Source organism: Delphinapterus leucas, unplaced genomic scaffold (assembly GCF_059928025.1).
Source record: "Delphinapterus leucas isolate spDelLeu-1000000601 "Yukka" unplaced genomic scaffold, BTC_Dleu_Yukka2 spDelLeu_asBTCV2_sq52, whole genome shotgun sequence".
In the NCBI taxonomy this organism is placed as follows: Eukaryota; Metazoa; Chordata; class Mammalia; order Artiodactyla; family Monodontidae; genus Delphinapterus; species Delphinapterus leucas.
Window position 1 is genome coordinate 3,003,832 of NW_028322261.1, and position 576,716 is coordinate 3,580,547.

Sequence of the window (576,716 nt, forward strand, 5' to 3'; positions counted from 1 at the left end):
GTCTGCTGCTACTACTGTTACTACTAGTAGTACAGTGCATGGTAAATACAACTACAATTAATACTAATGCTGCTGCTGCTACCACTGCTACTACTAGTAGTAAATTGCATGGCAAATACAACTAATATTACTACAACTGCTGTTGCTACTACTGCTACTACTAATATGAATACCACTAGGCCAGAGCATGGCAAATCTACTACTACAATTGCTATTGCTGCTACTGCTACTACTACTACTTACCCAGGGTGTGCCAAATACAACTACTGTTACCACTACTGCTGCTACTACTGCTGCAACTACTACTGCTACTGTTTCTAATTCTACTGCTTTTGCTACTACTACTACTATCCCAGGGCATGGCAAATAATACTACTATTATTACTACTGCTGCTGCTGCTGCTACTACGGCTACTACTGCTATCAATACTACTAGCCAGTGCATGGCAAGTCTACTACTACTACTGCTATTGCTGCTACTTCCACTCCTACTACTGGCCAACTGCCAGGCAAATCTTCTACCACTTCTGCTGCTGCGATCACTGGTACTACTACAAATACTAGCCTATTGCATATCAAATACTACTAGTATTAACACTACTGCTGCTACTCCTCCTACTGCTGCTACGACTACTACTGCTGCTACTTTTTCTCTTAGTAGCCCAGTGCATGGAATATAGTACTTCTATAACTATGCTTATGTCTGCAGTTTATATTACTGCTACTACAACTGCTACTCCTAGTAGACCAGTGCATGGCAAATACTACTACTACTACTACTTCTGCTGCTGCTGATACTACTGCTACTACTTCTGCTAGTACTAGTAGTCCAGTGCATGGCAAATACTACAACTATTACTACTACTGCTGCTGCTGATACTACTGCTACTACTACCATCAATACTACTAGCTCAGTGCATGGCAAATCTACTACTACTACTGCTATTGCTGCTACTTCCACTCCTACTACTGGCCCACTGCCAGGCAAATCTTCTACCACTTCTACTGCTGGTGCGACCACTAGTACTACTACAAATACTAGCCTATTGCATTGCAAATACTACTACTATTAACACTACTGCTGCTACTCCCACTACTGCTGCTACTCCTACTACTGCTGCTACTTGTACCCTTAGTAGCTCAGTGCATGGAGAATACTACTTGTATAACTACTCCTGTGTCTACTGTTTCTATTACTGCTACCACTGCAGCTACTACTAGTAGACCATTGCATGGCAAATACTACTACTATTACTACTGCTGCTGCTGCTGATTCTACTGCTACTACTTCTGCTAGTACTAGCAGTCCAGTGCATGGCAAATACTACTTCTATTATTACTACTGCTGCTACTGCTACTACTATCCATCCTACTAGCTCAGTGCATGGCAAATCTACTACTAGTACTTCTATTGCTACTACTGCTACTACTCCTAATGTCACACTGCAGGGCAACTCTGGTGCTACTACTACTGCTGCTGCGGTCAATTCTAATGCTATTGCTCCCATTATTACTACTGCTACTACTAGTAGTCCAGTGCATGGCAAATACTACTAATATTACTACTGCTGCTGCTGCTGATTCTACTGCTACTACTTCTGCTAGTACTAGCAGTCCAGTGCATGGCAAATACTACTTCTATTATTACTACTGCTGCTACTGCTACTACTATCCATCCTACTAGCTCAGTGCATGGCAAATCTAGTACTAGTACTTCTATTGCTACTACTGCTACTACACCTAATGTCACACTGCAGGGCAACTCTGGTGCTACTACTACTGCTGCTGCGGTCAATTCTAATGCTGTTGCTCCCATTATTACTACTGCTACTACTAGTAGTCCAGTGCATGGCAAATACTACTACTATTACCACAACTGCTGCTACTACTACTGCTGCTGCTATTTCTACTACTACTACTAGTCCAGTGCATGGCAAACACTAGTGCTATTACTAATACTGCTGCTGCTGCTCCTCCTACTTCTACTATTACTGCTACTACTAGCAGTCCTTTGCATTGTAAATACTACTACTATTACTACTACTGCTGCTAGTACGGCTACTACAATGATCTATAATACTAACCCAGTGCATGACAAATCTACTATTCCTACTTCTATTGCGGCTACTGCTACTACTACTGCTAGACCAGTGCATGGCAGATACTACTACTATTACCACTATTGCTTCTACTTCTAGTACTGCTGCTTCTACTACGTCTGCTGCTTCTTCTACAGCTGCTGCTGCTACTACTACTCATCCTAGCTCTGTTCGTGGAAAATACTGCTACTACAACTGATGCTGATGCTGCTGCTACTACTGCCACTACTAATACCAATACTACTCGACCAGTGCATGGTAAATCTACTACTACCCTTGCTAGTGCTGTGACTGCTCCTACTAGTAGCAGCCCAGTGAATAGCAAATACTACTACTATTACCACTACTGCTGCTGCTATTACTACTGCAGCAACTAGTAGTGCTGCTGCTGCTGCTGCTACTACTACTATCTCCGTGCATGGCAAATACTTCTACTATTACTACTACTGCTGCTGCTGCTGCTACTACTACTACTACTCCTGCTACTGATAGTAGTGCAGTGCATGGCAAGTACTACTACTGTTTCTACTACTGCTGCTGCCACTTTTATTGCTGTCACTACCACTACTGCTACTACTAGTACTCCAGTGTATGGCAAATACTGCTTCTATTACTACTACTGCTGCCGTTGCTGCTACTGCTACTACTACTGCTACAACTTGCACCCAGTAAATTGCAAACATTACAACTATTACTTCTACTGCTGCTGCTGCTTCTACTGATACTACTGCTACTGCTTCTACTTCTCCTGCTGCTGCTTCTACTACTACCACTACTAGTCCCAGTGCAAGGTAAATAATACGATTATTACGACTACTGCTGCTTCTGCTAGTACTGCTGCTACTACTGCTACTACTGGTAGTCCAGTGCATGAAAAATACTCTTACTACTACTGCTGCAGCTGCTGCTACTACTGCTGCTACTACTGCTACTACTAGTGATCCAGTGCATGGCAAATACAACAAATATTACTACTACTGATGTTGCCTCTACTACTGCTAATACTACTATCAATGCTACTAGCCAGTGCATGGCAAATATACTACTACTGCTGCTATTGCTGCTACTTCCACTACTACTACTGGCCCACTGCTGGGCAAATCATCTGCCACTTCTACTGCTGCTGCTGCTACAACTACTACTACTACTACTACTACTACTAGCCCATTGCATCTCAAATACTACTACTATTACCACTACTGCTGTTAGTCCTACTACTGCTGCTAGTCCTATTACAGCTGCTACTTGTACTATTACTATCCCAGTGCACGGAATGTACTACTAGTAAAGCTACTCCTACGTCTGCTTTTTCTACTACTGCTTCTGCTACTGCTACTACTAGTAGACCAGTGTGTGGCAAATACTACTACTATTACTACTACTGCTGCTGCTGCTACTACTGCTACTACTACTGCTATTACTAGTAGTCCAGGGAATGGCAAATACTACTACTACTATCACTACTACTGCTGCTGCTGCTACTACTACTGCTCCTTCTACTGCAACTACTAGTAGTCCAGTCCTTGGCAAATACTACTACTATGACTATGACTGCTGCTAATGCTACCACTGCTACTACTACTAATCCTGTCCGTGGCAAATGCTACTCTATTACTACTACTGCTGCAGCAGCGGCTACTGCTACTACTAATATCAATACTACGAGCCCAGTGCATGGCAAGTCTACCTCTACTGTTACTATTGCTGCTACTGCTACTACTACTTCTTACCCAGTGCATGGCAGATACTACTTCTATTACCACTGCTGCTGCTACCTCTACTGCTGCTGCAGCTACATCTACTGCTGCTGCTATTACTATTACTACTTCTACTACTAGCACAGTGCGTGGCAAATAGTACTAATATTACTACTACCGCTGCTGCTGTTGCTATGACTTCTAGTACTACTGCTACTACTAGTAATCCAGTGTGTCGCAAATACTATTCATACTACTACTGCTGCTGTTGCTACTACTACTATCAATACTACTAGCCCAGTGCATGGCCAATATACTACTACTACTGCTATAGCTGCTACTGCTACTACTACTAGTGGCCCACTGCAGGGCATATCTGCTGCTACTCTTACTGCTGCTTATGCCATTTCTATTCCTGGTGCTACCTCTACTACTGCTGCTACTACTAGTAGTCTAGTGCATGGCAAATACTACTATTACTACTACTTCTGCTGCTGCTACTACTGCTACTACTAGTATCAATACTACTATCCCAGTGCATGGCAAATCTACTAGTACTACACCTATTAGTGCTAATGCTAATACTGCTACTTGCACACTGCAGGGCCAATCTGCTGCTACTACTACCGACGTTGCTGCTAATTCTACTTCTGCTGCTACCAATACAACTACTACTCCTAGTACCCCAGTGCATTTCAAATACTACCAATATTACCAGTACTGTTGCTACTACTACTGCTGCTGCTACTAGTACTATTACTAGCCCAGTCCATGCCAAATACTACGACTATTACCACTGCTGCTACTTCTGCTACTATTACTGCTCTTGCTCTTACGACTACTTCTGCTACTACTACTGCTACCGCTTCTAATTCTACTGTTGCTGCTACTACTACTAGCCCAGGGCATGGCAAATACTACTACTATTATTACTACTGCTGCTGCTGCTACTACTTCTACTAGTACTTCTATTACTTGTAGTCTAGTGCATGGGAAATACTACTTCTATTACTACTCCTGTTGCTGCTGCTAATACTGCTACTACTACTCCCAATACTACTAGCTTAGTGCATGGGAAATCTGCTACTACTACTGCTGTATCTGCTACCGCTACTACTACTACTACTGGCCAGCTCCAGGGCAAATCTGCTGCTACTACTTCTGTTGCTGCTGCCACTTCTACTGCTCTTGCTACAACTACTACTACTGCTACTACTAGTAGTCCAGTGTATGGTAAATCCTAATACTACTAGTACTACTGCTGATGCAGCTTCTAGTGTTACTGCTACTACTGCTACTACTGCTAGTCCAGTGTATTGCAAATATAATTCTATTACTACTACTGCTGATGCTGCTACTACTGCTACTACTAATATCAATAGTACCAGCCAATTTCATGGCAAACCTACTACTACTCTTGCTATTGCTGCTGCTGCTACTACTACTGCTAAACCAGTGCATGGCAGATGCTACTACTATTACCACTACTGCTGCTGCTGCTGCTACTACTGCTGCTAATAGTAGTCCAGTGCGTGGCAAATACTACTAATATTACCACTACTGACGCTGCTACTACTTCTACTACTACTATGAATATTACTAGCCCATTGCAAGGCAAATCTACTATTTCTACTGCTATTCCTAACACTTTTACTACTACTACTGGCCCAGTGCAGGGAAAATCTGCTGCTACTTCTAGTGCTGCCCCTGCCACTTCTATTGCTGCTGCTACAGCTACTACTATTACAACTATTGACTAGTGCATCAACAATACTACTACTATTAATATTACTGCTGCTTCTGGTGCTACTACTGCTACTACTATTTGTCCAGTAAATGGCAAATACTACTACTCTTACTACTGCTTCTGATGCTGTTACTACTGCTACTGCTACCATAAATACTACTAGCCCAATCTATTACTCCTACTGCTATTGCTGCTTCTTGTCCTACTACTACTGCCAACTGCAGTGCAAGTTAGCTGCTACTACTACTGTTGCTGCTGTCACATCTACTGATGCTGATCCCACTACTACTACTACGACGACTAGTCCAGTGCATGGCAAATACTACTACAATTACCACTACTGGTTCTACTACAGCAGCTGCTATTTCTACTGCTGCTGCTACTACTAGTGTACTACTAGCCCAGTGCATGTCAAATATACTACTAATACTGCTATTCCTGCTTCCGCTACTATTACTACTGGCCCACTGCAGGGCAAATCTTCTGCTACTACTACTGCTTCTGCTGTCCGTTCTACTGCTGCTGCTTCCACTACTACTACAACTTCTACTAGTAGCCCAGCGCATGGCCAATACTACTACTATGATGATTACTGCTGCTACTACTAGTACTGCTGATGCTAATTTGATTGCTGCTGCTACTACTACTACTATTAGTTCAGTGTATGTCAAATGCTAGTACTATTACTACTACCGCAGCTGCTGCTACTTCTGATACTACTTCTGCTACTACAGGTAGTGCAGTGAATGGCAAATACTATTAACACTACTGCTCAGGCTGCTGCTACTACTGCTACTACTACTGCTACTACTACTAGCACTGTTGCTGCTAATTCTACTGATGCTGCTGCTCTATGTGCTGCTACTACTACTACTAGTCAATGCATGGCAAATACTACTACTATTACTGCTTCTGCTGCTACTACTTCTGCTACTACTGCTACTATTAGTAGTCCAGTGTATATCAAATACTACTAGTATCACCACGACTGCTGCTACTACTTCGACTGCCGCTGCTACTTCTCCTGCTGCTCGTATTACTACAGCTACTACTAGCCCAGTGCGTGGTAAATACTACTACTATTACTACCACTGCTGCTTCTGCAGCTACTATTGCTACTACTACAAGTCCAGTGCATTGCAAACACATTGCTATTACTAGTAGTGCATTGCATTTAAAATACTACTATAATTACTACGTCTGCTGCTACTACTGTTACTACTAGTAGTACAGTGCATGGTAAATACAACTACAATTAATACTAATGCTGCTGCTGCTACCACTGCTACTACTAGTAGTAAATTGCATGGCAAATACAACTAATATTACTACAACTGCTGTTGCTACTACTGCTACTACTAATATGAATACCACTAGGCCAGAGCATGGCAAATCTACTACTACAATTGCTATTGCTGCTACTGCTACTACTACTACTTACCCAGGGTGTGCCAAATACAACTACTGTTACCACTACTGCTGCTACTACTGCTGCAACTACTACTGCTACTGTTTCTAATTCTACTGCTTTTGCTACTACTACTACTATCCCAGGGCATGGCAAATAATACTACTATTATTACTACTGCTGCTGCTGCTGCTACTACGGCTACTACTGCTATCAATACTACTAGCCAGTGCATGGCAAGTCTACTACTACTACTGCTATTGCTGCTACTTCCACTCCTACTACTGGCCAACTGCCAGGCAAATCTTCTACCACTTCTGCTGCTGCGATCACTGGTACTACTACAAATACTAGCCTATTGCATATCAAATACTACTAGTATTAACACTACTGCTGCTACTCCTCCTACTGCTGCTACGACTACTACTGCTGCTACTTTTTCTCTTAGTAGCCCAGTGCATGGAATATAGTACTTCTATAACTATGCTTATGTCTGCAGTTTATATTACTGCTACTACAACTGCTACTCCTAGTAGACCAGTGCATGGCAAATACTACTACTACTACTACTTCTGCTGCTGCTGATACTACTGCTACTACTTCTGCTAGTACTAGTAGTCCAGTGCATGGCAAATACTACAACTATTACTACTACTGCTGCTGCTGATACTACTGCTACTACTACCATCAATACTACTAGCTCAGTGCATGGCAAATCTACTACTACTACTGCTATTGCTGCTACTTCCACTCCTACTACTGGCCCACTGCCAGGCAAATCTTCTACCACTTCTACTGCTGGTGCGACCACTAGTACTACTACAAATACTAGCCTATTGCATTGCAAATACTACTACTATTAACACTACTGCTGCTACTCCCACTACTGCTGCTACTCCTACTACTGCTGCTACTTGTACCCTTAGTAGCTCAGTGCATGGAGAATACTACTTGTATAACTACTCCTGTGTCTACTGTTTCTATTACTGCTACCACTGCAGCTACTACTAGTAGACCATTGCATGGCAAATACTACTACTATTACTACTGCTGCTGCTGCTGATTCTACTGCTACTACTTCTGCTAGTACTAGCAGTCCAGTGCATGGCAAATACTACTTCTATTATTACTACTGCTGCTACTGCTACTACTATCCATCCTACTAGCTCAGTGCATGGCAAATCTACTACTAGTACTTCTATTGCTACTACTGCTACTACTCCTAATGTCACACTGCAGGGCAACTCTGGTGCTACTACTACTGCTGCTGCGGTCAATTCTAATGCTATTGCTCCCATTATTACTACTGCTACTACTAGTAGTCCAGTGCATGGCAAATACTACTAATATTACTACTGCTGCTGCTGCTGATTCTACTGCTACTACTTCTGCTAGTACTAGCAGTCCAGTGCATGGCAAATACTACTTCTATTATTACTACTGCTGCTACTGCTACTACTATCCATCCTACTAGCTCAGTGCATGGCAAATCTAGTACTAGTACTTCTATTGCTACTACTGCTACTACACCTAATGTCACACTGCAGGGCAACTCTGGTGCTACTACTACTGCTGCTGCGGTCAATTCTAATGCTGTTGCTCCCATTATTACTACTGCTACTACTAGTAGTCCAGTGCATGGCAAATACTACTACTATTACCACAACTGCTGCTACTACTACTGCTGCTGCTATTTCTACTACTACTACTAGTCCAGTGCATGGCAAACACTAGTGCTATTACTAATACTGCTGCTGCTGCTCCTCCTACTTCTACTATTACTGCTACTACTAGCAGTCCTTTGCATTGTAAATACTACTACTATTACTACTACTGCTGCTAGTACGGCTACTACAATGATCTATAATACTAACCCAGTGCATGACAAATCTACTATTCCTACTTCTATTGCGGCTACTGCTACTACTACTGCTAGACCAGTGCATGGCAGATACTACTACTATTACCACTATTGCTTCTACTTCTAGTACTGCTGCTTCTACTACGTCTGCTGCTTCTTCTACAGCTGCTGCTGCTACTACTACTCATCCTAGCTCTGTTCGTGGAAAATACTGCTACTACAACTGATGCTGATGCTGCTGCTACTACTGCCACTACTAATACCAATACTACTCGACCAGTGCATGGTAAATCTACTACTACCCTTGCTAGTGCTGTGACTGCTCCTACTAGTAGCAGCCCAGTGAATAGCAAATACTACTACTATTACCACTACTGCTGCTGCTATTACTACTGCAGCAACTAGTAGTGCTGCTGCTGCTGCTGCTACTACTACTATCTCCGTGCATGGCAAATACTTCTACTATTACTACTACTGCTGCTGCTGCTGCTACTACTACTACTACTCCTGCTACTGATAGTAGTGCAGTGCATGGCAAGTACTACTACTGTTTCTACTACTGCTGCTGCCACTTTTATTGCTGTCACTACCACTACTGCTACTACTAGTACTCCAGTGTATGGCAAATACTGCTTCTATTACTACTACTGCTGCCGTTGCTGCTACTGCTACTACTACTGCTACAACTTGCACCCAGTAAATTGCAAACATTACAACTATTACTTCTACTGCTGCTGCTGCTTCTACTGATACTACTGCTACTGCTTCTACTTCTCCTGCTGCTGCTTCTACTACTACCACTACTAGTCCCAGTGCAAGGTAAATAATACGATTATTACGACTACTGCTGCTTCTGCTAGTACTGCTGCTACTACTGCTACTACTGGTAGTCCAGTGCATGAAAAATACTCTTACTACTACTGCTGCAGCTGCTGCTACTACTGCTGCTACTACTGCTACTACTAGTGATCCAGTGCATGGCAAATACAACAAATATTACTACTACTGATGTTGCCTCTACTACTGCTAATACTACTATCAATGCTACTAGCCAGTGCATGGCAAATATACTACTACTGCTGCTATTGCTGCTACTTCCACTACTACTACTGGCCCACTGCTGGGCAAATCATCTGCCACTTCTACTGCTGCTGCTGCTACAACTACTACTACTACTACTACTACTACTAGCCCATTGCATCTCAAATACTACTACTATTACCACTACTGCTGTTAGTCCTACTACTGCTGCTAGTCCTATTACAGCTGCTACTTGTACTATTACTATCCCAGTGCACGGAATGTACTACTAGTAAAGCTACTCCTACGTCTGCTTTTTCTACTACTGCTTCTGCTACTGCTACTACTAGTAGACCAGTGTGTGGCAAATACTACTACTATTACTACTACTGCTGCTGCTGCTACTACTGCTACTACTACTGCTATTACTAGTAGTCCAGGGAATGGCAAATACTACTACTACTATCACTACTACTGCTGCTGCTGCTACTACTACTGCTCCTTCTACTGCAACTACTAGTAGTCCAGTCCTTGGCAAATACTACTACTATGACTATGACTGCTGCTAATGCTACCACTGCTACTACTACTAATCCTGTCCGTGGCAAATGCTACTCTATTACTACTACTGCTGCAGCAGCGGCTACTGCTACTACTAATATCAATACTACGAGCCCAGTGCATGGCAAGTCTACCTCTACTGTTACTATTGCTGCTACTGCTACTACTACTTCTTACCCAGTGCATGGCAGATACTACTTCTATTACCACTGCTGCTGCTACCTCTACTGCTGCTGCAGCTACATCTACTGCTGCTGCTATTACTATTACTACTTCTACTACTAGCACAGTGCGTGGCAAATAGTACTAATATTACTACTACCGCTGCTGCTGTTGCTATGACTTCTAGTACTACTGCTACTACTAGTAATCCAGTGTGTCGCAAATACTATTCATACTACTACTGCTGCTGTTGCTACTACTACTATCAATACTACTAGCCCAGTGCATGGCCAATATACTACTACTACTGCTATAGCTGCTACTGCTACTACTACTAGTGGCCCACTGCAGGGCATATCTGCTGCTACTCTTACTGCTGCTTATGCCATTTCTATTCCTGGTGCTACCTCTACTACTGCTGCTACTACTAGTAGTCTAGTGCATGGCAAATACTACTATTACTACTACTTCTGCTGCTGCTACTACTGCTACTACTAGTATCAATACTACTATCCCAGTGCATGGCAAATCTACTAGTACTACACCTATTAGTGCTAATGCTAATACTGCTACTTGCACACTGCAGGGCCAATCTGCTGCTACTACTACCGACGTTGCTGCTAATTCTACTTCTGCTGCTACCAATACAACTACTACTCCTAGTACCCCAGTGCATTTCAAATACTACCAATATTACCAGTACTGTTGCTACTACTACTGCTGCTGCTACTAGTACTATTACTAGCCCAGTCCATGCCAAATACTACGACTATTACCACTGCTGCTACTTCTGCTACTATTACTGCTCTTGCTCTTACGACTACTTCTGCTACTACTACTGCTACCGCTTCTAATTCTACTGTTGCTGCTACTACTACTAGCCCAGGGCATGGCAAATACTACTACTATTATTACTACTGCTGCTGCTGCTACTACTTCTACTAGTACTTCTATTACTTGTAGTCTAGTGCATGGGAAATACTACTTCTATTACTACTCCTGTTGCTGCTGCTAATACTGCTACTACTACTCCCAATACTACTAGCTTAGTGCATGGGAAATCTGCTACTACTACTGCTGTATCTGCTACCGCTACTACTACTACTACTGGCCAGCTCCAGGGCAAATCTGCTGCTACTACTTCTGTTGCTGCTGCCACTTCTACTGCTCTTGCTACAACTACTACTACTGCTACTACTAGTAGTCCAGTGTATGGTAAATCCTAATACTACTAGTACTACTGCTGATGCAGCTTCTAGTGTTACTGCTACTACTGCTACTACTGCTAGTCCAGTGTATTGCAAATATAATTCTATTACTACTACTGCTGATGCTGCTACTACTGCTACTACTAATATCAATAGTACCAGCCAATTTCATGGCAAACCTACTACTACTCTTGCTATTGCTGCTGCTGCTACTACTACTGCTAAACCAGTGCATGGCAGATGCTACTACTATTACCACTACTGCTGCTGCTGCTGCTACTACTGCTGCTAATAGTAGTCCAGTGCGTGGCAAATACTACTAATATTACCACTACTGACGCTGCTACTACTTCTACTACTACTATGAATATTACTAGCCCATTGCAAGGCAAATCTACTATTTCTACTGCTATTCCTAACACTTTTACTACTACTACTGGCCCAGTGCAGGGAAAATCTGCTGCTACTTCTAGTGCTGCCCCTGCCACTTCTATTGCTGCTGCTACAGCTACTACTATTACAACTATTGACTAGTGCATCAACAATACTACTACTATTAATATTACTGCTGCTTCTGGTGCTACTACTGCTACTACTATTTGTCCAGTAAATGGCAAATACTACTACTCTTACTACTGCTTCTGATGCTGTTACTACTGCTACTGCTACCATAAATACTACTAGCCCAATCTATTACTCCTACTGCTATTGCTGCTTCTTGTCCTACTACTACTGCCAACTGCAGTGCAAGTTAGCTGCTACTACTACTGTTGCTGCTGTCACATCTACTGATGCTGATCCCACTACTACTACTACGACGACTAGTCCAGTGCATGGCAAATACTACTACAATTACCACTACTGGTTCTACTACAGCAGCTGCTATTTCTACTGCTGCTGCTACTACTAGTGTACTACTAGCCCAGTGCATGTCAAATATACTACTAATACTGCTATTCCTGCTTCCGCTACTATTACTACTGGCCCACTGCAGGGCAAATCTTCTGCTACTACTACTGCTTCTGCTGTCCGTTCTACTGCTGCTGCTTCCACTACTACTACAACTTCTACTAGTAGCCCAGCGCATGGCCAATACTACTACTATGATGATTACTGCTGCTACTACTAGTACTGCTGATGCTAATTTGATTGCTGCTGCTACTACTACTACTATTAGTTCAGTGTATGTCAAATGCTAGTACTATTACTACTACCGCAGCTGCTGCTACTTCTGATACTACTTCTGCTACTACAGGTAGTGCAGTGAATGGCAAATACTATTAACACTACTGCTCAGGCTGCTGCTACTACTGCTACTACTACTGCTACTACTACTAGCACTGTTGCTGCTAATTCTACTGATGCTGCTGCTCTATGTGCTGCTACTACTACTACTAGTCAATGCATGGCAAATACTACTACTATTACTGCTTCTGCTGCTACTACTTCTGCTACTACTGCTACTATTAGTAGTCCAGTGTATATCAAATACTACTAGTATCACCACGACTGCTGCTACTACTTCGACTGCCGCTGCTACTTCTCCTGCTGCTCGTATTACTACAGCTACTACTAGCCCAGTGCGTGGTAAATACTACTACTATTACTACCACTGCTGCTTCTGCAGCTACTATTGCTACTACTACAAGTCCAGTGCATTGCAAACACATTGCTATTACTAGTAGTGCATTGCATTTAAAATACTACTATAATTACTACGTCTGCTGCTACTACTGTTACTACTAGTAGTACAGTGCATGGTAAATACAACTACAATTAATACTAATGCTGCTGCTGCTACCACTGCTACTACTAGTAGTAAATTGCATGGCAAATACAACTAATATTACTACAACTGCTGTTGCTACTACTGCTACTACTAATATGAATACCACTAGGCCAGAGCATGGCAAATCTACTACTACAATTGCTATTGCTGCTACTGCTACTACTACTACTTACCCAGGGCGTGCCAAATACAACTACTGTTACCACTACTGCTGCTACTACTGCTGCAACTACTACTGCTACTGTTTCTAATTCTACTGCTTTTGCTACTACTACTACTATCCCAGGGCATGGCAAATAATACTACTATTATTACTACTGCTGCTGCTGCTGCTACTACGGCTACTACTGCTATCAATACTACTAGCCAGTGCATGGCAAGTCTACTACTACTACTGCTATTGCTGCTACTTCCACTCCTACTACTGGCCAACTGCCAGGCAAATCTTCTACCACTTCTGCTGCTGCGATCACTGGTACTACTACAAATACTAGCCTATTGCATATCAAATACTACTAGTATTAACACTACTGCTGCTACTCCTCCTACTGCTGCTACGACTACTACTGCTGCTACTTTTTCTCTTAGTAGCCCAGTGCATGGAATATAGTACTTCTATAACTATGCTTATGTCTGCAGTTTATATTACTGCTACTACAACTGCTACTCCTAGTAGACCAGTGCATGGCAAATACTACTACTACTACTACTTCTGCTGCTGCTGATACTACTGCTACTACTTCTGCTAGTACTAGTAGTCCAGTGCATGGCAAATACTACAACTATTACTACTACTGCTGCTGCTGATACTACTGCTACTACTACCATCAATACTACTAGCTCAGTGCATGGCAAATCTACTACTACTACTGCTATTGCTGCTACTTCCACTCCTACTACTGGCCCACTGCCAGGCAAATCTTCTACCACTTCTACTGCTGGTGCGACCACTAGTACTACTACAAATACTAGCCTATTGCATTGCAAATACTACTACTATTAACACTACTGCTGCTACTCCCACTACTGCTGCTACTCCTACTACTGCTGCTACTTGTACCCTTAGTAGCTCAGTGCATGGAGAATACTACTTGTATAACTACTCCTGTGTCTACTGTTTCTATTACTGCTACCACTGCAGCTACTACTAGTAGACCATTGCATGGCAAATACTACTACTATTACTACTGCTGCTGCTGCTGATTCTACTGCTACTACTTCTGCTAGTACTAGCAGTCCAGTGCATGGCAAATACTACTTCTATTATTACTACTGCTGCTACTGCTACTACTATCCATCCTACTAGCTCAGTGCATGGCAAATCTACTACTAGTACTTCTATTGCTACTACTGCTACTACTCCTAATGTCACACTGCAGGGCAACTCTGGTGCTACTACTACTGCTGCTGCGGTCAATTCTAATGCTATTGCTCCCATTATTACTACTGCTACTACTAGTAGTCCAGTGCATGGCAAATACTACTAATATTACTACTGCTGCTGCTGCTGATTCTACTGCTACTACTTCTGCTAGTACTAGCAGTCCAGTGCATGGCAAATACTACTTCTATTATTACTACTGCTGCTACTGCTACTACTATCCATCCTACTAGCTCAGTGCATGGCAAATCTAGTACTAGTACTTCTATTGCTACTACTGCTACTACACCTAATGTCACACTGCAGGGCAACTCTGGTGCTACTACTACTGCTGCTGCGGTCAATTCTAATGCTGTTGCTCCCATTATTACTACTGCTACTACTAGTAGTCCAGTGCATGGCAAATACTACTACTATTACCACAACTGCTGCTACTACTACTGCTGCTGCTATTTCTACTACTACTACTAGTCCAGTGCATGGCAAACACTAGTGCTATTACTAATACTGCTGCTGCTGCTCCTCCTACTTCTACTATTACTGCTACTACTAGCAGTCCTTTGCATTGTAAATACTACTACTATTACTACTACTGCTGCTAGTACGGCTACTACAATGATCTATAATACTAACCCAGTGCATGACAAATCTACTATTCCTACTTCTATTGCGGCTACTGCTACTACTACTGCTAGACCAGTGCATGGCAGATACTACTACTATTACCACTATTGCTTCTACTTCTAGTACTGCTGCTTCTACTACGTCTGCTGCTTCTTCTACAGCTGCTGCTGCTACTACTACTCATCCTAGCTCTGTTCGTGGAAAATACTGCTACTACAACTGATGCTGATGCTGCTGCTACTACTGCCACTACTAATACCAATACTACTCGACCAGTGCATGGTAAATCTACTACTACCCTTGCTAGTGCTGTGACTGCTCCTACTAGTAGCAGCCCAGTGAATAGCAAATACTACTACTATTACCACTACTGCTGCTGCTATTACTACTGCAGCAACTAGTAGTGCTGCTGCTGCTGCTGCTACTACTACTATCTCCGTGCATGGCAAATACTTCTACTATTACTACTACTGCTGCTGCTGCTGCTACTACTACTACTACTCCTGCTACTGATAGTAGTGCAGTGCATGGCAAGTACTACTACTGTTTCTACTACTGCTGCTGCCACTTTTATTGCTGTCACTACCACTACTGCTACTACTAGTACTCCAGTGTATGGCAAATACTGCTTCTATTACTACTACTGCTGCCGTTGCTGCTACTGCTACTACTACTGCTACAACTTGCACCCAGTAAATTGCAAACATTACAACTATTACTTCTACTGCTGCTGCTGCTTCTACTGATACTACTGCTACTGCTTCTACTTCTCCTGCTGCTGCTTCTACTACTACCACTACTAGTCCCAGTGCAAGGTAAATAATACGATTATTACGACTACTGCTGCTTCTGCTAGTACTGCTGCTACTACTGCTACTACTGGTAGTCCAGTGCATGAAAAATACTATTACTACTACTGCTGCAGCTGCTGCTACTACTGCTGCTACTACTGCTACTACTAGTGATCCAGTGCATGGCAAATACAACAAATATTACTACTACTGATGTTGCCTCTACTACTGCTAATACTACTATCAATGCTACTAGCCAGTGCATGGCAAATATACTACTACTGCTGCTATTGCTGCTACTTCCACTACTACTACTGGCCCACTGCTGGGCAAATCATCTGCCACTTCTACTGCTGCTGCTGCTACAACTACTACTACTACTACTACTACTACTAGCCCATTGCATCTCAAATACTACTACTATTACCACTACTGCTGTTAGTCCTACTACTGCTGCTAGTCCTATTACAGCTGCTACTTGTACTATTACTATCCCAGTGCACGGAATGTACTACTAGTAAAGCGACTCCTACGTCTGCTTTTTCTACTACTGCTTCTGCTACTGCTACTACTAGTAGACCAGTGTGTGGCAAATACTACTACTATTACTACTACTGCTGCTGCTGCTACTACTGCTACTACTACTGCTATTACTAGTAGTCCAGGGAATGGCAAATACTACTACTACTATCACTACTACTGCTGCTGCTGCTACTACTACTGCTCCTTCTACTGCAACTACTAGTAGTCCAGTCCTTGGCAAATACTACTACTATGACTATGACTGCTGCTAATGCTACCACTGCTACTACTACTAATCCTGTCCGTGGCAAATGCTACTCTATTACTACTACTGCTGCAGCAGCGGCTACTGCTACTACTAATATCAATACTACGAGCCCAGTGCATGGCAAGTCTACCTCTACTGTTACTATTGCTGCTACTGCTACTACTACTTCTTACCCAGTGCATGGCAGATACTACTTCTATTACCACTGCTGCTGCTACCTCTACTGCTGCTGCAGCTACATCTACTGCTGCTGCTATTACTATTACTACTTCTACTACTAGCACAGTGCGTGGCAAATAGTACTAATATTACTACTACCGCTGCTGCTGTTGCTATGACTTCTAGTACTACTGCTACTACTAGTAATCCAGTGTGTCGCAAATACTATTCATACTACTACTGCTGCTGTTGCTACTACTACTATCAATACTACTAGCCCAGTGCATGGCCAATATACTACTACTACTGCTATAGCTGCTACTGCTACTACTACTAGTGGCCCACTGCAGGGCATATCTGCTGCTACTCTTACTGCTGCTTATGCCATTTCTATTCCTGGTGCTACCTCTACTACTGCTGCTACTACTAGTAGTCTAGTGCATGGCAAATACTACTATTACTACTACTTCTGCTGCTGCTACTACTGCTACTACTAGTATCAATACTACTATCCCAGTGCATGGCAAATCTACTAGTACTACACCTATTAGTGCTAATGCTAATACTGCTACTTGCACACTGCAGGGCCAATCTGCTGCTACTACTACCGACGTTGCTGCTAATTCTACTTCTGCTGCTACCAATACAACTACTACTCCTAGTACCCCAGTGCATTTCAAATACTACCAATATTACCAGTACTGTTGCTACTACTACTGCTGCTGCTACTAGTACTATTACTAGCCCAGTCCATGCCAAATACTACGACTATTACCACTGCTGCTACTTCTGCTACTATTACTGCTCTTGCTCTTACGACTACTTCTGCTACTACTACTGCTACCGCTTCTAATTCTACTGTTGCTGCTACTACTACTAGCCCAGGGCATGGCAAATACTACTACTATTATTACTACTGCTGCTGCTGCTACTACTTCTACTAGTACTTCTATTACTTGTAGTCTAGTGCATGGGAAATACTACTTCTATTACTACTCCTGTTGCTGCTGCTAATACTGCTACTACTACTCCCAATACTACTAGCTTAGTGCATGGGAAATCTGCTACTACTACTGCTGTATCTGCTACCGCTACTACTACTACTACTGGCCAGCTCCAGGGCAAATCTGCTGCTACTACTTCTGTTGCTGCTGCCACTTCTACTGCTCTTGCTACAACTACTACTACTGCTACTACTAGTAGTCCAGTGTATGGTAAATCCTAATACTACTAGTACTACTGCTGATGCAGCTTCTAGTGTTACTGCTACTACTGCTACTACTGCTAGTCCAGTGTATTGCAAATATAATTCTATTACTACTACTGCTGATGCTGCTACTACTGCTACTACTAATATCAATAGTACCAGCCAATTTCATGGCAAACCTACTACTACTCTTGCTATTGCTGCTGCTGCTACTACTACTGCTAAACCAGTGCATGGCAGATGCTACTACTATTACCACTACTGCTGCTGCTGCTGCTACTACTGCTGCCAATAGTAGTCCAGTGCGTGGCAAATACTACTAATATTACTACTACTGCTGCTGCTACTACTTCTACTACTACTATGAATATTACTAGCCCATTGCAAGGCAAATCTACTATTTCTACTGCTATTCCTAACACTTTTACTACTACTACTGGCCCAGTGCAGGGAAAATCTGCTGCTACTTCTAGTGCTGCCCCTGCCACTTCTATTGCTGCTGCTACAGCTACTACTATTACAACTATTGACTAGTGCATCAACAATACTACTACTATTAATATTACTGCTGCTTCTGGTGCTACTACTGCTACTACTATTTGTCCAGTAAATGGCAAATACTACTACTCTTACTACTGCTTCTGATGCTGTTACTACTGCTACTGCTACCATAAATACTACTAGCCCAATCTATTACTCCTACTGCTATTGCTGCTTCTTGTCCTACTACTACTGCCAACTGCAGTGCAAGTTAGCTGCTACTACTACTGTTGCTGCTGTCACATCTACTGATGCTGATCCCACTACTACTACTACGACGACTAGTCCAGTGCATGGCAAATACTACTACAATTACCACTACTGGTTCTACTACAGCAGCTGCTATTTCTACTGCTGCTGCTACTACTAGTGTACTACTAGCCCAGTGCATGTCAAATATACTACTAATACTGCTATTCCTGCTTCCGCTACTATTACTACTGGCCCACTGCAGGGCAAATCTTCTGCTACTACTACTGCTTCTGCTGTCCGTTCTACTGCTGCTGCTTCCACTACTACTACAACTTCTACTAGTAGCCCAGCGCATGGCCAATACTACTACTATGATGATTACTGCTGCTACTACTAGTACTGCTGATGCTAATTTGATTGCTGCTGCTACTACTACTACTATTAGTTCAGTGTATGTCAAATGCTAGTACTATTACTACTACCGCAGCTGCTGCTACTTCTGATACTACTTCTGCTACTACAGGTAGTGCAGTGAATGGCAAATACTATTAACACTACTGCTCAGGCTGCTGCTACTACTGCTACTACTACTGCTACTACTACTAGCACTGTTGCTGCTAATTCTACTGATGCTGCTGCTCTATGTGCTGCTACTACTACTACTAGTCAATGCATGGCAAATACTACTACTATTACTGCTTCTGCTGCTACTACTTCTGCTACTACTGCTACTATTAGTAGTCCAGTGTATATCAAATACTACTAGTATCACCACGACTGCTGCTACTACTTCGACTGCCGCTGCTACTTCTCCTGCTGCTCGTATTACTACAGCTACTACTAGCCCAGTGCGTGGTAAATACTACTACTATTACTACCACTGCTGCTTCTGCAGCTACTATTGCTACTACTACAAGTCCAGTGCATTGCAAACACATTGCTATTACTAGTAGTGCATTGCATTTAAAATACTACTATAATTACTACGTCTGCTGCTACTACTGTTACTACTAGTAGTACAGTGCATGGTAAATACAACTACAATTAATACTAATGCTGCTGCTGCTACCACTGCTACTACTAGTAGTAAATTGCATGGCAAATACAACTAATATTACTACAACTGCTGTTGCTACTACTGCTACTACTAATATGAATACCACTAGGCCAGAGCATGGCAAATCTACTACTACAATTGCTATTGCTGCTACTGCTACTACTACTACTTACCCAGGGCGTGCCAAATACAACTACTCTTACCACTACTGCTGCTACTACTGCTGCAACTACTACTGCTACTGTTTCTAATTCTACTGCTTTTGCTACTACTACTACTATCCCAGGGCATGGCAAATAATACTACTATTATTACTACTGCTGCTGCTGCTGCTACTACGGCTACTACTGCTATCAATACTACTAGCCAGTGCATGGCAAGTCTACTACTACTACTGCTATTGCTGCTACTTCCACTCCTACTACTGGCCAACTGCCAGGCAAATCTTCTACCACTTCTGCTGCTGCGATCACTGGTACTACTACAAATACTAGCCTATTGCATATCAAATACTACTAGTATTAACACTACTGCTGCTACTCCTCCTACTGCTGCTACGACTACTACTGCTGCTACTTTTTCTCTTAGTAGCCCAGTGCATGGAATATAGTACTTCTATAACTACGCTTATGTCTGCAGTTTATATTACTGCTACTACAACTGCTACTCCTAGTAGAGCAGTGCATGGCAAATACTACTACTACTACTACTTCTGCTGCTGCTGATACTACTGCTACTACTTCTGCTAGTACTAGTAGTCCAGTGCATGGCAAATACTACAACTATTACTACTACTGCTGCTGCTGATACTACTGCTACTACTACCATCAATACTACTAGCTCAGTGCATGGCAAATCTACTACTACTACTGCTATTGCTGCTACTTCCACTCCTACTACTGGCCCACTGCCAGGCAAATCTTCTACCACTTCTACTGCTGGTGCGACCACTAGTACTACTACAAATACTAGCCTATTGCATTGCAAATACTACTACTATTAACACTACTGCTGCTACTCCCACTACTGCTGCTACTCCTACTACTGCTGCTACTTGTACCCTTAGTAGCTCAGTGCATGGAGAATACTACTTGTATAACTACTCCTGTGTCTACTGTTTCTATTACTGCTACCACTGCAGCTACTACTAGTAGACCATTGCATGGCAAATACTACTACTATTACTACTGCTGCTGCTGCTGATTCTACTGCTACTACTTCTGCTAGTACTAGCAGTCCAGTGCATGGCAAATACTACTTCTATTATTACTACTGCTGCTACTGCTACTACTATCCATCCTACTAGCTCAGTGCATGGCAAATCTACTACTAGTACTTCTATTGCTACTACTGCTACTACTCCTAATGTCACACTGCAGGGCAACTCTGGTGCTACTACTACTGCTGCTGCGGTCAATTCTAATGCTATTGCTCCCATTATTACTACTGCTACTACTAGTAGTCCAGTGCATGGCAAATACTACTAATATTACTACTGCTGCTGCTGCTGATTCTACTGCTACTACTTCTGCTAGTACTAGCAGTCCAGTGCATGGCAAATACTACTTCTATTATTACTACTGCTGCTACTGCTACTACTATCCATCCTACTAGCTCAGTGCATGGCAAATCTAGTACTAGTACTTCTATTGCTACTACTGCTACTACACCTAATGTCACACTGCAGGGCAACTCTGGTGCTACTACTACTGCTGCTGCGGTCAATTCTAATGCTGTTGCTCCCATTATTACTACTGCTACTACTAGTAGTCCAGTGCATGGCAAATACTACTACTATTACCACAACTGCTGCTACTACTACTGCTGCTGCTATTTCTACTACTACTACTAGTCCAGTGCATGGCAAACACTAGTGCTATTACTAATACTGCTGCTGCTGCTCCTCCTACTTCTACTATTACTGCTACTACTAGCAGTCCTTTGCATTGTAAATACTACTACTATTACTACTACTGCTGCTAGTACGGCTACTACAATGATCTATAATACTAACCCAGTGCATGACAAATCTACTATTCCTACTTCTATTGCGGCTACTGCTACTACTACTGCTAGACCAGTGCATGGCAGATACTACTACTATTACCACTATTGCTTCTACTTCTAGTACTGCTGCTTCTACTACGTCTGCTGCTTCTTCTACAGCTGCTGCTGCTACTACTACTCATCCTAGCTCTGTTCGTGGAAAATACTGCTACTACAACTGATGCTGATGCTGCTGCTACTACTGCCACTACTAATACCAATACTACTCGACCAGTGCATGGTAAATCTACTACTACCCTTGCTAGTGCTGTGACTGCTCCTACTAGTAGCAGCCCAGTGAATAGCAAATACTACTACTATTACCACTACTGCTGCTGCTATTACTACTGCAGCAACTAGTAGTGCTGCTGCTGCTGCTGCTACTACTACTATCTCCGTGCATGGCAAATACTTCTACTATTACTACTACTGCTGCTGCTGCTGCTACTACTACTACTACTCCTGCTACTGATAGTAGTGCAGTGCATGGCAAGTACTACTACTGTTTCTACTACTGCTGCTGCCACTTTTGTTGCTGTCACTACCACTACTGCTACTACTAGTACTCCAGTGTATGGCAAATACTGCTTCTATTACTACTACTGCTGCCGTTGCTGCTACTGCTACTACTACTGCTACAACTTGCACCCAGTAAATTGCAAACATTACAACTATTACTTCTACTGCTGCTGCTGCTTCTACTGATACTACTGCTACTGCTTCTACTTCTCCTGCTGCTGCTTCTACTACTACCACTACTAGTCCCAGTGCAAGGTAAATAATACGATTATTACGACTACTGCTGCTTCTGCTAGTACTGCTGCTACTACTGCTACTACTGGTAGTCCAGTGCATGAAAAATACTCTTACTACTACTGCTGCAGCTGCTGCTACTACTGCTGCTACTACTGCTACTACTAGTGATCCAGTGCATGGCAAATACAACAAATATTACTACTACTGATGTTGCCTCTACTACTGCTAATACTACTATCAATGCTACTAGCCAGTGCATGGCAAATATACTACTACTGCTGCTATTGCTGCTACTTCCACTACTACTACTGGCCCACTGCTGGGCAAATCATCTGCCACTTCTACTGCTGCTGCTGCTACAACTACTACTACTACTACTACTACTACTAGCCCATTGCATCTCAAATACTACTACTATTACCACTACTGCTGTTAGTCCTACTACTGCTGCTAGTCCTATTACAGCTGCTACTTGTACTATTACTATCCCAGTGCACGGAATGTACTACTAGTAAAGCGACTCCTACGTCTGCTTTTTCTACTACTGCTTCTGCTACTGCTACTACTAGTAGACCAGTGTGTGGCAAATACTACTACTATTACTACTACTGCTGCTGCTGCTACTACTGCTACTACTACTGCTATTACTAGTAGTCCAGGGAATGGCAAATACTACTACTACTATCACTACTACTGCTGCTGCTGCTACTACTACTGCTCCTTCTACTGCAACTACTAGTAGTCCAGTCCTTGGCAAATACTACTACTATGACTATGACTGCTGCTAATGCTACCACTGCTACTACTACTAATCCTGTCCGTGGCAAATGCTACTCTATTACTACTACTGCTGCAGCAGCGGCTACTGCTACTACTAATATCAATACTACGAGCCCAGTGCATGGCAAGTCTACCTCTACTGTTACTATTGCTGCTACTGCTACTACTACTTCTTACCCAGTGCATGGCAGATACTACTTCTATTACCACTGCTGCTGCTACCTCTACTGCTGCTGCAGCTACATCTACTGCTGCTGCTATTACTATTACTACTTCTACTACTAGCACAGTGCGTGGCAAATAGTACTAATATTACTACTACCGCTGCTGCTGTTGCTATGACTTCTAGTACTACTGCTACTACTAGTAATCCAGTGTGTCGCAAATACTATTCATACTACTACTGCTGCTGTTGCTACTACTACTATCAATACTACTAGCCCAGTGCATGGCCAATATACTACTACTACTGCTATAGCTGCTACTGCTACTACTACTAGTGGCCCACTGCAGGGCATATCTGCTGCTACTCTTACTGCTGCTTATGCCATTTCTATTCCTGGTGCTACCTCTACTACTGCTGCTACTACTAGTAGTCTAGTGCATGGCAAATACTACTATTACTACTACTTCTGCTGCTGCTACTACTGCTACTACTAGTATCAATACTACTATCCCAGTGCATGGCAAATCTACTAGTACTACACCTATTAGTGCTAATGCTAATACTGCTACTTGCACACTGCAGGGCCAATCTGCTGCTACTACTACCGACGTTGCTGCTAATTCTACTTCTGCTGCTACCAATACAACTACTACTCCTAGTACCCCAGTGCATTTCAAATACTACCAATATTACCAGTACTGTTGCTACTACTACTGCTGCTGCTACTAGTACTATTACTAGCCCAGTCCATGCCAAATACTACGACTATTACCACTGCTGCTACTTCTGCTACTATTACTGCTCTTGCTCTTACGACTACTTCTGCTACTACTACTGCTACCGCTTCTAATTCTACTGTTGCTGCTACTACTACTAGCCCAGGGCATGGCAAATACTACTACTATTATTACTACTGCTGCTGCTGCTACTACTTCTACTAGTACTTCTATTACTTGTAGTCTAGTGCATGGGAAATACTACTTCTATTACTACTCCTGTTGCTGCTGCTAATACTGCTACTACTACTCCCAATACTACTAGCTTAGTGCATGGGAAATCTGCTACTACTACTGCTGTATCTGCTACCGCTACTACTACTACTACTGGCCAGCTCCAGGGCAAATCTGCTGCTACTACTTCTGTTGCTGCTGCCACTTCTACTGCTCTTGCTACAACTACTACTACTGCTACTACTAGTAGTCCAGTGTATGGTAAATCCTAATACTACTAGTACTACTGCTGATGCAGCTTCTAGTGTTACTGCTACTACTGCTACTACTGCTAGTCCAGTGTATTGCAAATATAATTCTATTACTACTACTGCTGATGCTGCTACTACTGCTACTACTAATATCAATAGTACCAGCCAATTTCATGGCAAACCTACTACTACTCTTGCTATTGCTGCTGCTGCTACTACTACTGCTAACCCAGTGCATGGCAGATGCTACTACTATTACCACTACTGCTGCTGCTGCTGCTACTACTGCTGCCAATAGTAGTCCAGTGCGTGGCAAATACTACTAATATTACTACTACTGCTGCTGCTACTACTTCTACTACTACTATGAATATTACTAGCCCATTGCAAGGCAAATCTACTATTTCTACTTCTATTCCTAACACTTTTACTACTACTACTGGCCCAGTGCAGGGAAAATCTGCTGCTACTTCTAGTGCTGCCCCTGCCACTTCTATTGCTGCTGCTACAGCTACTACTATTACAACTATTGACTAGTGCATCAACAATACTACTACTATTAATATTACTGCTGCTTCTGGTGCTACTACTGCTACTACTATTTGTCCAGTAAATGGCAAATACTACTACTCTTACTACTGCTTCTGATGCTGTTACTACTGCTACTGCTACCATAAATACTACTAGCCCAATCTATTACTCCTACTGCTATTGCTGCTTCTTGTCCTACTACTACTGCCAACTGCAGTGCAAGTTAGCTGCTACTACTACTGTTGCTGCTGTCACATCTACTGATGCTGATCCCACTACTACTACTACGACGACTAGTCCAGTGCATGGCAAATACTACTACAATTACCACTACTGGTTCTACTACAGCAGCTGCTATTTCTACTGCTGCTGCTACTACTAGTGTACTACTAGCCCAGTGCATGTCAAATATACTACTAATACTGCTATTCCTGCTTCCGCTACTATTACTACTGGCCCACTGCAGGGCAAATCTTCTGCTACTACTACTGCTTCTGCTGTCCGTTCTACTGCTGCTGCTTCCACTACTACTACAACTTCTACTAGTAGCCCAGCGCATGGCCAATACTACTACTATGATGATTACTGCTGCTACTACTAGTACTGCTGATGCTAATTTGATTGCTGCTGCTACTACTACTACTATTAGTTCAGTGTATGTCAAATGCTAGTACTATTACTACTACCGCAGCTGCTGCTACTTCTGATACTACTTCTGCTACTACAGGTAGTGCAGTGAATGGCAAATACTATTAACACTACTGCTCAGGCTGCTGCTACTACTGCTACTACTACTGCTACTACTACTAGCACTGTTGCTGCTAATTCTACTGATGCTGCTGCTCTATGTGCTGCTACTACTACTACTAGTCAATGCATGGCAAATACTACTACTATTACTGCTTCTGCTGCTACTACTTCTGCTACTACTGCTACTATTAGTAGTCCAGTGTATATCAAATACTACTAGTATCACCACGACTGCTGCTACTACTTCGACTGCCGCTGCTACTTCTCCTGCTGCTCGTATTACTACAGCTACTACTAGCCCAGTGCGTGGTAAATACTACTACTATTACTACCACTGCTGCTTCTGCAGCTACTATTGCTACTACTACAAGTCCAGTGCATTGCAAACACATTGCTATTACTAGTAGTGCATTGCATTTAAAATACTACTATAATTACTACGTCTGCTGCTACTACTGTTACTACTAGTAGTACAGTGCATGGTAAATACAACTACAATTAATACTAATGCTGCTGCTGCTACCACTGCTACTACTAGTAGTAAATTGCATGGCAAATACAACTAATATTACTACAACTGCTGTTGCTACTACTGCTACTACTAATATGAATACCACTAGGCCAGAGCATGGCAAATCTACTACTACAATTGCTATTGCTGCTACTGCTACTACTACTACTTACCCAGGGCGTGCCAAATACAACTACTGTTACCACTACTGCTGCTACTACTGCTGCAACTACTACTGCTACTGTTTCTAATTCTACTGCTTTTGCTACTACTACTACTACTACTATCCCAGGGCATGGCAAATAATACTACTATTATTACTACTGCTGCTGCTGCTGCTACTACGGCTACTACTGCTATCAATACTACTAGCCAGTGCATGGCAAGTCTACTACTACTACTGCTATTGCTGCTACTTCCACTCCTACTACTGGCCAACTGCCAGGCAAATCTTCTACCACTTCTGCTGCTGCGATCACTGGTACTACTACAAATACTAGCCTATTGCATATCAAATACTACTAGTATTAACACTACTGCTGCTACTCCTCCTACTGCTGCTACGACTACTACTGCTGCTACTTTTTCTCTTAGTAGCCCAGTGCATGGAATATAGTACTTCTATAACTACGCTTATGTCTGCAGTTTATATTACTGCTACTACAACTGCTACTCCTAGTAGACCAGTGCATGGCAAATACTACTACTACTACTACTTCTGCTGCTGCTGATACTACTGCTACTACTTCTGCTAGTACTAGTAGTCCAGTGCATGGCAAATACTACAACTATTACTACTACTGCTGCTGCTGATACTACTGCTACTACTACCATCAATACTACTAGCTCAGTGCATGGCAAATCTACTACTACTACTGCTATTGCTGCTACTTCCACTCCTACTACTGGCCCACTGCCAGGCAAATCTTCTACCACTTCTACTGCTGGTGCGACCACTAGTACTACTACAAATACTAGCCTATTGCATTGCAAATACTACTACTATTAACACTACTGCTGCTACTCCCACTACTGCTGCTACTCCTACTACTGCTGCTACTTGTACCCTTAGTAGCTCAGTGCATGGAGAATACTACTTGTATAACTACTCCTGTGTCTACTGTTTCTATTACTGCTACCACTGCAGCTACTACTAGTAGACCATTGCATGGCAAATACTACTACTATTACTACTGCTGCTGCTGCTGATTCTACTGCTACTACTTCTGCTAGTACTAGCAGTCCAGTGCATGGCAAATACTACTTCTATTATTACTACTGCTGCTACTGCTACTACTATCCATCCTACTAGCTCAGTGCATGGCAAATCTAGTACTAGTACTTCTATTGCTACTACTGCTACTACACCTAATGTCACACTGCAGGGCAACTCTGGTGCTACTACTACTGCTGCTGCGGTCAATTCTAATGCTATTGCTCCCATTATTACTACTGCTACTACTAGTAGTCCAGTGCATGGCAAATACTACTAATATTACTACTGCTGCTGCTGCTGATTCTACTGCTACTACTTCTGCTAGTACTAGCAGTCCAGTGCATGGCAAATACTACTTCTATTATTACTACTGCTGCTACTGCTACTACTATCCATCCTACTAGCTCAGTGCATGGCAAATCTAGTACTAGTACTTCTATTGCTACTACTGCTACTACTCCTAATGTCACACTGCAGGGCAACTCTGGTGCTACTACTACTGCTGCTGCGGTCAATTCTAATGCTGTTGCTCCCATTATTACTACTGCTACTACTAGTAGTCCAGTGCATGGCAAATACTACTACTATTACCACAACTGCTGCTACTACTACTGCTGCTGCTATTTCTACTACTACTACTAGTCCAGTGCATGGCAAACACTAGTGCTATTACTAATACTGCTGCTGCTGCTCCTCCTACTTCTACTATTACTGCTACTACTAGCAGTCCTTTGCATTGCAAATACTACTAGTATTACTACTGCTGCTGCTAGTACTGCTACTACAATGATCTATAATACTAACCCAGTGCATGGCAAATCTACTATTACTACTTCTATTGCGGCTACTGCTACTACTACTGCTAGACCAGTGCATGGCAGATACTAGTACTATTACCACTATTGCTTCTACTTCTAGTACTGCTGCTTCTACTACGGCTGCTGCTTCTTCTACAGCTGCTGCTGCTACTACTACTCATCCTAGCCCTGTTCGTGGAAAATACTGCTACTATTACTACTACTGATGCTGCTGCTACTACTGCCACTACTAATACCAATACTACTCGACCAGTGCATGGTAAATCTACTACTACTCTTGCTAGTGCTGTGACTGCTCCTACTAGTAGCAGCCCAGTGAATAGCAAATACTACTACTATTACCACTACTGCTGCTGCTATTACTACTGCAGCAACTAGTAGTGCTGCTGCTGCTGCTGCTACAACTACTATCTCCGTGCATGGCAAATACTTCTACTATTACTACTAGTGCTGCTGCTGCTACTACTACTACTACTACTACTCCTGCCACTGATAGTAGTGCAGTGCATGGCAAGTACTACTACTGTTTCTACTACTGCTGCTGCCACTTTTGTTGCTGTCACTACCACTACTGCTACTACTAGTACTCCAGTGTATGGCAAATACTGCTTCTATTACTACTACTGCTGCCGTTGCTGCTACTGCTACTACTACTGCTACAACTTGCACCCAGTAAATTGCAAACATTACAACTATTACTTCTACTGCTGCTGCTGCTTCTACTGATACTACTGCTACTGCTTCTACTTCTCCTGCTGCTGCTTCTACTACTACCACTACTAGTCCCAGTGCAAGGTAAATAATACGATTATTACGACTACTGCTGCTTCTGCTAGTACTGCTGCTACTACTGCTACTACTGGTAGTCCAGTGCATGAAAAATACTCTTACTACTACTGCTGCAGCTGCTGCTACTACTGCTGCTACTACTGCTACTACTAGTGATCCAGTGCATGGCAAATACAACAAATATTACTACTACTGATGTTGCCTCTACTACTGCTAATACTACTATCAATGCTACTAGCCAGTGCATGGCAAATATACTACTACTGCTGCTATTGCTGCTACTTCCACTACTACTACTGGCCCACTGCTGGGCAAATCATCTGCCACTTCTACTGCTGCTGCTGCTACAACTACTACTACTACTACTAGCCCATTGCATCTCAAATACTACTACTATTACCACTACTGCTGTTAGTCCTACTACTGCTGCTAGTCCTATTACTGCTGCTACTTGTACTATTACTATCCCAGTGCATGGAATGTACTACTAGTAAAGCTACTCCTACGTCTGCTTTTTCTACTACTGCTTCTGCTACTGCTACTACTAGTAGACCAGTGTGTGGCAAATACTACTACTATTACTACTGCTGCTGCTGCTACTACTGCTATTACTAGTAGTCCAGGGAATGGCAAATACTACTACTATCACTACTACTGCTGCTGCTGCTACTACTACTGCTCCTTCTACTGCAACTACTAGTAGTCCAGCCCTTGGCAAATACTACTACTATGACTATGACTGCTGCTAATGCTACCACTGCTACTACTACTAATCCTGTCCGTGGCAAATGCTACTCTATTACTACTACTGCTGCAGCAGCGGCTACTGCTACTACTAATATCAATACTACGAGCCCAGTGCATGGCAAGTCTACCTCTACTGTTACTATTGCTGCTACTGCTACTACTACTTCTTACGCAGTGCATGGCAGATACTACTTCTATTACCACTGTTGCTGCTACCTCTACTGCTGCTGCAGCTACATCTGCTGCTGCTGCTATTTCTATTACTACTTCTACTACTAGCACAGTGCGTGGCAAATAGTACTAGTATTACTACTACCTCTGCTGCTGTTGCTATGACTTCTAGTACTACTGCTATTACTAGTAATCCAGTGTGTCGCAAATACTATTCATACTACTACTGCTGCTGTTGCTACTACTACTATCAATACTACTAGCCCAGTGCATGGCCAATATACTACTACTACTGCTATAGCTGCTACTGCTACTACTACTAGTGGCCCACTGCAGGGCAAATCTGCTGCTACTCTTACTGCTGCTTATGCCACTTCTATTCCTGGTGCTACCTCTACTACTGCTGCTACTACTAGTAGTCTAGTGCATGGCAAATACTACTATTACTACTACTTCTGCTGCTGCTACTACTGCTACTACTAGTATCAATACTACTATCCCAGTGCATGGCAAATCTACTAGTACTACACCTATTAGTGCTAATGCTAATACTGCTACTTGAACACTGCAGGGCCAATCTGCTGCTACTACTACCGACGTTGCTGCTAATTCTACTTCTGCTGCTACCAATACAACTACTACTCCTAGTACCCCAGTGCATTTCAAATACTACCAATATTACCAGTACAGTTGCTACTACTACAGCTGCTGCTACTAGTACTATTACTAGCCCAGTCCATGCCAAATACTACTACTATTACCACTGCTGCTACTTCTGCTACTATAACTGTTGTTGCTCTTACGACTACTTCTGCTACTACTACTGCTACCGCTTCTAATTCTACTGTTGCTGCTACTACTACTATTACGACTGCTACTAGCCCAGGGCATGGCAAATAATACTACTATTATTACTACTGCTGCTGCTGCTACTACTTCTACTAGTACTTCTATTACTTGTAGTCTAGTGCATGGGGAATACTACTTCTATTACTACTCCTGCTGCTGCTGCTAATACTGCTACTACTACTACCAATACTACTAGCTTAGTGCATGGGAAATCTGCTACTACTACTGCTGTATCTGCTACCGCTACTACTACTACTACTGGCCAGCTCCAGGGTAAATCTGCTGCTACTAATTCTGTTGCTGCTGCCACTTCTACTGCTCTTGCTACAACTACTACAACTGCTACTACTAGTAGTCCAGTGTATGGTAAATCCTAATACTACTAGTACTACTGCTGATGCAGCTTCTAGTGTTACTGCTACTACTGCTACTAGTGCTAGTCCAGTGTATTGCAAATATAATTCTATTACTACTACTGCTGATGCTGCTACTACTGCTACTACTAATATCAATAGTACCAGCCAATTTCATGGCAAACCTACTACTACTATTGCTATTGCTGCTGCTGCTACTACTACTGCTAACCCAGTGCATGGCAGATGCTACTACTATTACCACTACTGCTGCTGCTGCTGCTACTACTGCTGCCAATAGTAGTCCAGTGCGTGGCAAATACTACTAATATTACTACTACTGCCGCTGCTACTACTTCTACTACTACTATGAATATTACTAGCCCATTGCAAGGCAAATCTACTATTTCTACTTCTATTCCTAACACTTTTACTACTACTACTGGCCCAGTGCAGGGAAAATCTGCTGCTACTTCTAGTGCTGCCCCTGCCACTTCTATTGCTGCTGCTACAGCTACTACTATTACAACTATTGACTAGTGCATCAACAATACTACTACTATTAATATTACTGCTGCTTCTGGTGCTACTGCTGCTACTACTATTTGTCCAGTAAATGGCAAATACTACTACTCTTACTACTGCTTCTGATGCTGTTACTACTGCTACTACTACCATCAATACTACTAGCCCAATCTATTACTCCTACTGCTATTGCTGCTTCTTGTCCTACTACTACTGCCAACTGCAGTGCAAGTTAGCTGCTACTACTACTGTTGCTGCTGTCACATCTACTGATGCTGATCCCACTACTACTACTACGACGACTAGTCCAGTGCATGGCAAATACTACTACAATTACCACTACTGGTTCTACTACAGCAGCTGCTATTTCTACTGCTGCTGCTTCTACTAGTGTACTACCAGCCCAGTGCATGGCAAATGGTACTACTATTATTACTACTGCTGCTTCTGCTACTACTACTGCTAGTACTAGCAGTCCAGTGCATTTAAAATTCTACTACTATTTCTATTACTGCTGCTGCTACTACTGATGCTCCTACTACTGCTACTACTAGTAATCCAGTGCATGGCAAATATTATTAATAGTAATACTGCTGCTGCTGCTACTACTACTATAAATACTACTAGCCCAGTGCATGTCAAATATACTACTAATACTGCTATTCCTGCTTCCGCTACTATTACTACTGGCCCACTGCAGGGCAAATCTTCTGCTACTACTACTGCTTCTGCTGTCCGTTCTACTGCTGCTGCTTCCACTACTACTACAACTTCTACTAGTAGCCCAGCGCATGGCCAATACTACTACTATGATGATTACTGCTGCTACTACTAGTACTGCTGATGCTAATTTGATTGCTGCTGCTACTACTACTACTATTAGTTCAGTGTATGTCAAATGCTAGTACTATTACTACTACCGCAGCTGCTGCTACTTCTGATACTACTTCTGCTACTACAGGTAGTGCAGTGAATGGCAAATACTATTAACACTACTGCTCAGGCTGCTGCTACTACTGCTACTACTACTGCTACTACTACTAGCACTGTTGCTGCTAATTCTACTGATGCTGCTGCTCTATGTGCTGCTACTACTACTACTAGTCAATGCATGGCAAATACTACTACTATTACTGCTTCTGCTGCTACTACTTCTGCTACTACTGCTACTATTAGTAGTCCAGTGTATATCAAATACTACTAGTATCACCACGACTGCTGCTACTACTTCGACTGCCGCTGCTACTTCTCCTGCTGCTCGTATTACTACAGCTACTACTAGCCCAGTGCGTGGTAAATACTACTACTATTACTACCACTGCTGCTTCTGCAGCTACTGGTGCTACTACTATTGCTACTACTACAAGTCCAGTGCATTGCAAACACATTGCTATTACTAGTAGTGCATTGCATTTAAAATACTACTATAATTACTACGTCTGCTGCTACTACTGTTACTACTAGTAGTACAGTGCATGGTAAATACAACTACAATTAATACTAATGCTGCTGCTGCTACCACTGCTACTACTAGTAGTAAAGTGCATGGCAAATACAACTAATATTACTACAACTGCTGTTGCTACTACTGCTACTACTCATATGAATACCACTAGGCCAGAGCATGGCAAATCTACTACTACAATTGCTATTGCTGCTACTGCTACTACTACTACTTACCCAGGGCGTGCCAAATACTACTACTGTTACCACTACTGCTGCTACTACTGCTGCTACTACTACTGCTACTCTTTCTAATTCTACTGCTTTTGCTACTACTACTACTACTACTATCCCAGGGCACGGCAAATAATACTACTATTATTACTACTGCTGCTGCTGCTGCTATTCTTGCTACTACTAGTATTAATACTACAGCCCAGTGCATGGCAAATCTACTAATACTACTGCTATTTCTGATTCTTCTACTACTACTGCTAGCCCACTGCAGGGCAAATCTGCTGCCACTAGTACTACTGCTGCCACTTCTACTGCTGCTGCGACCACTACTACTACTTCTACTAGCCTTGTTTATGGAAAATGCTACTACTATTACCACTACTGCTTCGACTACTACTAATGCGGCTACTACTACTGCTGCTGCTACTAATACCACTACTAGCCCAGTGCATGGTAATTACTAGTAGTGTAACTAGTAGTGCTGCTGCTGCTACTACTGCTACTACTTTTAGTACAGTGCATGGCAAATACTACTACTATAACCACAACTGCTAATACTACTACTACTGCTGCTGCTACTATTAATGCTGCTGCAGAAACTTCTACTCCTGCTTCTAAATCTACTAATTCTTCTACAATTCCAGTGCAAGGCAAATACTACTAATGTTACTACTACTGCTGCTATTGCTACGACTGCTACTACTAGTATCAATACAACTAACCTAGTGCATGGGAAATCCACTAGTACTACAACTGTTAGTGCTAATTCTAGTACTACTACTGGCCCACTGCAGGAAATATCTACTGCTACTATTACTGCTGCTGATGCCACTTCTCTTGCTGATGCTACCTCTACTACTACTGTTACTGCTAGTAGTCCATTGCACGGCAAATCAACTACTACTAATTCTATTGCTGCTACTGCTACTACTACTACTTGCCCACTGCAGGGCAAATCTGGTGCTACTACTACTGCTGCTGTGGCCAATTCTACTGCCGCAACTTCCACTAAAATTACTACTAGCCCAGTGCATGGCAAATACTAATTCTATTACCACTACTGCTGCTACTTCTACTGCTGCTGCTGCTGCATCTACTTCTGCTGCTAGTACTACTATTACTGCTACTACCACGATCCTAGTGCATGGCAAATACTACTACTATTACCACAACTGCTGCTACTACTACTACTGCTGCTGCCACATCTACAGCTGCTGCTATTACTACTACTACTACTACCAGCAGAGTGCATGTCACATAGTACTAGCATTACTACTACTGCTGCTGCTGCTATTACTTCTACTACTGCTGCTACTACTAGTAATCCAGTGCATCGCAAGTACTATTCATACTACTACGGTTGCTGTTGCTACTACTACTATCAATACTACTACACCAGTTCATGGCACATATACTACTACTACTTCTATAGCTGCTACTGCTACTACTACTACTGGCCCACTGCAGGGCAAAACTTCTGCTACTACTATTGCTGCTGCTGGCACTTCTAATTCTGCTGCTACCACTACTACTATGACTTCTACTACTAGCCCAGCGCATGGGAAATACTACTACATTTACCACTACTGCTGCTACTACTACTACTGCTGCTGCTGCTACTACTGCTAATATTAGTTCAGTGCATGGTAAATACCACTACTATTACTACTTCCGCTGCTGCTGCTACTACTACTGCTACTACAAGTAGTGCAGTGCCTGGCAAATAGTTTTACTACTACTGCTGCTGCTACTACTGCTACTACTACTGCTACTACTACTAGTACTGTTGCTGATAATTCTACTGCTGCTGCTGCTACATATACTGCTACTACTACTAGTACTATTGCTGATAATTCTACTGCTGCTGCTACAACTACTACTAGTCCAGTGAATGGTAATACTACTGCTATTACTACTACTACTGCTTTAGCTGCTAGCACTGCTACTGCTAGTATTAATAACATTAGCACACTGTATGGCATGTCTATTAGTACTACACCTATTAGTGCTAATGCTATTACTACTACTGGCCCACTGCAGGTCAAAGCTTCTGCTACTTCTACTGCTGCTGCTGCCAGTTCTACTGCTGCTGCTACCACTACTACTACGACTACTACTAGCTCACTGCATGGCAAATACTACTACTACTACTGCTGCTGCAGCTGCTACTTCTACTGCTGCTGCTACTACTACTGCTTCTGCAGCTACTGGTACTGCTGCTGCTAATTCTACTACTACTACTAGTCCAGTGCATGGTAAATACTTTTACTATTAACACTACTGCTGCTGCTGCTACTACTGTTACTACTAAAATCAATACAATGTGCCCAGTGTATGGCAAATCTAGTACTAGTATTGCTATTTCTCCTATTGCTACTACTACTACTTACCCAGTGCTTGGCAGATACTACTACTATTACCACTACTGCTTCTGCTGCTGCTACTACTGCTACTACTACTGCTACTAATAGTAGTCCAGTGCATGGAAAGTACTACTCATATTACTACTGCTGCTGCTGCTGCTACTACTGTTACTACTAATATCAATACTGCTAACCCAGTGCATGGCAAATCTACTAGTACTACACCTATTAGTGCTAATGCTAATACTACTACTTGCACACTGTAGGGCAAATCTCCTCCTCCTCCTACTGATGTTGCTGCCAATTCAACTGCTGCTGCTACCAATACAACTACTACTACTACTACCACCTCAGTGGATTTCAAAGAGTACAAATATTACCACTACAGCTGCTGCTACTACTACTGCTGCTACTACTACTACTGCTGCTACTACTACTGCTGCTGCTACTAGTACAACTAGTAGCCCAGTCCGTGCCAAATACTACTACTATTACCACTACTGCTGCAACTACTGCTACTGCTGCTAGTACTACTACTTCTGCTACTACTGCTACTGCTTCAAATTTTGCTGCTGCTGCTACTACTTCTACTAACCCAGGGCATGGCAAAATAATACAACTGGCGCAGCTGCTACTATTTCTACTACTGCTTCTACTACTTGTAGTCCAGTGTATTGCAAATATTTTTACTATTACTACTACTGCTGATGCTGCTACAACTGCTACTACTAATATCAATATTACTAGCGGAGTGCATGGCAAGTCTACTACTACTATTGCTATTGCTGCTAATGCTACTACTACTACTAACCCAGTGCATGGCCGATACTACTACTTATTACCACTTCTGCTGCTGCTGCTGCTACTACTGCTACTACTACTACTTCTACTAATAATAGTCCAGTTCATGGCAAATACTACTAATGTTACTACTACTTCTGCTGCTGCTACTACTACTACCAATACTACTAACCCAGTGCTTGCAAATCTACTAGTATTACACCTATTACTGCTAAGGCTAACACTACTATTTGCACACAGCGGGGCAAGTCTGCTGTTACTAGTACTGATATTCTGCCAATTCTACTGCTGCTGCTACCAATACAACTACTACTACTACTACTCCCACAGTGTATTTCAAACGCTACAAATATTACCACTACTGCTGCTACTTTTTACTACCGCTTCTACTAATACTGCTGCTGCTACTAGTACTACTACTAGCCCAGTCCATTCCAAGCACTACTACTATTATCACTATAGCTGCTACTAGTAGGGGTACTGCTGCTGTTACTATTACTGGTGATACTACTAATACTGCTGCTATTAGGACTCCTACTAGCCGAGTGCATGGCAAGTACTACTGCTATTACCACTTCTGCTGCTACCACCACTACTGCTGCTACAAATACTGCTGCTACTACTTTTGCTGCTGCTGCTGCTAGTACTACTACTATCACAGTGCATTTCAAATACTACAACTATTCCTATTCCTGCTGCTGCTGTTGCTACTACTACTACTATTACCGCTACGTCTAGTAGTCGAGCGCATGGCAAATACTACTACTATTACTACTGCTGCTGCTGCTGCTACTACTGCTACTACTTGTATCAATACTACTATCACAGTGCACAGTAAATCCCTACTACTACTCCTATTGCTTCTACTCTTACTACTACGACTGGCCCGGTGCAGTACATAACTGCTGTTACTACTACTGCTGCTGCTGCGTCTTCTACTATTGCTTCTACCACTACTACAATCCCAGTGCATCGTAAATAAAAATACTATTACCTCTACTGCTGCTACTACTACTGCTGCTGCTGCTACTTCTACTACTGCTGTTGTTACTACAACTACTACCTCCCCAGTGCGTGGCAAACACTACTACTATTACTACAACTGCTGTTGCTGCTACTACTTCTACTGCTACTACTAGTAGTGCAGTGCACGTCAAATACTACTACAATTACTAGACCTGCTGCTGCTGCTACTAGTGCTATTACTACTATCAATACTACTAGCTCAGTGCATGGCTAATCTACTACTACGACCGCTATGGCTGCTACCGCTACTACTACTACTACTGGCCAACTGCAGGGCAAATCTTCTTCCGCTACCACTGTTGCTGCCGGCCCTTTTTTGCTGTTGTTACCACCACTACTACTGCTACTATAGGAGTCCAGTGCATGGCAAATACTACTACTATGAGTACTGCTGCTGCTGCTAAAATGTTACTACTGCCGCTACTACTAGAACTGCAGTGCATTATTACTAATAGTTTTACTACTACAGCTGATGCTGCTACTACTGTTACTACTAATATCAATATTACTAGACTAGTGCATTGCAAATCTACTACTACTATTGCAGTTCGCAGGGCTCGCGGGCCGCACGGATGACACCCGTGTCCGCGGCCATGTCTGGGTCGCGTCAGGCCACCCCCGGAGCGTCTGGTGTGTCGCTGCCTTCCAGGGACGCCTTCTGGCCGCCTGGCCGGTCAGGCAGGCGGGGAGCGCCCCGTCAGACGCTTGCTGTGGTGGGAGGGGCCTGAGGAGGTGGGGCCTGCAGAGGTACCAGGCGTGGGCAGAGATAGCCGCCGCCGCGGGCGACAAAAGGAGAATGCAGAGCGGGAGGCCAAAAGCCTATAGCACCCGGTATTCCCAGGAGGTCTCCCATTCCCGTACTAAACAGGCCCGACCCTTCTTAGCTTCCGCAATTGAGCCGAGATCACGCCCTCTGGGCTGGTTTGGAAATAGGTGGCTGCAGGGTCGCGGGCTGCCTCTTGAGGCGCAGCTTAGCAGGCGCTTGGGTCATACCACCAGTCCAGCGGCCCGCCCGATCCAGCAGAGTCCTGCCGCCTGCCTAGACAGGGAAACGGAGGTCTAGACTACATGCAGGTGGCGGAGGTGTGGGCGACCAACCAGCCCAGGGCTGACGGGACCCAGCAAACTTTGCGGCGCTTCGCGCCCCACCCCAGATCACGCAGGCCGCTTACAAAGACGTGGACCCGGAGGCTACAGGGTCTGGGGCCCGCGGTCCCTTGGGCATCCCACCTGCCCGCCCACGCTGCGCCAGGCGCAGCCCAGATGCAGATGAGCCCGGCCGTCCTACCAGACAGAAGCTGGCCCGAAACCACTGGGAGCCACCATTGAGTTGGCAGGGCCCCTAGGATCAAGCAACGCCACCCTTGCCCCCACGCTGCAGTTCCGAGCTCAGTACCCCACCCCAAGTGGCCGGCAGCCCCGGGGAAGCTGGCCTCACCCACTGGAGCACAGCCCCTTCGCCGCCACCTGTCTGCCTGGCTGTCTCTCCACAGCTCCATATGGAAAATGCCACCCCTCTGCCTTTTCGCTCTGGCCGGGGGCGAGAGCGGGATTGAGGGCGCAGGCCGCTTCCCCGGGGCTGCCGGCCACTTGGGGCGGGGTACTGAGTTCGGAACTGCGGCGTGGGGGCAGGGGTGGCGTTGCTGGGTCTCAGAGGCTGTGCCAACACAATGGTGGCTCCCAATGGTTTCGTGACAGCTTCTCTCGGTTAGGAGGGCCGGGCACGTCTGCGTCCGGGCTGCGCCTAGCACAGCGTGGGCGGGCAGGTGGGATGCCCAAGGGACCGCGGGCCCCGGGCCCTGAAGCCTCCGGGGCCACATACTTGTGAGCGGCCTGCGAGATCTGGGGTGGGGCGCCAAGCGCCAAAAATTTGCTGGGTCCCGCCCGCCCTGGGCTGGATGGTCGCCAACATGCCCGCCACTCCCCTGTACCCTAGACCTCCGTTTCCCTGTCTAGACGGGCGGCGGGGCCCTGCCAGGTCGGGCGGGCCGCTGGGCTGGAGGTTAGACCAAAGTGCCTGCTCAGCTGCGCCTCAAGAGGCAGCCCGCGACCCTGCAGCCACCTACTGCCAAACCAGCCCAGAGGGGCGTGATCTCGGCTGGATCGCGGAAGCTAAGCAGGGTCGGGCCTGTTTGCTATTGCTGTTAGGGCTACTACTACTACTATCACAGTGCATGCCAAATACTACTACTATTACCAGTACTGCTGCTGCTACTACTGCTACTACTATTGCTACTAATAGTAGTCCAGTACATCGCAAATAATATTATAGTTACTACTACTACTGCTACTAGTATCAATATTAGTAGTCCAGTGTATGGCAAATCTACTAGTACTACACCTATTACTGCTAATGCGAATACTACTACTGGTCCACTGCAGGTCTAATATTCTGCTACTTCTACTTAGCCCGGGACTTCTACTGCTGCTGCTACCACTAATACTGTTAGTACTACAACAAGCCCAGTGCATGGAAAATACTACTACTATTAACACTACTGCTGCTACTCCCACTACTGCTGCTACTCCTACTACTGCTGCTACTTGTACCCTTAGTAGCTCAGTGCATGGAGAATACTACTTGTATAACTACTCCTGTGTCTACTGTTTCTATTACTGCTACCACTGCAGCTACTACTAGTAGACCATTGCATGGCAAATACTACTACTATTACTACTGCTGCTGCTGCTGATACTTCTGCTACTACTTCTGCTAGTACTAGTAGTCCAGTGCATGGCAAATACTACTTCTATTATTACTACTGCTGCTACTGCTACTACTATCCATCCTACTAGCTCAGTGCATGGCAAATCTACTACTAGTACTTCTATTGCTACTACTGCTACTACTCCTAATGTCACACTGCAGGGCAACTCTGGTGCTACTACTACTGCTGCTGCGGTCAATTCTAATGCTGTTGCTCCCATTATTACTACTGCTACTACTAGTAGTCCAGTGCATGGCAAATACTACTACTATTACCACAACTGCTGCTACTACTACTGCTGCTGCTATTTCTACTACTACTACTAGTCCAGTGCATGGCAAACACTAGTGCTATTACTAATACTGCTGCTGCTGCTCCTCCTACTTCTACTATTACTGCTACTACTAGCAGTCCTTTGCATTGCAAATACTACTACTATTACTACTACTGCTGCTAGTACTGCTACTACAATGATCTATAATACTAACCCAGTGCATGGCAAATCTACTATTACTACATCTGTTGCGGCTACTGCTACTACTACTGCTAGACCAGTGCATGGCAGATACTACTACTATTACCACTATTGCTTCTACTTCTAGTACTGCTGCTTCTACTACGGCTGCTGCTTCTTCTACAGCTGCTGCTGCTACTACTACTCATCCTAGCCCTGTTCGTGGAAAATACTGCTACTACAACTGATGCTGATGCTGCTGCTACTACTGCCACTACTAATACCAATACTACTCGACCAGTGCATGGTAAATCTACTACTACCCTTGCTAGTGCTGCGACTGCTCCTACTAGTAGCAGCCCAGTGAATAGCAAATACTACTACTATTACCACTACTGCTGCTGCTATTACTACTGCAGCAACTAGTAGTGCTGGTGCTGCTGCTGCTACTACTACTATCTCCGTGCATGGCAAATACTTCTACTATTACTACTACTGCTGCTGCTGCTGCTACTACTACTACAACTACTCCTGCCACTGATAGTAGTGCAGTGCATGGCAAGTACTACTACTGTTTCTACTACTGCTGCTGCCACTTTTATTGCTGTCACTACCACTACTGCTACTACTAGTACTCCAGTGTATGGCAAATACTGCTTCTATTACTACTACTGCTGCAGTTGCTGCTACTGCTACTACTACTGCTACAACTTGCACCCAGTAAATTGCAAACATTACAACTCTTACTTCTACTGCTGCTGCTGCTTCTACTGATACTACTGCTACTGCTTCTACTTCTCCTGCTGCTGCTTCTACTACTACCACTACTAGTCCCAGTGCAAGGTAAATAATACGATTATTACGACTACTGCTGCTTCTGCTAGTACTGCTGCTACTACTGGTAGTCCAGTGCATGAAAAATACTATTACTACTACTGCTGCAGCTGCTGCTACTACTGCTGCTAATACTGCTACTACTAGTGATCCAGTGCATGGCAAATACAACAAATATTACTACTACTGATGTTGCCTCTACTACTGCTAATACTACTATCAATGCTACTAGCCAGTGCATGGCAAATATACTACTACTGCTGCTATTGCTGCTACTTCCACTACTACTACTGGCCCACTGCTGGGCAAATCATCTGCCACTTCTACTGCTGCTGCTGCTACAACTACTACTACTACAACTAGCCCATTGCATCTCAAATACTACTACTATTACCACTACTGCTGTTAGTCCTACTACTGCTGCTAGTCCTATTACTGCTGCTACTTGTACTATTACTATCCCAGTGCATGGAATGTACTACTAGTAAAGCTACTCCTACGTCTGCTTTTTCTACTACTGCTTCTGCTACTGCTACTACTAGTAGACCAGTGTGTGGCAAATACTACTACTATTACTACTGCTGCTGCTGCTACTACTGCTATTACTAGTAGTCCAGGGAATGGCAAATACTACTACTATCACTACTACTGCTGCTGCTGCTACTACTACTGCTCCTTCTACTGCAACTACTAGTAGTCCAGCCCTTGGCAAATACTACTACTATGACTATGACTGCTGCTAATGCTACCACTGCTACTACTACTAATCCTGTCCGTGGCAAATGCTACTCTATTACTACTACTGCTGCAGCAGCGGCTACTGCTACTACTAATATCAATACTACGAGCCCAGTGCATGGCAAGTCTACCTCTACTGTTACTATTGCTGCTACTGCTACTACTACTTCTTACGCAGTGCATGGCAGATACTACTTCTATTACCACTGTTGCTGCTACCTCTACTGCTGCTGCAGCTACATCTACTGCTGCTGCTATTTCTATTACTACTTCTACTACTAGCACAGTGCGTGGCAAATAGTACTAGTATTACTACTACCTCTGCTGCTGTTGCTATGACTTCTAGTACTACTGCTATTACTAGTAATCCAGTGTGTCGCAAATACTATTCATACTACTACTGCTGCTGTTGCTACTACTACTATCAATACTACTAGCCCAGTGCATGGCCAATATACTACTACTACTGCTATAGCTGCTACTGCTACTACTACTAGTGGCCCACTGCAGGGCAAATCTGCTGCTACTCTTACTGCTGCTTATGCCACTTCTATTCCTGGTGCTACCTCTACTACTGCTGCTACTACTAGTAGTCTAGTGCATGGCAAATACTACTATTACTACTACTTCTGCTGCTGCTACTACTGCTACTACTAGTATCAATACTACTATCCCAGTGCATGGCAAATCTACTAGTACTACACCTATTAGTGCTAATGCTAATACTGCTACTTGAACACTGCAGGGCCAATCTGCTGCTACTACTACCGACGTTGCTGCTAATTCTACTTCTGCTGCTACCAATACAACTACTACTCCTAGTACCCCAGTGCATTTCAAATACTACCAATATTACCAGTACAGTTGCTACTACTACAGCTGCTGCTACTAGTACTATTACTAGCCCAGTCCATGCCAAATACTACTACTATTACCACTGCTGCTACTTCTGCTACTATAACTGCTGTTGCTCTTACGACTACTTCTGCTACTACTACTGCTACCGCTTCTAATTCTACTGTTGCTGCTACTACTACTATTACGACTGCTACTAGCCCAATGCATGGCAAATAATACTACTATTATTACTACTGCTGCTGCTGCTACTACTTCTACTAGTACTTCTATTACTTGTAGTCTAGTGCATGGGAAATACTACTTCTATTACTACTCCTGTTGCTGCTGCTAATACTGCTACTACTACTCCCAATACTACTAGCTTAGTGCATGGGAAATCTGCTACTACTACTGCTGTATCTGCTACCGCTACTACTACTACTACTGGCCAGCTCCAGGGCAAATCTGCTGCTACTACTTCTGTTGCTGCTGCCACTTCTACTGCTCTTGCTACAACTACTACTACTGCTACTACTAGTAGTCCAGTGTATGGTAAATCCTAATACTACTAGTACTACTGCTGATGCAGCTTCTAGTGTTACTGCTACTACTGCTACTACTGCTAGTCCAGTGTATTGCAAATATAATTCTATTACTACTACTGCTGATGCTGCTACTACTGCTACTACTAATATCAATAGTACCAGCCAATTTCATGGCAAACCTACTACTACTCTTGCTATTGCTGCTGCTGCTACTACTACTGCTAAACCAGTGCATGGCAGATGCTACTACTATTACCACTACTGCTGCTGCTGCTGCTACTACTGCTGCTAATAGTAGTCCAGTGCGTGGCAAATACTACTAATATTACCACTACTGACGCTGCTACTACTTCTACTACTACTATGAATATTACTAGCCCATTGCAAGGCAAATCTACTATTTCTACTGCTATTCCTAACACTTTTACTACTACTACTGGCCCAGTGCAGGGAAAATCTGCTGCTACTTCTAGTGCTGCCCCTGCCACTTCTATTGCTGCTGCTACAGCTACTACTATTACAACTATTGACTAGTGCATCAACAATACTACTACTATTAATATTACTGCTGCTTCTGGTGCTACTACTGCTACTACTATTTGTCCAGTAAATGGCAAATACTACTACTCTTACTACTGCTTCTGATGCTGTTACTACTGCTACTGCTACCATAAATACTACTAGCCCAATCTATTACTCCTACTGCTATTGCTGCTTCTTGTCCTACTACTACTGCCAACTGCAGTGCAAGTTAGCTGCTACTACTACTGTTGCTGCTGTCACATCTACTGATGCTGATCCCACTACTACTACTACGACGACTAGTCCAGTGCATGGCAAATACTACTACAATTACCACTACTGGTTCTACTACAGCAGCTGCTATTTCTACTGCTGCTGCTACTACTAGTGTACTACTAGCCCAGTGCATGTCAAATATACTACTAATACTGCTATTCCTGCTTCCGCTACTATTACTACTGGCCCACTGCAGGGCAAATCTTCTGCTACTACTACTGCTTCTGCTGTCCGTTCTACTGCTGCTGCTTCCACTACTACTACAACTTCTACTAGTAGCCCAGCGCATGGCCAATACTACTACTATGATGATTACTGCTGCTACTACTAGTACTGCTGATGCTAATTTGATTGCTGCTGCTACTACTACTACTATTAGTTCAGTGTATGTCAAATGCTAGTACTATTACTACTACCGCAGCTGCTGCTACTTCTGATACTACTTCTGCTACTACAGGTAGTGCAGTGAATGGCAAATACTATTAACACTACTGCTCAGGCTGCTGCTACTACTGCTACTACTACTGCTACTACTACTAGCACTGTTGCTGCTAATTCTACTGATGCTGCTGCTCTATGTGCTGCTACTACTACTACTAGTCAATGCATGGCAAATACTACTACTATTACTGCTTCTGCTGCTACTACTTCTGCTACTACTGCTACTATTAGTAGTCCAGTGTATATCAAATACTACTAGTATCACCACGACTGCTGCTACTACTTCGACTGCCGCTGCTACTTCTCCTGCTGCTCGTATTACTACAGCTACTACTAGCCCAGTGCGTGGTAAATACTACTACTATTACTACCACTGCTGCTTCTGCAGCTACTATTGCTACTACTACAAGTCCAGTGCATTGCAAACACATTGCTATTACTAGTAGTGCATTGCATTTAAAATACTACTATAATTACTACGTCTGCTGCTACTACTGTTACTACTAGTAGTACAGTGCATGGTAAATACAACTACAATTAATACTAATGCTGCTGCTGCTACCACTGCTACTACTAGTAGTAAATTGCATGGCAAATACAACTAATATTACTACAACTGCTGTTGCTACTACTGCTACTACTAATATGAATACCACTAGGCCAGAGCATGGCAAATCTACTACTACAATTGCTATTGCTGCTACTGCTACTACTACTACTTACCCAGGGCGTGCCAAATACAACTACTGTTACCACTACTGCTGCTACTACTGCTGCAACTACTACTGCTACTGTTTCTAATTCTACTGCTTTTGCTACTACTACTACTACTACTATCCCAGGGCATGGCAAATAATACTACTATTATTACTACTGCTGCTGCTGCTGCTACTACGGCTACTACTGCTATCAATACTACTAGCCAGTGCATGGCAAGTCTACTACTACTACTGCTATTGCTGCTACTTCCACTCCTACTACTGGCCAACTGCCAGGCAAATCTTCTACCACTTCTGCTGCTGCGATCACTGGTACTACTACAAATACTAGCCTATTGCATATCAAATACTACTAGTATTAACACTACTGCTGCTACTCCTCCTACTGCTGCTACGACTACTACTGCTGCTACTTTTTCTCTTAGTAGCCCAGTGCATGGAATATAGTACTTCTATAACTACGCTTATGTCTGCAGTTTATATTACTGCTACTACAACTGCTACTCCTAGTAGAGCAGTGCATGGCAAATACTACTACTACTACTACTTCTGCTGCTGCTGATACTACTGCTACTACTTCTGCTAGTACTAGTAGTCCAGTGCATGGCAAATACTACAACTATTACTACTACTGCTGCTGCTGATACTACTGCTACTACTACCATCAATACTACTAGCTCAGTGCATGGCAAATCTACTACTACTACTGCTATTGCTGCTACTTCCACTCCTACTACTGGCCCACTGTCAGGCAAATCTTCTACCACTTCTACTGCTGGTGCGACCACTAGTACTACTACAAATACTAGCCTATTGCATTGCAAATACTACTACTATTAACACTACTGCTGCTACTCCCACTACTGCTGCTACTCCTACTACTGCTGCTACTTGTACCCTTAGTAGCTCAGTGCATGGAGAATACTACTTGTATAACTACTCCTGTGTCTACTGTTTCTATTACTGCTACCACTGCAGCTACTACTAGTAGACCATTGCATGGCAAATACTACTACTATTACTACTGCTGCTGCTGCTGATTCTACTGCTACTACTTCTGCTAGTACTAGCAGTCCAGTGCATGGCAAATACTACTTCTATTATTACTACTGCTGCTACTGCTACTACTATCCATCCTACTAGCTCAGTGCATGGCAAATCTACTACTAGTACTTCTATTGCTACTACTGCTACTACTCCTAATGTCACACTGCAGGGCAACTCTGGTGCTACTACTACTGCTGCTGCGGTCAATTCTAATGCTATTGCTCCCATTATTACTACTGCTACTACTAGTAGTCCAGTGCATGGCAAATACTACTAATATTACTACTGCTGCTGCTGCTGATTCTACTGCTACTACTTCTGCTAGTACTAGCAGTCCAGTGCATGGCAAATACTACTTCTATTATTACTACTGCTGCTACTGCTACTACTATCCATCCTACTAGCTCAGTGCATGGCAAATCTAGTACTAGTACTTCTATTGCTACTACTGCTACTACACCTAATGTCACACTGCAGGGCAACTCTGGTGCTACTACTACTGCTGCTGCGGTCAATTCTAATGCTGTTGCTCCCATTATTACTACTGCTACTACTAGTAGTCCAATGCATGGCAAATACTACTACTATTACCACAACTGCTGCTACTACTACTGCTGCTGCTATTTCTACTACTACTACTAGTCCAGTGCATGGCAAACACTAGTGCTATTACTAATACTGCTGCTGCTGCTCCTCCTACTTCTACTATTACTGCTACTACTAGCAGTCCTTTGCATTGTAAATACTACTACTATTACTACTACTGCTGCTAGTACGGCTACTACAATGATCTATAATACTAACCCAGTGCATGACAAATCTACTATTCCTACTTCTATTGCGGCTACTGCTACTACTACTGCTAGACCAGTGCATGGCAGATACTACTACTATTACCACTATTGCTTCTACTTCTAGTACTGCTGCTTCTACTACGTCTGCTGCTTCTTCTACAGCTGCTGCTGCTACTACTACTCATCCTAGCTCTGTTCGTGGAAAATACTGCTACTACAACTGATGCTGATGCTGCTGCTACTACTGCCACTACTAATACCAATACTACTCGACCAGTGCATGGTAAATCTACTACTACCCTTGCTAGTGCTGTGACTGCTCCTACTAGTAGCAGCCCAGTGAATAGCAAATACTACTACTATTACCACTACTGCTGCTGCTATTACTACTGCAGCAACTAGTAGTGCTGCTGCTGCTGCTGCTACTACTACTATCTCCGTGCATGGCAAATACTTCTACTATTACTACTACTGCTGCTGCTGCTGCTACTACTACTACTACTCCTGCTACTGATAGTAGTGCAGTGCATGGCAAGTACTACTACTGTTTCTACTACTGCTGCTGCCACTTTTATTGCTGTCACTACCACTACTGCTACTACTAGTACTCCAGTGTATGGCAAATACTGCTTCTATTACTACTACTGCTGCCGTTGCTGCTACTGCTACTACTACTGCTACAACTTGCACCCAGTAAATTGCAAACATTACAACTATTACTTCTACTGCTGCTGCTGCTTCTACTGATACTACTGCTACTGCTTCTACTTCTCCTGCTGCTGCTTCTACTACTACCACTACTAGTCCCAGTGCAAGGTAAATAATACGATTATTACGACTACTGCTGCTTCTGCTAGTACTGCTGCTACTACTGCTACTACTGGTAGTCCAGTGCATGAAAAATACTATTACTACTACTGCTGCAGCTGCTGCTACTACTGCTGCTACTACTGCTACTACTAGTGATCCAGTGCATGGCAAATACAACAAATATTACTACTACTGATGTTGCCTCTACTACTGCTAATACTACTATCAATGCTACTAGCCAGTGCATGGCAAATATACTACTACTGCTGCTATTGCTGCTACTTCCACTACTACTACTGGCCCACTGCTGGGCAAATCATCTGCCACTTCTACTGCTGCTGCTGCTACAACTACTACTACTACTACTACTACTAGCCCATTGCATCTCAAATACTACTACTATTACCACTACTGCTGTTAGTCCTACTACTGCTGCTAGTCCTATTACAGCTGCTACTTGTACTATTACTATCCCAGTGCACGGAATGTACTACTAGTAAAGCTACTCCTACGTCTGCTTTTTCTACTACTGCTTCTGCTACTGCTACTACTAGTAGACCAGTGTGTGGCAAATACTACTACTATTACTACTACTGCTGCTGCTGCTACTACTGCTACTACTACTGCTATTACTAGTAGTCCAGGGAATGGCAAATACTACTACTACTATCACTACTACTGCTGCTGCTGCTACTACTACTGCTCCTTCTACTGCAACTACTAGTAGTCCAGTCCTTGGCAAATACTACTACTATGACTATGACTGCTGCTAATGCTACCACTGCTACTACTACTAATCCTGTCCGTGGCAAATGCTACTCTATTACTACTACTGCTGCAGCAGCGGCTACTGCTACTACTAATATCAATACTACGAGCCCAGTGCATGGCAAGTCTACCTCTACTGTTACTATTGCTGCTACTGCTACTACTACTTCTTACCCAGTGCATGGCAGATACTACTTCTATTACCACTGCTGCTGCTACCTCTACTGCTGCTGCAGCTACATCTACTGCTGCTGCTATTACTATTACTACTTCTACTACTAGCACAGTGCGTGGCAAATAGTACTAATATTACTACTACCGCTGCTGCTGTTGCTATGACTTCTAGTACTACTGCTACTACTAGTAATCCAGTGTGTCGCAAATACTATTCATACTACTACTGCTGCTGTTGCTACTACTACTATCAATACTACTAGCCCAGTGCATGGCCAATATACTACTACTACTGCTATAGCTGCTACTGCTACTACTACTAGTGGCCCACTGCAGGGCATATCTGCTGCTACTCTTACTGCTGCTTATGCCATTTCTATTCCTGGTGCTACCTCTACTACTGCTGCTACTACTAGTAGTCTAGTGCATGGCAAATACTACTATTACTACTACTTCTGCTGCTGCTACTACTGCTACTACTAGTATCAATACTACTATCCCAGTGCATGGCAAATCTACTAGTACTACACCTATTAGTGCTAATGCTAATACTGCTACTTGCACACTGCAGGGCCAATCTGCTGCTACTACTACCGACGTTGCTGCTAATTCTACTTCTGCTGCTACCAATACAACTACTACTCCTAGTACCCCAGTGCATTTCAAATACTACCAATATTACCAGTACTGTTGCTACTACTACTGCTGCTGCTACTAGTACTATTACTAGCCCAGTCCATGCCAAATACTACGACTATTACCACTGCTGCTACTTCTGCTACTATTACTGCTCTTGCTCTTACGACTACTTCTGCTACTACTACTGCTACCGCTTCTAATTCTACTGTTGCTGCTACTACTACTAGCCCAGGGCATGGCAAATACTACTACTATTATTACTACTGCTGCTGCTGCTACTACTTCTACTAGTACTTCTATTACTTGTAGTCTAGTGCATGGGAAATACTACTTCTATTACTACTCCTGTTGCTGCTGCTAATACTGCTACTACTACTCCCAATACTACTAGCTTAGTGCATGGGAAATCTGCTACTACTACTGCTGTATCTGCTACCGCTACTACTACTACTACTGGCCAGCTCCAGGGCAAATCTGCTGCTACTACTTCTGTTGCTGCTGCCACTTCTACTGCTCTTGCTACAACTACTACTACTGCTACTACTAGTAGTCCAGTGTATGGTAAATCCTAATACTACTAGTACTACTGCTGATGCAGCTTCTAGTGTTACTGCTACTACTGCTACTACTGCTAGTCCAGTGTATTGCAAATATAATTCTATTACTACTACTGCTGATGCTGCTACTACTGCTACTACTAATATCAATAGTACCAGCCAATTTCATGGCAAACCTACTACTACTCTTGCTATTGCTGCTGCTGCTACTACTACTGCTAAACCAGTGCATGGCAGATGCTACTACTATTACCACTACTGCTGCTGCTGCTGCTACTACTGCTGCTAATAGTAGTCCAGTGCGTGGCAAATACTACTAATATTACCACTACTGACGCTGCTACTACTTCTACTACTACTATGAATATTACTAGCCCATTGCAAGGCAAATCTACTATTTCTACTGCTATTCCTAACACTTTTACTACTACTACTGGCCCAGTGCAGGGAAAATCTGCTGCTACTTCTAGTGCTGCCCCTGCCACTTCTATTGCTGCTGCTACAGCTACTACTATTACAACTATTGACTAGTGCATCAACAATACTACTACTATTAATATTACTGCTGCTTCTGGTGCTACTACTGCTACTACTATTTGTCCAGTAAATGGCAAATACTACTACTCTTACTACTGCTTCTGATGCTGTTACTACTGCTACTGCTACCATAAATACTACTAGCCCAATCTATTACTCCTACTGCTATTGCTGCTTCTTGTCCTACTACTACTGCCAACTGCAGTGCAAGTTAGCTGCTACTACTACTGTTGCTGCTGTCACATCTACTGATGCTGATCCCACTACTACTACTACGACGACTAGTCCAGTGCATGGCAAATACTACTACAATTACCACTACTGGTTCTACTACAGCAGCTGCTATTTCTACTGCTGCTGCTACTACTAGTGTACTACTAGCCCAGTGCATGTCAAATATACTACTAATACTGCTATTCCTGCTTCCGCTACTATTACTACTGGCCCACTGCAGGGCAAATCTTCTGCTACTACTACTGCTTCTGCTGTCCGTTCTACTGCTGCTGCTTCCACTACTACTACAACTTCTACTAGTAGCCCAGCGCATGGCCAATACTACTACTATGATGATTACTGCTGCTACTACTAGTACTGCTGATGCTAATTTGATTGCTGCTGCTACTACTACTACTATTAGTTCAGTGTATGTCAAATGCTAGTACTATTACTACTACCGCAGCTGCTGCTACTTCTGATACTACTTCTGCTACTACAGGTAGTGCAGTGAATGGCAAATACTATTAACACTACTGCTCAGGCTGCTGCTACTACTGCTACTACTACTGCTACTACTACTAGCACTGTTGCTGCTAATTCTACTGATGCTGCTGCTCTATGTGCTGCTACTACTACTACTAGTCAATGCATGGCAAATACTACTACTATTACTGCTTCTGCTGCTACTACTTCTGCTACTACTGCTACTATTAGTAGTCCAGTGTATATCAAATACTACTAGTATCACCACGACTGCTGCTACTACTTCGACTGCCGCTGCTACTTCTCCTGCTGCTCGTATTACTACAGCTACTACTAGCCCAGTGCGTGGTAAATACTACTACTATTACTACCACTGCTGCTTCTGCAGCTACTGGTGCTACTACTATTGCTACTACTACAAGTCCAGTGCATTGCAAACACATTGCTATTACTAGTAGTGCATTGCATTTAAAATACTACTATAATTACTACGTCTGCTGCTACTACTGTTACTACTAGTAGTACAGTGCATGGTAAATACAACTACAATTAATACTAATGCTGCTGCTGCTACCACTGCTACTACTAGTAGTAAATTGCATGGCAAATACAACTAATATTACTACAACTGCTGTTGCTACTACTGCTACTACTAATATGAATACCACTAGGCCAGAGCATGGCAAATCTACTACTACAATTGCTATTGCTGCTACTGCTACTACTACTACTTACCCAGGGCGTGCCAAATACAACTACTGTTACCACTACTGCTGCTACTACTGCTGCAACTACTACTGCTACTGTTTCTAATTCTACTGCTTTTGCTACTACTACTACTACTACTATCCCAGGGCATGGCAAATAATACTACTATTATTACTACTGCTGCTGCTGCTGCTACTACGGCTACTACTGCTATCAATACTACTAGCCAGTGCATGGCAAGTCTACTACTACTACTGCTATTGCTGCTACTTCCACTCCTACTACTGGCCAACTGCCAGGCAAATCTTCTACCACTTCTGCTGCTGCGATCACTGGTACTACTACAAATACTAGCCTATTGCATATCAAATACTACTAGTATTAACACTACTGCTGCTACTCCTCCTACTGCTGCTACGACTACTACTGCTGCTACTTTTTCTCTTAGTAGCCCAGTGCATGGAATATAGTACTTCTATAACTACGCTTATGTCTGCAGTTTATATTACTGCTACTACAACTGCTACTCCTAGTAGACCAGTGCATGGCAAATACTACTACTACTACTACTTCTGCTGCTGCTGATACTACTGCTACTACTTCTGCTAGTACTAGTAGTCCAGTGCATGGCAAATACTACAACTATTACTACTACTGCTGCTGCTGATACTACTGCTACTACTACCATCAATACTACTAGCTCAGTGCATGGCAAATCTACTACTACTACTGCTATTGCTGCTACTTCCACTCCTACTACTGGCCCACTGCCAGGCAAATCTTCTACCACTTCTACTGCTGGTGCGACCACTAGTACTACTACAAATACTAGCCTATTGCATTGCAAATACTACTACTATTAACACTACTGCTGCTACTCCCACTACTGCTGCTACTCCTACTACTGCTGCTACTTGTACCCTTAGTAGCTCAGTGCATGGAGAATACTACTTGTATAACTACTCCTGTGTCTACTGTTTCTATTACTGCTACCACTGCAGCTACTACTAGTAGACCATTGCATGGCAAATACTACTACTATTACTACTGCTGCTGCTGCTGATTCTACTGCTACTACTTCTGCTAGTACTAGCAGTCCAGTGCATGGCAAATACTACTTCTATTATTACTACTGCTGCTACTGCTACTACTATCCATCCTACTAGCTCAGTGCATGGCAAATCTAGTACTAGTACTTCTATTGCTACTACTGCTACTACACCTAATGTCACACTGCAGGGCAACTCTGGTGCTACTACTACTGCTGCTGCGGTCAATTCTAATGCTATTGCTCCCATTATTACTACTGCTACTACTAGTAGTCCAGTGCATGGCAAATACTACTAATATTACTACTGCTGCTGCTGCTGATTCTACTGCTACTACTTCTGCTAGTACTAGCAGTCCAGTGCATGGCAAATACTACTTCTATTATTACTACTGCTGCTACTGCTACTACTATCCATCCTACTAGCTCAGTGCATGGCAAATCTACTACTAGTACTTCTATTGCTACTACTGCTACTACTCCTAATGTCACACTGCAGGGCAACTCTGGTGCTACTACTACTGCTGCTGCGGTCAATTCTAATGCTGTTGCTCCCATTATTACTACTGCTACTACTAGTAGTCCAGTGCATGGCAAATACTACTACTATTACCACAACTGCTGCTACTACTACTGCTGCTGCTATTTCTACTACTACTACTAGTCCAGTGCATGGCAAACACTAGTGCTATTACTAATACTGCTGCTGCTGCTCCTCCTACTTCTACTATTACTGCTACTACTAGCAGTCCTTTGCATTGCAAATACTACTAGTATTACTACTGCTGCTGCTAGTACTGCTACTACAATGATCTATAATACTAACCCAGTGCATGGCAAATCTACTATTACTACTTCTATTGCGGCTACTGCTACTACTACTGCTAGACCAGTGCATGGCAGATACTAGTACTATTACCACTATTGCTTCTACTTCTAGTACTGCTGCTTCTACTACGGCTGCTGCTTCTTCTACAGCTGCTGCTGCTACTACTACTCATCCTAGCCCTGTTCGTGGAAAATACTGCTACTATTACTACTACTGATGCTGCTGCTACTACTGCCACTACTAATACCAATACTACTCGACCAGTGCATGGTAAATCTACTACTACTCTTGCTAGTGCTGTGACTGCTCCTACTAGTAGCAGCCCAGTGAATAGCAAATACTACTACTATTACCACTACTGCTGCTGCTATTACTACTGCAGCAACTAGTAGTGCTGCTGCTGCTGCTGCTACAACTACTATCTCCGTGCATGGCAAATACTTCTACTATTACTACTAGTGCTGCTGCTGCTACTACTACTACTACTACTACTCCTGCCACTGATAGTAGTGCAGTGCATGGCAAGTACTACTACTGTTTCTACTACTGCTGCTGCCACTTTTGTTGCTGTCACTACCACTACTGCTACTACTAGTACTCCAGTGTATGGCAAATACTGCTTCTATTACTACTACTGCTGCCGTTGCTGCTACTGCTACTACTACTGCTACAACTTGCACCCAGTAAATTGCAAACATTACAACTATTACTTCTACTGCTGCTGCTGCTTCTACTGATACTACTGCTACTGCTTCTACTTCTCCTGCTGCTGCTTCTACTACTACCACTACTAGTCCCAGTGCAAGGTAAATAATACGATTATTACGACTACTGCTGCTTCTGCTAGTACTGCTGCTACTACTGCTACTACTGGTAGTCCAGTGCATGAAAAATACTCTTACTACTACTGCTGCAGCTGCTGCTACTACTGCTGCTACTACTGCTACTACTAGTGATCCAGTGCATGGCAAATACAACAAATATTACTACTACTGATGTTGCCTCTACTACTGCTAATACTACTATCAATGCTACTAGCCAGTGCATGGCAAATATACTACTACTGCTGCTATTGCTGCTACTTCCACTACTACTACTGGCCCACTGCTGGGCAAATCATCTGCCACTTCTACTGCTGCTGCTGCTACAACTACTACTACTACTACTACTACTACTAGCCCATTGCATCTCAAATACTACTACTATTACCACTACTGCTGTTAGTCCTACTACTGCTGCTAGTCCTATTACTGCTGCTACTTGTACTATTACTATCCCAGTGCATGGAATGTACTACTAGTAAAGCTACTCCTACGTCTGCTTTTTCTACTACTGCTTCTGCTACTGCTACTACTAGTAGACCAGTGTGTGGCAAATACTACTACTATTACTACTGCTGCTGCTGCTACTACTGCTATTACTAGTAGTCCAGGGAATGGCAAATACTACTACTATCACTACTACTGCTGCTGCTGCTACTACTACTGCTCCTTCTACTGCAACTACTAGTAGTCCAGCCCTTGGCAAATACTACTACTATGACTATGACTGCTGCTAATGCTACCACTGCTACTACTACTAATCCTGTCCGTGGCAAATGCTACTCTATTACTACTACTGCTGCAGCAGCGGCTACTGCTACTACTAATATCAATACTACGAGCCCAGTGCATGGCAAGTCTACCTCTACTGTTACTATTGCTGCTACTGCTACTACTACTTCTTACGCAGTGCATGGCAGATACTACTTCTATTACCACTGTTGCTGCTACCTCTACTGCTGCTGCAGCTACATCTACTGCTGCTGCTATTTCTATTACTACTTCTACTACTAGCACAGTGCGTGGCAAATAGTACTAGTATTACTACTACCTCTGCTGCTGTTGCTATGACTTCTAGTACTACTGCTATTACTAGTAATCCAGTGTGTCGCAAATACTATTCATACTACTACTGCTGCTGTTGCTACTACTACTATCAATACTACTAGCCCAGTGCATGGCCAATATACTACTACTACTGCTATAGCTGCTACTGCTACTACTACTAGTGGCCCACTGCAGGGCAAATCTGCTGCTACTCTTACTGCTGCTTATGCCACTTCTATTCCTGGTGCTACCTCTACTACTGCTGCTACTACTAGTAGTCTAGTGCATGGCAAATACTACTATTACTACTACTTCTGCTGCTGCTACTACTGCTACTACTAGTATCAATACTACTATCCCAGTGCATGGCAAATCTACTAGTACTACACCTATTAGTGCTAATGCTAATACTGCTACTTGAACACTGCAGGGCCAATCTGCTGCTACTACTACCGACGTTGCTGCTAATTCTACTTCTGCTGCTACCAATACAACTACTACTCCTAGTACCCCAGTGCATTTCAAATACTACCAATATTACCAGTACAGTTGCTACTACTACAGCTGCTGCTACTAGTACTATTACTAGCCCAGTCCATGCCAAATACTACTACTATTACCACTGCTGCTACTTCTGCTACTATAACTGCTGTTGCTCTTACGACTACTTCTGCTACTACTACTGCTACCGCTTCTAATTCTACTGTTGCTGCTACTACTACTATTACGACTGCTACTAGCCCAGGGCATGGCAAATAATACTACTATTATTACTACTGCTGCTGCTGCTACTACTTCTACTAGTACTTCTATTACTTGTAGTCTAGTGCATGGGGAATACTACTTCTATTACTACTCCTGCTGCTGCTGCTAATACTGCTACTACTACTACCAATACTACTAGCTTAGTGCATGGGAAATCTGCTACTACTACTGCTGTATCTGCTACCGCTACTACTACTACTACTGGCCAGCTCCAGGGTAAATCTGCTGCTACTACTTCTGTTGCTGCTGCCACTTCTGCTCTTGCTACAACTACTACAACTGCTACTACTAGTAGTCCAGTGTATGGTAAATCCTAATACTACTAGTACTACTGCTGATGCAGCTTCTAGTGTTACTGCTACTACTGCTACTAGTGCTAGTCCAGTGTATTGCAAATATAATTCTATTACTACTACTGCTGATGCTGCTACTACTGCTACTACTAATATCAATAGTACCAGCCAATTTCATGGCAAACCTACTACTACTATTGCTATTGCTGCTGCTGCTACTACTACTGCTAACCCAGTGCATGGCAGATGCTACTACTATTACCACTACTGCTGCTGCTGCTGCTACTACTGCTGCCAATAGTAGTCCAGTGCGTGGCAAATACTACTAATATTACTACTACTGCCGCTGCTACTACTTCTACTACTACTATGAATATTACTAGCCCATTGCAAGGCAAATCTACTATTTCTACTTCTATTCCTAACACTTTTACTACTACTACTGGCCCAGTGCAGGGAAAATCTGCTGCTACTTCTAGTGCTGCCCCTGCCACTTCTATTGCTGCTGCTACAGCTACTACTATTACAACTATTGACTAGTGCATCAACAATACTACTACTATTAATATTACTGCTGCTTCTGGTGCTACTGCTGCTACTACTATTTGTCCAGTAAATGGCAAATACTACTACTCTTACTACTGCTTCTGATGCTGTTACTACTGCTACTACTACCATCAATACTACTAGCCCAATCTATTACTCCTACTGCTATTGCTGCTTCTTGTCCTACTACTACTGCCAACTGCAGTGCAAGTTAGCTGCTACTACTACTGTTGCTGCTGTCACATCTACTGATGCTGATCCCACTACTACTACTACGACGACTAGTCCAGTGCATGGCAAATACTACTACAATTACCACTACTGGTTCTACTACAGCAGCTGCTATTTCTACTGCTGCTGCTTCTACTAGTGTACTACCAGCCCAGTGCATGGCAAATGGTACTACTATTATTACTACTGCTGCTTCTGCTACTACTACTGCTAGTACTAGCAGTCCAGTGCATTTAAAATTCTACTACTATTTCTATTACTGCTGCTGCTACTACTGATGCTCCTACTACTGCTACTACTAGTAATCCAGTGCATGGCAAATATTATTAATAGTAATACTGCTGCTGCTGCTACTACTACTATAAATACTACTAGCCCAGTGCATGTCAAATATACTACTAATACTGCTATTCCTGCTTCCGCTACTATTACTACTGGCCCACTGCAGGGCAAATCTTCTGCTACTACTACTGCTTCTGCTGTCCGTTCTACTGCTGCTGCTTCCACTACTACTACAACTTCTACTAGTAGCCCCGCGCATGGCCAATACTACTACTATGATGATTACTGCTGCTACTACTAGTACTGCTGATGCTAATTTGATTGCTGCTGCTACTACTACTACTATTAGTTCAGTGTATGTCAAATGCTAGTACTATTACTACTACCGCAGCTGCTGCTACTTCTGATACTACTTCTGCTACTACAGGTAGTGCAGTGAATGGCAAATACTATTAACACTACTGCTCAGGCTGCTGCTACTACTGCTACTACTACTGCTACTACTACTAGCACTGTTGCTGCTAATTCTACTGATGCTGCTGCTCTATGTGCTGCTACTACTACTACTAGTCAATGCATGGCAAATACTACTACTATTACTGCTTCTGCTGCTACTACTTCTGCTACTACTGCTACTATTAGTAGTCCAGTGTATATCAAATACTACTAGTATCACCACGACTGCTGCTACTACTTCGACTGCCGCTGCTACTTCTCCTGCTGCTCGTATTACTACAGCTACTACTAGCCCAGTGCGTGGTAAATACTACTACTATTACTACCACTGCTGCTTCTGCAGCTACTGGTGCTACTACTATTGCTACTACTACAAGTCCAGTGCATTGCAAACACATTGCTATTACTAGTAGTGCATTGCATTTAAAATACTACTATAATTACTACGTCTGCTGCTACTACTGTTACTACTAGTAGTACAGTGCATGGTAAATACAACTACAATTAATACTAATGCTGCTGCTGCTACCACTGCTACTACTAGTAGTAAAGTGCATGGCAAATACAACTAATATTACTACAACTGCTGTTGCTACTACTGCTACTACTCATATGAATACCACTAGGCCAGAGCATGGCAAATCTACTACTACAATTGCTATTGCTGCTACTGCTACTACTACTACTTACCCAGGGCGTGCCAAATACTACTACTGTTACCACTACTGCTGCTACTACTGCTGCTACTACTACTGCTACTCTTTCTAATTCTACTGCTTTTGCTACTACTACTACTACTACTATCCCAGGGCACGGCAAATAATACTACTATTATTACTACTGCTGCTGCTGCTGCTATTCTTGCTACTACTAGTATTAATACTACAGCCCAGTGCATGGCAAATCTACTAATACTACTGCTATTTCTGATTCTTCTACTACTACTGCTAGCCCACTGCAGGGCAAATCTGCTGCCACTAGTACTACTGCTGCCACTTCTACTGCTGCTGCGACCACTACTACTACTTCTACTAGCCTTGTTTATGGAAAATGCTACTACTATTACCACTACTGCTTCGACTACTACTAATGCGGCTACTACTACTGCTGCTGCTACTAATACCACTACTAGCCCAGTGCATGGTAATTACTAGTAGTGTAACTAGTAGTGCTGCTGCTGCTACTACTGCTACTACTTTTAGTACAGTGCATGGCAAATACTACTACTATAACCACAACTGCTAATACTACTACTACTGCTGCTGCTACTATTAATGCTGCTGCAGAAACTTCTACTCCTGCTTCTAAATCTACTAATTCTTCTACAATTCCAGTGCAAGGCAAATACTACTAATGTTACTACTACTGCTGCTATTGCTACGACTGCTACTACTAGTATCAATACAACTAACCTAGTGCATGGGAAATCCACTAGTACTACAACTGTTAGTGCTAATTCTAGTACTACTACTGGCCCACTGCAGGAAATATCTACTGCTACTATTACTGCTGCTGATGCCACTTCTCTTGCTGATGCTACCTCTACTACTACTGTTACTGCTAGTAGTCCATTGCACGGCAAATCAACTACTACTAATTCTATTGCTGCTACTGCTACTACTACTACTTGCCCACTGCAGGGCAAATCTGGTGCTACTACTACTGCTGCTGTGGCCAATTCTACTGCCGCAACTTCCACTAAAATTACTACTAGCCCAGTGCATGGCAAATACTAATTCTATTACCACTACTGCTGCTACTTCTACTGCTGCTGCTGCTGCATCTACTTCTGCTGCTAGTACTACTATTACTGCTACTACCACGATCCTAGTGCATGGCAAATACTACTACTATTACCACAACTGCTGCTACTACTACTACTGCTGCTGCCACATCTACAGCTGCTGCTATTACTACTACTACTACTACCAGCAGAGTGCATGTCACATAGTACTAGCATTACTACTACTGCTGCTGCTGCTATTACTTCTACTACTGCTGCTACTACTAGTAATCCAGTGCATCGCAAGTACTATTCATACTACTACGGTTGCTGTTGCTACTACTACTATCAATACTACTACACCAGTTCATGGCACATATACTACTACTACTTCTATAGCTGCTACTGCTACTACTACTACTGGCCCACTGCAGGGCAAAACTTCTGCTACTACTATTGCTGCTGCTGGCACTTCTAATTCTGCTGCTACCACTACTACTATGACTTCTACTACTAGCCCAGCGCATGGGAAATACTACTACATTTACCACTACTGCTGCTACTACTACTACTGCTGCTGCTGCTACTACTGCTAATATTAGTTCAGTGCATGGTAAATACCACTACTATTACTACTTCCGCTGCTGCTGCTACTACTACTGCTACTACAAGTAGTGCAGTGCCTGGCAAATAGTTTTACTACTACTGCTGCTGCTACTACTGCTACTACTACTGCTACTACTACTAGTACTGTTGCTGATAATTCTACTGCTGCTGCTGCTACATATACTGCTACTACTACTAGTACTATTGCTGATAATTCTACTGCTGCTGCTACAACTACTACTAGTCCAGTGAATGGTAATACTACTGCTATTACTACTACTACTGCTTTAGCTGCTAGCACTGCTACTGCTAGTATTAATAACATTAGCACACTGTATGGCATGTCTATTAGTACTACACCTATTAGTGCTAATGCTATTACTACTACTGGCCCACTGCAGGTCAAAGCTTCTGCTACTTCTACTGCTGCTGCTGCCAGTTCTACTGCTGCTGCTACCACTACTACTACGACTACTACTAGCTCACTGCATGGCAAATACTACTACTACTACTGCTGCTACTACTGCTGCTGCAGCTGCTACTTCTACTGCTGCTGCTACTACTACTGCTTCTGCAGCTACTGGTACTGCTGCTGCTAATTCTACTACTACTACTAGTCCAGTGCATGGTAAATACTTTTACTATTAACACTACTGCTGCTGCTGCTACTACTGTTACTACTAAAATCAATACAATGTGCCCAGTGTATGGCAAATCTAGTACTAGTATTGCTATTTCTCCTATTGCTACTACTACTACTTACCCAGTGCTTGGCAGATACTACTACTATTACCACTACTGCTTCTGCTGCTGCTACTACTGCTACTACTACTGCTACTAATAGTAGTCCAGTGCATGGAAAGTACTACTCATATTACTACTGCTGCTGCTGCTGCTACTACTGTTACTACTAATATCAATACTGCTAACCCAGTGCATGGCAAATCTACTAGTACTACACCTATTAGTGCTAATGCTAATACTACTACTTGCACACTGTAGGGCAAATCTCCTCCTCCTCCTACTGATGTTGCTGCCAATTCAACTGCTGCTGCTACCAATACAACTACTACTACTACTACCACCTCAGTGGATTTCAAAGAGTACAAATATTACCACTACAGCTGCTGCTACTACTACTGCTGCTACTACTACTACTGCTGCTACTACTACTGCTGCTGCTACTAGTACAACTAGTAGCCCAGTCCGTGCCAAATACTACTACTATTACCACTACTGCTGCAACTACTGCTACTGCTGCTAGTACTACTACTTCTGCTACTACTGCTACTGCTTCAAATTTTGCTGCTGCTGCTACTACTTCTACTAACCCAGGGCATGGCAAAATAATACAACTGGCGCAGCTGCTACTATTTCTACTACTGCTTCTACTACTTGTAGTCCAGTGTATTGCAAATATTTTTACTATTACTACTACTGCTGATGCTGCTACAACTGCTACTACTAATATCAATATTACTAGCGGAGTGCATGGCAAGTCTACTACTACTATTGCTATTGCTGCTAATGCTACTACTACTACTAACCCAGTGCATGGCCGATACTACTACTTATTACCACTTCTGCTGCTGCTGCTGCTACTACTGCTACTACTACTACTTCTACTAATAATAGTCCAGTTCATGGCAAATACTACTAATGTTACTACTACTTCTGCTGCTGCTACTACTACTACCAATACTACTAACCCAGTGCTTGCAAATCTACTAGTATTACACCTATTACTGCTAAGGCTAACACTACTATTTGCACACAGCGGGGCAAGTCTGCTGTTACTAGTACTGATATTCTGCCAATTCTACTGCTGCTGCTACCAATACAACTACTACTACTACTACTCCCACAGTGTATTTCAAACGCTACAAATATTACCACTACTGCTGCTACTTTTTACTACCGCTTCTACTAATACTGCTGCTGCTACTAGTACTACTACTAGCCCAGTCCATTCCAAGCACTACTACTATTATCACTATAGCTGCTACTAGTAGGGGTACTGCTGCTGTTACTATTACTGGTGATACTACTAATACTGCTGCTATTAGGACTCCTACTAGCCGAGTGCATGGCAAGTACTACTGCTATTACCACTTCTGCTGCTACCACCACTACTGCTGCTACAAATACTGCTGCTACTACTTTTGCTGCTGCTGCTGCTAGTACTACTACTATCACAGTGCATTTCAAATACTACAACTATTCCTATTCCTGCTGCTGCTGTTGCTACTACTACTACTATTACCGCTACGTCTAGTAGTCGAGCGCATGGCAAATACTACTACTATTACTACTGCTGCTGCTGCTGCTACTACTGCTACTACTTGTATCAATACTACTATCACAGTGCACAGTAAATCCCTACTACTACTCCTATTGCTTCTACTCTTACTACTACGACTGGCCCGGTGCAGTACATAACTGCTGTTACTACTACTGCTGCTGCTGCGTCTTCTACTATTGCTTCTACCACTACTACAATCCCAGTGCATCGTAAATAAAAATACTATTACCTCTACTGCTGCTACTACTACTGCTGCTGCTGCTACTTCTACTACTGCTGTTGTTACTACAACTACTACCTCCCCAGTGCGTGGCAAACACTACTACTATTACTACAACTGCTGTTGCTGCTACTACTTCTACTGCTACTACTAGTAGTGCAGTGCACGTCAAATACTACTACAATTACTAGACCTGCTGCTGCTGCTACTAGTGCTATTACTACTATCAATACTACTAGCTCAGTGCATGGCTAATCTACTACTATGACCGCTATGGCTGCTACCGCTACTACTACTACTACTGGCCAACTGCAGGGCAAATCTTCTTCCGCTACCACTGTTGCTGCCGGCCCTTTTTTGCTGTTGTTACCACCACTACTACTGCTACTATAGGAGTCCAGTGCATGGCAAATACTACTACTATGAGTACTGCTGCTGCTGCTAAAATGTTACTACTGCCGCTACTACTAGAACTGCAGTGCATTATTACTAATAGTTTTACTACTACAGCTGATGCTGCTACTACTGTTACTACTAATATCAATATTACTAGACTAGTGCATTGCAAATCTACTACTACTATTGCAGTTCGCAGGGCTCGCGGGCCGCACGGATGACACCCGTGTCCGCGGCCATGTCTGGGTCGCGTCAGGCCACCCCCGGAGCGTCTGGTGTGTCGCTGCCTTCCAGGGACGCCTTCTGGCCGCCTGGCCGGTCAGGCAGGCGGGGAGCGCCCCGTCAGACGCTTGCTGTGGTGGGAGGGGCCTGAGGAGGTGGGGCCTGCAGAGGTACCAGGCGTGGGCAGAGATAGCCGCCGCCGCGGACGACAAAAGGAGAATGCAGAGCGGGAGGCCAAAAGCCTATAGCACCCGGTATTCCCAGGAGGTCTCCCATTCCCGTACTAAACAGGCCCGACCCTTCTTAGCTTCCGCAATTGAGCCGAGATCATGCCCTCTGGGCTGGTTTGGAAATAGGTGGCTGCAGGGTCGCGGGCTGCCTCTTGAGGCGCAGCTTAGCAGGCGCTTGGGTCATACCACCAGTCCAGCGGCCCGCCCGATCCAGCAGAGTCCTGCCGCCTGCCTAGACAGGGAAACGGAGGTCTAGGCTACATGCAGGTGGCGGAGGTGTGGGCGACCAACCAGCCCAGGGCTGACGGGACCCAGCAAACTTTGCGGCGCTTCGCGCCCCACCCCAGATCACGCAGGCCGCTTACAAAGACGTGGACCCGGAGGCTACAGGGTCTGGGGCCCGCGGTCCCTTGGGCATCCCACCTGCCCACCCACGCTGCGCCAGGCGCAGCCCAGATGCAGATGAGCCCGGCCGTCCTACCAGACAGAAGCTGGCCCGAAACCACTGGGAGCCACCATTGAGTTGGCAGGGCCCCTAGGATCAAGCAACGCCACCCTTGCCCCCACGCTGCAGTTCCGAGCTCAGTACCCCACCCCAAGTGGCCGGCAGCCCCGGGGAAGCTGGCCTCACCCACTGGAGCACAGCCCCTTCGCCGCCACCTGTCTGCCTGGCTGTCTCTCCACAGCTCCATATGGAAAATGCCACCCCTCTGCCTTTTCGCTCTGGCCGGGGGCGAGAGCGGGATTGAGGGCGCAGGCCGCTTCCCCGGGGCTGCCGGCCACTTGGGGCGGGGTACTGAGTTCGGAACTGCGGCGTGGGGGCAGGGGTGGCGTTGCTGGGTCTCAGAGGCTGTGCCAACACAATGGTGGCTCCCAATGGTTTCGTGACAGCTTCTCTCGGTTAGGAGGGCCGGGCACGTCTGCGTCCGGGCTGCGCCTAGCACAGCGTGGGCGGGCAGGTGGGATGCCCAAGGGACCGCGGGCCCCGGGCCCTGAAGCCTCCGGGGCCACATACTTGTGAGCGGCCTGCGAGATCTGGGGTGGGGCGCCAAGCGCCAAAAATTTGCTGGGTCCCGCCCGCCCTGGGCTGGATGGTCGCCAACATGCCCGCCACTCCCCTGTACCCTAGACCTCCGTTTCCCTGTCTAGACGGGCGGCGGGGCCCTGCCAGGTCGGGCGGGCCGCTGGGCTGGAGGTTAGACCAAAGTGCCTGCTCAGCTGCGCCTCAAGAGGCAGCCCGCGACCCTGCAGCCACCTACTGCCAAACCAGCCCAGAGGGGCGTGATCTCGGCTGGATCGCGGAAGCTAAGCAGGGTCGGGCCTGTTTGCTATTGCTGTTAGGGCTACTACTACTACTATCACAGTGCATGCCAAATACTACTACTATTACCAGTACTGCTGCTGCTACTACTGCTACTACTATTGCTACTAATAGTAGTCCAGTACATCGCAAATAATATTATAGTTACTACTACTACTGCTACTAGTATCAATATTAGTAGTCCAGTGTATGGCAAATCTACTAGTACTACACCTATTACTGCTAATGCGAATACTACTACTGGTCCACTGCAGGTCTAATATTCTGCTACTTCTACTTAGCCCGGGACTTCTACTGCTGCTGCTACCACTAATACTGTTAGTACTACAACAAGCCCAGTGCATGGAAAATACTACTACTATTAACACTACTGCTGCTACTCCCACTACTGCTGCTACTCCTACTACTGCTGCTACTTGTACCCTTAGTAGCTCAGTGCATGGAGAATACTACTTGTATAACTACTCCTGTGTCTACTGTTTCTATTACTGCTACCACTGCAGCTACTACTAGTAGACCATTGCATGGCAAATACTACTACTATTACTACTGCTGCTGCTGCTGATACTTCTGCTACTACTTCTGCTAGTACTAGTAGTCCAGTGCATGGCAAATACTACTTCTATTATTACTACTGCTGCTACTGCTACTACTATCCATCCTACTAGCTCAGTGCATGGCAAATCTACTACTAGTACTTCTATTGCTACTACTGCTACTACTCCTAATGTCACACTGCAGGGCAACTCTGGTGCTACTACTACTGCTGCTGCGGTCAATTCTAATGCTGTTGCTCCCATTATTACTACTGCTACTACTAGTAGTCCAGTGCATGGCAAATACTACTACTATTACCACAACTGCTGCTACTACTACTGCTGCTGCTATTTCTACTACTACTACTAGTCCAGTGCATGGCAAACACTAGTGCTATTACTAATACTGCTGCTGCTGCTCCTCCTACTTCTACTATTACTGCTACTACTAGCAGTCCTTTGCATTGCAAATACTACTACTATTACTACTACTGCTGCTAGTACTGCTACTACAATGATCTATAATACTAACCCAGTGCATGGCAAATCTACTATTACTACATCTGTTGCGGCTACTGCTACTACTACTGCTAGACCAGTGCATGGCAGATACTAGTACTATTACCACTATTGCTTCTACTTCTAGTACTGCTGCTTCTACTACGGCTGCTGCTTCTTCTACAGCTGCTGCTGCTACTACTACTCATCCTAGCCCTGTTCGTGGAAAATACTGCTACTACAACTGATGCTGATGCTGCTGCTACTACTGCCACTACTAATACCAATACTACTCGACCAGTGCATGGTAAATCTACTACTACCCTTGCTAGTGCTGCGACTGCTCCTACTAGTAGCAGCCCAGTGAATAGCAAATACTACTACTATTACCACTACTGCTGCTGCTATTACTACTGCAGCAACTAGTAGTGCTGCTGCTGCTGCTGCTACTACTACTATCTCCGTGCATGGCAAATACTTCTACTATTACTACTACTGCTGCTGCTGCTGCTACTACTACTACTACTACTCCTGCCACTGATAGTAGTGCAGTGCATGGCAAGTACTACTACTGTTTCTACTACTGCTGCTGCCACTTTTATTGCTGTCACTACCACTACTGCTACTACTAGTACTCCAGTGTATGGCAAATACTGCTTCTATTACTACTACTGCTGCAGTTGCTGCTACTGCTACTACTACTGCTACAACTTGCACCCAGTAAATTGCAAACATTACAACTCTTACTTCTACTGCTGCTGCTGCTTCTACTGATACTACTGCTACTGCTTCTACTTCTCCTGCTGCTGCTTCTACTACTACCACTACTAGTCCCAGTGCAAGGTAAATAATACGATTATTACGACTACTGCTGCTTCTGCTAGTACTGCTGCTACTACTGGTAGTCCAGTGCATGAAAAATACTCTTACTACTACTGCTGCAGCTGCTGCTACTACTGCTGCTACTACTGCTACTACTAGTGATCCAGTGCATGGCAAATACAACAAATATTACTACTACTGATGTTGCCTCTACTACTGCTAATACTACTATCAATGCTACTAGCCAGTGCATGGCAAATATACTACTACTGCTGCTATTGCTGCTACTTCCACTACTACTACTGGCCCACTGCTGGGCAAATCATCTGCCACTTCTACTGCTGCTGCTGCTACAACTACTACTACTACTACTAGCCCATTGCATCTCAAATACTACTACTATTACCACTACTGCTGTTAGTCCTACTACTCCTGCTAGTCCTATTACTGCTGCTACTTGTACTATTACTATCCCAGTGCACGGAATGTACTACTAGTAAAGCTACTCCTACGTCTGCTTTTTCTACTACTGCTTCTGCTACTGCTACTACTAGTAGACCAGTGTGTGGCAAATACTACTACTATTACTACTACTGCTGCTGCTGCTACTACTGCTACTACTACTGCTATTACTAGTAGTCCAGGGAATGGCAAATACTACTACTATCACTACTACTGCTGCTGCTGCTACTACTACTGCTCCTTCTACTGCAACTACTAGTAGTCCAGCCCTTGGCAAATACTACTACTATGACTATGACTGCTGCTAATGCTACCACTGCTACTACTACTAATCCTGTCCGTGGCAAATGCTACTCTATTACTACTACTGCTGCAGCAGCGGCTACTGCTACTACTAATATCAATACTACGAGCCCAGTGCATGGCAAGTCTACCTCTACTGTTACTATTGCTGCTACTGCTACTACTACTTCTTACGCAGTGCATGGCAGATACTACTTCTATTACCACTGTTGCTGCTACCTCTACTGCTGCTGCAGCTACATCTACTGCTGCTGCTATTTCTATTACTACTTCTACTACTAGCACAGTGCGTGGCAAATAGTACTAGTATTACTACTACCTCTGCTGCTGTTGCTATGACTTCTAGTACTACTGCTATTACTAGTAATCCAGTGTGTCGCAAATACTATTCATACTACTACTGCTGCTGTTGCTACTACTACTATCAATACTACTAGCCCAGTGCATGGCCAATATACTACTACTACTGCTATAGCTGCTACTGCTACTACTACTAGTGGCCCACTGCAGGGCAAATCTGCTGCTACTCTTACTGCTGCTTATGCCACTTCTATTCCTGGTGCTACCTCTACTACTGCTGCTACTACTAGTAGTCTAGTGCATGGCAAATACTACTATTACTACTACTTCTGCTGCTGCTACTACTAGTATCAATACTACTATCCCAGTGCATGGCAAATCTACTAGTACTACACCTATTAGTGCTAATGCTAATACTGCTACTTGAACACTGCAGGGCCAATCTGCTGCTACTACTACCGACGTTGCTGCTAATTCTACTTCTGCTGCTACCAATACAACTACTACTCCTAGTACCCCAGTGCATTTCAAATACTACCAATATTACCAGTACAGTTGCTACTACTACAGCTGCTGCTACTAGTACTATTACTAGCCCAGTCCATGCCAAATACTACTACTATTACCACTGCTGCTACTTCTGCTACTATAACTGCTGTTGCTCTTACGACTACTTCTGCTACTACTACTGCTACCGCTTCTAATTCTACTGTTGCTGCTACTACTACTATTACGACTGCTACTAGCCCAGGGCATGGCAAATAATACTACTATTATTACTACTGCTGCTGCTGCTACTACTTCTACTAGTACTTCTATTACTTGTAGTCTAGTGCATGGGGAATACTACTTCTATTACTACTCCTGCTGCTGCTGCTAATACTGCTACTACTACTACCAATACTACTAGCTTAGTGCATGGGAAATCTGCTACTACTACTGCTGTATCTGCTACCGCTACTACTACTACTACTGGCCAGCTCCAGGGTAAATCTGCTGCTACTACTTCTGTTGCTGCTGCCACTTCTACTGCTGTTGCTACAACTACTACAACTGCTACTACTAGTAGTCCAGTGTATGGTAAATCCTAATACTACTAGTACTACTGCTGATGCAGCTTCTAGTGTTACTGCTACTACTGCTACTAGTGCTAGTCCAGTGTATTGCAAATATAATTCTATTACTACTACTGCTGATGCTGCTACTACTGCTACTACTAATATCAATAGTACCAGCCAATTTCATGGCAAACCTACTACTACTATTGCTATTGCTGCTGCTGCTACTACTACTGCTAACCCAGTGCATGGCAGATGCTACTACTATTACCACTACTGCTGCTGCTGCTGCTACTACTGCTGCCAATAGTAGTCCAGTGCGTGGCAAATACTACTAATATTACTACTACTGCCACTGCTACTACTTCTACTACTACTATGAATATTACTAGCCCATTGCAAGGCAAATCTACTATTTCTACTTCTATTCCTAACACTTTTACTACTACTACTGGCCCAGTGCAGGGAAAATCTGCTGCTACTTCTAGTGCTGCCCCTGCCACTTCTATTGCTGCTGCTACAGCTACTACTATTACAACTATTGACTAGTGCATCAACAATACTACTACTATTAATATTACTGCTGCTTCTGGTGCTACTGCTGCTACTACTATTTGTCCAGTAAATGGCAAATACTACTACTCTTACTACTGCTTCTGATGCTGTTACTACTGCTACTACTACCATCAATACTACTAGCCCAATCTATTACTCCTACTGCTATTGCTGCTTCTTGTCCTACTACTACTGCCAACTGCAGTGCAAGTTAGCTGCTACTACTACTGTTGCTGCTGTCACATCTACTGATGCTGATCCCACTACTACTACTACGACGACTAGTCCAGTGCATGGCAAATACTACTACAATTACCACTACTGGTTCTACTACAGCAGCTGCTATTTCTACTGCTGCTGCTTCTACTAGTGTACTACCAGCCCAGTGCATGGCAAATGGTACTACTATTATTACTACTGCTGCTTCTGCTACTACTACTGCTAGTACTAGCAGTCCAGTGCATTTAAAATTCTACTACTATTTCTATTACTGCTGCTGCTACTACTGATGCTCCTACTACTGCTACTACTAGTAATCCAGTGCATGGCAAATATTATTAATAGTAATACTGCTGCTGCTGCTACTACTACTATAAATACTACTAGCCCAGTGCATGTCAAATATACTACTAATACTGCTATTCCTGCTTCCGCTACTATTACTACTGGCCCACTGCAGGGCAAATCTTCTGCTACTACTACTGCTTCTGCTGTCCGTTCTACTGCTGCTGCTTCCACTACTACTACAACTTCTACTAGTAGCCCAGCGCATGGCCAATACTACTACTATGATGATTACTGCTGCTACTACTAGTACTGCTGATGCTAATTTGATTGCTGCTGCTACTACTACTACTATTAGTTCAGTGTATGTCAAATGCTAGTACTATTACTACTACCGCAGCTGCTGCTACTTCTGATACTACTTCTGCTACTACAGGTAGTGCAGTGAATGGCAAATACTATTAACACTACTGCTCAGGCTGCTGCTACTACTGCTACTACTACTGCTACTACTACTAGCACTGTTGCTGCTAATTCTACTGATGCTGCTGCTCTATGTGCTGCTACTACTACTACTAGTCAATGCATGGCAAATACTACTACTATTACTGCTTCTGCTGCTACTACTTCTGCTACTACTGCTACTATTAGTAGTCCAGTGTATATCAAATACTACTAGTATCACCACGACTGCTGCTACTACTTCGACTGCCGCTGCTACTTCTCCTGCTGCTCGTATTACTACAGCTACTACTAGCCCAGTGCGTGGTAAATACTACTACTATTACTACCACTGCTGCTTCTGCAGCTACTGGTGCTACTACTATTGCTACTACTACAAGTCCAGTGCATTGCAAACACATTGCTATTACTAGTAGTGCATTGCATTTAAAATACTACTATAATTACTACGTCTGCTGCTACTACTGTTACTACTAGTAGTACAGTGCATGGTAAATACAACTACAATTAATACTAATGCTGCTGCTGCTACCACTGCTACTACTAGTAGTAAAGTGCATGGCAAATACAACTAATATTACTACAACTGCTGTTGCTACTACTGCTACTACTCATATGAATACCACTAGGCCAGAGCATGGCAAATCTACTACTACAATTGCTATTGCTGCTACTGCTACTACTACTACTTACCCAGGGCGTGCCAAATACTACTACTGTTACCACTACTGCTGCTACTACTGCTGCTACTACTACTGCTACTCTTTCTAATTCTACTGCTTTTGCTACTACTACTACTACTACTATCCCAGGGCACGGCAAATAATACTACTATTATTACTACTGCTGCTGCTGCTGCTATTCTTGCTACTACTAGTATTAATACTACAGCCCAGTGCATGGCAAATCTACTAATACTACTGCTATTTCTGATTCTTCTACTACTACTGCTAGCCCACTGCAGGGCAAATCTGCTGCCACTAGTACTACTGCTGCCACTTCTACTGCTGCTGCGACCACTACTACTACTTCTACTAGCCTTGTTTATGGAAAATGCTACTACTATTACCACTACTGCTTCGACTACTACTAATGCGGCTACTACTACTGCTGCTGCTACTAATACCACTACTAGCCCAGTGCATGGTAATTACTAGTAGTGTAACTAGTAGTGCTGCTGCTGCTACTACTGCTACTACTTTTAGTACAGTGCATGGCAAATACTACTACTATAACCACAACTGCTAATACTACTACTACTGCTGCTGCTACTATTAATGCTGCTGCAGAAACTTCTACTCCTGCTTCTAAATCTACTAATTCTTCTACAATTCCAGTGCAAGGCAAATACTACTAATGTTACTACTACTGCTGCTATTGCTACGACTGCTACTACTAGTATCAATACAACTAACCTAGTGCATGGGAAATCCACTAGTACTACAACTGTTAGTGCTAATTCTAGTACTACTACTGGCCCACTGCAGGAAATATCTACTGCTACTATTACTGCTGCTGATGCCACTTCTCTTGCTGATGCTACCTCTACTACTACTGTTACTGCTAGTAGTCCATTGCACGGCAAATCAACTACTACTAATTCTATTGCTGCTACTGCTACTACTACTACTTGCCCACTGCAGGGCAAATCTGGTGCTACTACTACTGCTGCTGTGGCCAATTCTACTGCCGCAACTTCCACTAAAATTACTACTAGCCCAGTGCATGGCAAATACTAATTCTATTACCACTACTGCTGCTACTTCTACTGCTGCTGCTGCTGCATCTACTTCTGCTGCTAGTACTACTATTACTGCTACTACCACGATCCTAGTGCATGGCAAATACTACTACTATTACCACAACTGCTGCTACTACTACTACTGCTGCTGCCACATCTACAGCTGCTGCTATTACTACTACTACTACTACCAGCACAGTGCATGTCACATAGTACTAGCATTACTACTACTGCTGCTGCTGCTATTACTTCTACTACTGCTGCTACTACTAGTAATCCAGTGCATCGCAAGTACTATTCATACTACTACGGTTGCTGTTGCTACTACTACTATCAATACTACTACACCAGTTCATGGCACATATACTACTACTACTTCTATAGCTGCTACTGCTACTACTACTACTGGCCCACTGCAGGGCAAAACTTCTGCTACTACTATTGCTGCTGCTGGCACTTCTAATTCTGCTGCTACCACTACTACTATGACTTCTACTACTAGCCCAGCGCATGGGAAATACTACTACATTTACCACTACTGCTGCTACTACTACTACTGCTGCTGCTACTACTGCTAATATTAGTTCAGTGCATGGTAAATACCACTACTATTACTACTTCCGCTGCTGCTGCTACTACTACTGCTACTACAAGTAGTGCAGTGCCTGGCAAATAGTTTTACTACTACTGCTGCTGCTACTACTGCTACTACTACTGCTACTACTACTAGTACTGTTGCTGATAATTCTACTGCTGCTGCTGCTACATATACTGCTACTACTACTAGTACTATTGCTGATAATTCTACTGCTGCTGCTACAACTACTACTAGTCCAGTGAATGGTAATACTACTGCTATTACTACTACTACTGCTTTAGCTGCTAGCACTGCTACTGCTAGTATTAATAACATTAGCACACTGTATGGCATGTCTATTAGTACTACACCTATTAGTGCTAATGCTATTACTACTACTGGCCCACTGCAGGTCAAAGCTTCTGCTACTTCTACTGCTGCTGCTGCCAGTTCTACTGCTGCTGCTACCACTACTACTACGACTACTACTAGCTCACTGCATGGCAAATACTACTACTACTACTGCTGCTACTACTGCTGCTGCAGCTGCTACTTCTACTGCTGCTGCTACTACTACTGCTTCTGCAGCTACTGGTACTGCTGCTGCTAATTCTACTACTACTACTAGTCCAGTGCATGGTAAATACTTTTACTATTAACACTACTGCTGCTGCTGCTACTACTGTTACTACTAAAATCAATACAATGTGCCCAGTGTATGGCAAATCTAGTACTAGTATTGCTATTTCTCCTATTGCTACTACTACTACTTACCCAGTGCTTGGCAGATACTACTACTATTACCACTACTGCTTCTGCTGCTGCTACTACTGCTACTACTACTGCTACTAATAGTAGTCCAGTGCATGGAAAGTACTACTCATATTACTACTGCTGCTGCTGCTGCTACTACTGTTACTACTAATATCAATACTGCTAACCCAGTGCATGGCAAATCTACTAGTACTACACCTATTAGTGCTAATGCTAATACTACTACTTGCACACTGTAGGGCAAATCTCCTCCTCCTCCTACTGATGTTGCTGCCAATTCAACTGCTGCTGCTACCAATACAACTACTACTACTACTACCACCTCAGTGGATTTCAAAGAGTACAAATATTACCACTACAGCTGCTGCTACTACTACTGCTGCTACTACTACTACTGCTGCTACTACTACTGCTGCTGCTACTAGTACAACTAGTAGCCCAGTCCGTGCCAAATACTACTACTATTACCACTACTGCTGCAACTACTGCTACTGCTGCTAGTACTACTACTTCTGCTACTACTGCTACTGCTTCAAATTTTGCTGCTGCTGCTACTACTTCTACTAACCCAGGGCATGGCAAAATAATACAACTGGCGCAGCTGCTACTATTTCTACTACTGCTTCTACTACTTGTAGTCCAGTGTATTGCAAATATTTTTACTATTACTACTACTGCTGATGCTGCTACAACTGCTACTACTAATATCAATATTACTAGCGGAGTGCATGGCAAGTCTACTACTACTATTGCTATTGCTGCTAATGCTACTACTACTACTAACCCAGTGCATGGCCGATACTACTACTTATTACCACTTCTGCTGCTGCTGCTGCTACTACTGCTACTACTACTACTTCTACTAATAATAGTCCAGTTCATGGCAAATACTACTAATGTTACTACTACTTCTGCTGCTGCTACTACTACTACCAATACTACTAACCCAGTGCTTGCAAATCTACTAGTATTACACCTATTACTGCTAAGGCTAACACTACTATTTGCACACAGCGGGGCAAGTCTGCTGTTACTAGTACTGATATTCTGCCAATTCTACTGCTGCTGCTACCAATACAACTACTACTACTACTACTCCCACAGTGTATTTCAAACGCTACAAATATTACCACTACTGCTGCTACTTTTTACTACCGCTTCTACTAATACTGCTGCTGCTACTAGTACTACTACTAGCCCAGTCCATTCCAAGCACTACTACTATTATCACTATAGCTGCTACTAGTAGGGGTACTGCTGCTGTTACTATTACTGGTGATACTACTAATACTGCTGCTATTAGGACTCCTACTAGCCGAGTGCATGGCAAGTACTACTGCTATTACCACTTCTGCTGCTACCACCACTACTGCTGCTACAAATACTGCTGCTACTACTTTTGCTGCTGCTGCTGCTAGTACTACTACTATCACAGTGCATTTCAAATACTACAACTATTCCTATTCCTGCTGCTGCTGTTGCTACTACTACTACTATTACCGCTACGTCTAGTAGTCGAGCGCATGGCAAATACTACTACTATTACTACTGCTGCTGCTGCTGCTACTACTGCTACTACTTGTATCAATACTACTATCACAGTGCACAGTAAATCCCTACTACTACTCCTATTGCTTCTACTCTTACTACTACGACTGGCCCGGTGCAGTACATAACTGCTGTTACTACTACTGCTGCTGCTGCGTCTTCTACTATTGCTTCTACCACTACTACAATCCCAGTGCATCGTAAATAAAAATACTATTACCTCTACTGCTGCTACTACTACTGCTGCTGCTGCTACTTCTACTACTGCTGTTGTTACTACAACTACTACCTCCCCAGTGCGTGGCAAACACTACTACTATTACTACAACTGCTGTTGCTGCTACTACTTCTACTGCTACTACTAGTAGTGCAGTGCACGTCAAATACTACTACAATTACTAGACCTGCTGCTGCTGCTACTAGTGCTATTACTACTATCAATACTACTAGCTCAGTGCATGGCTAATCTACTACTACGACCGCTATGGCTGCTACCGCTACTACTACTACTACTGGCCAACTGCAGGGCAAATCTTCTTCCGCTACCACTGTTGCTGCCGGCCCTTTTTTGCTGTTGTTACCACCACTACTACTGCTACTATAGGAGTCCAGTGCATGGCAAATACTACTACTATGAGTACTGCTGCTGCTGCTAAAATGTTACTACTGCCGCTACTACTAGAACTGCAGTGCATTATTACTAATAGTTTTACTACTACAGCTGATGCTGCTACTACTGTTACTACTAATATCAATATTACTAGACTAGTGCATTGCAAATCTACTACTACTATTGCAGTTCGCAGGGCTCGCGGGCCGCACGGATGACACCCGTGTCCGCGGCCATGTCTGGGTCGCGTCAGGCCACCCCCGGAGCGTCTGGTGTGTCGCTGCCTTCCAGGGACGCCTTCTGGCCGCCTGGCCGGTCAGGCAGGCGGGGAGCGCCCCGTCAGACGCTTGCTGTGGTGGGAGGGGCCTGAGGAGGTGGGGCCTGCAGAGGTACCAGGCGTGGGCAGAGATAGCCGCCGCCGCGGGCGACAAAAGGAGAATGCAGAGCGGGAGGCCAAAAGCCTATAGCACCCGGTATTCCCAGGAGGTCTCCCATTCCCGTACTAAACAGGCCCGACCCTTCTTAGCTTCCGCAATTGAGCCGAGATCACGCCCTCTGGGCTGGTTTGGAAATAGGTGGCTGCAGGGTCGCGGGCTGCCTCTTGAGGCGCAGCTTAGCAGGCGCTTGGGTCATACCACCAGTCCAGCGGCCCGCCCGATCCAGCAGAGTCCTGCCGCCTGCCTAGACAGGGAAACGGAGGTCTAGGCTACATGCAGGTGGCGGAGGTGTGGGCGACCAACCAGCCCAGGGCTGACGGGACCCAGCAAACTTTGCGGCGCTTCGCGCCCCACCCCAGATCACGCAGGCCGCTTACAAAGACGTGGACCCGGAGGCTACAGGGTCTGGGGCCCGCGGTCCCTTGGGCATCCCACCTGCCCGCCCACGCTGCGCCAGGCGCAGCCCAGATGCAGATGAGCCCGGCCGTCCTACCAGACAGAAGCTGGCCCGAAACCACTGGGAGCCACCATTGAGTTGGCAGGGCCCCTAGGATCAAGCAACGCCACCCTTGCCCCCACGCTGCAGTTCCGAGCTCAGTACCCCACCCCAAGTGGCCGGCAGCCCCGGGGAAGCTGGCCTCACCCACTGGAGCACAGCCCCTTCGCCGCCACCTGTCTGCCTGGCTGTCTCTCCACAGCTCCATATGGAAAATGCCACCCCTCTGCCTTTTCGCTCTGGCCGGGGGCGAGAGCGGGATTGAGGGCGCAGGCCGCTTCCCCGGGGCTGCCGGCCACTTGGGGCGGGGTACTGAGTTCGGAACTGCGGCGTGGGGGCAGGGGTGGCGTTGCTGGGTCTCAGAGGCTGTGCCAACACAATGGTGGCTCCCAATGGTTTCGTGACAGCTTCTCTCGGTTAGGAGGGCCGGGCACGTCTGCGTCCGGGCTGCGCCTAGCACAGCGTGGGCGGGCAGGTGGGATGCCCAAGGGACCGCGGGCCCCGGGCCCTGAAGCCTCCGGGGCCACATACTTGTGAGCGGCCTGCGAGATCTGGGGTGGGGCGCCAAGCGCCAAAAATTTGCTGGGTCCCGCCCGCCCTGGGCTGGATGGTCGCCAACATGCCCGCCACTCCCCTGTACCCTAGACCTCCGTTTCCCTGTCTAGACGGGCGGCGGGGCCCTGCCAGGTCGGGCGGGCCGCTGGGCTGGAGGTTAGACCAAAGTGCCTGCTCAGCTGCGCCTCAAGAGGCAGCCCGCGACCCTGCAGCCACCTACTGCCAAACCAGCCCAGAGGGGTGTGATCTCGGCTGGATCGCGGAAGCTAAGCAGGGTCGGGCCTGTTTGCTATTGCTGTTAGGGCTACTACTACTACTATCACAGTGCATGCCAAATACTACTACTATTACCAGTACTGCTGCTGCTACTACTGCTACTACTATTGCTACTAATAGTAGTCCAGTACATCGCAAATAATATTATAGTTACTACTACTACTGCTACTAGTATCAATATTAGTAGTCCAGTGTATGGCAAATCTACTAGTACTACACCTATTACTGCTAATGCGAATACTACTACTGGTCCACTGCAGGTCTAATATTCTGCTACTTCTACTTAGCCCGGGACTTCTACTGCTGCTGCTACCACTAATACTGTTAGTACTACAACAAGCCCAGTGCATGGAAAATACTACTACTATTAACACTACTGCTGCTACTCCCACTACTGCTGCTACTCCTACTACTGCTGCTACTTGTACCCTTAGTAGCTCAGTGCATGGAGAATACTACTTGTATAACTACTCCTGTGTCTACTGTTTCTATTACTGCTACCACTGCAGCTACTACTAGTAGACCATTGCATGGCAAATACTACTACTATTACTACTGCTGCTGCTGCTGATACTTCTGCTACTACTTCTGCTAGTACTAGTAGTCCAGTGCATGGCAAATACTACTTCTATTATTACTACTGCTGCTACTGCTACTACTATCCATCCTACTAGCTCAGTGCATGGCAAATCTACTACTAGTACTTCTATTGCTACTACTGCTACTACTCCTAATGTCACACTGCAGGGCAACTCTGGTGCTACTACTACTGCTGCTGCGGTCAATTCTAATGCTGTTGCTCCCATTATTACTACTGCTACTACTAGTAGTCCAGTGCATGGCAAATACTACTACTATTACCACAACTGCTGCTACTACTACTGCTGCTGCTATTTCTACTACTACTACTAGTCCAGTGCATGGCAAACACTAGTGCTATTACTAATACTGCTGCTGCTGCTCCTCCTACTTCTACTATTACTGCTACTACTAGCAGTCCTTTGCATTGTAAATACTACTACTATTACTACTACTGCTGCTAGTACGGCTACTACAATGATCTATAATACTAACCCAGTGCATGACAAATCTACTATTCCTACTTCTATTGCGGCTACTGCTACTACTACTGCTAGACCAGTGCATGGCAGATACTACTACTATTACCACTATTGCTTCTACTTCTAGTACTGCTGCTTCTACTACGTCTGCTGCTTCTTCTACAGCTGCTGCTGCTACTACTACTCATCCTAGCTCTGTTCGTGGAAAATACTGCTACTACAACTGATGCTGATGCTGCTGCTACTACTGCCACTACTAATACCAATACTACTCGACCAGTGCATGGTAAATCTACTACTACCCTTGCTAGTGCTGTGACTGCTCCTACTAGTAGCAGCCCAGTGAATAGCAAATACTACTACTATTACCACTACTGCTGCTGCTATTACTACTGCAGCAACTAGTAGTGCTGCTGCTGCTGCTGCTACTACTACTATCTCCGTGCATGGCAAATACTTCTACTATTACTACTACTGCTGCTGCTGCTGCTACTACTACTACTACTCCTGCTACTGATAGTAGTGCAGTGCATGGCAAGTACTACTACTGTTTCTACTACTGCTGCTGCCACTTTTATTGCTGTCACTACCACTACTGCTACTACTAGTACCCCAGTGTATGGCAAATACTGCTTCTATTAATACTACTGCTGCCGTTGCTGCTACTGCTACTACTACTGCTACAACTTGCACCCAGTAAATTGCAAACATTACAACTATTACTTCTACTGCTGCTGCTGCTTCTACTGATACTACTGCTACTGCTTCTACTTCTCCTGCTGCTGCTTCTACTACTACCACTACTAGTCCCAGTGCAAGGTAAATAATACGATTATTACGACTACTGCTGCTTCTGCTAGTACTGCTGCTACTACTGCTACTACTGGTAGTCCAGTGCATGAAAAATACTATTACTACTACTGCTGCAGCTGCTGCTACTACTGCTGCTACTACTGCTACTACTAGTGATCCAGTGCATGGCAAATACAACAAATATTACTACTACTGATGTTGCCTCTACTACTGCTAATACTACTATCAATGCTACTAGCCAGTGCATGGCAAATATACTACTACTGCTGCTATTGCTGCTACTTCCACTACTACTACTGGCCCACTGCTGGGCAAATCATCTGCCACTTCTACTGCTGCTGCTGCTACAACTACTACTACTACTACTACTACTACTAGCCCATTGCATCTCAAATACTACTACTATTACCACTACTGCTGTTAGTCCTACTACTGCTGCTAGTCCTATTACAGCTGCTACTTGTACTATTACTATCCCAGTGCACGGAATGTACTACTAGTAAAGCTACTCCTACGTCTGCTTTTTCTACTACTGCTTCTGCTACTGCTACTACTAGTAGACCAGTGTGTGGCAAATACTACTACTATTACTACTACTGCTGCTGCTGCTACTACTGCTACTACTACTGCTATTACTAGTAGTCCAGGGAATGGCAAATACTACTACTACTATCACTACTACTGCTGCTGCTGCTACTACTACTGCTCCTTCTACTGCAACTACTAGTAGTCCAGTCCTTGGCAAATACTACTACTATGACTATGACTGCTGCTAATGCTACCACTGCTACTACTACTAATCCTGTCCGTGGCAAATGCTACTCTATTACTACTACTGCTGCAGCAGCGGCTACTGCTACTACTAATATCAATACTACGAGCCCAGTGCATGGCAAGTCTACCTCTACTGTTACTATTGCTGCTACTGCTACTACTACTTCTTACCCAGTGCATGGCAGATACTACTTCTATTACCACTGCTGCTGCTACCTCTACTGCTGCTGCAGCTACATCTACTGCTGCTGCTATTACTATTACTACTTCTACTACTAGCACAGTGCGTGGCAAATAGTACTAATATTACTACTACCGCTGCTGCTGTTGCTATGACTTCTAGTACTACTGCTACTACTAGTAATCCAGTGTGTCGCAAATACTATTCATACTACTACTGCTGCTGTTGCTACTACTACTATCAATACTACTAGCCCAGTGCATGGCCAATATACTACTACTACTGCTATAGCTGCTACTGCTACTACTACTAGTGGCCCACTGCAGGGCATATCTGCTGCTACTCTTACTGCTGCTTATGCCATTTCTATTCCTGGTGCTACCTCTACTACTGCTGCTACTACTAGTAGTCTAGTGCATGGCAAATACTACTATTACTACTACTTCTGCTGCTGCTACTACTGCTACTACTAGTATCAATACTACTATCCCAGTGCATGGCAAATCTACTAGTACTACACCTATTAGTGCTAATGCTAATACTGCTACTTGCACACTGCAGGGCCAATCTGCTGCTACTACTACCGACGTTGCTGCTAATTCTACTTCTGCTGCTACCAATACAACTACTACTCCTAGTACCCCAGTGCATTTCAAATACTACCAATATTACCAGTACTGTTGCTACTACTACTGCTGCTGCTACTAGTACTATTACTAGCCCAGTCCATGCCAAATACTACGACTATTACCACTGCTGCTACTTCTGCTACTATTACTGCTCTTGCTCTTACGACTACTTCTGCTACTACTACTGCTACCGCTTCTAATTCTACTGTTGCTGCTACTACTACTAGCCCAGGGCATGGCAAATACTACTACTATTATTACTACTGCTGCTGCTGCTACTACTTCTACTAGTACTTCTATTACTTGTAGTCTAGTGCATGGGAAATACTACTTCTATTACTACTCCTGTTGCTGCTGCTAATACTGCTACTACTACTCCCAATACTACTAGCTTAGTGCATGGGAAATCTGCTACTACTACTGCTGTATCTGCTACCGCTACTACTACTACTACTGGCCAGCTCCAGGGCAAATCTGCTGCTACTACTTCTGTTGCTGCTGCCACTTCTACTGCTCTTGCTACAACTACTACTACTGCTACTACTAGTAGTCCAGTGTATGGTAAATCCTAATACTACTAGTACTACTGCTGATGCAGCTTCTAGTGTTACTGCTACTACTGCTACTACTGCTAGTCCAGTGTATTGCAAATATAATTCTATTACTACTACTGCTGATGCTGCTACTACTGCTACTACTAATATCAATAGTACCAGCCAATTTCATGGCAAACCTACTACTACTCTTGCTATTGCTGCTGCTGCTACTACTACTGCTAAACCAGTGCATGGCAGATGCTACTACTATTACCACTACTGCTGCTGCTGCTGCTACTACTGCTGCTAATAGTAGTCCAGTGCGTGGCAAATACTACTAATATTACCACTACTGACGCTGCTACTACTTCTACTACTACTATGAATATTACTAGCCCATTGCAAGGCAAATCTACTATTTCTACTGCTATTCCTAACACTTTTACTACTACTACTGGCCCAGTGCAGGGAAAATCTGCTGCTACTTCTAGTGCTGCCCCTGCCACTTCTATTGCTGCTGCTACAGCTACTACTATTACAACTATTGACTAGTGCATCAACAATACTACTACTATTAATATTACTGCTGCTTCTGGTGCTACTACTGCTACTACTATTTGTCCAGTAAATGGCAAATACTACTACTCTTACTACTGCTTCTGATGCTGTTACTACTGCTACTGCTACCATAAATACTACTAGCCCAATCTATTACTCCTACTGCTATTGCTGCTTCTTGTCCTACTACTACTGCCAACTGCAGTGCAAGTTAGCTGCTACTACTACTGTTGCTGCTGTCACATCTACTGATGCTGATCCCACTACTACTACTACGACGACTAGTCCAGTGCATGGCAAATACTACTACAATTACCACTACTGGTTCTACTACAGCAGCTGCTATTTCTACTGCTGCTGCTACTACTAGTGTACTACTAGCCCAGTGCATGTCAAATATACTACTAATACTGCTATTCCTGCTTCCGCTACTATTACTACTGGCCCACTGCAGGGCAAATCTTCTGCTACTACTACTGCTTCTGCTGTCCGTTCTACTGCTGCTGCTTCCACTACTACTACAACTTCTACTAGTAGCCCAGCGCATGGCCAATACTACTACTATGATGATTACTGCTGCTACTACTAGTACTGCTGATGCTAATTTGATTGCTGCTGCTACTACTACTACTATTAGTTCAGTGTATGTCAAATGCTAGTACTATTACTACTACCGCAGCTGCTGCTACTTCTGATACTACTTCTGCTACTACAGGTAGTGCAGTGAATGGCAAATACTATTAACACTACTGCTCAGGCTGCTGCTACTACTGCTACTACTACTGCTACTACTACTAGCACTGTTGCTGCTAATTCTACTGATGCTGCTGCTCTATGTGCTGCTACTACTACTACTAGTCAATGCATGGCAAATACTACTACTATTACTGCTTCTGCTGCTACTACTTCTGCTACTACTGCTACTATTAGTAGTCCAGTGTATATCAAATACTACTAGTATCACCACGACTGCTGCTACTACTTCGACTGCCGCTGCTACTTCTCCTGCTGCTCGTATTACTACAGCTACTACTAGCCCAGTGCGTGGTAAATACTACTACTATTACTACCACTGCTGCTTCTGCAGCTACTATTGCTACTACTACAAGTCCAGTGCATTGCAAACACATTGCTATTACTAGTAGTGCATTGCATTTAAAATACTACTATAATTACTACGTCTGCTGCTACTACTGTTACTACTAGTAGTACAGTGCATGGTAAATACAACTACAATTAATACTAATGCTGCTGCTGCTACCACTGCTACTACTAGTAGTAAATTGCATGGCAAATACAACTAATATTACTACAACTGCTGTTGCTACTACTGCTACTACTAATATGAATACCACTAGGCCAGAGCATGGCAAATCTACTACTACAATTGCTATTGCTGCTACTGCTACTACTACTACTTACCCAGGGTGTGCCAAATACAACTACTGTTACCACTACTGCTGCTACTACTGCTGCAACTACTACTGCTACTGTTTCTAATTCTACTGCTTTTGCTACTACTACTACTATCCCAGGGCATGGCAAATAATACTACTATTATTACTACTGCTGCTGCTGCTGCTACTACGGCTACTACTGCTATCAATACTACTAGCCAGTGCATGGCAAGTCTACTACTACTACTGCTATTGCTGCTACTTCCACTCCTACTACTGGCCAACTGCCAGGCAAATCTTCTACCACTTCTGCTGCTGCGATCACTGGTACTACTACAAATACTAGCCTATTGCATATCAAATACTACTAGTATTAACACTACTGCTGCTACTCCTCCTACTGCTGCTACGACTACTACTGCTGCTACTTTTTCTCTTAGTAGCCCAGTGCATGGAATATAGTACTTCTATAACTATGCTTATGTCTGCAGTTTATATTACTGCTACTACAACTGCTACTCCTAGTAGACCAGTGCATGGCAAATACTACTACTACTACTACTTCTGCTGCTGCTGATACTACTGCTACTACTTCTGCTAGTACTAGTAGTCCAGTGCATGGCAAATACTACAACTATTACTACTACTGCTGCTGCTGATACTACTGCTACTACTACCATCAATACTACTAGCTCAGTGCATGGCAAATCTACTACTACTACTGCTATTGCTGCTACTTCCACTCCTACTACTGGCCCACTGCCAGGCAAATCTTCTACCACTTCTACTGCTGGTGCGACCACTAGTACTACTACAAATACTAGCCTATTGCATTGCAAATACTACTACTATTAACACTACTGCTGCTACTCCCACTACTGCTGCTACTCCTACTACTGCTGCTACTTGTACCCTTAGTAGCTCAGTGCATGGAGAATACTACTTGTATAACTACTCCTGTGTCTACTGTTTCTATTACTGCTACCACTGCAGCTACTACTAGTAGACCATTGCATGGCAAATACTACTACTATTACTACTGCTGCTGCTGCTGATTCTACTGCTACTACTTCTGCTAGTACTAGCAGTCCAGTGCATGGCAAATACTACTTCTATTATTACTACTGCTGCTACTGCTACTACTATCCATCCTACTAGCTCAGTGCATGGCAAATCTACTACTAGTACTTCTATTGCTACTACTGCTACTACTCCTAATGTCACACTGCAGGGCAACTCTGGTGCTACTACTACTGCTGCTGCGGTCAATTCTAATGCTATTGCTCCCATTATTACTACTGCTACTACTAGTAGTCCAGTGCATGGCAAATACTACTAATATTACTACTGCTGCTGCTGCTGATTCTACTGCTACTACTTCTGCTAGTACTAGCAGTCCAGTGCATGGCAAATACTACTTCTATTATTACTACTGCTGCTACTGCTACTACTATCCATCCTACTAGCTCAGTGCATGGCAAATCTAGTACTAGTACTTCTATTGCTACTACTGCTACTACACCTAATGTCACACTGCAGGGCAACTCTGGTGCTACTACTACTGCTGCTGCGGTCAATTCTAATGCTGTTGCTCCCATTATTACTACTGCTACTACTAGTAGTCCAGTGCATGGCAAATACTACTACTATTACCACAACTGCTGCTACTACTACTGCTGCTGCTATTTCTACTACTACTACTAGTCCAGTGCATGGCAAACACTAGTGCTATTACTAATACTGCTGCTGCTGCTCCTCCTACTTCTACTATTACTGCTACTACTAGCAGTCCTTTGCATTGTAAATACTACTACTATTACTACTACTGCTGCTAGTACGGCTACTACAATGATCTATAATACTAACCCAGTGCATGACAAATCTACTATTCCTACTTCTATTGCGGCTACTGCTACTACTACTGCTAGACCAGTGCATGGCAGATACTACTACTATTACCACTATTGCTTCTACTTCTAGTACTGCTGCTTCTACTACGTCTGCTGCTTCTTCTACAGCTGCTGCTGCTACTACTACTCATCCTAGCTCTGTTCGTGGAAAATACTGCTACTACAACTGATGCTGATGCTGCTGCTACTACTGCCACTACTAATACCAATACTACTCGACCAGTGCATGGTAAATCTACTACTACCCTTGCTAGTGCTGTGACTGCTCCTACTAGTAGCAGCCCAGTGAATAGCAAATACTACTACTATTACCACTACTGCTGCTGCTATTACTACTGCAGCAACTAGTAGTGCTGCTGCTGCTGCTGCTACTACTACTATCTCCGTGCATGGCAAATACTTCTACTATTACTACTACTGCTGCTGCTGCTGCTACTACTACTACTACTCCTGCTACTGATAGTAGTGCAGTGCATGGCAAGTACTACTACTGTTTCTACTACTGCTGCTGCCACTTTTATTGCTGTCACTACCACTACTGCTACTACTAGTACTCCAGTGTATGGCAAATACTGCTTCTATTACTACTACTGCTGCCGTTGCTGCTACTGCTACTACTACTGCTACAACTTGCACCCAGTAAATTGCAAACATTACAACTATTACTTCTACTGCTGCTGCTGCTTCTACTGATACTACTGCTACTGCTTCTACTTCTCCTGCTGCTGCTTCTACTACTACCACTACTAGTCCCAGTGCAAGGTAAATAATACGATTATTACGACTACTGCTGCTTCTGCTAGTACTGCTGCTACTACTGCTACTACTGGTAGTCCAGTGCATGAAAAATACTCTTACTACTACTGCTGCAGCTGCTGCTACTACTGCTGCTACTACTGCTACTACTAGTGATCCAGTGCATGGCAAATACAACAAATATTACTACTACTGATGTTGCCTCTACTACTGCTAATACTACTATCAATGCTACTAGCCAGTGCATGGCAAATATACTACTACTGCTGCTATTGCTGCTACTTCCACTACTACTACTGGCCCACTGCTGGGCAAATCATCTGCCACTTCTACTGCTGCTGCTGCTACAACTACTACTACTACTACTACTACTACTAGCCCATTGCATCTCAAATACTACTACTATTACCACTACTGCTGTTAGTCCTACTACTGCTGCTAGTCCTATTACAGCTGCTACTTGTACTATTACTATCCCAGTGCACGGAATGTACTACTAGTAAAGCTACTCCTACGTCTGCTTTTTCTACTACTGCTTCTGCTACTGCTACTACTAGTAGACCAGTGTGTGGCAAATACTACTACTATTACTACTACTGCTGCTGCTGCTACTACTGCTACTACTACTGCTATTACTAGTAGTCCAGGGAATGGCAAATACTACTACTACTATCACTACTACTGCTGCTGCTGCTACTACTACTGCTCCTTCTACTGCAACTACTAGTAGTCCAGTCCTTGGCAAATACTACTACTATGACTATGACTGCTGCTAATGCTACCACTGCTACTACTACTAATCCTGTCCGTGGCAAATGCTACTCTATTACTACTACTGCTGCAGCAGCGGCTACTGCTACTACTAATATCAATACTACGAGCCCAGTGCATGGCAAGTCTACCTCTACTGTTACTATTGCTGCTACTGCTACTACTACTTCTTACCCAGTGCATGGCAGATACTACTTCTATTACCACTGCTGCTGCTACCTCTACTGCTGCTGCAGCTACATCTACTGCTGCTGCTATTACTATTACTACTTCTACTACTAGCACAGTGCGTGGCAAATAGTACTAATATTACTACTACCGCTGCTGCTGTTGCTATGACTTCTAGTACTACTGCTACTACTAGTAATCCAGTGTGTCGCAAATACTATTCATACTACTACTGCTGCTGTTGCTACTACTACTATCAATACTACTAGCCCAGTGCATGGCCAATATACTACTACTACTGCTATAGCTGCTACTGCTACTACTACTAGTGGCCCACTGCAGGGCATATCTGCTGCTACTCTTACTGCTGCTTATGCCATTTCTATTCCTGGTGCTACCTCTACTACTGCTGCTACTACTAGTAGTCTAGTGCATGGCAAATACTACTATTACTACTACTTCTGCTGCTGCTACTACTGCTACTACTAGTATCAATACTACTATCCCAGTGCATGGCAAATCTACTAGTACTACACCTATTAGTGCTAATGCTAATACTGCTACTTGCACACTGCAGGGCCAATCTGCTGCTACTACTACCGACGTTGCTGCTAATTCTACTTCTGCTGCTACCAATACAACTACTACTCCTAGTACCCCAGTGCATTTCAAATACTACCAATATTACCAGTACTGTTGCTACTACTACTGCTGCTGCTACTAGTACTATTACTAGCCCAGTCCATGCCAAATACTACGACTATTACCACTGCTGCTACTTCTGCTACTATTACTGCTCTTGCTCTTACGACTACTTCTGCTACTACTACTGCTACCGCTTCTAATTCTACTGTTGCTGCTACTACTACTAGCCCAGGGCATGGCAAATACTACTACTATTATTACTACTGCTGCTGCTGCTACTACTTCTACTAGTACTTCTATTACTTGTAGTCTAGTGCATGGGAAATACTACTTCTATTACTACTCCTGTTGCTGCTGCTAATACTGCTACTACTACTCCCAATACTACTAGCTTAGTGCATGGGAAATCTGCTACTACTACTGCTGTATCTGCTACCGCTACTACTACTACTACTGGCCAGCTCCAGGGCAAATCTGCTGCTACTACTTCTGTTGCTGCTGCCACTTCTACTGCTCTTGCTACAACTACTACTACTGCTACTACTAGTAGTCCAGTGTATGGTAAATCCTAATACTACTAGTACTACTGCTGATGCAGCTTCTAGTGTTACTGCTACTACTGCTACTACTGCTAGTCCAGTGTATTGCAAATATAATTCTATTACTACTACTGCTGATGCTGCTACTACTGCTACTACTAATATCAATAGTACCAGCCAATTTCATGGCAAACCTACTACTACTCTTGCTATTGCTGCTGCTGCTACTACTACTGCTAAACCAGTGCATGGCAGATGCTACTACTATTACCACTACTGCTGCTGCTGCTGCTACTACTGCTGCTAATAGTAGTCCAGTGCGTGGCAAATACTACTAATATTACCACTACTGACGCTGCTACTACTTCTACTACTACTATGAATATTACTAGCCCATTGCAAGGCAAATCTACTATTTCTACTGCTATTCCTAACACTTTTACTACTACTACTGGCCCAGTGCAGGGAAAATCTGCTGCTACTTCTAGTGCTGCCCCTGCCACTTCTATTGCTGCTGCTACAGCTACTACTATTACAACTATTGACTAGTGCATCAACAATACTACTACTATTAATATTACTGCTGCTTCTGGTGCTACTACTGCTACTACTATTTGTCCAGTAAATGGCAAATACTACTACTCTTACTACTGCTTCTGATGCTGTTACTACTGCTACTGCTACCATAAATACTACTAGCCCAATCTATTACTCCTACTGCTATTGCTGCTTCTTGTCCTACTACTACTGCCAACTGCAGTGCAAGTTAGCTGCTACTACTACTGTTGCTGCTGTCACATCTACTGATGCTGATCCCACTACTACTACTACGACGACTAGTCCAGTGCATGGCAAATACTACTACAATTACCACTACTGGTTCTACTACAGCAGCTGCTATTTCTACTGCTGCTGCTACTACTAGTGTACTACTAGCCCAGTGCATGTCAAATATACTACTAATACTGCTATTCCTGCTTCCGCTACTATTACTACTGGCCCACTGCAGGGCAAATCTTCTGCTACTACTACTGCTTCTGCTGTCCGTTCTACTGCTGCTGCTTCCACTACTACTACAACTTCTACTAGTAGCCCAGCGCATGGCCAATACTACTACTATGATGATTACTGCTGCTACTACTAGTACTGCTGATGCTAATTTGATTGCTGCTGCTACTACTACTACTATTAGTTCAGTGTATGTCAAATGCTAGTACTATTACTACTACCGCAGCTGCTGCTACTTCTGATACTACTTCTGCTACTACAGGTAGTGCAGTGAATGGCAAATACTATTAACACTACTGCTCAGGCTGCTGCTACTACTGCTACTACTACTGCTACTACTACTAGCACTGTTGCTGCTAATTCTACTGATGCTGCTGCTCTATGTGCTGCTACTACTACTACTAGTCAATGCATGGCAAATACTACTACTATTACTGCTTCTGCTGCTACTACTTCTGCTACTACTGCTACTATTAGTAGTCCAGTGTATATCAAATACTACTAGTATCACCACGACTGCTGCTACTACTTCGACTGCCGCTGCTACTTCTCCTGCTGCTCGTATTACTACAGCTACTACTAGCCCAGTGCGTGGTAAATACTACTACTATTACTACCACTGCTGCTTCTGCAGCTACTATTGCTACTACTACAAGTCCAGTGCATTGCAAACACATTGCTATTACTAGTAGTGCATTGCATTTAAAATACTACTATAATTACTACGTCTGCTGCTACTACTGTTACTACTAGTAGTACAGTGCATGGTAAATACAACTACAATTAATACTAATGCTGCTGCTGCTACCACTGCTACTACTAGTAGTAAATTGCATGGCAAATACAACTAATATTACTACAACTGCTGTTGCTACTACTGCTACTACTAATATGAATACCACTAGGCCAGAGCATGGCAAATCTACTACTACAATTGCTATTGCTGCTACTGCTACTACTACTACTTACCCAGGGTGTGCCAAATACAACTACTGTTACCACTACTGCTGCTACTACTGCTGCAACTACTACTGCTACTGTTTCTAATTCTACTGCTTTTGCTACTACTACTACTATCCCAGGGCATGGCAAATAATACTACTATTATTACTACTGCTGCTGCTGCTGCTACTACGGCTACTACTGCTATCAATACTACTAGCCAGTGCATGGCAAGTCTACTACTACTACTGCTATTGCTGCTACTTCCACTCCTACTACTGGCCAACTGCCAGGCAAATCTTCTACCACTTCTGCTGCTGCGATCACTGGTACTACTACAAATACTAGCCTATTGCATATCAAATACTACTAGTATTAACACTACTGCTGCTACTCCTCCTACTGCTGCTACGACTACTACTGCTGCTACTTTTTCTCTTAGTAGCCCAGTGCATGGAATATAGTACTTCTATAACTATGCTTATGTCTGCAGTTTATATTACTGCTACTACAACTGCTACTCCTAGTAGACCAGTGCATGGCAAATACTACTACTACTACTACTTCTGCTGCTGCTGATACTACTGCTACTACTTCTGCTAGTACTAGTAGTCCAGTGCATGGCAAATACTACAACTATTACTACTACTGCTGCTGCTGATACTACTGCTACTACTACCATCAATACTACTAGCTCAGTGCATGGCAAATCTACTACTACTACTGCTATTGCTGCTACTTCCACTCCTACTACTGGCCCACTGCCAGGCAAATCTTCTACCACTTCTACTGCTGGTGCGACCACTAGTACTACTACAAATACTAGCCTATTGCATTGCAAATACTACTACTATTAACACTACTGCTGCTACTCCCACTACTGCTGCTACTCCTACTACTGCTGCTACTTGTACCCTTAGTAGCTCAGTGCATGGAGAATACTACTTGTATAACTACTCCTGTGTCTACTGTTTCTATTACTGCTACCACTGCAGCTACTACTAGTAGACCATTGCATGGCAAATACTACTACTATTACTACTGCTGCTGCTGCTGATTCTACTGCTACTACTTCTGCTAGTACTAGCAGTCCAGTGCATGGCAAATACTACTTCTATTATTACTACTGCTGCTACTGCTACTACTATCCATCCTACTAGCTCAGTGCATGGCAAATCTAGTACTAGTACTTCTATTGCTACTACTGCTACTACACCTAATGTCACACTGCAGGGCAACTCTGGTGCTACTACTACTGCTGCTGCGGTCAATTCTAATGCTGTTGCTCCCATTATTACTACTGCTACTACTAGTAGTCCAGTGCATGGCAAATACTACTACTATTACCACAACTGCTGCTACTACTACTGCTGCTGCTATTTCTACTACTACTACTAGTCCAGTGCATGGCAAACACTAGTGCTATTACTAATACTGCTGCTGCTGCTCCTCCTACTTCTACTATTACTGCTACTACTAGCAGTCCTTTGCATTGTAAATACTACTACTATTACTACTACTGCTGCTAGTACGGCTACTACAATGATCTATAATACTAACCCAGTGCATGACAAATCTACTATTCCTACTTCTATTGCGGCTACTGCTACTACTACTGCTAGACCAGTGCATGGCAGATACTACTACTATTACCACTATTGCTTCTACTTCTAGTACTGCTGCTTCTACTACGTCTGCTGCTTCTTCTACAGCTGCTGCTGCTACTACTACTCATCCTAGCTCTGTTCGTGGAAAATACTGCTACTACAACTGATGCTGATGCTGCTGCTACTACTGCCACTACTAATACCAATACTACTCGACCAGTGCATGGTAAATCTACTACTACCCTTGCTAGTGCTGTGACTGCTCCTACTAGTAGCAGCCCAGTGAATAGCAAATACTACTACTATTACCACTACTGCTGCTGCTATTACTACTGCAGCAACTAGTAGTGCTGCTGCTGCTGCTGCTACTACTACTATCTCCGTGCATGGCAAATACTTCTACTATTACTACTACTGCTGCTGCTGCTGCTACTACTACTACTACTCCTGCTACTGATAGTAGTGCAGTGCATGGCAAGTACTACTACTGTTTCTACTACTGCTGCTGCCACTTTTATTGCTGTCACTACCACTACTGCTACTACTAGTACTCCAGTGTATGGCAAATACTGCTTCTATTACTACTACTGCTGCCGTTGCTGCTACTGCTACTACTACTGCTACAACTTGCACCCAGTAAATTGCAAACATTACAACTATTACTTCTACTGCTGCTGCTGCTTCTACTGATACTACTGCTACTGCTTCTACTTCTCCTGCTGCTGCTTCTACTACTACCACTACTAGTCCCAGTGCAAGGTAAATAATACGATTATTACGACTACTGCTGCTTCTGCTAGTACTGCTGCTACTACTGCTACTACTGGTAGTCCAGTGCATGAAAAATACTCTTACTACTACTGCTGCAGCTGCTGCTACTACTGCTGCTACTACTGCTACTACTAGTGATCCAGTGCATGGCAAATACAACAAATATTACTACTACTGATGTTGCCTCTACTACTGCTAATACTACTATCAATGCTACTAGCCAGTGCATGGCAAATATACTACTACTGCTGCTATTGCTGCTACTTCCACTACTACTACTGGCCCACTGCTGGGCAAATCATCTGCCACTTCTACTGCTGCTGCTGCTACAACTACTACTACTACTACTACTACTACTAGCCCATTGCATCTCAAATACTACTACTATTACCACTACTGCTGTTAGTCCTACTACTGCTGCTAGTCCTATTACAGCTGCTACTTGTACTATTACTATCCCAGTGCACGGAATGTACTACTAGTAAAGCTACTCCTACGTCTGCTTTTTCTACTACTGCTTCTGCTACTGCTACTACTAGTAGACCAGTGTGTGGCAAATACTACTACTATTACTACTACTGCTGCTGCTGCTACTACTGCTACTACTACTGCTATTACTAGTAGTCCAGGGAATGGCAAATACTACTACTACTATCACTACTACTGCTGCTGCTGCTACTACTACTGCTCCTTCTACTGCAACTACTAGTAGTCCAGTCCTTGGCAAATACTACTACTATGACTATGACTGCTGCTAATGCTACCACTGCTACTACTACTAATCCTGTCCGTGGCAAATGCTACTCTATTACTACTACTGCTGCAGCAGCGGCTACTGCTACTACTAATATCAATACTACGAGCCCAGTGCATGGCAAGTCTACCTCTACTGTTACTATTGCTGCTACTGCTACTACTACTTCTTACCCAGTGCATGGCAGATACTACTTCTATTACCACTGCTGCTGCTACCTCTACTGCTGCTGCAGCTACATCTACTGCTGCTGCTATTACTATTACTACTTCTACTACTAGCACAGTGCGTGGCAAATAGTACTAATATTACTACTACCGCTGCTGCTGTTGCTATGACTTCTAGTACTACTGCTACTACTAGTAATCCAGTGTGTCGCAAATACTATTCATACTACTACTGCTGCTGTTGCTACTACTACTATCAATACTACTAGCCCAGTGCATGGCCAATATACTACTACTACTGCTATAGCTGCTACTGCTACTACTACTAGTGGCCCACTGCAGGGCATATCTGCTGCTACTCTTACTGCTGCTTATGCCATTTCTATTCCTGGTGCTACCTCTACTACTGCTGCTACTACTAGTAGTCTAGTGCATGGCAAATACTACTATTACTACTACTTCTGCTGCTGCTACTACTGCTACTACTAGTATCAATACTACTATCCCAGTGCATGGCAAATCTACTAGTACTACACCTATTAGTGCTAATGCTAATACTGCTACTTGCACACTGCAGGGCCAATCTGCTGCTACTACTACCGACGTTGCTGCTAATTCTACTTCTGCTGCTACCAATACAACTACTACTCCTAGTACCCCAGTGCATTTCAAATACTACCAATATTACCAGTACTGTTGCTACTACTACTGCTGCTGCTACTAGTACTATTACTAGCCCAGTCCATGCCAAATACTACGACTATTACCACTGCTGCTACTTCTGCTACTATTACTGCTCTTGCTCTTACGACTACTTCTGCTACTACTACTGCTACCGCTTCTAATTCTACTGTTGCTGCTACTACTACTAGCCCAGGGCATGGCAAATACTACTACTATTATTACTACTGCTGCTGCTGCTACTACTTCTACTAGTACTTCTATTACTTGTAGTCTAGTGCATGGGAAATACTACTTCTATTACTACTCCTGTTGCTGCTGCTAATACTGCTACTACTACTCCCAATACTACTAGCTTAGTGCATGGGAAATCTGCTACTACTACTGCTGTATCTGCTACCGCTACTACTACTACTACTGGCCAGCTCCAGGGCAAATCTGCTGCTACTACTTCTGTTGCTGCTGCCACTTCTACTGCTCTTGCTACAACTACTACTACTGCTACTACTAGTAGTCCAGTGTATGGTAAATCCTAATACTACTAGTACTACTGCTGATGCAGCTTCTAGTGTTACTGCTACTACTGCTACTACTGCTAGTCCAGTGTATTGCAAATATAATTCTATTACTACTACTGCTGATGCTGCTACTACTGCTACTACTAATATCAATAGTACCAGCCAATTTCATGGCAAACCTACTACTACTCTTGCTATTGCTGCTGCTGCTACTACTACTGCTAAACCAGTGCATGGCAGATGCTACTACTATTACCACTACTGCTGCTGCTGCTGCTACTACTGCTGCTAATAGTAGTCCAGTGCGTGGCAAATACTACTAATATTACCACTACTGACGCTGCTACTACTTCTACTACTACTATGAATATTACTAGCCCATTGCAAGGCAAATCTACTATTTCTACTGCTATTCCTAACACTTTTACTACTACTACTGGCCCAGTGCAGGGAAAATCTGCTGCTACTTCTAGTGCTGCCCCTGCCACTTCTATTGCTGCTGCTACAGCTACTACTATTACAACTATTGACTAGTGCATCAACAATACTACTACTATTAATATTACTGCTGCTTCTGGTGCTACTACTGCTACTACTATTTGTCCAGTAAATGGCAAATACTACTACTCTTACTACTGCTTCTGATGCTGTTACTACTGCTACTGCTACCATAAATACTACTAGCCCAATCTATTACTCCTACTGCTATTGCTGCTTCTTGTCCTACTACTACTGCCAACTGCAGTGCAAGTTAGCTGCTACTACTACTGTTGCTGCTGTCACATCTACTGATGCTGATCCCACTACTACTACTACGACGACTAGTCCAGTGCATGGCAAATACTACTACAATTACCACTACTGGTTCTACTACAGCAGCTGCTATTTCTACTGCTGCTGCTACTACTAGTGTACTACTAGCCCAGTGCATGTCAAATATACTACTAATACTGCTATTCCTGCTTCCGCTACTATTACTACTGGCCCACTGCAGGGCAAATCTTCTGCTACTACTACTGCTTCTGCTGTCCGTTCTACTGCTGCTGCTTCCACTACTACTACAACTTCTACTAGTAGCCCAGCGCATGGCCAATACTACTACTATGATGATTACTGCTGCTACTACTAGTACTGCTGATGCTAATTTGATTGCTGCTGCTACTACTACTACTATTAGTTCAGTGTATGTCAAATGCTAGTACTATTACTACTACCGCAGCTGCTGCTACTTCTGATACTACTTCTGCTACTACAGGTAGTGCAGTGAATGGCAAATACTATTAACACTACTGCTCAGGCTGCTGCTACTACTGCTACTACTACTGCTACTACTACTAGCACTGTTGCTGCTAATTCTACTGATGCTGCTGCTCTATGTGCTGCTACTACTACTACTAGTCAATGCATGGCAAATACTACTACTATTACTGCTTCTGCTGCTACTACTTCTGCTACTACTGCTACTATTAGTAGTCCAGTGTATATCAAATACTACTAGTATCACCACGACTGCTGCTACTACTTCGACTGCCGCTGCTACTTCTCCTGCTGCTCGTATTACTACAGCTACTACTAGCCCAGTGCGTGGTAAATACTACTACTATTACTACCACTGCTGCTTCTGCAGCTACTATTGCTACTACTACAAGTCCAGTGCATTGCAAACACATTGCTATTACTAGTAGTGCATTGCATTTAAAATACTACTATAATTACTACGTCTGCTGCTACTACTGTTACTACTAGTAGTACAGTGCATGGTAAATACAACTACAATTAATACTAATGCTGCTGCTGCTACCACTGCTACTACTAGTAGTAAATTGCATGGCAAATACAACTAATATTACTACAACTGCTGTTGCTACTACTGCTACTACTAATATGAATACCACTAGGCCAGAGCATGGCAAATCTACTACTACAATTGCTATTGCTGCTACTGCTACTACTACTACTTACCCAGGGCGTGCCAAATACAACTACTGTTACCACTACTGCTGCTACTACTGCTGCAACTACTACTGCTACTGTTTCTAATTCTACTGCTTTTGCTACTACTACTACTATCCCAGGGCATGGCAAATAATACTACTATTATTACTACTGCTGCTGCTGCTGCTACTACGGCTACTACTGCTATCAATACTACTAGCCAGTGCATGGCAAGTCTACTACTACTACTGCTATTGCTGCTACTTCCACTCCTACTACTGGCCAACTGCCAGGCAAATCTTCTACCACTTCTGCTGCTGCGATCACTGGTACTACTACAAATACTAGCCTATTGCATATCAAATACTACTAGTATTAACACTACTGCTGCTACTCCTCCTACTGCTGCTACGACTACTACTGCTGCTACTTTTTCTCTTAGTAGCCCAGTGCATGGAATATAGTACTTCTATAACTATGCTTATGTCTGCAGTTTATATTACTGCTACTACAACTGCTACTCCTAGTAGACCAGTGCATGGCAAATACTACTACTACTACTACTTCTGCTGCTGCTGATACTACTGCTACTACTTCTGCTAGTACTAGTAGTCCAGTGCATGGCAAATACTACAACTATTACTACTACTGCTGCTGCTGATACTACTGCTACTACTACCATCAATACTACTAGCTCAGTGCATGGCAAATCTACTACTACTACTGCTATTGCTGCTACTTCCACTCCTACTACTGGCCCACTGCCAGGCAAATCTTCTACCACTTCTACTGCTGGTGCGACCACTAGTACTACTACAAATACTAGCCTATTGCATTGCAAATACTACTACTATTAACACTACTGCTGCTACTCCCACTACTGCTGCTACTCCTACTACTGCTGCTACTTGTACCCTTAGTAGCTCAGTGCATGGAGAATACTACTTGTATAACTACTCCTGTGTCTACTGTTTCTATTACTGCTACCACTGCAGCTACTACTAGTAGACCATTGCATGGCAAATACTACTACTATTACTACTGCTGCTGCTGCTGATTCTACTGCTACTACTTCTGCTAGTACTAGCAGTCCAGTGCATGGCAAATACTACTTCTATTATTACTACTGCTGCTACTGCTACTACTATCCATCCTACTAGCTCAGTGCATGGCAAATCTACTACTAGTACTTCTATTGCTACTACTGCTACTACTCCTAATGTCACACTGCAGGGCAACTCTGGTGCTACTACTACTGCTGCTGCGGTCAATTCTAATGCTATTGCTCCCATTATTACTACTGCTACTACTAGTAGTCCAGTGCATGGCAAATACTACTAATATTACTACTGCTGCTGCTGCTGATTCTACTGCTACTACTTCTGCTAGTACTAGCAGTCCAGTGCATGGCAAATACTACTTCTATTATTACTACTGCTGCTACTGCTACTACTATCCATCCTACTAGCTCAGTGCATGGCAAATCTAGTACTAGTACTTCTATTGCTACTACTGCTACTACACCTAATGTCACACTGCAGGGCAACTCTGGTGCTACTACTACTGCTGCTGCGGTCAATTCTAATGCTGTTGCTCCCATTATTACTACTGCTACTACTAGTAGTCCAGTTCATGGCAAATACTACTACTATTACCACAACTGCTGCTACTACTACTGCTGCTGCTATTTCTACTACTACTACTAGTCCAGTGCATGGCAAACACTAGTGCTATTACTAATACTGCTGCTGCTGCTCCTCCTACTTCTACTATTACTGCTACTACTAGCAGTCCTTTGCATTGTAAATACTACTACTATTACTACTACTGCTGCTAGTACGGCTACTACAATGATCTATAATACTAACCCAGTGCATGACAAATCTACTATTCCTACTTCTATTGCGGCTACTGCTACTACTACTGCTAGACCAGTGCATGGCAGATACTACTACTATTACCACTATTGCTTCTACTTCTAGTACTGCTGCTTCTACTACGTCTGCTGCTTCTTCTACAGCTGCTGCTGCTACTACTACTCATCCTAGCTCTGTTCGTGGAAAATACTGCTACTACAACTGATGCTGATGCTGCTGCTACTACTGCCACTACTAATACCAATACTACTCGACCAGTGCATGGTAAATCTACTACTACCCTTGCTAGTGCTGTGACTGCTCCTACTAGTAGCAGCCCAGTGAATAGCAAATACTACTACTATTACCACTACTGCTGCTGCTATTACTACTGCAGCAACTAGTAGTGCTGCTGCTGCTGCTGCTACTACTACTATCTCCGTGCATGGCAAATACTTCTACTATTACTACTACTGCTGCTGCTGCTGCTACTACTACTACTACTCCTGCTACTGATAGTAGTGCAGTGCATGGCAAGTACTACTACTGTTTCTACTACTGCTGCTGCCACTTTTATTGCTGTCACTACCACTACTGCTACTACTAGTACTCCAGTGTATGGCAAATACTGCTTCTATTACTACTACTGCTGCCGTTGCTGCTACTGCTACTACTACTGCTACAACTTGCACCCAGTAAATTGCAAACATTACAACTATTACTTCTACTGCTGCTGCTGCTTCTACTGATACTACTGCTACTGCTTCTACTTCTCCTGCTGCTGCTTCTACTACTACCACTACTAGTCCCAGTGCAAGGTAAATAATACGATTATTACGACTACTGCTGCTTCTGCTAGTACTGCTGCTACTACTGCTACTACTGGTAGTCCAGTGCATGAAAAATACTATTACTACTACTGCTGCAGCTGCTGCTACTACTGCTGCTACTACTGCTACTACTAGTGATCCAGTGCATGGCAAATACAACAAATATTACTACTACTGATGTTGCCTCTACTACTGCTAATACTACTATCAATGCTACTAGCCAGTGCATGGCAAATATACTACTACTGCTGCTATTGCTGCTACTTCCACTACTACTACTGGCCCACTGCTGGGCAAATCATCTGCCACTTCTACTGCTGCTGCTGCTACAACTACTACTACTACTACTACTACTACTAGCCCATTGCATCTCAAATACTACTACTATTACCACTACTGCTGTTAGTCCTACTACTGCTGCTAGTCCTATTACAGCTGCTACTTGTACTATTACTATCCCAGTGCACGGAATGTACTACTAGTAAAGCGACTCCTACGTCTGCTTTTTCTACTACTGCTTCTGCTACTGCTACTACTAGTAGACCAGTGTGTGGCAAATACTACTACTATTACTACTACTGCTGCTGCTGCTACTACTGCTACTACTACTGCTATTACTAGTAGTCCAGGGAATGGCAAATACTACTACTACTATCACTACTACTGCTGCTGCTGCTACTACTACTGCTCCTTCTACTGCAACTACTAGTAGTCCAGTCCTTGGCAAATACTACTACTATGACTATGACTGCTGCTAATGCTACCACTGCTACTACTACTAATCCTGTCCGTGGCAAATGCTACTCTATTACTACTACTGCTGCAGCAGCGGCTACTGCTACTACTAATATCAATACTACGAGCCCAGTGCATGGCAAGTCTACCTCTACTGTTACTATTGCTGCTACTGCTACTACTACTTCTTACCCAGTGCATGGCAGATACTACTTCTATTACCACTGCTGCTGCTACCTCTACTGCTGCTGCAGCTACATCTACTGCTGCTGCTATTACTATTACTACTTCTACTACTAGCACAGTGCGTGGCAAATAGTACTAATATTACTACTACCGCTGCTGCTGTTGCTATGACTTCTAGTACTACTGCTACTACTAGTAATCCAGTGTGTCGCAAATACTATTCATACTACTACTGCTGCTGTTGCTACTACTACTATCAATACTACTAGCCCAGTGCATGGCCAATATACTACTACTACTGCTATAGCTGCTACTGCTACTACTACTAGTGGCCCACTGCAGGGCATATCTGCTGCTACTCTTACTGCTGCTTATGCCATTTCTATTCCTGGTGCTACCTCTACTACTGCTGCTACTACTAGTAGTCTAGTGCATGGCAAATACTACTATTACTACTACTTCTGCTGCTGCTACTACTGCTACTACTAGTATCAATACTACTATCCCAGTGCATGGCAAATCTACTAGTACTACACCTATTAGTGCTAATGCTAATACTGCTACTTGCACACTGCAGGGCCAATCTGCTGCTACTACTACCGACGTTGCTGCTAATTCTACTTCTGCTGCTACCAATACAACTACTACTCCTAGTACCCCAGTGCATTTCAAATACTACCAATATTACCAGTACTGTTGCTACTACTACTGCTGCTGCTACTAGTACTATTACTAGCCCAGTCCATGCCAAATACTACGACTATTACCACTGCTGCTACTTCTGCTACTATTACTGCTCTTGCTCTTACGACTACTTCTGCTACTACTACTGCTACCGCTTCTAATTCTACTGTTGCTGCTACTACTACTAGCCCAGGGCATGGCAAATACTACTACTATTATTACTACTGCTGCTGCTGCTACTACTTCTACTAGTACTTCTATTACTTGTAGTCTAGTGCATGGGAAATACTACTTCTATTACTACTCCTGTTGCTGCTGCTAATACTGCTACTACTACTCCCAATACTACTAGCTTAGTGCATGGGAAATCTGCTACTACTACTGCTGTATCTGCTACCGCTACTACTACTACTACTGGCCAGCTCCAGGGCAAATCTGCTGCTACTACTTCTGTTGCTGCTGCCACTTCTACTGCTCTTGCTACAACTACTACTACTGCTACTACTAGTAGTCCAGTGTATGGTAAATCCTAATACTACTAGTACTACTGCTGATGCAGCTTCTAGTGTTACTGCTACTACTGCTACTACTGCTAGTCCAGTGTATTGCAAATATAATTCTATTACTACTACTGCTGATGCTGCTACTACTGCTACTACTAATATCAATAGTACCAGCCAATTTCATGGCAAACCTACTACTACTCTTGCTATTGCTGCTGCTGCTACTACTACTGCTAAACCAGTGCATGGCAGATGCTACTACTATTACCACTACTGCTGCTGCTGCTGCTACTACTGCTGCCAATAGTAGTCCAGTGCGTGGCAAATACTACTAATATTACTACTACTGCTGCTGCTACTACTTCTACTACTACTATGAATATTACTAGCCCATTGCAAGGCAAATCTACTATTTCTACTTCTATTCCTAACACTTTTACTACTACTACTGGCCCAGTGCAGGGAAAATCTGCTGCTACTTCTAGTGCTGCCCCTGCCACTTCTATTGCTGCTGCTACAGCTACTACTATTACAACTATTGACTAGTGCATCAACAATACTACTACTATTAATATTACTGCTGCTTCTGGTGCTACTACTGCTACTACTATTTGTCCAGTAAATGGCAAATACTACTACTCTTACTACTGCTTCTGATGCTGTTACTACTGCTACTGCTACCATAAATACTACTAGCCCAATCTATTACTCCTACTGCTATTGCTGCTTCTTGTCCTACTACTACTGCCAACTGCAGTGCAAGTTAGCTGCTACTACTACTGTTGCTGCTGTCACATCTACTGATGCTGATCCCACTACTACTACTACGACGACTAGTCCAGTGCATGGCAAATACTACTACAATTACCACTACTGGTTCTACTACAGCAGCTGCTATTTCTACTGCTGCTGCTACTACTAGTGTACTACTAGCCCAGTGCATGTCAAATATACTACTAATACTGCTATTCCTGCTTCCGCTACTATTACTACTGGCCCACTGCAGGGCAAATCTTCTGCTACTACTACTGCTTCTGCTGTCCGTTCTACTGCTGCTGCTTCCACTACTACTACAACTTCTACTAGTAGCCCAGCGCATGGCCAATACTACTACTATGATGATTACTGCTGCTACTACTAGTACTGCTGATGCTAATTTGATTGCTGCTGCTACTACTACTACTATTAGTTCAGTGTATGTCAAATGCTAGTACTATTACTACTACCGCAGCTGCTGCTACTTCTGATACTACTTCTGCTACTACAGGTAGTGCAGTGAATGGCAAATACTATTAACACTACTGCTCAGGCTGCTGCTACTACTGCTACTACTACTGCTACTACTACTAGCACTGTTGCTGCTAATTCTACTGATGCTGCTGCTCTATGTGCTGCTACTACTACTACTAGTCAATGCATGGCAAATACTACTACTATTACTGCTTCTGCTGCTACTACTTCTGCTACTACTGCTACTATTAGTAGTCCAGTGTATATCAAATACTACTAGTATCACCACGACTGCTGCTACTACTTCGACTGCCGCTGCTACTTCTCCTGCTGCTCGTATTACTACAGCTACTACTAGCCCAGTGCGTGGTAAATACTACTACTATTACTACCACTGCTGCTTCTGCAGCTACTATTGCTACTACTACAAGTCCAGTGCATTGCAAACACATTGCTATTACTAGTAGTGCATTGCATTTAAAATACTACTATAATTACTACGTCTGCTGCTACTACTGTTACTACTAGTAGTACAGTGCATGGTAAATACAACTACAATTAATACTAATGCTGCTGCTGCTACCACTGCTACTACTAGTAGTAAATTGCATGGCAAATACAACTAATATTACTACAACTGCTGTTGCTACTACTGCTACTACTAATATGAATACCACTAGGCCAGAGCATGGCAAATCTACTACTACAATTGCTATTGCTGCTACTGCTACTACTACTACTTACCCAGGGCGTGCCAAATACAACTACTGTTACCACTACTGCTGCTACTACTGCTGCAACTACTACTGCTACTGTTTCTAATTCTACTGCTTTTGCTACTACTACTACTATCCCAGGGCATGGCAAATAATACTACTATTATTACTACTGCTGCTGCTGCTGCTACTACGGCTACTACTGCTATCAATACTACTAGCCAGTGCATGGCAAGTCTACTACTACTACTGCTATTGCTGCTACTTCCACTCCTACTACTGGCCAACTGCCAGGCAAATCTTCTACCACTTCTGCTGCTGCGATCACTGGTACTACTACAAATACTAGCCTATTGCATATCAAATACTACTAGTATTAACACTACTGCTGCTACTCCTCCTACTGCTGCTACGACTACTACTGCTGCTACTTTTTCTCTTAGTAGCCCAGTGCATGGAATATAGTACTTCTATAACTATGCTTATGTCTGCAGTTTATATTACTGCTACTACAACTGCTACTCCTAGTAGACCAGTGCATGGCAAATACTACTACTACTACTACTTCTGCTGCTGCTGATACTACTGCTACTACTTCTGCTAGTACTAGTAGTCCAGTGCATGGCAAATACTACAACTATTACTACTACTGCTGCTGCTGATACTACTGCTACTACTACCATCAATACTACTAGCTCAGTGCATGGCAAATCTACTACTACTACTGCTATTGCTGCTACTTCCACTCCTACTACTGGCCCACTGCCAGGCAAATCTTCTACCACTTCTACTGCTGGTGCGACCACTAGTACTACTACAAATACTAGCCTATTGCATTGCAAATACTACTACTATTAACACTACTGCTGCTACTCCCACTACTGCTGCTACTCCTACTACTGCTGCTACTTGTACCCTTAGTAGCTCAGTGCATGGAGAATACTACTTGTATAACTACTCCTGTGTCTACTGTTTCTATTACTGCTACCACTGCAGCTACTACTAGTAGACCATTGCATGGCAAATACTACTACTATTACTACTGCTGCTGCTGCTGATTCTACTGCTACTACTTCTGCTAGTACTAGCAGTCCAGTGCATGGCAAATACTACTTCTATTATTACTACTGCTGCTACTGCTACTACTATCCATCCTACTAGCTCAGTGCATGGCAAATCTACTACTAGTACTTCTATTGCTACTACTGCTACTACTCCTAATGTCACACTGCAGGGCAACTCTGGTGCTACTACTACTGCTGCTGCGGTCAATTCTAATGCTATTGCTCCCATTATTACTACTGCTACTACTAGTAGTCCAGTGCATGGCAAATACTACTAATATTACTACTGCTGCTGCTGCTGATTCTACTGCTACTACTTCTGCTAGTACTAGCAGTCCAGTGCATGGCAAATACTACTTCTATTATTACTACTGCTGCTACTGCTACTACTATCCATCCTACTAGCTCAGTGCATGGCAAATCTAGTACTAGTACTTCTATTGCTACTACTGCTACTACACCTAATGTCACACTGCAGGGCAACTCTGGTGCTACTACTACTGCTGCTGCGGTCAATTCTAATGCTGTTGCTCCCATTATTACTACTGCTACTACTAGTAGTCCAGTGCATGGCAAATACTACTACTATTACCACAACTGCTGCTACTACTACTGCTGCTGCTATTTCTACTACTACTACTAGTCCAGTGCATGGCAAACACTAGTGCTATTACTAATACTGCTGCTGCTGCTCCTCCTACTTCTACTATTACTGCTACTACTAGCAGTCCTTTGCATTGTAAATACTACTACTATTACTACTACTGCTGCTAGTACGGCTACTACAATGATCTATAATACTAACCCAGTGCATGACAAATCTACTATTCCTACTTCTATTGCGGCTACTGCTACTACTACTGCTAGACCAGTGCATGGCAGATACTACTACTATTACCACTATTGCTTCTACTTCTAGTACTGCTGCTTCTACTACGTCTGCTGCTTCTTCTACAGCTGCTGCTGCTACTACTACTCATCCTAGCTCTGTTCGTGGAAAATACTGCTACTACAACTGATGCTGATGCTGCTGCTACTACTGCCACTACTAATACCAATACTACTCGACCAGTGCATGGTAAATCTACTACTACCCTTGCTAGTGCTGTGACTGCTCCTACTAGTAGCAGCCCAGTGAATAGCAAATACTACTACTATTACCACTACTGCTGCTGCTATTACTACTGCAGCAACTAGTAGTGCTGCTGCTGCTGCTGCTACTACTACTATCTCCGTGCATGGCAAATACTTCTACTATTACTACTACTGCTGCTGCTGCTGCTACTACTACTACTACTCCTGCTACTGATAGTAGTGCAGTGCATGGCAAGTACTACTACTGTTTCTACTACTGCTGCTGCCACTTTTATTGCTGTCACTACCACTACTGCTACTACTAGTACTCCAGTGTATGGCAAATACTGCTTCTATTACTACTACTGCTGCCGTTGCTGCTACTGCTACTACTACTGCTACAACTTGCACCCAGTAAATTGCAAACATTACAACTATTACTTCTACTGCTGCTGCTGCTTCTACTGATACTACTGCTACTGCTTCTACTTCTCCTGCTGCTGCTTCTACTACTACCACTACTAGTCCCAGTGCAAGGTAAATAATACGATTATTACGACTACTGCTGCTTCTGCTAGTACTGCTGCTACTACTGCTACTACTGGTAGTCCAGTGCATGAAAAATACTATTACTACTACTGCTGCAGCTGCTGCTACTACTGCTGCTACTACTGCTACTACTAGTGATCCAGTGCATGGCAAATACAACAAATATTACTACTACTGATGTTGCCTCTACTACTGCTAATACTACTATCAATGCTACTAGCCAGTGCATGGCAAATATACTACTACTGCTGCTATTGCTGCTACTTCCACTACTACTACTGGCCCACTGCTGGGCAAATCATCTGCCACTTCTACTGCTGCTGCTGCTACAACTACTACTACTACTACTACTACTACTAGCCCATTGCATCTCAAATACTACTACTATTACCACTACTGCTGTTAGTCCTACTACTGCTGCTAGTCCTATTACAGCTGCTACTTGTACTATTACTATCCCAGTGCACGGAATGTACTACTAGTAAAGCTACTCCTACGTCTGCTTTTTCTACTACTGCTTCTGCTACTGCTACTACTAGTAGACCAGTGTGTGGCAAATACTACTACTATTACTACTACTGCTGCTGCTGCTACTACTGCTACTACTACTGCTATTACTAGTAGTCCAGGGAATGGCAAATACTACTACTACTATCACTACTACTGCTGCTGCTGCTACTACTACTGCTCCTTCTACTGCAACTACTAGTAGTCCAGTCCTTGGCAAATACTACTACTATGACTATGACTGCTGCTAATGCTACCACTGCTACTACTACTAATCCTGTCCGTGGCAAATGCTACTCTATTACTACTACTGCTGCAGCAGCGGCTACTGCTACTACTAATATCAATACTACGAGCCCAGTGCATGGCAAGTCTACCTCTACTGTTACTATTGCTGCTACTGCTACTACTACTTCTTACCCAGTGCATGGCAGATACTACTTCTATTACCACTGCTGCTGCTACCTCTACTGCTGCTGCAGCTACATCTACTGCTGCTGCTATTACTATTACTACTTCTACTACTAGCACAGTGCGTGGCAAATAGTACTAATATTACTACTACCGCTGCTGCTGTTGCTATGACTTCTAGTACTACTGCTACTACTAGTAATCCAGTGTGTCGCAAATACTATTCATACTACTACTGCTGCTGTTGCTACTACTACTATCAATACTACTAGCCCAGTGCATGGCCAATATACTACTACTACTGCTATAGCTGCTACTGCTACTACTACTAGTGGCCCACTGCAGGGCATATCTGCTGCTACTCTTACTGCTGCTTATGCCATTTCTATTCCTGGTGCTACCTCTACTACTGCTGCTACTACTAGTAGTCTAGTGCATGGCAAATACTACTATTACTACTACTTCTGCTGCTGCTACTACTGCTACTACTAGTATCAATACTACTATCCCAGTGCATGGCAAATCTACTAGTACTACACCTATTAGTGCTAATGCTAATACTGCTACTTGCACACTGCAGGGCCAATCTGCTGCTACTACTACCGACGTTGCTGCTAATTCTACTTCTGCTGCTACCAATACAACTACTACTCCTAGTACCCCAGTGCATTTCAAATACTACCAATATTACCAGTACTGTTGCTACTACTACTGCTGCTGCTACTAGTACTATTACTAGCCCAGTCCATGCCAAATACTACGACTATTACCACTGCTGCTACTTCTGCTACTATTACTGCTCTTGCTCTTACGACTACTTCTGCTACTACTACTGCTACCGCTTCTAATTCTACTGTTGCTGCTACTACTACTAGCCCAGGGCATGGCAAATACTACTACTATTATTACTACTGCTGCTGCTGCTACTACTTCTACTAGTACTTCTATTACTTGTAGTCTAGTGCATGGGAAATACTACTTCTATTACTACTCCTGTTGCTGCTGCTAATACTGCTACTACTACTCCCAATACTACTAGCTTAGTGCATGGGAAATCTGCTACTACTACTGCTGTATCTGCTACCGCTACTACTACTACTACTGGCCAGCTCCAGGGCAAATCTGCTGCTACTACTTCTGTTGCTGCTGCCACTTCTACTGCTCTTGCTACAACTACTACTACTGCTACTACTAGTAGTCCAGTGTATGGTAAATCCTAATACTACTAGTACTACTGCTGATGCAGCTTCTAGTGTTACTGCTACTACTGCTACTACTGCTAGTCCAGTGTATTGCAAATATAATTCTATTACTACTACTGCTGATGCTGCTACTACTGCTACTACTAATATCAATAGTACCAGCCAATTTCATGGCAAACCTACTACTACTCTTGCTATTGCTGCTGCTGCTACTACTACTGCTAAACCAGTGCATGGCAGATGCTACTACTATTACCACTACTGCTGCTGCTGCTGCTACTACTGCTGCTAATAGTAGTCCAGTGCGTGGCAAATACTACTAATATTACCACTACTGACGCTGCTACTACTTCTACTACTACTATGAATATTACTAGCCCATTGCAAGGCAAATCTACTATTTCTACTGCTATTCCTAACACTTTTACTACTACTACTGGCCCAGTGCAGGGAAAATCTGCTGCTACTTCTAGTGCTGCCCCTGCCACTTCTATTGCTGCTGCTACAGCTACTACTATTACAACTATTGACTAGTGCATCAACAATACTACTACTATTAATATTACTGCTGCTTCTGGTGCTACTACTGCTACTACTATTTGTCCAGTAAATGGCAAATACTACTACTCTTACTACTGCTTCTGATGCTGTTACTACTGCTACTGCTACCATAAATACTACTAGCCCAATCTATTACTCCTACTGCTATTGCTGCTTCTTGTCCTACTACTACTGCCAACTGCAGTGCAAGTTAGCTGCTACTACTACTGTTGCTGCTGTCACATCTACTGATGCTGATCCCACTACTACTACTACGACGACTAGTCCAGTGCATGGCAAATACTACTACAATTACCACTACTGGTTCTACTACAGCAGCTGCTATTTCTACTGCTGCTGCTACTACTAGTGTACTACTAGCCCAGTGCATGTCAAATATACTACTAATACTGCTATTCCTGCTTCCGCTACTATTACTACTGGCCCACTGCAGGGCAAATCTTCTGCTACTACTACTGCTTCTGCTGTCCGTTCTACTGCTGCTGCTTCCACTACTACTACAACTTCTACTAGTAGCCCAGCGCATGGCCAATACTACTACTATGATGATTACTGCTGCTACTACTAGTACTGCTGATGCTAATTTGATTGCTGCTGCTACTACTACTACTATTAGTTCAGTGTATGTCAAATGCTAGTACTATTACTACTACCGCAGCTGCTGCTACTTCTGATACTACTTCTGCTACTACAGGTAGTGCAGTGAATGGCAAATACTATTAACACTACTGCTCAGGCTGCTGCTACTACTGCTACTACTACTGCTACTACTACTAGCACTGTTGCTGCTAATTCTACTGATGCTGCTGCTCTATGTGCTGCTACTACTACTACTAGTCAATGCATGGCAAATACTACTACTATTACTGCTTCTGCTGCTACTACTTCTGCTACTACTGCTACTATTAGTAGTCCAGTGTATATCAAATACTACTAGTATCACCACGACTGCTGCTACTACTTCGACTGCCGCTGCTACTTCTCCTGCTGCTCGTATTACTACAGCTACTACTAGCCCAGTGCGTGGTAAATACTACTACTATTACTACCACTGCTGCTTCTGCAGCTACTATTGCTACTACTACAAGTCCAGTGCATTGCAAACACATTGCTATTACTAGTAGTGCATTGCATTTAAAATACTACTATAATTACTACGTCTGCTGCTACTACTGTTACTACTAGTAGTACAGTGCATGGTAAATACAACTACAATTAATACTAATGCTGCTGCTGCTACCACTGCTACTACTAGTAGTAAATTGCATGGCAAATACAACTAATATTACTACAACTGCTGTTGCTACTACTGCTACTACTAATATGAATACCACTAGGCCAGAGCATGGCAAATCTACTACTACAATTGCTATTGCTGCTACTGCTACTACTACTACTTACCCAGGGCGTGCCAAATACAACTACTGTTACCACTACTGCTGCTACTACTGCTGCAACTACTACTGCTACTGTTTCTAATTCTACTGCTTTTGCTACTACTACTACTATCCCAGGGCATGGCAAATAATACTACTATTATTACTACTGCTGCTGCTGCTGCTACTACGGCTACTACTGCTATCAATACTACTAGCCAGTGCATGGCAAGTCTACTACTACTACTGCTATTGCTGCTACTTCCACTCCTACTACTGGCCAACTGCCAGGCAAATCTTCTACCACTTCTGCTGCTGCGATCACTGGTACTACTACAAATACTAGCCTATTGCATATCAAATACTACTAGTATTAACACTACTGCTGCTACTCCTCCTACTGCTGCTACGACTACTACTGCTGCTACTTTTTCTCTTAGTAGCCCAGTGCATGGAATATAGTACTTCTATAACTATGCTTATGTCTGCAGTTTATATTACTGCTACTACAACTGCTACTCCTAGTAGACCAGTGCATGGCAAATACTACTACTACTACTACTTCTGCTGCTGCTGATACTACTGCTACTACTTCTGCTAGTACTAGTAGTCCAGTGCATGGCAAATACTACAACTATTACTACTACTGCTGCTGCTGATACTACTGCTACTACTACCATCAATACTACTAGCTCAGTGCATGGCAAATCTACTACTACTACTGCTATTGCTGCTACTTCCACTCCTACTACTGGCCCACTGCCAGGCAAATCTTCTACCACTTCTACTGCTGGTGCGACCACTAGTACTACTACAAATACTAGCCTATTGCATTGCAAATACTACTACTATTAACACTACTGCTGCTACTCCCACTACTGCTGCTACTCCTACTACTGCTGCTACTTGTACCCTTAGTAGCTCAGTGCATGGAGAATACTACTTGTATAACTACTCCTGTGTCTACTGTTTCTATTACTGCTACCACTGCAGCTACTACTAGTAGACCATTGCATGGCAAATACTACTACTATTACTACTGCTGCTGCTGCTGATTCTACTGCTACTACTTCTGCTAGTACTAGCAGTCCAGTGCATGGCAAATACTACTTCTATTATTACTACTGCTGCTACTGCTACTACTATCCATCCTACTAGCTCAGTGCATGGCAAATCTACTACTAGTACTTCTATTGCTACTACTGCTACTACTCCTAATGTCACACTGCAGGGCAACTCTGGTGCTACTACTACTGCTGCTGCGGTCAATTCTAATGCTATTGCTCCCATTATTACTACTGCTACTACTAGTAGTCCAGTGCATGGCAAATACTACTAATATTACTACTGCTGCTGCTGCTGATTCTACTGCTACTACTTCTGCTAGTACTAGCAGTCCAGTGCATGGCAAATACTACTTCTATTATTACTACTGCTGCTACTGCTACTACTATCCATCCTACTAGCTCAGTGCATGGCAAATCTAGTACTAGTACTTCTATTGCTACTACTGCTACTACACCTAATGTCACACTGCAGGGCAACTCTGGTGCTACTACTACTGCTGCTGCGGTCAATTCTAATGCTGTTGCTCCCATTATTACTACTGCTACTACTAGTAGTCCAGTGCATGGCAAATACTACTACTATTACCACAACTGCTGCTACTACTACTGCTGCTGCTATTTCTACTACTACTACTAGTCCAGTGCATGGCAAACACTAGTGCTATTACTAATACTGCTGCTGCTGCTCCTCCTACTTCTACTATTACTGCTACTACTAGCAGTCCTTTGCATTGTAAATACTACTACTATTACTACTACTGCTGCTAGTACGGCTACTACAATGATCTATAATACTAACCCAGTGCATGACAAATCTACTATTCCTACTTCTATTGCGGCTACTGCTACTACTACTGCTAGACCAGTGCATGGCAGATACTACTACTATTACCACTATTGCTTCTACTTCTAGTACTGCTGCTTCTACTACGTCTGCTGCTTCTTCTACAGCTGCTGCTGCTACTACTACTCATCCTAGCTCTGTTCGTGGAAAATACTGCTACTACAACTGATGCTGATGCTGCTGCTACTACTGCCACTACTAATACCAATACTACTCGACCAGTGCATGGTAAATCTACTACTACCCTTGCTAGTGCTGTGACTGCTCCTACTAGTAGCAGCCCAGTGAATAGCAAATACTACTACTATTACCACTACTGCTGCTGCTATTACTACTGCAGCAACTAGTAGTGCTGCTGCTGCTGCTGCTACTACTACTATCTCCGTGCATGGCAAATACTTCTACTATTACTACTACTGCTGCTGCTGCTGCTACTACTACTACTACTCCTGCTACTGATAGTAGTGCAGTGCATGGCAAGTACTACTACTGTTTCTACTACTGCTGCTGCCACTTTTATTGCTGTCACTACCACTACTGCTACTACTAGTACTCCAGTGTATGGCAAATACTGCTTCTATTACTACTACTGCTGCCGTTGCTGCTACTGCTACTACTACTGCTACAACTTGCACCCAGTAAATTGCAAACATTACAACTATTACTTCTACTGCTGCTGCTGCTTCTACTGATACTACTGCTACTGCTTCTACTTCTCCTGCTGCTGCTTCTACTACTACCACTACTAGTCCCAGTGCAAGGTAAATAATACGATTATTACGACTACTGCTGCTTCTGCTAGTACTGCTGCTACTACTGCTACTACTGGTAGTCCAGTGCATGAAAAATACTATTACTACTACTGCTGCAGCTGCTGCTACTACTGCTGCTACTACTGCTACTACTAGTGATCCAGTGCATGGCAAATACAACAAATATTACTACTACTGATGTTGCCTCTACTACTGCTAATACTACTATCAATGCTACTAGCCAGTGCATGGCAAATATACTACTACTGCTGCTATTGCTGCTACTTCCACTACTACTACTGGCCCACTGCTGGGCAAATCATCTGCCACTTCTACTGCTGCTGCTGCTACAACTACTACTACTACTACTACTACTACTAGCCCATTGCATCTCAAATACTACTACTATTACCACTACTGCTGTTAGTCCTACTACTGCTGCTAGTCCTATTACAGCTGCTACTTGTACTATTACTATCCCAGTGCACGGAATGTACTACTAGTAAAGCGACTCCTACGTCTGCTTTTTCTACTACTGCTTCTGCTACTGCTACTACTAGTAGACCAGTGTGTGGCAAATACTACTACTATTACTACTACTGCTGCTGCTGCTACTACTGCTACTACTACTGCTATTACTAGTAGTCCAGGGAATGGCAAATACTACTACTACTATCACTACTACTGCTGCTGCTGCTACTACTACTGCTCCTTCTACTGCAACTACTAGTAGTCCAGTCCTTGGCAAATACTACTACTATGACTATGACTGCTGCTAATGCTACCACTGCTACTACTACTAATCCTGTCCGTGGCAAATGCTACTCTATTACTACTACTGCTGCAGCAGCGGCTACTGCTACTACTAATATCAATACTACGAGCCCAGTGCATGGCAAGTCTACCTCTACTGTTACTATTGCTGCTACTGCTACTACTACTTCTTACCCAGTGCATGGCAGATACTACTTCTATTACCACTGCTGCTGCTACCTCTACTGCTGCTGCAGCTACATCTACTGCTGCTGCTATTACTATTACTACTTCTACTACTAGCACAGTGCGTGGCAAATAGTACTAATATTACTACTACCGCTGCTGCTGTTGCTATGACTTCTAGTACTACTGCTACTACTAGTAATCCAGTGTGTCGCAAATACTATTCATACTACTACTGCTGCTGTTGCTACTACTACTATCAATACTACTAGCCCAGTGCATGGCCAATATACTACTACTACTGCTATAGCTGCTACTGCTACTACTACTAGTGGCCCACTGCAGGGCATATCTGCTGCTACTCTTACTGCTGCTTATGCCATTTCTATTCCTGGTGCTACCTCTACTACTGCTGCTACTACTAGTAGTCTAGTGCATGGCAAATACTACTATTACTACTACTTCTGCTGCTGCTACTACTGCTACTACTAGTATCAATACTACTATCCCAGTGCATGGCAAATCTACTAGTACTACACCTATTAGTGCTAATGCTAATACTGCTACTTGCACACTGCAGGGCCAATCTGCTGCTACTACTACCGACGTTGCTGCTAATTCTACTTCTGCTGCTACCAATACAACTACTACTCCTAGTACCCCAGTGCATTTCAAATACTACCAATATTACCAGTACTGTTGCTACTACTACTGCTGCTGCTACTAGTACTATTACTAGCCCAGTCCATGCCAAATACTACGACTATTACCACTGCTGCTACTTCTGCTACTATTACTGCTCTTGCTCTTACGACTACTTCTGCTACTACTACTGCTACCGCTTCTAATTCTACTGTTGCTGCTACTACTACTAGCCCAGGGCATGGCAAATACTACTACTATTATTACTACTGCTGCTGCTGCTACTACTTCTACTAGTACTTCTATTACTTGTAGTCTAGTGCATGGGAAATACTACTTCTATTACTACTCCTGTTGCTGCTGCTAATACTGCTACTACTACTCCCAATACTACTAGCTTAGTGCATGGGAAATCTGCTACTACTACTGCTGTATCTGCTACCGCTACTACTACTACTACTGGCCAGCTCCAGGGCAAATCTGCTGCTACTACTTCTGTTGCTGCTGCCACTTCTACTGCTCTTGCTACAACTACTACTACTGCTACTACTAGTAGTCCAGTGTATGGTAAATCCTAATACTACTAGTACTACTGCTGATGCAGCTTCTAGTGTTACTGCTACTACTGCTACTACTGCTAGTCCAGTGTATTGCAAATATAATTCTATTACTACTACTGCTGATGCTGCTACTACTGCTACTACTAATATCAATAGTACCAGCCAATTTCATGGCAAACCTACTACTACTCTTGCTATTGCTGCTGCTGCTACTACTACTGCTAAACCAGTGCATGGCAGATGCTACTACTATTACCACTACTGCTGCTGCTGCTGCTACTACTGCTGCCAATAGTAGTCCAGTGCGTGGCAAATACTACTAATATTACTACTACTGCTGCTGCTACTACTTCTACTACTACTATGAATATTACTAGCCCATTGCAAGGCAAATCTACTATTTCTACTTCTATTCCTAACACTTTTACTACTACTACTGGCCCAGTGCAGGGAAAATCTGCTGCTACTTCTAGTGCTGCCCCTGCCACTTCTATTGCTGCTGCTACAGCTACTACTATTACAACTATTGACTAGTGCATCAACAATACTACTACTATTAATATTACTGCTGCTTCTGGTGCTACTACTGCTACTACTATTTGTCCAGTAAATGGCAAATACTACTACTCTTACTACTGCTTCTGATGCTGTTACTACTGCTACTGCTACCATAAATACTACTAGCCCAATCTATTACTCCTACTGCTATTGCTGCTTCTTGTCCTACTACTACTGCCAACTGCAGTGCAAGTTAGCTGCTACTACTACTGTTGCTGCTGTCACATCTACTGATGCTGATCCCACTACTACTACTACGACGACTAGTCCAGTGCATGGCAAATACTACTACAATTACCACTACTGGTTCTACTACAGCAGCTGCTATTTCTACTGCTGCTGCTACTACTAGTGTACTACTAGCCCAGTGCATGTCAAATATACTACTAATACTGCTATTCCTGCTTCCGCTACTATTACTACTGGCCCACTGCAGGGCAAATCTTCTGCTACTACTACTGCTTCTGCTGTCCGTTCTACTGCTGCTGCTTCCACTACTACTACAACTTCTACTAGTAGCCCAGCGCATGGCCAATACTACTACTATGATGATTACTGCTGCTACTACTAGTACTGCTGATGCTAATTTGATTGCTGCTGCTACTACTACTACTATTAGTTCAGTGTATGTCAAATGCTAGTACTATTACTACTACCGCAGCTGCTGCTACTTCTGATACTACTTCTGCTACTACAGGTAGTGCAGTGAATGGCAAATACTATTAACACTACTGCTCAGGCTGCTGCTACTACTGCTACTACTACTGCTACTACTACTAGCACTGTTGCTGCTAATTCTACTGATGCTGCTGCTCTATGTGCTGCTACTACTACTACTAGTCAATGCATGGCAAATACTACTACTATTACTGCTTCTGCTGCTACTACTTCTGCTACTACTGCTACTATTAGTAGTCCAGTGTATATCAAATACTACTAGTATCACCACGACTGCTGCTACTACTTCGACTGCCGCTGCTACTTCTCCTGCTGCTCGTATTACTACAGCTACTACTAGCCCAGTGCGTGGTAAATACTACTACTATTACTACCACTGCTGCTTCTGCAGCTACTATTGCTACTACTACAAGTCCAGTGCATTGCAAACACATTGCTATTACTAGTAGTGCATTGCATTTAAAATACTACTATAATTACTACGTCTGCTGCTACTACTGTTACTACTAGTAGTACAGTGCATGGTAAATACAACTACAATTAATACTAATGCTGCTGCTGCTACCACTGCTACTACTAGTAGTAAATTGCATGGCAAATACAACTAATATTACTACAACTGCTGTTGCTACTACTGCTACTACTAATATGAATACCACTAGGCCAGAGCATGGCAAATCTACTACTACAATTGCTATTGCTGCTACTGCTACTACTACTACTTACCCAGGGCGTGCCAAATACAACTACTGTTACCACTACTGCTGCTACTACTGCTGCAACTACTACTGCTACTGTTTCTAATTCTACTGCTTTTGCTACTACTACTACTATCCCAGGGCATGGCAAATAATACTACTATTATTACTACTGCTGCTGCTGCTGCTACTACGGCTACTACTGCTATCAATACTACTAGCCAGTGCATGGCAAGTCTACTACTACTACTGCTATTGCTGCTACTTCCACTCCTACTACTGGCCAACTGCCAGGCAAATCTTCTACCACTTCTGCTGCTGCGATCACTGGTACTACTACAAATACTAGCCTATTGCATATCAAATACTACTAGTATTAACACTACTGCTGCTACTCCTCCTACTGCTGCTACGACTACTACTGCTGCTACTTTTTCTCTTAGTAGCCCAGTGCATGGAATATAGTACTTCTATAACTATGCTTATGTCTGCAGTTTATATTACTGCTACTACAACTGCTACTCCTAGTAGACCAGTGCATGGCAAATACTACTACTACTACTACTTCTGCTGCTGCTGATACTACTGCTACTACTTCTGCTAGTACTAGTAGTCCAGTGCATGGCAAATACTACAACTATTACTACTACTGCTGCTGCTGATACTACTGCTACTACTACCATCAATACTACTAGCTCAGTGCATGGCAAATCTACTACTACTACTGCTATTGCTGCTACTTCCACTCCTACTACTGGCCCACTGCCAGGCAAATCTTCTACCACTTCTACTGCTGGTGCGACCACTAGTACTACTACAAATACTAGCCTATTGCATTGCAAATACTACTACTATTAACACTACTGCTGCTACTCCCACTACTGCTGCTACTCCTACTACTGCTGCTACTTGTACCCTTAGTAGCTCAGTGCATGGAGAATACTACTTGTATAACTACTCCTGTGTCTACTGTTTCTATTACTGCTACCACTGCAGCTACTACTAGTAGACCATTGCATGGCAAATACTACTACTATTACTACTGCTGCTGCTGCTGATTCTACTGCTACTACTTCTGCTAGTACTAGCAGTCCAGTGCATGGCAAATACTACTTCTATTATTACTACTGCTGCTACTGCTACTACTATCCATCCTACTAGCTCAGTGCATGGCAAATCTACTACTAGTACTTCTATTGCTACTACTGCTACTACTCCTAATGTCACACTGCAGGGCAACTCTGGTGCTACTACTACTGCTGCTGCGGTCAATTCTAATGCTATTGCTCCCATTATTACTACTGCTACTACTAGTAGTCCAGTGCATGGCAAATACTACTAATATTACTACTGCTGCTGCTGCTGATTCTACTGCTACTACTTCTGCTAGTACTAGCAGTCCAGTGCATGGCAAATACTACTTCTATTATTACTACTGCTGCTACTGCTACTACTATCCATCCTACTAGCTCAGTGCATGGCAAATCTAGTACTAGTACTTCTATTGCTACTACTGCTACTACACCTAATGTCACACTGCAGGGCAACTCTGGTGCTACTACTACTGCTGCTGCGGTCAATTCTAATGCTGTTGCTCCCATTATTACTACTGCTACTACTAGTAGTCCAGTGCATGGCAAATACTACTACTATTACCACAACTGCTGCTACTACTACTGCTGCTGCTATTTCTACTACTACTACTAGTCCAGTGCATGGCAAACACTAGTGCTATTACTAATACTGCTGCTGCTGCTCCTCCTACTTCTACTATTACTGCTACTACTAGCAGTCCTTTGCATTGTAAATACTACTACTATTACTACTACTGCTGCTAGTACGGCTACTACAATGATCTATAATACTAACCCAGTGCATGACAAATCTACTATTCCTACTTCTATTGCGGCTACTGCTACTACTACTGCTAGACCAGTGCATGGCAGATACTACTACTATTACCACTATTGCTTCTACTTCTAGTACTGCTGCTTCTACTACGTCTGCTGCTTCTTCTACAGCTGCTGCTGCTACTACTACTCATCCTAGCTCTGTTCGTGGAAAATACTGCTACTACAACTGATGCTGATGCTGCTGCTACTACTGCCACTACTAATACCAATACTACTCGACCAGTGCATGGTAAATCTACTACTACCCTTGCTAGTGCTGTGACTGCTCCTACTAGTAGCAGCCCAGTGAATAGCAAATACTACTACTATTACCACTACTGCTGCTGCTATTACTACTGCAGCAACTAGTAGTGCTGCTGCTGCTGCTGCTACTACTACTATCTCCGTGCATGGCAAATACTTCTACTATTACTACTACTGCTGCTGCTGCTGCTACTACTACTACTACTCCTGCTACTGATAGTAGTGCAGTGCATGGCAAGTACTACTACTGTTTCTACTACTGCTGCTGCCACTTTTATTGCTGTCACTACCACTACTGCTACTACTAGTACTCCAGTGTATGGCAAATACTGCTTCTATTACTACTACTGCTGCCGTTGCTGCTACTGCTACTACTACTGCTACAACTTGCACCCAGTAAATTGCAAACATTACAACTATTACTTCTACTGCTGCTGCTGCTTCTACTGATACTACTGCTACTGCTTCTACTTCTCCTGCTGCTGCTTCTACTACTACCACTACTAGTCCCAGTGCAAGGTAAATAATACGATTATTACGACTACTGCTGCTTCTGCTAGTACTGCTGCTACTACTGCTACTACTGGTAGTCCAGTGCATGAAAAATACTCTTACTACTACTGCTGCAGCTGCTGCTACTACTGCTGCTACTACTGCTACTACTAGTGATCCAGTGCATGGCAAATACAACAAATATTACTACTACTGATGTTGCCTCTACTACTGCTAATACTACTATCAATGCTACTAGCCAGTGCATGGCAAATATACTACTACTGCTGCTATTGCTGCTACTTCCACTACTACTACTGGCCCACTGCTGGGCAAATCATCTGCCACTTCTACTGCTGCTGCTGCTACAACTACTACTACTACTACTACTACTACTAGCCCATTGCATCTCAAATACTACTACTATTACCACTACTGCTGTTAGTCCTACTACTGCTGCTAGTCCTATTACAGCTGCTACTTGTACTATTACTATCCCAGTGCACGGAATGTACTACTAGTAAAGCGACTCCTACGTCTGCTTTTTCTACTACTGCTTCTGCTACTGCTACTACTAGTAGACCAGTGTGTGGCAAATACTACTACTATTACTACTACTGCTGCTGCTGCTACTACTGCTACTACTACTGCTATTACTAGTAGTCCAGGGAATGGCAAATACTACTACTACTATCACTACTACTGCTGCTGCTGCTACTACTACTGCTCCTTCTACTGCAACTACTAGTAGTCCAGTCCTTGGCAAATACTACTACTATGACTATGACTGCTGCTAATGCTACCACTGCTACTACTACTAATCCTGTCCGTGGCAAATGCTACTCTATTACTACTACTGCTGCAGCAGCGGCTACTGCTACTACTAATATCAATACTACGAGCCCAGTGCATGGCAAGTCTACCTCTACTGTTACTATTGCTGCTACTGCTACTACTACTTCTTACCCAGTGCATGGCAGATACTACTTCTATTACCACTGCTGCTGCTACCTCTACTGCTGCTGCAGCTACATCTACTGCTGCTGCTATTACTATTACTACTTCTACTACTAGCACAGTGCGTGGCAAATAGTACTAATATTACTACTACCGCTGCTGCTGTTGCTATGACTTCTAGTACTACTGCTACTACTAGTAATCCAGTGTGTCGCAAATACTATTCATACTACTACTGCTGCTGTTGCTACTACTACTATCAATACTACTAGCCCAGTGCATGGCCAATATACTACTACTACTGCTATAGCTGCTACTGCTACTACTACTAGTGGCCCACTGCAGGGCATATCTGCTGCTACTCTTACTGCTGCTTATGCCATTTCTATTCCTGGTGCTACCTCTACTACTGCTGCTACTACTAGTAGTCTAGTGCATGGCAAATACTACTATTACTACTACTTCTGCTGCTGCTACTACTGCTACTACTAGTATCAATACTACTATCCCAGTGCATGGCAAATCTACTAGTACTACACCTATTAGTGCTAATGCTAATACTGCTACTTGCACACTGCAGGGCCAATCTGCTGCTACTACTACCGACGTTGCTGCTAATTCTACTTCTGCTGCTACCAATACAACTACTACTCCTAGTACCCCAGTGCATTTCAAATACTACCAATATTACCAGTACTGTTGCTACTACTACTGCTGCTGCTACTAGTACTATTACTAGCCCAGTCCATGCCAAATACTACGACTATTACCACTGCTGCTACTTCTGCTACTATTACTGCTCTTGCTCTTACGACTACTTCTGCTACTACTACTGCTACCGCTTCTAATTCTACTGTTGCTGCTACTACTACTAGCCCAGGGCATGGCAAATACTACTACTATTATTACTACTGCTGCTGCTGCTACTACTTCTACTAGTACTTCTATTACTTGTAGTCTAGTGCATGGGAAATACTACTTCTATTACTACTCCTGTTGCTGCTGCTAATACTGCTACTACTACTCCCAATACTACTAGCTTAGTGCATGGGAAATCTGCTACTACTACTGCTGTATCTGCTACCGCTACTACTACTACTACTGGCCAGCTCCAGGGCAAATCTGCTGCTACTACTTCTGTTGCTGCTGCCACTTCTACTGCTCTTGCTACAACTACTACTACTGCTACTACTAGTAGTCCAGTGTATGGTAAATCCTAATACTACTAGTACTACTGCTGATGCAGCTTCTAGTGTTACTGCTACTACTGCTACTACTGCTAGTCCAGTGTATTGCAAATATAATTCTATTACTACTACTGCTGATGCTGCTACTACTGCTACTACTAATATCAATAGTACCAGCCAATTTCATGGCAAACCTACTACTACTCTTGCTATTGCTGCTGCTGCTACTACTACTGCTAACCCAGTGCATGGCAGATGCTACTACTATTACCACTACTGCTGCTGCTGCTGCTACTACTGCTGCCAATAGTAGTCCAGTGCGTGGCAAATACTACTAATATTACTACTACTGCTGCTGCTACTACTTCTACTACTACTATGAATATTACTAGCCCATTGCAAGGCAAATCTACTATTTCTACTTCTATTCCTAACACTTTTACTACTACTACTGGCCCAGTGCAGGGAAAATCTGCTGCTACTTCTAGTGCTGCCCCTGCCACTTCTATTGCTGCTGCTACAGCTACTACTATTACAACTATTGACTAGTGCATCAACAATACTACTACTATTAATATTACTGCTGCTTCTGGTGCTACTACTGCTACTACTATTTGTCCAGTAAATGGCAAATACTACTACTCTTACTACTGCTTCTGATGCTGTTACTACTGCTACTGCTACCATCAATACTACTAGCCCAATCTATTACTCCTACTGCTATTGCTGCTTCTTGTCCTACTACTACTGCCAACTGCAGTGCAAGTTAGCTGCTACTACTACTGTTGCTGCTGTCACATCTACTGATGCTGATCCCACTACTACTACTACGACGACTAGTCCAGTGCATGGCAAATACTACTACAATTACCACTACTGGTTCTACTACAGCAGCTGCTATTTCTACTGCTGCTGCTACTACTAGTGTACTACTAGCCCAGTGCATGTCAAATATACTACTAATACTGCTATTCCTGCTTCCGCTACTATTACTACTGGCCCACTGCAGGGCAAATCTTCTGCTACTACTACTGCTTCTGCTGTCCGTTCTACTGCTGCTGCTTCCACTACTACTACAACTTCTACTAGTAGCCCAGCGCATGGCCAATACTACTACTATGATGATTACTGCTGCTACTACTAGTACTGCTGATGCTAATTTGATTGCTGCTGCTACTACTACTACTATTAGTTCAGTGTATGTCAAATGCTAGTACTATTACTACTACCGCAGCTGCTGCTACTTCTGATACTACTTCTGCTACTACAGGTAGTGCAGTGAATGGCAAATACTATTAACACTACTGCTCAGGCTGCTGCTACTACTGCTACTACTACTGCTACTACTACTAGCACTGTTGCTGCTAATTCTACTGATGCTGCTGCTCTATGTGCTGCTACTACTACTACTAGTCAATGCATGGCAAATACTACTACTATTACTGCTTCTGCTGCTACTACTTCTGCTACTACTGCTACTATTAGTAGTCCAGTGTATATCAAATACTACTAGTATCACCACGACTGCTGCTACTACTTCGACTGCCGCTGCTACTTCTCCTGCTGCTCGTATTACTACAGCTACTACTAGCCCAGTGCGTGGTAAATACTACTACTATTACTACCACTGCTGCTTCTGCAGCTACTATTGCTACTACTACAAGTCCAGTGCATTGCAAACACATTGCTATTACTAGTAGTGCATTGCATTTAAAATACTACTATAATTACTACGTCTGCTGCTACTACTGTTACTACTAGTAGTACAGTGCATGGTAAATACAACTACAATTAATACTAATGCTGCTGCTGCTACCACTGCTACTACTAGTAGTAAATTGCATGGCAAATACAACTAATATTACTACAACTGCTGTTGCTACTACTGCTACTACTAATATGAATACCACTAGGCCAGAGCATGGCAAATCTACTACTACAATTGCTATTGCTGCTACTGCTACTACTACTACTTACCCAGGGCGTGCCAAATACAACTACTGTTACCACTACTGCTGCTACTACTGCTGCAACTACTACTGCTACTGTTTCTAATTCTACTGCTTTTGCTACTACTACTACTACTACTATCCCAGGGCATGGCAAATAATACTACTATTATTACTACTGCTGCTGCTGCTGCTACTACGGCTACTACTGCTATCAATACTACTAGCCAGTGCATGGCAAGTCTACTACTACTACTGCTATTGCTGCTACTTCCACTCCTACTACTGGCCAACTGCCAGGCAAATCTTCTACCACTTCTGCTGCTGCGATCACTGGTACTACTACAAATACTAGCCTATTGCATATCAAATACTACTAGTATTAACACTACTGCTGCTACTCCTCCTACTGCTGCTACGACTACTACTGCTGCTACTTTTTCTCTTAGTAGCCCAGTGCATGGAATATAGTACTTCTATAACTACGCTTATGTCTGCAGTTTATATTACTGCTACTACAACTGCTACTCCTAGTAGACCAGTGCATGGCAAATACTACTACTACTACTACTTCTGCTGCTGCTGATACTACTGCTACTACTTCTGCTAGTACTAGTAGTCCAGTGCATGGCAAATACTACAACTATTACTACTACTGCTGCTGCTGATACTACTGCTACTACTACCATCAATACTACTAGCTCAGTGCATGGCAAATCTACTACTACTACTGCTATTGCTGCTACTTCCACTCCTACTACTGGCCCACTGCCAGGCAAATCTTCTACCACTTCTACTGCTGGTGCGACCACTAGTACTACTACAAATACTAGCCTATTGCATTGCAAATACTACTACTATTAACACTACTGCTGCTACTCCCACTACTGCTGCTACTCCTACTACTGCTGCTACTTGTACCCTTAGTAGCTCAGTGCATGGAGAATACTACTTGTATAACTACTCCTGTGTCTACTGTTTCTATTACTGCTACCACTGCAGCTACTACTAGTAGACCATTGCATGGCAAATACTACTACTATTACTACTGCTGCTGCTGCTGATTCTACTGCTACTACTTCTGCTAGTACTAGCAGTCCAGTGCATGGCAAATACTACTTCTATTATTACTACTGCTGCTACTGCTACTACTATCCATCCTACTAGCTCAGTGCATGGCAAATCTACTACTAGTACTTCTATTGCTACTACTGCTACTACTCCTAATGTCACACTGCAGGGCAACTCTGGTGCTACTACTACTGCTGCTGCGGTCAATTCTAATGCTATTGCTCCCATTATTACTACTGCTACTACTAGTAGTCCAGTGCATGGCAAATACTACTAATATTACTACTGCTGCTGCTGCTGATTCTACTGCTACTACTTCTGCTAGTACTAGCAGTCCAGTGCATGGCAAATACTACTTCTATTATTACTACTGCTGCTACTGCTACTACTATCCATCCTACTAGCTCAGTGCATGGCAAATCTAGTACTAGTACTTCTATTGCTACTACTGCTACTACACCTAATGTCACACTGCAGGGCAACTCTGGTGCTACTACTACTGCTGCTGCAGTCAATTCTAATGCTGTTGCTCCCATTATTACTACTGCTACTACTAGTAGTCCAGTGCATGGCAAATACTACTACTATTACCACAACTGCTGCTACTACTACTGCTGCTGCTATTTCTACTACTACTACTAGTCCAGTGCATGGCAAACACTAGTGCTATTACTAATACTGCTGCTGCTGCTCCTCCTACTTCTACTATTACTGCTACTACTAGCAGTCCTTTGCATTGCAAATACTACTAGTATTACTACTGCTGCTGCTAGTACTGCTACTACAATGATCTATAATACTAACCCAGTGCATGGCAAATCTACTATTACTACTTCTATTGCGGCTACTGCTACTACTACTGCTAGACCAGTGCATGGCAGATACTAGTACTATTACCACTATTGCTTCTACTTCTAGTACTGCTGCTTCTACTACGGCTGCTGCTTCTTCTACAGCTGCTGCTGCTACTACTACTCATCCTAGCCCTGTTCGTGGAAAATACTGCTACTATTACTACTACTGATGCTGCTGCTACTACTGCCACTACTAATACCAATACTACTCGACCAGTGCATGGTAAATCTACTACTACTCTTGCTAGTGCTGTGACTGCTCCTACTAGTAGCAGCCCAGTGAATAGCAAATACTACTACTATTACCACTACTGCTGCTGCTATTACTACTGCAGCAACTAGTAGTGCTGCTGCTGCTGCTGCTACAACTACTATCTCCGTGCATGGCAAATACTTCTACTATTACTACTAGTGCTGCTGCTGCTACTACTACTACTACTACTACTCCTGCCACTGATAGTAGTGCAGTGCATGGCAAGTACTACTACTGTTTCTACTACTGCTGCTGCCACTTTTGTTGCTGTCACTACCACTACTGCTACTACTAGTACTCCAGTGTATGGCAAATACTGCTTCTATTACTACTACTGCTGCCGTTGCTGCTACTGCTACTACTACTGCTACAACTTGCACCCAGTAAATTGCAAACATTACAACTATTACTTCTACTGCTGCTGCTGCTTCTACTGATACTACTGCTACTGCTTCTACTTCTCCTGCTGCTGCTTCTACTACTACCACTACTAGTCCCAGTGCAAGGTAAATAATACGATTATTACGACTACTGCTGCTTCTGCTAGTACTGCTGCTACTACTGCTACTACTGGTAGTCCAGTGCATGAAAAATACTCTTACTACTACTGCTGCAGCTGCTGCTACTACTGCTGCTACTACTGCTACTACTAGTGATCCAGTGCATGGCAAATACAACAAATATTACTACTACTGATGTTGCCTCTACTACTGCTAATACTACTATCAATGCTACTAGCCAGTGCATGGCAAATATACTACTACTGCTGCTATTGCTGCTACTTCCACTACTACTACTGGCCCACTGCTGGGCAAATCATCTGCCACTTCTACTGCTGCTGCTGCTACAACTACTACTACTACTACTAGCCCATTGCATCTCAAATACTACTACTATTACCACTACTGCTGTTAGTCCTACTACTGCTGCTAGTCCTATTACTGCTGCTACTTGTACTATTACTATCCCAGTGCATGGAATGTACTACTAGTAAAGCTACTCCTACGTCTGCTTTTTCTACTACTGCTTCTGCTACTGCTACTACTAGTAGACCAGTGTGTGGCAAATACTACTACTATTACTACTGCTGCTGCTGCTACTACTGCTATTACTAGTAGTCCAGGGAATGGCAAATACTACTACTATCACTACTACTGCTGCTGCTGCTACTACTACTGCTCCTTCTACTGCAACTACTAGTAGTCCAGCCCTTGGCAAATACTACTACTATGACTATGACTGCTGCTAATGCTACCACTGCTACTACTACTAATCCTGTCCGTGGCAAATGCTACTCTATTACTACTACTGCTGCAGCAGCGGCTACTGCTACTACTAATATCAATACTACGAGCCCAGTGCATGGCAAGTCTACCTCTACTGTTACTATTGCTGCTACTGCTACTACTACTTCTTACGCAGTGCATGGCAGATACTACTTCTATTACCACTGTTGCTGCTACCTCTACTGCTGCTGCAGCTACATCTACTGCTGCTGCTATTTCTATTACTACTTCTACTACTAGCACAGTGCGTGGCAAATAGTACTAGTATTACTACTACCTCTGCTGCTGTTGCTATGACTTCTAGTACTACTGCTATTACTAGTAATCCAGTGTGTCGCAAATACTATTCATACTACTACTGCTGCTGTTGCTACTACTACTATCAATACTACTAGCCCAGTGCATGGCCAATATACTACTACTACTGCTATAGCTGCTACTGCTACTACTACTAGTGGCCCACTGCAGGGCAAATCTGCTGCTACTCTTACTGCTGCTTATGCCACTTCTATTCCTGGTGCTACCTCTACTACTGCTGCTACTACTAGTAGTCTAGTGCATGGCAAATACTACTATTACTACTACTTCTGCTGCTGCTACTACTGCTACTACTAGTATCAATACTACTATCCCAGTGCATGGCAAATCTACTAGTACTACACCTATTAGTGCTAATGCTAATACTGCTACTTGAACACTGCAGGGCCAATCTGCTGCTACTACTACCGACGTTGCTGCTAATTCTACTTCTGCTGCTACCAATAAAACTACTACTCCTAGTACCCCAGTGCATTTCAAATACTACCAATATTACCAGTACAGTTGCTACTACTACAGCTGCTGCTACTAGTACTATTACTAGCCCAGTCCATGCCAAATACTACTACTATTACCACTGCTGCTACTTCTGCTACTATAACTGCTGTTGCTCTTACGACTACTTCTGCTACTACTACTGCTACCGCTTCTAATTCTACTGTTGCTGCTACTACTACTATTACGACTGCTACTAGCCCAGGGCATGGCAAATACTACTACTATTATTACTACTGCTGCTGCTGCTACTACTTCTACTAGTACTTCTATTACTTGTAGTCTAGTGCATGGGGAATACTACTTCTATTACTACTCCTGCTGCTGCTGCTAATACTGCTACTACTACTACCAATACTACTAGCTTAGTGCATGGGAAATCTGCTACTACTACTGCTGTATCTGCTACCGCTACTACTACTACTACTGGCCAGCTCCAGGGTAAATCTGCTGCTACTACTTCTGTTGCTGCTGCCACTTCTACTGCTCTTGCTACAACTACTACAACTGCTACTACTAGTAGTCCAGTGTATGGTAAATCCTAATACTACTAGTACTACTGCTGATGCAGCTTCTAGTGTTACTGCTACTACTGCTACTAGTGCTAGTCCAGTGTATTGCAAATATAATTCTATTACTACTACTGCTGATGCTGCTACTACTGCTACTACTAATATCAATAGTACCAGCCAATTTCATGGCAAACCTACTACTACTATTGCTATTGCTGCTGCTGCTACTACTACTGCTAACCCAGTGCATGGCAGATGCTACTACTATTACCACTACTGCTGCTGCTGCTGCTACTACTGCTGCCAATAGTAGTCCAGTGCGTGGCAAATACTACTAATATTACTACTACTGCTGCTGCTACTACTTCTACTACTACTATGAATATTACTAGCCCATTGCAAGGCAAATCTACTATTTCTACTTCTATTCCTAACACTTTTACTACTACTACTGGCCCAGTGCAGGGAAAATCTGCTGCTACTTCTAGTGCTGCCCCTGCCACTTCTATTGCTGCTGCTACAGCTACTACTATTACAACTATTGACTAGTGCATCAACAATACTACTACTATTAATATTACTGCTGCTTCTGGTGCTACTGCTGCTACTACTATTTGTCCAGTAAATGGCAAATACTACTACTCTTACTACTGCTTCTGATGCTGTTACTACTGCTACTACTACCATCAATACTACTAGCCCAATCTATTACTCCTACTGCTATTGCTGCTTCTTGTCCTACTACTACTGCCAACTGCAGTGCAAGTTAGCTGCTACTACTACTGTTGCTGCTGTCACATCTACTGATGCTGATCCCACTACTACTACTACGACGACTAGTCCAGTGCATGGCAAATACTACTACAATTACCACTACTGGTTCTACTACAGCAGCTGCTATTTCTACTGCTGCTGCTTCTACTAGTGTACTACCAGCCCAGTGCATGGCAAATGGTACTACTATTATTACTACTGCTGCTTCTGCTACTACTACTGCTAGTACTAGCAGTCCAGTGCATTTAAAATTCTACTACTATTTCTATTACTGCTGCTGCTACTACTGATGCTCCTACTACTGCTACTACTAGTAATCCAGTGCATGGCAAATATTATTAATAGTAATACTGCTGCTGCTGCTACTACTACTATAAATACTACTAGCCCAGTGCATGTCAAATATACTACTAATACTGCTATTCCTGCTTCCGCTACTATTACTACTGGCCCACTGCAGGGCAAATCTTCTGCTACTACTACTGCTTCTGCTGTCCGTTCTACTGCTGCTGCTTCCACTACTACTACAACTTCTACTAGTAGCCCAGCGCATGGCCAATACTACTACTATGATGATTACTGCTGCTACTACTAGTACTGCTGATGCTAATTTGATTGCTGCTGCTACTACTACTACTATTAGTTCAGTGTATGTCAAATGCTAGTACTATTACTACTACCGCAGCTGCTGCTACTTCTGATACTACTTCTGCTACTACAGGTAGTGCAGTGAATGGCAAATACTATTAACACTACTGCTCAGGCTGCTGCTACTACTGCTACTACTACTGCTACTACTACTAGCACTGTTGCTGCTAATTCTACTGATGCTGCTGCTCTATGTGCTGCTACTACTACTACTAGTCAATGCATGGCAAATACTACTACTATTACTGCTTCTGCTGCTACTACTGCTACTATTAGTAGTCCAGTGTATATCAAATACTACTAGTATCACCACGACTGCTGCTACTACTTCGACTGCCGCTGCTACTTCTCCTGCTGCTCGTATTACTACAGCTACTACTAGCCCAGTGCGTGGTAAATACTACTACTATTACTACCACTGCTGCTTCTGCAGCTACTGGTGCTACTACTATTGCTACTACTACAAGTCCAGTGCATTGCAAACACATTGCTATTACTAGTAGTGCATTGCATTTAAAATACTACTATAATTACTACGTCTGCTGCTACTACTGTTACTACTAGTAGTACAGTGCATGGTAAATACAACTACAATTAATACTAATGCTGCTGCTGCTACCACTGCTACTACTAGTAGTAAAGTGCATGGCAAATACAACTAATATTACTACAACTGCTGTTGCTACTACTGCTACTACTCATATGAATACCACTAGGCCAGAGCATGGCAAATCTACTACTACAATTGCTATTGCTGCTACTGCTACTACTACTACTTACCCAGGGCGTGCCAAATACTACTACTGTTACCACTACTGCTGCTACTACTGCTGCTACTACTACTGCTACTCTTTCTAATTCTACTGCTTTTGCTACTACTACTACTACTACTATCCCAGGGCACGGCAAATAATACTACTATTATTACTACTGCTGCTGCTGCTGCTATTCTTGCTACTACTAGTATTAATACTACAGCCCAGTGCATGGCAAATCTACTAATACTACTGCTATTTCTGATTCTTCTACTACTACTGCTAGCCCACTGCAGGGCAAATCTGCTGCCACTAGTACTACTGCTGCCACTTCTACTGCTGCTGCGACCACTACTACTACTTCTACTAGCCTTGTTTATGGAAAATGCTACTACTATTACCACTACTGCTTCGACTACTACTAATGCGGCTACTACTACTGCTGCTGCTACTAATACCACTACTAGCCCAGTGCATGGTAATTACTAGTAGTGTAACTAGTAGTGCTGCTGCTGCTACTACTGCTACTACTTTTAGTACAGTGCATGGCAAATACTACTACTATAACCACAACTGCTAATACTACTACTACTGCTGCTGCTACTATTAATGCTGCTGCAGAAACTTCTACTCCTGCTTCTAAATCTACTAATTCTTCTACAATTCCAGTGCAAGGCAAATACTACTAATGTTACTACTACTGCTGCTATTGCTACGACTGCTACTACTAGTATCAATACAACTAACCTAGTGCATGGGAAATCCACTAGTACTACAACTGTTAGTGCTAATTCTAGTACTACTACTGGCCCACTGCAGGAAATATCTACTGCTACTATTACTGCTGCTGATGCCACTTCTCTTGCTGATGCTACCTCTACTACTACTGTTACTGCTAGTAGTCCATTGCACGGCAAATCAACTACTACTAATTCTATTGCTGCTACTGCTACTACTACTACTTGCCCACTGCAGGGCAAATCTGGTGCTACTACTACTGCTGCTGTGGCCAATTCTACTGCCGCAACTTCCACTAAAATTACTACTAGCCCAGTGCATGGCAAATACTAATTCTATTACCACTACTGCTGCTACTTCTACTGCTGCTGCTGCTGCATCTACTTCTGCTGCTAGTACTATTATTACTGCTACTACCACGATCCTAGTGCATGGCAAATACTACTACTATTACCACAACTGCTGCTACTACTACTACTGCTGCTGCCACATCTACAGCTGCTGCTATTACTACTACTACTACTACCAGCAGAGTGCATGTCACATAGTACTAGCATTACTACTACTGCTGCTGCTGCTATTACTTCTACTACTGCTGCTACTACTAGTAATCCAGTGCATCGCAAGTACTATTCATACTACTACGGTTGCTGTTGCTACTACTACTATCAATACTACTACACCAGTTCATGGCACATATACTACTACTACTTCTATAGCTGCTACTGCTACTACTACTACTGGCCCACTGCAGGGCAAAACTTCTGCTACTACTATTGCTGCTGCTGGCACTTCTAATTCTGCTGCTACCACTACTACTATGACTTCTACTACTAGCCCAGCGCATGGGAAATACTACTACATTTACCACTACTGCTGCTACTACTACTACTGCTGCTGCTGCTACTACTGCTAATATTAGTTCAGTGCATGGTAAATACCACTACTATTACTACTTCCGCTGCTGCTGCTACTACTACTGCTACTACAAGTAGTGCAGTGCCTGGCAAATAGTTTTACTACTACTGCTGCTGCTACTACTGCTACTACTACTGCTACTACTACTAGTACTGTTGCTGATAATTCTACTGCTGCTGCTGCTACATATACTGCTACTACTACTAGTACTATTGCTGATAATTCTACTGCTGCTGCTACAACTACTACTAGTCCAGTGAATGGTAATACTACTGCTATTACTACTACTACTGCTTTAGCTGCTAGCACTGCTACTGCTAGTATTAATAACATTAGCACACTGTATGGCATGTCTATTAGTACTACACCTATTAGTGCTAATGCTATTACTACTACTGGCCCACTGCAGGTCAAAGCTTCTGCTACTTCTACTGCTGCTGCTGCCAGTTCTACTGCTGCTGCTACCACTACTACTACGACTACTACTAGCTCACTGCATGGCAAATACTACTACTACTACTGCTGCTGCAGCTGCTACTTCTACTGCTGCTGCTACTACTACTGCTTCTGCAGCTACTGGTACTGCTGCTGCTAATTCTACTACTACTACTAGTCCAGTGCATGGTAAATACTTTTACTATTAACACTACTGCTGCTGCTGCTACTACTGTTACTACTAAAATCAATACAATGTGCCCAGTGTATGGCAAATCTAGTACTAGTATTGCTATTTCTCCTATTGCTACTACTACTACTTACCCAGTGCTTGGCAGATACTACTACTATTACCACTACTGCTTCTGCTGCTGCTACTACTGCTACTACTACTGCTACTAATAGTAGTCCAGTGCATGGAAAGTACTACTCATATTACTACTGCTGCTGCTGCTGCTACTACTGTTACTACTAATATCAATACTGCTAACCCAGTGCATGGCAAATCTACTAGTACTACACCTATTAGTGCTAATGCTAATACTACTACTTGCACACTGTAGGGCAAATCTCCTCCTCCTCCTACTGATGTTGCTGCCAATTCAACTGCTGCTGCTACCAATACAACTACTACTACTACTACCACCTCAGTGGATTTCAAAGAGTACAAATATTACCACTACAGCTGCTGCTACTACTACTGCTGCTACTACTACTACTGCTGCTACTACTACTGCTGCTGCTACTAGTACAACTAGTAGCCCAGTCCGTGCCAAATACTACTACTATTACCACTACTGCTGCAACTACTGCTACTGCTGCTAGTACTACTACTTCTGCTACTACTGCTACTGCTTCAAATTTTGCTGCTGCTGCTACTACTTCTACTAACCCAGGGCATGGCAAAATAATACAACTGGCGCAGCTGCTACTATTTCTACTACTGCTTCTACTACTTGTAGTCCAGTGTATTGCAAATATTTTTACTATTACTACTACTGCTGATGCTGCTACAACTGCTACTACTAATATCAATATTACTAGCGGAGTGCATGGCAAGTCTACTACTACTATTGCTATTGCTGCTAATGCTACTACTACTACTAACCCAGTGCATGGCCGATACTACTACTTATTACCACTTCTGCTGCTGCTGCTGCTACTACTGCTACTACTACTACTTCTACTAATAATAGTCCAGTTCATGGCAAATACTACTAATGTTACTACTACTTCTGCTGCTGCTACTACTACTACCAATACTACTAACCCAGTGCTTGCAAATCTACTAGTATTACACCTATTACTGCTAAGGCTAACACTACTATTTGCACACAGCGGGGCAAGTCTGCTGTTACTAGTACTGATATTCTGCCAATTCTACTGCTGCTGCTACCAATACAACTACTACTACTACTACTCCCACAGTGTATTTCAAACGCTACAAATATTACCACTACTGCTGCTACTTTTTACTACCGCTTCTACTAATACTGCTGCTGCTACTAGTACTACTACTAGCCCAGTCCATTCCAAGCACTACTACTATTATCACTATAGCTGCTACTAGTAGGGGTACTGCTGCTGTTACTATTACTGGTGATACTACTAATACTGCTGCTATTAGGACTCCTACTAGCCGAGTGCATGGCAAGTACTACTGCTATTACCACTTCTGCTGCTACCACCACTACTGCTGCTACAAATACTGCTGCTACTACTTTTGCTGCTGCTGCTGCTAGTACTACTACTATCACAGTGCATTTCAAATACTACAACTATTCCTATTCCTGCTGCTGCTGTTGCTACTACTACTACTATTACCGCTACGTCTAGTAGTCGAGCGCATGGCAAATACTACTACTATTACTACTGCTGCTGCTGCTGCTACTACTGCTACTACTTGTATCAATACTACTATCACAGTGCACAGTAAATCCCTACTACTACTCCTATTGCTTCTACTCTTACTACTACGACTGGCCCGGTGCAGTACATAACTGCTGTTACTACTACTGCTGCTGCTGCGTCTTCTACTATTGCTTCTACCACTACTACAATCCCAGTGCATCGTAAATAAAAATACTATTACCTCTACTGCTGCTACTACTACTGCTGCTGCTGCTACTTCTACTACTGCTGTTGTTACTACAACTACTACCTCCCCAGTGCGTGGCAAACACTACTACTATTACTACAACTGCTGTTGCTGCTACTACTTCTACTGCTACTACTAGTAGTGCAGTGCACGTCAAATACTACTACAATTACTAGACCTGCTGCTGCTGCTACTAGTGCTATTACTACTATCAATACTACTAGCTCAGTGCATGGCTAATCTACTACTACGACCGCTATGGCTGCTACCGCTACTACTACTACTACTGGCCAACTGCAGGGCAAATCTTCTTCCGCTACCACTGTTGCTGCCGGCCCTTTTTTGCTGTTGTTACCACCACTACTACTGCTACTATAGGAGTCCAGTGCATGGCAAATACTACTACTATGAGTACTGCTGCTGCTGCTAAAATGTTACTACTGCCGCTACTACTAGAACTGCAGTGCATTATTACTAATAGTTTTACTACTACAGCTGATGCTGCTACTACTGTTACTACTAATATCAATATTACTAGACTAGTGCATTGCAAATCTACTACTACTATTGCAGTTCGCAGGGCTCGCGGGCCGCACGGATGACACCCGTGTCCGCGGCCATGTCTGGGTCGCGTCAGGCCACCCCCGGAGCGTCTGGTGTGTCGCTGCCTTCCAGGGACGCCTTCTGGCCGCCTGGCCGGTCAGGCAGGCGGGGAGCGCCCCGTCAGACGCTTGCTGTGGTGGGAGGGGCCTGAGGAGGTGGGGCCTGCAGAGGTACCAGGCGTGGGCAGAGATAGCCGCCGCCGCGGGCGACAAAAGGAGAATGCAGAGCGGGAGGCCAAAAGCCTATAGCACCCGGTATTCCCAGGAGGTCTCCCATTCCCGTACTAAACAGGCCCGACCCTTCTTAGCTTCCGCAATTGAGCCGAGATCACGCCCTCTGGGCTGGTTTGGAAATAGGTGGCTGCAGGGTCGCGGGCTGCCTCTTGAGGCGCAGCTTAGCAGGCGCTTGGGTCATACCACCAGTCCAGCGGCCCGCCCGATCCAGCAGAGTCCTGCCGCCTGCCTAGACAGGGAAACGGAGGTCTAGGCTACATGCAGGTGGCGGAGGTGTGGGCGACCAACCAGCCCAGGGCTGACGGGACCCAGCAAACTTTGCGGCGCTTCGCGCCCCACCCCAGATCACGCAGGCCGCTTACAAAGATGTGGACCCGGAGGCTACAGGGTCTGGGGCCCGCGGTCCCTTGGGCATCCCACCTGCCCGCCCACGCTGCGCCAGGCGCAGCCCAGATGCAGATGAGCCCGGCCGTCCTACCAGACAGAAGCTGGCCCGAAACCACTGGGAGCCACCATTGAGTTGGCAGGGCCCCTAGGATCAAGCAACGCCACCCTTGCCCCCACGCTGCAGTTCCGAGCTCAGTACCCCACCCCAAGTGGCCGGCAGCCCCGGGGAAGCTGGCCTCACCCACTGGAGCACAGCCCCTTCGCCGCCACCTGTCTGCCTGGCTGTCTCTCCACAGCTCCATATGGAAAATGCCACCCCTCTGCCTTTTCGCTCTGGCCGGGGGCGAGAGCGGGATTGAGGGCGCAGGCCGCTTCCCCGGGGCTGCCGGCCACTTGGGGCGGGGTACTGAGTTCGGAACTGCGGCGTGGGGGCAGGGGTGGCGTTGCTGGGTCTCAGAGGCTGTGCCAACACAATGGTGGCTCCCAATGGTTTCGTGACAGCTTCTCTCGGTTAGGAGGGCCGGGCACGTCTGCGTCCGGGCTGCGCCTAGCACAGCGTGGGCGGGCAGGTGGGATGCCCAAGGGACCGCGGGCCCCGGGCCCTGAAGCCTCCGGGGCCACATACTTGTGAGCGGCCTGCGAGATCTGGGGTGGGGCGCCAAGCGCCAAAAATTTGCTGGGTCCCGCCCGCCCTGGGCTGGATGGTCGCCAACATGCCCGCCACTCCCCTGTACCCTAGACCTCCGTTTCCCTGTCTAGACGGGCGGCGGGGCCCTGCCAGGTCGGGCGGGCCGCTGGGCTGGAGGTTAGACCAAAGTGCCTGCTCAGCTGCGCCTCAAGAGGCAGCCCGCGACCCTGCAGCCACCTACTGCCAAACCAGCCCAGAGGGGCGTGATCTCGGCTGGATCGCGGAAGCTAAGCAGGGTCGGGCCTGTTTGCTATTGCTGTTAGGGCTACTACTACTACTATCACAGTGCATGCCAAATACTACTACTATTACCAGTACTGCTGCTGCTACTACTGCTACTACTATTGCTACTAATAGTAGTCCAGTACATCGCAAATAATATTATAGTTACTACTACTACTGCTACTAGTATCAATATTAGTAGTCCAGTGTATGGCAAATCTACTAGTACTACACCTATTACTGCTAATGCGAATACTACTACTGGTCCACTGCAGGTCTAATATTCTGCTACTTCTACTTAGCCCGGGACTTCTACTGCTGCTGCTACCACTAATACTGTTAGTACTACAACAAGCCCAGTGCATGGAAAATACTACTACTATTAACACTACTGCTGCTACTCCCACTACTGCTGCTACTCCTACTACTGCTGCTACTTGTACCCTTAGTAGCTCAGTGCATGGAGAATACTACTTGTATAACTACTCCTGTGTCTACTGTTTCTATTACTGCTACCACTGCAGCTACTACTAGTAGACCATTGCATGGCAAATACTACTACTATTACTACTGCTGCTGCTGCTGATACTTCTGCTACTACTTCTGCTAGTACTAGTAGTCCAGTGCATGGCAAATACTACTTCTATTATTACTACTGCTGCTACTGCTACTACTATCCATCCTACTAGCTCAGTGCATGGCAAATCTACTACTAGTACTTCTATTGCTACTACTGCTACTACTCCTAATGTCACACTGCAGGGCAACTCTGGTGCTACTACTACTGCTGCTGCGGTCAATTCTAATGCTGTTGCTCCCATTATTACTACTGCTACTACTAGTAGTCCAGTGCATGGCAAATACTACTACTATTACCACAACTGCTGCTACTACTACTGCTGCTGCTATTTCTACTACTACTACTAGTCCAGTGCATGGCAAACACTAGTGCTATTACTAATACTGCTGCTGCTGCTCCTCCTACTTCTACTATTACTGCTACTACTAGCAGTCCTTTGCATTGCAAATACTACTACTATTACTACTACTGCTGCTAGTACTGCTACTACAATGATCTATAATACTAACCCAGTGCATGGCAAATCTACTATTACTACATCTGTTGCGGCTACTGCTACTACTACTGCTAGACCAGTGCATGGCAGATACTACTACTATTACCACTATTGCTTCTACTTCTAGTACTGCTGCTTCTACTACGGCTGCTGCTTCTTCTACAGCTGCTGCTGCTACTACTACTCATCCTAGCCCTGTTCGTGGAAAATACTGCTACTACAACTGATGCTGATGCTGCTGCTACTACTGCCACTACTAATACCAATACTACTCGACCAGTGCATGGTAAATCTACTACTACCCTTGCTAGTGCTGCGACTGCTCCTACTAGTAGCAGCCCAGTGAATAGCAAATACTACTACTATTACCACTACTGCTGCTGCTATTACTACTGCAGCAACTAGTAGTGCTGGTGCTGCTGCTGCTACTACTACTATCTCCGTGCATGGCAAATACTTCTACTATTACTACTACTGCTGCTGCTGCTGCTACTACTACTACTACTCCTGCCACTGATAGTAGTGCAGTGCATGGCAAGTACTACTACTGTTTCTACTACTGCTGCTGCCACTTTTATTGCTGTCACTACCACTACTGCTACTACTAGTACTCCAGTGTATGGCAAATACTGCTTCTATTACTACTACTGCTGCAGTTGCTGCTACTGCTACTACTACTGCTACAACTTGCACCCAGTAAATTGCAAACATTACAACTCTTACTTCTACTGCTGCTGCTGCTTCTACTGATACTACTGCTACTGCTTCTACTTCTCCTGCTGCTGCTTCTACTACTACCACTACTAGTCCCAGTGCAAGGTAAATAATACGATTATTACGACTACTGCTGCTTCTGCTAGTACTGCTGCTACTACTGGTAGTCCAGTGCATGAAAAATACTCTTACTACTACTGCTGCAGCTGCTGCTACTACTGCTGCTAATACTGCTACTACTAGTGATCCAGTGCATGGCAAATACAACAAATATTACTACTACTGATGTTGCCTCTACTACTGCTAATACTACTATCAATGCTACTAGCCAGTGCATGGCAAATATACTACTACTGCTGCTATTGCTGCTACTTCCACTACTACTACTGGCCCACTGCTGGGCAAATCATCTGCCACTTCTACTGCTGCTGCTGCTACAACTACTACTACTACTACTACTACTAGCCCATTGCATCTCAAATACTACTACTATTACCACTACTGCTGTTAGTCCTACTACTCCTGCTAGTCCTATTACTGCTGCTACTTGTACTATTACTATCCCAGTGCACGGAATGTACTACTAGTAAAGCTACTCCTACGTCTGCTTTTTCTACTACTGCTTCTGCTACTGCTACTACTAGTAGACCAGTGTGTGGCAAATACTACTACTATTACTACTACTGCTGCTGCTGCTACTACTGCTACTACTACTGCTATTACTAGTAGTCCAGGGAATGGCAAATACTACTACTACTATCACTACTACTGCTGCTGCTGCTACTACTACTGCTCCTTCTACTGCAACTACTAGTAGTCCAGTCCTTGGCAAATACTACTACTATGACTATGACTGCTGCTAATGCTACCACTGCTACTACTACTAATCCTGTCCGTGGCAAATGCTACTCTATTACTACTACTGCTGCAGCAGCGGCTACTGCTACTACTAATATCAATACTACGAGTCCAGTGCGTGGCAAGTCTACCTCTACTGTTACTATTGCTGCTACTGCTACTACTACTTCTTACCCAGTGCATGGCAGATACTACTTCTATTACCACTGCTGCTGCTACCTCTACTGCTGCTGCTGCTATTACTATTACTACTTCTACTACTAGCACAGTGCGTGGCAAATAGTACTAGGATTACTACTACCGCTGCTGCTGTTGCTATGACTTCTAGTACTACTGCTACTACTAGTAATACAGTGTGTCACAAATACTATTCATACTACTACTGCTGCTGTTGCTACTACTACTATCAATACTACTAGCCCAGTTCATGGCCAATATACTACTACTACTGCTATAGCTGCTACTGCTACTACTACTAGTGGCCCACTGCAGGGCAAATCTGCTGCTACTCTTACTGCTGCTTATGCCACTTCTATTCCTGGTGCTACCTCTACTACTGCTGCTACTACTAGTAGTCTAGTGCATGGCAAATACTACTATTACTACTACTTCTGCTGCTGCTACTACTGCTACTACTAGTATCAATACTACTATCCCAGTGCATGGCAAATCTACTAGTACTACACCTATTAGTGCTAATGCTAATACTGCTACTTGCACACTGCAGGGCCAATCTGCTGCTACTACTACCGACGTTGCTGATAATTCTACTTCTGCTGCTACCAATACAACTACTACTCCTAGTACCCCAGTGCATTTCAAATACTACCAATATTACCAGTACTGTTGCTACTACTACTGCTGCTGCTACTAGTACTATTACTAGCCCAGTCCATGCCAAATACTACGACTATTACCACTGCTGCTACTTCTGCTACTATTACTGCTCTTGCTCTTACGACTACTTCTGCTACTACTACTGCTACCGCTTCTAATTCTACTGTTGCTGCTACTACTACTAGCCCAGGGCATGGCAAATACTATTACTATTATTACTACTGCTGCTGCTGCTACTACTTCTACTAGTACTTCTATTACTTGTAGTCTAGTGCATGGGAAATACTACTTCTATTACTACTCCTGCTGCTGCTGCTAATACTGCTACTACTACTACCAATACTACTAGCTTAGTGCATGGGAAATCTGCTACTACTACTGCTGTATCTGCTACCGCTACTACTACTACTACTGGCCAGCTCCAGGGCAAATCTGCTGCTACTACTTCTGTTGCTGCTGCCACTTCTACTGCTCTTGCTACAACTACTACTACTGCTACTACTAGTAGTCCAGTGTATGGTAAATCCTAATACTACTAGCACTACTGCTGATGCAGCTTCTAGTGTTACTGCTACTACTGCTACTACTGCTAGTCCAGTGTATTGCAAATATTATTCTATTACTACTACTGCTGATGCTGCTACTACTGCTACTACTAATATCAATAGTACCAGCCAATTTCATGGCAAACCTACTACTACTCTTGCTATTGCTGCTGCTGCTACTACTACTGCTAACCCAGTGCATGGCAGATGCTACTACTATTACCACTACTGCTGCTGCTGCTGCTACTACTGCTGCTAATAGTAGTCCAGTGCGTTTCAAATACTACTAATATTACCACTACTGCCGCTGCTACTACTTCTACTACTACTATGAATATTACTAGCCCATTGCAAGGCAAATCTACTATTTCTACTTCTATTCCTAACACTTTTACTACTACTACTGGCCCAGTGCAGGGAAAATCTGCTGCTACTTCTAGTGCTGCCCCTGCCACTTCTATTGCTGCTGCTACAGCTACTACTATTACAACTATTGACTAGTGCATCAACAATACTACTACTATTAATATTACTGCTGCTTCTGGTGCTACTCCTGCTACTACTATTTGTCCAGTAAATGGCAAATACTACTACTCTTACTACTGCTTCTGATGCTGTTACTACTGCTACTTCTACCATCAATACTACTAGCCCAATCTATTACTCCTACTGCTATTGCTGCTTCTTGTCCTACTACTACTGCCAACTGCAGTGCAAGTTAGCTGCTACTACTACTGTTGCTGCTGTCACATCTACTGATGCTGATACCACTACTACTACTACGACGAATAGTCCACTGCATGGCAAATACTACTACAATTACCACTACTGGTTCTACTACAGCAGCTGCTATTTCTACTGCTGCTGCTACTACTAGCGTACTACTAGCCCAGTGCATGGCAAATGGTACTACTATTATTACTACTGCTGCTTCTGCTACTACTACTGCTAGTACTAGCAGTCCAGTGCATTTAAAATTCTACTACTATTTCTATTACTGCTGCTGCTACTACTGATGCTCCTACTACTGCTACTACTAGTAATCCAGTGCATTGCAAATATTATTAATAGTAATACTGCTGCTGCTGCTACTACTACTATAAATACTACTAGCCCAGTGCATGTCAAATATACTACTAATACTGCTATTCCTGCTTCCGCTACTATTACTACTGGCCCACTGCAGGGCAAATCTTCTGCTACTACTACTGCTTCTGCTGTCCGTTCTACTGCTGCTGCTTCCACTACTACTACAACTTCTACTAGTAGCCCAGCGCATGGCCAATACTACTACTATGATGATTACTGCTGCTACTACTAGTACTGCTGAAGCTAATTTGATTGCTGCTGCTACTACTACTACTATTAGTTCAGTGTATGTCAAATACTAGTACTATTACTACTACCGCAGCTGCTGCTACTTCTGATACTACTTCTGCTACTACAGGTAGTGCAGTGAATGGCAAATACTATTAATACTACTGCTCAGGCTGCTGCTACTACTGCTACTACTACTGCTACTACTACTAGCACTGTTGCTGCTAATTCTACTGATGCTGCTGCTCTATGTGCTGCTACTACTACTACTAGTCAATGCATGGCAAATACTACTACTATTACTGCTTCTGCTGCTACTACTTCTGCTACTACTGCTACTATTAGTAGTCCAGTGTATATCAAATACTACTAGTATCACCACGACTGCTGCTGCTCGTATTACTACAGCAACTACTAGCCCAGTGCGTGGTAAATACTACTATTACTACCACTTCTGCTTCTGCAGCTACTATTGCTACTACTACAAGTCCAGTGCATTGCAAACACATTGCTATTACTAGTAGTGCATTGCATTTAAAATACTACTATAATTACTACGTCTGCTGCTACTACTGTTACTACTAGTAGTACAGTGCATGGTAAATACAACTACAATTAATACTAATGCTGCTGCTGCTACCACTGCTACTACTAGTAGTAAATTGCATGGCAAATACAACTAATATTACTACAACTGCTGTTGCTACTACTGCTACTACTAATATGAATACCACTAGGCCAGAGCATGGCAAATCTACTACTACAATTGCTATTGCTGCTACTGCTACTACTACTACTTACCCAGGGCGTGCCAAATACAACTACTGTTACCACTACTGCTGCTACTACTGCTGCAACTACTACTGCTACTGTTTCTAATTCTACTGCTTTTGCTACTACTACTACTACTACTATCCCAGGGCACGGCAAATAATATTACTATTATTACTACTGCTGCTGCTGCTGCTACTACGGCTACTACTGCTATCAATACTACTAGCCAGTGCATGGCAAGTCTACTACTACTACTGCTATTGCTGCTACTTCCACTCCTACTACTGGCCAACTGCCAGGCAAATCTTCTACCACTTCTGCTGCTGCGATCACTGGTACTACTACAAATACTAGCCTATTGCATATCAAATACTACTAGTATTAACACTACTGCTGCTACTCCTCCTACTGCTGCTACGACTACTACTGCTGCTACTTTTTCTCTTAGTAGCCCAGTGCATGGAATATAGTACTTCTATAACTACGCTTATGTCTGCAGTTTATATTACTGCTACTACAACTGCTACTCCTAGTAGACCAGTGCATGGCAAATACTACTACTACTACTACTTCTGCTGCTGCTGATACTACTGCTACTACTTCTGCTAGTACTAGTAGTCCAGTGCATGGCAAATACTACAACTATTACTACTACTGCTGCTGCTGATACTACTGCTACTACTACCATCAATACTACTAGCTCAGTGCATGGCAAATCTACTACTACTACTGCTATTGCTGCTACTTCCACTCCTACTACTGGCCCACTGCCAGGCAAATCTTCTACCACTTCTACTGCTGGTGCGACCACTAGTACTACTACAAATACTAGCCTATTGCATTGCAAATACTACTACTATTAACACTACTGCTGCTACTCCCACTACTGCTGCTACTCCTACTACTGCTGCTACTTGTACCCTTAGTAGCTCAGTGCATGGAGAATACTACTTGTATAACTACTCCTGTGTCTACTGTTTCTATTACTGCTACCATTGCAGCTACTACTAGTAGACCATTGCATGGCAAATATTACTACTATTACTACTGCTGCTGCTGCTGATACTTCTGCTACTACTTCTGCTAGTACTAGTAGTCCAGTGCATGGCAAATACTACTTCTATTATTACTACTGCTGCTACTGCTACTACTATCCATCCTACTAGCTCAGTGCATGGCAAATCTACTACTAGTACTTCTATTGCTACTACTGCTACTACTCCTAATGTCACACTGCAGGGCAACTCTGGTGCTACTACTACTGCTGCTGCGGTCAATTCTAATGCTGTTGCTCCCATTATTACTACTGCTACTACTAGTAGTCCAGTGCATGGCAAATACTACTACTATTACCACAACTGCTGCTACTACTACTGCTGCTGCTATTTCTACTACTACTACTAGTCCAGTGCATGGCAAACACTAGTGCTATTACTAATACTGCTGCTGCTGCTCCTCCTACTTCTACTATTACTGCTACTACTAGCAGTCCTTTGCATTGTAAATACTACTACTATTACTACTACTGCTGCTAGTACGGCTACTACAATGATCTATAATACTAACCCAGTGCATGACAAATCTACTATTACTACTTCTATTGCGGCTACTGCTACTACTACTGCTAGACCAGTGCATGGCAGATACTACTACTATTACCACTATTGCTTCTACTTCTAGTACTGCTGCTTCTACTACGGCTGCTGCTTCTTCTACAGCTGCTGCTGCTACTACTACTCATCCTAGCTCTGTTCGTGGAAAATACTGCTACTACAACTGATGCTGATGCTGCTGCTACTACTGCCACTACTAATACCAATACTACTCGACCAGTGCATGGTAAATCTACTACTACCCTTGCTAGTGCTGCGACTGCTCCTACTAGTAGCAGCCCAGTGAATAGCAAATACTACTACTATTACCACTACTGCTGCTGCTATTACTACTGCAGCAACTAGTAGTGCTGCTGCTGCTGCTGCTACTACTACTATCTCCGTGCATGGCAAATACTTCTACTATTACTACTACTGCTGCTGCTGCTGCTACTACTACTACTACTACTCCTGCCACTGATAGTAGTGCAGTGCATGGCAAGTACTACTACTGTTTCTACTACTGCTGCTGCCACTTTTATTGCTGTCACTACCACTACTGCTACTACTAGTACTCCAGTGTATGGCAAATACTGCTTCTATTACTACTACTGCTGCCGTTGCTGCTACTGCTACTACTACTGCTACAACTTGCACCCAGTAAATTGCAAACATTACAACTATTACTTCTACTGCTGCTGCTGCTTCTACTGATACTACTGCTACTGCTTCTACTTCTCCTGCTGCTGCTTCTACTACTACCACTACTAGTCCCAGTGCAAGGTAAATAATACGATTATTACGACTACTGCTGCTTCTGCTAGTACTGCTGCTACTACTGCTACTACTGGTAGTCCAGTGCATGAAAAATACTATTACTACTACTGCTGCAGCTGCTGCTACTACTGCTGCTACTACTGCTACTACTAGTGATCCAGTGCATGGCAAATACAACAAATATTACTACTACTGATGTTGCCTCTACTACTGCTAATACTACTATCAATGCTACTAGCCAGTGCATGGCAAATATACTACTACTGCTGCTATTGCTGCTACTTCCACTACTACTACTGGCCCACTGCTGGGCAAATCATCTGCCACTTCTACTGCTGCTGCTGCTACAACTACTACTACTACTACTACTACTAGCCCATTGCATCTCAAATACTACTACTATTACCACTACTGCTGTTAGTCCTACTACTCCTGCTAGTCCTATTACAGCCGCTACTTGTACTACTACTATCCCAGTGCACGGAATGTACTACTAGTAAAGCGACTCCTACGTCTGCTTTTTCTACTACTGCTTCTGCTACTGCTACTACTAGTAGACCAGTGTGTGGCAAATACTACTACTATTACTACTACTGCTGCTGCTGCTACTACTGCTACTACTACTGCTATTACTAGTAGTCCAGGGAATGGCAAATACTACTACTACTATCACTACTACTGCTGCTGCTGCTACTACTACTGCTCCTTCTACTGCAACTACTAGTAGTCCAGTCCTTGGCAAATACTACTACTATGACTATGACTGCTGCTAATGCTACCACTGCTACTACTACTAATCCTGTCCGTGGCAAATGCTACTCTATTACTACTACTGCTGCAGCAGCGGCTACTGCTACTACTAATATCAATACTACGAGCCCAGTGCATGGCAAGTCTACCTCTACTGTTACTATTGCTGCTACTGCTACTACTACTTCTTACCCAGTGCATGGCAGATACTACTTCTATTACCACTGCTGCTGCTACCTCTACTGCTGCTGCAGCTACATCTACTGCTGCTGCTATTACTATTACTACTTCTACTACTAGCACAGTGCGTGGCAAATAGTACTAATATTACTACTACCGCTGCTGCTGTTGCTATGACTTCTAGTACTACTGCTACTACTAGTAATCCAGTGTGTCGCAAATACTATTCATACTACTACTGCTGCTGTTGCTACTACTACTATCAATACTACTAGCCCAGTGCATGGCCAATATACTACTACTACTGCTATAGCTGCTACTGCTACTACTACTAGTGGCCCACTGCAGGGCATATCTGCTGCTACTCTTACTGCTGCTTATGCCATTTCTATTCCTGGTGCTACCTCTACTACTGCTGCTACTACTAGTAGTCTAGTGCATGGCAAATACTACTATTACTACTACTTCTGCTGCTGCTACTACTGCTACTACTAGTATCAATACTACTATCCCAGTGCATGGCAAATCTACTAGTACTACACCTATTAGTGCTAATGCTAATACTGCTACTTGCACACTGCAGGGCCAATCTGCTGCTACTACTACCGACGTTGCTGCTAATTCTACTTCTGCTGCTACCAATACAACTACTACTCCTAGTACCCCAGTGCATTTCAAATACTACCAATATTACCAGTACTGTTGCTACTACTACTGCTGCTGCTACTAGTACTATTACTAGCCCAGTCCATGCCAAATACTACGACTATTACCACTGCTGCTACTTCTGCTACTATTACTGCTCTTGCTCTTACGACTACTTCTGCTACTACTACTGCTACCGCTTCTAATTCTACTGTTGCTGCTACTACTACTAGCCCAGGGCATGGCAAATACTACTACTATTATTACTACTGCTGCTGCTGCTACTACTTCTACTAGTACTTCTATTACTTGTAGTCTAGTGCATGGGAAATACTACTTCTATTACTACTCCTGCTGCTGCTGCTACTACTGCTACTACTACTCCCAATACTACTAGCTTAGTGCATGGGAAATCTGCTACTACTACTGCTGTATCTGCTACCGCTACTACTACTACTACTGGCCAGCTCCAGGGCAAATCTGCTGCTACTACTTCTGTTGCTGCTGCCACTTCTACTGCTCTTGCTACAACTACTACTACTGCTACTACTAGTAGTCCAGTGTATGGTAAATCCTAATACTACTAGTACTACTGCTGATGCAGCTTCTAGTGTTACTGCTACTACTGCTACTACTGCTAGTCCAGTGTATTGCAAATATTATTCTAATACTACTACTGCTGATGCTGCTACTACTGCTACTACTAATATCAATAGTACCAGCCAATTTCATGGCAAACCTACTACTACTCTTGCTATTGCTGCTGCTGCTACTACTACTGCTAACCCAGTGCATGGCAGATGCTACTACTATTACCACTACTGCTGCTGCTGCTGCTACTACTGCTGCTAATAGTAGTCCAGTGCGTTTCAAATACTACTAATATTACCACTACTGCCGCTGCTACTACTTCTACTACTACTATGAATATTACTAGCCCATTGCAAGGCAAATCTACTATTTCTACTTCTATTCCTAACACTTTTACTACTACTACTGGCCCAGTGCAGGGAAAATCTGCTGCTACTTCTAGTGCTGCCCCTGCCACTTCTATTGCTGCTGCTACAGCTACTACTATTACAACTATTGACTAGTGCATCAACAATACTACTACTATTAATATTACTGCTGCTTCTGGTGCTACTACTGCTACTACTATTTGTCCAGTAAATGGCAAATACTACTACTCTTACTACTGCTTCTGATGCTGTTACTACTGCTACTACTACCATCAATACTACTAGTCCAATCTATTACTCCTACTGCTATTGCTGCTTCTTGTCCTACTACTACTGCCAACTGCAGTGCAAGTTAGCTGCTACTACTACTGTTGCTGCTGTCACATCTACTGATGCTGATCCCACTACTACTACTACGACGACTAGTCCAGTGCATGGCAAATACTACTACAATTTCCACTACTGGTTCTACTACAGCAGCTGCTATTTCTACTGCTGCTGCTACTACTAGTGTACTACTAGCCCAGTGCATGGCAAATGGTACTACTATTATTACTACTGCTACTTCTGCTACTACTACTGCTAGTACTAGCAGTCCAGTGCATTTAAAATTCTACTACTATTTCTATTACTGCTGCTGCTACTACTGATGCTCCTACTACTGCTACTACTAGTAATCCAGTGCATGGCAAATATTATTAATAGTAATACTGCTGCTGCTGCTACTACTACTATAAATACTACTAGCCCAGTGCATGTCAAATATACTACTAATACTGCTATTCCTGCTTCCGCTACTATTACTACTGGCCCACTGCAGGGCAAATCTTCTGCTACTACTACTGCTTCTGCTGTCCGTTCTACTGCTGCTGCTTCCACTACTACTACAACTTCTACTAGTAGCCCAGCGCATGGCCAATACTACTACTATGATGATTACTGCTGCTACTACTAGTACTGCTGATGCTAATTTGATTGCTGCTGCTACTACTACTACTATTAGTTCAGTGTATGTCAAATGCTAGTACTATTACTACTACCGCAGCTGCTGCTACTTCTGATACTACTTCTGCTACTACAGGTAGTGCAGTGAATGGCAAATACTATTAACACTACTGCTCAGGCTGCTGCTACTACTGCTACTACTACTGCTACTACTACTAGCACTGTTGCTGCTAATTCTACTGATGCTGCTGCTCTATGTGCTGCTACTACTACTACTAGTCAATGCATGGCAAATACTACTACTATTACTGCTTCTGCTGCTACTACTTCTGCTACTACTGCTACTATTAGTAGTCCAGTGTATATCAAATACTACTAGTATCACCACGACTGCTGCTACTACTTCGACTGCCGCTGCTACTTCTCCTGCTGCTCGTATTACTACAGCTACTACTAGCCCAGTGCGTGGTAAATACTACTACTATTACTACCACTGCTGCTTCTGCAGCTACTATTGCTACTACTACAAGTCCAGTGCATTGCAAACACATTGCTATTACTAGTAGTGCATTGCATTTAAAATACTACTATAATTACTACGTCTGCTGCTACTACTGTTACTACTAGTAGTACAGTGCATGGTAAATACAACTACAATTAATACTAATGCTGCTGCTGCTACCACTGCTACTACTAGTAGTAAATTGCATGGCAAATACAACTAATATTACTACAACTGCTGTTGCTACTACTGCTACTACTAATATGAATACCACTAGGCCAGAGCATGGCAAATCTACTACTACAATTGCTATTGCTGCTACTGCTACTACTACTACTTACCCAGGGCGTGCCAAATACAACTACTGTTACCACTACTGCTGCTACTACTGCTGCAACTACTACTGCTACTGTTTCTAATTCTACTGCTTTTACTACAACTACTACTACTACTACTATCCCAGGGCACGGGAAATAATACTACTATTATTACTACTGCTGCTGCTGCTGCTACTATGGCTACTACTGCTATCAATACTACTAGCCAGTGCATGGCAAGTCTACTACTACTACTGCTATTGCTGCTACTTCCACTCCTACTACTGGCCAACTGCCAGGCAAATCTTCTACCACTTCTGCTGCTGCAATCACTGGTACTACTACAAATACTAGCCTATTGCATATCAAATACTACTAGTATTAACACTACTGCTGCTACTCCTCCTACTGCTGCTACGACTACTACTGCTGCTACTTTTTCTCTTAGTAGCCCAGTGCATGGAATACAGTACTTCTATAACTATGCTTATGTCTGCAGTTTATATTACTGCTACTACAACTGCTACTCCTAGTAGAGCAGTGCATGGCAAATACTACTACTACTACTACTTCTGCTGCTGCTGATACTACTGCTACTACTTCTGCTAGTACTAGTAGTCCAGTGCATGGCAAATACTACAACTATTACTACTACTGCTGCTGCTGATACTACTGCTACTACTACCATCAATACTACTAGCTCAGTGCATGGCAAATCTACTACTACTACTGCTATTGCTGCTACTTCCACTCCTACTACTGGCCCACTGCCAGGCAAATCTTCTACCACTTCTACTGCTGGTGCGACCACTAGTACTACTACAAATACTAGCCTATTGCATTGCAAATATTACTACTATTAACACTACTGCTGCTACTCCCACTACTGCTGCTACTCCTACTACTGCTGCTACTTGTACCCTTAGTAGCTCAGTGCATGGAGAATACTACTTGTATAACTACTCCTGTGTCTACTGTTTCTATTACTGCTACCACTGCAGCTACTACTAGTAGACCATTGCATGGCAAATACTACTACTATTACTACTGCTGCTGCTGCTGATACTTCTGCTACTACTTCTGCTAGTACTAGTAGTCCAGTGCATGGCAAATACTACTTCTATTATTACTACTGCTGCTACTGCTACTACTATCCATCCTACTAGCTCAGTGCATGGCAAATCTAGTACTAGTACTTCTATTGCTACTACTGCTACTACTCCTAATGTCACACTGCAGGGCAACTCTGGTGCTACTACTACTGCTGCTGCGGTCAATTCTAATGCTGTTGCTCCCATTATTACTACTGCTACTACTAGTAGTCCAGTGCATGGCAAATACTACTACTATTACCACAACTGCTGCTACTACTACTGCTGCTGCTATTTCTACTACTACTACTAGTCCAGTGCATGGCAAACACTAGTGCTATTACTAATACTGCTGCTGCTGCTCCTCCTACTTCTACTATTACTGCTACTACTAGCAGTCCTTTGCATTGTAAATACTACTACTATTACTACTACTGCTGCTAGTACGGCTACTACAATGATCTATAATACTAACCCAGTGCATGACAAATCTACTATTACTACTTCTATTGCGGCTACTGCTACTACTACTGCTAGACCAGTGCATGGCAGATACTACTACTATTACCACTATTGCTTCTACTTCTAGTACTGCTGCTTCTACTACGTCTGCTACTTATTCTACTTCTGCTGCTGCTACTACTACTCATCCTAGCTCTGTTCGTGGAAAATACTGCTACTACAACTGATGCTGATGCTGCTGCTACTACTGCCACTACTAATACCAATACTACTCGACCAGTGCATGGTAAATCTACTACTACCCTTGCTAGTGCTGTGACTGCTCCTACTAGTAGCAGCCCAGTGAATAGCAAATACTACTACTATTACCACTACTGCTGCTGCTATTACTACTGCAGCAACTAGTAGTGCTGCTGCTGCTGCTGCTACTACTACTATCTCCGTGCATGGCAAATACTTCTACTATTACTACTACTGCTGCTGCTGCTGCTACTACTACTACTACTCCTGCTACTGATAGTAGTGCAGTGCATGGCAAGTACTACTACTGTTTCTACTACTGCTGCTGCCACTTTTATTGCTGTCACTACCACTACTGCTACTACTAGTACTCCAGTGTATGGCAAATACTGCTTCTATTACTACTACTGCTGCCGTTGCTGCTACTGCTACTACTACTGCTACAACTTGCACCCAGTAAATTGCAAACATTACAACTATTACTTCTACTGCTGCTGCTGCTTCTACTGATACTACTGCTACTGCTTCTACTTCTCCTGCTGCTGCTTCTACTACTACCACTACTAGTCCCAGTGCAAGGTAAATAATACGATTATTACGACTACTGCTGCTTCTGCTAGTACTGCTGCTACTACTGCTACTACTGGTAGTCCAGTGCATGAAAAATACTATTACTACTACTGCTGCAGCTGCTGCTACTACTGCTGCTACTACTGCTACTACTAGTGATCCAGTGCATGGCAAATACAACAAATATTACTACTACTGATGTTGCCTCTACTACTGCTAATACTACTATCAATGCTACTAGCCAGTGCATGGCAAATATACTACTACTGCTGCTATTGCTGCTACTTCCACTACTACTACTGGCCCACTGCTGGGCAAATCATCTGCCACTTCTACTGCTGCTGCTGCTACAACTACTACTACTACTACTAGCCCATTGCATCTCAAATACTACTACTATTACCACTACTGCTGTTAGTCCTACTACTGCTGCTAGTCCTATTACAGCTGCTACTTGTACTATTACTATCCCAGTGCACGGAATGTACTACTAGTAAAGCTACTCCTACGTCTGCTTTTTCTACTACTGCTTCTGCTACTGCTACTACTAGTAGACCAGTGTGTGGCAAATACTACTACTATTACTACTACTGCTGCTGCTGCTACTACTGCTACTACTACTGCTATTACTAGTAGTCCAGGGAATGGCAAATACTACTACTACTATCACTACTACTGCTGCTGCTGCTACTACTACTGCTCCTTCTACTGCAACTACTAGTAGTCCAGTCCTTGGCAAATACTACTACTATGACTATGACTGCTGCTAATGCTACCACTGCTACTACTACTAATCCTGTCCGTGGCAAATGCTACTCTATTACTACTACTGCTGCAGCAGCGGCTACTGCTACTACTAATATCAATACTACGAGCCCAGTGCATGGCAAGTCTACCTCTACTGTTACTATTGCTGCTACTGCTACTACTACTTCTTACCCAGTGCATGGCAGATACTACTTCTATTACCACTGCTGCTGCTACCTCTACTGCTGCTGCAGCTACATCTACTGCTGCTGCTATTACTATTACTACTTCTACTACTAGCACAGTGCGTGGCAAATAGTACTAATATTACTACTACCGCTGCTGCTGTTGCTATGACTTCTAGTACTACTGCTACTACTAGTAATCCAGTGTGTCGCAAATACTATTCATACTACTACTGCTGCTGTTGCTACTACTACTATCAATACTACTAGCCCAGTGCATGGCCAATATACTACTACTACTGCTATAGCTGCTACTGCTACTACTACTAGTGGCCCACTGCAGGGCATATCTGCTGCTACTCTTACTGCTGCTTATGCCATTTCTATTCCTGGTGCTACCTCTACTACTGCTGCTACTACTAGTAGTCTAGTGCATGGCAAATACTACTATTACTACTACTTCTGCTGCTGCTACTACTGCTACTACTAGTATCAATACTACTATCCCAGTGCATGGCAAATCTACTAGTACTACACCTATTAGTGCTAATGCTAATACTGCTACTTGCACACTGCAGGGCCAATCTGCTGCTACTACTACCGACGTTGCTGCTAATTCTACTTCTGCTGCTACCAATACAACTACTACTCCTAGTACCCCAGTGCATTTCAAATACTACCAATATTACCAGTACTGTTGCTACTACTACTGCTGCTGCTACTAGTACTATTACTAGCCCAGTCCATGCCAAATACTACGACTATTACCACTGCTGCTACTTCTGCTACTATTACTGCTCTTGCTCTTACGACTACTTCTGCTACTACTACTGCTACCGCTTCTAATTCTACTGTTGCTGCTACTACTACTAGCCCAGGGCATGGCAAATACTACTACTATTATTACTACTGCTGCTGCTGCTACTACTTCTACTAGTACTTCTATTACTTGTAGTCTAGTGCATGGGAAATACTACTTCTATTACTACTCCTGTTGCTGCTGCTAATACTGCTACTACTACTCCCAATACTACTAGCTTAGTGCATGGGAAATCTGCTACTACTACTGCTGTATCTGCTACCGCTACTACTACTACTACTGGCCAGCTCCAGGGCAAATCTGCTGCTACTACTTCTGTTGCTGCTGCCACTTCTACTGCTCTTGCTACAACTACTACTACTGCTACTACTAGTAGTCCAGTGTATGGTAAATCCTAATACTACTAGTACTACTGCTGATGCAGCTTCTAGTGTTACTGCTACTACTGCTACTACTGCTAGTCCAGTGTATTGCAAATATAATTCTATTACTACTACTGCTGATGCTGCTACTACTGCTACTACTAATATCAATAGTACCAGCCAATTTCATGGCAAACCTACTACTACTCTTGCTATTGCTGCTGCTGCTACTACTACTGCTAAACCAGTGCATGGCAGATGCTACTACTATTACCACTACTGCTGCTGCTGCTGCTACTACTGCTGCTAATAGTAGTCCAGTGCGTGGCAAATACTACTAATATTACCACTACTGACGCTGCTACTACTTCTACTACTACTATGAATATTACTAGCCCATTGCAAGGCAAATCTACTATTTCTACTGCTATTCCTAACACTTTTACTACTACTACTGGCCCAGTGCAGGGAAAATCTGCTGCTACTTCTAGTGCTGCCCCTGCCACTTCTATTGCTGCTGCTACAGCTACTACTATTACAACTATTGACTAGTGCATCAACAATACTACTACTATTAATATTACTGCTGCTTCTGGTGCTACTACTGCTACTACTATTTGTCCAGTAAATGGCAAATACTACTACTCTTACTACTGCTTCTGATGCTGTTACTACTGCTACTGCTACCATAAATACTACTAGCCCAATCTATTACTCCTACTGCTATTGCTGCTTCTTGTCCTACTACTACTGCCAACTGCAGTGCAAGTTAGCTGCTACTACTACTGTTGCTGCTGTCACATCTACTGATGCTGATCCCACTACTACTACTACGACGACTAGTCCAGTGCATGGCAAATACTACTACAATTACCACTACTGGTTCTACTACAGCAGCTGCTATTTCTACTGCTGCTGCTACTACTAGTGTACTACTAGCCCAGTGCATGTCAAATATACTACTAATACTGCTATTCCTGCTTCCGCTACTATTACTACTGGCCCACTGCAGGGCAAATCTTCTGCTACTACTACTGCTTCTGCTGTCCGTTCTACTGCTGCTGCTTCCACTACTACTACAACTTCTACTAGTAGCCCAGCGCATGGCCAATACTACTACTATGATGATTACTGCTGCTACTACTAGTACTGCTGATGCTAATTTGATTGCTGCTGCTACTACTACTACTATTAGTTCAGTGTATGTCAAATGCTAGTACTATTACTACTACCGCAGCTGCTGCTACTTCTGATACTACTTCTGCTACTACAGGTAGTGCAGTGAATGGCAAATACTATTAACACTACTGCTCAGGCTGCTGCTACTACTGCTACTACTACTGCTACTACTACTAGCACTGTTGCTGCTAATTCTACTGATGCTGCTGCTCTATGTGCTGCTACTACTACTACTAGTCAATGCATGGCAAATACTACTACTATTACTGCTTCTGCTGCTACTACTTCTGCTACTACTGCTACTATTAGTAGTCCAGTGTATATCAAATACTACTAGTATCACCACGACTGCTGCTACTACTTCGACTGCCGCTGCTACTTCTCCTGCTGCTCGTATTACTACAGCTACTACTAGCCCAGTGCGTGGTAAATACTACTACTATTACTACCACTGCTGCTTCTGCAGCTACTATTGCTACTACTACAAGTCCAGTGCATTGCAAACACATTGCTATTACTAGTAGTGCATTGCATTTAAAATACTACTATAATTACTACGTCTGCTGCTACTACTGTTACTACTAGTAGTACAGTGCATGGTAAATACAACTACAATTAATACTAATGCTGCTGCTGCTACCACTGCTACTACTAGTAGTAAATTGCATGGCAAATACAACTAATATTACTACAACTGCTGTTGCTACTACTGCTACTACTAATATGAATACCACTAGGCCAGAGCATGGCAAATCTACTACTACAATTGCTATTGCTGCTACTGCTACTACTACTACTTACCCAGGGCGTGCCAAATACAACTACTGTTACCACTACTGCTGCTACTACTGCTGCAACTACTACTGCTACTGTTTCTAATTCTACTGCTTTTGCTACTACTACTACTACTACTATCCCAGGGCATGGCAAATAATACTACTATTATTACTACTGCTGCTGCTGCTGCTACTACGGCTACTACTGCTATCAATACTACTAGCCAGTGCATGGCAAGTCTACTACTACTACTGCTATTGCTGCTACTTCCACTCCTACTACTGGCCAACTGCCAGGCAAATCTTCTACCACTTCTGCTGCTGCGATCACTGGTACTACTACAAATACTAGCCTATTGCATATCAAATACTACTAGTATTAACACTACTGCTGCTACTCCTCCTACTGCTGCTACGACTACTACTGCTGCTACTTTTTCTCTTAGTAGCCCAGTGCATGGAATATAGTACTTCTATAACTACGCTTATGTCTGCAGTTTATATTACTGCTACTACAACTGCTACTCCTAGTAGACCAGTGCATGGCAAATACTACTACTACTACTACTTCTGCTGCTGCTGATACTACTGCTACTACTTCTGCTAGTACTAGTAGTCCAGTGCATGGCAAATACTACAACTATTACTACTACTGCTGCTGCTGATACTACTGCTACTACTACCATCAATACTACTAGCTCAGTGCATGGCAAATCTACTACTACTACTGCTATTGCTGCTACTTCCACTCCTACTACTGGCCCACTGCCAGGCAAATCTTCTACCACTTCTACTGCTGGTGCGACCACTAGTACTACTACAAATACTAGCCTATTGCATTGCAAATACTACTACTATTAACACTACTGCTGCTACTCCCACTACTGCTGCTACTCCTACTACTGCTGCTACTTGTACCCTTAGTAGCTCAGTGCATGGAGAATACTACTTGTATAACTACTCCTGTGTCTACTGTTTCTATTACTGCTACCACTGCAGCTACTACTAGTAGACCATTGCATGGCAAATACTACTACTATTACTACTGCTGCTGCTGCTGATTCTACTGCTACTACTTCTGCTAGTACTAGCAGTCCAGTGCATGGCAAATACTACTTCTATTATTACTACTGCTGCTACTGCTACTACTATCCATCCTACTAGCTCAGTGCATGGCAAATCTACTACTAGTACTTCTATTGCTACTACTGCTACTACTCCTAATGTCACACTGCAGGGCAACCCTGGTGCTACTACTACTGCTGCTGCGGTCAATTCTAATGCTATTGCTCCCATTATTACTACTGCTACTACTAGTAGTCCAGTGCATGGCAAATACTACTAATATTACTACTGCTGCTGCTGCTGATTCTACTGCTACTACTTCTGCTAGTACTAGCAGTCCAGTGCATGGCAAATACTACTTCTATTATTACTACTGCTGCTACTGCTACTACTATCCATCCTACTAGCTCAGTGCATGGCAAATCTAGTACTAGTACTTCTATTGCTACTACTGCTACTACACCTAATGTCACACTGCAGGGCAACTCTGGTGCTACTACTACTGCTGCTGCGGTCAATTCTAATGCTGTTGCTCCCATTATTACTACTGCTACTACTAGTAGTCCAATGCATGGCAAATACTACTACTATTACCACAACTGCTGCTACTACTACTGCTGCTGCTATTTCTACTACTACTACTAGTCCAGTGCATGGCAAACACTAGTGCTATTACTAATACTGCTGCTGCTGCTCCTCCTACTTCTACTATTACTGCTACTACTAGCAGTCCTTTGCATTGTAAATACTACTACTATTACTACTACTGCTGCTAGTACGGCTACTACAATGATCTATAATACTAACCCAGTGCATGACAAATCTACTATTCCTACTTCTATTGCGGCTACTGCTACTACTACTGCTAGACCAGTGCATGGCAGATACTACTACTATTACCACTATTGCTTCTACTTCTAGTACTGCTGCTTCTACTACGTCTGCTGCTTCTTCTACAGCTGCTGCTGCTACTACTACTCATCCTAGCTCTGTTCGTGGAAAATACTGCTACTACAACTGATGCTGATGCTGCTGCTACTACTGCCACTACTAATACCAATACTACTCGACCAGTGCATGGTAAATCTACTACTACCCTTGCTAGTGCTGTGACTGCTCCTACTAGTAGCAGCCCAGTGAATAGCAAATACTACTACTATTACCACTACTGCTGCTGCTATTACTACTGCAGCAACTAGTAGTGCTGCAGCTGCTGCTGCTGCTGCTACTACTACTATCTCCGTGCATGGCAAATACTTCTACTATTACTACTACTGCTGCTGCTGCTGCTACTACTACTACTACTCCTGCTACTGATAGTAGTGCAGTGCATGGCAAGTACTACTACTGTTTCTACTACTGCTGCTGCCACTTTTATTGCTGTCACTACCACTACTGCTACTACTAGTACTCCAGTGTATGGCAAATACTGCTTCTATTACTACTACTGCTGCCGTTGCTGCTACTGCTACTACTACTGCTACAACTTGCACCCAGTAAATTGCAAACATTACAACTATTACTTCTACTGCTGCTGCTGCTTCTACTGATACTACTGCTACTGCTTCTACTTCTCCTGCTGCTGCTTCTACTACTACCACTACTAGTCCCAGTGCAAGGTAAATAATACGATTATTACGACTACTGCTGCTTCTGCTAGTACTGCTGCTACTACTGCTACTACTGGTAGTCCAGTGCATGAAAAATACTATTACTACTACTGCTGCAGCTGCTGCTACTACTGCTGCTACTACTGCTACTACTAGTGATCCAGTGCATGGCAAATACAACAAATATTACTACTACTGATGTTGCCTCTACTACTGCTAATACTACTATCAATGCTACTAGCCAGTGCATGGCAAATATACTACTACTGCTGCTATTGCTGCTACTTCCACTACTACTACTGGCCCACTGCTGGGCAAATCATCTGCCACTTCTACTGCTGCTGCTGCTACAACTACTACTACTACTACTACTACTAGCCCATTGCATCTCAAATACTACTACTATTACCACTACTGCTGTTAGTCCTACTACTGCTGCTAGTCCTATTACAGCTGCTACTTGTACTATTACTATCCCAGTGCACGGAATGTACTACTAGTAAAGCTACTCCTACGTCTGCTTTTTCTACTACTGCTTCTGCTACTGCTACTACTAGTAGACCAGTGTGTGGCAAATACTACTACTATTACTACTACTGCTGCTGCTGCTACTACTGCTACTACTACTGCTATTACTAGTAGTCCAGGGAATGGCAAATACTACTACTACTATCACTACTACTGCTGCTGCTGCTACTACTACTGCTCCTTCTACTGCAACTACTAGTAGTCCAGTCCTTGGCAAATACTACTACTATGACTATGACTGCTGCTAATGCTACCACTGCTACTACTACTAATCCTGTCCGTGGCAAATGCTACTCTATTACTACTACTGCTGCAGCAGCGGCTACTGCTACTACTAATATCAATACTACGAGCCCAGTGCATGGCAAGTCTACCTCTACTGTTACTATTGCTGCTACTGCTACTACTACTTCTTACCCAGTGCATGGCAGATACTACTTCTATTACCACTGCTGCTGCTACCTCTACTGCTGCTGCAGCTACATCTACTGCTGCTGCTATTACTATTACTACTTCTACTACTAGCACAGTGCGTGGCAAATAGTACTAATATTACTACTACCGCTGCTGCTGTTGCTATGACTTCTAGTACTACTGCTACTACTAGTAATCCAGTGTGTCGCAAATACTATTCATACTACTACTGCTGCTGTTGCTACTACTACTATCAATACTACTAGCCCAGTGCATGGCCAATATACTACTACTACTGCTATAGCTGCTACTGCTACTACTACTAGTGGCCCACTGCAGGGCATATCTGCTGCTACTCTTACTGCTGCTTATGCCATTTCTATTCCTGGTGCTACCTCTACTACTGCTGCTACTACTAGTAGTCTAGTGCATGGCAAATACTACTACTACTACTACTTCTGCTGCTGCTGATACTACTGCTACTACTTCTGCTAGTACTAGTAGTCCAGTGCATGGCAAATACTACAACTATTACTACTACTGCTGCTGCTGATACTACTGCTACTACTACCATCAATACTACTAGCTCAGTGCATGGCAAATCTACTACTACTACTGCTATTGCTGCTACTTCCACTCCTACTACTGGCCCACTGCCAGGCAAATCTTCTACCACTTCTACTGCTGGTGCGACCACTAGTACTACTACAAATACTAGCCTATTGCATTGCAAATACTACTACTATTAACACTACTGCTGCTACTCCCACTACTGCTGCTACTCCTACTACTGCTGCTACTTGTACCCTTAGTAGCTCAGTGCATGGAGAATACTACTTGTATAACTACTCCTGTGTCTACTGTTTCTATTACTGCTACCACTGCAGCTACTACTAGTAGACCATTGCATGGCAAATACTACTACTATTACTACTGCTGCTGCTGCTGATTCTACTGCTACTACTTCTGCTAGTACTAGCAGTCCAGTGCATGGCAAATACTACTTCTATTATTACTACTGCTGCTACTGCTACTACTATCCATCCTACTAGCTCAGTGCATGGCAAATCTACTACTAGTACTTCTATTGCTACTACTGCTACTACTCCTAATGTCACACTGCAGGGCAACCCTGGTGCTACTACTACTGCTGCTGCGGTCAATTCTAATGCTATTGCTCCCATTATTACTACTGCTACTACTAGTAGTCCAGTGCATGGCAAATACTACTAATATTACTACTGCTGCTGCTGCTGATTCTACTGCTACTACTTCTGCTAGTACTAGCAGTCCAGTGCATGGCAAATACTACTTCTATTATTACTACTGCTGCTACTGCTACTACTATCCATCCTACTAGCTCAGTGCATGGCAAATCTAGTACTAGTACTTCTATTGCTACTACTGCTACTACACCTAATGTCACACTGCAGGGCAACTCTGGTGCTACTACTACTGCTGCTGCGGTCAATTCTAATGCTGTTGCTCCCATTATTACTACTGCTACTACTAGTAGTCCAATGCATGGCAAATACTACTACTATTACCACAACTGCTGCTACTACTACTGCTGCTGCTATTTCTACTACTACTACTAGTCCAGTGCATGGCAAACACTAGTGCTATTACTAATACTGCTGCTGCTGCTCCTCCTACTTCTACTATTACTGCTACTACTAGCAGTCCTTTGCATTGTAAATACTACTACTATTACTACTACTGCTGCTAGTACGGCTACTACAATGATCTATAATACTAACCCAGTGCATGACAAATCTACTATTCCTACTTCTATTGCGGCTACTGCTACTACTACTGCTAGACCAGTGCATGGCAGATACTACTACTATTACCACTATTGCTTCTACTTCTAGTACTGCTGCTTCTACTACGTCTGCTGCTTCTTCTACAGCTGCTGCTGCTACTACTACTCATCCTAGCTCTGTTCGTGGAAAATACTGCTACTACAACTGATGCTGATGCTGCTGCTACTACTGCCACTACTAATACCAATACTACTCGACCAGTGCATGGTAAATCTACTACTACCCTTGCTAGTGCTGTGACTGCTCCTACTAGTAGCAGCCCAGTGAATAGCAAATACTACTACTATTACCACTACTGCTGCTGCTATTACTACTGCAGCAACTAGTAGTGCTGCAGCTGCTGCTGCTGCTGCTACTACTACTATCTCCGTGCATGGCAAATACTTCTACTATTACTACTACTGCTGCTGCTGCTGCTACTACTACTACTACTCCTGCTACTGATAGTAGTGCAGTGCATGGCAAGTACTACTACTGTTTCTACTACTGCTGCTGCCACTTTTATTGCTGTCACTACCACTACTGCTACTACTAGTACTCCAGTGTATGGCAAATACTGCTTCTATTACTACTACTGCTGCCGTTGCTGCTACTGCTACTACTACTGCTACAACTTGCACCCAGTAAATTGCAAACATTACAACTATTACTTCTACTGCTGCTGCTGCTTCTACTGATACTACTGCTACTGCTTCTACTTCTCCTGCTGCTGCTTCTACTACTACCACTACTAGTCCCAGTGCAAGGTAAATAATACGATTATTACGACTACTGCTGCTTCTGCTAGTACTGCTGCTACTACTGCTACTACTGGTAGTCCAGTGCATGAAAAATACTCTTACTACTACTGCTGCAGCTGCTGCTACTACTGCTGCTACTACTGCTACTACTAGTGATCCAGTGCATGGCAAATACAACAAATATTACTACTACTGATGTTGCCTCTACTACTGCTAATACTACTATCAATGCTACTAGCCAGTGCATGGCAAATATACTACTACTGCTGCTATTGCTGCTACTTCCACTACTACTACTGGCCCACTGCTGGGCAAATCATCTGCCACTTCTACTGCTGCTGCTGCTACAACTACTACTACTACTACTACTACTAGCCCATTGCATCTCAAATACTACTACTATTACCACTACTGCTGTTAGTCCTACTACTGCTGCTAGTCCTATTACAGCTGCTACTTGTACTATTACTATCCCAGTGCACGGAATGTACTACTAGTAAAGCTACTCCTACGTCTGCTTTTTCTACTACTGCTTCTGCTACTGCTACTACTAGTAGACCAGTGTGTGGCAAATACTACTACTATTACTACTACTGCTGCTGCTGCTACTACTGCTACTACTACTGCTATTACTAGTAGTCCAGGGAATGGCAAATACTACTACTACTATCACTACTACTGCTGCTGCTGCTACTACTACTGCTCCTTCTACTGCAACTACTAGTAGTCCAGTCCTTGGCAAATACTACTACTATGACTATGACTGCTGCTAATGCTACCACTGCTACTACTACTAATCCTGTCCGTGGCAAATGCTACTCTATTACTACTACTGCTGCAGCAGCGGCTACTGCTACTACTAATATCAATACTACGAGCCCAGTGCATGGCAAGTCTACCTCTACTGTTACTATTGCTGCTACTGCTACTACTACTTCTTACCCAGTGCATGGCAGATACTACTTCTATTACCACTGCTGCTGCTACCTCTACTGCTGCTGCAGCTACATCTACTGCTGCTGCTATTACTATTACTACTTCTACTACTAGCACAGTGCGTGGCAAATAGTACTAATATTACTACTACCGCTGCTGCTGTTGCTATGACTTCTAGTACTACTGCTACTACTAGTAATCCAGTGTGTCGCAAATACTATTCATACTACTACTGCTGCTGTTGCTACTACTACTATCAATACTACTAGCCCAGTGCATGGCCAATATACTACTACTACTGCTATAGCTGCTACTGCTACTACTACTAGTGGCCCACTGCAGGGCATATCTGCTGCTACTCTTACTGCTGCTTATGCCATTTCTATTCCTGGTGCTACCTCTACTACTGCTGCTACTACTAGTAGTCTAGTGCATGGCAAATACTACTATTACTACTACTTCTGCTGCTGCTACTACTGCTACTACTAGTATCAATACTACTATCCCAGTGCATGGCAAATCTACTAGTACTACACCTATTAGTGCTAATGCTAATACTGCTACTTGAACACTGCAGGGCCAATCTGCTGCTACTACTACCGACGTTGCTGCTAATTCTACTTCTGCTGCTACCAATACAACTACTACTCCTAGTACCCCAGTGCATTTCAAATACTACCAATATTACCAGTACTGTTGCTACTACTACTGCTGCTGCTACTAGTACTATTACTAGCCCAGTCCATGCCAAATACTACGACTATTACCACTGCTGCTACTTCTGCTACTATTACTGCTCTTGCTCTTACGACTACTTCTGCTACTACTACTGCTACCGCTTCTAATTCTACTGTTGCTGCTACTACTACTAGCCCAGGGCATGGCAAATACTACTACTATTATTACTACTGCTGCTGCTGCTACTACTTCTACTAGTACTTCTATTACTTGTAGTCTAGTGCATGGGAAATACTACTTCTATTACTACTCCTGTTGCTGCTGCTAATACTGCTACTACTACTCCCAATACTACTAGCTTAGTGCATGGGAAATCTGCTACTACTACTGCTGTATCTGCTACCGCTACTACTACTACTACTGGCCAGCTCCAGGGCAAATCTGCTGCTACTACTTCTGTTGCTGCTGCCACTTCTACTGCTCTTGCTACAACTACTACTACTGCTACTACTAGTAGTCCAGTGTATGGTAAATCCTAATACTACTAGTACTACTGCTGATGCAGCTTCTAGTGTTACTGCTACTACTGCTACTACTGCTAGTCCAGTGTATTGCAAATATAATTCTATTACTACTACTGCTGATGCTGCTACTACTGCTACTACTAATATCAATAGTACCAGCCAATTTCATGGCAAACCTACTACTACTCTTGCTATTGCTGCTGCTGCTACTACTACTGCTAAACCAGTGCATGGCAGATGCTACTACTATTACCACTACTGCTGCTGCTGCTGCTACTACTGCTGCTAATAGTAGTCCAGTGCGTGGCAAATACTACTAATATTACCACTACTGACGCTGCTACTACTTCTACTACTACTATGAATATTACTAGCCCATTGCAAGGCAAATCTACTATTTCTACTGCTATTCCTAACACTTTTACTACTACTACTGGCCCAGTGCAGGGAAAATCTGCTGCTACTTCTAGTGCTGCCCCTGCCACTTCTATTGCTGCTGCTACAGCTACTACTATTACAACTATTGACTAGTGCATCAACAATACTACTACTATTAATATTACTGCTGCTTCTGGTGCTACTACTGCTACTACTATTTGTCCAGTAAATGGCAAATACTACTACTCTTACTACTGCTTCTGATGCTGTTACTACTGCTACTGCTACCATAAATACTACTAGCCCAATCTATTACTCCTACTGCTATTGCTGCTTCTTGTCCTACTACTACTGCCAACTGCAGTGCAAGTTAGCTGCTACTACTACTGTTGCTGCTGTCACATCTACTGATGCTGATCCCACTACTACTACTACGACGACTAGTCCAGTGCATGGCAAATACTACTACAATTACCACTACTGGTTCTACTACAGCAGCTGCTATTTCTACTGCTGCTGCTACTACTAGTGTACTACTAGCCCAGTGCATGTCAAATATACTACTAATACTGCTATTCCTGCTTCCGCTACTATTACTACTGGCCCACTGCAGGGCAAATCTTCTGCTACTACTACTGCTTCTGCTGTCCGTTCTACTGCTGCTGCTTCCACTACTACTACAACTTCTACTAGTAGCCCAGCGCATGGCCAATACTACTACTATGATGATTACTGCTGCTACTACTAGTACTGCTGATGCTAATTTGATTGCTGCTGCTACTACTACTACTATTAGTTCAGTGTATGTCAAATGCTAGTACTATTACTACTACCGCAGCTGCTGCTACTTCTGATACTACTTCTGCTACTACAGGTAGTGCAGTGAATGGCAAATACTATTAACACTACTGCTCAGGCTGCTGCGACTACTGCTACTACTACTGCTACTACTACTAGCACTGTTGCTGCTAATTCTACTGATGCTGCTGCTCTATGTGCTGCTACTACTACTACTAGTCAATGCATGGCAAATACTACTACTATTACTGCTTCTGCTGCTACTACTTCTGCTACTACTGCTACTATTAGTAGTCCAGTGTATATCAAATACTACTAGTATCACCACGACTGCTGCTACTACTTCGACTGCCGCTGCTACTTCTCCTGCTGCTCGTATTACTACAGCTACTACTAGCCCAGTGCGTGGTAAATACTACTACTATTACTACCACTGCTGCTTCTGCAGCTACTATTGCTACTACTACAAGTCCAGTGCATTGCAAACACATTGCTATTACTAGTAGTGCATTGCATTTAAAATACTACTATAATTACTACGTCTGCTGCTACTACTGTTACTACTAGTAGTACAGTGCATGGTAAATACAACTACAATTAATACTAATGCTGCTGCTGCTACCACTGCTACTACTAGTAGTAAATTGCATGGCAAATACAACTAATATTACTACAACTGCTGTTGCTACTACTGCTACTACTAATATGAATACCACTAGGCCAGAGCATGGCAAATCTACTACTACAATTGCTATTGCTGCTACTGCTACTACTACTACTTACCCAGGGCGTGCCAAATACAACTACTGTTACCACTACTGCTGCTACTACTGCTGCAACTACTACTGCTACTGTTTCTAATTCTACTGCTTTTGCTACTACTACTACTACTACTATCCCAGGGCATGGCAAATAATACTACTATTATTACTACTGCTGCTGCTGCTGCTACTACGGCTACTACTGCTATCAATACTACTAGCCAGTGCATGGCAAGTCTACTACTACTACTGCTATTGCTGCTACTTCCACTCCTACTACTGGCCAACTGCCAGGCAAATCTTCTACCACTTCTGCTGCTGCGATCACTGGTACTACTACAAATACTAGCCTATTGCATATCAAATACTACTAGTATTAACACTACTGCTGCTACTCCTCCTACTGCTGCTACGACTACTACTGCTGCTACTTTTTCTCTTAGTAGCCCAGTGCATGGAATATAGTACTTCTATAACTACGCTTATGTCTGCAGTTTATATTACTGCTACTACAACTGCTACTCCTAGTAGACCAGTGCATGGCAAATACTACTACTACTACTACTTCTGCTGCTGCTGATACTACTGCTACTACTTCTGCTAGTACTAGTAGTCCAGTGCATGGCAAATACTACAACTATTACTACTACTGCTGCTGCTGATACTACTGCTACTACTACCATCAATACTACTAGCTCAGTGCATGGCAAATCTACTACTACTACTGCTATTGCTGCTACTTCCACTCCTACTACTGGCCCACTGCCAGGCAAATCTTCTACCACTTCTACTGCTGGTGCGACCACTAGTACTACTACAAATACTAGCCTATTGCATTGCAAATACTACTACTATTAACACTACTGCTGCTACTCCCACTACTGCTGCTACTCCTACTACTGCTGCTACTTGTACCCTTAGTAGCTCAGTGCATGGAGAATACTACTTGTATAACTACTCCTGTGTCTACTGTTTCTATTACTGCTACCACTGCAGCTACTACTAGTAGACCATTGCATGGCAAATACTACTACTATTACTACTGCTGCTGCTGCTGATTCTACTGCTACTACTTCTGCTAGTACTAGCAGTCCAGTGCATGGCAAATACTACTTCTATTATTACTACTGCTGCTACTGCTACTACTATCCATCCTACTAGCTCAGTGCATGGCAAATCTAGTACTAGTACTTCTATTGCTACTACTGCTACTACACCTAATGTCACACTGCAGGGCAACTCTGGTGCTACTACTACTGCTGCTGCGGTCAATTCTAATGCTATTGCTCCCATTATTACTACTGCTACTACTAGTAGTCCAGTGCATGGCAAATACTACTAATATTACTACTGCTGCTGCTGCTGATTCTACTGCTACTACTTCTGCTAGTACTAGCAGTCCAGTGCATGGCAAATACTACTTCTATTATTACTACTGCTGCTACTGCTACTACTATCCATCCTACTAGCTCAGTGCATGGCAAATCTACTACTAGTACTTCTATTGCTACTACTGCTACTACTCCTAATGTCACACTGCAGGGCAACTCTGGTGCTACTACTACTGCTGCTGCGGTCAATTCTAATGCTGTTGCTCCCATTATTACTACTGCTACTACTAGTAGTCCAGTGCATGGCAAATACTACTACTATTACCACAACTGCTGCTACTACTACTGCTGCTGCTATTTCTACTACTACTACTAGTCCAGTGCATGGCAAACACTAGTGCTATTACTAATACTGCTGCTGCTGCTCCTCCTACTTCTACTATTACTGCTACTACTAGCAGTCCTTTGCATTGCAAATACTACTAGTATTACTACTGCTGCTGCTAGTACTGCTACTACAATGATCTATAATACTAACCCAGTGCATGGCAAATCTACTATTACTACTTCTATTGCGGCTACTGCTACTACTACTGCTAGACCAGTGCATGGCAGATACTAGTACTATTACCACTATTGCTTCTACTTCTAGTACTGCTGCTTCTACTACGGCTGCTGCTTCTTCTACAGCTGCTGCTGCTACTACTACTCATCCTAGCCCTGTTCGTGGAAAATACTGCTACTATTACTACTACTGATGCTGCTGCTACTACTGCCACTACTAATACCAATACTACTCGACCAGTGCATGGTAAATCTACTACTACTCTTGCTAGTGCTGTGACTGCTCCTACTAGTAGCAGCCCAGTGAATAGCAAATACTACTACTATTACCACTACTGCTGCTGCTATTACTACTGCAGCAACTAGTAGTGCTGCTGCTGCTGCTGCTACAACTACGATCTCCGTGCATGGCAAATACTTCTACTATTACTACTAGTGCTGCTGCTGCTACTACTACTACTACTACTACTCCTGCCACTGATAGTAGTGCAGTGCATGGCAAGTACTACTACTGTTTCTACTACTGCTGCTGCCACTTTTGTTGCTGTCACTACCACTACTGCTACTACTAGTACTCCAGTGTATGGCAAATACTGCTTCTATTACTACTACTGCTGCCGTTGCTGCTACTGCTACTACTACTGCTACAACTTGCACCCAGTAAATTGCAAACATTACAACTATTACTTCTACTGCTGCTGCTGCTTCTACTGATACTACTGCTACTGCTTCTACTTCTCCTGCTGCTGCTTCTACTACTACCACTACTAGTCCCAGTGCAAGGTAAATAATACGATTATTACGACTACTGCTGCTTCTGCTAGTACTGCTGCTACTACTGCTACTACTGGTAGTCCAGTGCATGAAAAATACTCTTACTACTACTGCTGCAGCTGCTGCTACTACTGCTGCTACTACTGCTACTACTAGTGATCCAGTGCATGGCAAATACAACAAATATTACTACTACTGATGTTGCCTCTACTACTGCTAATACTACTATCAATGCTACTAGCCAGTGCATGGCAAATATACTACTACTGCTGCTATTGCTGCTACTTCCACTACTACTACTGGCCCACTGCTGGGCAAATCATCTGCCACTTCTACTGCTGCTGCTGCTACAACTACTACTACTACTACTAGCCCATTGCATCTCAAATACTACTACTATTACCACTACTGCTGTTAGTCCTACTACTGCTGCTAGTCCTATTACTGCTGCTACTTGTACTATTACTATCCCAGTGCATGGAATGTACTACTAGTAAAGCTACTCCTACGTCTGCTTTTTCTACTACTGCTTCTGCTACTGCTACTACTAGTAGACCAGTGTGTGGCAAATACTACTACTATTACTACTGCTGCTGCTGCTACTACTGCTATTACTAGTAGTCCAGGGAATGGCAAATACTACTACTATCACTACTACTGCTGCTGCTGCTACTACTACTGCTCCTTCTACTGCAACTACTAGTAGTCCAGCCCTTGGCAAATACTACTACTATGACTATGACTGCTGCTAATGCTACCACTGCTACTACTACTAATCCTGTCCGTGGCAAATGCTACTCTATTACTACTACTGCTGCAGCAGCGGCTACTGCTACTACTAATATCAATACTACGAGCCCAGTGCATGGCAAGTCTACCTCTACTGTTACTATTGCTGCTACTGCTACTACTACTTCTTACGCAGTGCATGGCAGATACTACTTCTATTACCACTGTTGCTGCTACCTCTACTGCTGCTGCAGCTACATCTGCTGCTGCTGCTATTTCTATTACTACTTCTACTACTAGCACAGTGCGTGGCAAATAGTACTAGTATTACTACTACCTCTGCTGCTGTTGCTATGACTTCTAGTACTACTGCTATTACTAGTAATCCAGTGTGTCGCAAATACTATTCATACTACTACTGCTGCTGTTGCTACTACTACTATCAATACTACTAGCCCAGTGCATGGCCAATATACTACTACTACTGCTATAGCTGCTACTGCTACTACTACTAGTGGCCCACTGCAGGGCAAATCTGCTGCTACTCTTACTGCTGCTTATGCCACTTCTATTCCTGGTGCTACCTCTACTACTGCTGCTACTACTAGTAGTCTAGTGCATGGCAAATACTACTATTACTACTACTTCTGCTGCTGCTACTACTAGTATCAATACTACTATCCCAGTGCATGGCAAATCTACTAGTACTACACCTATTAGTGCTAATGCTAATACTGCTACTTGAACACTGCAGGGCCAATCTGCTGCTACTACTACCGACGTTGCTGCTAATTCTACTTCTGCTGCTACCAATACAACTACTACTCCTAGTACCCCAGTGCATTTCAAATACTACCAATATTACCAGTACAGTTGCTACTACTACAGCTGCTGCTACTAGTACTATTACTAGCCCAGTCCATGCCAAATACTACTACTATTACCACTGCTGCTACTTCTGCTACTATAACTGCTGTTGCTCTTACGACTACTTCTGCTACTACTACTGCTACCGCTTCTAATTCTACTGTTGCTGCTACTACTACTATTACGACTGCTACTAGCCCAGGGCATGGCAAATACTACTACTATTATTACTACTGCTGCTGCTGCTACTACTTCTACTAGTACTTCTATTACTTGTAGTCTAGTGCATGGGAAATACTACTTCTATTACTACTCCTGTTGCTGCTGCTAATACTGCTACTACTACTCCCAATACTACTAGCTTAGTGCATGGGAAATCTGCTACTACTACTGCTGTATCTGCTACCGCTACTACTACTACTACTGGCCAGCTCCAGGGCAAATCTGCTGCTACTACTTCTGTTGCTGCTGCCACTTCTACTGCTCTTGCTACAACTACTACTACTGCTACTACTAGTAGTCCAGTGTATGGTAAATCCTAATACTACTAGTACTACTGCTGATGCAGCTTCTAGTGTTACTGCTACTACTGCTACTACTGCTAGTCCAGTGTATTGCAAATATAATTCTATTACTACTACTGCTGATGCTGCTACTACTGCTACTACTAATATCAATAGTACCAGCCAATTTCATGGCAAACCTACTACTACTCTTGCTATTGCTGCTGCTGCTACTACTACTGCTAAACCAGTGCATGGCAGATGCTACTACTATTACCACTACTGCTGCTGCTGCTGCTACTACTGCTGCTAATAGTAGTCCAGTGCGTGGCAAATACTACTAATATTACCACTACTGACGCTGCTACTACTTCTACTACTACTATGAATATTACTAGCCCATTGCAAGGCAAATCTACTATTTCTACTGCTATTCCTAACACTTTTACTACTACTACTGGCCCAGTGCAGGGAAAATCTGCTGCTACTTCTAGTGCTGCCCCTGCCACTTCTATTGCTGCTGCTACAGCTACTACTATTACAACTATTGACTAGTGCATCAACAATACTACTACTATTAATATTACTGCTGCTTCTGGTGCTACTACTGCTACTACTATTTGTCCAGTAAATGGCAAATACTACTACTCTTACTACTGCTTCTGATGCTGTTACTACTGCTACTGCTACCATAAATACTACTAGCCCAATCTATTACTCCTACTGCTATTGCTGCTTCTTGTCCTACTACTACTGCCAACTGCAGTGCAAGTTAGCTGCTACTACTACTGTTGCTGCTGTCACATCTACTGATGCTGATCCCACTACTACTACTACGACGACTAGTCCAGTGCATGGCAAATACTACTACAATTACCACTACTGGTTCTACTACAGCAGCTGCTATTTCTACTGCTGCTGCTACTACTAGTGTACTACTAGCCCAGTGCATGTCAAATATACTACTAATACTGCTATTCCTGCTTCCGCTACTATTACTACTGGCCCACTGCAGGGCAAATCTTCTGCTACTACTACTGCTTCTGCTGTCCGTTCTACTGCTGCTGCTTCCACTACTACTACAACTTCTACTAGTAGCCCAGCGCATGGCCAATACTACTACTATGATGATTACTGCTGCTACTACTAGTACTGCTGATGCTAATTTGATTGCTGCTGCTACTACTACTACTATTAGTTCAGTGTATGTCAAATGCTAGTACTATTACTACTACCGCAGCTGCTGCTACTTCTGATACTACTTCTGCTACTACAGGTAGTGCAGTGAATGGCAAATACTATTAACACTACTGCTCAGGCTGCTGCTACTACTGCTACTACTACTGCTACTACTACTAGCACTGTTGCTGCTAATTCTACTGATGCTGCTGCTCTATGTGCTGCTACTACTACTACTAGTCAATGCATGGCAAATACTACTACTATTACTGCTTCTGCTGCTACTACTTCTGCTACTACTGCTACTATTAGTAGTCCAGTGTATATCAAATACTACTAGTATCACCACGACTGCTGCTACTACTTCGACTGCCGCTGCTACTTCTCCTGCTGCTCGTATTACTACAGCTACTACTAGCCCAGTGCGTGGTAAATACTACTACTATTACTACCACTGCTGCTTCTGCAGCTACTATTGCTACTACTACAAGTCCAGTGCATTGCAAACACATTGCTATTACTAGTAGTGCATTGCATTTAAAATACTACTATAATTACTACGTCTGCTGCTACTACTGTTACTACTAGTAGTACAGTGCATGGTAAATACAACTACAATTAATACTAATGCTGCTGCTGCTACCACTGCTACTACTAGTAGTAAATTGCATGGCAAATACAACTAATATTACTACAACTGCTGTTGCTACTACTGCTACTACTAATATGAATACCACTAGGCCAGAGCATGGCAAATCTACTACTACAATTGCTATTGCTGCTACTGCTACTACTACTACTTACCCAGGGCGTGCCAAATACAACTACTGTTACCACTACTGCTGCTACTACTGCTGCAACTACTACTGCTACTGTTTCTAATTCTACTGCTTTTGCTACTACTACTACTACTACTATCCCAGGGCATGGCAAATAATACTACTATTATTACTACTGCTGCTGCTGCTGCTACTACGGCTACTACTGCTATCAATACTACTAGCCAGTGCATGGCAAGTCTACTACTACTACTGCTATTGCTGCTACTTCCACTCCTACTACTGGCCAACTGCCAGGCAAATCTTCTACCACTTCTGCTGCTGCGATCACTGGTACTACTACAAATACTAGCCTATTGCATATCAAATACTACTAGTATTAACACTACTGCTGCTACTCCTCCTACTGCTGCTACGACTACTACTGCTGCTACTTTTTCTCTTAGTAGCCCAGTGCATGGAATATAGTACTTCTATAACTACGCTTATGTCTGCAGTTTATATTACTGCTACTACAACTGCTACTCCTAGTAGACCAGTGCATGGCAAATACTACTACTACTACTACTTCTGCTGCTGCTGATACTACTGCTACTACTTCTGCTAGTACTAGTAGTCCAGTGCATGGCAAATACTACAACTATTACTACTACTGCTGCTGCTGATACTACTGCTACTACTACCATCAATACTACTAGCTCAGTGCATGGCAAATCTACTACTACTACTGCTATTGCTGCTACTTCCACTCCTACTACTGGCCCACTGCCAGGCAAATCTTCTACCACTTCTACTGCTGGTGCGACCACTAGTACTACTACAAATACTAGCCTATTGCATTGCAAATACTACTACTATTAACACTACTGCTGCTACTCCCACTACTGCTGCTACTCCTACTACTGCTGCTACTTGTACCCTTAGTAGCTCAGTGCATGGAGAATACTACTTGTATAACTACTCCTGTGTCTACTGTTTCTATTACTGCTACCACTGCAGCTACTACTAGTAGACCATTGCATGGCAAATACTACTACTATTACTACTGCTGCTGCTGCTGATTCTACTGCTACTACTTCTGCTAGTACTAGCAGTCCAGTGCATGGCAAATACTACTTCTATTATTACTACTGCTGCTACTGCTACTACTATCCATCCTACTAGCTCAGTGCATGGCAAATCTACTACTAGTACTTCTATTGCTACTACTGCTACTACTCCTAATGTCACACTGCAGGGCAACTCTGGTGCTACTACTACTGCTGCTGCGGTCAATTCTAATGCTATTGCTCCCATTATTACTACTGCTACTACTAGTAGTCCAGTGCATGGCAAATACTACTAATATTACTACTGCTGCTGCTGCTGATTCTACTGCTACTACTTCTGCTAGTACTAGCAGTCCAGTGCATGGCAAATACTACTTCTATTATTACTACTGCTGCTACTGCTACTACTATCCATCCTACTAGCTCAGTGCATGGCAAATCTAGTACTAGTACTTCTATTGCTACTACTGCTACTACACCTAATGTCACACTGCAGGGCAACTCTGGTGCTACTACTACTGCTGCTGCGGTCAATTCTAATGCTGTTGCTCCCATTATTACTACTGCTACTACTAGTAGTCCAATGCATGGCAAATACTACTACTATTACCACAACTGCTGCTACTACTACTGCTGCTGCTATTTCTACTACTACTACTAGTCCAGTGCATGGCAAACACTAGTGCTATTACTAATACTGCTGCTGCTGCTCCTCCTACTTCTACTATTACTGCTACTACTAGCAGTCCTTTGCATTGTAAATACTACTACTATTACTACTACTGCTGCTAGTACGGCTACTACAATGATCTATAATACTAACCCAGTGCATGACAAATCTACTATTCCTACTTCTATTGCGGCTACTGCTACTACTACTGCTAGACCAGTGCATGGCAGATACTACTACTATTACCACTATTGCTTCTACTTCTAGTACTGCTGCTTCTACTACGTCTGCTGCTTCTTCTACAGCTGCTGCTGCTACTACTACTCATCCTAGCTCTGTTCGTGGAAAATACTGCTACTACAACTGATGCTGATGCTGCTGCTACTACTGCCACTACTAATACCAATACTACTCGACCAGTGCATGGTAAATCTACTACTACCCTTGCTAGTGCTGTGACTGCTCCTACTAGTAGCAGCCCAGTGAATAGCAAATACTACTACTATTACCACTACTGCTGCTGCTATTACTACTGCAGCAACTAGTAGTGCTGCTGCTGCTGCTGCTACTACTACTATCTCCGTGCATGGCAAATACTTCTACTATTACTACTACTGCTGCTGCTGCTGCTACTACTACTACTACTCCTGCTACTGATAGTAGTGCAGTGCATGGCAAGTACTACTACTGTTTCTACTACTGCTGCTGCCACTTTTGTTGCTGTCACTACCACTACTGCTACTACTAGTACTCCAGTGTATGGCAAATACTGCTTCTATTACTACTACTGCTGCCGTTGCTGCTACTGCTACTACTACTGCTACAACTTGCACCCAGTAAATTGCAAACATTACAACTATTACTTCTACTGCTGCTGCTGCTTCTACTGATACTACTGCTACTGCTTCTACTTCTCCTGCTGCTGCTTCTACTACTACCACTACTAGTCCCAGTGCAAGGTAAATAATACGATTATTACGACTACTGCTGCTTCTGCTAGTACTGCTGCTACTACTGCTACTACTGGTAGTCCAGTGCATGAAAAATACTCTTACTACTACTGCTGCAGCTGCTGCTACTACTGCTGCTACTACTGCTACTACTAGTGATCCAGTGCATGGCAAATACAACAAATATTACTACTACTGATGTTGCCTCTACTACTGCTAATACTACTATCAATGCTACTAGCCAGTGCATGGCAAATATACTACTACTGCTGCTATTGCTGCTACTTCCACTACTACTACTGGCCCACTGCTGGGCAAATCATCTGCCACTTCTACTGCTGCTGCTGCTACAACTACTACTACTACTACTACTACTACTAGCCCATTGCATCTCAAATACTACTACTATTACCACTACTGCTGTTAGTCCTACTACTGCTGCTAGTCCTATTACAGCTGCTACTTGTACTATTACTATCCCAGTGCACGGAATGTACTACTAGTAAAGCGACTCCTACGTCTGCTTTTTCTACTACTGCTTCTGCTACTGCTACTACTAGTAGACCAGTGTGTGGCAAATACTACTACTATTACTACTACTGCTGCTGCTGCTACTACTGCTACTACTACTGCTATTACTAGTAGTCCAGGGAATGGCAAATACTACTACTACTATCACTACTACTGCTGCTGCTGCTACTACTACTGCTCCTTCTACTGCAACTACTAGTAGTCCAGTCCTTGGCAAATACTACTACTATGACTATGACTGCTGCTAATGCTACCACTGCTACTACTACTAATCCTGTCCGTGGCAAATGCTACTCTATTACTACTACTGCTGCAGCAGCGGCTACTGCTACTACTAATATCAATACTACGAGCCCAGTGCATGGCAAGTCTACCTCTACTGTTACTATTGCTGCTACTGCTACTACTACTTCTTACCCAGTGCATGGCAGATACTACTTCTATTACCACTGCTGCTGCTACCTCTACTGCTGCTGCAGCTACATCTACTGCTGCTGCTATTACTATTACTACTTCTACTACTAGCACAGTGCGTGGCAAATAGTACTAATATTACTACTACCGCTGCTGCTGTTGCTATGACTTCTAGTACTACTGCTACTACTAGTAATCCAGTGTGTCGCAAATACTATTCATACTACTACTGCTGCTGTTGCTACTACTACTATCAATACTACTAGCCCAGTGCATGGCCAATATACTACTACTACTGCTATAGCTGCTACTGCTACTACTACTAGTGGCCCACTGCAGGGCATATCTGCTGCTACTCTTACTGCTGCTTATGCCATTTCTATTCCTGGTGCTACCTCTACTACTGCTGCTACTACTAGTAGTCTAGTGCATGGCAAATACTACTATTACTACTACTTCTGCTGCTGCTACTACTGCTACTACTAGTATCAATACTACTATCCCAGTGCATGGCAAATCTACTAGTACTACACCTATTAGTGCTAATGCTAATACTGCTACTTGCACACTGCAGGGCCAATCTGCTGCTACTACTACCGACGTTGCTGCTAATTCTACTTCTGCTGCTACCAATACAACTACTACTCCTAGTACCCCAGTGCATTTCAAATACTACCAATATTACCAGTACTGTTGCTACTACTACTGCTGCTGCTACTAGTACTATTACTAGCCCAGTCCATGCCAAATACTACGACTATTACCACTGCTGCTACTTCTGCTACTATTACTGCTCTTGCTCTTACGACTACTTCTGCTACTACTACTGCTACCGCTTCTAATTCTACTGTTGCTGCTACTACTACTAGCCCAGGGCATGGCAAATACTACTACTATTATTACTACTGCTGCTGCTGCTACTACTTCTACTAGTACTTCTATTACTTGTAGTCTAGTGCATGGGAAATACTACTTCTATTACTACTCCTGTTGCTGCTGCTAATACTGCTACTACTACTCCCAATACTACTAGCTTAGTGCATGGGAAATCTGCTACTACTACTGCTGTATCTGCTACCGCTACTACTACTACTACTGGCCAGCTCCAGGGCAAATCTGCTGCTACTACTTCTGTTGCTGCTGCCACTTCTACTGCTCTTGCTACAACTACTACTACTGCTACTACTAGTAGTCCAGTGTATGGTAAATCCTAATACTACTAGTACTACTGCTGATGCAGCTTCTAGTGTTACTGCTACTACTGCTACTACTGCTAGTCCAGTGTATTGCAAATATAATTCTATTACTACTACTGCTGATGCTGCTACTACTGCTACTACTAATATCAATAGTACCAGCCAATTTCATGGCAAACCTACTACTACTCTTGCTATTGCTGCTGCTGCTACTACTACTGCTAAACCAGTGCATGGCAGATGCTACTACTATTACCACTACTGCTGCTGCTGCTGCTACTACTGCTGCTAATAGTAGTCCAGTGCGTGGCAAATACTACTAATATTACCACTACTGACGCTGCTACTACTTCTACTACTACTATGAATATTACTAGCCCATTGCAAGGCAAATCTACTATTTCTACTGCTATTCCTAACACTTTTACTACTACTACTGGCCCAGTGCAGGGAAAATCTGCTGCTACTTCTAGTGCTGCCCCTGCCACTTCTATTGCTGCTGCTACAGCTACTACTATTACAACTATTGACTAGTGCATCAACAATACTACTACTATTAATATTACTGCTGCTTCTGGTGCTACTACTGCTACTACTATTTGTCCAGTAAATGGCAAATACTACTACTCTTACTACTGCTTCTGATGCTGTTACTACTGCTACTGCTACCATAAATACTACTAGCCCAATCTATTACTCCTACTGCTATTGCTGCTTCTTGTCCTACTACTACTGCCAACTGCAGTGCAAGTTAGCTGCTACTACTACTGTTGCTGCTGTCACATCTACTGATGCTGATCCCACTACTACTACTACGACGACTAGTCCAGTGCATGGCAAATACTACTACAATTACCACTACTGGTTCTACTACAGCAGCTGCTATTTCTACTGCTGCTGCTACTACTAGTGTACTACTAGCCCAGTGCATGTCAAATATACTACTAATACTGCTATTCCTGCTTCCGCTACTATTACTACTGGCCCACTGCAGGGCAAATCTTCTGCTACTACTACTGCTTCTGCTGTCCGTTCTACTGCTGCTGCTTCCACTACTACTACAACTTCTACTAGTAGCCCAGCGCATGGCCAATACTACTACTATGATGATTACTGCTGCTACTACTAGTACTGCTGATGCTAATTTGATTGCTGCTGCTACTACTACTACTATTAGTTCAGTGTATGTCAAATGCTAGTACTATTACTACTACCGCAGCTGCTGCTACTTCTGATACTACTTCTGCTACTACAGGTAGTGCAGTGAATGGCAAATACTATTAACACTACTGCTCAGGCTGCTGCTACTACTGCTACTACTACTGCTACTACTACTAGCACTGTTGCTGCTAATTCTACTGATGCTGCTGCTCTATGTGCTGCTACTACTACTACTAGTCAATGCATGGCAAATACTACTACTATTACTGCTTCTGCTGCTACTACTTCTGCTACTACTGCTACTATTAGTAGTCCAGTGTATATCAAATACTACTAGTATCACCACGACTGCTGCTACTACTTCGACTGCCGCTGCTACTTCTCCTGCTGCTCGTATTACTACAGCTACTACTAGCCCAGTGCGTGGTAAATACTACTACTATTACTACCACTGCTGCTTCTGCAGCTACTGGTGCTACTACTATTGCTACTACTACAAGTCCAGTGCATTGCAAACACATTGCTATTACTAGTAGTGCATTGCATTTAAAATACTACTATAATTACTACGTCTGCTGCTACTACTGTTACTACTAGTAGTACAGTGCATGGTAAATACAACTACAATTAATACTAATGCTGCTGCTGCTACCACTGGTACTACTAGTAGTAAATTGCATGGCAAATACAACTAATATTACTACAACTGCTGTTGCTACTACTGCTACTACTAATATGAATACCACTAGGCCAGAGCATGGCAAATCTACTACTACAATTGCTATTGCTGCTACTGCTACTACTACTACTTACCCAGGGCGTGCCAAATACAACTACTGTTACCACTACTGCTGCTACTACTGCTGCAACTACTACTGCTACTGTTTCTAATTCTACTGCTTTTGCTACTACTACTACTACTACTATCCCAGGGCATGGCAAATAATACTACTATTATTACTACTGCTGCTGCTGCTGCTACTACGGCTACTACTGCTATCAATACTACTAGCCAGTGCATGGCAAGTCTACTACTACTACTGCTATTGCTGCTACTTCCACTCCTACTACTGGCCAACTGCCAGGCAAATCTTCTACCACTTCTGCTGCTGCGATCACTGGTACTACTACAAATACTAGCCTATTGCATATCAAATACTACTAGTATTAACACTACTGCTGCTACTCCTCCTACTGCTGCTACGACTACTACTGCTGCTACTTTTTCTCTTAGTAGCCCAGTGCATGGAATATAGTACTTCTATAACTACGCTTATGTCTGCAGTTTATATTACTGCTACTACAACTGCTACTCCTAGTAGACCAGTGCATGGCAAATACTACTACTACTACTACTTCTGCTGCTGCTGATACTACTGCTACTACTTCTGCTAGTACTAGTAGTCCAGTGCATGGCAAATACTACAACTATTACTACTACTGCTGCTGCTGATACTACTGCTACTACTACCATCAATACTACTAGCTCAGTGCATGGCAAATCTACTACTACTACTGCTATTGCTGCTACTTCCACTCCTACTACTGGCCCACTGCCAGGCAAATCTTCTACCACTTCTACTGCTGGTGCGACCACTAGTACTACTACAAATACTAGCCTATTGCATTGCAAATACTACTACTATTAACACTACTGCTGCTACTCCCACTACTGCTGCTACTCCTACTACTGCTGCTACTTGTACCCTTAGTAGCTCAGTGCATGGAGAATACTACTTGTATAACTACTCCTGTGTCTACTGTTTCTATTACTGCTACCACTGCAGCTACTACTAGTAGACCATTGCATGGCAAATACTACTACTATTACTACTGCTGCTGCTGCTGATTCTACTGCTACTACTTCTGCTAGTACTAGCAGTCCAGTGCATGGCAAATACTACTTCTATTATTACTACTGCTGCTACTGCTACTACTATCCATCCTACTAGCTCAGTGCATGGCAAATCTAGTACTAGTACTTCTATTGCTACTACTGCTACTACACCTAATGTCACACTGCAGGGCAACTCTGGTGCTACTACTACTGCTGCTGCGGTCAATTCTAATGCTATTGCTCCCATTATTACTACTGCTACTACTAGTAGTCCAGTGCATGGCAAATACTACTAATATTACTACTGCTGCTGCTGCTGATTCTACTGCTACTACTTCTGCTAGTACTAGCAGTCCAGTGCATGGCAAATACTACTTCTATTATTACTACTGCTGCTACTGCTACTACTATCCATCCTACTAGCTCAGTGCATGGCAAATCTAGTACTAGTACTTCTATTGCTACTACTGCTACTACTCCTAATGTCACACTGCAGGGCAACTCTGGTGCTACTACTACTGCTGCTGCGGTCAATTCTAATACTGTTGCTCCCATTATTACTACTGCTACTACTAGTAGTCCAGTGCATGGCAAATACTACTACTATTACCACAACTGCTGCTACTACTACTGCTGCTGCTATTTCTACTACTACTACTAGTCCAGTGCATGGCAAACACTAGTGCTATTACTAATACTGCTGCTGCTGCTCCTCCTACTTCTACTATTACTGCTACTACTAGCAGTCCTTTGCATTGCAAATACTACTAGTATTACTACTGCTGCTGCTAGTACTGCTACTACAATGATCTATAATACTAACCCAGTGCATGGCAAATCTACTATTACTACTTCTATTGCGGCTACTGCTACTACTACTGCTAGACCAGTGCATGGCAGATACTAGTACTATTACCACTATTGCTTCTACTTCTAGTACTGCTGCTTCTACTACGGCTGCTGCTTCTTCTACAGCTGCTGCTGCTACTACTACTCATCCTAGCCCTGTTCGTGGAAAATACTGCTACTATTACTACTACTGATGCTGCTGCTACTACTGCCACTACTAATACCAATACTACTCGACCAGTGCATGGTAAATCTACTACTACTCTTGCTAGTGCTGTGACTGCTCCTACTAGTAGCAGCCCAGTGAATAGCAAATACTACTACTATTACCACTACTGCTGCTGCTATTACTACTGCAGCAACTAGTAGTGCTGCTGCTGCTGCTGCTACAACTACTATCTCCGTGCATGGCAAATACTTCTACTATTACTACTAGTGCTGCTGCTGCTACTACTACTACTACTACTACTCCTGCCACTGATAGTAGTGCAGTGCATGGCAAGTACTACTACTGTTTCTACTACTGCTGCTGCCACTTTTGTTGCTGTCACTACCACTACTGCTACTACTAGTACTCCAGTGTATGGCAAATACTGCTTCTATTACTACTACTGCTGCCGTTGCTGCTACTGCTACTACTACTGCTACAACTTGCACCCAGTAAATTGCAAACATTACAACTATTACTTCTACTGCTGCTGCTGCTTCTACTGATACTACTGCTACTGCTTCTACTTCTCCTGCTGCTGCTTCTACTACTACCACTACTAGTCCCAGTGCAAGGTAAATAATACGATTATTACGACTACTGCTGCTTCTGCTAGTACTGCTGCTACTACTGCTACTACTGGTAGTCCAGTGCATGAAAAATACTCTTACTACTACTGCTGCAGCTGCTGCTACTACTGCTGCTACTACTGCTACTACTAGTGATCCAGTGCATGGCAAATACAACAAATATTACTACTACTGATGTTGCCTCTACTACTGCTAATACTACTATCAATGCTACTAGCCAGTGCATGGCAAATATACTACTACTGCTGCTATTGCTGCTACTTCCACTACTACTACTGGCCCACTGCTGGGCAAATCATCTGCCACTTCTACTGCTGCTGCTGCTACAACTACTACTACTACTACTAGCCCATTGCATCTCAAATACTACTACTATTACCACTACTGCTGTTAGTCCTACTACTGCTGCTAGTCCTATTACTGCTGCTACTTGTACTATTACTATCCCAGTGCATGGAATGTACTACTAGTAAAGCTACTCCTACGTCTGCTTTTTCTACTACTGCTTCTGCTACTGCTACTACTAGTAGACCAGTGTGTGGCAAATACTACTACTATTACTACTGCTGCTGCTGCTACTACTGCTATTACTAGTAGTCCAGGGAATGGCAAATACTACTACTATCACTACTACTGCTGCTGCTGCTACTACTACTGCTCCTTCTACTGCAACTACTAGTAGTCCAGCCCTTGGCAAATACTACTACTATGACTATGACTGCTGCTAATGCTACCACTGCTACTACTACTAATCCTGTCCGTGGCAAATGCTACTCTATTACTACTACTGCTGCAGCAGCGGCTACTGCTACTACTAATATCAATACTACGAGCCCAGTGCATGGCAAGTCTACCTCTACTGTTACTATTGCTGCTACTGCTACTACTACTTCTTACGCAGTGCATGGCAGATACTACTTCTATTACCACTGTTGCTGCTACCTCTACTGCTGCTGCAGCTACATCTGCTGCTGCTGCTATTTCTATTACTACTTCTACTACTAGCACAGTGCGTGGCAAATAGTACTAGTATTACTACTACCTCTGCTGCTGTTGCTATGACTTCTAGTACTACTGCTATTACTAGTAATCCAGTGTGTCGCAAATACTATTCATACTACTACTGCTGCTGTTGCTACTACTACTATCAATACTACTAGCCCAGTGCATGGCCAATATACTACTACTACTGCTATAGCTGCTACTGCTACTACTACTAGTGGCCCACTGCAGGGCAAATCTGCTGCTACTCTTACTGCTGCTTATGCCACTTCTATTCCTGGTGCTACCTCTACTACTGCTGCTACTACTAGTAGTCTAGTGCATGGCAAATACTACTATTACTACTACTTCTGCTGCTGCTACTACTGCTACTACTAGTATCAATACTACTATCCCAGTGCATGGCAAATCTACTAGTACTACACCTATTAGTGCTAATGCTAATACTGCTACTTGAACACTGCAGGGCCAATCTGCTGCTACTACTACCGACGTTGCTGCTAATTCTACTTCTGCTGCTACCAATACAACTACTACTCCTAGTACCCCAGTGCATTTCAAATACTACCAATATTACCAGTACAGTTGCTACTACTACAGCTGCTGCTACTAGTACTATTACTAGCCCAGTCCATGCCAAATACTACTACTATTACCACTGCTGCTACTTCTGCTACTATAACTGTTGTTGCTCTTACGACTACTTCTGCTACTACTACTGCTACCGCTTCTAATTCTACTGTTGCTGCTACTACTACTATTACGACTGCTACTAGCCCAGGGCATGGCAAATAATACTACTATTATTACTACTGCTGCTGCTGCTACTACTTCTACTAGTACTTCTATTACTTGTAGTCTAGTGCATGGGGAATACTACTTCTATTACTACTCCTGCTGCTGCTGCTAATACTGCTACTACTACTACCAATACTACTAGCTTAGTGCATGGGAAATCTGCTACTACTACTGCTGTATCTGCTACCGCTACTACTACTACTACTGGCCAGCTCCAGGGTAAATCTGCTGCTACTAATTCTGTTGCTGCTGCCACTTCTACTGCTCTTGCTACAACTACTACAACTGCTACTACTAGTAGTCCAGTGTATGGTAAATCCTAATACTACTAGTACTACTGCTGATGCAGCTTCTAGTGTTACTGCTACTACTGCTACTAGTGCTAGTCCAGTGTATTGCAAATATAATTCTATTACTACTACTGCTGATGCTGCTACTACTGCTACTACTAATATCAATAGTACCAGCCAATTTCATGGCAAACCTACTACTACTATTGCTATTGCTGCTGCTGCTACTACTACTGCTAACCCAGTGCATGGCAGATGCTACTACTATTACCACTACTGCTGCTGCTGCTGCTACTACTGCTGCCAATAGTAGTCCAGTGCGTGGCAAATACTACTAATATTACTACTACTGCCGCTGCTACTACTTCTACTACTACTATGAATATTACTAGCCCATTGCAAGGCAAATCTACTATTTCTACTTCTATTCCTAACACTTTTACTACTACTACTGGCCCAGTGCAGGGAAAATCTGCTGCTACTTCTAGTGCTGCCCCTGCCACTTCTATTGCTGCTGCTACAGCTACTACTATTACAACTATTGACTAGTGCATCAACAATACTACTACTATTAATATTACTGCTGCTTCTGGTGCTACTGCTGCTACTACTATTTGTCCAGTAAATGGCAAATACTACTACTCTTACTACTGCTTCTGATGCTGTTACTACTGCTACTACTACCATCAATACTACTAGCCCAATCTATTACTCCTACTGCTATTGCTGCTTCTTGTCCTACTACTACTGCCAACTGCAGTGCAAGTTAGCTGCTACTACTACTGTTGCTGCTGTCACATCTACTGATGCTGATCCCACTACTACTACTACGACGACTAGTCCAGTGCATGGCAAATACTACTACAATTACCACTACTGGTTCTACTACAGCAGCTGCTATTTCTACTGCTGCTGCTTCTACTAGTGTACTACCAGCCCAGTGCATGGCAAATGGTACTACTATTATTACTACTGCTGCTTCTGCTACTACTACTGCTAGTACTAGCAGTCCAGTGCATTTAAAATTCTACTACTATTTCTATTACTGCTGCTGCTACTACTGATGCTCCTACTACTGCTACTACTAGTAATCCAGTGCATGGCAAATATTATTAATAGTAATACTGCTGCTGCTGCTACTACTACTATAAATACTACTAGCCCAGTGCATGTCAAATATACTACTAATACTGCTATTCCTGCTTCCGCTACTATTACTACTGGCCCACTGCAGGGCAAATCTTCTGCTACTACTACTGCTTCTGCTGTCCGTTCTACTGCTGCTGCTTCCACTACTACTACAACTTCTACTAGTAGCCCAGCGCATGGCCAATACTACTACTATGATGATTACTGCTGCTACTACTAGTACTGCTGATGCTAATTTGATTGCTGCTGCTACTACTACTACTATTAGTTCAGTGTATGTCAAATGCTAGTACTATTACTACTACCGCAGCTGCTGCTACTTCTGATACTACTTCTGCTACTACAGGTAGTGCAGTGAATGGCAAATACTATTAACACTACTGCTCAGGCTGCTGCTACTACTGCTACTACTACTGCTACTACTACTAGCACTGTTGCTGCTAATTCTACTGATGCTGCTGCTCTATGTGCTGCTACTACTACTACTAGTCAATGCATGGCAAATACTACTACTATTACTGCTTCTGCTGCTACTACTTCTGCTACTACTGCTACTATTAGTAGTCCAGTGTATATCAAATACTACTAGTATCACCACGACTGCTGCTACTACTTCGACTGCCGCTGCTACTTCTCCTGCTGCTCGTATTACTACAGCTACTACTAGCCCAGTGCGTGGTAAATACTACTACTATTACTACCACTGCTGCTTCTGCAGCTACTGGTGCTACTACTATTGCTACTACTACAAGTCCAGTGCATTGCAAACACATTGCTATTACTAGTAGTGCATTGCATTTAAAATACTACTATAATTACTACGTCTGCTGCTACTACTGTTACTACTAGTAGTACAGTGCATGGTAAATACAACTACAATTAATACTAATGCTGCTGCTGCTACCACTGCTACTACTAGTAGTAAAGTGCATGGCAAATACAACTAATATTACTACAACTGCTGTTGCTACTACTGCTACTACTCATATGAATACCACTAGGCCAGAGCATGGCAAATCTACTACTACAATTGCTATTGCTGCTACTGCTACTACTACTACTTACCCAGGGCGTGCCAAATACTACTACTGTTACCACTACTGCTGCTACTACTGCTGCTACTACTACTGCTACTCTTTCTAATTCTACTGCTTTTGCTACTACTACTACTACTACTATCCCAGGGCACGGCAAATAATACTACTATTATTACTACTGCTGCTGCTGCTGCTATTCTTGCTACTACTAGTATTAATACTACAGCCCAGTGCATGGCAAATCTACTAATACTACTGCTATTTCTGATTCTTCTACTACTACTGCTAGCCCACTGCAGGGCAAATCTGCTGCCACTAGTACTACTGCTGCCACTTCTACTGCTGCTGCGACCACTACTACTACTTCTACTAGCCTTGTTTATGGAAAATGCTACTACTATTACCACTACTGCTTCGACTACTACTAATGCGGCTACTACTACTGCTGCTGCTACTAATACCACTACTAGCCCAGTGCATGGTAATTACTAGTAGTGTAACTAGTAGTGCTGCTGCTGCTACTACTGCTACTACTTTTAGTACAGTGCATGGCAAATACTACTACTATAACCACAACTGCTAATACTACTACTACTGCTGCTGCTACTATTAATGCTGCTGCAGAAACTTCTACTCCTGCTTCTAAATCTACTAATTCTTCTACAATTCCAGTGCAAGGCAAATACTACTAATGTTACTACTACTGCTGCTATTGCTACGACTGCTACTACTAGTATCAATACAACTAACCTAGTGCATGGGAAATCCACTAGTACTACAACTGTTAGTGCTAATTCTAGTACTACTACTGGCCCACTGCAGGAAATATCTACTGCTACTATTACTGCTGCTGATGCCACTTCTCTTGCTGATGCTACCTCTACTACTACTGTTACTGCTAGTAGTCCATTGCACGGCAAATCAACTACTACTAATTCTATTGCTGCTACTGCTACTACTACTACTTGCCCACTGCAGGGCAAATCTGGTGCTACTACTACTGCTGCTGTGGCCAATTCTACTGCCGCAACTTCCACTAAAATTACTACTAGCCCAGTGCATGGCAAATACTAATTCTATTACCACTACTGCTGCTACTTCTACTGCTGCTGCTGCTGCATCTACTTCTGCTGCTAGTACTACTATTACTGCTACTACCACGATCCTAGTGCATGGCAAATACTACTACTATTACCACAACTGCTGCTACTACTACTACTGCTGCTGCCACATCTACAGCTGCTGCTATTACTACTACTACTACTACCAGCAGAGTGCATGTCACATAGTACTAGCATTACTACTACTGCTGCTGCTGCTATTACTTCTACTACTGCTGCTACTACTAGTAATCCAGTGCATCGCAAGTACTATTCATACTACTACGGTTGCTGTTGCTACTACTACTATCAATACTACTACACCAGTTCATGGCACATATACTACTACTACTTCTATAGCTGCTACTGCTACTACTACTACTGGCCCACTGCAGGGCAAAACTTCTGCTACTACTATTGCTGCTGCTGGCACTTCTAATTCTGCTGCTACCACTACTACTATGACTTCTACTACTAGCCCAGCGCATGGGAAATACTACTACATTTACCACTACTGCTGCTACTACTACTACTGCTGCTGCTGCTACTACTGCTAATATTAGTTCAGTGCATGGTAAATACCACTACTATTACTACTTCCGCTGCTGCTGCTACTACTACTGCTACTACAAGTAGTGCAGTGCCTGGCAAATAGTTTTACTACTACTGCTGCTGCTACTACTGCTACTACTACTGCTACTACTACTAGTACTGTTGCTGATAATTCTACTGCTGCTGCTGCTACATATACTGCTACTACTACTAGTACTATTGCTGATAATTCTACTGCTGCTGCTACAACTACTACTAGTCCAGTGAATGGTAATACTACTGCTATTACTACTACTACTGCTTTAGCTGCTAGCACTGCTACTGCTAGTATTAATAACATTAGCACACTGTATGGCATGTCTATTAGTACTACACCTATTAGTGCTAATGCTATTACTACTACTGGCCCACTGCAGGTCAAAGCTTCTGCTACTTCTACTGCTGCTGCTGCCAGTTCTACTGCTGCTGCTACCACTACTACTACGACTACTACTAGCTCACTGCATGGCAAATACTACTACTACTACTGCTGCTACTACTGCTGCTGCAGCTGCTACTTCTACTGCTGCTGCTACTACTACTGCTTCTGCAGCTACTGGTACTGCTGCTGCTAATTCTACTACTACTACTAGTCCAGTGCATGGTAAATACTTTTACTATTAACACTACTGCTGCTGCTGCTACTACTGTTACTACTAAAATCAATACAATGTGCCCAGTGTATGGCAAATCTAGTACTAGTATTGCTATTTCTCCTATTGCTACTACTACTACTTACCCAGTGCTTGGCAGATACTACTACTATTACCACTACTGCTTCTGCTGCTGCTACTACTGCTACTACTACTGCTACTAATAGTAGTCCAGTGCATGGAAAGTACTACTCATATTACTACTGCTGCTGCTGCTGCTACTACTGTTACTACTAATATCAATACTGCTAACCCAGTGCATGGCAAATCTACTAGTACTACACCTATTAGTGCTAATGCTAATACTACTACTTGCACACTGTAGGGCAAATCTCCTCCTCCTCCTACTGATGTTGCTGCCAATTCAACTGCTGCTGCTACCAATACAACTACTACTACTACTACCACCTCAGTGGATTTCAAAGAGTACAAATATTACCACTACAGCTGCTGCTACTACTACTGCTGCTACTACTACTACTGCTGCTACTACTACTGCTGCTGCTACTAGTACAACTAGTAGCCCAGTCCGTGCCAAATACTACTACTATTACCACTACTGCTGCAACTACTGCTACTGCTGCTAGTACTACTACTTCTGCTACTACTGCTACTGCTTCAAATTTTGCTGCTGCTGCTACTACTTCTACTAACCCAGGGCATGGCAAAATAATACAACTGGCGCAGCTGCTACTATTTCTACTACTGCTTCTACTACTTGTAGTCCAGTGTATTGCAAATATTTTTACTATTACTACTACTGCTGATGCTGCTACAACTGCTACTACTAATATCAATATTACTAGCGGAGTGCATGGCAAGTCTACTACTACTATTGCTATTGCTGCTAATGCTACTACTACTACTAACCCAGTGCATGGCCGATACTACTACTTATTACCACTTCTGCTGCTGCTGCTGCTACTACTGCTACTACTACTACTTCTACTAATAATAGTCCAGTTCATGGCAAATACTACTAATGTTACTACTACTTCTGCTGCTGCTACTACTACTACCAATACTACTAACCCAGTGCTTGCAAATCTACTAGTATTACACCTATTACTGCTAAGGCTAACACTACTATTTGCACACAGCGGGGCAAGTCTGCTGTTACTAGTACTGATATTCTGCCAATTCTACTGCTGCTGCTACCAATACAACTACTACTACTACTACTCCCACAGTGTATTTCAAACGCTACAAATATTACCACTACTGCTGCTACTTTTTACTACCGCTTCTACTAATACTGCTGCTGCTACTAGTACTACTACTAGCCCAGTCCATTCCAAGCACTACTACTATTATCACTATAGCTGCTACTAGTAGGGGTACTGCTGCTGTTACTATTACTGGTGATACTACTAATACTGCTGCTATTAGGACTCCTACTAGCCGAGTGCATGGCAAGTACTACTGCTATTACCACTTCTGCTGCTACCACCACTACTGCTGCTACAAATACTGCTGCTACTACTTTTGCTGCTGCTGCTGCTAGTACTACTACTATCACAGTGCATTTCAAATACTACAACTATTCCTATTCCTGCTGCTGCTGTTGCTACTACTACTACTATTACCGCTACGTCTAGTAGTCGAGCGCATGGCAAATACTACTACTATTACTACTGCTGCTGCTGCTGCTACTACTGCTACTACTTGTATCAATACTACTATCACAGTGCACAGTAAATCCCTACTACTACTCCTATTGCTTCTACTCTTACTACTACGACTGGCCCGGTGCAGTACATAACTGCTGTTACTACTACTGCTGCTGCTGCGTCTTCTACTATTGCTTCTACCACTACTACAATCCCAGTGCATCGTAAATAAAAATACTATTACCTCTACTGCTGCTACTACTACTGCTGCTGCTGCTACTTCTACTACTGCTGTTGTTACTACAACTACTACCTCCCCAGTGCGTGGCAAACACTACTACTATTACTACAACTGCTGTTGCTGCTACTACTTCTACTGCTACTACTAGTAGTGCAGTGCACGTCAAATACTACTACAATTACTAGACCTGCTGCTGCTGCTACTAGTGCTATTACTACTATCAATACTACTAGCTCAGTGCATGGCTAATCTACTACTACGACCGCTATGGCTGCTACCGCTACTACTACTACTACTGGCCAACTGCAGGGCAAATCTTCTTCCGCTACCACTGTTGCTGCCGGCCCTTTTTTGCTGTTGTTACCACCACTACTACTGCTACTATAGGAGTCCAGTGCATGGCAAATACTACTACTATGAGTACTGCTGCTGCTGCTAAAATGTTACTACTGCCGCTACTACTAGAACTGCAGTGCATTATTACTAATAGTTTTACTACTACAGCTGATGCTGCTACTACTGTTACTACTAATATCAATATTACTAGACTAGTGCATTGCAAATCTACTACTACTATTGCAGTTCGCAGGGCTCGCGGGCCGCACGGATGACACCCGTGTCCGCGGCCATGTCTGGGTCGCGTCAGGCCACCCCCGGAGCGTCTGGTGTGTCGCTGCCTTCCAGGGACGCCTTCTGGCCGCCTGGCCGGTCAGGCAGGCGGGGAGCGCCCCGTCAGACGCTTGCTGTGGTGGGAGGGGCCTGAGGAGGTGGGGCCTGCAGAGGTACCAGGCGTGGGCAGAGATAGCCGCCGCCGCGGGCGACAAAAGGAGAATGCAGAGCGGGAGGCCAAAAGCCTATAGCACCCGGTATTCCCAGGAGGTCTCCCATTCCCGTACTAAACAGGCCCGACCCTTCTTAGCTTCCGCAATTGAGCCGAGATCACGCCCTCTGGGCTGGTTTGGAAATAGGTGGCTGCAGGGTCGCGGGCTGCCTCTTGAGGCGCAGCTTAGCAGGCGCTTGGGTCATACCACCAGTCCAGCGGCCCGCCCGATCCAGCAGAGTCCTGCCGCCTGCCTAGACAGGGAAACGGAGGTCTAGGCTACATGCAGGTGGCGGAGGTGTGGGCGACCAACCAGCCCAGGGCTGACGGGACCCAGCAAACTTTGCGGCGCTTCGCGCCCCACCCCAGATCACGCAGGCCGCTTACAAAGACGTGGACCCGGAGGCTACAGGGTCTGGGGCCCGCGGTCCCTTGGGCATCCCACCTGCCCGCCCACGCTGCGCCAGGCGCAGCCCAGATGCAGATGAGCCCGGCCGTCCTACCAGACAGAAGCTGGCCCGAAACCACTGGGAGCCACCATTGAGTTGGCAGGGCCCCTAGGATCAAGCAACGCCACCCTTGCCCCCACGCTGCAGTTCCGAGCTCAGTACCCCACCCCAAGTGGCCGGCAGCCCCGGGGAAGCTGGCCTCACCCACTGGAGCACAGCCCCTTCGCCGCCACCTGTCTGCCTGGCTGTCTCTCCACAGCTCCATATGGAAAATGCCACCCCTCTGCCTTTTCGCTCTGGCCGGGGGCGAGAGCGGGATTGAGGGCGCAGGCCGCTTCCCCGGGGCTGCCGGCCACTTGGGGCGGGGTACTGAGTTCGGAACTGCGGCGTGGGGGCAGGGGTGGCGTTGCTGGGTCTCAGAGGCTGTGCCAACACAATGGTGGCTCCCAATGGTTTCGTGACAGCTTCTCTCGGTTAGGAGGGCCGGGCACGTCTGCGTCCGGGCTGCGCCTAGCACAGCGTGGGCGGGCAGGTGGGATGCCCAAGGGACCGCGGGCCCCGGGCCCTGAAGCCTCCGGGGCCACATACTTGTGAGCGGCCTGCGAGATCTGGGGTGGGGCGCCAAGCGCCAAAAATTTGCTGGGTCCCGCCCGCCCTGGGCTGGATGGTCGCCAACATGCCCGCCACTCCCCTGTACCCTAGACCTCCGTTTCCCTGTCTAGACGGGCGGCGGGGCCCTGCCAGGTCGGGCGGGCCGCTGGGCTGGAGGTTAGACCAAAGTGCCTGCTCAGCTGCGCCTCAAGAGGCAGCCCGCGACCCTGCAGCCACCTACTGCCAAACCAGCCCAGAGGGGTGTGATCTCGGCTGGATCGCGGAAGCTAAGCAGGGTCGGGCCTGTTTGCTATTGCTGTTAGGGCTACTACTACTACTATCACAGTGCATGCCAAATACTACTACTATTACCAGTACTGCTGCTGCTACTACTGCTACTACTATTGCTACTAATAGTAGTCCAGTACATCGCAAATAATATTATAGTTACTACTACTACTGCTACTAGTATCAATATTAGTAGTCCAGTGTATGGCAAATCTACTAGTACTACACCTATTACTGCTAATGCGAATACTACTACTGGTCCACTGCAGGTCTAATATTCTGCTACTTCTACTTAGCCCGGGACTTCTACTGCTGCTGCTACCACTAATACTGTTAGTACTACAACAAGCCCAGTGCATGGAAAATACTACTACTATTAACACTACTGCTGCTACTCCCACTACTGCTGCTACTCCTACTACTGCTGCTACTTGTACCCTTAGTAGCTCAGTGCATGGAGAATACTACTTGTATAACTACTCCTGTGTCTACTGTTTCTATTACTGCTACCACTGCAGCTACTACTAGTAGACCATTGCATGGCAAATACTACTACTATTACTACTGCTGCTGCTGCTGATACTTCTGCTACTACTTCTGCTAGTACTAGTAGTCCAGTGCATGGCAAATACTACTTCTATTATTACTACTGCTGCTACTGCTACTACTATCCATCCTACTAGCTCAGTGCATGGCAAATCTACTACTAGTACTTCTATTGCTACTACTGCTACTACTCCTAATGTCACACTGCAGGGCAACTCTGGTGCTACTACTACTGCTGCTGCGGTCAATTCTAATGCTGTTGCTCCCATTATTACTACTGCTACTACTAGTAGTCCAGTGCATGGCAAATACTACTACTATTACCACAACTGCTGCTACTACTACTGCTGCTGCTATTTCTACTACTACTACTAGTCCAGTGCATGGCAAACACTAGTGCTATTACTAATACTGCTGCTGCTGCTCCTCCTACTTCTACTATTACTGCTACTACTAGCAGTCCTTTGCATTGTAAATACTACTACTATTACTACTACTGCTGCTAGTACGGCTACTACAATGATCTATAATACTAACCCAGTGCATGACAAATCTACTATTCCTACTTCTATTGCGGCTACTGCTACTACTACTGCTAGACCAGTGCATGGCAGATACTACTACTATTACCACTATTGCTTCTACTTCTAGTACTGCTGCTTCTACTACGTCTGCTGCTTCTTCTACAGCTGCTGCTGCTACTACTACTCATCCTAGCTCTGTTCGTGGAAAATACTGCTACTACAACTGATGCTGATGCTGCTGCTACTACTGCCACTACTAATACCAATACTACTCGACCAGTGCATGGTAAATCTACTACTACCCTTGCTAGTGCTGTGACTGCTCCTACTAGTAGCAGCCCAGTGAATAGCAAATACTACTACTATTACCACTACTGCTGCTGCTATTACTACTGCAGCAACTAGTAGTGCTGCTGCTGCTGCTGCTACTACTACTATCTCCGTGCATGGCAAATACTTCTACTATTACTACTACTGCTGCTGCTGCTGCTACTACTACTACTACTCCTGCTACTGATAGTAGTGCAGTGCATGGCAAGTACTACTACTGTTTCTACTACTGCTGCTGCCACTTTTATTGCTGTCACTACCACTACTGCTACTACTAGTACCCCAGTGTATGGCAAATACTGCTTCTATTAATACTACTGCTGCCGTTGCTGCTACTGCTACTACTACTGCTACAACTTGCACCCAGTAAATTGCAAACATTACAACTATTACTTCTACTGCTGCTGCTGCTTCTACTGATACTACTGCTACTGCTTCTACTTCTCCTGCTGCTGCTTCTACTACTACCACTACTAGTCCCAGTGCAAGGTAAATAATACGATTATTACGACTACTGCTGCTTCTGCTAGTACTGCTGCTACTACTGCTACTACTGGTAGTCCAGTGCATGAAAAATACTATTACTACTACTGCTGCAGCTGCTGCTACTACTGCTGCTACTACTGCTACTACTAGTGATCCAGTGCATGGCAAATACAACAAATATTACTACTACTGATGTTGCCTCTACTACTGCTAATACTACTATCAATGCTACTAGCCAGTGCATGGCAAATATACTACTACTGCTGCTATTGCTGCTACTTCCACTACTACTACTGGCCCACTGCTGGGCAAATCATCTGCCACTTCTACTGCTGCTGCTGCTACAACTACTACTACTACTACTACTACTACTAGCCCATTGCATCTCAAATACTACTACTATTACCACTACTGCTGTTAGTCCTACTACTGCTGCTAGTCCTATTACAGCTGCTACTTGTACTATTACTATCCCAGTGCACGGAATGTACTACTAGTAAAGCTACTCCTACGTCTGCTTTTTCTACTACTGCTTCTGCTACTGCTACTACTAGTAGACCAGTGTGTGGCAAATACTACTACTATTACTACTACTGCTGCTGCTGCTACTACTGCTACTACTACTGCTATTACTAGTAGTCCAGGGAATGGCAAATACTACTACTACTATCACTACTACTGCTGCTGCTGCTACTACTACTGCTCCTTCTACTGCAACTACTAGTAGTCCAGTCCTTGGCAAATACTACTACTATGACTATGACTGCTGCTAATGCTACCACTGCTACTACTACTAATCCTGTCCGTGGCAAATGCTACTCTATTACTACTACTGCTGCAGCAGCGGCTACTGCTACTACTAATATCAATACTACGAGCCCAGTGCATGGCAAGTCTACCTCTACTGTTACTATTGCTGCTACTGCTACTACTACTTCTTACCCAGTGCATGGCAGATACTACTTCTATTACCACTGCTGCTGCTACCTCTACTGCTGCTGCAGCTACATCTACTGCTGCTGCTATTACTATTACTACTTCTACTACTAGCACAGTGCGTGGCAAATAGTACTAATATTACTACTACCGCTGCTGCTGTTGCTATGACTTCTAGTACTACTGCTACTACTAGTAATCCAGTGTGTCGCAAATACTATTCATACTACTACTGCTGCTGTTGCTACTACTACTATCAATACTACTAGCCCAGTGCATGGCCAATATACTACTACTACTGCTATAGCTGCTACTGCTACTACTACTAGTGGCCCACTGCAGGGCATATCTGCTGCTACTCTTACTGCTGCTTATGCCATTTCTATTCCTGGTGCTACCTCTACTACTGCTGCTACTACTAGTAGTCTAGTGCATGGCAAATACTACTATTACTACTACTTCTGCTGCTGCTACTACTGCTACTACTAGTATCAATACTACTATCCCAGTGCATGGCAAATCTACTAGTACTACACCTATTAGTGCTAATGCTAATACTGCTACTTGCACACTGCAGGGCCAATCTGCTGCTACTACTACCGACGTTGCTGCTAATTCTACTTCTGCTGCTACCAATACAACTACTACTCCTAGTACCCCAGTGCATTTCAAATACTACCAATATTACCAGTACTGTTGCTACTACTACTGCTGCTGCTACTAGTACTATTACTAGCCCAGTCCATGCCAAATACTACGACTATTACCACTGCTGCTACTTCTGCTACTATTACTGCTCTTGCTCTTACGACTACTTCTGCTACTACTACTGCTACCGCTTCTAATTCTACTGTTGCTGCTACTACTACTAGCCCAGGGCATGGCAAATACTACTACTATTATTACTACTGCTGCTGCTGCTACTACTTCTACTAGTACTTCTATTACTTGTAGTCTAGTGCATGGGAAATACTACTTCTATTACTACTCCTGTTGCTGCTGCTAATACTGCTACTACTACTCCCAATACTACTAGCTTAGTGCATGGGAAATCTGCTACTACTACTGCTGTATCTGCTACCGCTACTACTACTACTACTGGCCAGCTCCAGGGCAAATCTGCTGCTACTACTTCTGTTGCTGCTGCCACTTCTACTGCTCTTGCTACAACTACTACTACTGCTACTACTAGTAGTCCAGTGTATGGTAAATCCTAATACTACTAGTACTACTGCTGATGCAGCTTCTAGTGTTACTGCTACTACTGCTACTACTGCTAGTCCAGTGTATTGCAAATATAATTCTATTACTACTACTGCTGATGCTGCTACTACTGCTACTACTAATATCAATAGTACCAGCCAATTTCATGGCAAACCTACTACTACTCTTGCTATTGCTGCTGCTGCTACTACTACTGCTAAACCAGTGCATGGCAGATGCTACTACTATTACCACTACTGCTGCTGCTGCTGCTACTACTGCTGCTAATAGTAGTCCAGTGCGTGGCAAATACTACTAATATTACCACTACTGACGCTGCTACTACTTCTACTACTACTATGAATATTACTAGCCCATTGCAAGGCAAATCTACTATTTCTACTGCTATTCCTAACACTTTTACTACTACTACTGGCCCAGTGCAGGGAAAATCTGCTGCTACTTCTAGTGCTGCCCCTGCCACTTCTATTGCTGCTGCTACAGCTACTACTATTACAACTATTGACTAGTGCATCAACAATACTACTACTATTAATATTACTGCTGCTTCTGGTGCTACTACTGCTACTACTATTTGTCCAGTAAATGGCAAATACTACTACTCTTACTACTGCTTCTGATGCTGTTACTACTGCTACTGCTACCATAAATACTACTAGCCCAATCTATTACTCCTACTGCTATTGCTGCTTCTTGTCCTACTACTACTGCCAACTGCAGTGCAAGTTAGCTGCTACTACTACTGTTGCTGCTGTCACATCTACTGATGCTGATCCCACTACTACTACTACGACGACTAGTCCAGTGCATGGCAAATACTACTACAATTACCACTACTGGTTCTACTACAGCAGCTGCTATTTCTACTGCTGCTGCTACTACTAGTGTACTACTAGCCCAGTGCATGTCAAATATACTACTAATACTGCTATTCCTGCTTCCGCTACTATTACTACTGGCCCACTGCAGGGCAAATCTTCTGCTACTACTACTGCTTCTGCTGTCCGTTCTACTGCTGCTGCTTCCACTACTACTACAACTTCTACTAGTAGCCCAGCGCATGGCCAATACTACTACTATGATGATTACTGCTGCTACTACTAGTACTGCTGATGCTAATTTGATTGCTGCTGCTACTACTACTACTATTAGTTCAGTGTATGTCAAATGCTAGTACTATTACTACTACCGCAGCTGCTGCTACTTCTGATACTACTTCTGCTACTACAGGTAGTGCAGTGAATGGCAAATACTATTAACACTACTGCTCAGGCTGCTGCTACTACTGCTACTACTACTGCTACTACTACTAGCACTGTTGCTGCTAATTCTACTGATGCTGCTGCTCTATGTGCTGCTACTACTACTACTAGTCAATGCATGGCAAATACTACTACTATTACTGCTTCTGCTGCTACTACTTCTGCTACTACTGCTACTATTAGTAGTCCAGTGTATATCAAATACTACTAGTATCACCACGACTGCTGCTACTACTTCGACTGCCGCTGCTACTTCTCCTGCTGCTCGTATTACTACAGCTACTACTAGCCCAGTGCGTGGTAAATACTACTACTATTACTACCACTGCTGCTTCTGCAGCTACTATTGCTACTACTACAAGTCCAGTGCATTGCAAACACATTGCTATTACTAGTAGTGCATTGCATTTAAAATACTACTATAATTACTACGTCTGCTGCTACTACTGTTACTACTAGTAGTACAGTGCATGGTAAATACAACTACAATTAATACTAATGCTGCTGCTGCTACCACTGCTACTACTAGTAGTAAATTGCATGGCAAATACAACTAATATTACTACAACTGCTGTTGCTACTACTGCTACTACTAATATGAATACCACTAGGCCAGAGCATGGCAAATCTACTACTACAATTGCTATTGCTGCTACTGCTACTACTACTACTTACCCAGGGCGTGCCAAATACAACTACTGTTACCACTACTGCTGCTACTACTGCTGCAACTACTACTGCTACTGTTTCTAATTCTACTGCTTTTGCTACTACTACTACTACTACTATCCCAGGGCATGGCAAATAATACTACTATTATTACTACTGCTGCTGCTGCTGCTACTACGGCTACTACTGCTATCAATACTACTAGCCAGTGCATGGCAAGTCTACTACTACTACTGCTATTGCTGCTACTTCCACTCCTACTACTGGCCAACTGCCAGGCAAATCTTCTACCACTTCTGCTGCTGCGATCACTGGTACTACTACAAATACTAGCCTATTGCATATCAAATACTACTAGTATTAACACTACTGCTGCTACTCCTCCTACTGCTGCTACGACTACTACTGCTGCTACTTTTTCTCTTAGTAGCCCAGTGCATGGAATATAGTACTTCTATAACTACGCTTATGTCTGCAGTTTATATTACTGCTACTACAACTGCTACTCCTAGTAGACCAGTGCATGGCAAATACTACTACTACTACTACTTCTGCTGCTGCTGATACTACTGCTACTACTTCTGCTAGTACTAGTAGTCCAGTGCATGGCAAATGCTACAACTATTACTACTACTGCTGCTGCTGATACTACTGCTACTACTACCATCAATACTACTAGCTCAGTGCATGGCAAATCTACTACTACTACTGCTATTGCTGCTACTTCCACTCCTACTACTGGCCCACTGCCAGGCAAATCTTCTACCACTTCTACTGCTGGTGCGACCACTAGTACTACTACAAATACTAGCCTATTGCATTGCAAATACTACTACTATTAACACTACTGCTGCTACTCCCACTACTGCTGCTACTCCTACTACTGCTGCTACTTGTACCCTTAGTAGCTCAGTGCATGGAGAATACTACTTGTATAACTACTCCTGTGTCTACTGTTTCTATTACTGCTACCACTGCAGCTACTACTAGTAGACCATTGCATGGCAAATACTACTACTATTACTACTGCTGCTGCTGCTGATTCTACTGCTACTACTTCTGCTAGTACTAGCAGTCCAGTGCATGGCAAATACTACTTCTATTATTACTACTGCTGCTACTGCTACTACTATCCATCCTACTAGCTCAGTGCATGGCAAATCTACTACTAGTACTTCTATTGCTACTACTGCTACTACTCCTAATGTCACACTGCAGGGCAACTCTGGTGCTACTACTACTGCTGCTGCGGTCAATTCTAATGCTATTGCTCCCATTATTACTACTGCTACTACTAGTAGTCCAGTGCATGGCAAATACTACTAATATTACTACTGCTGCTGCTGCTGATTCTACTGCTACTACTTCTGCTAGTACTAGCAGTCCAGTGCATGGCAAATACTACTTCTATTATTACTACTGCTGCTACTGCTACTACTATCCATCCTACTAGCTCAGTGCATGGCAAATCTACTACTAGTACTTCTATTGCTACTACTGCTACTACACCTAATGTCACACTGCAGGGCAACTCTGGTGCTACTACTACTGCTGCTGCGGTCAATTCTAATGCTGTTGCTCCCATTATTACTACTGCTACTACTAGTAGTCCAATGCATGGCAAATACTACTACTATTACCACAACTGCTGCTACTACTACTGCTGCTGCTATTTCTACTACTACTACTAGTCCAGTGCATGGCAAACACTAGTGCTATTACTAATACTGCTGCTGCTGCTCCTCCTACTTCTACTATTACTGCTACTACTAGCAGTCCTTTGCATTGTAAATACTACTACTATTACTACTACTGCTGCTAGTACGGCTACTACAATGATCTATAATACTAACCCAGTGCATGACAAATCTACTATTCCTACTTCTATTGCGGCTACTGCTACTACTACTGCTAGACCAGTGCATGGCAGATACTACTACTATTACCACTATTGCTTCTACTTCTAGTACTGCTGCTTCTACTACGTCTGCTGCTTCTTCTACAGCTGCTGCTGCTACTACTACTCATCCTAGCTCTGTTCGTGGAAAATACTGCTACTACAACTGATGCTGATGCTGCTGCTACTACTGCCACTACTAATACCAATACTACTCGACCAGTGCATGGTAAATCTACTACTACCCTTGCTAGTGCTGTGACTGCTCCTACTAGTAGCAGCCCAGTGAATAGCAAATACTACTACTATTACCACTACTGCTGCTGCTATTACTACTGCAGCAACTAGTAGTGCTGCTGCTGCTGCTGCTACTACTACTATCTCCGTGCATGGCAAATACTTCTACTATTACTACTACTGCTGCTGCTGCTGCTACTACTACTACTACTCCTGCTACTGATAGTAGTGCAGTGCATGGCAAGTACTACTACTGTTTCTACTACTGCTGCTGCCACTTTTATTGCTGTCACTACCACTACTGCTACTACTAGTACTCCAGTGTATGGCAAATACTGCTTCTATTACTACTACTGCTGCCGTTGCTGCTACTGCTACTACTACTGCTACAACTTGCACCCAGTAAATTGCAAACATTACAACTCTTACTTCTACTGCTGCTGCTGCTTCTACTGATACTACTGCTACTGCTTCTACTTCTCCTGCTGCTGCTTCTACTACTACCACTACTAGTCCCAGTGCAAGGTAAATAATACGATTATTACGACTACTGCTGCTTCTGCTAGTACTGCTGCTACTACTGCTACTACTGGTAGTCCAGTGCATGAAAAATACTCTTACTACTACTGCTGCAGCTGCTGCTACTACTGCTGCTACTACTGCTACTACTAGTGATCCAGTGCATGGCAAATACAACAAATATTACTACTACTGATGTTGCCTCTACTACTGCTAATACTACTATCAATGCTACTAGCCAGTGCATGGCAAATATACTACTACTGCTGCTATTGCTGCTACTTCCACTACTACTACTGGCCCACTGCTGGGCAAATCATCTGCCACTTCTACTGCTGCTGCTGCTACAACTACTACTACTACTACTACTACTAGCCCATTGCATCTCAAATACTACTACTATTACCACTACTGCTGTTAGTCCTACTACTGCTGCTAGTCCTATTACAGCTGCTACTTGTACTATTACTATCCCAGTGCACGGAATGTACTACTAGTAAAGCTACTCCTACGTCTGCTTTTTCTACTACTGCTTCTGCTACTGCTACTACTAGTAGACCAGTGTGTGGCAAATACTACTACTATTACTACTACTGCTGCTGCTGCTACTACTGCTACTACTACTGCTATTACTAGTAGTCCAGGGAATGGCAAATACTACTACTACTATCACTACTACTGCTGCTGCTGCTACTACTACTGCTCCTTCTACTGCAACTACTAGTAGTCCAGTCCTTGGCAAATACTACTACTATGACTATGACTGCTGCTAATGCTACCACTGCTACTACTACTAATCCTGTCCGTGGCAAATGCTACTCTATTACTACTACTGCTGCAGCAGCGGCTACTGCTACTACTAATATCAATACTACGAGCCCAGTGCATGGCAAGTCTACCTCTACTGTTACTATTGCTGCTACTGCTACTACTACTTCTTACCCAGTGCATGGCAGATACTACTTCTATTACCACTGCTGCTGCTACCTCTACTGCTGCTGCAGCTACATCTACTGCTGCTGCTATTACTATTACTACTTCTACTACTAGCACAGTGCGTGGCAAATAGTACTAATATTACTACTACCGCTGCTGCTGTTGCTATGACTTCTAGTACTACTGCTACTACTAGTAATCCAGTGTGTCGCAAATACTATTCATACTACTACTGCTGCTGTTGCTACTACTACTATCAATACTACTAGCCCAGTGCATGGCCAATATACTACTACTACTGCTATAGCTGCTACTGCTACTACTACTAGTGGCCCACTGCAGGGCATATCTGCTGCTACTCTTACTGCTGCTTATGCCATTTCTATTCCTGGTGCTACCTCTACTACTGCTGCTACTACTAGTAGTCTAGTGCATGGCAAATACTACTATTACTACTACTTCTGCTGCTGCTACTACTGCTACTACTAGTATCAATACTACTATCCCAGTGCATGGCAAATCTACTAGTACTACACCTATTAGTGCTAATGCTAATACTGCTACTTGCACACTGCAGGGCCAATCTGCTGCTACTACTACCGACGTTGCTGCTAATTCTACTTCTGCTGCTACCAATACAACTACTACTCCTAGTACCCCAGTGCATTTCAAATACTACCAATATTACCAGTACTGTTGCTACTACTACTGCTGCTGCTACTAGTACTATTACTAGCCCAGTCCATGCCAAATACTACGACTATTACCACTGCTGCTACTTCTGCTACTATTACTGCTCTTGCTCTTACGACTACTTCTGCTACTACTACTGCTACCGCTTCTAATTCTACTGTTGCTGCTACTACTACTAGCCCAGGGCATGGCAAATACTACTACTATTATTACTACTGCTGCTGCTGCTACTACTTCTACTAGTACTTCTATTACTTGTAGTCTAGTGCATGGGAAATACTACTTCTATTACTACTCCTGCTGCTGCTGCTAATACTGCTACTACTACTACCAATACTACTAGCTTAGTGCATGGGAAATCTGCTACTACTACTGCTGTATCTGCTACCGCTACTACTACTACTACTGGCCAGCTCCAGGGCAAATCTGCTGCTACTACTTCTGTTGCTGCTGCCACTTCTACTGCTCTTGCTACAACTACTACTACTGCTACTACTAGTAGTCCAGTGTATGGTAAATCCTAATACTACTAGTACTACTGCTGATGCAGCTTCTAGTGTTACTGCTACTACTGCTACTACTGCTAGTCCAGTGTATTGCAAATATAATTCTATTACTACTACTGCTGATGCTGCTACTACTGCTACTACTAATATCAATAGTACCAGCCAATTTCATGGCAAACCTACGACTACTCTTGCTATTGCTGCTGCTGCTACTACTACTGCTAACCCAGTGCATGGCAGATGCTACTACTATTACCACTACTGCTGCTGCTGCTGCTACTACTGCTGCCAATAGTAGTCCAGTGCGTGGCAAATACTACTAATATTACCACTACTGCCGCTGCTACTACTTCTACTACTACTATGAATATTACTAGCCCATTGCAAGGCAAATCTACTATTTCTACTGCTATTCCTAACACTTTTACTACTACTACTGGCCCAGTGCAGGGAAAATCTGCTGCTACTTCTAGTGCTGCCCCTGCCACTTCTATTGCTGCTGCTACAGCTACTACTATTACAACTATTGACTAGTGCATCAACAATACTACTACTATTAATATTACTGCTGCTTCTGGTGCTACTACTGCTACTACTATTTGTCCAGTAAATGGCAAATACTACTACTCTTACTACTGCTTCTGATGCTGTTACTACTGCTACTGCTACCATCAATACTACTAGCCCAATCTATTACTCCTACTGCTATTGCTGCTTCTTGTCCTACTACTACTGCCAACTGCAGTGCAAGTTAGCTGCTACTACTACTGTTGCTGCTGTCACATCTACTGATGCTGATCCCACTACTACTACTACGACGACTAGTCCAGTGCATGGCAAATACTACTACAATTACCACTACTGGTTCTACTACAGCAGCTGCTATTTCTACTGCTGCTGCTACTACTAGCGTACTACTAGCCCAGTGCATGGCAAATGGTACTACTATTATTACTACTGCTGCTTCTGCTACTACTACTGCTAGTACTAGCAGTCCAGTGCATTTAAAATTCTACTACTATTTCTATTACTGCTGCTGCTACTACTGATGCTCCTACTACTGCTACTACTAGTAATCCAGTGCATGGCAAATATTATTAATAGTAATACTGCTGCTGCTGCTACTACTACTATAAATACTACTAGCCCAGTGCATGTCAAATATACTACTAATACTGCTATTCCTGCTTCCGCTACTATTACTACTGGCCCACTGCAGGGCAAATCTTCTGCTACTACTACTGCTTCTGCTGTCCGTTCTACTGCTGCTGCTTCCACTACTACTACAACTTCTACTAGTAGCCCAGCGCATGGCCAATACTACTACTATGATGATTACTGCTGCTACTACTAGTACTGCTGATGCTAATTTGATTGCTGCTGCTACTACTACTACTATTAGTTCAGTGTATGTCAAATGCTAGTACTATTACTACTACCGCAGCTGCTGCTACTTCTGATACTACTTCTGCTACTACAGGTAGTGCAGTGAATGGCAAATACTATTAACACTACTGCTCAGGCTGCTGCTACTACTGCTACTACTACTGCTACTACTACTAGCACTGTTGCTGCTAATTCTACTGATGCTGCTGCTCTATGTGCTGCTACTACTACTACTAGTCAATGCATGGCAAATACTACTACTATTACTGCTTCTGCTGCTACTACTTCTGCTACTACTGCTACTATTAGTAGTCCAGTGTATATCAAATACTACTAGTATCACCACGACTGCTGCTACTACTTCGACTGCCGCTGCTACTTCTCCTGCTGCTCGTATTACTACAGCTACTACTAGCCCAGTGCGTGGTAAATACTACTACTATTACTACCACTGCTGCTTCTGCAGCTACTATTGCTACTACTACAAGTCCAGTGCATTGCAAACACATTGCTATTACTAGTAGTGCATTGCATTTAAAATACTACTATAATTACTACGTCTGCTGCTACTACTGTTACTACTAGTAGTACAGTGCATGGTAAATACAACTACAATTAATACTAATGCTGCTGCTGCTACCACTGCTACTACTAGTAGTAAATTGCATGGCAAATACAACTAATATTACTACAACTGCTGTTGCTACTACTGCTACTACTAATATGAATACCACTAGGCCAGAGCATGGCAAATCTACTACTACAATTGCTATTGCTGCTACTGCTACTACTACTACTTACCCAGGGCGTGCCAAATACAACTACTGTTACCACTACTGCTGCTACTACTGCTGCAACTACTACTGCTACTCTTTCTAATTCTACTGCTTTTGCTACTACTACTACTACTATCCCAGGGCATGGCAAATAATACTACTATTATTACTACTGCTGCTGCTGCTGCTACTACGGCTACTACTGCTATCAATACTACTAGCCAGTGCATGGCAAGTCTACTACTACTACTGCTATTGCTGCTACTTCCACTCCTACTACTGGCCAACTGCCAGGCAAATCTTCTACCACTTCTGCTGCTGCGATCACTGGTACTACTACAAATACTAGCCTATTGCATATCAAATACTACTAGTATTAACACTACTGCTGCTACTCCTCCTACTGCTGCTACGACTACTACTGCTGCTACTTTTTCTCTTAGTAGCCCAGTGCATGGAATATAGTACTTCTATAACTACGCTTATGTCTGCAGTTTATATTACTGCTACTACAACTGCTACTCCTAGTAGACCAGTGCATGGCAAATACTACTACTACTACTACTTCTGCTGCTGCTGATACTACTGCTACTACTTCTGCTAGTACTAGTAGTCCAGTGCATGGCAAATACTACAACTATTACTACTACTGCTGCTGCTGATACTACTGCTACTACTACCATCAATACTACTAGCTCAGTGCATGGCAAATCTACTACTACTACTGCTATTGCTGCTACTTCCACTCCTACTACTGGCCCACTGCCAGGCAAATCTTCTACCACTTCTACTGCTGGTGCGACCACTAGTACTACTACAAATACTAGCCTATTGCATTGCAAATACTACTACTATTAACACTACTGCTGCTACTCCCACTACTGCTGCTACTCCTACTACTGCTGCTACTTGTACCCTTAGTAGCTCAGTGCATGGAGAATACTACTTGTATAACTACTCCTGTGTCTACTGTTTCTATTACTGCTACCACTGCAGCTACTACTAGTAGACCATTGCATGGCAAATACTACTACTATTACTACTGCTGCTGCTGCTGATACTTCTGCTACTACTTCTGCTAGTACTAGTAGTCCAGTGCATGGCAAATACTACTTCTATTATTACTACTGCTGCTACTGCTACTACTATCCATCCTACTAGCTCAGTGCATGGCAAATCTACTACTAGTACTTCTATTGCTACTACTGCTACTACTCCTAATGTCACACTGCAGGGCAACTCTGGTGCTACTACTACTGCTGCTGCGGTCAATTCTAATGCTGTTGCTCCCATTATTACTACTGCTACTACTAGTAGTCCAGTGCATGGCAAATACTACTACTATTACCACAACTGCTGCTACTACTACTGCTGCTGCTATTTCTACTACTACTACTAGTCCAGTGCATGGCAAACACTAGTGCTATTACTAATACTGCTGCTGCTGCTCCTCCTACTTCTACTATTACTGCTACTACTAGCAGTCCTTTGCATTGTAAATACTACTACTATTACTACTACTGCTGCTAGTACGGCTACTACAATGATCTATAATACTAACCCAGTGCATGACAAATCTACTATTCCTACTTCTATTGCGGCTACTGCTACTACTACTGCTAGACCAGTGCATGGCAGATACTACTACTATTACCACTATTGCTTCTACTTCTAGTACTGCTGCTTCTACTACGTCTGCTGCTTCTTCTACAGCTGCTGCTGCTACTACTACTCATCCTAGCTCTGTTCGTGGAAAATACTGCTACTACAACTGATGCTGATGCTGCTGCTACTACTGCCACTACTAATACCAATACTACTCGACCAGTGCATGGTAAATCTACTACTACTCTTGCTAGTGCTGTGACTGCTCCTACTAGTAGCAGCCCAGTGAATAGCAAATACTACTACTATTACCACTACTGCTGCTGCTATTACTACTGCAGCAACTAGTAGTGCTGCTGCTGCTGCTGCTACAACTACTATCTCCGTGCATGGCAAATACTTCTACTATTACTACTAGTGCTGCTGCTGCTACTACTACTACTACTACTACTCCTGCCACTGATAGTAGTGCAGTGCATGGCAAGTACTACTACTGTTTCTACTACTGCTGCTGCCACTTTTGTTGCTGTCACTACCACTACTGCTACTACTAGTACTCCAGTGTATGGCAAATACTGCTTCTATTACTACTACTGCTGCCGTTGCTGCTACTGCTACTACTACTGCTACAACTTGCACCCAGTAAATTGCAAACATTACAACTATTACTTCTACTGCTGCTGCTGCTTCTACTGATACTACTGCTACTGCTTCTACTTCTCCTGCTGCTGCTTCTACTACTACCACTACTAGTCCCAGTGCAAGGTAAATAATACGATTATTACGACTACTGCTGCTTCTGCTAGTACTGCTGCTACTACTGCTACTACTGGTAGTCCAGTGCATGAAAAATACTCTTACTACTACTGCTGCAGCTGCTGCTACTACTGCTGCTACTACTGCTACTACTAGTGATCCAGTGCATGGCAAATACAACAAATATTACTACTACTGATGTTGCCTCTACTACTGCTAATACTACTATCAATGCTACTAGCCAGTGCATGGCAAATATACTACTACTGCTGCTATTGCTGCTACTTCCACTACTACTACTGGCCCACTGCTGGGCAAATCATCTGCCACTTCTACTGCTGCTGCTGCTACAACTACTACTACTACTACTACTACTACTAGCCCATTGCATCTCAAATACTACTACTATTACCACTACTGCTGTTAGTCCTACTACTGCTGCTAGTCCTATTACTGCTGCTACTTGTACTATTACTATCCCAGTGCATGGAATGTACTACTAGTAAAGCTACTCCTACGTCTGCTTTTTCTACTACTGCTTCTGCTACTGCTACTACTAGTAGACCAGTGTGTGGCAAATACTACTACTATTACTACTGCTGCTGCTGCTACTACTGCTATTACTAGTAGTCCAGGGAATGGCAAATACTACTACTATCACTACTACTGCTGCTGCTGCTACTACTACTGCTCCTTCTACTGCAACTACTAGTAGTCCAGCCCTTGGCAAATACTACTACTATGACTATGACTGCTGCTAATGCTACCACTGCTACTACTACTAATCCTGTCCGTGGCAAATGCTACTCTATTACTACTACTGCTGCAGCAGCGGCTACTGCTACTACTAATATCAATACTACGAGCCCAGTGCATGGCAAGTCTACCTCTACTGTTACTATTGCTGCTACTGCTACTACTACTTCTTACGCAGTGCATGGCAGATACTACTTCTATTACCACTGTTGCTGCTACCTCTACTGCTGCTGCAGCTACATCTACTGCTGCTGCTATTTCTATTACTACTTCTACTACTAGCACAGTGCGTGGCAAATAGTACTAGTATTACTACTACCTCTGCTGCTGTTGCTATGACTTCTAGTACTACTGCTATTACTAGTAATCCAGTGTGTCGCAAATACTATTCATACTACTACTGCTGCTGTTGCTACTACTACTATCAATACTACTAGCCCAGTGCATGGCCAATATACTACTACTACTGCTATAGCTGCTACTGCTACTACTACTAGTGGCCCACTGCAGGGCAAATCTGCTGCTACTCTTACTGCTGCTTATGCCACTTCTATTCCTGGTGCTACCTCTACTACTGCTGCTACTACTAGTAGTCTAGTGCATGGCAAATACTACTATTACTACTACTTCTGCTGCTGCTACTACTGCTACTACTAGTATCAATACTACTATCCCAGTGCATGGCAAATCTACTAGTACTACACCTATTAGTGCTAATGCTAATACTGCTACTTGAACACTGCAGGGCCAATCTGCTGCTACTACTACCGACGTTGCTGCTAATTCTACTTCTGCTGCTACCAATACAACTACTACTCCTAGTACCCCAGTGCATTTCAAATACTACCAATATTACCAGTACAGTTGCTACTACTACAGCTGCTGCTACTAGTACTATTACTAGCCCAGTCCATGCCAAATACTACTACTATTACCACTGCTGCTACTTCTGCTACTATAACTGCTGTTGCTCTTACGACTACTTCTGCTACTACTACTGCTACCGCTTCTAATTCTACTGTTGCTGCTACTACTACTATTACGACTGCTACTAGCCCAGGGCATGGCAAATAATACTACTATTATTACTACTGCTGCTGCTGCTACTACTTCTACTAGTACTTCTATTACTTGTAGTCTAGTGCATGGGGAATACTACTTCTATTACTACTCCTGCTGCTGCTGCTAATACTGCTACTACTACTACCAATACTACTAGCTTAGTGCATGGGAAATCTGCTACTACTACTGCTGTATCTGCTACCGCTACTACTACTACTACTGGCCAGCTCCAGGGTAAATCTGCTGCTACTACTTCTGTTGCTGCTGCCACTTCTGCTCTTGCTACAACTACTACAACTGCTACTACTAGTAGTCCAGTGTATGGTAAATCCTAATACTACTAGTACTACTGCTGATGCAGCTTCTAGTGTTACTGCTACTACTGCTACTAGTGCTAGTCCAGTGTATTGCAAATATAATTCTATTACTACTACTGCTGATGCTGCTACTACTGCTACTACTAATATCAATAGTACCAGCCAATTTCATGGCAAACCTACTACTACTATTGCTATTGCTGCTGCTGCTACTACTACTGCTAACCCAGTGCATGGCAGATGCTACTACTATTACCACTACTGCTGCTGCTGCTGCTACTACTGCTGCCAATAGTAGTCCAGTGCGTGGCAAATACTACTAATATTACTACTACTGCCGCTGCTACTACTTCTACTACTACTATGAATATTACTAGCCCATTGCAAGGCAAATCTACTATTTCTACTTCTATTCCTAACACTTTTACTACTACTACTGGCCCAGTGCAGGGAAAATCTGCTGCTACTTCTAGTGCTGCCCCTGCCACTTCTATTGCTGCTGCTACAGCTACTACTATTACAACTATTGACTAGTGCATCAACAATACTACTACTATTAATATTACTGCTGCTTCTGGTGCTACTGCTGCTACTACTATTTGTCCAGTAAATGGCAAATACTACTACTCTTACTACTGCTTCTGATGCTGTTACTACTGCTACTACTACCATCAATACTACTAGCCCAATCTATTACTCCTACTGCTATTGCTGCTTCTTGTCCTACTACTACTGCCAACTGCAGTGCAAGTTAGCTGCTACTACTACTGTTGCTGCTGTCACATCTACTGATGCTGATCCCACTACTACTACTACGACGACTAGTCCAGTGCATGGCAAATACTACTACAATTACCACTACTGGTTCTACTACAGCAGCTGCTATTTCTACTGCTGCTGCTTCTACTAGTGTACTACCAGCCCAGTGCATGGCAAATGGTACTACTATTATTACTACTGCTGCTTCTGCTACTACTACTGCTAGTACTAGCAGTCCAGTGCATTTAAAATTCTACTACTATTTCTATTACTGCTGCTGCTACTACTGATGCTCCTACTACTGCTACTACTAGTAATCCAGTGCATGGCAAATATTATTAATAGTAATACTGCTGCTGCTGCTACTACTACTATAAATACTACTAGCCCAGTGCATGTCAAATATACTACTAATACTGCTATTCCTGCTTCCGCTACTATTACTACTGGCCCACTGCAGGGCAAATCTTCTGCTACTACTACTGCTTCTGCTGTCCGTTCTACTGCTGCTGCTTCCACTACTACTACAACTTCTACTAGTAGCCCCGCGCATGGCCAATACTACTACTATGATGATTACTGCTGCTACTACTAGTACTGCTGATGCTAATTTGATTGCTGCTGCTACTACTACTACTATTAGTTCAGTGTATGTCAAATGCTAGTACTATTACTACTACCGCAGCTGCTGCTACTTCTGATACTACTTCTGCTACTACAGGTAGTGCAGTGAATGGCAAATACTATTAACACTACTGCTCAGGCTGCTGCTACTACTGCTACTACTACTGCTACTACTACTAGCACTGTTGCTGCTAATTCTACTGATGCTGCTGCTCTATGTGCTGCTACTACTACTACTAGTCAATGCATGGCAAATACTACTACTATTACTGCTTCTGCTGCTACTACTTCTGCTACTACTGCTACTATTAGTAGTCCAGTGTATATCAAATACTACTAGTATCACCACGACTGCTGCTACTACTTCGACTGCCGCTGCTACTTCTCCTGCTGCTCGTATTACTACAGCTACTACTAGCCCAGTGCGTGGTAAATACTACTACTATTACTACCACTGCTGCTTCTGCAGCTACTGGTGCTACTACTATTGCTACTACTACAAGTCCAGTGCATTGCAAACACATTGCTATTACTAGTAGTGCATTGCATTTAAAATACTACTATAATTACTACGTCTGCTGCTACTACTGTTACTACTAGTAGTACAGTGCATGGTAAATACAACTACAATTAATACTAATGCTGCTGCTGCTACCACTGCTACTACTAGTAGTAAAGTGCATGGCAAATACAACTAATATTACTACAACTGCTGTTGCTACTACTGCTACTACTCATATGAATACCACTAGGCCAGAGCATGGCAAATCTACTACTACAATTGCTATTGCTGCTACTGCTACTACTACTACTTACCCAGGGCGTGCCAAATACTACTACTGTTACCACTACTGCTGCTACTACTGCTGCTACTACTACTGCTACTCTTTCTAATTCTACTGCTTTTGCTACTACTACTACTACTACTATCCCAGGGCACGGCAAATAATACTACTATTATTACTACTGCTGCTGCTGCTGCTATTCTTGCTACTACTAGTATTAATACTACAGCCCAGTGCATGGCAAATCTACTAATACTACTGCTATTTCTGATTCTTCTACTACTACTGCTAGCCCACTGCAGGGCAAATCTGCTGCCACTAGTACTACTGCTGCCACTTCTACTGCTGCTGCGACCACTACTACTACTTCTACTAGCCTTGTTTATGGAAAATGCTACTACTATTACCACTACTGCTTCGACTACTACTAATGCGGCTACTACTACTGCTGCTGCTACTAATACCACTACTAGCCCAGTGCATGGTAATTACTAGTAGTGTAACTAGTAGTGCTGCTGCTGCTACTACTGCTACTACTTTTAGTACAGTGCATGGCAAATACTACTACTATAACCACAACTGCTAATACTACTACTACTGCTGCTGCTACTATTAATGCTGCTGCAGAAACTTCTACTCCTGCTTCTAAATCTACTAATTCTTCTACAATTCCAGTGCAAGGCAAATACTACTAATGTTACTACTACTGCTGCTATTGCTACGACTGCTACTACTAGTATCAATACAACTAACCTAGTGCATGGGAAATCCACTAGTACTACAACTGTTAGTGCTAATTCTAGTACTACTACTGGCCCACTGCAGGAAATATCTACTGCTACTATTACTGCTGCTGATGCCACTTCTCTTGCTGATGCTACCTCTACTACTACTGTTACTGCTAGTAGTCCATTGCACGGCAAATCAACTACTACTAATTCTATTGCTGCTACTGCTACTACTACTACTTGCCCACTGCAGGGCAAATCTGGTGCTACTACTACTGCTGCTGTGGCCAATTCTACTGCCGCAACTTCCACTAAAATTACTACTAGCCCAGTGCATGGCAAATACTAATTCTATTACCACTACTGCTGCTACTTCTACTGCTGCTGCTGCTGCATCTACTTCTGCTGCTAGTACTACTATTACTGCTACTACCACGATCCTAGTGCATGGCAAATACTACTACTATTACCACAACTGCTGCTACTACTACTACTGCTGCTGCCACATCTACAGCTGCTGCTATTACTACTACTACTACTACCAGCAGAGTGCATGTCACATAGTACTAGCATTACTACTACTGCTGCTGCTGCTATTACTTCTACTACTGCTGCTACTACTAGTAATCCAGTGCATCGCAAGTACTATTCATACTACTACGGTTGCTGTTGCTACTACTACTATCAATACTACTACACCAGTTCATGGCACATATACTACTACTACTTCTATAGCTGCTACTGCTACTACTACTACTGGCCCACTGCAGGGCAAAACTTCTGCTACTACTATTGCTGCTGCTGGCACTTCTAATTCTGCTGCTACCACTACTACTATGACTTCTACTACTAGCCCAGCGCATGGGAAATACTACTACATTTACCACTACTGCTGCTACTACTACTACTGCTGCTGCTGCTACTACTGCTAATATTAGTTCAGTGCATGGTAAATACCACTACTATTACTACTTCCGCTGCTGCTGCTACTACTACTGCTACTACAAGTAGTGCAGTGCCTGGCAAATAGTTTTACTACTACTGCTGCTGCTACTACTGCTACTACTACTGCTACTACTACTAGTACTGTTGCTGATAATTCTACTGCTGCTGCTGCTACATATACTGCTACTACTACTAGTACTATTGCTGATAATTCTACTGCTGCTGCTACAACTACTACTAGTCCAGTGAATGGTAATACTACTGCTATTACTACTACTACTGCTTTAGCTGCTAGCACTGCTACTGCTAGTATTAATAACATTAGCACACTGTATGGCATGTCTATTAGTACTACACCTATTAGTGCTAATGCTATTACTACTACTGGCCCACTGCAGGTCAAAGCTTCTGCTACTTCTACTGCTGCTGCTGCCAGTTCTACTGCTGCTGCTACCACTACTACTACGACTACTACTAGCTCACTGCATGGCAAATACTACTACTACTACTGCTGCTACTACTGCTGCTGCAGCTGCTACTTCTACTGCTGCTGCTACTACTACTGCTTCTGCAGCTACTGGTACTGCTGCTGCTAATTCTACTACTACTACTAGTCCAGTGCATGGTAAATACTTTTACTATTAACACTACTGCTGCTGCTGCTACTACTGTTACTACTAAAATCAATACAATGTGCCCAGTGTATGGCAAATCTAGTACTAGTATTGCTATTTCTCCTATTGCTACTACTACTACTTACCCAGTGCTTGGCAGATACTACTACTATTACCACTACTGCTTCTGCTGCTGCTACTACTGCTACTACTACTGCTACTAATAGTAGTCCAGTGCATGGAAAGTACTACTCATATTACTACTGCTGCTGCTGCTGCTACTACTGTTACTACTAATATCAATACTGCTAACCCAGTGCATGGCAAATCTACTAGTACTACACCTATTAGTGCTAATGCTAATACTACTACTTGCACACTGTAGGGCAAATCTCCTCCTCCTCCTACTGATGTTGCTGCCAATTCAACTGCTGCTGCTACCAATACAACTACTACTACTACTACCACCTCAGTGGATTTCAAAGAGTACAAATATTACCACTACAGCTGCTGCTACTACTACTGCTGCTACTACTACTACTGCTGCTACTACTACTGCTGCTGCTACTAGTACAACTAGTAGCCCAGTCCGTGCCAAATACTACTACTATTACCACTACTGCTGCAACTACTGCTACTGCTGCTAGTACTACTACTTCTGCTACTACTGCTACTGCTTCAAATTTTGCTGCTGCTGCTACTACTTCTACTAACCCAGGGCATGGCAAAATAATACAACTGGCGCAGCTGCTACTATTTCTACTACTGCTTCTACTACTTGTAGTCCAGTGTATTGCAAATATTTTTACTATTACTACTACTGCTGATGCTGCTACAACTGCTACTACTAATATCAATATTACTAGCGGAGTGCATGGCAAGTCTACTACTACTATTGCTATTGCTGCTAATGCTACTACTACTACTAACCCAGTGCATGGCCGATACTACTACTTATTACCACTTCTGCTGCTGCTGCTGCTACTACTGCTACTACTACTACTTCTACTAATAATAGTCCAGTTCATGGCAAATACTACTAATGTTACTACTACTTCTGCTGCTGCTACTACTACTACCAATACTACTAACCCAGTGCTTGCAAATCTACTAGTATTACACCTATTACTGCTAAGGCTAACACTACTATTTGCACACAGCGGGGCAAGTCTGCTGTTACTAGTACTGATATTCTGCCAATTCTACTGCTGCTGCTACCAATACAACTACTACTACTACTACTCCCACAGTGTATTTCAAACGCTACAAATATTACCACTACTGCTGCTACTTTTTACTACCGCTTCTACTAATACTGCTGCTGCTACTAGTACTACTACTAGCCCAGTCCATTCCAAGCACTACTACTATTATCACTATAGCTGCTACTAGTAGGGGTACTGCTGCTGTTACTATTACTGGTGATACTACTAATACTGCTGCTATTAGGACTCCTACTAGCCGAGTGCATGGCAAGTACTACTGCTATTACCACTTCTGCTGCTACCACCACTACTGCTGCTACAAATACTGCTGCTACTACTTTTGCTGCTGCTGCTGCTAGTACTACTACTATCACAGTGCATTTCAAATACTACAACTATTCCTATTCCTGCTGCTGCTGTTGCTACTACTACTACTATTACCGCTACGTCTAGTAGTCGAGCGCATGGCAAATACTACTACTATTACTACTGCTGCTGCTGCTGCTACTACTGCTACTACTTGTATCAATACTACTATCACAGTGCACAGTAAATCCCTACTACTACTCCTATTGCTTCTACTCTTACTACTACGACTGGCCCGGTGCAGTACATAACTGCTGTTACTACTACTGCTGCTGCTGCGTCTTCTACTATTGCTTCTACCACTACTACAATCCCAGTGCATCGTAAATAAAAATACTATTACCTCTACTGCTGCTACTACTACTGCTGCTGCTGCTACTTCTACTACTGCTGTTGTTACTACAACTACTACCTCCCCAGTGCGTGGCAAACACTACTACTATTACTACAACTGCTGTTGCTGCTACTACTTCTACTGCTACTACTAGTAGTGCAGTGCACGTCAAATACTACTACAATTACTAGACCTGCTGCTGCTGCTACTAGTGCTATTACTACTATCAATACTACTAGCTCAGTGCATGGCTAATCTACTACTACGACCGCTATGGCTGCTACCGCTACTACTACTACTACTGGCCAACTGCAGGGCAAATCTTCTTCCGCTACCACTGTTGCTGCCGGCCCTTTTTTGCTGTTGTTACCACCACTACTACTGCTACTATAGGAGTCCAGTGCATGGCAAATACTACTACTATGAGTACTGCTGCTGCTGCTAAAATGTTACTACTGCCGCTACTACTAGAACTGCAGTGCATTATTACTAATAGTTTTACTACTACAGCTGATGCTGCTACTACTGTTACTACTAATATCAATATTACTAGACTAGTGCATTGCAAATCTACTACTACTATTGCAGTTCGCAGGGCTCGCGGGCCGCACGGATGACACCCGTGTCCGCGGCCATGTCTGGGTCGCGTCAGGCCACCCCCGGAGCGTCTGGTGTGTCGCTGCCTTCCAGGGACGCCTTCTGGCCGCCTGGCCGGTCAGGCAGGCGGGGAGCGCCCCGTCAGACGCTTGCTGTGGTGGGAGGGGCCTGAGGAGGTGGGGCCTGCAGAGGTACCAGGCGTGGGCAGAGATAGCCGCCGCCGCGGACGACAAAAGGAGAATGCAGAGCGGGAGGCCAAAAGCCTATAGCACCCGGTATTCCCAGGAGGTCTCCCATTCCCGTACTAAACAGGCCCGACCCTTCTTAGCTTCCGCAATTGAGCCGAGATCATGCCCTCTGGGCTGGTTTGGAAATAGGTGGCTGCAGGGTCGCGGGCTGCCTCTTGAGGCGCAGCTTAGCAGGCGCTTGGGTCATACCACCAGTCCAGCGGCCCGCCCGATCCAGCAGAGTCCTGCCGCCTGCCTAGACAGGGAAACGGAGGTCTAGGCTACATGCAGGTGGCGGAGGTGTGGGCGACCAACCAGCCCAGGGCTGACGGGACCCAGCAAACTTTGCGGCGCTTCGCGCCCCACCCCAGATCACGCAGGCCGCTTACAAAGACGTGGACCCGGAGGCTACAGGGTCTGGGGCCCGCGGTCCCTTGGGCATCCCACCTGCCCGCCCACGCTGCGCCAGGCGCAGCCCAGATGCAGATGAGCCCGGCCGTCCTACCAGACAGAAGCTGGCCCGAAACCACTGGGAGCCACCATTGAGTTGGCAGGGCCCCTAGGATCAAGCAACGCCACCCTTGCCCCCACGCTGCAGTTCCGAGCTCAGTACCCCACCCCAAGTGGCCGGCAGCCCCGGGGAAGCTGGCCTCACCCACTGGAGCACAGCCCCTTCGCCGCCACCTGTCTGCCTGGCTGTCTCTCCACAGCTCCATATGGAAAATGCCACCCCTCTGCCTTTTCGCTCTGGCCGGGGGCGAGAGCGGGATTGAGGGCGCAGGCCGCTTCCCCGGGGCTGCCGGCCACTTGGGGCGGGGTACTGAGTTCGGAACTGCGGCGTGGGGGCAGGGGTGGCGTTGCTGGGTCTCAGAGGCTGTGCCAACACAATGGTGGCTCCCAATGGTTTCGTGACAGCTTCTCTCGGTTAGGAGGGCCGGGCACGTCTGCGTCCGGGCTGCGCCTAGCACAGCGTGGGCGGGCAGGTGGGATGCCCAAGGGACCGCGGGCCCCGGGCCCTGAAGCCTCCGGGGCCACATACTTGTGAGCGGCCTGCGAGATCTGGGGTGGGGCGCCAAGCGCCAAAAATTTGCTGGGTCCCGCCCGCCCTGGGCTGGATGGTCGCCAACATGCCCGCCACTCCCCTGTACCCTAGACCTCCGTTTCCCTGTCTAGACGGGCGGCGGGGCCCTGCCAGGTCGGGCGGGCCGCTGGGCTGGAGGTTAGACCAAAGTGCCTGCTCAGCTGCGCCTCAAGAGGCAGCCCGCGACCCTGCAGCCACCTACTGCCAAACCAGCCCAGAGGGGCGTGATCTCGGCTGGATCGCGGAAGCTAAGCAGGGTCGGGCCTGTTTGCTATTGCTGTTAGGGCTACTACTACTACTATCACAGTGCATGCCAAATACTACTACTATTACCAGTACTGCTGCTGCTACTACTGCTACTACTATTGCTACTAATAGTAGTCCAGTACATCGCAAATAATATTATAGTTACTACTACTACTGCTACTAGTATCAATATTAGTAGTCCAGTGTATGGCAAATCTACTAGTACTACACCTATTACTGCTAATGCGAATACTACTACTGGTCCACTGCAGGTCTAATATTCTGCTACTTCTACTTAGCCCGGGACTTCTACTGCTGCTGCTACCACTAATACTGTTAGTACTACAACAAGCCCAGTGCATGGAAAATACTACTACTATTAACACTACTGCTGCTACTCCCACTACTGCTGCTACTCCTACTACTGCTGCTACTTGTACCCTTAGTAGCTCAGTGCATGGAGAATACTACTTGTATAACTACTCCTGTGTCTACTGTTTCTATTACTGCTACCACTGCAGCTACTACTAGTAGACCATTGCATGGCAAATACTACTACTATTACTACTGCTGCTGCTGCTGATACTTCTGCTACTACTTCTGCTAGTACTAGTAGTCCAGTGCATGGCAAATACTACTTCTATTATTACTACTGCTGCTACTGCTACTACTATCCATCCTACTAGCTCAGTGCATGGCAAATCTACTACTAGTACTTCTATTGCTACTACTGCTACTACTCCTAATGTCACACTGCAGGGCAACTCTGGTGCTACTACTACTGCTGCTGCGGTCAATTCTAATGCTGTTGCTCCCATTATTACTACTGCTACTACTAGTAGTCCAGTGCATGGCAAATACTACTACTATTACCACAACTGCTGCTACTACTACTGCTGCTGCTATTTCTACTACTACTACTAGTCCAGTGCATGGCAAACACTAGTGCTATTACTAATACTGCTGCTGCTGCTCCTCCTACTTCTACTATTACTGCTACTACTAGCAGTCCTTTGCATTGCAAATACTACTACTATTACTACTACTGCTGCTAGTACTGCTACTACAATGATCTATAATACTAACCCAGTGCATGGCAAATCTACTATTACTACATCTGTTGCGGCTACTGCTACTACTACTGCTAGACCAGTGCATGGCAGATACTAGTACTATTACCACTATTGCTTCTACTTCTAGTACTGCTGCTTCTACTACGGCTGCTGCTTCTTCTACAGCTGCTGCTGCTACTACTACTCATCCTAGCCCTGTTCGTGGAAAATACTGCTACTACAACTGATGCTGATGCTGCTGCTACTACTGCCACTACTAATACCAATACTACTCGACCAGTGCATGGTAAATCTACTACTACCCTTGCTAGTGCTGCGACTGCTCCTACTAGTAGCAGCCCAGTGAATAGCAAATACTACTACTATTACCACTACTGCTGCTGCTATTACTACTGCAGCAACTAGTAGTGCTGCTGCTGCTGCTGCTACTACTACTATCTCCGTGCATGGCAAATACTTCTACTATTACTACTACTGCTGCTGCTGCTGCTACTACTACTACTACTACTCCTGCCACTGATAGTAGTGCAGTGCATGGCAAGTACTACTACTGTTTCTACTACTGCTGCTGCCACTTTTATTGCTGTCACTACCACTACTGCTACTACTAGTACTCCAGTGTATGGCAAATACTGCTTCTATTACTACTACTGCTGCAGTTGCTGCTACTGCTACTACTACTGCTACAACTTGCACCCAGTAAATTGCAAACATTACAACTCTTACTTCTACTGCTGCTGCTGCTTCTACTGATACTACTGCTACTGCTTCTACTTCTCCTGCTGCTGCTTCTACTACTACCACTACTAGTCCCAGTGCAAGGTAAATAATACGATTATTACGACTACTGCTGCTTCTGCTAGTACTGCTGCTACTACTGGTAGTCCAGTGCATGAAAAATACTCTTACTACTACTGCTGCAGCTGCTGCTACTACTGCTGCTAATACTGCTACTACTAGTGATCCAGTGCATGGCAAATACAACAAATATTACTACTACTGATGTTGCCTCTACTACTGCTAATACTACTATCAATGCTACTAGCCAGTGCATGGCAAATATACTACTACTGCTGCTATTGCTGCTACTTCCACTACTACTACTGGCCCACTGCTGGGCAAATCATCTGCCACTTCTACTGCTGCTGCTGCTACAACTACTACTACTACTACTAGCCCATTGCATCTCAAATACTACTACTATTACCACTACTGCTGTTAGTCCTACTACTCCTGCTAGTCCTATTACTGCTGCTACTTGTACTATTACTATCCCAGTGCACGGAATGTACTACTAGTAAAGCTACTCCTACGTCTGCTTTTTCTACTACTGCTTCTGCTACTGCTACTACTAGTAGACCAGTGTGTGGCAAATACTACTACTATTACTACTACTGCTGCTGCTGCTACTACTGCTACTACTACTGCTATTACTAGTAGTCCAGGGAATGGCAAATACTACTACTATCACTACTACTGCTGCTGCTGCTACTACTACTGCTCCTTCTACTGCAACTACTAGTAGTCCAGCCCTTGGCAAATACTACTACTATGACTATGACTGCTGCTAATGCTACCACTGCTACTACTACTAATCCTGTCCGTGGCAAATGCTACTCTATTACTACTACTGCTGCAGCAGCGGCTACTGCTACTACTAATATCAATACTACGAGCCCAGTGCATGGCAAGTCTACCTCTACTGTTACTATTGCTGCTACTGCTACTACTACTTCTTACGCAGTGCATGGCAGATACTACTTCTATTACCACTGTTGCTGCTACCTCTACTGCTGCTGCAGCTACATCTACTGCTGCTGCTATTTCTATTACTACTTCTACTACTAGCACAGTGCGTGGCAAATAGTACTAGTATTACTACTACCTCTGCTGCTGTTGCTATGACTTCTAGTACTACTGCTATTACTAGTAATCCAGTGTGTCGCAAATACTATTCATACTACTACTGCTGCTGTTGCTACTACTACTATCAATACTACTAGCCCAGTGCATGGCCAATATACTACTACTACTGCTATAGCTGCTACTGCTACTACTACTAGTGGCCCACTGCAGGGCAAATCTGCTGCTACTCTTACTGCTGCTTATGCCACTTCTATTCCTGGTGCTACCTCTACTACTGCTGCTACTACTAGTAGTCTAGTGCATGGCAAATACTACTATTACTACTACTTCTGCTGCTGCTACTACTGCTACTACTAGTATCAATACTACTATCCCAGTGCATGGCAAATCTACTAGTACTACACCTATTAGTGCTAATGCTAATACTGCTACTTGCACACTGCAGGGCCAATCTGCTGCTACTACTACCGACGTTGCTGCTAATTCTACTTCTGCTGCTACCAATACAACTACTACTCCTAGTACCCCAGTGCATTTCAAATACTACCAATATTACCAGTACAGTTGCTACTACTACAGCTGCTGCTACTAGTACTATTACTAGCCCAGTCCATGCCAAATACTACTACTATTACCACTGCTGCTACTTCTGCTACTATAACTGCTGTTGCTCTTACGACTACTTCTGCTACTACTACTGCTACCGCTTCTAATTCTACTGTTGCTGCTACTACTACTATTACGACTGCTACTAGCCCAGGGCATGGCAAATAATACTACTATTATTACTACTGCTGCTGCTGCTACTACTTCTACTAGTACTTCTATTACTTGTAGTCTAGTGCATGGGGAATACTACTTCTATTACTACTCCTGCTGCTGCTGCTAATACTGCTACTACTACTACCAATACTACTAGCTTAGTGCATGGGAAATCTGCTACTACTACTGCTGTATCTGCTACCGCTACTACTACTACTACTGGCCAGCTCCAGGGTAAATCTGCTGCTACTACTTCTGTTGCTGCTGCCACTTCTACTGCTGTTGCTACAACTACTACAACTGCTACTACTAGTAGTCCAGTGTATGGTAAATCCTAATACTACTAGTACTACTGCTGATGCAGCTTCTAGTGTTACTGCTACTACTGCTACTAGTGCTAGTCCAGTGTATTGCAAATATAATTCTATTACTACTACTGCTGATGCTGCTACTACTGCTACTACTAATATCAATAGTACCAGCCAATTTCATGGCAAACCTACTACTACTCTTGCTATTGCTGCTGCTGCTACTACTACTGCTAAACCAGTGCATGGCAGATGCTACTACTATTACCACTACTGCTGCTGCTGCTGCTACTACTGCTGCCAATAGTAGTCCAGTGCGTGGCAAATACTACTAATATTACTACTACTGCCGCTGCTACTACTTCTACTACTACTATGAATATTACTAGCCCATTGCAAGGCAAATCTACTATTTCTACTTCTATTCCTAACACTTTTACTACTACTACTGGCCCAGTGCAGGGAAAATCTGCTGCTACTTCTAGTGCTGCCCCTGCCACTTCTATTGCTGCTGCTACAGCTACTACTATTACAACTATTGACTAGTGCATCAACAATACTACTACTATTAATATTACTGCTGCTTCTGGTGCTACTGCTGCTACTACTATTTGTCCAGTAAATGGCAAATACTACTACTCTTACTACTGCTTCTGATGCTGTTACTACTGCTACTACTACCATCAATACTACTAGCCCAATCTATTACTCCTACTGCTATTGCTGCTTCTTGTCCTACTACTACTGCCAACTGCAGTGCAAGTTAGCTGCTACTACTACTGTTGCTGCTGTCACATCTACTGATGCTGATCCCACTACTACTACTACGACGACTAGTCCAGTGCATGGCAAATACTACTACAATTACCACTACTGGTTCTACTACAGCAGCTGCTATTTCTACTGCTGCTGCTTCTACTAGTGTACTACCAGCCCAGTGCATGGCAAATGGTACTACTATTATTACTACTGCTGCTTCTGCTACTACTACTGCTAGTACTAGCAGTCCAGTGCATTTAAAATTCTACTACTATTTCTATTACTGCTGCTGCTACTACTGATGCTCCTACTACTGCTACTACTAGTAATCCAGTGCATGGCAAATATTATTAATAGTAATACTGCTGCTGCTGCTACTACTACTATAAATACTACTAGCCCAGTGCATGTCAAATATACTACTAATACTGCTATTCCTGCTTCCGCTACTATTACTACTGGCCCACTGCAGGGCAAATCTTCTGCTACTACTACTGCTTCTGCTGTCCGTTCTACTGCTGCTGCTTCCACTACTACTACAACTTCTACTAGTAGCCCAGCGCATGGCCAATACTACTACTATGATGATTACTGCTGCTACTACTAGTACTGCTGATGCTAATTTGATTGCTGCTGCTACTACTACTACTATTAGTTCAGTGTATGTCAAATGCTAGTACTATTACTACTACCGCAGCTGCTGCTACTTCTGATACTACTTCTGCTACTACAGGTAGTGCAGTGAATGGCAAATACTATTAACACTACTGCTCAGGCTGCTGCTACTACTGCTACTACTACTGCTACTACTACTAGCACTGTTGCTGCTAATTCTACTGATGCTGCTGCTCTATGTGCTGCTACTACTACTACTAGTCAATGCATGGCAAATACTACTACTATTACTGCTTCTGCTGCTACTACTTCTGCTACTACTGCTACTATTAGTAGTCCAGTGTATATCAAATACTACTAGTATCACCACGACTGCTGCTACTACTTCGACTGCCGCTGCTACTTCTCCTGCTGCTCGTATTACTACAGCTACTACTAGCCCAGTGCGTGGTAAATACTACTACTATTACTACCACTGCTGCTTCTGCAGCTACTGGTGCTACTACTATTGCTACTACTACAAGTCCAGTGCATTGCAAACACATTGCTATTACTAGTAGTGCATTGCATTTAAAATACTACTATAATTACTACGTCTGCTGCTACTACTGTTACTACTAGTAGTACAGTGCATGGTAAATACAACTACAATTAATACTAATGCTGCTGCTGCTACCACTGCTACTACTAGTAGTAAAGTGCATGGCAAATACAACTAATATTACTACAACTGCTGTTGCTACTACTGCTACTACTCATATGAATACCACTAGGCCAGAGCATGGCAAATCTACTACTACAATTGCTATTGCTGCTACTGCTACTACTACTACTTACCCAGGGCGTGCCAAATACTACTACTGTTACCACTACTGCTGCTACTACTGCTGCTACTACTACTGCTACTCTTTCTAATTCTACTGCTTTTGCTACTACTACTACTACTACTATCCCAGGGCACGGCAAATAATACTACTATTATTACTACTGCTGCTGCTGCTGCTATTCTTGCTACTACTAGTATTAATACTACAGCCCAGTGCATGGCAAATCTACTAATACTACTGCTATTTCTGATTCTTCTACTACTACTGCTAGCCCACTGCAGGGCAAATCTGCTGCCACTAGTACTACTGCTGCCACTTCTACTGCTGCTGCGACCACTACTACTACTTCTACTAGCCTTGTTTATGGAAAATGCTACTACTATTACCACTACTGCTTCGACTACTACTAATGCGGCTACTACTACTGCTGCTGCTACTAATACCACTACTAGCCCAGTGCATGGTAATTACTAGTAGTGTAACTAGTAGTGCTGCTGCTGCTACTACTGCTACTACTTTTAGTACAGTGCATGGCAAATACTACTACTATAACCACAACTGCTAATACTACTACTACTGCTGCTGCTACTATTAATGCTGCTGCAGAAACTTCTACTCCTGCTTCTAAATCTACTAATTCTTCTACAATTCCAGTGCAAGGCAAATACTACTAATGTTACTACTACTGCTGCTATTGCTACGACTGCTACTACTAGTATCAATACAACTAACCTAGTGCATGGGAAATCCACTAGTACTACAACTGTTAGTGCTAATTCTAGTACTACTACTGGCCCACTGCAGGAAATATCTACTGCTACTATTACTGCTGCTGATGCCACTTCTCTTGCTGATGCTACCTCTACTACTACTGTTACTGCTAGTAGTCCATTGCACGGCAAATCAACTACTACTAATTCTATTGCTGCTACTGCTACTACTACTACTTGCCCACTGCAGGGCAAATCTGGTGCTACTACTACTGCTGCTGTGGCCAATTCTACTGCCGCAACTTCCACTAAAATTACTACTAGCCCAGTGCATGGCAAATACTAATTCTATTACCACTACTGCTGCTACTTCTACTGCTGCTGCTGCTGCATCTACTTCTGCTGCTAGTACTACTATTACTGCTACTACCACGATCCTAGTGCATGGCAAATACTACTACTATTACCACAACTGCTGCTACTACTACTACTGCTGCTGCCACATCTACAGCTGCTGCTATTACTACTACTACTACTACCAGCAGAGTGCATGTCACATAGTACTAGCATTACTACTACTGCTGCTGCTGCTATTACTTCTACTACTGCTGCTACTACTAGTAATCCAGTGCATCGCAAGTACTATTCATACTACTACGGTTGCTGTTGCTACTACTACTATCAATACTACTACACCAGTTCATGGCACATATACTACTACTACTTCTATAGCTGCTACTGCTACTACTACTACTGGCCCACTGCAGGGCAAAACTTCTGCTACTACTATTGCTGCTGCTGGCACTTCTAATTCTGCTGCTACCACTACTACTATGACTTCTACTACTAGCCCAGCGCATGGGAAATACTACTACATTTACCACTACTGCTGCTACTACTACTACTGCTGCTGCTACTACTGCTAATATTAGTTCAGTGCATGGTAAATACCACTACTATTACTACTTCCGCTGCTGCTGCTACTACTACTGCTACTACAAGTAGTGCAGTGCCTGGCAAATAGTTTTACTACTACTGCTGCTGCTACTACTGCTACTACTACTGCTACTACTACTAGTACTGTTGCTGATAATTCTACTGCTGCTGCTGCTACATATACTGCTACTACTACTAGTACTATTGCTGATAATTCTACTGCTGCTGCTACAACTACTACTAGTCCAGTGAATGGTAATACTACTGCTATTACTACTACTACTGCTTTAGCTGCTAGCACTGCTACTGCTAGTATTAATAACATTAGCACACTGTATGGCATGTCTATTAGTACTACACCTATTAGTGCTAATGCTATTACTACTACTGGCCCACTGCAGGTCAAAGCTTCTGCTACTTCTACTGCTGCTGCTGCCAGTTCTACTGCTGCTGCTACCACTACTACTACGACTACTACTAGCTCACTGCATGGCAAATACTACTACTACTACTGCTGCTACTACTGCTGCTGCAGCTGCTACTTCTACTGCTGCTGCTACTACTACTGCTTCTGCAGCTACTGGTACTGCTGCTGCTAATTCTACTACTACTACTAGTCCAGTGCATGGTAAATACTTTTACTATTAACACTACTGCTGCTGCTGCTACTACTGTTACTACTAAAATCAATACAATGTGCCCAGTGTATGGCAAATCTAGTACTAGTATTGCTATTTCTCCTATTGCTACTACTACTACTTACCCAGTGCTTGGCAGATACTACTACTATTACCACTACTGCTTCTGCTGCTGCTACTACTGCTACTACTACTGCTACTAATAGTAGTCCAGTGCATGGAAAGTACTACTCATATTACTACTGCTGCTGCTGCTGCTACTACTGTTACTACTAATATCAATACTGCTAACCCAGTGCATGGCAAATCTACTAGTACTACACCTATTAGTGCTAATGCTAATACTACTACTTGCACACTGTAGGGCAAATCTCCTCCTCCTCCTACTGATGTTGCTGCCAATTCAACTGCTGCTGCTACCAATACAACTACTACTACTACTACCACCTCAGTGGATTTCAAAGAGTACAAATATTACCACTACAGCTGCTGCTACTACTACTGCTGCTACTACTACTACTGCTGCTACTACTACTGCTGCTGCTACTAGTACAACTAGTAGCCCAGTCCGTGCCAAATACTACTACTATTACCACTACTGCTGCAACTACTGCTACTGCTGCTAGTACTACTACTTCTGCTACTACTGCTACTGCTTCAAATTTTGCTGCTGCTGCTACTACTTCTACTAACCCAGGGCATGGCAAAATAATACAACTGGCGCAGCTGCTACTATTTCTACTACTGCTTCTACTACTTGTAGTCCAGTGTATTGCAAATATTTTTACTATTACTACTACTGCTGATGCTGCTACAACTGCTACTACTAATATCAATATTACTAGCGGAGTGCATGGCAAGTCTACTACTACTATTGCTATTGCTGCTAATGCTACTACTACTACTAACCCAGTGCATGGCCGATACTACTACTTATTACCACTTCTGCTGCTGCTGCTGCTACTACTGCTACTACTACTACTTCTACTAATAATAGTCCAGTTCATGGCAAATACTACTAATGTTACTACTACTTCTGCTGCTGCTACTACTACTACCAATACTACTAACCCAGTGCTTGCAAATCTACTAGTATTACACCTATTACTGCTAAGGCTAACACTACTATTTGCACACAGCGGGGCAAGTCTGCTGTTACTAGTACTGATATTCTGCCAATTCTACTGCTGCTGCTACCAATACAACTACTACTACTACTACTCCCACAGTGTATTTCAAACGCTACAAATATTACCACTACTGCTGCTACTTTTTACTACCGCTTCTACTAATACTGCTGCTGCTACTAGTACTACTACTAGCCCAGTCCATTCCAAGCACTACTACTATTATCACTATAGCTGCTACTAGTAGGGGTACTGCTGCTGTTACTATTACTGGTGATACTACTAATACTGCTGCTATTAGGACTCCTACTAGCCGAGTGCATGGCAAGTACTACTGCTATTACCACTTCTGCTGCTACCACCACTACTGCTGCTACAAATACTGCTGCTACTACTTTTGCTGCTGCTGCTGCTAGTACTACTACTATCACAGTGCATTTCAAATACTACAACTATTCCTATTCCTGCTGCTGCTGTTGCTACTACTACTACTATTACCGCTACGTCTAGTAGTCGAGCGCATGGCAAATACTACTACTATTACTACTGCTGCTGCTGCTGCTACTACTGCTACTACTTGTATCAATACTACTATCACAGTGCACAGTAAATCCCTACTACTACTCCTATTGCTTCTACTCTTACTACTACGACTGGCCCGGTGCAGTACATAACTGCTGTTACTACTACTGCTGCTGCTGCGTCTTCTACTATTGCTTCTACCACTACTACAATCCCAGTGCATCGTAAATAAAAATACTATTACCTCTACTGCTGCTACTACTACTGCTGCTGCTGCTACTTCTACTACTGCTGTTGTTACTACAACTACTACCTCCCCAGTGCGTGGCAAACACTACTACTATTACTACAACTGCTGTTGCTGCTACTACTTCTACTGCTACTACTAGTAGTGCAGTGCACGTCAAATACTACTACAATTACTAGACCTGCTGCTGCTGCTACTAGTGCTATTACTACTATCAATACTACTAGCTCAGTGCATGGCTAATCTACTACTACGACCGCTATGGCTGCTACCGCTACTACTACTACTACTGGCCAACTGCAGGGCAAATCTTCTTCCGCTACCACTGTTGCTGCCGGCCCTTTTTTGCTGTTGTTACCACCACTACTACTGCTACTATAGGAGTCCAGTGCATGGCAAATACTACTACTATGAGTACTGCTGCTGCTGCTAAAATGTTACTACTGCCGCTACTACTAGAACTGCAGTGCATTATTACTAATAGTTTTACTACTACAGCTGATGCTGCTACTACTGTTACTACTAATATCAATATTACTAGACTAGTGCATTGCAAATCTACTACTACTATTGCAGTTCGCAGGGCTCGCGGGCCGCACGGATGACACCCGTGTCCGCGGCCATGTCTGGGTCGCGTCAGGCCACCCCCGGAGCGTCTGGTGTGTCGCTGCCTTCCAGGGACGCCTTCTGGCCGCCTGGCCGGTCAGGCAGGCGGGGAGCGCCCCGTCAGACGCTTGCTGTGGTGGGAGGGGCCTGAGGAGGTGGGGCCTGCAGAGGTACCAGGCGTGGGCAGAGATAGCCGCCGCCGCGGGCGACAAAAGGAGAATGCAGAGCGGGAGGCCAAAAGCCTATAGCACCCGGTATTCCCAGGAGGTCTCCCATTCCCGTACTAAACAGGCCCGACCCTTCTTAGCTTCCGCAATTGAGCCGAGATCACGCCCTCTGGGCTGGTTTGGAAATAGGTGGCTGCAGGGTCGCGGGCTGCCTCTTGAGGCGCAGCTTAGCAGGCGCTTGGGTCATACCACCAGTCCAGCGGCCCGCCCGATCCAGCAGAGTCCTGCCGCCTGCCTAGACAGGGAAACGGAGGTCTAGGCTACATGCAGGTGGCGGAGGTGTGGGCGACCAACCAGCCCAGGGCTGACGGGACCCAGCAAACTTTGCGGCGCTTCGCGCCCCACCCCAGATCACGCAGGCCGCTTACAAAGACGTGGACCCGGAGGCTACAGGGTCTGGGGCCCGCGGTCCCTTGGGCATCCCACCTGCCCGCCCACGCTGCGCCAGGCGCAGCCCAGATGCAGATGAGCCCGGCCGTCCTACCAGACAGAAGCTGGCCCGAAACCACTGGGAGCCACCATTGAGTTGGCAGGGCCCCTAGGATCAAGCAACGCCACCCTTGCCCCCACGCTGCAGTTCCGAGCTCAGTACCCCACCCCAAGTGGCCGGCAGCCCCGGGGAAGCTGGCCTCACCCACTGGAGCACAGCCCCTTCGCCGCCACCTGTCTGCCTGGCTGTCTCTCCACAGCTCCATATGGAAAATGCCACCCCTCTGCCTTTTCGCTCTGGCCGGGGGCGAGAGCGGGATTGAGGGCGCAGGCCGCTTCCCCGGGGCTGCCGGCCACTTGGGGCGGGGTACTGAGTTCGGAACTGCGGCGTGGGGGCAGGGGTGGCGTTGCTGGGTCTCAGAGGCTGTGCCAACACAATGGTGGCTCCCAATGGTTTCGTGACAGCTTCTCTCGGTTAGGAGGGCCGGGCACGTCTGCGTCCGGGCTGCGCCTAGCACAGCGTGGGCGGGCAGGTGGGATGCCCAAGGGACCGCGGGCCCCGGGCCCTGAAGCCTCCGGGGCCACATACTTGTGAGCGGCCTGCGAGATCTGGGGTGGGGCGCCAAGCGCCAAAAATTTGCTGGGTCCCGCCCGCCCTGGGCTGGATGGTCGCCAACATGCCCGCCACTCCCCTGTACCCTAGACCTCCGTTTCCCTGTCTAGACGGGCGGCGGGGCCCTGCCAGGTCGGGCGGGCCGCTGGGCTGGAGGTTAGACCAAAGTGCCTGCTCAGCTGCGCCTCAAGAGGCAGCCCGCGACCCTGCAGCCACCTACTGCCAAACCAGCCCAGAGGGGCGTGATCTCGGCTGGATCGCGGAAGCTAAGCAGGGTCGGGCCTGTTTGCTATTGCTGTTAGGGCTACTACTACTACTATCACAGTGCATGCCAAATACTACTACTATTACCAGTACTGCTGCTGCTACTACTGCTACTACTATTGCTACTAATAGTAGTCCAGTACATCGCAAATAATATTATAGTTACTACTACTACTGCTACTAGTATCAATATTAGTAGTCCAGTGTATGGCAAATCTACTAGTACTACACCTATTACTGCTAATGCGAATACTACTACTGGTCCACTGCAGGTCTAATATTCTGCTACTTCTACTTAGCCCGGGACTTCTACTGCTGCTGCTACCACTAATACTGTTAGTACTACAACAAGCCCAGTGCATGGAAAATACTACTACTATTAACACTACTGCTGCTACTCCCACTACTGCTGCTACTCCTACTACTGCTGCTACTTGTACCCTTAGTAGCTCAGTGCATGGAGAATACTACTTGTATAACTACTCCTGTGTCTACTGTTTCTATTACTGCTACCACTGCAGCTACTACTAGTAGACCATTGCATGGCAAATACTACTACTATTACTACTGCTGCTGCTGCTGATACTTCTGCTACTACTTCTGCTAGTACTAGTAGTCCAGTGCATGGCAAATACTACTTCTATTATTACTACTGCTGCTACTGCTACTACTATCCATCCTACTAGCTCAGTGCATGGCAAATCTACTACTAGTACTTCTATTGCTACTACTGCTACTACTCCTAATGTCACACTGCAGGGCAACTCTGGTGCTACTACTACTGCTGCTGCGGTCAATTCTAATGCTGTTGCTCCCATTATTACTACTGCTACTACTAGTAGTCCAGTGCATGGCAAATACTACTACTATTACCACAACTGCTGCTACTACTACTGCTGCTGCTATTTCTACTACTACTACTAGTCCAGTGCATGGCAAACACTAGTGCTATTACTAATACTGCTGCTGCTGCTCCTCCTACTTCTACTATTACTGCTACTACTAGCAGTCCTTTGCATTGCAAATACTACTACTATTACTACTACTGCTGCTAGTACTGCTACTACAATGATCTATAATACTAACCCAGTGCATGGCAAATCTACTATTACTACATCTGTTGCGGCTACTGCTACTACTACTGCTAGACCAGTGCATGGCAGATACTACTACTATTACCACTATTGCTTCTACTTCTAGTACTGCTGCTTCTACTACGGCTGCTGCTTCTTCTACAGCTGCTGCTGCTACTACTACTCATCCTAGCCCTGTTCGTGGAAAATACTGCTACTACAACTGATGCTGATGCTGCTGCTACTACTGCCACTACTAATACCAATACTACTCGACCAGTGCATGGTAAATCTACTACTACCCTTGCTAGTGCTGCGACTGCTCCTACTAGTAGCAGCCCAGTGAATAGCAAATACTACTACTATTACCACTACTGCTGCTGCTATTACTACTGCAGCAACTAGTAGTGCTGGTGCTGCTGCTGCTACTACTACTATCTCCGTGCATGGCAAATACTTCTACTATTACTACTACTGCTGCTGCTGCTGCTACTACTACTACAACTACTCCTGCCACTGATAGTAGTGCAGTGCATGGCAAGTACTACTACTGTTTCTACTACTGCTGCTGCCACTTTTATTGCTGTCACTACCACTACTGCTACTACTAGTACTCCAGTGTATGGCAAATACTGCTTCTATTACTACTACTGCTGCAGTTGCTGCTACTGCTACTACTACTGCTACAACTTGCACCCAGTAAATTGCAAACATTACAACTCTTACTTCTACTGCTGCTGCTGCTTCTACTGATACTACTGCTACTGCTTCTACTTCTCCTGCTGCTGCTTCTACTACTACCACTACTAGTCCCAGTGCAAGGTAAATAATACGATTATTACGACTACTGCTGCTTCTGCTAGTACTGCTGCTACTACTGGTAGTCCAGTGCATGAAAAATACTATTACTACTACTGCTGCAGCTGCTGCTACTACTGCTGCTAATACTGCTACTACTAGTGATCCAGTGCATGGCAAATACAACAAATATTACTACTACTGATGTTGCCTCTACTACTGCTAATACTACTATCAATGCTACTAGCCAGTGCATGGCAAATATACTACTACTGCTGCTATTGCTGCTACTTCCACTACTACTACTGGCCCACTGCTGGGCAAATCATCTGCCACTTCTACTGCTGCTGCTGCTACAACTACTACTACTACTACTAGCCCATTGCATCTCAAATACTACTACTATTACCACTACTGCTGTTAGTCCTACTACTGCTGCTAGTCCTATTACTGCTGCTACTTGTACTATTACTATCCCAGTGCATGGAATGTACTACTAGTAAAGCTACTCCTACGTCTGCTTTTTCTACTACTGCTTCTGCTACTGCTACTACTAGTAGACCAGTGTGTGGCAAATACTACTACTATTACTACTGCTGCTGCTGCTACTACTGCTATTACTAGTAGTCCAGGGAATGGCAAATACTACTACTATCACTACTACTGCTGCTGCTGCTACTACTACTGCTCCTTCTACTGCAACTACTAGTAGTCCAGCCCTTGGCAAATACTACTACTATGACTATGACTGCTGCTAATGCTACCACTGCTACTACTACTAATCCTGTCCGTGGCAAATGCTACTCTATTACTACTACTGCTGCAGCAGCGGCTACTGCTACTACTAATATCAATACTACGAGCCCAGTGCATGGCAAGTCTACCTCTACTGTTACTATTGCTGCTACTGCTACTACTACTTCTTACGCAGTGCATGGCAGATACTACTTCTATTACCACTGTTGCTGCTACCTCTACTGCTGCTGCAGCTACATCTACTGCTGCTGCTATTTCTATTACTACTTCTACTACTAGCACAGTGCGTGGCAAATAGTACTAGTATTACTACTACCTCTGCTGCTGTTGCTATGACTTCTAGTACTACTGCTATTACTAGTAATCCAGTGTGTCGCAAATACTATTCATACTACTACTGCTGCTGTTGCTACTACTACTATCAATACTACTAGCCCAGTGCATGGCCAATATACTACTACTACTGCTATAGCTGCTACTGCTACTACTACTAGTGGCCCACTGCAGGGCAAATCTGCTGCTACTCTTACTGCTGCTTATGCCACTTCTATTCCTGGTGCTACCTCTACTACTGCTGCTACTACTAGTAGTCTAGTGCATGGCAAATACTACTATTACTACTACTTCTGCTGCTGCTACTACTGCTACTACTAGTATCAATACTACTATCCCAGTGCATGGCAAATCTACTAGTACTACACCTATTAGTGCTAATGCTAATACTGCTACTTGCACACTGCAGGGCCAATCTGCTGCTACTACTACCGACGTTGCTGCTAATTCTACTTCTGCTGCTACCAATACAACTACTACTCCTAGTACCCCAGTGCATTTCAAATACTACCAATATTACCAGTACAGTTGCTACTACTACAGCTGCTGCTACTAGTACTATTACTAGCCCAGTCCATGCCAAATACTACTACTATTACCACTGCTGCTACTTCTGCTACTATAACTGCTGTTGCTCTTACGACTACTTCTGCTACTACTACTGCTACCGCTTCTAATTCTACTGTTGCTGCTACTACTACTATTACGACTGCTACTAGCCCAGGGCATGGCAAATAATACTACTATTATTACTACTGCTGCTGCTGCTACTACTTCTACTAGTACTTCTATTACTTGTAGTCTAGTGCATGGGGAATACTACTTCTATTACTACTCCTGCTGCTGCTGCTAATACTGCTACTACTACTACCAATACTACTAGCTTAGTGCATGGGAAATCTGCTACTACTACTGCTGTATCTGCTACCGCTACTACTACTACTACTGGCCAGCTCCAGGGTAAATCTGCTGCTACTACTTCTGTTGCTGCTGCCACTTCTACTGCTGTTGCTACAACTACTACAACTGCTACTACTAGTAGTCCAGTGTATGGTAAATCCTAATACTACTAGTACTACTGCTGATGCAGCTTCTAGTGTTACTGCTACTACTGCTACTAGTGCTAGTCCAGTGTATTGCAAATATAATTCTATTACTACTACTGCTGATGCTGCTACTACTGCTACTACTAATATCAATAGTACCAGCCAATTTCATGGCAAACCTACTACTACTATTGCTATTGCTGCTGCTGCTACTACTACTGCTAACCCAGTGCATGGCAGATGCTACTACTATTACCACTACTGCTGCTGCTGCTGCTACTACTGCTGCCAATAGTAGTCCAGTGCGTGGCAAATACTACTAATATTACTACTACTGCCACTGCTACTACTTCTACTACTACTATGAATATTACTAGCCCATTGCAAGGCAAATCTACTATTTCTACTTCTATTCCTAACACTTTTACTACTACTACTGGCCCAGTGCAGGGAAAATCTGCTGCTACTTCTAGTGCTGCCCCTGCCACTTCTATTGCTGCTGCTACAGCTACTACTATTACAACTATTGACTAGTGCATCAACAATACTACTACTATTAATATTACTGCTGCTTCTGGTGCTACTGCTGCTACTACTATTTGTCCAGTAAATGGCAAATACTACTACTCTTACTACTGCTTCTGATGCTGTTACTACTGCTACTACTACCATCAATACTACTAGCCCAATCTATTACTCCTACTGCTATTGCTGCTTCTTGTCCTACTACTACTGCCAACTGCAGTGCAAGTTAGCTGCTACTACTACTGTTGCTGCTGTCACATCTACTGATGCTGATCCCACTACTACTACTACGACGACTAGTCCAGTGCATGGCAAATACTACTACAATTACCACTACTGGTTCTACTACAGCAGCTGCTATTTCTACTGCTGCTGCTTCTACTAGTGTACTACCAGCCCAGTGCATGGCAAATGGTACTACTATTATTACTACTGCTGCTTCTGCTACTACTACTGCTAGTACTAGCAGTCCAGTGCATTTAAAATTCTACTACTATTTCTATTACTGCTGCTGCTACTACTGATGCTCCTACTACTGCTACTACTAGTAATCCAGTGCATGGCAAATATTATTAATAGTAATACTGCTGCTGCTGCTACTACTACTATAAATACTACTAGCCCAGTGCATGTCAAATATACTACTAATACTGCTATTCCTGCTTCCGCTACTATTACTACTGGCCCACTGCAGGGCAAATCTTCTGCTACTACTACTGCTTCTGCTGTCCGTTCTACTGCTGCTGCTTCCACTACTACTACAACTTCTACTAGTAGCCCAGCGCATGGCCAATACTACTACTATGATGATTACTGCTGCTACTACTAGTACTGCTGATGCTAATTTGATTGCTGCTGCTACTACTACTACTATTAGTTCAGTGTATGTCAAATGCTAGTACTATTACTACTACCGCAGCTGCTGCTACTTCTGATACTACTTCTGCTACTACAGGTAGTGCAGTGAATGGCAAATACTATTAACACTACTGCTCAGGCTGCTGCTACTACTGCTACTACTACTGCTACTACTACTAGCACTGTTGCTGCTAATTCTACTGATGCTGCTGCTCTATGTGCTGCTACTACTACTACTAGTCAATGCATGGCAAATACTACTACTATTACTGCTTCTGCTGCTACTACTTCTGCTACTACTGCTACTATTAGTAGTCCAGTGTATATCAAATACTACTAGTATCACCACGACTGCTGCTACTACTTCGACTGCCGCTGCTACTTCTCCTGCTGCTCGTATTACTACAGCTACTACTAGCCCAGTGCGTGGTAAATACTACTACTATTACTACCACTGCTGCTTCTGCAGCTACTGGTGCTACTACTATTGCTACTACTACAAGTCCAGTGCATTGCAAACACATTGCTATTACTAGTAGTGCATTGCATTTAAAATACTACTATAATTACTACGTCTGCTGCTACTACTGTTACTACTAGTAGTACAGTGCATGGTAAATACAACTACAATTAATACTAATGCTGCTGCTGCTACCACTGCTACTACTAGTAGTAAAGTGCATGGCAAATACAACTAATATTACTACAACTGCTGTTGCTACTACTGCTACTACTCATATGAATACCACTAGGCCAGAGCATGGCAAATCTACTACTACAATTGCTATTGCTGCTACTGCTACTACTACTACTTACCCAGGGCGTGCCAAATACTACTACTGTTACCACTACTGCTGCTACTACTGCTGCTACTACTACTGCTACTCTTTCTAATTCTACTGCTTTTGCTACTACTACTACTACTACTATCCCAGGGCACGGCAAATAATACTACTATTATTACTACTGCTGCTGCTGCTGCTATTCTTGCTACTACTAGTATTAATACTACAGCCCAGTGCATGGCAAATCTACTAATACTACTGCTATTTCTGATTCTTCTACTACTACTGCTAGCCCACTGCAGGGCAAATCTGCTGCCACTAGTACTACTGCTGCCACTTCTACTGCTGCTGCGACCACTACTACTACTTCTACTAGCCTTGTTTATGGAAAATGCTACTACTATTACCACTACTGCTTCGACTACTACTAATGCGGCTACTACTACTGCTGCTGCTACTAATACCACTACTAGCCCAGTGCATGGTAATTACTAGTAGTGTAACTAGTAGTGCTGCTGCTGCTACTACTGCTACTACTTTTAGTACAGTGCATGGCAAATACTACTACTATAACCACAACTGCTAATACTACTACTACTGCTGCTGCTACTATTAATGCTGCTGCAGAAACTTCTACTCCTGCTTCTAAATCTACTAATTCTTCTACAATTCCAGTGCAAGGCAAATACTACTAATGTTACTACTACTGCTGCTATTGCTACGACTGCTACTACTAGTATCAATACAACTAACCTAGTGCATGGGAAATCCACTAGTACTACAACTGTTAGTGCTAATTCTAGTACTACTACTGGCCCACTGCAGGAAATATCTACTGCTACTATTACTGCTGCTGATGCCACTTCTCTTGCTGATGCTACCTCTACTACTACTGTTACTGCTAGTAGTCCATTGCACGGCAAATCAACTACTACTAATTCTATTGCTGCTACTGCTACTACTACTACTTGCCCACTGCAGGGCAAATCTGGTGCTACTACTACTGCTGCTGTGGCCAATTCTACTGCCGCAACTTCCACTAAAATTACTACTAGCCCAGTGCATGGCAAATACTAATTCTATTACCACTACTGCTGCTACTTCTACTGCTGCTGCTGCTGCATCTACTTCTGCTGCTAGTACTACTATTACTGCTACTACCACGATCCTAGTGCATGGCAAATACTACTACTATTACCACAACTGCTGCTACTACTACTACTGCTGCTGCCACATCTACAGCTGCTGCTATTACTACTACTACTACTACCAGCAGAGTGCATGTCACATAGTACTAGCATTACTACTACTGCTGCTGCTGCTATTACTTCTACTACTGCTGCTACTACTAGTAATCCAGTGCATCGCAAGTACTATTCATACTACTACGGTTGCTGTTGCTACTACTACTATCAATACTACTACACCAGTTCATGGCACATATACTACTACTACTTCTATAGCTGCTACTGCTACTACTACTACTGGCCCACTGCAGGGCAAAACTTCTGCTACTACTATTGCTGCTGCTGGCACTTCTAATTCTGCTGCTACCACTACTACTATGACTTCTACTACTAGCCCAGCGCATGGGAAATACTACTACATTTACCACTACTGCTGCTACTACTACTACTGCTGCTGCTGCTACTACTGCTAATATTAGTTCAGTGCATGGTAAATACCACTACTATTACTACTTCCGCTGCTGCTGCTACTACTACTGCTACTACAAGTAGTGCAGTGCCTGGCAAATAGTTTTACTACTACTGCTGCTGCTACTACTGCTACTACTACTGCTACTACTACTAGTACTGTTGCTGATAATTCTACTGCTGCTGCTGCTACATATACTGCTACTACTACTAGTACTATTGCTGATAATTCTACTGCTGCTGCTACAACTACTACTAGTCCAGTGAATGGTAATACTACTGCTATTACTACTACTACTGCTTTAGCTGCTAGCACTGCTACTGCTAGTATTAATAACATTAGCACACTGTATGGCATGTCTATTAGTACTACACCTATTAGTGCTAATGCTATTACTACTACTGGCCCACTGCAGGTCAAAGCTTCTGCTACTTCTACTGCTGCTGCTGCCAGTTCTACTGCTGCTGCTACCACTACTACTACGACTACTACTAGCTCACTGCATGGCAAATACTACTACTACTACTGCTGCTACTACTGCTGCTGCAGCTGCTACTTCTACTGCTGCTGCTACTACTACTGCTTCTGCAGCTACTGGTACTGCTGCTGCTAATTCTACTACTACTACTAGTCCAGTGCATGGTAAATACTTTTACTATTAACACTACTGCTGCTGCTGCTACTACTGTTACTACTAAAATCAATACAATGTGCCCAGTGTATGGCAAATCTAGTACTAGTATTGCTATTTCTCCTATTGCTACTACTACTACTTACCCAGTGCTTGGCAGATACTACTACTATTACCACTACTGCTTCTGCTGCTGCTACTACTGCTACTACTACTGCTACTAATAGTAGTCCAGTGCATGGAAAGTACTACTCATATTACTACTGCTGCTGCTGCTGCTACTACTGTTACTACTAATATCAATACTGCTAACCCAGTGCATGGCAAATCTACTAGTACTACACCTATTAGTGCTAATGCTAATACTACTACTTGCACACTGTAGGGCAAATCTCCTCCTCCTCCTACTGATGTTGCTGCCAATTCAACTGCTGCTGCTACCAATACAACTACTACTACTACTACCACCTCAGTGGATTTCAAAGAGTACAAATATTACCACTACAGCTGCTGCTACTACTACTGCTGCTACTACTACTACTGCTGCTACTACTACTGCTGCTGCTACTAGTACAACTAGTAGCCCAGTCCGTGCCAAATACTACTACTATTACCACTACTGCTGCAACTACTGCTACTGCTGCTAGTACTACTACTTCTGCTACTACTGCTACTGCTTCAAATTTTGCTGCTGCTGCTACTACTTCTACTAACCCAGGGCATGGCAAAATAATACAACTGGCGCAGCTGCTACTATTTCTACTACTGCTTCTACTACTTGTAGTCCAGTGTATTGCAAATATTTTTACTATTACTACTACTGCTGATGCTGCTACAACTGCTACTACTAATATCAATATTACTAGCGGAGTGCATGGCAAGTCTACTACTACTATTGCTATTGCTGCTAATGCTACTACTACTACTAACCCAGTGCATGGCCGATACTACTACTTATTACCACTTCTGCTGCTGCTGCTGCTACTACTGCTACTACTACTACTTCTACTAATAATAGTCCAGTTCATGGCAAATACTACTAATGTTACTACTACTTCTGCTGCTGCTACTACTACTACCAATACTACTAACCCAGTGCTTGCAAATCTACTAGTATTACACCTATTACTGCTAAGGCTAACACTACTATTTGCACACAGTGGGGCAAGTCTGCTGTTACTAGTACTGATATTCTGCCAATTCTACTGCTGCTGCTACCAATACAACTACTACTACTACTACTCCCACAGTGTATTTCAAACGCTACAAATATTACCACTACTGCTGCTACTTTTTACTACCGCTTCTACTAATACTGCTGCTGCTACTAGTACTACTACTAGCCCAGTCCATTCCAAGCACTACTACTATTATCACTATAGCTGCTACTAGTAGGGGTACTGCTGCTGTTACTATTACTGGTGATACTACTAATACTGCTGCTATTAGGACTCCTACTAGCCGAGTGCATGGCAAGTACTACTGCTATTACCACTTCTGCTGCTACCACCACTACTGCTGCTACAAATACTGCTGCTACTACTTTTGCTGCTGCTGCTGCTAGTACTACTACTATCACAGTGCATTTCAAATACTACAACTATTCCTATTCCTGCTGCTGCTGTTGCTACTACTACTACTATTACCGCTACGTCTAGTAGTCGAGCGCATGGCAAATACTACTACTATTACTACTGCTGCTGCTGCTGCTACTACTGCTACTACTTGTATCAATACTACTATCACAGTGCACAGTAAATCCCTACTACTACTCCTATTGCTTCTACTCTTACTACTACGACTGGCCCGGTGCAGTACATAACTGCTGTTACTACTACTGCTGCTGCTGCGTCTTCTACTATTGCTTCTACCACTACTACAATCCCAGTGCATCGTAAATAAAAATACTATTACCTCTACTGCTGCTACTACTACTGCTGCTGCTGCTACTTCTACTACTGCTGTTGTTACTACAACTACTACCTCCCCAGTGCGTGGCAAACACTACTACTATTACTACAACTGCTGTTGCTGCTACTACTTCTACTGCTACTACTAGTAGTGCAGTGCACGTCAAATACTACTACAATTACTAGACCTGCTGCTGCTGCTACTAGTGCTATTACTACTATCAATACTACTAGCTCAGTGCATGGCTAATCTACTACTACGACCGCTATGGCTGCTACCGCTACTACTACTACTACTGGCCAACTGCAGGGCAAATCTTCTTCCGCTACCACTGTTGCTGCCGGCCCTTTTTTGCTGTTGTTACCACCACTACTACTGCTACTATAGGAGTCCAGTGCATGGCAAATACTACTACTATGAGTACTGCTGCTGCTGCTAAAATGTTACTACTGCCGCTACTACTAGAACTGCAGTGCATTATTACTAATAGTTTTACTACTACAGCTGATGCTGCTACTACTGTTACTACTAATATCAATATTACTAGACTAGTGCATTGCAAATCTACTACTACTATTGCAGTTCGCAGGGCTCGCGGGCCGCACGGATGACACCCGTGTCCGCGGCCATGTCTGGGTCGCGTCAGGCCACCCCCGGAGCGTCTGGTGTGTCGCTGCCTTCCAGGGACGCCTTCTGGCCGCCTGGCCGGTCAGGCAGGCGGGGAGCGCCCCGTCAGACGCTTGCTGTGGTGGGAGGGGCCTGAGGAGGTGGGGCCTGCAGAGGTACCAGGCGTGGGCAGAGATAGCCGCCGCCGCGGGCGACAAAAGGAGAATGCAGAGCGGGAGGCCAAAAGCCTATAGCACCCGGTATTCCCAGGAGGTCTCCCATTCCCGTACTAAACAGGCCCGACCCTTCTTAGCTTCCGCAATTGAGCCGAGATCACGCCCTCTGGGCTGGTTTGGAAATAGGTGGCTGCAGGGTCGCGGGCTGCCTCTTGAGGCGCAGCTTAGCAGGCGCTTGGGTCATACCACCAGTCCAGCGGCCCGCCCGATCCAGCAGAGTCCTGCCGCCTGCCTAGACAGGGAAACGGAGGTCTAGGCTACATGCAGGTGGCGGAGGTGTGGGCGACCAACCAGCCCAGGGCTGACGGGACCCAGCAAACTTTGCGGCGCTTCGCGCCCCACCCCAGATCACGCAGGCCGCTTACAAAGACGTGGACCCGGAGGCTACAGGGTCTGGGGCCCGCGGTCCCTTGGGCATCCCACCTGCCCGCCCACGCTGCGCCAGGCGCAGCCCAGATGCAGATGAGCCCGGCCGTCCTACCAGACAGAAGCTGGCCCGAAACCACTGGGAGCCACCATTGAGTTGGCAGGGCCCCTAGGATCAAGCAACGCCACCCTTGCCCCCACGCTGCAGTTCCGAGCTCAGTACCCCACCCCAAGTGGCCGGCAGCCCCGGGGAAGCTGGCCTCACCCACTGGAGCACAGCCCCTTCGCCGCCACCTGTCTGCCTGGCTGTCTCTCCACAGCTCCATATGGAAAATGCCACCCCTCTGCCTTTTCGCTCTGGCCGGGGGCGAGAGCGGGATTGAGGGCGCAGGCCGCTTCCCCGGGGCTGCCGGCCACTTGGGGCGGGGTACTGAGTTCGGAACTGCGGCGTGGGGGCAGGGGTGGCGTTGCTGGGTCTCAGAGGCTGTGCCAACACAATGGTGGCTCCCAATGGTTTCGTGACAGCTTCTCTCGGTTAGGAGGGCCGGGCACGTCTGCATCCGGGCTGCGCCTAGCACAGCGTGGGCGGGCAGGTGGGATGCCCAAGGGACCGCGGGCCCCGGGCCCTGAAGCCTCCGGGGCCACATACTTGTGAGCGGCCTGCGAGATCTGGGGTGGGGCGCCAAGCGCCAAAAATTTGCTGGGTCCCGCCCGCCCTGGGCTGGATGGTCGCCAACATGCCCGCCACTCCCCTGTACCCTAGACCTCCGTTTCCCTGTCTAGACGGGCGGCGGGGCCCTGCCAGGTCGGGCGGGCCGCTGGGCTGGAGGTTAGACCAAAGTGCCTGCTCAGCTGCGCCTCAAGAGGCAGCCCGCGACCCTGCAGCCACCTACTGCCAAACCAGCCCAGAGGGGCGTGATCTCGGCTGGATCGCGGAAGCTAAGCAGGGTCGGGCCTGTTTGCTATTGCTGTTAGGGCTACTACTACTACTATCACAGTGCATGCCAAATACTACTACTATTACCAGTACTGCTGCTGCTACTACTGCTACTACTATTGCTACTAATAGTAGTCCAGTACATCGCAAATAATATTATAGTTACTACTACTACTGCTACTAGTATCAATATTAGTAGTCCAGTGTATGGCAAATCTACTAGTACTACACCTATTACTGCTAATGCGAATACTACTACTGGTCCACTGCAGGTCTAATATTCTGCTACTTCTACTTAGCCCGGGACTTCTACTGCTGCTGCTACCACTAATACTGTTAGTACTACAACAAGCCCAGTGCATGGAAAATACTACTACTATTAACACTACTGCTGCTACTCCCACTACTGCTGCTACTCCTACTACTGCTGCTACTTGTACCCTTAGTAGCTCAGTGCATGGAGAATACTACTTGTATAACTACTCCTGTGTCTACTGTTTCTATTACTGCTACCACTGCAGCTACTACTAGTAGACCATTGCATGGCAAATACTACTACTATTACTACTGCTGCTGCTGCTGATACTTCTGCTACTACTTCTGCTAGTACTAGTAGTCCAGTGCATGGCAAATACTACTTCTATTATTACTACTGCTGCTACTGCTACTACTATCCATCCTACTAGCTCAGTGCATGGCAAATCTACTACTAGTACTTCTATTGCTACTACTGCTACTACTCCTAATGTCACACTGCAGGGCAACTCTGGTGCTACTACTACTGCTGCTGCGGTCAATTCTAATGCTGTTGCTCCCATTATTACTACTGCTACTACTAGTAGTCCAGTGCATGGCAAATACTACTACTATTACCACAACTGCTGCTACTACTACTGCTGCTGCTATTTCTACTACTACTACTAGTCCAGTGCATGGCAAACACTAGTGCTATTACTAATACTGCTGCTGCTGCTCCTCCTACTTCTACTATTACTGCTACTACTAGCAGTCCTTTGCATTGCAAATACTACTACTATTACTACTACTGCTGCTAGTACTGCTACTACAATGATCTATAATACTAACCCAGTGCATGGCAAATCTACTATTACTACATCTGTTGCGGCTACTGCTACTACTACTGCTAGACCAGTGCATGGCAGATACTAGTACTATTACCACTATTGCTTCTACTTCTAGTACTGCTGCTTCTACTACGGCTGCTGCTTCTTCTACAGCTGCTGCTGCTACTACTACTCATCCTAGCCCTGTTCGTGGAAAATACTGCTACTACAACTGATGCTGATGCTGCTGCTACTACTGCCACTACTAATACCAATACTACTCGACCAGTGCATGGTAAATCTACTACTACCCTTGCTAGTGCTGCGACTGCTCCTACTAGTAGCAGCCCAGTGAATAGCAAATACTACTACTATTACCACTACTGCTGCTGCTATTACTACTGCAGCAACTAGTAGTGCTGGTGCTGCTGCTGCTACTACTACTATCTCCGTGCATGGCAAATACTTCTACTATTACTACTACTGCTGCTGCTGCTGCTACTACTACTACAACTACTCCTGCCACTGATAGTAGTGCAGTGCATGGCAAGTACTACTACTGTTTCTACTACTGCTGCTGCCACTTTTATTGCTGTCACTACCACTACTGCTACTACTAGTACTCCAGTGTATGGCAAATACTGCTTCTATTACTACTACTGCTGCAGTTGCTGCTACTGCTACTACTACTGCTACAACTTGCACCCAGTAAATTGCAAACATTACAACTCTTACTTCTACTGCTGCTGCTGCTTCTACTGATACTACTGCTACTGCTTCTACTTCTCCTGCTGCTGCTTCTACTACTACCACTACTAGTCCCAGTGCAAGGTAAATAATACGATTATTACGACTACTGCTGCTTCTGCTAGTACTGCTGCTACTACTGGTAGTCCAGTGCATGAAAAATACTCTTACTACTACTGCTGCAGCTGCTGCTACTACTGCTGCTACTACTGCTACTACTAGTGATCCAGTGCATGGCAAATACAACAAATATTACTACTACTGATGTTGCCTCTACTACTGCTAATACTACTATCAATGCTACTAGCCAGTGCATGGCAAATATACTACTACTGCTGCTATTGCTGCTACTTCCACTACTACTACTGGCCCACTGCTGGGCAAATCATCTGCCACTTCTACTGCTGCTGCTGCTACAACTACTACTACTACTACTAGCCCATTGCATCTCAAATACTACTACTATTACCACTACTGCTGTTAGTCCTACTACTGCTGCTAGTCCTATTACTGCTGCTACTTGTACTATTACTATCCCAGTGCATGGAATGTACTACTAGTAAAGCTACTCCTACGTCTGCTTTTTCTACTACTGCTTCTGCTACTGCTACTACTAGTAGACCAGTGTGTGGCAAATACTACTACTATTACTACTGCTGCTGCTGCTACTACTGCTATTACTAGTAGTCCAGGGAATGGCAAATACTACTACTATCACTACTACTGCTGCTGCTGCTACTACTACTGCTCCTTCTACTGCAACTACTAGTAGTCCAGTCCTTGGCAAATACTACTACTATGACTATGACTGCTGCTAATGCTACCACTGCTACTACTACTAATCCTGTCCGTGGCAAATGCTACTATATTACTACTACTGCTGCAGCAGCGGCTACTGCTACTACTAATATCAATACTACGAGCCCAGTGCATGGCAAGTCTACCTCTACTGTTACTATTGCTGCTACTGCTACTACTACATCTTACCCAGTGCATGGCAGATACTACTTCTATTACCACTGCTGCTGCTACCTCTACTGCTGCTGCAGCTACATCTACTGCTGCTGCTATTACTATTACTACTTCTACTACTAGCACAGTGCGTGGCAAATAGTACTAATATTACTACTACCGCTGCTGCTGTTGCTATGACTTCTAGTACTACTGCTACTACTAGTAATCCAGTGTGTCGCAAATACTATTCATACTACTACTGCTGCTGTTGCTACTACTACTATCAATACTACTAGCCCAGTGCATGGCCAATATACTACTACTACTGCTATAGCTGCTACTGCTACTACTACTAGTGGCCCACTGCAGGGCATATCTGCTGCTACTCTTACTGCTGCTTATGCCATTTCTATTCCTGGTGCTACCTCTACTACTGCTGCTACTACTAGTAGTCTAGTGCATGGCAAATACTACTATTACTACTACTTCTGCTGCTGCTACTACTGCTACTACTAGTATCAATACTACTATCCCAGTGCATGGCAAATCTACTAGTACTACACCTATTAGTGCTAATGCTAATACTGCTACTTGCACACTGCAGGGCCAATCTGCTGCCACTACTACCGACGTTGCTGCTAATTCTACTTCTGCTGCTACCAATACAACTACTACTCCTAGTACCCCAGTGCATTTCAAATACTACCAATATTACCAGTACTGTTGCTACTACTACTGCTGCTGCTACTAGTACTATTACTAGCCCAGTCCATGCCAAATACTACGACTATTACCACTGCTGCTACTTCTGCTACTATTACTGCTCTTGCTCTTACGACTACTTCTGCTACTACTACTGCTACCGCTTCTAATTCTACTGTTGCTGCTACTACTACTAGCCCAGGGCATGGCAAATACTACTACTATTATTACTACTGCTGCTGCTGCTACTACTTCTACTAGTACTTCTATTACTTGTAGTCTAGTGCATGGGAAATACTACTTCTATTACTACTCCTGTTGCTGCTGCTAATACTGCTACTACTACTCCCAATACTACTAGCTTAGTGCATGGGAAATCTGCTACTACTACTGCTGTATCTGCTACCGCTACTACTACTACTACTGGCCAGCTCCAGGGCAAATCTGCTGCTACTACTTCTGTTGCTGCTGCCACTTCTACTGCTCTTGCTACAACTACTACTACTGCTACTACTAGTAGTCCAGTGTATGGTAAATCCTAATACTACTAGTACTACTGCTGATGCAGCTTCTAGTGTTACTGCTACTACTGCTACTACTGCTAGTCCAGTGTATTGCAAATATAATTCTATTACTACTACTGCTGATGCTGCTACTACTGCTACTACTAATATCAATAGTACCAGCCAATTTCATGGCAAACCTACGACTACTCTTGCTATTGCTGCTGCTGCTACTACTACTGCTAACCCAGTGCATGGCAGATGCTACTACTATTACCACTACTGCTGCTGCTGCTGCTACTACTGCTGCCAATAGTAGTCCAGTGCGTGGCAAATACTACTAATATTACCACTACTGCCGCTGCTACTACTTCTACTACTACTATGAATATTACTAGCCCATTGCAAGGCAAATCTACTATTTCTACTGCTATTCCTAACACTTTTACTACTACTACTGGCCCAGTGCAGGGAAAATCTGCTGCTACTTCTAGTGCTGCCCCTGCCACTTCTATTGCTGCTGCTACAGCTACTACTATTACAACTATTGACTAGTGCATCAACAATACTACTACTATTAATATTACTGCTGCTTCTGGTGCTACTACTGCTACTACTATTTGTCCAGTAAATGGCAAATACTACTACTCTTACTACTGCTTCTGATGCTGTTACTACTGCTACTACTACCATCAATACTACTAGCCCAATCTATTACTCCTACTGCTATTGCTGCTTCTTGTCCTACTACTACTGCCAACTGCAGTGCAAGTTAGCTGCTACTACTACTGTTGCTGCTGTCACATCTACTGATGCTGATCCCACTACTACTACTACGACGACTAGTCCAGTGCATGGCAAATACTACTACAATTACCACTACTGGTTCTACTACAGCAGCTGCTATTTCTACTGCTGCTGCTACTACTAGCGTACTACTAGCCCAGTGCATGGCAAATGGTACTACTATTATTACTACTGCTGCTTCTGCTACTACTACTGCTAGTACTAGCAGTCCAGTGCATTTAAAATTCTACTACTATTTCTATTACTGCTGCTGCTACTACTGATGCTCCTACTACTGCTACTACTAGTAATCCAGTGCATGGCAAATATTATTAATAGTAATACTGCTGCTGCTGCTACTACTACTATAAATACTACTAGCCCAGTGCATGTCAAATATACTACTAATACTGCTATTCCTGCTTCCGCTACTATTACTACTGGCCCACTGCAGGGCAAATCTTCTGCTACTACTACTGCTTCTGCTGTCCGTTCTACTGCTGCTGCTTCCACTACTACTACAACTTCTACTAGTAGCCCAGCGCATGGCCAATACTACTACTATGATGATTACTGCTGCTACTACTAGTACTGCTGATGCTAATTTGATTGCTGCTGCTACTACTACTACTATTAGTTCAGTGTATGTCAAATGCTAGTACTATTACTACTACCGCAGCTGCTGCTACTTCTGATACTACTTCTGCTACTACAGGTAGTGCAGTGAATGGCAAATACTATTAACACTACTGCTCAGGCTGCTGCTACTACTGCTACTACTACTGCTACTACTACTAGCACTGTTGCTGCTAATTCTACTGATGCTGCTGCTCTATGTGCTGCTACTACTACTACTAGTCAATGCATGGCAAATACTACTACTATTACTGCTTCTGCTGCTACTACTTCTGCTACTACTGCTACTATTAGTAGTCCAGTGTATATCAAATACTACTAGTATCACCACGACTGCTGCTACTACTTCGACTGCCGCTGCTACTTCTCCTGCTGCTCGTATTACTACAGCTACTACTAGCCCAGTGCGTGGTAAATACTACTACTATTACTACCACTGCTGCTTCTGCAGCTACTATTGCTACTACTACAAGTCCAGTGCATTGCAAACACATTGCTATTACTAGTAGTGCATTGCATTTAAAATACTACTATAATTACTACGTCTGCTGCTACTACTGTTACTACTAGTAGTACAGTGCATGGTAAATACAACTACAATTAATACTAATGCTGCTGCTGCTACCACTGCTACTACTAGTAGTAAATTGCATGGCAAATACAACTAATATTACTACAACTGCTGTTGCTACTACTGCTACTACTAATATGAATACCACTAGGCCAGAGCATGGCAAATCTACTACTACAATTGCTATTGCTGCTACTGCTACTACTACTACTTACCCAGGGCGTGCCAAATACAACTACTCTTACCACTACTGCTGCTACTACTGCTGCAACTACTACTGCTACTCTTTCTAATTCTACTGCTTTTGCTACTACTACTACTATCCCAGGGCATGGCAAATAATACTACTATTATTACTACTGCTGCTGCTGCTGCTACTACGGCTACTACTGCTATCAATACTACTAGCCAGTGCATGGCAAGTCTACTACTACTACTGCTATTGCTGCTACTTCCACTCCTACTACTGGCCAACTGCCAGGCAAATCTTCTACCACTTCTGCTGCTGCGATCACTGGTACTACTACAAATACTAGCCTATTGCATATCAAATACTACTAGTATTAACACTACTGCTGCTACTCCTCCTACTGCTGCTACGACTACTACTGCTGCTACTTTTTCTCTTAGTAGCCCAGTGCATGGAATATAGTACTTCTATAACTACGCTTATGTCTGCAGTTTATATTACTGCTACTACAACTGCTACTCCTAGTAGACCAGTGCATGGCAAATACTACTACTACTACTACTTCTGCTGCTGCTGATACTACTGCTACTACTTCTGCTAGCACTAGTAGTCCAGTGCATGGCAAATACTACAACTATTACTACTACTGCTGCTGCTGATACTACTGCTACTACTACCATCAATACTACTAGCTCAGTGCATGGCAAATCTACTACTACTACTGCTATTGCTTCTACTTCCACTCCTACTACTGGCCCACTGCCAGGCAAATCTTCTACCACTTCTACTGCTGGTGCGACCACTAGTACTACTACAAATACTAGCCTATTGCATTGCAAATATTACTACTATTAACACTACTGCTGCTACTCCCACTACTGCTGCTACTCCTACTACTGCTGCTACTTGTACCCTTAGTAGCTCAGTGCATGGAGAATACTACTTGTATAACTACTCCTGTGTCTACTGTTTCTATTACTGCTACCACTGCAGCTACTACTAGTAGACCATTGCATGGCAAATACTACTACTATTACTACTGCTGCTGCTGCTGATACTTCTGCTACTACTTCTGCTAGTACTAGTAGTCCAGTGCATGGCAAATACTACTTCTATTATTACTACTGCTGCTACTGCTACTACTATCCATCCTACTAGCTCAGTGCATGGCAAATCTACTACTAGTACTTCTATTGCTACTACTGCTACTACTCCTAATGTCACACTGCAGGGCAACTCTGGTGCTACTACTACTGCTGCTGCGGTCAATTCTAATGCTGTTGCTCCCATTATTACTACTGCTACTACTAGTAGTCCAGTGCATGGCAAATACTACTACTATTACCACAACTGCTGCTACTACTACTGCTGCTGCTATTTCTACTACTACTACTAGTCCAGTGCATGGCAAACACTAGTGCTATTACTAATACTGCTGCTGCTGCTCCTCCTACTTCTACTATTACTGCTACTACTAGCAGTCCTTTGCATTGTAAATACTACTACTATTACTACTACTGCTGCTAGTACGGCTACTACAATGATCTATAATACTAACCCAGTGCATGACAAATCTACTATTCCTACTTCTATTGCGGCTACTGCTACTACTACTGCTAGACCAGTGCATGGCAGATACTACTACTATTACCACTATTGCTTCTACTTCTAGTACTGCTGCTTCTACTACGTCTGCTGCTTCTTCTACAGCTGCTGCTGCTACTACTACTCATCCTAGCTCTGTTCGTGGAAAATACTGCTACTACAACTGATGCTGATGCTGCTGCTACTACTGCCACTACTAATACCAATACTACTCGACCAGTGCATGGTAAATCTACTACTACCCTTGCTAGTGCTGTGACTGCTCCTACTAGTAGCAGCCCAGTGAATAGCAAATACTACTACTATTACCACTACTGCTGCTGCTATTACTACTGCAGCAACTAGTAGTGCTGCTGCTGCTGCTGCTACTACTACTATCTCCGTGCATGGCAAATACTTCTACTATTACTACTACTGCTGCTGCTGCTGCTACTACTACTACTACTCCTGCTACTGATAGTAGTGCAGTGCATGGCAAGTACTACTACTGTTTCTACTACTGCTGCTGCCACTTTTATTGCTGTCACTACCACTACTGCTACTACTAGTACTCCAGTGTATGGCAAATACTGCTTCTATTACTACTACTGCTGCCGTTGCTGCTACTGCTACTACTACTGCTACAACTTGCACCCAGTAAATTGCAAACATTACAACTCTTACTTCTACTGCTGCTGCTGCTTCTACTGATACTACTGCTACTGCTTCTACTTCTCCTGCTGCTGCTTCTACTACTACCACTACTAGTCCCAGTGCAAGGTAAATAATACGATTATTACGACTACTGCTGCTTCTGCTAGTACTGCTGCTACTACTGCTACTACTGGTAGTCCAGTGCATGAAAAATACTCTTACTACTACTGCTGCAGCTGCTGCTACTACTGCTGCTACTACTGCTACTACTAGTGATCCAGTGCATGGCAAATACAACAAATATTACTACTACTGATGTTGCCTCTACTACTGCTAATACTACTATCAATGCTACTAGCCAGTGCATGGCAAATATACTACTACTGCTGCTATTGCTGCTACTTCCACTACTACTACTGGCCCACTGCTGGGCAAATCATCTGCCACTTCTACTGCTGCTGCTGCTACAACTACTACTACTACTACTACTACTACTAGCCCATTGCATCTCAAATACTACTACTATTACCACTACTGCTGTTAGTCCTACTACTGCTGCTAGTCCTATTACAGCTGCTACTTGTACTATTACTATCCCAGTGCACGGAATGTACTACTAGTAAAGCTACTCCTACGTCTGCTTTTTCTACTACTGCTTCTGCTACTGCTACTACTAGTAGACCAGTGTGTGGCAAATACTACTACTATTACTACTACTGCTGCTGCTGCTACTACTGCTACTACTACTGCTATTACTAGTAGTCCAGGGAATGGCAAATACTACTACTACTATCACTACTACTGCTGCTGCTGCTACTACTACTGCTCCTTCTACTGCAACTACTAGTAGTCCAGTCCTTGGCAAATACTACTACTATGACTATGACTGCTGCTAATGCTACCACTGCTACTACTACTAATCCTGTCCGTGGCAAATGCTACTCTATTACTACTACTGCTGCAGCAGCGGCTACTGCTACTACTAATATCAATACTACGAGCCCAGTGCATGGCAAGTCTACCTCTACTGTTACTATTGCTGCTACTGCTACTACTACTTCTTACCCAGTGCATGGCAGATACTACTTCTATTACCACTGCTGCTGCTACCTCTACTGCTGCTGCAGCTACATCTACTGCTGCTGCTATTACTATTACTACTTCTACTACTAGCACAGTGCGTGGCAAATAGTACTAATATTACTACTACCGCTGCTGCTGTTGCTATGACTTCTAGTACTACTGCTACTACTAGTAATCCAGTGTGTCGCAAATACTATTCATACTACTACTGCTGCTGTTGCTACTACTACTATCAATACTACTAGCCCAGTGCATGGCCAATATACTACTACTACTGCTATAGCTGCTACTGCTACTACTACTAGTGGCCCACTGCAGGGCATATCTGCTGCTACTCTTACTGCTGCTTATGCCATTTCTATTCCTGGTGCTACCTCTACTACTGCTGCTACTACTAGTAGTCTAGTGCATGGCAAATACTACTATTACTACTACTTCTGCTGCTGCTACTACTGCTACTACTAGTATCAATACTACTATCCCAGTGCATGGCAAATCTACTAGTACTACACCTATTAGTGCTAATGCTAATACTGCTACTTGCACACTGCAGGGCCAATCTGCTGCTACTACTACCGACGTTGCTGCTAATTCTACTTCTGCTGCTACCAATACAACTACTACTCCTAGTACCCCAGTGCATTTCAAATACTACCAATATTACCAGTACTGTTGCTACTACTACTGCTGCTGCTACTAGTACTATTACTAGCCCAGTCCATGCCAAATACTACGACTATTACCACTGCTGCTACTTCTGCTACTATTACTGCTCTTGCTCTTACGACTACTTCTGCTACTACTACTGCTACCGCTTCTAATTCTACTGTTGCTGCTACTACTACTAGCCCAGGGCATGGCAAATACTACTACTATTATTACTACTGCTGCTGCTGCTACTACTTCTACTAGTACTTCTATTACTTGTAGTCTAGTGCATGGGAAATACTACTTCTATTACTACTCCTGTTGCTGCTGCTAATACTGCTACTACTACTCCCAATACTACTAGCTTAGTGCATGGGAAATCTGCTACTACTACTGCTGTATCTGCTACCGCTACTACTACTACTACTGGCCAGCTCCAGGGCAAATCTGCTGCTACTACTTCTGTTGCTGCTGCCACTTCTACTGCTCTTGCTACAACTACTACTACTGCTACTACTAGTAGTCCAGTGTATGGTAAATCCTAATACTACTAGTACTACTGCTGATGCAGCTTCTAGTGTTACTGCTACTACTGCTACTACTGCTAGTCCAGTGTATTGCAAATATAATTCTATTACTACTACTGCTGATGCTGCTACTACTGCTACTACTAATATCAATAGTACCAGCCAATTTCATGGCAAACCTACTACTACTCTTGCTATTGCTGCTGCTGCTACTACTACTGCTAAACCAGTGCATGGCAGATGCTACTACTATTACCACTACTGCTGCTGCTGCTGCTACTACTGCTGCTAATAGTAGTCCAGTGCGTGGCAAATACTACTAATATTACCACTACTGACGCTGCTACTACTTCTACTACTACTATGAATATTACTAGCCCATTGCAAGGCAAATCTACTATTTCTACTGCTATTCCTAACACTTTTACTACTACTACTGGCCCAGTGCAGGGAAAATCTGCTGCTACTTCTAGTGCTGCCCCTGCCACTTCTATTGCTGCTGCTACAGCTACTACTATTACAACTATTGACTAGTGCATCAACAATACTACTACTATTAATATTACTGCTGCTTCTGGTGCTACTACTGCTACTACTATTTGTCCAGTAAATGGCAAATACTACTACTCTTACTACTGCTTCTGATGCTGTTACTACTGCTACTGCTACCATAAATACTACTAGCCCAATCTATTACTCCTACTGCTATTGCTGCTTCTTGTCCTACTACTACTGCCAACTGCAGTGCAAGTTAGCTGCTACTACTACTGTTGCTGCTGTCACATCTACTGATGCTGATCCCACTACTACTACTACGACGACTAGTCCAGTGCATGGCAAATACTACTACAATTACCACTACTGGTTCTACTACAGCAGCTGCTATTTCTACTGCTGCTGCTACTACTAGTGTACTACTAGCCCAGTGCATGTCAAATATACTACTAATACTGCTATTCCTGCTTCTGCTACTATTACTACTGGCCCACTGCAGGGCAAATCTTCTGCTACTACTACTGCTTCTGCTGTCCGTTCTACTGCTGCTGCTTCCACTACTACTACAACTTCTACTAGTAGCCCAGCGCATGGCCAATACTACTACTATGATGATTACTGCTGCTACTACTAGTACTGCTGATGCTAATTTGATTGCTGCTGCTACTACTACTACTATTAGTTCAGTGTATGTCAAATGCTAGTACTATTACTACTACCGCAGCTGCTGCTACTTCTGATACTACTTCTGCTACTACAGGTAGTGCAGTGAATGGCAAATACTATTAACACTACTGCTCAGGCTGCTGCTACTACTGCTACTACTACTGCTACTACTACTAGCACTGTTGCTGCTAATTCTACTGATGCTGCTGCTCTATGTGCTGCTACTACTACTACTAGTCAATGCATGGCAAATACTACTACTATTACTGCTTCTGCTGCTACTACTTCTGCTACTACTGCTACTATTAGTAGTCCAGTGTATATCAAATACTACTAGTATCACCACGACTGCTGCTACTACTTCGACTGCCGCTGCTACTTCTCCTGCTGCTCGTATTACTACAGCTACTACTAGCCCAGTGCGTGGTAAATACTACTACTATTACTACCACTGCTGCTTCTGCAGCTACTATTGCTACTACTACAAGTCCAGTGCATTGCAAACACATTGCTATTACTAGTAGTGCATTGCATTTAAAATACTACTATAATTACTACGTCTGCTGCTACTACTGTTACTACTAGTAGTACAGTGCATGGTAAATACAACTACAATTAATACTAATGCTGCTGCTGCTACCACTGCTACTACTAGTAGTAAATTGCATGGCAAATACAACTAATATTACTACAACTGCTGTTGCTACTACTGCTACTACTAATATGAATACCACTAGGCCAGAGCATGGCAAATCTACTACTACAATTGCTATTGCTGCTACTGCTACTACTACTACTTACCCAGGGCGTGCCAAATACAACTACTGTTACCACTACTGCTGCTACTACTGCTGCAACTACTACTGCTACTGTTTCTAATTCTACTGCTTTTGCTACTACTACTACTACTACTATCCCAGGGCATGGCAAATAATACTACTATTATTACTACTGCTGCTGCTGCTGCTACTACGGCTACTACTGCTATCAATACTACTAGCCAGTGCATGGCAAGTCTACTACTACTACTGCTATTGCTGCTACTTCCACTCCTACTACTGGCCAACTGCCAGGCAAATCTTCTACCACTTCTGCTGCTGCGATCACTGGTACTACTACAAATACTAGCCTATTGCATATCAAATACTACTAGTATTAACACTACTGCTGCTACTCCTCCTACTGCTGCTACGACTACTACTGCTGCTACTTTTTCTCTTAGTAGCCCAGTGCATGGAATATAGTACTTCTATAACTACGCTTATGTCTGCAGTTTATATTACTGCTACTACAACTGCTACTCCTAGTAGACCAGTGCATGGCAAATACTACTACTACTACTACTTCTGCTGCTGCTGATACTACTGCTACTACTTCTGCTAGTACTAGTAGTCCAGTGCATGGCAAATGCTACAACTATTACTACTACTGCTGCTGCTGATACTACTGCTACTACTACCATCAATACTACTAGCTCAGTGCATGGCAAATCTACTACTACTACTGCTATTGCTGCTACTTCCACTCCTACTACTGGCCCACTGCCAGGCAAATCTTCTACCACTTCTACTGCTGGTGCGACCACTAGTACTACTACAAATACTAGCCTATTGCATTGCAAATACTACTACTATTAACACTACTGCTGCTACTCCCACTACTGCTGCTACTCCTACTACTGCTGCTACTTGTACCCTTAGTAGCTCAGTGCATGGAGAATACTACTTGTATAACTACTCCTGTGTCTACTGTTTCTATTACTGCTACCACTGCAGCTACTACTAGTAGACCATTGCATGGCAAATACTACTACTATTACTACTGCTGCTGCTGCTGATTCTACTGCTACTACTTCTGCTAGTACTAGCAGTCCAGTGCATGGCAAATACTACTTCTATTATTACTACTGCTGCTACTGCTACTACTATCCATCCTACTAGCTCAGTGCATGGCAAATCTACTACTAGTACTTCTATTGCTACTACTGCTACTACTCCTAATGTCACACTGCAGGGCAACTCTGGTGCTACTACTACTGCTGCTGCGGTCAATTCTAATGCTATTGCTCCCATTATTACTACTGCTACTACTAGTAGTCCAGTGCATGGCAAATACTACTAATATTACTACTGCTGCTGCTGCTGATTCTACTGCTACTACTTCTGCTAGTACTAGCAGTCCAGTGCATGGCAAATACTACTTCTATTATTACTACTGCTGCTACTGCTACTACTATCCATCCTACTAGCTCAGTGCATGGCAAATCTAGTACTAGTACTTCTATTGCTACTACTGCTACTACACCTAATGTCACACTGCAGGGCAACTCTGGTGCTACTACTACTGCTGCTGCGGTCAATTCTAATGCTGTTGCTCCCATTATTACTACTGCTACTACTAGTAGTCCAATGCATGGCAAATACTACTACTATTACCACAACTGCTGCTACTACTACTGCTGCTGCTATTTCTACTACTACTACTAGTCCAGTGCATGGCAAACACTAGTGCTATTACTAATACTGCTGCTGCTGCTCCTCCTACTTCTACTATTACTGCTACTACTAGCAGTCCTTTGCATTGTAAATACTACTACTATTACTACTACTGCTGCTAGTACGGCTACTACAATGATCTATAATACTAACCCAGTGCATGACAAATCTACTATTCCTACTTCTATTGCGGCTACTGCTACTACTACTGCTAGACCAGTGCATGGCAGATACTACTACTATTACCACTATTGCTTCTACTTCTAGTACTGCTGCTTCTACTACGTCTGCTGCTTCTTCTACAGCTGCTGCTGCTACTACTACTCATCCTAGCTCTGTTCGTGGAAAATACTGCTACTACAACTGATGCTGATGCTGCTGCTACTACTGCCACTACTAATACCAATACTACTCGACCAGTGCATGGTAAATCTACTACTACCCTTGCTAGTGCTGTGACTGCTCCTACTAGTAGCAGCCCAGTGAATAGCAAATACTACTACTATTACCACTACTGCTGCTGCTATTACTACTGCAGCAACTAGTAGTGCTGCTGCTGCTGCTGCTACTACTACTATCTCCGTGCATGGCAAATACTTCTACTATTACTACTACTGCTGCTGCTGCTGCTACTACTACTACTACTCCTGCTACTGATAGTAGTGCAGTGCATGGCAAGTACTACTACTGTTTCTACTACTGCTGCTGCCACTTTTATTGCTGTCACTACCACTACTGCTACTACTAGTACTCCAGTGTATGGCAAATACTGCTTCTATTACTACTACTGCTGCCGTTGCTGCTACTGCTACTACTACTGCTACAACTTGCACCCAGTAAATTGCAAACATTACAACTATTACTTCTACTGCTGCTGCTGCTTCTACTGATACTACTGCTACTGCTTCTACTTCTCCTGCTGCTGCTTCTACTACTACCACTACTAGTCCCAGTGCAAGGTAAATAATACGATTATTACGACTACTGCTGCTTCTGCTAGTACTGCTGCTACTACTGCTACTACTGGTAGTCCAGTGCATGAAAAATACTATTACTACTACTGCTGCAGCTGCTGCTACTACTGCTGCTACTACTGCTACTACTAGTGATCCAGTGCATGGCAAATACAACAAATATTACTACTACTGATGTTGCCTCTACTACTGCTAATACTACTATCAATGCTACTAGCCAGTGCATGGCAAATATACTACTACTGCTGCTATTGCTGCTACTTCCACTACTACTACTGGCCCACTGCTGGGCAAATCATCTGCCACTTCTACTGCTGCTGCTGCTACAACTACTACTACTACTACTACTACTAGCCCATTGCATCTCAAATACTACTACTATTACCACTACTGCTGTTAGTCCTACTACTGCTGCTAGTCCTATTACAGCTGCTACTTGTACTATTACTATCCCAGTGCACGGAATGTACTACTAGTAAAGCTACTCCTACGTCTGCTTTTTCTACTACTGCTTCTGCTACTGCTACTACTAGTAGACCAGTGTGTGGCAAATACTACTACTATTACTACTACTGCTGCTGCTGCTACTACTGCTACTACTACTGCTATTACTAGTAGTCCAGGGAATGGCAAATACTACTACTACTATCACTACTACTGCTGCTGCTGCTACTACTACTGCTCCTTCTACTGCAACTACTAGTAGTCCAGTCCTTGGCAAATACTACTACTATGACTATGACTGCTGCTAATGCTACCACTGCTACTACTACTAATCCTGTCCGTGGCAAATGCTACTCTATTACTACTACTGCTGCAGCAGCGGCTACTGCTACTACTAATATCAATACTACGAGCCCAGTGCATGGCAAGTCTACCTCTACTGTTACTATTGCTGCTACTGCTACTACTACTTCTTACCCAGTGCATGGCAGATACTACTTCTATTACCACTGCTGCTGCTACCTCTACTGCTGCTGCAGCTACATCTACTGCTGCTGCTATTACTATTACTACTTCTACTACTAGCACAGTGCGTGGCAAATAGTACTAATATTACTACTACCGCTGCTGCTGTTGCTATGACTTCTAGTACTACTGCTACTACTAGTAATCCAGTGTGTCGCAAATACTATTCATACTACTACTGCTGCTGTTGCTACTACTACTATCAATACTACTAGCCCAGTGCATGGCCAATATACTACTACTACTGCTATAGCTGCTACTGCTACTACTACTAGTGGCCCACTGCAGGGCATATCTGCTGCTACTCTTACTGCTGCTTATGCCATTTCTATTCCTGGTGCTACCTCTACTACTGCTGCTACTACTAGTAGTCTAGTGCATGGCAAATACTACTATTACTACTACTTCTGCTGCTGCTACTACTGCTACTACTAGTATCAATACTACTATCCCAGTGCATGGCAAATCTACTAGTACTACACCTATTAGTGCTAATGCTAATACTGCTACTTGCACACTGCAGGGCCAATCTGCTGCTACTACTACCGACGTTGCTGCTAATTCTACTTCTGCTGCTACCAATACAACTACTACTCCTAGTACCCCAGTGCATTTCAAATACTACCAATATTACCAGTACTGTTGCTACTACTACTGCTGCTGCTACTAGTACTATTACTAGCCCAGTCCATGCCAAATACTACGACTATTACCACTGCTGCTACTTCTGCTACTATTACTGCTCTTGCTCTTACGACTACTTCTGCTACTACTACTGCTACCGCTTCTAATTCTACTGTTGCTGCTACTACTACTAGCCCAGGGCATGGCAAATACTACTACTATTATTACTACTGCTGCTGCTGCTACTACTTCTACTAGTACTTCTATTACTTGTAGTCTAGTGCATGGGAAATACTACTTCTATTACTACTCCTGTTGCTGCTGCTAATACTGCTACTACTACTCCCAATACTACTAGCTTAGTGCATGGGAAATCTGCTACTACTACTGCTGTATCTGCTACCGCTACTACTACTACTACTGGCCAGCTCCAGGGCAAATCTGCTGCTACTACTTCTGTTGCTGCTGCCACTTCTACTGCTCTTGCTACAACTACTACTACTGCTACTACTAGTAGTCCAGTGTATGGTAAATCCTAATACTACTAGTACTACTGCTGATGCAGCTTCTAGTGTTACTGCTACTACTGCTACTACTGCTAGTCCAGTGTATTGCAAATATAATTCTATTACTACTACTGCTGATGCTGCTACTACTGCTACTACTAATATCAATAGTACCAGCCAATTTCATGGCAAACCTACGACTACTCTTGCTATTGCTGCTGCTGCTACTACTACTGCTAACCCAGTGCATGGCAGATGCTACTACTATTACCACTACTGCTGCTGCTGCTGCTACTACTGCTGCCAATAGTAGTCCAGTGCGTGGCAAATACTACTAATATTACCACTACTGCCGCTGCTACTACTTCTACTACTACTATGAATATTACTAGCCCATTGCAAGGCAAATCTACTATTTCTACTGCTATTCCTAACACTTTTACTACTACTACTGGCCCAGTGCAGGGAAAATCTGCTGCTACTTCTAGTGCTGCCCCTGCCACTTCTATTGCTGCTGCTACAGCTACTACTATTACAACTATTGACTAGTGCATCAACAATACTACTACTATTAATATTACTGCTGCTTCTGGTGCTACTACTGCTACTACTATTTGTCCAGTAAATGGCAAATACTACTACTCTTACTACTGCTTCTGATGCTGTTACTACTGCTACTACTACCATCAATACTACTAGCCCAATCTATTACTCCTACTGCTATTGCTGCTTCTTGTCCTACTACTACTGCCAACTGCAGTGCAAGTTAGCTGCTACTACTACTGTTGCTGCTGTCACATCTACTGATGCTGATCCCACTACTACTACTACGACGACTAGTCCAGTGCATGGCAAATACTACTACAATTACCACTACTGGTTCTACTACAGCAGCTGCTATTTCTACTGCTGCTGCTACTACTAGCGTACTACTAGCCCAGTGCATGGCAAATGGTACTACTATTATTACTACTGCTGCTTCTGCTACTACTACTGCTAGTACTAGCAGTCCAGTGCATTTAAAATTCTACTACTATTTCTATTACTGCTGCTGCTACTACTGATGCTCCTACTACTGCTACTACTAGTAATCCAGTGCATGGCAAATATTATTAATAGTAATACTGCTGCTGCTGCTACTACTACTATAAATACTACTAGCCCAGTGCATGTCAAATATACTACTAATACTGCTATTCCTGCTTCCGCTACTATTACTACTGGCCCACTGCAGGGCAAATCTTCTGCTACTACTACTGCTTCTGCTGTCCGTTCTACTGCTGCTGCTTCCACTACTACTACAACTTCTACTAGTAGCCCAGCGCATGGCCAATACTACTACTATGATGATTACTGCTGCTACTACTAGTACTGCTGATGCTAATTTGATTGCTGCTGCTACTACTACTACTATTAGTTCAGTGTATGTCAAATGCTAGTACTATTACTACTACCGCAGCTGCTGCTACTTCTGATACTACTTCTGCTACTACAGGTAGTGCAGTGAATGGCAAATACTATTAACACTACTGCTCAGGCTGCTGCTACTACTGCTACTACTACTGCTACTACTACTAGCACTGTTGCTGCTAATTCTACTGATGCTGCTGCTCTATGTGCTGCTACTACTACTACTAGTCAATGCATGGCAAATACTACTACTATTACTGCTTCTGCTGCTACTACTTCTGCTACTACTGCTACTATTAGTAGTCCAGTGTATATCAAATACTACTAGTATCACCACGACTGCTGCTACTACTTCGACTGCCGCTGCTACTTCTCCTGCTGCTCGTATTACTACAGCTACTACTAGCCCAGTGCGTGGTAAATACTACTACTATTACTACCACTGCTGCTTCTGCAGCTACTATTGCTACTACTACAAGTCCAGTGCATTGCAAACACATTGCTATTACTAGTAGTGCATTGCATTTAAAATACTACTATAATTACTACGTCTGCTGCTACTACTGTTACTACTAGTAGTACAGTGCATGGTAAATACAACTACAATTAATACTAATGCTGCTGCTGCTACCACTGCTACTACTAGTAGTAAATTGCATGGCAAATACAACTAATATTACTACAACTGCTGTTGCTACTACTGCTACTACTAATATGAATACCACTAGGCCAGAGCATGGCAAATCTACTACTACAATTGCTATTGCTGCTACTGCTACTACTACTACTTACCCAGGGCGTGCCAAATACAACTACTGTTACCACTACTGCTGCTACTACTGCTGCAACTACTACTGCTACTGTTTCTAATTCTACTGCTTTTGCTACTACTACTACTATCCCAGGGCATGGCAAATAATACTACTATTATTACTACTGCTGCTGCTGCTGCTACTACGGCTACTACTGCTATCAATACTACTAGCCAGTGCATGGCAAGTCTACTACTACTACTGCTATTGCTGCTACTTCCACTCCTACTACTGGCCAACTGCCAGGCAAATCTTCTACCACTTCTGCTGCTGCGATCACTGGTACTACTACAAATACTAGCCTATTGCATATCAAATACTACTAGTATTAACACTACTGCTGCTACTCCTCCTACTGCTGCTACGACTACTACTGCTGCTACTTTTTCTCTTAGTAGCCCAGTGCATGGAATATAGTACTTCTATAACTACGCTTATGTCTGCAGTTTATATTACTGCTACTACAACTGCTACTCCTAGTAGACCAGTGCATGGCAAATACTACTACTACTACTACTTCTGCTGCTGCTGATACTACTGCTACTACTTCTGCTAGTACTAGTAGTCCAGTGCATGGCAAATACTACAACTATTACTACTACTGCTGCTGCTGATACTACTGCTACTACTACCATCAATACTACTAGCTCAGTGCATGGCAAATCTACTACTACTACTGCTATTGCTGCTACTTCCACTCCTACTACTGGCCCACTGCCAGGCAAATCTTCTACCACTTCTACTGCTGGTGCGACCACTAGTACTACTACAAATACTAGCCTATTGCATTGCAAATACTACTACTATTAACACTACTGCTGCTACTCCCACTACTGCTGCTACTCCTACTACTGCTGCTACTTGTACCCTTAGTAGCTCAGTGCATGGAGAATACTACTTGTATAACTACTCCTGTGTCTACTGTTTCTATTACTGCTACCACTGCAGCTACTACTAGTAGACCATTGCATGGCAAATACTACTACTATTACTACTGCTGCTGCTGCTGATACTTCTGCTACTACTTCTGCTAGTACTAGTAGTCCAGTGCATGGCAAATACTACTTCTATTATTACTACTGCTGCTACTGCTACTACTATCCATCCTACTAGCTCAGTGCATGGCAAATCTACTACTAGTACTTCTATTGCTACTACTGCTACTACTCCTAATGTCACACTGCAGGGCAACTCTGGTGCTACTACTACTGCTGCTGCGGTCAATTCTAATGCTGTTGCTCCCATTATTACTACTGCTACTACTAGTAGTCCAGTGCATGGCAAATACTACTACTATTACCACAACTGCTGCTACTACTACTGCTGCTGCTATTTCTACTACTACTACTAGTCCAGTGCATGGCAAACACTAGTGCTATTACTAATACTGCTGCTGCTGCTCCTCCTACTTCTACTATTACTGCTACTACTAGCAGTCCTTTGCATTGTAAATACTACTACTATTACTACTACTGCTGCTAGTACGGCTACTACAATGATCTATAATACTAACCCAGTGCATGACAAATCTACTATTCCTACTTCTATTGCGGCTACTGCTACTACTACTGCTAGACCAGTGCATGGCAGATACTACTACTATTACCACTATTGCTTCTACTTCTAGTACTGCTGCTTCTACTACGGCTGCTGCTTCTTCTACAGCTGCTGCTGCTACTACTACTCATCCTAGCTCTGTTCGTGGAAAATACTGCTACTACAACTGATGCTGATGCTGCTGCTACTACTGCCACTACTAATACCAATACTACTCGACCAGTGCATGGTAAATCTACTACTACCCTTGCTAGTGCTGTGACTGCTCCTACTAGTAGCAGCCCAGTGAATAGCAAATACTACTACTATTACCACTACTGCTGCTGCTATTACTACTGCAGCAACTAGTAGTGCTGCTGCTGCTGCTGCTACTACTACTATCTCCGTGCATGGCAAATACTTCTACTATTACTACTACTGCTGCTGCTGCTGCTACTACTACTACTACTCCTGCTACTGATAGTAGTGCAGTGCATGGCAAGTACTACTACTGTTTCTACTACTGCTGCTGCCACTTTTATTGCTGTCACTACCACTACTGCTACTACTAGTACTCCAGTGTATGGCAAATACTGCTTCTATTACTACTACTGCTGCCGTTGCTGCTACTGCTACTACTACTGCTACAACTTGCACCCAGTAAATTGCAAACATTACAACTCTTACTTCTACTGCTGCTGCTGCTTCTACTGATACTACTGCTACTGCTTCTACTTCTCCTGCTGCTGCTTCTACTACTACCACTACTAGTCCCAGTGCAAGGTAAATAATACGATTATTACGACTACTGCTGCTTCTGCTAGTACTGCTGCTACTACTGCTACTACTGGTAGTCCAGTGCATGAAAAATACTCTTACTACTACTGCTGCAGCTGCTGCTACTACTGCTGCTACTACTGCTACTACTAGTGATCCAGTGCATGGCAAATACAACAAATATTACTACTACTGATGTTGCCTCTACTACTGCTAATACTACTATCAATGCTACTAGCCAGTGCATGGCAAATATACTACTACTGCTGCTATTGCTGCTACTTCCACTACTACTACTGGCCCACTGCTGGGCAAATCATCTGCCACTTCTACTGCTGCTGCTGCTACAACTACTACTACTACTACTACTACTAGCCCATTGCATCTCAAATACTACTACTATTACCACTACTGCTGTTAGTCCTACTACTGCTGCTAGTCCTATTACAGCTGCTACTTGTACTATTACTATCCCAGTGCACGGAATGTACTACTAGTAAAGCTACTCCTACGTCTGCTTTTTCTACTACTGCTTCTGCTACTGCTACTACTAGTAGACCAGTGTGTGGCAAATACTACTACTATTACTACTACTGCTGCTGCTGCTACTACTGCTACTACTACTGCTATTACTAGTAGTCCAGGGAATGGCAAATACTACTACTACTATCACTACTACTGCTGCTGCTGCTACTACTACTGCTCCTTCTACTGCAACTACTAGTAGTCCAGTCCTTGGCAAATACTACTACTATGACTATGACTGCTGCTAATGCTACCACTGCTACTACTACTAATCCTGTCCGTGGCAAATGCTACTCTATTACTACTACTGCTGCAGCAGCGGCTACTGCTACTACTAATATCAATACTACGAGCCCAGTGCATGGCAAGTCTACCTCTACTGTTACTATTGCTGCTACTGCTACTACTACTTCTTACCCAGTGCATGGCAGATACTACTTCTATTACCACTGCTGCTGCTACCTCTACTGCTGCTGCAGCTACATCTACTGCTGCTGCTATTACTATTACTACTTCTACTACTAGCACAGTGCGTGGCAAATAGTACTAATATTACTACTACCGCTGCTGCTGTTGCTATGACTTCTAGTACTACTGCTACTACTAGTAATCCAGTGTGTCGCAAATACTATTCATACTACTACTGCTGCTGTTGCTACTACTACTATCAATACTACTAGCCCAGTGCATGGCCAATATACTACTACTACTGCTATAGCTGCTACTGCTACTACTACTAGTGGCCCACTGCAGGGCATATCTGCTGCTACTCTTACTGCTGCTTATGCCATTTCTATTCCTGGTGCTACCTCTACTACTGCTGCTACTACTAGTAGTCTAGTGCATGGCAAATACTACTATTACTACTACTTCTGCTGCTGCTACTACTGCTACTACTAGTATCAATACTACTATCCCAGTGCATGGCAAATCTACTAGTACTACACCTATTAGTGCTAATGCTAATACTGCTACTTGCACACTGCAGGGCCAATCTGCTGCTACTACTACCGACGTTGCTGCTAATTCTACTTCTGCTGCTACCAATACAACTACTACTCCTAGTACCCCAGTGCATTTCAAATACTACCAATATTACCAGTACTGTTGCTACTACTACTGCTGCTGCTACTAGTACTATTACTAGCCCAGTCCATGCCAAATACTACGACTATTACCACTGCTGCTACTTCTGCTACTATTACTGCTCTTGCTCTTACGACTACTTCTGCTACTACTACTGCTACCGCTTCTAATTCTACTGTTGCTGCTACTACTACTAGCCCAGGGCATGGCAAATACTACTACTATTATTACTACTGCTGCTGCTGCTACTACTTCTACTAGTACTTCTATTACTTGTAGTCTAGTGCATGGGAAATACTACTTCTATTACTACTCCTGTTGCTGCTGCTAATACTGCTACTACTACTCCCAATACTACTAGCTTAGTGCATGGGAAATCTGCTACTACTACTGCTGTATCTGCTACCGCTACTACTACTACTACTGGCCAGCTCCAGGGCAAATCTGCTGCTACTACTTCTGTTGCTGCTGCCACTTCTACTGCTCTTGCTACAACTACTACTACTGCTACTACTAGTAGTCCAGTGTATGGTAAATCCTAATACTACTAGTACTACTGCTGATGCAGCTTCTAGTGTTACTGCTACTACTGCTACTACTGCTAGTCCAGTGTATTGCAAATATAATTCTATTACTACTACTGCTGATGCTGCTACTACTGCTACTACTAATATCAATAGTACCAGCCAATTTCATGGCAAACCTACTACTACTCTTGCTATTGCTGCTGCTGCTACTACTACTGCTAAACCAGTGCATGGCAGATGCTACTACTATTACCACTACTGCTGCTGCTGCTGCTACTACTGCTGCTAATAGTAGTCCAGTGCGTGGCAAATACTACTAATATTACCACTACTGACGCTGCTACTACTTCTACTACTACTATGAATATTACTAGCCCATTGCAAGGCAAATCTACTATTTCTACTGCTATTCCTAACACTTTTACTACTACTACTGGCCCAGTGCAGGGAAAATCTGCTGCTACTTCTAGTGCTGCCCCTGCCACTTCTATTGCTGCTGCTACAGCTACTACTATTACAACTATTGACTAGTGCATCAACAATACTACTACTATTAATATTACTGCTGCTTCTGGTGCTACTACTGCTACTACTATTTGTCCAGTAAATGGCAAATACTACTACTCTTACTACTGCTTCTGATGCTGTTACTACTGCTACTGCTACCATAAATACTACTAGCCCAATCTATTACTCCTACTGCTATTGCTGCTTCTTGTCCTACTACTACTGCCAACTGCAGTGCAAGTTAGCTGCTACTACTACTGTTGCTGCTGTCACATCTACTGATGCTGATCCCACTACTACTACTACGACGACTAGTCCAGTGCATGGCAAATACTACTACAATTACCACTACTGGTTCTACTACAGCAGCTGCTATTTCTACTGCTGCTGCTACTACTACTATAAATACTACTAGCCCAGTGCATGTCAAATATACTACTAATACTGCTATTGCTGCTTCCGCTACTATTACTACTGGCCCACTGCAGGGCAAATCTTCTGCTACTACTACTGCTTCTGCTGTCCGTTCTACTGCTGCTGCTTCCACTACTACTACAACTTCTACTAGTAGCCCAGCGCATGGCCAATACTACTACTATGATGATTACTGCTGCTACTACTAGTACTGCTGATGCTAATTTGATTGCTGCTGCTACTACTACTACTATTAGTTCAGTGTATGTCAAATGCTAGTACTATTACTACTACCGCAGCTGCTGCTACTTCTGATACTACTTCTGCTACTACAGGTAGTGCAGTGAATGGCAAATACTATTAACACTACTGCTCAGGCTGCTGCTACTACTGCTACTACTACTGCTACTACTACTAGCACTGTTGCTGCTAATTCTACTGATGCTGCTGCTCTATGTGCTGCTACTACTACTACTAGTCAATGCATGGCAAATACTACTACTATTACTGCTTCTGCTGCTACTACTTCTGCTACTACTGCTACTATTAGTAGTCCAGTGTATATCAAATACTACTAGTATCACCACGACTGCTGCTACTACTTCGACTGCCGCTGCTACTTCTCCTGCTGCTCGTATTACTACAGCTACTACTAGCCCAGTGCGTGGTAAATACTACTACTATTACTACCACTGCTGCTTCTGCAGCTACTATTGCTACTACTACAAGTCCAGTGCATTGCAAACACATTGCTATTACTAGTAGTGCATTGCATTTAAAATACTACTATAATTACTACGTCTGCTGCTACTACTGTTACTACTAGTAGTACAGTGCATGGTAAATACAACTACAATTAATACTAATGCTGCTGCTGCTACCACTGCTACTACTAGTAGTAAATTGCATGGCAAATACAACTAATATTACTACAACTGCTGTTGCTACTACTGCTACTACTAATATGAATACCACTAGGCCAGAGCATGGCAAATCTACTACTACAATTGCTATTGCTGCTACTGCTACTACTACTACTTACCCAGGGCGTGCCAAATACAACTACTGTTACCACTACTGCTGCTACTACTGCTGCAACTACTACTGCTACTGTTTCTAATTCTACTGCTTTTGCTACTACTACTACTACTACTATCCCAGGGCATGGCAAATAATACTACTATTATTACTACTGCTGCTGCTGCTGCTACTACGGCTACTACTGCTATCAATACTACTAGCCAGTGCATGGCAAGTCTACTACTACTACTGCTATTGCTGCTACTTCCACTCCTACTACTGGCCAACTGCCAGGCAAATCTTCTACCACTTCTGCTGCTGCGATCACTGGTACTACTACAAATACTAGCCTATTGCATATCAAATACTACTAGTATTAACACTACTGCTGCTACTCCTCCTACTGCTGCTACGACTACTACTGCTGCTACTTTTTCTCTTAGTAGCCCAGTGCATGGAATATAGTACTTCTATAACTACGCTTATGTCTGCAGTTTATATTACTGCTACTACAACTGCTACTCCTAGTAGACCAGTGCATGGCAAATACTACTACTACTACTACTTCTGCTGCTGCTGATACTACTGCTACTACTTCTGCTAGTACTAGTAGTCCAGTGCATGGCAAATACTACAACTATTACTACTACTGCTGCTGCTGATACTACTGCTACTACTACCATCAATACTACTAGCTCAGTGCATGGCAAATCTACTACTACTACTGCTATTGCTGCTACTTCCACTCCTACTACTGGCCCACTGCCAGGCAAATCTTCTACCACTTCTACTGCTGGTGCGACCACTAGTACTACTACAAATACTAGCCTATTGCATTGCAAATACTACTACTATTAACACTACTGCTGCTACTCCCACTACTGCTGCTACTCCTACTACTGCTGCTACTTGTACCCTTAGTAGCTCAGTGCATGGAGAATACTACTTGTATAACTACTCCTGTGTCTACTGTTTCTATTACTGCTACCACTGCAGCTACTACTAGTAGACCATTGCATGGCAAATACTACTACTATTACTACTGCTGCTGCTGCTGATTCTACTGCTACTACTTCTGCTAGTACTAGCAGTCCAGTGCATGGCAAATACTACTTCTATTATTACTACTGCTGCTACTGCTACTACTATCCATCCTACTAGCTCAGTGCATGGCAAATCTACTACTAGTACTTCTATTGCTACTACTGCTACTACTCCTAATGTCACACTGCAGGGCAACTCTGGTGCTACTACTACTGCTGCTGCGGTCAATTCTAATGCTATTGCTCCCATTATTACTACTGCTACTACTAGTAGTCCAGTGCATGGCAAATACTACTAATATTACTACTGCTGCTGCTGCTGATTCTACTGCTACTACTTCTGCTAGTACTAGCAGTCCAGTGCATGGCAAATACTACTTCTATTATTACTACTGCTGCTACTGCTACTACTATCCATCCTACTAGCTCAGTGCATGGCAAATCTAGTACTAGTACTTCTATTGCTACTACTGCTACTACACCTAATGTCACACTGCAGGGCAACTCTGGTGCTACTACTACTGCTGCTGCGGTCAATTCTAATGCTGTTGCTCCCATTATTACTACTGCTACTACTAGTAGTCCAATGCATGGCAAATACTACTACTATTACCACAACTGCTGCTACTACTACTGCTGCTGCTATTTCTACTACTACTACTAGTCCAGTGCATGGCAAACACTAGTGCTATTACTAATACTGCTGCTGCTGCTCCTCCTACTTCTACTATTACTGCTACTACTAGCAGTCCTTTGCATTGTAAATACTACTACTATTACTACTACTGCTGCTAGTACGGCTACTACAATGATCTATAATACTAACCCAGTGCATGACAAATCTACTATTACTACTTCTATTGCGGCTACTGCTACTACTACTGCTAGACCAGTGCATGGCAGATACTACTACTATTACCACTATTGCTTCTACTTCTAGTACTGCTGCTTCTACTACGTCTGCTGCTTCTTCTACAGCTGCTGCTGCTACTACTACTCATCCTAGCTCTGTTCGTGGAAAATACTGCTACTACAACTGATGCTGATGCTGCTGCTACTACTGCCACTACTAATACCAATACTACTCGACCAGTGCATGGTAAATCTACTACTACCCTTGCTAGTGCTGTGACTGCTCCTACTAGTAGCAGCCCAGTGAATAGCAAATACTACTACTATTACCACTACTGCTGCTGCTATTACTACTGCAGCAACTAGTAGTGCTGCTGCTGCTGCTGCTACTACTACTATCTCCGTGCATGGCAAATACTTCTACTATTACTACTACTGCTGCTGCTGCTGCTACTACTACTACTACTCCTGCTACTGATAGTAGTGCAGTGCATGGCAAGTACTACTACTGTTTCTACTACTGCTGCTGCCACTTTTATTGCTGTCACTACCACTACTGCTACTACTAGTACTCCAGTGTATGGCAAATACTGCTTCTATTACTACTACTGCTGCCGTTGCTGCTACTGCTACTACTACTGCTACAACTTGCACCCAGTAAATTGCAAACATTACAACTATTACTTCTACTGCTGCTGCTGCTTCTACTGATACTACTGCTACTGCTTCTACTTCTCCTGCTGCTGCTTCTACTACTACCACTACTAGTCCCAGTGCAAGGTAAATAATACGATTATTACGACTACTGCTGCTTCTGCTAGTACTGCTGCTACTACTGCTACTACTGGTAGTCCAGTGCATGAAAAATACTCTTACTACTACTGCTGCAGCTGCTGCTACTACTGCTGCTACTACTGCTACTACTAGTGATCCAGTGCATGGCAAATACAACAAATATTACTACTACTGATGTTGCCTCTACTACTGCTAATACTACTATCAATGCTACTAGCCAGTGCATGGCAAATATACTACTACTGCTGCTATTGCTGCTACTTCCACTACTACTACTGGCCCACTGCTGGGCAAATCATCTGCCACTTCTACTGCTGCTGCTGCTACAACTACTACTACTACTACTACTACTACTAGCCCATTGCATCTCAAATACTACTACTATTACCACTACTGCTGTTAGTCCTACTACTGCTGCTAGTCCTATTACAGCTGCTACTTGTACTATTACTATCCCAGTGCACGGAATGTACTACTAGTAAAGCGACTCCTACGTCTGCTTTTTCTACTACTGCTTCTGCTACTGCTACTACTAGTAGACCAGTGTGTGGCAAATACTACTACTATCACTACTACTGCTGCTGCTGCTACTACTACTGCTCCTTCTACTGCAACTACTAGTAGTCCAGTCCTTGGCAAATACTACTACTATGACTATGACTGCTGCTAATGCTACCACTGCTACTACTACTAATCCTGTCCGTGGCAAATGCTACTCTATTACTACTACTGCTGCAGCAGCGGCTACTGCTACTACTAATATCAATACTACGAGCCCAGTGCATGGCAAGTCTACCTCTACTGTTACTATTGCTGCTACTGCTACTACTACTTCTTACCCAGTGCATGGCAGATACTACTTCTATTACCACTGCTGCTGCTACCTCTACTGCTGCTGCAGCTACATCTACTGCTGCTGCTATTACTATTACTACTTCTACTACTAGCACAGTGCGTGGCAAATAGTACTAATATTACTACTACCGCTGCTGCTGTTGCTATGACTTCTAGTACTACTGCTACTACTAGTAATCCAGTGTGTCGCAAATACTATTCATACTACTACTGCTGCTGTTGCTACTACTACTATCAATACTACTAGCCCAGTGCATGGCCAATATACTACTACTACTGCTATAGCTGCTACTGCTACTACTACTAGTGGCCCACTGCAGGGCATATCTGCTGCTACTCTTACTGCTGCTTATGCCATTTCTATTCCTGGTGCTACCTCTACTACTGCTGCTACTACTAGTAGTCTAGTGCATGGCAAATACTACTATTACTACTACTTCTGCTGCTGCTACTACTGCTACTACTAGTATCAATACTACTATCCCAGTGCATGGCAAATCTACTAGTACTACACCTATTAGTGCTAATGCTAATACTGCTACTTGCACACTGCAGGGCCAATCTGCTGCTACTACTACCGACGTTGCTGCTAATTCTACTTCTGCTGCTACCAATACAACTACTACTCCTAGTACCCCAGTGCATTTCAAATACTACCAATATTACCAGTACTGTTGCTACTACTACTGCTGCTGCTACTAGTACTATTACTAGCCCAGTCCATGCCAAATACTACGACTATTACCACTGCTGCTACTTCTGCTACTATTACTGCTCTTGCTCTTACGACTACTTCTGCTACTACTACTGCTACCGCTTCTAATTCTACTGTTGCTGCTACTACTACTAGCCCAGGGCATGGCAAATACTACTACTATTATTACTACTGCTGCTGCTGCTACTACTTCTACTAGTACTTCTATTACTTGTAGTCTAGTGCATGGGAAATACTACTTCTATTACTACTCCTGTTGCTGCTGCTAATACTGCTACTACTACTCCCAATACTACTAGCTTAGTGCATGGGAAATCTGCTACTACTACTGCTGTATCTGCTACCGCTACTACTACTACTACTGGCCAGCTCCAGGGCAAATCTGCTGCTACTACTTCTGTTGCTGCTGCCACTTCTACTGCTCTTGCTACAACTACTACTACTGCTACTACTAGTAGTCCAGTGTATGGTAAATCCTAATACTACTAGTACTACTGCTGATGCAGCTTCTAGTGTTACTGCTACTACTGCTACTACTGCTAGTCCAGTGTATTGCAAATATAATTCTATTACTACTACTGCTGATGCTGCTACTACTGCTACTACTAATATCAATAGTACCAGCCAATTTCATGGCAAACCTACTACTACTCTTGCTATTGCTGCTGCTGCTACTACTACTGCTAACCCAGTGCATGGCAGATGCTACTACTATTACCACTACTGCTGCTGCTGCTGCTACTACTGCTGCTAATAGTAGTCCAGTGCGTGGCAAATACTACTAATATTACCACTACTGACGCTGCTACTACTTCTACTACTACTATGAATATTACTAGCCCATTGCAAGGCAAATCTACTATTTCTACTGCTATTCCTAACACTTTTACTACTACTACTGGCCCAGTGCAGGGAAAATCTGCTGCTACTTCTAGTGCTGCCCCTGCCACTTCTATTGCTGCTGCTACAGCTACTACTATTACAACTATTGACTAGTGCATCAACAATACTACTACTATTAATATTACTGCTGCTTCTGGTGCTACTACTGCTACTACTATTTGTCCAGTAAATGGCAAATACTACTACTCTTACTACTGCTTCTGATGCTGTTACTACTGCTACTGCTACCATAAATACTACTAGCCCAATCTATTACTCCTACTGCTATTGCTGCTTCTTGTCCTACTACTACTGCCAACTGCAGTGCAAGTTAGCTGCTACTACTACTGTTGCTGCTGTCACATCTACTGATGCTGATCCCACTACTACTACTACGACGACTAGTCCAGTGCATGGCAAATACTACTACAATTACCACTACTGGTTCTACTACAGCAGCTGCTATTTCTACTGCTGCTGCTACTACTAGTGTACTACTAGCCCAGTGCATGTCAAATATACTACTAATACTGCTATTCCTGCTTCCGCTACTATTACTACTGGCCCACTGCAGGGCAAATCTTCTGCTACTACTACTGCTTCTGCTGTCCGTTCTACTGCTGCTGCTTCCACTACTACTACAACTTCTACTAGTAGCCCAGCGCATGGCCAATACTACTACTATGATGATTACTGCTGCTACTACTAGTACTGCTGATGCTAATTTGATTGCTGCTGCTACTACTACTACTATTAGTTCAGTGTATGTCAAATGCTAGTACTATTACTACTACCGCAGCTGCTGCTACTTCTGATACTACTTCTGCTACTACAGGTAGTGCAGTGAATGGCAAATACTATTAACACTACTGCTCAGGCTGCTGCTACTACTGCTACTACTACTGCTACTACTACTAGCACTGTTGCTGCTAATTCTACTGATGCTGCTGCTCTATGTGCTGCTACTACTACTACTAGTCAATGCATGGCAAATACTACTACTATTACTGCTTCTGCTGCTACTACTTCTGCTACTACTGCTACTATTAGTAGTCCAGTGTATATCAAATACTACTAGTATCACCACGACTGCTGCTACTACTTCGACTGCCGCTGCTACTTCTCCTGCTGCTCGTATTACTACAGCTACTACTAGCCCAGTGCGTGGTAAATACTACTACTATTACTACCACTGCTGCTTCTGCAGCTACTATTGCTACTACTACAAGTCCAGTGCATTGCAAACACATTGCTATTACTAGTAGTGCATTGCATTTAAAATACTACTATAATTACTACGTCTGCTGCTACTACTGTTACTACTAGTAGTACAGTGCATGGTAAATACAACTACAATTAATACTAATGCTGCTGCTGCTACCACTGCTACTACTAGTAGTAAATTGCATGGCAAATACAACTAATATTACTACAACTGCTGTTGCTACTACTGCTACTACTAATATGAATACCACTAGGCCAGAGCATGGCAAATCTACTACTACAATTGCTATTGCTGCTACTGCTACTACTACTACTTACCCAGGGCGTGCCAAATACAACTACTGTTACCACTACTGCTGCTACTACTGCTGCAACTACTACTGCTACTCTTTCTAATTCTACTGCTTTTGCTACTACTACTACTACTATCCCAGGGCATGGCAAATAATACTACTATTATTACTACTGCTGCTGCTGCTGCTACTACGGCTACTACTGCTATCAATACTACTAGCCAGTGCATGGCAAGTCTACTACTACTACTGCTATTGCTGCTACTTCCACTCCTACTACTGGCCAACTGCCAGGCAAATCTTCTACCACTTCTGCTGCTGCGATCACTGGTACTACTACAAATACTAGCCTATTGCATATCAAATACTACTAGTATTAACACTACTGCTGCTACTCCTCCTACTGCTGCTACGACTACTACTGCTGCTACTTTTTCTCTTAGTAGCCCAGTGCATGGAATATAGTACTTCTATAACTACGCTTATGTCTGCAGTTTATATTACTGCTACTACAACTGCTACTCCTAGTAGACCAGTGCATGGCAAATACTACTACTACTACTACTTCTGCTGCTGCTGATACTACTGCTACTACTTCTGCTAGTACTAGTAGTCCAGTGCATGGCAAATACTACAACTATTACTACTACTGCTGCTGCTGATACTACTGCTACTACTACCATCAATACTACTAGCTCAGTGCATGGCAAATCTACTACTACTACTGCTATTGCTGCTACTTCCACTCCTACTACTGGCCCACTGCCAGGCAAATCTTCTACCACTTCTACTGCTGGTGCGACCACTAGTACTACTACAAATACTAGCCTATTGCATTGCAAATACTACTACTATTAACACTACTGCTGCTACTCCCACTACTGCTGCTACTCCTACTACTGCTGCTACTTGTACCCTTAGTAGCTCAGTGCATGGAGAATACTACTTGTATAACTACTCCTGTGTCTACTGTTTCTATTACTGCTACCACTGCAGCTACTACTAGTAGACCATTGCATGGCAAATACTACTACTATTACTACTGCTGCTGCTGCTGATTCTACTGCTACTACTTCTGCTAGTACTAGCAGTCCAGTGCATGGCAAATACTACTTCTATTATTACTACTGCTGCTACTGCTACTACTATCCATCCTACTAGCTCAGTGCATGGCAAATCTAGTACTAGTACTTCTATTGCTACTACTGCTACTACTCCTAATGTCACACTGCAGGGCAACTCTGGTGCTACTACGACTGCTGCTGCGGTCAATTCTAATGCTATTGCTCCCATTATTACTACTGCTACTACTAGTAGTCCAGTGCATGGCAAATACTACTAATATTACTACTGCTGCTGCTGCTGATTCTACTGCTACTACTTCTGCTAGTACTAGCAGTCCAGTGCATGGCAAATACTACTTCTATTATTACTACTGCTGCTACTGCTACTACTATCCATCCTACTAGCTCAGTGCATGGCAAATCTAGTACTAGTACTTCTATTGCTACTACTGCTACTACACCTAATGTCACACTGCAGGGCAACTCTGGTGCTACTACTACTGCTGCTGCGGTCAATTCTAATGCTGTTGCTCCCATTATTACTACTGCTACTACTAGTAGTCCAGTGCATGGCAAATACTACTACTATTACCACAACTGCTGCTACTACTACTGCTGCTGCTATTTCTACTACTACTACTAGTCCAGTGCATGGCAAACACTAGTGCTATTACTAATACTGCTGCTGCTGCTCCTCCTACTTCTACTATTACTGCTACTACTAGCAGTCCTTTGCATTGCAAATACTACTACTATTACTACTGCTGCTGCTAGTACGGCTACTACAATGATCTATAATACTAACCCAGTGCATGGCAAATCTACTATTACTACTTCTATTGCGGCTACTGCTACTACTACTGCTAGACCAGTGCATGGCAGATCCTACTACTATTACCACTATTGCTTCTACTTCTAGTACTGCTGCTTCTACTACGGCTGCTGCTTCTTCTACAGCTGCTGCTGCTACTACTACTCATCCTAGCCCTGTTCGTGGAAAATACTGCTACTATTACTACTACTGATGCTGCTGCTACTACTGCCACTACTAATACCAATACTACTCGACCAGTGCATGGTAAATCTACTACTACTCTTGCTAGTGCTGTGACTGCTCCTACTAGTAGCAGCCCAGTGAATAGCAAATACTACTACTATTACCACTACTGCTGCTGCTATTACTACTGCAGCAACTAGTAGTGCTGCTGCTGCTGCTGCTACAACTACTATCTCCGTGCATGGCAAATACTTCTACTATTACTACTAGTGCTGCTGCTGCTGCTACTACTACTACTCCTGCTACTGATAGTAGTGCAGTGCATGGCAAGTACTACTACTGTTTCTACTACTGCTGCTGCCACTTTTATTGCTGTCACTACCACTACTGCTACTACTAGTACCCCAGTGTATGGCAAATACTGCTTCTATTAATACTACTGCTGCCGTTGCTGCTACTGCTACTACTACTGCTACAACTTGCACCCAGTAAATTGCAAACATTACAACTATTACTTCTACTGCTGCTGCTGCTTCTACTGATACTACTGCTACTGCTTCTACTTCTCCTGCTGCTGCTTCTACTACTACCACTACTAGTCCCAGTGCAAGGTAAATAATACGATTATTACGACTACTGCTGCTTCTGCTAATACTGCTGCTACTACTGCTACTACTGGTAGTCCAGTGCATGAAAAATACTATTACTACTACTGCTGCAGCTGCTGCTACTACTGCTGCTACTACTGCTACTACTAGTGATCCAGTGCATGGCAAATACAACAAATATTACTACTACTGATGTTGCCTCTACTACTGCTAATACTACTATCAATGCTACTAGCCAGTGCATGGCAAATATACTACTACTGCTGCTATTGCTGCTACTTCCACTACTACTACTGGCCCACTGCTGGGCAAATCATCTGCCACTTCTACTGCTGCTGCTGCTACAACTACTACTACTACTACTACTACTAGCCCATTGCATCTCAAATACTACTACTATTACCACTACTGCTGTTAGTCCTACTACTCCTGCTAGTCCTATTACTGCTGCTACTTGTACTATTACTATCCCAGTGCACGGAATGTACTACTAGTAAAGCGACTCCTACGTCTGCTTTTTCTACTACTGCTTCTGCTACTGCTACTACTAGTAGACCAGTGTGTGGCAAATACTACTACTATTACTACTACTGCTGCTGCTGCTACTACTGCTACTACTACTGCTATTACTAGTAGTCCAGGGAATGGCAAATACTACTACTACTATCACTACTACTGCTGCTGCTGCTACTACTACTGCTCCTTCTACTGCAACTACTAGTAGTCCAGTCCTTGGCAAATACTACTACTATGACTATGACTGCTGCTAATGCTACCACTGCTACTACTACTAATCCTGTCCGTGGCAAATGCTACTCTATTACTACTACTGCTGCAGCAGCGGCTACTGCTACTACTAATATCAATACTACGAGCCCAGTGCATGGCAAGTCTACCTCTACTGTTACTATTGCTGCTACTGCTACTACTACTTCTTACCCAGTGCATGGCAGATACTACTTCTATTACCACTGCTGCTGCTACCTCTACTGCTGCTGCAGCTACATCTACTGCTGCTGCTATTACTATTACTACTTCTACTACTAGCACAGTGCGTGGCAAATAGTACTAATATTACTACTACCGCTGCTGCTGTTGCTATGACTTCTAGTACTACTGCTACTACTAGTAATCCAGTGTGTCGCAAATACTATTCATACTACTACTGCTGCTGTTGCTACTACTACTATCAATACTACTAGCCCAGTGCATGGCCAATATACTACTACTACTGCTATAGCTGCTACTGCTACTACTACTAGTGGCCCACTGCAGGGCATATCTGCTGCTACTCTTACTGCTGCTTATGCCATTTCTATTCCTGGTGCTACCTCTACTACTGCTGCTACTACTAGTAGTCTAGTGCATGGCAAATACTACTATTACTACTACTTCTGCTGCTGCTACTACTGCTACTACTAGTATCAATACTACTATCCCAGTGCATGGCAAATCTACTAGTACTACACCTATTAGTGCTAATGCTAATACTGCTACTTGCACACTGCAGGGCCAATCTGCTGCTACTACTACCGACGTTGCTGCTAATTCTACTTCTGCTGCTACCAATACAACTACTACTCCTAGTACCCCAGTGCATTTCAAATACTACCAATATTACCAGTACTGTTGCTACTACTACTGCTGCTGCTACTAGTACTATTACTAGCCCAGTCCATGCCAAATACTACGACTATTACCACTGCTGCTACTTCTGCTACTATTACTGCTCTTTCTCTTATGACTACTTCTGCTACTACTACTGCTACCGCTTCTAATTCTACTGTTGCTGCTACTACTACTAGCCCAGGGCATGGCAAATACTACTACTATTATTACTACTGCTGCTGCTGCTACTACTTCTACTAGTACTTCTATTACTTGTAGTCTAGTGCATGGGAAATACTACTTCTATTACTACTCCTGCTGCTGCTGCTAATACTGCTACTACTACTCCCAATACTACTAGCTTAGTGCATGGGAAATCTGCTACTACTACTGCTGTATCTGCTACCGCTACTACTACTACTACTGGCCAGCTCCAGGGCAAATCTGCTGCTACTACTTCTGTTGCTGCTGCCACTTCTACTGCTCTTGCTACAACTACTACTACTGCTACTACTAGTAGTCCAGTGTATGGTAAATCCTAATACTACTAGTACTACTGCTGATGCAGCTTCTAGTGTTACTGCTACTACTGCTACTACTGCTAGTCCAGTGTATTGCAAATATAATTCTATTACTACTACTGCTGATGCTGCTACTACTGCTACTACTAATATCAATAGTACCAGCCAATTTCATGGCAAACCTACTACTACTCTTGCTATTGCTGCTGCTGCTACTACTACTGCTAACCCAGTGCATGGCAGATGCTACTACTATTACCACTACTGCTGCTGCTGCTGCTACTACTGCTGCCAATAGTAGTCCAGTGCGTGGCAAATACTACTAATATTACCACTACTGCCGCTGCTACTACTTCTACTACTACTATGAATATTACTAGCCCATTGCAAGGCAAATCTACTATTTCTACTGCTATTCCTAACACTTTTACTACTACTACTGGCCCAGTGCAGGGAAAATCTGCTGCTACTTCTAGTGCTGCCCCTGCCACTTCTATTGCTGCTGCTACAGCTACTACTATTACAACTATTGACTAGTGCATCAACAATACTACTACTATTAATATTACTGCTGCTTCTGGTGCTACTACTGCTACTACTATTTGTCCAGTAAATGGCAAATACTACTACTCTTACTACTGCTTCTGATGCTGTTACTACTGCTACTGCTACCATCAATACTACTAGCCCAATCTATTACTCCTACTGCTATTGCTGCTTCTTGTCCTACTACTACTGCCAACTGCAGTGCAAGTTAGCTGCTACTACTACTGTTGCTGCTGTCACATCTACTGATGCTGATCCCACTACTACTACTACGACGACTAGTCCAGTGCATGGCAAATACTACTACAATTACCACTACTGGTTCTACTACAGCAGCTGCTATTTCTACTGCTGCTGCTACTACTAGCGTACTACTAGCCCAGTGCATGGCAAATGGTACTACTATTATTACTACTGCTGCTTCTGCTACTACTACTGCTAGTACTAGCAGTCCAGTGCATTTAAAATTCTACTACTATTTCTATTACTGCTGCTGCTACTACTGATGCTCCTACTACTGCTACTACTAGTAATCCAGTGCATGGCAAATATTATTAATAGTAATACTGCTGCTGCTGCTACTACTACTATAAATACTACTAGCCCAGTGCATGTCAAATATACTACTAATACTGCTATTCCTGCTTCCGCTACTATTACTACTGGCCCACTGCAGGGCAAATCTTCTGCTACTACTACTGCTTCTGCTGTCCGTTCTACTGCTGCTGCTTCCACTACTACTACAACTTCTACTAGTAGCCCAGCGCATGGCCAATACTACTACTATGATGATTACTGCTGCTACTACTAGTACTGCTGATGCTAATTTGATTGCTGCTGCTACTACTACTACTATTAGTTCAGTGTATGTCAAATGCTAGTACTATTACTACTACCGCAGCTGCTGCTACTTCTGATACTACTTCTGCTACTACAGGTAGTGCAGTGAATGGCAAATACTATTAACACTACTGCTCAGGCTGCTGCTACTACTGCTACTACTACTGCTACTACTACTAGCACTGTTGCTGCTAATTCTACTGATGCTGCTGCTCTATGTGCTGCTACTACTACTACTAGTCAATGCATGGCAAATACTACTACTATTACTGCTTCTGCTGCTACTACTTCTGCTACTACTGCTACTATTAGTAGTCCAGTGTATATCAAATACTACTAGTATCACCACGACTGCTGCTACTACTTCGACTGCCGCTGCTACTTCTCCTGCTGCTCGTATTACTACAGCTACTACTAGCCCAGTGCGTGGTAAATACTACTACTATTACTACCACTGCTGCTTCTGCAGCTACTATTGCTACTACTACAAGTCCAGTGCATTGCAAACACATTGCTATTACTAGTAGTGCATTGCATTTAAAATACTACTATAATTACTACGTCTGCTGCTACTACTGTTACTACTAGTAGTACAGTGCATGGTAAATACAACTACAATTAATACTAATGCTGCTGCTGCTACCACTGCTACTACTAGTAGTAAATTGCATGGCAAATACAACTAATATTACTACAACTGCTGTTGCTACTACTGCTACTACTAATATGAATACCACTAGGCCAGAGCATGGCAAATCTACTACTACAATTGCTATTGCTGCTACTGCTACTGCTACTACTTACCCAGGGCGTGCCAAATACAACTACTGTTACCACTACTGCTGCTACTACTGCTGCAACTACTACTGCTACTGTTTCTAATTCTACTGCTTTTGCTACTACTACTACTACTACTATCCCAGGGCATGGCAAATAATACTACTATTATTACTACTGCTGCTGCTGCTGCTACTACGGCTACTACTGCTATCAATACTACTAGCCAGTGCATGGCAAGTCTACTACTACTACTGCTATTGCTGCTACTTCCACTCCTACTACTGGCCAACTGCCAGGCAAATCTTCTACCACTTCTGCTGCTGCGATCACTGGTACTACTACAAATACTAGCCTACTGCATATCAAATACTACTAGTATTAACACTACTGCTGCTACTCCTCCTACTGCTGCTACGACTACTACTGCTGCTACTTTTTCTCTTAGTAGCCCAGTGCATGGAATATAGTACTTCTATAACTACGCTTATGTCTGCAGTTTATATTACTGCTACTACAACTGCTACTCCTAGTAGACCAGTGCATGGCAAATACTACTACTACTACTACTTCTGCTGCTGCTGATACTACTGCTACTACTTCTGCTAGTACTAGTAGTCCAGTGCATGGCAAATGCTACAACTATTACTACTACTGCTGCTGCTGATACTACTGCTACTACTACCATCAATACTACTAGCTCAGTGCATGGCAAATCTACTACTACTACTGCTATTGCTGCTACTTCCACTCCTACTACTGGCCCACTGCCAGGCAAATCTTCTACCACTTCTACTGCTGGTGCGACCACTAGTACTACTACAAATACTAGCCTATTGCATTGCAAATACTACTACTATTAACACTACTGCTGCTACTCCCACTACTGCTGCTACTCCTACTACTGCTGCTACTTGTACCCTTAGTAGCTCAGTGCATGGAGAATACTACTTGTATAACTACTCCTGTGTCTACTGTTTCTATTACTGCTACCACTGCAGCTACTACTAGTAGACCATTGCATGGCAAATACTACTACTATTACTACTGCTGCTGCTGCTGATTCTACTGCTACTACTTCTGCTAGTACTAGCAGTCCAGTGCATGGCAAATACTACTTCTATTATTACTACTGCTGCTACTGCTACTACTATCCATCCTACTAGCTCAGTGCATGGCAAATCTAGTACTAGTACTTCTATTGCTACTACTGCTACTACACCTAATGTCACACTGCAGGGCAACTCTGGTGCTACTACTACTGCTGCTGCGGTCAATTCTAATGCTATTGCTCCCATTATTACTACTGCTACTACTAGTAGTCCAGTGCATGGCAAATACTACTAATATTACTACTGCTGCTGCTGCTGATTCTACTGCTACTACTTCTGCTAGTACTAGCAGTCCAGTGCATGGCAAATACTACTTCTATTATTACTACTGCTGCTACTGCTACTACTATCCATCCTACTAGCTCAGTGCATGGCAAATCTAGTACTAGTACTTCTATTGCTACTACTGCTACTACTCCTAATGTCACACTGCAGGGCAACTCTGGTGCTACTACTACTGCTGCTGCGGTCAATTCTAATGCTGTTGCTCCCATTATTACTACTGCTACTACTAGTAGTCCAGTGCATGGCAAATACTACTACTATTACCACAACTGCTGCTACTACTACTGCTGCTGCTATTTCTACTACTACTACTAGTCCAGTGCATGGCAAACACTAGTGCTATTACTAATACTGCTGCTGCTGCTCCTCCTACTTCTACTATTACTGCTACTACTAGCAGTCCTTTGCATTGTAAATACTACTACTATTACTACTACTGCTGCTAGTACGGCTACTACAATGATCTATAATACTAACCCAGTGCATGACAAATCTACTATTACTACTTCTATTGCGGCTACTGCTACTACTACTGCTAGACCAGTGCATGGCAGATACTACTACTATTACCACTATTGCTTCTACTTCTAGTACTGCTGCTTCTACTACGGCTGCTGCTTCTTCTACAGCTGCTGCTGCTACTACTACTCATCCTAGCTCTGTTCGTGGAAAATACTGCTACTACAACTGATGCTGATGCTGCTGCTACTACTGCCACTACTAATACCAATACTACTCGACCAGTGCATGGTAAATCTACTACTACCCTTGCTAGTGCTGCGACTGCTCCTACTAGTAGCAGCCCAGTGAATAGCAAATACTACTACTATTACCACTACTGCTGCTGCTATTACTACTGCAGCAACTAGTAGTGCTGCTGCTGCTGCTGCTACTACTACTATCTCCGTGCATGGCAAATACTTCTACTATTACTACTACTGCTGCTGCTGCTGCTACTACTACTACTACTCCTGCTACTGATAGTAGTGCAGTGCATGGCAAATACTACTACTGTTTCTACTACTGCTGCTGCCACTTTTATTGCTGTCACTACCACTACTGCTACTACTAGTACTCCAGTGTATGGCAAATACTGCTTCTATTACTACTACTGCTGCCGTTGCTGCTACTGCTACTACTACTGCTACAACTTGCACCCAGTAAATTGCAAACATTACAACTATTACTTCTACTGCTGCTGCTGCTTCTACTGATACTACTGCTACTGCTTCTACTTCTCCTGCTGCTGCTTCTACTACTACCACTACTAGTCCCAGTGCAAGGTAAATAATACGATTATTACGACTACTGCTGCTTCTGCTAGTACTGCTGCTACTACTGCTACTACTGGTAGTCCAGTGCATGAAAAATACTATTACTACTACTGCTGCAGCTGCTGCTACTACTGCTGCTACTACTGCTACTACTAGTGATCCAGTGCATGGCAAATACAACAAATATTACTACTACTGATGTTGCCTCTACTACTGCTAATACTACTATCAATGCTACTAGCCAGTGCATGGCAAATATACTACTACTGCTGCTATTGCTGCTACTTCCACTACTACTACTGGCCCACTGCTGGGCAAATCATCTGCCACTTCTACTGCTGCTGCTGCTACAACTACTACTACTACTACTAGTAATAGCCCATTGCATCTCAAATACTACTACTATTACCACTACTGCTGTTAGTCCTACTACTCCTGCTAGTCCTATTACTGCTGCTACTTGTACTATTACTATCCCAGTGCACGGAATGTACTACTAGTAAAGCTACTCCTACGTCTGCTTTTTCTACTACTGCTTCTGCTACTGCTACTACTAGTAGACCAGTGTGTGGCAAATACTACTACTATTACTACTACTGCTGCTGCTGCTACTACTGCTACTACTACTGCTATTACTAGTAGTCCAGGGAATGGCAAATACTACTACTACTATCACTACTACTGCTGCTGCTGCTACTACTACTGCTCCTTCTACTGCAACTACTAGTAGTCCAGTCCTTGGCAAATACTACTACTATGACTATGACTGCTGCTAATGCTACCACTGCTACTACTACTAATCCTGTCCGTGGCAAATGCTACTATATTACTACTACTGCTGCAGCAGCGGCTACTGCTACTACTAATATCAATACTACGAGCCCAGTGCATGGCAAGTCTACCTCTACTGTTACTATTGCTGCTACTGCTACTACTACATCTTACCCAGTGCATGGCAGATACTACTTCTATTACCACTGCTGCTGCTACCTCTACTGCTGCTGCAGCTACATCTACTGCTGCTGCTATTACTATTACTACTTCTACTACTAGCACAGTGCGTGGCAAATAGTACTAATATTACTACTACCGCTGCTGCTGTTGCTATGACTTCTAGTACTACTGCTACTACTAGTAATCCAGTGTGTCGCAAATACTATTCATACTACTACTGCTGCTGTTGCTACTACTACTATCAATACTACTAGCCCAGTGCATGGCCAATATACTACTACTACTGCTATAGCTGCTACTGCTACTACTACTAGTGGCCCACTGCAGGGCATATCTGCTGCTACTCTTACTGCTGCTTATGCCATTTCTATTCCTGGTGCTACCTCTACTACTGCTGCTACTACTAGTAGTCTAGTGCATGGCAAATACTACTATTACTACTACTTCTGCTGCTGCTACTACTGCTACTACTAGTATCAATACTACTATCCCAGTGCATGGCAAATCTACTAGTACTACACCTATTAGTGCTAATGCTAATACTGCTACTTGCACACTGCAGGGCCAATCTGCTGCTACTACTACCGACGTTGCTGCTAATTCTACTTCTGCTGCTACCAATACAACTACTACTCCTAGTACCCCAGTGCATTTCAAATACTACCAATATTACCAGTACTGTTGCTACTACTACTGCTGCTGCTACTAGTACTATTACTAGCCCAGTCCATGCCAAATACTACGACTATTACCACTGCTGCTACTTCTGCTACTATTACTGCTCTTGCTCTTACGACTACTTCTGCTACTACTACTGCTACCGCTTCTAATTCTACTGTTGCTGCTACTACTACTAGCCCAGGGCATGGCAAATACTACTACTATTATTACTACTGCTGCTGCTGCTACTACTTCTACTAGTACTTCTATTACTTGTAGTCTAGTGCATGGGAAATACTACTTCTATTACTACTCCTGTTGCTGCTGCTAATACTGCTACTACTACTCCCAATACTACTAGCTTAGTGCATGGGAAATCTGCTACTACTACTGCTGTATCTGCTACCGCTACTACTACTACTACTGGCCAGCTCCAGGGCAAATCTGCTGCTACTACTTCTGTTGCTGCTGCCACTTCTACTGCTCTTGCTACAACTACTACTACTGCTACTACTAGTAGTCCAGTGTATGGTAAATCCTAATACTACTAGTACTACTGCTGATGCAGCTTCTAGTGTTACTGCTACTACTGCTACTACTGCTAGTCCAGTGTATTGCAAATATAATTCTATTACTACTACTGCTGATGCTGTTACTACTGCTACTACTAATATCAATAGTACCAGCCAATTTCATGGCAAACCTACTACTACTCTTGCTATTGCTGCTGCTGCTACTACTACTGCTAACCCAGTGCATGGCAGATGCTACTACTATTACCACTACTGCTGCTGCTGCTGCTACTACTGCTGCCAATAGTAGTCCAGTGCGTGGCAAATACTACTAATATTACCACTACTGCCGCTGCTACTACTTCTACTACTACTATGAATATTACTAGCCCATTGCAAGGCAAATCTACTATTTCTACTGCTATTCCTAACACTTTTACTACTACTACTGGCCCAGTGCAGGGAAAATCTGCTGCTACTTCTAGTGCTGCCCCTGCCACTTCTATTGCTGCTGCTACAGCTACTACTATTACAACTATTGACTAGTGCATCAACAATACTACTACTATTAATATTACTGCTGCTTCTGGTGCTACTACTGCTACTACTATTTGTCCAGTAAATGGCAAATACTACTACTCTTACTACTGCTTCTGATGCTGTTACTACTGCTACTGCTACCATCAATACTACTAGCCCAATCTATTACTCCTACTGCTATTGCTGCTTCTTGTCCTACTACTACTGCCAACTGCAGTGCAAGTTAGCTGCTACTACTACTGTTGCTGCTGTCACATCTACTGATGCTGATCCCACTACTACTACTACGACGACTAGTCCAGTGCATGGCAAATACTACTACAATTACCACTACTGGTTCTACTACAGCAGCTGCTATTTCTACTGCTGCTGCTACTACTAGCGTACTACTAGCCCAGTGCATGGCAAATGGTACTACTATTATTACTACTGCTGCTTCTGCTACTACTACTGCTAGTACTAGCAGTCCAGTGCATTTAAAATTCTACTACTATTTCTATTACTGCTGCTGCTACTACTGATGCTCCTACTACTGCTACTACTAGTAATCCAGTGCATGGCAAATATTATTAATAGTAATACTGCTGCTGCTGCTACTACTACTATAAATACTACTAGCCCAGTGCATGTCAAATATACTACTAATACTGCTATTCCTGCTTCCGCTACTATTACTACTGGCCCACTGCAGGGCAAATCTTCTGCTACTACTACTGCTTCTGCTGTCCGTTCTACTGCTGCTGCTTCCACTACTACTACAACTTCTACTAGTAGCCCAGCGCATGGCCAATACTACTACTATGATGATTACTGCTGCTACTACTAGTACTGCTGATGCTAATTTGATTGCTGCTGCTACTACTACTACTATTAGTTCAGTGTATGTCAAATGCTAGTACTATTACTACTACCGCAGCTGCTGCTACTTCTGATACTACTTCTGCTACTACAGGTAGTGCAGTGAATGGCAAATACTATTAACACTACTGCTCAGGCTGCTGCTACTACTGCTACTACTACTGCTACTACTACTAGCACTGTTGCTGCTAATTCTACTGATGCTGCTGCTCTATGTGCTGCTACTACTACTACTAGTCAATGCATGGCAAATACTACTACTATTACTGCTTCTGCTGCTACTACTTCTGCTACTACTGCTACTATTAGTAGTCCAGTGTATATCAAATACTACTAGTATCACCACGACTGCTGCTACTACTTCGACTGCCGCTGCTACTTCTCCTGCTGCTCGTATTACTACAGCTACTACTAGCCCAGTGCGTGGTAAATACTACTACTATTACTACCACTGCTGCTTCTGCAGCTACTATTGCTACTACTACAAGTCCAGTGCATTGCAAACACATTGCTATTACTAGTAGTGCATTGCATTTAAAATACTACTATAATTACTACGTCTGCTGCTACTACTGTTACTACTAGTAGTACAGTGCATGGTAAATACAACTACAATTAATACTAATGCTGCTGCTGCTACCACTGCTACTACTAGTAGTAAATTGCATGGCAAATACAACTAATATTACTACAACTGCTGTTGCTACTACTGCTACTACTAATATGAATACCACTAGGCCAGAGCATGGCAAATCTACTACTACAATTGCTATTGCTGCTACTGCTACTGCTACTACTTACCCAGGGCGTGCCAAATACAACTACTGTTACCACTACTGCTGCTACTACTGCTGCAACTACTACTGCTACTGTTTCTAATTCTACTGCTTTTGCTACTACTACTACTACTACTATCCCAGGGCATGGCAAATAATACTACTATTATTACTACTGCTGCTGCTGCTGCTACTACGGCTACTACTGCTATCAATACTACTAGCCAGTGCATGGCAAGTCTACTACTACTACTGCTATTGCTGCTACTTCCACTCCTACTACTGGCCAACTGCCAGGCAAATCTTCTACCACTTCTGCTGCTGCGATCACTGGTACTACTACAAATACTAGCCTATTGCATATCAAATACTACTAGTATTAACACTACTGCTGCTACTCTCCTACTGCTGCTACGACTACTACTGCTGCTACTTTTTCTCTTAGTAGCCCAGTGCATGGAATATAGTACTTCTATAACTACGCTTATGTCTGCAGTTTATATTACTGCTACTACAACTGCTACTCCTAGTAGACCAGTGCATGGCAAATACTACTACTACTACTACTTCTGCTGCTGCTGATACTACTGCTACTACTTCTGCTAGTACTAGTAGTCCAGTGCATGGCAAATGCTACAACTATTACTACTACTGCTGCTGCTGATACTACTGCTACTACTACCATCAATACTACTAGCTCAGTGCATGGCAAATCTACTACTACTACTGCTATTGCTGCTACTTCCACTCCTACTACTGGCCCACTGCCAGGCAAATCTTCTACCACTTCTACTGCTGGTGCGACCACTAGTACTACTACAAATACTAGCCTATTGCATTGCAAATACTACTACTATTAACACTACTGCTGCTACTCCCACTACTGCTGCTACTTGTACCCTTAGTAGCTCAGTGCATGGAGAATACTACTTGTATAACTACTCCTGTGTCTACTGTTTCTATTACTGCTACCACTGCAGCTACTACTAGTAGACCATTGCATGGCAAATACTACTACTATTACTACTGCTGCTGCTGCTGATTCTACTGCTACTACTTCTGCTAGTACTAGCAGTCCAGTGCATGGCAAATACTACTTCTATTATTACTACTGCTGCTACTGCTACTACTATCCATCCTACTAGCTCAGTGCATGGTAAATCTAGTACTAGTACTTCTATTGCTACTACTGCTACTACACCTAATGTCACACTGCAGGGCAACTCTGGTGCTACTACTACTGCTGCTGCGGTCAATTCTAATGCTATTGCTCCCATTATTACTACTGCTACTACTAGTAGTCCAGTGCATGGCAAATACTACTAATATTACTACTGCTGCTGCTGCTGATTCTACTGCTACTACTTCTGCTAGTACTAGCAGTCCAGTGCATGGCAAATACTACTTCTATTATTACTACTGCTGCTACTGCTACTACTATCCATCCTACTAGCTCAGTGCATGGCAAATCTACTACTAGTACTTCTATTGCTACTACTGCTACTACACCTAATGTCACACTGCAGGGCAACTCTGGTGCTACTACTACTGCTGCTGCGGTCAATTCTAATGCTGTTGCTCCCATTATTACTACTGCTACTACTAGTAGTCCAGTGCATGGCAAATACTACTACTATTACCACAACTGCTGCTACTACTACTGCTGCTGCTATTTCTACTACTACTACTAGTCCAGTGCATGGCAAACACTAGTGCTATTACTAATACTGCTGCTGCTGCTCCTCCTACTTCTACTATTACTGCTACTACTAGCAGTCCTTTGCATTGTAAATACTACTACTATTACTACTACTGCTGCTAGTACGGCTACTACAATGATCTATAATACTAACCCAGTGCATGACAAATCTACTATTCCTACTTCTATTGCGGCTACTGCTACTACTACTGCTAGACCAGTGCATGGCAGATACTACTACTATTACCACTATTGCTTCTACTTCTAGTACTGCTGCTTCTACTACGGCTGCTGCTTCTTCTACAGCTGCTGCTGCTACTACTACTCATCCTAGCTCTGTTCGTGGAAAATACTGCTACTACAACTGATGCTGATGCTGCTGCTACTACTGCCACTACTAATACCAATACTACTCGACCAGTGCATGGTAAATCTACTACTACCCTTGCTAGTGCTGCGACTGCTCCTACTAGTAGCAGCCCAGTGAATAGCAAATACTACTACTATTACCACTACTGCTGCTGCTATTACTACTGCAGCAACTAGTAGTGCTGCTGCTGCTGCTGCTACTACTACTATCTCCGTGCATGGCAAATACTTCTACTATTACTACTACTGCTGCTGCTGCTGCTACTACTACTACTACTCCTGCTACTGATAGTAGTGCAGTGCATGGCAAATACTACTACTGTTTCTACTACTGCTGCTGCCACTTTTATTGCTGTCACTACCACTACTGCTACTACTAGTACTCCAGTGTATGGCAAATACTGCTTCTATTACTACTACTGCTGCCGTTGCTGCTACTGCTACTACTACTGCTACAACTTGCACCCAGTAAATTGCAAACATTACAACTATTACTTCTACTGCTGCTGCTGCTTCTACTGATACTACTGCTACTGCTTCTACTTCTCCTGCTGCTGCTTCTACTACTACCACTACTAGTCCCAGTGCAAGGTAAATAATACGATTATTACGACTACTGCTGCTTCTGCTAGTACTGCTGCTACTACTGCTACTACTGGTAGTCCAGTGCATGAAAAATACTATTACTACTACTGCTGCAGCTGCTGCTACTACTGCTGCTACTACTGCTACTACTAGTGATCCAGTGCATGGCAAATACAACAAATATTACTACTACTGATGTTGCCTCTACTACTGCTAATACTACTATCAATGCTACTAGCCAGTGCATGGCAAATATACTACTACTGCTGCTATTGCTGCTACTTCCACTACTACTACTGGCCCACTGCTGGGCAAATCATCTGCCACTTCTACTGCTGCTGCTGCTACAACTACTACTACTACTACTACTACTACTAGCCCATTGCATCTCAAATACTACTACTATTACCACTACTGCTGTTAGTCCTACTACTGCTGCTAGTCCTATTACAGCTGCTACTTGTACTATTTACTATCCCAGTGCACGGAATGTACTACTAGTAAAGCGACTCCTACGTCTGCTTTTTCTACTACTGCTTCTGCTACTGCTACTACTAGTAGACCAGTGTGTGGCAAATACTACTACTATTACTACTACTGCTGCTGCTGCTACTACTGCTACTACTACTGCTATTACTAGTAGTCCAGGGAATGGCAAATACTACTACTACTATCACTACTACTGCTGCTGCTGCTACTACTACTGCTCCTTCTACTGCAACTACTAGTAGTCCAGTCCTTGGCAAATACTACTACTATGACTATGACTGCTGCTAATGCTACCACTGCTACTACTACTAATCCTGTCCGTGGCAAATGCTACTCTATTACTACTACTGCTGCAGCAGCGGCTACTGCTACTACTAATATCAATACTACGAGCCCAGTGCATGGCAAGTCTACCTCTACTGTTACTATTGCTGCTACTGCTACTACTACTTCTTACCCAGTGCATGGCAGATACTACTTCTATTACCACTGCTGCTGCTACCTCTACTGCTGCTGCTGCTATTACTATTACTACTTCTACTACTAGCACAGTGCGTGGCAAATAGTACTAGGATTACTACTACCGCTGCTGCTGTTGCTATGACTTCTAGTACTACTGCTACTACTAGTAATCCAGTGTGTCACAAATACTATTCATACTACTACTGCTGCTGTTGCTACTACTACTATCAATACTACTAGCCCAGTGCATGGCCAATATACTACTACTACTGCTATAGCTGCTACTGCTACTACTACTAGTGGCCCACTGCAGGGCAAATCTGCTGCTACTCTTACTGCTGCTTATGCCACTTCTATTCCTGGTGCTACCTCTACTACTGCTGCTACTACTAGTAGTCTAGTGCATGGCAAATACTACTATTACTACTACTTCTGCTGCTGCTACTACTGCTACTACTAGTATCAATACTACTATCCCAGTGCATGGCAAATCTACTAGTACTACACCTATTAGTGCTAATGCTAATACTGCTACTTGCACACTGCAGGGCCAATCTGCTGCTACTACTACCGACGTTGCTGCTAATTCTACTTCTGCTGCTACCAATACAACTACTACTCCTAGTACCCCAGTGCATTTCAAATACTACCAATATTACCAGTACTGTTGCTACTACTACTGCTGCTGCTACTAGTACTATTACTAGCCCAGTCCATGCCAAATACTACGACTATTACCACTGCTGCTACTTCTGCTACTATTACTGCTCTTGCTCTTACGACTACTTCTGCTACTACTACTGCTACCGCTTCTAATTCTACTGTTGCTGCTACTACTACTAGCCCAGGGCATGGCAAATACTATTACTATTATTACTACTGCTGCTGCTGCTACTACTTCTACTAGTACTTCTATTACTTGTAGTCTAGTGCATGGGAAATACTACTTCTATTACTACTCCTGCTGCTGCTGCTACTACTGCTACTACTACTACCAATACTACTAGCTTAGTGCATGGGAAATCTGCTACTACTACTGCTGTATCTGCTACCGCTACTACTACTACTACTGGCCAGCTCCAGGGCAAATCTGCTGCTACTACTTCTGTTGCTGCTGCCACTTCTACTGATCTTGCTACAACTACTACTACTGCTACTACTAGTAGTCCAGTGTATGGTAAATCCTAATACTACTAGTACTACTGCTGATGCAGCTTCTAGTGTTACTGCTACTACTGCTACTACTGCTAGTCCAGTGTATTGCAAATATTATTCTATTACTACTACTGCTGATGCTGCTACTACTGCTACTACTAATATCAATAGTACCAGCCAATTTCATGGCAAACCTACTACTACTCTTGCTATTGCTGCTGCTGCTACTACTACTGCTAACCCAGTGCATGGCAGATGCTACTACTATTACCACTACTGCTGCTGCTGCTGCTACTACTGCTGCCAATAGTAGTCCAGTGCGTGGCAAATACTACTAATATTACCACTACTGCCGCTGCTACTACTTCTACTACTACTATGAATATTACTAGCCCATTGCAAGGCAAATCTACTATTTCTACTGCTATTCCTAACACTTTTACTACTACTACTGGCCCAGTGCAGGGAAAATCTGCTGCTACTTCTAGTGCTGCCCCTGCCACTTCTATTGCTGCTGCTACAGCTACTACTATTACAACTATTGACTAGTGCATCAACAATACTACTACTATTAATATTACTGCTGCTTCTGGTGCTACTACTGCTACTACTATTTGTCCAGTAAATGGCAAATACTACTACTCTTACTACTGCTTCTGATGCTGTTACTACTGCTACTACTACCATCAATACTACTAGCCCAATCTATTACTCCTACTGCTATTGCTGCTTCTTGTCCTACTACTACTGCCAACTGCAGTGCAAGTTAGCTGCTACTACTACTGTTGCTGCCGTCACATCTACTGATGCTGATCCCACTACTACTACTACGACGACTAGTCCAGTGCATGGCAAATACTACTACAATTACCACTACTGGTTCTACTACAGCAGCTGCTATTTCTACTGCTGCTGCTACTACTAGCGTACTACTTGCCCAGTGCATGGCAAATGGTACTACTATTATTACTACTGCTGCTTCTGCTACTACTACTGCTAGTACTAGCAGTCCAGTGCATTTAAAATTCTACTACTATTTCTATTACTACTGCTGCTACTACTGATGCTCCTACTACTGCTACTACTAGTAATCCAGTGCATGGCAAATATTATTAATAGTAATACTGCTGCTGCTGCTACTACTACTATAAATACTACTAGCCCAGTGCATGTCAAATATACTACTAATACTGCTATTCCTGCTTCCGCTACTATTACTACTGGCCCACTGCAGGGCAAATCTTCTGCTACTACTACTGCTTCTGCTGTCCGTTCTACTGCTGCTGCTTCCACTACTACTACAACTTCTACTAGTAGCCCAGCGCATGGCCAATACTACTACTATGATGATTACTGCTGCTACTACTAGTACTGCTGATGCTAATTTGATTGCTGCTGCTACTACTACTACTATTAGTTCAGTGTATGTCAAATGCTAGTACTATTACTACTACCGCAGCTGCTGCTACTTCTGATACTACTTCTGCTACTACAGGTAGTGCAGTGAATGGCAAATACTATTAACACTACTGCTCAGGCTGCTGCTACTACTGCTACTACTACTGCTACTACTACTAGCACTGTTGCTGCTAATTCTACTGATGCTGCTGCTCTATGTGCTGCTACTACTACTACTAGTCAATGCATGGCAAATACTACTACTATTACTGCTTCTGCTGCTACTACTTCTGCTACTACTGCTACTATTAGTAGTCCAGTGTATATCAAATACTACTAGTATCACCACGACTGCTGCTACTACTTCGACTGCCGCTGCTACTTCTCCTGCTGCTCGTATTACTACAGCTACTACTAGCCCAGTGCGTGGTAAATACTACTACTATTACTACCACTGCTGCTTCTGCAGCTACTATTGCTACTACTACAAGTCCAGTGCATTGCAAACACATTGCTATTACTAGTAGTGCATTGCATTTAAAATACTACTATAATTACTACGTCTGCTGCTACTACTGTTACTACTAGTAGTACAGTGCATGGTAAATACAACTACAATTAATACTAATGCTGCTGCTGCTACCACTGCTACTACTAGTAGTAAATTGCATGGCAAATACAACTAATATTACTACAACTGCTGTTGCTACTACTGCTACTACTAATATGAATACCACTAGGCCAGAGCATGGCAAATCTACTACTACAATTGCTATTGCTGCTACTGCTACTGCTACTACTTACCCAGGGCGTGCCAAATACAACTACTGTTACCACTACTGCTGCTACTACTGCTGCAACTACTACTGCTACTGTTTCTAATTCTACTGCTTTTGCTACTACTACTACTACTACTATCCCAGGGCATGGCAAATAATACTACTATTATTACTACTGCTGCTGCTGCTGCTACTACGGCTACTACTGCTATCAATACTACTAGCCAGTGCATGGCAAGTCTACTACTACTACTGCTATTGCTGCTACTTCCACTCCTACTACTGGCCAACTGCCAGGCAAATCTTCTACCACTTCTGCTGCTGCGATCACTGGTACTACTACAAATACTAGCCTATTGCATATCAAATACTACTAGTATTAACACTACTGCTGCTACTCCTCCTACTGCTGCTACGACTACTACTGCTGCTACTTTTTCTCTTAGTAGCCCAGTGCATGGAATATAGTACTTCTATAACTACGCTTATGTCTGCAGTTTATATTACTGCTACTACAACTGCTACTCCTAGTAGACCAGTGCATGGCAAATACTACTACTACTACTACTTCTGCTGCTGCTGATACTACTGCTACTACTTCTGCTAGTACTAGTAGTCCAGTGCATGGCAAATGCTACAACTATTACTACTACTGCTGCTGCTGATACTACTGCTACTACTACCATCAATACTACTAGCTCAGTGCATGGCAAATCTACTACTACTACTGCTATTGCTGCTACTTCCACTCCTACTACTGGCCCACTGCCAGGCAAATCTTCTACCACTTCTACTGCTGGTGCGACCACTAGTACTACTACAAATACTAGCCTATTGCATTGCAAATACTACTACTATTAACACTACTGCTGCTACTCCCACTACTGCTGCTACTTGTACCCTTAGTAGCTCAGTGCATGGAGAATACTACTTGTATAACTACTCCTGTGTCTACTGTTTCTATTACTGCTACCACTGCAGCTACTACTAGTAGACCATTGCATGGCAAATACTACTACTATTACTACTGCTGCTGCTGCTGATTCTACTGCTACTACTTCTGCTAGTACTAGCAGTCCAGTGCATGGCAAATACTACTTCTATTATTACTACTGCTGCTACTGCTACTACTATCCATCCTACTAGCTCAGTGCATGGCAAATCTAGTACTAGTACTTCTATTGCTACTACTGCTACTACACCTAATGTCACACTGCAGGGCAACTCTGGTGCTACTACTACTGCTGCTGCGGTCAATTCTAATGCTATTGCTCCCATTATTACTACTGCTACTAGTAGTAGTCCAGTGCATGGCAAATACTACTAATATTACTACTGCTGCTGCTGCTGATTCTACTGCTACTACTTCTGCTAGTACTAGCAGTCCAGTGCATGGCAAATACTACTTCTATTATTACTACTGCTGCTACTGCTACTACTATCCATCCTACTAGCTCAGTGCATGGCAAATCTACTACTAGTACTTCTATTGCTACTACTGCTACTACACCTAATGTCACACTGCAGGGCAACTCTGGTGCTACTACTACTGCTGCTGCGGTCAATTCTAATGCTGTTGCTCCCATTATTACTACTGCTACTACTAGTAGTCCAGTGCATGGCAAATACTACTACTATTACCACAACTGCTGCTACTACTACTGCTGCTGCTATTTCTACTACTACTACTAGTCCAGTGCATGGCAAACACTAGTGCTATTACTAATACTGCTGCTGCTGCTCCTCCTACTTCTACTATTACTGCTACTACTAGCAGTCCTTTGCATTGTAAATACTACTACTATTACTACTACTGCTGCTAGTACGGCTACTACAATGATCTATAATACTAACCCAGTGCATGACAAATCTACTATTACTACTTCTATTGCGGCTACTGCTACTACTACTGCTAGACCAGTGCATGGCAGATCCTACTACTATTACCACTATTGCTTCTACTTCTAGTACTGCTGCTTCTACTACGGCTGCTGCTTCTTCTACAGCTGCTGCTGCTACTACTACTCATCCTAGCTCTGTTCGTGGAAAATACTGCTACTACAACTGATGCTGATGCTGCTGCTACTACTGCCACTACTAATACCAATACTACTCGACCAGTGCATGGTAAATCTACTACTACCCTTGCTAGTGCTGCGACTGCTCCTACTAGTAGCAGCCCAGTGAATAGCAAATACTACTACTATTACCACTACTGCTGCTGCTATTACTACTGCAGCAACTAGTAGTGCTGCTGCTGCTGCTGCTACTACTACTATCTCCGTGCATGGCAAATACTTCTACTATTACTACTACTGCTGCTGCTGCTGCTACTACTACTACTACTCCTGCTACTGATAGTAGTGCAGTGCATGGCAAATACTACTACTGTTTCTACTACTGCTGCTGCCACTTTTATTGCTGTCACTACCACTACTGCTACTACTAGTACTCCAGTGTATGGCAAATACTGCTTCTATTACTACTACTGCTGCCGTTGCTGCTACTGCTACTACTACTGCTACAACTTGCACCCAGTAAATTGCAAACATTACAACTATTACTTCTACTGCTGCTGCTGCTTCTACTGATACTACTGCTACTGCTTCTACTTCTCCTGCTGCTGCTTCTACTACTACCACTACTAGTCCCAGTGCAAGGTAAATAATACGATTATTACGACTACTGCTGCTTCTGCTAGTACTGCTGCTACTACTGCTACTACTGGTAGTCCAGTGCATGAAAAATACTATTACTACTACTGCTGCAGCTGCTGCTACTACTGCTGCTACTACTGCTACTACTAGTGATCCAGTGCATGGCAAATACAACAAATATTACTACTACTGATGTTGCCTCTACTACTGCTAATACTACTATCAATGCTACTAGCCAGTGCATGGCAAATATACTACTACTGCTGCTATTGCTGCTACTTCCACTACTACTACTGGCCCACTGCTGGGCAAATCATCTGCCACTTCTACTGCTGCTGCTGCTACAACTACTACTACTACTACTACTACTACTAGCCCATTGCATCTCAAATACTACTACTATTACCACTACTGCTGTTAGTCCTACTACTGCTGCTAGTCCTATTACAGCTGCTACTTGTACTATTTACTATCCCAGTGCACGGAATGTACTACTAGTAAAGCGACTCCTACGTCTGCTTTTTCTACTACTGCTTCTGCTACTGCTACTACTAGTAGACCAGTGTGTGGCAAATACTACTACTATTACTACTACTGCTGCTGCTGCTACTACTGCTACTACTACTGCTATTACTAGTAGTCCAGGGAATGGCAAATACTACTACTACTATCACTACTACTGCTGCTGCTGCTACTACTACTGCTCCTTCTACTGCAACTACTAGTAGTCCAGTCCTTGGCAAATACTACTACTATGACTATGACTGCTGCTAATGCTACCACTGCTACTACTACTAATCCTGTCCGTGGCAAATGCTACTCTATTACTACTACTGCTGCAGCAGCGGCTACTGCTACTACTAATATCAATACTACGAGCCCAGTGCATGGCAAGTCTACCTCTACTGTTACTATTGCTGCTACTGCTACTACTACTTCTTACCCAGTGCATGGCAGATACTACTTCTATTACCACTGCTGCTGCTACCTCTACTGCTGCTGCTGCTATTACTATTACTACTTCTACTACTAGCACAGTGCGTGGCAAATAGTACTAGGATTACTACTACCGCTGCTGCTGTTGCTATGACTTCTAGTACTACTGCTACTACTAGTAATCCAGTGTGTCACAAATACTATTCATACTACTACTGCTGCTGTTGCTACTACTACTATCAATACTACTAGCCCAGTGCATGGCCAATATACTACTACTACTGCTATAGCTGCTACTGCTACTACTACTAGTGGCCCACTGCAGGGCAAATCTGCTGCTACTCTTACTGCTGCTTATGCCACTTCTATTCCTGGTGCTACCTCTACTACTGCTGCTACTACTAGTAGTCTAGTGCATGGCAAATACTACTATTACTACTACTTCTGCTGCTGCTACTACTGCTACTACTAGTATCAATACTACTATCCCAGTGCATGGCAAATCTACTAGTACTACACCTATTAGTGCTAATGCTAATACTGCTACTTGCACACTGCAGGGCCAATCTGCTGCTACTACTACCGACGTTGCTGCTAATTCTACTTCTGCTGCTACCAATACAACTACTACTCCTAGTACCCCAGTGCATTTCAAATACTACCAATATTACCAGTACTGTTGCTACTACTACTGCTGCTGCTACTAGTACTATTACTAGCCCAGTCCATGCCAAATACTACGACTATTACCACTGCTGCTACTTCTGCTACTATTACTGCTCTTGCTCTTACGACTACTTCTGCTACTACTACTGCTACCGCTTCTAATTCTACTGTTGCTGCTACTACTACTAGCCCAGGGCATGGCAAATACTATTACTATTATTACTACTGCTGCTGCTGCTACTACTTCTACTAGTACTTCTATTACTTGTAGTCTAGTGCATGGGAAATACTACTTCTATTACTACTCCTGCTGCTGCTGCTACTACTGCTACTACTACTAGCAATACTACTAGCTTAGTGCATGGGAAATCTGCTACTACTACTGCTGTATCTGCTACCGCTACTACTACTACTACTGGCCAGCTCCAGGGCAAATCTGCTGCTACTACTTCTGTTGCTGCTGCCACTTCTACTGCTCTTGCTACAACTACTACTACTGCTACTACTAGTAGTCCAGTGTATGGTAAATCCTAATACTACTAGTACTACTGCTGATGCAGCTTCTAGTGTTACTGCTACTACTGCTACTACTGCTAGTCCAGTGTATTGCAAATATTATTCTATTACTACTACTGCTGATGCTGCTACTACTGCTACTACTAATATCAATAGTACCAGCCAATTTCATGGCAAACCTACTACTACTCTTGCTATTGCTGCTGCTGCTACTACTACTGCTAACCCAGTGCATGGCAGATGCTACTACTATTACCACTACTGCTGCTGCTGCTGCTACTACTGCTGCCAATAGTAGTCCAGTGCGTGGCAAATACTACTAATATTACCACTACTGCCGCTGCTACTACTTCTACTACTACTATGAATATTACTAGCCCATTGCAAGGCAAATCTACTATTTCTACTGCTATTCCTAACACTTTTACTACTACTACTGGCCCAGTGCAGGGAAAATCTGCTGCTACTTCTAGTGCTGCCCCTGCCACTTCTATTGCTGCTGCTACAGCTACTACTATTACAACTATTGACTAGTGCATCAACAATACTACTACTATTAATATTACTGCTGCTTCTGGTGCTACTACTGCTACTACTATTTGTCCAGTAAATGGCAAATACTACTACTCTTACTACTGCTTCTGATGCTGTTACTACTGCTACTACTACCATCAATACTACTAGCCCAATCTATTACTCCTACTGCTATTGCTGCTTCTTGTCCTACTACTACTGCCAACTGCAGTGCAAGTTAGCTGCTACTACTACTGTTGCTGCTGTCACATCTACTGATGCTGATCCCACTACTACTACTACGACGACTAGTCCAGTGCATGGCAAATACTACTACAATTACCACTACTGGTTCTACTACAGCAGCTGCTATTTCTACTGCTGCTGCTACTACTAGCGTACTACTTGCCCAGTGCATGGCAAATGGTACTACTATTATTACTACTGCTGCTTCTGCTACTACTACTGCTAGTACTAGCAGTCCAGTGCATTTAAAATTCTACTACTATTTCTATTACTACTGCTGCTACTACTGATGCTCCTACTACTGCTACTACTAGTAATCCAGTGCATGGCAAATATTATTAATAGTAATACTGCTGCTGCTGCTACTACTACTATAAATACTACTAGCCCAGTGCATGTCAAATATACTACTAATACTGCTATTCCTGCTTCCGCTACTATTACTACTGGCCCACTGCAGGGCAAATCTTCTGCTACTACTACTGCTTCTGCTGTCCGTTCTACTGCTGCTGCTTCCACTACTACTACAACTTCTACTAGTAGCCCAGCGCATGGCCAATACTACTACTATGATGATTACTGCTGCTACTACTAGTACTGCTGATGCTAATTTGATTGCTGCTGCTACTACTACTACTATTAGTTCAGTGTATGTCAAATGCTAGTACTATTACTACTACCGCAGCTGCTGCTACTTCTGATACTACTTCTGCTACTACAGGTAGTGCAGTGAATGGCAAATACTATTAACACTACTGCTCAGGCTGCTGCTACTACTGCTACTACTACTGCTACTACTACTAGCACTGTTGCTGCTAATTCTACTGATGCTGCTGCTCTATGTGCTGCTACTACTACTACTAGTCAATGCATGGCAAATACTACTACTATTACTGCTTCTGCTGCTACTACTTCTGCTACTACTGCTACTATTAGTAGTCCAGTGTATATCAAATACTACTAGTATCACCACGACTGCTGCTACTACTTCGACTGCCGCTGCTACTTCTCCTGCTGCTCGTATTACTACAGCTACTACTAGCCCAGTGCGTGGTAAATACTACTACTATTACTACCACTGCTGCTTCTGCAGCTACTATTGCTACTACTACAAGTCCAGTGCATTGCAAACACATTGCTATTACTAGTAGTGCATTGCATTTAAAATACTACTATAATTACTACGTCTGCTGCTACTACTGTTACTACTAGTAGTACAGTGCATGGTAAATACAACTACAATTAATACTAATGCTGCTGCTGCTACCACTGCTACTACTAGTAGTAAATTGCATGGCAAATACAACTAATATTACTACAACTGCTGTTGCTACTACTGCTACTACTAATATGAATACCACTAGGCCAGAGCATGGCAAATCTACTACTACAATTGCTATTGCTGCTACTGCTACTGCTACTACTTACCCAGGGCGTGCCAAATACAACTACTGTTACCACTACTGCTGCTACTACTGCTGCAACTACTACTGCTACTGTTTCTAATTCTACTGCTTTTGCTACTACTACTACTACTACTATCCCAGGGCATGGCAAATAATACTACTATTATTACTACTGCTGCTGCTGCTGCTACTACGGCTACTACTGCTATCAATACTACTAGCCAGTGCATGGCAAGTCTACTACTACTACTGCTATTGCTGCTACTTCCACTCCTACTACTGGCCAACTGCCAGGCAAATCTTCTACCACTTCTGCTGCTGCGATCACTGGTACTACTACAAATACTAGCCTACTGCATATCAAATACTACTAGTATTAACACTACTGCTGCTACTCCTCCTACTGCTGCTACGACTACTACTGCTGCTACTTTTTCTCTTAGTAGCCCAGTGCATGGAATATAGTACTTCTATAACTACGCTTATGTCTGCAGTTTATATTACTGCTACTACAACTGCTACTCCTAGTAGACCAGTGCATGGCAAATACTACTACTACTACTACTTCTGCTGCTGCTGATACTACTGCTACTACTTCTGCTAGTACTAGTAGTCCAGTGCATGGCAAATGCTACAACTATTACTACTACTGCTGCTGCTGATACTACTGCTACTACTACCATCAATACTACTAGCTCAGTGCATGGCAAATCTACTACTACTACTGCTATTGCTGCTACTTCCACTCCTACTACTGGCCCACTGCCAGGCAAATCTTCTACCACTTCTACTGCTGGTGCGACCACTAGTACTACTACAAATACTAGCCTATTGCATTGCAAATACTACTACTATTAACACTACTGCTGCTACTCCCACTACTGCTGCTACTCCTACTACTGCTGCTACTTGTACCCTTAGTAGCTCAGTGCATGGAGAATACTACTTGTATAACTACTCCTGTGTCTACTGTTTCTATTACTGCTACCACTGCAGCTACTACTAGTAGACCATTGCATGGCAAATACTACTACTATTACTACTGCTGCTGCTGCTGATTCTACTGCTACTACTTCTGCTAGTACTAGCAGTCCAGTGCATGGCAAATACTACTTCTATTATTACTACTGCTGCTACTGCTACTACTATCCATCCTACTAGCTCAGTGCATGGCAAATCTAGTACTAGTACTTCTATTGCTACTACTGCTACTACACCTAATGTCACACTGCAGGGCAACTCTGGTGCTACTACGACTGCTGCTGCGGTCAATTCTAATGCTATTGCTCCCATTATTACTACTGCTACTACTAGTAGTCCAGTGCATGGCAAATACTACTAATATTACTACTGCTGCTGCTGCTGATTCTACTGCTACTACTTCTGCTAGTACTAGCAGTCCAGTGCATGGCAAATACTACTTCTATTATTACTACTGCTGCTACTGCTACTACTATCCATCCTACTAGCTCAGTGCATGGCAAATCTAGTACTAGTACTTCTATTGCTACTACTGCTACTACTCCTAATGTCACACTGCAGGGCAACTCTGGTGCTACTACTACTGCTGCTGCGGTCAATTCTAATGCTGTTGCTCCCATTATTACTACTGCTACTACTAGTAGTCCAGTGCATGGCAAATACTACTACTATTACCACAACTGCTGCTACTACTACTGCTGCTGCTATTTCTACTACTACTACTAGTCCAGTGCATGGCAAACACTAGTGCTATTACTAATACTGCTGCTGCTGCTCCTCCTACTTCTACTATTACTGCTACTACTAGCAGTCCTTTGCATTGTAAATACTACTACTATTACTACTACTGCTGCTAGTACGGCTACTACAATGATCTATAATACTAACCCAGTGCATGACAAATCTACTATTACTACTTCTATTGCGGCTACTGCTACTACTACTGCTAGACCAGTGCATGGCAGATACTACTACTATTACCACTATTGCTTCTACTTCTAGTACTGCTGCTTCTACTACGGCTGCTGCTTCTTCTACAGCTGCTGCTGCTACTACTACTCATCCTAGCTCTGTTCGTGGAAAATACTGCTACTACAACTGATGCTGATGCTGCTGCTACTACTGCCACTACTAATACCAATACTACTCGACCAGTGCATGGTAAATCTACTACTACCCTTGCTAGTGCTGCGACTGCTCCTACTAGTAGCAGCCCAGTGAATAGCAAATACTACTACTATTACCACTACTGCTGCTGCTATTACTACTGCAGCAACTAGTAGTGCTGCTGCTGCTGCTGCTACTACTACTATCTCCGTGCATGGCAAATACTTCTACTATTACTACTACTGCTGCTGCTGCTGCTACTACTACTACTACTCCTGCTACTGATAGTAGTGCAGTGCATGGCAAATACTACTACTGTTTCTACTACTGCTGCTGCCACTTTTATTGCTGTCACTACCACTACTGCTACTACTAGTACTCCAGTGTATGGCAAATACTGCTTCTATTACTACTACTGCTGCCGTTGCTGCTACTGCTACTACTACTGCTACAACTTGCACCCAGTAAATTGCAAACATTACAACTATTACTTCTACTGCTGCTGCTGCTTCTACTGATACTACTGCTACTGCTTCTACTTCTCCTGCTGCTGCTTCTACTACTACCACTACTAGTCCCAGTGCAAGGTAAATAATACGATTATTACGACTACTGCTGCTTCTGCTAGTACTGCTGCTACTACTGCTACTACTGGTAGTCCAGTGCATGAAAAATACTATTACTACTACTGCTGCAGCTGCTGCTACTACTGCTGCTACTACTGCTACTACTAGTGATCCAGTGCATGGCAAATACAACAAATATTACTACTACTGATGTTGCCTCTACTACTGCTAATACTACTATCAATGCTACTAGCCAGTGCATGGCAAATATACTACTACTGCTGCTATTGCTGCTACTTCCACTACTACTACTGGCCCACTGCTGGGCAAATCATCTGCCACTTCTACTGCTGCTGCTGCTACAACTACTACTACTACTACTAGTAATAGCCCATTGCATCTCAAATACTACTACTATTACCACTACTGCTGTTAGTCCTACTACTCCTGCTAGTCCTATTACTGCTGCTACTTGTACTATTACTATCCCAGTGCACGGAATGTACTACTAGTAAAGCTACTCCTACGTCTGCTTTTTCTACTACTGCTTCTGCTACTGCTACTACTAGTAGACCAGTGTGTGGCAAATACTACTACTATTACTACTACTGCTGCTGCTGCTACTACTGCTACTACTACTGCTATTACTAGTAGTCCAGGGAATGGCAAATACTACTACTACTATCACTACTACTGCTGCTGCTGCTACTACTACTGCTCCTTCTACTGCAACTACTAGTAGTCCAGTCCTTGGCAAATACTACTACTATGACTATGACTGCTGCTAATGCTACCACTGCTACTACTACTAATCCTGTCCGTGGCAAATGCTACTATATTACTACTACTGCTGCAGCAGCGGCTACTGCTACTACTAATATCAATACTACGAGCCCAGTGCATGGCAAGTCTACCTCTACTGTTACTATTGCTGCTACTGCTACTACTACATCTTACCCAGTGCATGGCAGATACTACTTCTATTACCACTGCTGCTGCTACCTCTACTGCTGCTGCAGCTACATCTACTGCTGCTGCTATTACTATTACTACTTCTACTACTAGCACAGTGCGTGGCAAATAGTACTAATATTACTACTACCGCTGCTGCTGTTGCTATGACTTCTAGTACTACTGCTACTACTAGTAATCCAGTGTGTCGCAAATACTATTCATACTACTACTGCTGCTGTTGCTACTACTACTATCAATACTACTAGCCCAGTGCATGGCCAATATACTACTACTACTGCTATAGCTGCTACTGCTACTACTACTAGTGGCCCACTGCAGGGCATATCTGCTGCTACTCTTACTGCTGCTTATGCCATTTCTATTCCTGGTGCTACCTCTACTACTGCTGCTACTACTAGTAGTCTAGTGCATGGCAAATACTACTATTACTACTACTTCTGCTGCTGCTACTACTGCTACTACTAGTATCAATACTACTATCCCAGTGCATGGCAAATCTACTAGTACTACACCTATTAGTGCTAATGCTAATACTGCTACTTGCACACTGCAGGGCCAATCTGCTGCTACTACTACCGACGTTGCTGCTAATTCTACTTCTGCTGCTACCAATACAACTACTACTCCTAGTACCCCAGTGCATTTCAAATACTACCAATATTACCAGTACTGTTGCTACTACTACTGCTGCTGCTACTAGTACTATTACTAGCCCAGTCCATGCCAAATACTACGACTATTACCACTGCTGCTACTTCTGCTACTATTACTGCTCTTGCTCTTACGACTACTTCTGCTACTACTACTGCTACCGCTTCTAATTCTACTGTTGCTGCTACTACTACTAGCCCAGGGCATGGCAAATACTACTACTATTATTACTACTGCTGCTGCTGCTACTACTTCTACTAGTACTTCTATTACTTGTAGTCTAGTGCATGGGAAATACTACTTCTATTACTACTCCTGTTGCTGCTGCTAATACTGCTACTACTACTCCCAATACTACTAGCTTAGTGCATGGGAAATCTGCTACTACTACTGCTGTATCTGCTACCGCTACTACTACTACTACTGGCCAGCTCCAGGGCAAATCTGCTGCTACTACTTCTGTTGCTGCTGCCACTTCTACTGCTCTTGCTACAACTACTACTACTGCTACTACTAGTAGTCCAGTGTATGGTAAATCCTAATACTACTAGTACTACTGCTGATGCAGCTTCTAGTGTTACTGCTACTACTGCTACTACTGCTAGTCCAGTGTATTGCAAATATAATTCTATTACTACTACTGCTGATGCTGTTACTACTGCTACTACTAATATCAATAGTACCAGCCAATTTCATGGCAAACCTACTACTACTCTTGCTATTGCTGCTGCTGCTACTACTACTGCTAACCCAGTGCATGGCAGATGCTACTACTATTACCACTACTGCTGCTGCTGCTGCTACTACTGCTGCCAATAGTAGTCCAGTGCGTGGCAAATACTACTAATATTACCACTACTGCCGCTGCTACTACTTCTACTACTACTATGAATATTACTAGCCCATTGCAAGGCAAATCTACTATTTCTACTGCTATTCCTAACACTTTTACTACTACTACTGGCCCAGTGCAGGGAAAATCTGCTGCTACTTCTAGTGCTGCCCCTGCCACTTCTATTGCTGCTGCTACAGCTACTACTATTACAACTATTGACTAGTGCATCAACAATACTACTACTATTAATATTACTGCTGCTTCTGGTGCTACTACTGCTACTACTATTTGTCCAGTAAATGGCAAATACTACTACTCTTACTACTGCTTCTGATGCTGTTACTACTGCTACTGCTACCATCAATACTACTAGCCCAATCTATTACTCCTACTGCTATTGCTGCTTCTTGTCCTACTACTACTGCCAACTGCAGTGCAAGTTAGCTGCTACTACTACTGTTGCTGCTGTCACATCTACTGATGCTGATCCCACTACTACTACTACGACGACTAGTCCAGTGCATGGCAAATACTACTACAATTACCACTACTGGTTCTACTACAGCAGCTGCTATTTCTACTGCTGCTGCTACTACTAGCGTACTACTAGCCCAGTGCATGGCAAATGGTACTACTATTATTACTACTGCTGCTTCTGCTACTACTACTGCTAGTACTAGCAGTCCAGTGCATTTAAAATTCTACTACTATTTCTATTACTGCTGCTGCTACTACTGATGCTCCTACTACTGCTACTACTAGTAATCCAGTGCATGGCAAATATTATTAATAGTAATACTGCTGCTGCTGCTACTACTACTATAAATACTACTAGCCCAGTGCATGTCAAATATACTACTAATACTGCTATTCCTGCTTCCGCTACTATTACTACTGGCCCACTGCAGGGCAAATCTTCTGCTACTACTACTGCTTCTGCTGTCCGTTCTACTGCTGCTGCTTCCACTACTACTACAACTTCTACTAGTAGCCCAGCGCATGGCCAATACTACTACTATGATGATTACTGCTGCTACTACTAGTACTGCTGATGCTAATTTGATTGCTGCTGCTACTACTACTACTATTAGTTCAGTGTATGTCAAATGCTAGTACTATTACTACTACCGCAGCTGCTGCTACTTCTGATACTACTTCTGCTACTACAGGTAGTGCAGTGAATGGCAAATACTATTAACACTACTGCTCAGGCTGCTGCTACTACTGCTACTACTACTGCTACTACTACTAGCACTGTTGCTGCTAATTCTACTGATGCTGCTGCTCTATGTGCTGCTACTACTACTACTAGTCAATGCATGGCAAATACTACTACTATTACTGCTTCTGCTGCTACTACTTCTGCTACTACTGCTACTATTAGTAGTCCAGTGTATATCAAATACTACTAGTATCACCACGACTGCTGCTACTACTTCGACTGCCGCTGCTACTTCTCCTGCTGCTCGTATTACTACAGCTACTACTAGCCCAGTGCGTGGTAAATACTACTACTATTACTACCACTGCTGCTTCTGCAGCTACTATTGCTACTACTACAAGTCCAGTGCATTGCAAACACATTGCTATTACTAGTAGTGCATTGCATTTAAAATACTACTATAATTACTACGTCTGCTGCTACTACTGTTACTACTAGTAGTACAGTGCATGGTAAATACAACTACAATTAATACTAATGCTGCTGCTGCTACCACTGCTACTACTAGTAGTAAATTGCATGGCAAATACAACTAATATTACTACAACTGCTGTTGCTACTACTGCTACTACTAATATGAATACCACTAGGCCAGAGCATGGCAAATCTACTACTACAATTGCTATTGCTGCTACTGCTACTGCTACTACTTACCCAGGGCGTGCCAAATACAACTACTGTTACCACTACTGCTGCTACTACTGCTGCAACTACTACTGCTACTGTTTCTAATTCTACTGCTTTTGCTACTACTACTACTACTACTATCCCAGGGCATGGCAAATAATACTACTATTATTACTACTGCTGCTGCTGCTGCTACTACGGCTACTACTGCTATCAATACTACTAGCCAGTGCATGGCAAGTCTACTACTACTACTGCTATTGCTGCTACTTCCACTCCTACTACTGGCCAACTGCCAGGCAAATCTTCTACCACTTCTGCTGCTGCGATCACTGGTACTACTACAAATACTAGCCTATTGCATATCAAATACTACTAGTATTAACACTACTGCTGCTACTCTCCTACTGCTGCTACGACTACTACTGCTGCTACTTTTTCTCTTAGTAGCCCAGTGCATGGAATATAGTACTTCTATAACTACGCTTATGTCTGCAGTTTATATTACTGCTACTACAACTGCTACTCCTAGTAGACCAGTGCATGGCAAATACTACTACTACTACTACTTCTGCTGCTGCTGATACTACTGCTACTACTTCTGCTAGTACTAGTAGTCCAGTGCATGGCAAATGCTACAACTATTACTACTACTGCTGCTGCTGATACTACTGCTACTACTACCATCAATACTACTAGCTCAGTGCATGGCAAATCTACTACTACTACTGCTATTGCTGCTACTTCCACTCCTACTACTGGCCCACTGCCAGGCAAATCTTCTACCACTTCTACTGCTGGTGCGACCACTAGTACTACTACAAATACTAGCCTATTGCATTGCAAATACTACTACTATTAACACTACTGCTGCTACTCCCACTACTGCTGCTACTTGTACCCTTAGTAGCTCAGTGCATGGAGAATACTACTTGTATAACTACTCCTGTGTCTACTGTTTCTATTACTGCTACCACTGCAGCTACTACTAGTAGACCATTGCATGGCAAATACTACTACTATTACTACTGCTGCTGCTGCTGATTCTACTGCTACTACTTCTGCTAGTACTAGCAGTCCAGTGCATGGCAAATACTACTTCTATTATTACTACTGCTGCTACTGCTACTACTATCCATCCTACTAGCTCAGTGCATGGTAAATCTAGTACTAGTACTTCTATTGCTACTACTGCTACTACACCTAATGTCACACTGCAGGGCAACTCTGGTGCTACTACTACTGCTGCTGCGGTCAATTCTAATGCTATTGCTCCCATTATTACTACTGCTACTACTAGTAGTCCAGTGCATGGCAAATACTACTAATATTACTACTGCTGCTGCTGCTGATTCTACTGCTACTACTTCTGCTAGTACTAGCAGTCCAGTGCATGGCAAATACTACTTCTATTATTACTACTGCTGCTACTGCTACTACTATCCATCCTACTAGCTCAGTGCATGGCAAATCTACTACTAGTACTTCTATTGCTACTACTGCTACTACACCTAATGTCACACTGCAGGGCAACTCTGGTGCTACTACTACTGCTGCTGCGGTCAATTCTAATGCTGTTGCTCCCATTATTACTACTGCTACTACTAGTAGTCCAGTGCATGGCAAATACTACTACTATTACCACAACTGCTGCTACTACTACTGCTGCTGCTATTTCTACTACTACTACTAGTCCAGTGCATGGCAAACACTAGTGCTATTACTAATACTGCTGCTGCTGCTCCTCCTACTTCTACTATTACTGCTACTACTAGCAGTCCTTTGCATTGTAAATACTACTACTATTACTACTACTGCTGCTAGTACGGCTACTACAATGATCTATAATACTAACCCAGTGCATGACAAATCTACTATTCCTACTTCTATTGCGGCTACTGCTACTACTACTGCTAGACCAGTGCATGGCAGATACTACTACTATTACCACTATTGCTTCTACTTCTAGTACTGCTGCTTCTACTACGGCTGCTGCTTCTTCTACAGCTGCTGCTGCTACTACTACTCATCCTAGCTCTGTTCGTGGAAAATACTGCTACTACAACTGATGCTGATGCTGCTGCTACTACTGCCACTACTAATACCAATACTACTCGACCAGTGCATGGTAAATCTACTACTACCCTTGCTAGTGCTGCGACTGCTCCTACTAGTAGCAGCCCAGTGAATAGCAAATACTACTACTATTACCACTACTGCTGCTGCTATTACTACTGCAGCAACTAGTAGTGCTGCTGCTGCTGCTGCTACTACTACTATCTCCGTGCATGGCAAATACTTCTACTATTACTACTACTGCTGCTGCTGCTGCTACTACTACTACTACTCCTGCTACTGATAGTAGTGCAGTGCATGGCAAATACTACTACTGTTTCTACTACTGCTGCTGCCACTTTTATTGCTGTCACTACCACTACTGCTACTACTAGTACTCCAGTGTATGGCAAATACTGCTTCTATTACTACTACTGCTGCCGTTGCTGCTACTGCTACTACTACTGCTACAACTTGCACCCAGTAAATTGCAAACATTACAACTATTACTTCTACTGCTGCTGCTGCTTCTACTGATACTACTGCTACTGCTTCTACTTCTCCTGCTGCTGCTTCTACTACTACCACTACTAGTCCCAGTGCAAGGTAAATAATACGATTATTACGACTACTGCTGCTTCTGCTAGTACTGCTGCTACTACTGCTACTACTGGTAGTCCAGTGCATGAAAAATACTATTACTACTACTGCTGCAGCTGCTGCTACTACTGCTGCTACTACTGCTACTACTAGTGATCCAGTGCATGGCAAATACAACAAATATTACTACTACTGATGTTGCCTCTACTACTGCTAATACTACTATCAATGCTACTAGCCAGTGCATGGCAAATATACTACTACTGCTGCTATTGCTGCTACTTCCACTACTACTACTGGCCCACTGCTGGGCAAATCATCTGCCACTTCTACTGCTGCTGCTGCTACAACTACTACTACTACTACTACTACTACTAGCCCATTGCATCTCAAATACTACTACTATTACCACTACTGCTGTTAGTCCTACTACTGCTGCTAGTCCTATTACAGCTGCTACTTGTACTATTTACTATCCCAGTGCACGGAATGTACTACTAGTAAAGCGACTCCTACGTCTGCTTTTTCTACTACTGCTTCTGCTACTGCTACTACTAGTAGACCAGTGTGTGGCAAATACTACTACTATTACTACTACTGCTGCTGCTGCTACTACTGCTACTACTACTGCTATTACTAGTAGTCCAGGGAATGGCAAATACTACTACTACTATCACTACTACTGCTGCTGCTGCTACTACTACTGCTCCTTCTACTGCAACTACTAGTAGTCCAGTCCTTGGCAAATACTACTACTATGACTATGACTGCTGCTAATGCTACCACTGCTACTACTACTAATCCTGTCCGTGGCAAATGCTACTCTATTACTACTACTGCTGCAGCAGCGGCTACTGCTACTACTAATATCAATACTACGAGCCCAGTGCATGGCAAGTCTACCTCTACTGTTACTATTGCTGCTACTGCTACTACTACTTCTTACCCAGTGCATGGCAGATACTACTTCTATTACCACTGCTGCTGCTACCTCTACTGCTGCTGCTGCTATTACTATTACTACTTCTACTACTAGCACAGTGCGTGGCAAATAGTACTAGGATTACTACTACCGCTGCTGCTGTTGCTATGACTTCTAGTACTACTGCTACTACTAGTAATCCAGTGTGTCACAAATACTATTCATACTACTACTGCTGCTGTTGCTACTACTACTATCAATACTACTAGCCCAGTGCATGGCCAATATACTACTACTACTGCTATAGCTGCTACTGCTACTACTACTAGTGGCCCACTGCAGGGCAAATCTGCTGCTACTCTTACTGCTGCTTATGCCACTTCTATTCCTGGTGCTACCTCTACTACTGCTGCTACTACTAGTAGTCTAGTGCATGGCAAATACTACTATTACTACTACTTCTGCTGCTGCTACTACTGCTACTACTAGTATCAATACTACTATCCCAGTGCATGGCAAATCTACTAGTACTACACCTATTAGTGCTAATGCTAATACTGCTACTTGCACACTGCAGGGCCAATCTGCTGCTACTACTACCGACGTTGCTGCTAATTCTACTTCTGCTGCTACCAATACAACTACTACTCCTAGTACCCCAGTGCATTTCAAATACTACCAATATTACCAGTACTGTTGCTACTACTACTGCTGCTGCTACTAGTACTATTACTAGCCCAGTCCATGCCAAATACTACGACTATTACCACTGCTGCTACTTCTGCTACTATTACTGCTCTTGCTCTTACGACTACTTCTGCTACTACTACTGCTACCGCTTCTAATTCTACTGTTGCTGCTACTACTACTAGCCCAGGGCATGGCAAATACTATTACTATTATTACTACTGCTGCTGCTGCTACTACTTCTACTAGTACTTCTATTACTTGTAGTCTAGTGCATGGGAAATACTACTTCTATTACTACTCCTGCTGCTGCTGCTACTACTGCTACTACTACTACCAATACTACTAGCTTAGTGCATGGGAAATCTGCTACTACTACTGCTGTATCTGCTACCGCTACTACTACTACTACTGGCCAGCTCCAGGGCAAATCTGCTGCTACTACTTCTGTTGCTGCTGCCACTTCTACTGATCTTGCTACAACTACTACTACTGCTACTACTAGTAGTCCAGTGTATGGTAAATCCTAATACTACTAGTACTACTGCTGATGCAGCTTCTAGTGTTACTGCTACTACTGCTACTACTGCTAGTCCAGTGTATTGCAAATATTATTCTATTACTACTACTGCTGATGCTGCTACTACTGCTACTACTAATATCAATAGTACCAGCCAATTTCATGGCAAACCTACTACTACTCTTGCTATTGCTGCTGCTGCTACTACTACTGCTAACCCAGTGCATGGCAGATGCTACTACTATTACCACTACTGCTGCTGCTGCTGCTACTACTGCTGCCAATAGTAGTCCAGTGCGTGGCAAATACTACTAATATTACCACTACTGCCGCTGCTACTACTTCTACTACTACTATGAATATTACTAGCCCATTGCAAGGCAAATCTACTATTTCTACTGCTATTCCTAACACTTTTACTACTACTACTGGCCCAGTGCAGGGAAAATCTGCTGCTACTTCTAGTGCTGCCCCTGCCACTTCTATTGCTGCTGCTACAGCTACTACTATTACAACTATTGACTAGTGCATCAACAATACTACTACTATTAATATTACTGCTGCTTCTGGTGCTACTACTGCTACTACTATTTGTCCAGTAAATGGCAAATACTACTACTCTTACTACTGCTTCTGATGCTGTTACTACTGCTACTACTACCATCAATACTACTAGCCCAATCTATTACTCCTACTGCTATTGCTGCTTCTTGTCCTACTACTACTGCCAACTGCAGTGCAAGTTAGCTGCTACTACTACTGTTGCTGCTGTCACATCTACTGATGCTGATCCCACTACTACTACTACGACGACTAGTCCAGTGCATGGCAAATACTACTACAATTACCACTACTGGTTCTACTACAGCAGCTGCTATTTCTACTGCTGCTGCTACTACTAGCGTACTACTTGCCCAGTGCATGGCAAATGGTACTACTATTATTACTACTGCTGCTTCTGCTACTACTACTGCTAGTACTAGCAGTCCAGTGCATTTAAAATTCTACTACTATTTCTATTACTACTGCTGCTACTACTGATGCTCCTACTACTGCTACTACTAGTAATCCAGTGCATGGCAAATATTATTAATAGTAATACTGCTGCTGCTGCTACTACTACTATAAATACTACTAGCCCAGTGCATGTCAAATATACTACTAATACTGCTATTCCTGCTTCCGCTACTATTACTACTGGCCCACTGCAGGGCAAATCTTCTGCTACTACTACTGCTTCTGCTGTCCGTTCTACTGCTGCTGCTTCCACTACTACTACAACTTCTACTAGTAGCCCAGCGCATGGCCAATACTACTACTATGATGATTACTGCTGCTACTACTAGTACTGCTGATGCTAATTTGATTGCTGCTGCTACTACTACTACTATTAGTTCAGTGTATGTCAAATGCTAGTACTATTACTACTACCGCAGCTGCTGCTACTTCTGATACTACTTCTGCTACTACAGGTAGTGCAGTGAATGGCAAATACTATTAACACTACTGCTCAGGCTGCTGCTACTACTGCTACTACTACTGCTACTACTACTAGCACTGTTGCTGCTAATTCTACTGATGCTGCTGCTCTATGTGCTGCTACTACTACTACTAGTCAATGCATGGCAAATACTACTACTATTACTGCTTCTGCTGCTACTACTTCTGCTACTACTGCTACTATTAGTAGTCCAGTGTATATCAAATACTACTAGTATCACCACGACTGCTGCTACTACTTCGACTGCCGCTGCTACTTCTCCTGCTGCTCGTATTACTACAGCTACTACTAGCCCAGTGCGTGGTAAATACTACTACTATTACTACCACTGCTGCTTCTGCAGCTACTATTGCTACTACTACAAGTCCAGTGCATTGCAAACACATTGCTATTACTAGTAGTGCATTGCATTTAAAATACTACTATAATTACTACGTCTGCTGCTACTACTGTTACTACTAGTAGTACAGTGCATGGTAAATACAACTACAATTAATACTAATGCTGCTGCTGCTACCACTGCTACTACTAGTAGTAAATTGCATGGCAAATACAACTAATATTACTACAACTGCTGTTGCTACTACTGCTACTACTAATATGAATACCACTAGGCCAGAGCATGGCAAATCTACTACTACAATTGCTATTGCTGCTACTGCTACTGCTACTACTTACCCAGGGCGTGCCAAATACAACTACTGTTACCACTACTGCTGCTACTACTGCTGCAACTACTACTGCTACTGTTTCTAATTCTACTGCTTTTGCTACTACTACTACTACTACTATCCCAGGGCATGGCAAATAATACTACTATTATTACTACTGCTGCTGCTGCTGCTACTACGGCTACTACTGCTATCAATACTACTAGCCAGTGCATGGCAAGTCTACTACTACTACTGCTATTGCTGCTACTTCCACTCCTACTACTGGCCAACTGCCAGGCAAATCTTCTACCACTTCTGCTGCTGCGATCACTGGTACTACTACAAATACTAGCCTATTGCATATCAAATACTACTAGTATTAACACTACTGCTGCTACTCCTCCTACTGCTGCTACGACTACTACTGCTGCTACTTTTTCTCTTAGTAGCCCAGTGCATGGAATATAGTACTTCTATAACTACGCTTATGTCTGCAGTTTATATTACTGCTACTACAACTGCTACTCCTAGTAGACCAGTGCATGGCAAATACTACTACTACTACTACTTCTGCTGCTGCTGATACTACTGCTACTACTTCTGCTAGTACTAGTAGTCCAGTGCATGGCAAATGCTACAACTATTACTACTACTGCTGCTGCTGATACTACTGCTACTACTACCATCAATACTACTAGCTCAGTGCATGGCAAATCTACTACTACTACTGCTATTGCTGCTACTTCCACTCCTACTACTGGCCCACTGCCAGGCAAATCTTCTACCACTTCTACTGCTGGTGCGACCACTAGTACTACTACAAATACTAGCCTATTGCATTGCAAATACTACTACTATTAACACTACTGCTGCTACTCCCACTACTGCTGCTACTTGTACCCTTAGTAGCTCAGTGCATGGAGAATACTACTTGTATAACTACTCCTGTGTCTACTGTTTCTATTACTGCTACCACTGCAGCTACTACTAGTAGACCATTGCATGGCAAATACTACTACTATTACTACTGCTGCTGCTGCTGATTCTACTGCTACTACTTCTGCTAGTACTAGCAGTCCAGTGCATGGCAAATACTACTTCTATTATTACTACTGCTGCTACTGCTACTACTATCCATCCTACTAGCTCAGTGCATGGCAAATCTAGTACTAGTACTTCTATTGCTACTACTGCTACTACACCTAATGTCACACTGCAGGGCAACTCTGGTGCTACTACTACTGCTGCTGCGGTCAATTCTAATGCTATTGCTCCCATTATTACTACTGCTACTAGTAGTAGTCCAGTGCATGGCAAATACTACTAATATTACTACTGCTGCTGCTGCTGATTCTACTGCTACTACTTCTGCTAGTACTAGCAGTCCAGTGCATGGCAAATACTACTTCTATTATTACTACTGCTGCTACTGCTACTACTATCCATCCTACTAGCTCAGTGCATGGCAAATCTACTACTAGTACTTCTATTGCTACTACTGCTACTACACCTAATGTCACACTGCAGGGCAACTCTGGTGCTACTACTACTGCTGCTGCGGTCAATTCTAATGCTGTTGCTCCCATTATTACTACTGCTACTACTAGTAGTCCAGTGCATGGCAAATACTACTACTATTACCACAACTGCTGCTACTACTACTGCTGCTGCTATTTCTACTACTACTACTAGTCCAGTGCATGGCAAACACTAGTGCTATTACTAATACTGCTGCTGCTGCTCCTCCTACTTCTACTATTACTGCTACTACTAGCAGTCCTTTGCATTGTAAATACTACTACTATTACTACTACTGCTGCTAGTACGGCTACTACAATGATCTATAATACTAACCCAGTGCATGACAAATCTACTATTACTACTTCTATTGCGGCTACTGCTACTACTACTGCTAGACCAGTGCATGGCAGATCCTACTACTATTACCACTATTGCTTCTACTTCTAGTACTGCTGCTTCTACTACGGCTGCTGCTTCTTCTACAGCTGCTGCTGCTACTACTACTCATCCTAGCTCTGTTCGTGGAAAATACTGCTACTACAACTGATGCTGATGCTGCTGCTACTACTGCCACTACTAATACCAATACTACTCGACCAGTGCATGGTAAATCTACTACTACCCTTGCTAGTGCTGCGACTGCTCCTACTAGTAGCAGCCCAGTGAATAGCAAATACTACTACTATTACCACTACTGCTGCTGCTATTACTACTGCAGCAACTAGTAGTGCTGCTGCTGCTGCTGCTACTACTACTATCTCCGTGCATGGCAAATACTTCTACTATTACTACTACTGCTGCTGCTGCTGCTACTACTACTACTACTCCTGCTACTGATAGTAGTGCAGTGCATGGCAAATACTACTACTGTTTCTACTACTGCTGCTGCCACTTTTATTGCTGTCACTACCACTACTGCTACTACTAGTACTCCAGTGTATGGCAAATACTGCTTCTATTACTACTACTGCTGCCGTTGCTGCTACTGCTACTACTACTGCTACAACTTGCACCCAGTAAATTGCAAACATTACAACTATTACTTCTACTGCTGCTGCTGCTTCTACTGATACTACTGCTACTGCTTCTACTTCTCCTGCTGCTGCTTCTACTACTACCACTACTAGTCCCAGTGCAAGGTAAATAATACGATTATTACGACTACTGCTGCTTCTGCTAGTACTGCTGCTACTACTGCTACTACTGGTAGTCCAGTGCATGAAAAATACTATTACTACTACTGCTGCAGCTGCTGCTACTACTGCTGCTACTACTGCTACTACTAGTGATCCAGTGCATGGCAAATACAACAAATATTACTACTACTGATGTTGCCTCTACTACTGCTAATACTACTATCAATGCTACTAGCCAGTGCATGGCAAATATACTACTACTGCTGCTATTGCTGCTACTTCCACTACTACTACTGGCCCACTGCTGGGCAAATCATCTGCCACTTCTACTGCTGCTGCTGCTACAACTACTACTACTACTACTACTACTACTAGCCCATTGCATCTCAAATACTACTACTATTACCACTACTGCTGTTAGTCCTACTACTGCTGCTAGTCCTATTACAGCTGCTACTTGTACTATTTACTATCCCAGTGCACAGAATGTACTACTAGTAAAGCGACTCCTACGTCTGCTTTTTCTACTACTGCTTCTGCTACTGCTACTACTAGTAGACCAGTGTGTGGCAAATACTACTACTATTACTACTACTGCTGCTGCTGCTACTACTGCTACTACTACTGCTATTACTAGTAGTCCAGGGAATGGCAAATACTACTACTACTATCACTACTACTGCTGCTGCTGCTACTACTACTGCTCCTTCTACTGCAACTACTAGTAGTCCAGTCCTTGGCAAATACTACTACTATGACTATGACTGCTGCTAATGCTACCACTGCTACTACTACTAATCCTGTCCGTGGCAAATGCTACTCTATTACTACTACTGCTGCAGCAGCGGCTACTGCTACTACTAATATCAATACTACGAGCCCAGTGCATGGCAAGTCTACCTCTACTGTTACTATTGCTGCTACTGCTACTACTACTTCTTACCCAGTGCATGGCAGATACTACTTCTATTACCACTGCTGCTGCTACCTCTACTGCTGCTGCTGCTATTACTATTACTACTTCTACTACTAGCACAGTGCGTGGCAAATAGTACTAGGATTACTACTACCGCTGCTGCTGTTGCTATGACTTCTAGTACTACTGCTACTACTAGTAATCCAGTGTGTCACAAATACTATTCATACTACTACTGCTGCTGTTGCTACTACTACTATCAATACTACTAGCCCAGTGCATGGCCAATATACTACTACTACTGCTATAGCTGCTACTGCTACTACTACTAGTGGCCCACTGCAGGGCAAATCTGCTGCTACTCTTACTGCTGCTTATGCCACTTCTATTCCTGGTGCTACCTCTACTACTGCTGCTACTACTAGTAGTCTAGTGCATGGCAAATACTACTATTACTACTACTTCTGCTGCTGCTACTACTGCTACTACTAGTATCAATACTACTATCCCAGTGCATGGCAAATCTACTAGTACTACACCTATTAGTGCTAATGCTAATACTGCTACTTGCACACTGCAGGGCCAATCTGCTGCTACTACTACCGACGTTGCTGCTAATTCTACTTCTGCTGCTACCAATACAACTACTACTCCTAGTACCCCAGTGCATTTCAAATACTACCAATATTACCAGTACTGTTGCTACTACTACTGCTGCTGCTACTAGTACTATTACTAGCCCAGTCCATGCCAAATACTACGACTATTACCACTGCTGCTACTTCTGCTACTATTACTGCTCTTGCTCTTACGACTACTTCTGCTACTACTACTGCTACCGCTTCTAATTCTACTGTTGCTGCTACTACTACTAGCCCAGGGCATGGCAAATACTATTACTATTATTACTACTGCTGCTGCTGCTACTACTTCTACTAGTACTTCTATTACTTGTAGTCTAGTGCATGGGAAATACTACTTCTATTACTACTCCTGCTGCTGCTGCTACTACTGCTACTACTACTACCAATACTACTAGCTTAGTGCATGGGAAATCTGCTACTACTACTGCTGTATCTGCTACCGCTACTACTACTACTACTGGCCAGCTCCAGGGCAAATCTGCTGCTACTACTTCTGTTGCTGCTGCCACTTCTACTGATCTTGCTACAACTACTACTACTGCTACTACTAGTAGTCCAGTGTATGGTAAATCCTAATACTACTAGTACTACTGCTGATGCAGCTTCTAGTGTTACTGCTACTACTGCTACTACTGCTAGTCCAGTGTATTGCAAATATTATTCTATTACTACTACTGCTGATGCTGCTACTACTGCTACTACTAATATCAATAGTACCAGCCAATTTCATGGCAAACCTACTACTACTCTTGCTATTGCTGCTGCTGCTACTACTACTGCTAACCCAGTGCATGGCAGATGCTACTACTATTACCACTACTGCTGCTGCTGCTGCTACTACTGCTGCCAATAGTAGTCCAGTGCGTGGCAAATACTACTAATATTACCACTACTGCCGCTGCTACTACTTCTACTACTACTATGAATATTACTAGCCCATTGCAAGGCAAATCTACTATTTCTACTGCTATTCCTAACACTTTTACTACTACTACTGGCCCAGTGCAGGGAAAATCTGCTGCTACTTCTAGTGCTGCCCCTGCCACTTCTATTGCTGCTGCTACAGCTACTACTATTACAACTATTGACTAGTGCATCAACAATACTACTACTATTAATATTACTGCTGCTTCTGGTGCTACTACTGCTACTACTATTTGTCCAGTAAATGGCAAATACTACTACTCTTACTACTGCTTCTGATGCTGTTACTACTGCTACTACTACCATCAATACTACTAGCCCAATCTATTACTCCTACTGCTATTGCTGCTTCTTGTCCTACTACTACTGCCAACTGCAGTGCAAGTTAGCTGCTACTACTACTGTTGCTGCTGTCACATCTACTGATGCTGATCCCACTACTACTACTACGACGACTAGTCCAGTGCATGGCAAATACTACTACAATTACCACTACTGGTTCTACTACAGCAGCTGCTATTTCTACTGCTGCTGCTACTACTAGCGTACTACTTGCCCAGTGCATGGCAAATGGTACTACTATTATTACTACTGCTGCTTCTGCTACTACTACTGCTAGTACTAGCAGTCCAGTGCATTTAAAATTCTACTACTATTTCTATTACTACTGCTGCTACTACTGATGCTCCTACTACTGCTACTACTAGTAATCCAGTGCATGGCAAATATTATTAATAGTAATACTGCTGCTGCTGCTACTACTACTATAAATACTACTAGCCCAGTGCATGTCAAATATACTACTAATACTGCTATTCCTGCTTCCGCTACTATTACTACTGGCCCACTGCAGGGCAAATCTTCTGCTACTACTACTGCTTCTGCTGTCCGTTCTACTGCTGCTGCTTCCACTACTACTACAACTTCTACTAGTAGCCCAGCGCATGGCCAATACTACTACTATGATGATTACTGCTGCTACTACTAGTACTGCTGATGCTAATTTGATTGCTGCTGCTACTACTACTACTATTAGTTCAGTGTATGTCAAATGCTAGTACTATTACTACTACCGCAGCTGCTGCTACTTCTGATACTACTTCTGCTACTACAGGTAGTGCAGTGAATGGCAAATACTATTAACACTACTGCTCAGGCTGCTGCTACTACTGCTACTACTACTGCTACTACTACTAGCACTGTTGCTGCTAATTCTACTGATGCTGCTGCTCTATGTGCTGCTACTACTACTACTAGTCAATGCATGGCAAATACTACTACTATTACTGCTTCTGCTGCTACTACTTCTGCTACTACTGCTACTATTAGTAGTCCAGTGTATATCAAATACTACTAGTAGCACCACGACTGCTGCTACTACTTCGACTGCCGCTGCTACTTCTCCTGCTGCTCGTATTACTACAGCTACTACTAGCCCAGTGCGTGGTAAATACTACTACTATTACTACCACTGCTGCTTCTGCAGCTACTATTGCTACTACTACAAGTCCAGTGCATTGCAAACACATTGCTATTACTAGTAGTGCATTGCATTTAAAATACTACTATAATTACTACGTCTGCTGCTACTACTGTTACTACTAGTAGTACAGTGCATGGTAAATACAACTACAATTAATACTAATGCTGCTGCTGCTACCACTGCTACTACTAGTAGTAAATTGCATGGCAAATACAACTAATATTACTACAACTGCTGTTGCTACTACTGCTACTACTAATATGAATACCACTAGGCCAGAGCATGGCAAATCTACTACTACAATTGCTATTGCTGCTACTGCTACTACTACTACTTACCCAGGGCGTGCCAAATACAACTACTGTTACCACTACTGCTGCTACTACTGCTGCAACTACTACTGCTACTCTTTCTAATTCTACTGCTTTTGCTACTACTACTACTACTATCCCAGGGCATGGCAAATAATACTACTATTATTACTACTGCTGCTGCTGCTGCTACTACGGCTACTACTGCTATCAATACTACTAGCCAGTGCATGGCAAGTCTACTACTACTACTGCTATTGCTGCTACTTCCACTCCTACTACTGGCCAACTGCCAGGCAAATCTTCTACCACTTCTGCTGCTGCGATCACTGGTACTACTACAAATACTAGCCTATTGCATATCAAATACTACTAGTATTAACACTACTGCTGCTACTCCTCCTACTGCTGCTACGACTACTACTGCTGCTACTTTTTCTCTTAGTAGCCCAGTGCATGGAATATAGTACTTCTATAACTACGCTTATGTCTGCAGTTTATATTACTGCTACTACAACTGCTACTCCTAGTAGACCAGTGCATGGCAAATACTACTACTACTACTACTTCTGCTGCTGCTGATACTACTGCTACTACTTCTGCTAGTACTAGTAGTCCAGTGCATGGCAAATACTACAACTATTACTACTACTGCTGCTGCTGATACTACTGCTACTACTACCATCAATACTACTAGCTCAGTGCATGGCAAATCTACTACTACTACTGCTATTGCTGCTACTTCCACTCCTACTACTGGCCCACTGCCAGGCAAATCTTCTACCACTTCTACTGCTGGTGCGACCACTAGTACTACTACAAATACTAGCCTATTGCATTGCAAATACTACTACTATTAACACTACTGCTGCTACTCCCACTACTGCTGCTACTCCTACTACTGCTGCTACTTGTACCCTTAGTAGCTCAGTGCATGGAGAATACTACTTGTATAACTACTCCTGTGTCTACTGTTTCTATTACTGCTACCACTGCAGCTACTACTAGTAGACCATTGCATGGCAAATACTACTACTATTACTACTGCTGCTGCTGCTGATTCTACTGCTACTACTTCTGCTAGTACTAGCAGTCCAGTGCATGGCAAATACTACTTCTATTATTACTACTGCTGCTACTGCTACTACTATCCATCCTACTAGCTCAGTGCATGGCAAATCTACTACTAGTACTTCTATTGCTACTACTGCTACTACTCCTAATGTCACACTGCAGGGCAACTCTGGTGCTACTACGACTGCTGCTGCGGTCAATTCTAATGCTATTGCTCCCATTATTACTACTGCTACTACTAGTAGTCCAGTGCATGGCAAATACTACTAATATTACTACTGCTGCTGCTGCTGATTCTACTGCTACTACTTCTGCTAGTACTAGCAGTCCAGTGCATGGCAAATACTACTTCTATTATTACTACTGCTGCTACTGCTACTACTATCCATCCTACTAGCTCAGTGCATGGCAAATCTAGTACTAGTACTTCTATTGCTACTACTGCTACTACACCTAATGTCACACTGCAGGGCAACTCTGGTGCTACTACTACTGCTGCTGCGGTCAATTCTAATGCTGTTGCTCCCATTATTACTACTGCTACTACTAGTAGTCCAGTGCATGGCAAATACTACTACTATTACCACAACTGCTGCTACTACTACTGCTGCTGCTATTTCTACTACTACTACTAGTCCAGTGCATGGCAAACACTAGTGCTATTACTAATACTGCTGCTGCTGCTCCTCCTACTTCTACTATTACTGCTACTACTAGCAGTCCTTTGCATTGCAAATACTACTACTATTACTACTGCTGCTGCTAGTACGGCTACTACAATGATCTATAATACTAACCCAGTGCATGGCAAATCTACTATTACTACTTCTATTGCGGCTACTGCTACTACTACTGCTAGACCAGTGCATGGCAGATCCTACTACTATTACCACTATTGCTTCTACTTCTAGTACTGCTGCTTCTACTACGGCTGCTGCTTCTTCTACAGCTGCTGCTGCTACTACTACTCATCCTAGCCCTGTTCGTGGAAAATACTGCTACTATTACTACTACTGATGCTGCTGCTACTACTGCCACTACTAATACCAATACTACTCGACCAGTGCATGGTAAATCTACTACTACTCTTGCTAGTGCTGTGACTGCTCCTACTAGTAGCAGCCCAGTGAATAGCAAATACTACTACTATTACCACTACTGCTGCTGCTATTACTACTGCAGCAACTTGTAGTGCTGCTGCTGCTGCTGCTACAACTACTATCTCCGTGCATGGCAAATACTTCTACTATTACTACTAGTGCTGCTGCTGCTGCTACTACTACTACTCCTGCTACTGATAGTAGTGCAGTGCATGGCAAGTACTACTACTGTTTCTACTACTGCTGCTGCCACTTTTATTGCTGTCACTACCACTACTGCTACTACTAGTACCCCAGTGTATGGCAAATACTGCTTCTATTAATACTACTGCTGCCGTTGCTGCTACTGCTACTACTACTGCTACAACTTGCACCCAGTAAATTGCAAACATTACAACTATTACTTCTACTGCTGCTGCTGCTTCTACTGATACTACTGCTACTGCTTCTACTTCTCCTGCTGCTGCTTCTACTACTACCACTACTAGTCCCAGTGCAAGGTAAATAATACGATTATTACGACTACTGCTGCTTCTGCTAATACTGCTGCTACTACTGCTACTACTGGTAGTCCAGTGCATGAAAAATACTATTACTACTACTGCTGCAGCTGCTGCTACTACTGCTGCTACTACTGCTACTACTAGTGATCCAGTGCATGGCAAATACAACAAATATTACTACTACTGATGTTGCCTCTACTACTGCTAATACTACTATCAATGCTACTAGCCAGTGCATGGCAAATATACTACTACTGCTGCTATTGCTGCTACTTCCACTACTACTACTGGCCCACTGCTGGGCAAATCATCTGCCACTTCTACTGCTGCTGCTGCTACAACTACTACTACTACTACTACTACTAGCCCATTGCATCTCAAATACTACTACTATTACCACTACTGCTGTTAGTCCTACTACTCCTGCTAGTCCTATTACTGCTGCTACTTGTACTATTACTATCCCAGTGCACGGAATGTACTACTAGTAAAGCTACTCCTACGTCTGCTTTTTCTACTACTGCTTCTGCTACTGCTACTACTAGTAGACCAGTGTGTGGCAAATACTACTACTATTACTACTACTGCTGCTGCTGCTACTACTGCTACTACTACTGCTATTACTAGTAGTCCAGGGAATGGCAAATACTACTACTACTATCACTACTACTGCTGCTGCTGCTACTACTACTGCTCCTTCTACTGCAACTACTAGTAGTCCAGTCCTTGGCAAATACTACTACTATGACTATGACTGCTGCTAATGCTACCACTGCTACTACTACTAATCCTGTCCGTGGCAAATGCTACTATATTACTACTACTGCTGCAGCAGCGGCTACTGCTACTACTAATATCAATACTACGAGCCCAGTGCATGGCAAGTCTACCTCTACTGTTACTATTGCTGCTACTGCTACTACTACTTCTTACCCAGTGCATGGCAGATACTACTTCTATTACCACTGCTGCTGCTACCTCTACTGCTGCTGCAGCTACATCTACTGCTGCTGCTATTACTATTACTACTTCTACTACTAGCACAGTGCGTGGCAAATAGTACTAATATTACTACTACCGCTGCTGCTGTTGCTATGACTTCTAGTACTACTGCTACTACTAGTAATCCAGTGTGTCGCAAATACTATTCATACTACTACTGCTGCTGTTGCTACTACTACTATCAATACTACTAGCCCAGTGCATGGCCAATATACTACTACTACTGCTATAGCTGCTACTGCTACTACTACTAGTGGCCCACTGCAGGGCATATCTGCTGCTACTCTTACTGCTGCTTATGCCATTTCTATTCCTGGTGCTACCTCTACTACTGCTGCTACTACTAGTAGTCTAGTGCATGGCAAATACTACTATTACTACTACTTCTGCTGCTGCTACTACTGCTACTACTAGTATCAATACTACTATCCCAGTGCATGGCAAATCTACTAGTACTACACCTATTAGTGCTAATGCTAATACTGCTACTTGCACACTGCAGGGCCAATCTGCTGCTACTACTACCGACGTTGCTGCTAATTCTACTTCTGCTGCTACCAATACAACTACTACTCCTAGTACCCCAGTGCATTTCAAATACTACCAATATTACCAGTACTGTTGCTACTACTACTGCTGCTGCTACTAGTACTATTACTAGCCCAGTCCATGCCAAATACTACGACTATTACCACTGCTGCTACTTCTGCTACTATTACTGCTCTTTCTCTTATGACTACTTCTGCTACTACTACTGCTACCGCTTCTAATTCTACTGTTGCTGCTACTACTACTAGCCCAGGGCATGGCAAATACTACTACTATTATTACTACTGCTGCTGCTGCTACTACTTCTACTAGTACTTCTATTACTTGTAGTCTAGTGCATGGGAAATACTACTTCTATTACTACTCCTGCTGCTGCTGCTAATACTGCTACTACTACTCCCAATACTACTAGCTTAGTGCATGGGAAATCTGCTACTACTACTGCTGTATCTGCTACCGCTACTACTACTACTACTGGCCAGCTCCAGGGCAAATCTGCTGCTACTACTTCTGTTGCTGCTGCCACTTCTACTGCTCTTGCTACAACTACTACTGCTACTACTAGTAGTCCAGTGTATGGTAAATCCTAATACTACTAGTACTACTGCTGATGCAGCTTCTAGTGTTACTGCTACTACTGCTACTACTGCTAGTCCAGTGTATTGCAAATATAATTCTATTACTACTACTGCTGATGCTGCTACTACTGCTACTACTAATATCAATAGTACCAGCCAATTTCATGGCAAACCTACTACTACTCTTGCTATTGCTGCTGCTGCTACTACTACTGCTAACCCAGTGCATGGCAGATGCTACTACTATTACCACTACTGCTGCTGCTGCTGCTACTACTGCTGCCAATAGTAGTCCAGTGCGTGGCAAATACTACTAATATTACCACTACTGCCGCTGCTACTACTTCTACTACTACTATGAATATTACTAGCCCATTGCAAGGCAAATCTACTATTTCTACTGCTATTCCTAACACTTTTACTACTACTACTGGCCCAGTGCAGGGAAAATCTGCTGCTACTTCTAGTGCTGCCCCTGCCACTTCTATTGCTGCTGCTACAGCTACTACTATTACAACTATTGACTAGTGCATCAACAATACTACTACTATTAATATTACTGCTGCTTCTGGTGCTACTACTGCTACTACTATTTGTCCAGTAAATGGCAAATACTACTACTCTTACTACTGCTTCTGATGCTGTTACTACTGCTACTGCTACCATCAATACTACTAGCCCAATCTATTACTCCTACTGCTATTGCTGCTTCTTGTCCTACTACTACTGCCAACTGCAGTGCAAGTTAGCTGCTACTACTACTGTTGCTGCTGTCACATCTACTGATGCTGATCCCACTACTACTACTACGACGACTAGTCCAGTGCATGGCAAATACTACTACAATTACCACTACTGGTTCTACTACAGCAGCTGCTATTTCTACTGCTGCTGCTACTACTAGCGTACTACTAGCCCAGTGCATGGCAAATGGTACTACTATTATTACTACTGCTGCTTCTGCTACTACTACTGCTAGTACTAGCAGTCCAGTGCATTTAAAATTCTACTACTATTTCTATTACTGCTGCTGCTACTACTGATGCTCCTACTACTGCTACTACTAGTAATCCAGTGCATGGCAAATATTATTAATAGTAATACTGCTGCTGCTGCTACTACTACTATAAATACTACTAGCCCAGTGCATGTCAAATATACTACTAATACTGCTATTCCTGCTTCCGCTACTATTACTACTGGCCCACTGCAGGGCAAATCTTCTGCTACTACTACTGCTTCTGCTGTCCGTTCTACTGCTGCTGCTTCCACTACTACTACAACTTCTACTAGTAGCCCAGCGCATGGCCAATACTACTACTATGATGATTACTGCTGCTACTACTAGTACTGCTGATGCTAATTTGATTGCTGCTGCTACTACTACTACTATTAGTTCAGTGTATGTCAAATGCTAGTACTATTACTACTACCGCAGCTGCTGCTACTTCTGATACTACTTCTGCTACTACAGGTAGTGCAGTGAATGGCAAATACTATTAACACTACTGCTCAGGCTGCTGCTACTACTGCTACTACTACTGCTACTACTACTAGCACTGTTGCTGCTAATTCTACTGATGCTGCTGCTCTATGTGCTGCTACTACTACTACTAGTCAATGCATGGCAAATACTACTACTATTACTGCTTCTGCTGCTACTACTTCTGCTACTACTGCTACTATTAGTAGTCCAGTGTATATCAAATACTACTAGTATCACCACGACTGCTGCTACTACTTCGACTGCCGCTGCTACTTCTCCTGCTGCTCGTATTACTACAGCTACTACTAGCCCAGTGCGTGGTAAATACTACTACTATTACTACCACTGCTGCTTCTGCAGCTACTATTGCTACTACTACAAGTCCAGTGCATTGCAAACACATTGCTATTACTAGTAGTGCATTGCATTTAAAATACTACTATAATTACTACGTCTGCTGCTACTACTGTTACTACTAGTAGTACAGTGCATGGTAAATACAACTACAATTAATACTAATGCTGCTGCTGCTACCACTGCTACTACTAGTAGTAAATTGCATGGCAAATACAACTAATATTACTACAACTGCTGTTGCTACTACTGCTACTACTAATATGAATACCACTAGGCCAGAGCATGGCAAATCTACTACTACAATTGCTATTGCTGCTACTGCTACTGCTACTACTTACCCAGGGCGTGCCAAATACAACTACTGTTACCACTACTGCTGCTACTACTGCTGCAACTACTACTGCTACTGTTTCTAATTCTACTGCTTTTGCTACTACTACTACTACTACTATCCCAGGGCATGGCAAATAATACTACTATTATTACTACTGCTGCTGCTGCTGCTACTACGGCTACTACTGCTATCAATACTACTAGCCAGTGCATGGCAAGTCTACTACTACTACTGCTATTGCTGCTACTTCCACTCCTACTACTGGCCAACTGCCAGGCAAATCTTCTACCACTTCTGCTGCTGCGATCACTGGTACTACTACAAATACTAGCCTATTGCATATCAAATACTACTAGTATTAACACTACTGCTGCTACTCCTCCTACTGCTGCTACGACTACTACTGCTGCTACTTTTTCTCTTAGTAGCCCAGTGCATGGAATATAGTACTTCTATAACTACGCTTATGTCTGCAGTTTATATTACTGCTACTACAACTGCTACTCCTAGTAGACCAGTGCATGGCAAATACTACTACTACTACTACTTCTGCTGCTGCTGATACTACTGCTACTACTTCTGCTAGTACTAGTAGTCCAGTGCATGGCAAATGCTACAACTATTACTACTACTGCTGCTGCTGATACTACTGCTACTACTACCATCAATACTACTAGCTCAGTGCATGGCAAATCTACTACTACTACTGCTATTGCTGCTACTTCCACTCCTACTACTGGCCCACTGCCAGGCAAATCTTCTACCACTTCTACTGCTGGTGCGACCACTAGTACTACTACAAATACTAGCCTATTGCATTGCAAATACTACTACTATTAACACTACTGCTGCTACTCCCACTACTGCTGCTACTTGTACCCTTAGTAGCTCAGTGCATGGAGAATACTACTTGTATAACTACTCCTGTGTCTACTGTTTCTATTACTGCTACCACTGCAGCTACTACTAGTAGACCATTGCATGGCAAATACTACTACTATTACTACTGCTGCTGCTGCTGATTCTACTGCTACTACTTCTGCTAGTACTAGCAGTCCAGTGCATGGCAAATACTACTTCTATTATTACTACTGCTGCTACTGCTACTACTATCCATCCTACTAGCTCAGTGCATGGCAAATCTAGTACTAGTACTTCTATTGCTACTACTGCTACTACACCTAATGTCACACTGCAGGGCAACTCTGGTGCTACTACTACTGCTGCTGCGGTCAATTCTAATGCTATTGCTCCCATTATTACTACTGCTACTACTAGTAGTCCAGTGCATGGCAAATACTACTAATATTACTACTGCTGCTGCTGCTGATTCTACTGCTACTACTTCTGCTAGTACTAGCAGTCCAGTGCATGGCAAATACTACTTCTATTATTACTACTGCTGCTACTGCTACTACTATCCATCCTACTAGCTCAGTGCATGGCAAATCTAGTACTAGTACTTCTATTGCTACTACTGCTACTACTCCTAATGTCACACTGCAGGGCAACTCTGGTGCTACTACTACTGCTGCTGCGGTCAATTCTAATGCTGTTGCTCCCATTATTACTACTGCTACTACTAGTAGTCCAGTGCATGGCAAATACTACTACTATTACCACAACTGCTGCTACTACTACTGCTGCTGCTATTTCTACTACTACTACTAGTCCAGTGCATGGCAAACACTAGTGCTATTACTAATACTGCTGCTGCTGCTCCTCCTACTTCTACTATTACTGCTACTACTAGCAGTCCTTTGCATTGTAAATACTACTACTATTACTACTACTGCTGCTAGTACGGCTACTACAATGATCTATAATACTAACCCAGTGCATGACAAATCTACTATTACTACTTCTATTGCGGCTACTGCTACTACTACTGCTAGACCAGTGCATGGCAGATACTACTACTATTACCACTATTGCTTCTACTTCTAGTACTGCTGCTTCTACTACGGCTGCTGCTTCTTCTACAGCTGCTGCTGCTACTACTACTCATCCTAGCTCTGTTCGTGGAAAATACTGCTACTACAACTGATGCTGATGCTGCTGCTACTACTGCCACTACTAATACCAATACTACTCGACCAGTGCATGGTAAATCTACTACTACCCTTGCTAGTGCTGCGACTGCTCCTACTAGTAGCAGCCCAGTGAATAGCAAATACTACTACTATTACCACTACTGCTGCTGCTATTACTACTGCAGCAACTAGTAGTGCTGCTGCTGCTGCTGCTACTACTACTATCTCCGTGCATGGCAAATACTTCTACTATTACTACTACTGCTGCTGCTGCTGCTACTACTACTACTACTCCTGCTACTGATAGTAGTGCAGTGCATGGCAAATACTACTACTGTTTCTACTACTGCTGCTGCCACTTTTATTGCTGTCACTACCACTACTGCTACTACTAGTACTCCAGTGTATGGCAAATACTGCTTCTATTACTACTACTGCTGCCGTTGCTGCTACTGCTACTACTACTGCTACAACTTGCACCCAGTAAATTGCAAACATTACAACTCTTACTTCTACTGCTGCTGCTGCTTCTACTGATACTACTGCTACTGCTTCTACTTCTCCTGCTGCTGCTTCTACTACTACCACTACTAGTCCCAGTGCAAGGTAAATAATACGATTATTACGACTACTGCTGCTTCTGCTAGTACTGCTGCTACTACTGCTACTACTGGTAGTCCAGTGCATGAAAAATACTATTACTACTACTGCTGCAGCTGCTGCTACTACTGCTGCTACTACTGCTACTACTAGTGATCCAGTGCATGGCAAATACAACAAATATTACTACTACTGATGTTGCCTCTACTACTGCTAATACTACTATCAATGCTACTAGCCAGTGCATGGCAAATATACTACTACTGCTGCTATTGCTTCTACTTCCACTACTACTACTGGCCCACTGCTGGGCAAATCATCTGCCACTTCTACTGCTGCTGCTGCTACAACTACTACTACTACTACTACTACTACTAGCCCATTGCATCTCAAATACTACTACTATTACCACTACTGCTGTTAGTCCTACTACTGCTGCTAGTCCTATTACAGCTGCTACTTGTACTATTTACTATCCCAGTGCACGGAATGTACTACTAGTAAAGCGACTCCTACGTCTGCTTTTTCTACTACTGCTTCTGCTACTGCTACTACTAGTAGACCAGTGTGTGGCAAATACTACTACTATTACTACTACTGCTGCTGCTGCTACTACTGCTACTACTACTGCTATTACTAGTAGTCCAGGGAATGGCAAATACTACTACTACTATCACTACTACTGCTGCTGCTGCTACTACTACTGCTCCTTCTACTGCAACTACTAGTAGTCCAGTCCTTGGCAAATACTACTACTATGACTATGACTGCTGCTAATGCTACCACTGCTACTACTACTAATCCTGTCCGTGGCAAATGCTACTCTATTACTACTACTGCTGCAGCAGCGGCTACTGCTACTACTAATATCAATACTACGAGCCCAGTGCATGGCAAGTCTACCTCTACTGTTACTATTGCTGCTACTGCTACTACTACTTCTTACCCAGTGCATGGCAGATACTACTTCTATTACCACTGCTGCTGCTACCTCTACTGCTGCTGCTGCTATTACTATTACTACTTCTACTACTAGCACAGTGCGTGGCAAATAGTACTAGGATTACTACTACCGCTGCTGCTGTTGCTATGACTTCTAGTACTACTGCTACTACTAGTAATCCAGTGTGTCACAAATACTATTCATACTACTACTGCTGCTGTTGCTACTACTACTATCAATACTACTAGCCCAGTGCATGGCCAATATACTACTACTACTGCTATAGCTGCTACTGCTACTACTACTAGTGGCCCACTGCAGGGCAAATCTGCTGCTACTCTTACTGCTGCTTATGCCACTTCTATTCCTGGTGCTACCTCTACTACTGCTGCTACTACTAGTAGTCTAGTGCATGGCAAATACTACTATTACTACTACTTCTGCTGCTGCTACTACTGCTACTACTAGTATCAATACTACTATCCCAGTGCATGGCAAATCTACTAGTACTACACCTATTAGTGCTAATGCTAATACTGCTACTTGCACACTGCAGGGCCAATCTGCTGCTACTACTACCGACGTTGCTGCTAATTCTACTTCTGCTGCTACCAATACAACTACTACTCCTAGTACCCCAGTGCATTTCAAATACTACCAATATTACCAGTACTGTTGCTACTACTACTGCTGCTGCTACTAGTACTATTACTAGCCCAGTCCATGCCAAATACTACGACTATTACCACTGCTGCTACTTCTGCTACTATTACTGCTCTTGCTCTTACGACTACTTCTGCTACTACTACTGCTACCGCTTCTAATTCTACTGTTGCTGCTACTACTACTAGCCCAGGGCATGGCAAATACTATTACTATTATTACTACTGCTGCTGCTGCTACTACTTCTACTAGTACTTCTATTACTTGTAGTCTAGTGCATGGGAAATACTACTTCTATTACTACTCCTGCTGCTGCTGCTACTACTGCTACTACTACTACCAATACTACTAGCTTAGTGCATGGGAAATCTGCTACTACTACTGCTGTATCTGCTACCGCTACTACTACTACTACTGGCCAGCTCCAGGGCAAATCTGCTGCTACTACTTCTGTTGCTGCTGCCACTTCTACTGATCTTGCTACAACTACTACTACTGCTACTACTAGTAGTCCAGTGTATGGTAAATCCTAATACTACTAGTACTACTGCTGATGCAGCTTCTAGTGTTACTGCTACTACTGCTACTACTGCTAGTCCAGTGTATTGCAAATATTATTCTATTACTACTACTGCTGATGCTGCTACTACTGCTACTACTAATATCAATAGTACCAGCCAATTTCATGGCAAACCTACTACTACTCTTGCTATTGCTGCTGCTGCTACTACTACTGCTAACCCAGTGCATGGCAGATGCTACTACTATTACCACTACTGCTGCTGCTGCTGCTACTACTGCTGCCAATAGTAGTCCAGTGCGTGGCAAATACTACTAATATTACCACTACTGCCGCTGCTACTACTTCTACTACTACTATGAATATTACTAGCCCATTGCAAGGCAAATCTACTATTTCTACTGCTATTCCTAACACTTTTACTACTACTACTGGCCCAGTGCAGGGAAAATCTGCTGCTACTTCTAGTGCTGCCCCTGCCACTTCTATTGCTGCTGCTACAGCTACTACTATTACAACTATTGACTAGTGCATCAACAATACTACTACTATTAATATTACTGCTGCTTCTGGTGCTACTACTGCTACTACTATTTGTCCAGTAAATGGCAAATACTACTACTCTTACTACTGCTTCTGATGCTGTTACTACTGCTACTACTACCATCAATACTACTAGCCCAATCTATTACTCCTACTGCTATTGCTGCTTCTTGTCCTACTACTACTGCCAACTGCAGTGCAAGTTAGCTGCTACTACTACTGTTGCTGCTGTCACATCTACTGATGCTGATCCCACTACTACTACTACGACGACTAGTCCAGTGCATGGCAAATACTACTACAATTACCACTACTGGTTCTACTACAGCAGCTGCTATTTCTACTGCTGCTGCTACTACTAGCGTACTACTTGCCCAGTGCATGGCAAATGGTACTACTATTATTACTACTGCTGCTTCTGCTACTACTACTGCTAGTACTAGCAGTCCAGTGCATTTAAAATTCTACTACTATTTCTATTACTACTGCTGCTACTACTGATGCTCCTACTACTGCTACTACTAGTAATCCAGTGCATGGCAAATATTATTAATAGTAATACTGCTGCTGCTGCTACTACTACTATAAATACTACTAGCCCAGTGCATGTCAAATATACTACTAATACTGCTATTCCTGCTTCCGCTACTATTACTACTGGCCCACTGCAGGGCAAATCTTCTGCTACTACTACTGCTTCTGCTGTCCGTTCTACTGCTGCTGCTTCCACTACTACTACAACTTCTACTAGTAGCCCAGCGCATGGCCAATACTACTACTATGATGATTACTGCTGCTACTACTAGTACTGCTGATGCTAATTTGATTGCTGCTGCTACTACTACTACTATTAGTTCAGTGTATGTCAAATGCTAGTACTATTACTACTACCGCAGCTGCTGCTACTTCTGATACTACTTCTGCTACTACAGGTAGTGCAGTGAATGGCAAATACTATTAACACTACTGCTCAGGCTGCTGCTACTACTGCTACTACTACTGCTACTACTACTAGCACTGTTGCTGCTAATTCTACTGATGCTGCTGCTCTATGTGCTGCTACTACTACTACTAGTCAATGCATGGCAAATACTACTACTATTACTGCTTCTGCTGCTACTACTTCTGCTACTACTGCTACTATTAGTAGTCCAGTGTATATCAAATACTACTAGTAGCACCACGACTGCTGCTACTACTTCGACTGCCGCTGCTACTTCTCCTGCTGCTCGTATTACTACAGCTACTACTAGCCCAGTGCGTGGTAAATACTACTACTATTACTACCACTGCTGCTTCTGCAGCTACTATTGCTACTACTACAAGTCCAGTGCATTGCAAACACATTGCTATTACTAGTAGTGCATTGCATTTAAAATACTACTATAATTACTACGTCTGCTGCTACTACTGTTACTACTAGTAGTACAGTGCATGGTAAATACAACTACAATTAATACTAATGCTGCTGCTGCTACCACTGCTACTACTAGTAGTAAATTGCATGGCAAATACAACTAATATTACTACAACTGCTGTTGCTACTACTGCTACTACTAATATGAATACCACTAGGCCAGAGCATGGCAAATCTACTACTACAATTGCTATTGCTGCTACTGCTACTGCTACTACTTACCCAGGGCGTGCCAAATACAACTACTGTTACCACTACTGCTGCTACTACTGCTGCAACTACTACTGCTACTGTTTCTAATTCTACTGCTTTTGCTACTACTACTACTACTACTATCCCAGGGCATGGCAAATAATACTACTATTATTACTACTGCTGCTGCTGCTGCTACTACGGCTACTACTGCTATCAATACTACTAGCCAGTGCATGGCAAGTCTACTACTACTACTGCTATTGCTGCTACTTCCACTCCTACTACTGGCCAACTGCCAGGCAAATCTTCTACCACTTCTGCTGCTGCGATCACTGGTACTACTACAAATACTAGCCTATTGCATATCAAATACTACTAGTATTAACACTACTGCTGCTACTCCTCCTACTGCTGCTACGACTACTACTGCTGCTACTTTTTCTCTTAGTAGCCCAGTGCATGGAATATAGTACTTCTATAACTACGCTTATGTCTGCAGTTTATATTACTGCTACTACAACTGCTACTCCTAGTAGACCAGTGCATGGCAAATACTACTACTACTACTACTTCTGCTGCTGCTGATACTACTGCTACTACTTCTGCTAGTACTAGTAGTCCAGTGCATGGCAAATGCTACAACTATTACTACTACTGCTGCTGCTGATACTACTGCTACTACTACCATCAATACTACTAGCTCAGTGCATGGCAAATCTACTACTACTACTGCTATTGCTGCTACTTCCACTCCTACTACTGGCCCACTGCCAGGCAAATCTTCTACCACTTCTACTGCTGGTGCGACCACTAGTACTACTACAAATACTAGCCTATTGCATTGCAAATACTACTACTATTAACACTACTGCTGCTACTCCCACTACTGCTGCTACTTGTACCCTTAGTAGCTCAGTGCATGGAGAATACTACTTGTATAACTACTCCTGTGTCTACTGTTTCTATTACTGCTACCACTGCAGCTACTACTAGTAGACCATTGCATGGCAAATACTACTACTATTACTACTGCTGCTGCTGCTGATTCTACTGCTACTACTTCTGCTAGTACTAGCAGTCCAGTGCATGGCAAATACTACTTCTATTATTACTACTGCTGCTACTGCTACTACTATCCATCCTACTAGCTCAGTGCATGGCAAATCTAGTACTAGTACTTCTATTGCTACTACTGCTACTACACCTAATGTCACACTGCAGGGCAACTCTGGTGCTACTACTACTGCTGCTGCGGTCAATTCTAATGCTATTGCTCCCATTATTACTACTGCTACTACTAGTAGTCCAGTGCATGGCAAATACTACTAATATTACTACTGCTGCTGCTGCTGATTCTACTGCTACTACTTCTGCTAGTACTAGCAGTCCAGTGCATGGCAAATACTACTTCTATTATTACTACTGCTGCTACTGCTACTACTATCCATCCTACTAGCTCAGTGCATGGCAAATCTACTACTAGTACTTCTATTGCTACTACTGCTACTACACCTAATGTCACACTGCAGGGCAACTCTGGTGCTACTACTACTGCTGCTGCGGTCAATTCTAATGCTGTTGCTCCCATTATTACTACTGCTACTACTAGTAGTCCAGTGCATGGCAAATACTACTACTATTACCACAACTGCTGCTACTACTACTGCTGCTGCTATTTCTACTACTACTACTAGTCCAGTGCATGGCAAACACTAGTGCTATTACTAATACTGCTGCTGCTGCTCCTCCTACTTCTACTATTACTGCTACTACTAGCAGTCCTTTGCATTGTAAATACTACTACTATTACTACTACTGCTGCTAGTACGGCTACTACAATGATCTATAATACTAACCCAGTGCATGACAAATCTACTATTCCTACTTCTATTGCGGCTACTGCTACTACTACTGCTAGACCAGTGCATGGCAGATACTACTACTATTACCACTATTGCTTCTACTTCTAGTACTGCTGCTTCTACTACGGCTGCTGCTTCTTCTACAGCTGCTGCTGCTACTACTACTCATCCTAGCTCTGTTCGTGGAAAATACTGCTACTACAACTGATGCTGATGCTGCTGCTACTACTGCCACTACTAATACCAATACTACTCGACCAGTGCATGGTAAATCTACTACTACCCTTGCTAGTGCTGCGACTGCTCCTACTAGTAGCAGCCCAGTGAATAGCAAATACTACTACTATTACCACTACTGCTGCTGCTATTACTACTGCAGCAACTAGTAGTGCTGCTGCTGCTGCTGCTACTACTACTATCTCCGTGCATGGCAAATACTTCTACTATTACTACTACTGCTGCTGCTGCTGCTACTACTACTACTACTCCTGCTACTGATAGTAGTGCAGTGCATGGCAAATACTACTACTGTTTCTACTACTGCTGCTGCCACTTTTATTGCTGTCACTACCACTACTGCTACTACTAGTACTCCAGTGTATGGCAAATACTGCTTCTATTACTACTACTGCTGCCGTTGCTGCTACTGCTACTACTACTGCTACAACTTGCACCCAGTAAATTGCAAACATTACAACTATTACTTCTACTGCTGCTGCTGCTTCTACTGATACTACTGCTACTGCTTCTACTTCTCCTGCTGCTGCTTCTACTACTACCACTACTAGTCCCAGTGCAAGGTAAATAATACGATTATTACGACTACTGCTGCTTCTGCTAGTACTGCTGCTACTACTGCTACTACTGGTAGTCCAGTGCATGAAAAATACTATTACTACTACTGCTGCAGCTGCTGCTACTACTGCTGCTACTACTGCTACTACTAGTGATCCAGTGCATGGCAAATACAACAAATATTACTACTACTGATGTTGCCTCTACTACTGCTAATACTACTATCAATGCTACTAGCCAGTGCATGGCAAATATACTACTACTGCTGCTATTGCTGCTACTTCCACTACTACTACTGGCCCACTGCTGGGCAAATCATCTGCCACTTCTACTGCTGCTGCTGCTACAACTACTACTACTACTACTACTACTACTAGCCCATTGCATCTCAAATACTACTACTATTACCACTACTGCTGTTAGTCCTACTACTGCTGCTAGTCCTATTACAGCTGCTACTTGTACTATTTACTATCCCAGTGCACGGAATGTACTACTAGTAAAGCGACTCCTACGTCTGCTTTTTCTACTACTGCTTCTGCTACTGCTACTACTAGTAGACCAGTGTGTGGCAAATACTACTACTATTACTACTACTGCTGCTGCTGCTACTACTGCTACTACTACTGCTATTACTAGTAGTCCAGGGAATGGCAAATACTACTACTACTATCACTACTACTGCTGCTGCTGCTACTACTACTGCTCCTTCTACTGCAACTACTAGTAGTCCAGTCCTTGGCAAATACTACTACTATGACTATGACTGCTGCTAATGCTACCACTGCTACTACTACTAATCCTGTCCGTGGCAAATGCTACTCTATTACTACTACTGCTGCAGCAGCGGCTACTGCTACTACTAATATCAATACTACGAGCCCAGTGCATGGCAAGTCTACCTCTACTGTTACTATTGCTGCTACTGCTACTACTACTTCTTACCCAGTGCATGGCAGATACTACTTCTATTACCACTGCTGCTGCTACCTCTACTGCTGCTGCTGCTATTACTATTACTACTTCTACTACTAGCACAGTGCGTGGCAAATAGTACTAGGATTACTACTACCGCTGCTGCTGTTGCTATGACTTCTAGTACTACTGCTACTACTAGTAATCCAGTGTGTCACAAATACTATTCATACTACTACTGCTGCTGTTGCTACTACTACTATCAATACTACTAGCCCAGTGCATGGCCAATATACTACTACTACTGCTATAGCTGCTACTGCTACTACTACTAGTGGCCCACTGCAGGGCAAATCTGCTGCTACTCTTACTGCTGCTTATGCCACTTCTATTCCTGGTGCTACCTCTACTACTGCTGCTACTACTAGTAGTCTAGTGCATGGCAAATACTACTATTACTACTACTTCTGCTGCTGCTACTACTGCTACTACTAGTATCAATACTACTATCCCAGTGCATGGCAAATCTACTAGTACTACACCTATTAGTGCTAATGCTAATACTGCTACTTGCACACTGCAGGGCCAATCTGCTGCTACTACTACCGACGTTGCTGCTAATTCTACTTCTGCTGCTACCAATACAACTACTACTCCTAGTACCCCAGTGCATTTCAAATACTACCAATATTACCAGTACTGTTGCTACTACTACTGCTGCTGCTACTAGTACTATTACTAGCCCAGTCCATGCCAAATACTACGACTATTACCACTGCTGCTACTTCTGCTACTATTACTGCTCTTGCTCTTACGACTACTTCTGCTACTACTACTGCTACCGCTTCTAATTCTACTGTTGCTGCTACTACTACTAGCCCAGGGCATGGCAAATACTATTACTATTATTACTACTGCTGCTGCTGCTACTACTTCTACTAGTACTTCTATTACTTGTAGTCTAGTGCATGGGAAATACTACTTCTATTACTACTCCTGCTGCTGCTGCTACTACTGCTACTACTACTAGCAATACTACTAGCTTAGTGCATGGGAAATCTGCTACTACTACTGCTGTATCTGCTACCGCTACTACTACTACTACTGGCCAGCTCCAGGGCAAATCTGCTGCTACTACTTCTGTTGCTGCTGCCACTTCTACTGATCTTGCTACAACTACTACTACTGCTACTACTAGTAGTCCAGTGTATGGTAAATCCTAATACTACTAGTACTACTGCTGATGCAGCTTCTAGTGTTACTGCTACTACTGCTACTACTGCTAGTCCAGTGTATTGCAAATATTATTCTATTACTACTACTGCTGATGCTGCTACTACTGCTACTACTAATATCAATAGTACCAGCCAATTTCATGGCAAACCTACTACTACTCTTGCTATTGCTGCTGCTGCTACTACTACTGCTAACCCAGTGCATGGCAGATGCTACTACTATTACCACTACTGCTGCTGCTGCTGCTACTACTGCTGCCAATAGTAGTCCAGTGCGTGGCAAATACTACTAATATTACCACTACTGCCGCTGCTACTACTTCTACTACTACTATGAATATTACTAGCCCATTGCAAGGCAAATCTACTATTTCTACTGCTATTCCTAACACTTTTACTACTACTACTGGCCCAGTGCAGGGAAAATCTGCTGCTACTTCTAGTGCTGCCCCTGCCACTTCTATTGCTGCTGCTACAGCTACTACTATTACAACTATTGACTAGTGCATCAACAATACTACTACTATTAATATTACTGCTGCTTCTGGTGCTACTACTGCTACTACTATTTGTCCAGTAAATGGCAAATACTACTACTCTTACTACTGCTTCTGATGCTGTTACTACTGCTACTACTACCATCAATACTACTAGCCCAATCTATTACTCCTACTGCTATTGCTGCTTCTTGTCCTACTACTACTGCCAACTGCAGTGCAAGTTAGCTGCTACTACTACTGTTGCTGCTGTCACATCTACTGATGCTGATCCCACTACTACTACTACGACGACTAGTCCAGTGCATGGCAAATACTACTACAATTACCACTACTGGTTCTACTACAGCAGCTGCTATTTCTACTGCTGCTGCTACTACTAGCGTACTACTTGCCCAGTGCATGGCAAATGGTACTACTATTATTACTACTGCTGCTTCTGCTACTACTACTGCTAGTACTAGCAGTCCAGTGCATTTAAAATTCTACTACTATTTCTATTACTACTGCTGCTACTACTGATGCTCCTACTACTGCTACTACTAGTAATCCAGTGCATGGCAAATATTATTAATAGTAATACTGCTGCTGCTGCTACTACTACTATAAATACTACTAGCCCAGTGCATGTCAAATATACTACTAATACTGCTATTCCTGCTTCCGCTACTATTACTACTGGCCCACTGCAGGGCAAATCTTCTGCTACTACTACTGCTTCTGCTGTCCGTTCTACTGCTGCTGCTTCCACTACTACTACAACTTCTACTAGTAGCCCAGCGCATGGCCAATACTACTACTATGATGATTACTGCTGCTACTACTAGTACTGCTGATGCTAATTTGATTGCTGCTGCTACTACTACTACTATTAGTTCAGTGTATGTCAAATGCTAGTACTATTACTACTACCGCAGCTGCTGCTACTTCTGATACTACTTCTGCTACTACAGGTAGTGCAGTGAATGGCAAATACTATTAACACTACTGCTCAGGCTGCTGCTACTACTGCTACTACTACTGCTACTACTACTAGCACTGTTGCTGCTAATTCTACTGATGCTGCTGCTCTATGTGCTGCTACTACTACTACTAGTCAATGCATGGCAAATACTACTACTATTACTGCTTCTGCTGCTACTACTTCTGCTACTACTGCTACTATTAGTAGTCCAGTGTATATCAAATACTACTAGTATCACCACGACTGCTGCTACTACTTCGACTGCCGCTGCTACTTCTCCTGCTGCTCGTATTACTACAGCTACTACTAGCCCAGTGCGTGGTAAATACTACTACTATTACTACCACTGCTGCTTCTGCAGCTACTATTGCTACTACTACAAGTCCAGTGCATTGCAAACACATTGCTATTACTAGTAGTGCATTGCATTTAAAATACTACTATAATTACTACGTCTGCTGCTACTACTGTTACTACTAGTAGTACAGTGCATGGTAAATACAACTACAATTAATACTAATGCTGCTGCTGCTACCACTGCTACTACTAGTAGTAAATTGCATGGCAAATACAACTAATATTACTACAACTGCTGTTGCTACTACTGCTACTACTAATATGAATACCACTAGGCCAGAGCATGGCAAATCTACTACTACAATTGCTATTGCTGCTACTGCTACTGCTACTACTTACCCAGGGCGTGCCAAATACAACTACTGTTACCACTACTGCTGCTACTACTGCTGCAACTACTACTGCTACTGTTTCTAATTCTACTGCTTTTGCTACTACTACTACTACTACTATCCCAGGGCATGGCAAATAATACTACTATTATTACTACTGCTGCTGCTGCTGCTACTACGGCTACTACTGCTATCAATACTACTAGCCAGTGCATGGCAAGTCTACTACTACTACTGCTATTGCTGCTACTTCCACTCCTACTACTGGCCAACTGCCAGGCAAATCTTCTACCACTTCTGCTGCTGCGATCACTGGTACTACTACAAATACTAGCCTATTGCATATCAAATACTACTAGTATTAACACTACTGCTGCTACTCCTCCTACTGCTGCTACGACTACTACTGCTGCTACTTTTTCTCTTAGTAGCCCAGTGCATGGAATATAGTACTTCTATAACTACGCTTATGTCTGCAGTTTATATTACTGCTACTACAACTGCTACTCCTAGTAGACCAGTGCATGGCAAATACTACTACTACTACTACTTCTGCTGCTGCTGATACTACTGCTACTACTTCTGCTAGTACTAGTAGTCCAGTGCATGGCAAATGCTACAACTATTACTACTACTGCTGCTGCTGATACTACTGCTACTACTACCATCAATACTACTAGCTCAGTGCATGGCAAATCTACTACTACTACTGCTATTGCTGCTACTTCCACTCCTACTACTGGCCCACTGCCAGGCAAATCTTCTACCACTTCTACTGCTGGTGCGACCACTAGTACTACTACAAATACTAGCCTATTGCATTGCAAATACTACTACTATTAACACTACTGCTGCTACTCCCACTACTGCTGCTACTTGTACCCTTAGTAGCTCAGTGCATGGAGAATACTACTTGTATAACTACTCCTGTGTCTACTGTTTCTATTACTGCTACCACTGCAGCTACTACTAGTAGACCATTGCATGGCAAATACTACTACTATTACTACTGCTGCTGCTGCTGATTCTACTGCTACTACTTCTGCTAGTACTAGCAGTCCAGTGCATGGCAAATACTACTTCTATTATTACTACTGCTGCTACTGCTACTACTATCCATCCTACTAGCTCAGTGCATGGCAAATCTAGTACTAGTACTTCTATTGCTACTACTGCTACTACACCTAATGTCACACTGCAGGGCAACTCTGGTGCTACTACTACTGCTGCTGCGGTCAATTCTAATGCTATTGCTCCCATTATTACTACTGCTACTACTAGTAGTCCAGTGCATGGCAAATACTACTAATATTACTACTGCTGCTGCTGCTGATTCTACTGCTACTACTTCTGCTAGTACTAGCAGTCCAGTGCATGGCAAATACTACTTCTATTATTACTACTGCTGCTACTGCTACTACTATCCATCCTACTAGCTCAGTGCATGGCAAATCTAGTACTAGTACTTCTATTGCTACTACTGCTACTACACCTAATGTCACACTGCAGGGCAACTCTGGTGCTACTACTACTGCTGCTGCGGTCAATTCTAATGCTGTTGCTCCCATTATTACTACTGCTACTACTAGTAGTCCAGTGCATGGCAAATACTACTACTATTACCACAACTGCTGCTACTACTACTGCTGCTGCTATTTCTACTACTACTACTAGTCCAGTGCATGGCAAACACTAGTGCTATTACTAATACTGCTGCTGCTGCTCCTCCTACTTCTACTATTACTGCTACTACTAGCAGTCCTTTGCATTGTAAATACTACTACTATTACTACTACTGCTGCTAGTACGGCTACTACAATGATCTATAATACTAACCCAGTGCATGACAAATCTACTATTCCTACTTCTATTGCGGCTACTGCTACTACTACTGCTAGACCAGTGCATGGCAGATACTACTACTATTACCACTATTGCTTCTACTTCTAGTACTGCTGCTTCTACTACGGCTGCTGCTTCTTCTACAGCTGCTGCTGCTACTACTACTCATCCTAGCTCTGTTCGTGGAAAATACTGCTACTACAACTGATGCTGATGCTGCTGCTACTACTGCCACTACTAATACCAATACTACTCGACCAGTGCATGGTAAATCTACTACTACCCTTGCTAGTGCTGCGACTGCTCCTACTAGTAGCAGCCCAGTGAATAGCAAATACTACTACTATTACCACTACTGCTGCTGCTATTACTACTGCAGCAACTAGTAGTGCTGCTGCTGCTGCTGCTACTACTACTATCTCCGTGCATGGCAAATACTTCTACTATTACTACTACTGCTGCTGCTGCTGCTACTACTACTACTACTCCTGCTACTGATAGTAGTGCAGTGCATGGCAAATACTACTACTGTTTCTACTACTGCTGCTGCCACTTTTATTGCTGTCACTACCACTACTGCTACTACTAGTACTCCAGTGTATGGCAAATACTGCTTCTATTACTACTACTGCTGCCGTTGCTGCTACTGCTACTACTACTGCTACAACTTGCACCCAGTAAATTGCAAACATTACAACTATTACTTCTACTGCTGCTGCTGCTTCTACTGATACTACTGCTACTGCTTCTACTTCTCCTGCTGCTGCTTCTACTACTACCACTACTAGTCCCAGTGCAAGGTAAATAATACGATTATTACGACTACTGCTGCTTCTGCTAGTACTGCTGCTACTACTGCTACTACTGGTAGTCCAGTGCATGAAAAATACTATTACTACTACTGCTGCAGCTGCTGCTACTACTGCTGCTACTACTGCTACTACTAGTGATCCAGTGCATGGCAAATACAACAAATATTACTACTACTGATGTTGCCTCTACTACTGCTAATACTACTATCAATGCTACTAGCCAGTGCATGGCAAATATACTACTACTGCTGCTATTGCTGCTACTTCCACTACTACTACTGGCCCACTGCTGGGCAAATCATCTGCCACTTCTACTGCTGCTGCTGCTACAACTACTACTACTACTACTACTACTACTAGCCCATTGCATCTCAAATACTACTACTATTACCACTACTGCTGTTAGTCCTACTACTGCTGCTAGTCCTATTACAGCTGCTACTTGTACTATTTACTATCCCAGTGCACGGAATGTACTACTAGTAAAGCGACTCCTACGTCTGCTTTTTCTACTACTGCTTCTGCTACTGCTACTACTAGTAGACCAGTGTGTGGCAAATACTACTACTATTACTACTACTGCTGCTGCTGCTACTACTGCTACTACTACTGCTATTACTAGTAGTCCAGGGAATGGCAAATACTACTACTACTATCACTACTACTGCTGCTGCTGCTACTACTACTGCTCCTTCTACTGCAACTACTAGTAGTCCAGTCCTTGGCAAATACTACTACTATGACTATGACTGCTGCTAATGCTACCACTGCTACTACTACTAATCCTGTCCGTGGCAAATGCTACTCTATTACTACTACTGCTGCAGCAGCGGCTACTGCTACTACTAATATCAATACTACGAGCCCAGTGCATGGCAAGTCTACCTCTACTGTTACTATTGCTGCTACTGCTACTACTACTTCTTACCCAGTGCATGGCAGATACTACTTCTATTACCACTGCTGCTGCTACCTCTACTGCTGCTGCTGCTATTACTATTACTACTTCTACTACTAGCACAGTGCGTGGCAAATAGTACTAGGATTACTACTACCGCTGCTGCTGTTGCTATGACTTCTAGTACTACTGCTACTACTAGTAATCCAGTGTGTCACAAATACTATTCATACTACTACTGCTGCTGTTGCTACTACTACTATCAATACTACTAGCCCAGTGCATGGCCAATATACTACTACTACTGCTATAGCTGCTACTGCTACTACTACTAGTGGCCCACTGCAGGGCAAATCTGCTGCTACTCTTACTGCTGCTTATGCCACTTCTATTCCTGGTGCTACCTCTACTACTGCTGCTACTACTAGTAGTCTAGTGCATGGCAAATACTACTATTACTACTACTTCTGCTGCTGCTACTACTGCTACTACTAGTATCAATACTACTATCCCAGTGCATGGCAAATCTACTAGTACTACACCTATTAGTGCTAATGCTAATACTGCTACTTGCACACTGCAGGGCCAATCTGCTGCTACTACTACCGACGTTGCTGCTAATTCTACTTCTGCTGCTACCAATACAACTACTACTCCTAGTACCCCAGTGCATTTCAAATACTACCAATATTACCAGTACTGTTGCTACTACTACTGCTGCTGCTACTAGTACTATTACTAGCCCAGTCCATGCCAAATACTACGACTATTACCACTGCTGCTACTTCTGCTACTATTACTGCTCTTGCTCTTACGACTACTTCTGCTACTACTACTGCTACCGCTTCTAATTCTACTGTTGCTGCTACTACTACTAGCCCAGGGCATGGCAAATACTATTACTATTATTACTACTGCTGCTGCTGCTACTACTTCTACTAGTACTTCTATTACTTGTAGTCTAGTGCATGGGAAATACTACTTCTATTACTACTCCTGCTGCTGCTGCTACTACTGCTACTACTACTACCAATACTACTAGCTTAGTGCATGGGAAATCTGCTACTACTACTGCTGTATCTGCTACCGCTACTACTACTACTACTGGCCAGCTCCAGGGCAAATCTGCTGCTACTACTTCTGTTGCTGCTGCCACTTCTACTGATCTTGCTACAACTACTACTACTGCTACTACTAGTAGTCCAGTGTATGGTAAATCCTAATACTACTAGTACTACTGCTGATGCAGCTTCTAGTGTTACTGCTACTACTGCTACTACTGCTAGTCCAGTGTATTGCAAATATTATTCTATTACTACTACTGCTGATGCTGCTACTACTGCTACTACTAATATCAATAGTACCAGCCAATTTCATGGCAAACCTACTACTACTCTTGCTATTGCTGCTGCTGCTACTACTACTGCTAACCCAGTGCATGGCAGATGCTACTACTATTACCACTACTGCTGCTGCTGCTGCTACTACTGCTGCCAATAGTAGTCCAGTGCGTGGCAAATACTACTAATATTACCACTACTGCCGCTGCTACTACTTCTACTACTACTATGAATATTACTAGCCCATTGCAAGGCAAATCTACTATTTCTACTGCTATTCCTAACACTTTTACTACTACTACTGGCCCAGTGCAGGGAAAATCTGCTGCTACTTCTAGTGCTGCCCCTGCCACTTCTATTGCTGCTGCTACAGCTACTACTATTACAACTATTGACTAGTGCATCAACAATACTACTACTATTAATATTACTGCTGCTTCTGGTGCTACTACTGCTACTACTATTTGTCCAGTAAATGGCAAATACTACTACTCTTACTACTGCTTCTGATGCTGTTACTACTGCTACTACTACCATCAATACTACTAGCCCAATCTATTACTCCTACTGCTATTGCTGCTTCTTGTCCTACTACTACTGCCAACTGCAGTGCAAGTTAGCTGCTACTACTACTGTTGCTGCTGTCACATCTACTGATGCTGATCCCACTACTACTACTACGACGACTAGTCCAGTGCATGGCAAATACTACTACAATTACCACTACTGGTTCTACTACAGCAGCTGCTATTTCTACTGCTGCTGCTACTACTAGCGTACTACTTGCCCAGTGCATGGCAAATGGTACTACTATTATTACTACTGCTGCTTCTGCTACTACTACTGCTAGTACTAGCAGTCCAGTGCATTTAAAATTCTACTACTATTTCTATTACTACTGCTGCTACTACTGATGCTCCTACTACTGCTACTACTAGTAATCCAGTGCATGGCAAATATTATTAATAGTAATACTGCTGCTGCTGCTACTACTACTATAAATACTACTAGCCCAGTGCATGTCAAATATACTACTAATACTGCTATTCCTGCTTCCGCTACTATTACTACTGGCCCACTGCAGGGCAAATCTTCTGCTACTACTACTGCTTCTGCTGTCCGTTCTACTGCTGCTGCTTCCACTACTACTACAACTTCTACTAGTAGCCCAGCGCATGGCCAATACTACTACTATGATGATTACTGCTGCTACTACTAGTACTGCTGATGCTAATTTGATTGCTGCTGCTACTACTACTACTATTAGTTCAGTGTATGTCAAATGCTAGTACTATTACTACTACCGCAGCTGCTGCTACTTCTGATACTACTTCTGCTACTACAGGTAGTGCAGTGAATGGCAAATACTATTAACACTACTGCTCAGGCTGCTGCTACTACTGCTACTACTACTGCTACTACTACTAGCACTGTTGCTGCTAATTCTACTGATGCTGCTGCTCTATGTGCTGCTACTACTACTACTAGTCAATGCATGGCAAATACTACTACTATTACTGCTTCTGCTGCTACTACTTCTGCTACTACTGCTACTATTAGTAGTCCAGTGTATATCAAATACTACTAGTAGCACCACGACTGCTGCTACTACTTCGACTGCCGCTGCTACTTCTCCTGCTGCTCGTATTACTACAGCTACTACTAGCCCAGTGCGTGGTAAATACTACTACTATTACTACCACTGCTGCTTCTGCAGCTACTATTGCTACTACTACAAGTCCAGTGCATTGCAAACACATTGCTATTACTAGTAGTGCATTGCATTTAAAATACTACTATAATTACTACGTCTGCTGCTACTACTGTTACTACTAGTAGTACAGTGCATGGTAAATACAACTACAATTAATACTAATGCTGCTGCTGCTACCACTGCTACTACTAGTAGTAAATTGCATGGCAAATACAACTAATATTACTACAACTGCTGTTGCTACTACTGCTACTACTAATATGAATACCACTAGGCCAGAGCATGGCAAATCTACTACTACAATTGCTATTGCTGCTACTGCTACTACTACTACTTACCCAGGGCGTGCCAAATACAACTACTGTTACCACTACTGCTGCTACTACTGCTGCAACTACTACTGCTACTCTTTCTAATTCTACTGCTTTTGCTACTACTACTACTACTATCCCAGGGCATGGCAAATAATACTACTATTATTACTACTGCTGCTGCTGCTGCTACTACGGCTACTACTGCTATCAATACTACTAGCCAGTGCATGGCAAGTCTACTACTACTACTGCTATTGCTGCTACTTCCACTCCTACTACTGGCCAACTGCCAGGCAAATCTTCTACCACTTCTGCTGCTGCGATCACTGGTTCTACTACAAATACTAGCCTATTGCATATCAAATACTACTAGTATTAACACTACTGCTGCTACTCTCCTACTGCTGCTACGACTACTACTGCTGCTACTTTTTCTCTTAGTAGCCCAGTGCATGGAATATAGTACTTCTATAACTACGCTTATGTCTGCAGTTTATATTACTGCTACTACAACTGCTACTCCTAGTAGACCAGTGCATGGCAAATACTACTACTACTACTACTTCTGCTGCTGCTGATACTACTGCTACTACTTCTGCTAGTACTAGTAGTCCAGTGCATGGCAAATACTACAACTATTACTACTACTGCTGCTGCTGATACTACTGCTACTACTACCATCAATACTACTAGCTCAGTGCATGGCAAATCTACTACTACTACTGCTATTGCTGCTACTTCCACTCCTACTACTGGCCCACTGCCAGGCAAATCTTCTACCACTTCTACTGCTGGTGCGACCACTAGTACTACTACAAATACTAGCCTATTGCATTGCAAATACTACTACTATTAACACTACTGCTGCTACTCCCACTACTGCTGCTACTCCTACTACTGCTGCTACTTGTACCCTTAGTAGCTCAGTGCATGGAGAATACTACTTGTATAACTACTCCTGTGTCTACTGTTTCTATTACTGCTACCACTGCAGCTACTACTAGTAGACCATTGCATGGCAAATACTACTACTATTACTACTGCTGCTGCTGCTGATTCTACTGCTACTACTTCTGCTAGTACTAGCAGTCCAGTGCATGGCAAATACTACTTCTATTATTACTACTGCTGCTACTGCTACTACTATCCATCCTACTAGCTCAGTGCATGGCAAATCTACTACTAGTACTTCTATTGCTACTACTGCTACTACTCCTAATGTCACACTGCAGGGCAACTCTGGTGCTACTACTACTGCTGCTGCGGTCAATTCTAATGCTATTGCTCCCATTATTACTACTGCTACTACTAGTAGTCCAGTGCATGGCAAATACTACTAATATTACTACTGCTGCTGCTGCTGATTCTACTGCTACTACTTCTGCTAGTACTAGCAGTCCAGTGCATGGCAAATACTACTTCTATTATTACTACTGCTGCTACTGCTACTACTATCCATCCTACTAGCTCAGTGCATGGCAAATCTAGTACTAGTACTTCTATTGCTACTACTGCTACTACACCTAATGTCACACTGCAGGGCAACTCTGGTGCTACTACTACTGCTGCTGCGGTCAATTCTAATGCTGTTGCTCCCATTATTACTACTGCTACTACTAGTAGTCCAGTGCATGGCAAATACTACTACTATTACCACAACTGCTGCTACTACTACTGCTGCTGCTATTTCTACTACTACTACTAGTCCAGTGCATGGCAAACACTAGTGCTATTACTAATACTGCTGCTGCTGCTCCTCCTACTTCTACTATTACTGCTACTACTAGCAGTCCTTTGCATTGCAAATACTACTACTATTACTACTGCTGCTGCTAGTACGGCTACTACAATGATCTATAATACTAACCCAGTGCATGGCAAATCTACTATTACTACTTCTATTGCGGCTACTGCTACTACTACTGCTAGACCAGTGCATGGCAGATCCTACTACTATTACCACTATTGCTTCTACTTCTAGTACTGCTGCTTCTACTACGGCTGCTGCTTCTTCTACAGCTGCTGCTGCTACTACTACTCATCCTAGCCCTGTTCGTGGAAAATACTGCTACTATTACTACTACTGATGCTGCTGCTACTACTGCCACTACTAATACCAATACTACTCGACCAGTGCATGGTAAATCTACTACTACTCTTGCTAGTGCTGTGACTGCTCCTACTAGTAGCAGCCCAGTGAATAGCAAATACTACTACTATTACCACTACTGCTGCTGCTATTACTACTGCAGCAACTAGTAGTGCTGCTGCTGCTGCTGCTACAACTACTATCTCCGTGCATGGCAAATACTTCTACTATTACTACTAGTGCTGCTGCTGCTGCTACTACTACTACTCCTGCTACTGATAGTAGTGCAGTGCATGGCAAGTACTACTACTGTTTCTACTACTGCTGCTGCCACTTTTATTGCTGTCACTACCACTACTGCTACTACTAGTACCCCAGTGTATGGCAAATACTGCTTCTATTAATACTACTGCTGCCGTTGCTGCTACTGCTACTACTACTGCTACAACTTGCACCCAGTAAATTGCAAACATTACAACTATTACTTCTACTGCTGCTGCTGCTTCTACTGATACTACTGCTACTGCTTCTACTTCTCCTGCTGCTGCTTCTACTACTACCACTACTAGTCCCAGTGCAAGGTAAATAATACGATTATTACGACTACTGCTGCTTCTGCTAATACTGCTGCTACTACTGCTACTACTGGTAGTCCAGTGCATGAAAAATACTATTACTACTACTGCTGCAGCTGCTGCTACTACTGCTGCTACTACTGCTACTACTAGTGATCCAGTGCATGGCAAATACAACAAATATTACTACTACTGATGTTGCCTCTACTACTGCTAATACTACTATCAATGCTACTAGCCAGTGCATGGCAAATATACTACTACTGCTGCTATTGCTGCTACTTCCACTACTACTACTGGCCCACTGCTGGGCAAATCATCTGCCACTTCTACTGCTGCTGCTGCTACAACTACTACTACTACTACTACTACTAGCCCATTGCATCTCAAATACTACTACTATTACCACTACTGCTGTTAGTCCTACTACTGCTGCTAGTCCTATTACAGCTGCTACTTGTACTATTTACTATCCCAGTGCACGGAATGTACTACTAGTAAAGCGACTCCTACGTCTGCTTTTTCTACTACTGCTTCTGCTACTGCTACTACTAGTAGACCAGTGTGTGGCAAATACTACTACTATTACTACTACTGCTGCTGCTGCTACTACTGCTACTACTACTGCTATTACTAGTAGTCCAGGGAATGGCAAATACTACTACTACTATCACTACTACTGCTGCTGCTGCTACTACTACTGCTCCTTCTACTGCAACTACTAGTAGTCCAGTCCTTGGCAAATACTACTACTATGACTATGACTGCTGCTAATGCTACCACTGCTACTACTACTAATCCTGTCCGTGGCAAATGCTACTCTATTACTACTACTGCTGCAGCAGCGGCTACTGCTACTACTAATATCAATACTACGAGCCCAGTGCATGGCAAGTCTACCTCTACTGTTACTATTGCTGCTACTGCTACTACTACTTCTTACCCAGTGCATGGCAGATACTACTTCTATTACCACTGCTGCTGCTACCTCTACTGCTGCTGCTGCTATTACTATTACTACTTCTACTACTAGCACAGTGCGTGGCAAATAGTACTAGGATTACTACTACCGCTGCTGCTGTTGCTATGACTTCTAGTACTACTGCTACTACTAGTAATCCAGTGTGTCACAAATACTATTCATACTACTACTGCTGCTGTTGCTACTACTACTATCAATACTACTAGCCCAGTGCATGGCCAATATACTACTACTACTGCTATAGCTGCTACTGCTACTACTACTAGTGGCCCACTGCAGGGCAAATCTGCTGCTACTCTTACTGCTGCTTATGCCACTTCTATTCCTGGTGCTACCTCTACTACTGCTGCTACTACTAGTAGTCTAGTGCATGGCAAATACTACTATTACTACTACTTCTGCTGCTGCTACTACTGCTACTACTAGTATCAATACTACTATCCCAGTGCATGGCAAATCTACTAGTACTACACCTATTAGTGCTAATGCTAATACTGCTACTTGCACACTGCAGGGCCAATCTGCTGCTACTACTACCGACGTTGCTGCTAATTCTACTTCTGCTGCTACCAATACAACTACTACTCCTAGTACCCCAGTGCATTTCAAATACTACCAATATTACCAGTACTGTTGCTACTACTACTGCTGCTGCTACTAGTACTATTACTAGCCCAGTCCATGCCAAATACTACGACTATTACCACTGCTGCTACTTCTGCTACTATTACTGCTCTTGCTCTTACGACTACTTCTGCTACTACTACTGCTACCGCTTCTAATTCTACTGTTGCTGCTACTACTACTAGCCCAGGGCATGGCAAATACTATTACTATTATTACTACTGCTGCTGCTGCTACTACTTCTACTAGTACTTCTATTACTTGTAGTCTAGTGCATGGGAAATACTACTTCTATTACTACTCCTGCTGCTGCTGCTACTACTGCTACTACTACTAGCAATACTACTAGCTTAGTGCATGGGAAATCTGCTACTACTACTGCTGTATCTGCTACCGCTACTACTACTACTACTGGCCAGCTCCAGGGCAAATCTGCTGCTACTACTTCTGTTGCTGCTGCCACTTCTACTGATCTTGCTACAACTACTACTACTGCTACTACTAGTAGTCCAGTGTATGGTAAATCCTAATACTACTAGTACTACTGCTGATGCAGCTTCTAGTGTTACTGCTACTACTGCTACTACTGCTAGTCCAGTGTATTGCAAATATTATTCTATTACTACTACTGCTGATGCTGCTACTACTGCTACTACTAATATCAATAGTACCAGCCAATTTCATGGCAAACCTACTACTACTCTTGCTATTGCTGCTGCTGCTACTACTACTGCTAACCCAGTGCATGGCAGATGCTACTACTATTACCACTACTGCTGCTGCTGCTGCTACTACTGCTGCCAATAGTAGTCCAGTGCGTGGCAAATACTACTAATATTACCACTACTGCCGCTGCTACTACTTCTACTACTACTATGAATATTACTAGCCCATTGCAAGGCAAATCTACTATTTCTACTGCTATTCCTAACACTTTTACTACTACTACTGGCCCAGTGCAGGGAAAATCTGCTGCTACTTCTAGTGCTGCCCCTGCCACTTCTATTGCTGCTGCTACAGCTACTACTATTACAACTATTGACTAGTGCATCAACAATACTACTACTATTAATATTACTGCTGCTTCTGGTGCTACTACTGCTACTACTATTTGTCCAGTAAATGGCAAATACTACTACTCTTACTACTGCTTCTGATGCTGTTACTACTGCTACTACTACCATCAATACTACTAGCCCAATCTATTACTCCTACTGCTATTGCTGCTTCTTGTCCTACTACTACTGCCAACTGCAGTGCAAGTTAGCTGCTACTACTACTGTTGCTGCTGTCACATCTACTGATGCTGATCCCACTACTACTACTACGACGACTAGTCCAGTGCATGGCAAATACTACTACAATTACCACTACTGGTTCTACTACAGCAGCTGCTATTTCTACTGCTGCTGCTACTACTAGCGTACTACTTGCCCAGTGCATGGCAAATGGTACTACTATTATTACTACTGCTGCTTCTGCTACTACTACTGCTAGTACTAGCAGTCCAGTGCATTTAAAATTCTACTACTATTTCTATTACTACTGCTGCTACTACTGATGCTCCTACTACTGCTACTACTAGTAATCCAGTGCATGGCAAATATTATTAATAGTAATACTGCTGCTGCTGCTACTACTACTATAAATACTACTAGCCCAGTGCATGTCAAATATACTACTAATACTGCTATTCCTGCTTCCGCTACTATTACTACTGGCCCACTGCAGGGCAAATCTTCTGCTACTACTACTGCTTCTGCTGTCCGTTCTACTGCTGCTGCTTCCACTACTACTACAACTTCTACTAGTAGCCCAGCGCATGGCCAATACTACTACTATGATGATTACTGCTGCTACTACTAGTACTGCTGATGCTAATTTGATTGCTGCTGCTACTACTACTACTATTAGTTCAGTGTATGTCAAATGCTAGTACTATTACTACTACCGCAGCTGCTGCTACTTCTGATACTACTTCTGCTACTACAGGTAGTGCAGTGAATGGCAAATACTATTAACACTACTGCTCAGGCTGCTGCTACTACTGCTACTACTACTGCTACTACTACTAGCACTGTTGCTGCTAATTCTACTGATGCTGCTGCTCTATGTGCTGCTACTACTACTACTAGTCAATGCATGGCAAATACTACTACTATTACTGCTTCTGCTGCTACTACTTCTGCTACTACTGCTACTATTAGTAGTCCAGTGTATATCAAATACTACTAGTATCACCACGACTGCTGCTACTACTTCGACTGCCGCTGCTACTTCTCCTGCTGCTCGTATTACTACAGCTACTACTAGCCCAGTGCGTGGTAAATACTACTACTATTACTACCACTGCTGCTTCTGCAGCTACTATTGCTACTACTACAAGTCCAGTGCATTGCAAACACATTGCTATTACTAGTAGTGCATTGCATTTAAAATACTACTATAATTACTACGTCTGCTGCTACTACTGTTACTACTAGTAGTACAGTGCATGGTAAATACAACTACAATTAATACTAATGCTGCTGCTGCTACCACTGCTACTACTAGTAGTAAATTGCATGGCAAATACAACTAATATTACTACAACTGCTGTTGCTACTACTGCTACTACTAATATGAATACCACTAGGCCAGAGCATGGCAAATCTACTACTACAATTGCTATTGCTGCTACTGCTACTGCTACTACTTACCCAGGGCGTGCCAAATACAACTACTGTTACCACTACTGCTGCTACTACTGCTGCAACTACTACTGCTACTGTTTCTAATTCTACTGCTTTTGCTACTACTACTACTACTACTATCCCAGGGCATGGCAAATAATACTACTATTATTACTACTGCTGCTGCTGCTGCTACTACGGCTACTACTGCTATCAATACTACTAGCCAGTGCATGGCAAGTCTACTACTACTACTGCTATTGCTGCTACTTCCACTCCTACTACTGGCCAACTGCCAGGCAAATCTTCTACCACTTCTGCTGCTGCGATCACTGGTACTACTACAAATACTAGCCTATTGCATATCAAATACTACTAGTATTAACACTACTGCTGCTACTCCTCCTACTGCTGCTACGACTACTACTGCTGCTACTTTTTCTCTTAGTAGCCCAGTGCATGGAATATAGTACTTCTATAACTACGCTTATGTCTGCAGTTTATATTACTGCTACTACAACTGCTACTCCTAGTAGACCAGTGCATGGCAAATACTACTACTACTACTACTTCTGCTGCTGCTGATACTACTGCTACTACTTCTGCTAGTACTAGTAGTCCAGTGCATGGCAAATGCTACAACTATTACTACTACTGCTGCTGCTGATACTACTGCTACTACTACCATCAATACTACTAGCTCAGTGCATGGCAAATCTACTACTACTACTGCTATTGCTGCTACTTCCACTCCTACTACTGGCCCACTGCCAGGCAAATCTTCTACCACTTCTACTGCTGGTGCGACCACTAGTACTACTACAAATACTAGCCTATTGCATTGCAAATACTACTACTATTAACACTACTGCTGCTACTCCCACTACTGCTGCTACTTGTACCCTTAGTAGCTCAGTGCATGGAGAATACTACTTGTATAACTACTCCTGTGTCTACTGTTTCTATTACTGCTACCACTGCAGCTACTACTAGTAGACCATTGCATGGCAAATACTACTACTATTACTACTGCTGCTGCTGCTGATTCTACTGCTACTACTTCTGCTAGTACTAGCAGTCCAGTGCATGGCAAATACTACTTCTATTATTACTACTGCTGCTACTGCTACTACTATCCATCCTACTAGCTCAGTGCATGGCAAATCTAGTACTAGTACTTCTATTGCTACTACTGCTACTACACCTAATGTCACACTGCAGGGCAACTCTGGTGCTACTACTACTGCTGCTGCGGTCAATTCTAATGCTATTGCTCCCATTATTACTACTGCTACTACTAGTAGTCCAGTGCATGGCAAATACTACTAATATTACTACTGCTGCTGCTGCTGATTCTACTGCTACTACTTCTGCTAGTACTAGCAGTCCAGTGCATGGCAAATACTACTTCTATTATTACTACTGCTGCTACTGCTACTACTATCCATCCTACTAGCTCAGTGCATGGCAAATCTAGTACTAGTACTTCTATTGCTACTACTGCTACTACTCCTAATGTCACACTGCAGGGCAACTCTGGTGCTACTACTACTGCTGCTGCGGTCAATTCTAATGCTGTTGCTCCCATTATTACTACTGCTACTACTAGTAGTCCAGTGCATGGCAAATACTACTACTATTACCACAACTGCTGCTACTACTACTGCTGCTGCTATTTCTACTACTACTACTAGTCCAGTGCATGGCAAACACTAGTGCTATTACTAATACTGCTGCTGCTGCTCCTCCTACTTCTACTATTACTGCTACTACTAGCAGTCCTTTGCATTGTAAATACTACTACTATTACTACTACTGCTGCTAGTACGGCTACTACAATGATCTATAATACTAACCCAGTGCATGACAAATCTACTATTACTACTTCTATTGCGGCTACTGCTACTACTACTGCTAGACCAGTGCATGGCAGATACTACTACTATTACCACTATTGCTTCTACTTCTAGTACTGCTGCTTCTACTACGGCTGCTGCTTCTTCTACAGCTGCTGCTGCTACTACTACTCATCCTAGCTCTGTTCGTGGAAAATACTGCTACTACAACTGATGCTGATGCTGCTGCTACTACTGCCACTACTAATACCAATACTACTCGACCAGTGCATGGTAAATCTACTACTACCCTTGCTAGTGCTGTGACTGCTCCTACTAGTAGCAGCCCAGTGAATAGCAAATACTACTACTATTACCACTACTGCTGCTGCTATTACTACTGCAGCAACTAGTAGTGCTGCTGCTGCTGCTGCTACTACTACTATCTCCGTGCATGGCAAATACTTCTACTATTACTACTACTGCTGCTGCTGCTGCTACTACTACTACTACTCCTGCTACTGATAGTAGTGCAGTGCATGGCAAATACTACTACTGTTTCTACTACTGCTGCTGCCACTTTTATTGCTGTCACTACCACTACTGCTACTACTAGTACTCCAGTGTATGGCAAATACTGCTTCTATTACTACTACTGCTGCCGTTGCTGCTACTGCTACTACTACTGCTACAACTTGCACCCAGTAAATTGCAAACATTACAACTCTTACTTCTACTGCTGCTGCTGCTTCTACTGATACTACTGCTACTGCTTCTACTTCTCCTGCTGCTGCTTCTACTACTACCACTACTAGTCCCAGTGCAAGGTAAATAATACGATTATTACGACTACTGCTGCTTCTGCTAGTACTGCTGCTACTACTGCTACTACTGGTAGTCCAGTGCATGAAAAATACTATTACTACTACTGCTGCAGCTGCTGCTACTACTGCTGCTACTACTGCTACTACTAGTGATCCAGTGCATGGCAAATACAACAAATATTACTACTACTGATGTTGCCTCTACTACTGCTAATACTACTATCAATGCTACTAGCCAGTGCATGGCAAATATACTACTACTGCTGCTATTGCTTCTACTTCCACTACTACTACTGGCCCACTGCTGGGCAAATCATCTGCCACTTCTACTGCTGCTGCTGCTACAACTACTACTACTACTACTACTACTACTAGCCCATTGCATCTCAAATACTACTACTATTACCACTACTGCTGTTAGTCCTACTACTGCTGCTAGTCCTATTACAGCTGCTACTTGTACTATTTACTATCCCAGTGCACGGAATGTACTACTAGTAAAGCGACTCCTACGTCTGCTTTTTCTACTACTGCTTCTGCTACTGCTACTACTAGTAGACCAGTGTGTGGCAAATACTACTACTATTACTACTACTGCTGCTGCTGCTACTACTGCTACTACTACTGCTATTACTAGTAGTCCAGGGAATGGCAAATACTACTACTACTATCACTACTACTGCTGCTGCTGCTACTACTACTGCTCCTTCTACTGCAACTACTAGTAGTCCAGTCCTTGGCAAATACTACTACTATGACTATGACTGCTGCTAATGCTACCACTGCTACTACTACTAATCCTGTCCGTGGCAAATGCTACTCTATTACTACTACTGCTGCAGCAGCGGCTACTGCTACTACTAATATCAATACTACGAGCCCAGTGCATGGCAAGTCTACCTCTACTGTTACTATTGCTGCTACTGCTACTACTACTTCTTACCCAGTGCATGGCAGATACTACTTCTATTACCACTGCTGCTGCTACCTCTACTGCTGCTGCTGCTATTACTATTACTACTTCTACTACTAGCACAGTGCGTGGCAAATAGTACTAGGATTACTACTACCGCTGCTGCTGTTGCTATGACTTCTAGTACTACTGCTACTACTAGTAATCCAGTGTGTCACAAATACTATTCATACTACTACTGCTGCTGTTGCTACTACTACTATCAATACTACTAGCCCAGTGCATGGCCAATATACTACTACTACTGCTATAGCTGCTACTGCTACTACTACTAGTGGCCCACTGCAGGGCAAATCTGCTGCTACTCTTACTGCTGCTTATGCCACTTCTATTCCTGGTGCTACCTCTACTACTGCTGCTACTACTAGTAGTCTAGTGCATGGCAAATACTACTATTACTACTACTTCTGCTGCTGCTACTACTGCTACTACTAGTATCAATACTACTATCCCAGTGCATGGCAAATCTACTAGTACTACACCTATTAGTGCTAATGCTAATACTGCTACTTGCACACTGCAGGGCCAATCTGCTGCTACTACTACCGACGTTGCTGCTAATTCTACTTCTGCTGCTACCAATACAACTACTACTCCTAGTACCCCAGTGCATTTCAAATACTACCAATATTACCAGTACTGTTGCTACTACTACTGCTGCTGCTACTAGTACTATTACTAGCCCAGTCCATGCCAAATACTACGACTATTACCACTGCTGCTACTTCTGCTACTATTACTGCTCTTGCTCTTACGACTACTTCTGCTACTACTACTGCTACCGCTTCTAATTCTACTGTTGCTGCTACTACTACTAGCCCAGGGCATGGCAAATACTATTACTATTATTACTACTGCTGCTGCTGCTACTACTTCTACTAGTACTTCTATTACTTGTAGTCTAGTGCATGGGAAATACTACTTCTATTACTACTCCTGCTGCTGCTGCTACTACTGCTACTACTACTACCAATACTACTAGCTTAGTGCATGGGAAATCTGCTACTACTACTGCTGTATCTGCTACCGCTACTACTACTACTACTGGCCAGCTCCAGGGCAAATCTGCTGCTACTACTTCTGTTGCTGCTGCCACTTCTACTGATCTTGCTACAACTACTACTACTGCTACTACTAGTAGTCCAGTGTATGGTAAATCCTAATACTACTAGTACTACTGCTGATGCAGCTTCTAGTGTTACTGCTACTACTGCTACTACTGCTAGTCCAGTGTATTGCAAATATTATTCTATTACTACTACTGCTGATGCTGCTACTACTGCTACTACTAATATCAATAGTACCAGCCAATTTCATGGCAAACCTACTACTACTCTTGCTATTGCTGCTGCTGCTACTACTACTGCTAACCCAGTGCATGGCAGATGCTACTACTATTACCACTACTGCTGCTGCTGCTGCTACTACTGCTGCCAATAGTAGTCCAGTGCGTGGCAAATACTACTAATATTACCACTACTGCCGCTGCTACTACTTCTACTACTACTATGAATATTACTAGCCCATTGCAAGGCAAATCTACTATTTCTACTGCTATTCCTAACACTTTTACTACTACTACTGGCCCAGTGCAGGGAAAATCTGCTGCTACTTCTAGTGCTGCCCCTGCCACTTCTATTGCTGCTGCTACAGCTACTACTATTACAACTATTGACTAGTGCATCAACAATACTACTACTATTAATATTACTGCTGCTTCTGGTGCTACTACTGCTACTACTATTTGTCCAGTAAATGGCAAATACTACTACTCTTACTACTGCTTCTGATGCTGTTACTACTGCTACTACTACCATCAATACTACTAGCCCAATCTATTACTCCTACTGCTATTGCTGCTTCTTGTCCTACTACTACTGCCAACTGCAGTGCAAGTTAGCTGCTACTACTACTGTTGCTGCTGTCACATCTACTGATGCTGATCCCACTACTACTACTACGACGACTAGTCCAGTGCATGGCAAATACTACTACAATTACCACTACTGGTTCTACTACAGCAGCTGCTATTTCTACTGCTGCTGCTACTACTAGCGTACTACTTGCCCAGTGCATGGCAAATGGTACTACTATTATTACTACTGCTGCTTCTGCTACTACTACTGCTAGTACTAGCAGTCCAGTGCATTTAAAATTCTACTACTATTTCTATTACTACTGCTGCTACTACTGATGCTCCTACTACTGCTACTACTAGTAATCCAGTGCATGGCAAATATTATTAATAGTAATACTGCTGCTGCTGCTACTACTACTATAAATACTACTAGCCCAGTGCATGTCAAATATACTACTAATACTGCTATTCCTGCTTCCGCTACTATTACTACTGGCCCACTGCAGGGCAAATCTTCTGCTACTACTACTGCTTCTGCTGTCCGTTCTACTGCTGCTGCTTCCACTACTACTACAACTTCTACTAGTAGCCCAGCGCATGGCCAATACTACTACTATGATGATTACTGCTGCTACTACTAGTACTGCTGATGCTAATTTGATTGCTGCTGCTACTACTACTACTATTAGTTCAGTGTATGTCAAATGCTAGTACTATTACTACTACCGCAGCTGCTGCTACTTCTGATACTACTTCTGCTACTACAGGTAGTGCAGTGAATGGCAAATACTATTAACACTACTGCTCAGGCTGCTGCTACTACTGCTACTACTACTGCTACTACTACTAGCACTGTTGCTGCTAATTCTACTGATGCTGCTGCTCTATGTGCTGCTACTACTACTACTAGTCAATGCATGGCAAATACTACTACTATTACTGCTTCTGCTGCTACTACTTCTGCTACTACTGCTACTATTAGTAGTCCAGTGTATATCAAATACTACTAGTAGCACCACGACTGCTGCTACTACTTCGACTGCCGCTGCTACTTCTCCTGCTGCTCGTATTACTACAGCTACTACTAGCCCAGTGCGTGGTAAATACTACTACTATTACTACCACTGCTGCTTCTGCAGCTACTATTGCTACTACTACAAGTCCAGTGCATTGCAAACACATTGCTATTACTAGTAGTGCATTGCATTTAAAATACTACTATAATTACTACGTCTGCTGCTACTACTGTTACTACTAGTAGTACAGTGCATGGTAAATACAACTACAATTAATACTAATGCTGCTGCTGCTACCACTGCTACTACTAGTAGTAAATTGCATGGCAAATACAACTAATATTACTACAACTGCTGTTGCTACTACTGCTACTACTAATATGAATACCACTAGGCCAGAGCATGGCAAATCTACTACTACAATTGCTATTGCTGCTACTGCTACTGCTACTACTTACCCAGGGCGTGCCAAATACAACTACTGTTACCACTACTGCTGCTACTACTGCTGCAACTACTACTGCTACTGTTTCTAATTCTACTGCTTTTGCTACTACTACTACTACTACTATCCCAGGGCATGGCAAATAATACTACTATTATTACTACTGCTGCTGCTGCTGCTACTACGGCTACTACTGCTATCAATACTACTAGCCAGTGCATGGCAAGTCTACTACTACTACTGCTATTGCTGCTACTTCCACTCCTACTACTGGCCAACTGCCAGGCAAATCTTCTACCACTTCTGCTGCTGCGATCACTGGTACTACTACAAATACTAGCCTATTGCATATCAAATACTACTAGTATTAACACTACTGCTGCTACTCCTCCTACTGCTGCTACGACTACTACTGCTGCTACTTTTTCTCTTAGTAGCCCAGTGCATGGAATATAGTACTTCTATAACTACGCTTATGTCTGCAGTTTATATTACTGCTACTACAACTGCTACTCCTAGTAGACCAGTGCATGGCAAATACTACTACTACTACTACTTCTGCTGCTGCTGATACTACTGCTACTACTTCTGCTAGTACTAGTAGTCCAGTGCATGGCAAATGCTACAACTATTACTACTACTGCTGCTGCTGATACTACTGCTACTACTACCATCAATACTACTAGCTCAGTGCATGGCAAATCTACTACTACTACTGCTATTGCTGCTACTTCCACTCCTACTACTGGCCCACTGCCAGGCAAATCTTCTACCACTTCTACTGCTGGTGCGACCACTAGTACTACTACAAATACTAGCCTATTGCATTGCAAATACTACTACTATTAACACTACTGCTGCTACTCCCACTACTGCTGCTACTTGTACCCTTAGTAGCTCAGTGCATGGAGAATACTACTTGTATAACTACTCCTGTGTCTACTGTTTCTATTACTGCTACCACTGCAGCTACTACTAGTAGACCATTGCATGGCAAATACTACTACTATTACTACTGCTGCTGCTGCTGATTCTACTGCTACTACTTCTGCTAGTACTAGCAGTCCAGTGCATGGCAAATACTACTTCTATTATTACTACTGCTGCTACTGCTACTACTATCCATCCTACTAGCTCAGTGCATGGCAAATCTAGTACTAGTACTTCTATTGCTACTACTGCTACTACACCTAATGTCACACTGCAGGGCAACTCTGGTGCTACTACTACTGCTGCTGCGGTCAATTCTAATGCTATTGCTCCCATTATTACTACTGCTACTACTAGTAGTCCAGTGCATGGCAAATACTACTAATATTACTACTGCTGCTGCTGCTGATTCTACTGCTACTACTTCTGCTAGTACTAGCAGTCCAGTGCATGGCAAATACTACTTCTATTATTACTACTGCTGCTACTGCTACTACTATCCATCCTACTAGCTCAGTGCATGGCAAATCTACTACTAGTACTTCTATTGCTACTACTGCTACTACACCTAATGTCACACTGCAGGGCAACTCTGGTGCTACTACTACTGCTGCTGCGGTCAATTCTAATGCTGTTGCTCCCATTATTACTACTGCTACTACTAGTAGTCCAGTGCATGGCAAATACTACTACTATTACCACAACTGCTGCTACTACTACTGCTGCTGCTATTTCTACTACTACTACTAGTCCAGTGCATGGCAAACACTAGTGCTATTACTAATACTGCTGCTGCTGCTCCTCCTACTTCTACTATTACTGCTACTACTAGCAGTCCTTTGCATTGTAAATACTACTACTATTACTACTACTGCTGCTAGTACGGCTACTACAATGATCTATAATACTAACCCAGTGCATGACAAATCTACTATTCCTACTTCTATTGCGGCTACTGCTACTACTACTGCTAGACCAGTGCATGGCAGATACTACTACTATTACCACTATTGCTTCTACTTCTAGTACTGCTGCTTCTACTACGGCTGCTGCTTCTTCTACAGCTGCTGCTGCTACTACTACTCATCCTAGCTCTGTTCGTGGAAAATACTGCTACTACAACTGATGCTGCTGCTGCTGCTACTACTGCCACTACTAATACCAATACTACTCGACCAGTGCATGGTAAATCTACTACTACCCTTGCTAGTGCTGCGACTGCTCCTACTAGTAGCAGCCCAGTGAATAGCAAATACTACTACTATTACCACTACTGCTGCTGCTATTACTACTGCAGCAACTAGTAGTGCTGCTGCTGCTGCTGCTACTACTACTATCTCCGTGCATGGCAAATACTTCTACTATTACTACTACTGCTGCTGCTGCTGCTACTACTACTACTACTCCTGCTACTGATAGTAGTGCAGTGCATGGCAAATACTACTACTGTTTCTACTACTGCTGCTGCCACTTTTATTGCTGTCACTACCACTACTGCTACTACTAGTACTCCAGTGTATGGCAAATACTGCTTCTATTACTACTACTGCTGCCGTTGCTGCTACTGCTACTACTACTGCTACAACTTGCACCCAGTAAATTGCAAACATTACAACTATTACTTCTACTGCTGCTGCTGCTTCTACTGATACTACTGCTACTGCTTCTACTTCTCCTGCTGCTGCTTCTACTACTACCACTACTAGTCCCAGTGCAAGGTAAATAATACGATTATTACGACTACTGCTGCTTCTGCTAGTACTGCTGCTACTACTGCTACTACTGGTAGTCCAGTGCATGAAAAATACTATTACTACTACTGCTGCAGCTGCTGCTACTACTGCTGCTACTACTGCTACTACTAGTGATCCAGTGCATGGCAAATACAACAAATATTACTACTACTGATGTTGCCTCTACTACTGCTAATACTACTATCAATGCTACTAGCCAGTGCATGGCAAATATACTACTACTGCTGCTATTGCTGCTACTTCCACTACTACTACTGGCCCACTGCTGGGCAAATCATCTGCCACTTCTACTGCTGCTGCTGCTACAACTACTACTACTACTACTACTACTACTAGCCCATTGCATCTCAAATACTACTACTATTACCACTACTGCTGTTAGTCCTACTACTGCTGCTAGTCCTATTACAGCTGCTACTTGTACTATTTACTATCCCAGTGCACGGAATGTACTACTAGTAAAGCGACTCCTACGTCTGCTTTTTCTACTACTGCTTCTGCTACTGCTACTACTAGTAGACCAGTGTGTGGCAAATACTACTACTATTACTACTACTGCTGCTGCTGCTACTACTGCTACTACTACTGCTATTACTAGTAGTCCAGGGAATGGCAAATACTACTACTACTATCACTACTACTGCTGCTGCTGCTACTACTACTGCTCCTTCTACTGCAACTACTAGTAGTCCAGTCCTTGGCAAATACTACTACTATGACTATGACTGCTGCTAATGCTACCACTGCTACTACTACTAATCCTGTCCGTGGCAAATGCTACTCTATTACTACTACTGCTGCAGCAGCGGCTACTGCTACTACTAATATCAATACTACGAGCCCAGTGCATGGCAAGTCTACCTCTACTGTTACTATTGCTGCTACTGCTACTACTACTTCTTACCCAGTGCATGGCAGATACTACTTCTATTACCACTGCTGCTGCTACCTCTACTGCTGCTGCTGCTATTACTATTACTACTTCTACTACTAGCACAGTGCGTGGCAAATAGTACTAGGATTACTACTACCGCTGCTGCTGTTGCTATGACTTCTAGTACTACTGCTACTACTAGTAATCCAGTGTGTCACAAATACTATTCATACTACTACTGCTGCTGTTGCTACTACTACTATCAATACTACTAGCCCAGTGCATGGCCAATATACTACTACTACTGCTATAGCTGCTACTGCTACTACTACTAGTGGCCCACTGCAGGGCAAATCTGCTGCTACTCTTACTGCTGCTTATGCCACTTCTATTCCTGGTGCTACCTCTACTACTGCTGCTACTACTAGTAGTCTAGTGCATGGCAAATACTACTATTACTACTACTTCTGCTGCTGCTACTACTGCTACTACTAGTATCAATACTACTATCCCAGTGCATGGCAAATCTACTAGTACTACACCTATTAGTGCTAATGCTAATACTGCTACTTGCACACTGCAGGGCCAATCTGCTGCTACTACTACCGACGTTGCTGCTAATTCTACTTCTGCTGCTACCAATACAACTACTACTCCTAGTACCCCAGTGCATTTCAAATACTACCAATATTACCAGTACTGTTGCTACTACTACTGCTGCTGCTACTAGTACTATTACTAGCCCAGTCCATGCCAAATACTACGACTATTACCACTGCTGCTACTTCTGCTACTATTACTGCTCTTGCTCTTACGACTACTTCTGCTACTACTACTGCTACCGCTTCTAATTCTACTGTTGCTGCTACTACTACTAGCCCAGGGCATGGCAAATACTATTACTATTATTACTACTGCTGCTGCTGCTACTACTTCTACTAGTACTTCTATTACTTGTAGTCTAGTGCATGGGAAATACTACTTCTATTACTACTCCTGCTGCTGCTGCTACTACTGCTACTACTACTAGCAATACTACTAGCTTAGTGCATGGGAAATCTGCTACTACTACTGCTGTATCTGCTACCGCTACTACTACTACTACTGGCCAGCTCCAGGGCAAATCTGCTGCTACTACTTCTGTTGCTGCTGCCACTTCTACTGATCTTGCTACAACTACTACTACTGCTACTACTAGTAGTCCAGTGTATGGTAAATCCTAATACTACTAGTACTACTGCTGATGCAGCTTCTAGTGTTACTGCTACTACTGCTACTACTGCTAGTCCAGTGTATTGCAAATATTATTCTATTACTACTACTGCTGATGCTGCTACTACTGCTACTACTAATATCAATAGTACCAGCCAATTTCATGGCAAACCTACTACTACTCTTGCTATTGCTGCTGCTGCTACTACTACTGCTAACCCAGTGCATGGCAGATGCTACTACTATTACCACTACTGCTGCTGCTGCTGCTACTACTGCTGCCAATAGTAGTCCAGTGCGTGGCAAATACTACTAATATTACCACTACTGCCGCTGCTACTACTTCTACTACTACTATGAATATTACTAGCCCATTGCAAGGCAAATCTACTATTTCTACTGCTATTCCTAACACTTTTACTACTACTACTGGCCCAGTGCAGGGAAAATCTGCTGCTACTTCTAGTGCTGCCCCTGCCACTTCTATTGCTGCTGCTACAGCTACTACTATTACAACTATTGACTAGTGCATCAACAATACTACTACTATTAATATTACTGCTGCTTCTGGTGCTACTACTGCTACTACTATTTGTCCAGTAAATGGCAAATACTACTACTCTTACTACTGCTTCTGATGCTGTTACTACTGCTACTACTACCATCAATACTACTAGCCCAATCTATTACTCCTACTGCTATTGCTGCTTCTTGTCCTACTACTACTGCCAACTGCAGTGCAAGTTAGCTGCTACTACTACTGTTGCTGCTGTCACATCTACTGATGCTGATCCCACTACTACTACTACGACGACTAGTCCAGTGCATGGCAAATACTACTACAATTACCACTACTGGTTCTACTACAGCAGCTGCTATTTCTACTGCTGCTGCTACTACTAGCGTACTACTTGCCCAGTGCATGGCAAATGGTACTACTATTATTACTACTGCTGCTTCTGCTACTACTACTGCTAGTACTAGCAGTCCAGTGCATTTAAAATTCTACTACTATTTCTATTACTACTGCTGCTACTACTGATGCTCCTACTACTGCTACTACTAGTAATCCAGTGCATGGCAAATATTATTAATAGTAATACTGCTGCTGCTGCTACTACTACTATAAATACTACTAGCCCAGTGCATGTCAAATATACTACTAATACTGCTATTCCTGCTTCCGCTACTATTACTACTGGCCCACTGCAGGGCAAATCTTCTGCTACTACTACTGCTTCTGCTGTCCGTTCTACTGCTGCTGCTTCCACTACTACTACAACTTCTACTAGTAGCCCAGCGCATGGCCAATACTACTACTATGATGATTACTGCTGCTACTACTAGTACTGCTGATGCTAATTTGATTGCTGCTGCTACTACTACTACTATTAGTTCAGTGTATGTCAAATGCTAGTACTATTACTACTACCGCAGCTGCTGCTACTTCTGATACTACTTCTGCTACTACAGGTAGTGCAGTGAATGGCAAATACTATTAACACTACTGCTCAGGCTGCTGCTACTACTGCTACTACTACTGCTACTACTACTAGCACTGTTGCTGCTAATTCTACTGATGCTGCTGCTCTATGTGCTGCTACTACTACTACTAGTCAATGCATGGCAAATACTACTACTATTACTGCTTCTGCTGCTACTACTTCTGCTACTACTGCTACTATTAGTAGTCCAGTGTATATCAAATACTACTAGTATCACCACGACTGCTGCTACTACTTCGACTGCCGCTGCTACTTCTCCTGCTGCTCGTATTACTACAGCTACTACTAGCCCAGTGCGTGGTAAATACTACTACTATTACTACCACTGCTGCTTCTGCAGCTACTATTGCTACTACTACAAGTCCAGTGCATTGCAAACACATTGCTATTACTAGTAGTGCATTGCATTTAAAATACTACTATAATTACTACGTCTGCTGCTACTACTGTTACTACTAGTAGTACAGTGCATGGTAAATACAACTACAATTAATACTAATGCTGCTGCTGCTACCACTGCTACTACTAGTAGTAAATTGCATGGCAAATACAACTAATATTACTACAACTGCTGTTGCTACTACTGCTACTACTAATATGAATACCACTAGGCCAGAGCATGGCAAATCTACTACTACAATTGCTATTGCTGCTACTGCTACTGCTACTACTTACCCAGGGCGTGCCAAATACAACTACTGTTACCACTACTGCTGCTACTACTGCTGCAACTACTACTGCTACTGTTTCTAATTCTACTGCTTTTGCTACTACTACTACTACTACTATCCCAGGGCATGGCAAATAATACTACTATTATTACTACTGCTGCTGCTGCTGCTACTACGGCTACTACTGCTATCAATACTACTAGCCAGTGCATGGCAAGTCTACTACTACTACTGCTATTGCTGCTACTTCCACTCCTACTACTGGCCAACTGCCAGGCAAATCTTCTACCACTTCTGCTGCTGCGATCACTGGTACTACTACAAATACTAGCCTATTGCATATCAAATACTACTAGTATTAACACTACTGCTGCTACTCCTCCTACTGCTGCTACGACTACTACTGCTGCTACTTTTTCTCTTAGTAGCCCAGTGCATGGAATATAGTACTTCTATAACTACGCTTATGTCTGCAGTTTATATTACTGCTACTACAACTGCTACTCCTAGTAGACCAGTGCATGGCAAATACTACTACTACTACTACTTCTGCTGCTGCTGATACTACTGCTACTACTTCTGCTAGTACTAGTAGTCCAGTGCATGGCAAATGCTACAACTATTACTACTACTGCTGCTGCTGATACTACTGCTACTACTACCATCAATACTACTAGCTCAGTGCATGGCAAATCTACTACTACTACTGCTATTGCTGCTACTTCCACTCCTACTACTGGCCCACTGCCAGGCAAATCTTCTACCACTTCTACTGCTGGTGCGACCACTAGTACTACTACAAATACTAGCCTATTGCATTGCAAATACTACTACTATTAACACTACTGCTGCTACTCCCACTACTGCTGCTACTTGTACCCTTAGTAGCTCAGTGCATGGAGAATACTACTTGTATAACTACTCCTGTGTCTACTGTTTCTATTACTGCTACCACTGCAGCTACTACTAGTAGACCATTGCATGGCAAATACTACTACTATTACTACTGCTGCTGCTGCTGATTCTACTGCTACTACTTCTGCTAGTACTAGCAGTCCAGTGCATGGCAAATACTACTTCTATTATTACTACTGCTGCTACTGCTACTACTATCCATCCTACTAGCTCAGTGCATGGCAAATCTAGTACTAGTACTTCTATTGCTACTACTGCTACTACACCTAATGTCACACTGCAGGGCAACTCTGGTGCTACTACTACTGCTGCTGCGGTCAATTCTAATGCTATTGCTCCCATTATTACTACTGCTACTACTAGTAGTCCAGTGCATGGCAAATACTACTAATATTACTACTGCTGCTGCTGCTGATTCTACTGCTACTACTTCTGCTAGTACTAGCAGTCCAGTGCATGGCAAATACTACTTCTATTATTACTACTGCTGCTACTGCTACTACTATCCATCCTACTAGCTCAGTGCATGGCAAATCTAGTACTAGTACTTCTATTGCTACTACTGCTACTACACCTAATGTCACACTGCAGGGCAACTCTGGTGCTACTACTACTGCTGCTGCGGTCAATTCTAATGCTGTTGCTCCCATTATTACTACTGCTACTACTAGTAGTCCAGTGCATGGCAAATACTACTACTATTACCACAACTGCTGCTACTACTACTGCTGCTGCTATTTCTACTACTACTACTAGTCCAGTGCATGGCAAACACTAGTGCTATTACTAATACTGCTGCTGCTGCTCCTCCTACTTCTACTATTACTGCTACTACTAGCAGTCCTTTGCATTGTAAATACTACTACTATTACTACTACTGCTGCTAGTACGGCTACTACAATGATCTATAATACTAACCCAGTGCATGACAAATCTACTATTCCTACTTCTATTGCGGCTACTGCTACTACTACTGCTAGACCAGTGCATGGCAGATACTACTACTATTACCACTATTGCTTCTACTTCTAGTACTGCTGCTTCTACTACGGCTGCTGCTTCTTCTACAGCTGCTGCTGCTACTACTACTCATCCTAGCTCTGTTCGTGGAAAATACTGCTACTACAACTGATGCTGATGCTGCTGCTACTACTGCCACTACTAATACCAATACTACTCGACCAGTGCATGGTAAATCTACTACTACCCTTGCTAGTGCTGCGACTGCTCCTACTAGTAGCAGCCCAGTGAATAGCAAATACTACTACTATTACCACTACTGCTGCTGCTATTACTACTGCAGCAACTAGTAGTGCTGCTGCTGCTGCTGCTACTACTACTATCTCCGTGCATGGCAAATACTTCTACTATTACTACTACTGCTGCTGCTGCTGCTACTACTACTACTACTCCTGCTACTGATAGTAGTGCAGTGCATGGCAAATACTACTACTGTTTCTACTACTGCTGCTGCCACTTTTATTGCTGTCACTACCACTACTGCTACTACTAGTACTCCAGTGTATGGCAAATACTGCTTCTATTACTACTACTGCTGCCGTTGCTGCTACTGCTACTACTACTGCTACAACTTGCACCCAGTAAATTGCAAACATTACAACTATTACTTCTACTGCTGCTGCTGCTTCTACTGATACTACTGCTACTGCTTCTACTTCTCCTGCTGCTGCTTCTACTACTACCACTACTAGTCCCAGTGCAAGGTAAATAATACGATTATTACGACTACTGCTGCTTCTGCTAGTACTGCTGCTACTACTGCTACTACTGGTAGTCCAGTGCATGAAAAATACTATTACTACTACTGCTGCAGCTGCTGCTACTACTGCTGCTACTACTGCTACTACTAGTGATCCAGTGCATGGCAAATACAACAAATATTACTACTACTGATGTTGCCTCTACTACTGCTAATACTACTATCAATGCTACTAGCCAGTGCATGGCAAATATACTACTACTGCTGCTATTGCTGCTACTTCCACTACTACTACTGGCCCACTGCTGGGCAAATCATCTGCCACTTCTACTGCTGCTGCTGCTACAACTACTACTACTACTACTACTACTACTAGCCCATTGCATCTCAAATACTACTACTATTACCACTACTGCTGTTAGTCCTACTACTGCTGCTAGTCCTATTACAGCTGCTACTTGTACTATTTACTATCCCAGTGCACGGAATGTACTACTAGTAAAGCGACTCCTACGTCTGCTTTTTCTACTACTGCTTCTGCTACTGCTACTACTAGTAGACCAGTGTGTGGCAAATACTACTACTATTACTACTACTGCTGCTGCTGCTACTACTGCTACTACTACTGCTATTACTAGTAGTCCAGGGAATGGCAAATACTACTACTACTATCACTACTACTGCTGCTGCTGCTACTACTACTGCTCCTTCTACTGCAACTACTAGTAGTCCAGTCCTTGGCAAATACTACTACTATGACTATGACTGCTGCTAATGCTACCACTGCTACTACTACTAATCCTGTCCGTGGCAAATGCTACTCTATTACTACTACTGCTGCAGCAGCGGCTACTGCTACTACTAATATCAATACTACGAGCCCAGTGCATGGCAAGTCTACCTCTACTGTTACTATTGCTGCTACTGCTACTACTACTTCTTACCCAGTGCATGGCAGATACTACTTCTATTACCACTGCTGCTGCTACCTCTACTGCTGCTGCTGCTATTACTATTACTACTTCTACTACTAGCACAGTGCGTGGCAAATAGTACTAGGATTACTACTACCGCTGCTGCTGTTGCTATGACTTCTAGTACTACTGCTACTACTAGTAATCCAGTGTGTCACAAATACTATTCATACTACTACTGCTGCTGTTGCTACTACTACTATCAATACTACTAGCCCAGTGCATGGCCAATATACTACTACTACTGCTATAGCTGCTACTGCTACTACTACTAGTGGCCCACTGCAGGGCAAATCTGCTGCTACTCTTACTGCTGCTTATGCCACTTCTATTCCTGGTGCTACCTCTACTACTGCTGCTACTACTAGTAGTCTAGTGCATGGCAAATACTACTATTACTACTACTTCTGCTGCTGCTACTACTGCTACTACTAGTATCAATACTACTATCCCAGTGCATGGCAAATCTACTAGTACTACACCTATTAGTGCTAATGCTAATACTGCTACTTGCACACTGCAGGGCCAATCTGCTGCTACTACTACCGACGTTGCTGCTAATTCTACTTCTGCTGCTACCAATACAACTACTACTCCTAGTACCCCAGTGCATTTCAAATACTACCAATATTACCAGTACTGTTGCTACTACTACTGCTGCTGCTACTAGTACTATTACTAGCCCAGTCCATGCCAAATACTACGACTATTACCACTGCTGCTACTTCTGCTACTATTACTGCTCTTGCTCTTACGACTACTTCTGCTACTACTACTGCTACCGCTTCTAATTCTACTGTTGCTGCTACTACTACTAGCCCAGGGCATGGCAAATACTATTACTATTATTACTACTGCTGCTGCTGCTACTACTTCTACTAGTACTTCTATTACTTGTAGTCTAGTGCATGGGAAATACTACTTCTATTACTACTCCTGCTGCTGCTGCTACTACTGCTACTACTACTACCAATACTACTAGCTTAGTGCATGGGAAATCTGCTACTACTACTGCTGTATCTGCTACCGCTACTACTACTACTACTGGCCAGCTCCAGGGCAAATCTGCTGCTACTACTTCTGTTGCTGCTGCCACTTCTACTGATCTTGCTACAACTACTACTACTGCTACTACTAGTAGTCCAGTGTATGGTAAATCCTAATACTACTAGTACTACTGCTGATGCAGCTTCTAGTGTTACTGCTACTACTGCTACTACTGCTAGTCCAGTGTATTGCAAATATTATTCTATTACTACTACTGCTGATGCTGCTACTACTGCTACTACTAATATCAATAGTACCAGCCAATTTCATGGCAAACCTACTACTACTCTTGCTATTGCTGCTGCTGCTACTACTACTGCTAACCCAGTGCATGGCAGATGCTACTACTATTACCACTACTGCTGCTGCTGCTGCTACTACTGCTGCCAATAGTAGTCCAGTGCGTGGCAAATACTACTAATATTACCACTACTGCCGCTGCTACTACTTCTACTACTACTATGAATATTACTAGCCCATTGCAAGGCAAATCTACTATTTCTACTGCTATTCCTAACACTTTTACTACTACTACTGGCCCAGTGCAGGGAAAATCTGCTGCTACTTCTAGTGCTGCCCCTGCCACTTCTATTGCTGCTGCTACAGCTACTACTATTACAACTATTGACTAGTGCATCAACAATACTACTACTATTAATATTACTGCTGCTTCTGGTGCTACTACTGCTACTACTATTTGTCCAGTAAATGGCAAATACTACTACTCTTACTACTGCTTCTGATGCTGTTACTACTGCTACTACTACCATCAATACTACTAGCCCAATCTATTACTCCTACTGCTATTGCTGCTTCTTGTCCTACTACTACTGCCAACTGCAGTGCAAGTTAGCTGCTACTACTACTGTTGCTGCTGTCACATCTACTGATGCTGATCCCACTACTACTACTACGACGACTAGTCCAGTGCATGGCAAATACTACTACAATTACCACTACTGGTTCTACTACAGCAGCTGCTATTTCTACTGCTGCTGCTACTACTAGCGTACTACTTGCCCAGTGCATGGCAAATGGTACTACTATTATTACTACTGCTGCTTCTGCTACTACTACTGCTAGTACTAGCAGTCCAGTGCATTTAAAATTCTACTACTATTTCTATTACTACTGCTGCTACTACTGATGCTCCTACTACTGCTACTACTAGTAATCCAGTGCATGGCAAATATTATTAATAGTAATACTGCTGCTGCTGCTACTACTACTATAAATACTACTAGCCCAGTGCATGTCAAATATACTACTAATACTGCTATTCCTGCTTCCGCTACTATTACTACTGGCCCACTGCAGGGCAAATCTTCTGCTACTACTACTGCTTCTGCTGTCCGTTCTACTGCTGCTGCTTCCACTACTACTACAACTTCTACTAGTAGCCCAGCGCATGGCCAATACTACTACTATGATGATTACTGCTGCTACTACTAGTACTGCTGATGCTAATTTGATTGCTGCTGCTACTACTACTACTATTAGTTCAGTGTATGTCAAATGCTAGTACTATTACTACTACCGCAGCTGCTGCTACTTCTGATACTACTTCTGCTACTACAGGTAGTGCAGTGAATGGCAAATACTATTAACACTACTGCTCAGGCTGCTGCTACTACTGCTACTACTACTGCTACTACTACTAGCACTGTTGCTGCTAATTCTACTGATGCTGCTGCTCTATGTGCTGCTACTACTACTACTAGTCAATGCATGGCAAATACTACTACTATTACTGCTTCTGCTGCTACTACTTCTGCTACTACTGCTACTATTAGTAGTCCAGTGTATATCAAATACTACTAGTAGCACCACGACTGCTGCTACTACTTCGACTGCCGCTGCTACTTCTCCTGCTGCTCGTATTACTACAGCTACTACTAGCCCAGTGCGTGGTAAATACTACTACTATTACTACCACTGCTGCTTCTGCAGCTACTATTGCTACTACTACAAGTCCAGTGCATTGCAAACACATTGCTATTACTAGTAGTGCATTGCATTTAAAATACTACTATAATTACTACGTCTGCTGCTACTACTGTTACTACTAGTAGTACAGTGCATGGTAAATACAACTACAATTAATACTAATGCTGCTGCTGCTACCACTGCTACTACTAGTAGTAAATTGCATGGCAAATACAACTAATATTACTACAACTGCTGTTGCTACTACTGCTACTACTAATATGAATACCACTAGGCCAGAGCATGGCAAATCTACTACTACAATTGCTATTGCTGCTACTGCTACTACTACTACTTACCCAGGGCGTGCCAAATACAACTACTGTTACCACTACTGCTGCTACTACTGCTGCAACTACTACTGCTACTCTTTCTAATTCTACTGCTTTTGCTACTACTACTACTACTATCCCAGGGCATGGCAAATAATACTACTATTATTACTACTGCTGCTGCTGCTGCTACTACGGCTACTACTGCTATCAATACTACTAGCCAGTGCATGGCAAGTCTACTACTACTACTGCTATTGCTGCTACTTCCACTCCTACTACTGGCCAACTGCCAGGCAAATCTTCTACCACTTCTGCTGCTGCGATCACTGGTTCTACTACAAATACTAGCCTATTGCATATCAAATACTACTAGTATTAACACTACTGCTGCTACTCTCCTACTGCTGCTACGACTACTACTGCTGCTACTTTTTCTCTTAGTAGCCCAGTGCATGGAATATAGTACTTCTATAACTACGCTTATGTCTGCAGTTTATATTACTGCTACTACAACTGCTACTCCTAGTAGACCAGTGCATGGCAAATACTACTACTACTACTACTTCTGCTGCTGCTGATACTACTGCTACTACTTCTGCTAGTACTAGTAGTCCAGTGCATGGCAAATACTACAACTATTACTACTACTGCTGCTGCTGATACTACTGCTACTACTACCATCAATACTACTAGCTCAGTGCATGGCAAATCTACTACTACTACTGCTATTGCTGCTACTTCCACTCCTACTACTGGCCCACTGCCAGGCAAATCTTCTACCACTTCTACTGCTGGTGCGACCACTAGTACTACTACAAATACTAGCCTATTGCATTGCAAATACTACTACTATTAACACTACTGCTGCTACTCCCACTACTGCTGCTACTCCTACTACTGCTGCTACTTGTACCCTTAGTAGCTCAGTGCATGGAGAATACTACTTGTATAACTACTCCTGTGTCTACTGTTTCTATTACTGCTACCACTGCAGCTACTACTAGTAGACCATTGCATGGCAAATACTACTACTATTACTACTGCTGCTGCTGCTGATTCTACTGCTACTACTTCTGCTAGTACTAGCAGTCCAGTGCATGGCAAATACTACTTCTATTATTACTACTGCTGCTACTGCTACTACTATCCATCCTACTAGCTCAGTGCATGGCAAATCTACTACTAGTACTTCTATTGCTACTACTGCTACTACTCCTAATGTCACACTGCAGGGCAACTCTGGTGCTACTACTACTGCTGCTGCGGTCAATTCTAATGCTATTGCTCCCATTATTACTACTGCTACTACTAGTAGTCCAGTGCATGGCAAATACTACTAATATTACTACTGCTGCTGCTGCTGATTCTACTGCTACTACTTCTGCTAGTACTAGCAGTCCAGTGCATGGCAAATACTACTTCTATTATTACTACTGCTGCTACTGCTACTACTATCCATCCTACTAGCTCAGTGCATGGCAAATCTAGTACTAGTACTTCTATTGCTACTACTGCTACTACACCTAATGTCACACTGCAGGGCAACTCTGGTGCTACTACTACTGCTGCTGCGGTCAATTCTAATGCTGTTGCTCCCATTATTACTACTGCTACTACTAGTAGTCCAGTGCATGGCAAATACTACTACTATTACCACAACTGCTGCTACTACTACTGCTGCTGCTATTTCTACTACTACTACTAGTCCAGTGCATGGCAAACACTAGTGCTATTACTAATACTGCTGCTGCTGCTCCTCCTACTTCTACTATTACTGCTACTACTAGCAGTCCTTTGCATTGCAAATACTACTACTATTACTACTGCTGCTGCTAGTACGGCTACTACAATGATCTATAATACTAACCCAGTGCATGGCAAATCTACTATTACTACTTCTATTGCGGCTACTGCTACTACTACTGCTAGACCAGTGCATGGCAGATCCTACTACTATTACCACTATTGCTTCTACTTCTAGTACTGCTGCTTCTACTACGGCTGCTGCTTCTTCTACAGCTGCTGCTGCTACTACTACTCATCCTAGCCCTGTTCGTGGAAAATACTGCTACTATTACTACTACTGATGCTGCTGCTACTACTGCCACTACTAATACCAATACTACTCGACCAGTGCATGGTAAATCTACTACTACTCTTGCTAGTGCTGTGACTGCTCCTACTAGTAGCAGCCCAGTGAATAGCAAATACTACTACTATTACCACTACTGCTGCTGCTATTACTACTGCAGCAACTAGTAGTGCTGCTGCTGCTGCTGCTACAACTACTATCTCCGTGCATGGCAAATACTTCTACTATTACTACTAGTGCTGCTGCTGCTGCTACTACTACTACTCCTGCTACTGATAGTAGTGCAGTGCATGGCAAGTACTACTACTGTTTCTACTACTGCTGCTGCCACTTTTATTGCTGTCACTACCACTACTGCTACTACTAGTACCCCAGTGTATGGCAAATACTGCTTCTATTAATACTACTGCTGCCGTTGCTGCTACTGCTACTACTACTGCTACAACTTGCACCCAGTAAATTGCAAACATTACAACTATTACTTCTACTGCTGCTGCTGCTTCTACTGATACTACTGCTACTGCTTCTACTTCTCCTGCTGCTGCTTCTACTACTACCACTACTAGTCCCAGTGCAAGGTAAATAATACGATTATTACGACTACTGCTGCTTCTGCTAATACTGCTGCTACTACTGCTACTACTGGTAGTCCAGTGCATGAAAAATACTATTACTACTACTGCTGCAGCTGCTGCTACTACTGCTGCTACTACTGCTACTACTAGTGATCCAGTGCATGGCAAATACAACAAATATTACTACTACTGATGTTGCCTCTACTACTGCTAATACTACTATCAATGCTACTAGCCAGTGCATGGCAAATATACTACTACTGCTGCTATTGCTGCTACTTCCACTACTACTACTGGCCCACTGCTGGGCAAATCATCTGCCACTTCTACTGCTGCTGCTGCTACAACTACTACTACTACTACTACTACTAGCCCATTGCATCTCAAATACTACTACTATTACCACTACTGCTGTTAGTCCTACTACTGCTGCTAGTCCTATTACAGCTGCTACTTGTACTATTTACTATCCCAGTGCACGGAATGTACTACTAGTAAAGCGACTCCTACGTCTGCTTTTTCTACTACTGCTTCTGCTACTGCTACTACTAGTAGACCAGTGTGTGGCAAATACTACTACTATTACTACTACTGCTGCTGCTGCTACTACTGCTACTACTACTGCTATTACTAGTAGTCCAGGGAATGGCAAATACTACTACTACTATCACTACTACTGCTGCTGCTGCTACTACTACTGCTCCTTCTACTGCAACTACTAGTAGTCCAGTCCTTGGCAAATACTACTACTATGACTATGACTGCTGCTAATGCTACCACTGCTACTACTACTAATCCTGTCCGTGGCAAATGCTACTCTATTACTACTACTGCTGCAGCAGCGGCTACTGCTACTACTAATATCAATACTACGAGCCCAGTGCATGGCAAGTCTACCTCTACTGTTACTATTGCTGCTACTGCTACTACTACTTCTTACCCAGTGCATGGCAGATACTACTTCTATTACCACTGCTGCTGCTACCTCTACTGCTGCTGCTGCTATTACTATTACTACTTCTACTACTAGCACAGTGCGTGGCAAATAGTACTAGGATTACTACTACCGCTGCTGCTGTTGCTATGACTTCTAGTACTACTGCTACTACTAGTAATCCAGTGTGTCACAAATACTATTCATACTACTACTGCTGCTGTTGCTACTACTACTATCAATACTACTAGCCCAGTGCATGGCCAATATACTACTACTACTGCTATAGCTGCTACTGCTACTACTACTAGTGGCCCACTGCAGGGCAAATCTGCTGCTACTCTTACTGCTGCTTATGCCACTTCTATTCCTGGTGCTACCTCTACTACTGCTGCTACTACTAGTAGTCTAGTGCATGGCAAATACTACTATTACTACTACTTCTGCTGCTGCTACTACTGCTACTACTAGTATCAATACTACTATCCCAGTGCATGGCAAATCTACTAGTACTACACCTATTAGTGCTAATGCTAATACTGCTACTTGCACACTGCAGGGCCAATCTGCTGCTACTACTACCGACGTTGCTGCTAATTCTACTTCTGCTGCTACCAATACAACTACTACTCCTAGTACCCCAGTGCATTTCAAATACTACCAATATTACCAGTACTGTTGCTACTACTACTGCTGCTGCTACTAGTACTATTACTAGCCCAGTCCATGCCAAATACTACGACTATTACCACTGCTGCTACTTCTGCTACTATTACTGCTCTTGCTCTTACGACTACTTCTGCTACTACTACTGCTACCGCTTCTAATTCTACTGTTGCTGCTACTACTACTAGCCCAGGGCATGGCAAATACTATTACTATTATTACTACTGCTGCTGCTGCTACTACTTCTACTAGTACTTCTATTACTTGTAGTCTAGTGCATGGGAAATACTACTTCTATTACTACTCCTGCTGCTGCTGCTACTACTGCTACTACTACTAGCAATACTACTAGCTTAGTGCATGGGAAATCTGCTACTACTACTGCTGTATCTGCTACCGCTACTACTACTACTACTGGCCAGCTCCAGGGCAAATCTGCTGCTACTACTTCTGTTGCTGCTGCCACTTCTACTGATCTTGCTACAACTACTACTACTGCTACTACTAGTAGTCCAGTGTATGGTAAATCCTAATACTACTAGTACTACTGCTGATGCAGCTTCTAGTGTTACTGCTACTACTGCTACTACTGCTAGTCCAGTGTATTGCAAATATTATTCTATTACTACTACTGCTGATGCTGCTACTACTGCTACTACTAATATCAATAGTACCAGCCAATTTCATGGCAAACCTACTACTACTCTTGCTATTGCTGCTGCTGCTACTACTACTGCTAACCCAGTGCATGGCAGATGCTACTACTATTACCACTACTGCTGCTGCTGCTGCTACTACTGCTGCCAATAGTAGTCCAGTGCGTGGCAAATACTACTAATATTACCACTACTGCCGCTGCTACTACTTCTACTACTACTATGAATATTACTAGCCCATTGCAAGGCAAATCTACTATTTCTACTGCTATTCCTAACACTTTTACTACTACTACTGGCCCAGTGCAGGGAAAATCTGCTGCTACTTCTAGTGCTGCCCCTGCCACTTCTATTGCTGCTGCTACAGCTACTACTATTACAACTATTGACTAGTGCATCAACAATACTACTACTATTAATATTACTGCTGCTTCTGGTGCTACTACTGCTACTACTATTTGTCCAGTAAATGGCAAATACTACTACTCTTACTACTGCTTCTGATGCTGTTACTACTGCTACTACTACCATCAATACTACTAGCCCAATCTATTACTCCTACTGCTATTGCTGCTTCTTGTCCTACTACTACTGCCAACTGCAGTGCAAGTTAGCTGCTACTACTACTGTTGCTGCTGTCACATCTACTGATGCTGATCCCACTACTACTACTACGACGACTAGTCCAGTGCATGGCAAATACTACTACAATTACCACTACTGGTTCTACTACAGCAGCTGCTATTTCTACTGCTGCTGCTACTACTAGCGTACTACTTGCCCAGTGCATGGCAAATGGTACTACTATTATTACTACTGCTGCTTCTGCTACTACTACTGCTAGTACTAGCAGTCCAGTGCATTTAAAATTCTACTACTATTTCTATTACTACTGCTGCTACTACTGATGCTCCTACTACTGCTACTACTAGTAATCCAGTGCATGGCAAATATTATTAATAGTAATACTGCTGCTGCTGCTACTACTACTATAAATACTACTAGCCCAGTGCATGTCAAATATACTACTAATACTGCTATTCCTGCTTCCGCTACTATTACTACTGGCCCACTGCAGGGCAAATCTTCTGCTACTACTACTGCTTCTGCTGTCCGTTCTACTGCTGCTGCTTCCACTACTACTACAACTTCTACTAGTAGCCCAGCGCATGGCCAATACTACTACTATGATGATTACTGCTGCTACTACTAGTACTGCTGATGCTAATTTGATTGCTGCTGCTACTACTACTACTATTAGTTCAGTGTATGTCAAATGCTAGTACTATTACTACTACCGCAGCTGCTGCTACTTCTGATACTACTTCTGCTACTACAGGTAGTGCAGTGAATGGCAAATACTATTAACACTACTGCTCAGGCTGCTGCTACTACTGCTACTACTACTGCTACTACTACTAGCACTGTTGCTGCTAATTCTACTGATGCTGCTGCTCTATGTGCTGCTACTACTACTACTAGTCAATGCATGGCAAATACTACTACTATTACTGCTTCTGCTGCTACTACTTCTGCTACTACTGCTACTATTAGTAGTCCAGTGTATATCAAATACTACTAGTATCACCACGACTGCTGCTACTACTTCGACTGCCGCTGCTACTTCTCCTGCTGCTCGTATTACTACAGCTACTACTAGCCCAGTGCGTGGTAAATACTACTACTATTACTACCACTGCTGCTTCTGCAGCTACTATTGCTACTACTACAAGTCCAGTGCATTGCAAACACATTGCTATTACTAGTAGTGCATTGCATTTAAAATACTACTATAATTACTACGTCTGCTGCTACTACTGTTACTACTAGTAGTACAGTGCATGGTAAATACAACTACAATTAATACTAATGCTGCTGCTGCTACCACTGCTACTACTAGTAGTAAATTGCATGGCAAATACAACTAATATTACTACAACTGCTGTTGCTACTACTGCTACTACTAATATGAATACCACTAGGCCAGAGCATGGCAAATCTACTACTACAATTGCTATTGCTGCTACTGCTACTGCTACTACTTACCCAGGGCGTGCCAAATACAACTACTGTTACCACTACTGCTGCTACTACTGCTGCAACTACTACTGCTACTGTTTCTAATTCTACTGCTTTTGCTACTACTACTACTACTACTATCCCAGGGCATGGCAAATAATACTACTATTATTACTACTGCTGCTGCTGCTGCTACTACGGCTACTACTGCTATCAATACTACTAGCCAGTGCATGGCAAGTCTACTACTACTACTGCTATTGCTGCTACTTCCACTCCTACTACTGGCCAACTGCCAGGCAAATCTTCTACCACTTCTGCTGCTGCGATCACTGGTACTACTACAAATACTAGCCTATTGCATATCAAATACTACTAGTATTAACACTACTGCTGCTACTCCTCCTACTGCTGCTACGACTACTACTGCTGCTACTTTTTCTCTTAGTAGCCCAGTGCATGGAATATAGTACTTCTATAACTACGCTTATGTCTGCAGTTTATATTACTGCTACTACAACTGCTACTCCTAGTAGACCAGTGCATGGCAAATACTACTACTACTACTACTTCTGCTGCTGCTGATACTACTGCTACTACTTCTGCTAGTACTAGTAGTCCAGTGCATGGCAAATGCTACAACTATTACTACTACTGCTGCTGCTGATACTACTGCTACTACTACCATCAATACTACTAGCTCAGTGCATGGCAAATCTACTACTACTACTGCTATTGCTGCTACTTCCACTCCTACTACTGGCCCACTGCCAGGCAAATCTTCTACCACTTCTACTGCTGGTGCGACCACTAGTACTACTACAAATACTAGCCTATTGCATTGCAAATACTACTACTATTAACACTACTGCTGCTACTCCCACTACTGCTGCTACTTGTACCCTTAGTAGCTCAGTGCATGGAGAATACTACTTGTATAACTACTCCTGTGTCTACTGTTTCTATTACTGCTACCACTGCAGCTACTACTAGTAGACCATTGCATGGCAAATACTACTACTATTACTACTGCTGCTGCTGCTGATTCTACTGCTACTACTTCTGCTAGTACTAGCAGTCCAGTGCATGGCAAATACTACTTCTATTATTACTACTGCTGCTACTGCTACTACTATCCATCCTACTAGCTCAGTGCATGGCAAATCTACTACTAGTACTTCTATTGCTACTACTGCTACTACTCCTAATGTCACACTGCAGGGCAACTCTGGTGCTACTACTACTGCTGCTGCGGTCAATTCTAATGCTATTGCTCCCATTATTACTACTGCTACTACTAGTAGTCCAGTGCATGGCAAATACTACTAATATTACTACTGCTGCTGCTGCTGATTCTACTGCTACTACTTCTGCTAGTACTAGCAGTCCAGTGCATGGCAAATACTACTTCTATTATTACTACTGCTGCTACTGCTACTACTATCCATCCTACTAGCTCAGTGCATGGCAAATCTAGTACTAGTACTTCTATTGCTACTACTGCTACTACACCTAATGTCACACTGCAGGGCAACTCTGGTGCTACTACTACTGCTGCTGCGGTCAATTCTAATGCTGTTGCTCCCATTATTACTACTGCTACTACTAGTAGTCCAGTGCATGGCAAATACTACTACTATTACCACAACTGCTGCTACTACTACTGCTGCTGCTATTTCTACTACTACTACTAGTCCAGTGCATGGCAAACACTAGTGCTATTACTAATACTGCTGCTGCTGCTCCTCCTACTTCTACTATTACTGCTACTACTAGCAGTCCTTTGCATTGCAAATACTACTACTATTACTACTGCTGCTGCTAGTACGGCTACTACAATGATCTATAATACTAACCCAGTGCATGGCAAATCTACTATTACTACTTCTATTGCGGCTACTGCTACTACTACTGCTAGACCAGTGCATGGCAGATCCTACTACTATTACCACTATTGCTTCTACTTCTAGTACTGCTGCTTCTACTACGGCTGCTGCTTCTTCTACAGCTGCTGCTGCTACTACTACTCATCCTAGCCCTGTTCGTGGAAAATACTGCTACTATTACTACTACTGATGCTGCTGCTACTACTGCCACTACTAATACCAATACTACTCGACCAGTGCATGGTAAATCTACTACTACTCTTGCTAGTGCTGTGACTGCTCCTACTAGTAGCAGCCCAGTGAATAGCAAATACTACTACTATTACCACTACTGCTGCTGCTATTACTACTGCAGCAACTAGTAGTGCTGCTGCTGCTGCTGCTACAACTACTATCTCCGTGCATGGCAAATACTTCTACTATTACTACTAGTGCTGCTGCTGCTGCTACTACTACTACTCCTGCTACTGATAGTAGTGCAGTGCATGGCAAGTACTACTACTGTTTCTACTACTGCTGCTGCCACTTTTATTGCTGTCACTACCACTACTGCTACTACTAGTACCCCAGTGTATGGCAAATACTGCTTCTATTAATACTACTGCTGCCGTTGCTGCTACTGCTACTACTACTGCTACAACTTGCACCCAGTAAATTGCAAACATTACAACTATTACTTCTACTGCTGCTGCTGCTTCTACTGATACTACTGCTACTGCTTCTACTTCTCCTGCTGCTGCTTCTACTACTACCACTACTAGTCCCAGTGCAAGGTAAATAATACGATTATTACGACTACTGCTGCTTCTGCTAATACTGCTGCTACTACTGCTACTACTGGTAGTCCAGTGCATGAAAAATACTATTACTACTACTGCTGCAGCTGCTGCTACTACTGCTGCTACTACTGCTACTACTAGTGATCCAGTGCATGGCAAATACAACAAATATTACTACTACTGATGTTGCCTCTACTACTGCTAATACTACTATCAATGCTACTAGCCAGTGCATGGCAAATATACTACTACTGCTGCTATTGCTGCTACTTCCACTACTACTACTGGCCCACTGCTGGGCAAATCATCTGCCACTTCTACTGCTGCTGCTGCTACAACTACTACTACTACTACTACTACTAGCCCATTGCATCTCAAATACTACTACTATTACCACTACTGCTGTTAGTCCTACTACTGCTGCTAGTCCTATTACAGCTGCTACTTGTACTATTTACTATCCCAGTGCACGGAATGTACTACTAGTAAAGCGACTCCTACGTCTGCTTTTTCTACTACTGCTTCTGCTACTGCTACTACTAGTAGACCAGTGTGTGGCAAATACTACTACTATTACTACTACTGCTGCTGCTGCTACTACTGCTACTACTACTGCTATTACTAGTAGTCCAGGGAATGGCAAATACTACTACTACTATCACTACTACTGCTGCTGCTGCTACTACTACTGCTCCTTCTACTGCAACTACTAGTAGTCCAGTCCTTGGCAAATACTACTACTATGACTATGACTGCTGCTAATGCTACCACTGCTACTACTACTAATCCTGTCCGTGGCAAATGCTACTCTATTACTACTACTGCTGCAGCAGCGGCTACTGCTACTACTAATATCAATACTACGAGCCCAGTGCATGGCAAGTCTACCTCTACTGTTACTATTGCTGCTACTGCTACTACTACTTCTTACCCAGTGCATGGCAGATACTACTTCTATTACCACTGCTGCTGCTACCTCTACTGCTGCTGCTGCTATTACTATTACTACTTCTACTACTAGCACAGTGCGTGGCAAATAGTACTAGGATTACTACTACCGCTGCTGCTGTTGCTATGACTTCTAGTACTACTGCTACTACTAGTAATCCAGTGTGTCACAAATACTATTCATACTACTACTGCTGCTGTTGCTACTACTACTATCAATACTACTAGCCCAGTGCATGGCCAATATACTACTACTACTGCTATAGCTGCTACTGCTACTACTACTAGTGGCCCACTGCAGGGCAAATCTGCTGCTACTCTTACTGCTGCTTATGCCACTTCTATTCCTGGTGCTACCTCTACTACTGCTGCTACTACTAGTAGTCTAGTGCATGGCAAATACTACTATTACTACTACTTCTGCTGCTGCTACTACTGCTACTACTAGTATCAATACTACTATCCCAGTGCATGGCAAATCTACTAGTACTACACCTATTAGTGCTAATGCTAATACTGCTACTTGCACACTGCAGGGCCAATCTGCTGCTACTACTACCGACGTTGCTGCTAATTCTACTTCTGCTGCTACCAATACAACTACTACTCCTAGTACCCCAGTGCATTTCAAATACTACCAATATTACCAGTACTGTTGCTACTACTACTGCTGCTGCTACTAGTACTATTACTAGCCCAGTCCATGCCAAATACTACGACTATTACCACTGCTGCTACTTCTGCTACTATTACTGCTCTTGCTCTTACGACTACTTCTGCTACTACTACTGCTACCGCTTCTAATTCTACTGTTGCTGCTACTACTACTAGCCCAGGGCATGGCAAATACTATTACTATTATTACTACTGCTGCTGCTGCTACTACTTCTACTAGTACTTCTATTACTTGTAGTCTAGTGCATGGGAAATACTACTTCTATTACTACTCCTGCTGCTGCTGCTACTACTGCTACTACTACTAGCAATACTACTAGCTTAGTGCATGGGAAATCTGCTACTACTACTGCTGTATCTGCTACCGCTACTACTACTACTACTGGCCAGCTCCAGGGCAAATCTGCTGCTACTACTTCTGTTGCTGCTGCCACTTCTACTGATCTTGCTACAACTACTACTACTGCTACTACTAGTAGTCCAGTGTATGGTAAATCCTAATACTACTAGTACTACTGCTGATGCAGCTTCTAGTGTTACTGCTACTACTGCTACTACTGCTAGTCCAGTGTATTGCAAATATTATTCTATTACTACTACTGCTGATGCTGCTACTACTGCTACTACTAATATCAATAGTACCAGCCAATTTCATGGCAAACCTACTACTACTCTTGCTATTGCTGCTGCTGCTACTACTACTGCTAACCCAGTGCATGGCAGATGCTACTACTATTACCACTACTGCTGCTGCTGCTGCTACTACTGCTGCCAATAGTAGTCCAGTGCGTGGCAAATACTACTAATATTACCACTACTGCCGCTGCTACTACTTCTACTACTACTATGAATATTACTAGCCCATTGCAAGGCAAATCTACTATTTCTACTGCTATTCCTAACACTTTTACTACTACTACTGGCCCAGTGCAGGGAAAATCTGCTGCTACTTCTAGTGCTGCCCCTGCCACTTCTATTGCTGCTGCTACAGCTACTACTATTACAACTATTGACTAGTGCATCAACAATACTACTACTATTAATATTACTGCTGCTTCTGGTGCTACTACTGCTACTACTATTTGTCCAGTAAATGGCAAATACTACTACTCTTACTACTGCTTCTGATGCTGTTACTACTGCTACTACTACCATCAATACTACTAGCCCAATCTATTACTCCTACTGCTATTGCTGCTTCTTGTCCTACTACTACTGCCAACTGCAGTGCAAGTTAGCTGCTACTACTACTGTTGCTGCTGTCACATCTACTGATGCTGATCCCACTACTACTACTACGACGACTAGTCCAGTGCATGGCAAATACTACTACAATTACCACTACTGGTTCTACTACAGCAGCTGCTATTTCTACTGCTGCTGCTACTACTAGCGTACTACTTGCCCAGTGCATGGCAAATGGTACTACTATTATTACTACTGCTGCTTCTGCTACTACTACTGCTAGTACTAGCAGTCCAGTGCATTTAAAATTCTACTACTATTTCTATTACTACTGCTGCTACTACTGATGCTCCTACTACTGCTACTACTAGTAATCCAGTGCATGGCAAATATTATTAATAGTAATACTGCTGCTGCTGCTACTACTACTATAAATACTACTAGCCCAGTGCATGTCAAATATACTACTAATACTGCTATTCCTGCTTCCGCTACTATTACTACTGGCCCACTGCAGGGCAAATCTTCTGCTACTACTACTGCTTCTGCTGTCCGTTCTACTGCTGCTGCTTCCACTACTACTACAACTTCTACTAGTAGCCCAGCGCATGGCCAATACTACTACTATGATGATTACTGCTGCTACTACTAGTACTGCTGATGCTAATTTGATTGCTGCTGCTACTACTACTACTATTAGTTCAGTGTATGTCAAATGCTAGTACTATTACTACTACCGCAGCTGCTGCTACTTCTGATACTACTTCTGCTACTACAGGTAGTGCAGTGAATGGCAAATACTATTAACACTACTGCTCAGGCTGCTGCTACTACTGCTACTACTACTGCTACTACTACTAGCACTGTTGCTGCTAATTCTACTGATGCTGCTGCTCTATGTGCTGCTACTACTACTACTAGTCAATGCATGGCAAATACTACTACTATTACTGCTTCTGCTGCTACTACTTCTGCTACTACTGCTACTATTAGTAGTCCAGTGTATATCAAATACTACTAGTATCACCACGACTGCTGCTACTACTTCGACTGCCGCTGCTACTTCTCCTGCTGCTCGTATTACTACAGCTACTACTAGCCCAGTGCGTGGTAAATACTACTACTATTACTACCACTGCTGCTTCTGCAGCTACTATTGCTACTACTACAAGTCCAGTGCATTGCAAACACATTGCTATTACTAGTAGTGCATTGCATTTAAAATACTACTATAATTACTACGTCTGCTGCTACTACTGTTACTACTAGTAGTACAGTGCATGGTAAATACAACTACAATTAATACTAATGCTGCTGCTGCTACCACTGCTACTACTAGTAGTAAATTGCATGGCAAATACAACTAATATTACTACAACTGCTGTTGCTACTACTGCTACTACTAATATGAATACCACTAGGCCAGAGCATGGCAAATCTACTACTACAATTGCTATTGCTGCTACTGCTACTGCTACTACTTACCCAGGGCGTGCCAAATACAACTACTGTTACCACTACTGCTGCTACTACTGCTGCAACTACTACTGCTACTGTTTCTAATTCTACTGCTTTTGCTACTACTACTACTACTACTATCCCAGGGCATGGCAAATAATACTACTATTATTACTACTGCTGCTGCTGCTGCTACTACGGCTACTACTGCTATCAATACTACTAGCCAGTGCATGGCAAGTCTACTACTACTACTGCTATTGCTGCTACTTCCACTCCTACTACTGGCCAACTGCCAGGCAAATCTTCTACCACTTCTGCTGCTGCGATCACTGGTACTACTACAAATACTAGCCTATTGCATATCAAATACTACTAGTATTAACACTACTGCTGCTACTCCTCCTACTGCTGCTACGACTACTACTGCTGCTACTTTTTCTCTTAGTAGCCCAGTGCATGGAATATAGTACTTCTATAACTACGCTTATGTCTGCAGTTTATATTACTGCTACTACAACTGCTACTCCTAGTAGACCAGTGCATGGCAAATACTACTACTACTACTACTTCTGCTGCTGCTGATACTACTGCTACTACTTCTGCTAGTACTAGTAGTCCAGTGCATGGCAAATGCTACAACTATTACTACTACTGCTGCTGCTGATACTACTGCTACTACTACCATCAATACTACTAGCTCAGTGCATGGCAAATCTACTACTACTACTGCTATTGCTGCTACTTCCACTCCTACTACTGGCCCACTGCCAGGCAAATCTTCTACCACTTCTACTGCTGGTGCGACCACTAGTACTACTACAAATACTAGCCTATTGCATTGCAAATACTACTACTATTAACACTACTGCTGCTACTCCCACTACTGCTGCTACTTGTACCCTTAGTAGCTCAGTGCATGGAGAATACTACTTGTATAACTACTCCTGTGTCTACTGTTTCTATTACTGCTACCACTGCAGCTACTACTAGTAGACCATTGCATGGCAAATACTACTACTATTACTACTGCTGCTGCTGCTGATTCTACTGCTACTACTTCTGCTAGTACTAGCAGTCCAGTGCATGGCAAATACTACTTCTATTATTACTACTGCTGCTACTGCTACTACTATCCATCCTACTAGCTCAGTGCATGGCAAATCTAGTACTAGTACTTCTATTGCTACTACTGCTACTACACCTAATGTCACACTGCAGGGCAACTCTGGTGCTACTACTACTGCTGCTGCGGTCAATTCTAATGCTATTGCTCCCATTATTACTACTGCTACTACTAGTAGTCCAGTGCATGGCAAATACTACTAATATTACTACTGCTGCTGCTGCTGATTCTACTGCTACTACTTCTGCTAGTACTAGCAGTCCAGTGCATGGCAAATACTACTTCTATTATTACTACTGCTGCTACTGCTACTACTATCCATCCTACTAGCTCAGTGCATGGCAAATCTACTACTAGTACTTCTATTGCTACTACTGCTACTACACCTAATGTCACACTGCAGGGCAACTCTGGTGCTACTACTACTGCTGCTGCGGTCAATTCTAATGCTGTTGCTCCCATTATTACTACTGCTACTACTAGTAGTCCAGTGCATGGCAAATACTACTACTATTACCACAACTGCTGCTACTACTACTGCTGCTGCTATTTCTACTACTACTACTAGTCCAGTGCATGGCAAACACTAGTGCTATTACTAATACTGCTGCTGCTGCTCCTCCTACTTTTACTATTACTGCTACTACTAGCAGTCCTTTGCATTGTAAATACTACTACTATTACTACTACTGCTGCTAGTACGGCTACTACAATGATCTATAATACTAACCCAGTGCATGACAAATCTACTATTCCTACTTCTATTGCGGCTACTGCTACTACTACTGCTAGACCAGTGCATGGCAGATACTACTACTATTACCACTATTGCTTCTACTTCTAGTACTGCTGCTTCTACTACGGCTGCTGCTTCTTCTACAGCTGCTGCTGCTACTACTACTCATCCTAGCTCTGTTCGTGGAAAATACTGCTACTACAACTGATGCTGATGCTGCTGCTACTACTGCCACTACTAATACCAATACTACTCGACCAGTGCATGGTAAATCTACTACTACCCTTGCTAGTGCTGCGACTGCTCCTACTAGTAGCAGCCCAGTGAATAGCAAATACTACTACTATTACCACTACTGCTGCTGCTATTACTACTGCAGCAACTAGTAGTGCTGCTGCTGCTGCTGCTACTACTACTATCTCCGTGCATGGCAAATACTTCTACTATTACTACTACTGCTGCTGCTGCTGCTACTACTACTACTACTCCTGCTACTGATAGTAGTGCAGTGCATGGCAAATACTACTACTGTTTCTACTACTGCTGCTGCCACTTTTATTGCTGTCACTACCACTACTGCTACTACTAGTACTCCAGTGTATGGCAAATACTGCTTCTATTACTACTACTGCTGCCGTTGCTGCTACTGCTACTACTACTGCTACAACTTGCACCCAGTAAATTGCAAACATTACAACTATTACTTCTACTGCTGCTGCTGCTTCTACTGATACTACTGCTACTGCTTCTACTTCTCCTGCTGCTGCTTCTACTACTACCACTACTAGTCCCAGTGCAAGGTAAATAATACGATTATTACGACTACTGCTGCTTCTGCTAGTACTGCTGCTACTACTGCTACTACTGGTAGTCCAGTGCATGAAAAATACTATTACTACTACTGCTGCAGCTGCTGCTACTACTGCTGCTACTACTGCTACTACTAGTGATCCAGTGCATGGCAAATACAACAAATATTACTACTACTGATGTTGCCTCTACTACTGCTAATACTACTATCAATGCTACTAGCCAGTGCATGGCAAATATACTACTACTGCTGCTATTGCTGCTACTTCCACTACTACTACTGGCCCACTGCTGGGCAAATCATCTGCCACTTCTACTGCTGCTGCTGCTACAACTACTACTACTACTACTACTACTACTAGCCCATTGCATCTCAAATACTACTACTATTACCACTACTGCTGTTAGTCCTACTACTGCTGCTAGTCCTATTACAGCTGCTACTTGTACTATTTACTATCCCAGTGCACGGAATGTACTACTAGTAAAGCGACTCCTACGTCTGCTTTTTCTACTACTGCTTCTGCTACTGCTACTACTAGTAGACCAGTGTGTGGCAAATACTACTACTATTACTACTACTGCTGCTGCTGCTACTACTGCTACTACTACTGCTATTACTAGTAGTCCAGGGAATGGCAAATACTACTACTACTATCACTACTACTGCTGCTGCTGCTACTACTACTGCTCCTTCTACTGCAACTACTAGTAGTCCAGTCCTTGGCAAATACTACTACTATGACTATGACTGCTGCTAATGCTACCACTGCTACTACTACTAATCCTGTCCGTGGCAAATGCTACTCTATTACTACTACTGCTGCAGCAGCGGCTACTGCTACTACTAATATCAATACTACGAGCCCAGTGCATGGCAAGTCTACCTCTACTGTTACTATTGCTGCTACTGCTACTACTACTTCTTACCCAGTGCATGGCAGATACTACTTCTATTACCACTGCTGCTGCTACCTCTACTGCTGCTGCTGCTATTACTATTACTACTTCTACTACTAGCACAGTGCGTGGCAAATAGTACTAGGATTACTACTACCGCTGCTGCTGTTGCTATGACTTCTAGTACTACTGCTACTACTAGTAATCCAGTGTGTCACAAATACTATTCATACTACTACTGCTGCTGTTGCTACTACTACTATCAATACTACTAGCCCAGTGCATGGCCAATATACTACTACTACTGCTATAGCTGCTACTGCTACTACTACTAGTGGCCCACTGCAGGGCAAATCTGCTGCTACTCTTACTGCTGCTTATGCCACTTCTATTCCTGGTGCTACCTCTACTACTGCTGCTACTACTAGTAGTCTAGTGCATGGCAAATACTACTATTACTACTACTTCTGCTGCTGCTACTACTGCTACTACTAGTATCAATACTACTATCCCAGTGCATGGCAAATCTACTAGTACTACACCTATTAGTGCTAATGCTAATACTGCTACTTGCACACTGCAGGGCCAATCTGCTGCTACTACTACCGACGTTGCTGCTAATTCTACTTCTGCTGCTACCAATACAACTACTACTCCTAGTACCCCAGTGCATTTCAAATACTACCAATATTACCAGTACTGTTGCTACTACTACTGCTGCTGCTACTAGTACTATTACTAGCCCAGTCCATGCCAAATACTACGACTATTACCACTGCTGCTACTTCTGCTACTATTACTGCTCTTGCTCTTACGACTACTTCTGCTACTACTACTGCTACCGCTTCTAATTCTACTGTTGCTGCTACTACTACTAGCCCAGGGCATGGCAAATACTATTACTATTATTACTACTGCTGCTGCTGCTACTACTTCTACTAGTACTTCTATTACTTGTAGTCTAGTGCATGGGAAATACTACTTCTATTACTACTCCTGCTGCTGCTGCTACTACTGCTACTACTACTAGCAATACTACTAGCTTAGTGCATGGGAAATCTGCTACTACTACTGCTGTATCTGCTACCGCTACTACTACTACTACTGGCCAGCTCCAGGGCAAATCTGCTGCTACTACTTCTGTTGCTGCTGCCACTTCTACTGATCTTGCTACAACTACTACTACTGCTACTACTAGTAGTCCAGTGTATGGTAAATCCTAATACTACTAGTACTACTGCTGATGCAGCTTCTAGTGTTACTGCTACTACTGCTACTACTGCTAGTCCAGTGTATTGCAAATATTATTCTATTACTACTACTGCTGATGCTGCTACTACTGCTACTACTAATATCAATAGTACCAGCCAATTTCATGGCAAACCTACTACTACTCTTGCTATTGCTGCTGCTGCTACTACTACTGCTAACCCAGTGCATGGCAGATGCTACTACTATTACCACTACTGCTGCTGCTGCTGCTACTACTGCTGCCAATAGTAGTCCAGTGCGTGGCAAATACTACTAATATTACCACTACTGCCGCTGCTACTACTTCTACTACTACTATGAATATTACTAGCCCATTGCAAGGCAAATCTACTATTTCTACTGCTATTCCTAACACTTTTACTACTACTACTGGCCCAGTGCAGGGAAAATCTGCTGCTACTTCTAGTGCTGCCCCTGCCACTTCTATTGCTGCTGCTACAGCTACTACTATTACAACTATTGACTAGTGCATCAACAATACTACTACTATTAATATTACTGCTGCTTCTGGTGCTACTACTGCTACTACTATTTGTCCAGTAAATGGCAAATACTACTACTCTTACTACTGCTTCTGATGCTGTTACTACTGCTACTACTACCATCAATACTACTAGCCCAATCTATTACTCCTACTGCTATTGCTGCTTCTTGTCCTACTACTACTGCCAACTGCAGTGCAAGTTAGCTGCTACTACTACTGTTGCTGCTGTCACATCTACTGATGCTGATCCCACTACTACTACTACGACGACTAGTCCAGTGCATGGCAAATACTACTACAATTACCACTACTGGTTCTACTACAGCAGCTGCTATTTCTACTGCTGCTGCTACTACTAGCGTACTACTTGCCCAGTGCATGGCAAATGGTACTACTATTATTACTACTGCTGCTTCTGCTACTACTACTGCTAGTACTAGCAGTCCAGTGCATTTAAAATTCTACTACTATTTCTATTACTACTGCTGCTACTACTGATGCTCCTACTACTGCTACTACTAGTAATCCAGTGCATGGCAAATATTATTAATAGTAATACTGCTGCTGCTGCTACTACTACTATAAATACTACTAGCCCAGTGCATGTCAAATATACTACTAATACTGCTATTCCTGCTTCCGCTACTATTACTACTGGCCCACTGCAGGGCAAATCTTCTGCTACTACTACTGCTTCTGCTGTCCGTTCTACTGCTGCTGCTTCCACTACTACTACAACTTCTACTAGTAGCCCAGCGCATGGCCAATACTACTACTATGATGATTACTGCTGCTACTACTAGTACTGCTGATGCTAATTTGATTGCTGCTGCTACTACTACTACTATTAGTTCAGTGTATGTCAAATGCTAGTACTATTACTACTACCGCAGCTGCTGCTACTTCTGATACTACTTCTGCTACTACAGGTAGTGCAGTGAATGGCAAATACTATTAACACTACTGCTCAGGCTGCTGCTACTACTGCTACTACTACTGCTACTACTACTAGCACTGTTGCTGCTAATTCTACTGATGCTGCTGCTCTATGTGCTGCTACTACTACTACTAGTCAATGCATGGCAAATACTACTACTATTACTGCTTCTGCTGCTACTACTTCTGCTACTACTGCTACTATTAGTAGTCCAGTGTATATCAAATACTACTAGTATCACCACGACTGCTGCTACTACTTCGACTGCCGCTGCTACTTCTCCTGCTGCTCGTATTACTACAGCTACTACTAGCCCAGTGCGTGGTAAATACTACTACTATTACTACCACTGCTGCTTCTGCAGCTACTATTGCTACTACTACAAGTCCAGTGCATTGCAAACACATTGCTATTACTAGTAGTGCATTGCATTTAAAATACTACTATAATTACTACGTCTGCTGCTACTACTGTTACTACTAGTAGTACAGTGCATGGTAAATACAACTACAATTAATACTAATGCTGCTGCTGCTACCACTGCTACTACTAGTAGTAAATTGCATGGCAAATACAACTAATATTACTACAACTGCTGTTGCTACTACTGCTACTACTAATATGAATACCACTAGGCCAGAGCATGGCAAATCTACTACTACAATTGCTATTGCTGCTACTGCTACTGCTACTACTTACCCAGGGCGTGCCAAATACAACTACTGTTACCACTACTGCTGCTACTACTGCTGCAACTACTACTGCTACTGTTTCTAATTCTACTGCTTTTGCTACTACTACTACTACTACTATCCCAGGGCATGGCAAATAATACTACTATTATTACTACTGCTGCTGCTGCTGCTACTACGGCTACTACTGCTATCAATACTACTAGCCAGTGCATGGCAAGTCTACTACTACTACTGCTATTGCTGCTACTTCCACTCCTACTACTGGCCAACTGCCAGGCAAATCTTCTACCACTTCTGCTGCTGCGATCACTGGTACTACTACAAATACTAGCCTATTGCATATCAAATACTACTAGTATTAACACTACTGCTGCTACTCCTCCTACTGCTGCTACGACTACTACTGCTGCTACTTTTTCTCTTAGTAGCCCAGTGCATGGAATATAGTACTTCTATAACTACGCTTATGTCTGCAGTTTATATTACTGCTACTACAACTGCTACTCCTAGTAGACCAGTGCATGGCAAATACTACTACTACTACTACTTCTGCTGCTGCTGATACTACTGCTACTACTTCTGCTAGTACTAGTAGTCCAGTGCATGGCAAATGCTACAACTATTACTACTACTGCTGCTGCTGATACTACTGCTACTACTACCATCAATACTACTAGCTCAGTGCATGGCAAATCTACTACTACTACTGCTATTGCTGCTACTTCCACTCCTACTACTGGCCCACTGCCAGGCAAATCTTCTACCACTTCTACTGCTGGTGCGACCACTAGTACTACTACAAATACTAGCCTATTGCATTGCAAATACTACTACTATTAACACTACTGCTGCTACTCCCACTACTGCTGCTACTTGTACCCTTAGTAGCTCAGTGCATGGAGAATACTACTTGTATAACTACTCCTGTGTCTACTGTTTCTATTACTGCTACCACTGCAGCTACTACTAGTAGACCATTGCATGGCAAATACTACTACTATTACTACTGCTGCTGCTGCTGATTCTACTGCTACTACTTCTGCTAGTACTAGCAGTCCAGTGCATGGCAAATACTACTTCTATTATTACTACTGCTGCTACTGCTACTACTATCCATCCTACTAGCTCAGTGCATGGCAAATCTAGTACTAGTACTTCTATTGCTACTACTGCTACTACACCTAATGTCACACTGCAGGGCAACTCTGGTGCTACTACTACTGCTGCTGCGGTCAATTCTAATGCTATTGCTCCCATTATTACTACTGCTACTACTAGTAGTCCAGTGCATGGCAAATACTACTAATATTACTACTGCTGCTGCTGCTGATTCTACTGCTACTACTTCTGCTAGTACTAGCAGTCCAGTGCATGGCAAATACTACTTCTATTATTACTACTGCTGCTACTGCTACTACTATCCATCCTACTAGCTCAGTGCATGGCAAATCTAGTACTAGTACTTCTATTGCTACTACTGCTACTACACCTAATGTCACACTGCAGGGCAACTCTGGTGCTACTACTACTGCTGCTGCGGTCAATTCTAATGCTGTTGCTCCCATTATTACTACTGCTACTACTAGTAGTCCAGTGCATGGCAAATACTACTACTATTACCACAACTGCTGCTACTACTACTGCTGCTGCTATTTCTACTACTACTACTAGTCCAGTGCATGGCAAACACTAGTGCTATTACTAATACTGCTGCTGCTGCTCCTCCTACTTCTACTATTACTGCTACTACTAGCAGTCCTTTGCATTGTAAATACTACTACTATTACTACTACTGCTGCTAGTACGGCTACTACAATGATCTATAATACTAACCCAGTGCATGACAAATCTACTATTCCTACTTCTATTGCGGCTACTGCTACTACTACTGCTAGACCAGTGCATGGCAGATACTACTACTATTACCACTATTGCTTCTACTTCTAGTACTGCTGCTTCTACTACGGCTGCTGCTTCTTCTACAGCTGCTGCTGCTACTACTACTCATCCTAGCTCTGTTCGTGGAAAATACTGCTACTACAACTGATGCTGATGCTGCTGCTACTACTGCCACTACTAATACCAATACTACTCGACCAGTGCATGGTAAATCTACTACTACCCTTGCTAGTGCTGCGACTGCTCCTACTAGTAGCAGCCCAGTGAATAGCAAATACTACTACTATTACCACTACTGCTGCTGCTATTACTACTGCAGCAACTAGTAGTGCTGCTGCTGCTGCTGCTACTACTACTATCTCCGTGCATGGCAAATACTTCTACTATTACTACTACTGCTGCTGCTGCTGCTACTACTACTACTACTCCTGCTACTGATAGTAGTGCAGTGCATGGCAAATACTACTACTGTTTCTACTACTGCTGCTGCCACTTTTATTGCTGTCACTACCACTACTGCTACTACTAGTACTCCAGTGTATGGCAAATACTGCTTCTATTACTACTACTGCTGCCGTTGCTGCTACTGCTACTACTACTGCTACAACTTGCACCCAGTAAATTGCAAACATTACAACTATTACTTCTACTGCTGCTGCTGCTTCTACTGATACTACTGCTACTGCTTCTACTTCTCCTGCTGCTGCTTCTACTACTACCACTACTAGTCCCAGTGCAAGGTAAATAATACGATTATTACGACTACTGCTGCTTCTGCTAGTACTGCTGCTACTACTGCTACTACTGGTAGTCCAGTGCATGAAAAATACTATTACTACTACTGCTGCAGCTGCTGCTACTACTGCTGCTACTACTGCTACTACTAGTGATCCAGTGCATGGCAAATACAACAAATATTACTACTACTGATGTTGCCTCTACTACTGCTAATACTACTATCAATGCTACTAGCCAGTGCATGGCAAATATACTACTACTGCTGCTATTGCTGCTACTTCCACTACTACTACTGGCCCACTGCTGGGCAAATCATCTGCCACTTCTACTGCTGCTGCTGCTACAACTACTACTACTACTACTACTACTACTAGCCCATTGCATCTCAAATACTACTACTATTACCACTACTGCTGTTAGTCCTACTACTGCTGCTAGTCCTATTACAGCTGCTACTTGTACTATTTACTATCCCAGTGCACGGAATGTACTACTAGTAAAGCGACTCCTACGTCTGCTTTTTCTACTACTGCTTCTGCTACTGCTACTACTAGTAGACCAGTGTGTGGCAAATACTACTACTATTACTACTACTGCTGCTGCTGCTACTACTGCTACTACTACTGCTATTACTAGTAGTCCAGGGAATGGCAAATACTACTACTACTATCACTACTACTGCTGCTGCTGCTACTACTACTGCTCCTTCTACTGCAACTACTAGTAGTCCAGTCCTTGGCAAATACTACTACTATGACTATGACTGCTGCTAATGCTACCACTGCTACTACTACTAATCCTGTCCGTGGCAAATGCTACTCTATTACTACTACTGCTGCAGCAGCGGCTACTGCTACTACTAATATCAATACTACGAGCCCAGTGCATGGCAAGTCTACCTCTACTGTTACTATTGCTGCTACTGCTACTACTACTTCTTACCCAGTGCATGGCAGATACTACTTCTATTACCACTGCTGCTGCTACCTCTACTGCTGCTGCTGCTATTACTATTACTACTTCTACTACTAGCACAGTGCGTGGCAAATAGTACTAGGATTACTACTACCGCTGCTGCTGTTGCTATGACTTCTAGTACTACTGCTACTACTAGTAATCCAGTGTGTCACAAATACTATTCATACTACTACTGCTGCTGTTGCTACTACTACTATCAATACTACTAGCCCAGTGCATGGCCAATATACTACTACTACTGCTATAGCTGCTACTGCTACTACTACTAGTGGCCCACTGCAGGGCAAATCTGCTGCTACTCTTACTGCTGCTTATGCCACTTCTATTCCTGGTGCTACCTCTACTACTGCTGCTACTACTAGTAGTCTAGTGCATGGCAAATACTACTATTACTACTACTTCTGCTGCTGCTACTACTGCTACTACTAGTATCAATACTACTATCCCAGTGCATGGCAAATCTACTAGTACTACACCTATTAGTGCTAATGCTAATACTGCTACTTGCACACTGCAGGGCCAATCTGCTGCTACTACTACCGACGTTGCTGCTAATTCTACTTCTGCTGCTACCAATACAACTACTACTCCTAGTACCCCAGTGCATTTCAAATACTACCAATATTACCAGTACTGTTGCTACTACTACTGCTGCTGCTACTAGTACTATTACTAGCCCAGTCCATGCCAAATACTACGGCTATTACCACTGCTGCTACTTCTGCTACTATTACTGCTCTTGCTCTTACGACTACTTCTGCTACTACTACTGCTACCGCTTCTAATTCTACTGTTGCTGCTACTACTACTAGCCCAGGGCATGGCAAATACTATTACTATTATTACTACTGCTGCTGCTGCTACTACTTCTACTAGTACTTCTATTACTTGTAGTCTAGTGCATGGGAAATACTACTTCTATTACTACTCCTGCTGCTGCTGCTACTACTGCTACTACTACTACCAATACTACTAGCTTAGTGCATGGGAAATCTGCTACTACTACTGCTGTATCTGCTACCGCTACTACTACTACTACTGGCCAGCTCCAGGGCAAATCTGCTGCTACTACTTCTGTTGCTGCTGCCACTTCTACTGATCTTGCTACAACTACTACTACTGCTACTACTAGTAGTCCAGTGTATGGTAAATCCTAATACTACTAGTACTACTGCTGATGCAGCTTCTAGTGTTACTGCTACTACTGCTACTACTGCTAGTCCAGTGTATTGCAAATATTATTCTATTACTACTACTGCTGATGCTGCTACTACTGCTACTACTAATATCAATAGTACCAGCCAATTTCATGGCAAACCTACTACTACTCTTGCTATTGCTGCTGCTGCTACTACTACTGCTAACCCAGTGCATGGCAGATGCTACTACTATTACCACTACTGCTGCTGCTGCTGCTACTACTGCTGCCAATAGTAGTCCAGTGCGTGGCAAATACTACTAATATTACCACTACTGCCGCTGCTACTACTTCTACTACTACTATGAATATTACTAGCCCATTGCAAGGCAAATCTACTATTTCTACTGCTATTCCTAACACTTTTACTACTACTACTGGCCCAGTGCAGGGAAAATCTGCTGCTACTTCTAGTGCTGCCCCTGCCACTTCTATTGCTGCTGCTACAGCTACTACTATTACAACTATTGACTAGTGCATCAACAATACTACTACTATTAATATTACTGCTGCTTCTGGTGCTACTACTGCTACTACTATTTGTCCAGTAAATGGCAAATACTACTACTCTTACTACTGCTTCTGATGCTGTTACTACTGCTACTACTACCATCAATACTACTAGCCCAATCTATTACTCCTACTGCTATTGCTGCTTCTTGTCCTACTACTACTGCCAACTGCAGTGCAAGTTAGCTGCTACTACTACTGTTGCTGCTGTCACATCTACTGATGCTGATCCCACTACTACTACTACGACGACTAGTCCAGTGCATGGCAAATACTACTACAATTACCACTACTGGTTCTACTACAGCAGCTGCTATTTCTACTGCTGCTGCTACTACTAGCGTACTACTTGCCCAGTGCATGGCAAATGGTACTACTATTATTACTACTGCTGCTTCTGCTACTACTACTGCTAGTACTAGCAGTCCAGTGCATTTAAAATTCTACTACTATTTCTATTACTACTGCTGCTACTACTGATGCTCCTACTACTGCTACTACTAGTAATCCAGTGCATGGCAAATATTATTAATAGTAATACTGCTGCTGCTGCTACTACTACTATAAATACTACTAGCCCAGTGCATGTCAAATATACTACTAATACTGCTATTCCTGCTTCCGCTACTATTACTACTGGCCCACTGCAGGGCAAATCTTCTGCTACTACTACTGCTTCTGCTGTCCGTTCTACTGCTGCTGCTTCCACTACTACTACAACTTCTACTAGTAGCCCAGCGCATGGCCAATACTACTACTATGATGATTACTGCTGCTACTACTAGTACTGCTGATGCTAATTTGATTGCTGCTGCTACTACTACTACTATTAGTTCAGTGTATGTCAAATGCTAGTACTATTACTACTACCGCAGCTGCTGCTACTTCTGATACTACTTCTGCTACTACAGGTAGTGCAGTGAATGGCAAATACTATTAACACTACTGCTCAGGCTGCTGCTACTACTGCTACTACTACTGCTACTACTACTAGCACTGTTGCTGCTAATTCTACTGATGCTGCTGCTCTATGTGCTGCTACTACTACTACTAGTCAATGCATGGCAAATACTACTACTATTACTGCTTCTGCTGCTACTACTTCTGCTACTACTGCTACTATTAGTAGTCCAGTGTATATCAAATACTACTAGTATCACCACGACTGCTGCTACTACTTCGACTGCCGCTGCTACTTCTCCTGCTGCTCGTATTACTACAGCTACTACTAGCCCAGTGCGTGGTAAATACTACTACTATTACTACCACTGCTGCTTCTGCAGCTACTATTGCTACTACTACAAGTCCAGTGCATTGCAAACACATTGCTATTACTAGTAGTGCATTGCATTTAAAATACTACTATAATTACTACGTCTGCTGCTACTACTGTTACTACTAGTAGTACAGTGCATGGTAAATACAACTACAATTAATACTAATGCTGCTGCTGCTACCACTGCTACTACTAGTAGTAAATTGCATGGCAAATACAACTAATATTACTACAACTGCTGTTGCTACTACTGCTACTACTAATATGAATACCACTAGGCCAGAGCATGGCAAATCTACTACTACAATTGCTATTGCTGCTACTGCTACTGCTACTACTTACCCAGGGCGTGCCAAATACAACTACTGTTACCACTACTGCTGCTACTACTGCTGCAACTACTACTGCTACTGTTTCTAATTCTACTGCTTTTGCTACTACTACTACTACTACTATCCCAGGGCATGGCAAATAATACTACTATTATTACTACTGCTGCTGCTGCTGCTACTACGGCTACTACTGCTATCAATACTACTAGCCAGTGCATGGCAAGTCTACTACTACTACTGCTATTGCTGCTACTTCCACTCCTACTACTGGCCAACTGCCAGGCAAATCTTCTACCACTTCTGCTGCTGCGATCACTGGTACTACTACAAATACTAGCCTATTGCATATCAAATACTACTAGTATTAACACTACTGCTGCTACTCCTCCTACTGCTGCTACGACTACTACTGCTGCTACTTTTTCTCTTAGTAGCCCAGTGCATGGAATATAGTACTTCTATAACTACGCTTATGTCTGCAGTTTATATTACTGCTACTACAACTGCTACTCCTAGTAGACCAGTGCATGGCAAATACTACTACTACTACTACTTCTGCTGCTGCTGATACTACTGCTACTACTTCTGCTAGTACTAGTAGTCCAGTGCATGGCAAATGCTACAACTATTACTACTACTGCTGCTGCTGATACTACTGCTACTACTACCATCAATACTACTAGCTCAGTGCATGGCAAATCTACTACTACTACTGCTATTGCTGCTACTTCCACTCCTACTACTGGCCCACTGCCAGGCAAATCTTCTACCACTTCTACTGCTGGTGCGACCACTAGTACTACTACAAATACTAGCCTATTGCATTGCAAATACTACTACTATTAACACTACTGCTGCTACTCCCACTACTGCTGCTACTTGTACCCTTAGTAGCTCAGTGCATGGAGAATACTACTTGTATAACTACTCCTGTGTCTACTGTTTCTATTACTGCTACCACTGCAGCTACTACTAGTAGACCATTGCATGGCAAATACTACTACTATTACTACTGCTGCTGCTGCTGATTCTACTGCTACTACTTCTGCTAGTACTAGCAGTCCAGTGCATGGCAAATACTACTTCTATTATTACTACTGCTGCTACTGCTACTACTATCCATCCTACTAGCTCAGTGCATGGCAAATCTAGTACTAGTACTTCTATTGCTACTACTGCTACTACACCTAATGTCACACTGCAGGGCAACTCTGGTGCTACTACTACTGCTGCTGCGGTCAATTCTAATGCTATTGCTCCCATTATTACTACTGCTACTACTAGTAGTCCAGTGCATGGCAAATACTACTAATATTACTACTGCTGCTGCTGCTGATTCTACTGCTACTACTTCTGCTAGTACTAGCAGTCCAGTGCATGGCAAATACTACTTCTATTATTACTACTGCTGCTACTGCTACTACTATCCATCCTACTAGCTCAGTGCATGGCAAATCTAGTACTAGTACTTCTATTGCTACTACTGCTACTACACCTAATGTCACACTGCAGGGCAACTCTGGTGCTACTACTACTGCTGCTGCGGTCAATTCTAATGCTGTTGCTCCCATTATTACTACTGCTACTACTAGTAGTCCAGTGCATGGCAAATACTACTACTATTACCACAACTGCTGCTACTACTACTGCTGCTGCTATTTCTACTACTACTACTAGTCCAGTGCATGGCAAACACTAGTGCTATTACTAATACTGCTGCTGCTGCTCCTCCTACTTCTACTATTACTGCTACTACTAGCAGTCCTTTGCATTGTAAATACTACTACTATTACTACTACTGCTGCTAGTACGGCTACTACAATGATCTATAATACTAACCCAGTGCATGACAAATCTACTATTCCTACTTCTATTGCGGCTACTGCTACTACTACTGCTAGACCAGTGCATGGCAGATACTACTACTATTACCACTATTGCTTCTACTTCTAGTACTGCTGCTTCTACTACGGCTGCTGCTTCTTCTACAGCTGCTGCTGCTACTACTACTCATCCTAGCTCTGTTCGTGGAAAATACTGCTACTACAACTGATGCTGATGCTGCTGCTACTACTGCCACTACTAATACCAATACTACTCGACCAGTGCATGGTAAATCTACTACTACCCTTGCTAGTGCTGCGACTGCTCCTACTAGTAGCAGCCCAGTGAATAGCAAATACTACTACTATTACCACTACTGCTGCTGCTATTACTACTGCAGCAACTAGTAGTGCTGCTGCTGCTGCTGCTACTACTACTATCTCCGTGCATGGCAAATACTTCTACTATTACTACTACTGCTGCTGCTGCTGCTACTACTACTACTACTCCTGCTACTGATAGTAGTGCAGTGCATGGCAAATACTACTACTGTTTCTACTACTGCTGCTGCCACTTTTATTGCTGTCACTACCACTACTGCTACTACTAGTACTCCAGTGTATGGCAAATACTGCTTCTATTACTACTACTGCTGCCGTTGCTGCTACTGCTACTACTACTGCTACAACTTGCACCCAGTAAATTGCAAACATTACAACTATTACTTCTACTGCTGCTGCTGCTTCTACTGATACTACTGCTACTGCTTCTACTTCTCCTGCTGCTGCTTCTACTACTACCACTACTAGTCCCAGTGCAAGGTAAATAATACGATTATTACGACTACTGCTGCTTCTGCTAGTACTGCTGCTACTACTGCTACTACTGGTAGTCCAGTGCATGAAAAATACTATTACTACTACTGCTGCAGCTGCTGCTACTACTGCTGCTACTACTGCTACTACTAGTGATCCAGTGCATGGCAAATACAACAAATATTACTACTACTGATGTTGCCTCTACTACTGCTAATACTACTATCAATGCTACTAGCCAGTGCATGGCAAATATACTACTACTGCTGCTATTGCTGCTACTTCCACTACTACTACTGGCCCACTGCTGGGCAAATCATCTGCCACTTCTACTGCTGCTGCTGCTACAACTACTACTACTACTACTACTACTACTAGCCCATTGCATCTCAAATACTACTACTATTACCACTACTGCTGTTAGTCCTACTACTGCTGCTAGTCCTATTACAGCTGCTACTTGTACTATTTACTATCCCAGTGCACGGAATGTACTACTAGTAAAGCGACTCCTACGTCTGCTTTTTCTACTACTGCTTCTGCTACTGCTACTACTAGTAGACCAGTGTGTGGCAAATACTACTACTATTACTACTACTGCTGCTGCTGCTACTACTGCTACTACTACTGCTATTACTAGTAGTCCAGGGAATGGCAAATACTACTACTACTATCACTACTACTGCTGCTGCTGCTACTACTACTGCTCCTTCTACTGCAACTACTAGTAGTCCAGTCCTTGGCAAATACTACTACTATGACTATGACTGCTGCTAATGCTACCACTGCTACTACTACTAATCCTGTCCGTGGCAAATGCTACTCTATTACTACTACTGCTGCAGCAGCGGCTACTGCTACTACTAATATCAATACTACGAGCCCAGTGCATGGCAAGTCTACCTCTACTGTTACTATTGCTGCTACTGCTACTACTACTTCTTACCCAGTGCATGGCAGATACTACTTCTATTACCACTGCTGCTGCTACCTCTACTGCTGCTGCTGCTATTACTATTACTACTTCTACTACTAGCACAGTGCGTGGCAAATAGTACTAGGATTACTACTACCGCTGCTGCTGTTGCTATGACTTCTAGTACTACTGCTACTACTAGTAATCCAGTGTGTCACAAATACTATTCATACTACTACTGCTGCTGTTGCTACTACTACTATCAATACTACTAGCCCAGTGCATGGCCAATATACTACTACTACTGCTATAGCTGCTACTGCTACTACTACTAGTGGCCCACTGCAGGGCAAATCTGCTGCTACTCTTACTGCTGCTTATGCCACTTCTATTCCTGGTGCTACCTCTACTACTGCTGCTACTACTAGTAGTCTAGTGCATGGCAAATACTACTATTACTACTACTTCTGCTGCTGCTACTACTGCTACTACTAGTATCAATACTACTATCCCAGTGCATGGCAAATCTACTAGTACTACACCTATTAGTGCTAATGCTAATACTGCTACTTGCACACTGCAGGGCCAATCTGCTGCTACTACTACCGACGTTGCTGCTAATTCTACTTCTGCTGCTACCAATACAACTACTACTCCTAGTACCCCAGTGCATTTCAAATACTACCAATATTACCAGTACTGTTGCTACTACTACTGCTGCTGCTACTAGTACTATTACTAGCCCAGTCCATGCCAAATACTACGACTATTACCACTGCTGCTACTTCTGCTACTATTACTGCTCTTGCTCTTACGACTACTTCTGCTACTACTACTGCTACCGCTTCTAATTCTACTGTTGCTGCTACTACTACTAGCCCAGGGCATGGCAAATACTATTACTATTATTACTACTGCTGCTGCTGCTACTACTTCTACTAGTACTTCTATTACTTGTAGTCTAGTGCATGGGAAATACTACTTCTATTACTACTCCTGCTGCTGCTGCTACTACTGCTACTACTACTACCAATACTACTAGCTTAGTGCATGGGAAATCTGCTACTACTACTGCTGTATCTGCTACCGCTACTACTACTACTACTGGCCAGCTCCAGGGCAAATCTGCTGCTACTACTTCTGTTGCTGCTGCCACTTCTACTGATCTTGCTACAACTACTACTACTGCTACTACTAGTAGTCCAGTGTATGGTAAATCCTAATACTACTAGTACTACTGCTGATGCAGCTTCTAGTGTTACTGCTACTACTGCTACTACTGCTAGTCCAGTGTATTGCAAATATTATTCTATTACTACTACTGCTGATGCTGCTACTACTGCTACTACTAATATCAATAGTACCAGCCAATTTCATGGCAAACCTACTACTACTCTTGCTATTGCTGCTGCTGCTACTACTACTGCTAACCCAGTGCATGGCAGATGCTACTACTATTACCACTACTGCTGCTGCTGCTGCTACTACTGCTGCCAATAGTAGTCCAGTGCGTGGCAAATACTACTAATATTACCACTACTGCCGCTGCTACTACTTCTACTACTACTATGAATATTACTAGCCCATTGCAAGGCAAATCTACTATTTCTACTGCTATTCCTAACACTTTTACTACTACTACTGGCCCAGTGCAGGGAAAATCTGCTGCTACTTCTAGTGCTGCCCCTGCCACTTCTATTGCTGCTGCTACAGCTACTACTATTACAACTATTGACTAGTGCATCAACAATACTACTACTATTAATATTACTGCTGCTTCTGGTGCTACTACTGCTACTACTATTTGTCCAGTAAATGGCAAATACTACTACTCTTACTACTGCTTCTGATGCTGTTACTACTGCTACTACTACCATCAATACTACTAGCCCAATCTATTACTCCTACTGCTATTGCTGCTTCTTGTCCTACTACTACTGCCAACTGCAGTGCAAGTTAGCTGCTACTACTACTGTTGCTGCTGTCACATCTACTGATGCTGATCCCACTACTACTACTACGACGACTAGTCCAGTGCATGGCAAATACTACTACAATTACCACTACTGGTTCTACTACAGCAGCTGCTATTTCTACTGCTGCTGCTACTACTAGCGTACTACTTGCCCAGTGCATGGCAAATGGTACTACTATTATTACTACTGCTGCTTCTGCTACTACTACTGCTAGTACTAGCAGTCCAGTGCATTTAAAATTCTACTACTATTTCTATTACTACTGCTGCTACTACTGATGCTCCTACTACTGCTACTACTAGTAATCCAGTGCATGGCAAATATTATTAATAGTAATACTGCTGCTGCTGCTACTACTACTATAAATACTACTAGCCCAGTGCATGTCAAATATACTACTAATACTGCTATTCCTGCTTCCGCTACTATTACTACTGGCCCACTGCAGGGCAAATCTTCTGCTACTACTACTGCTTCTGCTGTCCGTTCTACTGCTGCTGCTTCCACTACTACTACAACTTCTACTAGTAGCCCAGCGCATGGCCAATACTACTACTATGATGATTACTGCTGCTACTACTAGTACTGCTGATGCTAATTTGATTGCTGCTGCTACTACTACTACTATTAGTTCAGTGTATGTCAAATGCTAGTACTATTACTACTACCGCAGCTGCTGCTACTTCTGATACTACTTCTGCTACTACAGGTAGTGCAGTGAATGGCAAATACTATTAACACTACTGCTCAGGCTGCTGCTACTACTGCTACTACTACTGCTACTACTACTAGCACTGTTGCTGCTAATTCTACTGATGCTGCTGCTCTATGTGCTGCTACTACTACTACTAGTCAATGCATGGCAAATACTACTACTATTACTGCTTCTGCTGCTACTACTTCTGCTACTACTGCTACTATTAGTAGTCCAGTGTATATCAAATACTACTAGTAGCACCACGACTGCTGCTACTACTTCGACTGCCGCTGCTACTTCTCCTGCTGCTCGTATTACTACAGCTACTACTAGCCCAGTGCGTGGTAAATACTACTACTATTACTACCACTGCTGCTTCTGCAGCTACTATTGCTACTACTACAAGTCCAGTGCATTGCAAACACATTGCTATTACTAGTAGTGCATTGCATTTAAAATACTACTATAATTACTACGTCTGCTGCTACTACTGTTACTACTAGTAGTACAGTGCATGGTAAATACAACTACAATTAATACTAATGCTGCTGCTGCTACCACTGCTACTACTAGTAGTAAATTGCATGGCAAATACAACTAATATTACTACAACTGCTGTTGCTACTACTGCTACTACTAATATGAATACCACTAGGCCAGAGCATGGCAAATCTACTACTACAATTGCTATTGCTGCTACTGCTACTGCTACTACTTACCCAGGGCGTGCCAAATACAACTACTGTTACCACTACTGCTGCTACTACTGCTGCAACTACTACTGCTACTGTTTCTAATTCTACTGCTTTTGCTACTACTACTACTACTACTATCCCAGGGCATGGCAAATAATACTACTATTATTACTACTGCTGCTGCTGCTGCTACTACGGCTACTACTGCTATCAATACTACTAGCCAGTGCATGGCAAGTCTACTACTACTACTGCTATTGCTGCTACTTCCACTCCTACTACTGGCCAACTGCCAGGCAAATCTTCTACCACTTCTGCTGCTGCGATCACTGGTACTACTACAAATACTAGCCTATTGCATATCAAATACTACTAGTATTAACACTACTGCTGCTACTCCTCCTACTGCTGCTACGACTACTACTGCTGCTACTTTTTCTCTTAGTAGCCCAGTGCATGGAATATAGTACTTCTATAACTACGCTTATGTCTGCAGTTTATATTACTGCTACTACAACTGCTACTCCTAGTAGACCAGTGCATGGCAAATACTACTACTACTACTACTTCTGCTGCTGCTGATACTACTGCTACTACTTCTGCTAGTACTAGTAGTCCAGTGCATGGCAAATGCTACAACTATTACTACTACTGCTGCTGCTGATACTACTGCTACTACTACCATCAATACTACTAGCTCAGTGCATGGCAAATCTACTACTACTACTGCTATTGCTGCTACTTCCACTCCTACTACTGGCCCACTGCCAGGCAAATCTTCTACCACTTCTACTGCTGGTGCGACCACTAGTACTACTACAAATACTAGCCTATTGCATTGCAAATACTACTACTATTAACACTACTGCTGCTACTCCCACTACTGCTGCTACTCCTTTGTACCCTTAGTAGCTCAGTGCATGGAGAATACTACTTGTATAACTACTCCTGTGTCTACTGTTTCTATTACTGCTACCACTGCAGCTACTACTAGTAGACCATTGCATGGCAAATACTACTACTATTACTACTGCTGCTGCTGCTGATTCTACTGCTACTACTTCTGCTAGTACTAGCAGTCCAGTGCATGGCAAATACTACTTCTATTATTACTACTGCTGCTACTGCTACTACTATCCATCCTACTAGCTCAGTGCATGGCAAATCTAGTACTAGTACTTCTATTGCTACTACTGCTACTACACCTAATGTCACACTGCAGGGCAACTCTGGTGCTACTACTACTGCTGCTGCGGTCAATTCTAATGCTATTGCTCCCATTATTACTACTGCTACTACTAGTAGTCCAGTGCATGGCAAATACTACTAATATTACTACTGCTGCTGCTGCTGATTCTACTGCTACTACTTCTGCTAGTACTAGCAGTCCAGTGCATGGCAAATACTACTTCTATTATTACTACTGCTGCTACTGCTACTACTATCCATCCTACTAGCTCAGTGCATGGCAAATCTAGTACTAGTACTTCTATTGCTACTACTGCTACTACACCTAATGTCACACTGCAGGGCAACTCTGGTGCTACTACTACTGCTGCTGCGGTCAATTCTAATGCTGTTGCTCCCATTATTACTACTGCTACTACTAGTAGTCCAGTGCATGGCAAATACTACTACTATTACCACAACTGCTGCTACTACTACTGCTGCTGCTATTTCTACTACTACTACTAGTCCAGTGCATGGCAAACACTAGTGCTATTACTAATACTGCTGCTGCTGCTCCTCCTACTTCTACTATTACTGCTACTACTAGCAGTCCTTTGCATTGTAAATACTACTACTATTACTACTACTGCTGCTAGTACGGCTACTACAATGATCTATAATACTAACCCAGTGCATGACAAATCTACTATTCCTACTTCTATTGCGGCTACTGCTACTACTACTGCTAGACCAGTGCATGGCAGATACTACTACTATTACCACTATTGCTTCTACTTCTAGTACTGCTGCTTCTACTACGGCTGCTGCTTCTTCTACAGCTGCTGCTGCTACTACTACTCATCCTAGCTCTGTTCGTGGAAAATACTGCTACTACAACTGATGCTGATGCTGCTGCTACTACTGCCACTACTAATACCAATACTACTCGACCAGTGCATGGTAAATCTACTACTACCCTTGCTAGTGCTGCGACTGCTCCTACTAGTAGCAGCCCAGTGAATAGCAAATACTACTACTATTACCACTACTGCTGCTGCTATTACTACTGCAGCAACTAGTAGTGCTGCTGCTGCTGCTGCTACTACTACTATCTCCGTGCATGGCAAATACTTCTACTATTACTACTACTGCTGCTGCTGCTGCTACTACTACTACTACTCCTGCTACTGATAGTAGTGCAGTGCATGGCAAATACTACTACTGTTTCTACTACTGCTGCTGCCACTTTTATTGCTGTCACTACCACTACTGCTACTACTAGTACTCCAGTGTATGGCAAATACTGCTTCTATTACTACTACTGCTGCCGTTGCTGCTACTGCTACTACTACTGCTACAACTTGCACCCAGTAAATTGCAAACATTACAACTATTACTTCTACTGCTGCTGCTGCTTCTACTGATACTACTGCTACTGCTTCTACTTCTCCTGCTGCTGCTTCTACTACTACCACTACTAGTCCCAGTGCAAGGTAAATAATACGATTATTACGACTACTGCTGCTTCTGCTAGTACTGCTGCTACTACTGCTACTACTGGTAGTCCAGTGCATGAAAAATACTATTACTACTACTGCTGCAGCTGCTGCTACTACTGCTGCTACTACTGCTACTACTAGTGATCCAGTGCATGGCAAATACAACAAATATTACTACTACTGATGTTGCCTCTACTACTGCTAATACTACTATCAATGCTACTAGCCAGTGCATGGCAAATATACTACTACTGCTGCTATTGCTGCTACTTCCACTACTACTACTGGCCCACTGCTGGGCAAATCATCTGCCACTTCTACTGCTGCTGCTGCTACAACTACTACTACTACTACTACTACTACTAGCCCATTGCATCTCAAATACTACTACTATTACCACTACTGCTGTTAGTCCTACTACTGCTGCTAGTCCTATTACAGCTGCTACTTGTACTATTTACTATCCCAGTGCACGGAATGTACTACTAGTAAAGCGACTCCTACGTCTGCTTTTTCTACTACTGCTTCTGCTACTGCTACTACTAGTAGACCAGTGTGTGGCAAATACTACTACTATTACTACTACTGCTGCTGCTGCTACTACTGCTACTACTACTGCTATTACTAGTAGTCCAGGGAATGGCAAATACTACTACTACTATCACTACTACTGCTGCTGCTGCTACTACTACTGCTCCTTCTACTGCAACTACTAGTAGTCCAGTCCTTGGCAAATACTACTACTATGACTATGACTGCTGCTAATGCTACCACTGCTACTACTACTAATCCTGTCCGTGGCAAATGCTACTCTATTACTACTACTGCTGCAGCAGCGGCTACTGCTACTACTAATATCAATACTACGAGCCCAGTGCATGGCAAGTCTACCTCTACTGTTACTATTGCTGCTACTGCTACTACTACTTCTTACCCAGTGCATGGCAGATACTACTTCTATTACCACTGCTGCTGCTACCTCTACTGCTGCTGCTGCTATTACTATTACTACTTCTACTACTAGCACAGTGCGTGGCAAATAGTACTAGGATTACTACTACCGCTGCTGCTGTTGCTATGACTTCTAGTACTACTGCTACTACTAGTAATCCAGTGTGTCACAAATACTATTCATACTACTACTGCTGCTGTTGCTACTACTACTATCAATACTACTAGCCCAGTGCATGGCCAATATACTACTACTACTGCTATAGCTGCTACTGCTACTACTACTAGTGGCCCACTGCAGGGCAAATCTGCTGCTACTCTTACTGCTGCTTATGCCACTTCTATTCCTGGTGCTACCTCTACTACTGCTGCTACTACTAGTAGTCTAGTGCATGGCAAATACTACTATTACTACTACTTCTGCTGCTGCTACTACTGCTACTACTAGTATCAATACTACTATCCCAGTGCATGGCAAATCTACTAGTACTACACCTATTAGTGCTAATGCTAATACTGCTACTTGCACACTGCAGGGCCAATCTGCTGCTACTACTACCGACGTTGCTGCTAATTCTACTTCTGCTGCTACCAATACAACTACTACTCCTAGTACCCCAGTGCATTTCAAATACTACCAATATTACCAGTACTGTTGCTACTACTACTGCTGCTGCTACTAGTACTATTACTAGCCCAGTCCATGCCAAATACTACGACTATTACCACTGCTGCTACTTCTGCTACTATTACTGCTCTTGCTCTTACGACTACTTCTGCTACTACTACTGCTACCGCTTCTAATTCTACTGTTGCTGCTACTACTACTAGCCCAGGGCATGGCAAATACTATTACTATTATTACTACTGCTGCTGCTGCTACTACTTCTACTAGTACTTCTATTACTTGTAGTCTAGTGCATGGGAAATACTACTTCTATTACTACTCCTGCTGCTGCTGCTACTACTGCTACTACTACTAGCAATACTACTAGCTTAGTGCATGGGAAATCTGCTACTACTACTGCTGTATCTGCTACCGCTACTACTACTACTACTGGCCAGCTCCAGGGCAAATCTGCTGCTACTACTTCTGTTGCTGCTGCCACTTCTACTGATCTTGCTACAACTACTACTACTGCTACTACTAGTAGTCCAGTGTATGGTAAATCCTAATACTACTAGTACTACTGCTGATGCAGCTTCTAGTGTTACTGCTACTACTGCTACTACTGCTAGTCCAGTGTATTGCAAATATTATTCTATTACTACTACTGCTGATGCTGCTACTACTGCTACTACTAATATCAATAGTACCAGCCAATTTCATGGCAAACCTACTACTACTCTTGCTATTGCTGCTGCTGCTACTACTACTGCTAACCCAGTGCATGGCAGATGCTACTACTATTACCACTACTGCTGCTGCTGCTGCTACTACTGCTGCCAATAGTAGTCCAGTGCGTGGCAAATACTACTAATATTACCACTACTGCCGCTGCTACTACTTCTACTACTACTATGAATATTACTAGCCCATTGCAAGGCAAATCTACTATTTCTACTGCTATTCCTAACACTTTTACTACTACTACTGGCCCAGTGCAGGGAAAATCTGCTGCTACTTCTAGTGCTGCCCCTGCCACTTCTATTGCTGCTGCTACAGCTACTACTATTACAACTATTGACTAGTGCATCAACAATACTACTACTATTAATATTACTGCTGCTTCTGGTGCTACTACTGCTACTACTATTTGTCCAGTAAATGGCAAATACTACTACTCTTACTACTGCTTCTGATGCTGTTACTACTGCTACTACTACCATCAATACTACTAGCCCAATCTATTACTCCTACTGCTATTGCTGCTTCTTGTCCTACTACTACTGCCAACTGCAGTGCAAGTTAGCTGCTACTACTACTGTTGCTGCTGTCACATCTACTGATGCTGATCCCACTACTACTACTACGACGACTAGTCCAGTGCATGGCAAATACTACTACAATTACCACTACTGGTTCTACTACAGCAGCTGCTATTTCTACTGCTGCTGCTACTACTAGCGTACTACTTGCCCAGTGCATGGCAAATGGTACTACTATTATTACTACTGCTGCTTCTGCTACTACTACTGCTAGTACTAGCAGTCCAGTGCATTTAAAATTCTACTACTATTTCTATTACTACTGCTGCTACTACTGATGCTCCTACTACTGCTACTACTAGTAATCCAGTGCATGGCAAATATTATTAATAGTAATACTGCTGCTGCTGCTACTACTACTATAAATACTACTAGCCCAGTGCATGTCAAATATACTACTAATACTGCTATTCCTGCTTCCGCTACTATTACTACTGGCCCACTGCAGGGCAAATCTTCTGCTACTACTACTGCTTCTGCTGTCCGTTCTACTGCTGCTGCTTCCACTACTACTACAACTTCTACTAGTAGCCCAGCGCATGGCCAATACTACTACTATGATGATTACTGCTGCTACTACTAGTACTGCTGATGCTAATTTGATTGCTGCTGCTACTACTACTACTATTAGTTCAGTGTATGTCAAATGCTAGTACTATTACTACTACCGCAGCTGCTGCTACTTCTGATACTACTTCTGCTACTACAGGTAGTGCAGTGAATGGCAAATACTATTAACACTACTGCTCAGGCTGCTGCTACTACTGCTACTACTACTGCTACTACTACTAGCACTGTTGCTGCTAATTCTACTGATGCTGCTGCTCTATGTGCTGCTACTACTACTACTAGTCAATGCATGGCAAATACTACTACTATTACTGCTTCTGCTGCTACTACTTCTGCTACTACTGCTACTATTAGTAGTCCAGTGTATATCAAATACTACTAGTAGCACCACGACTGCTGCTACTACTTCGACTGCCGCTGCTACTTCTCCTGCTGCTCGTATTACTACAGCTACTACTAGCCCAGTGCGTGGTAAATACTACTACTATTACTACCACTGCTGCTTCTGCAGCTACTATTGCTACTACTACAAGTCCAGTGCATTGCAAACACATTGCTATTACTAGTAGTGCATTGCATTTAAAATACTACTATAATTACTACGTCTGCTGCTACTACTGTTACTACTAGTAGTACAGTGCATGGTAAATACAACTACAATTAATACTAATGCTGCTGCTGCTACCACTGCTACTACTAGTAGTAAATTGCATGGCAAATACAACTAATATTACTACAACTGCTGTTGCTACTACTGCTACTACTAATATGAATACCACTAGGCCAGAGCATGGCAAATCTACTACTACAATTGCTATTGCTGCTACTGCTACTACTACTACTTACCCAGGGCGTGCCAAATACAACTACTGTTACCACTACTGCTGCTACTACTGCTGCAACTACTACTGCTACTCTTTCTAATTCTACTGCTTTTGCTACTACTACTACTACTATCCCAGGGCATGGCAAATAATACTACTATTATTACTACTGCTGCTGCTGCTGCTACTATGGCTACTACTGCTATCAATACTACTAGCCAGTGCATGGCAAGTCTACTACTACTACTGCTATTGCTGCTACTTCCACTCCTACTACTGGCCAACTGCCAGGCAAATCTTCTACCACTTCTGCTGCTGCGATCACTGGTTCTACTACAAATACTAGCCTATTGCATATCAAATACTACTAGTATTAACACTACTGCTGCTACTCTCCTACTGCTGCTACGACTACTACTGCTGCTACTTTTTCTCTTAGTAGCCCAGTGCATGGAATATAGTACTTCTATAACTACGCTTATGTCTGCAGTTTATATTACTGCTACTACAACTGCTACTCCTAGTAGACCAGTGCATGGCAAATACTACTACTACTACTACTTCTGCTGCTGCTGATACTACTGCTACTACTTCTGCTAGTACTAGTAGTCCAGTGCATGGCAAATACTACAACTATTACTACTACTGCTGCTGCTGATACTACTGCTACTACTACCATCAATACTACTAGCTCAGTGCATGGCAAATCTACTACTACTACTGCTATTGCTGCTACTTCCACTCCTACTACTGGCCCACTGCCAGGCAAATCTACCACTTCTACTGCTGGTGCGACCACTAGTACTACTACAAATACTAGCCTATTGCATTGCAAATACTACTACTATTAACACTACTGCTGCTACTCCCACTACTGCTGCTACTCCTACTACTGCTGCTACTTGTACCCTTAGTAGCTCAGTGCATGGAGAATACTACTTGTATAACTACTCCTGTGTCTACTGTTTCTATTACTGCTACCACTGCAGCTACTACTAGTAGACCATTGCATGGCAAATACTACTACTATTACTACTGCTGCTGCTGCTGATTCTACTGCTACTACTTCTGCTAGTACTAGCAGTCCAGTGCATGGCAAATACTACTTCTATTATTACTACTGCTGCTACTGCTACTACTATCCATCCTACTAGCTCAGTGCATGGCAAATCTACTACTAGTACTTCTATTGCTACTACTGCTACTACTCCTAATGTCACACTGCAGGGCAACTCTGGTGCTACTACTACTGCTGCTGCGGTCAATTCTAATGCTATTGCTCCCATTATTACTACTGCTACTACTAGTAGTCCAGTGCATGGCAAATACTACTAATATTACTACTGCTGCTGCTGCTGATTCTACTGCTACTACTTCTGCTAGTACTAGCAGTCCAGTGCATGGCAAATACTACTTCTATTATTACTACTGCTGCTACTGCTACTACTATCCATCCTACTAGCTCAGTGCATGGCAAATCTAGTACTAGTACTTCTATTGCTACTACTGCTACTACACCTAATGTCACACTGCAGGGCAACTCTGGTGCTACTACTACTGCTGCTGCGGTCAATTCTAATGCTGTTGCTCCCATTATTACTACTGCTACTACTAGTAGTCCAGTGCATGGCAAATACTACTACTATTACCACAACTGCTGCTACTACTACTGCTGCTGCTATTTCTACTACTACTACTAGTCCAGTGCATGGCAAACACTAGTGCTATTACTAATACTGCTGCTGCTGCTCCTCCTACTTCTACTATTACTGCTACTACTAGCAGTCCTTTGCATTGCAAATACTACTACTATTACTACTGCTGCTGCTAGTACGGCTACTACAATGATCTATAATACTAACCCAGTGCATGGCAAATCTACTATTACTACTTCTATTGCGGCTACTGCTACTACTACTGCTAGACCAGTGCATGGCAGATCCTACTACTATTACCACTATTGCTTCTACTTCTAGTACTGCTGCTTCTACTACGGCTGCTGCTTCTTCTACAGCTGCTGCTGCTACTACTACTCATCCTAGCCCTGTTCGTGGAAAATACTGCTACTATTACTACTACTGATGCTGCTGCTACTACTGCCACTACTAATACCAATACTACTCGACCAGTGCATGGTAAATCTACTACTACTCTTGCTAGTGCTGTGACTGCTCCTACTAGTAGCAGCCCAGTGAATAGCAAATACTACTACTATTACCACTACTGCTGCTGCTATTACTACTGCAGCAACTAGTAGTGCTGCTGCTGCTGCTGCTACAACTACTATCTCCGTGCATGGCAAATACTTCTACTATTACTACTAGTGCTGCTGCTGCTGCTACTACTACTACTCCTGCTACTGATAGTAGTGCAGTGCATGGCAAGTACTACTACTGTTTCTACTACTGCTGCTGCCACTTTTATTGCTGTCACTACCACTACTGCTACTACTAGTACCCCAGTGTATGGCAAATACTGCTTCTATTAATACTACTGCTGCCGTTGCTGCTACTGCTACTACTACTGCTACAACTTGCACCCAGTAAATTGCAAACATTACAACTATTACTTCTACTGCTGCTGCTGCTTCTACTGATACTACTGCTACTGCTTCTACTTCTCCTGCTGCTGCTTCTACTACTACCACTACTAGTCCCAGTGCAAGGTAAATAATACGATTATTACGACTACTGCTGCTTCTGCTAATACTGCTGCTACTACTGCTACTACTGGTAGTCCAGTGCATGAAAAATACTATTACTACTACTGCTGCAGCTGCTGCTACTACTGCTGCTACTACTGCTACTACTAGTGATCCAGTGCATGGCAAATACAACAAATATTACTACTACTGATGTTGCCTCTACTACTGCTAATACTACTATCAATGCTACTAGCCAGTGCATGGCAAATATACTACTACTGCTGCTATTGCTGCTACTTCCACTACTACTACTGGCCCACTGCTGGGCAAATCATCTGCCACTTCTACTGCTGCTGCTGCTACAACTACTACTACTACTACTACTACTAGCCCATTGCATCTCAAATACTACTACTATTACCACTACTGCTGTTAGTCCTACTACTGCTGCTAGTCCTATTACAGCTGCTACTTGTACTATTTACTATCCCAGTGCACGGAATGTACTACTAGTAAAGCGACTCCTACGTCTGCTTTTTCTACTACTGCTTCTGCTACTGCTACTACTAGTAGACCAGTGTGTGGCAAATACTACTACTATTACTACTACTGCTGCTGCTGCTACTACTGCTACTACTACTGCTATTACTAGTAGTCCAGGGAATGGCAAATACTACTACTACTATCACTACTACTGCTGCTGCTGCTACTACTACTGCTCCTTCTACTGCAACTACTAGTAGTCCAGTCCTTGGCAAATACTACTACTATGACTATGACTGCTGCTAATGCTACCACTGCTACTACTACTAATCCTGTCCGTGGCAAATGCTACTCTATTACTACTACTGCTGCAGCAGCGGCTACTGCTACTACTAATATCAATACTACGAGCCCAGTGCATGGCAAGTCTACCTCTACTGTTACTATTGCTGCTACTGCTACTACTACTTCTTACCCAGTGCATGGCAGATACTACTTCTATTACCACTGCTGCTGCTACCTCTACTGCTGCTGCTGCTATTACTATTACTACTTCTACTACTAGCACAGTGCGTGGCAAATAGTACTAGGATTACTACTACCGCTGCTGCTGTTGCTATGACTTCTAGTACTACTGCTACTACTAGTAATCCAGTGTGTCACAAATACTATTCATACTACTACTGCTGCTGTTGCTACTACTACTATCAATACTACTAGCCCAGTGCATGGCCAATATACTACTACTACTGCTATAGCTGCTACTGCTACTACTACTAGTGGCCCACTGCAGGGCATATCTGCTGCTACTCTTACTGCTGCTTATGCCATTTCTATTCCTGGTGCTACCTCTACTACTGCTGCTACTACTAGTAGTCTAGTGCATGGCAAATACTACTATTACTACTACTTCTGCTGCTGCTACTACTGCTACTACTAGTATCAATACTACTATCCCAGTGCATGGCAAATCTACTAGTACTACACCTATTAGTGCTAATGCTAATACTGCTACTTGCACACTGCAGGGCCAATCTGCTGCTACTACTACCGACGTTGCTGCTAATTCTACTTCTGCTGCTACCAATACAACTACTACTCCTAGTACCCCAGTGCATTTCAAATACTACCAATATTACCAGTACTGTTGCTACTACTACTGCTGCTGCTACTAGTACTATTACTAGCCCAGTCCATGCCAAATACTACGACTATTACCACTGCTGCTACTTCTGCTACTATTACTGCTCTTGCTCTTACGACTACTTCTGCTACTACTACTGCTACCACTTCTAATTCTACTGTTGCTGCTACTACTACTAGCCCAGGGCATGGCAAATACTACTACTATTATTACTACTGCTGCTGCTGCTACTACTTCTACTAGTACTTCTATTACTTGTAGTCTAGTGCATGGGAAATACTACTTCTATTACTACTCCTGTTGCTGCTGCTAATACTGCTACTACTACTCCCAATACTACTAGCTTAGTGCATGGGAAATCTGCTACTACTACTGCTGTATCTGCTACTGCTACTACTACTACTACTGGCCAGCTCCAGGGCAAATCTGCTGCTACTACTTCTGTTGCTGCTGCCACTTCTACTGCTCTTGCTACAACTACTACTACTGCTACTACTAGTAGTCCAGTGTATGGTAAATCCTAATACTACTAGTACTACTGCTGATGCAGCTTCTAGTGTTACTGCTACTACTGCTACTACTGCTAGTCCAGTGTATTGCAAATATAATTCTATTACTACTACTGCTGATGCTGCTACTACTGCTACTACTAATATCAATAGTACCAGCCAATTTCATGGCAAACCTACTACTACTCTTGCTATTGCTGCTGCTGCTACTACTACTGCTAACCCAGTGCATGGCAGATGCTACTACTATTACCACTACTGCTGCTGCTGCTGCTACTACTGCTGCTAATAGTAGTCCAGTGCGTGGCAAATACTACTAATATTACCACTACTGACGCTGCTACTACTTCTACTACTACTATGAATATTACTAGCCCATTGCAAGGCAAATCTACTATTTCTACTGCTATTCCTAACACTTTTACTACTACTACTGGCCCAGTGCAGGGAAAATCTGCTGCTACTTCTAGTGCTGCCCCTGCCACTTTTATTGCTGCTGCTACAGCTACTACTATTACAACTATTGACTAGTGCATCAACAATACTACTACTATTAATATTACTGCTGCTTCTGGTGCTACTACTGCTACTACTATTTGTCCAGTAAATGGCAAATACTACTACTCTTACTACTGCTTCTGATGCTGTTACTACTGCTACTACTACCATCAATACTACTAGCCCAATCTATTACTCCTACTGCTATTGCTGCTTCTTGTCCTACTACTACTGCCAACTGCAGTGCAAGTTAGCTGCTACTACTACTGTTGCTGCTGTCACATCTACTGATGCTGATCCCACTACTACTACTACGACGACTAGTCCAGTGCATGGCAAATACTACTACAATTACCACTACTGGTTCTACTACAGCAGCTGCTATTTCTACTGCTGCTGCTACTACTAGCGTACTACTTGCCCAGTGCATGGCAAATGGTACTACTATTATTACTACTGCTGCTTCTGCTACTACTACTGCTAGTACTAGCAGTCCAGTGCATTTAAAATTCTACTACTATTTCTATTACTACTGCTGCTACTACTGATGCTCCTACTACTGCTACTACTAGTAATCCAGTGCATGGCAAATATTATTAATAGTAATACTGCTGCTGCTGCTACTACTACTATAAATACTACTAGCCCAGTGCATGTCAAATATACTACTAATACTGCTATTCCTGCTTCCGCTACTATTACTACTGGCCCACTGCAGGGCAAATCTTCTGCTACTACTACTGCTTCTGCTGTCCGTTCTACTGCTGCTGCTTCCACTACTACTACAACTTCTACTAGTAGCCCAGCGCATGGCCAATACTACTACTATGATGATTACTGCTGCTACTACTAGTACTGCTGATGCTAATTTGATTGCTGCTGCTACTACTACTACTATTAGTTCAGTGTATGTCAAATGCTAGTACTATTACTACTACCGCAGCTGCTGCTACTTCTGATACTACTTCTGCTACTACAGGTAGTGCAGTGAATGGCAAATACTATTAACACTACTGCTCAGGCTGCTGCTACTACTGCTACTACTACTGCTACTACTACTAGCACTGTTGCTGCTAATTCTACTGATGCTGCTGCTCTATGTGCTGCTACTACTACTACTAGTCAATGCATGGCAAATACTACTACTATTACTGCTTCTGCTGCTACTACTTCTGCTACTACTGCTACTATTAGTAGTCCAGTGTATATCAAATACTACTAGTAGCACCACGACTGCTGCTACTACTTCGACTGCCGCTGCTACTTCTCCTGCTGCTCGTATTACTACAGCTACTACTAGCCCAGTGCGTGGTAAATACTACTACTATTACTACCACTGCTGCTTCTGCAGCTACTATTGCTACTACTACAAGTCCAGTGCATTGCAAACACATTGCTATTACTAGTAGTGCATTGCATTTAAAATACTACTATAATTACTACGTCTGCTGCTACTACTGTTACTACTAGTAGTACAGTGCATGGTAAATACAACTACAATTAATACTAATGCTGCTGCTGCTACCACTGCTACTACTAGTAGTAAATTGCATGGCAAATACAACTAATATTACTACAACTGCTGTTGCTACTACTGCTACTACTAATATGAATACCACTAGGCCAGAGCATGGCAAATCTACTACTACAATTGCTATTGCTGCTACTGCTACTACTACTACTTACCCAGGGCGTGCCAAATACAACTACTGTTACCACTACTGCTGCTACTACTGCTGCAACTACTACTGCTACTGTTTCTAATTCTACTGCTTTTGCTACTACTACTACTACTATCCCAGGGCATGGCAAATAATACTACTATTATTACTACTGCTGCTGCTGCTGCTACTACGGCTACTACTGCTATCAATACTACTAGCCAGTGCATGGCAAGTCTACTACTACTACTGCTATTGCTGCTACTTCCACTCCTACTACTGGCCAACTGCCAGGCAAATCTTCTACCACTTCTGCTGCTGCGATCACTGGTTCTACTACAAATACTAGCCTATTGCATATCAAATACTACTAGTATTAACACTACTGCTGCTACTCTCCTACTGCTGCTACGACTACTACTGCTGCTACTTTTTCTCTTAGTAGCCCAGTGCATGGAATATAGTACTTCTATAACTACGCTTATGTCTGCAGTTTATATTACTGCTACTACAACTGCTACTCCTAGTAGACCAGTGCATGGCAAATACTACTACTACTACTACTTCTGCTGCTGCTGATACTACTGCTACTACTTCTGCTAGTACTAGTAGTCCAGTGCATGGCAAATGCTACAACTATTACTACTACTGCTGCTGCTGATACTACTGCTACTACTACCATCAATACTACTAGCTCAGTGCATGGCAAATCTACTACTACTACTGCTATTGCTGCTACTTCCACTCCTACTACTGGCCCACTGCCAGGCAAATCTTCTACCACTTCTACTGCTGGTGCGACCACTAGTACTACTACAAATACTAGCCTATTGCATTGCAAATACTACTACTATTAACACTACTGCTGCTACTCCCACTACTGCTGCTACTCCTACTACTGCTGCTACTTGTACCCTTAGTAGCTCAGTGCATGGAGAATACTACTTGTATAACTACTCCTGTGTCTACTGTTTCTATTACTGCTACCACTGCAGCTACTACTAGTAGACCATTGCATGGCAAATACTACTACTATTACTACTGCTGCTGCTGCTGATTCTACTGCTACTACTTCTGCTAGTACTAGCAGTCCAGTGCATGGCAAATACTACTTCTATTATTACTACTGCTGCTACTGCTACTACTATCCATCCTACTAGCTCAGTGCATGGCAAATCTACTACTAGTACTTCTATTGCTACTACTGCTACTACTCCTAATGTCACACTGCAGGGCAACTCTGGTGCTACTACTACTGCTGCTGCGGTCAATTCTAATGCTATTGCTCCCATTATTACTACTGCTACTACTAGTAGTCCAGTGCATGGCAAATACTACTAATATTACTACTGCTGCTGCTGCTGATTCTACTGCTACTACTTCTGCTAGTACTAGCAGTCCAGTGCATGGCAAATACTACTTCTATTATTACTACTGCTGCTACTGCTACTACTATCCATCCTACTAGCTCAGTGCATGGCAAATCTACTACTAGTACTTCTATTGCTACTACTGCTACTACTCCTAATGTCACACTGCAGGGCAACTCTGGTGCTACTACTACTGCTGCTGCGGTCAATTCTAATGCTGTTGCTCCCATTATTACTACTGCTACTACTAGTAGTCCAGTGCATGGCAAATACTACTACTATTACCACAACTGCTGCTACTACTACTGCTGCTGCTATTTCTACTACTACTACTAGTCCAGTGCATGGCAAACACTAGTGCTATTACTAATACTGCTGCTGCTGCTCCTCCTACTTCTACTATTACTGCTACTACTAGCAGTCCTTTGCATTGCAAATACTACTACTATTACTACTGCTGCTGCTAGTACGGCTACTACAATGATCTATAATACTAACCCAGTGCATGGCAAATCTACTATTACTACTTCTATTGCGGCTACTGCTACTACTACTGCTAGACCAGTGCATGGCAGATCCTACTACTATTACCACTATTGCTTCTACTTCTAGTACTGCTGCTTCTACTACGGCTGCTGCTTCTTCTACAGCTGCTGCTGCTACTACTACTCATCCTAGCCCTGTTCGTGGAAAATACTGCTACTATTACTACTACTGATGCTGCTGCTACTACTGCCACTACTAATACCAATACTACTCGACCAGTGCATGGTAAATCTACTACTACTCTTGCTAGTGCTGTGACTGCTCCTACTAGTAGCAGCCCAGTGAATAGCAAATACTACTACTATTACCACTACTGCTGCTGCTATTACTACTGCAGCAACTAGTAGTGCTGCTGCTGCTGCTGCTACAACTACTATCTCCGTGCATGGCAAATACTTCTACTATTACTACTAGTGCTGCTGCTGCTGCTACTACTACTACTCCTGCTACTGATAGTAGTGCAGTGCATGGCAAGTACTACTACTGTTTCTACTACTGCTGCTGCCACTTTTATTGCTGTCACTACCACTACTGCTACTACTAGTACCCCAGTGTATGGCAAATACTGCTTCTATTAATACTACTGCTGCCGTTGCTGCTACTGCTACTACTACTGCTACAACTTGCACCCAGTAAATTGCAAACATTACAACTATTACTTCTACTGCTGCTGCTGCTTCTACTGATACTACTGCTACTGCTTCTACTTCTCCTGCTGCTGCTTCTACTACTACCACTACTAGTCCCAGTGCAAGGTAAATAATACGATTATTACGACTACTGCTGCTTCTGCTAATACTGCTGCTACTACTGCTACTACTGGTAGTCCAGTGCATGAAAAATACTATTACTACTACTGCTGCAGCTGCTGCTACTACTGCTGCTACTACTGCTACTACTAGTGATCCAGTGCATGGCAAATACAACAAATATTACTACTACTGATGTTGCCTCTACTACTGCTAATACTACTATCAATGCTACTAGCCAGTGCATGGCAAATATACTACTACTGCTGCTATTGCTGCTACTTCCACTACTACTACTGGCCCACTGCTGGGCAAATCATCTGCCACTTCTACTGCTGCTGCTGCTACAACTACTACTACTACTACTACTACTAGCCCATTGCATCTCAAATACTACTACTATTACCACTACTGCTGTTAGTCCTACTACTCCTGCTAGTCCTATTACTGCTGCTACTTGTACTATTTACTATCCCAGTGCACGGAATGTACTACTAGTAAAGCGACTCCTACGTCTGCTTTTTCTACTACTGCTTCTGCTACTGCTACTACTAGTAGACCAGTGTGTGGCAAATACTACTACTATTACTACTACTGCTGCTGCTGCTACTACTGCTACTACTACTGCTATTACTAGTAGTCCAGGGAATGGCAAATACTACTACTACTATCACTACTACTGCTGCTGCTGCTACTACTACTGCTCCTTCTACTGCAACTACTAGTAGTCCAGTCCTTGGCAAATACTACTACTATGACTATGACTGCTGCTAATGCTACCACTGCTACTACTACTAATCCTGTCCGTGGCAAATGCTACTCTATTACTACTACTGCTGCAGCAGCGGCTACTGCTACTACTAATATCAATACTACGAGCCCAGTGCATGGCAAGTCTACCTCTACTGTTACTATTGCTGCTACTGCTACTACTACTTCTTACCCAGTGCATGGCAGATACTACTTCTATTACCACTGCTGCTGCTACCTCTACTGCTGCTGCTGCTATTACTATTACTACTTCTACTACTAGCACAGTGCGTGGCAAATAGTACTAGGATTACTACTACCGCTGCTGCTGTTGCTATGACTTCTAGTACTACTGCTACTACTAGTAATCCAGTGTGTCACAAATACTATTCATACTACTACTGCTGCTGTTGCTACTACTACTATCAATACTACTAGCCCAGTGCATGGCCAATATACTACTACTACTGCTATAGCTGCTACTGCTACTACTACTAGTGGCCCACTGCAGGGCAAATCTGCTGCTACTCTTACTGCTGCTTATGCCACTTCTATTCCTGGTGCTACCTCTACTACTGCTGCTACTACTAGTAGTCTAGTGCATGGCAAATACTACTATTACTACTACTTCTGCTGCTGCTACTACTGCTACTACTAGTATCAATACTACTATCCCAGTGCATGGCAAATCTACTAGTACTACACCTATTAGTGCTAATGCTAATACTGCTACTTGCACACTGCAGGGCCAATCTGCTGCTACTACTACCGACGTTGCTGCTAATTCTACTTCTGCTGCTACCAATACAACTACTACTCCTAGTACCCCAGTGCATTTCAAATACTACCAATATTACCAGTACTGTTGCTACTACTACTGCTGCTGCTACTAGTACTATTACTAGCCCAGTCCATGCCAAATACTACGACTATTACCACTGCTGCTACTTCTGCTACTATTACTGCTCTTGCTCTTACGACTACTTCTGCTACTACTACTGCTACCGCTTCTAATTCTACTGTTGCTGCTACTACTACTAGCCCAGGGCATGGCAAATACTATTACTATTATTACTACTGCTGCTGCTGCTACTACTTCTACTAGTACTTCTATTACTTGTAGTCTAGTGCATGGGAAATACTACTTCTATTACTACTCCTGCTGCTGCTGCTACTACTGCTACTACTACTAGCAATACTACTAGCTTAGTGCATGGGAAATCTGCTACTACTACTGCTGTATCTGCTACCGCTACTACTACTACTACTGGCCAGCTCCAGGGCAAATCTGCTGCTACTACTTCTGTTGCTGCTGCCACTTCTACTGATCTTGCTACAACTACTACTACTGCTACTACTAGTAGTCCAGTGTATGGTAAATCCTAATACTACTAGTACTACTGCTGATGCAGCTTCTAGTGTTACTGCTACTACTGCTACTACTGCTAGTCCAGTGTATTGCAAATATTATTCTATTACTACTACTGCTGATGCTGCTACTACTGCTACTACTAATATCAATAGTACCAGCCAATTTCATGGCAAACCTACTACTACTCTTGCTATTGCTGCTGCTGCTACTACTACTGCTAACCCAGTGCATGGCAGATGCTACTACTATTACCACTACTGCTGCTGCTGCTGCTACTACTGCTGCCAATAGTAGTCCAGTGCGTGGCAAATACTACTAATATTACCACTACTGCCGCTGCTACTACTTCTACTACTACTATGAATATTACTAGCCCATTGCAAGGCAAATCTACTATTTCTACTGCTATTCCTAACACTTTTACTACTACTACTGGCCCAGTGCAGGGAAAATCTGCTGCTACTTCTAGTGCTGCCCCTGCCACTTCTATTGCTGCTGCTACAGCTACTACTATTACAACTATTGACTAGTGCATCAACAATACTACTACTATTAATATTACTGCTGCTTCTGGTGCTACTACTGCTACTACTATTTGTCCAGTAAATGGCAAATACTACTACTCTTACTACTGCTTCTGATGCTGTTACTACTGCTACTGCTACCATCAATACTACTAGCCCAATCTATTACTCCTACTGCTATTGCTGCTTCTTGTCCTACTACTACTGCCAACTGCAGTGCAAGTTAGCTGCTACTACTACTGTTGCTGCTGTCACATCTACTGATGCTGATCCCACTACTACTACTACGACGACTAGTCCAGTGCATGGCAAATACTACTACAATTACCACTACTGGTTCTACTACAGCAGCTGCTATTTCTACTGCTGCTGCTACTACTAGCGTACTACTAGCCCAGTGCATGGCAAATGGTACTACTATTATTACTACTGCTGCTTCTGCTACTACTACTGCTAGTACTAGCAGTCCAGTGCATTTAAAATTCTACTACTATTTCTATTACTGCTGCTGCTACTACTGATGCTCCTACTACTGCTACTACTAGTAATCCAGTGCATGGCAAATATTATTAATAGTAATACTGCTGCTGCTGCTACTACTACTATAAATACTACTAGCCCAGTGCATGTCAAATATACTACTAATACTGCTATTCCTGCTTCCGCTACTATTACTACTGGCCCACTGCAGGGCAAATCTTCTGCTACTACTACTGCTTCTGCTGTCCGTTCTACTGCTGCTGCTTCCACTACTACTACAACTTCTACTAGTAGCCCAGCGCATGGCCAATACTACTACTATGATGATTACTGCTGCTACTACTAGTACTGCTGATGCTAATTTGATTGCTGCTGCTACTACTACTACTATTAGTTCAGTGTATGTCAAATGCTAGTACTATTACTACTACCGCAGCTGCTGCTACTTCTGATACTACTTCTGCTACTACAGGTAGTGCAGTGAATGGCAAATACTATTAACACTACTGCTCAGGCTGCTGCTACTACTGCTACTACTACTGCTACTACTACTAGCACTGTTGCTGCTAATTCTACTGATGCTGCTGCTCTATGTGCTGCTACTACTACTACTAGTCAATGCATGGCAAATACTACTACTATTACTGCTTCTGCTGCTACTACTTCTGCTACTACTGCTACTATTAGTAGTCCAGTGTATATCAAATACTACTAGTATCACCACGACTGCTGCTACTACTTCGACTGCCGCTGCTACTTCTCCTGCTGCTCGTATTACTACAGCTACTACTAGCCCAGTGCGTGGTAAATACTACTACTATTACTACCACTGCTGCTTCTGCAGCTACTATTGCTACTACTACAAGTCCAGTGCATTGCAAACACATTGCTATTACTAGTAGTGCATTGCATTTAAAATACTACTATAATTACTACGTCTGCTGCTACTACTGTTACTACTAGTAGTACAGTGCATGGTAAATACAACTACAATTAATACTAATGCTGCTGCTGCTACCACTGCTACTACTAGTAGTAAATTGCATGGCAAATACAACTAATATTACTACAACTGCTGTTGCTACTACTGCTACTACTAATATGAATACCACTAGGCCAGAGCATGGCAAATCTACTACTACAATTGCTATTGCTGCTACTGCTACTACTACTACTTACCCAGGGCGTGCCAAATACAACTACTGTTACCACTACTGCTGCTACTACTGCTGCAACTACTACTGCTACTGTTTCTAATTCTACTGCTTTTGCTACTACTACTACTACTACTATCCCAGGGCATGGCAAATAATACTACTATTATTACTACTGCTGCTGCTGCTGCTACTACGGCTACTACTGCTATCAATACTACTAGCCAGTGCATGGCAAGTCTACTACTACTACTGCTATTGCTGCTACTTCCACTCCTACTACTGGCCAACTGCCAGGCAAATCTTCTACCACTTCTGCTGCTGCGATCACTGGTACTACTACAAATACTAGCCTATTGCATATCAAATACTACTAGTATTAACACTACTGCTGCTACTCCTCCTACTGCTGCTACGACTACTACTGCTGCTACTTTTTCTCTTAGTAGCCCAGTGCATGGAATATAGTACTTCTATAACTACGCTTATGTCTGCAGTTTATATTACTGCTACTACAACTGCTACTCCTAGTAGACCAGTGCATGGCAAATACTACTACTACTACTACTTCTGCTGCTGCTGATACTACTGCTACTACTTCTGCTAGTACTAGTAGTCCAGTGCATGGCAAATGCTACAACTATTACTACTACTGCTGCTGCTGATACTACTGCTACTACTACCATCAATACTACTAGCTCAGTGCATGGCAAATCTACTACTACTACTGCTATTGCTGCTACTTCCACTCCTACTACTGGCCCACTGCCAGGCAAATCTTCTACCACTTCTACTGCTGGTGCGACCACTAGTACTACTACAAATACTAGCCTATTGCATTGCAAATACTACTACTATTAACACTACTGCTGCTACTCCCACTACTGCTGCTACTCCTACTACTGCTGCTACTTGTACCCTTAGTAGCTCAGTGCATGGAGAATACTACTTGTATAACTACTCCTGTGTCTACTGTTTCTATTACTGCTACCACTGCAGCTACTACTAGTAGACCATTGCATGGCAAATACTACTACTATTACTACTGCTGCTGCTGCTGATTCTACTGCTACTACTTCTGCTAGTACTAGCAGTCCAGTGCATGGCAAATACTACTTCTATTATTACTACTGCTGCTACTGCTACTACTATCCATCCTACTAGCTCAGTGCATGGCAAATCTACTACTAGTACTTCTATTGCTACTACTGCTACTACTCCTAATGTCACACTGCAGGGCAACTCTGGTGCTACTACTACTGCTGCTGCGGTCAATTCTAATGCTATTGCTCCCATTATTACTACTGCTACTACTAGTAGTCCAGTGCATGGCAAATACTACTAATATTACTACTGCTGCTGCTGCTGATTCTACTGCTACTACTTCTGCTAGTACTAGCAGTCCAGTGCATGGCAAATACTACTTCTATTATTACTACTGCTGCTACTGCTACTACTATCCATCCTACTAGCTCAGTGCATGGCAAATCTACTACTAGTACTTCTATTGCTACTACTGCTACTACACCTAATGTCACACTGCAGGGCAACTCTGGTGCTACTACTACTGCTGCTGCGGTCAATTCTAATGCTGTTGCTCCCATTATTACTACTGCTACTACTAGTAGTCCAGTGCATGGCAAATACTACTACTATTACCACAACTGCTGCTACTACTACTGCTGCTGCTATTTCTACTACTACTACTAGTCCAGTGCATGGCAAACACTAGTGCTATTACTAATACTGCTGCTGCTGCTCCTCCTACTTCTACTATTACTGCTACTACTAGTAGTCCTTTGCATTGCAAATACTACTACTATTACTACTGCTGCTGCTAGTACGGCTACTACAATGATCTATAATACTAACCCAGTGCATGGCAAATCTACTATTACTACTTCTATTGCGGCTACTGCTACTACTACTGCTAGACCAGTGCATGGCAGATCCTACTACTATTACCACTATTGCTTCTACTTCTAGTACTGCTGCTTCTACTACGGCTGCTGCTTCTTCTACAGCTGCTGCTGCTACTACTACTCATCCTAGCCCTGTTCGTGGAAAATACTGCTACTATTACTACTACTGATGCTGCTGCTACTACTGCCACTACTAATACCAATACTACTCGACCAGTGCATGGTAAATCTACTACTACTCTTGCTAGTGCTGTGACTGCTCCTACTAGTAGCAGCCCAGTGAATAGCAAATACTACTACTATTACCACTACTGCTGCTGCTATTACTACTGCAGCAACTAGTAGTGCTGCTGCTGCTGCTGCTACAACTACTATCTCCGTGCATGGCAAATACTTCTACTATTACTACTAGTGCTGCTGCTGCTGCTACTACTACTACTCCTGCTACTGATAGTAGTGCAGTGCATGGCAAGTACTACTACTGTTTCTACTACTGCTGCTGCCACTTTTATTGCTGTCACTACCACTACTGCTACTACTAGTACCCCAGTGTATGGCAAATACTGCTTCTATTAATACTACTGCTGCCGTTGCTGCTACTGCTACTACTACTGCTACAACTTGCACCCAGTAAATTGCAAACATTACAACTATTACTTCTACTGCTGCTGCTGCTTCTACTGATACTACTGCTACTGCTTCTACTTCTCCTGCTGCTGCTTCTACTACTACCACTACTAGTCCCAGTGCAAGGTAAATAATACGATTATTACGACTACTGCTGCTTCTGCTAATACTGCTGCTACTACTGCTACTACTGGTAGTCCAGTGCATGAAAAATACTATTACTACTACTGCTGCAGCTGCTGCTACTACTGCTGCTACTACTGCTACTACTAGTGATCCAGTGCATGGCAAATACAACAAATATTACTACTACTGATGTTGCCTCTACTACTGCTAATACTACTATCAATGCTACTAGCCAGTGCATGGCAAATATACTACTACTGCTGCTATTGCTGCTACTTCCACTACTACTACTGGCCCACTGCTGGGCAAATCATCTGCCACTTCTACTGCTGCTGCTGCTACAACTACTACTACTACTACTACTACTAGCCCATTGCATCTCAAATACTACTACTATTACCACTACTGCTGTTAGTCCTACTACTGCTGCTAGTCCTATTACAGCTGCTACTTGTACTATTTACTATCCCAGTGCACGGAATGTACTACTAGTAAAGCGACTCCTACGTCTGCTTTTTCTACTACTGCTTCTGCTACTGCTACTACTAGTAGACCAGTGTGTGGCAAATACTACTACTATTACTACTACTGCTGCTGCTGCTACTACTGCTACTACTACTGCTATTACTAGTAGTCCAGGGAATGGCAAATACTACTACTACTATCACTACTACTGCTGCTGCTGCTACTACTACTGCTCCTTCTACTGCAACTACTAGTAGTCCAGTCCTTGGCAAATACTACTACTATGACTATGACTGCTGCTAATGCTACCACTGCTACTACTACTAATCCTGTCCGTGGCAAATGCTACTCTATTACTACTACTGCTGCAGCAGCGGCTACTGCTACTACTAATATCAATACTACGAGCCCAGTGCATGGCAAGTCTACCTCTACTGTTACTATTGCTGCTACTGCTACTACTACTTCTTACCCAGTGCATGGCAGATACTACTTCTATTACCACTGCTGCTGCTACCTCTACTGCTGCTGCTGCTATTACTATTACTACTTCTACTACTAGCACAGTGCGTGGCAAATAGTACTAGGATTACTACTACCGCTGCTGCTGTTGCTATGACTTCTAGTACTACTGCTACTACTAGTAATCCAGTGTGTCACAAATACTATTCATACTACTACTGCTGCTGTTGCTACTACTACTATCAATACTACTAGCCCAGTGCATGGCCAATATACTACTACTACTGCTATAGCTGCTACTGCTACTACTACTAGTGGCCCACTGCAGGGCAAATCTGCTGCTACTCTTACTGCTGCTTATGCCACTTCTATTCCTGGTGCTACCTCTACTACTGCTGCTACTACTAGTAGTCTAGTGCATGGCAAATACTACTATTACTACTACTTCTGCTGCTGCTACTACTGCTACTACTAGTATCAATACTACTATCCCAGTGCATGGCAAATCTACTAGTACTACACCTATTAGTGCTAATGCTAATACTGCTACTTGCACACTGCAGGGCCAATCTGCTGCTACTACTACCGACGTTGCTGCTAATTCTACTTCTGCTGCTACCAATACAACTACTACTCCTAGTACCCCAGTGCATTTCAAATACTACCAATATTACCAGTACTGTTGCTACTACTACTGCTGCTGCTACTAGTACTATTACTAGCCCAGTCCATGCCAAATACTACGACTATTACCACTGCTGCTACTTCTGCTACTATTACTGCTCTTGCTCTTACGACTACTTCTGCTACTACTACTGCTACCGCTTCTAATTCTACTGTTGCTGCTACTACTACTAGCCCAGGGCATGGCAAATACTATTACTATTATTACTACTGCTGCTGCTGCTACTACTTCTACTAGTACTTCTATTACTTGTAGTCTAGTGCATGGGAAATACTACTTCTATTACTACTCCTGCTGCTGCTGCTACTACTGCTACTACTACTAGCAATACTACTAGCTTAGTGCATGGGAAATCTGCTACTACTACTGCTGTATCTGCTACCGCTACTACTACTACTACTGGCCAGCTCCAGGGCAAATCTGCTGCTACTACTTCTGTTGCTGCTGCCACTTCTACTGATCTTGCTACAACTACTACTACTGCTACTACTAGTAGTCCAGTGTATGGTAAATCCTAATACTACTAGTACTACTGCTGATGCAGCTTCTAGTGTTACTGCTACTACTGCTACTACTGCTAGTCCAGTGTATTGCAAATATTATTCTATTACTACTACTGCTGATGCTGCTACTACTGCTACTACTAATATCAATAGTACCAGCCAATTTCATGGCAAACCTACTACTACTCTTGCTATTGCTGCTGCTGCTACTACTACTGCTAACCCAGTGCATGGCAGATGCTACTACTATTACCACTACTGCTGCTGCTGCTGCTACTACTGCTGCCAATAGTAGTCCAGTGCGTGGCAAATACTACTAATATTACCACTACTGCCGCTGCTACTACTTCTACTACTACTATGAATATTACTAGCCCATTGCAAGGCAAATCTACTATTTCTACTGCTATTCCTAACACTTTTACTACTACTACTGGCCCAGTGCAGGGAAAATCTGCTGCTACTTCTAGTGCTGCCCCTGCCACTTCTATTGCTGCTGCTACAGCTACTACTATTACAACTATTGACTAGTGCATCAACAATACTACTACTATTAATATTACTGCTGCTTCTGGTGCTACTACTGCTACTACTATTTGTCCAGTAAATGGCAAATACTACTACTCTTACTACTGCTTCTGATGCTGTTACTACTGCTACTACTACCATCAATACTACTAGCCCAATCTATTACTCCTACTGCTATTGCTGCTTCTTGTCCTACTACTACTGCCAACTGCAGTGCAAGTTAGCTGCTACTACTACTGTTGCTGCTGTCACATCTACTGATGCTGATCCCACTACTACTACTATGACGACTAGTCCAGTGCATGGCAAATACTACTACAATTACCACTACTGGTTCTACTACAGCAGCTGCTATTTCTACTGCTGCTGCTACTACTAGCGTACTACTTGCCCAGTGCATGGCAAATGGTACTACTATTATTACTACTGCTGCTTCTGCTACTACTACTGCTAGTACTAGCAGTCCAGTGCATTTAAAATTCTACTACTATTTCTATTACTACTGCTGCTACTACTGATGCTCCTACTACTGCTACTACTAGTAATCCAGTGCATGGCAAATATTATTAATAGTAATACTGCTGCTGCTGCTACTACTACTATAAATACTACTAGCCCAGTGCATGTCAAATATACTACTAATACTGCTATTCCTGCTTCCGCTACTATTACTACTGGCCCACTGCAGGGCAAATCTTCTGCTACTACTACTGCTTCTGCTGTCCGTTCTACTGCTGCTGCTTCCACTACTACTACAACTTCTACTAGTAGCCCAGCGCATGGCCAATACTACTACTATGATGATTACTGCTGCTACTACTAGTACTGCTGATGCTAATTTGATTGCTGCTGCTACTACTACTACTATTAGTTCAGTGTATGTCAAATGCTAGTACTATTACTACTACCGCAGCTGCTGCTACTTCTGATACTACTTCTGCTACTACAGGTAGTGCAGTGAATGGCAAATACTATTAACACTACTGCTCAGGCTGCTGCTACTACTGCTACTACTACTGCTACTACTACTAGCACTGTTGCTGCTAATTCTACTGATGCTGCTGCTCTATGTGCTGCTACTACTACTACTAGTCAATGCATGGCAAATACTACTACTATTACTGCTTCTGCTGCTACTACTTCTGCTACTACTGCTACTATTAGTAGTCCAGTGTATATCAAATACTACTAGTAGCACCACGACTGCTGCTACTACTTCGACTGCTGCTGCTACTTCTCCTGCTGCTCGTATTACTACAGCTACTACTAGCCCAGTGCGTGGTAAATACTACTACTATTACTACCACTGCTGCTTCTGCAGCTACTATTGCTACTACTACAAGTCCAGTGCATTGCAAACACATTGCTATTACTAGTAGTGCATTGCATTTAAAATACTACTATAATTACTACGTCTGCTGCTACTACTGTTACTACTAGTAGTACAGTGCATGGTAAATACAACTACAATTAATACTAATGCTGCTGCTGCTACCACTGCTACTACTAGTAGTAAATTGCATGGCAAATACAACTAATATTACTACAACTGCTGTTGCTACTACTGCTACTACTAATATGAATACCACTAGGCCAGAGCATGGCAAATCTACTACTACAATTGCTATTGCTGCTACTGCTACTACTACTACTTACCCAGGGCGTGCCAAATACAACTACTGTTACCACTACTGCTGCTACTACTGCTGCAACTACTACTGCTACTCTTTCTAATTCTACTGCTTTTGCTACTACTACTACTACTATCCCAGGGCATGGCAAATAATACTACTATTATTACTACTGCTGCTGCTGCTGCTACTACGGCTACTACTGCTATCAATACTACTAGCCAGTGCATGGCAAGTCTACTACTACTACTGCTATTGCTGCTACTTCCACTCCTACTACTGGCCAACTGCCAGGCAAATCTTCTACCACTTCTGCTGCTGCGATCACTGGTTCTACTACAAATACTAGCCTATTGCATATCAAATACTACTAGTATTAACACTACTGCTGCTACTCTCCTACTGCTGCTACGACTACTACTGCTGCTACTTTTTCTCTTAGTAGCCCAGTGCATGGAATATAGTACTTCTATAACTACGCTTATGTCTGCAGTTTATATTACTGCTACTACAACTGCTACTCCTAGTAGACCAGTGCATGGCAAATACTACTACTACTACTACTTCTGCTGCTGCTGATACTACTGCTACTACTTCTGCTAGTACTAGTAGTCCAGTGCATGGCAAATACTACAACTATTACTACTACTGCTGCTGCTGATACTACTGCTACTACTACCATCAATACTACTAGCTCAGTGCATGGCAAATCTACTACTACTACTGCTATTGCTGCTACTTCCACTCCTACTACTGGCCCACTGCCAGGCAAATCTTCTACCACTTCTACTGCTGGTGCGACCACTAGTACTACTACAAATACTAGCCTATTGCATTGCAAATACTACTACTATTAACACTACTGCTGCTACTCCCACTACTGCTGCTACTCCTACTACTGCTGCTACTTGTACCCTTAGTAGCTCAGTGCATGGAGAATACTACTTGTATAACTACTCCTGTGTCTACTGTTTCTATTACTGCTACCACTGCAGCTACTACTAGTAGACCATTGCATGGCAAATACTACTACTATTACTACTGCTGCTGCTGCTGATTCTACTGCTACTACTTCTGCTAGTACTAGCAGTCCAGTGCATGGCAAATACTACTTCTATTATTACTACTGCTGCTACTGCTACTACTATCCATCCTACTAGCTCAGTGCATGGCAAATCTACTACTAGTACTTCTATTGCTACTACTGCTACTACTCCTAATGTCACACTGCAGGGCAACTCTGGTGCTACTACTACTGCTGCTGCGGTCAATTCTAATGCTATTGCTCCCATTATTACTACTGCTACTACTAGTAGTCCAGTGCATGGCAAATACTACTAATATTACTACTGCTGCTGCTGCTGATTCTACTGCTACTACTTCTGCTAGTACTAGCAGTCCAGTGCATGGCAAATACTACTTCTATTATTACTACTGCTGCTACTGCTACTACTATCCATCCTACTAGCTCAGTGCATGGCAAATCTAGTACTAGTACTTCTATTGCTACTACTGCTACTACACCTAATGTCACACTGCAGGGCAACTCTGGTGCTACTACTACTGCTGCTGCGGTCAATTCTAATGCTGTTGCTCCCATTATTACTACTGCTACTACTAGTAGTCCAGTGCATGGCAAATACTACTACTATTACCACAACTGCTGCTACTACTACTGCTGCTGCTATTTCTACTACTACTACTAGTCCAGTGCATGGCAAACACTAGTGCTATTACTAATACTGCTGCTGCTGCTCCTCCTACTTCTACTATTACTGCTACTACTAGCAGTCCTTTGCATTGCAAATACTACTACTATTACTACTGCTGCTGCTAGTACGGCTACTACAATGATCTATAATACTAACCCAGTGCATGGCAAATCTACTATTACTACTTCTATTGCGGCTACTGCTACTACTACTGCTAGACCAGTGCATGGCAGATCCTACTACTATTACCACTATTGCTTCTACTTCTAGTACTGCTGCTTCTACTACGGCTGCTGCTTCTTCTACAGCTGCTGCTGCTACTACTACTCATCCTAGCCCTGTTCGTGGAAAATACTGCTACTATTACTACTACTGATGCTGCTGCTACTACTGCCACTACTAATACCAATACTACTCGACCAGTGCATGGTAAATCTACTACTACTCTTGCTAGTGCTGTGACTGCTCCTACTAGTAGCAGCCCAGTGAATAGCAAATACTACTACTATTACCACTACTGCTGCTGCTATTACTACTGCAGCAACTAGTAGTGCTGCTGCTGCTGCTGCTACAACTACTATCTCCGTGCATGGCAAATACTTCTACTATTACTACTAGTGCTGCTGCTGCTGCTACTACTACTACTCCTGCTACTGATAGTAGTGCAGTGCATGGCAAGTACTACTACTGTTTCTACTACTGCTGCTGCCACTTTTATTGCTGTCACTACCACTACTGCTACTACTAGTACCCCAGTGTATGGCAAATACTGCTTCTATTAATACTACTGCTGCCGTTGCTGCTACTGCTACTACTACTGCTACAACTTGCACCCAGTAAATTGCAAACATTACAACTATTACTTCTACTGCTGCTGCTGCTTCTACTGATACTACTGCTACTGCTTCTACTTCTCCTGCTGCTGCTTCTACTACTACCACTACTAGTCCCAGTGCAAGGTAAATAATACGATTATTACGACTACTGCTGCTTCTGCTAATACTGCTGCTACTACTGCTACTACTGGTAGTCCAGTGCATGAAAAATACTATTACTACTACTGCTGCAGCTGCTGCTACTACTGCTGCTACTACTGCTACTACTAGTGATCCAGTGCATGGCAAATACAACAAATATTACTACTACTGATGTTGCCTCTACTACTGCTAATACTACTATCAATGCTACTAGCCAGTGCATGGCAAATATACTACTACTGCTGCTATTGCTGCTACTTCCACTACTACTACTGGCCCACTGCTGGGCAAATCATCTGCCACTTCTACTGCTGCTGCTGCTACAACTACTACTACTACTACTACTACTAGCCCATTGCATCTCAAATACTACTACTATTACCACTACTGCTGTTAGTCCTACTACTGCTGCTAGTCCTATTACAGCTGCTACTTGTACTATTTACTATCCCAGTGCACGGAATGTACTACTAGTAAAGCGACTCCTACGTCTGCTTTTTCTACTACTGCTTCTGCTACTGCTACTACTAGTAGACCAGTGTGTGGCAAATACTACTACTATTACTACTACTGCTGCTGCTGCTACTACTGCTACTACTACTGCTATTACTAGTAGTCCAGGGAATGGCAAATACTACTACTACTATCACTACTACTGCTGCTGCTGCTACTACTACTGCTCCTTCTACTGCAACTACTAGTAGTCCAGTCCTTGGCAAATACTACTACTATGACTATGACTGCTGCTAATGCTACCACTGCTACTACTACTAATCCTGTCCGTGGCAAATGCTACTCTATTACTACTACTGCTGCAGCAGCGGCTACTGCTACTACTAATATCAATACTACGAGCCCAGTGCATGGCAAGTCTACCTCTACTGTTACTATTGCTGCTACTGCTACTACTACTTCTTACCCAGTGCATGGCAGATACTACTTCTATTACCACTGCTGCTGCTACCTCTACTGCTGCTGCTGCTATTACTATTACTACTTCTACTACTAGCACAGTGCGTGGCAAATAGTACTAGGATTACTACTACCGCTGCTGCTGTTGCTATGACTTCTAGTACTACTGCTACTACTAGTAATCCAGTGTGTCACAAATACTATTCATACTACTACTGCTGCTGTTGCTACTACTACTATCAATACTACTAGCCCAGTGCATGGCCAATATACTACTACTACTGCTATAGCTGCTACTGCTACTACTACTAGTGGCCCACTGCAGGGCATATCTGCTGCTACTCTTACTGCTGCTTATGCCATTTCTATTCCTGGTGCTACCTCTACTACTGCTGCTACTACTAGTAGTCTAGTGCATGGCAAATACTACTATTACTACTACTTCTGCTGCTGCTACTACTGCTACTACTAGTATCAATACTACTATCCCAGTGCATGGCAAATCTACTAGTACTACACCTATTAGTGCTAATGCTAATACTGCTACTTGCACACTGCAGGGCCAATCTGCTGCTACTACTACCGACGTTGCTGCTAATTCTACTTCTGCTGCTACCAATACAACTACTACTCCTAGTACCCCAGTGCATTTCAAATACTACCAATATTACCAGTACTGTTGCTACTACTACTGCTGCTGCTACTAGTACTATTACTAGCCCAGTCCATGCCAAATACTACGACTATTACCACTGCTGCTACTTCTGCTACTATTACTGCTCTTGCTCTTACGACTACTTCTGCTACTACTACTGCTACCGCTTCTAATTCTACTGTTGCTGCTACTACTACTAGCCCAGGGCATGGCAAATACTACTACTATTATTACTACTGCTGCTGCTGCTACTACTTCTACTAGTACTTCTATTACTTGTAGTCTAGTGCATGGGAAATACTACTTCTATTACTACTCCTGTTGCTGCTGCTAATACTGCTACTACTACTCCCAATACTACTAGCTTAGTGCATGGGAAATCTGCTACTACTACTGCTGTATCTGCTACTGCTACTACTACTACTACTGGCCAGCTCCAGGGCAAATCTGCTGCTACTACTTCTGTTGCTGCTGCCACTTCTACTGCTCTTGCTACAACTACTACTACTGCTACTACTAGTAGTCCAGTGTATGGTAAATCCTAATACTACTAGTACTACTGCTGATGCAGCTTCTAGTGTTACTGCTACTACTGCTACTACTGCTAGTCCAGTGTATTGCAAATATAATTCTATTACTACTACTGCTGATGCTGCTACTACTGCTACTACTAATATCAATAGTACCAGCCAATTTCATGGCAAACCTACTACTACTCTTGCTATTGCTGCTGCTGCTACTACTACTGCTAACCCAGTGCATGGCAGATGCTACTACTATTACCACTACTGCTGCTGCTGCTGCTACTACTGCTGCTAATAGTAGTCCAGTGCGTGGCAAATACTACTAATATTACCACTACTGACGCTGCTACTACTTCTACTACTACTATGAATATTACTAGCCCATTGCAAGGCAAATCTACTATTTCTACTGCTATTCCTAACACTTTTACTACTACTACTGGCCCAGTGCAGGGAAAATCTGCTGCTACTTCTAGTGCTGCCCCTGCCACTTTTATTGCTGCTGCTACAGCTACTACTATTACAACTATTGACTAGTGCATCAACAATACTACTACTATTAATATTACTGCTGCTTCTGGTGCTACTACTGCTACTACTATTTGTCCAGTAAATGGCAAATACTACTACTCTTACTACTGCTTCTGATGCTGTTACTACTGCTACTACTACCATCAATACTACTAGCCCAATCTATTACTCCTACTGCTATTGCTGCTTCTTGTCCTACTACTACTGCCAACTGCAGTGCAAGTTAGCTGCTACTACTACTGTTGCTGCTGTCACATCTACTGATGCTGATCCCACTACTACTACTACGACGACTAGTCCAGTGCATGGCAAATACTACTACAATTACCACTACTGGTTCTACTACAGCAGCTGCTATTTCTACTGCTGCTGCTACTACTAGCGTACTACTTGCCCAGTGCATGGCAAATGGTACTACTATTATTACTACTGCTGCTTCTGCTACTACTACTGCTAGTACTAGCAGTCCAGTGCATTTAAAATTCTACTACTATTTCTATTACTACTGCTGCTACTACTGATGCTCCTACTACTGCTACTACTAGTAATCCAGTGCATGGCAAATATTATTAATAGTAATACTGCTGCTGCTGCTACTACTACTATAAATACTACTAGCCCAGTGCATGTCAAATATACTACTAATACTGCTATTCCTGCTTCCGCTACTATTACTACTGGCCCACTGCAGGGCAAATCTTCTGCTACTACTACTGCTTCTGCTGTCCGTTCTACTGCTGCTGCTTCCACTACTACTACAACTTCTACTAGTAGCCCAGCGCATGGCCAATACTACTACTATGATGATTACTGCTGCTACTACTAGTACTGCTGATGCTAATTTGATTGCTGCTGCTACTACTACTACTATTAGTTCAGTGTATGTCAAATGCTAGTACTATTACTACTACCGCAGCTGCTGCTACTTCTGATACTACTTCTGCTACTACAGGTAGTGCAGTGAATGGCAAATACTATTAACACTACTGCTCAGGCTGCTGCTACTACTGCTACTACTACTGCTACTACTACTAGCACTGTTGCTGCTAATTCTACTGATGCTGCTGCTCTATGTGCTGCTACTACTACTACTAGTCAATGCATGGCAAATACTACTACTATTACTGCTTCTGCTGCTACTACTTCTGCTACTACTGCTACTATTAGTAGTCCAGTGTATATCAAATACTACTAGTAGCACCACGACTGCTGCTACTACTTCGACTGCCGCTGCTACTTCTCCTGCTGCTCGTATTACTACAGCTACTACTAGCCCAGTGCATGGTAAATACTACTACTATTACTACCACTGCTGCTTCTGCAGCTACTATTGCTACTACTACAAGTCCAGTGCATTGCAAACACATTGCTATTACTAGTAGTGCATTGCATTTAAAATACTACTATAATTACTACGTCTGCTGCTACTACTGTTACTACTAGTAGTACAGTGCATGGTAAATACAACTACAATTAATACTAATGCTGCTGCTGCTACCACTGCTACTACTAGTAGTAAATTGCATGGCAAATACAACTAATATTACTACAACTGCTGTTGCTACTACTGCTACTACTAATATGAATACCACTAGGCCAGAGCATGGCAAATCTACTACTACAATTGCTATTGCTGCTACTGCTACTACTACTACTTACCCAGGGCGTGCCAAATACAACTACTGTTACCACTACTGCTGCTACTACTGCTGCAACTACTACTGCTACTGTTTCTAATTCTACTGCTTTTGCTACTACTACTACTACTATCCCAGGGCATGGCAAATAATACTACTATTATTACTACTGCTGCTGCTGCTGCTACTACGGCTACTACTGCTATCAATACTACTAGCCAGTGCATGGCAAGTCTACTACTACTACTGCTATTGCTGCTACTTCCACTCCTACTACTGGCCAACTGCCAGGCAAATCTTCTACCACTTCTGCTGCTGCGATCACTGGTTCTACTACAAATACTAGCCTATTGCATATCAAATACTACTAGTATTAACACTACTGCTGCTACTCTCCTACTGCTGCTACGACTACTACTGCTGCTACTTTTTCTCTTAGTAGCCCAGTGCATGGAATATAGTACTTCTATATCTACGCTTATGTCTGCAGTTTATATTACTGCTACTACAACTGCTACTCCTAGTAGACCAGTGCATGGCAAATACTACTACTACTACTACTTCTGCTGCTGCTGATACTACTGCTACTACTTCTGCTAGTACTAGTAGTCCAGTGCATGGCAAATGCTACAACTATTACTACTACTGCTGCTGCTGATACTACTGCTACTACTACCATCAATACTACTAGCTCAGTGCATGGCAAATCTACTACTACTACTGCTATTGCTGCTACTTCCACTCCTACTACTGGCCCACTGCCAGGCAAATCTTCTACCACTTCTACTGCTGGTGCGACCACTAGTACTACTACAAATACTAGCCTATTGCATTGCAAATACTACTACTATTAACACTACTGCTGCTACTCCCACTACTGCTGCTACTCCTACTACTGCTGCTACTTGTACCCTTAGTAGCTCAGTGCATGGAGAATACTACTTGTATAACTACTCCTGTGTCTACTGTTTCTATTACTGCTACCACTGCAGCTACTACTAGTAGACCATTGCATGGCAAATACTACTACTATTACTACTGCTGCTGCTGCTGATTCTACTGCTACTACTTCTGCTAGTACTAGCAGTCCAGTGCATGGCAAATACTACTTCTATTATTACTACTGCTGCTACTGCTACTACTATCCATCCTACTAGCTCAGTGCATGGCAAATCTACTACTAGTACTTCTATTGCTACTACTGCTACTACTCCTAATGTCACACTGCAGGGCAACTCTGGTGCTACTACTACTGCTGCTGCGGTCAATTCTAATGCTATTGCTCCCATTATTACTACTGCTACTACTAGTAGTCCAGTGCATGGCAAATACTACTAATATTACTACTGCTGCTGCTGCTGATTCTACTGCTACTACTTCTGCTAGTACTAGCAGTCCAGTGCATGGCAAATACTACTTCTATTATTACTACTGCTGCTACTGCTACTACTATCCATCCTACTAGCTCAGTGCATGGCAAATCTACTACTAGTACTTCTATTGCTACTACTGCTACTACTCCTAATGTCACACTGCAGGGCAACTCTGGTGCTACTACTACTGCTGCTGCGGTCAATTCTAATGCTGTTGCTCCCATTATTACTACTGCTACTACTAGTAGTCCAGTGCATTGCAAATACTACTACTATTACCACAACTGCTGCTACTACTACTGCTGCTGCTATTTCTACTACTACTACTAGTCCAGTGCATGGCAAACACTAGTGCTATTACTAATACTGCTGCTGCTGCTCCTCCTACTTCTACTATTACTGCTACTACTAGCAGTCCTTTGCATTGCAAATACTACTACTATTACTACTGCTGCTGCTAGTACGGCTACTACAATGATCTATAATACTAACCCAGTGCATGGCAAATCTACTATTACTACTTCTATTGCGGCTACTGCTACTACTACTGCTAGACCAGTGCATGGCAGATCCTACTACTATTACCACTATTGCTTCTACTTCTAGTACTGCTGCTTCTACTACGGCTGCTGCTTCTTCTACAGCTGCTGCTGCTACTACTACTCATCCTAGCCCTGTTCGTGGAAAATACTGCTACTATTACTACTACTGATGCTGCTGCTACTACTGCCACTACTAATACCAATACTACTCGACCAGTGCATGGTAAATCTACTACTACTCTTGCTAGTGCTGTGACTGCTCCTACTAGTAGCAGCCCAGTGAATAGCAAATACTACTACTATTACCACTACTGCTGCTGCTATTACTACTGCAGCAACTAGTAGTGCTGCTGCTGCTGCTGCTACAACTACTATCTCCGTGCATGGCAAATACTTCTACTATTACTACTAGTGCTGCTGCTGCTGCTACTACTACTACTCCTGCTACTGATAGTAGTGCAGTGCATGGCAAGTACTACTACTGTTTCTACTACTGCTGCTGCCACTTTTATTGCTGTCACTACCACTACTGCTACTACTAGTACCCCAGTGTATGGCAAATACTGCTTCTATTAATACTACTGCTGCCGTTGCTGCTACTGCTACTACTACTGCTACAACTTGCACCCAGTAAATTGCAAACATTACAACTATTACTTCTACTGCTGCTGCTGCTTCTACTGATACTACTGCTACTGCTTCTACTTCTCCTGCTGCTGCTTCTACTACTACCACTACTAGTCCCAGTGCAAGGTAAATAATACGATTATTACGACTACTGCTGCTTCTGCTAGTACTGCTGCTACTACTGCTACTACTGGTAGTCCAGTGCATGAAAAATACTATTACTACTACTGCTGCAGCTGCTGCTACTACTGCTGCTACTACTGCTACTACTAGTGATCCAGTGCATGGCAAATACAACAAATATTACTACTACTGATGTTGCCTCTACTACTGCTAATACTACTATCAATGCTACTAGCCAGTGCATGGCAAATATACTACTACTGCTGCTATTGCTGCTACTTCCACTACTACTACTGGCCCACTGCTGGGCAAATCATCTGCCACTTCTACTGCTGCTGCTGCTACAACTACTACTACTACTACTACTACTAGCCCATTGCATCTCAAATACTACTACTATTACCACTACTGCTGTTAGTCCTACTACTCCTGCTAGTCCTATTACTGCTGCTACTTGTACTATTACTATCCCAGTGCACGGAATGTACTACTAGTAAAGCTACTCCTACGTCTGCTTTTTCTACTACTGCTTCTGCTACTGCTACTACTAGTAGACCAGTGTGTGGCAAATACTACTACTATTACTACTACTGCTGCTGCTGCTACTACTGCTACTACTACTGCTATTACTAGTAGTCCAGGGAATGGCAAATACTACTACTACTATCACTACTACTGCTGCTGCTGCTACTACTACTGCTCCTTCTACTGCAACTACTAGTAGTCCAGTCCTTGGCAAATACTACTACTATGACTATGACTGCTGCAAATGCTACCACTGCTACTACTACTAATCCTGTCCGTGGCAAATGCTACTATATTACTACTACTGCTGCAGCAGCGGCTACTGCTACTACTAATATCAATACTACGAGCCCAGTGCATGGCAAGTCTACCTCTACTGTTACTATTGCTGCTACTGCTACTACTACATCTTACCCAGTGCATGGCAGATACTACTTCTATTACCACTGCTGCTGCTACCTCTACTGCTGCTGCAGCTACATCTACTGCTGCTGCTATTACTATTACTACTTCTACTACTAGCACAGTGCGTGGCAAATAGTACTAATATTACTACTACCGCTGCTGCTGTTGCTATGACTTCTAGTACTACTGCTACTACTAGTAATCCAGTGTGTCGCAAATACTATTCATACTACTACTGCTGCTGTTGCTACTACTACTATCAATACTACTAGCCCAGTGCATGGCCAATATACTACTACTACTGCTATAGCTGCTACTGCTACTACTACTAGTGGCCCACTGCAGGGCATATCTGCTGCTACTCTTACTGCTGCTTATGCCATTTCTATTCCTGGTGCTACCTCTACTACTGCTGCTACTACTAGTAGTCTAGTGCATGGCAAATACTACTATTACTACTACTTCTGCTGCTGCTACTACTGCTACTACTAGTATCAATACTACTATCCCAGTGCATGGCAAATCTACTAGTACTACACCTATTAGTGCTAATGCTAATACTGCTACTTGCACACTGCAGGGCCAATCTGCTGCTACTACTACCGACGTTGCTGCTAATTCTACTTCTGCTGCTACCAATACAACTACTACTCCTAGTACCCCAGTGCATTTCAAATACTACCAATATTACCAGTACTGTTGCTACTACTACTGCTGCTGCTACTAGTACTATTACTAGCCCAGTCCATGCCAAATACTACGACTATTACCACTGCTGCTACTTCTGCTACTATTACTGCTCTTGCTCTTACGACTACTTCTGCTACTACTACTGCTACCGCTTCTAATTCTACTGTTGCTGCTACTACTACTAGCCCAGGGCATGGCAAATACTACTACTATTATTACTACTGCTGCTGCTGCTACTACTTCTACTAGTACTTCTATTACTTGTAGTCTAGTGCATGGGAAATACTACTTCTATTACTACTCCTGTTGCTGCTGCTAATACTGCTACTACTACTCCCAATACTACTAGCTTAGTGCATGGGAAATCTGCTACTACTACTGCTGTATCTGCTACCGCTACTACTACTACTACTGGCCAGCTCCAGGGCAAATCTGCTGCTACTACTTCTGTTGCTGCTGCCACTTCTACTGCTCTTGCTACAACTACTACTACTGCTACTACTAGTAGTCCAGTGTATGGTAAATCCTAATACTACTAGTACTACTGCTGATGCAGCTTCTAGTGTTACTGCTACTACTGCTACTACTGCTAGTCCAGTGTATTGCAAATATAATTCTATTACTACTACTGCTGATGCTGCTACTACTGCTACTACTAATATCAATAGTACCAGCCAATTTCATGGCAAACCTACGACTACTCTTGCTATTGCTGCTGCTGCTACTACTGCTGCTAACCCAGTGCATGGCAGATGCTACTACTATTACCACTACTGCTGCTGCTGCTGCTACTACTGCTGCCAATAGTAGTCCAGTGCGTGGCAAATACTACTAATATTACCACTACTGCCGCTGCTACTACTTCTACTACTACTATGAATATTACTAGCCCATTGCAAGGCAAATCTACTATTTCTACTGCTATTCCTAACACTTTTACTACTACTACTGGCCCAGTGCAGGGAAAATCTGCTGCTACTTCTAGTGCTGCCCCTGCCACTTCTATTGCTGCTGCTACAGCTACTACTATTACAACTATTGACTAGTGCATCAACAATACTACTACTATTAATATTACTGCTGCTTCTGGTGCTACTACTGCTACTACTATTTGTCCAGTAAATGGCAAATACTACTACTCTTACTACTGCTTCTGATGCTGTTACTACTGCTACTGCTACCATCAATACTACTAGCCCAATCTATTACTCCTACTGCTATTGCTGCTTCTTGTCCTACTACTACTGCCAACTGCAGTGCAAGTTAGCTGCTACTACTACTGTTGCTGCTGTCACATCTACTGATGCTGATCCCACTACTACTACTACGACGACTAGTCCAGTGCATGGCAAATACTACTACAATTACCACTACTGGTTCTACTACAGCAGCTGCTATTTCTACTGCTGCTGCTACTACTAGCGTACTACTAGCCCAGTGCATGGCAAATGGTACTACTATTATTACTACTGCTGCTTCTGCTACTACTACTGCTAGTACTAGCAGTCCAGTGCATTTAAAATTCTACTACTATTTCTATTACTGCTGCTGCTACTACTGATGCTCCTACTACTGCTACTACTAGTAATCCAGTGCATGGCAAATATTATTAATAGTAATACTGCTGCTGCTGCTACTACTACTATAAATACTACTAGCCCAGTGCATGTCAAATATACTACTAATACTGCTATTCCTGCTTCCGCTACTATTACTACTGGCCCACTGCAGGGCAAATCTTCTGCTACTACTACTGCTTCTGCTGTCCGTTCTACTGCTGCTGCTTCCACTACTACTACAACTTCTACTAGTAGCCCAGCGCATGGCCAATACTACTACTATGATGATTACTGCTGCTACTACTAGTACTGCTGATGCTAATTTGATTGCTGCTGCTACTACTACTACTATTAGTTCAGTGTATGTCAAATGCTAGTACTATTACTACTACCGCAGCTGCTGCTACTTCTGATACTACTTCTGCTACTACAGGTAGTGCAGTGAATGGCAAATACTATTAACACTACTGCTCAGGCTGCTGCTACTACTGCTACTACTACTGCTACTACTACTAGCACTGTTGCTGCTAATTCTACTGATGCTGCTGCTCTATGTGCTGCTACTACTACTACTAGTCAATGCATGGCAAATACTACTACTATTACTGCTTCTGCTGCTACTACTTCTGCTACTACTGCTACTATTAGTAGTCCAGTGTATATCAAATACTACTAGTATCACCACGACTGCTGCTACTACTTCGACTGCCGCTGCTACTTCTCCTGCTGCTCGTATTACTACAGCTACTACTAGCCCAGTGCGTGGTAAATACTACTACTATTACTACCACTGCTGCTTCTGCAGCTACTATTGCTACTACTACAAGTCCAGTGCATTGCAAACACATTGCTATTACTAGTAGTGCATTGCATTTAAAATACTACTATAATTACTACGTCTGCTGCTACTACTGTTACTACTAGTAGTACAGTGCATGGTAAATACAACTACAATTAATACTAATGCTGCTGCTGCTACCACTGCTACTACTAGTAGTAAATTGCATGGCAAATACAACTAATATTACTACAACTGCTGTTGCTACTACTGCTACTACTAATATGAATACCACTAGGCCAGAGCATGGCAAATCTACTACTACAATTGCTATTGCTGCTACTGCTACTACTACTACTTACCCAGGGCGTGCCAAATACAACTACTGTTACCACTACTGCTGCTACTACTGCTGCAACTACTACTGCTACTGTTTCTAATTCTACTGCTTTTGCTACTACTACTACTACTACTATCCCAGGGCATGGCAAATAATACTACTATTATTACTACTGCTGCTGCTGCTGCTACTACGGCTACTACTGCTATCAATACTACTAGCCAGTGCATGGCAAGTCTACTACTACTACTGCTATTGCTGCTACTTCCACTCCTACTACTGGCCAACTGCCAGGCAAATCTTCTACCACTTCTGCTGCTGCGATCACTGGTACTACTACAAATACTAGCCTATTGCATATCAAATACTACTAGTATTAACACTACTGCTGCTACTCCTCCTACTGCTGCTACGACTACTACTGCTGCTACTTTTTCTCTTAGTAGCCCAGTGCATGGAATATAGTACTTCTATAACTACGCTTATGTCTGCAGTTTATATTACTGCTACTACAACTGCTACTCCTAGTAGACCAGTGCATGGCAAATACTACTACTACTACTACTTCTGCTGCTGCTGATACTACTGCTACTACTTCTGCTAGTACTAGTAGTCCAGTGCATGGCAAATGCTACAACTATTACTACTACTGCTGCTGCTGATACTACTGCTACTACTACCATCAATACTACTAGCTCAGTGCATGGCAAATCTACTACTACTACTGCTATTGCTGCTACTTCCACTCCTACTACTGGCCCACTGCCAGGCAAATCTTCTACCACTTCTACTGCTGGTGCGACCACTAGTACTACTACAAATACTAGCCTATTGCATTGCAAATACTACTACTATTAACACTACTGCTGCTACTCCCACTACTGCTGCTACTCCTACTACTGCTGCTACTTGTACCCTTAGTAGCTCAGTGCATGGAGAATACTACTTGTATAACTACTCCTGTGTCTACTGTTTCTATTACTGCTACCACTGCAGCTACTACTAGTAGACCATTGCATGGCAAATACTACTACTATTACTACTGCTGCTGCTGCTGATTCTACTGCTACTACTTCTGCTAGTACTAGCAGTCCAGTGCATGGCAAATACTACTTCTATTATTACTACTGCTGCTACTGCTACTACTATCCATCCTACTAGCTCAGTGCATGGCAAATCTACTACTAGTACTTCTATTGCTACTACTGCTACTACTCCTAATGTCACACTGCAGGGCAACTCTGGTGCTACTACTACTGCTGCTGCGGTCAATTCTAATGCTATTGCTCCCATTATTACTACTGCTACTACTAGTAGTCCAGTGCATGGCAAATACTACTAATATTACTACTGCTGCTGCTGCTGATTCTACTGCTACTACTTCTGCTAGTACTAGCAGTCCAGTGCATGGCAAATACTACTTCTATTATTACTACTGCTGCTACTGCTACTACTATCCATCCTACTAGCTCAGTGCATGGCAAATCTACTACTAGTACTTCTATTGCTACTACTGCTACTACACCTAATGTCACACTGCAGGGCAACTCTGGTGCTACTACTACTGCTGCTGCGGTCAATTCTAATGCTGTTGCTCCCATTATTACTACTGCTACTACTAGTAGTCCAATGCATGGCAAATACTACTACTATTACCACAACTGCTGCTACTACTACTGCTGCTGCTATTTCTACTACTACTACTAGTCCAGTGCATGGCAAACACTAGTGCTATTACTAATACTGCTGCTGCTGCTCCTCCTACTTCTACTATTACTGCTACTACTAGCAGTCCTTTGCATTGTAAATACTACTACTATTACTACTACTGCTGCTAGTACGGCTACTACAATGATCTATAATACTAACCCAGTGCATGACAAATCTACTATTCCTACTTCTATTGCGGCTACTGCTACTACTACTGCTAGACCAGTGCATGGCAGATACTACTACTATTACCACTATTGCTTCTACTTCTAGTACTGCTGCTTCTACTACGTCTGCTGCTTCTTCTACAGCTGCTGCTGCTACTACTACTCATCCTAGCTCTGTTCGTGGAAAATACTGCTACTACAACTGATGCTGATGCTGCTGCTACTACTGCCACTACTAATACCAATACTACTCGACCAGTGCATGGTAAATCTACTACTACCCTTGCTAGTGCTGTGACTGCTCCTACTAGTAGCAGCCCAGTGAATAGCAAATACTACTACTATTACCACTACTGCTGCTGCTATTACTACTGCAGCAACTAGTAGTGCTGCTGCTGCTGCTGCTACTACTACTATCTCCGTGCATGGCAAATACTTCTACTATTACTACTACTGCTGCTGCTGCTGCTACTACTACTACTACTCCTGCTACTGATAGTAGTGCAGTGCATGGCAAGTACTACTACTGTTTCTACTACTGCTGCTGCCACTTTTATTGCTGTCACTACCACTACTGCTACTACTAGTACTCCAGTGTATGGCAAATACTGCTTCTATTACTACTACTGCTGCCGTTGCTGCTACTGCTACTACTACTGCTACAACTTGCACCCAGTAAATTGCAAACATTACAACTCTTACTTCTACTGCTGCTGCTGCTTCTACTGATACTACTGCTACTGCTTCTACTTCTCCTGCTGCTGCTTCTACTACTACCACTACTAGTCCCAGTGCAAGGTAAATAATACGATTATTACGACTACTGCTGCTTCTGCTAGTACTGCTGCTACTACTGCTACTACTGGTAGTCCAGTGCATGAAAAATACTCTTACTACTACTGCTGCAGCTGCTGCTACTACTGCTGCTACTACTGCTACTACTAGTGATCCAGTGCATGGCAAATACAACAAATATTACTACTACTGATGTTGCCTCTACTACTGCTAATACTACTATCAATGCTACTAGCCAGTGCATGGCAAATATACTACTACTGCTGCTATTGCTGCTACTTCCACTACTACTACTGGCCCACTGCTGGGCAAATCATCTGCCACTTCTACTGCTGCTGCTGCTACAACTACTACTACTACTACTACTACTAGCCCATTGCATCTCAAATACTACTACTATTACCACTACTGCTGTTAGTCCTACTACTGCTGCTAGTCCTATTACAGCTGCTACTTGTACTATTACTATCCCAGTGCACGGAATGTACTACTAGTAAAGCTACTCCTACGTCTGCTTTTTCTACTACTGCTTCTGCTACTGCTACTACTAGTAGACCAGTGTGTGGCAAATACTACTACTATTACTACTACTGCTGCTGCTGCTACTACTGCTACTACTACTGCTATTACTAGTAGTCCAGGGAATGGCAAATACTACTACTACTATCACTACTACTGCTGCTGCTGCTACTACTACTGCTCCTTCTACTGCAACTACTAGTAGTCCAGTCCTTGGCAAATACTACTACTATGACTATGACTGCTGCTAATGCTACCACTGCTACTACTACTAATCCTGTCCGTGGCAAATGCTACTCTATTACTACTACTGCTGCAGCAGCGGCTACTGCTACTACTAATATCAATACTACGAGCCCAGTGCATGGCAAGTCTACCTCTACTGTTACTATTGCTGCTACTGCTACTACTACTTCTTACCCAGTGCATGGCAGATACTACTTCTATTACCACTGCTGCTGCTACCTCTACTGCTGCTGCAGCTACATCTACTGCTGCTGCTATTACTATTACTACTTCTACTACTAGCACAGTGCGTGGCAAATAGTACTAATATTACTACTACCGCTGCTGCTGTTGCTATGACTTCTAGTACTACTGCTACTACTAGTAATCCAGTGTGTCGCAAATACTATTCATACTACTACTGCTGCTGTTGCTACTACTACTATCAATACTACTAGCCCAGTGCATGGCCAATATACTACTACTACTGCTATAGCTGCTACTGCTACTACTACTAGTGGCCCACTGCAGGGCATATCTGCTGCTACTCTTACTGCTGCTTATGCCATTTCTATTCCTGGTGCTACCTCTACTACTGCTGCTACTACTAGTAGTCTAGTGCATGGCAAATACTACTATTACTACTACTTCTGCTGCTGCTACTACTGCTACTACTAGTATCAATACTACTATCCCAGTGCATGGCAAATCTACTAGTACTACACCTATTAGTGCTAATGCTAATACTGCTACTTGCACACTGCAGGGCCAATCTGCTGCTACTACTACCGACGTTGCTGCTAATTCTACTTCTGCTGCTACCAATACAACTACTACTCCTAGTACCCCAGTGCATTTCAAATACTACCAATATTACCAGTACTGTTGCTACTACTACTGCTGCTGCTACTAGTACTATTACTAGCCCAGTCCATGCCAAATACTACGACTATTACCACTGCTGCTACTTCTGCTACTATTACTGCTCTTGCTCTTACGACTACTTCTGCTACTACTACTGCTACCGCTTCTAATTCTACTGTTGCTGCTACTACTACTAGCCCAGGGCATGGCAAATACTACTACTATTATTACTACTGCTGCTGCTGCTACTACTTCTACTAGTACTTCTATTACTTGTAGTCTAGTGCATGGGAAATACTACTTCTATTACTACTCCTGCTGCTGCTGCTAATACTGCTACTACTACTACCAATACTACTAGCTTAGTGCATGGGAAATCTGCTACTACTACTGCTGTATCTGCTACCGCTACTACTACTACTACTGGCCAGCTCCAGGGCAAATCTGCTGCTACTACTTCTGTTGCTGCTGCCACTTCTACTGCTCTTGCTACAACTACTACTACTGCTACTACTAGTAGTCCAGTGTATGGTAAATCCTAATACTACTAGTACTACTGCTGATGCAGCTTCTAGTGTTACTGCTACTACTGCTACTACTGCTAGTCCAGTGTATTGCAAATATAATTCTATTACTACTACTGCTGATGCTGCTACTACTGCTACTACTAATATCAATAGTACCAGCCAATTTCATGGCAAACCTACGACTACTCTTGCTATTGCTGCTGCTGCTACTACTACTGCTAACCCAGTGCATGGCAGATGCTACTACTATTACCACTACTGCTGCTGCTGCTGCTACTACTGCTGCCAATAGTAGTCCAGTGCGTGGCAAATACTACTAATATTACCACTACTGCCGCTGCTACTACTTCTACTACTACTATGAATATTACTAGCCCATTGCAAGGCAAATCTACTATTTCTACTGCTATTCCTAACACTTTTACTACTACTACTGGCCCAGTGCAGGGAAAATCTGCTGCTACTTCTAGTGCTGCCCCTGCCACTTCTATTGCTGCTGCTACAGCTACTACTATTACAACTATTGACTAGTGCATCAACAATACTACTACTATTAATATTACTGCTGCTTCTGGTGCTACTACTGCTACTACTATTTGTCCAGTAAATGGCAAATACTACTACTCTTACTACTGCTTCTGATGCTGTTACTACTGCTACTGCTACCATCAATACTACTAGCCCAATCTATTACTCCTACTGCTATTGCTGCTTCTTGTCCTACTACTACTGCCAACTGCAGTGCAAGTTAGCTGCTACTACTACTGTTGCTGCTGTCACATCTACTGATGCTGATCCCACTACTACTACTACGACGACTAGTCCAGTGCATGGCAAATACTACTACAATTACCACTACTGGTTCTACTACAGCAGCTGCTATTTCTACTGCTGCTGCTACTACTAGCGTACTACTAGCCCAGTGCATGGCAAATGGTACTACTATTATTACTACTGCTGCTTCTGCTACTACTACTGCTAGTACTAGCAGTCCAGTGCATTTAAAATTCTACTACTATTTCTATTACTGCTGCTGCTACTACTGATGCTCCTACTACTGCTACTACTAGTAATCCAGTGCATGGCAAATATTATTAATAGTAATACTGCTGCTGCTGCTACTACTACTATAAATACTACTAGCCCAGTGCATGTCAAATATACTACTAATACTGCTATTCCTGCTTCCGCTACTATTACTACTGGCCCACTGCAGGGCAAATCTTCTGCTACTACTACTGCTTCTGCTGTCCGTTCTACTGCTGCTGCTTCCACTACTACTACAACTTCTACTAGTAGCCCAGCGCATGGCCAATACTACTACTATGATGATTACTGCTGCTACTACTAGTACTGCTGATGCTAATTTGATTGCTGCTGCTACTACTACTACTATTAGTTCAGTGTATGTCAAATGCTAGTACTATTACTACTACCGCAGCTGCTGCTACTTCTGATACTACTTCTGCTACTACAGGTAGTGCAGTGAATGGCAAATACTATTAACACTACTGCTCAGGCTGCTGCTACTACTGCTACTACTACTGCTACTACTACTAGCACTGTTGCTGCTAATTCTACTGATGCTGCTGCTCTATGTGCTGCTACTACTACTACTAGTCAATGCATGGCAAATACTACTACTATTACTGCTTCTGCTGCTACTACTTCTGCTACTACTGCTACTATTAGTAGTCCAGTGTATATCAAATACTACTAGTATCACCACGACTGCTGCTACTACTTCGACTGCCGCTGCTACTTCTCCTGCTGCTCGTATTACTACAGCTACTACTAGCCCAGTGCGTGGTAAATACTACTACTATTACTACCACTGCTGCTTCTGCAGCTACTATTGCTACTACTACAAGTCCAGTGCATTGCAAACACATTGCTATTACTAGTAGTGCATTGCATTTAAAATACTACTATAATTACTACGTCTGCTGCTACTACTGTTACTACTAGTAGTACAGTGCATGGTAAATACAACTACAATTAATACTAATGCTGCTGCTGCTACCACTGCTACTACTAGTAGTAAATTGCATGGCAAATACAACTAATATTACTACAACTGCTGTTGCTACTACTGCTACTACTAATATGAATACCACTAGGCCAGAGCATGGCAAATCTACTACTACAATTGCTATTGCTGCTACTGCTACTACTACTACTTACCCAGGGCGTGCCAAATACAACTACTGTTACCACTACTGCTGCTACTACTGCTGCAACTACTACTGCTACTCTTTCTAATTCTACTGCTTTTGCTACTACTACTACTACTATCCCAGGGCATGGCAAATAATACTACTATTATTACTACTGCTGCTGCTGCTGCTACTACGGCTACTACTGCTATCAATACTACTAGCCAGTGCATGGCAAGTCTACTACTACTACTGCTATTGCTGCTACTTCCACTCCTACTACTGGCCAACTGCCAGGCAAATCTTCTACCACTTCTGCTGCTGCGATCACTGGTACTACTACAAATACTAGCCTATTGCATATCAAATACTACTAGTATTAACACTACTGCTGCTACTCCTCCTACTGCTGCTACGACTACTACTGCTGCTACTTTTTCTCTTAGTAGCCCAGTGCATGGAATATAGTACTTCTATAACTACGCTTATGTCTGCAGTTTATATTACTGCTACTACAACTGCTACTCCTAGTAGACCAGTGCATGGCAAATACTACTACTACTACTACTTCTGCTGCTGCTGATACTACTGCTACTACTTCTGCTAGTACTAGTAGTCCAGTGCATGGCAAATACTACAACTATTACTACTACTGCTGCTGCTGATACTACTGCTACTACTACCATCAATACTACTAGCTCAGTGCATGGCAAATCTACTACTACTACTGCTATTGCTGCTACTTCCACTCCTACTACTGGCCCACTGCCAGGCAAATCTTCTACCACTTCTACTGCTGGTGCGACCACTAGTACTACTACAAATACTAGCCTATTGCATTGCAAATACTACTACTATTAACACTACTGCTGCTACTCCCACTACTGCTGCTACTCCTACTACTGCTGCTACTTGTACCCTTAGTAGCTCAGTGCATGGAGAATACTACTTGTATAACTACTCCTGTGTCTACTGTTTCTATTACTGCTACCACTGCAGCTACTACTAGTAGACCATTGCATGGCAAATACTACTACTATTACTACTGCTGCTGCTGCTGATACTTCTGCTACTACTTCTGCTAGTACTAGTAGTCCAGTGCATGGCAAATACTACTTCTATTATTACTACTGCTGCTACTGCTACTACTATCCATCCTACTAGCTCAGTGCATGGCAAATCTACTACTAGTACTTCTATTGCTACTACTGCTACTACTCCTAATGTCACACTGCAGGGCAACTCTGGTGCTACTACTACTGCTGCTGCGGTCAATTCTAATGCTGTTGCTCCCATTATTACTACTGCTACTACTAGTAGTCCAGTGCATGGCAAATACTACTACTATTACCACAACTGCTGCTACTACTACTGCTGCTGCTATTTCTACTACTACTACTAGTCCAGTGCATGGCAAACACTAGTGCTATTACTAATACTGCTGCTGCTGCTCCTCCTACTTCTACTATTACTGCTACTACTAGCAGTCCTTTGCATTGTAAATACTACTACTATTACTACTACTGCTGCTAGTACGGCTACTACAATGATCTATAATACTAACCCAGTGCATGACAAATCTACTATTCCTACTTCTATTGCGGCTACTGCTACTACTACTGCTAGACCAGTGCATGGCAGATACTACTACTATTACCACTATTGCTTCTACTTCTAGTACTGCTGCTTCTACTACGTCTGCTGCTTCTTCTACAGCTGCTGCTGCTACTACTACTCATCCTAGCTCTGTTCGTGGAAAATACTGCTACTACAACTGATGCTGATGCTGCTGCTACTACTGCCACTACTAATACCAATACTACTCGACCAGTGCATGGTAAATCTACTACTACCCTTGCTAGTGCTGTGACTGCTCCTACTAGTAGCAGCCCAGTGAATAGCAAATACTACTACTATTACCACTACTGCTGCTGCTATTACTACTGCAGCAACTAGTAGTGCTGCTGCTGCTGCTGCTACTACTACTATCTCCGTGCATGGCAAATACTTCTACTATTACTACTACTGCTGCTGCTGCTGCTACTACTACTACTACTCCTGCTACTGATAGTAGTGCAGTGCATGGCAAGTACTACTACTGTTTCTACTACTGCTGCTGCCACTTTTATTGCTGTCACTACCACTACTGCTACTACTAGTACTCCAGTGTATGGCAAATACTGCTTCTATTACTACTACTGCTGCCGTTGCTGCTACTGCTACTACTACTGCTACAACTTGCACCCAGTAAATTGCAAACATTACAACTCTTACTTCTACTGCTGCTGCTGCTTCTACTGATACTACTGCTACTGCTTCTACTTCTCCTGCTGCTGCTTCTACTACTACCACTACTAGTCCCAGTGCAAGGTAAATAATACGATTATTACGACTACTGCTGCTTCTGCTAGTACTGCTGCTACTACTGCTACTACTGGTAGTCCAGTGCATGAAAAATACTCTTACTACTACTGCTGCAGCTGCTGCTACTACTGCTGCTACTACTGCTACTACTAGTGATCCAGTGCATGGCAAATACAACAAATATTACTACTACTGATGTTGCCTCTACTACTGCTAATACTACTATCAATGCTACTAGCCAGTGCATGGCAAATATACTACTACTGCTGCTATTGCTGCTACTTCCACTACTACTACTGGCCCACTGCTGGGCAAATCATCTGCCACTTCTACTGCTGCTGCTGCTACAACTACTACTACTACTACTACTACTAGCCCATTGCATCTCAAATACTACTACTATTACCACTACTGCTGTTAGTCCTACTACTGCTGCTAGTCCTATTACAGCTGCTACTTGTACTATTACTATCCCAGTGCACGGAATGTACTACTAGTAAAGCTACTCCTACGTCTGCTTTTTCTACTACTGCTTCTGCTACTGCTACTACTAGTAGACCAGTGTGTGGCAAATACTACTACTATTACTACTACTGCTGCTGCTGCTACTACTGCTACTACTACTGCTATTACTAGTAGTCCAGGGAATGGCAAATACTACTACTACTATCACTACTACTGCTGCTGCTGCTACTACTACTGCTCCTTCTACTGCAACTACTAGTAGTCCAGTCCTTGGCAAATACTACTACTATGACTATGACTGCTGCTAATGCTACCACTGCTACTACTACTAATCCTGTCCGTGGCAAATGCTACTCTATTACTACTACTGCTGCAGCAGCGGCTACTGCTACTACTAATATCAATACTACGAGCCCAGTGCATGGCAAGTCTACCTCTACTGTTACTATTGCTGCTACTGCTACTACTACTTCTTACCCAGTGCATGGCAGATACTACTTCTATTACCACTGCTGCTGCTACCTCTACTGCTGCTGCAGCTACATCTACTGCTGCTGCTATTACTATTACTACTTCTACTACTAGCACAGTGCGTGGCAAATAGTACTAATATTACTACTACCGCTGCTGCTGTTGCTATGACTTCTAGTACTACTGCTACTACTAGTAATCCAGTGTGTCGCTAATACTATTCATACTACTACTGCTGCTGTTGCTACTACTACTATCAATACTACTAGCCCAGTGCATGGCCAATATACTACTACTACTGCTATAGCTGCTACTGCTACTACTACTAGTGGCCCACTGCAGGGCATATCTGCTGCTACTCTTACTGCTGCTTATGCCATTTCTATTCCTGGTGCTACCTCTACTACTGCTGCTACTACTAGTAGTCTAGTGCATGGCAAATACTACTATTACTACTACTTCTGCTGCTGCTACTACTGCTACTACTAGTATCAATACTACTATCCCAGTGCATGGCAAATCTACTAGTACTACACCTATTAGTGCTAATGCTAATACTGCTACTTGCACACTGCAGGGCCAATCTGCTGCTACTACTACCGACGTTGCTGCTAATTCTACTTCTGCTGCTACCAATACAACTACTACTCCTAGTACCCCAGTGCATTTCAAATACTACCAATATTACCAGTACTGTTGCTACTACTACTGCTGCTGCTACTAGTACTATTACTAGCCCAGTCCATGCCAAATACTACGACTATTACCACTGCTGCTACTTCTGCTACTATTACTGCTCTTGCTCTTACGACTACTTCTGCTACTACTACTGCTACTGCTTCTAATTCTACTGTTGCTGCTACTACTACTAGCCCAGGGCATGGCAAATACTACTACTATTATTACTACTGCTGCTGCTGCTACTACTTCTACTAGTACTTCTATTACTTGTAGTCTAGTGCATGGGAAATACTACTTCTATTACTACTCCTGTTGCTGCTGCTAATACTGCTACTACTACTCCCAATACTACTAGCTTAGTGCATGGGAAATCTGCTACTACTACTGCTGTATCTGCTACCGCTACTACTACTACTACTGGCCAGCTCCAGGGCAAATCTGCTGCTACTACTTCTGTTGCTGCTGCCACTTCTACTGCTCTTGCTACAACTACTACTACTGCTACTACTAGTAGTCCAGTGTATGGTAAATCCTAATACTACTAGTACTACTGCTGATGCAGCTTCTAGTGTTACTGCTACTACTGCTACTACTGCTAGTCCAGTGTATTGCAAATATAATTCTATTACTACTACTGCTGATGCTGCTACTACTGCTACTACTAATATCAATAGTACCAGCCAATTTCATGGCAAACCTACTACTACTCTTGCTATTGCTGCTGCTGCTACTACTACTGCTAACCCAGTGCATGGCAGATGCTACTACTATTACCACTACTGCTGCTGCTGCTGCTACTACTGCTGCTAATAGTAGTCCAGTGCGTGGCAAATACTACTAATATTACCACTACTGACGCTGCTACTACTTCTACTACTACTATGAATATTACTAGCCCATTGCAAGGCAAATCTACTATTTCTACTGCTATTCCTAACACTTTTACTACTACTACTGGCCCAGTGCAGGGAAAATCTGCTGCTACTTCTAGTGCTGCCCCTGCCACTTCTATTGCTGCTGCTACAGCTACTACTATTACAACTATTGACTAGTGCATCAACAATACTACTACTATTAATATTACTGCTGCTTCTGGTGCTACTACTGCTACTACTATTTGTCCAGTAAATGGCAAATACTACTACTCTTACTACTGCTTCTGATGCTGTTACTACTGCTACTGCTACCATAAATACTACTAGCCCAATCTATTACTCCTACTGCTATTGCTGCTTCTTGTCCTACTACTACTGCCAACTGCAGTGCAAGTTAGCTGCTACTACTACTGTTGCTGCTGTCACATCTACTGATGCTGATCCCACTACTACTACTACGACGACTAGTCCAGTGCATGGCAAATACTACTACAATTACCACTACTGGTTCTACTACAGCAGCTGCTATTTCTACTGCTGCTGCTACTACTAGTGTACTACTAGCCCAGTGCATGTCAAATATACTACTAATACTGCTATTCCTGCTTCCGCTACTATTACTACTGGCCCACTGCAGGGCAAATCTTCTGCTACTACTACTGCTTCTGCTGTCCGTTCTACTGCTGCTGCTTCCACTACTACTACAACTTCTACTAGTAGCCCAGCGCATGGCCAATACTACTACTATGATGATTACTGCTGCTACTACTAGTACTGCTGATGCTAATTTGATTGCTGCTGCTACTACTACTACTATTAGTTCAGTGTATGTCAAATGCTAGTACTATTACTACTACCGCAGCTGCTGCTACTTCTGATACTACTTCTGCTACTACAGGTAGTGCAGTGAATGGCAAATACTATTAACACTACTGCTCAGGCTGCTGCTACTACTGCTACTACTACTGCTACTACTACTAGCACTGTTGCTGCTAATTCTACTGATGCTGCTGCTCTATGTGCTGCTACTACTACTACTAGTCAATGCATGGCAAATACTACTACTATTACTGCTTCTGCTGCTACTACTTCTGCTACTACTGCTACTATTAGTAGTCCAGTGTATATCAAATACTACTAGTATCACCACGACTGCTGCTACTACTTCGACTGCCGCTGCTACTTCTCCTGCTGCTCGTATTACTACAGCTACTACTAGCCCAGTGCGTGGTAAATACTACTACTATTACTACCACTGCTGCTTCTGCAGCTACTATTGCTACTACTACAAGTCCAGTGCATTGCAAACACATTGCTATTACTAGTAGTGCATTGCATTTAAAATACTACTATAATTACTACGTCTGCTGCTACTACTGTTACTACTAGTAGTACAGTGCATGGTAAATACAACTACAATTAATACTAATGCTGCTGCTGCTACCACTGCTACTACTAGTAGTAAATTGCATGGCAAATACAACTAATATTACTACAACTGCTGTTGCTACTACTGCTACTACTAATATGAATACCACTAGGCCAGAGCATGGCAAATCTACTACTACAATTGCTATTGCTGCTACTGCTACTACTACTACTTACCCAGGGCGTGCCAAATACAACTACTGTTACCACTACTGCTGCTACTACTGCTGCAACTACTACTGCTACTGTTTCTAATTCTACTGCTTTTGCTACTACTACTACTACTACTATCCCAGGGCATGGCAAATAATACTACTATTATTACTACTGCTGCTGCTGCTGCTACTACGGCTACTACTGCTATCAATACTACTAGCCAGTGCATGGCAAGTCTACTACTACTACTGCTATTGCTGCTACTTCCACTCCTACTACTGGCCAACTGCCAGGCAAATCTTCTACCACTTCTGCTGCTGCGATCACTGGTACTACTACAAATACTAGCCTATTGCATATCAAATACTACTAGTATTAACACTACTGCTGCTACTCCTCCTACTGCTGCTACGACTACTACTGCTGCTACTTTTTCTCTTAGTAGCCCAGTGCATGGAATATAGTACTTCTATAACTACGCTTATGTCTGCAGTTTATATTACTGCTACTACAACTGCTACTCCTAGTAGACCAGTGCATGGCAAATACTACTACTACTACTACTTCTGCTGCTGCTGATACTACTGCTACTACTTCTGCTAGTACTAGTAGTCCAGTGCATGGCAAATACTACAACTATTACTACTACTGCTGCTGCTGATACTACTGCTACTACTACCATCAATACTACTAGCTCAGTGCATGGCAAATCTACTACTACTACTGCTATTGCTGCTACTTCCACTCCTACTACTGGCCCACTGCCAGGCAAATCTTCTACCACTTCTACTGCTGGTGCGACCACTAGTACTACTACAAATACTAGCCTATTGCATTGCAAATACTACTACTATTAACACTACTGCTGCTACTCCCACTACTGCTGCTACTCCTACTACTGCTGCTACTTGTACCCTTAGTAGCTCAGTGCATGGAGAATACTACTTGTATAACTACTCCTGTGTCTACTGTTTCTATTACTGCTACCACTGCAGCTACTACTAGTAGACCATTGCATGGCAAATACTACTACTATTACTACTGCTGCTGCTGCTGATTCTACTGCTACTACTTCTGCTAGTACTAGCAGTCCAGTGCATGGCAAATACTACTTCTATTATTACTACTGCTGCTACTGCTACTACTATCCATCCTACTAGCTCAGTGCATGGCAAATCTACTACTAGTACTTCTATTGCTACTACTGCTACTACTCCTAATGTCACACTGCAGGGCAACTCTGGTGCTACTACTACTGCTGCTGCGGTCAATTCTAATGCTATTGCTCCCATTATTACTACTGCTACTACTAGTAGTCCAGTGCATGGCAAATACTACTAATATTACTACTGCTGCTGCTGCTGATTCTACTGCTACTACTTCTGCTAGTACTAGCAGTCCAGTGCATGGCAAATACTACTTCTATTATTACTACTGCTGCTACTGCTACTACTATCCATCCTACTAGCTCAGTGCATGGCAAATCTAGTACTAGTACTTCTATTGCTACTACTGCTACTACACCTAATGTCACACTGCAGGGCAACTCTGGTGCTACTACTACTGCTGCTGCGGTCAATTCTAATGCTGTTGCTCCCATTATTACTACTGCTACTACTAGTAGTCCAATGCATGGCAAATACTACTACTATTACCACAACTGCTGCTACTACTACTGCTGCTGCTATTTCTACTACTACTACTAGTCCAGTGCATGGCAAACACTAGTGCTATTACTAATACTGCTGCTGCTGCTCCTCCTACTTCTACTATTACTGCTACTACTAGCAGTCCTTTGCATTGTAAATACTACTACTATTACTACTACTGCTGCTAGTACGGCTACTACAATGATCTATAATACTAACCCAGTGCATGACAAATCTACTATTCCTACTTCTATTGCGGCTACTGCTACTACTACTGCTAGACCAGTGCATGGCAGATACTACTACTATTACCACTATTGCTTCTACTTCTAGTACTGCTGCTTCTACTACGTCTGCTGCTTCTTCTACAGCTGCTGCTGCTACTACTACTCATCCTAGCTCTGTTCGTGGAAAATACTGCTACTACAACTGATGCTGATGCTGCTGCTACTACTGCCACTACTAATACCAATACTACTCGACCAGTGCATGGTAAATCTACTACTACCCTTGCTAGTGCTGTGACTGCTCCTACTAGTAGCAGCCCAGTGAATAGCAAATACTACTACTATTACCACTACTGCTGCTGCTATTAATACTGCAGCAACTAGTAGTGCTGCTGCTGCTGCTGCTACTACTACTATCTCCGTGCATGGCAAATACTTCTACTATTACTACTACTGCTGCTGCTGCTGCTACTACTACTACTACTCCTGCTACTGATAGTAGTGCAGTGCATGGCAAGTACTACTACTGTTTCTACTACTGCTGCTGCCACTTTTATTGCTGTCACTACCACTACTGCTACTACTAGTACTCCAGTGTATGGCAAATACTGCTTCTATTACTACTACTGCTGCCGTTGCTGCTACTGCTACTACTACTGCTACAACTTGCACCCAGTAAATTGCAAACATTACAACTATTACTTCTACTGCTGCTGCTGCTTCTACTGATACTACTGCTACTGCTTCTACTTCTCCTGCTGCTGCTTCTACTACTACCACTACTAGTCCCAGTGCAAGGTAAATAATACGATTATTACGACTACTGCTGCTTCTGCTAGTACTGCTGCTACTACTGCTACTACTGGTAGTCCAGTGCATGAAAAATACTCTTACTACTACTGCTGCAGCTGCTGCTACTACTGCTGCTACTACTGCTACTACTAGTGATCCAGTGCATGGCAAATACAACAAATATTACTACTACTGATGTTGCCTCTACTACGGCTAATACTACTATCAATGCTACTAGCCAGTGCATGGCAAATATACTACTACTGCTGCTATTGCTGCTACTTCCACTACTACTACTGGCCCACTGCTGGGCAAATCATCTGCCACTTCTACTGCTGCTGCTGCTACAACTACTACTACTACTACTACTACTAGCCCATTGCATCTCAAATACTACTACTATTACCACTACTGCTGTTAGTCCTACTACTGCTGCTAGTCCTATTACAGCTGCTACTTGTACTATTACTATCCCAGTGCACGGAATGTACTACTAGTAAAGCTACTCCTACGTCTGCTTTTTCTACTACTGCTTCTGCTACTGCTACTACTAGTAGACCAGTGTGTGGCAAATACTACTACTATTACTACTACTGCTGCTGCTGCTACTACTGCTACTACTACTGCTATTACTAGTAGTCCAGGGAATGGCAAATACTACTACTACTATCACTACTACTGCTGCTGCTGCTACTACTACTGCTCCTTCTACTGCAACTACTAGTAGTCCAGTCCTTGGCAAATACTACTACTATGACTATGACTGCTGCTAATGCTACCACTGCTACTACTACTAATCCTGTCCGTGGCAAATGCTACTCTATTACTACTACTGCTGCAGCAGCGGCTACTGCTACTACTAATATCAATACTACGAGCCCAGTGCATGGCAAGTCTACCTCTACTGTTACTATTGCTGCTACTGCTACTACTACTTCTTACCCAGTGCATGGCAGATACTACTTCTATTACCACTGCTGCTGCTACCTCTACTGCTGCTGCAGCTACATCTACTGCTGCTGCTATTACTATTACTACTTCTACTACTAGCACAGTGCGTGGCAAATAGTACTAATATTACTACTACCGCTGCTGCTGTTGCTATGACTTCTAGTACTACTGCTACTACTAGTAATCCAGTGTGTCGCAAATACTATTCATACTACTACTGCTGCTGTTGCTACTACTACTATCAATACTACTAGCCCAGTGCATGGCCAATATACTACTACTACTGCTATAGCTGCTACTGCTACTACTACTAGTGGCCCACTGCAGGGCATATCTGCTGCTACTCTTACTGCTGCTTATGCCATTTCTATTCCTGGTGCTACCTCTACTACTGCTGCTACTACTAGTAGTCTAGTGCATGGCAAATACTACTATTACTACTACTTCTGCTGCTGCTACTACTGCTACTACTAGTATCAATACTACTATCCCAGTGCATGGCAAATCTACTAGTACTACACCTATTAGTGCTAATGCTAATACTGCTACTTGCACACTGCAGGGCCAATCTGCTGCTACTACTACCGACGTTGCTGCTAATTCTACTTCTGCTGCTACCAATACAACTACTACTCCTAGTACCCCAGTGCATTTCAAATACTACCAATATTACCAGTACTGTTGCTACTACTACTGCTGCTGCTACTAGTACTATTACTAGCCCAGTCCATGCCAAATACTACGACTATTACCACTGCTGCTACTTCTGCTACTATTACTGCTCTTGCTCTTACGACTACTTCTGCTACTACTACTGCTACCGCTTCTAATTCTACTGTTGCTGCTACTACTACTAGCCCAGGGCATGGCAAATACTACTACTATTATTACTACTGCTGCTGCTGCTACTACTTCTACTAGTACTTCTATTACTTGTAGTCTAGTGCATGGGAAATACTACTTCTATTACTACTCCTGTTGCTGCTGCTAATACTGCTACTACTACTCCCAATACTACTAGCTTAGTGCATGGGAAATCTGCTACTACTACTGCTGTATCTGCTACCGCTACTACTACTACTACTGGCCAGCTCCAGGGCAAATCTGCTGCTACTACTTCTGTTGCTGCTGCCACTTCTACTGCTCTTGCTACAACTACTACTACTGCTACTACTAGTAGTCCAGTGTATGGTAAATCCTAATACTACTAGTACTACTGCTGATGCAGCTTCTAGTGTTACTGCTACTACTGCTACTACTGCTAGTCCAGTGTATTGCAAATATAATTCTATTACTACTACTGCTGATGCTGCTACTACTGCTACTACTAATATCAATAGTACCAGCCAATTTCATGGCAAACCTACTACTACTCTTGCTATTGCTGCTGCTGCTACTACTACTGCTAACCCAGTGCATGGCAGATGCTACTACTATTACCACTACTGCTGCTGCTGCTGCTACTACTGCTGCTAATAGTAGTCCAGTGCGTGGCAAATACTACTAATATTACCACTACTGACGCTGCTACTACTTCTACTACTACTATGAATATTACTAGCCCATTGCAAGGCAAATCTACTATTTCTACTGCTATTCCTAACACTTTTACTACTACTACTGGCCCAGTGCAGGGAAAATCTGCTGCTACTTCTAGTGCTGCCCCTGCCACTTCTATTGCTGCTGCTACAGCTACTACTATTACAACTATTGACTAGTGCATCAACAATACTACTACTATTAATATTACTGCTGCTTCTGGTGCTACTACTGCTACTACTATTTGTCCAGTAAATGGCAAATACTACTACTCTTACTACTGCTTCTGATGCTGTTACTACTGCTACTGCTACCATAAATACTACTAGCCCAATCTATTACTCCTACTGCTATTGCTGCTTCTTGTCCTACTACTACTGCCAACTGCAGTGCAAGTTAGCTGCTACTACTACTGTTGCTGCTGTCACATCTACTGATGCTGATCCCACTACTACTACTACGACGACTAGTCCAGTGCATGGCAAATACTACTACAATTACCACTACTGGTTCTACTACAGCAGCTGCTATTTCTACTGCTGCTGCTACTACTAGTGTACTACTAGCCCAGTGCATGTCAAATATACTACTAATACTGCTATTCCTGCTTCCGCTACTATTACTACTGGCCCACTGCAGGGCAAATCTTCTGCTACTACTACTGCTTCTGCTGTCCGTTCTACTGCTGCTGCTTCCACTACTACTACAACTTCTACTAGTAGCCCAGCGCATGGCCAATACTACTACTATGATGATTACTGCTGCTACTACTAGTACTGCTGATGCTAATTTGATTGCTGCTGCTACTACTACTACTATTAGTTCAGTGTATGTCAAATGCTAGTACTATTACTACTACCGCAGCTGCTGCTACTTCTGATACTACTTCTGCTACTACAGGTAGTGCAGTGAATGGCAAATACTATTAACACTACTGCTCAGGCTGCTGCTACTACTGCTACTACTACTGCTACTACTACTAGCACTGTTGCTGCTAATTCTACTGATGCTGCTGCTCTATGTGCTGCTACTACTACTACTAGTCAATGCATGGCAAATACTACTACTATTACTGCTTCTGCTGCTACTACTTCTGCTACTACTGCTACTATTAGTAGTCCAGTGTATATCAAATACTACTAGTATCACCACGACTGCTGCTACTACTTCGACTGCCGCTGCTACTTCTCCTGCTGCTCGTATTACTACAGCTACTACTAGCCCAGTGCGTGGTAAATACTACTACTATTACTACCACTGCTGCTTCTGCAGCTACTATTGCTACTACTACAAGTCCAGTGCATTGCAAACACATTGCTATTACTAGTAGTGCATTGCATTTAAAATACTACTATAATTACTACGTCTGCTGCTACTACTGTTACTACTAGTAGTACAGTGCATGGTAAATACAACTACAATTAATACTAATGCTGCTGCTGCTACCACTGCTACTACTAGTAGTAAATTGCATGGCAAATACAACTAATATTACTACAACTGCTGTTGCTACTACTGCTACTACTAATATGAATACCACTAGGCCAGAGCATGGCAAATCTACTACTACAATTGCTATTGCTGCTACTGCTACTGCTACTACTTACCCAGGGCGTGCCAAATACAACTACTGTTACCACTACTGCTGCTACTACTGCTGCAACTACTACTGCTACTGTTTCTAATTCTACTGCTTTTGCTACTACTACTACTACTACTATCCCAGGGCATGGCAAATAATACTACTATTATTACTACTGCTGCTGCTGCTGCTACTACGGCTACTACTGCTATCAATACTACTAGCCAGTGCATGGCAAGTCTACTACTACTACTGCTATTGCTGCTACTTCCACTCCTACTACTGGCCAACTGCCAGGCAAATCTTCTACCACTTCTGCTGCTGCGATCACTGGTACTACTACAAATACTAGCCTACTGCATATCAAATACTACTAGTATTAACACTACTGCTGCTACTCCTCCTACTGCTGCTACGACTACTACTGCTGCTACTTTTTCTCTTAGTAGCCCAGTGCATGGAATATAGTACTTCTATAACTACGCTTATGTCTGCAGTTTATATTACTGCTACTACAACTGCTACTCCTAGTAGACCAGTGCATGGCAAATACTACTACTACTACTACTTCTGCTGCTGCTGATACTACTGCTACTACTTCTGCTAGTACTAGTAGTCCAGTGCATGGCAAATGCTACAACTATTACTACTACTGCTGCTGCTGATACTACTGCTACTACTACCATCAATACTACTAGCTCAGTGCATGGCAAATCTACTACTACTACTGCTATTGCTGCTACTTCCACTCCTACTACTGGCCCACTGCCAGGCAAATCTTCTACCACTTCTACTGCTGGTGCGACCACTAGTACTACTACAAATACTAGCCTATTGCATTGCAAATACTACTACTATTAACACTACTGCTGCTACTCCCACTACTGCTGCTACTCCTACTACTGCTGCTACTTGTACCCTTAGTAGCTCAGTGCATGGAGAATACTACTTGTATAACTACTCCTGTGTCTACTGTTTCTATTACTGCTACCACTGCAGCTACTACTAGTAGACCATTGCATGGCAAATACTACTACTATTACTACTGCTGCTGCTGCTGATTCTACTGCTACTACTTCTGCTAGTACTAGCAGTCCAGTGCATGGCAAATACTACTTCTATTATTACTACTGCTGCTACTGCTACTACTATCCATCCTACTAGCTCAGTGCATGGCAAATCTAGTACTAGTACTTCTATTGCTACTACTGCTACTACACCTAATGTCACACTGCAGGGCAACTCTGGTGCTACTACTACTGCTGCTGCGGTCAATTCTAATGCTATTGCTCCCATTATTACTACTGCTACTACTAGTAGTCCAGTGCATGGCAAATACTACTAATATTACTACTGCTGCTGCTGCTGATTCTACTGCTACTACTTCTGCTAGTACTAGCAGTCCAGTGCATGGCAAATACTACTTCTATTATTACTACTGCTGCTACTGCTACTACTATCCATCCTACTAGCTCAGTGCATGGCAAATCTAGTACTAGTACTTCTATTGCTACTACTGCTACTACACCTAATGTCACACTGCAGGGCAACTCTGGTGCTACTACTACTGCTGCTGCGGTCAATTCTAATGCTGTTGCTCCCATTATTACTACTGCTACTACTAGTAGTCCAGTGCATGGCAAATACTACTACTATTACCACAACTGCTGCTACTACTACTGCTGCTGCTATTTCTACTACTACTACTAGTCCAGTGCATGGCAAACACTAGTGCTATTACTAATACTGCTGCTGCTGCTCCTCCTACTTCTACTATTACTGCTACTACTAGCAGTCCTTTGCATTGTAAATACTACTACTATTACTACTACTGCTGCTAGTACGGCTACTACAATGATCTATAATACTAACCCAGTGCATGACAAATCTACTATTCCTACTTCTATTGCGGCTACTGCTACTACTACTGCTAGACCAGTGCATGGCAGATACTACTACTATTACCACTATTGCTTCTACTTCTAGTACTGCTGCTTCTACTACGGCTGCTGCTTCTTCTACAGCTGCTGCTGCTACTACTACTCATCCTAGCTCTGTTCGTGGAAAATACTGCTACTACAACTGATGCTGATGCTGCTGCTACTACTGCCACTACTAATACCAATACTACTCGACCAGTGCATGGTAAATCTACTACTACCCTTGCTAGTGCTGCGACTGCTCCTACTAGTAGCAGCCCAGTGAATAGCAAATACTACTACTATTACCACTACTGCTGCTGCTATTACTACTGCAGCAACTAGTAGTGCTGCTGCTGCTGCTGCTACTACTACTATCTCCGTGCATGGCAAATACTTCTACTATTACTACTACTGCTGCTGCTGCTGCTACTACTACTACTACTCCTGCTACTGATAGTAGTGCAGTGCATGGCAAATACTACTACTGTTTCTACTACTGCTGCTGCCACTTTTATTGCTGTCACTACCACTACTGCTACTACTAGTACTCCAGTGTATGGCAAATACTGCTTCTATTACTACTACTGCTGCCGTTGCTGCTACTACTGCTGCTACTACTGCTACTACTAGTGATCCAGTGCATGGCAAATACAACAAATATTACTACTACTGATGTTGCCTCTACTACTGCTAATACTACTATCAATGCTACTAGCCAGTGCATGGCAAATATACTACTACTGCTGCTATTGCTGCTACTTCCACTACTACTACTGGCCCACTGCTGGGCAAATCATCTGCCACTTCTACTGCTGCTGCTGCTACAACTACTACTACTACTACTACTACTAGCCCATTGCATCTCAAATACTACTACTATTACCACTACTGCTGTTAGTCCTACTACTGCTGCTAGTCCTATTACAGCTGCTACTTGTACTATTACTATCCCAGTGCACGGAATGTACTACTAGTAAAGCGACTCCTACGTCTGCTTTTTCTACTACTGCTTCTGCTACTGCTACTACTAGTAGACCAGTGTGTGGCAAATACTACTACTATTACTACTACTGCTGCTGCTGCTACTACTGCTACTACTACTGCTATTACTAGTAGTCCAGGGAATGGCAAATACTACTACTACTATCACTACTACTGCTGCTGCTGCTACTACTACTGCTCCTTCTACTGCAACTACTAGTAGTCCAGTCCTTGGCAAATACTACTACTATGACTATGACTGCTGCTAATGCTACCACTGCTACTACTACTAATCCTGTCCGTGGCAAATGCTACTCTATTACTACTACTGCTGCAGCAGCGGCTACTGCTACTACTAATATCAATACTACGAGCCCAGTGCATGGCAAGTCTACCTCTACTGTTACTATTGCTGCTACTGCTACTACTACTTCTTACCCAGTGCATGGCAGATACTACTTCTATTACCACTGCTGCTGCTACCTCTACTGCTGCTGCTGCTATTACTATTACTACTTCTACTACTAGCACAGTGCGTGGCAAATAGTACTAGGATTACTACTACCGCTGCTGCTGTTGCTATGACTTCTAGTACTACTGCTACTACTAGTAATCCAGTGTGTCACAAATACTATTCATACTACTACTGCTGCTGTTGCTACTACTACTATCAATACTACTAGCCCAGTGCATGGCCAATATACTACTACTACTGCTATAGCTGCTACTGCTACTACTACTAGTGGCCCACTGCAGGGCAAATCTGCTGCTACTCTTACTGCTGCTTATGCCACTTCTATTCCTGGTGCTACCTCTACTACTGCTGCTACTACTAGTAGTCTAGTGCATGGCAAATACTACTATTACTACTACTTCTGCTGCTGCTACTACTGCTACTACTAGTATCAATACTACTATCCCAGTGCATGGCAAATCTACTAGTACTACACCTATTAGTGCTAATGCTAATACTGCTACTTGCACACTGCAGGGCCAATCTGCTGCTACTACTACCGACGTTGCTGCTAATTCTACTTCTGCTGCTACCAATACAACTACTACTCCTAGTACCCCAGTGCATTTCAAATACTACCAATATTACCAGTACTGTTGCTACTACTACTGCTGCTGCTACTAGTACTATTACTAGCCCAGTCCATGCCAAATACTACGACTATTACCACTGCTGCTACTTCTGCTACTATTACTGCTCTTGCTCTTACGACTACTTCTGCTACTACTACTGCTACCGCTTCTAATTCTACTGTTGCTGCTACTACTACTAGCCCAGGGCATGGCAAATACTATTACTATTATTACTACTGCTGCTGCTGCTACTACTTCTACTAGTACTTCTATTACTTGTAGTCTAGTGCATGGGAAATACTACTTCTATTACTACTCCTGCTGCTGCTGCTACTACTGCTACTACTACTACCAATACTACTAGCTTAGTGCATGGGAAATCTGCTACTACTACTGCTGTATCTGCTACCGCTACTACTACTACTACTGGCCAGCTCCAGGGCAAATCTGCTGCTACTACTTCTGTTGCTGCTGCCACTTCTACTGATCTTGCTACAACTACTACTACTGCTACTACTAGTAGTCCAGTGTATGGTAAATCCTAATACTACTAGTACTACTGCTGATGCAGCTTCTAGTGTTACTGCTACTACTGCTACTACTGCTAGTCCAGTGTATTGCAAATATTATTCTATTACTACTACTGCTGATGCTGCTACTACTGCTACTACTAATATCAATAGTACCAGCCAATTTCATGGCAAACCTACTACTACTCTTGCTATTGCTGCTGCTGCTACTACTACTGCTAACCCAGTGCATGGCAGATGCTACTACTATTACCACTACTGCTGCTGCTGCTGCTACTACTGCTGCCAATAGTAGTCCAGTGCGTGGCAAATACTACTAATATTACCACTACTGCCGCTGCTACTACTTCTACTACTACTATGAATATTACTAGCCCATTGCAAGGCAAATCTACTATTTCTACTGCTATTCCTAACACTTTTACTACTACTACTGGCCCAGTGCAGGGAAAATCTGCTGCTACTTCTAGTGCTGCCCCTGCCACTTCTATTGCTGCTGCTACAGCTACTACTATTACAACTATTGACTAGTGCATCAACAATACTACTACTATTAATATTACTGCTGCTTCTGGTGCTACTACTGCTACTACTATTTGTCCAGTAAATGGCAAATACTACTACTCTTACTACTGCTTCTGATGCTGTTACTACTGCTACTACTACCATCAATACTACTAGCCCAATCTATTACTCCTACTGCTATTGCTGCTTCTTGTCCTACTACTACTGCCAACTGCAGTGCAAGTTAGCTGCTACTACTACTGTTGCTGCTGTCACATCTACTGATGCTGATCCCACTACTACTACTACGACGACTAGTCCAGTGCATGGCAAATACTACTACAATTACCACTACTGGTTCTACTACAGCAGCTGCTATTTCTACTGCTGCTGCTACTACTAGCGTACTACTTGCCCAGTGCATGGCAAATGGTACTACTATTATTACTACTGCTGCTTCTGCTACTACTACTGCTAGTACTAGCAGTCCAGTGCATTTAAAATTCTACTACTATTTCTATTACTACTGCTGCTACTACTGATGCTCCTACTACTGCTACTACTAGTAATCCAGTGCATGGCAAATATTATTAATAGTAATACTGCTGCTGCTGCTACTACTACTATAAATACTACTAGCCCAGTGCATGTCAAATATACTACTAATACTGCTATTCCTGCTTCCGCTACTATTACTACTGGCCCACTGCAGGGCAAATCTTCTGCTACTACTACTGCTTCTGCTGTCCGTTCTACTGCTGCTGCTTCCACTACTACTACAACTTCTACTAGTAGCCCAGCGCATGGCCAATACTACTACTATGATGATTACTGCTGCTACTACTAGTACTGCTGATGCTAATTTGATTGCTGCTGCTACTACTACTACTATTAGTTCAGTGTATGTCAAATGCTAGTACTATTACTACTACCGCAGCTGCTGCTACTTCTGATACTACTTCTGCTACTACAGGTAGTGCAGTGAATGGCAAATACTATTAACACTACTGCTCAGGCTGCTGCTACTACTGCTACTACTACTGCTACTACTACTAGCACTGTTGCTGCTAATTCTACTGATGCTGCTGCTCTATGTGCTGCTACTACTACTACTAGTCAATGCATGGCAAATACTACTACTATTACTGCTTCTGCTGCTACTACTTCTGCTACTACTGCTACTATTAGTAGTCCAGTGTATATCAAATACTACTAGTATCACCACGACTGCTGCTACTACTTCGACTGCCGCTGCTACTTCTCCTGCTGCTCGTATTACTACAGCTACTACTAGCCCAGTGCGTGGTAAATACTACTACTATTACTACCACTGCTACTTCTGCAGCTACTATTGCTACTACTACAAGTCCAGTGCATTGCAAACACATTGCTATTACTAGTAGTGCATTGCATTTAAAATACTACTATAATTACTACGTCTGCTGCTATTACTGTTACTACTAGTAGTACAGTGCATGGTAAATACAACTACAATTAATACTAATGCTGCTGCTGCTACCACTGCTACTACTAGTAGTAAATTGCATGGCAAATACAACTAATATTACTACAACTGCTGTTGCTACTACTGCTACTACTAATATGAATACCACTAGGCCAGAGCATGGCAAATCTACTACTACAATTGCTATTGCTGCTACTGCTACTGCTACTACTTACCCAGGGCGTGCCAAATACAACTACTGTTACCACTACTGCTGCTACTACTGCTGCAACTACTACTGCTACTGTTTCTAATTCTACTGCTTTTGCTACTACTACTACTACTACTATCCCAGGGCATGGCAAATAATACTACTATTATTACTACTGCTGCTGCTGCTGCTACTACGGCTACTACTGCTATCAATACTACTAGCCAGTGCATGGCAAGTCTACTACTACTACTGCTATTGCTGCTACTTCCACTCCTACTACTGGCCAACTGCCAGGCAAATCTTCTACCACTTCTGCTGCTGCGATCACTGGTACTACTACAAATACTAGCCTATTGCATATCAAATACTACTAGTATTAACACTACTGCTGCTACTCCTCCTACTGCTGCTACGACTACTACTGCTGCTACTTTTTCTCTTAGTAGCCCAGTGCATGGAATATAGTACTTCTATAACTACGCTTATGTCTGCAGTTTATATTACTGCTACTACAACTGCTACTCCTAGTAGACCAGTGCATGGCAAATACTACTACTACTACTTCTGCTGCTGCTGATACTACTGCTACTACTTCTGCTAGTACTAGTAGTCCAGTGCATGGCAAATGCTACAACTATTACTACTACTGCTGCTGCTGATACTACTGCTACTACTACCATCAATACTACTAGCTCAGTGCATGGCAAATCTACTACTACTACTGCTATTGCTGCTACTTCCACTCCTACTACTGGCCCACTGCCAGGCAAATCTTCTACCACTTCTACTGCTGGTGCGACCACTAGTACTACTACAAATACTAGCCTATTGCATTGCAAATACTACTACTATTAACACTACTGCTGCTACTCCCACTACTGCTGCTACTTGTACCCTTAGTAGCTCAGTGCATGGAGAATACTACTTGTATAACTACTCCTGTGTCTACTGTTTCTATTACTGCTACCACTGCAGCTACTACTAGTAGACCATTGCATGGCAAATACTACTACTATTACTACTGCTGCTGCTGCTGATTCTACTGCTACTACTTCTGCTAGTACTAGCAGTCCAGTGCATGGCAAATACTACTTCTATTATTACTACTGCTGCTACTGCTACTACTATCCATCCTACTAGCTCAGTGCATGGCAAATCTACTACTAGTACTTCTATTGCTACTACTGCTACTACTCCTAATGTCACACTGCAGGGCAACTCTGGTGCTACTACTACTGCTGCTGCGGTCAATTCTAATGCTATTGCTCCCATTATTACTACTGCTACTACTAGTAGTCCAGTGCATGGCAAATACTACTAATATTACTACTGCTGCTGCTGCTGATTCTACTGCTACTACTTCTGCTAGTACTAGCAGTCCAGTGCATGGCAAATACTACTTCTATTATTACTACTGCTGCTACTGCTACTACTATCCATCCTACTAGCTCAGTGCATGGCAAATCTACTACTAGTACTTCTATTGCTACTACTGCTACTACTCCTAATGTCACACTGCAGGGCAACTCTGGTGCTACTACTACTGCTGCTGCGGTCAATTCTAATGCTGTTGCTCCCATTATTACTACTGCTACTACTAGTAGTCCAGTGCATTGCAAATACTACTACTATTACCACAACTGCTGCTACTACTACTGCTGCTGCTATTTCTACTACTACTACTAGTCCAGTGCATGGCAAACACTAGTGCTATTACTAATACTGCTGCTGCTGCTCCTCCTACTTCTACTATTACTGCTACTACTAGCAGTCCTTTGCATTGCAAATACTACTACTATTACTACTGCTGCTGCTAGTACGGCTACTACAATGATCTATAATACTAACCCAGTGCATGGCAAATCTACTATTACTACTTCTATTGCGGCTACTGCTACTACTACTGCTAGACCAGTGCATGGCAGATCCTACTACTATTACCACTATTGCTTCTACTTCTAGTACTGCTGCTTCTACTACGGCTGCTGCTTCTTCTACAGCTGCTGCTGCTACTACTACTCATCCTAGCCCTGTTCGTGGAAAATACTGCTACTATTACTACTACTGATGCTGCTGCTACTACTGCCACTACTAATACCAATACTACTCGACCAGTGCATGGTAAATCTACTACTACTCTTGCTAGTGCTGTGACTGCTCCTACTAGTAGCAGCCCAGTGAATAGCAAATACTACTACTATTACCACTACTGCTGCTGCTATTACTACTGCAGCAACTAGTAGTGCTGCTGCTGCTGCTGCTACAACTACTATCTCCGTGCATGGCAAATACTTCTACTATTACTACTAGTGCTGCTGCTGCTGCTACTACTACTACTCCTGCTACTGATAGTAGTGCAGTGCATGGCAAGTACTACTACTGTTTCTACTACTGCTGCTGCCACTTTTATTGCTGTCACTACCACTACTGCTACTACTAGTACCCCAGTGTATGGCAAATACTGCTTCTATTAATACTACTGCTGCCGTTGCTGCTACTGCTACTACTACTGCTACAACTTGCACCCAGTAAATTGCAAACATTACAACTATTACTTCTACTGCTGCTGCTGCTTCTACTGATACTACTGCTACTGCTTCTACTTCTCCTGCTGCTGCTTCTACTACTACCACTACTAGTCCCAGTGCAAGGTAAATAATACGATTATTACGACTACTGCTGCTTCTGCTAGTACTGCTGCTACTACTGCTACTACTGGTAGTCCAGTGCATGAAAAATACTATTACTACTACTGCTGCAGCTGCTGCTACTACTGCTGCTACTACTGCTACTACTAGTGATCCAGTGCATGGCAAATACAACAAATATTACTACTACTGATGTTGCCTCTACTACTGCTAATACTACTATCAATGCTACTAGCCAGTGCATGGCAAATATACTACTACTGCTGCTATTGCTGCTACTTCCACTACTACTACTGGCCCACTGCTGGGCAAATCATCTGCCACTTCTACTGCTGCTGCTGCTACAACTACTACTACTACTACTACTACTAGCCCATTGCATCTCAAATACTACTACTATTACCACTACTGCTGTTAGTCCTACTACTCCTGCTAGTCCTATTACTGCTGCTACTTGTACTATTACTATCCCAGTGCACGGAATGTACTACTAGTAAAGCTACTCCTACGTCTGCTTTTTCTACTACTGCTTCTGCTACTGCTACTACTAGTAGACCAGTGTGTGGCAAATACTACTACTATTACTACTACTGCTGCTGCTGCTACTACTGCTACTACTACTGCTATTACTAGTAGTCCAGGGAATGGCAAATACTACTACTACTATCACTACTACTGCTGCTGCTGCTACTACTACTGCTCCTTCTACTGCAACTACTAGTAGTCCAGTCCTTGGCAAATACTACTACTATGACTATGACTGCTGCTAATGCTACCACTGCTACTACTACTAATCCTGTCCGTGGCAAATGCTACTATATTACTACTACTGCTGCAGCAGCGGCTACTGCTACTACTAATATCAATACTACGAGCCCAGTGCATGGCAAGTCTACCTCTACTGTTACTATTGCTGCTACTGCTACTACTACATCTTACCCAGTGCATGGCAGATACTACTTCTATTACCACTGCTGCTGCTACCTCTACTGCTGCTGCAGCTACATCTACTGCTGCTGCTATTACTATTACTACTTCTACTACTAGCACAGTGCGTGGCAAATAGTACTAATATTACTACTACCGCTGCTGCTGTTGCTATGACTTCTAGTACTACTGCTACTACTAGTAATCCAGTGTGTCGCAAATACTATTCATACTACTACTGCTGCTGTTGCTACTACTACTATCAATACTACTAGCCCAGTGCATGGCCAATATACTACTACTACTGCTATAGCTGCTACTGCTACTACTACTAGTGGCCCACTGCAGGGCATATCTGCTGCTACTCTTACTGCTGCTTATGCCATTTCTATTCCTGGTGCTACCTCTACTACTGCTGCTACTACTAGTAGTCTAGTGCATGGCAAATACTACTATTACTACTACTTCTGCTGCTGCTACTACTGCTACTACTAGTATCAATACTACTATCCCAGTGCATGGCAAATCTACTAGTACTACACCTATTAGTGCTAATGCTAATACTGCTACTTGCACACTGCAGGGCCAATCTGCTGCTACTACTACCGACGTTGCTGCTAATTCTACTTCTGCTGCTACCAATACAACTACTACTCCTAGTACCCCAGTGCATTTCAAATACTACCAATATTACCAGTACTGTTGCTACTACTACTGCTGCTGCTACTAGTACTATTACTAGCCCAGTCCATGCCAAATACTACGACTATTACCACTGCTGCTACTTCTGCTACTATTACTGCTCTTGCTCTTACGACTACTTCTGCTACTACTACTGCTACCGCTTCTAATTCTACTGTTGCTGCTACTACTACTAGCCCAGGGCATGGCAAATACTACTACTATTATTACTACTGCTGCTGCTGCTACTACTTCTACTAGTACTTCTATTACTTGTAGTCTAGTGCATGGGAAATACTACTTCTATTACTACTCCTGTTGCTGCTGCTAATACTGCTACTACTACTCCCAATACTACTAGCTTAGTGCATGGGAAATCTGCTACTACTACTGCTGTATCTGCTACCGCTACTACTACTACTACTGGCCAGCTCCAGGGCAAATCTGCTGCTACTACTTCTGTTGCTGCTGCCACTTCTACTGCTCTTGCTACAACTACTACTACTGCTACTACTAGTAGTCCAGTGTATGGTAAATCCTAATACTACTAGTACTACTGCTGATGCAGCTTCTAGTGTTACTGCTACTACTGCTACTACTGCTAGTCCAGTGTATTGCAAATATAATTCTATTACTACTACTGCTGATGCTGCTACTACTGCTACTACTAATATCAATAGTACCAGCCAATTTCATGGCAAACCTACGACTACTCTTGCTATTGCTGCTGCTGCTACTACTGCTGCTAACCCAGTGCATGGCAGATGCTACTACTATTACCACTACTGCTGCTGCTGCTGCTACTACTGCTGCCAATAGTAGTCCAGTGCGTGGCAAATACTACTAATATTACCACTACTGCCGCTGCTACTACTTCTACTACTACTATGAATATTACTAGCCCATTGCAAGGCAAATCTACTATTTCTACTGCTATTCCTAACACTTTTACTACTACTACTGGCCCAGTGCAGGGAAAATCTGCTGCTACTTCTAGTGCTGCCCCTGCCACTTCTATTGCTGCTGCTACAGCTACTACTATTACAACTATTGACTAGTGCATCAACAATACTACTACTATTAATATTACTGCTGCTTCTGGTGCTACTACTGCTACTACTATTTGTCCAGTAAATGGCAAATACTACTACTCTTACTACTGCTTCTGATGCTGTTACTACTGCTACTGCTACCATCAATACTACTAGCCCAATCTATTACTCCTACTGCTATTGCTGCTTCTTGTCCTACTACTACTGCCAACTGCAGTGCAAGTTAGCTGCTACTACTACTGTTGCTGCTGTCACATCTACTGATGCTGATCCCACTACTACTACTACGACGACTAGTCCAGTGCATGGCAAATACTACTACAATTACCACTACTGGTTCTACTACAGCAGCTGCTATTTCTACTGCTGCTGCTACTACTAGCGTACTACTAGCCCAGTGCATGGCAAATGGTACTACTATTATTACTACTGCTGCTTCTGCTACTACTACTGCTAGTACTAGCAGTCCAGTGCATTTAAAATTCTACTACTATTTCTATTACTGCTGCTGCTACTACTGATGCTCCTACTACTGCTACTACTAGTAATCCAGTGCATGGCAAATATTATTAATAGTAATACTGCTGCTGCTGCTACTACTACTATAAATACTACTAGCCCAGTGCATGTCAAATATACTACTAATACTGCTATTCCTGCTTCCGCTACTATTACTACTGGCCCACTGCAGGGCAAATCTTCTGCTACTACTACTGCTTCTGCTGTCCGTTCTACTGCTGCTGCTTCCACTACTACTACAACTTCTACTAGTAGCCCAGCGCATGGCCAATACTACTACTATGATGATTACTGCTGCTACTACTAGTACTGCTGATGCTAATTTGATTGCTGCTGCTACTACTACTACTATTAGTTCAGTGTATGTCAAATGCTAGTACTATTACTACTACCGCAGCTGCTGCTACTTCTGATACTACTTCTGCTACTACAGGTAGTGCAGTGAATGGCAAATACTATTAACACTACTGCTCAGGCTGCTGCTACTACTGCTACTACTACTGCTACTACTACTAGCACTGTTGCTGCTAATTCTACTGATGCTGCTGCTCTATGTGCTGCTACTACTACTACTAGTCAATGCATGGCAAATACTACTACTATTACTGCTTCTGCTGCTACTACTTCTGCTACTACTGCTACTATTAGTAGTCCAGTGTATATCAAATACTACTAGTATCACCACGACTGCTGCTACTACTTCGACTGCCGCTGCTACTTCTCCTGCTGCTCGTATTACTACAGCTACTACTAGCCCAGTGCGTGGTAAATACTACTACTATTACTACCACTGCTGCTTCTGCAGCTACTATTGCTACTACTACAAGTCCAGTGCATTGCAAACACATTGCTATTACTAGTAGTGCATTGCATTTAAAATACTACTATAATTACTACGTCTGCTGCTACTACTGTTACTACTAGTAGTACAGTGCATGGTAAATACAACTACAATTAATACTAATGCTGCTGCTGCTACCACTGCTACTACTAGTAGTAAATTGCATGGCAAATACAACTAATATTACTACAACTGCTGTTGCTACTACTGCTACTACTAATATGAATACCACTAGGCCAGAGCATGGCAAATCTACTACTACAATTGCTATTGCTGCTACTGCTACTACTACTACTTACCCAGGGCGTGCCAAATACAACTACTGTTACCACTACTGCTGCTACTACTGCTGCAACTACTACTGCTACTGTTTCTAATTCTACTGCTTTTGCTACTACTACTACTACTACTATCCCAGGGCATGGCAAATAATACTACTATTATTACTACTGCTGCTGCTGCTGCTACTACGGCTACTACTGCTATCAATACTACTAGCCAGTGCATGGCAAGTCTACTACTACTACTGCTATTGCTGCTACTTCCACTCCTACTACTGGCCAACTGCCAGGCAAATCTTCTACCACTTCTGCTGCTGCGATCACTGGTACTACTACAAATACTAGCCTATTGCATATCAAATACTACTAGTATTAACACTACTGCTGCTACTCCTCCTACTGCTGCTACGACTACTACTGCTGCTACTTTTTCTCTTAGTAGCCCAGTGCATGGAATATAGTACTTCTATAACTACGCTTATGTCTGCAGTTTATATTACTGCTACTACAACTGCTACTCCTAGTAGACCAGTGCATGGCAAATACTACTACTACTACTACTTCTGCTGCTGCTGATACTACTGCTACTACTTCTGCTAGTACTAGTAGTCCAGTGCATGGCAAATGCTACAACTATTACTACTACTGCTGCTGCTGATACTACTGCTACTACTACCATCAATACTACTAGCTCAGTGCATGGCAAATCTACTACTACTACTGCTATTGCTGCTACTTCCACTCCTACTACTGGCCCACTGCCAGGCAAATCTTCTACCACTTCTACTGCTGGTGCGACCACTAGTACTACTACAAATACTAGCCTATTGCATTGCAAATACTACTACTATTAACACTACTGCTGCTACTCCCACTACTGCTGCTACTCCTACTACTGCTGCTACTTGTACCCTTAGTAGCTCAGTGCATGGAGAATACTACTTGTATAACTACTCCTGTGTCTACTGTTTCTATTACTGCTACCACTGCAGCTACTACTAGTAGACCATTGCATGGCAAATACTACTACTATTACTACTGCTGCTGCTGCTGATTCTACTGCTACTACTTCTGCTAGTACTAGCAGTCCAGTGCATGGCAAATACTACTTCTATTATTACTACTGCTGCTACTGCTACTACTATCCATCCTACTAGCTCAGTGCATGGCAAATCTACTACTAGTACTTCTATTGCTACTACTGCTACTACTCCTAATGTCACACTGCAGGGCAACTCTGGTGCTACTACTACTGCTGCTGCGGTCAATTCTAATGCTATTGCTCCCATTATTACTACTGCTACTACTAGTAGTCCAGTGCATGGCAAATACTACTAATATTACTACTGCTGCTGCTGCTGATTCTACTGCTACTACTTCTGCTAGTACTAGCAGTCCAGTGCATGGCAAATACTACTTCTATTATTACTACTGCTGCTACTGCTACTACTATCCATCCTACTAGCTCAGTGCATGGCAAATCTACTACTAGTACTTCTATTGCTACTACTGCTACTACACCTAATGTCACACTGCAGGGCAACTCTGGTGCTACTACTACTGCTGCTGCGGTCAATTCTAATGCTGTTGCTCCCATTATTACTACTGCTACTACTAGTAGTCCAATGCATGGCAAATACTACTACTATTACCACAACTGCTGCTACTACTACTGCTGCTGCTATTTCTACTACTACTACTAGTCCAGTGCATGGCAAACACTAGTGCTATTACTAATACTGCTGCTGCTGCTCCTCCTACTTCTACTATTACTGCTACTACTAGCAGTCCTTTGCATTGTAAATACTACTACTATTACTACTACTGCTGCTAGTACGGCTACTACAATGATCTATAATACTAACCCAGTGCATGACAAATCTACTATTCCTACTTCTATTGCGGCTACTGCTACTACTACTGCTAGACCAGTGCATGGCAGATACTACTACTATTACCACTATTGCTTCTACTTCTAGTACTGCTGCTTCTACTACGTCTGCTGCTTCTTCTACAGCTGCTGCTGCTACTACTACTCATCCTAGCTCTGTTCGTGGAAAATACTGCTACTACAACTGATGCTGATGCTGCTGCTACTACTGCCACTACTAATACCAATACTACTCGACCAGTGCATGGTAAATCTACTACTACCCTTGCTAGTGCTGTGACTGCTCCTACTAGTAGCAGCCCAGTGAATAGCAAATACTACTACTATTACCACTACTGCTGCTGCTATTACTACTGCAGCAACTAGTAGTGCTGCTGCTGCTGCTGCTACTACTACTATCTCCGTGCATGGCAAATACTTCTACTATTACTACTACTGCTGCTGCTGCTGCTACTACTACTACTACTCCTGCTACTGATAGTAGTGCAGTGCATGGCAAGTACTACTACTGTTTCTACTACTGCTGCTGCCACTTTTATTGCTGTCACTACCACTACTGCTACTACTAGTACTCCAGTGTATGGCAAATACTGCTTCTATTACTACTACTGCTGCCGTTGCTGCTACTGCTACTACTACTGCTACAACTTGCACCCAGTAAATTGCAAACATTACAACTCTTACTTCTACTGCTGCTGCTGCTTCTACTGATACTACTGCTACTGCTTCTACTTCTCCTGCTGCTGCTTCTACTACTACCACTACTAGTCCCAGTGCAAGGTAAATAATACGATTATTACGACTACTGCTGCTTCTGCTAGTACTGCTGCTACTACTGCTACTACTGGTAGTCCAGTGCATGAAAAATACTCTTACTACTACTGCTGCAGCTGCTGCTACTACTGCTGCTACTACTGCTACTACTAGTGATCCAGTGCATGGCAAATACAACAAATATTACTACTACTGATGTTGCCTCTACTACTGCTAATACTACTATCAATGCTACTAGCCAGTGCATGGCAAATATACTACTACTGCTGCTATTGCTGCTACTTCCACTACTACTACTGGCCCACTGCTGGGCAAATCATCTGCCACTTCTACTGCTGCTGCTGCTACAACTACTACTACTACTACTACTACTAGCCCATTGCATCTCAAATACTACTACTATTACCACTACTGCTGTTAGTCCTACTACTGCTGCTAGTCCTATTACAGCTGCTACTTGTACTATTACTATCCCAGTGCACGGAATGTACTACTAGTAAAGCTACTCCTACGTCTGCTTTTTCTACTACTGCTTCTGCTACTGCTACTACTAGTAGACCAGTGTGTGGCAAATACTACTACTATTACTACTACTGCTGCTGCTGCTACTACTGCTACTACTACTGCTATTACTAGTAGTCCAGGGAATGGCAAATACTACTACTACTATCACTACTACTGCTGCTGCTGCTACTACTACTGCTCCTTCTACTGCAACTACTAGTAGTCCAGTCCTTGGCAAATACTACTACTATGACTATGACTGCTGCTAATGCTACCACTGCTACTACTACTAATCCTGTCCGTGGCAAATGCTACTCTATTACTACTACTGCTGCAGCAGCGGCTACTGCTACTACTAATATCAATACTACGAGCCCAGTGCATGGCAAGTCTACCTCTACTGTTACTATTGCTGCTACTGCTACTACTACTTCTTACCCAGTGCATGGCAGATACTACTTCTATTACCACTGCTGCTGCTACCTCTACTGCTGCTGCAGCTACATCTACTGCTGCTGCTATTACTATTACTACTTCTACTACTAGCACAGTGCGTGGCAAATAGTACTAATATTACTACTACCGCTGCTGCTGTTGCTATGACTTCTAGTACTACTGCTACTACTAGTAATCCAGTGTGTCGCAAATACTATTCATACTACTACTGCTGCTGTTGCTACTACTACTATCAATACTACTAGCCCAGTGCATGGCCAATATACTACTACTACTGCTATAGCTGCTACTGCTACTACTACTAGTGGCCCACTGCAGGGCATATCTGCTGCTACTCTTACTGCTGCTTATGCCATTTCTATTCCTGGTGCTACCTCTACTACTGCTGCTACTACTAGTAGTCTAGTGCATGGCAAATACTACTATTACTACTACTTCTGCTGCTGCTACTACTGCTACTACTAGTATCAATACTACTATCCCAGTGCATGGCAAATCTACTAGTACTACACCTATTAGTGCTAATGCTAATACTGCTACTTGCACACTGCAGGGCCAATCTGCTGCTACTACTACCGACGTTGCTGCTAATTCTACTTCTGCTGCTACCAATACAACTACTACTCCTAGTACCCCAGTGCATTTCAAATACTACCAATATTACCAGTACTGTTGCTACTACTACTGCTGCTGCTACTAGTACTATTACTAGCCCAGTCCATGCCAAATACTACGACTATTACCACTGCTGCTACTTCTGCTACTATTACTGCTCTTGCTCTTACGACTACTTCTGCTACTACTACTGCTACCGCTTCTAATTCTACTGTTGCTGCTACTACTACTAGCCCAGGGCATGGCAAATACTACTACTATTATTACTACTGCTGCTGCTGCTACTACTTCTACTAGTACTTCTATTACTTGTAGTCTAGTGCATGGGAAATACTACTTCTATTACTACTCCTGCTGCTGCTGCTAATACTGCTACTACTACTACCAATACTACTAGCTTAGTGCATGGGAAATCTGCTACTACTACTGCTGTATCTGCTACCGCTACTACTACTACTACTGGCCAGCTCCAGGGCAAATCTGCTGCTACTACTTCTGTTGCTGCTGCCACTTCTACTGCTCTTGCTACAACTACTACTACTGCTACTACTAGTAGTCCAGTGTATGGTAAATCCTAATACTACTAGTACTACTGCTGATGCAGCTTCTAGTGTTACTGCTACTACTGCTACTACTGCTAGTCCAGTGTATTGCAAATATAATTCTATTACTACTACTGCTGATGCTGCTACTACTGCTACTACTAATATCAATAGTACCAGCCAATTTCATGGCAAACCTACGACTACTCTTGCTATTGCTGCTGCTGCTACTACTACTGCTAACCCAGTGCATGGCAGATGCTACTACTATTACCACTACTGCTGCTGCTGCTGCTACTACTGCTGCCAATAGTAGTCCAGTGCGTGGCAAATACTACTAATATTACCACTACTGCCGCTGCTACTACTTCTACTACTACTATGAATATTACTAGCCCATTGCAAGGCAAATCTACTATTTCTACTGCTATTCCTAACACTTTTACTACTACTACTGGCCCAGTGCAGGGAAAATCTGCTGCTACTTCTAGTGCTGCCCCTGCCACTTCTATTGCTGCTGCTACAGCTACTACTATTACAACTATTGACTAGTGCATCAACAATACTACTACTATTAATATTACTGCTGCTTCTGGTGCTACTACTGCTACTACTATTTGTCCAGTAAATGGCAAATACTACTACTCTTACTACTGCTTCTGATGCTGTTACTACTGCTACTGCTACCATCAATACTACTAGCCCAATCTATTACTCCTACTGCTATTGCTGCTTCTTGTCCTACTACTACTGCCAACTGCAGTGCAAGTTAGCTGCTACTACTACTGTTGCTGCTGTCACATCTACTGATGCTGATCCCACTACTACTACTACGACGACTAGTCCAGTGCATGGCAAATACTACTACAATTACCACTACTGGTTCTACTACAGCAGCTGCTATTTCTACTGCTGCTGCTACTACTAGCGTACTACTAGCCCAGTGCATGGCAAATGGTACTACTATTATTACTACTGCTGCTTCTGCTACTACTACTGCTAGTACTAGCAGTCCAGTGCATTTAAAATTCTACTACTATTTCTATTACTGCTGCTGCTACTACTGATGCTCCTACTACTGCTACTACTAGTAATCCAGTGCATGGCAAATATTATTAATAGTAATACTGCTGCTGCTGCTACTACTACTATAAATACTACTAGCCCAGTGCATGTCAAATATACTACTAATACTGCTATTCCTGCTTCCGCTACTATTACTACTGGCCCACTGCAGGGCAAATCTTCTGCTACTACTACTGCTTCTGCTGTCCGTTCTACTGCTGCTGCTTCCACTACTACTACAACTTCTACTAGTAGCCCAGCGCATGGCCAATACTACTACTATGATGATTACTGCTGCTACTACTAGTACTGCTGATGCTAATTTGATTGCTGCTGCTACTACTACTACTATTAGTTCAGTGTATGTCAAATGCTAGTACTATTACTACTACCGCAGCTGCTGCTACTTCTGATACTACTTCTGCTACTACAGGTAGTGCAGTGAATGGCAAATACTATTAACACTACTGCTCAGGCTGCTGCTACTACTGCTACTACTACTGCTACTACTACTAGCACTGTTGCTGCTAATTCTACTGATGCTGCTGCTCTATGTGCTGCTACTACTACTACTAGTCAATGCATGGCAAATACTACTACTATTACTGCTTCTGCTGCTACTACTTCTGCTACTACTGCTACTATTAGTAGTCCAGTGTATATCAAATACTACTAGTATCACCACGACTGCTGCTACTACTTCGACTGCCGCTGCTACTTCTCCTGCTGCTCGTATTACTACAGCTACTACTAGCCCAGTGCGTGGTAAATACTACTACTATTACTACCACTGCTGCTTCTGCAGCTACTATTGCTACTACTACAAGTCCAGTGCATTGCAAACACATTGCTATTACTAGTAGTGCATTGCATTTAAAATACTACTATAATTACTACGTCTGCTGCTACTACTGTTACTACTAGTAGTACAGTGCATGGTAAATACAACTACAATTAATACTAATGCTGCTGCTGCTACCACTGCTACTACTAGTAGTAAATTGCATGGCAAATACAACTAATATTACTACAACTGCTGTTGCTACTACTGCTACTACTAATATGAATACCACTAGGCCAGAGCATGGCAAATCTACTACTACAATTGCTATTGCTGCTACTGCTACTACTACTACTTACCCAGGGCGTGCCAAATACAACTACTGTTACCACTACTGCTGCTACTACTGCTGCAACTACTACTGCTACTCTTTCTAATTCTACTGCTTTTGCTACTACTACTACTACTATCCCAGGGCATGGCAAATAATACTACTATTATTACTACTGCTGCTGCTGCTGCTACTACGGCTACTACTGCTATCAATACTACTAGCCAGTGCATGGCAAGTCTACTACTACTACTGCTATTGCTGCTACTTCCACTCCTACTACTGGCCAACTGCCAGGCAAATCTTCTACCACTTCTGCTGCTGCGATCACTGGTACTACTACAAATACTAGCCTATTGCATATCAAATACTACTAGTATTAACACTACTGCTGCTACTCCTCCTACTGCTGCTACGACTACTACTGCTGCTACTTTTTCTCTTAGTAGCCCAGTGCATGGAATATAGTACTTCTATAACTACGCTTATGTCTGCAGTTTATATTACTGCTACTACAACTGCTACTCCTAGTAGACCAGTGCATGGCAAATACTACTACTACTACTACTTCTGCTGCTGCTGATACTACTGCTACTACTTCTGCTAGTACTAGTAGTCCAGTGCATGGCAAATACTACAACTATTACTACTACTGCTGCTGCTGATACTACTGCTACTACTACCATCAATACTACTAGCTCAGTGCATGGCAAATCTACTACTACTACTGCTATTGCTGCTACTTCCACTCCTACTACTGGCCCACTGCCAGGCAAATCTTCTACCACTTCTACTGCTGGTGCGACCACTAGTACTACTACAAATACTAGCCTATTGCATTGCAAATACTACTACTATTAACACTACTGCTGCTACTCCCACTACTGCTGCTACTCCTACTACTGCTGCTACTTGTACCCTTAGTAGCTCAGTGCATGGAGAATACTACTTGTATAACTACTCCTGTGTCTACTGTTTCTATTACTGCTACCACTGCAGCTACTACTAGTAGACCATTGCATGGCAAATACTACTACTATTACTACTGCTGCTGCTGCTGATACTTCTGCTACTACTTCTGCTAGTACTAGTAGTCCAGTGCATGGCAAATACTACTTCTATTATTACTACTGCTGCTACTGCTACTACTATCCATCCTACTAGCTCAGTGCATGGCAAATCTACTACTAGTACTTCTATTGCTACTACTGCTACTACTCCTAATGTCACACTGCAGGGCAACTCTGGTGCTACTACTACTGCTGCTGCGGTCAATTCTAATGCTGTTGCTCCCATTATTACTACTGCTACTACTAGTAGTCCAGTGCATGGCAAATACTACTACTATTACCACAACTGCTGCTACTACTACTGCTGCTGCTATTTCTACTACTACTACTAGTCCAGTGCATGGCAAACACTAGTGCTATTACTAATACTGCTGCTGCTGCTCCTCCTACTTCTACTATTACTGCTACTACTAGCAGTCCTTTGCATTGTAAATACTACTACTATTACTACTACTGCTGCTAGTACGGCTACTACAATGATCTATAATACTAACCCAGTGCATGACAAATCTACTATTCCTACTTCTATTGCGGCTACTGCTACTACTACTGCTAGACCAGTGCATGGCAGATACTACTACTATTACCACTATTGCTTCTACTTCTAGTACTGCTGCTTCTACTACGTCTGCTGCTTCTTCTACAGCTGCTGCTGCTACTACTACTCATCCTAGCTCTGTTCGTGGAAAATACTGCTACTACAACTGATGCTGATGCTGCTGCTACTACTGCCACTACTAATACCAATACTACTCGACCAGTGCATGGTAAATCTACTACTACCCTTGCTAGTGCTGTGACTGCTCCTACTAGTAGCAGCCCAGTGAATAGCAAATACTACTACTATTACCACTACTGCTGCTGCTATTACTACTGCAGCAACTAGTAGTGCTGCTGCTGCTGCTGCTACTACTACTATCTCCGTGCATGGCAAATACTTCTACTATTACTACTACTGCTGCTGCTGCTGCTACTACTACTACTACTCCTGCTACTGATAGTAGTGCAGTGCATGGCAAGTACTACTACTGTTTCTACTACTGCTGCTGCCACTTTTATTGCTGTCACTACCACTACTGCTACTACTAGTACTCCAGTGTATGGCAAATACTGCTTCTATTACTACTACTGCTGCCGTTGCTGCTACTGCTACTACTACTGCTACAACTTGCACCCAGTAAATTGCAAACATTACAACTCTTACTTCTACTGCTGCTGCTGCTTCTACTGATACTACTGCTACTGCTTCTACTTCTCCTGCTGCTGCTTCTACTACTACCACTACTAGTCCCAGTGCAAGGTAAATAATACGATTATTACGACTACTGCTGCTTCTGCTAGTACTGCTGCTACTACTGCTACTACTGGTAGTCCAGTGCATGAAAAATACTCTTACTACTACTGCTGCAGCTGCTGCTACTACTGCTGCTACTACTGCTACTACTAGTGATCCAGTGCATGGCAAATACAACAAATATTACTACTACTGATGTTGCCTCTACTACTGCTAATACTACTATCAATGCTACTAGCCAGTGCATGGCAAATATACTACTACTGCTGCTATTGCTGCTACTTCCACTACTACTACTGGCCCACTGCTGGGCAAATCATCTGCCACTTCTACTGCTGCTGCTGCTACAACTACTACTACTACTACTACTACTAGCCCATTGCATCTCAAATACTACTACTATTACCACTACTGCTGTTAGTCCTACTACTGCTGCTAGTCCTATTACAGCTGCTACTTGTACTATTACTATCCCAGTGCACGGAATGTACTACTAGTAAAGCTACTCCTACGTCTGCTTTTTCTACTACTGCTTCTGCTACTGCTACTACTAGTAGACCAGTGTGTGGCAAATACTACTACTATTACTACTACTGCTGCTGCTGCTACTACTGCTACTACTACTGCTATTACTAGTAGTCCAGGGAATGGCAAATACTACTACTACTATCACTACTACTGCTGCTGCTGCTACTACTACTGCTCCTTCTACTGCAACTACTAGTAGTCCAGTCCTTGGCAAATACTACTACTATGACTATGACTGCTGCTAATGCTACCACTGCTACTACTACTAATCCTGTCCGTGGCAAATGCTACTCTATTACTACTACTGCTGCAGCAGCGGCTACTGCTACTACTAATATCAATACTACGAGCCCAGTGCATGGCAAGTCTACCTCTACTGTTACTATTGCTGCTACTGCTACTACTACTTCTTACCCAGTGCATGGCAGATACTACTTCTATTACCACTGCTGCTGCTACCTCTACTGCTGCTGCAGCTACATCTACTGCTGCTGCTATTACTATTACTACTTCTACTACTAGCACAGTGCGTGGCAAATAGTACTAATATTACTACTACCGCTGCTGCTGTTGCTATGACTTCTAGTACTACTGCTACTACTAGTAATCCAGTGTGTCGCTAATACTATTCATACTACTACTGCTGCTGTTGCTACTACTACTATCAATACTACTAGCCCAGTGCATGGCCAATATACTACTACTACTGCTATAGCTGCTACTGCTACTACTACTAGTGGCCCACTGCAGGGCATATCTGCTGCTACTCTTACTGCTGCTTATGCCATTTCTATTCCTGGTGCTACCTCTACTACTGCTGCTACTACTAGTAGTCTAGTGCATGGCAAATACTACTATTACTACTACTTCTGCTGCTGCTACTACTGCTACTACTAGTATCAATACTACTATCCCAGTGCATGGCAAATCTACTAGTACTACACCTATTAGTGCTAATGCTAATACTGCTACTTGCACACTGCAGGGCCAATCTGCTGCTACTACTACCGACGTTGCTGCTAATTCTACTTCTGCTGCTACCAATACAACTACTACTCCTAGTACCCCAGTGCATTTCAAATACTACCAATATTACCAGTACTGTTGCTACTACTACTGCTGCTGCTACTAGTACTATTACTAGCCCAGTCCATGCCAAATACTACGACTATTACCACTGCTGCTACTTCTGCTACTATTACTGCTCTTGCTCTTACGACTACTTCTGCTACTACTACTGCTACTGCTTCTAATTCTACTGTTGCTGCTACTACTACTAGCCCAGGGCATGGCAAATACTACTACTATTATTACTACTGCTGCTGCTGCTACTACTTCTACTAGTACTTCTATTACTTGTAGTCTAGTGCATGGGAAATACTACTTCTATTACTACTCCTGTTGCTGCTGCTAATACTGCTACTACTACTCCCAATACTACTAGCTTAGTGCATGGGAAATCTGCTACTACTACTGCTGTATCTGCTACCGCTACTACTACTACTACTGGCCAGCTCCAGGGCAAATCTGCTGCTACTACTTCTGTTGCTGCTGCCACTTCTACTGCTCTTGCTACAACTACTACTACTGCTACTACTAGTAGTCCAGTGTATGGTAAATCCTAATACTACTAGTACTACTGCTGATGCAGCTTCTAGTGTTACTGCTACTACTGCTACTACTGCTAGTCCAGTGTATTGCAAATATAATTCTATTACTACTACTGCTGATGCTGCTACTACTGCTACTACTAATATCAATAGTACCAGCCAATTTCATGGCAAACCTACTACTACTCTTGCTATTGCTGCTGCTGCTACTACTACTGCTAACCCAGTGCATGGCAGATGCTACTACTATTACCACTACTGCTGCTGCTGCTGCTACTACTGCTGCTAATAGTAGTCCAGTGCGTGGCAAATACTACTAATATTACCACTACTGACGCTGCTACTACTTCTACTACTACTATGAATATTACTAGCCCATTGCAAGGCAAATCTACTATTTCTACTGCTATTCCTAACACTTTTACTACTACTACTGGCCCAGTGCAGGGAAAATCTGCTGCTACTTCTAGTGCTGCCCCTGCCACTTCTATTGCTGCTGCTACAGCTACTACTATTACAACTATTGACTAGTGCATCAACAATACTACTACTATTAATATTACTGCTGCTTCTGGTGCTACTACTGCTACTACTATTTGTCCAGTAAATGGCAAATACTACTACTCTTACTACTGCTTCTGATGCTGTTACTACTGCTACTGCTACCATAAATACTACTAGCCCAATCTATTACTCCTACTGCTATTGCTGCTTCTTGTCCTACTACTACTGCCAACTGCAGTGCAAGTTAGCTGCTACTACTACTGTTGCTGCTGTCACATCTACTGATGCTGATCCCACTACTACTACTACGACGACTAGTCCAGTGCATGGCAAATACTACTACAATTACCACTACTGGTTCTACTACAGCAGCTGCTATTTCTACTGCTGCTGCTACTACTAGTGTACTACTAGCCCAGTGCATGTCAAATATACTACTAATACTGCTATTCCTGCTTCCGCTACTATTACTACTGGCCCACTGCAGGGCAAATCTTCTGCTACTACTACTGCTTCTGCTGTCCGTTCTACTGCTGCTGCTTCCACTACTACTACAACTTCTACTAGTAGCCCAGCGCATGGCCAATACTACTACTATGATGATTACTGCTGCTACTACTAGTACTGCTGATGCTAATTTGATTGCTGCTGCTACTACTACTACTATTAGTTCAGTGTATGTCAAATGCTAGTACTATTACTACTACCGCAGCTGCTGCTACTTCTGATACTACTTCTGCTACTACAGGTAGTGCAGTGAATGGCAAATACTATTAACACTACTGCTCAGGCTGCTGCTACTACTGCTACTACTACTGCTACTACTACTAGCACTGTTGCTGCTAATTCTACTGATGCTGCTGCTCTATGTGCTGCTACTACTACTACTAGTCAATGCATGGCAAATACTACTACTATTACTGCTTCTGCTGCTACTACTTCTGCTACTACTGCTACTATTAGTAGTCCAGTGTATATCAAATACTACTAGTATCACCACGACTGCTGCTACTACTTCGACTGCCGCTGCTACTTCTCCTGCTGCTCGTATTACTACAGCTACTACTAGCCCAGTGCGTGGTAAATACTACTACTATTACTACCACTGCTGCTTCTGCAGCTACTATTGCTACTACTACAAGTCCAGTGCATTGCAAACACATTGCTATTACTAGTAGTGCATTGCATTTAAAATACTACTATAATTACTACGTCTGCTGCTACTACTGTTACTACTAGTAGTACAGTGCATGGTAAATACAACTACAATTAATACTAATGCTGCTGCTGCTACCACTGCTACTACTAGTAGTAAATTGCATGGCAAATACAACTAATATTACTACAACTGCTGTTGCTACTACTGCTACTACTAATATGAATACCACTAGGCCAGAGCATGGCAAATCTACTACTACAATTGCTATTGCTGCTACTGCTACTACTACTACTTACCCAGGGCGTGCCAAATACAACTACTGTTACCACTACTGCTGCTACTACTGCTGCAACTACTACTGCTACTGTTTCTAATTCTACTGCTTTTGCTACTACTACTACTACTACTATCCCAGGGCATGGCAAATAATACTACTATTATTACTACTGCTGCTGCTGCTGCTACTACGGCTACTACTGCTATCAATACTACTAGCCAGTGCATGGCAAGTCTACTACTACTACTGCTATTGCTGCTACTTCCACTCCTACTACTGGCCAACTGCCAGGCAAATCTTCTACCACTTCTGCTGCTGCGATCACTGGTACTACTACAAATACTAGCCTATTGCATATCAAATACTACTAGTATTAACACTACTGCTGCTACTCCTCCTACTGCTGCTACGACTACTACTGCTGCTACTTTTTCTCTTAGTAGCCCAGTGCATGGAATATAGTACTTCTATAACTACGCTTATGTCTGCAGTTTATATTACTGCTACTACAACTGCTACTCCTAGTAGACCAGTGCATGGCAAATACTACTACTACTACTACTTCTGCTGCTGCTGATACTACTGCTACTACTTCTGCTAGTACTAGTAGTCCAGTGCATGGCAAATACTACAACTATTACTACTACTGCTGCTGCTGATACTACTGCTACTACTACCATCAATACTACTAGCTCAGTGCATGGCAAATCTACTACTACTACTGCTATTGCTGCTACTTCCACTCCTACTACTGGCCCACTGCCAGGCAAATCTTCTACCACTTCTACTGCTGGTGCGACCACTAGTACTACTACAAATACTAGCCTATTGCATTGCAAATACTACTACTATTAACACTACTGCTGCTACTCCCACTACTGCTGCTACTCCTACTACTGCTGCTACTTGTACCCTTAGTAGCTCAGTGCATGGAGAATACTACTTGTATAACTACTCCTGTGTCTACTGTTTCTATTACTGCTACCACTGCAGCTACTACTAGTAGACCATTGCATGGCAAATACTACTACTATTACTACTGCTGCTGCTGCTGATTCTACTGCTACTACTTCTGCTAGTACTAGCAGTCCAGTGCATGGCAAATACTACTTCTATTATTACTACTGCTGCTACTGCTACTACTATCCATCCTACTAGCTCAGTGCATGGCAAATCTACTACTAGTACTTCTATTGCTACTACTGCTACTACTCCTAATGTCACACTGCAGGGCAACTCTGGTGCTACTACTACTGCTGCTGCGGTCAATTCTAATGCTATTGCTCCCATTATTACTACTGCTACTACTAGTAGTCCAGTGCATGGCAAATACTACTAATATTACTACTGCTGCTGCTGCTGATTCTACTGCTACTACTTCTGCTAGTACTAGCAGTCCAGTGCATGGCAAATACTACTTCTATTATTACTACTGCTGCTACTGCTACTACTATCCATCCTACTAGCTCAGTGCATGGCAAATCTAGTACTAGTACTTCTATTGCTACTACTGCTACTACACCTAATGTCACACTGCAGGGCAACTCTGGTGCTACTACTACTGCTGCTGCGGTCAATTCTAATGCTGTTGCTCCCATTATTACTACTGCTACTACTAGTAGTCCAATGCATGGCAAATACTACTACTATTACCACAACTGCTGCTACTACTACTGCTGCTGCTATTTCTACTACTACTACTAGTCCAGTGCATGGCAAACACTAGTGCTATTACTAATACTGCTGCTGCTGCTCCTCCTACTTCTACTATTACTGCTACTACTAGCAGTCCTTTGCATTGTAAATACTACTACTATTACTACTACTGCTGCTAGTACGGCTACTACAATGATCTATAATACTAACCCAGTGCATGACAAATCTACTATTCCTACTTCTATTGCGGCTACTGCTACTACTACTGCTAGACCAGTGCATGGCAGATACTACTACTATTACCACTATTGCTTCTACTTCTAGTACTGCTGCTTCTACTACGTCTGCTGCTTCTTCTACAGCTGCTGCTGCTACTACTACTCATCCTAGCTCTGTTCGTGGAAAATACTGCTACTACAACTGATGCTGATGCTGCTGCTACTACTGCCACTACTAATACCAATACTACTCGACCAGTGCATGGTAAATCTACTACTACCCTTGCTAGTGCTGTGACTGCTCCTACTAGTAGCAGCCCAGTGAATAGCAAATACTACTACTATTACCACTACTGCTGCTGCTATTAATACTGCAGCAACTAGTAGTGCTGCTGCTGCTGCTGCTACTACTACTATCTCCGTGCATGGCAAATACTTCTACTATTACTACTACTGCTGCTGCTGCTGCTACTACTACTACTACTCCTGCTACTGATAGTAGTGCAGTGCATGGCAAGTACTACTACTGTTTCTACTACTGCTGCTGCCACTTTTATTGCTGTCACTACCACTACTGCTACTACTAGTACTCCAGTGTATGGCAAATACTGCTTCTATTACTACTACTGCTGCCGTTGCTGCTACTGCTACTACTACTGCTACAACTTGCACCCAGTAAATTGCAAACATTACAACTATTACTTCTACTGCTGCTGCTGCTTCTACTGATACTACTGCTACTGCTTCTACTTCTCCTGCTGCTGCTTCTACTACTACCACTACTAGTCCCAGTGCAAGGTAAATAATACGATTATTACGACTACTGCTGCTTCTGCTAGTACTGCTGCTACTACTGCTACTACTGGTAGTCCAGTGCATGAAAAATACTCTTACTACTACTGCTGCAGCTGCTGCTACTACTGCTGCTACTACTGCTACTACTAGTGATCCAGTGCATGGCAAATACAACAAATATTACTACTACTGATGTTGCCTCTACTACGGCTAATACTACTATCAATGCTACTAGCCAGTGCATGGCAAATATACTACTACTGCTGCTATTGCTGCTACTTCCACTACTACTACTGGCCCACTGCTGGGCAAATCATCTGCCACTTCTACTGCTGCTGCTGCTACAACTACTACTACTACTACTACTACTAGCCCATTGCATCTCAAATACTACTACTATTACCACTACTGCTGTTAGTCCTACTACTGCTGCTAGTCCTATTACAGCTGCTACTTGTACTATTACTATCCCAGTGCACGGAATGTACTACTAGTAAAGCTACTCCTACGTCTGCTTTTTCTACTACTGCTTCTGCTACTGCTACTACTAGTAGACCAGTGTGTGGCAAATACTACTACTATTACTACTACTGCTGCTGCTGCTACTACTGCTACTACTACTGCTATTACTAGTAGTCCAGGGAATGGCAAATACTACTACTACTATCACTACTACTGCTGCTGCTGCTACTACTACTGCTCCTTCTACTGCAACTACTAGTAGTCCAGTCCTTGGCAAATACTACTACTATGACTATGACTGCTGCTAATGCTACCACTGCTACTACTACTAATCCTGTCCGTGGCAAATGCTACTCTATTACTACTACTGCTGCAGCAGCGGCTACTGCTACTACTAATATCAATACTACGAGCCCAGTGCATGGCAAGTCTACCTCTACTGTTACTATTGCTGCTACTGCTACTACTACTTCTTACCCAGTGCATGGCAGATACTACTTCTATTACCACTGCTGCTGCTACCTCTACTGCTGCTGCAGCTACATCTACTGCTGCTGCTATTACTATTACTACTTCTACTACTAGCACAGTGCGTGGCAAATAGTACTAATATTACTACTACCGCTGCTGCTGTTGCTATGACTTCTAGTACTACTGCTACTACTAGTAATCCAGTGTGTCGCAAATACTATTCATACTACTACTGCTGCTGTTGCTACTACTACTATCAATACTACTAGCCCAGTGCATGGCCAATATACTACTACTACTGCTATAGCTGCTACTGCTACTACTACTAGTGGCCCACTGCAGGGCATATCTGCTGCTACTCTTACTGCTGCTTATGCCATTTCTATTCCTGGTGCTACCTCTACTACTGCTGCTACTACTAGTAGTCTAGTGCATGGCAAATACTACTATTACTACTACTTCTGCTGCTGCTACTACTGCTACTACTAGTATCAATACTACTATCCCAGTGCATGGCAAATCTACTAGTACTACACCTATTAGTGCTAATGCTAATACTGCTACTTGCACACTGCAGGGCCAATCTGCTGCTACTACTACCGACGTTGCTGCTAATTCTACTTCTGCTGCTACCAATACAACTACTACTCCTAGTACCCCAGTGCATTTCAAATACTACCAATATTACCAGTACTGTTGCTACTACTACTGCTGCTGCTACTAGTACTATTACTAGCCCAGTCCATGCCAAATACTACGACTATTACCACTGCTGCTACTTCTGCTACTATTACTGCTCTTGCTCTTACGACTACTTCTGCTACTACTACTGCTACCGCTTCTAATTCTACTGTTGCTGCTACTACTACTAGCCCAGGGCATGGCAAATACTACTACTATTATTACTACTGCTGCTGCTGCTACTACTTCTACTAGTACTTCTATTACTTGTAGTCTAGTGCATGGGAAATACTACTTCTATTACTACTCCTGTTGCTGCTGCTAATACTGCTACTACTACTCCCAATACTACTAGCTTAGTGCATGGGAAATCTGCTACTACTACTGCTGTATCTGCTACCGCTACTACTACTACTACTGGCCAGCTCCAGGGCAAATCTGCTGCTACTACTTCTGTTGCTGCTGCCACTTCTACTGCTCTTGCTACAACTACTACTACTGCTACTACTAGTAGTCCAGTGTATGGTAAATCCTAATACTACTAGTACTACTGCTGATGCAGCTTCTAGTGTTACTGCTACTACTGCTACTACTGCTAGTCCAGTGTATTGCAAATATAATTCTATTACTACTACTGCTGATGCTGCTACTACTGCTACTACTAATATCAATAGTACCAGCCAATTTCATGGCAAACCTACTACTACTCTTGCTATTGCTGCTGCTGCTACTACTACTGCTAACCCAGTGCATGGCAGATGCTACTACTATTACCACTACTGCTGCTGCTGCTGCTACTACTGCTGCTAATAGTAGTCCAGTGCGTGGCAAATACTACTAATATTACCACTACTGACGCTGCTACTACTTCTACTACTACTATGAATATTACTAGCCCATTGCAAGGCAAATCTACTATTTCTACTGCTATTCCTAACACTTTTACTACTACTACTGGCCCAGTGCAGGGAAAATCTGCTGCTACTTCTAGTGCTGCCCCTGCCACTTCTATTGCTGCTGCTACAGCTACTACTATTACAACTATTGACTAGTGCATCAACAATACTACTACTATTAATATTACTGCTGCTTCTGGTGCTACTACTGCTACTACTATTTGTCCAGTAAATGGCAAATACTACTACTCTTACTACTGCTTCTGATGCTGTTACTACTGCTACTGCTACCATAAATACTACTAGCCCAATCTATTACTCCTACTGCTATTGCTGCTTCTTGTCCTACTACTACTGCCAACTGCAGTGCAAGTTAGCTGCTACTACTACTGTTGCTGCTGTCACATCTACTGATGCTGATCCCACTACTACTACTACGACGACTAGTCCAGTGCATGGCAAATACTACTACAATTACCACTACTGGTTCTACTACAGCAGCTGCTATTTCTACTGCTGCTGCTACTACTAGTGTACTACTAGCCCAGTGCATGTCAAATATACTACTAATACTGCTATTCCTGCTTCCGCTACTATTACTACTGGCCCACTGCAGGGCAAATCTTCTGCTACTACTACTGCTTCTGCTGTCCGTTCTACTGCTGCTGCTTCCACTACTACTACAACTTCTACTAGTAGCCCAGCGCATGGCCAATACTACTACTATGATGATTACTGCTGCTACTACTAGTACTGCTGATGCTAATTTGATTGCTGCTGCTACTACTACTACTATTAGTTCAGTGTATGTCAAATGCTAGTACTATTACTACTACCGCAGCTGCTGCTACTTCTGATACTACTTCTGCTACTACAGGTAGTGCAGTGAATGGCAAATACTATTAACACTACTGCTCAGGCTGCTGCTACTACTGCTACTACTACTGCTACTACTACTAGCACTGTTGCTGCTAATTCTACTGATGCTGCTGCTCTATGTGCTGCTACTACTACTACTAGTCAATGCATGGCAAATACTACTACTATTACTGCTTCTGCTGCTACTACTTCTGCTACTACTGCTACTATTAGTAGTCCAGTGTATATCAAATACTACTAGTATCACCACGACTGCTGCTACTACTTCGACTGCCGCTGCTACTTCTCCTGCTGCTCGTATTACTACAGCTACTACTAGCCCAGTGCGTGGTAAATACTACTACTATTACTACCACTGCTGCTTCTGCAGCTACTATTGCTACTACTACAAGTCCAGTGCATTGCAAACACATTGCTATTACTAGTAGTGCATTGCATTTAAAATACTACTATAATTACTACGTCTGCTGCTACTACTGTTACTACTAGTAGTACAGTGCATGGTAAATACAACTACAATTAATACTAATGCTGCTGCTGCTACCACTGCTACTACTAGTAGTAAATTGCATGGCAAATACAACTAATATTACTACAACTGCTGTTGCTACTACTGCTACTACTAATATGAATACCACTAGGCCAGAGCATGGCAAATCTACTACTACAATTGCTATTGCTGCTACTGCTACTGCTACTACTTACCCAGGGCGTGCCAAATACAACTACTGTTACCACTACTGCTGCTACTACTGCTGCAACTACTACTGCTACTGTTTCTAATTCTACTGCTTTTGCTACTACTACTACTACTACTATCCCAGGGCATGGCAAATAATACTACTATTATTACTACTGCTGCTGCTGCTGCTACTACGGCTACTACTGCTATCAATACTACTAGCCAGTGCATGGCAAGTCTACTACTACTACTGCTATTGCTGCTACTTCCACTCCTACTACTGGCCAACTGCCAGGCAAATCTTCTACCACTTCTGCTGCTGCGATCACTGGTACTACTACAAATACTAGCCTACTGCATATCAAATACTACTAGTATTAACACTACTGCTGCTACTCCTCCTACTGCTGCTACGACTACTACTGCTGCTACTTTTTCTCTTAGTAGCCCAGTGCATGGAATATAGTACTTCTATAACTACGCTTATGTCTGCAGTTTATATTACTGCTACTACAACTGCTACTCCTAGTAGACCAGTGCATGGCAAATACTACTACTACTACTACTTCTGCTGCTGCTGATACTACTGCTACTACTTCTGCTAGTACTAGTAGTCCAGTGCATGGCAAATGCTACAACTATTACTACTACTGCTGCTGCTGATACTACTGCTACTACTACCATCAATACTACTAGCTCAGTGCATGGCAAATCTACTACTACTACTGCTATTGCTGCTACTTCCACTCCTACTACTGGCCCACTGCCAGGCAAATCTTCTACCACTTCTACTGCTGGTGCGACCACTAGTACTACTACAAATACTAGCCTATTGCATTGCAAATACTACTACTATTAACACTACTGCTGCTACTCCCACTACTGCTGCTACTCCTACTACTGCTGCTACTTGTACCCTTAGTAGCTCAGTGCATGGAGAATACTACTTGTATAACTACTCCTGTGTCTACTGTTTCTATTACTGCTACCACTGCAGCTACTACTAGTAGACCATTGCATGGCAAATACTACTACTATTACTACTGCTGCTGCTGCTGATTCTACTGCTACTACTTCTGCTAGTACTAGCAGTCCAGTGCATGGCAAATACTACTTCTATTATTACTACTGCTGCTACTGCTACTACTATCCATCCTACTAGCTCAGTGCATGGCAAATCTAGTACTAGTACTTCTATTGCTACTACTGCTACTACACCTAATGTCACACTGCAGGGCAACTCTGGTGCTACTACTACTGCTGCTGCGGTCAATTCTAATGCTATTGCTCCCATTATTACTACTGCTACTACTAGTAGTCCAGTGCATGGCAAATACTACTAATATTACTACTGCTGCTGCTGCTGATTCTACTGCTACTACTTCTGCTAGTACTAGCAGTCCAGTGCATGGCAAATACTACTTCTATTATTACTACTGCTGCTACTGCTACTACTATCCATCCTACTAGCTCAGTGCATGGCAAATCTAGTACTAGTACTTCTATTGCTACTACTGCTACTACACCTAATGTCACACTGCAGGGCAACTCTGGTGCTACTACTACTGCTGCTGCGGTCAATTCTAATGCTGTTGCTCCCATTATTACTACTGCTACTACTAGTAGTCCAGTGCATGGCAAATACTACTACTATTACCACAACTGCTGCTACTACTACTGCTGCTGCTATTTCTACTACTACTACTAGTCCAGTGCATGGCAAACACTAGTGCTATTACTAATACTGCTGCTGCTGCTCCTCCTACTTCTACTATTACTGCTACTACTAGCAGTCCTTTGCATTGTAAATACTACTACTATTACTACTACTGCTGCTAGTACGGCTACTACAATGATCTATAATACTAACCCAGTGCATGACAAATCTACTATTCCTACTTCTATTGCGGCTACTGCTACTACTACTGCTAGACCAGTGCATGGCAGATACTACTACTATTACCACTATTGCTTCTACTTCTAGTACTGCTGCTTCTACTACGGCTGCTGCTTCTTCTACAGCTGCTGCTGCTACTACTACTCATCCTAGCTCTGTTCGTGGAAAATACTGCTACTACAACTGATGCTGATGCTGCTGCTACTACTGCCACTACTAATACCAATACTACTCGACCAGTGCATGGTAAATCTACTACTACCCTTGCTAGTGCTGCGACTGCTCCTACTAGTAGCAGCCCAGTGAATAGCAAATACTACTACTATTACCACTACTGCTGCTGCTATTACTACTGCAGCAACTAGTAGTGCTGCTGCTGCTGCTGCTACTACTACTATCTCCGTGCATGGCAAATACTTCTACTATTACTACTACTGCTGCTGCTGCTGCTACTACTACTACTACTCCTGCTACTGATAGTAGTGCAGTGCATGGCAAATACTACTACTGTTTCTACTACTGCTGCTGCCACTTTTATTGCTGTCACTACCACTACTGCTACTACTAGTACTCCAGTGTATGGCAAATACTGCTTCTATTACTACTACTGCTGCCGTTGCTGCTACTACTGCTGCTACTACTGCTACTACTAGTGATCCAGTGCATGGCAAATACAACAAATATTACTACTACTGATGTTGCCTCTACTACTGCTAATACTACTATCAATGCTACTAGCCAGTGCATGGCAAATATACTACTACTGCTGCTATTGCTGCTACTTCCACTACTACTACTGGCCCACTGCTGGGCAAATCATCTGCCACTTCTACTGCTGCTGCTGCTACAACTACTACTACTACTACTACTACTAGCCCATTGCATCTCAAATACTACTACTATTACCACTACTGCTGTTAGTCCTACTACTGCTGCTAGTCCTATTACAGCTGCTACTTGTACTATTACTATCCCAGTGCACGGAATGTACTACTAGTAAAGCGACTCCTACGTCTGCTTTTTCTACTACTGCTTCTGCTACTGCTACTACTAGTAGACCAGTGTGTGGCAAATACTACTACTATTACTACTACTGCTGCTGCTGCTACTACTGCTACTACTACTGCTATTACTAGTAGTCCAGGGAATGGCAAATACTACTACTACTATCACTACTACTGCTGCTGCTGCTACTACTACTGCTCCTTCTACTGCAACTACTAGTAGTCCAGTCCTTGGCAAATACTACTACTATGACTATGACTGCTGCTAATGCTACCACTGCTACTACTACTAATCCTGTCCGTGGCAAATGCTACTCTATTACTACTACTGCTGCAGCAGCGGCTACTGCTACTACTAATATCAATACTACGAGCCCAGTGCATGGCAAGTCTACCTCTACTGTTACTATTGCTGCTACTGCTACTACTACTTCTTACCCAGTGCATGGCAGATACTACTTCTATTACCACTGCTGCTGCTACCTCTACTGCTGCTGCTGCTATTACTATTACTACTTCTACTACTAGCACAGTGCGTGGCAAATAGTACTAGGATTACTACTACCGCTGCTGCTGTTGCTATGACTTCTAGTACTACTGCTACTACTAGTAATCCAGTGTGTCACAAATACTATTCATACTACTACTGCTGCTGTTGCTACTACTACTATCAATACTACTAGCCCAGTGCATGGCCAATATACTACTACTACTGCTATAGCTGCTACTGCTACTACTACTAGTGGCCCACTGCAGGGCAAATCTGCTGCTACTCTTACTGCTGCTTATGCCACTTCTATTCCTGGTGCTACCTCTACTACTGCTGCTACTACTAGTAGTCTAGTGCATGGCAAATACTACTATTACTACTACTTCTGCTGCTGCTACTACTGCTACTACTAGTATCAATACTACTATCCCAGTGCATGGCAAATCTACTAGTACTACACCTATTAGTGCTAATGCTAATACTGCTACTTGCACACTGCAGGGCCAATCTGCTGCTACTACTACCGACGTTGCTGCTAATTCTACTTCTGCTGCTACCAATACAACTACTACTCCTAGTACCCCAGTGCATTTCAAATACTACCAATATTACCAGTACTGTTGCTACTACTACTGCTGCTGCTACTAGTACTATTACTAGCCCAGTCCATGCCAAATACTACGACTATTACCACTGCTGCTACTTCTGCTACTATTACTGCTCTTGCTCTTACGACTACTTCTGCTACTACTACTGCTACCGCTTCTAATTCTACTGTTGCTGCTACTACTACTAGCCCAGGGCATGGCAAATACTATTACTATTATTACTACTGCTGCTGCTGCTACTACTTCTACTAGTACTTCTATTACTTGTAGTCTAGTGCATGGGAAATACTACTTCTATTACTACTCCTGCTGCTGCTGCTACTACTGCTACTACTACTACCAATACTACTAGCTTAGTGCATGGGAAATCTGCTACTACTACTGCTGTATCTGCTACCGCTACTACTACTACTACTGGCCAGCTCCAGGGCAAATCTGCTGCTACTACTTCTGTTGCTGCTGCCACTTCTACTGATCTTGCTACAACTACTACTACTGCTACTACTAGTAGTCCAGTGTATGGTAAATCCTAATACTACTAGTACTACTGCTGATGCAGCTTCTAGTGTTACTGCTACTACTGCTACTACTGCTAGTCCAGTGTATTGCAAATATTATTCTATTACTACTACTGCTGATGCTGCTACTACTGCTACTACTAATATCAATAGTACCAGCCAATTTCATGGCAAACCTACTACTACTCTTGCTATTGCTGCTGCTGCTACTACTACTGCTAACCCAGTGCATGGCAGATGCTACTACTATTACCACTACTGCTGCTGCTGCTGCTACTACTGCTGCCAATAGTAGTCCAGTGCGTGGCAAATACTACTAATATTACCACTACTGCCGCTGCTACTACTTCTACTACTACTATGAATATTACTAGCCCATTGCAAGGCAAATCTACTATTTCTACTGCTATTCCTAACACTTTTACTACTACTACTGGCCCAGTGCAGGGAAAATCTGCTGCTACTTCTAGTGCTGCCCCTGCCACTTCTATTGCTGCTGCTACAGCTACTACTATTACAACTATTGACTAGTGCATCAACAATACTACTACTATTAATATTACTGCTGCTTCTGGTGCTACTACTGCTACTACTATTTGTCCAGTAAATGGCAAATACTACTACTCTTACTACTGCTTCTGATGCTGTTACTACTGCTACTACTACCATCAATACTACTAGCCCAATCTATTACTCCTACTGCTATTGCTGCTTCTTGTCCTACTACTACTGCCAACTGCAGTGCAAGTTAGCTGCTACTACTACTGTTGCTGCTGTCACATCTACTGATGCTGATCCCACTACTACTACTACGACGACTAGTCCAGTGCATGGCAAATACTACTACAATTACCACTACTGGTTCTACTACAGCAGCTGCTATTTCTACTGCTGCTGCTACTACTAGCGTACTACTTGCCCAGTGCATGGCAAATGGTACTACTATTATTACTACTGCTGCTTCTGCTACTACTACTGCTAGTACTAGCAGTCCAGTGCATTTAAAATTCTACTACTATTTCTATTACTACTGCTGCTACTACTGATGCTCCTACTACTGCTACTACTAGTAATCCAGTGCATGGCAAATATTATTAATAGTAATACTGCTGCTGCTGCTACTACTACTATAAATACTACTAGCCCAGTGCATGTCAAATATACTACTAATACTGCTATTCCTGCTTCCGCTACTATTACTACTGGCCCACTGCAGGGCAAATCTTCTGCTACTACTACTGCTTCTGCTGTCCGTTCTACTGCTGCTGCTTCCACTACTACTACAACTTCTACTAGTAGCCCAGCGCATGGCCAATACTACTACTATGATGATTACTGCTGCTACTACTAGTACTGCTGATGCTAATTTGATTGCTGCTGCTACTACTACTACTATTAGTTCAGTGTATGTCAAATGCTAGTACTATTACTACTACCGCAGCTGCTGCTACTTCTGATACTACTTCTGCTACTACAGGTAGTGCAGTGAATGGCAAATACTATTAACACTACTGCTCAGGCTGCTGCTACTACTGCTACTACTACTGCTACTACTACTAGCACTGTTGCTGCTAATTCTACTGATGCTGCTGCTCTATGTGCTGCTACTACTACTACTAGTCAATGCATGGCAAATACTACTACTATTACTGCTTCTGCTGCTACTACTTCTGCTACTACTGCTACTATTAGTAGTCCAGTGTATATCAAATACTACTAGTATCACCACGACTGCTGCTACTACTTCGACTGCCGCTGCTACTTCTCCTGCTGCTCGTATTACTACAGCTACTACTAGCCCAGTGCGTGGTAAATACTACTACTATTACTACCACTGCTGCTTCTGCAGCTACTATTGCTACTACTACAAGTCCAGTGCATTGCAAACACATTGCTATTACTAGTAGTGCATTGCATTTAAAATACTACTATAATTACTACGTCTGCTGCTATTACTGTTACTACTAGTAGTACAGTGCATGGTAAATACAACTACAATTAATACTAATGCTGCTGCTGCTACCACTGCTACTACTAGTAGTAAATTGCATGGCAAATACAACTAATATTACTACAACTGCTGTTGCTACTACTGCTACTACTAATATGAATACCACTAGGCCAGAGCATGGCAAATCTACTACTACAATTGCTATTGCTGCTACTGCTACTGCTACTACTTACCCAGGGCGTGCCAAATACAACTACTGTTACCACTACTGCTGCTACTACTGCTGCAACTACTACTGCTACTGTTTCTAATTCTACTGCTTTTGCTACTACTACTACTACTACTATCCCAGGGCATGGCAAATAATACTACTATTATTACTACTGCTGCTGCTGCTGCTACTACGGCTACTACTGCTATCAATACTACTAGCCAGTGCATGGCAAGTCTACTACTACTACTGCTATTGCTGCTACTTCCACTCCTACTACTGGCCAACTGCCAGGCAAATCTTCTACCACTTCTGCTGCTGCGATCACTGGTACTACTACAAATACTAGCCTATTGCATATCAAATACTACTAGTATTAACACTACTGCTGCTACTCCTCCTACTGCTGCTACGACTACTACTGCTGCTACTTTTTCTCTTAGTAGCCCAGTGCATGGAATATAGTACTTCTATAACTACGCTTATGTCTGCAGTTTATATTACTGCTACTACAACTGCTACTCCTAGTAGACCAGTGCATGGCAAATACTACTACTACTACTTCTGCTGCTGCTGATACTACTGCTACTACTTCTGCTAGTACTAGTAGTCCAGTGCATGGCAAATGCTACAACTATTACTACTACTGCTGCTGCTGATACTACTGCTACTACTACCATCAATACTACTAGCTCAGTGCATGGCAAATCTACTACTACTACTGCTATTGCTGCTACTTCCACTCCTACTACTGGCCCACTGCCAGGCAAATCTTCTACCACTTCTACTGCTGGTGCGACCACTAGTACTACTACAAATACTAGCCTATTGCATTGCAAATACTACTACTATTAACACTACTGCTGCTACTCCCACTACTGCTGCTACTTGTACCCTTAGTAGCTCAGTGCATGGAGAATACTACTTGTATAACTACTCCTGTGTCTACTGTTTCTATTACTGCTACCACTGCAGCTACTACTAGTAGACCATTGCATGGCAAATACTACTACTATTACTACTGCTGCTGCTGCTGATTCTACTGCTACTACTTCTGCTAGTACTAGCAGTCCAGTGCATGGCAAATACTACTTCTATTATTACTACTGCTGCTACTGCTACTACTATCCATCCTACTAGCTCAGTGCATGGCAAATCTAGTACTAGTACTTCTATTGCTACTACTGCTACTACACCTAATGTCACACTGCAGGGCAACTCTGGTGCTACTACTACTGCTGCTGCGGTCAATTCTAATGCTATTGCTCCCATTATTACTACTGCTACTACTAGTAGTCCAGTGCATGGCAAATACTACTAATATTACTACTGCTGCTGCTGCTGATTCTACTGCTACTACTTCTGCTAGTACTAGCAGTCCAGTGCATGGCAAATACTACTTCTATTATTACTACTGCTGCTACTGCTACTACTATCCATCCCACTAGCTCAGTGCATGGCAAATCTACTACTAGTACTTCTATTGCTACTACTGCTACTACTCCTAATGTCACACTGCAGGGCAACTCTGGTGCTACTACTACTGCTGCTGCGGTCAATTCTAATGCTGTTGCTCCCATTATTACTACTGCTACTACTAGTAGTCCAGTGCATGGCAAATACTACTACTATTACCACAACTGCTGCTACTACTACTGCTGCTGCTATTTCTACTACTACTACTAGTCCAGTGCATGGCAAACACTAGTGCTATTACTAATACTGCTGCTGCTGCTCCTCCTACTTCTACTATTACTGCTACTACTAGCAGTCCTTTGCATTGTAAATACTACTACTATTACTACTACTGCTGCTAGTACGGCTACTACAATGATCTATAATACTAACCCAGTGCATGACAAATCTACTATTACTACTTCTATTGCGGCTACTGCTACTACTACTGCTAGACCAGTGCATGGCAGATCCTACTACTATTACCACTATTGCTTCTACTTCTAGTACTGCTGCTTCTACTACGGCTGCTGCTTCTTCTACAGCTGCTGCTGCTACTACTACTCATCCTAGCTCTGTTCGTGGAAAATACTGCTACTACAACTGATGCTGATGCTGCTGCTACTACTGCCACTACTAATACCAATACTACTCGACCAGTGCATGGTAAATCTACTACTACCCTTGCTAGTGCTGCGACTGCTCCTACTAGTAGCAGCCCAGTGAATAGCAAATACTACTACTATTACCACTACTGCTGCTGCTATTACTACTGCAGCAACTAGTAGTGCTGCTGCTGCTGCTGCTACTACTACTATCTCCGTGCATGGCAAATACTTCTACTATTACTACTACTGCTGCTGCTGCTGCTACTACTACTACTACTCCTGCTACTGATAGTAGTGCAGTGCATGGCAAATACTACTACTGTTTCTACTACTGCTGCTGCCACTTTTATTGCTGTCACTACCACTACTGCTACTACTAGTACTCCAGTGTATGGCAAATACTGCTTCTATTACTACTACTGCTGCCGTTGCTGCTACTACTGCTGCTACTACTGCTACTACTAGTGATCCAGTGCATGGCAAATACAACAAATATTACTACTACTGATGTTGCCTCTACTACTGCTAATACTACTATCAATGCTACTAGCCAGTGCATGGCAAATATACTACTACTGCTGCTATTGCTGCTACTTCCACTACTACTACTGGCCCACTGCTGGGCAAATCATCTGCCACTTCTACTGCTGCTGCTGCTACAACTACTACTACTACTACTACTACTAGCCCATTGCATCTCAAATACTACTACTATTACCACTACTGCTGTTAGTCCTACTACTGCTGCTAGTCCTATTACAGCTGCTACTTGTACTATTACTATCCCAGTGCACGGAATGTACTACTAGTAAAGCGACTCCTACGTCTGCTTTTTCTACTACTGCTTCTGCTACTGCTACTACTAGTAGACCAGTGTGTGGCAAATACTACTACTATTACTACTACTGCTGCTGCTGCTACTACTGCTACTACTACTGCTATTACTAGTAGTCCAGGGAATGGCAAATACTACTACTACTATCACTACTACTGCTGCTGCTGCTACTACTACTGCTCCTTCTACTGCAACTACTAGTAGTCCAGTCCTTGGCAAATACTACTACTATGACTATGACTGCTGCTAATGCTACCACTGCTACTACTACTAATCCTGTCCGTGGCAAATGCTACTCTATTACTACTACTGCTGCAGCAGCGGCTACTGCTACTACTAATATCAATACTACGAGCCCAGTGCATGGCAAGTCTACCTCTACTGTTACTATTGCTGCTACTGCTACTACTACTTCTTACCCAGTGCATGGCAGATACTACTTCTATTACCACTGCTGCTGCTACCTCTACTGCTGCTGCTGCTATTACTATTACTACTTCTACTACTAGCACAGTGCGTGGCAAATAGTACTAGGATTACTACTACCGCTGCTGCTGTTGCTATGACTTCTAGTACTACTGCTACTACTAGTAATCCAGTGTGTCACAAATACTATTCATACTACTACTGCTGCTGTTGCTACTACTACTATCAATACTACTAGCCCAGTGCATGGCCAATATACTACTACTACTGCTATAGCTGCTACTGCTACTACTACTAGTGGCCCACTGCAGGGCAAATCTGCTGCTACTCTTACTGCTGCTTATGCCACTTCTATTCCTGGTGCTACCTCTACTACTGCTGCTACTACTAGTAGTCTAGTGCATGGCAAATACTACTATTACTACTACTTCTGCTGCTGCTACTACTGCTACTACTAGTATCAATACTACTATCCCAGTGCATGGCAAATCTACTAGTACTACACCTATTAGTGCTAATGCTAATACTGCTACTTGCACACTGCAGGGCCAATCTGCTGCTACTACTACCGACGTTGCTGCTAATTCTACTTCTGCTGCTACCAATACAACTACTACTCCTAGTACCCCAGTGCATTTCAAATACTACCAATATTACCAGTACTGTTGCTACTACTACTGCTGCTGCTACTAGTACTATTACTAGCCCAGTCCATGCCAAATACTACGACTATTACCACTGCTGCTACTTCTGCTACTATTACTGCTCTTGCTCTTACGACTACTTCTGCTACTACTACTGCTACCGCTTCTAATTCTACTGTTGCTGCTACTACTACTAGCCCAGGGCATGGCAAATACTATTACTATTATTACTACTGCTGCTGCTGCTACTACTTCTACTAGTACTTCTATTACTTGTAGTCTAGTGCATGGGAAATACTACTTCTATTACTACTCCTGCTGCTGCTGCTACTACTGCTACTACTACTACCAATACTACTAGCTTAGTGCATGGGAAATCTGCTACTACTACTGCTGTATCTGCTACCGCTACTACTACTACTACTGGCCAGCTCCAGGGCAAATCTGCTGCTACTACTTCTGTTGCTGCTGCCACTTCTACTGATCTTGCTACAACTACTACTACTGCTACTACTAGTAGTCCAGTGTATGGTAAATCCTAATACTACTAGTACTACTGCTGATGCAGCTTCTAGTGTTACTGCTACTACTGCTACTACTGCTAGTCCAGTGTATTGCAAATATTATTCTATTACTACTACTGCTGATGCTGCTACTACTGCTACTACTAATATCAATAGTACCAGCCAATTTCATGGCAAACCTACTACTACTCTTGCTATTGCTGCTGCTGCTACTACTACTGCTAACCCAGTGCATGGCAGATGCTACTACTATTACCACTACTGCTGCTGCTGCTGCTACTACTGCTGCCAATAGTAGTCCAGTGCGTGGCAAATACTACTAATATTACCACTACTGCCGCTGCTACTACTTCTACTACTACTATGAATATTACTAGCCCATTGCAAGGCAAATCTACTATTTCTACTGCTATTCCTAACACTTTTACTACTACTACTGGCCCAGTGCAGGGAAAATCTGCTGCTACTTCTAGTGCTGCCCCTGCCACTTCTATTGCTGCTGCTACAGCTACTACTATTACAACTATTGACTAGTGCATCAACAATACTACTACTATTAATATTACTGCTGCTTCTGGTGCTACTACTGCTACTACTATTTGTCCAGTAAATGGCAAATACTACTACTCTTACTACTGCTTCTGATGCTGTTACTACTGCTACTACTACCATCAATACTACTAGCCCAATCTATTACTCCTACTGCTATTGCTGCTTCTTGTCCTACTACTACTGCCAACTGCAGTGCAAGTTAGCTGCTACTACTACTGTTGCTGCTGTCACATCTACTGATGCTGATCCCACTACTACTACTACGACGACTAGTCCAGTGCATGGCAAATACTACTACAATTACCACTACTGGTTCTACTACAGCAGCTGCTATTTCTACTGCTGCTGCTACTACTAGCGTACTACTTGCCCAGTGCATGGCAAATGGTACTACTATTATTACTACTGCTGCTTCTGCTACTACTACTGCTAGTACTAGCAGTCCAGTGCATTTAAAATTCTACTACTATTTCTATTACTACTGCTGCTACTACTGATGCTCCTACTACTGCTACTACTAGTAATCCAGTGCATGGCAAATATTATTAATAGTAATACTGCTGCTGCTGCTACTACTACTATAAATACTACTAGCCCAGTGCATGTCAAATATACTACTAATACTGCTATTCCTGCTTCCGCTACTATTACTACTGGCCCACTGCAGGGCAAATCTTCTGCTACTACTACTGCTTCTGCTGTCCGTTCTACTGCTGCTGCTTCCACTACTACTACAACTTCTACTAGTAGCCCAGCGCATGGCCAATACTACTACTATGATGATTACTGCTGCTACTACTAGTACTGCTGATGCTAATTTGATTGCTGCTGCTACTACTACTACTATTAGTTCAGTGTATGTCAAATGCTAGTACTATTACTACTACCGCAGCTGCTGCTACTTCTGATACTACTTCTGCTACTACAGGTAGTGCAGTGAATGGCAAATACTATTAACACTACTGCTCAGGCTGCTGCTACTACTGCTACTACTACTGCTACTACTACTAGCACTGTTGCTGCTAATTCTACTGATGCTGCTGCTCTATGTGCTGCTACTACTACTACTAGTCAATGCATGGCAAATACTACTACTATTACTGCTTCTGCTGCTACTACTTCTGCTACTACTGCTACTATTAGTAGTCCAGTGTATATCAAATACTACTAGTATCACCACGACTGCTGCTACTACTTCGACTGCCGCTGCTACTTCTCCTGCTGCTCGTATTACTACAGCTACTACTAGCCCAGTGCGTGGTAAATACTACTACTATTACTACCACTGCTGCTTCTGCAGCTACTATTGCTACTACTACAAGTCCAGTGCATTGCAAACACATTGCTATTACTAGTAGTGCATTGCATTTAAAATACTACTATAATTACTACGTCTGCTGCTATTACTGTTACTACTAGTAGTACAGTGCATGGTAAATACAACTACAATTAATACTAATGCTGCTGCTGCTACCACTGCTACTACTAGTAGTAAATTGCATGGCAAATACAACTAATATTACTACAACTGCTGTTGCTACTACTGCTACTACTAATATGAATACCACTAGGCCAGAGCATGGCAAATCTACTACTACAATTGCTATTGCTGCTACTGCTACTGCTACTACTTACCCAGGGCGTGCCAAATACAACTACTGTTACCACTACTGCTGCTACTACTGCTGCAACTACTACTGCTACTGTTTCTAATTCTACTGCTTTTGCTACTACTACTACTACTACTATCCCAGGGCATGGCAAATAATACTACTATTATTACTACTGCTGCTGCTGCTGCTACTACGGCTACTACTGCTATCAATACTACTAGCCAGTGCATGGCAAGTCTACTACTACTACTGCTATTGCTGCTACTTCCACTCCTACTACTGGCCAACTGCCAGGCAAATCTTCTACCACTTCTGCTGCTGCGATCACTGGTACTACTACAAATACTAGCCTATTGCATATCAAATACTACTAGTATTAACACTACTGCTGCTACTCCTCCTACTGCTGCTACGACTACTACTGCTGCTACTTTTTCTCTTAGTAGCCCAGTGCATGGAATATAGTACTTCTATAACTACGCTTATGTCTGCAGTTTATATTACTGCTACTACAACTGCTACTCCTAGTAGACCAGTGCATGGCAAATACTACTACTACTACTACTTCTGCTGCTGCTGATACTACTGCTACTACTTCTGCTAGTACTAGTAGTCCAGTGCATGGCAAATGCTACAACTATTACTACTACTGCTGCTGCTGATACTACTGCTACTACTACCATCAATACTACTAGCTCAGTGCATGGCAAATCTACTACTACTACTGCTATTGCTGCTACTTCCACTCCTACTACTGGCCCACTGCCAGGCAAATCTTCTACCACTTCTACTGCTGGTGCGACCACTAGTACTACTACAAATACTAGCCTATTGCATTGCAAATACTACTACTATTAACACTACTGCTGCTACTCCCACTACTGCTGCTACTTGTACCCTTAGTAGCTCAGTGCATGGAGAATACTACTTGTATAACTACTCCTGTGTCTACTGTTTCTATTACTGCTACCACTGCAGCTACTACTAGTAGACCATTGCATGGCAAATACTACTACTATTACTACTGCTGCTGCTGCTGATTCTACTGCTACTACTTCTGCTAGTACTAGCAGTCCAGTGCATGGCAAATACTACTTCTATTATTACTACTGCTGCTACTGCTACTACTATCCATCCTACTAGCTCAGTGCATGGCAAATCTAGTACTAGTACTTCTATTGCTACTACTGCTACTACACCTAATGTCACACTGCAGGGCAACTCTGGTGCTACTACTACTGCTGCTGCGGTCAATTCTAATGCTATTGCTCCCATTATTACTACTGCTACTACTAGTAGTCCAGTGCATGGCAAATACTACTAATATTACTACTGCTGCTGCTGCTGATTCTACTGCTACTACTTCTGCTAGTACTAGCAGTCCAGTGCATGGCAAATACTACTTCTATTATTACTACTGCTGCTACTGCTACTACTATCCATCCCACTAGCTCAGTGCATGGCAAATCTACTACTAGTACTTCTATTGCTACTACTGCTACTACTCCTAATGTCACACTGCAGGGCAACTCTGGTGCTACTACTACTGCTGCTGCGGTCAATTCTAATGCTGTTGCTCCCATTATTACTACTGCTACTACTAGTAGTCCAGTGCATGGCAAATACTACTACTATTACCACAACTGCTGCTACTACTACTGCTGCTGCTATTTCTACTACTACTACTAGTCCAGTGCATGGCAAACACTAGTGCTATTACTAATACTGCTGCTGCTGCTCCTCCTACTTCTACTATTACTGCTACTACTAGCAGTCCTTTGCATTGTAAATACTACTACTATTACTACTACTGCTGCTAGTACGGCTACTACAATGATCTATAATACTAACCCAGTGCATGACAAATCTACTATTCCTACTTCTATTGCGGCTACTGCTACTACTACTGCTAGACCAGTGCATGGCAGATCCTACTACTATTACCACTATTGCTTCTACTTCTAGTACTGCTGCTTCTACTACGGCTGCTGCTTCTTCTACAGCTGCTGCTGCTACTACTACTCATCCTAGCTCTGTTCGTGGAAAATACTGCTACTACAACTGATGCTGATGCTGCTGCTACTACTGCCACTACTAATACCAATACTACTCGACCAGTGCATGGTAAATCTACTACTACCCTTGCTAGTGCTGCGACTGCTCCTACTAGTAGCAGCCCAGTGAATAGCAAATACTACTACTATTACCACTACTGCTGCTGCTATTACTACTGCAGCAACTAGTAGTGCTGCTGCTGCTGCTGCTACTACTACTATCTCCGTGCATGGCAAATACTTCTACTATTACTACTACTGCTGCTGCTGCTGCTACTACTACTACTACTCCTGCTACTGATAGTAGTGCAGTGCATGGCAAATACTACTACTGTTTCTACTACTGCTGCTGCCACTTTTATTGCTGTCACTACCACTACTGCTACTACTAGTACTCCAGTGTATGGCAAATACTGCTTCTATTACTACTACTGCTGCCGTTGCTGCTACTACTGCTGCTACTACTGCTACTACTAGTGATCCAGTGCATGGCAAATACAACAAATATTACTACTACTGATGTTGCCTCTACTACTGCTAATACTACTATCAATGCTACTAGCCAGTGCATGGCAAATATACTACTACTGCTGCTATTGCTGCTACTTCCACTACTACTACTGGCCCACTGCTGGGCAAATCATCTGCCACTTCTACTGCTGCTGTTGCTACAACTACTACTACTACTACTACTACTAGCCCATTGCATCTCAAATACTACTACTATTACCACTACTGCTGTTAGTCCTACTACTGCTGCTAGTCCTATTACAGCTGCTACTTGTACTATTACTATCCCAGTGCACGGAATGTACTACTAGTAAAGCGACTCCTACGTCTGCTTTTTCTACTACTGCTTCTGCTACTGCTACTACTAGTAGACCAGTGTGTGGCAAATACTACTACTATTACTACTACTGCTGCTGCTGCTACTACTGCTACTACTACTGCTATTACTAGTAGTCCAGGGAATGGCAAATACTACTACTACTATCACTACTACTGCTGCTGCTGCTACTACTACTGCTCCTTCTACTGCAACTACTAGTAGTCCAGTCCTTGGCAAATACTACTACTATGACTATGACTGCTGCTAATGCTACCACTGCTACTACTACTAATCCTGTCCGTGGCAAATGCTACTCTATTACTACTACTGCTGCAGCAGCGGCTACTGCTACTACTAATATCAATACTACGAGCCCAGTGCATGGCAAGTCTACCTCTACTGTTACTATTGCTGCTACTGCTACTACTACTTCTTACCCAGTGCATGGCAGATACTACTTCTATTACCACTGCTGCTGCTACCTCTACTGCTGCTGCTGCTATTACTATTACTACTTCTACTACTAGCACAGTGCGTGGCAAATAGTACTAGGATTACTACTACCGCTGCTGCTGTTGCTATGACTTCTAGTACTACTGCTACTACTAGTAATCCAGTGTGTCACAAATACTATTCATACTACTACTGCTGCTGTTGCTACTACTACTATCAATACTACTAGCCCAGTGCATGGCCAATATACTACTACTACTGCTATAGCTGCTACTGCTACTACTACTAGTGGCCCACTGCAGGGCAAATCTGCTGCTACTCTTACTGCTGCTTATGCCACTTCTATTCCTGGTGCTACCTCTACTACTGCTGCTACTACTAGTAGTCTAGTGCATGGCAAATACTACTATTACTACTACTTCTGCTGCTGCTACTACTGCTACTACTAGTATCAATACTACTATCCCAGTGCATGGCAAATCTACTAGTACTACACCTATTAGTGCTAATGCTAATACTGCTACTTGCACACTGCAGGGCCAATCTGCTGCTACTACTACCGACGTTGCTGCTAATTCTACTTCTGCTGCTACCAATACAACTACTACTCCTAGTACCCCAGTGCATTTCAAATACTACCAATATTACCAGTACTGTTGCTACTACTACTGCTGCTGCTACTAGTACTATTACTAGCCCAGTCCATGCCAAATACTACGACTATTACCACTGCTGCTACTTCTGCTACTATTACTGCTCTTGCTCTTACGACTACTTCTGCTACTACTACTGCTACCGCTTCTAATTCTACTGTTGCTGCTACTACTACTAGCCCAGGGCATGGCAAATACTATTACTATTATTACTACTGCTGCTGCTGCTACTACTTCTACTAGTACTTCTATTACTTGTAGTCTAGTGCATGGGAAATACTACTTCTATTACTACTCCTGCTGCTGCTGCTACTACTGCTACTACTACTACCAATACTACTAGCTTAGTGCATGGGAAATCTGCTACTACTACTGCTGTATCTGCTACCGCTACTACTACTACTACTGGCCAGCTCCAGGGCAAATCTGCTGCTACTACTTCTGTTGCTGCTGCCACTTCTACTGATCTTGCTACAACTACTACTACTGCTACTACTAGTAGTCCAGTGTATGGTAAATCCTAATACTACTAGTACTACTGCTGATGCAGCTTCTAGTGTTACTGCTACTACTGCTACTACTGCTAGTCCAGTGTATTGCAAATATTATTCTATTACTACTACTGCTGATGCTGCTACTACTGCTACTACTAATATCAATAGTACCAGCCAATTTCATGGCAAACCTACTACTACTCTTGCTATTGCTGCTGCTGCTACTACTACTGCTAACCCAGTGCATGGCAGATGCTACTACTATTACCACTACTGCTGCTGCTGCTGCTACTACTGCTGCCAATAGTAGTCCAGTGCGTGGCAAATACTACTAATATTACCACTACTGCCGCTGCTACTACTTCTACTACTACTATGAATATTACTAGCCCATTGCAAGGCAAATCTACTATTTCTACTGCTATTCCTAACACTTTTACTACTACTACTGGCCCAGTGCAGGGAAAATCTGCTGCTACTTCTAGTGCTGCCCCTGCCACTTCTATTGCTGCTGCTACAGCTACTACTATTACAACTATTGACTAGTGCATCAACAATACTACTACTATTAATATTACTGCTGCTTCTGGTGCTACTACTGCTACTACTATTTGTCCAGTAAATGGCAAATACTACTACTCTTACTACTGCTTCTGATGCTGTTACTACTGCTACTACTACCATCAATACTACTAGCCCAATCTATTACTCCTACTGCTATTGCTGCTTCTTGTCCTACTACTACTGCCAACTGCAGTGCAAGTTAGCTGCTACTACTACTGTTGCTGCTGTCACATCTACTGATGCTGATCCCACTACTACTACTACGACGACTAGTCCAGTGCATGGCAAATACTACTACAATTACCACTACTGGTTCTACTACAGCAGCTGCTATTTCTACTGCTGCTGCTACTACTAGCGTACTACTTGCCCAGTGCATGGCAAATGGTACTACTATTATTACTACTGCTGCTTCTGCTACTACTACTGCTAGTACTAGCAGTCCAGTGCATTTAAAATTCTACTACTATTTCTATTACTACTGCTGCTACTACTGATGCTCCTACTACTGCTACTACTAGTAATCCAGTGCATGGCAAATATTATTAATAGTAATACTGCTGCTGCTGCTACTACTACTATAAATACTACTAGCCCAGTGCATGTCAAATATACTACTAATACTGCTATTCCTGCTTCCGCTACTATTACTACTGGCCCACTGCAGGGCAAATCTTCTGCTACTACTACTGCTTCTGCTGTCCGTTCTACTGCTGCTGCTTCCACTACTACTACAACTTCTACTAGTAGCCCAGCGCATGGCCAATACTACTACTATGATGATTACTGCTGCTACTACTAGCACTGCTGATGCTAATTTGATTGCTGCTGCTACTACTACTACTATTAGTTCAGTGTATGTCAAATGCTAGTACTATTACTACTACCGCAGCTGCTGCTACTTCTGATACTACTTCTGCTACTACAGGTAGTGCAGTGAATGGCAAATACTATTAACACTACTGCTCAGGCTGCTGCTACTACTGCTACTACTACTGCTACTACTACTAGCACTGTTGCTGCTAATTCTACTGATGCTGCTGCTCTATGTGCTGCTACTACTACTACTAGTCAATGCATGGCAAATACTACTACTATTACTGCTTCTGCTGCTACTACTTCTGCTACTACTGCTACTATTAGTAGTCCAGTGTATATCAAATACTACTAGTATCACCACGACTGCTGCTACTACTTCGACTGCCGCTGCTACTTCTCCTGCTGCTCGTATTACTACAGCTACTACTAGCCCAGTGCGTGGTAAATACTACTACTATTACTACCACTGCTGCTTCTGCAGCTACTATTGCTACTACTACAAGTCCAGTGCATTGCAAACACATTGCTATTACTAGTAGTGCATTGCATTTAAAATACTACTATAATTACTACGTCTGCTGCTATTACTGTTACTACTAGTAGTACAGTGCATGGTAAATACAACTACAATTAATACTAATGCTGCTGCTGCTACCACTGCTACTACTAGTAGTAAATTGCATGGCAAATACAACTAATATTACTACAACTGCTGTTGCTACTACTGCTACTACTAATATGAATACCACTAGGCCAGAGCATGGCAAATCTACTACTACAATTGCTATTGCTGCTACTGCTACTGCTACTACTTACCCAGGGCGTGCCAAATACAACTACTGTTACCACTACTGCTGCTACTACTGCTGCAACTACTACTGCTACTGTTTCTAATTCTACTGCTTTTGCTACTACTACTACTACTACTATCCCAGGGCATGGCAAATAATACTACTATTATTACTACTGCTGCTGCTGCTGCTACTACGGCTACTACTGCTATCAATACTACTAGCCAGTGCATGGCAAGTCTACTACTACTACTGCTATTGCTGCTACTTCCACTCCTACTACTGGCCAACTGCCAGGCAAATCTTCTACCACTTCTGCTGCTGCGATCACTGGTACTACTACAAATACTAGCCTATTGCATATCAAATACTACTAGTATTAACACTACTGCTGCTACTCCTCCTACTGCTGCTACGACTACTACTGCTGCTACTTTTTCTCTTAGTAGCCCAGTGCATGGAATATAGTACTTCTATAACTACGCTTATGTCTGCAGTTTATATTACTGCTACTACAACTGCTACTCCTAGTAGACCAGTGCATGGCAAATACTACTACTACTACTACTTCTGCTGCTGCTGATACTACTGCTACTACTTCTGCTAGTACTAGTAGTCCAGTGCATGGCAAATGCTACAACTATTACTACTACTGCTGCTGCTGATACTACTGCTACTACTACCATCAATACTACTAGCTCAGTGCATGGCAAATCTACTACTACTACTGCTATTGCTGCTACTTCCACTCCTACTACTGGCCCACTGCCAGGCAAATCTTCTACCACTTCTACTGCTGGTGCGACCACTAGTACTACTACAAATACTAGCCTATTGCATTGCAAATACTACTACTATTAACACTACTGCTGCTACTCCCACTACTGCTGCTACTCCTACTACTGCTGCTACTTGTACCCTTAGTAGCTCAGTGCATGGAGAATACTACTTGTATAACTACTCCTGTGTCTACTGTTTCTATTACTGCTACCACTGCAGCTACTACTAGTAGACCATTGCATGGCAAATACTACTACTATTACTACTGCTGCTGCTGCTGATTCTACTGCTACTACTTCTGCTAGTACTAGCAGTCCAGTGCATGGCAAATACTACTTCTATTATTACTACTGCTGCTACTGCTACTACTATCCATCCTACTAGCTCAGTGCATGGCAAATCTAGTACTAGTACTTCTATTGCTACTACTGCTACTACACCTAATGTCACACTGCAGGGCAACTCTGGTGCTACTACTACTGCTGCTGCGGTCAATTCTAATGCTATTGCTCCCATTATTACTACTGCTACTACTAGTAGTCCAGTGCATGGCAAATACTACTAATATTACTACTGCTGCTGCTGCTGATTCTACTGCTACTACTTCTGCTAGTACTAGCAGTCCAGTGCATGGCAAATACTACTTCTATTATTACTACTGCTGCTACTGCTACTACTATCCATCCTACTAGCTCAGTGCATGGCAAATCTAGTACTAGTACTTCTATTGCTACTACTGCTACTACACCTAATGTCACACTGCAGGGCAACTCTGGTGCTACTACTACTGCTGCTGCGGTCAATTCTAATGCTGTTGCTCCCATTATTACTACTGCTACTACTAGTAGTCCAGTGCATGGCAAATACTACTACTATTACCACAACTGCTGCTACTACTACTGCTGCTGCTATTTCTACTACTACTACTAGTCCAGTGCATGGCAAACACTAGTGCTATTACTAATACTGCTGCTGCTGCTCCTCCTACTTCTACTATTACTGCTACTACTAGCAGTCCTTTGCATTGTAAATACTACTACTATTACTACTACTGCTGCTAGTACGGCTACTACAATGATCTATAATACTAACCCAGTGCATGACAAATCTACTATTCCTACTTCTATTGCGGCTACTGCTACTACTACTGCTAGACCAGTGCATGGCAGATCCTACTACTATTACCACTATTGCTTCTACTTCTAGTACTGCTGCTTCTACTACGGCTGCTGCTTCTTCTACAGCTGCTGCTGCTACTACTACTCATCCTAGCTCTGTTCGTGGAAAATACTGCTACTACAACTGATGCTGATGCTGCTGCTACTACTGCCACTACTAATACCAATACTACTCGACCAGTGCATGGTAAATCTACTACTACCCTTGCTAGTGCTGCGACTGCTCCTACTAGTAGCAGCCCAGTGAATAGCAAATACTACTACTATTACCACTACTGCTGCTGCTATTACTACTGCAGCAACTAGTAGTGCTGCTGCTGCTGCTGCTACTACTACTATCTCCGTGCATGGCAAATACTTCTACTATTACTACTACTGCTGCTGCTGCTGCTACTACTACTACTACTCCTGCTACTGATAGTAGTGCAGTGCATGGCAAATACTACTACTGTTTCTACTACTGCTGCTGCCACTTTTATTGCTGTCACTACCACTACTGCTACTACTAGTACTCCAGTGTATGGCAAATACTGCTTCTATTACTACTACTGCTGCCGTTGCTGCTACTACTGCTGCTACTACTGCTACTACTAGTGATCCAGTGCATGGCAAATACAACAAATATTACTACTACTGATGTTGCCTCTACTACTGCTAATACTACTATCAATGCTACTAGCCAGTGCATGGCAAATATACTACTACTGCTGCTATTGCTGCTACTTCCACTACTACTACTGGCCCACTGCTGGGCAAATCATCTGCCACTTCTACTGCTGCTGTTGCTACAACTACTACTACTACTACTACTACTAGCCCATTGCATCTCAAATACTACTACTATTACCACTACTGCTGTTAGTCCTACTACTGCTGCTAGTCCTATTACAGCTGCTACTTGTACTATTACTATCCCAGTGCACGGAATGTACTACTAGTAAAGCGACTCCTACGTCTGCTTTTTCTACTACTGCTTCTGCTACTGCTACTACTAGTAGACCAGTGTGTGGCAAATACTACTACTATTACTACTACTGCTGCTGCTGCTACTACTGCTACTACTACTGCTATTACTAGTAGTCCAGGGAATGGCAAATACTACTACTACTATCACTACTACTGCTGCTGCTGCTACTACTACTGCTCCTTCTACTGCAACTACTAGTAGTCCAGTCCTTGGCAAATACTACTACTATGACTATGACTGCTGCTAATGCTACCACTGCTACTACTACTAATCCTGTCCGTGGCAAATGCTACTCTATTACTACTACTGCTGCAGCAGCGGCTACTGCTACTACTAATATCAATACTACGAGCCCAGTGCATGGCAAGTCTACCTCTACTGTTACTATTGCTGCTACTGCTACTACTACTTCTTACCCAGTGCATGGCAGATACTACTTCTATTACCACTGCTGCTGCTACCTCTACTGCTGCTGCTGCTATTACTATTACTACTTCTACTACTAGCACAGTGCGTGGCAAATAGTACTAGGATTACTACTACCGCTGCTGCTGTTGCTATGACTTCTAGTACTACTGCTACTACTAGTAATCCAGTGTGTCACAAATACTATTCATACTACTACTGCTGCTGTTGCTACTACTACTATCAATACTACTAGCCCAGTGCATGGCCAATATACTACTACTACTGCTATAGCTGCTACTGCTACTACTACTAGTGGCCCACTGCAGGGCAAATCTGCTGCTACTCTTACTGCTGCTTATGCCACTTCTATTCCTGGTGCTACCTCTACTACTGCTGCTACTACTAGTAGTCTAGTGCATGGCAAATACTACTATTACTACTACTTCTGCTGCTGCTACTACTGCTACTACTAGTATCAATACTACTATCCCAGTGCATGGCAAATCTACTAGTACTACACCTATTAGTGCTAATGCTAATACTGCTACTTGCACACTGCAGGGCCAATCTGCTGCTACTACTACCGACGTTGCTGCTAATTCTACTTCTGCTGCTACCAATACAACTACTACTCCTAGTACCCCAGTGCATTTCAAATACTACCAATATTACCAGTACTGTTGCTACTACTACTGCTGCTGCTACTAGTACTATTACTAGCCCAGTCCATGCCAAATACTACGACTATTACCACTGCTGCTACTTCTGCTACTATTACTGCTCTTGCTCTTACGACTACTTCTGCTACTACTACTGCTACCGCTTCTAATTCTACTGTTGCTGCTACTACTACTAGCCCAGGGCATGGCAAATACTATTACTATTATTACTACTGCTGCTGCTGCTACTACTTCTACTAGTACTTCTATTACTTGTAGTCTAGTGCATGGGAAATACTACTTCTATTACTACTCCTGCTGCTGCTGCTACTACTGCTACTACTACTACCAATACTACTAGCTTAGTGCATGGGAAATCTGCTACTACTACTGCTGTATCTGCTACCGCTACTACTACTACTACTGGCCAGCTCCAGGGCAAATCTGCTGCTACTACTTCTGTTGCTGCTGCCACTTCTACTGATCTTGCTACAACTACTACTACTGCTACTACTAGTAGTCCAGTGTATGGTAAATCCTAATACTACTAGTACTACTGCTGATGCAGCTTCTAGTGTTACTGCTACTACTGCTACTACTGCTAGTCCAGTGTATTGCAAATATTATTCTATTACTACTACTGCTGATGCTGCTACTACTGCTACTACTAATATCAATAGTACCAGCCAATTTCATGGCAAACCTACTACTACTCTTGCTATTGCTGCTGCTGCTACTACTACTGCTAACCCAGTGCATGGCAGATGCTACTACTATTACCACTACTGCTGCTGCTGCTGCTACTACTGCTGCCAATAGTAGTCCAGTGCGTGGCAAATACTACTAATATTACCACTACTGCCGCTGCTACTACTTCTACTACTACTATGAATATTACTAGCCCATTGCAAGGCAAATCTACTATTTCTACTGCTATTCCTAACACTTTTACTACTACTACTGGCCCAGTGCAGGGAAAATCTGCTGCTACTTCTAGTGCTGCCCCTGCCACTTCTATTGCTGCTGCTACAGCTACTACTATTACAACTATTGACTAGTGCATCAACAATACTACTACTATTAATATTACTGCTGCTTCTGGTGCTACTACTGCTACTACTATTTGTCCAGTAAATGGCAAATACTACTACTCTTACTACTGCTTCTGATGCTGTTACTACTGCTACTACTACCATCAATACTACTAGCCCAATCTATTACTCCTACTGCTATTGCTGCTTCTTGTCCTACTACTACTGCCAACTGCAGTGCAAGTTAGCTGCTACTACTACTGTTGCTGCTGTCACATCTACTGATGCTGATCCCACTACTACTACTACGACGACTAGTCCAGTGCATGGCAAATACTACTACAATTACCACTACTGGTTCTACTACAGCAGCTGCTATTTCTACTGCTGCTGCTACTACTAGCGTACTACTTGCCCAGTGCATGGCAAATGGTACTACTATTATTACTACTGCTGCTTCTGCTACTACTACTGCTAGTACTAGCAGTCCAGTGCATTTAAAATTCTACTACTATTTCTATTACTACTGCTGCTACTACTGATGCTCCTACTACTGCTACTACTAGTAATCCAGTGCATGGCAAATATTATTAATAGTAATACTGCTGCTGCTGCTACTACTACTATAAATACTACTAGCCCAGTGCATGTCAAATATACTACTAATACTGCTATTCCTGCTTCCGCTACTATTACTACTGGCCCACTGCAGGGCAAATCTTCTGCTACTACTACTGCTTCTGCTGTCCGTTCTACTGCTGCTGCTTCCACTACTACTACAACTTCTACTAGTAGCCCAGCGCATGGCCAATACTACTACTATGATGATTACTGCTGCTACTACTAGCACTGCTGATGCTAATTTGATTGCTGCTGCTACTACTACTACTATTAGTTCAGTGTATGTCAAATGCTAGTACTATTACTACTACCGCAGCTGCTGCTACTTCTGATACTACTTCTGCTACTACAGGTAGTGCAGTGAATGGCAAATACTATTAACACTACTGCTCAGGCTGCTGCTACTACTGCTACTACTACTGCTACTACTACTAGCACTGTTGCTGCTAATTCTACTGATGCTGCTGCTCTATGTGCTGCTACTACTACTACTAGTCAATGCATGGCAAATACTACTACTATTACTGCTTCTGCTGCTACTACTTCTGCTACTACTGCTACTATTAGTAGTCCAGTGTATATCAAATACTACTAGTATCACCACGACTGCTGCTACTACTTCGACTGCCGCTGCTACTTCTCCTGCTGCTCGTATTACTACAGCTACTACTAGCCCAGTGCGTGGTAAATACTACTACTATTACTACCACTGCTGCTTCTGCAGCTACTATTGCTACTACTACAAGTCCAGTGCATTGCAAACACATTGCTATTACTAGTAGTGCATTGCATTTAAAATACTACTATAATTACTACGTCTGCTGCTATTACTGTTACTACTAGTAGTACAGTGCATGGTAAATACAACTACAATTAATACTAATGCTGCTGCTGCTACCACTGCTACTACTAGTAGTAAATTGCATGGCAAATACAACTAATATTACTACAACTGCTGTTGCTACTACTGCTACTACTAATATGAATACCACTAGGCCAGAGCATGGCAAATCTACTACTACAATTGCTATTGCTGCTACTGCTACTGCTACTACTTACCCAGGGCGTGCCAAATACAACTACTGTTACCACTACTGCTGCTACTACTGCTGCAACTACTACTGCTACTGTTTCTAATTCTACTGCTTTTGCTACTACTACTACTACTACTATCCCAGGGCATGGCAAATAATACTACTATTATTACTACTGCTGCTGCTGCTGCTACTACGGCTACTACTGCTATCAATACTACTAGCCAGTGCATGGCAAGTCTACTACTACTACTGCTATTGCTGCTACTTCCACTCCTACTACTGGCCAACTGCCAGGCAAATCTTCTACCACTTCTGCTGCTGCGATCACTGGTACTACTACAAATACTAGCCTATTGCATATCAAATACTACTAGTATTAACACTACTGCTGCTACTCCTCCTACTGCTGCTACGACTACTACTGCTGCTACTTTTTCTCTTAGTAGCCCAGTGCATGGAATATAGTACTTCTATAACTACGCTTATGTCTGCAGTTTATATTACTGCTACTACAACTGCTACTCCTAGTAGACCAGTGCATGGCAAATACTACTACTACTACTACTTCTGCTGCTGCTGATACTACTGCTACTACTTCTGCTAGTACTAGTAGTCCAGTGCATGGCAAATGCTACAACTATTACTACTACTGCTGCTGCTGATACTACTGCTACTACTACCATCAATACTACTAGCTCAGTGCATGGCAAATCTACTACTACTACTGCTATTGCTGCTACTTCCACTCCTACTACTGGCCCACTGCCAGGCAAATCTTCTACCACTTCTACTGCTGGTGCGACCACTAGTACTACTACAAATACTAGCCTATTGCATTGCAAATACTACTACTATTAACACTACTGCTGCTACTCCCACTACTGCTGCTACTCCTACTACTGCTGCTACTTGTACCCTTAGTAGCTCAGTGCATGGAGAATACTACTTGTATAACTACTCCTGTGTCTACTGTTTCTATTACTGCTACCACTGCAGCTACTACTAGTAGACCATTGCATGGCAAATACTACTACTATTACTACTGCTGCTGCTGCTGATTCTACTGCTACTACTTCTGCTAGTACTAGCAGTCCAGTGCATGGCAAATACTACTTCTATTATTACTACTGCTGCTACTGCTACTACTATCCATCCTACTAGCTCAGTGCATGGCAAATCTAGTACTAGTACTTCTATTGCTACTACTGCTACTACACCTAATGTCACACTGCAGGGCAACTCTGGTGCTACTACTACTGCTGCTGCGGTCAATTCTAATGCTATTGCTCCCATTATTACTACTGCTACTACTAGTAGTCCAGTGCATGGCAAATACTACTAATATTACTACTGCTGCTGCTGCTGATTCTACTGCTACTACTTCTGCTAGTACTAGCAGTCCAGTGCATGGCAAATACTACTTCTATTATTACTACTGCTGCTACTGCTACTACTATCCATCCTACTAGCTCAGTGCATGGCAAATCTAGTACTAGTACTTCTATTGCTACTACTGCTACTACACCTAATGTCACACTGCAGGGCAACTCTGGTGCTACTACTACTGCTGCTGCGGTCAATTCTAATGCTGTTGCTCCCATTATTACTACTGCTACTACTAGTAGTCCAGTGCATGGCAAATACTACTACTATTACCACAACTGCTGCTACTACTACTGCTGCTGCTATTTCTACTACTACTACTAGTCCAGTGCATGGCAAACACTAGTGCTATTACTAATACTGCTGCTGCTGCTCCTCCTACTTCTACTATTACTGCTACTACTAGCAGTCCTTTGCATTGTAAATACTACTACTATTACTACTACTGCTGCTAGTACGGCTACTACAATGATCTATAATACTAACCCAGTGCATGACAAATCTACTATTCCTACTTCTATTGCGGCTACTGCTACTACTACTGCTAGACCAGTGCATGGCAGATCCTACTACTATTACCACTATTGCTTCTACTTCTAGTACTGCTGCTTCTACTACGGCTGCTGCTTCTTCTACAGCTGCTGCTGCTACTACTACTCATCCTAGCTCTGTTCGTGGAAAATACTGCTACTACAACTGATGCTGATGCTGCTGCTACTACTGCCACTACTAATACCAATACTACTCGACCAGTGCATGGTAAATCTACTACTACCCTTGCTAGTGCTGCGACTGCTCCTACTAGTAGCAGCCCAGTGAATAGCAAATACTACTACTATTACCACTACTGCTGCTGCTATTACTACTGCAGCAACTAGTAGTGCTGCTGCTGCTGCTGCTACTACTACTATCTCCGTGCATGGCAAATACTTCTACTATTACTACTACTGCTGCTGCTGCTGCTACTACTACTACTACTCCTGCTACTGATAGTAGTGCAGTGCATGGCAAATACTACTACTGTTTCTACTACTGCTGCTGCCACTTTTATTGCTGTCACTACCACTACTGCTACTACTAGTACTCCAGTGTATGGCAAATACTGCTTCTATTACTACTACTGCTGCCGTTGCTGCTACTACTGCTGCTACTACTGCTACTACTAGTGATCCAGTGCATGGCAAATACAACAAATATTACTACTACTGATGTTGCCTCTACTACTGCTAATACTACTATCAATGCTACTAGCCAGTGCATGGCAAATATACTACTACTGCTGCTATTGCTGCTACTTCCACTACTACTACTGGCCCACTGCTGGGCAAATCATCTGCCACTTCTACTGCTGCTGTTGCTACAACTACTACTACTAATACTACTACTAGCCCATTGCATCTCAAATACTACTACTATTACCACTACTGCTGTTAGTCCTACTACTGCTGCTAGTCCTATTACAGCTGCTACTTGTACTATTACTATCCCAGTGCACGGAATGTACTACTAGTAAAGCGACTCCTACGTCTGCTTTTTCTACTACTGCTTCTGCTACTGCTACTACTAGTAGACCAGTGTGTGGCAAATACTACTACTATTACTACTACTGCTGCTGCTGCTACTACTGCTACTACTACTGCTATTACTAGTAGTCCAGGGAATGGCAAATACTACTACTACTATCACTACTACTGCTGCTGCTGCTACTACTACTGCTCCTTCTACTGCAACTACTAGTAGTCCAGTCCTTGGCAAATACTACTACTATGACTATGACTGCTGCTAATGCTACCACTGCTACTACTACTAATCCTGTCCGTGGCAAATGCTACTCTATTACTACTACTGCTGCAGCAGCGGCTACTGCTACTACTAATATCAATACTACGAGCCCAGTGCATGGCAAGTCTACCTCTACTGTTACTATTGCTGCTACTGCTACTACTACTTCTTACCCAGTGCATGGCAGATACTACTTCTATTACCACTGCTGCTGCTACCTCTACTGCTGCTGCTGCTATTACTATTACTACTTCTACTACTAGCACAGTGCGTGGCAAATAGTACTAGGATTACTACTACCGCTGCTGCTGTTGCTATGACTTCTAGTACTACTGCTACTACTAGTAATCCAGTGTGTCACAAATACTATTCATACTACTACTGCTGCTGTTGCTACTACTACTATCAATACTACTAGCCCAGTGCATGGCCAATATACTACTACTACTGCTATAGCTGCTACTGCTACTACTACTAGTGGCCCACTGCAGGGCAAATCTGCTGCTACTCTTACTGCTGCTTATGCCACTTCTATTCCTGGTGCTACCTCTACTACTGCTGCTACTACTAGTAGTCTAGTGCATGGCAAATACTACTATTACTACTACTTCTGCTGCTGCTACTACTGCTACTACTAGTATCAATACTACTATCCCAGTGCATGGCAAATCTACTAGTACTACACCTATTAGTGCTAATGCTAATACTGCTACTTGCACACTGCAGGGCCAATCTGCTGCTACTACTACCGACGTTGCTGCTAATTCTACTTCTGCTGCTACCAATACAACTACTACTCCTAGTACCCCAGTGCATTTCAAATACTACCAATATTACCAGTACTGTTGCTACTACTACTGCTGCTGCTACTAGTACTATTACTAGCCCAGTCCATGCCAAATACTACGACTATTACCACTGCTGCTACTTCTGCTACTATTACTGCTCTTGCTCTTACGACTACTTCTGCTACTACTACTGCTACCGCTTCTAATTCTACTGTTGCTGCTACTACTACTAGCCCAGGGCATGGCAAATACTATTACTATTATTACTACTGCTGCTGCTGCTACTACTTCTACTAGTACTTCTATTACTTGTAGTCTAGTGCATGGGAAATACTACTTCTATTACTACTCCTGCTGCTGCTGCTACTACTGCTACTACTACTACCAATACTACTAGCTTAGTGCATGGGAAATCTGCTACTACTACTGCTGTATCTGCTACCGCTACTACTACTACTACTGGCCAGCTCCAGGGCAAATCTGCTGCTACTACTTCTGTTGCTGCTGCCACTTCTACTGATCTTGCTACAACTACTACTACTGCTACTACTAGTAGTCCAGTGTATGGTAAATCCTAATACTACTAGTACTACTGCTGATGCAGCTTCTAGTGTTACTGCTACTACTGCTACTACTGCTAGTCCAGTGTATTGCAAATATTATTCTATTACTACTACTGCTGATGCTGCTACTACTGCTACTACTAATATCAATAGTACCAGCCAATTTCATGGCAAACCTACTACTACTCTTGCTATTGCTGCTGCTGCTACTACTACTGCTAACCCAGTGCATGGCAGATGCTACTACTATTACCACTACTGCTGCTGCTGCTGCTACTACTGCTGCCAATAGTAGTCCAGTGCGTGGCAAATACTACTAATATTACCACTACTGCCGCTGCTACTACTTCTACTACTACTATGAATATTACTAGCCCATTGCAAGGCAAATCTACTATTTCTACTGCTATTCCTAACACTTTTACTACTACTACTGGCCCAGTGCAGGGAAAATCTGCTGCTACTTCTAGTGCTGCCCCTGCCACTTCTATTGCTGCTGCTACAGCTACTACTATTACAACTATTGACTAGTGCATCAACAATACTACTACTATTAATATTACTGCTGCTTCTGGTGCTACTACTGCTACTACTATTTGTCCAGTAAATGGCAAATACTACTACTCTTACTACTGCTTCTGATGCTGTTACTACTGCTACTACTACCATCAATACTACTAGCCCAATCTATTACTCCTACTGCTATTGCTGCTTCTTGTCCTACTACTACTGCCAACTGCAGTGCAAGTTAGCTGCTACTACTACTGTTGCTGCTGTCACATCTACTGATGCTGATCCCACTACTACTACTACGACGACTAGTCCAGTGCATGGCAAATACTACTACAATTACCACTACTGGTTCTACTACAGCAGCTGCTATTTCTACTGCTGCTGCTACTACTAGCGTACTACTTGCCCAGTGCATGGCAAATGGTACTACTATTATTACTACTGCTGCTTCTGCTACTACTACTGCTAGTACTAGCAGTCCAGTGCATTTAAAATTCTACTACTATTTCTATTACTACTGCTGCTACTACTGATGCTCCTACTACTGCTACTACTAGTAATCCAGTGCATGGCAAATATTATTAATAGTAATACTGCTGCTGCTGCTACTACTACTATAAATACTACTAGCCCAGTGCATGTCAAATATACTACTAATACTGCTATTCCTGCTTCCGCTACTATTACTACTGGCCCACTGCAGGGCAAATCTTCTGCTACTACTACTGCTTCTGCTGTCCGTTCTACTGCTGCTGCTTCCACTACTACTACAACTTCTACTAGTAGCCCAGCGCATGGCCAATACTACTACTATGATGATTACTGCTGCTACTACTAGTACTGCTGATGCTAATTTGATTGCTGCTGCTACTACTACTACTATTAGTTCAGTGTATGTCAAATGCTAGTACTATTACTACTACCGCAGCTGCTGCTACTTCTGATACTACTTCTGCTACTACAGGTAGTGCAGTGAATGGCAAATACTATTAACACTACTGCTCAGGCTGCTGCTACTACTGCTACTACTACTGCTACTACTACTAGCACTGTTGCTGCTAATTCTACTGATGCTGCTGCTCTATGTGCTGCTACTACTACTACTAGTCAATGCATGGCAAATACTACTACTATTACTGCTTCTGCTGCTACTACTTCTGCTACTACTGCTACTATTAGTAGTCCAGTGTATATCAAATACTACTAGTATCACCACGACTGCTGCTACTACTTCGACTGCCGCTGCTACTTCTCCTGCTGCTCGTATTACTACAGCTACTACTAGCCCAGTGCGTGGTAAATACTACTACTATTACTACCACTGCTGCTTCTGCAGCTACTATTGCTACTACTACAAGTCCAGTGCATTGCAAACACATTGCTATTACTAGTAGTGCATTGCATTTAAAATACTACTATAATTACTACGTCTGCTGCTATTACTGTTACTACTAGTAGTACAGTGCATGGTAAATACAACTACAATTAATACTAATGCTGCTGCTGCTACCACTGCTACTACTAGTAGTAAATTGCATGGCAAATACAACTAATATTACTACAACTGCTGTTGCTACTACTGCTACTACTAATATGAATACCACTAGGCCAGAGCATGGCAAATCTACTACTACAATTGCTATTGCTGCTACTGCTACTGCTACTACTTACCCAGGGCGTGCCAAATACAACTACTGTTACCACTACTGCTGCTACTACTGCTGCAACTACTACTGCTACTGTTTCTAATTCTACTGCTTTTGCTACTACTACTACTACTACTATCCCAGGGCATGGCAAATAATACTACTATTATTACTACTGCTGCTGCTGCTGCTACTACGGCTACTACTGCTATCAATACTACTAGCCAGTGCATGGCAAGTCTACTACTACTACTGCTATTGCTGCTACTTCCACTCCTACTACTGGCCAACTGCCAGGCAAATCTTCTACCACTTCTGCTGCTGCGATCACTGGTACTACTACAAATACTAGCCTATTGCATATCAAATACTACTAGTATTAACACTACTGCTGCTACTCCTCCTACTGCTGCTACGACTACTACTGCTGCTACTTTTTCTCTTAGTAGCCCAGTGCATGGAATATAGTACTTCTATAACTACGCTTATGTCTGCAGTTTATATTACTGCTACTACAACTGCTACTCCTAGTAGACCAGTGCATGGCAAATACTACTACTACTACTACTTCTGCTGCTGCTGATACTACTGCTACTACTTCTGCTAGTACTAGTAGTCCAGTGCATGGCAAATGCTACAACTATTACTACTACTGCTGCTGCTGATACTACTGCTACTACTACCATCAATACTACTAGCTCAGTGCATGGCAAATCTACTACTACTACTGCTATTGCTGCTACTTCCACTCCTACTACTGGCCCACTGCCAGGCAAATCTTCTACCACTTCTACTGCTGGTGCGACCACTAGTACTACTACAAATACTAGCCTATTGCATTGCAAATACTACTACTATTAACACTACTGCTGCTACTCCCACTACTGCTGCTACTTGTACCCTTAGTAGCTCAGTGCATGGAGAATACTACTTGTATAACTACTCCTGTGTCTACTGTTTCTATTACTGCTACCACTGCAGCTACTACTAGTAGACCATTGCATGGCAAATACTACTACTATTACTACTGCTGCTGCTGCTGATTCTACTGCTACTACTTCTGCTAGTACTAGCAGTCCAGTGCATGGCAAATACTACTTCTATTATTACTACTGCTGCTACTGCTACTACTATCCATCCTACTAGCTCAGTGCATGGCAAATCTACTACTAGTACTTCTATTGCTACTACTGCTACTACTCCTAATGTCACACTGCAGGGCAACTCTGGTGCTACTACTACTGCTGCTGCGGTCAATTCTAATGCTATTGCTCCCATTATTACTACTGCTACTACTAGTAGTCCAGTGCATGGCAAATACTACTAATATTACTACTGCTGCTGCTGCTGATTCTACTGCTACTACTTCTGCTAGTACTAGCAGTCCAGTGCATGGCAAATACTACTTCTATTATTACTACTGCTGCTACTGCTACTACTATCCATCCTACTAGCTCAGTGCATGGCAAATCTAGTACTAGTACTTCTATTGCTACTACTGCTACTACACCTAATGTCACACTGCAGGGCAACTCTGGTGCTACTACTACTGCTGCTGCGGTCAATTCTAATGCTGTTGCTCCCATTATTACTACTGCTACTACTAGTAGTCCAGTGCATGGCAAATACTACTACTATTACCACAACTGCTGCTACTACTACTGCTGCTGCTATTTCTACTACTACTACTAGTCCAGTGCATGGCAAACACTAGTGCTATTACTAATACTGCTGCTGCTGCTCCTCCTACTTCTACTATTACTGCTACTACTAGCAGTCCTTTGCATTGTAAATACTACTACTATTACTACTACTGCTGCTAGTACGGCTACTACAATGATCTATAATACTAACCCAGTGCATGACAAATCTACTATTACTACTTCTATTGCGGCTACTGCTACTACTACTGCTAGACCAGTGCATGGCAGATACTACTACTATTACCACTATTGCTTCTACTTCTAGTACTGCTGCTTCTACTACGGCTGCTGCTTCTTCTACAGCTGCTGCTGCTACTACTACTCATCCTAGCTCTGTTCGTGGAAAATACTGCTACTACAACTGATGCTGATGCTGCTGCTACTACTGCCACTACTAATACCAATACTACTCGACCAGTGCATGGTAAATCTACTACTACCCTTGCTAGTGCTGCGACTGCTCCTACTAGTAGCAGCCCAGTGAATAGCAAATACTACTACTATTACCACTACTGCTGCTGCTATTACTACTGCAGCAACTAGTAGTGCTGCTGCTGCTGCTGCTACTACTACTATCTCCGTGCATGGCAAATACTTCTACTATTACTACTACTGCTGCTGCTGCTGCTACTACTACTACTACTCCTGCTACTGATAGTAGTGCAGTGCATGGCAAATACTACTACTGTTTCTACTACTGCTGCTGCCACTTTTATTGCTGTCACTACCACTACTGCTACTACTAGTACTCCAGTGTATGGCAAATACTGCTTCTATTACTACTACTGCTGCCGTTGCTGCTACTGCTACTACTACTGCTACAACTTGCACCCAGTAAATTGCAAACATTACAACTATTACTTCTACTGCTGCTGCTGCTTCTACTGATACTACTGCTACTGCTTCTACTTCTCCTGCTGCTGCTTCTACTACTACCACTACTAGTCCCAGTGCAAGGTAAATAATACGATTATTACGACTACTGCTGCTTCTGCTAGTACTGCTGCTACTACTGCTACTACTGGTAGTCCAGTGCATGAAAAATACTATTACTACTACTGCTGCAGCTGCTGCTACTACTGCTGCTACTACTGCTACTACTAGTGATCCAGTGCATGGCAAATACAACAAATATTACTACTACTGATGTTGCCTCTACTACTGCTAATACTACTATCAATGCTACTAGCCAGTGCATGGCAAATATACTACTACTGCTGCTATTGCTGCTACTTCCACTACTACTACTGGCCCACTGCTGGGCAAATCATCTGCCACTTCTACTGCTGCTGCTGCTACAACTACTACTACTACTACTACTACTAGCCCATTGCATCTCAAATACTACTACTATTACCACTACTGCTGTTAGTCCTACTACTGCTGCTAGTCCTATTACAGCTGCTACTTGTACTATTACTATCCCAGTGCACGGAATGTACTACTAGTAAAGCGACTCCTACGTCTGCTTTTTCTACTACTGCTTCTGCTACTGCTACTACTAGTAGACCAGTGTGTGGCAAATACTACTACTATTACTACTACTGCTGCTGCTGCTACTACTGCTACTACTACTGCTATTACTAGTAGTCCAGGGAATGGCAAATACTACTACTACTATCACTACTACTGCTGCTGCTGCTACTACTACTGCTCCTTCTACTGCAACTACTAGTAGTCCAGTCCTTGGCAAATACTACTACTATGACTATGACTGCTGCTAATGCTACCACTGCTACTACTACTAATCCTGTCCGTGGCAAATGCTACTCTATTACTACTACTGCTGCAGCAGCGGCTACTGCTACTACTAATATCAATACTACGAGCCCAGTGCATGGCAAGTCTACCTCTACTGTTACTATTGCTGCTACTGCTACTACTACTTCTTACCCAGTGCATGGCAGATACTACTTCTATTACCACTGCTGCTGCTACCTCTACTGCTGCTGCTGCTATTACTATTACTACTTCTACTACTAGCACAGTGCGTGGCAAATAGTACTAGGATTACTACTACCGCTGCTGCTGTTGCTATGACTTCTAGTACTACTGCTACTACTAGTAATCCAGTGTGTCACAAATACTATTCATACTACTACTGCTGCTGTTGCTACTACTACTATCAATACTACTAGCCCAGTGCATGGCCAATATACTACTACTACTGCTATAGCTGCTACTGCTACTACTACTAGTGGCCCACTGCAGGGCAAATCTGCTGCTACTCTTACTGCTGCTTATGCCACTTCTATTCCTGGTGCTACCTCTACTACTGCTGCTACTACTAGTAGTCTAGTGCATGGCAAATACTACTATTACTACTACTTCTGCTGCTGCTACTACTGCTACTACTAGTATCAATACTACTATCCCAGTGCATGGCAAATCTACTAGTACTACACCTATTAGTGCTAATGCTAATACTGCTACTTGCACACTGCAGGGCCAATCTGCTGCTACTACTACCGACGTTGCTGCTAATTCTACTTCTGCTGCTACCAATACAACTACTACTCCTAGTACCCCAGTGCATTTCAAATACTACCAATATTACCAGTACTGTTGCTACTACTACTGCTGCTGCTACTAGTACTATTACTAGCCCAGTCCATGCCAAATACTACGACTATTACCACTGCTGCTACTTCTGCTACTATTACTGCTCTTGCTCTTACGACTACTTCTGCTACTACTACTGCTACCGCTTCTAATTCTACTGTTGCTGCTACTACTACTAGCCCAGGGCATGGCAAATACTACTACTATTATTACTACTGCTGCTGCTGCTACTACTTCTACTAGTACTTCTATTACTTGTAGTCTAGTGCATGGGAAATACTACTTCTATTACTACTCCTGCTGCTGCTGCTACTACTGCTACTACTACTACCAATACTACTAGCTTAGTGCATGGGAAATCTGCTACTACTACTGCTGTATCTGCTACCGCTACTACTACTACTACTGGCCAGCTCCAGGGCAAATCTGCTGCTACTACTTCTGTTGCTGCTGCCACTTCTACTGATCTTGCTACAACTACTACTACTGCTACTACTAGTAGTCCAGTGTATGGTAAATCCTAATACTACTAGTACTACTGCTGATGCAGCTTCTAGTGTTACTGCTACTACTGCTACTACTGCTAGTCCAGTGTATTGCAAATATTATTCTATTACTACTACTGCTGATGCTGCTACTACTGCTACTACTAATATCAATAGTACCAGCCAATTTCATGGCAAACCTACTACTACTCTTGCTATTGCTGCTGCTGCTACTACTACTGCTAACCCAGTGCATGGCAGATGCTACTACTATTACCACTACTGCTGCTGCTGCTGCTACTACTGCTGCCAATAGTAGTCCAGTGCGTGGCAAATACTACTAATATTACCACTACTGCCGCTGCTACTACTTCTACTACTACTATGAATATTACTAGCCCATTGCAAGGCAAATCTACTATTTCTACTGCTATTCCTAACACTTTTACTACTACTACTGGCCCAGTGCAGGGAAAATCTGCTGCTACTTCTAGTGCTGCCCCTGCCACTTCTATTGCTGCTGCTACAGCTACTACTATTACAACTATTGACTAGTGCATCAACAATACTACTACTATTAATATTACTGCTGCTTCTGGTGCTACTACTGCTACTACTATTTGTCCAGTAAATGGCAAATACTACTACTCTTACTACTGCTTCTGATGCTGTTACTACTGCTACTACTACCATCAATACTACTAGCCCAATCTATTACTCCTACTGCTATTGCTGCTTCTTGTCCTACTACTACTGCCAACTGCAGTGCAAGTTAGCTGCTACTACTACTGTTGCTGCTGTCACATCTACTGATGCTGATCCCACTACTACTACTACGACGACTAGTCCAGTGCATGGCAAATACTACTACAATTACCACTACTGGTTCTACTACAGCAGCTGCTATTTCTACTGCTGCTGCTACTACTAGCGTACTACTTGCCCAGTGCATGGCAAATGGTACTACTATTATTACTACTGCTGCTTCTGCTACTACTACTGCTAGTACTAGCAGTCCAGTGCATTTAAAATTCTACTACTATTTCTACTACTACTGCTGCTACTACTGATGCTCCTACTACTGCTACTACTAGTAATCCAGTGCATGGCAAATATTATTAATAGTAATACTGCTGCTGCTGCTACTACTACTATAAATACTACTAGCCCAGTGCATGTCAAATATACTACTAATACTGCTATTCCTGCTTCCGCTACTATTACTACTGGCCCACTGCAGGGCAAATCTTCTGCTACTACTACTGCTTCTGCTGTCCGTTCTACTGCTGCTGCTTCCACTACTACTACAACTTCTACTAGTAGCCCAGCGCATGGCCAATACTACTACTATGATGATTACTGCTGCTACTACTAGTACTGCTGATGCTAATTTGATTGCTGCTGCTACTACTACTACTATTAGTTCAGTGTATGTCAAATACTAGTACTATTACTACTACCGCAGCTGCTGCTACTTCTGATACTACTTCTGCTACTACAGGTAGTGCAGTGAATGGCAAATACTATTAACACTACTGCTCAGGCTGCTGCTACTACTGCTACTACTACTGCTACTACTACTAGCACTGTTGCTGCTAATTCTACTGATGCTGCTGCTCTATGTGCTGCTACTACTACTACTAGTCAATGCATGGCAAATACTACTACTATTACTGCTTCTGCTGCTACTACTTCTGCTACTACTGCTACTATTAGTAGTCCAGTGTATATCAAATACTACTAGTATCACCACGACTGCTGCTACTACTTCGACTGCCGCTGCTACTTCTCCTGCTGCTCGTATTACTACAGCTACTACTAGCCCAGTGCGTGGTAAATACTACTACTATTACTACCACTGCTGCTTCTGCAGCTACTATTGCTACTACTACAAGTCCAGTGCATTGCAAACACATTGCTATTACTAGTAGTGCATTGCATTTAAAATACTACTATAATTACTACGTCTGCTGCTACTACTGTTACTACTAGTAGTACAGTGCATGGTAAATACAACTACAATTAATACTAATGCTGCTGCTGCTACCACTGCTACTACTAGTAGTAAATTGCATGGCAAATACAACTAATATTACTACAACTGCTGTTGCTACTACTGCTACTACTAATATGAATACCACTAGGCCAGAGCATGGCAAATCTACTACTACAATTGCTATTGCTGCTACTGCTACTACTACTACTTACCCAGGGCGTGCCAAATACAACTACTGTTACCACTACTGCTGCTACTACTGCTGCAACTACTACTGCTACTGTTTCTAATTCTACTGCTTTTGCTACTACTACTACTACTATCCCAGGGCATGGCAAATAATACTACTATTATTACTACTGCTGCTGCTGCTGCTACTACGGCTACTACTGCTATCAATACTACTAGCCAGTGCATGGCAAGTCTACTACTACTACTGCTATTGCTGCTACTTCCACTCCTACTACTGGCCAACTGCCAGGCAAATCTTCTACCACTTCTGCTGCTGCGATCACTGGTTCTACTACAAATACTAGCCTATTGCATATCAAATACTACTAGTATTAACACTACTGCTGCTACTCTCCTACTGCTGCTACGACTACTACTGCTGCTACTTTTTCTCTTAGTAGCCCAGTGCATGGAATATAGTACTTCTATAACTACGCTTATGTCTGCAGTTTATATTACTGCTACTACAACTGCTACTCCTAGTAGACCAGTGCATGGCAAATACTACTACTACTACTACTTCTGCTGCTGCTGATACTACTGCTACTACTTCTGCTAGTACTAGTAGTCCAGTGCATGGCAAATACTACAACTATTACTACTACTGCTGCTGCTGATACTACTGCTACTACTACCATCAATACTACTAGCTCAGTGCATGGCAAATCTACTACTACTACTGCTATTGCTGCTACTTCCACTCCTACTACTGGCCCACTGCCAGGCAAATCTTCTACCACTTCTACTGCTGGTGCGACCACTAGTACTACTACAAATACTAGCCTATTGCATTGCAAATACTACTACTATTAACACTACTGCTGCTACTCCCACTACTGCTGCTACTCCTACTACTGCTGCTACTTGTACCCTTAGTAGCTCAGTGCATGGAGAATACTACTTGTATAACTACTCCTGTGTCTACTGTTTCTATTACTGCTACCACTGCAGCTACTACTAGTAGACCATTGCATGGCAAATACTACTACTATTACTACTGCTGCTGCTGCTGATTCTACTGCTACTACTTCTGCTAGTACTAGCAGTCCAGTGCATGGCAAATACTACTTCTATTATTACTACTGCTGCTACTGCTACTACTATCCATCCTACTAGCTCAGTGCATGGCAAATCTACTACTAGTACTTCTATTGCTACTACTGCTACTACTCCTAATGTCACACTGCAGGGCAACTCTGGTGCTACTACTACTGCTGCTGCGGTCAATTCTAATGCTATTGCTCCCATTATTACTACTGCTACTACTAGTAGTCCAGTGCATGGCAAATACTACTAATATTACTACTGCTGCTGCTGCTGATTCTACTGCTACTACTTCTGCTAGTACTAGCAGTCCAGTGCATGGCAAATACTACTTCTATTATTACTACTGCTGCTACTGCTACTACTATCCATCCTACTAGCTCAGTGCATGGCAAATCTAGTACTAGTACTTCTATTGCTACTACTGCTACTACACCTAATGTCACACTGCAGGGCAACTCTGGTGCTACTACTACTGCTGCTGCGGTCAATTCTAATGCTGTTGCTCCCATTATTACTACTGCTACTACTAGTAGTCCAGTGCATGGCAAATACTACTACTATTACCACAACTGCTGCTACTACTACTGCTGCTGCTATTTCTACTACTACTACTAGTCCAGTGCATGGCAAACACTAGTGCTATTACTAATACTGCTGCTGCTGCTCCTCCTACTTCTACTATTACTGCTACTACTAGCAGTCCTTTGCATTGTAAATACTACTACTATTACTACTACTGCTGCTAGTACGGCTACTACAATGATCTATAATACTAACCCAGTGCATGACAAATCTACTATTACTACTTCTATTGCGGCTACTGCTACTACTACTGCTAGACCAGTGCATGGCAGATACTACTACTATTACCACTATTGCTTCTACTTCTAGTACTGCTGCTTCTACTACGTCTGCTGCTTCTTCTACAGCTGCTGCTGCTACTACTACTCATCCTAGCTCTGTTCGTGGAAAATACTGCTACTACAACTGATGCTGATGCTGCTGCTACTACTGCCACTACTAATACCAATACTACTCGACCAGTGCATGGTAAATCTACTACTACCCTTGCTAGTGCTGTGACTGCTCCTACTAGTAGCAGCCCAGTGAATAGCAAATACTACTACTATTACCACTACTGCTGCTGCTATTACTACTGCAGCAACTAGTAGTGCTGCTGCTGCTGCTGCTACTAATACTATCTCCGTGCATGGCAAATACTTCTACTATTACTACTAGTGCTGCTGCTGCTGCTACTACTACTACTCCTGCTACTGATAGTAGTGCAGTGCATGGCAAGTACTACTACTGTTTCTACTACTGCTGCTGCCACTTTTATTGCTGTCACTACCACTACTGCTACTACTAGTACCCCAGTGTATGGCAAATACTGCTTCTATTAATACTACTGCTGCCGTTGCTGCTACTGCTACTACTACTGCTACAACTTGCACCCAGTAAATTGCAAACATTACAACTATTACTTCTACTGCTGCTGCTGCTTCTACTGATACTACTGCTACTGCTTCTACTTCTCCTGCTGCTGCTTCTACTACTACCACTACTAGTCCCAGTGCAAGGTAAATAATACGATTATTACGACTACTGCTGCTTCTGCTAGTACTGCTGCTACTACTGCTACTACTGGTAGTCCAGTGCATGAAAAATACTATTACTACTACTGCTGCAGCTGCTGCTACTACTGCTGCTACTACTGCTACTACTAGTGATCCAGTGCATGGCAAATACAACAAATATTACTACTACTGATGTTGCCTCTACTACTGCTAATACTACTATCAATGCTACTAGCCAGTGCATGGCAAATATACTACTACTGCTGCTATTGCTGCTACTTCCACTACTACTACTGGCCCACTGCTGGGCAAATCATCTGCCACTTCTACTGCTGCTGCTGCTACAACTACTACTACTACTACTACTACTAGCCCATTGCATCTCAAATACTACTACTATTACCACTACTGCTGTTAGTCCTACTACTCCTGCTAGTCCTATTACTGCTGCTACTTGTACTATTACTATCCCAGTGCACGGAATGTACTACTAGTAAAGCTACTCCTACGTCTGCTTTTTCTACTACTGCTTCTGCTACTGCTACTACTAGTAGACCAGTGTGTGGCAAATACTACTACTATTACTACTACTGCTGCTGCTGCTACTACTGCTACTACTACTGCTATTACTAGTAGTCCAGGGAATGGCAAATACTACTACTACTATCACTACTACTGCTGCTGCTGCTACTACTACTGCTCCTTCTACTGCAACTACTAGTAGTCCAGTCCTTGGCAAATACTACTACTATGACTATGACTGCTGCTAATGCTACCACTGCTACTACTACTAATCCTGTCCGTGGCAAATGCTACTATATTACTACTACTGCTGCAGCAGCGGCTACTGCTACTACTAATATCAATACTACGAGCCCAGTGCATGGCAAGTCTACCTCTACTGTTACTATTGCTGCTACTGCTACTACTACATCTTACCCAGTGCATGGCAGATACTACTTCTATTACCACTGCTGCTGCTACCTCTACTGCTGCTGCAGCTACATCTACTGCTGCTGCTATTACTATTACTACTTCTACTACTAGCACAGTGCGTGGCAAATAGTACTAATATTACTACTACCGCTGCTGCTGTTGCTATGACTTCTAGTACTACTGCTACTACTAGTAATCCAGTGTGTCGCAAATACTATTCATACTACTACTGCTGCTGTTGCTACTACTACTATCAATACTACTAGCCCAGTGCATGGCCAATATACTACTACTACTGCTATAGCTGCTACTGCTACTACTACTAGTGGCCCACTGCAGGGCATATCTGCTGCTACTCTTACTGCTGCTTATGCCATTTCTATTCCTGGTGCTACCTCTACTACTGCTGCTACTACTAGTAGTCTAGTGCATGGCAAATACTACTATTACTACTACTTCTGCTGCTGCTACTACTGCTACTACTAGTATCAATACTACTATCCCAGTGCATGGCAAATCTACTAGTACTACACCTATTAGTGCTAATGCTAATACTGCTACTTGCACACTGCAGGGCCAATCTGCTGCTACTACTACCGACGTTGCTGCTAATTCTACTTCTGCTGCTACCAATACAACTACTACTCCTAGTACCCCAGTGCATTTCAAATACTACCAATATTACCAGTACTGTTGCTACTACTACTGCTGCTGCTACTAGTACTATTACTAGCCCAGTCCATGCCAAATACTACGACTATTACCACTGCTGCTACTTCTGCTACTATTACTGCTCTTGCTCTTACGACTACTTCTGCTACTACTACTGCTACCGCTTCTAATTCTACTGTTGCTGCTACTACTACTAGCCCAGGGCATGGCAAATACTACTACTATTATTACTACTGCTGCTGCTGCTACTACTTCTACTAGTACTTCTATTACTTGTAGTCTAGTGCATGGGAAATACTACTTCTATTACTACTCCTGTTGCTGCTGCTAATACTGCTACTACTACTCCCAATACTACTAGCTTAGTGCATGGGAAATCTGCTACTACTACTGCTGTATCTGCTACCGCTACTACTACTACTACTGGCCAGCTCCAGGGCAAATCTGCTGCTACTACTTCTGTTGCTGCTGCCACTTCTACTGCTCTTGCTACAACTACTACTACTGCTACTACTAGTAGTCCAGTGTATGGTAAATCCTAATACTACTAGTACTACTGCTGATGCAGCTTCTAGTGTTACTGCTACTACTGCTACTACTGCTAGTCCAGTGTATTGCAAATATAATTCTATTACTACTACTGCTGATGCTGCTACTACTGCTACTACTAATATCAATAGTACCAGCCAATTTCATGGCAAACCTACGACTACTCTTGCTATTGCTGCTGCTGCTACTACTACTGCTAACCCAGTGCATGGCAGATGCTACTACTATTACCACTACTGCTGCTGCTGCTGCTACTACTGCTGCCAATAGTAGTCCAGTGCGTGGCAAATACTACTAATATTACCACTACTGCCGCTGCTACTACTTCTACTACTACTATGAATATTACTAGCCCATTGCAAGGCAAATCTACTATTTCTACTGCTATTCCTAACACTTTTACTACTACTACTGGCCCAGTGCAGGGAAAATCTGCTGCTACTTCTAGTGCTGCCCCTGCCACTTCTATTGCTGCTGCTACAGCTACTACTATTACAACTATTGACTAGTGCATCAACAATACTACTACTATTAATATTACTGCTGCTTCTGGTGCTACTACTGCTACTACTATTTGTCCAGTAAATGGCAAATACTACTACTCTTACTACTGCTTCTGATGCTGTTACTACTGCTACTGCTACCATCAATACTACTAGCCCAATCTATTACTCCTACTGCTATTGCTGCTTCTTGTCCTACTACTACTGCCAACTGCAGTGCAAGTTAGCTGCTACTACTACTGTTGCTGCTGTCACATCTACTGATGCTGATCCCACTACTACTACTACGACGACTAGTCCAGTGCATGGCAAATACTACTACAATTACCACTACTGGTTCTACTACAGCAGCTGCTATTTCTACTGCTGCTGCTACTACTAGCGTACTACTAGCCCAGTGCATGGCAAATGGTACTACTATTATTACTACTGCTGCTTCTGCTACTACTACTGCTAGTACTAGCAGTCCAGTGCATTTAAAATTCTACTACTATTTCTATTACTGCTGCTGCTACTACTGATGCTCCTACTACTGCTACTACTAGTAATCCAGTGCATGGCAAATATTATTAATAGTAATACTGCTGCTGCTGCTACTACTACTATAAATACTACTAGCCCAGTGCATGTCAAATATACTACTAATACTGCTATTCCTGCTTCCGCTACTATTACTACTGGCCCACTGCAGGGCAAATCTTCTGCTACTACTACTGCTTCTGCTGTCCGTTCTACTGCTGCTGCTTCCACTACTACTACAACTTCTACTAGTAGCCCAGCGCATGGCCAATACTACTACTATGATGATTACTGCTGCTACTACTAGTACTGCTGATGCTAATTTGATTGCTGCTGCTACTACTACTACTATTAGTTCAGTGTATGTCAAATGCTAGTACTATTACTACTACCGCAGCTGCTGCTACTTCTGATACTACTTCTGCTACTACAGGTAGTGCAGTGAATGGCAAATACTATTAACACTACTGCTCAGGCTGCTGCTACTACTGCTACTACTACTGCTACTACTACTAGCACTGTTGCTGCTAATTCTACTGATGCTGCTGCTCTATGTGCTGCTACTACTACTACTAGTCAATGCATGGCAAATACTACTACTATTACTGCTTCTGCTGCTACTACTTCTGCTACTACTGCTACTATTAGTAGTCCAGTGTATATCAAATACTACTAGTATCACCACGACTGCTGCTACTACTTCGACTGCCGCTGCTACTTCTCCTGCTGCTCGTATTACTACAGCTACTACTAGCCCAGTGCGTGGTAAATACTACTACTATTACTACCACTGCTGCTTCTGCAGCTACTATTGCTACTACTACAAGTCCAGTGCATTGCAAACACATTGCTATTACTAGTAGTGCATTGCATTTAAAATACTACTATAATTACTACGTCTGCTGCTACTACTGTTACTACTAGTAGTACAGTGCATGGTAAATACAACTACAATTAATACTAATGCTGCTGCTGCTACCACTGCTACTACTAGTAGTAAATTGCATGGCAAATACAACTAATATTACTACAACTGCTGTTGCTACTACTGCTACTACTAATATGAATACCACTAGGCCAGAGCATGGCAAATCTACTACTACAATTGCTATTGCTGCTACTGCTACTACTACTACTTACCCAGGGCGTGCCAAATACAACTTCTGTTACCACTACTGCTGCTACTACTGCTGCAACTACTACTGCTACTGTTTCTAATTCTACTGCTTTTGCTACTACTACTACTACTACTATCCCAGGGCATGGCAAATAATACTACTATTATTACTACTGCTGCTACTGCTACTACTATCCATCCTACTAGCTCAGTGCATGGCAAATCTAGTACTAGTACTTCTATTGCTACTACTGCTACTACACCTAATATCACACTGCAGGGCAACTCTGGTGCTACTACTACTGCTGCTGCGGTCAATTCTAATGCTGTTGCTCCCATTATTACTACTGCTACTACTAGTAGTCCAGTGCATGGCAAATACTACTACTATTACCACAACTGCTGCTACTACTACTGCTGCTGCTATTTCTACTACTACTACTAGTCCAGTGCATGGCAAACACTAGTGCTATTACTAATACTGCTGCTGCCGCTCCTCCTACTTCTACTATTACTGCTACTACTAGCAGTCCTTTGCATTGTAAATACTACTACTATTACTACTACTGCTGCTAGTACGGCTACTACAATGATCTATAATACTAACCCAGTGCATGACAAATCTACTATTACTACTTCTATTGCGGCTACTGCTACTACTACTGCTAGACCAGTGCATGGCAGATACTACTACTATTACCACTATTGCTTCTACTTCTAGTACTGCTGCTTCTACTACGGCTGCTGCTTCTTCTACAGCTGCTGCTGCTACTACTACTCATCCTAGCTCTGTTCGTGGAAAATACTGCTACTACAACTGATGCTGATGCTGCTGCTACTACTGCCACTACTAATACCAATACTACTCGACCAGTGCATGGTAAATCTACTACTACCCTTGCTAGTGCTGCGACTGCTCCTACTAGTAGCAGCCCAGTGAATAGCAAATACTACTACTATTACCACTACTGCTGCTGCTATTACTACTGCAGCAACTAGTAGTGCTGCTGCTGCTGCTGCTACTACTACTATCTCCGTGCATGGCAAATACTTCTACTATTACTACTACTGCTGCTGCTGCTGCTACTACTACTACTACTCCTGCTACTGATAGTAGTGCAGTGCATGGCAAGTACTACTACTGTTTCTACTACTGCTGCTGCCACTTTTATTGCTGTCACTACTACTACTGCTACTACTAGTACTCCAGTGTATGGCAAATACTGCTTCTATTACTACTACTGCTGCCGTTGCTGCTACTGCTACTACTACTGCTACAACTTGCACCCAGTAAATTGCAAACATTACAACTATTACTTCTACTGCTGCTGCTGCTTCTACTGATACTACTGCTACTGCTTCTACTTCTCCTGCTGCTGCTTCTACTACTACCACTACTAGTCCCAGTGCAAGGTAAATAATACGATTATTACGACTACTGCTGCTTCTGCTAGTACTGCTGCTACTACTGCTACTACTGGTAGTCCAGTGCATGAAAAATACTATTACTACTACTGCTGCAGCTGCTGCTACTACTGCTGCTACTACTGCTACTACTAGTGATCCAGTGCATGGCAAATACAACAAATATTACTACTACTGATGTTGCCTCTACTACTGCTAATACTACTATCAATGCTACTAGCCAGTGCATGGCAAATATACTACTACTGCTGCTATTGCTGCTACTTCCACTACTACTACTGGCCCACTGCTGGGCAAATCATCTGCCACTTCTACTGCTGCTGCTGCTACAACTACTACTACTACTACTACTAGCCCATTGCATCTCAAATACTACTACTATTACCACTACTGCTGTTAGTCCTACTACTGCTGCTAGTCCTATTACAGCTGCTACTTGTACTATTACTATCCCAGTGCACGGAATGTACTACTAGTAAAGCTACTCCTACGTCTGCTTTTTCTACTACTGCTTCTGCTACTGCTACTACTAGTAGACCAGTGTGTGGCAAATACTACTACTATTACTACTACTGCTGCTGCTGCTACTACTGCTACTACTACTGCTATTACTAGTAGTCCAGGGAATGGCAAATACTACTACTACTATCACTACTACTGCTGCTGCTGCTACTACTACTGCTCCTTCTACTGCAACTACTAGTAGTCCAGTCCTTGGCAAATACTACTACTATGACTATGACTGCTGCTAATGCTACCACTGCTACTACTACTAATCCTGTCCGTGGCAAATGCTACTCTATTACTACTACTGCTGCAGCAGCGGCTACTGCTACTACTAATATCAATACTATGAGCCCAGTGCATGGCAAGTCTACCTCTACTGTTACTATTGCTGCTACTGCTACTACTACTTCTTACCCAGTGCATGGCAGATACTACTTCTATTACCACTGCTGCTGCTACCTCTACTGCTGCTGCTGCTATTACTATTACTACTTCTACTACTAGCACAGTGCGTGGCAAATAGTACTAGGATTACTACTACCGCTGCTGCTGTTGCTATGACTTCTAGTACTACTGCTACTACTAGTAATCCAGTGTGTCACAAATACTATTCATACTACTACTGCTGCTGTTGCTACTACTACTATCAATACTACTAGCCCAGTGCATGGCCAATATACTACTACTACTGCTATAGCTGCTACTGCTACTACTACTAGTGGCCCACTGCAGGGCAAATCTGCTGCTACTCTTACTGCTGCTTATGCCACTTCTATTCCTGGTGCTACCTCTACTACTGCTGCTACTACTAGTAGTCTAGTGCATGGCAAATACTACTATTACTACTACTTCTGCTGCTGCTACTACTGCTACTACTAGTATCAATACTACTATCCCAGTGCATGGCAAATCTACTAGTACTACACCTATTAGTGCTAATGCTAATACTGCTACTTGCACACTGCAGGGCCAATCTGCTGCTACTACTACCGACGTTGCTGCTAATTCTACTTCTGCTGCTACCAATACAACTACTACTCCTAGTACCCCAGTGCATTTCAAATACTACCAATATTACCAGTACTGTTGCTACTACTACTGCTGCTGCTACTAGTACTATTACTAGCCCAGTCCATGCCAAATACTACGACTATTACCACTGCTGCTACTTCTGCTACTATTACTGCTCTTGCTCTTACGACTACTTCTGCTACTACTACTGCTACCGCTTCTAATTCTACTGTTGCTGCTACTACTACTAGCCCAGGGCATGGCAAATACTATTACTATTATTACTACTGCTGCTGCTGCTACTACTTCTACTAGTACTTCTATTACTTGTAGTCTAGTGCATGGGAAATACTACTTCTATTACTACTCCTGCTGCTGCTGCTACTACTGCTACTACTACTACCAATACTACTAGCTTAGTGCATGGGAAATCTGCTACTACTACTGCTGTATCTGCTACCGCTACTACTACTACTACTGGCCAGCTCCAGGGCAAATCTGCTGCTACTACTTCTGTTGCTGCTGCCACTTCTACTGCTCTTGCTACAACTACTACTACTGCTACTACTAGTAGTCCAGTGTATGGTAAATCCTAATACTACTGGTACTACTGCTGATGCAGCTTCTAGTGTTACTGCTACTACTGCTACTACTGCTAGTCCGGTGTATTGCAAATATAATTCTATTACTACTACTGCTGATGCTGCTACTACTGCTACTACTAATATCAATAGTACCAGCCAATTTCATGGCAAACCTACGACTACTCTTGCTATTGCTGCTGCTGCTACTACTACTGCTAACCCAGTGCATGGCAGATGCTACTACTATTACCACTACTGCTGCTGCTGCTGCTACTACTGCTGCCAATAGTAGTCCAGTGCGTGGCAAATACTACTAATATTACCACTACTGCCGCTGCTACTACTTCTACTACTACTATGAATATTACTAGCCCATTGCAAGGCAAATCTACTATTTCTACTGCTATTCCTAACACTTTTACTACTACTACTGGCCCAGTGCAGGGAAAATCTGCTGCTACTTCTAGTGCTGCCCCTGCCACTTCTATTGCTGCTGCTACAGCTACTACTATTACAACTATTGACTAGTGCATCAACAATACTACTACTATTAATATTACTGCTGCTTCTGGTGCTACTACTGCTACTACTATTTGTCCAGTAAATGGCAAATACTACTACTCTTACTACTGCTTCTGATGCTGTTACTACTGCTACTGCTACCATCAATACTACTAGCCCAATCTATTACTCCTACTGCTATTGCTGCTTCTTGTCCTACTACTACTGCCAACTGCAGTGCAAGTTAGCTGCTACTACTACTGTTGCTGCTGTCACATCTACTGATGCTGATCCCACTACTACTACTACGACGACTAGTCCAGTGCATGGCAAATACTACTACAATTACCACTACTGGTTCTACTACAGCAGCTGCTATTTCTACTGCTGCTGCTACTACTAGCGTACTACTAGCCCAGTGCATGGCAAATGGTACTACTATTATTACTACTGCTGCTTCTGCTACTACTACTGCTAGTACTAGCAGTCCAGTGCATTTAAAATTCTACTACTATTTCTATTACTGCTGCTGCTACTACTGATGCTCCTACTACTGCTACTACTAGTAATCCAGTGCATGGCAAATATTATTAATAGTAATACTGCTGCTGCTGCTACTACTACTATAAATACTACTAGCCCAGTGCATGTCAAATATACTACTAATACTGCTATTCCTGCTTCCGCTACTATTACTACTGGCCCACTGCAGGGCAAATCTTCTGCTACTACTACTGCTTCTGCTGTCCGTTCTACTGCTGCTGCTTCCACTACTACTACAACTTCTACTAGTAGCCCAGCGCATGGCCAATACTACTACTATGATGATTACTGCTGCTACTACTAGTACTGCTGATGCTAATTTGATTGCTGCTGCTACTACTACTACTATTAGTTCAGTGTATGTCAAATGCTAGTACTATTACTACTACCGCAGCTGCTGCTACTTCTGATACTACTTCTGCTACTACAGGTAGTGCAGTGAATGGCAAATACTATTAACACTACTGCTCAGGCTGCTGCTACTACTGCTACTACTACTGCTACTACTACTAGCACTGTTGCTGCTAATTCTACTGATGCTGCTGCTCTATGTGCTGCTACTACTACTACTAGTCAATGCATGGCAAATACTACTACTATTACTGCTTCTGCTGCTACTACTTCTGCTACTACTGCTACTATTAGTAGTCCAGTGTATATCAAATACTACTAGTATCACCACGACTGCTGCTACTACTTCGACTGCCGCTGCTACTTCTCCTGCTGCTCGTATTACTACAGCTACTACTAGCCCAGTGCGTGGTAAATACTACTACTATTACTACCACTGCTGCTTCTGCAGCTACTATTGCTACTACTACAAGTCCAGTGCATTGCAAACACATTGCTATTACTAGTAGTGCATTGCATTTAAAATACTACTATAATTACTACGTCTGCTGCTACTACTGTTACTACTAGTAGTACAGTGCATGGTAAATACAACTACAATTAATACTAATGCTGCTGCTGCTACCACTGCTACTACTAGTAGTAAATTGCATGGCAAATACAACTAATATTACTACAACTGCTGTTGCTACTACTGCTACTACTAATATGAATACCACTAGGCCAGAGCATGGCAAATCTACTACTACAATTGCTATTGCTGCTACTGCTACTACTACTACTTACCCAGGGCGTGCCAAATACAACTACTGTTACCACTACTGCTGCTACTACTGCTGCAACTACTACTGCTACTGTTTCTAATTCTACTGCTTTTGCTACTACTACTACTACTACTATCCCAGGGCATGGCAAATAATACTACTATTATTACTACTGCTGCTGCTGCTGCTACTATGGCTACTACTGCTATCAATACTACTAGCCAGTGCATGGCAAGTCTACTACTACTACTGCTATTGCTGCTACTTCCACTCCTACTACTGGCCAACTGCCAGGCAAATCTTCTACCACTTCTGCTGCTGCGATCACTGGTACTACTACAAATACTAGCCTATTGCATATCAAATACTACTAGTATTAACACTACTGCTGCTACTCCTCCTACTGCTGCTACGACTACTACTGCTGCTACTTTTTCTCTTAGTAGCCCAGTGCATGGAATATAGTACTTCTATAACTACGCTTATGTCTGCAGTTTATATTACTGCTACTACAACTGCTACTCCTAGTAGACCAGTGCATGGCAAATACTACTACTACTACTACTTCTGCTGCTGCTGATACTACTGCTACTACTTCTGCTAGTACTAGTAGTCCAGTGCATGGCAAATGCTACAACTATTACTACTACTGCTGCTGCTGATACTACTGCTACTACTACCATCAATACTACTAGCTCAGTGCATGGCAAATCTACTACTACTACTGCTATTGCTGCTACTTCCACTCCTACTACTGGCCCACTGCCAGGCAAATCTTCTACCACTTCTACTGCTGGTGCGACCACTGGTACTACTACAAATACTAGCCTATTGCATTGCAAATACTACTACTATTAACACTACTGCTGCTACTCCCACTACTGCTGCTACTCCTACTACTGCTGCTACTTGTACCCTTAGTAGCTCAGTGCATGGAGAATACTACTTGTATAACTACTCCTGTGTCTACTGTTTCTATTACTGCTACCACTGCAGCTACTACTAGTAGACCATTGCATGGCAAATACTACTACTATTACTACTGCTGCTGCTGCTGATTCTACTGCTACTACTTCTGCTAGTACTAGCAGTCCAGTGCATGGCAAATACTACTTCTATTATTACTACTGCTGCTACTGCTACTACTATCCATCCTACTAGCTCAGTGCATGGCAAATCTACTACTAGTACTTCTATTGCTACTACTGCTACTACTCCTAATGTCACACTGCAGGGCAACTCTGGTGCTACTACTACTGCTGCTGCGGTCAATTCTAATGCTATTGCTCCCATTATTACTACTGCTACTACTAGTAGTCCAGTGCATGGCAAATACTACTAATATTACTACTGCTGCTGCTGCTGATTCTACTGCTACTACTTCTGCTAGTACTAGCAGTCCAGTGCATGGCAAATACTACTTCTATTATTACTACTGCTGCTACTGCTACTACTATCCATCCTACTAGCTCAGTGCATGGCAAATCTAGTACTAGTACTTCTATTGCTACTACTGCTACTACACCTAATATCACACTGCAGGGCAACTCTGGTGCTACTACTACTGCTGCTGCGGTCAATTCTAATGCTGTTGCTCCCATTATTACTACTGCTACTACTAGTAGTCCAGTGCATGGCAAATACTACTACTATTACCACAACTGCTGCTACTACTACTGCTGCTGCTATTTCTACTACTACTACTAGTCCAGTGCATGGCAAACACTAGTGCTATTACTAATACTGCTGCTGCCGCTCCTCCTACTTCTACTATTACTGCTACTACTAGCAGTCCTTTGCATTGTAAATACTACTACTATTACTACTACTGCTGCTAGTACGGCTACTACAATGATCTATAATACTAACCCAGTGCATGACAAATCTACTATTACTACTTCTATTGCGGCTACTGCTACTACTACTGCTAGACCAGTGCATGGCAGATACTACTACTATTACCACTATTGCTTCTACTTCTAGTACTGCTGCTTCTACTACGGCTGCTGCTTCTTCTACAGCTGCTGCTGCTACTACTACTCATCCTAGCTCTGTTCGTGGAAAATACTGCTACTACAACTGATGCTGATGCTGCTGCTACTACTGCCACTACTAATACCAATACTACTCGACCAGTGCATGGTAAATCTACTACTACCCTTGCTAGTGCTGCGACTGCTCCTACTAGTAGCAGCCCAGTGAATAGCAAATACTACTACTATTACCACTACTGCTGCTGCTATTACTACTGCAGCAACTAGTAGTGCTGCTGCTGCTGCTGCTACTACTACTATCTCCGTGCATGGCAAATACTTCTACTATTACTACTACTGCTGCTGCTGCTGCTACTACTACTACTACTCCTGCTACTGATAGTAGTGCAGTGCATGGCAAGTACTACTACTGTTTCTACTACTGCTGCTGCCACTTTTATTGCTGTCACTACCACTACTGCTACTACTAGTACTCCAGTGTATGGCAAATACTGCTTCTATTACTACTACTGCTGCCGTTGCTGCTACTGCTACTACTACTGCTACAACTTGCACCCAGTAAATTGCAAACATTACAACTATTACTTCTACTGCTGCTGCTGCTTCTACTGATACTACTGCTACTGCTTCTACTTCTCCTGCTGCTGCTTCTACTACTACCACTACTAGTCCCAGTGCAAGGTAAATAATACGATTATTACGACTACTGCTGCTTCTGCTAGTACTGCTGCTACTACTGCTACTACTGGTAGTCCAGTGCATGAAAAATACTATTACTACTACTGCTGCAGCTGCTGCTACTACTGCTGCTACTACTGCTACTACTAGTGATCCAGTGCATGGCAAATACAACAAATATTACTACTACTGATGTTGCCTCTACTACTGCTAATACTACTATCAATGCTACTAGCCAGTGCATGGCAAATATACTACTACTGCTGCTATTGCTGCTACTTCCACTACTACTACTGGCCCACTGCTGGGCAAATCATCTGCCACTTCTACTGCTGCTGCTGCTACAACTACTACTACTACTACTACTAGCCCATTGCATCTCAAATACTACTACTATTACCACTACTGCTGTTAGTCCTACTACTGCTGCTAGTCCTATTACAGCTGCTACTTGTACTATTACTATCCCAGTGCACGGAATGTACTACTAGTAAAGCTACTCCTACGTCTGCTTTTTCTACTACTGCTTCTGCTACTGCTACTACTAGTAGACCAGTGTGTGGCAAATACTACTACTATTACTACTACTGCTGCTGCTGCTACTACTGCTACTACTACTGCTATTACTAGTAGTCCAGGGAATGGCAAATACTACTACTACTATCACTACTACTGCTGCTGCTGCTACTACTACTGCTCCTTCTACTGCAACTACTAGTAGTCCAGTCCTTGGCAAATACTACTACTATGACTATGACTGCTGCTAATGCTACCACTGCTACTACTACTAATCCTGTCCGTGGCAAATGCTACTCTATTACTACTACTGCTGCAGCAGCGGCTACTGCTACTACTAATATCAATACTACGAGCCCAGTGCATGGCAAGTCTACCTCTACTGTTACTATTGCTGCTACTGCTACTACTACTTCTTACCCAGTGCATGGCAGATACTACTTCTATTACCACTGCTGCTGCTACCTCTACTGCTGCTGCTGCTATTACTATTACTACTTCTACTACTAGCACAGTGCGTGGCAAATAGTACTAGGATTACTACTACCGCTGCTGCTGTTGCTATGACTTCTAGTACTACTGCTACTACTAGTAATCCAGTGTGTCACAAATACTATTCATACTACTACTGCTGCTGTTGCTACTACTACTATCAATACTACTAGCCCAGTGCATGGCCAATATACTACTACTACTGCTATAGCTGCTACTGCTACTACTACTAGTGGCCCACTGCAGGGCAAATCTGCTGCTACTCTTACTGCTGCTTATGCCACTTCTATTCCTGGTGCTACCTCTACTACTGCTGCTACTACTAGTAGTCTAGTGCATGGCAAATACTACTATTACTACTACTTCTGCTGCTGCTACTACTGCTACTACTAGTATCAATACTACTATCCCAGTGCATGGCAAATCTACTAGTACTACACCTATTAGTGCTAATGCTAATACTGCTACTTGCACACTGCAGGGCCAATCTGCTGCTACTACTACCGACGTTGCTGCTAATTCTACTTCTGCTGCTACCAATACAACTACTACTCCTAGTACCCCAGTGCATTTCAAATACTACCAATATTACCAGTACTGTTGCTACTACTACTGCTGCTGCTACTAGTACTATTACTAGCCCAGTCCATGCCAAATACTACGACTATTACCACTGCTGCTACTTCTGCTACTATTACTGCTCTTGCTCTTACGACTACTTCTGCTACTACTACTGCTACCGCTTCTAATTCTACTGTTGCTGCTACTACTACTAGCCCAGGGCATGGCAAATACTATTACTATTATTACTACTGCTGCTGCTGCTACTACTTCTACTAGTACTTCTATTACTTGTAGTCTAGTGCATGGGAAATACTACTTCTATTACTACTCCTGCTGCTGCTGCTACTACTGCTACTACTACTACCAATACTACTAGCTTAGTGCATGGGAAATCTGCTACTACTACTGCTGTATCTGCTACCGCTACTACTACTACTACTGGCCAGCACCAGGGCAAATCTGCTGCTACTACTTCTGTTGCTGCTGCCACTTCTACTGCTCTTGCTACAACTACTACTACTGCTACTACTAGTAGTCCAGTGTATGGTAAATCCTAATACTACTGGTACTACTGCTGATGCAGCTTCTAGTGTTACTGCTACTACTGCTACTACTGCTAGTCCGGTGTATTGCAAATATTATTCTATTACTACTACTGCTGATGCTGCTACTACTGCTACTACTAATATCAATAGTACCAGCCAATTTCATGGCAAACCTACGACTACTCTTGCTATTGCTGCTGCTGCTACTACTACTGCTAACCCAGTGCATGGCAGATGCTACTACTATTACCACTACTGCTGCTGCTGCTGCTACTACTGCTGCCAATAGTAGTCCAGTGCGTGGCAAATACTACTAATATTACCACTACTGCCGCTGCTACTACTTCTACTACTACTATGAATATTACTAGCCCATTGCAAGGCAAATCTACTATTTCTACTGCTATTCCTAACACTTTTACTACTACTACTGGCCCAGTGCAGGGAAAATCTGCTGCTACTTCTAGTGCTGCCCCTGCCACTTCTATTGCTGCTGCTACAGCTACTACTATTACAACTATTGACTAGTGCATCAACAATACTACTACTATTAATATTACTGCTGCTTCTGGTGCTACTACTGCTACTACTATTTGTCCAGTAAATGGCAAATACTACTACTCTTACTACTGCTTCTGATGCTGTTACTACTGCTACTGCTACCATCAATACTACTAGCCCAATCTATTACTCCTACTGCTATTGCTGCTTCTTGTCCTACTACTACTGCCAACTGCAGTGCAAGTTAGCTGCTACTACTACTGTTGCTGCTGTCACATCTACTGATGCTGATCCCACTACTACTACTACGACGACTAGTCCAGTGCATGGCAAATACTACTACAATTACCACTACTGGTTCTACTACAGCAGCTGCTATTTCTACTGCTGCTGCTACTACTAGCGTACTACTTGCCCAGTGCATGGCAAATGGTACTACTATTATTACTACTGCTGCTTCTGCTACTACTACTGCTAGTACTAGCAGTCCAGTGCATTTAAAATTCTACTACTATTTCTATTACTGCTGCTGCTACTACTGATGCTCCTACTACTGCTACTACTAGTAATCCAGTGCATGGCAAATATTATTAATAGTAATACTGCTGCTGCTGCTACTACTACTATAAATACTACTAGCCCAGTGCATGTCAAATATACTACTAATACTGCTATTCCTGCTTCCGCTACTATTACTACTGGCCCACTGCAGGGCAAATCTTCTGCTACTACTACTGCTTCTGCTGTCCGTTCTACTGCTGCTGCTTCCACTACTACTACAACTTCTACTAGTAGCCCAGCGCATGGCCAATACTACTACTATGATGATTACTGCTGCTACTACTAGTACTGCTGATGCTAATTTGATTGCTGCTGCTACTACTACTACTATTAGTTCAGTGTATGTCAAATGCTAGTACTATTACTACTACCGCAGCTGCTGCTACTTCTGATACTACTTCTGCTACTACAGGTAGTGCAGTGAATGGCAAATACTATTAACACTACTGCTCAGGCTGCTGCTACTACTGCTACTACTACTGCTACTACTACTAGCACTGTTGCTGCTAATTCTACTGATGCTGCTGCTCTATGTGCTGCTACTACTACTACTAGTCAATGCATGGCAAATACTACTACTATTACTGCTTCTGCTGCTACTACTTCTGCTACTACTGCTACTATTAGTAGTCCAGTGTATATCAAATACTACTAGTATCACCACGACTGCTGCTACTACTTCGACTGCCGCTGCTACTTCTCCTGCTGCTCGTATTACTACAGCTACTACTAGCCCAGTGCGTGGTAAATACTACTACTATTACTACCACTGCTGCTTCTGCAGCTACTATTGCTACTACTACAAGTCCAGTGCATTGCAAACACATTGCTATTACTAGTAGTGCATTGCATTTAAAATACTACTATAATTACTACGTCTGCTGCTACTACTGTTACTACTAGTAGTACAGTGCATGGTAAATACAACTACAATTAATACTAATGCTGCTGCTGCTACCACTGCTACTACTAGTAGTAAATTGCATGGCAAATACAACTAATATTACTACAACTGCTGTTGCTACTACTGCTACTACTAATATGAATACCACTAGGCCAGAGCATGGCAAATCTACTACTACAATTGCTATTGCTGCTACTGCTACTACTACTACTTACCCAGGGCGTGCCAAATACAACTACTGTTACCACTACTGCTGCTACTACTGCTGCAACTACTACTGCTACTGTTTCTAATTCTACTGCTTTTGCTACTACTACTACTACTACTATCCCAGGGCATGGCAAATAATACTACTATTATTACTACTGCTGCTGCTGCTGCTACTACGGCTACTACTGCTATCAATACTACTAGCCAGTGCATGGCAAGTCTACTACTACTACTGCTATTGCTGCTACTTCCACTCCTACTACTGGCCAACTGCCAGGCAAATCTTCTACCACTTCTGCTGCTGCGATCACTGGTACTACTACAAATACTAGCCTATTGCATATCAAATACTACTAGTATTAACACTACTGCTGCTACTCCTCCTACTGCTGCTACGACTACTACTGCTGCTACTTTTTCTCTTAGTAGCCCAGTGCATGGAATATAGTACTTCTATAACTACGCTTATGTCTGCAGTTTATATTACTGCTACTACAACTGCTACTCCTAGTAGACCAGTGCATGGCAAATACTACTACTACTACTACTTCTGCTGCTGCTGATACTACTGCTACTACTTCTGCTAGTACTAGTAGTCCAGTGCATGGCAAATGCTACAACTATTACTACTACTGCTGCTGCTGATACTACTGCTACTACTACCATCAATACTACTAGCTCAGTGCATGGCAAATCTACTACTACTACTGCTATTGCTGCTACTTCCACTCCTACTACTGGCCCACTGCCAGGCAAATCTTCTACCACTTCTACTGCTGGTGCGACCACTAGTACTACTACAAATACTAGCCTATTGCATTGCAAATACTACTACTATTAACACTACTGCTGCTACTCCCACTACTGCTGCTACTCCTACTACTGCTGCTACTTGTACCCTTAGTAGCTCAGTGCATGGAGAATACTACTTGTATAACTACTCCTGTGTCTACTGTTTCTATTACTGCTACCACTGCAGCTACTACTAGTAGACCATTGCATGGCAAATACTACTACTATTACTACTGCTGCTGCTGCTGATTCTACTGCTACTACTTCTGCTAGTACTAGCAGTCCAGTGCATGGCAAATACTACTTCTATTATTACTACTGCTGCTACTGCTACTACTATCCATCCTACTAGCTCAGTGCATGGCAAATCTACTACTAGTACTTCTATTGCTACTACTGCTACTACTCCTAATGTCACACTGCAGGGCAACTCTGGTGCTACTACTACTGCTGCTGCGGTCAATTCTAATGCTATTGCTCCCATTATTACTACTGCTACTACTAGTAGTCCAGTGCATGGCAAATACTACTAATATTACTACTGCTGCTGCTGCTGATTCTACTGCTACTACTTCTGCTAGTACTAGCAGTCCAGTGCATGGCAAATACTACTTCTATTATTACTACTGCTGCTACTGCTACTACTATCCATCCTACTAGCTCAGTGCATGGCAAATCTAGTACTAGTACTTCTATTGCTACTATTGCTACTACACCTAATGTCACACTGCAGGGCAACTCTGGTGCTACTACTACTGCTGCTGCGGTCAATTCTAATGCTGTTGCTCCCATTATTACTACTGCTACTACTAGTAGTCCAGTGCATGGCAAATACTACTACTATTACCACAACTGCTGCTACTACTACTGCTGCTGCTATTTCTACTACTACTACTAGTCCAGTGCATGGCAAACACTAGTGCTATTACTAATACTGCTGCTGCTGCTCCTCCTACTTCTACTATTACTGCTACTACTAGCAGTCCTTTGCATTGTAAATACTACTACTATTACTACTACTGCTGCTAGTACGGCTACTACAATGATCTATAATACTAACCCAGTGCATGACAAATCTACTATTACTACTTCTATTGCGGCTACTGCTACTACTACTGCTAGACCAGTGCATGGCAGATACTACTACTATTACCACTATTGCTTCTACTTCTAGTACTGCTGCTTCTACTACGGCTGCTGCTTCTTCTACAGCTGCTGCTGCTACTACTACTCATCCTAGCTCTGTTCGTGGAAAATACTGCTACTACAACTGATGCTGATGCTGCTGCTACTACTGCCACTACTAATACCAATACTACTCGACCAGTGCATGGTAAATCTACTACTACCCTTGCTAGTGCTGCGACTGCTCCTACTAGTAGCAGCCCAGTGAATAGCAAATACTACTACTATTACCACTACTGCTGCTGCTATTACTACTGCAGCAACTAGTAGTGCTGCTGCTGCTGCTGCTACTACTACTATCTCCGTGCATGGCAAATACTTCTACTATTACTACTACTGCTGCTGCTGCTGCTACTACTACTACTACTCCTGCTACTGATAGTAGTGCAGTGCATGGCAAGTACTACTACTGTTTCTACTACTGCTGCTGCCACTTTTATTGCTGTCACTACCACTACTGCTACTACTAGTACTCCAGTGTATGGCAAATACTGCTTCTATTACTACTACTGCTGCCGTTGCTGCTACTGCTACTACTACTGCTACAACTTGCACCCAGTAAATTGCAAACATTACAACTATTACTTCTACTGCTGCTGCTGCTTCTACTGATACTACTGCTACTGCTTCTACTTCTCCTGCTGCTGCTTCTACTACTACCACTACTAGTCCCAGTGCAAGGTAAATAATACGATTATTACGACTACTGCTGCTTCTGCTAGTACTGCTGCTACTACTGCTACTACTGGTAGTCCAGTGCATGAAAAATACTATTACTACTACTGCTGCAGCTGCTGCTACTACTGCTGCTACTACTGCTACTACTAGTGATCCAGTGCATGGCAAATACAACAAATATTACTACTACTGATGTTGCCTCTACTACTGCTAATACTACTATCAATGCTACTAGCCAGTGCATGGCAAATATACTACTACTGCTGCTATTGCTGCTACTTCCACTACTACTACTGGCCCACTGCTGGGCAAATCATCTGCCACTTCTACTGCTGCTGCTGCTACAACTACTACTACTACTACTACTACTACTAGCCCATTGCATCTCAAATACTACTACTATTACCACTACTGCTGTTAGTCCTACTACTGCTGCTAGTCCTATTACAGCTGCTACTTGTACTATTACTATCCCAGTGCACGGAATGTACTACTAGTAAAGCGACTCCTACGTCTGCTTTTTCTACTACTGCTTCTGCTACTGCTACTACTAGTAGACCAGTGTGTGGCAAATACTACTACTATTACTACTACTGCTGCTGCTGCTACTACTGCTACTACTACTGCTATTACTAGTAGTCCAGGGAATGGCAAATACTACTACTACTATCACTACTACTGCTGCTGCTGCTACTACTACTGCTCCTTCTACTGCAACTACTAGTAGTCCAGTCCTTGGCAAATACTACTACTATGACTATGACTGCTGCTAATGCTACCACTGCTACTACTACTAATCCTGTCCGTGGCAAATGCTACTCTATTACTACTACTGCTGCAGCAGCGGCTACTGCTACTACTAATATCAATACTACGAGCCCAGTGCATGGCAAGTCTACCTCTACTGTTACTATTGCTGCTACTGCTACTACTACTTCTTACCCAGTGCATGGCAGATACTACTTCTATTACCACTGCTGCTGCTACCTCTACTGCTGCTGCTGCTATTACTATTACTACTTCTACTACTAGCACAGTGCGTGGCAAATAGTACTAGGATTACTACTACCGCTGCTGCTGTTGCTATGACTTCTAGTACTACTGCTACTACTAGTAATCCAGTGTGTCACAAATACTATTCATACTACTACTGCTGCTGTTGCTACTACTACTATCAATACTACTAGCCCAGTGCATGGCCAATATACTACTACTACTGCTATAGCTGCTACTGCTACTACTACTAGTGGCCCACTGCAGGGCAAATCTGCTGCTACTCTTACTGCTGCTTATGCCACTTCTATTCCTGGTGCTACCTCTACTACTGCTGCTACTACTAGTAGTCTAGTGTATGGCAAATACTACTATTACTACTACTTCTGCTGCTGCT